The sequence below is a fragment of the Suncus etruscus genome, chromosome 8, assembly GCF_024139225.1.
Source record: "Suncus etruscus isolate mSunEtr1 chromosome 8, mSunEtr1.pri.cur, whole genome shotgun sequence".
NCBI classification, from domain to species: Eukaryota; Metazoa; Chordata; class Mammalia; order Eulipotyphla; family Soricidae; genus Suncus; species Suncus etruscus.
In genome coordinates, this window is record NC_064855.1 from 47,576,605 (window position 1) to 48,091,019 (window position 514,415).

The 514,415-nt window shown below is 37.2% G+C and overlaps 2 protein-coding genes, 1 non-coding gene and 3 pseudogenes across 3 annotated transcripts in view; 3 read left to right on the forward strand and 3 right to left on the reverse strand.

Annotated features, from left to right (window-relative positions):
- Nucleotides 1-59,611: 59,611 nt before the first annotated feature.
- Nucleotides 59,612-70,635, reverse strand: LOC126015927 (coatomer subunit epsilon-like; annotated as a pseudogene).
- Nucleotides 70,636-141,793: 71,158 nt separating this feature from the next.
- Nucleotides 141,794-486,239, forward strand: FRY (FRY microtubule binding protein). Its single transcript, XM_049778737.1, is given in 64 exon segments — nucleotides 141,794-142,258; nucleotides 197,051-197,250; nucleotides 221,057-221,110; nucleotides 241,840-241,979; nucleotides 247,288-247,378; nucleotides 247,597-247,676; nucleotides 247,787-247,867; nucleotides 272,237-272,405; nucleotides 276,044-276,136; nucleotides 276,230-276,328; nucleotides 277,865-277,966; nucleotides 284,876-284,979; nucleotides 285,804-285,912; nucleotides 287,446-287,532; nucleotides 299,264-299,383; nucleotides 299,385-299,436; nucleotides 303,234-303,366; nucleotides 306,635-306,742; nucleotides 312,513-312,771; nucleotides 314,422-314,604; nucleotides 316,765-316,851; nucleotides 321,044-321,303; nucleotides 321,574-321,763; nucleotides 322,529-322,653; nucleotides 325,654-325,711; nucleotides 334,986-335,077; nucleotides 335,923-336,095; nucleotides 338,428-338,588; nucleotides 340,203-340,313; nucleotides 341,641-341,795; nucleotides 356,086-356,185; nucleotides 356,485-356,656; nucleotides 366,012-366,268; nucleotides 367,109-367,255; nucleotides 368,704-368,872; nucleotides 370,191-370,281; nucleotides 373,523-373,605; nucleotides 378,057-378,207; nucleotides 378,841-378,944; nucleotides 379,686-379,871; nucleotides 382,168-382,366; nucleotides 384,609-384,730; nucleotides 389,238-389,425; nucleotides 393,678-393,772; nucleotides 395,786-396,393; nucleotides 398,864-398,961; nucleotides 400,416-400,586; nucleotides 413,731-413,871; nucleotides 416,721-416,900; nucleotides 418,782-418,895; nucleotides 418,897-418,944; nucleotides 431,085-431,159; nucleotides 435,532-435,702; nucleotides 445,759-445,959; nucleotides 446,868-447,029; nucleotides 449,521-449,687; nucleotides 450,636-450,825; nucleotides 454,384-454,533; nucleotides 456,389-456,487; nucleotides 468,193-468,276; nucleotides 476,798-476,815; nucleotides 478,931-479,041; nucleotides 482,636-482,838; nucleotides 484,748-486,239. Coding segments are annotated over 64 exon segments (9,060 nt in total). The 5' UTR covers nucleotides 141,794-142,188; the 3' UTR covers nucleotides 485,007-486,239.
- On the forward strand, nucleotides 433,772-433,867 carry LOC126016832 (uncharacterized; annotated as a pseudogene).
- LOC126016383 (60S ribosomal protein L7-like) lies at nucleotides 433,908-434,724 on the reverse strand (annotated as a pseudogene).
- Nucleotides 486,240-498,900: 12,661 nt separating the features above from the next.
- On the forward strand, nucleotides 498,901-499,007 carry LOC126016946 (U6 spliceosomal RNA). The gene has a single exon (XR_007498628.1). It is a non-coding gene; the product is annotated as a U6 spliceosomal RNA (small nuclear RNA).
- A 10,801-nt stretch (nucleotides 499,008-509,808) lies between these two features.
- The window catches only part of ZAR1L (zygote arrest 1 like), a 13,215-nt gene continuing 8,608 nt past the window's right edge, over nucleotides 509,809-514,415 (reverse strand). The window contains 3 exon segments of the mRNA XM_049778463.1: nucleotides 509,809-509,850; nucleotides 510,192-510,226; nucleotides 510,229-510,307. Of these exon segments, the coding sequence (XP_049634420.1) occupies nucleotides 509,809-509,850; nucleotides 510,192-510,226; nucleotides 510,229-510,307 (156 nt within the window).

A 514,415-nucleotide genomic window follows, 5' to 3' on the forward strand; every position in this document is an offset into this window, starting at 1 on the left:
CTAATTTTAAATCTGAGAGATAGTATAGCTGGTAAGGCACTCACCTTGCATGTGGCCAACCCATTTACTCCCTGGAATTCCATATGGTCCCCTGAGCATTGCCAAGAATAATCTTTAAGAACAAAGCCAGGAATAAGCCCTGGGCACAGCCATGGGCAGTCAAAAAAAAAAAAACAAAAAAACAAAAACAAAAACAAACAAAAAAAAGAAACCTCCAAAAAATAAACATGTAAGTGAATTAATAAAAAAGTAAAAGGAATAAATACTGATGATATCATTCCATAGTATATGTTACAACTTGTTTATAAGATTAGAGGTAACAAAGCACTAAAATAGGTGATTTAGTTATAGAGAAATCAGAAAAGAATAAATAACTAAATTTCAACAACAAAATGATCTGATAAGTGTAAAACTTTTTGTAATTCACTTACATGTTTATTTTTTGGAGGTTTCTTTTTTTTTTGTCTCTCCCCGCAATTCTCCCCAAATTGCCAAGAATAATCATGATATTACTATAAATATAATATTTATATCATATTTGTATAAAGTATAAATGTACATATTATATATAATACATATAAATGCAATATATTTCTGATTCATGTGTAGAAGATGTGACTTCCTAAAAAGATTCACATAACCTATGAACTCCAGATTCTCATTCTGATCGGACTGTGGACATAAACTTCAGATAGTGTCACGGCAAATGGAATATGTTTAATACTCCAGTAGGTGCCCATATTATTTGCCCATTCTTTCCTCCTTTCACTAAAACAAGAAGAAATAAAAAGTTCATGGGAGCCGGAACGACGGTGCAGCGGTAGGGCATTTGTTTGCCTTGCATGCAGGTGACCCAGGACGAACCACAGTTTGATCCCCCAGCGTCCCATATGGTCCCCCAAGCCAGGAGTGATTTTTGAGCACATAGCTATAAGTATATATATAAATGTAAATAAGTATATAAGATTATACGTATTATTTCAAAGGATAAATGAAAGCAAAATTTTCTATAGTCTTTTCCTATAATATGTAATAATAAGTATAAGAACCCCTGAGCATCAATGGGTGTGGCCCAAAAAACAAAACAAACAAACAGGAAAAGTACAATGGGTATGGTACATGAACTTCTCAGTCAAAATGACCAGTTCACAGGTTTTAACTTGCGCGGTTTGAGTTTCTGCATGAATATGTTAGTTTGACTCTTTTTTTATATATATAAAATCTTTATTTAAGCACCATGATTACAAGCATGATTGTAGTTGGGTTTCAGTCATAAACAACACCCCCTTCACTAGTTTGATTCTTATCTCTAACAACACCCAATTCCTAAGGAAATGTTGGAGGCAAAGCCTTCTATCCTGGTTAGAGATCCAGGAGTAAGGAACTTTCTTTTTCTTTGTCATTAAAGCACTAATGTGGTATTCTCATTATATTACATTATAATAATCTTCTATTTAAGATTATACTTATTATTACATGTTATAAGAAAAGACTATAGATGAATTTTGCTTTCATTTATCCTTTGAAGATTTCCTATTAAGAGTATTGAATTGAGAATATTTTTATTTAGTATTGGAAATCCTTAATGTGGCCTGGAGCTGCTCCTTTCTTTCTCCTTTATAGTTGCATAATGCTGCTGCTGGTGTAGCTTGCTCTGTGCTGAGCCCCACCCTTCCTGTTGCCAAGTAAATGAACTGGATTGCATGGATTGTCAATTACTCAGCTGGGACAATAAAGAAGATAGGACAGCAATAGCCAGAAATGAGGGCAGCTTTAGTGCTTGAGATTTAGAATTAGAGCTTTGAAAGCAAAGCATGAATTTGTCATAAACAAAAGGTTAGATTTATAAAGCTACCCAATCAAAAGAATTTGGAAACAGGACAAAATATCTCCTCCCCTTGTCCTAATTTTCTTTGCATATATTTTCAGAAAGACCTGAGCAAACACATTCTTCTTGCAGAATACTTATTTCTTGTATTCTCAGTGAGACTGTCTTAGAGTTTTCTTTTATGATAAAAGTAATTTACTATTATAATGAACAAAGAAACAAAAGAAGAAAAATAAAAGCACAGAGAAAATAATATGTTCTTCCACTACTTTAATAAAATCATATTTTTATATTTTTGTGTGTATATAATATATATAAATATATTTTGCACTGAAACTCTTCTTTATTAGATAAAGAGGAGCACAAAGGAATGAAGCTAAACAGGGTCAGGGGGACAGGGTTTTCTGGAGTGTCAATTTTAAATGTTTTCTCATTTCCCAGTCATTGGAGATCCTGTTTCTTTTTCTGTTTTAACTGTAGTCATTAGAGAATATAAAATCAAGGGTCCAGAGTGATAATACAGCAGGTAGGGCTCTTTTTGCCTTGCACACAGCTGACCTGGGTTCAATATGGTTCCCTGTGCACAGCCAGGACTGATTCCTGAGTGCAGAGCCAGGAGTAAGCCCTGAGCTCAAGGCTGCCTAGCCTCCTCCACTGACTTAACTCTATAAAATTAGAATAAAATTCAATTAGAAGCAAATTGGCATGTTTTCATATTTATTTGTTTATGCCAAGTTGTCATTAATATATATTTATCTTTAGATTTAGATATATATTAACTTAGTTATTCATTTATTTTGATATTTCAGACTAGCTTTACTTTTTGTGTTTGTTTGGTTTTGGGCCACACCCAGTGATGCTCAGGGGTTACTTCTGGGTATGCACTAAGAAATCGTTCCTGGCTTGGGGACCATATGGGACATGGGAAACAAGCCGAGGTTCATCCTGGGTCAGCCACGTGCAAGGCAAACGTCCTACTGCTTCGCAATCACTCCAGCCCCACACTAGTTTTACTTCTATAAAATGAAGTCAACATTATAATGAGCCAGTGGGAAAGGGATAGACATAGAATAACCTCACTCATTTGTGGGATATAAGAAAAACAAGAGATAGTCTGGTAATAATACCCAAGACAATAGAGACAAAGGTCAGGAGGTCCAGCACAGGGTAGAAAGCTCACCACAAAGAGTTGTGAGTTAGCTAGATTAGGGAAGGTTCTACTACGACAGTCGAGGCTCGCGAGCCACATGCGGCTCTTCGGTGTGCCGGGCGGCCGCTCCAGGAGTCAGGACTCTGCTCCTAGCCTCTGTCAATGTGTGCCCTGTTGGCTCTCAAAATAAATTTCAATTGTGGTTTTGGCGAGATTTGGCTCAGTTGAAAAAAAAAGGTTGCCTACCACTGTAGTACGACAATGATAGTTGGAACTAATCGCTCTGGAGCACTGGAAGTGGAGAAACTAACAGGCAGGGCACCCCTCCACTCAGAATAATGCAAACCACAGTATCAAAAAGAAGAGAGAGAAAGAGATATGGAAATTATTTGCCTGCCCTACTGAAACCCAACAGTGAATTATTTTGTAGCCATGGTGCTTAAATAAAGCAATTAATATTTAAAAAATAAAGACAAACTTAAGCCTGTATGGACTAAAAGACTATATTTTTATTTGAACCTACCAAAATTAGCATCACTTTTGACAATAAATAAATCGTTACTCATTGTATTTATTCAACTTTTTACTAAAGCAGGTTCACCATTCTGCTTCTGGTGGTAGCTCTCACGTTTTCACTTCCACAAAACAAGCTTTGAGAGATAATACAGTGGGGAAAGCACTTGCCTTGCATGCAGTCAACTCGTAATTGATCGCCAGTACTGCTTAATGAACTCCTAATGCCCACTAAAAGTAAACCATGAGATCAGAGCCAGAAGTAATCCCTGAGCACAATCAGGTGTGGTTCCAGAACAAAACCAACCCAAAGGTAAGTTTTAGACTGGCTTATAAAAATCTCCCTCTGGAGTCTAGCACTCTCCAGCTCTGCTTACCTTTGTGACTCCAGCAAGCTCAATGCTGACTCAGTGCTCCGCAGAGAGAGGTAAACCTTGTGTGGGAGCATAGTTAGCATACCATCAGGGAGTGATATTAATATTTGGTTTTCTTTCTTGAAACATCCACTCTGATAGACTTATTTCCTTAAGTGCTTCTTTGCAAATAACCATAGCATCAGCCAAGGACAACTAAAAACCTGTTCTGCACACCAGACACCAGAGGGTGCTAGAGTAATGTCATAATAAGTTTGTGCACTTTTTTTTTTTTTTTTTTTTTTTTTTTTGGTTTTTGGGTCACACCCTGCTGCGCTCAGGGGTTTCTCCTGGCTCTAAGCTCAGAAATAGATCCTGGCAGCTCCTGGGACCATATGGGATGCAGGGATTTGAATCACCATCCTTCTGCATGCAAGGCAAATGCCTTACCTCCATGCTATCTCTCCAGCCCAAGTTTGTGCACTTTCTTGGCTCTGTAGTGAAAAAAAAATTTAATGCTTTTATTTTATTATTTAATAAGTATTTGTTTTATTTTTAATAATTATATACATATATATTCACTATGAAAGCATAAAGTTACTCATTATTGGGTTTCAGACATGCAATATTTTAACACCATCCCTTCACCAGTGTCCACTTCTCTCCATTACTGACCCATCCCCATTTTCTTCCTACCAGTTTGCTTCTATAAGAGACACTATTTTCAATATATATTTTATATAATATATAATTTTTTCACTGTACTTGAGTGTACTGTTGCTGATAGGGTTTTATACATAACACCTCCTGGTTGTATGCTTCCCTCCATCATAGGCACTTCTCACACCTCTAGGCTCCTCCTATCTTCCAGCCACATGTGAATTCAACCCAGTACCTCAAACATGGCCAGCTAGTGCTCTAGAAGAGTCTAAGGAAATCATTTTTATCCCTTTTATTTAAACACCATTCTTACAAAATTCCTCATGATTGAATTTTGGTTTTACAATGTACGCCACCTCTACCTATGCACATTTTTCTGCCACCAATGTCCCCAGTTTTCCTCCCCACTCCTTCCCCCCCCCAGGCAGGCATTATACTATTCTCCCCACCCCCACATTATTTTTCCTTTTAGACACTGGTTTGTTAATGAAGGGATATTGTGCCTATCATTTTATCTCTGTTCAGCATCCAATTCTTCTTGTCCAGCATGATCAGTTCCAACTATCATTGTTTTAGTGATCTCTTTTCTGTCCTAATGCACCACTCCACTATTTGTGGCAAGCTTCTTACCATGGACTAGTCCTGCTGGCCCACATCTCTATTGTCTCTGTGTATTATTACCATACTATTCCTTGTTTTTCTTATTTCCCACAAATGAGTGAGATTATTCTATATCTATCTCTTTCCTTATTACTTATTTCACTCAGCATAATAATCTCCATATCATCCATATATAAGCAAATTTCATGAATTCATTTTTCCTAGCAGTAGTGCAGTATTCTAATGTGTAGATATACCAAAATTTCTTTAGTGACTCTACTGGTCTTGGGTACTTTGGTTGTTTTCAGACTTTTGGCTATTGTAAATAGTGCTATGCTGAACATAGAAGTGTAGAGAGCTTTGCTGTACTGTGCTTTTGGGTTCCTAGGGTATATCCCTAGGAGTGGATTTGCTAGATCATATGGGAGTTCAATTTCCAGTTTTTATGGATATCTATATTGTTTTCCAGAAAGACTGGACTAGATAGCATTCCCACCAGTAGTGAATGACAATTCCCCTCTCCCCATTGTTTTTGTGTTTTGTGTGACATGTGCTAGTCTCTGTAGTCTGAGATGATACCTCATTGTTGTTTTGATTTGTATCTCTCTGTTGATGAGTGATGTGGAACATTTTTTCATGTGCTTTTGGCTCTCTGTATTTCTTCTTTGAGGAAATGTCTGTTCATTTCTTCTCCCAATTTTTGGGTGGGATTAGATTTTTTTCTTGCTGAGTTCTACCAGTGCCTTGTATTTCTTAGATATTAACCCCTTATTAGATAGGTGAATAGTTTCTCCCATTCCATGAGTTGTCTTTCAAGGAAATATTTTTAAAGTAACACACTGTGTTGTCTTCACCACAACATACTGGAAGTTATACAACACTTAATAGCATTGAAACTCACTACCACTGGGTATTACCAGGTATTACTAAATGAGAATCATTTAGTAATTATAATTAAAGCTTTGTATCATTAATTACTTAATTCTAAGTTTTTCAAATTTAATTTTACTGGCAGCACATCATGATACCAGAGAAACTACTCAAAATTATTGAGAATAGAAACAGATATGGGAAAATCTTAGGAAAAGTTTTGTCATAGGTAGTCTAATATGGAGAATTGGACCAACTGTACCAACATAGATTAGGAGACAATAAAATGGGTTGGGTAGAGTTCTTAGATTATAACTTAAAAAGAAGTATTAAGAAAAATTTGTCAGCAAATATCAAAAGAATTCACAAGAAAAAGTAGTCAATGTGACAATATAACCCAGAGGAAACAACACTAGGTATGGATACCTGGTATAACTAGACACTCACAGTTACACACACTCTGATTATGTCCCAATGGTAAGCAAATGAAAGAAGTTAGAGAAAATAAATGAAGGAAGAAATTCTACAGAAGTTTTACTTTAGTTCATTTTATCATGATTTGTCCAGGACTTGAGGATCATTGTATATTGTAACCAAAGATCCTCCTCTATTAATGGGAATCAAATATTTTTATTGTTTTAAAATAACAATTATTAAATAAAACTGCATTAACATAGAGATTTGAAATGTTTATTATCTAAACTTGTCAGGTTCAACACTTAATGATATTTATGTTTTTCACCTGGCTTCTGTTAATTAAAACTGAACCTTTGAGATTGGTTGAATAAAGCGTACTAAAAAAATCATTTCTGGACCTCCAAAATGATGTCATAGATCAGTGACTGGAATATGGGCATTTATATATTTGTTAAAATATATATTCCAGAGCAATAACTCAGAGATTTTGAAAGAACAGATTCAAGTGAGGACTACGAGCCAAGTTTTAATTGAAATTTCCAAGGATTCTTTTTATGTTGTTAGTTTGTTGATAGATTAGATATTTATGTGAGGATGTTAAATCATTAAATAGAACAAACTATCTGTATTATAAAATAATAGAATAAGCTCATTGAAAAATCTCTACATGTACAGAAGGATAATTAGACAGATGAATATATATGTCAGGAAGGAAAGATGCTATGGGATTAATAATAAACTAACAATCGTGAAAATACTGAAAATAGTGAAATATTTTTCAGTATGTATTTTCTAAAAAATTTTTATACCAATAAGGAGATATATATAATTATAAGATAAATATTGACTTTCTGATATGCAATTGGCATTAGAGTGCCAGTCCTTTGTTTGTTTGTTTGTTTGTTTTGTTTCTCAATTCGTGGTTTTATTATTTTGTTTTGCTTTGTTTTGGGCCACACCCAGAGGTGCTCAGGGGTTAGTCCTGGCTCTATGTTTAGAAATTACTTCTGGCTCAGGGATGCCAGGAGATTGAACCTGTATTTGTCCCAGGTCAGCCAAGTGCAAGGCAAATGCCCTACTGCGGTGCTACCACTCCGGACCCCTAGTCCTTCATTTTAAAGAATGAAACCAGGCAAGGCTTATACCCTGATGAATTCAGTCCTCGAGGAGCTTTCACACTTTCAGGTGTTTGGGGACTCAGTGTGTTAAGAGCATGGTATCCACTTAGAGTTAAGCATCATGTATACACTGAGTAACATGTACCTAAACTTTCTGAAGAAGTTCCCTATACTGCTGGCAACAGGGATGTGGAAAACTAGAAGGGTACTTGTCATGTTGGGCATGGAGAATGATGTCTATTTTCAGGACTGTTCATTTTTTTTCTGAAGAATCACCTTAAAATAAACAAAAAGGGGGGGCCGGGCGGTGGCGCTAAAGGTAAGGTGTCTGCCTTGCCAGCACTAGCCTAGGACGGACGGCGGTTCGATCCCCCGGTGTCCCATATGGTCCCCCAAGCCAGGAGTGACTTCTGAGTGCATAGCCAGGAGTAACCCCTGAGCGTCAAACGGGTGTGGCCCAAAAACAAAAAATAAATAAATAAATAAATAAATAAACAAAAAGGTTGATATATTTTTAATCTTTATTTATTTATAGTTGAGATGATATGGTTACAACATTATTAATGTTTGTGGGGTTTTTGCACAAAGATATAGCACTTTTACTACCACTACCTTCCATCACTAAGTTTGTATCACATCTAGCTTTCTTTTTCTTTTTTGGGGCCATACCTGGTGACACTCAGGGGTTACTCCTGGCTATGCTCTCAAAAATCAGTCCTGCCTTGGGGGACCAAATGGAATGCTGGGGATTGAACCCAGGTCCGTCCTGGGGCAGCCACAACCAAAGCAAATGCCCTACCACGGCACTATCACCCCCGTGTCTGGCTTTCTTTAGTCTGTCATATATGGGATCTACATAATTGATTTAAAAAATCTTCCAAAGATCTCAGATGGGCCATATTTGTTCAGAAATCTTTATGGGTGCCTAACACCCTAGTTGGTGTTTTCTAATCTGTTGGTTGTAACATTGCCAGTTCTATTTCAATACTCTTAATAGTGCTCAGAAATCTATTCATTTGTTTATAAAATATTTCTTAAACCCTTACTAATTCAGTTACCATGGTAGGTATTGAGTTATTGTTAACAGAGACAAATTTCTGCCTCATAGAATTACAGTCTGAGAAATCATAGGTAAAAGCATAGGCAATTTCTACAAATTACTTAGTAGCAATTAACCTATAGTGTCAAGAAAGTTTTGTAACTGTTGTAGAAACAGATCTGTATGTAAGTCAGGGCCTCATGAAAGACAAGAAAAGGCATGTTGAAGGCCATAGAAAGTGGGAGAGACTCGCGCACTCAGGTAGGCTGGCCAGGCAGGCAGGAGGCCGGAGCGCCCGCCGCCCGCCGCCCGCCTCGCCTACCATGGTCCCCTCGGCTGGACAGCTCGCCCTGCTTGTTGGGTTTCTTGCTGGCTGTGTGTCAGGCCCTGGAGAACACCACCACCGCCCTGAGTGGGAGGGACTTCAGAGCATAAAAACCGGCTAACCTTTGCAAAAGCTGGCTCCCTGTGTGTGACACCAGGCGGGGAAAATCCGCAAAAGTACACCGGCCCAGTGGGGCTCAGCTGTGAAAGACTGTGAGTGTGACCTGTCTATGTCTGTCTACTGTCCTCTTGCGTGAAACTCTTGCGAGTGGGGCAAAAAGAGGCTCAGAGGAGCACGGCCGCTCCGCTTCGCTACTTGGCCGTGCACTCTTTCTAAGGAAAGAACTCCATTGCAACAAGAAGGAAAAATCACACTAAGAACGGCGCTATATCACAGAAGCAAACATTTCTCTCTGGACTGTCTTCTCTGTTGCATGCTCGGGCCTAAGATTTGACCCAGTGTGAGGCTTCATCCACGGAGGACTCCCCTCCCTTAGAGGCAAGTCAGCCCATCCAGAAAGGGAGGAGCCAGAGGAGTGTGCTGCCTACATCATATAGACAATGAATACCACTACAACACGTAGAAAAACCCACAATACAAGTGTGACAATGGGGAAACAACGCAGGCCAGCATCAGACATAGAGAATGAAGATGACAATTCTGAGGACCAGATAATGACTGAACAACTAATCAACCTCTAAGATAAGGACTTTAGACTAGCAATATGGAAGGTGCTCAACAGACTCCAAGAAACCATGGATCGAGTTGAACAGAACACTAATAAGAACCAAGAAAATATGAAGGCAGAAATGACAAAACTCCAAACTGAAATAACATGTCAACTAACAGGACTGAAAAAGTCAGTAAACGAAGTGAATGACAAAATGGATAAGCTCTGGGACAGGGTATCAGAAGCTGAGAATAGACTTGGTGCTGTGGAAGATGAGATACATAACAATTCCATACAGCAGGAGAGATTGGACAAAAAACTTAAAGCAAATGAGCAGACAATGGAAAAATTAGTCAAAGAATGGGAACAGACGAAAATAGAAGTCTATGATAAGATCAACAGAAACAACTTAAGAATCATTGGAGTCCCAGAGACCCAGGAAGAAAATTTCCAGGAAGAATCAATGGTCAAGAACATCATTAAAGAGAAACTTCCAGAGCTAAAGAATATATGTGATCAAATCCTGCATGCCCGAAGAGTACCAACCAAAAGAGACCCCAGAAAAACCACCCCAAGACACATCCTAGTCACAATGACAAATCCCACAGATAGAGACAGAATTCTGAAAACAGCAAGATCAAAAGGGGAAATCATGTTCAAGCAAGCTTCCCTGAGATTTACAGCAGACCTGTCACCAGAAACGCTCAATGCCAGAAAGCAGTGGTGGGATATTGTGACAAGACTGAATGAAATGAATGCTTCACCCAGAATACTATACCCAGCAAAACTCACTTTCCGGTTTGATGGAAGAATACATGGTTTCACAGACAAAAAACAGCTCAGAAACTTCACAGACACAAAACCAGTCTTAAGAGAAAAACTGAAAGACCTAACCTAAGACAAGACTACCCAAAAGACACACCAAATTTTGAAATAAAGATGGCGTTAAATCCCAGGACAATTCTTTCTCTCAACGTCAATGGACTAAATGCACCAGTTAAGAGACACAGAGTGGCTAAATGGATCAAAAAACTCAATCCAACCTTCTGCTGCCTACAAGAAACGCACCTGAATAGTCAGAACAAACATAGACTCAAAATAAAAGGCTGGAGAAAAGTTATCCAAGCAAACAACACCCATAAAAAAGCTGGAGTGGCCATACTAATATCAGATAATGCAAACTTTATACTCAGGAAGGTTGTAAGGGACAAAGACGGACATTTTATATTAATCAAGGGGTACGTAGAGCAGGAAGAATTCACTCTCCTAAACATATATGCACCGAATGAGGGGCCAGCAAAATATTTAATACAACTGTTGACAAATCTGAAAAATAATATCAACAACAACACAATAATTGTGGGGGACCTTAACACGGCTTTGTCAACACTGGACAGGTCAACCAGACTGAAACCCAACAAGAATATACTAGACCTGAGGAGAGAAATGGAAGAAAGAGGCCTAGTGGATATATATAGGACACTCCATCCCCAGAAACCTGGATACACATTCTTCTCCAATGTACATGGGACATTCTCCAGGATAGACTACATGCTGGCACATAAAACATACCTCCATAAGATCAAGAGGATAGAAATTTTGCAGACTACCTTCGCTGACCACAAGGCTCTGAAATTATTTGTGAACTCCAAAGGGACTCAGAAGAAACACTTTAACACCTGGAAGTTAAACAGCCTCATGCTCAATAACCAGTGGGTCCGAGATGAAATCAAGGAGGAAATCAAAAGGTTCCTGGAAACAAATGACAATAAAGACACAAACTCTCAGAACTTATGGGGCACAGCAAAAGCAGTACTGAGAGGAAAATTTATAGCTTTGCAAGCACACATCAGGAAGGAAGAAGGAGCTTACCTGAGTAGCTTAATGACACAGCTAATAGAACTAGAAAATGCTCAACAAAAGGACCCAAGAATAGGAAGACAGAAGGAAATAACAAAGCTGAGAGCAGAAATCAACGAAGTGGAAACTCAAAAAACAATCCGAAAGATCAACGAAAGCAGAAGTTGGTTCTTTGAAAAAATAAACAAGATTGATAGACCACTGGCAAACCTAACAAAGAAAGAGAGAGAGAGAAACTTGATAACTCGTATCAGGAATGAAAAAGGAGAGATCACTACTGATATGACAGAGATTCAAAGGGTAATCAGAAACTACTTTGAAAAACTCTACGCCACTAAAAATGAGAACCTGGAAGAAATGGATAAATTCTTGGACTCTTATAATCTTCCACGGTTGAAGGAAGAAGATGTAGCATATCTAAACACCCCCATCACCATTGATGAAATTAAAACAGTAATCAAATGTCTGCCGAAAAACAAAAGCCCAGGTCCAGATGGATTCACTAATGAATTCTATCAAACTTTCCAAGAGGAACTACTGCCAATCTTGGCAAGACTCTTTCATGAAATTGAACAAACAGAAACACTTCCAAATAGCTTTTATGAAGCCAACATCACCTTGATACCTAAACCAGACAGAGACGCTACCAAAAAAGAAAATTACAGACCAATATTACTGATGAATGCAGATGCAAAGATCCTCAACAAAATCCTGGCAAATAGGATTCAATGCCTCGTTAAGAAGATCATCCACTACGATCAAGTAGGTTTCATCCCAGGAATGCAAGGCTGGTTTAACATCCGTAAATCTATCAACATAATACACAACATCAATAACAAGAAAAATAAAAACCACATGATCATATCAATAGATGCAGAGAAAGCATTTGATAAGGTCCAACACCCATTCTTGATCAAAACTCTCAGCAAGATGGGAATGGAGGGAACCTTTCTCAATATAGTGAAGGCCATCTACCACAAGCCAGTGGCAAATATTATCCTCAATGGAGAAAAACTGAAAGCCTTCCCTCTAAATTCTGGCACAAGACAAGGCTGTCCTCTCTCACCACTCCTATTCAACATAGCACTGGAAGTACTTGCTATAGCGATTAGGCAAGAAAAGGATATCAAGGGAATCCAGATAGGAAAGGAAGAAGTCAAGCTCTCACTGTTTGCAGATGACATGATACTCTACTTAGAAAACCCTAAAGACTCTATCAAAAAGCTTCTAGAAACAATAGACTCATATAGCAAGGTGGCAGGCTACAAAATTAACACACAAAAATCAATGGCCTTTCTATATACCAATAGTAATAAGGATGAAATGGACATTAAGAAAACAACCCCATTTACAATAGTACCACACAAACTCAAATATCTTGGAATCAACTTGACTAAATATGTGAAGGACCTATACAAAGAAAACTATAAAACTCTGCTCCAAGAAATAAGAGAGGACACACGGAAATGGAAACACATACCCTGCTCATGGATTGGCAGGATTAACATCATCAAAATGTCAATACTCCCCAAGGCATTATACAGATTTAATGCCATCCCTCTAAAGATACCCATGACATTCTTCAAAGAAGTGGATCAGACACTTTTGAAATTCATTTGGAACAATAAACACCCTCGAATAGCTAAAGCAATCATTGGGAAAAAGAATATGGGAGGAATTACTTTTCCCAACTTTAAACTGTACTACAAAGCAACAATTATCAAAACAGCATGGTATTGGAATAAGGATAGGTCCTCAGATCAGTGGAATAGGCTTGAATACTCAGAAAATGTTCCCCAGAGATACAACCATCTAATTTTTGATAAAGGAGCAGGAAATCCTAAATGGAGCAGGGAAAGCCTCTTCAACAAGTGGTGTTGGCACAATTGGATAGCCACTTGCAAAAAATTAAACTTAGACCCCCAGCTAACATCATGTACAAAGGTAAAATCCAAATGGATTAAAGACCTCGATATCAGCCCCAAAACCATAAGATATATAGAACAGCACATAGGCAAAACACTACAGGACATTACAGGCATCTTCAAGGAGGAAACTGCACTCTCCAAGCAAGTGAAAGCAGAGATTAACAGATGGGAATATATTAAGCTGAGAAGCTTCTGCACCTCAAAGGAAATAGTGCCCAGGATACAAGAGCCACCCACTGAGTGGGAGAAACTATTCACCCAATACCCATCAGATAAGGGGCTAATCTCCAAAATATACAAGGCACTGACAGAACTTTACAAGAAAAAAACATCTAACCCCATCAAAAAATGGGGAGAAGAAATGAACAGACACTTTGACAAAGAAGAAATACGCATGGCCAAAAGACACATGAAAAAATGTTCCACATCACTAATCATCAGGGAGATGCAAATCAAAACAACGATGAGATACCACCTCACACCCCAGAGAATGGCACACATCACAAAGAATGAGAATAAACAGTGTTGGCGGGGATGTGGAGAGAAAGGAACTCTTATCCACTGCTGGTGGGAATGCTGTCTAGTTCAACCTTTATGGAAAGCGATATGGAGATTCCTCCAAAAACTGGAAATCGAGCTCCCATACGATCCAGCTATACCACTCCTAGGAATATACCCTAGGAACACAAAAATACAATACAAAAACCCCTTCCTTACACCTATATTCATTGCAGCTCTATTTACCATAGCAAGACTCTGGAAACAACCAAGATGCCCTTCAACAGACAAATGGCTAAAGAAACTGTGGTACATATACACAATGGAATATTATGCAGCTGTCAGGAGAGATGAAGTCATGAAATTTTCCTATACATGGATGTACATGGAATCTATTATGCTGAGTGAAATAAGTCAGAGAGAGAGAGAAAAACGCAGAATGGTCTCACTCATCTATGGGTTTTAAGAAAAATGAAAGACACCCTTGTAATAATAATTTTCAGACACAAAAGAGAAAAGAGCTGGAAGTTCCAGCTCACCTCAGGAAGCTCACCACAAAGAGTGATGAGTTTAATTAGAGAAATAACTACATTTTGAACTGTCCTAATATTGAGAATGTATGAGGGAAATGTAGAGCCTGTTTAGGGTACAGGCGGGGGTTGGGTGGGGAGGAGGGAGATTTGGGACTTGGGTGATGGGAATGTTGCACTGGTGATGGGTGGTGTTCCTTTTATGACTGAAACCCAAACACAATCATGTATGTAATCAAGGTGTTTAAATAAAAAAAAAATTAAAAAAAAAAAAAAAAAAAAGAAAGTGGGAGAGATGTGAAGGATTTAGGAGTCCCAAGATGACTTCTGTGAAGTTGGAGTAGAGGAGAGAAGCACTATCTTCAAGAAGGGAGTCCTCTACTTCCCTCTTTACCACATCATTTGCCCTGAGGAGTGTATGGGAGAAATCTAGAACTGATGAACACCTCACGTTTCACCATCGCCATAAGTCAGTTGTCAAAACATTCCTGAGTCCCACTTGTTCTGTTATGGTGAAGGAAGTGTCCCTACCATCTAGTTTCTCTTTCAGAGAGACATGGAACCCAGCTAGAACAAGGAATTGACCTTTGCAGAAAGGTCAGTTAGACAAAAGAGGTTTTATTAGAACTGTTGACATCCCTCTCAGAAAAGAATTTCAGGAGATGGATAGTGAGGTAAGAGAACTTACTTTGGGAAATGAAGGCAAAGAGCTAGGGAGATGTGCGTGCTCAAAAGGTAACTGGGGCTCCATCAGAATGGAAAGCAAAGTATACATCCAGGAGTCAAAAGATCAGCAATAGCTCTGGGACCCAGAAGGAGGCTGAGGGAAGGCTGCAAAGGAGGTCCTGTTTGCACTTGGTGGAAGAGATTTAGATGTGAGAACCCCTGTTGTCTCCCAGACACAAATCTGACTGGCCCCAAAGGGTAGGTTATCAGTGATGGCACTGGAACCCAGCTACATCTCATGGTCTTTTAATACTTAGTGTGTCCTTTGTTCCAGAGGTAGAGCCTCTTCTACCGAAAAATCTAGCCATGCTTTGTATCCAGAATTTTGACTCTCTGTGGTTCTCGGGTTTTCCTCAGGTGGATCCTATATTTCAAAAGCCCTCATGCCAGCCCAAGTTCTAGTTTCCAGGCTTTGTTTTTCTCACAATATATACAGTAGCAGAATCACTCATCTCTTGGGCTGCAACAAAGCATGCTATATCCAAGGATATAAAGGATGTTTATAGTGTCCAGAGCAGGGAGCTCCACTAAGGTTGAGGCTAAATGGACATCCAAGCCAGTTTACCCAGTTCCTTGGAAATCTGGATAGTCTGAATTTATAGAGCAATGGGAATGTTAAAGAAACATTGAAGTCAAGGAGAGGAGATAGTATAGTGTGTAGGGCAATTGCTTTCCACATGGCCAACCAGAGTTTGATCCCTGTCATTCTATATGGTTCCCAAGAAGTTCCAGTAGATATTCACTAGTGCAGAAACAGGAGTAACTCCTGATCAGCACAGCTGGGTGTGACACCCCCAAAAAGAAAAATATTGGAGGAGTCTAAGAAAAATTGAACAGATGAGATTGCCCTGACTGAGAGATCAGATGTAAGAAATAATAGGTAAGTTATATGGAGCCAGTGAATGATAATGTTTACTACAAATAGAAATAAAATACATGGAGAATTTTGAGGAGATTCAACAGCTTAATAGGAGTTTATATGCAGTGGATTTATAAATTAGTTCATGTAAAACAAAGAGAAACTTGAAGAAATATTTAAAGGTTTATTTTTTTCCTGGCAAGGCTTTTCTCAGGTTTCATGGCTGAATGCTGGGCAGGAATTTGCTAACTCTACAAGGTCACTTGAAGTTTCCAGCTGGTAGTTTTTGAGGTGTTAACTGTAAAGAGGGCAAATATGATGCTCTTTGCTTTCAATGTCCTTATGTAAAAAATTTATGTAAAGACCTAGGATGGATTTAACACCTAAGACTCCAATCAGAATGAATACCCTACCATTGATGTTTTTTAAAATATCATTCTTTTATAAATAGGAGGAATGGCTTGAAAAGTAACAAAACAAAGGATCAGAGATCAGATGGTAACATCTTGTAGTTATTCAACTGATATAAGCTACTAACTCGAGAAAGATCCTTTTATATATATATGTTTAATTCATCAACCGTGATGAGTTGGTAACTACCCTTGGCTCATAACATTGACTTGACCTACACTATTGATATCATAAGTCAGAACAATTCTATTTACAGGCTCTGTCCTTTTGGAACTTAACCTTCAGTGGGTGGAGTCAGATGATAAATATTTTAAAAATGAATATGGTAGCAAAATTGTTCACAGTGACCAAAAGGTAAAAACAATCTAAATGTCCGCAGACAGATAAGTCGATGAACGAAAACACCATAATGCTGTTCACCTCTTAAAATAAATTCAGAGACATGCTACAAGGTAGATAAAATCTAAGTGAAATTAGTCAGACACATAAACAAATTTGTATGATTGCACTAATATGAGGTATCCAGAGAAGTCAAATGTAGTTGTTGAAAAAAGTTGAGATTATCTGGGGCTGAACTGGGGACATATGGGAAGTTCTTGTTTAATGTGTCCCTAGATTTTATTTGAGATGATTTAAAAAATTCTTGAAATATAGTCTGATGATGGTGAACTATATAGAAAATGTATGCAATGTCAGAGGATTATACAGATTAAATGATCATATATATAGCTCTGCTAAGTTTTGGTTCAAAAACAAAGGGAAACTGACTTCTCTTCATTATGTCTTTGTACCATAGTTTCACAGGATGTTTAGTTGTGGGGAGGAATGTATGTGTGTATGTGTGTGCCTGTAAACATAGTTTTGGGGCCACACTTGGTAGTGCTTGGGGCTTACTCTTGTCAGTGTGCTCAAGAATCACTTACTCAAGAGACCCAAACTTTAACAATCTAAACCTAAAATGCCCCCTTTATACTGACAATAGGAGTAATATGGGATGCACTTGGGGAACATTGGTCGAGGGAGGTCAACACTGGTGGTGGGATTGGCCCTGATTCATTGTATGTCTGAAACCCAGCTATAAAGGACTTTGTACATTACAATGATCTCAATAAAATAAATTTTAAAAATAAAATAAAATAAATATAAAAAAAAGAATCACCATAGGGCTCAGTGAACCACATGACATGTTGGGAATTGAACCTATATTAGCAGCCACATACAAGGCAATCCCCTAATCTGTACTATGATTCTGGCTTGAAAGCAGTTGATTCAAATAGATTCTTTTTCTGTAGTGGTAAGCTATATGAAGAAATAAGTAAGATATATTAGTATATCTTATGTAGAAATCAGACACAAATTATCTATAACTTGTCTATTATAAAGCATAGTATATATTTGCCTACATTATCCATAACCTATAATAACATAATATTAATAGATATAAGCCTCAAGCTATCTTTTCATCTCTGTCCTGAAATTATTTAGAATTATTTAGTTTTAGAAACTTGTATTTTCTATTGAAAAAGATTAATCACTCAGATTCTGAACTCTCAAGCTCAACTACTAGTAGTATAGATGTTTGTAACATTGCAATTTTGGGGGACCAGAGCAGTGGCATTAGAGGTAAGGCATCTGCCTTGCAAATGCTAGCCTAGAATGGACCGCAGTTCAATCCCCTGGTGTCCCATGTGGTCCCCCCAAGAAATCAGGAGCGATTTCTGAGCGCATAGCCAGGAGTAACCCCTAAGTGCCAATGGGTGTGGCCCCGAAACAAAACTAACAACAAAAAAACAAGATTGCAGTTTTTTTTTTTTTAGTTATTGAGTTTTGTATATTTGGAAAAATTGATGAATAAAATCAACAGAAATTTCTGCCCTCTTAGAGTTTATATTTTAGGGAAAAAGGCATTTTTGACTTTATAATTAGTCAAAATGAAACAGTAAGTTATCTCAGGTTTTACTGTAAAAGAAAAACTGTATTTAAACAATTCCTCTTTAATTTGTATGCTCATCAAAATCTAAGATGCATATGAGTCTAGAATTTATTGGCTTTTTGACTTGCAGTTTTTACATTAAGTTGATAACGATTGGCTGTTGTTGACACCCAACATATTCTTGGTGACAATTTTTTCCTTTTTTTTTTTTAATTTCTCATTGTGATTTACAAAGTTCTTCAAAGTTGGTTTTTAGACATACAATGTTTCGGGACCAATCCCAACACCAGTGTCAACCTTCTTCCACCAATATTCCCAATGTCCAACTCATGCTCCCCTCCACAACTCTCTTTTAAAGCAAAACTTGTCTCTGAGAAAGGTTCTGGTGCACAAAATGGATCCACTAAGAGACTAAAGTAAGGAATAATATACATATATAGCATCTGTTTCTTTGTAAGCCGAATTCCAGAAACATCCCTGTGAAATAATTTTTCCAGACTAGATTATGAAAGAACACAGCCATTTGGGGGGGAGGAGGAGGATTTATTTTTAAAAGCTTTAACTCTTCTTACAGGGATCCCATCTAGTTCTTATAAGATGCCCTAATGACTAGTTTGATAGTTGTTCAAGAAATATATTATATGCAAGATTAAAAAATTCAGCCAAAGAAGTGACAATTTACTTGGTGACATTTCTCAGCACTGGCAATGGGCAGAGTATTTGTGAGAAAATATTATAGGCAACATGTAAAGTCATTCTGAATTTGGTGCTGCTACTTTTGTTATGAATGTGCTTTTTTGTCATACCAAAGAGTTAGTGGCTATAATTAAGGAAACTAATGGCAACTGGTGGTTTTGTTATTTTGTGCATTTCATTATTCTGGACAAATTATTTTAGTTGTGCTACATATGGTATACCAAAAAGTACTAAATTCTTGTTAAAGACATCTTCAGTGTTTTCTTCATTTTAACACAAGAGGTAGGTAGATAGTAAGGGCAGAAGACCATTCAGGATGTCTTGCAGAGCTCACTGATCTCCACGCTTCTGTTTCCACCATCGCCACTTCTAGAAGGTTTCTTCATATCTTTCTGCCAAGGCAAATCTTACTAATTTTTTGATATGAAGCTCCTGTCTTTCCATAGGTATTTTCCTGCTCATCCCACAATAAAGTAATATCTTTTACTTTCAACTTAACTGGGATTTATGGTCTTTGTGACTCATTTAGAAATGAATTGTATCTTGATTCATGACTTGATTTTCATATTTTCTCAAATTGTCATGTACATCTTATGACTTGTCATTTTAGTCTCATGTTTGTTGTTATAGTGTCATATTTTTGGCATATTCTCTCATATATATTTCAGAGTTCTTAAAGGTAGGAATTCTGTCTTACATAGTTTATGGCACTTACTGCATTGCCCAGCAGAAAACGGTCATTTGAATAAATACTTGTTGACTTAAGTATGTATTTGCTCTCTGGATGAAACAAGACTTCTTTTGAATAGTCAAGAACCTAGTGTATACATTTTAAAATCTGGGACTGACATCATACCAACATTTCCATTGCTATTAGAGACTAGTTTTAAGTACTATTTTAAGGGTTGGAACAGCATCATATTTAGCTTGGAAAACATTTCCCAGGCTACTAAGTGGAGGTCTTTGAGAATATGTGGGCTTGTTCCCACCCTTTGAAATGACAAAAACTGAATTCCTATTTCAAGAGCAAGATAAGATGCCTGTACAATTAGAAAACAAGCAAAAAAGGAATTTAAACATCAAATTGAATTCCATTTATTTTTAGTGTTGTGCATCTTGTATAATGTCTTCATGAAACATTTGAAATGAAGCTGTATCCAAATGCAAAACAACATTTTCCAGAGCAGAAAATATACAAAACATACAGAGATTTATTTTCCTGAAGCATAGTAAAAAATAAAGTTCATGCTGAAAGTAGCATGGTTCACAAATGCCATAGGTCAGTCACTACAACCTTTAGTTGGTTTAATTGACATATTAATTAAACAGTTTGCACAAAAAGAGGGGATTAACAAATACTTTAAAATTTGAGTTTATGGGGCTGGAGTGATAACACATCAGTAGGGCCTTTCCTTTGCATACGGCCAGCCCGCAGACAGACTCCAGTTCGATTCTCAGTATCCCATATGGTCTTTGAGCCTGCCAGGAACGATTTCTGAGTGCAGAGCCAGCAGTAACTCCTGAGCACCACTGCCAGGTGTGACACCTTCCAAATTTGAGCTTATTTAACTAGAGCTTATATAAAAAAGATTACTTTTCTAGCAATTTTCTTCAGACTATGCATATTCTTACTTTATTTTTTATTTTCCAAGCCTTCCATTTATAGTGATAAAATTTAAAATGGACTCTTATTCTTTAATCTACTTCTAATAGCTTATAACACATCAATCTGTATTGTATTGGGCCAGTTGGAATCTTGTTACAAACTGAACCATTTAAACTTCTTAATGGGTTAACTTGAAGTTGCCAACAGAATTGAAAAGAGAAAAAGGCAATTCTAAATACTAGAATATTGTCTTAGAAAGTATTCATGGTCCTTCTGTTCCATGACTTTTTCTGGGTTTTCACATTAGATGCTAAGTTTTGTATTTTAAAACTATACTTGCTCTTCATCTAACCCAGAGTAAAAATCAACCAATGTTTTTAGTAATGGGAACTATGTAAAGAAAGCACCTCATACTCAAATGTCCAGAACTCAGATGGACTCTATTTTCAAACTCAGACATGACTAAAGATAGAAAATGGATTTCAACACAATGGCAGGTGTCCAAGACAGATGCTGTCATACCTAAGTCAATCTTATGGTCACTCATTTCCTCCTCAGAATGAATTTATCTTTCCATTTATTTCTCTGTTTGTCTCCTCAGACCATGGGTTATTTACCCATTTATAAATAAAGGGTGAAAGGCAAAGCCTCCTACTTGGTGCCTTTTGGCAAATTGCTTACTATGACCTAAATATGAGTAGAAAGCTGTCCATAATAAATGCAGTTTAATATGGTAGTTATAATTCTTCCATAAATAAAATATTTTGAATAAAAATTATTGTTTTGGCCAGTAAGAACATTCTGGAATACCAAATTCATGAGGTTTAGGAAAACAAAATTAACCACAGAGATGTCAGAGTATATTTAGAAGTGAGAGGAGATTCACTAGAAGGAAGAATGAATGTTAAATATCTTTATGGTTTATATATTTCTGTATTATTCTGTTTAATTTTTTAAAATTCTGACTGAACTTCCATGCCCCTAGAATATAAAGAATCAAACAATTTTACTTTTTTGGGAGGGGTGGTTTTTGGGCCATATCCCATGATGCTCAGGGGTTACTCCTGGCTATGCACTCAGAAATTGCTCCTAGCTTGGGACACCAGGGATCAAACTGAGGTCTGTCCTGGATCAGCCATGCACAAGGCAAACACCCTACTGCTGTGCTACTGCTCCAATCCCCAATTTTACTTTCTTAACAATGCCATCTAGCACTTATGGGCTCTTCCAAACTCACCATTTACGTGGTAAATACTTTCCTCTGAAAAAAAAGAAGGAAAACCAGATGAAGAAAATGAGAGTAGAAGACATTTTTAGGAAGATTGTTTCAAAAAGAAAAATCAGTCCTCTTCACAATTAAACACAGGAATCAAGCCTTTTGTGGTTGTTTTGGACCCAACACCAAAAACACTAGGTGGTGCTCAGGGTTTACACCAAGTAGTCAAGGATCAAATGCACCCCAGCCCTGTGTGAGGGATTTGCATGAGCCTTACCCATGGTACTATAGCTCTGGACCCCAAAGAAATTTTATTTCAACCAGACAACATATTTTGGGTTCCAGTTCTAACATGATATCAGTATACTTCACTTTATTCGTGAAATGTTGAGAATATTTTTAGACCAAATACTATGTTATCTACAGTGGATAGACATAGTTCTAGCCTATGTTGTATGGCTCAAATTTATTGGAATATTATTTTAAGTGTATGGCCAGACCAGGAAGATAGATAATTTAGTGGTTAGGGGTGCACATCTTCTATGACCAAGTATCCAGTTCAATCTTCATAACGACTTGGCTTTCTTTACTTTTTTTTTCTTTTTTGAATATCTTTATTTAAACACCTTGATTACAAATATGATTGTAATTGGGTTTCAGTCATGTAAAGACCACCCCCCCTTTACCGGTATAACATTCTCACCACCAATGTCCCAAATCTCCCTCTTCCCCACCCCACCCCCACCTGTACTCTAGACAAGCTTTCCACTTTCCTCATTTATTCACATTGTTATGATAGTTCTCAGTGTAGTTATTTCTCTAATTTCACTCACCACTCTTTATAGTGAGCTTCATGTCATGAGCTGGACCTTCCAGCCCTCCTCTTTTTGTCTCTGAGGATTATTGCAAAAATATATTTTATTTTTCTTAAAACCCATAGATAAGTGAAACTGTTCTGTGTCTATCTCTCTCCCTCTGACTTATTTCACTGAGCATAATAGATTCCATGTACATCCATGTATAGGAAAATTTCATGACTTCATCTATCCTGATGGCTGCATAATATTCCATTGTGAATATGTACCACAGTTTCTTTAGCCATTCATCTCTTGAAGGGCATCTTGGTTGTTTCCAGAGTCTGGCTATGGTAAATAGTGATGCAATGAATTCTCAAAAATTGTCCATGCATGTCTGCTTTTCCACTAATCTCCCTGAACTTGGCTTTGAGATCAGAGTTGCATTGCAGGTCAATGAGCTCCATTTGAAGCACAGGAGGGGCATCTTGCACATCAAAGGAAAAGGGGTCCACAAAAATTTGGAAAGTGGCTCTGTGCTTTTTGAAGTCTGCAAATCTGTTATCAAATTCCTTCTCTAGCTTAAAAATAGCATCAACATATTTCTCACCACTGAATGATATGCCTGCATCCACAAGTTCCTTGCATGCTGGGAAATGGCAAAGGTTTGTCTGAGAGAGCTGGGATTTCTATAACACAAGTTTTGTGGAGAATGCTCTCACGTTGTCATAGGCAGCACTGATAAGCTGCCCCAGGCCTTGTAAGATCTTGTTACATTAGTACATTCAGCTTATGTGTGATGTCAACAAGAAAAGCTAAGTCTATGAGCCATTTGTGATCACTCAACTCAGAAACAGCACTCCCATCCTTCCTTATCCATAAAGGCTTTCACTTCTTCTCTCAACTCAAAAAATCTTTTCAGGACATTTCCCCTGCTGAGCCAACATACCTTGGTGAAATAGAGCCCATCTCCATATTCTGACTCCATTTCATATTAAAAAAAAGTACCGAACTTCCTGTGCTTTAAGCCCCTGGATCTGATTTGGTTGATGCATTTCACAACAACAGATATCACATTGTCACACGGCAGGCATTTACTGCAAAGGGCCTGCTGATGGATAATGCAGTGAAGAGCAATGGCCTTCTTTACACCCTCCTCTTCAAGTTTTTTATGAACAAGTGCCACCAGTCCATTTTTTCCTCCCTGTCATCGATGGCACTCCATAGGTTATTATTCCAACAAACCTCTTCCATGGCAAACCTGCATTCTCAATGGCATCACACAGATGCCGAAATATCTCATTAGCGGTGGTCTGGCCATGCATTGGAATTATTGTGAGCAGTTCCTCTGTCAATTCAAAATTGCAATCAACACCACGGACATAAATTGTGAGCTGCACAGTGTCTGTTATATCTGTGCCCTTGTCTAGAGTAACTGAGTATGCATCAAAACTTTTGGCTTTCTCACACAGTTGATGATAAATGTCACTTGACATGTCAGAAATGCGCTCTGCCACAGTGTTGGCAGAAAGGCTGATTTTGCTGAACTGACCTTTCTTTTCTGGACAGATAATACTTGCAGCCTGTAACATGCATTTTTTAACAAACTCTCCTTCTGTGAATGGTTTCCCTACCTTAGCAATCATCTCACTAAACATGTAACTAGCTTTGACTGATGCAATATTCTTTTTGGTTGCTTTCTTGAAGAAATCTTGTTGCCTCATTAGACATGCTTTAAGACTGGCAACGTGCTTGGCTCTCTCATTTCCTTGATATTTTGCACATTCCTCAGCATGTTTAGTTGAATAATGGCATTTCAAGTTGTATTCCTTGTGCACTGCAACCTTTTCTGAGCAGATAAGACATGTGGGGATGCCCCTGTGCTCAACAAAGAAATACTGCGTCTCCCACTTTTCCTGAAATTGTCTGTGCTCGTCATCAATCTTTCTCTTCACTGCAGGCTTTAATGAAGTCATGATGAAGATATGACAAAAATCTAATTCTGTAATAAACTTCTCTCCCTTAGGCCTCTGATAACAGCAGGCAGGAGCAGCGGAAATGACGTCTGTGATAGGCACAAAGTATTCGTGATTATTTGCTTACAGAATATTCGCAGTAAAAATTGCATTAGTAAGAAAAAAATCACAAAAAATCGCATTAAACATTTGCATACCCCAAACGGAACTGCGCAGGTATGCAAATGTTTAATGCGATTTTTTCTTACTAATGTGATTTTTATTGTGATTATTTGGTAAGCGAATATTCGCGAATACTGCGATATTTGAAGGCCAGCCATGGGCCACCAAATATTGTAAGGAGGGCTGCAAACGGCCCACGGGCCGCAAGTTTGAGACCCCTGGCTTAATGTATTCCCATCTGTTTATCTCTGCTTTCACTTGTTTGAAGAGTGCTGTTTCCCCTTTAAAGATGCCTTTAGTCTCAATGTCATGGAGTGGTTTACCTACATGTTGTTCTATATACCTTATGGTTTCAGGTCTGATATCAAGGTCTTTAATCCATTTGAATTTTACCTTTATACATGATGTTAGCTGGGGATCTAAGTTTGTTTTTTTTTTTTGCAAGTGGCTAACCAGTTGTGCCAACACCACCTTTGAAGAGACTTTCCTTGCTCTATGTAGGATATCTTTCTCCTTTATCAAAAGTAGGTAATTGGGGGAACATTCTCTGAGTACTCAAGCCTATTCCTCTGATCTGAGGGTCTGTCTTTATTCCAATACCATGCTGTTTTAATAACTATTGCTTTGTAATAAAGTTTAAAGTTGGGGGATGTAATGCCTCCCATATTAATTTTCCCAATGAGTGCTTTAGCTATTCGTGATTGTTTATTGTTCCAAATGAATTTCAGAAGTATTAGATCTACTTCTTTGAAGAATGTCATGGGTATCTTTAGAGGAATCACATTAAATCTGTACAATGCTTTGGGGAGTATTGTCACTTTAATGATGTTACTCCTGCCAATCCATGAGCAGGGTATTTGTTTCCATTTCCTAGTGTCCTCTCTTTTTTCTTGAAGCAGTGTTTTATAGTTTTCTTTATATAGGTCCTTCACATTTTTAGTCAAGTTGATTCCACAATATTTGAGTTTGTGTGGCACTAATGTGAATGGGGTTGTTTTCATAATGTCCATTTTTCCCTATCATTATTGGTGTATAAAAATCCCATTGATTTTTTTTTGTTAATTTTGTAGCCTGCCACCTTTCTATATGAATCTATTGTTTCTAGAAGCTTTTGGTAAAGTCTTTAGGGTTCTTTTTAAGTAGAGTATCATCTGCAAATAGTGAGAGCTTTATTTCTTCCTTTCCTATCTGGATTCCCTTGATATCTTTTTCTTGCCTAATTTCTATAGAAAGTACTTCCAGTATTCTGTTGAATAGCAGTGGTGAGAGAGGACATCCCTACTGCTGCACTATTACTCTGGTCCCTGCTTGGTATGTTTTTATTTCTGTTTCCTATAATGCATGAATATAAGGAGAGGTTTATCTGGAATCAGCTGGAATTGTTTCTAAAATTCAATGCAATTCAGAAGTATTCTCAGTTAACTTTGTTTATGAAGGATTTTCTCTGTATGCCTAGGCTGCCCTCAGGACTTTCACAAGAATGGTCTTGTTTATTTTCCTATAATCATTTTCTGCAAAATCATACTATCTTCTTGCTTTGCCAATGGAAAACAAGAAGTACACAGAGGTTAACTATTACTCCCTAGATAACACAGCTAGTAACCTCAGAAAAGAAATGTTGAATATAAATGTCAAACCTACATTTTTATAATTTCATGCTTAATATTCTTTTATTTTTCTGCCAGCCCAAATAATTTCATACTACATAGTGAATTTTCTCAAGTCTTGTATTTACTTACTTTTTAACAGTTATTATCTGTATCAATTGTTTCCCAGAATATTATATGCCTTGTGGCTTATTATTGTTTACTGATTTCTATTTTCTTTATCAAGGTATTATAAAAGCATTCTGAGAATTTAGAAACCAATTACAGGAGATTTTATTAAAACTAGCAATACCCTTACACACAATATATGACTGTTTCTCAAAATCCTAAACATTTTAGTTTTTTTTAATTTAAACAACTTTATTACATACATGATTGTGTTTGGGTTTCAGTCATGTAAAGAACACCACCCATCACCAGTGCAACATTCCCATCACTGATTTCCCAAATCTCCCTCCTCCCCACCCAACCCCCGCCTGTACTCTAGACAGGCTTTCTATTTCCCTCGTGCATTCTCATTATTAGGATAGTTCAAAACGTAGTAATTTCTCAAACTAAACTCATCCCTGTTTGTGGTGAGCTTCATGAGGTGAGCTGTAACTTCCAGCTCTTTTCTCTTTTGTGACTGAAAGTTATTATTGCAAGAATGTCTTTCATTTTTCTTAAAACCCATAGATGAGTGAGACCATTCTGCTTCTTTCTCTCTCTCTCTCTCTGACTTATTTCACTCAGCATAATAGATTTCATTTAGTTCTTAAATAATTCTTTATTTCACAGTTTAAAATATCTGCTAAATACCTTACCTGTCAAGTCAATAATAATAAAATAAAGAGATGAAAATAATAAAGACTTATGAGTCTAGAAAGATAATATGGGGCAAGGCCTCTATTTTGCATGAAGATGACCCTGATTTAATTTCCGGCTCTGCATATGGCTCTATGAACATCACCAGGAGTGACCAGAGAATGGAGTAAGCCCTTATCACCATTAGAGATGACCTAACTTCTCTCAATCCTTACCTTCTCACCCCACACCAAATACTTCTGAAAGCTTGGGCTGAGGTAGTAGTAAACTTTTGAAGAATTTCCAAAAATTCTTGTGGAAAATTAAAAAGCACAAAATTGCCTTTAATAAATCAGTAATCAAAATTCTGCATCTATTCAAAACCACAAGTAATCAAAGAGGAAAAAAAAACCCTGGTTTCCCTAATAGTATAGCATTTCATAGAAGTAGAGTGATAGCTGATCCACTGTGGAGAAACTTGTTCAATAGCAAGAAAAATACAGATTTATGTATAATAAAGCAATTATTGAATTACTCTGTATATTGTTGACTTTCATTTATTTTTAATCTACTCTGAGGAGAGCTTTTAGAAAAATATAAAATATTTTCATATGAAAAAAATTTTATTGAAACTTTTTTTCTTTATTTAAACATCCTGATTACATATATGATTTTGATTAGGTTTCAGTCATGTAAAGAACACCCCATTCACCAGTGCAACATTCCCACCACCAATGTCCCAAATCTCCCTCCATTCCACCCCACCCCCACCTGTACTCTAGACAGGTTTTCCAGTTCCCTCATTCATTCATATGATTATGGTAGTTCTCTGTGTAGTTATTTCTATAACTGCACTCACCACTCTTTGTGGTGAGCTTCATGAAGTGAGCTGGAAGTTCCAGCCCGCCTCTCAATGTCTCTGAGGATTGTTGCAAAAATGACTTATTTTTCTTAAAACCCATAGATGAGTGAGACTCTTCTGCGTCTCTCTCTCCCCATCAGACTTATTTCTTTCAGCATAATAGATTCCATGTACATCCATGTATTGGAAAATTTCATCTCTCCTGACGGCTGCACAATATTCCATTGTGTATATGTACCACAGTTTCTTTAGCCATTCGTCTGTTGAAGGCCATCTTGGTTGTTTCCAGAGCCTGGCTATTGTGAATAATGCTGCAATAAATATAGGTGTGAGAAAGGGATTTTTGTATTGTGTTCTTGTGTTCTTAGGGTATATCCCTAGGAGTGGAATAGCTAGGTCGAATAAGAGATCAATTTCCAGATTTTGGAGAAATCTCCATATCAATTTCCATAGATGTTGGACTAGACGGCTTTCCCGCCAGCAGTGGATAAGAGTTCTTTTCTCTCCACATCCCCGCCAGCACTGATTGTTTTCATTCTTTGTGATGTGCGCCAATCTCTGTGGTGTGAGGTGGTATCTCATTGTTGTTTTGATTTGCATCTGCCTGATGATTAGTGATGAGGAGCATTTTTTCATGTGCCTTTTGGCCATTTGTATTTCTTTTTTTTTATCAAAGTGTCTGTTCATCTCTTCTCCCCCTCCCCATTTTTTATTTTCTCTTTTTTTTCTGTTTTTCTTTTTCTCCCCATTTTTTGATGGGATTAGATGTTTTTTTTTTTTTTTGTAAAGTTCTGTCAGTGCACTGTATATTTTGGATATAAGTCCCTTATCTGATGGGTCTTTGGTCAAGTTGACTCCAAGATATTTGAGTTTGTGTGGCACTATTGCGAATGGGATTACCTTCTTGACTTCCTTCTCTTCCCTATCATTATTGGTGTATAAAAAGGCCATTGATTTCTGTGTGTTAATTTTGTAGCCTGCCACCTTGCTATATGAGTCTATTGTTTCGAAAAAGCTTTTTGGTAGAGTCTTTGGGGGTTTTCTAAGTAGAGAATCATGTCGTCTGCAAACAATGAGAGCTTGACTTCTTCCTTTCCTATCTGAATTCCTTTGATATCTTTTTCTTGCCTGATCACTATAGCAAGCACTTCCAGTACTATGTTGAAGAGGAGTGGTGAGAGTGGACAGCCTTGTCTTGTACCAGAATTTAGAGGGAAGGCTTTTAGTTTTCTCCATTGAGGATAATATTTGCCATTGGCTTGTGGTAGATGGCTTCAACTAGATTGAGAAAGGTTCCTTCCATTCCCATCTTGCTGAGAGTTTTGATCAAGAATGGGTGTTGGACCTTATCAAATGCTTTCTCTGTGTCTACTGATGTGATCATAGGATTTTTATTTTTCTTGTTGTTGATGTTGTGTATGATGTTGATAGATTTACAGATGTTAAACCATCCTTGCATTTCTGGGATGAAACCTACTTGGTCGTAGTGTATGATCTTCTTGATGATGCATTGGATCCTATTTGCCAGGATTTTGTTGAAGATCTTTACATCAGTATTCTTCAGGGATATTGGTATGTAATTTTGATTTTTGGCAGCGTCTCTGTCTGGTTTTGGTATCAAGGTGATGTTTCCCCATTGTCACGCTTGTAGTGTGGTTTTTCCTGCGTGTTGTGGTGGGGTTCATTGGTTAGAAAGAGTGCGCAGCCACGAAGCGGAGCTGCCTCTAGTTAACAGTTTTTTGGGGGTGCGCTCCCTAGGCCTCTGAGGAGACCTTCAGGGATTCAGAAACACAGGCAGACAGGCGCAGGAGAAGTTTCCCTTGAAGTCCTTAGAGTGAACAAAGGTACAGCAGTGCGGAGCCTCCGCAGGCCAGAGAGCTCAGCTTATTGGATGGCGACCCCCACAGCCAGAATTTACTCCCTGGACAGCTTCAAAATGCAGTTTTTTGGGGGTGCACTCCCTAGGCCTCTGAGGAGACATTCAGGGATTCAGAAAAAGAGCTCATATGAAAAATTATATCCTGAGTCTTTTTGACCACTCCCAGCTCTTGATATGTGATAGAGAATAAATCTTAATTTTTATTATATAGAATAATAATCACTGTTTTCTTGGTATGTTTTAACTCTTGATTCTTATAAAAATTGTTTGAAGTTACCTTTTTAACTGGTCTTCCTTTTTTAGAACAGATAAAATTTTTAATTTTTTCAGTGATTCAATAGCATTGAAACCTATTCTACATGTTGAGAACCAGATATTGTACATATTAAAACAATGTGCCAATGTTTAATGTTCTTCTTTTTGTAGAACCTTAATGCTGAAAGATAATAATAAGTGCTACATAGAAAAATAGGGAGGAGAAAGTTTTGTATTCTAATGTTTTGGAAAATGCTGGTTAAACAGATTGAAATAATCTGGGTTCTTTGCTAGATACTCAAGAGCCTTCAACATTGTCTCTTGCTCAATGAATCTTGAGAGATTCACAATGCAAAAATAGATACATATTTTATACCTCTGTTAACTAGTACTTTCTCAGGCTCACTACTTAAAAATGATGGGTTAACGGTCTGATTCCAGAAATTCTATGAATACTTAACTGTATTGTCCATTGTGGAGGGTTGAACCAGAGGCTTCAACTGTTGCACAGTTTTGGTTCTTTTGGCCTATACAGTATTTTTTTAGTTTGAAATCAGAATTTACAAATCATGATATTTCAACATAAAAATCAGGATTTCAAGCTTCTCTGGAAAAGATATCTGAGGATGAAGCAATCTGATTCTTCATCCTCCTTTCAAAAGCAGAATTCACTGGGTCTGGGGATTTTACTGACCTTTATAGGACCAGTGTTAGACCTCATTTTATTTTATTTTATTTTATTTTATTTTATTTTATTTTTCTTTGGTTTCTGGGTCACACCCAGGAGCGCTTAAGGGCTACTCCTGGCTCTAAGCTCAGAAATCGCCTTCAACAGGCTCGGGGGACCATATGGGATGCTCAAACAACTGTCGTTCTGTATGCAAGGCAAATGCATTATTGCTGTGCTATCTCTCTTGCCCCAGGCCTTCTTTTTCAGTATCTACCACTGCCCCCATTTTCTTGCTTCTGTCAATTATTTCACTGAGTGACACCAGATATTCTCCAATGGTCCTTTCCAGTCTCCTGGTACAATTCACATGGGTGATTTCATTCAGTTGGCTAAAAGCAAGATCTGATGTTGGATCTGGGTTGTAGATAACAAGACAAAACGTGCAATTGAGAGCAAATTATGCCCCAGATTGACAGTGATTGTCTTGATTGGTGAGTTAGTCAATATTTTCTTTTCTTCATTTTATTTAACATTTTATGCTTTAAAAATAATATACAGCAAACAAATATCCTTTCATCATCTTAAAAAGGAAATTAAGAAGATAGCTAGAGGGCCAGAGCAGTGGTGCTAGCGGTAAGGCACCTGCTTTGCAAGCACTAACCTAGGATGGACCGCAGTTCAATTCCCCAGTGTCCTGTATGGTCCCCCAAGCCAGGAGTGAGAATTACTGAATATGGCCCCAAAACAAAAATAAAACAAACAAACAAACAAACAAAAAAGATAGCTAGAAAGAACATATTTTCTTTTAAATCCTAATTATTTAGTCTTAATGAAACCAATAATAGGAGTATAAATTTGGACTATGAAACTGAAAATAAATCTGCTTTGGTACGTATAATAAGATTTTGTCTTTCACATATGAAATGACAGAAGTTACAGAGGCCAAGAAAGGACAGAACTAAATATTCCAAGCCAGAGTTAACAACAATGAAACCATGAGATTCAAACTTCAACAAACTTAAAGAGGTATCTGTTATAGTAGGTAGGCTTACACAGGGGATGGTGGCGTGGGATGGTTTCTGGGAATATTGGTAAAGGGAGTTGACACCAGTGGTGAGGTTGGTCCTGAAACATTGTATGTCTAAAGCCCGGCTATGAATAACTCTTTAAACCACAATGGTTTAAATTAAATTTTAATGAATAATAAAAGAAAATTAGGAGCAAAAATTTGAAGTACTCCATTAAGCTGGAAAAGCAAATGGGAAGCTTAATTTCTTGTTGTCCAAAATCATCATGGCACAGAGGCTGTTGTCAAGAACCCAGGGTATTGCACTTGCCTGAAATCGCTTTCTTCTTCCACTGTAGACACTACTACAAAAACTAGTAGAATAAAAAAATGATTTTTCCCTCCCACTTTTCAATCTTATGCCAACAACAGAAGTAACTAACTAATAATCATACTTGTCTAGGTAACCTAGACTATGTATTTCTAGAGTTTTCATCCCAGGAATAGAGAGAAAGAAGGCTTGAAGGAGAAACATACTAAACACAGTGAAAATTATAATGTAACTATTTTCATGCAGTCAATAAAATCTGCAAACATTAAACAGTTATTATAATGAAGATATACAAGATATAAGCAAGCAGTTGTCTTAGTATTTGGGAAACACCAAGTATTTTAAATAACAAACTACCATAAGAGCTTTAGTATTGAAGTATTTATTATTAGAATACGAACTTGAGGTGATAACAAATATCCATATATAAAACAACATATTCTTGGAGGGGGGCTCCAAAAAAAAACCCAACATACTTCTAAGTAGAAAGTGATTACTTTTAATTAGGCAATCTCTTGATTAAAAAGGCTAAACTATTAACTCAACTGGTTCAAAGTCAGATTCAGCATTTTCCTTTCCTTAAATATAAGAAAGATCATCACTTTTATATTTCACTCTCCTCCTTTTTAAAACAAAAAATGATGAAAATAATATTCACAATCACAGCAGATTATGGGAATATGATGGAGCCATGTATATAAAACTGAATGTAAAATATTGTAACAGTCTTGGGACAAAAATGAACCTATAAATATTTATTAGTTTTTTCTATTTTGATTATGAGTTAAAAATTTTAAAGAGTTGGGTGTTTTCTAATGATAATCGTAATTCTAACATGGCCTGTAGACACAGTACTTTATTAAACACAAGAAGTCTATATTCCTAGATAGTTGTATTAAGAACTTTGTCCCTAGAATATATGAAAAAATTATAAACCATGAATTCCCAAAATATTTTGTCTCTTAGTCATTATATATTAGTATGACTTATAGTTTTATATTGTGGGAAATATAATGATACTAAATAGACATTGATGCTATGTGAATTTTGATTTGTGATAATTGTACCTTTCGTTGTACCTATAATATGATATAAAGTATATCTGCCTAGAAGACAATATATAGTAGATATTTTTGTGATAATAGAGACATAGGAGAATTGAAGTGGAAAACTAAGGCCACTTGTGAAGGTTGTTTCAAGTTTTGAAATATTACCTTGAATCTGGCTAAAAGGCAATAGTAAACAAAATAGCATATTCTAAAATCTTGTGTTAAACATAGGTGTGTTTTGAATTCTGAGTTAGACTTAATTCCTGGGAAGAGGAAAGAAAACAATGATTCCTTTTAATATTAGAAGATAAAAGTACTAGAATTGTAGCTTTGGAAATGTCTCATTGTACTCATTTTTTTTTCTAGTCATAGAAATTAGTCCAGAAATTTAGTGATACAAAGGAGTTGCTCTGTAGATCAGAGTAGAGAAGCAGGGAAAGAGAAATGGGAAACAAAATGGAGCCTGGAGTAGTTGGAGAATAAAGAATGAAGAAGAAATTGGTATATAGATTTGGGTGTAAATGGAAGAATAGTTCCAATTAGTTACTCAGGGATGAACAGGTCATAATAGCATTTCTTTCTTTACAAATAAAAGATGGAAGAGTAATACTACACTAATGAATGTAAGCGAAATATTTTAAAAATACTTGCCATCATTTATTATGTAGTAAATTATCATTATTAGCATTTTAATCCATTATTATTTTTATATTGCTTCCCAGTTTTATTGAGTAGTGTAATAGACCATCTCATATGGTGTGACAAGATCAAGCAAATAGCTATTTCCAGTTTACTTTCACAGCCTAATACCTGATTAGGTTTGTTTGTTTTTGTTTTTGTTTTCTGGGTTGGGGGGGTTTAAAGGGTCACACCCAGCATTGCTCAGGGGTTACTCCAGGCTCTATGTTCAGAAATCGCTCCTAGCAGACTCAGGGGACCATATGGGATGTCGGGATTCAAACCACAGACCTTCTGCATGCAAGGCAAATGCCTTACCTCCATGCTATCTCTCCAGGCATTGTTTGTTCATTTTTTTGATTTTCTCAATTTCAGAAAATATTATTACTAGTACAGAATTCTCTGACTTTTAGGTCAGGATTTTTCACAATTGTTGTAAACTTTTATTAGCTGTGTATCAATTTTTGAATAACTTTTCAGTTTTGCTCTTGTATATATTAGAAGCACTAGGATTGGAAAAGACAGAAAGAAAGAAAGAAAGAAAGAAAGAAAGAAAGAAAGAAAGAAAGAAAGAAAGAAAGAAAGAAAGAAAGAAAGAAAGAAAGAAAGAAAGAAAGAAAGAAAGAAAGAAAGGAAAGAAAGAAAGAAAGAAAGAAAGAGAGAAAGAGAAGAAGAGAGAAAGAGAGAAAGAGAGAAAGAGAGAAAAGAGAGAAAGAGGAGAAAGAGAGAAAGAGAGAAAGAGAGAAAGAGAGGAGAGAGAGAGAGGGGAGGGAGGGAGGGAGGGAGGGAGGGAGGGAGGGAGGAAGGGAGGAAGGAAGGAAGGAGAGGAAGGAAGGAAGGAAGGAAGGAAGGAAGGAAGGAAGGAAGGAAGGAAGGAAGGAAGGAAGGAAGGAAGGAAAGGAAAGAAAGAAAGAAAGAAAGAAAGAAAGAAAGAAAGAAAGAAAGAAAGAAAGAAAGAAAGAAAGAAAGAAAGAAAGGAAAGAAAGAAAGAAAGAAAGAAAGAAAGAAAGAAAGAAAGAAAGAAAAAGAAAGAAAGAAGAGAGAGAAAGCAAGCTAACAATATTAAGCCAGTTTGGTATGTAAATAATTTTTATCTACTGACCACACCAGAATGGTTTTAGAATAGAGTTAATTCAATGTGTAATTTATAGGACATTTCAGACTTCAATGTAATGTGTGTATCACTTAAACAATCAGGGATTAGAATCCAGCTTCCAAGACCTTGGAGGTATTAATACTATTCTTGCTACCACTCACATCTGGAAGGTTCAGATAAGAGAGGCTAATGAACATAAGCAGTGGCAGAAAATACAGGAAAGCTTCTCAGACAAGATAATTATATAGAGTCCTTTGGTATCTATCTAGTTGTACATGGGCCAGCTAATATCCAATGTATACTTAACATTCAAATTCTTTGGATTAGAAAACCTCCCAGTATTTCCTGTGAGTTTGTTAGGAACCGCTCTGTGAAGAAATGCCTTCACTTATTCACTGCAGCATTTTACCCATTTACTTGTTCATTCATTTTGTAATATTTTTTGCAGATTTTTGTGTCTTTATTTTACAAGTTTATATATTTTATGTTTACGTCTATAAATATCTATAAATATTTTATCTTTATTTTCCCTGAAATTTTCTTTCACTTGTATGAGCATTTTGATTCTTTTTTTTAAATATTTTTAAACAACTACTCTGAAAAATTCATAGTTAAAATGAATGTGCCCCATTTAAATATAAGTATAGACATTCTCTTAGGCATTCTTGAAGTTTTCTAGTGTTTAAATTAAAAGCTAAAAAACATAATTTATGATAAGAAAATTCTTGTCAAGTGAAAAAGACACTTAACTCTTGAGTGTTTGTGTGTATATGATGGAATCAGAGGAACTGTTTTCACATGTTTGATTTATTCTATTTACTGAAATCCAGACCATTTTCAAATCCCCTTACTTGATCTCTCTCTCCTGGGGCAAAGAGATAGTACAATATATAAGGAGTTAGCATCGCAAGAGGCTGACCTAAGTTTGATCTCTGACACTTTATATGATTCCTCCAAACCCTGAGCACAGGTGGATGCAGTTCAAAACAAAAACAAAATTAAGTCCCCTGGTCCTTTCTTCATCTTTTCCCCTTTTTACCACTACCATATATTCATATTATCCTAGAATCTTATATAAATGAAATCACACAGTTTTTGTGTATTTTGATGAATTTAGAAATGTAATTATTGAATTCAAATATATTCAGATTTTTCTTTCAATGTTTTCAGATAGTGTGGCTTGTTTTAATTAAGCTACTAATTTTGTTTGGTATATGGATATTTTCTCATAAGTTTTAGACACAGTTTCTTTAACAAATAAATGCTTTGCAAATATTTTCTCCAAGTCTATGTAATATTCATCCTCTTCACAATGTCTTTAATAGGATAGATTTAATTTTCATAAAGTCCACTTTGTTTTTTATAGATCAAGATATTCTCCTACATATAAGGAATTATGTAGTTTAGTGTTTACATTTATGTCATTTATTGTAAGTTAGTTTTTACACTATTTTTATCCACTAAATTGTTTTTGAATTTTTGTCAAAAATCAATTTGTCCGTGTAGGTATGTATGCCGTTTCTGTACTTTGTGGTCTCTATCCTAGAACTATGCTCTCAATTTTTTAGCTAATGTCAAGTTTTGAAAATACTATTTTTTTTTTTTAAAGTTGTCTCTTTTTGAAGTTATTTGACTATTCTTGATCCTTTGCATTATCATATATATTTTGTTATTTTTTCAACTTTATCTGTCACATACTTTGTCAAATATTTAGTATCCTGGGATATTACTTTCCAAGCTTTCATTGTTAAACAGAAATGATTTATTTGATAATTCATAATTTATTCTACATCTTATTTAATATTTTAATTTTGGTAAATTTTTGTATATCTAATTAAATTTTCTACACAGATTTTCTCCATAATTATAAGTTTATATAATCTTTTTTTTAGTTTTTTTTTAATTTCTCTTTTTTGTCCCATTTCATTGAAAGGATTTTTTTTTTTATTTAAGCACCATGATTACATACATGATTGCAGTTGGGTTTTAGTCATAAAAAGAATACTCCCCCCCTTCACCAGTGCAACCTTCCCCACCCACTGCCTGTATTTGAGACAGGCATTCTACTTCTCTCACTCATAGTGTCATGATAGTGTAGTCATCTCTCTGACTAAACTTACTACTCTATGTGGTGAGCTTCACATCGAAAGCCAGTCCTTCCAGCCCTCATCTCTGTTGTTTTTGGGCATTATTACAATATGTCTTTGTTTTTTCTTAACACCCATAGAGGAGTGAAACTATTCTGTGTCTGTCCTCTCCCCTCTGATATATTTCAGCATAATAGATTCCATGTACATCCATGTATAAGGAAAATTTCATGACTTCATCTCTCCTGACGGCTGCATAATATTCTGTTGTGTATATGTACCACAGTTTCTTTAACTATTTATCTGTTGAAGGGCTTCTTGGTTGTTTCCAGAATCTGGCTATTGTAAATAGTGCTGCAATGAACATAGGCATGCAGAAGGCATTTTTTTGTATTGTGTTTTTGTGTTCCTAGGAATATCCCCTAGGAGTGGTATAGCTGGATCATATGGCAGCTCAATTTCCAGTCTTTATTGTTTTCCATAAAGGCTAGACTAGATGACATTTCCACCAGCAGTGAATGAAAGTTCCTTTCTCTCCACATCCCCGCCAGCACTTATTGTTCTTGTTCTTTGTGATGTGTGACAGTCTCTGTGGCATGAGATGGTACCTCACTGTTGTTTTGATTTGCATCTTTCTGATGATAAGTGATGTGGAACAATTTGTATGTGCCTTTTGGTCATTTGTATTTCTTCTTTGAAGAATTGTCTGTTCATTTTTTCTCCCCTTTTTTTGACAGGGTTAGATTTTTTGCTTGTTATGTTTTGTCAGTACCTTGTATATTTTTGATATTAGCTCCTTATATGATGGGTACTGTGTGAATAGTTTCTTCCATTCTGTGAATGGGTTTTGTATCCTAGGCACTATGAAAGGATCTTTGGATTAGTGCTAAATGTATGTTGGTGAAATAAATGCTTTGCCTTGTTCTGCTTCAGACAGAAAGCTTTCAGTCTTGATCATTAGAATATGGTGTGATCTTTAAGTTTTGCATAGCTATACTTTATTAGTCTCTTCTTACTTGTTGGGTGGTCTAACCATAAATGTCACTTTATAATTAAATTTATTTTATTTTAGGGAGGGGAGGCACATAGAGCAGTGCTCAGGACTTATACCTGACTCTGTGCTCAGGGATAACTCCTGGTGAGACTCATGTGGTGCTGGAGATGAAACCAGTATTGGACATTTCCAGTACACTATCTCTCTGGCCCCCAGAGTTATTTGTTTTGTTTTGTTTTGTTTTGGGGCACACCTAGCAGTGCTCAAGGATAACTCTTGGCTCTGCACTCAGGAGAAAACTCCTGGTAGGCTCGGGGGGATCACACTGGGATGGTATGCTGGGTATCAAATCAGGGCCATCTAAATGCAAGACTAGTGTCTTACCCATTGTATTATATATCCAATATATATTAAATTAATATAATAATTAATTATTATAATTATAATTATTATAATAATAAATTAATGATTAATTCTAATAAAAAGTGATATTCTAATGATAGGTTAACTTTTTCTGAGTAATACTATTTAGTTAGTATTTATTGTGAATGTATTTTATTCCATTAATGTACTGTTACTGTGTCTTTTGTTTCTATGTGTATATATATATATGTATATATGCATGTGTATCAAGGCTAAAAAATTATTATAACCACACAATATTATTATTTTATGAGCACATCTAAAGTCTTCTTTCAAATACTTTGCAGCATTTTAAATAATAAAAGGGCAGGACTATGGTGATATTATAATGGTTAGGTGTTTCCCTTGCATGCAGCTAACCCAGGATCAAACTCTATATAGTCCTGAATCTATCAGGTGTGATCCCTGACACAGAGCCAAGAGTCAGCCCGATTGGCCATCAGTATCTCGCCCCCTCACCAGAATAAGACAAATGAATAAAAGGGCAACTAAAGTTAATTCTAAAAATTGTAAATGATCAAAAAGATATCATATCAAAGGTGACATGCTTGAGGAGCTGAAACTAGCAGGAATCAGACCTGTTGGAACTGAAGCATCAGCTGAAGAAAGATATGAATGTTACCTCTGGATAGTGATACAGAAGCAACAGAGGTGGAGAAGAAGATAAAGATTAAAAAATAAAATATTTAGGGTAAAAATAGTATTATTCTAACAGTTTGTTTTCTATGTTTATAACTGTGATCATTGAATAAATTGTTAAGATACTAGTGCTAGCAGAATATCATTAGCTACATGAGTTTTTTTTGTTTTTGTTATTTTTTACATGCTGAATTCTCACAAGCAAGGTTTGGTATACAGTTATATAGATATAGAATAGAGAGGGTTAAAATGGAGCTTGATCTAGAGTTCATCAGTACATGTGTGTAAGTTGGTATCATAATTGAGAATGACTGATAAGCATCAATAATATTCCTTCTGTTTCAATTATAGCAGCCATTTGCCAATCTTGTTTTAACAACCACAGTTATGAGATTATACTGTCAAGTATTTATACAAAATATTTAAAAGCTTTTCATTCTTTTATGAAACCAATTTATACAATTTCTTTACAAAAGAAGTAGAGAAAAAGGCTATAAGTCCTTCCTCTCACAGACTGCATAAGTATATCAGGAAAAGTTAAAGAGGGAGCTTCAGCAGATGAATGGCTAAAGAAACTGTGGTACATAAACACAATGGAATATTATGGCAGCCATCAGGAGAGATGAAGTAAAGAAATTTTCTACACGTGGATGTACATGAATCTGTTATGGCTGAGTGAAATAAGCCAGAGGGAGAGAGATAGACACAGAATAGTCTCACTCACCTATGGGTTTTAAGAAAAATAAAAGACATTTTTGCAATAATTCTCAGAGACAAAAGAGAAGAGGGTTGGAAGGTCCAGCTCACAACATAAAGCTCACCACAAAGAGTGAGTGCAGTTAGAGAAATAACTACACTGAGAACTATCATAATAATGTCAGTGAGTGAGGGATGTAGAAAGCCTGTCTCAAATACAGGCAGGGGGTGGGGAGAGAAGAGATGGAGGCATTGGTGATGGGAAGGTTGCATGGTGAAGAGAGGTGTTCATGTTATGACTGAAACCCAAATACAATTATGTTTGAAATCATGGTGTTAAAATAAAGAAAAAATAAAGAGGGAGATTTATGTTATGCACATCTCACCAAACAACTCCACTACAAGCCAAGAAAATTGTGCCTGTAGCCTGCCTTAATTTGAGAAAAGGCCAAATAGTTACACTGATATTTTGCTAAAACTTGTAAAATTAAACAGGGAAGAATGCATGTGTAAATGAAGTTGATTGTAGGCCAGTAAGAATAAGTTCCAAAACTTTTATTAAAATATAGTACATTAAGATCTATAAAAGTCTGCTTCAACAGATCCTTTTCATCAGTTCTGGAAAAGTAAAGATTATTCAGGAGAAAGTTGTCATATGCCAGATTTAAGTGTGTTTTTATATTTTGTATGCATTAAAATTGTTTGAACAGGTTAAATTATGTTTGAACACAGATTTTGTGTAAAAGTGGTTTTCATATGTATAACTGTTGGTGGTTAACAAATACATAATAATGTTAACATGTTTTTCCCTTCAGTCCTCTATCTTCTAGGATCATCTAGTCCTGTTTTTATGTCTACCTTTGCATATTGTAATATTTGCAGATTTCACTTCTTGCTATTGTGTGGACATTAGTATTTTTGCAAATTACTCCTTCCCTCTACTTTATGATCTTGTTACCCTCTGAAAACTTTTTTTATCACTCCTTTCTTCATCAGGAAGTCTACTCTATAAATTCTGTATGTCACCTCTGCACAAAATAGTCACTTACTGTTATAAAGCTGGTTTGTTATAGGCTTTCTAGATAAAGAGAGTCTTGAGAGCAGATACCTTTAGAATTTGACATGGTGGGCCAGGCACATAGTCCCTGCTCAATAAATAGGAGGAAAGAAGAAAATTGTCTCTTGAGGAGATCCTGAAGAATCTGAACCTGAGACATAGGAAAATCTTAGAGATATACAGCCAAGGGAGGCAGAGGAAGTTAAGAAGGAAGGTTAGTCATTAATGTCCATTGCTATCAAGATCCAGAGACAATACCATGCTGATTTAATGGACTATTGCTTTAATGACATACTTGTAGTACAATTTAAATTGAGGAAAGTGATGTCTTCCATCTTCTTTTTTTTTTTTAAGGGTTTCTTTAGCCGTTTGTGGGTGTTTATATGTTCCAAATGAATTTCAGGAGTGTTTGATTCTCTTCTTTGAAGAATGTCATGGGTATTCTTAGAGGGAATAGCATTAAATCTATACAATGTATTGGGTGAGTGTTTCCATTTTAATGATGTTAATCCTCCCAATCTATGAACAGGGTATGTGTCACCATTTCCTTGTATCCTCTATTATTTCTTTTTTTTTCTTCTCTCCCTCTATTATTTCTTGCAGCAGTGTTTTTTAGTTTCTTTGCATACGGTCCTTCTCTCTTTAGGTTTAATTGACTCCAACATATTTGAGTTTGTGTGGCACTAATGTGATTGGAATTTTTTAATGTCCATTTATTCTCTATCATTATTTTGTATATAAGAAAAGCCATTGATTTTTGCATGGTTAATTTTGTAAGCCTGCCACTTTGCTATTTGAATCTATTGTTTCTATAAGCTTTTTTGGTAGACTTAAGGGTTTTCTAAATATAATATTATGTCATCTGCAAACAATGAGAGCTTGACTTATTCCTTTCCTATCTGGATGACCTTGATATTTTTTTCTTGCCTAATTGCTATGGCAAGTACTTCCAGTACTATATTGAATAGGAGTGGGGAGAAGGTGCAGCCTTGTTATTAAATCAGCTTGGTATTGGAATGAAGACAGACCCTAAGATCAGTGGAATAGACTTGAGTATTCAAAGAATGTTCCCCAGACATACAACCAATTAATCTTTGAAAAAGAGGCAAGAAATGCAAAATGAGAGCAAGGAAAGTCTCTTCAACAAATGGTGCTGGGACAACTAATCAACAACAACATGCAAAAAAGCCCAGACCTCTATCTAACACCATAAACAAAGGTCAAATCTAGATAGATTATAGACCTTAATATCAGGGCTGGAGCGGAGGCACTAGCAGTAAGGCTAGCCTAGGACGGACCTCGGTTCAATTCCTTAGCATCCCATATGGTCCCCCAAGCCAGAAATGATTTCTGAGCTCATAGACACGAGTAACCCCTGAGTGTCACCGGGTGTGGCCAAAAAACAAACAAACAAAAAAAGACCTTGATATCAGACCCAGAACCATAAGCCATATAGTAGAACATGTAGGTAAAATACTCCATGACATTGAGACTAAAGGCATCTTCAAGGAGGAAACAGACTGTTCAAACAAGTGGAAGTAGAGATAAACAGATGGGACTATATTAAGCTGAGAAGCTTCTGCACCTCAAAGGAAATATTGACGAGGATATAAAACTGACTCTGTCATTTCCATGACTTCATTTCCTTACATGTTGTAGCCTGCTGCTTTTCAGGTACTTGTTCTTAATCTTTTTCCAGTCTGAGGACTTCTTTATGTCCTGAGTAATGTTAACTCAGTCAAGATTATTTTTTGTGAAAATTATTGTATCTCTGATAAAGTCATTAATACAATAGCAGGAGGTTCTTTTTTTAATAATTTATATTTTGACCACAGTGGATTACAAATATTTCACAGTAATATTTTAGGTACATAGTGACATTGAATCAGGGGTACTTCTCATAATCAATGTTGTCCTCCCTCCACCCCCTATTCCCAGCATGCATCCCATATCCTCCTTTTTTGCCCCCGCCCCCCCCGGGGGATGCTAGTATAAGTGTTCGTCTCTGTTTCTAACTTGTTGTAGATTGGGTATCGATTCTGTTGTCATTAACTTTGGATTTGGTGTTTAAGTCTGATCATTTTTTTATTTCTACACAATATTTATACAATTGTTTGGTCTTGGTACCCTCCATTATTTCTTCCTCAATTTGTGAGGCAGAACAAGATGGTTCAAGTTATGTGGTTTTGTTAGAAGGAAAGGAAAAAAAAAAAAAAAAAAAAAAAAAAAAAAAAAAAAAAAAAAAGGGGGGGGGCAAAAATCAAACAAGCAAAAAAATGTGGAGAAGTCCTTTCTAGAAGCTATGAATATCAATTTAAGGGAAGAAAGAGAAAAAGGAAGAAAAACATAACAAGAATACAAAAAAAATCAATCAAACAAACAAACAAAAAAAAAAAACCAAAAAGCACCATGGCAATAAGTAAAGACAACAACCAAACAATAACGATGGTCCCGAGATAAAACAACAACAACAACAACAAAAAGAATAACAAAAAAAAATAATTTGTGCTATTTTTTTGCATAGGCACAGTAATATTGGGAAGATTAGAAAGGGAATTCCCTTGGCCTAAGAGATACAGGGTTTCTTCATCCTTGAAATGTAATGTCATGGAAATAACTACAGGCTTTGTACATGCTCTTATTCTCTCCCCTAGGTCCTTTTGTAATGTCTTGAAACTTTTCGTTCAGTCATGGATGATAAAATCAGGCCTCTGTAGCTAGAGATCTTGATATTTGCACAGGTCATAGGATAGAGCCTAGGATGGAGTCTTTCTTTACGGTTCTAGAAGTTTTGTTCCATCACTGTTGTTTTAATCAGTCTTTTGTAGTTGGTTGTCTTGGTTTTTGCACTGATTCCTAGGGCTAAGCCTAGGTTAGAGTCTTTCATTGTGTTTCCCAGAAGTTCTGCTCAGTTGCAGTTGTCTCAGTCAGGTTTCTGGAATTATAGATCTTGGTTGCTGTACAGGTCATAGGCCAAAGCCTAGACTGGGGTCTTTTTTATTGGTCCCAGGATAGGTTCTGCCCAGACATAGTTGTCACAGTCAGTCCTTCTGTAAGTTAGCGATCTTGGCTTTTGCACAGATCAAAGATAACGTGTCTTTGATTTCATCTTGAAATCAGTCAAGAATTTTTTAAAAGGGGCTAGAGAGATAATACATGTGGGTATTCAACTCACTCATTTCAATCTCCAATGCCACATGTACTGTCAGGGTTTACTGAGCACAGAACCAGGAATGGACCCTGAAAACCCAGAAATGGCCCAACCATATTGAAGTCTGGAATAAATCTAGATTTTGTGTAAAATTTTTCAGCCTTCCGGAGAGATAGCACAGTGGGCGTTTGCCTTGCAAGCATCCGATCCAGGACCAAAGGTGGTTGGTTCAAATCCGGTGTCCCATATGATCCCCCGTGCCTGCCAGTAAATATTTCTGAGCAGACAGCCAGGAGTAACCCCTGAGCAACGCTGGGTGTGGCCCAAAAACCAAAAAAAAAAAAAAAATTTTTCAGCCTTCATGAGGGAATTCTGATTAAGTATCTTCAGCCATCTTGATTTTCTTCTCTTGAAATTAAATTACTAGGATGAGCCTTCACCTACACATTTTATTATTTATCAAAGGTCTTGATTCTAGGAGTCAGAGAAATAGTACAGCAGATAGGTTGCTTGCCTTGAATACTACCACCATTTGATCCACAGAAATCTACATGGTCCTCCAAAGCCACTAAGTGATCTCTGAGTGCAGAGCCACGAGCAAGCCTAGTACCACTGGTTGTGACCCCCCCCAAAAAAACAAACAAAAAAGTCTTTAGGGACCAGAGCACTAGTACAGTAGATAGGGTGATGGACCCGGGTTTGTTCCCTGGCATCACATATGGTCCCCCAAGCACTGCCAGAAGTAATTCCTGACCACATAGCCAGAAGTAATTCCTAAGCACTACCAGGTGTGGTTGAAAAAATATTTTTAAGTCTTCATTTTATTCCTTCTTTTTTAAAATTTTTTTATTTAAACAACTTTATTACATACATGATTGTGTTTGGGTTTCAGTCATGTAAAGAACAGCACCCATCACCAGTGCAACATTCCCAATCCCCAATGTCCCAAATCTTTAAACTTTTTATTGAATCACTGTGAGATATAGAATTAAAATCTTGTTAATTGTTAAATTTCAGTAATAATGTTCCAAAACCCATTTCTTCACCTACCATGCACACTACCAGCCTGCCTCTATGGCAGACATTTTTTCTTACTCTCTTTCCTTCTCCTTTTAGGCACCAGAGTTCAATGTTTTAATCATGCATATCAACTTACTTCCTTTCAGCATCCATTTCTTTTTTTATTAAATAATTTCTTTAGTTAGACATCGTGATTACAAACATATTATAGTTGGGTTTTCAGTCATAACAAGAACACCCCCCCTTCACCCATGCAACCTTCCCATCACCAATGCCCCATCTTTTCCCTCCCCCACCCCAGCATGTCTTTGAGACAGGCTTTCTACATCCCTCACTCACTGACATTGTTATGATAGTTCTCAGCGTTGTTATTTCTCTTACTGCACTCACCACTCTTTGTGGTGAGCTTCATATATTGAGCTGGTTCTTCTGGCCCTCAACTCTAGGAATTATTCAGTGTCTTAGGTTTTCTTAAAACCTATAGATGAGTGAGACTATTCTTTGTCTCTCTCTGACTAATTTCACTCAGCATAATAGAATCCATGTACATCCATGTATAGGAAAATTTTGACTTCATCTCTCCTGACAGCTGCATAATATTCCTTTGTATATATGTACTGCAATTTCTTTAGCCATTCATCTGTTGAAGGGCATCTTGGTTGTTTCTGGCTATTGTAAAAAGTGTTGCAATGAATATGGGTGTGAAAAAGGGATTTTAGTATTGGATATTTGTGTTCCTAGGGTATATCCCTAGGAATGGTATAACTGGATCAAATGGGAGCTCAATTTCCAGTTTTTTGAGGAATCTCCATATTGTTTTCCATAAGGGCTGGACTAGACAACATTGCCAGCAACAGTTAATGAGAGTACTTGACATTTCCACTAGCACTACAAGTCCCTATTCCCTCTGTATCCATGCCAGCACTGGTTGTTCTTGTTCTTTGTGATGTTTGCCATTCTCAGTGATGTAATATGATATCTCACTTACAATTTCCTGATGATCTACAACTTCCTGATGGTTACTGATGTGGAGCACTTTTTAATGTACTTTTTGACCATCTGTATTTCTTTGAGGATGTTTCTGTTCACTTCTCCCCATTTTTGATAAGATTGAAATTTTTTTCATCCAACTGGTAGAGATGTTAAGCCCCACTAGTGCCTTATATATCTTGAATATTAATTCTTTATCATATGGATCGTGGATAACTAACCTCTCCCATTCTGTGGAAAGTCCTTGTATTCTGTTTTTTTTTTGTTTTTTTTTTTAATTCTTTTTAAAAAATTTTTTTTAATTCCCCCCCCTCCAAGTCCTTGTATTCTGATCATCATTTTTTTTCACATTACAAAAATTTCTAGCTTAATGTAGTTCATTTGATTATCTCACTTCCACTTGCTTGGTCAGTGGTGTTTCATCCTTAAAGATACCCTTAGCCTCAATGCCATGGAGGATTCTGCCTACATTTTTCTCTATGTACCTTATGGTTTTATGCTTGATATCAAAGTATTTAATACATTTTTATTTGACTTTTGTAAAGGGCATTATAAAGAAGTTTGTGTTCCTTATTTTTATGTAGTTGACCAGTTTTCCTAACACCACTTGTTAAAGAGACTTTCCTTGTTTCATGTCATATTTTTTTACTCCTTTACCAAAGATTAATTGATTTTATGCCTGAGAGTTTGTCTCAAAATACTCAATTGTATTCCATTGATGAGAGGATTTGTCTTTATTCCAATATCATGCTGTCTCAAGTACTACAGCTGAGTAGTATAGTTTGAAGTTGAGGAAAGTGATGCCTCATGTCTTCCTTTTCCCAAGAATTTCTTTAACTATTAATGGCTTTTATCTTTATTTTTCTCATATTTACTCCACATATCTTTTTATTTTTTGGCTTTTTGGGCCACACCCGGTGTTATTCCTGGTCATGCGCTCAGAAATTGCTCCTGGCTTGGGGGACCATCTGGGGCACCAGGAGACAGAACCGTGGTCTGAGTTAGTGCATGCAAGACAGATGCCCTACTGCTTGCGCCACCACTTCAGCTCGTTAATCCACATATCTTAAATACAACTCACTTATACCAAGCAGGCTGATTTAGGTTAGCTATATCATTTCTTAGTCACACAGTTGATGCAGTAAGACTGCTTACATAAGAAGTATTTAAAAAAAAAAAACATTATAAACCACAAGTCAATCAATAATTTTTTAAATATTTTAAAAATAAAGCCCTTTCAATATCTTTTAGATTTTATATACATGATATAATGTGTTATGGATTTTAGCATAAAGTTTGAAGTCAAGTATATCTTGTACTCAATCTTTTCCTCAATTTCTAGATATTTGACTCAATGTTTCAGTTTATCTATATATAGGGATAATTGGAAGAATAAATGAAATAATGAATCTCAAAATCTTAGCACAGAATCTATCCATATTAACATGGCAGATATTATAATTATTTTCAGATATATACCTGCTTAACTCTGCTTCCAGCCATCCTCGAAAACAAATGCAAAATTTTAATGTGTACCTTATGCAGCTGTATCTGTTATATACTGTGTGATAGTAACAACTTTCTTCAGAAATTCTCATTTCAGACATGCTCTCATTTAGTCCTGTGTTGATCATGTGAACTGGGAAAGATACAAGCACTGAATAGAGTGATCTGATTATAACTATTTTTTTCTCCTAGAATAATCTGTACTTTAGGATCTTATCTATTATACATATCTGAAACTTAAATACCTTTTTGATATTTAGTTTATGAAAATGCATGTTGGCTATTAAATGATTATGTCAGTTTGGGGGCAAAGGGGCTTGGAGGCATAAAGCTCTGTGCTCATGGGACCATATGCAGAATCAAGATTCAGGATCAGCCACATGCAAGGCAAGTGTCTTAGCCCCTGTAATGTTTCTCCAGGCTCATTATTTCAAACTTTAAAAAATCTTGTGCTTTTGTTTATTAGAAAAAATATGTTCCTATTGAGCTAAGGGGGATTTAATCAGTCTGTGTATTTTAAAGAATTCTGTTCATCGCCTCTTGTTGCTATAAATGTTATAGTACATCTCACGTGTTAAAATGTTATAATTCTATGGTGGTAAATAATATCCCATATAATCTTATGGGGTAAATTCTGTATTTAGAATGGACAAAAAAGGCAGCTTAATACAATACATAAAAATAACTGCTGAATTATAATTTGTAAACTATAATGGGAACCCTAACTTGAACATACGTGTAAATTTTTTTCTTTTAGAAAACTTGTAGTTTGGAAACTTGTTGCTATAAAAGTATAAGCAGAATAGAATAACCAGGCCTCAGCACATTTATTTGGTCACTAGGAAGCAGTTTTGATTTACAGAAGTCTTGGTGGTCTTTAGAGGGACTCAGAGAGATGTCCTTAGGATGCTAGTAAAACTATATCTCAAGAGAGGGGTGAATTTATGCCACGACCTCTATCAATATTCCCTAGGGTATAGGGCAATTGTGGGCAGGCTAGGGTTTTTAATAAAGAGGTCATGACAAGTATAATAAAACTATTGATAAATATCTAATGATTAGTGACATAATAAATTAATCAAAATATAAATATCACAGCATGAAAATCAAGTTTGTTTTCAAAGGAAAGGTATGCTTTGGATATATATTTTAAAGTGTTTAAAATATTTCTAGAAGATAATTCTATATGAGAAAAGAAAGCCTTATATATTAATCATATCTGATTTTATTTCAAAAACTACATACTTAATATATAAAACAATAGAACATAATAAAATTTGATTATTTGTTCAGTTAAAAAAAGTATAAGCAGAATAGAAATGAAATGCCCCTAGATATGAACCTTAACTTGTCATCCAGGAAACCCAAGTAAACAGTGATTTCTGAAACAGTTCTAATAATGTTATGTATCAACTGATTCCAGGCACTGAAAAGAGAAAAGCAGATGTTATCTTTTTTATTCTCTGACTCATACTGTAACCAGAAAGAGTGCAATAGAGGTGTGTGTGTGTGTGTGTGTGTGTGTGTGTGTGTGTGTGTGTGTGTGAGAGAGAGAGAGAGAGAGAGAGAGAGAGAGAGAAGGGCCATAATCACGTGATAATGCTGTAGACTATAAAAAGTTATGATTTCTACATATTCAGTTAAAGAGTACAGAATATTGCCACATAAATAGAGCAAGGGGAAAGGGAACAAAGGACACAAAAATTCAAAATCCAAAAAAAAAAAAGAAATTAAGAAAATATGTAATAGGTCAAGCAGTATCTAGTAAATGCTGATTGTCCTCAGATCATCAAGTCAGCTGATGACTGCAATCGAAAGCAAGGCAGAATCCCTGCAAGAACAATATTTACTTTCTCTTTGTTGAGTGGAGGCCATCATCTTTTATTTGGTCACAGCTTGTTTTCAAGACCTCTGACTTTGCTATGAGACAGCTGAACTTTAGAGGAGCCACGTGCCAAACAGAGAACAGGATGGAAGGGGTGGGTAGAGGCTAGGTTCCCGGCACTGGTGCTTGACACACAGCACAATAGGTTCTTTCCTGATCATCACCAGCCATCTCTCATCTCTCTCTTCCAGTCAGTTTCCAGTTGGCTATCTGCCAACGGAGGAATTTCATAAAGATGCATGTTTGCTTTGTGTGTGTTGTTTTAAACCTTTGGCATATAAGGAAATGTAAGATTGGCTTCTAAAAACTTAAAAAAAAAAATCTAGAAACGTGAGAAATAGTTTGAAAAATGAGACTTGTCATTTGCATAGGTTTCCATTCTTGAAGGATACGTTGTTGTGTTCTCTTAATGAGCAGTTCTAATAAAACACATTTCTCGTGGTGAGCCTTGCACCATGCTTACTGTCTGTGAGATCACAGGCTTATCTGCCACATCTGTTCAGAATCCTGTTTCCTACACCAACGTGGTGTTGTTGTTATTTTGGGGTTTTTTTGTTTGTTTGTTTGTTTGTTTTTATCCTTCTGTCCCTGTGCTATTAACTGTTGGGAGGAGGAGCCACTGAGTAATTTTACACCTGTTGAAGTCCACGCCCATCAACTTGCTAAGCTTCCCAAACAAGTGCTGTGTAAACCATGAGAACATCTGAATCTGGGGCAGTGGCCAGGGTGTTTGACTCTCAGTTTGGCTCTTAAGATTTTTTGTTTAAAGACTCTCTGATGTATTGCCTAGAATGGCTGTTGATGACAGCAATTTATATTCCAGAACGAAGAACAAATTCAATTCATCTCAAAATGATTATAAATCCTCACGTCGAAGTAGTCTGCCACCTGAACTACTCATAGGAAATGATATTAGAGGAAGAGTTCAAAGACACATCAAAAACTTGGAACCTGTTCACCTGAGGCGCCCAAAAAAGAGACCATCCATATTTCCAGGTAAGGGTTGTTTTCATGTTTCTTTGCCGGTTTAAAAATAGAAAAAAAATGAGTGAGAACAATAGTTCTTTGTTAATATTAGATTGTTACTTTTAAATCAACTCTGGATTGCTTGATAGTTTAATGATTTTGTTCTAATCTGAAAATTAGAATGATTGTGGCAATTAAAAGTACCCCAAGTCTCTTTTCTCTGCTTTTCTTTACTTATTGTTGCATCTGTCAAGGGCTGTCATAGGGCTGCTCTTTTATGACTTACCAGGAGCAACAGAACTAGGAATTGTTTTGCTGATGATTCTGAAGAATGTCTTTCTGCATTGAACTCTTTCTTGAATTTTCTTTCTTGAATTTTGGAAGATTATTGGATTATTGAGTGAAGCTGATGTTTGTGGGTGCCAGAAATAACACTATTAAATATTAAAATGTACACTTCACATTTTTATCTTATGTCAGAGCCTAAAACAATTTATATTAAAAGGTTCAATTAAATAGTGTGGTTGGTGAAATGTTTTTAATTCATAAGTCTTGTGGATTTATATTTTTATAAAGGGATCCTGATCTCTATTTTAAATGCCCAAGCCTGGATATCATAGATGCGTAGTTCTTCTAAAATGCCCATGACAGTGAACCCTAAGTAAAAGATCTCTGAAGAGTGATTTCTAGGTAGTAAGAATTATCTAGTCAATTTGATTATAATATAATTTGTTATAAGATTTTCTTAAGAATTTGAAAATGACCCTTTCATGGTAATTGATTCATTTATGAGTAGGCTGATCTAAGTCTAATTGCTGGGGAAGTTTTTCTCTATGAAAAGGACATTGGCTCTTCTAACAGCTAAAGCTTTATACAGCTGAGGAAGATAAGTGATTTATGCAACAATTTAGATATATGTAAACTCAACTAGAAAATCACTTTTCCTCTTTTTTAATTTATCAATATTTTATTCTATTTTATAAACTTTAATTAAAGATCATTATTTACAAAATTATTTATAGCTGAGTTTTAGGCCATATATTTCAGTACCAGTGTCAACTTCCTCCACTAATGTTTCTTAACTTCATCATCATCTCCCACCTGCATGTCCAACTGCTATCAGGAACATCACTTTTCTTCAGAAAGGTGTAATTCATTGTCATCCTTTTTTTTTTTCTTGATTCAGTCATATTGCTCTGACATTGAATTCCTCTGCAGCAAAGAAGTGAAGCCTGACTTAGAATGGGCCAGAGGTATAAATTTAAGTGCCTGCAGGGAGAAGAAAAGAGATTGTACAACAAGCATTACATGACTAAAGTATCTAGCAGACACAGTCACCTTTTGTATATTGTTTTTTATTCAAAGATGCAAAGGAGTCCAGGGCTATTTTAGTTTCTTATGTCTTAGAAATATTACCTAATGATTTATTTCATTAGACCTTCTTTGGGCATTGTTTCCCCGACTTGTTCATTTCAGCCATTTATTCCTTCATTCTTTGGGTTAACATATCTCAAACTGCATGTTGAATCATTATTTTCTCTATCTTCACCAACACAGCCCTTTCCTGTATGCTGTGAAAACTTTTTTTCAAATAAGATGCCAGGATAGCTCTCTGCTCATCCTATCACTATTTCTAGGTTGTGCTCTCTTTCTCAAAGTTTTTCTAGCTTTGGGTTACTACTTATGGTCAAAACACTGTGAAAATATTTCTGTGTCATGATCAACTTTATGTAAGGTATTCTTTCTAAGATCTTGAATTGTTGTGATTAATTAGTCAGGGCAGAGTTGTGGAAAGTGCTTTGAATTTAAGAAGGTTGTCGTCTATATTAGACCATGCCACTTAAATGAATGTATGTAGTCTCAAAGTCAATTCATTAAGCTTTAGCCTTCAGGCACATTATATTTTTTACCTTTTACTACTCATTCTCTTCTGTGGGTAGAGCAACAAAAATGCTTCCTCTTAACTCTTCCCAACTTTCATCCAATCTCTCTGATAGGTTCTCTAATTGGCATTTTAGAGAATTGTCTACTCAAGTTTGAACAATATTAGCTATTTGATTGATGCCTTTTCGTGTTATTTTGGAGTTTTATTTTGGGGCCACACACCCAGAAGTGCTTTTGAGATAGTCCTCATTCTGTGGTTCCAGGTATCTCTCAGAAATGCTCAAAGGAGTATGAAGTCTTAAAAAACAAATCCAGCATGCAAAGACCATTCAACTATCTTTCCAGCCCTGGCTACTTGATTCCTAATTTCACTTTAAATGTAACATCATTTCATTGACTTTTTACAATTAAAACACTTAAAATGACACAGAGCACCCCACCATAGTTCCTAGTACCTGAAAATATAGATTACTATACAGTTTTTTTTTGTTTTGTTTTGTTTTGGGATGTTTCGTTTTGCTTTTAAGGCCATACTTAGTGGCACTCAGGAGTTAGCACTGGATCTGTGCTCAGAAGTCATTTGGGGGACCATATGGGATGCATGGATCAAACCCAGGTTGGCTGTGTGTAAGGCAAACACCCTACCCCACTGTATATACTACTATTTTATATGATTATGTACAATAAAATAAAGAGAGGATATATAATAATAGGTTGTGAAGGTTGTGAATATCAGTCACAAATTAATGTCAGTAATGGCTAGATGTCAGTAATGTTAGTATACTCCCATATATAAGAGTTCTGAGTCCAGTATTGAAGCTGTTACCACTCTATAGCTTTGTTTTCCATTACCAACTATTAGTCATTTATTCAATGAAATTTAAGATATGTCAGTGCTCCAATATGAGTTCACTCCCATGTTTACATATCCATAGAACACTCCAAGCCTTGACCTCGTTTCTTTTTTTTAGTTATGTGTTAGTTGATTTATTGTTAAACAATTCATTCATTCATGAATTCTTCATTCAATTCTTGTTCTACATTAAGGATGTAGATTAGATTCTTTAAGAATCTAACTACCCTTTGCCATTTTTTGCCTCGCAGGACCATATCACACTGTTTTTATTTTAATTATTATTTTGGTTTTGGGTCCAACCTGGCAATGCTCAGGGTTTACTCCTAGATTTTTGCATAGGGATGATTCCTAGTAGATCCTGGGTAAACCATATGTTGTGCCAAATATTGAATAGGGGTTGTTCACATGAAAGGCAAATACCTTAATTTTTGTCTATCTGTCTATTGTGGGTATTTTTTGCCACACCCAACTTGAGACTCAGGAGTTGCCCCTTGCCTCAGAGAACCATGAAGTGCAGTAATTGAGCCTGGGCATCTAATATGTGAATCAAGCACACTGATGCACACTAACAACCCTTTGCCAGTCTCAAGTCTTATGTGTTTGTTGACAGGGACTGAACCCTTGTTGAAGAGACTTTCTTTGCTCCATTTTATGTTTTTTTTCCTCTATCAAAGATTAAGTGATTGTATGTCTAGGGAACAATCTTTGAATACTCCAACTATCTGAGGGTCTGTCTTTATTCCAACACCATGCTGTTTTAATGACTATTGCTTTGTAATACAATTTAAGTTGGGGAAAGTGATGCCTCTCATCCTTTTTCTAAGGGTTGCTTTAGCTATTATTGGATATTTAGTGTTCCAAATGAATTTTAGGAGTGTTTGATCCACTTCTTTGAAGAATGTCATGGGTATTCTTAGAGGAGTAGCATTAAATCTGTAGAATGCTTTGGGGTAATCTTGCCATTTTAATTATGTTAGTCCTCCTAATCCATGAAGAGAGTATATGTCTCCATTTCCTTGTGTTCTTTTTTTATTTCTTCCAGTAGTAGTGTTTTGTAGTTTTCTTGTATAGTCCTTCACCTCTATAGTTAGGTCGACACCAAGGTATTTGAGTTTCTGTGGCACGATTATAAATGGGATTACTTTTTAAGGTCCTTTTCTTCTATATTATTATTTCTGTATAACAAGGCCATTTATTTTTACATGTTAATTTGGTAGCCTGCCACTTTACTATATAAATCTATTGTTTCTAGAAGCTTTTTGGTAGAGTCTTTAGGATTTTCTAAATATAGTATCACATTATCTGCAAACAGTGAGAGCTTGACTTCTTCCTTTCCTATCTGGATGCCCTTGATATATTTTTCTTGCCTAATTGTACTTCCTGTTCTCTGTTAAATATTAATGGTAAAAGGGGACAACTTTGTCTTCTACCAGATTTTAGAGGAAAGGCTTTTACATTATTTTCATTATTTGCCATGGGCTTTGTGATCAATGGTTTTGACTATATTGAGAAAAGTTTCATCCATTACCATTTTTGTTGAGAGTTTTTATCATGAATGGGTGTTGAACCATATCAAATGCTTTCTATGCATCTATTGATTTGATCATATGTGTTTGTATATGGTGTATTACGTTGATTGACTTGCTCTGGAGTTCTCTTAACTCTATACTCAACAATTATTTCTGGTGGTGCTGGGGGAACCATGTGGGATGCAGGGATCAAACCCAGGTCAGCCCCTTCAAGATAAGCACTTTCCCCACTGTATTATCTTTCTTCCCAACCCTTTCTTTCTTGAATAACTCCTAAGATATCCCATAACATTAAGTTCATCTGAGTTTAAAGAAACAAAGTGAAGGGAGAGAAGTGGCCTTAATAAACACAGCACTCATAAGCTTATCAGATTCAAATGAGCATCTCATCTTGTTCTGGAAAGAAAGTGGAGCTAAGGTGCCAGGAGTAATGGTTTGTTCATTCAGTACTTTTAAGCAAATATGTTGATATGTTTAATCATCTAGTTCTTAAAATATCTTAGTTATTTTACAACTTTGTGAAAGTTTTAGAAAATTGTGAAAACTAGGAAGCTATTTTCTTGGAGAAAAAATACAATTTCACAGACTTCTTTATTGTTTAGTCAGAGGATCAGCATGAAGAGGACTGACTATTCACAGCCACAAGTTATATGGCAGCCAAATTAACATGTTGGTTAACATCAATCCCATGTTTATATCGATTAAGTTCCAAAGGCATTTTGTTTTCAAGTCAAGTCTACTTAAAAATCATAGTTTTGTAATCAAGCAAATCTTACATAATTATTTTTGTATTTTGTTTTTGGAAGCCACATCCAAAAGTGTTTGGGCTCTTCCTGGTACTGTGCTCAAAAGTGACCACTGGTAGAGTTATGGAGACCTTATGTGGTGCTGAGAATTTAAATCAGCATCTTGGTCATCTTGACTGCATGCAAGTGCCTTACCTTCTGTACTAGGTCTGTGGCCCCAGATTCTACACATTTATAAGGTAAAATTGATTTTCTTCTTGCTGTACTTTTTTTGGGGGGGGAGGGAACACAGGTTTTTAATAATAATAAATTGCTTAGTTAAAGCAACTTAGCTGGATATGTCTGACCTGCTTTAGGGCAATCAGAAAAATGGTTGGGAATAGTTTGGTTCTGGTTCTAAGAGTCTATTTGCCACAGTTTTGATGAAAGACACTGATATTGAACTTGCATCCTAGCCTCAATTATTATATTCTCTGTTGGAATTCTGTCATTCCAAAATCCTGCTGAATTTAGTGACATTTGGTTATATTGGTCCATTAGATGTTAATGAAGGTCCTACAAAGAACATGACAAACATAGTCAGAACCTCCCTAAAGATATGCTAAAAGACAATGCTCTTTAGGATTGTTTTGACTACCAGAGGTTGTGAATGGGTTTTATAGTTCTACTTTGTGATGTCATGAATCAGGTCACATGCTGTGACATTCTCCACAACACCCACCCACAAGGCTTTTACATATGTTTGGTGCTAAAGAGATTGTGAACTAGTCAGGCGAGGTGAAAGAAGTACAAGAAAAAACTGTGTCTGGATCACTCCAAAGTCCACATACCAGCCCATCTAGTCTTGTAGCTTCCTTTCATAGAAAAGAGTAGGCCATGCTCAGAGGCTCAAAGAAGGTAACATCAAAGGCAAAGTTTAAATTTCCCCACTCACCAAAATATTTGAGTCAAAGTATTTTTCAAAGTAAATACTTTCAGTTATGATCCTCCACCTTATTTTCTGTGTAACTTGGGACAGGTAACTTTATCATGAAGAATCTATCTGTAAAATCAGAACTGTTGGTCTCTCAACAGTTTTATAGATTTGTGTTAAACTCAAATTAGATAATCCAGGACTATGAAATGATGGAATTGACTGTGTTCTTTTATTCTTTGGTTGGATTTTAGGTTTTTTCTTTTTAATCATTAGTACTTTATTTTACATGGACTGAGTAGTAGGTATAATTCTTACACTTTTATAAATCTTCAAGATTTAAAATCTAGCCAGAGTTGTTAATCAGGTCCTCTGCTAATGTGATTCTGCTTAATAAGACATCTTTGAAAGACTAAGTAAAGGCTTATATAATTTTCTTCATACGGAGGAAGACATGGAACTTCATATTCAAAATAGAAATACACCTATATTTTATCAACAGGAAGAGTATTGTCATGTTCAACTTCTCAAACTTATTTATTATTAAAAAAAATGCCCCAAGAGAGGAGCCCATACCTTGGAAAGTGGTTTAAAAAATTGTCTGTGTTTGTTTTAAACTTACCTGTAGTGCCCAGAGAGATAGTACAGAAATTAAGGCACTTGCCTTGCTTCTGGCCAATTCAGATTTGACTCCTGACACCACATAAAGGGGGTATTTTAAAGTCAGTATTTATGGCATTTATTACTCAAAAATATTGATAAAACAAAAACCAAAGTATCTTGTTTATTTAGAGGTATTTATTAGGCAGGTTTATTACAGGGATAAAATATTTGTTCTTGGTTTGTTTGGGTTTTTTTGTCTAAGATAAAACAAAATCACAGTATAGTTTGTAATTAGGATATTCGTGTAATTAATTTACTTTAAAGAAAAATGTTATAATATCTATAATATTTATGATTATAGGCAAGAAAAATACATACCTTTATGCAAGGATTAATGGTGAGCATATGGAGAAGACATTATGGCTCATATTTGTATTTACTTCTTTTAGTAAGAAAAAGTAAAGTAAATTAAATGGTTTGGGGCTGGAATGATAGTGCAGCAGTAGGGCGTTTGCCTTGCACGTGGCTGACCTAGGATGGACCTTGGTTTGATCCTCAACATTCCATATTCAATATGGTTCCCCAAGCCAGTAGCGATTTCTGAGTGCATAGTAATCCTTGAGCATCACTGGATATGGGAGGGAGGGAGAGAGGGAGGGAGGGAGGAGAGGAGAGGAAAGGAAAGGAAAGGAAAGGAAAGGAAAGGAAAGGAAAGAAAGAAAGAAAGAAAGAAAGAAAGAAAGAAAGAAAGAAAGAAAGAAAGAAAGAAAGAAAGAAAGAAAGAAAGAAAGAAAGAAAGAAAGAAAGAAAGAAAGAAAGAAAGAAAGAAAGAAAGAAGAAAGAAAGAAAGAAAGAAAGAAAGAAAGAAAGAAAGAAAGAAAGAAAGAAAGAAAGAAAGAAAGAAAGAAAGAAAGAAAGAAAGAAAGAAAGAAAGAAAGAAGAAAGAGAAAGAAAGAAAGAAAGAAAGAAAGAAAGAAAGAAAGAAAGAAAGAAAGAAAGAAAGAAAGAAAGAAAGAAAGAAAGAAAGAAAGAAAGAAAGAAAGAAAGAAAAGAAAGAAAGAAAAAGAAAGAAAGAAAGAGAAATGGTTTTGAATCAGGGCTTATCTATAAGTATATAAATATGGTAAAAATATCCTAAATATTTCTGTTATATAAGCAGTAATTTTCATTTAATGATCGATAGTTTTACGAATTTTAGAGTTCCCCATAATTTTTCTCCCCTTCTTAAATAAAACTCCAAATTTGTATTCATGTCTAAACTGTTTAGTATCTGTATATGCACAAAAGTTTACATTTACTACATTTAGTTAATTTTAACCTATTTAATAATGCACTTTAAAAATGTTTAGAAGGACATTGCCAATTCAATTAGCTATAAAAGAAATAAGCATGATTTAATATATTTTTTGCTCAAATATTTTGGACTTTCTAGAGAAGTCTTAGATTTATCATTCAATTACAATACTTTTAGCTTTATATAAGAAAAATTCAGGGCCCGGAGAGATAGCACAGCAGTGTTTGCCTTGCAAGCAGCCGATCCAGGACCAAAGGTGGTTGGTTCGAATCCCGGTGTCTCATATGGTCCCCCGTGCCTGCCAGGCGCTATTTCTGAGCAGATAGTCAGGAGTAACCCCTGAGCACTGCCGGGTGTGACCCAAAAACCAAAAACCAAAAAAAAAAAAAAAAAAAAGAAAAGAAAAGAAAAGAAAAGAAAAATTCTAGATAGAAAGGGGCCAAAGTGGTAGTGCTTTGGGCAGGGTGCTTGTCTTGCATGTGGCTGACCCAGGTTAGATCCCAGCACCCCATATGGTTTCTCAAGGTGATCCGAGCATATAGCCAGGAGTAAGCCCTGAGCACCATCAGGTGTGACAACAAAACAAAGTAATAATGAGGAAATAAAACCTAAGTAGGAGCCAGAGAAATAAAGTTATATATATATATGGTTCCCCCAGTACAACAAAAATAAAATAATTAATTAATAAAATCAAGATAAAATTGACTTGTGAGAAGAGGTTGATAAAGTACTCAATGTGTAAGTGACATGCATGTAAAAACCCTCATTACAGATGGTTTGAGTATTTTTTTATTCATTTAAAAAAACTTTCAGATTCCGGAATTCAAACCACTGTCCTTCTGCATGCAAGGCGAATGTCCCACCTCCATGCTATCTCTCCAGCCCATTCCTGGCTAGTGGTACCAGCAATAGAGCTCATGTCTGCTGCATGCAAGACAAGTGCCTTACCCACTGCACTTTCTCTCTGTTCACTCACAGCTAACCTTTTAAAGAGCAGAGTATTATATTAGGCACTCATGCTTCTCTTTTCAACCAATCTTCAAGTTTCTCAATTTGCATTAGCTAATAGAAATATAAACATCATTTCATCATGTGATAGCAAATCCTTCTCAATCGGGCAATCTCAATCTTCTTACAGAATAGTCTCAAAAGTCTTTTATTGCCCTCTTCAGGGTTTCTTTGCTAGAGAGTTGCTTTCTTTCTTTAATTTTTGCCTTTTATGTACCATCTGAGTACAACTAAGTGGGTAAGAGTATTCAATTTAGTGTCCTTTCTCAAGTTTAACTCAGGAACAGTTTGCAGGGTGGTTTTTTTTATTTATCTTTTTATTTATTTATTTATTTATTTTTATTTAATCTTTTTTATTTTTTCCAAGGGGAGGCATTTTTTGGGGTGCAGTGGGAAAAGCGGCTGGAGGTTCAGGTGCTGTGGCTGTACTGCAGTGCCAGCCTGTCAAAAGCCATTCTCCTTGGCCTGGTGCTCCTGATGAAGGACTTGTGGGCATCCTTCATCTGAGAGAGGTACTGGCTCGTCACCTGGGGCGGGGGTAGATACTGCGACAGGACAATGAAGTTGATGAGTGTCTCTGGGTGGCTGCTGTCCTGATTCAGTGCCTCCTGCAGAGCACTCTCTATGGCTTTCCAGCAGCCATGTGAGCAGCAGCCTGGCCCCCGAGTAGCAGTAGCACGGCCAAGCACTGTCCATGAGTTCCTGGAATATGTAGTGGGCGTCCTGTAGCTTGTCACTTCCAGCAGTCAGGCTGACTCAGGCGGTGGCCAGCTGCATGAGCGTCGCATCCTAGGCCTACTCCTGCAACTTCTTCAGCTCCTTCTGGGCCAGGGCCAGGTGGTACAGCTTCAGCAGGATCTGCAATCTCAAGGCCATGGCCTCCAGGACGCCTCTCTGATGCAGGACCCGCAAGGAGGCGTCCGGGTTGTTCTTGTGGAAGTAGGCGGCAGTGGCCATGAGCAGGAAAGTGCTATTGCTCATGTCTACACTTTTACTCATCTCTCAGTCCAGCGTGGCCATGATGGCATCTCTCTGGCTCTCATTGGCCAGGTACTGGGCGAACATGTGCATGGCTTGCACCTCGGAGCTGGAGGAGAGCTTGTCCTCATCTAGGGCCACACCAAACTCTCTGAGTCGTGGAGACATGCGCTACAGGAATGCATCCCACTCCACATTTCTCTCTGGGCTGGACTGCTGCACCTCATTGAGGAACTGCTGGTAACTGCTGAAGGATGTAGAAGGTGTTTCCCAAGTCGAACAGCTCATCCACATCCCCAGAGTTGCCTGAGGTCAAGCCTGGTGCCCAGAGCGCTAGGTTGTGACCTTTTCTCACTCTCTTCCGCAGGGACAAGTGGCCCCCATAACTAATGTATATTATGGGGTTTTTTTTGTTTGTTTGTTTTTGGGCCACACCCATTTGACGCTCAGGGGTTACTCCTGGCTATGTGCTCACAAATCGCCCCTGGCTTGGGGGGACCATATGGGACACTGGGGGATCGAACCACTGTCCGTCCTATGCAAGCGCTTGCAAGGCCTTACCTCTAGCGCCACCTTCCCGGCCCCTGTAATAATGTTTTTAACCATAATGGCCCTTTTGCTTTTTCGCTAGGTAGGTATATTATTTTTTTAACTATGTACAAAAAAAAATTCAGAATCGTTTTTTGGCATTTGTCCAGGCTGAGGTCAGGCATTAGAAATATTTCTTCCACTAGATGTGGCATTTTCTCATTCTCTAATCAAGAACTACCAACATAAATTCTGGGGAAAATCCTCATCTATTAATGTTTTTTTAAACTAGTCCATATTTTTCTTAAACTATTTCTATAGGTAAACCTATATAATATATAATCTATAGCTTGTTTTATTTGGTGCTTGAATCACATAATTCAAAACATATAGCAGATAAACAACTTCTCAAAAGATATATTGCCAAAATGCAATTGTGTTCAAGAAAGATGCCACAAGTCACTGTAAAATGACTTTTGAAAAAGGCAGTGCACTTTGGAAATTTTATAAATATAACAAACGCCCTATCTTGATTTCTGAACATTATAAAAAATAGTGCTTTTATTTTAGGTAGACCTGCCTTCAGTCATTCCTTTACAAAGGGGGGGTGACTATAGGCTATTTGTTTCATCTTAATTAATATTTACAATGCTAGAAGTCACTACATTGGCAATTCTGACTTCCTCACCAAACACTTTGACATGCACAAATGTGAATGGTCAGGAGGAGAAATGTTCAGAAAAGATACCTCTTGTAGATAATGTAAAATGAAAACTCATACTGTGCTTTGATGGGGTGGTGATAAGGGATGAGAAGATGTAGAGGAAATCTGTCAAGGACATATCTGACAGGATCAGAGGAAACTTAAAAGAAAAAGAAAGCAACATGACAGTTATATCCCTACTCATCTTCCACAGCAGGCAATATGTGAGGGGGGAGTTATTTTGGAAATTTACTGATATGGACAGAGCAAGACAATGGGCAGATAGGAAGAGTTTGTTCCTAGCTAATGGGAAGTAAAAGGCTCTTTAAATGTTACCTTATAGTAACATTATAGTAAGGTGGTAGGAATGGAACCATTGTTCATTTGATATTTAATATTGAAAATATTCTTTTCAAATTTCCAAACTTGGAAAATGATGTCAAGTTGACATTTGGTTAAATAGAATAAAGTAAGAATGATAATAGGTATTTATTTCATCCTCCCCTTTTACAATGATGGATTTATATTACTCTCTTTTGCTTCTGGTGACTTTTATTGGAAAATGGAACAGTTTGGAGGGTTGTCACTAAAATTAATGGGAGCCCTAAGAGTCCACTGGTTTCATTTTGTTGCACTCCTCAAAAAAATACACATTGAGTCTGTTTAATATTGCTTTAAAATCATATTAGAAGGGGGCCAAAGGGATAGTATAGTGGTAAGGGCATTTGCCTTGCACATGACCAATTGAGGTTCAATCTCTGGCAGCCCATATGGTTCCATTAGTACCAACAGGATTAATTTCTGAGTGCAGAGCCAGGAGTAATCCTTGAACAGTTCTGGGTGTGGCCCAAAAACAAAACAAAAAATGTTGGAGGACTGGAGAGATGACTCAGAGAATAAAATGATGAATGCAGGAGTAGCTCTACATGATACTCCAAACACAGCTAGGAGTAGCTCTACATGATACTCCAAACATAGCTGGGAGAGACCCAAGAGCATCAAGACAAGGGGGAAAAAGCCCAAATGACACTCACTAGGCATAGTCCTGCAATCAAAGTAAAATAAGATAAAGTAATGCTAGAATTGAGTTCAGGGACAGTAGACATAGTACAGTGGGTAGGAAACTTCCCCTGCACACGGTCAACCTATCAGGTCCCCCAAACCCTGTGATAAGTAATTCCTGAGTGCAAAGCCAGTAGTGTTCCCTGAGTGTTTCCAGGTGTGGCCCTAAAACAAAACAAAAAAAAAAAAAAACAAGCGATTGTATTTGGCAAAAAAGAAATGAACAACATGAGATTTTGGTGTTCAAACAGAAGCCTCGTATAGAGTACTGCTTCTATCATGTTTGAAAACACTATATGAAAAGATATGGGAAATCTCAAGAATTCAAAATTCTTTAGGATCAGTAGTAGAGTAGTGTGGTTATGATTTTGATTCAATGTCTATCTTAGAGATTAATCAGCATTATAAAAAATATTAATAAGTCAAAGTTGCACATAGGATACAAATTCATCAACTGGCTGATGTCTGTCCTATATTGGACAAGTGTATTTTGTATAATCTTACCTACATTCCATTTATTTTTTGGGGGGTGTCACACCCAGCAGTGCTCAGGGGTTACTCCTGATTCCACACTCAGAAATTGCTCCTGGCAGGCTCGGGGGACCATATAGGATGCCGGGATTCGAAACAATGACGTTCTGCATGAAAGGCAAACACTAAGATGTTTGTTGCCTGCTCCTTATTACTGAATTGTGTGGTATATACCACTTAATTCAATCTGCCATAATGGAAATTATGCATAATTTAGGATTATAAAAGTTATGAACTTTGAAGGGCTTTGCATTTTATCTGAAGTGTAATATTTCTCCTATCAGATTTGAGAAAATGGCATTAAGTGAGATGTACATCCACTTTCTAAGTATTTTCATTTTATTTGGAGGCCAATGGGGAGAAAAAATACTTTTTTAGTTATATGGATTCTCTTAGGGTTTACTTCTGGTTATGCACTCGGAAATTACTCCTGGCAGGTTCCGCAGACTATATGAGATGTGAGGAATTTAAGCTGGGTTGGCTGTAAGCAAGGCAAACACCCTACCCACTGTGCTATTGCTCCAGCCCTATAACAAGTATTTTAAAGCTAATTTCTTCCAAGCACAATGGTTTGAAAATACAGGGATTTTTATTTTGTTTTAAAGTGACGTAAGAAAAAACTAATTATACAAACTCATAAAAGCCTAATATTATCTGCGACATTTTTCTCTTAAAATAGAAATAAATATTGCTTTATATTTTTATACATGTATAAATTTAATATTTGTAGATATTTTTAAAATTTAATACTTGTAGAAAGTTCTAGACCCGTGGGTCAAGAGATAATGCAGTGGTTATGGCACATGCTAGGCTTATCTGGGTTTGATTCCTAACACCACATGGGGCCCTAAGCATCACTGTGTGCAACTCTGGAGGTCCCTAAGCATTGCTAGGTGTGGACCTGGAGATCAGCACTGCAAGGATTGCCCAGATATCTCAAGTACTGCAAAGCATGAACAATATTTCATCTTGGGGTCCTTACACTGACTACATATGGTCACTTGGCCTAGAATTTCTGGTGAGACCCCAGGACCTCCTAAGGACTAATTGGGAGGCCCTTCTACCTCAATACAATAAGATTTTTAAAAAAAAGTCCTAGGCCTAATTTTAAAATTTATACAATTTTTTAAAAACTAGGTGTACAACAGTAGACAGTCTCAAAGCATCGGGAAATAAAACCATTTTAGACTAACAGAATACCACATAATTTTATATTTTTAATACCCAGAGTAGTTTTGGTAAGTTCGCATTATGTTTGGACGTGTTTTTTAATTCCCTTTTAAGATATAATTCAATTGCAAAAATCAGGAACTGATCACAAAGTCATTTAAAGGGATATAAATTATTTATATTATGAATGCAGAAATTCTTTTTATTGAAGTAGTTTTGCATTATAACATATATTTAATTTTGTATTATTAAAAATCAAAATCTTTCTACTATATAAATTCACACTAAAAAAAAAAATCTAGTCCATTTTTTCCCATACAATTGTTCCCTTTTACTTGATTTTTTTTTTACTACCCCCTATGCTTTCTTGTGTTTTCTAATGGTCTAAAAAGTTTATTTTTAGATCATGTAATTCAACTTCTTTATTTTCTAAATACTATAAATCATTAGAATATAATGTCTTTTTTCATCAGAACTGAGTAAAAATCATTTATTAACCATGATATTCTGCAGGTTCATCCATGTTGCTGCAACTGGAAGATTTTGTGTGTATAAATATGTTTATATACAAGTATCTATATTTAGGAGAGTAATATTCTAATGTGATATGTGCCCATTGTGTTTATTCTTTCACCTCTTGATGGATACTTAAGTAAGTTGTTTCTAGCTTTTGGCTACTGTAAATGTTGTAATGAACATGGGAGTTGACATACCTTCTCAAAGTAATGTTTTGTTACATTTGTGAAATAAATACCTGTGGTGGAATAATACAAAATGTTATTATATCTTATTTTTTGAATTATATGAATAAATGTTCTAAATAATACATTTACTATAATGTGCTTTACATGTACTTTCTAGGATATTATCAACTCTATTGGCATTTGAAGAATAATGTATTCATACCTTTTGTCCTAATAAACTTACTGCCTTTTGTCATATTTTTATCATTATACTACCTTAATTCTTAGCTTTTTGGAGCTTTATATATTTTCATTTATATAAATGTAGATTTGTATTTTAAGATTTCTATTTTTAACTTCCTTGAAACATATATCCAATGATCTCTGCTCACAGGGGTACTAAGAATAAATACTATATCTCTCCCAGAGCTCTTTCATTAGCTGCGTGTGATCTAGATAAGGAATTAAGCCTGCATACTCTAGAATATTTACTGTAAAATATGATAAGAGTGGGGGCTGTAGTGATAGCACAATGGTAAGGCATTTGCCTTGCATGCGGTCAATACAGAATGGACCCCAGTTCAATTCCCGGCATTCCATATAGTCCCCTGATTTTGCCAGGCTTGACTTCTGAGAGCAGAAGCAGGAGTAACACCTGAGCGCTGCCAGGTATGACCCAAAAAAAAACAAAAAAACAAAAATAAGATAAAAATAGTAGCTGATTTTAAGAATTCCTATTATATTAAGGACCCCTCTAGATTCTAGAATTCATTGGAATGATCGTTTATTATTGAGCACTGAACTATTATATAAACCTTATTATTTCTTTGTGATAATGCCTCTTGTGTATAAGCCCCTTTATTTTCAAAATAAAACCTACTCCTCTGTCCCTATATTCAAAGTAGCCTTTTTCCCTACTGAAGGCCCACTGCTTCAGTCACACCAAAGCACAGACTGCCCTGCAGACCTTTTCTTTGGTGTGGAGCTTCACATGCTTCCCTCTCTGCCCATCTTGCTACTCACTGTTACAGTCTGTCAAGGCTGAGCTCAAATGGTACCTTATCTCCCAAACTGATCCTTTACTTCAAGATATTTTAGTTGTACCTTTTGCTATAAATGCCTTTGCACATTTTGCTATTATGGTATTTTAAATCTGTACTTAACTGTTGCCATTATGTCTTTACCAAGTTTCTGAGCTTTCTATGAGGACAGTCACTGTTTCTCTCATGTATGATTGATTGAATGAATGAGTAAATTCTTTTTTTAATTGACATTACTTTAATTAATAAGTGAATTAATAACAAAAGATAATGTGAAATGGTCTAATAGGACAATCACAGAATAAAGGAAACTGACACCACAATTTACTATTCTGTGAACTTGAAAAAATTAATGGACCCATACTATTGAAATATAGATGTTCATCATTAAGCATACTTTTCCTAACTGATTTGATCAATGGAAATGCTCCAGCTGTATCTCCACTCTCCAAATGTCTATTTTCTCCCAAAATATTTGATTATTATAGCTTTATTATTTTGCATTATTTTTCTAGGCATTTTCCTAATAGTATTACTCCATGATAATGTATGTATTCGGAAACATTGAGGCTAGTCTTTTATTTTGTAGTTAGCTTTTTTTGTGAGAATAAAACTGGATTAAGGTAGAGAGTCAAGGACTGTGAGGTAGGGAACAAAATAGAATGAAAAAATACAGGACTTTATTTATAGACATGTTTCATGTCCCTCTTACAGTATTCAGTGATAGTGGGAGAACAACTGAAATAAGTTGTAAAATGTTGCCAGTAGTACCTTCTAAATGACAGGACTACAATTTAATGTGACCTTTTTTTAAAATATTTTTATTTATTTAAACATCTTGATTACAAATATGATTGTGATTAGGTTTCAGTCATGTAAATAACACTTCCCATCTCCAGTGCAACATTCCCACCACCATTGTCCCAAATCTCCCTCCATCCTTAATGTGACATTTATAATGATCATGATTTTAGACTAAAGGTAGAATTTGTAAAATAATAAATTAATGGTTTCCCATGAAGACATTTTAATCTAAAAGATCAATTTTGGGGCCTCCAGAGAGGGCACAGTTGTTAGAGGCACAGTGCTTTCATAAATAGGACCTCAGCTAGATTCTGGATACCAACTGGCCCTATTAGTACTTCTAGCTTGGTTTTATGGTTCCTGACACCCCAAATTCAAGCAGCACCCCATCCACATATCTTTAATTGGTTCATCCAGCCCAATTAACCGAATATCCCCAGGAGTGGTCCCACAGCCCCTGCATACTGGTTGGAAGGCCCCCGAATAAAATTTAGTGGATAAAATTTTATGGAAATTTAAAATAGAAAAAGCTATTATTTCCCCCAGGCATCCAGAATTGGTCTTCCCAACTATCAAAACTAAAGAAATCTTTCATCACAATACTAAGGCTTGTAAAAGTATAGCCAATGAATGATTTTAAAAATGATGTATCCACTTAGCTAATGCACTAATAAAATTATATCAGTATTCTTATTCTTCTACCTGCTATGCAAATAACCAAATATATCGAGGAATTATATATACTTATCCAGTATATTGACAAGTCTAACCCCAAAAGTCTCTTTAACTGCAGAAATAATCAGATTTCTATTCTACAGGGCTAGTTTCAAGGAGGAATTTTCAGAATGATGAAACCAGATTTAGCAGGTAGCAATTATTGGTACATTTCAGGTGAACTCAGCATGAATAATAAGACTGAAGAAAGATTAAATCTCAAATTCTAAGGGATAGAAAAAAATGAAAAGAGAGACCTAAAAGGGCTTGAAACGCAGGCAAGGACCAGTTATCTGCAGGAAGCTGGTATTCTTATATAAAAAGCATGTGACCCAGTCTGGGTTATAATGTTATCTCTATGTGATCTGCAGAACTTCTCTCTTGACAGTAGCAACCTAAGAAGAGTGAACTAAAGTCTTAAGGAAAAAATCAATAAAGTAAAAAATAAAGATAAAAGCAATATGGCTGGAGAGCATTAAAAAAAAAAACCTATAAAAAGTCACTTAAATGACCATAGAAGACTAACTAGTATTTATAAAGGTTTAACTGGAAAACCAATAAGAAACAATCATGTATGTAATCAAGGTGTTTAAAGAAAAAAATATATATTAAAAAATATATATATTAAATATATAAATATATATTAAAAAAAAGAATAGATCTACTGTTGGACTCCTTAAAAGCACAAGAGAGGTTTATGGCATTTGACTAGTCTTTGTTTCTATCTAATGTGAAGTAAACAGAAATGCATAAAAGACTACCTATGATAATAAATTAATTTGAGAGATATTTTAAGAAAAGTTGAGATGAAAACAACACTTAGTTCTGGCTAGGGTTGAACTACAATAATTTTTTTTTTTTTTTTTTGGTATTTGGGCCACACCCAGCGTTGCTCAGGGATACTCCTGGCTGTCTGCTCAGAAATAGCTCCTGGCAGGCACGGGGGACCATATGGGACACCGGGATTTGAACCAACCACCTTTGGCCCTGGATCGGCTGCTTACAAGGCAAATGCCGCTCTGTGCTATCTCTCTGGCCCCAAACTACAATATTTTTTTTCTTTTTTTTCTTTCTTTTTTCATTTCTTTTTTTTTATAATTATCTTTATTTAAACACCGTGATTACAAATATGATTGTAGTTGTATGATTACAGTCATGTAAAGAACACCCTCCTTCACCACTGCAACATTCCCACCACCAATTTCCCAGATCTCCCTCCTCCCCACCCACCCCCACCTGTACTCGAGATAGGCTTTCTACTTCCCTCATTCATTCACATTGTTACGATAGTTTTCAGTGTAGTCATCTCTCCAACTGCACTCATCACGAATGAGTGAATTCTTAGCCTGTCTGGTCTTAAATGCCTGATCTGTTTTAAACATTTGAATCATGCTCAAAACTAAGTTATTTCCTTAAAAATAATAAAATAAAAATAAGTGAAACCATTCCCTTTTTGTTTGCTGCTTGTTTTTGTTTGGTGATTATGCCCAGTAGTGTTGAGGATTTACTACTAGCTCTGTTCACAGGGATCATTCTTTCTAGTGTGTGTGGGACTATATATGCTGTCAAGGATTAAATTGGAGTTGGCAGGATGCAAAGCAAGCACTTAAGCCTATATTATCTCACCATCCGTTATGTCTGTGTATGCGTGTGTGTTTAAATGAAAGTAGTTTCCCTTCATATCTTCTCGTCCTTGGTCAGTTGGTATCCTGTTATTTATTTATTTACTTATTTATTGCTGCAATTGCATGCCAGCTCCTGTTATTTTACTTTCCCTAATATATTTGAATTTGACAGAATATTCTGCTTATATTAGCTACTTTAAATCCTTTTCAGATTTAAGAATGAGATAAATGTAATGCAGTATTCTCTGTTCATCTTTTCCCAACAAAGGCAACATCACTTTTTCCATTTCCCTTTTCCCCACTTACTGTATCCTGGATAAAGCTGATATCAGCTGTTCATGAATTCACCAAGTATTTTTAAATTTAGTAGTCTTTATAAATTTATTTTTGCTTTTACACACATGATTAACTCCAATTATTTAGCATTTTATTCTTGGCTATCATAGATTTACCAAATCAAAACTTTCTAATGCAGTCCATGAATAAACTGTTATAATTTCAGTTGTGCTTTGCACAACAAGATGGAAGAGTGGAATAAAAAGATGCAAGATATTGGACAAAAACTTGTCAGAGAATAAAAGTGACTTTTCTAAAATAATTAGCATAGTAACAAGTTCATGCAACTTTTGCATTCAATAATTAGGTTTAAATTCTTCTTCCTATAAACACTTATGAAAATGATGGCTCTTTGATATGTGGAATGGATTGTTTATCTCATGAAGCAACATAACAAATATGTCAGGAATAACCAGCTTTAAAACTAACAGCAAACTCCTTAAGGCAATAACTTTATATATTTGGCACAATTATGATTATTGTACATCAGTGCTGTGTAAATATTTAATAACAGTTCCTCCCACACCTATTCCTGGCAAGTCTAGTCTTCCTGACTTGTCATGTCCCTAATAAAATATGTATTTCCACATTAAACACTTGAGGTGTGGTGACACTTTCAGGCTGGCTTTTCTGGAATTGCTCCATCTTCTCTAGATTTGGGGTGTGCTCCAAGGGACTAAAATATAAGTAATTAACTATGAATATCAAGCAGCAGTATGTATTTTTCTTTGACGGAGAGCAATGATTTGCATAGTTATCTTTTCTTGTAAAGAAAAAACAATGAATTTTTGAGAAATTACACTAAGAATCGTGCTTCATATCCAGACTATAACTAAATGGTATGATCCAGGTAGCTCACCCTCTCTCTTTGAAGTTCAGTTGGCTCATTTGAAAAACAATCCTTCTGGGATAATTTTTATTATTATTTTCAGTCACAAAATTTTAGTGGATTGCTTGTTTCTAGATATAGTATTTGTGATTATTTTCTGAATAAATATATTAAAGGCTATCTTTTTAATAAATGCATTTAAAAAATGCTTCTTAAATATTTAATCTTTGACTAGACTGATCTTTGAGCACAGAGCAAAGAATAACCCCTGATCTCTGCAGAGTGGACAAACCCATCCCATAAAAAATATTCTTTTATCTTAATTATTCTTCAAGAGGAATTTACCTACTATTCTTTATATAAAAACATAATGGAAGGACAAATATTTAATACAGTGGGCACAGCACTTGCCTTGCATACAACTTACCCATCTTCAATTCCCAGTATCCATTTGGTCCTTGTAACCTGCCAGGAATGATCCCTGAGCACAGAGTCAGGAGTAAGTCTTGTGCAGTCAGTATGACCCCAAGTCCAAAATCAAACAAAATAATACAGAGTTATTATGGCAATAGATTGAAATTCCAAAAGCATACAGTTATAGACTAACCCAGCTGGTTAGTTACATAAGTTTATGGTTATTTGTGTTTTTTTTTAAGTAAAGTAAAGCTTTATTTCAACAAGCTACAAATTGATCAATCAGGGTTACCTCCTGAAGGAGATGACCCTCCTACCCCCAGGGGTCACAAGCCAGATTATATAAGGCTAGAAACAGAAAATCTTGACTTTAAAGTTGATTGGTTGCTGTCTAGGGGGTTCTTAGGTATTTCTAGGGTGTTTTATTATTCATTGGTATCCACTTGTTTAAATTGATCTGCATATAAATCTGCATTAAATCTTGTAATTTTTATTGTTATTTTGTTTGGGGACCACACCCAGTGATGCTCAGGGCTCACTCCTGGCTCTCTGTCTACTCAGGGATCATTCTTGGTGGGCTTAGGAAACTATATGGGGGCCAGAGAACCTGGGTTCAAAACAAACACCTTACACATTGCACTATCATTCTGACCCTGCAAAATTTATTGTTATGATCACCTTTTTAACAATAATTCCTCCCATATCTCAGCTCCTCAATATCAATGATTCATAAAGGAATGATGCAACAGATAATCTCTTCATTCTACAAAGGTTTTTTGAAATCATACATTCTAGACAATGAATTACAAACTTGCTCATCAGTATTAAACTCTAAAATTATTATAGGGTTGTCTATTTCTTCCCTCTACTAATATGTGTTTTATACTTTAGGATCTATGATGTTGGAAACATATATAGCTGTTATATTTTATTGATTAATTCATCCTTTTATCACTATATAATGGCTCGTTGTCTATAAACACTTTGATTTGACTTTATTAGTAATGCCATCTCTTCTCTCATTTTATTAATATTTAACTTTTTATATACTTAAATCTAAACTAAGTAGCTCAGAGGTAGCATATATAAATGGAATCATGATTTGGGGGGAAGGGTTGGGCCACACCCGGTGACACTCAGGTGTTACTCCAGGCTATGTGCTCAGAAATAGTTCCTGTCTTGAGGGATGCCGGGGATCAAACTAAGGTCAGTCGTGGGAGAGTGGCATGCAAGGCAAATGCCCTACCACTATGCTATTACTCCAGCCCCAGAATCAGGATTTTAAAATATTTATTATGCTTAGCTATTTTTTAAACTTGAAGTTTAGTCTTTCTACCTTTAAGCCAATTATTTATAGGGAAAATTAATGTTTGTCATTTTGTTTTATGTTCTAATTCTTATACACATAATGTTCTAATTCTTTTTTTTTTTTTTTTTTTTTTTTGGTTTTTGGGCCACACCTGGCAGCTCAGGGGTTACTCCTGGCTCTACACTCAGAAATCGCTCCTGGCAGTCTCGGGGGAGCATATGGGATGCCGGGATTCAAACGCCTTAACTCCATGTTATCTCTCCAGCTCCACTAATTCTTATTAAAACTTTTACATCTTTTTTTTCTTTTCTGCTTCCCTCTGTATTTAGTTGATTTTTAGTGACATATTTTAATTTTCTTTCTCATTTTCTTTGATGCATTTTTATAGATATTTACTTTATGATTACCATGGGGACTACAGATAACATCCTGGAGTTATAACAGTGTTAAATGGTTAGTGACTTAACATCAATTGTATATAGAATCTCTGTCCCCACTTAGATTATTTATGTCACAAATTACATTTTTATATATCATATATTTTTATATTTTATATATGTAAATATATATTTTATATATCATACATTTTATATATCATGTCCCTGTCAACATATATTACAACTTATTTTTTATTTTCTTTTAATTCTGTAAAATAATAAGTAGTGAAGTTATAAAATAAATTATAGCAATGCAAGTTTTTATATTTGACTATATGTTGATCTTAACCACAAGATTTATGTTTTATGTAATTTCAAGTTACAATCTGGCACCCATGCTTTAACTATAAGACTCCCCTTAGTAATTCTTCTATGGCAGAAGTTTTTATTAACTACATTCACTCATATTTATATAAGAATGTATTGATGGGCCAGAGAGAAAGCAAGGAGGTAATATGTTTGCCTTTCATGAAGAATGTCATTGGTTTGAATCCCAGCATCCCATATGGTCCCCCGAGCCTGCCAGGAGCGATTTCTGAGCATAGAGCCAGGAGTAAGAGTACTGATGAGTGTGCCCCAAAAAAACAAAAAAGAAAAAAAAATAATGTATTGATTCCTCATTCTGGGAGAATATTTTTTCAGGATATAATATTTTCAATTGACAGTTTGTTTTTCAGCACTTAAAATGGCAAGCAAATATGTCATGAAATGTTTCTTCTTTGTGTATGGCTTTAACTTAGTTAAGCATTCATTTAGTTGCTGAAATTCTGTATTTGTTTGAAGAGTTTCCACAAAGCTATTCTCACTATATGTTGTTGTTTGTTTAATATTTCTATGGGAAATAGAGTTTCAAGTCTTTGGTTGGCTTACATTGCCCTTACTCATAAGTTTCTTAGCATCCAGGCAGGAAGAAAGACACAATAAAAATGACATAAATTTTTTAGTTATTCACTATCTTAATATTTTAATATTTAAATATATAATTTTGGGGCTGGAGTGATAGTACAGTGATAGGGCTATTGCCTTGCACACAGCCGATCTGGGATGGAACTGGGTTCAATTCCCTGCATCACATATGGTCGCCCGAGCCTTCCAGGAGATTTTTTTTTAATCAAAGTGGATTACAAATCTTTCACAATAATATTTTAGGTACATAGTGATAAAGAATCAGGGGCATTTCCACCACCAATATTGTCTTCCCTCCACCCCTGATCCCAGCATGCATCCCATATCCCCCTTTTTTAACCCCCAGGTTGCTAGTATAGGATACACTATAGGCTAGGCGACTGTGTCTAGTATGTTTTGTTCTTTTATGAAAATAATCCTAGAGATTAAACTTCTTGTGCAAAAAAAAATGAACTTCAGAACCAGGGAAATCATTAGAAATATGTGTTGGACTAAGTGAAAAATGGTTAGTGCCTAAACAATAAAAGGAAACATATATTCAAGAGATATATAGTATGTCCATTTCTAAATCTCAATGGTATATTAAAAGCATGGGCCAGGGATGTAAAGACGAGGAGGAGATATAGAATCAATCAATACACAAATTTATTCCAATAATTCTGTAATTGTAGGCATTTTCCCCTTCCCACTTCATTTATTTACTTATAATATAGTACAATTATAATTAGATGATACCATGGTAGGGTAATTAGTAAGCTATTTTCTTTTTTTCCTAGTGCTCTACCTATGACCAGTATTACTAGACTATGCAGTCTAGTTATGATGATACTAACATAGAATAGGAAAATGTTGAATTAAAATGACTACAATAGAATAAGAAAGTGCAGTACTAATTTTAAATCTTTAGGGCATATTTTATACATTACCTTGGTTGGATATAAAGACTTGTTGATATTTATGGTGACTTATGGTGACTTTGAGATTATTCCCCCCCAAATTAGGCAAAGTACAATTTCTTTTTTTTATCAGTGAGATTGGAGAAAAATCACAGAAATAATTTCTGGCTCCTAAGCCAATACTTTATTATCAACACTGAGACTTCTAAAATTTTCTGTAAGAGTCTTCCCAGTTGGTTCTAAGATGACAGATTTATAGTCATATAAATATTTGTGTGCCTTTATGATGACAGTTTAAATGTTATGTTTAGAGAGTCTGAAAGTAAAATAGAAAAAGTAATTTTAACTAGTAGTTTTACTCCCTAAAGCACTGACCTTTTTTATAAAAATATGTTTGTGCAGCCAAGATTCAAATTGCTATCCATACCAAAGAATGGAGATATTAGAGTAACAGATATTTCATATGAACTATAAATCTAGCTTTACCAGTCATAATATAGTACATTTTAATGATAACAAAGAACGATTTTAAGACCTCCTCTTGAGTTATTTTAGAATTATTAGAATAATGTATTTATCATAGGGTCTCAGCATCAGATTTTTAAAATGATAATTATGCTTCCAAATATTTTGTTTTATTTGGGTATGTATTTTTTGTTTGTTTTCTACTTTTTCTTTATTATTTGTGGGTTTTATTTTTGGACCACAGTTGGGGTACTCCTGGCTCTGTACTATTTTTCTAGCCCACAGATATTTAATTCTGAAAAAACAAATCTGCCATCTAGTAAATTGCAAGAACAAACATCTGGGGTGATACAGGCATCCACTGGGATGGAGATATAAGATATCAACTGGGATGGAGAAGTACCTCTGGATTTCTCTTCTATAATTCATACTTTCTTAAACACCAAGAAATGGAACTGGGAGTGTCTGGGAATTTTTGAATCTCTGATGTTGCTCAGTGGTATAGCACCCGACTTGCAGACAGGCAACTAAGACTTGTTTTTTGTGTCTCTATCTATCTGTCTGTCTATCTATCTATCTATCTATCTATCTATCTATCTATCTATCTTTTACCTATTTAAATAAAATCCACCACATAGTTCACATATTTGATCATGATACATTTTTTCCAGATAGGTGAAAGCAAAGTTATTGAAAAAATAGAAAGAAAAAATCAAAGGAAGAGGAGAAAGAAAAAATAATAAAAAAGAAAAAGAAAAGAGAAAGAGAGAGAGAAAGAAAGAAAGAGAGAAAGAAAGAAAGAGAAAGAAAGAGAGAGAAAGAGAGAAGAAAGAACAATAGCAAGTACATTTGTGAAAATTGTTGTATTTCCAATGAAATCATTAACACAGTGGCAGAAGATTTAGTAAGCCCTTGTTGTTAGCTGTCCGATTCTGTTAAATTGAGGAGTTTCTATAGGGATGACAGCATCAAATAAATGAGGTTGTCCAGGAATTCAAAATACTGTTACTGATACTATAACTTTTAGGGACATGCATTCAGTTGCTAGGCCGCCAGGAAGAAGGAAGATATGAAGTGAGGTGCCCACACTTGCTCCAAAATGTCCTGATGATATCAGTGCAAAAACTGGTGTACCTAGTTTGCTACAGGAAAACTGCAGTTGTGGGTAATGGAGGCAGTAGGCCTAGTTTCTGCAAGGTGAGGGCTTGGCCTGCTCTCTCCTCCAGAGATGGTCAGCTTTCTGCTGTGTGAACCTGTGCACCCAGGACCTCTCTCAGCTTGGTTTGCTTCTCAATTGACAAAAGAGTGAGTCTATTGAGCTGGCCTAGTTAGAATATGGCAACTGTGTTTATGGGCATGGTTACAGCAGCCAGGCTTCCTGGAAGAAGGAACATGGAGGAGGCAACCATGACTTCTATCACCAGTAGTGTCCCACATGCTGATTGCAGTTCGGTCAGTTGCTTGTGATCATCTGTGCCACAACCAAGTGTGTATACCACAACTAAAGTGTACAAGCACTGCGACCAAATGTGGGACACATGATAAACACCACAACAAAGTGTACAAGTATTGCAACCGAATATTGATCATCAACACAGGAACAAGGGAAAGAAAAGAAAGTGGTGGGCAGAGGAAAACAAATGAAATTCTCATACTACTAGATTTGATTAATTGTATTATGTAAATTGTGAATAAAACAAAAAGGCTATAAAATAAAGTAGTGTCATCTAATTTTTTCTCCTCTTTATATTGGTGTGATATATTTTCAGCATCTCATTTCTTATATAGTGACATATTTACTTAGTATTTAATGACATGCTTATTTACCATATTTTCCGGCATATAAGATGAACGAGCATATAAGACGACCCCCTAATTTTACAGGAGTAAGCCCTGAGCTCTGCTAGATGTGGCTCAATGACAAAACAAAACAAAACAAAGCTAGGTTCATATCATTAATAATTAGGGAAATACTAGTCAAAATTTTAATAAAGGGGTTATAAAGATAGTAGGAAAATAAAAACTAAATAATCTTGAGTTTATTGATACCAACAACAAATTGTGATTATGAGTTGATGAGGTGATTATAAAAGATGAGGGAGCTTTAGGGAATAAAAAATGGGAGAAAGATGTTAAAAAGTATATTATAATTTCTGGCTAAAAAAATAATTAAGCTATGAAGCTGTAATGAACAGCATGGTTGCTATAATTAATATTCTGCTCTTTAGAGCAGTTGGAAGTTGTTAAGAAAGTAGATGTTGTTGTTTTTGGTCTGAAGTTGGAATGAACCACAACAGCATTGCTCAGGAGCCACCCTAGGGACCATATATATGGTACCAGCATTTGAACTCAAGTCACAAACACAGCTGCATACTAAGAAGACATTTTTTAAAAATGTACTGTAAATAGTTTTATTTTTTAATTTTTATTTTTTGAGTTTCACAAATGTATTTATTACCATGGCAGTATTAAGTGGTCTGATCTGGACCACAAACATTAATTTCAACGTTTTATTTTAGTATACAAGTTAGATACTTCTTTCTTCTTTGTTTTGCTTCTTTTTTTAAATTTTTTTTAGTAATATCTTTTTTAGGGACCGGAGAGATAGCATGAAGGTAGGGTGTTTGCCTTTCATGCAGAAGGACAGTGGTTCGAATCCTGGCATCCCATATGGTCCCCCGAGGCTGCCAGGAACGATTTCTGAGTGTAGAAACAGTAGCAACCTCTGAGCGCTGCCAGGTGTGACCCAAAAACAACAACAACAACAAAAAGTATATCTTTATTTAAACACCGTGATTACAAACATGATTGTAGTTGGATTTCAGTCATAAAAAGAATACCCCCCCCCTTCACCAGTGCAACATTCCCACCACCAATGCCTGTTTCTCTCCCTCCTCCCCCACCCCTGCCTGTATTCAATACAGGCATTCTACTTCTCTCACTCATTAACATTGTCCATGGTAGTTGTTAGTGTAGTTATTTCTCTACTTGCACTCACACTTTTTTTTTTTTTTTTTTGGTTTTTGGGCCACACCTGGTGACGCTCAGGGGTTTCTCCTGGCTCTGCACTCAGAAATCGCTCCTGGCTTGGGGGACCATATGAGACGCTGGGGGATCGAATCACGGTCCGTCCTAAGCTAGCGCTGGCAAGGCAGACACCTTACCTCTAGCGCCACCGTGCTGGCCCCTCACTCACACTCTTTATGGTGAGCTTCATATCGTGAGCCAGTCCAGCCCTCATCTCTGGGCATTATTAAAATAATGTCTTTTATTTTTCTTAAAATCCGTAGATGAGTGAAACTATTTTGTGTCTCTCTCCCTCTGGCTTATTTCACTCAGTGTAATAGTTTCCATATCTATCCATTTATAGGAAAATTTTTATGACTTCATTTTCCTACAGCTACATAATATCTCATTGTGTATATATACCACAGCTTTTTTTTGTTTTGTTTTTGTTTTTGTTTTTGGGCCACACCAGTGATGCTCGGGAGTTACTCCTGGCTATAAGCTCAGAAATTGCCCCTGGCTTGGGGAACCATATAGGACAAAGGGGGATCAAATTGCCATCCATCCTGGGTCAGCTGTGTGCAAGGCAAATACCCTACTGCTGTACCATCTCTCCAGCCCCATGTACCACAGTTTCTTTAACCATTCATCTATTGAAAGGCATCTTGGTTGTTTCCAGATTCTAGCCATTATAAGTACTACTGCAATGAATATAGGTGTGAGAAATGTATTTTTGTATTGTGTTTTTGTGTTTCTAGAGTATATCCCTAGGAGTGGTATAGCTGGATTATATAGAAGCTCAATTTCCAGTTTTTTGAAGCATCTCCATATTGTTTTCCATAAAGGCTGGACTAGACGGCATTCCCACCAGCAGTGAATGAAAGTTCCTTTTTCCCTACATCCCTGCCAGCACTAATTGTGTTTGTTCTTTGTGATGTGTGCCATTCTCTGCGGCTTGAGATGGTATCTCATTGTTGTTGGGGTTTTTTTTCCCCCTGGTTTTTGGTTTTTGGGCCATACCCAGTGATGCTCAGGGATTACTGCTGGCTATGCGCTCAGAAATTGCTCCTGGCTGGGGGGACCATATGGAACGCTGGGGGATTGAACCATGGCCCATCCTGTGTCAGCCGTGTGGAAGGCAAACGCCCTACCTCTTGCGCCACTGCTCTGGCCCCTTTTTTATTTCATTTTTTTTGCATCTCCCTGATGATAGTAATGTGGAACATTTTTTTCATGTGCCTTTTGGCCATTTTTATTTCTTTTTTGAGGAATTGTCTGTTCATTTTTTTCTCCCCATTTATTGACAGAGTTAGATTTTTTTTTTTCTTGTTAAGTTCTATCAGTACCTTGTCTGATCGGTATTGGGTGAATAATTTCTCCCATTTAGTGGGTGGCTTTTGTATAGGCAGACATCTTAACCTTTGTTCTATTTCTGCTGTGGGAGAGTAGAATTTAAAGTGTTCATCACAAAAAAAGATGTTCATCTATGGTGTTGACTAGATCATATCTTCATAGGTAGAAATACTGAACCATTATATTGTCTATGTCAAATTGACTTAATATTGTTCAATCTATATAAAAATGAAAGAAAACTGTGTAGATTCATAAAAATCTATGAAGAAGAAAGGAAACAGCCTAGGACTTAACTGTGTGCCATTGTTTTGGTCCTAGGAGACCTTATGGTTAAAAAAACTCTTAAATTTAAATTAAGACAAAAAACTACTATTAGCTAATATAACTAATGTCTGCTTCCTGATATATGTGGTGCCAAAGTTATTTTCATCTATATGTCTTGAAACAGTTCAGAGCTAATTGTTGCTTATATAGGGATCTTTTCTATTTTTTGTGATATGTTCAACATCAAATGCCAGGTTCTTGGCTCAGTACTTTGCACATAGTGTTAATTAAATATTTGTTCTCCGAAGTCATATATGGGCAGAGAACAGAATCAGAAAGATATGGGTTTTAAACTTCTATCTCTCATTTACTAGTTGGCTGCCCTTGGACAACTAACTTTTTCTCTTAGAGTTTCACTTCATTCGATAGACCAGTGCCTACTGATGATGTATTTATTGCTCACATGCATAATGACAATAGTCTCAGCAGAGAACCCAAAGATTGCTGTGGCAGATCACATCTTAAGTAAGAGAAATTGAGCAATTAACTTGAGAGAAAAGTATCTAAAAAGTATTCTCCTGAAGCAAAAGAGTTGCAGGAAAATATATATATAGCAGAAAAAATTTTCAGAATTATAATAAAAAATTAAATATCAGCTTTTATTTCTTTTATGGTTTGTGGAGGGTTACATCTAACAGTGTTCAGGGAAAAATTCTGGTTCTTTACTCAGGAATCTCTCCAGGCATGGCTTGGAGAACTAAACAAAATAACAGGGATGGGCCGGAGAGATAGCATGAGGTAAGGCGTTTGCTTTTCATGCAGGAGGTCATCGGTTCGAATCCCAGCATCCTATATGGTCCCCCATGCCTGCCAGGAGCAATTTCTGAGCCTGGAGCCAGGAATAACCCCTGAGCACTGCCAGGTGTGACCCAAAAACCACAAAAATAAATAAATAAATAAATAAATAAATAAATAAATAAATAATAGGGATTACACATAGGTTGGCCATATGCAAATCAAGGCTTTATTATCACTTTAGCCCTGAAAGAATCAATATTTCTATAAACATTTAGTTATTTTCCATAATGTTAACAACTTACTTTTTTTCTTTAAGTAATATTATTTGCAATTTTTCTTCCTTCCTTCTTTCCTTCTTTCTTTTTCTTGTTTTGATTCCCATATGTTATAACTCCCACAAAAAAAAACATAATATTTTTGGTTTGGGGGGCCACAACCCATGATGCTCAGAGGATACCCCTGACTATGTGCTCAGAAATTGCTCCTGGCTCAGGGGACCATATGGGATTCTGGCGATCGAACCCAGGGTCTGTCCTGACTGCATGGCAGGCAAATGCCTTATGCATTGTACTATGGCCCTGGCTTCCATCATTTAAATAGCCTTTCAAATCTTGTTTATTTCTTCAGAAAGAACGTGAATTATATATTCTGAACATTGAAACAAGTCTGTCAATTTCAATATGCTCCTCTCAGCACATATCATTAGATCAGGATACCAAGTAATTATCTCAAAAATAGGAAAGTCTTTCCCTTTAAGTCATAACATGTTTTTCTTTTTTTTTTATGGTTATATAACTAGGATTTTTGTCCCACTTTTAGTGGGTGTGGAGGGGAGAGAGTGCAAGAAATACTTAATTTTTAAAATAATCATAAACTTCTTAAAAAATATAAAGTACTGGAGCCCAGAGAGATAGCACAGCGGCCTTTGCCTTGCAAGCAGCCAATCCAGGACCAAAGGTGGTTGGTTCGAATCCCAGTGTCCCATATGGTCCCCCGTGCCTGCCAGGAGCTATTTCTGAGCAGACAGCCAGGAGTAACCCCTGAGCAACACTGGGTGTGGCCCCCCCCAAAAAATTTATATATAAAGTACTATATCAGACATCTGTGCATTCATGCTCATAATAGATTTTAATGCTTTAATAAGTCAGATCTTTCACAGATGGCTCTAGCTTGAAAGCTCAGGTGGCCTCCTTCCTCTTAGAGATATATTGACTTCTATCATGGGTAATCTAAATTCCTATACATGTTTTCTTATTTTACTATGTGTATATATGTACATATATATATATATATATATATATATATATATATACACACACACACAAAATTATATCTTGTTCTGAATGTGAGACTTTATTTTCTGCCTTTGTGCTCAAAATCACTGGGACCCAAGAACAGTCCCATTTATCTCATCTCAGGTTCTCACTGGGTTTTCAGCTCTGGACATTTCAAGAAGTCCCTTGATTCTTCTATTGTTGTCAAATGTACCTATGCATGTTTTAAAATGTATATTGTCTTTTAACAGAATATCTGAGTGAGTTTAGTAGGGATATTTTTAGGCTATGTTCTCTACAATACTGCAGATACCAGAAGTTCAAACCTCATTAAAAACACACACACACAAACACAAGTAATTTCCCTTATTATCTTCTCTATCTCTCACTTTCATCTTTATGAAAAACATACCATGTCTTCTATGGGTCTGCCATGATGCTGCTATAAAAAAATAAATCTTCTGACCTTTAGTTCCCTATGTTACCTTCTCATTGTCACAGGAAGATAGTAATTAGTACTAGAGAAGGTTTTTACAATATTGACCAAGTTTTTATGTATTAACATAACAAATCTACAATGATTTCATTATATAACCTTTATGTATTCTTTTAAGACTATTTTCTCCAAACAACCATAAGTATCTTCTTGAAAAGACATGTTGGATCACGAAGCAAAATGATATGTTTTCTAAGAGAAAATGCTGGTTTTAGCAAATTGTCTCTAAAGTTTGTATTCTTTTGCTTAACAGAGAGTGTTTTGTATTTCTTTCTTAACAATGCTTCAGTTACACCAATCCATTCTTTAATCAAGAACACTGCCAATTTTTTAATTATAAGTAACTTACTTTGTAGGCTGGAGGAGATAAATCCTAACTAGAAAGTAAGCCTAGAAATCCTAGTTAAGAAAAGTTTCACCTGAATTTTCTATTCCAATGGAGGTTTTTTGTTTTGTTTTGTTTTGTTTTAAATCTGGCATGGGCTCTGTCTCCTCACCCAAGTTATACCTATGGGTGGTTTTTTCAGTATCTTTAATAAATATTGCTTTTCAAATTTCCCAGTAAACATAAGGTATATAATGGACTTTTAGTCAAATTAACAAATATTTACAGATAGTTTATTTCATAAACTCCATTGCTCAGAACAACAAATTAAAGATCATAAATATAAAAGCATATAAATATAAAATGATATTCAACACTATATTTTCCCTGAAGAATCCAACCTCTTATTTACATATTTTAATTTTAAATGTGGGGGAGCACTTAATTTTGGACAAATCAAATATACTGGTGAAGGGGAACAGCTGAGCTAACATGTTGATGATAGTTAATAACAAGGAATTAGTTACAAATAATATAACCAAAATAAAAGGTGAGAAAGAATTTTAAGATAGAAAGTATAGTACATTGGCTCCAGGGTCTCAGAGGCCTGTGCCGTTTCTGTTGCCCTGCCTGGGATCTTTCATTTAACTTTATTTTTTCCTGCCTGGGATCTTCTCTGGTCCCCGAAGCTATGCTGGTTTCTGCTCCTTAAGCTCTTTTTTCTTTTTTTAAATTAATATCTTTATTTAAATACCTTGATTACAAACATGATTGTAATCATGATTGTACTGTGAAATCACGAAATTTTCCTATACATGCACGAATATGGAAACTAGTATGCTGAGTGAAATAAGTCAGAGAGAGAGAGAGATAGGCACAGACTAGCCTCACTCATCTGTGGGATTTAAGAAAAATAAAAGACATACTGGTAATAATACCCAGAGACAATAGAGATGAAGGCTGGAAGGACCAGCCCATGATATTAAGCTTACCACAAAGAGTGGTGAGTTCAATTAGAGAAATAACTACACTAACAACTATTATGACAATGGTAGTGAGTGAGAGAAATAGAATGCCTGTCTCGAAGATAGGCAGTTAGTGGGGGAGGAGGAGTTAGGTGGCATTGGTGGTGGGAAGGTTGCACTGGTGAAGGGTGTACTTTTTATACTGATACCCAACTGCAAGCATGTTTGTAATCATAGTGCTTAAATTATGGTGTTTAGATATTACTAAAAATTAAATAGAAAGAGGGGCCAGAATGATAGCATAGCAGTACGGCATTTGACATCCAACCCAGGATGGACCCTGGTTCGATTTGAAGCATCCTGTATGGTCCCCCAAGCCAGGTGATTTCTGAGTGCAGAACCAGGCGTAATCCAAAAAAACCCATAAAAATAAAAATAAATAAATAAAAATAGACTGATGGTATATGATTTGTGCAAGATTAGGTGCAGTACTCAAAAGATTTTTAAAAAATAAAAACATAGGGGCCAGAGAGATAGCATGAAGGTAGGGTGTTTGCCTTGCATGCTGAAGGACAGTGGTTTGAATCCCAGCATCCAGTATGGTCCACCAAGACTGCCAGGAGTGATTTCTGAGTGTAGAGCCAAGAGTAACTCCTGAGTGCTGCTGGGTGCGACCCACCCCTCAAAAATAAATAAAAAAATAAAAATATATAGTATCTAATTTAAATTATTAGGGAATGTGGAATATATACTTTTATAAAATAATAGAATCATGTATTAGAAGGAATAAATCATTACCAAAAAAAGGAATTTTCTGTTTTGAAAAATCAGTCAATTTCATTAGTGATCAAGTCTATTTACTAGACTTGTCATTTTCTTGAATAAAATACCCCATAATTGTGCCACATTCCTGGTTTTTGCCTTACAAGCAATTGTAAAATTTTTTGCAATTTCTTAAAGATACTGATGATGGTCCAACTTTCTCTCCTCAATCCAAAAAATATCTCCCAACTTTTAAATTATTCTAAAGAGGGTGATTTTGTTTTCATCCTTTTTAATATTATGAGCTTTGCCATGTTCCCTTTTAAAATATGGTGTTGACACATCAAGAAGAACAGCCTGTACTGGTGTGGATGCAGGCAGAAAGGGACTCTCATTCACTGATCATTGGAATGTTGACTTTTTGGAAAACAATATGGATTCCTCAAAAACTAAAAATTGAGCTTCCAGATGGCTCAACAATACTGCTGCTAGGAATATATTCCAGGGCTCCAAATACATGATGCCGAAAAGGCATCTCTACTCCTATATTCATTGTAACACTACTCACAGTAGCCAGAATCTGCAAGCAACCCAAGAATTCAAGAATGGATGAGCAGCTAAAGAAATTACAATACATCTAAACAACGGAATACCATGCAGCTGGTAGGAAGAATAGAGTAAAAATGTTTGCTTATACATGGGTGGATATGGAAAGTGTTATGCTGAGTGAAATGAGTCAAAGAAAGATAAACATAGAATAATCACACCTATTTGTGGGATATTAAAAATAACTAAGTAATAATACTCAAAGACAACAGAGATAAAAGCTAGAAGGGCCAATCCATGGTAGGAAGCTTGCCACAAAGAGTGAGGGAATGTTGTTAGGACAGAGAAGGGAACACTATGACAATGAGAGTTGGAAATGATTTCTCTGGAAAAGACCTGTGCTGACAATAGTAGATGGTATGTATTGAGGCCGGAGCGATGGAGCATCGGTAGGGCATTTGCCTTGGACGAGGCTGGCCCAGGACAGACCGCAATTCGAACTCCTGGCATCTCATATGGTTCCCCCAAGCCAGGAATGATTTCTGAGCACATAGCCAGAAGTAACATGTCACAGGGTTTGGCCCAAAAATCAAAACAAAAGAAAACAAAAACCAAAAAAGGAGATGATATGTACTATACACCTTCATTTACAGTATTGCAAACCTTAGTGCCTAAAAGAAAGAGAGAGAAAGAGGCCAAAAGAGAGGGGAAAAAAGTGTCTGTATAGAGGCAGACTGGGAGTGGTGATAGGAGGGACAGTTGGTGCCATTGGTGATGGGAAATATGCACTGGGGTGAGGATGATTGAACATGTATTACTGAACTTCAATCATGATCAAATTTATAGCTATATCTTGTGGTGATTAAATTTTTAATTTTTATTTTAAAATATTTTTTAATTTTTTGTTTTTTTTGGGGGGGGGGGACACCCAGCAATGCTCAGGGGTTACTTCTGGCTATCTGCTCAGAAATAGCCCCTGGCAGGCACTGGGGACCATATAGGACACCGGGATTTGAACCAATCACCTTAGGTCCTGGGTTGGTTGCTTGCAAGGCAAACACGGCTGTGCTATTCTCCAGCCCTTTAAAATATTTTAAGTATTAAAAGTTATATGGTGTTGACATCTCCAGATGTAGTCTGAGCACTGCCAAAGTAACAAATGGATAAGAACTCAGCGCTAAAAGTGGAGAACTAACAGGCAAGGCAATCTTCTTTTAATAATAATGTAAACGACAGTATCAAAAAGGAAAGAGGGAGAAAGAGAGAGCGAAAGAGGGAAAGAGGGAGAGTTAGAGAGAGAAGCAATATGCCTGCAAGGAAGGGGTGGGTAGGAGGTGGGAGGGAAAAGACATTGGTGACAGGAAGGGTGTACTCATGAAGGATGGTGTACATTGTATGACTGAAACCAAAAATGAATAATTTTGTAACCACCGTCCTTTAATAAAGCAATTTTAAAAAAGACAAATGGGCCCTCTCTATCATTCAGCTCAAGATTAAATTACTGTTGGAAGATAGTCCTGTCATGTAATCATTTTATAAAGAGAATTTTGTATCTATCTCCAAACTTTCTAAGTTTCCAAACTTTTCTAGTCTTGCTTTTTGTTGTTTGTTTTTTTAATATACCAGGATTAATTAAACAGTATGCTATTTTCAAGCATGGGCACTGGGAGCATAAGATAATAGCATTCTAACTAAAGAATTTTATGCTGTTCTAATAGGAATAGCAGATACAAAATTGTAATACAACATGTAACATGTAATATATTTATTAGCTCAGAACAGTGGGACTGAAGGGAAATAAATGAGTTGTTTGGGAGGGAGTGATTGGTAAAGTTTCTACATTCTTTTAATAAATCAATGTCTTTTGTGTTAGGCAGAAAAATAGACATTTATTTATATGTTGTTGGATTCCTCTATGTGTATTATCAAGTCTACAATTTTTTATATTAAATGCGTAGATTTGGGGGCTGTAGAGATAGCATAGTGATCTTACCTTGCATTCTGCTGATCTGGATTTGATCCAGGAATGGTCTTTGAACACAGAGCCAGGAATAAGCCCTAAGAGCAAAAAGATTTTTAACTTCCTTGCCACATTTTCATGATCTTTTAATTATTAATATCAGAAGATGTTAATGTAGTAAATAATTATCTGATCTTGATGATTACTGATTTTTACAAGTACTAAAAAATTTACTTGTTTTGGGGCCAGAGCAGTGGCACAAGCAGTAGGGCATTTGCCTTGCAACCTAGGATGGACCACAGTTTGATCCCCCAGCGTTCCATATGGTCCCCCAAGCCAGGAGTGATTTCTGAGCACATAGCCAGGAGTAACCCCTGAGCATTACCTAGTGAGACTCAAAAACCAAATATATATATATATATATATATATATATATATATATATATATATATATATATATATATTACTTGTTTTATAATTTTGTCTGGAATTTGAACACACATAAAATCCATGTTATAATTTTACAATTTCTAAGTATGTGTTTCTTTTTTCTCTAGAATTTAATGCTTTTTCTTTTATTTAAGTTTATCCAGCATGACTAATAGCAAATTTGTGATCATAACTACAGATTTTTCAGGAGAATCCTTTATAATTTATTTGGATGTGAGATATTAGAGTCAAAGTTCAAGTGAATGGGTGTTCTCTCTAACTATTATTTATACTGACTTTTATTCCCTCTAATTCATGTTTATTGCTATTTCAAAATAAGTTTTACTGATTGGAAAGAAAGACCCTAAATATTTGGGAGAAATCCAATACTCTGATTGCAATCCTAAATTCATCCCTCTTTCTTCAGTGGAAATTTAATAAGAACAAGCTGTGTTCCAGATGCTGGAGTTTATTTTGTCTCTAAGACACTGTTTACTAGTCCTATAATAAATTACTTGATAAATATACAAAATATATGTAATTAAAATATGAATTAGTATATCTGTATAGTCAATTTTCAAAGGTAAAATTACATGCATTTATAATTTAGATACAAGAGGCCCTATTAGCTTCTATTTGAATCCACCAATAAGATGTACCAATAAGAATGTACCTATCTTCCGATAATCTCCCCCATGGAATGTATTGTCCAACTTAATTATGTTTTTTATTTTTGTTTTTGGGCCACACCCAGTGGAGCTCAGGAATTACTCCTGGCCCTGTGCCCATGAATTACTCCTGGCAATGCTCAGGAGACCAAATGGAATGCTGAGGATCAAACCTGGGTCAACTGTGTGAAGACAAAGAACCTACCTGCTCTACTAGCACTCTGGCCCCTGTTCAACTTAATTATTAAAGTATATTATGAGCAAGATGTAAAACTAAAGGTTTTCTTTAAAAAAAATCTGTCTGGTTCCTATACTTATTACTTCTCTTCATGATCCTCTTCAGAATTTGTTTTTCTAGTATGCCTGGTGATGGGAAGGGCTTCCAAACACTTGTGTCCTTCACCTTTCATACCACATCACCTTTTAGAGTTTATGAATGCTTCTGTACACAAAATAGGCATTAAATGCCAAATATCATGCATTTACATAACTTCAATCATCTCTTGTTTTTATTTTTCACAAAGTTATTTTCAGTAATTCTTTTAGTCTAAAATCTAGGTAACAACATTTAAAAGTATTTTTTTTTTTTGAGGAGTGATAACTAGCAGTGCTCGGTGCTTACTCCTGCCTCTGTTCTTAGAAATCACTCCTGATAGGCTAGATTGATGTAGGGTGCAAGGGTTCAAACCTGAGTTGACCACATGCTTGAAAGTCAAGCACCCTACCCACTATACAAAAATACTTATGCTCCGAATTTAGAAAGTACTTACTAATGTCTGCATACCTGCTTTTATTCCATGTACAGGTAGTATAGGAATGTTCTTGTTCCAATGAGTCTCTCTTTGTCTGCATTTATCCTTACCACTCCCACATGACTTAAATCACAAAAATTAATATAAAAGATGTTGATCACCACAATTTAAAAAGAAAAAGAATGGACATGCTGATTTTAATACTTTCTATTAGTGCAATGTCTCCAGTATGTTAACATTTATTGTATAACCAAAGTTTCAAATGTATATAGCTTACATCAGTCTTGATGGTAGTGGTGAAATCTAAACAGTGCAACTCAAGTGACAAATAGCCACATGAAATTAGCAGTTCCTGTCTATACAGGGTAGTACAGGTATAGACTTTCTCCCAGTAAGGACTTTAATCACATCTTGAATCCCTGGTCGAAAGCTAAGTGCCTGTAATGTAGTAGTAGATCTTCTAAATATTTGGGAGTACAGTGAAAGGAGAAATCAGCTTTTTACCATGCATATTGACAAATATATTTATCATAGTGCCTTTCTTCTTTGCAGTTTTTATGTCCAAACATTTTCTAACCTGAAAAAAAGCCTACTTATTTTCAGGTTATATTATTGCAGCAGAAACACAAAGTGAAAAAAAGAATCGTTTCATTTTCTGACATCCAGTCTTTGTTTGATTCAAAAGAGAATTTTTTTAATAGAATGTTTAGGGGAGGAGTCACACCAGCAGTGCTCAGGGGTTACTCCTGGCTCTATGCTTTAAAATCGCTCCTGGCAGGCTCGAAGGATCACATGAGATGCTGGGATTCAAACCACCGTTCTTCTGTATGAAAGGCAAACACCTTACCTCCATGCTATCTCTCCGGCCTCTCAAAAGAGAATTTTTTAAAGTTACATTGTTATATCAAAGTTAGATATCCATTTGATATATCAAAGAAGTTGTGGACTATTAGATATACTAAAATGTTTATAATTCATGTCCAAACAAGGTGGCTACCTGCCATCAGGTAAAATAAAGAAAATTTTGTAGGTATTGATATAATTCTGTATATAATACATTTAAAACATAATAAGAGAGGCTGGGGATATAGTATGGAGGTAGTGCGTTTGCCTTGCATGTAGAAGGATGGTGGTTTGAATCTCGGCATCCATATGGTTCCCTGAGCCTGTCAGGAGCTATTTCTGAGCATGGAGCCAGAAGTAACCACTGAGCACTGCTGGGTGTGACCCAAAAACCAAAAAAAAAAAAAAAAAACATACTAAGAGATTAACAAAAGATATATCACTTTGCCATGCATTCAAGTAAATGATTCTATTGATATTGATCCAAGTTATGTAATGTTTGGATGAAAGATTGTGTTGTAGGAAAATGAAAAGCCATAATCTCTCTTTCTTTGGTTTTTGGACCATACTGGCATATTCAGGGGTTAGTCCTGGTTCTGCATTCAGGAATTACTCCAGGAGGACTTGAAGGGGGGCGGGCATATGGAATGCCAAGGACTGAACACAAATCAGCCATGTGCAAGGCAAAAAACTTAACCCCGCCAAAGTCATAATTAAAAAAAAAACTGGAAAATTATAGAAAGGAGCAGGGATGGGGTCGAAAAGTAAGAGATCATATTTTGTCTTTGTCCATCTATACAAGAAGCTCTTTAATGTGAATTCTTTCTCTACCTTTGACTTCATTTGAAGCATTTAACACCCAATGCTGCAGGCTACAAAACATGCTAAAGAGGAAGAGCAGGATACAGTGGTTACGGAGTGAAGACAAAGGGCCAATTTGTTGTTCTTTCAGCTGCTAGAAAAGATCATTAAGGCCAGGTGGGATGCACGTGGTAAAAGAGGGCAGCTGAACAAACAGGTATTGAATTGAGAGAATGCCTGTAAGTCTTTTCTGGGCTCAGTTCCCAGTGCAGACTCCAAAGTTACCTGCACTACCAGGTATCCAAGATGTATCCATCTTGGAACATTCTCTCCTTGGCTATGGCAATGCCTCTTGAAAGCTCCAAGTCCGTTTTTTTTTTTTTTCTTTCTTTCTAGAAGCTTAATTGGTTCAATGCTATTAGAAATAATTCTATTAAAGTAGGAATTTAAAATGATGGAATGAATCTAACATTCGCTCCAAACTGTCCTAATTGACCTTTTCTCAAGCAGAGAGCTCACAAATCTTTCAGCATCCCTGACAAAGATATTGACAGCCACCTCGCAATTCAGGTCCTGAGGGAGAATGTAAGCTGAAAGGAAATTAGAAGATGCCATGTGAGATCCCATCTGTGAAATAAGAAACTGTGAACCTTATTTCAGTTCTTGGTTTTCTCTTAGACTCCTAATCAGAAATATAACAAGATATTACTGGAATAACATCCAAGACACTGAGGACATTTTTGCCTTTCCAAATGATCAGAATATATAAAATATTCCAAGTGCTTCTACCACCACCACCCACCCACCACCCCACCCCCAACCTCCATTTTTCACTTCCAGCACTAAATATCAGTTTTCGGAGTAACTGACTTGCCAGTTGCAAAGAACACTCAGTACCAACTGCTTGACAGGCTGAAGTTATCATCTTTCCCACTGTGTTTTCTCCCATAATGAAACTCCTATTCCCACATTCTGGTAGCTATGCTCTTTCTATTATATTCCTACCAAAATAAAGCCCCCCAAAAGTTATCTAAAACAAGATTCATAGAAGACTCATAGAGCAAAGTGCTTCATCTAAAACTGTGCAGTTGAGGTCTCTGTATATTTTATCTCTTGCTAATATCAAAGGAGCCTTGTTTTCTGTCTTTTTCATAAAGTAGGAAGGATCCTTTAACCTAGGAAAAAGAATTATGATTTATCAAGAATTAGAATTTCAAGAGCAATTGACTATTCTTTCTAAAACTGAGAAGGTAGGGTGTTCTTAAGGAGTCTGAAAACTGGGCCTTCTTCCTGATGAGTTATATTTGGATAGAAGCTTAGGTGAAAATAAACAGCAATGGTAAAGATGATTTTCACAAACTAGAAAGAAACAAAACTGCAGGTTCAGAGAGAGGGAGACACCCCAGTGCTCTTGGGATTGTCCTATGAGAAAAAAAAAAAAAAACTCTAGAGTGTTCCTAAAAGAACAAGCATGAGGGTCTTGAATTTGAGTGATAAGCCTGGAGAACCTGAAATTAGGTTCAAGGAAAGAGACTATAGTTTCCCTGAAACTTCAGGCCAAAATGCTCTACCTTTCCAAGCAGCCAGGGGAGCAAGTAAGATTATTTTTAATTTTAATTATTTTAATTGAATCATTGTGAGATACACAGTTACAAAGTTGTTCTTGAGTTTCAGTCATACAATATTGCAACACTCCTCCCTTCACCAGTGAACACTTCAAGCCACCGATATCCCCAGTTTCTCTCCCCATCTCCCCCAATCTCCCTCTATGCCACACTTTTTTTTTTTTTTTTGCTTTTTTGGGTCTCACCCGGCAGTGCTCAGGAGTTACTCCTGACTCCATGCTCAGAAGTCACTCCTGGCAAGCACAGGGGACCATATGGGACGCCGGGATTCGAACCGATGACCTTTTGCATGAGAGGCAAACGCCTTACCTCCATGCTATCTCTCCGGCCCCTATGCCACACTTTTTCCTCTTTTCATTTTTTAGAATGTGATTTGCAATACTGCTACTGAAAGGGTATCATTATATCACTTTTATCAATTTTCCTCCTTTCAACTCCCAGTTCTTGTCCAGTGTGACCATTTCCATTCCTCATTCTCATAGTGGTCCCTTCTCTGACACAAGTTAAGATTTGATTTCCCCATTGAAGAGCAATACTAGGCAACAAAGTGACTGAGTCCAGCAATAGGATGCTTTATTCATTGTCCTAATCTTTGCTTGACATATTGAAATTGGAAAACGTTCCTATTAGTCTTTGTGGTTTCTTATGTCTCCATAAATAAGTACTATAGCTCAAAGGCCACATACTCTAAAGTAGGATGATGTAATGTCCTCTTTTCCAGTTCGTTGCATCTTCGATTATGAAGCATGCAAAGTTTGAAACAGCATGTCATGAGAGAGATTTTTTGGACAAAATAGGACATTGAACAGTATAGTTGTTAACTTGAGAAGCATCCTTGTAGGTATGTGAACATGACTTTTTTCTCTTCCAAATCAGGTGCCAAAAGAGATCAGATAATACATTGGACTGTGTCCAGTTCGAATAAAAATTATGGAATAAATAAAGACCAGAAATTTGATTGCCCTCTGGGAAAAAAATCTGTACGGGCAAAGGTAGACAGTATTCTACAAAGAACGAAGACATCACCTAAGTAGAAACTTAATGCCTTTCACTTGTAATACATGAATATTCTGCTGTTGGTGAAAGTGTTTTTAGTCTACCATTTATTTTGAAAAATTGCATAACAATATGTCCATTTAAATTGAGTGATTTCTATGATATGATTTTAGTGCATTACCTCCAAGTTTTGCTCATTTTTGTAATGGTGTTTAATATGCTTGTCACGAGTAGGAAACATTTTTTTTAGGTTCATTACCTGGACAATGGTAAATAGGTGATGTGGAAACTTACTGACACAAAAATGCACATTCTGGAATGTGAATTGCCCTCTCCTCGCGGCACTATTTGTGACCTAGCTATCACCTACTTGTACTGATTTTCACAGTCCCTGGAGTTTGTGGGCAAGAATGTTTTAATGTCACACTTAGTTCTAACAACAATTTTTTTCTATGCTATATTAAGTGTTTTTATCTTGAAATTTCTGTACCTGAGCTATATTTTCTCTAACAATATATTCACTGTTACTTTTAGAATGTTTGAAATATTATTAGTCTATCATTTATCTATCTTTATACTGCAATATGCATATTTACAAACAAATGTAGTAGAAATAACATCTTTTTCTGTAGCAGACTACCGACTATGCTCTCTTTTTTTATTTTCAAACTAAGTTTAGGAATCAAATTTTGCTGCAATTTTGAATTTGCAACAGTAAAAATTCTGAGATGCCTTATAGTTTACTCAGAAAGCCCACTTAAAATGGCAGAGCTGAGTTAAAGCTAACTTATTTTTACTTCAAATGCAGCATTGGCTATTTTACCCTAAAAATGATTAGTTTTCAGCAATCAGGAAACCGAGTTTTGAATTCTAGTCCTACCAATTACTAAATATATAGGAAATAGGGTTCTTATTAACCTTTCAAAGTTATTAACTTATTAACCATCAAAGTATCTTTGATGATGAATCACCTATTTCTCATAATTCAAAAAATCAGGACAAAACATGTTTGTAATGCTCAATATGCAATAATCATTCAGTAATATTTGTTATTTTATTATTTTTCAATTAGTTTTATAGAAATATTTTAGAGTTCATATGAGAGTTTTCATTCCCTTAATTCTCATATTTAAAAACATTTATCTGGCCCTTTTAAACCTATTTTTGGGGGTCATACCCAGCAGTGCTCTCTACATTCAGAAATTGTTCCTGGCAGGCTCATGCAACCATATGGGATGCCAGGATTCAAACCATCGTCCTTTTGCATGCAAGGCAAATGCCCTATCTTCATGCTATTTCTCCAGCCCCCTTTTAAACCTTTTTTTATATTTCTTTCTCACTAATATTTTTTGATTATCTAATCATTTGTGATCGCCTTGCCACCAAATACAGTATTTCTGTTTGATAGTATTTCTATCGTGTCTATAGATAATTTCTAAGTTCACAATAAAAATCAGTCCTCTTTTCACAGTTTAATTTTATCCTGTTTATAAATCATATGCTCATTTTATAGCTCTTCCCTCTTCAGATAAGGGTGGAACACAGAATCCCCCACAGGTTTCGAATGTTTGTTTTTCTGCTGCTATTGGCCTGAATAAGCTTTCCATTTTGAAGGGGAAAATGTGATTAGATCAGTCCCACTTGAAGATTTTCCCACCATAAAGTTCTTACATGAGCTATATAAAATAGTCCATTAAATGTATGGATTGGGGAAGTCAGAGTGATAACACAGCAGGTAGGGTGTTTACTTTGCATGTGGCCAACCCGGGTTTGATCCGTGGCATCCCACGTGGTCCCCTGAGCTGATCAGGAGTAATTTCTGAGTGCAGAGGCAGGAGTAACTCCTGAGCACCACTGGGTATGTCCAAAAAATAAACAAATGAAAATTGTATAGATTGGGAGGGGTTAGAGTAGGACAGCTTGAAATCAAATATAAAAACTCCAGGGGCAAGAGATATAGTACAGAAGGTAAGGCACTTGCCTTGCATTGCAGCCAACTAAGGTTCGATTTCTAGAATCACATTGAGTCCCCTGAGCAGCTATCGTAGTTATTCCTAAATACAAAGTCAGGAGTAACCCCTGAGGACCAGAGATGAGGCCCTAAGACCAAAACAAAACAAACCAAAACAAAAACTATATAAACTGTGATATGTGTTACAAAGAGAAAAGTATCAATATAGAGTTAAGAATCAGTCTCATGAAAATATTTTACTATGAAATCCTTGTTACCTCTAGAATTATTTTTCCTTTTAATTTTATTTAAATACCTTGGTTACAAACATGATTGTGATTGGGTTTCAGTCATATAAGAGTTTACCCCCTATCACCAGTGTAACATTCCCACCACCAATGTCCCAAATATCCCTCCTCCCCACCCTGCTCTCGCCTGTCTCTAGAATTATTTTTCAAATATATATTAAGTATAAAATATGTACCATAAAGGTAAAACACTTTGGGAATAATTTCTCTTATATACGAGTGTTGGAATAAGTGAATATTTACATATGGGCTTTGTTTTTGTTTTGGGACTACATCTGGTGGTCTCAGGGATTACTCCTAGCTGTGATCAGGAATCACTCTTGGCAGGGCTTGGGGGCGTTCATATAGCATACTAAATAAAGATTGAACCCAGATTGGCATGTGCAAAGCAAGTACCCTAATCCACTATACTATTGCTCCAATCCACAGACAAAGACTGATATCTTCCTTCACTACTCACAATTTGGGTGACTTTAGTCAAGATGTCCTACAAACATCTCCTATTAGGCTTTTGTTGGTGGTGGTATATCTGATTTTGGGGGTCCATACTCAGGAGTTACTCCTGACTTGTGCTCAGGAATTACGCTTGGTGGGCCTTGGGGGACAATATGGGATGCTGGGGATCAGCTCCAGGTTTGCCACGTGCAAAGCAAAAGCCCTGTCTGCTGTACTATCTATCATCCAGCACATCCTAGGTTTTTTGTTCATTTTCTTTATAATTTTTATTTTGACCATGTTGTCTTACATATCTTTCACAGTAGTATTTTAAGTACATATTAACATTGAATCAGGGGAATTCCCATCACCAAATTTGCCCTCCCTCCACCCCCGCTCCCATCCTGCATCCCATATCCCCCACCCTCACCCCCCGGGCTGCTATAATAAGTGGTCCCCTCTGTGTCTAGCTTACTACTTAGTGATCATATTTCTGATTGCTCCTTGTACCCTCCCTTATTTCCCCCTCAGTTTGAGAGGCAGAACTATATAGTTCAAGTTATGTGGTTTTGTTTGAAGAAAGAAAAAGCAATAAAGTGGGGGTAAAAATCAAATATGCCAAAAATGGGTGTAGTCCTTCTAGAGTCTCTCAACCCCAGTTTGAGAGAGGACAGGAAAAAAGGAATTGAAATACCACAACAATACAAAAAGAAATATAGAATAAAATATCCAGTGAGCACTACAGCACTAAAGGCAAGCACCACTTAATAGTCTCAGCCCTGGAATAAAACCATGCCAGAGCGCAAAAAGAAAGAGAAAGATGAAATAACATAAAATAAAATTGGGACATCGACTTCAAAATCTACACCAAAACAAAGTCAAAAAAGATAAAAAATAAAAATAAATGGGGGCCGGAGAGATAGAATGGAGGTAAAGCATTTGCCTTGCATGCAGAAGGACGGTGGCTCAAATCCTGGCATCCCATATGATCCCCTCTGAGCCTGCCAGGAGCGATTTCTGAACATAAAGCCAGAAGTAACCCCGAAACTGCCGGGTGTGACTCCAAAACCAAAAAATAAAAAAAAAAAAGTAGGTAGATTTAAAAAAAAAATACCATTTTGTGCCCCCATTTGTTTTTTTTTTCCTGCATAGGCATAGTAAAAATTGGGGGCATTAAAGAGGAATTCCCTTGGCCTAGGACGTACAGGGTCTCTCCACCCTTGAAGTATAGTGTCATGGGATTGACTGTAGACTCCTTGTTTGTTCATTTACTCTCCCCTCGGTGCTTTTGTGGGGTATGGAAGACTTCTGCTTCGTCATGGGCGATAAAATCAGACCTCTGTATCTAGAGATCTTGGTAGCTGCACAGGTCAAGGAGTGGAGCTTATGATGAAGCCTTTCTTTGTGGTTCTAGGAGTTCTGTTCCTTTCGTGTCGTTTAATCCATCTTCTGTAGTTGGTGGTCATGGTCATTGCACTGCTCCTAATTTTTTATAATGTGCTACTGCAAGATGTCTCATATACAACTGGAGAAATTATCAACTTGCCCCCTGTCACTGCTTTCTCCATGGACTGGGGCCTGATCTAGACTAGGATCTATTGGACTTCTGTGTTGTAGATTTCAGAATGTAGTGAATTCCTAATCTCTAGGCAATTCAGAAGCTTGGATCAATCTTGAAGATTCAAACTCTGTGGAAGGGTTTATTAATATCGTTGCTGTTGAGAGCTAGTAAAGAGAGGGGCCTAAGAGGATTTTTGTCAGACTTTCTGCCTCATTTACCATCACTGTATAGACTTGCTCATTTGACTTAGCAGGGAAGTGGTTTTTTTACCCTGCAGCTTCAGAAGTGTGAGAATATCACTATTGAGAGTATATAATATGAACCAAACTGGATGTTTGGGTCCAATATATAGTGTAGAATTCTTTGCTGCTTAGATCCCCATCACCTAGTATCTCAAGACTTTGACTATCTTCAGTGTTGCTCTGCATTGCAGTGATTGAATAAACTTAAGAAATAGGTTTCTTCAGGAACATCAGGTTCCTTCTAGGTCATCCAAGAGCAGAGCCTTAGTAAAAGTTAAGCCCGTGTTTTCTGCTTGTGGCTCACACAATACAAGTGGCTGGCAAAAGAAAGTTCTGGCCACGAGGGCTTCTTCCCTGTAGAATATAGAACATAGGCTCAGAAGATATCTCTTTATTTCTGCTTTGTATCTGTGGTAGTAAAGTGAGTTACAATGTAAGGAAATGTAAGCATGTTCACACATGTTTTTGAGCACTAGACTTTAATTATCAAACTTCTTTAGAAATAACATAATATGTCCAAGACAGTACCAAGGAGGAGATGACTAATTCACCAACTTGAAAGAATATTTTATTCATTGTTATAATCTCTGTACAGAGAGCACTGAGGTTTCAACACTTTAACAATATTGTAACAGGTGCTCACTTAATAAAAGACACCAAGATAATCAAAATAATCTAAAGCAGAAGGACAAGAAGGCTTATTCACCTGTGGCCTGAATTATCTCTTTAAAGTACATGTTATAAATGAATTATAAAATCCAAGATACATATCACAAATTACCATCATAACAGTATATGGCATGTTACAGGGTCTTGTTTTGTAGGTTTGTTGTGGGGGACCATGCTCAGAATAACTCAATGCTTGCTCCCAGCTTAGTGCTTGGGGATCACTTCTAGTGGTATCCCAGAGACCATGTAGTGCTGAGGATAAAACATCACTCTCTTGTCTGTGAAGTTCTGTCTCTGGTCTCTGTTCCAGTATTTCAAACAATACACAGAAAAAGCCTAAAGGTGGATCATAAGTGCAATGATTTTTTTTGCCATGTCTCATGAGAAAGTCATTACTGAACATCTAGTATTGAGGAATCTATTATGACCTTCTCAAAAGGGCATTAGAATAAATTTATGAGGAGGTGTAAAACTGATCTTGCAGGTCCCCGTTCCTTTTATATTATTTCCATTCACATTCTGTGCCTTGAGATTCTTGTTTTGTCTTCGTCCTACAGTCCACTCAGGTTGTTTTTCATAGTAGAAGTTAATTTGGTGAGAAGAGAGCTTTCCAGGATTTGTTAAAGGAATAATAGTAATGTGGAGTAGAAGCTAATCATATAGCCAGATGCAAGAGTGATAGGACAGATAGAATTTTCCTTTACATGTGGCCAACCCTGGTTTGAATTCCTGGTGCCACTTATGATTCCCTGGTCAAAGCCAGGAGTAATTCCTGGGCACGTATCCAGGAATAGCCCCTGAGCACTGCTAAGTGTGACCCCAAATCCAAAGCAAAAGAATCACTTGCCAAGATGTGACAGAGTAAGACTTCACAGGGTAACAACACCATACCTTGATCTCTAGGACATCTTGCCACAGCACTTTAGTTTAAGAAAGCATATGCTGAGGCCAGAGAGTTCAATGAAGTGAGAAAATTCTATGCATCAGCAAGTTTGTTTGAGTCCGCCCACATTACTACATGATCTCTGAGCACACGTGTAGTGAACCCAAAGCCAGACATGGCTCACCAAAAAAATGGAAGCATATATTCACTTGAGTTTATAGTTGGAGCCACTGAACATCCAAGGAGAGTGCAACAGGATACCTTAGCAGTCCTAAACAGAATAAACTCGCTCTTTAAATAAGTACATTTATGTCTTCTTTCTTCCATCCATTTTAAATGGAGAATTGTTTTTTCAAAACCCCCAACTTCCTAATTTTTTTTAATTTAGTTAATTTTTCTCTCTGCTTGAAACATCTTGGGTTATGAATCTCAGACAAGATAATATATATCTATGTGCTCACTCAACTATAATGCATTATCTCAACCAGACATTATTGTTATTTTAATCATCTCTTATAATTCATCTTTCATAAATTGATGAAGTCTAAATTATACTTTTCCTTGAAATTACTATGACGTTTCTTTGAATTACTTTTAGAACCTTTCTAAAATACCTTGATTATATTTTGCTTCCTAATGTGTTTTTTCAGTTTGTATTTCTGCTGAAAAGTAGAGAGAAGATTACTCTTGACTTACCATCCTAGAGACTTTTCTTGTCTCTAACAGAGCAATTAATTGAGATCTCTACTTCCAAGGCTGTGCTGACATTGCAGTCGGCTTAGTATATACTAAGCATGGTTATTAATTATGAACAATACATTCTTTTAAGAATAGATGTCAGAGAAAATATGTTTTCTGACCTTAGTGATTTGTGTATGATAAAAAGCTCTCCTTTATAGGTCAATTATTTTCCTTTTTGATTTTGGGTCACAATCAGCAGCACTCAGGAGTAAGACCTGGCTCTGTACTTAGAAATCGCACCTGACAGAGTTGGGGGGCCATACGGGATACCGGGATTTGAACCACCGTCCATCCTGGATCGACTTCTTACAAGGCAAATGGCCTACCACTCTGCTATCTCTCCAGCCCCCTTATAGGTCAATTTTTAAATTCAATAATATCATAGAATTTGACATAGTTGAGTTGTAAGAACATTTTAGAAATGCAATAAATCATATCTCATTGCCTGAACATTAGTGAGTGACATGGCAAGGCCAGGACAAAGTGTCCGATTTGCATAGATTAAGCTCACCAGTGACTCCACCTGGCAAGGACAGGAGGAATCATATATTTCAGAAATGGACACCCAGCCAGGTTGTTCTTAGAAAAAGCCCAAATCCATAAAGTAAAAATTGAAAATATCAATCCATCAGAGAGATCAATCAGAATAAAGAAATCTAAATTTAGCCACATTTAAAAAAAAACACACAATTTATAAGGGATCCAGAGAAACAGTACAGGGTTGAAGGGCCTTGCCTCCAGCAGGTCTTTCATTTGACAGAGCCTGGTTCAAATCCCAGCACATACAGAAGGGATCTCTCTCCAGCACAGAACCAAGTAGTCCATGATTCCTGCCTTTTATATGATATATTAAAAAAGCATTTTTGTGAGTTAGCATTTTTCTTATTTTCCCAATAATGTATTTTCGTACAAAGTATGATTTTGTCATATTTTATAGTCTGGTCAGTAGTTTAATTTAAACTTATTAAAGTGCCATTAGTTTTAAGGATCCTCAATTCCTGCTTTTAAACTATTATGCAATTACTGCATTAATCCTCCAAGTTTCAAATTAGGAACCTCAGAATAATAAACATACATGGCTTCTTTAAAACAAAGAGTTTCTTCTTGGGATGTCTACTTATTGTTAAATCCCTTTAAAAATAAGGTTATAAGTTACTCAGAATGAATATATATGAGTATATTTAAATATTAATTAATTTTGATATCTATATAAAGTGAATCAATTCAGGTATAGCCTACATATAAATCTTCAAATATTCTCCATATTTTCCTCCCATTTAGATGAATAATTTTGTATGCTTTTGCCTGCCTCATTCTTCCACAGCACAATGTTTCAGTCTACAGTCACTTCTCTAAGCTGAACCATCTGCCTTTTGTCCACTACTGGTCTACCCCTGGATATTAATTAAAATTTGCATACCCTCCTTATAAAAATCATTATATGTGTTGTTAGGATACTCTTAGTTTACAAAGAATTGCACATACTATTTTTGTGTTTGCTCTTTTACAAACACTTGAGAATAGGAATTTACTTTATCCTTTAGGGTTCCTATTTTTTAATAATTATATCTTGATGGGGACTGGAGAGATATGATGGGGACTGTCAGAGATATGGCATTTCCCTTACATGTATACAACTCTTGCTCAATCTCCATATGGTCCCCTGAGTGATTCCTGAGCACAGAGACAGGAGTAATCCCTGAACACCTCTGATGTGGGCCAAAACCAAACTAAAAATATGTAATTATTATAGAAACATACAATATAGGAGCCTGGAAGATGGAACAAAGGTTGATACACATCCTTAATATGTCTAGATTTGACTCTTGGCACTGTTCTCTAAGTACTACCAGAAGTGACACACATTTTGAGTATAAAGTACCCTCCTCCCCACAACTGAACTGAGAGTAGTCCACAGCACCACCAGGTGTGGTTCCTAAACAAACAAACAAAAAAAAACAAGTACAAGAAACCTAGTGTAGAATCACCACACTGTCAAATGATTGCCCTTTGTTTCACTGTTAGATTGGAAATCTTCTGAGGGTCAGACTATCTCTCTTTACATATAATATATAACATATATAAATATTATATATCTATATAATAATAAAATACATAACATACAATATATAAATATATAATTACTATTTTACTTATAATTTATACATATCTTATATATGATTTATATTATATGTGCTATATAAATAAAATGATATGTAATATATATTAATTATATGTGTATCTCTTTATATAATATATTATAGAGAGACATATATATTATCGGGCAATGGTGCACAGTGACTATATGTTGAATGTATAAAGATTCATAAACATCTACACAATTTCAAAGGAACTGATACAAATTTTATTAGTAATGTATACCATTTGTATCAAATATTAGTTAGGATATTACTATTAAGATACTAAAACCCATTATGTTACAAGGTTAGAAAATGTGTCCCTAATTGGAGCAGGTTATCTTTCTTTTCTTTATGCACTAACGTTTATAAAATGCAATTTCTAAGTGAAGACATTTTGTCAACATTTATAGACTGTTATTTTCTTCTCCTTGAAAAATCAGATTCTCAGGGCCAGAAAGATAGTAAAGCACTACTTGCCTCGCACACAACTGACACAGTTTGATCCTTGGTCACCATACATGATCACTCGAATACTACTAGAAGGGATTATCCAGAAGTAAACCATAACCACAACTGGATATGGTCCAAAACATGTATATATTCATTGCTATATAATTGTCAAGAGTTCATTTTTAGTTATAGTAAAACAGAGAAAAACAATTAAAACAGTTTACCTTATTGAAATAGATGGGGACATAATTACATATTAGAGAGATGTGTGATACAATGCAAGGCCATTAAGCTGGATAATTAATTCCAAATAAATAGGAATCTTATTAACTACAGAGAGAAATTAACAAAGATATGGTAATGAGTAGTCAGGAAGTTCATGTAGCTTGATGACCTGCAGACCATCTTAAGTATTGAATAGAATTTGAACTAATAAAAAATAATATTTCCTCAGCAAAGGAAAAATAATTTGCAAGTGTCAATGAAATTGATAGGTGTGGTAAGGAGTGGCCAGACTTGTAGTAAGTCTGGTGGGTAAAAAAAAAATTTGCTAAAAGAAAGTGTAAAGGTTTGTGGTCTGAGGCCAGACTGACTAGTTAGTGTTGGACAGAATCACTTAAACAGACATACTGTTAACTGGATGATAGATTTTGTTATATTTTCTCCTGAGAAATTTAATTATTTAATTATTTGGTTTGTGCTAATGAAAAAATATTCATGATGGACCAGAGTGATAGCACAGAGGTTAGGATGTTTGCCTTGTTAGCCACCCTGGTTTGATCCTTGGCATCCCACATGGTCCCCTGAGCTTGCCAGGAGTGATTTCTGAGCACAGAGCCAGGAGTAACCTCTGGTCACCACTGAGTGTGGCCCAAAATCAAATATATATAATAGGATTTGGGGTTGAGTGCTTAGATGTAAGATATGTCGAGCAAATATCCAAAGGCAGGAATTATAAAAGATGTTATCTTTTTCATAACACAATTTTATTCTGCACATTTAGTGGCAGTAATTTTTCTTTTAACACTGCTTTGAAAATTTTTAACTTTCTATTGTTACTGAGCCTTCCATTTTGAGCCTCAAACTGTGCAGCTCTTTTATTTTTATTTATTCATTTTTAACAATTTATTTAAGCACTGTGCTTGAGTTCCAGTTATACAGTGTATACCACCTTCACCTATGCATATTTCCCACCACCCATGTCCCCAGTCTCCATCCCTCCCCACTGACTGCCTCTTGGGCAGACATTTTACTTTTCTCTCTCTCTTCTTTTTTTTTTTTTTTAACACTATGGTTTACACTATTGTTAAAGCAGGAGTACCACACATATCACTTTATTCTTTTTTAACACCCAGTTCTTGTCCAGAGTGATTAGTTACAACTCTTATTGCCGTAGTGGACCCTTCACAAACTTAACTGTCTTCATCACTGTTTGTGGCAAGCTTCCTACCCTAGGTTGGACCTTCTGACCCTCATCTCTATTGTCTCTAGATATTATTATCTTTTATTTTTCTTATATTCCACATACGAGTAAGATTATTCTATGTCTATTCCTATCTCTCTGACTCATTTCACTCAGCATAATAACCCATATCTATCCATGTTTCAGCAAATCTCATGACTTCATTTTTCCTAACAGCTGCATAGTATTCTACTGGGTAGATGTACCACAGCTTCTGTAACCACTTATGTATGCTTGGGCATTTGGTTTGTTTCCAGATTCTGGCTATTATATATAATGCTGCAATGAACATATGAGTGCAGAGGGCTTTTCCACATTTTGGTTTATTGTATTTGGAGGATATATTCCTATAAGTGGTATTTTTGAGTTTATGGCAGTTTATGATATTTCTAGGTTTTTTGGTTTTTTGGGGGGTGTCACACCCGGCAGTGCTCAGGGGTTACTCCTGGCTCTTTGTTCAGAAATTGCTCCTGGCAGGCTCGGGGGACCATATGGGAAGCCAGGATTTAAACCACCATCCCTCTGCATGCAAGGCAAATGCCCTACCTCCACGCTATCTCTCCAGCCCATATTTCTAGGTTTTTTGAGGACTATTCACATTGCTTTTTTAAAAGGCTGGACTAAATTGGCATTCCCACCAACAGCAAATGAGAGTCCCTTTCTCCTTAATCTTCACCAGTACTGTTTGTTCTTGTTCTTTGTGATGTGTGTCAGTCTCTGTGGAGTGAATTGGTACTTCATTGTTGTCTTGATCTGCATCTTTCTGATGATTAGTGATGTGGAGTATTTTTCACATACCTTTTGGCCCTCAGTATTTCTTCTCTGAGGAAATGTCTGTTCATTTCTTCTCCACACTTTTGGGTGGGGTTAGATTTTTTTTTCTTGCTAACTTCTATCAGTGCCCTGGTATTTGTGATTAGTTTTTCCTATTCCTTGGGTAGTCACTGTTTCCTTTGTAGTGCAGAAACTTTTCAGTTTAATGTAGTCCATTTGTTTATCTTTACTTCCACTTGCTTGTATTACTTTTATTGTCCTTATTTGTTTAACAAATTTTAGGGTAGGCAAAAAAAACACAAAATTAAAGAAAACTGTGTGCTGAACTATTTATTTGGAGTTAAGAGTCACTTATATCTATGCCATTTTAGGCAATAACTTAATACTCTCTTTCTCATCTTCAAAATGAGATTATACCTCACTGATTAATGCATACAAATATGTATGGATTAAATGGGACAGTATGTAAAATTGTTCTTTATGTGGCACAAAGATAGTGCTGAACAGATTAAACAGACACTAAACAGAAGACACCTAAAAGAGGCCTCTTATCAGATGAAAACCCAGGACTGGAGAGAAGGTACCTCAGGGAAAATGCTTGTGTTGCAAGCAGCTCACTCAGGTTCAATTACTTGCAGTTCATACAGTCCCCCAATTCCTACTAGGGATGATCTCTGTTCACAGAATCTGTAATAATCCTTGAGTATCACAAGGAGCGGCCTCAAAATAAATAATGAATAATAAATAAAGTAAAATAAGATATTTCACCTTTTTAAGACTACTTACAACTTATGTTTAGTTACAGGACTCTTAAAGCTCATTAAATTGCATCTGACTCACTACACAAGTATTTTTTATTGTCAGAATGACCTAGACTTCCTACACTTCAGTGTCTTTATATATAAAATAGGAAAAGCATGTCACACTCAGAAAATGACTATGAGTATTAAGTGAAATGATGCGTGAAAAGTGCTTAGCATAGTTTCTGGCATATAGCAACCTTCAATAATTGCTCGCAGTAGTTTTTTTTTTTTTTTTTTTTTTTGGTTTTTGGGCCACACCCTGTGATGCTCAGGGGTTACTCCTGGCTATGCGCTCAGAAGTTGCTCCTGGCTTCTTGGGGGACCATATGGGACGCCGGGGGATCGAACCACGGTCCATCCTAGGCTAGCGCAGGCAAGGCAGGCACCTTACCTCCAGCGCCACCGCCCGGCCCCTCGCAGTAGTTTTTATACTCAGTAGGTTTTATACTGGAAAGACCCTAGCTGTCGAAAGTTATATAACTAATGTAGGATCACTGATTAGTTTATTGTTGAGATTGAATTTGAATACAAAGCTTCCAATTTCTAATCTGGTATAAAATTCATCATGCCAATGCTCCTTGAACTTCTGTAACTTTTTTTTTGTAACTTTTGTAACTTCAACCCCATTTTTACAAATGATTCCTATAACATTCTGGAAATTCCCTTTTATTTTGGAAAGGGTCAGTCATACCTGCCTGTGCTCAGGGCTTACTTGGTCCTGGTTGTATGCTCCGGGATCCATCCTGGTACTGCTGCCAATATCAGAGAATTCAATGTGGGTAGATTATATACAAGGCAACTTCCTTACCAACTATCTCTCTGGCCCAACACTTTTTTGTTTGTTTGTTTTTTCTGGAAGCCACACTGGGAGTGTTCAGGTCTTACTCCTGGTTCTGTGCTCAGGGGTCACTTTTGGTGCTTGGTGGCTCATAGACAGTTCTGAAGCTAGAACCAGATCTACTGGCATACAAGGAAAGCTCCTTATTTCCCGTACTACCTCTTCAGCAAAACTCCTTTTCCATAATAAATACGCCAGAACTTAAAGTCTCAGTTTACATAAACCAGCCTTGCTAGTCCAGTCCAGTTTCCTGTGATCAAGATAAAGATGGAACAGATAATCTTAGCAACTCCTCTTTGTTGTCAATACATTTCTCTCAGTATCTTACTGACTGGTGGTCTATGGGAGTTGGGTGGAAAATTTGACTGTGAGGTTACACAGTTGACTCTTAGTAATGTTCACAGCTACCTGGGACTGTAGTAAATATGCTTATCATCATTTTAATAGCAACATTTTAAGATTTCATTGTCAGATAATATTATCATTTCTTGGGATCTATTTGAAGTGATAATACTGTTGATGAAAATAAATATTTGGCCTCAGAAAACCACCATTGAGCCTGAGTTAGGGGTAGGAGACAAAAAAGTAAAAGAAAAAGAAAATAAATATTTGGGACATACAGCTAGATTATAAACAAGCATTTACATGGAAGCACTAAACCCTCCATGTGAATGGATTACAAAACAACCATCTTAGTTCCATATGTAGTTTTGATCTTGACACACGGTAGCATTTTAACAAGTTGGATATAAAGTTTATGGGGAAAGACAATTTTTTTTTTTGCTTTGTTTTTTGGGCCACACCCGGCGTTGCTCAGGGGTTACTCCTGGCTGGCTGCTCAGAAATAGCTCCTGGCAGGCACGGGGGACCATATGGGACACCGGGATTCAAACCAACCACCTTTGGTGCTGCTTGCAAGGCAAACGCCGCTGTGCTATCTCTCCGGGCCCGGAAAAGACAAATGTTAAGCAGCTTCCCAATTGAACTGTGAAAGAATTATTTTATTTGCTAAAGGAGTTTTGTCTTTAAGTAACTTGAATATTGTAATTCGTAGTATTTCTAAGCTATGTGAAAGCTATATGCAAGCCTAAAATCTTAATGGTTGGGGTTTATTTTTCAATGGAGTAGAAGTGGGAGCATGTCCTATCCCCATACTATAGTATTTGAGGACAGGCATTTTTGGAAAAAATCTCTGAAGGTCATCTGTTGTTATTTTTTTTTAACTAAATAATTGTGATTTGCTAGAGAAGGGTCTGTGCCAAAAGATCCTTTGGAACAACATCAAAATTCATGAGATTTTTGTGAGTTTCACTCTGTTCTTTGAATTCAGGCTTCTTGAAAGATCTATGGGCAGCCAACGGCACTGCCAGAATTAAGAGTAGCCAGAATTCACCATCTGCTTCTACTCCTGGAAGTAGTAGAAGGTGATAATTCTTAATGTTATTAGTTATTCATTATTAGAGATTTATTAAGCTGCCACAGTCTTCTTGTATTGGAGCTCATTTTCTAAATTAAACTAAGAAACAGAAATGTCTTTTTCCTTTTTAAGAAAAAAGTCTAAACTGGAAAAGCCAGTTATAAAAAAATGAGTTAAAACATTTTTTAAAACTTTGTAGTAAACCATAGTCAAATTTTATTTTTTCTCCAATGTTTTGAAGTACAATGGGCTAATAAATTTAATTTAGTGTGATACAAAAGTGTATGGTTATTATACTTTTTCTAGATGTTTATATGTTATCTTTGATATGGTATACCTATGCTTCATTTATTATTAGTAGAATCATATTCATAAATGTTAGATTTGTTGAAAGATGTTAAAGTACTCTAACCCTTAAGCCTTTGCAAGAATTTTGTTTTTGTTTTGGGGCCACACCTGGTGACGTTCAGGGGTTACTCCTGGCTTTGAGCTCAGAAATTGCTTCTGGCTTGGGGGACTACTTCGGCCCCAGCCTTTGCAAGAATTTAATCAGATAGGTGTGTCTGCCTTCTCTCTTGTTATCTCTAATGACAAGATACTCATTTCCTCCCAGCGAAATTCATTTAGTTATCATTTTATTGAGCATCTGCTATGTGCCTGTATTTATGGAACTGCTATAGTCAGAGGGGTCTTCCAGTAAGGAATAAATTCAGTAAATAAGTAAGTTGTGGGGCCGGGCGGTGGCGCTAGAGGTAAGGTGCCTGCCTTACCTGCGCTAGCCTTGGACGGACCGTGGTTCGATCCCCCGGCATCCCATATGGTCCCCCAAGCCAGGAGCGACTTCTGAGCACATAGCCAGGAGTAACCCCTGAGCGTCACCGGGTGTGGCCCAAAAACCAAAAAAAAAAAAAAATAAGTAAATTGTATTTGAGTGCTCACCTCACCCTTTTATAGATGATTTGTTTGGTTAGGAAACATTCCCCTATGCTTCCTCTGTATATTTTCTGTTTAAGTATTTGGAGTCAGTACTCAGTGCTCTTTTCATTCACTTCACTGTAAAATGTATCTCAGTCTTTTAAACCAACTTATTAACAAGCCTGACTTCTTCTCTTTATTATTATAAGTCAGTGTTTTTCAACCTTTTTGTGCAAAGGCACACTTTTTTTTTTTTGGTTTTTGGGTCACACCCAGCAGTGCTCAGGGGTTACTTCTGGCTCCATGCTCAGAAATTGCTCCTGGCAGGCTAGGGTACCATACGAGAGCCTGGATTCAAACCAATGACCTTCATTTTTTTTCATTGTACCTTATTTCATATTTATTGTATTATTCTATTATTTATTTATTTATATATTATTTGTTGTATTATTGTGTTTTTTCTTTGTACCATATTTAATATTTATTTACATATTTCATATTGTACCTTATTGTAAAATCACCCCACACGCCATATCTTCTATGATATGCTATGATGTTTGATTGTGTATATTACTTAGCAACTTATTCTCAAAATTATGTTGCAAAAATATTTTAATGTTTTTGTCTACATAAATTGATGGAAAAGGAACTTGGATACCATACTTATTACAGTGCTCACTATACAATGTTTTAGCAAACTGTTTTCAAACTATATATATCTGCAGAAATGTTTTTTGTGATTATTTTAAGGAAAGTTTATTGGAAAAACAACTCAGATGTTCTAGTGCTCAGTGTAAGAATGTTTAACATTGGTGATGGGAATGTTGCACTGGTGATGGGTGGTGTTCTTTACATGACTGAAACCCAAACACAATCATGTATGTAATGAATTTGTTTAAATAAAAATTAAAAAAAAAGAATTTTCCAATTAAGTGTATCTGCAGAAAGGTTCTGTTTATGTTCAGAGAACTCTATGAAAAAGTGTTGTGAGATGTATAAGACAAAGATATGGAAAAATCTTATTATTTTGAGATTGATGTATACAGTTTAAACTCTGCTATTACAGCCAGCTTTTACTGTGCCTATCCAAAATAACTACTTTTGTAAATTCTGATCTGGTGTTCCCACCTCTTGCAGAGAACAATAGAACAGACTTATGTACCCTTCTCAATTTTTTGAACAAAGAAGAGGCAGTTGTTAAACTGCAATTCTTAGAGGCAGTTGTTACACTTTATTTTACCTAAAACAAATATCTTCCCTGGTTTCTTTGTATCTGTTTGTTTATAACTAGGTTTCACCCAAAACAAAGATCGTCTTATATGTAAATCTGGGTGGAACAGGCTCAGAATAACCTGAGCAATCTACCCTTACAATGTCCTTACTACCCCACCTGGGGGTGGTTTCTGTACTCAATACAAACAGTTCTGGTAGGCAGCATGGTAGATATATGAGATAGAAGACCGCCAGACTATATGTGTTTCACCCTCAGCTTGGTTTGGATTATTTCATGCATGATCCTGATTCAGACATTTTCACCTAGGACCTTCTGCATGAAAGGCAAATGCTTTACCTCCAAGCTATCTCTCAGGCCTCAAAGGTACACTTTTTATGTTTAGGAATACATATATTAAGATACATTTTTACAAAGGTATTAAGTTAACATAGGCAATATAGGCCTCCCAATTAGGTCTTCTGACATATTCTTGTGGGGAGTGAAAGCCAAGGTACTTTTTCATATCACAGACATTGGTCTAGAGTTTAATATATGATTTGCGGCATTTCAGATTCCTATAGTGTCCTTGAGCTAGGGGTTTTGCTGCAGCTAAATCCGGTATCATGCAACGATCCACGATTTGAAGAGGGTGAGAGGGGTCACAAGCTTGAGACAGGAGGCTTATTGGTTGAGGTTTCTTGCTAAGACAACAGATGAGGGATCAAGAGGGTGTCTTTCATTGAGGAGCTGGATGGTGGTCTGTTGGGAAGGAGGTCGGTCTTGGTGACTAACGAGTTAAAAACTGAGGGTATACAGGGTTAAATAAGGGGAAGATAATAAATTCAGGTTGGGATATAGGGGGTAGAGAGGTCTCTGGGTGTGGAAAGGCAACAGAGAAGAAGGGCTCTATACATTGTATAGATAAAATGTTTAAGGCTAAGGCTCTGTAATCAGATAGGACAACTGTATAGAAAGTAATGTTTACTTAGACACTGATTTCAGAAATCTATTTGAGTGCTATTCTCCATACATAGTATATTCCATTTATTATATATTATATATTTGTATATATATATTTGTATATATAGTATATATAATATATATAAATATATATTATATATACTATATATACAAATATATATTTATATATTATATATTATTATATTATATTATAATATTATTATATATTATAATATATGTTTATATATTATATATACTATATATATTATATATACAATTATATATATTATATATATTATAATATATATTATATATAAATATATACTATATATTTGTATATATATATTATATATACCTACAAATAGTCAAGAATAAGAATATTTTTGGACTATGTTAAAAAGGGTATATGTCGCGCGGGCGCAAACCTTTTAAAAAAGGTTGAGATAAATCTGCTTTGGCTAGCTGTCCAGCCCAGTGCTCACCACATGCCAGTGCAAGGGACCAAACTCCTGGCGTGCAGCTTCTCCAGGCCCAGCTCTGCCTCTGTTGCTTGCCAATGAATGGATGGGGAGGAGTTTTGCTCCACCCATCCCATCCTCCAAGGCCCAGGTTACCAGATCAGGCCATAAAGCCCCCCAATCACTTTCTTCTTTCAAATACCTTTTCTCCCTTTTTCTTTCTCAATTTCCTTTTTTTATATATCAATTTTATCTTTATAATCTATTTTTTGTATATACATATTATCTCTACCCTCACCAATTTTGGTGCTGCTTGGTCAAAAACCAAGGAAATGTCTTGCCTGGGATAAAAGCTCAGACCACACCACAGATACTGTACGTGTGGTCTGTCATCCTTACCTGGAATAACACCAGCAATACTAAAGGACACCACACATTTTGTATAGGCACAGTAAATAAGGGGAAATCATGGACTCAGACACAAGATCTTATCTTCTAGGATAAGAACTCACACTTTTTATAAAAGGGTGCCTCCCATCCTGGACGTATGTCATGTGAATACAACTCAGTCTCCACGAGATTGGACAGTGTTAGCTCATTCTCAAATCCCAGATCCCAGACGTAGAACTGAAACAAACTCATGCAACAACACCAGGAACTAAGCTGCATTGGGAGATATACTTGTGCCAGTGTTAATATGACAACGAGGACAGCGAGGAAATGAAAACTTGACCTAAGACCAGGAGGTCCTATCACATCACCTAACACTAAGTGGAAATTAGAAGTATCATCCTTTGAACTATGGAAAATAAGAGCACTAACTACAGAAACCTGACTTTGACAACTGTGACTGAACAGAACCTACCTGGAGACCATTAAGGAAAGCCCTACCCTTGGCTATAGCCCAGGTCTTTTACAAAAATCAAGACTTCTTAGTACAGAGGCCCAATTCTGACAACAGACACTGAGCAGAACCATTGGAACCATAATTTCCTAGACTTCAGCTTAGGGAACGAGCAAAAACATGGAGCACATGATACAGAAAACTGAACACACCAACAATGGTGGAACAGTACCTTTAGAACCTTAAAGACTCTATCCTAGGCCCTGTCCTAGGACCTGCGCAAATACCAAGATTGCTTGCTATAGTGGCCTTATTTTCTCATCCACTATAGAGAAGAAAGGTTCCTGACACCACAAAAACAAAAATCAACAACAAAAAACACAAACAAACCAAAAAAAAAAAAATCCCTGGGATATGGCAATGAGAAGGTATGGAGCCAGTGGTTGTTCCCATGACAATATGCTTCAAGAATGGAGAAACCCTGAATCTCTTAGGCCACAGGAATTTCCTTCCTTCCCCAATACTTGCTGTACCTATACAAAAAAAAAGGTGGGGTAACACAAACCCTGCCACTGCAGCACCTTTTCTGGTGTTGTTTTGTTTTATTTTTGGTTTGTTTTTTGATATTATCTTCCTTCTCCTTTTTCTTCCACTTTTTTTTTCTTTTCCAGTTTTGTGGATATTATTAGGTGTTTTTTTTTTGTGTGTGTGTGTTTTTTTTTTTTTTTTTTTAGTAGTTGATTCCAAATTCTTTCTCCTCTTTTTCTTAACCTTTTAACCTCCAACAGAATAGCACAATTTGAATCATTCAGCCTCATAAATTGGGGGGGGGGGAATGATACAAGGACCAGTCATATGAACATGTAGTGTAAATAAAAATATGACCAGAGTGGAACACCAAACAGAATAGATACCCAACCTATAACAAGCTGTAAGGTAGCGACCATTTGCAGTAGAATTCTGGGGGGTAAAGGAGTGAGATGTGGGAGACATGCTGGGAACGAGTGGAGGGAGGATAACATTGGTGGTGGGAATGCCCTTCATTCATTGTCACTATGTATCGTAAATAATTCTATGTAAATGAACTTCAGTCACAATAAAAATAATTGTCTATCAAAAAAAAAAAGGTACACTTTTTACATGAAAAAAAAATCACAGGGGCCGGCGAGGTGGCGCTAGAGGTAAGTGTCTGTCTAGCAAGCGCTAGCCAAGGAAGGACCACAGTTAGATCCCCCGGTGTCCCATATGGTCCCCCCAAGCCAGGGGCAATTTCTGTGCACTTAGCCAGGAGTAACCCCTGAGCATCTAACAGGTATGGCCCGAAAAACCAAAAAACAAAAAAAATCACGAAGCACACCACCATTAGAAAATGTTAAAAAAAATTTTTTAACTCTCTGCCTATATTGACTATATATAAAGTAATTCCCTTGAATAGGAATCAAATAAACACAAATAAATTATTTTATAATTATTTTATTATTAAATTATCTAATGATTGGTCTATTTGTGAGTTGAAGCCACATGTTATAGATGAAATTGGAATTTTTCCCACAGCACACCAGACAGAATCTCACGGCACACTAGTGTGCTGTGGCACAGTGGTTGAAAAATGCTGGTGTAAATTATTCATTAAAATGATAAAAGCAATATTCGGTACAAAATTTATGAAATTTCTAATAAAATAACACAAACTTTCAAATATTCAAATGTTCCCACACTAAAAGCAGAGATGTGCATAGTTTCCTATTACTGAAAAATATTTGCCTTTTTAGGGGGCACTATATTATTTTAATATGTTATATAAAATAACATAGCATTGGTTAACTATTTTGATGTACATATCAAAGAATAATTAAAACATCATAGAATTCTAATTTCGCTGAAAATTAGGAATGGGTTTTCTTTTACTCAGATAAATCATGCATGAAAAAGAAAGGAATGAGAGAGCTCATTATTAACTGTATCATAAGCAACAGAATCTTAATAAGTATGTTTAATAATTAAATAATAAATAAGCACTCATACACACCCCAAATTCTTACAGAAATCTATTTTTCTTTTAATCACTGGTAACTAAGGTTTACTTTAAAGCATTTCTTCACAACTTGCAGATAACTGTGCTTCTCTTATGTTTCTCGCATGTATTGTTTTTTTCTGTGTGTTTTTGTTCTTATTATATAGAGCAGTTTTATTCCATTCTTTTACATAGGATGAGAACTGCTTCCCATCCTGCATACCTGCACACTGGCTCATGGACCACAGTTCTAGACACTATGATTTTCAGCTCTTCTACACATGTGAAGCTGCACTGGTCCAGGGACAAGCTGTTGAAGACACTGCTCTAGGCATCTAAGGATACAACTTAATCTGTGTAGGACCTTTATAATCTCCATTTTAAATTAATTATGTCCTTTGGATGATACTTCAAACAGGGAATCACATTCTGAGGAACTGTGTGTTAGAACTTAAACAAACATATAGTTTTGGAGAGAACCCAAAACGTTTGTCCTCCTTACCTTGAATCACACAGAAGCAGGCAGATGATGCCATATGAGGTGGCAGGAGGATCACATTCTGTGTTGTAGATGGCTTTGAGAGCCCCAGCACCATAACTGACATTGAATTTATAGTTATCATCTAAAATTGCCAGGTTGTTTAACTATTAACAACAAAGACAGTAGCAATAACAAGGCAAGCCTCACAAAGGCTTGTATTTAATTCTCACCTTTCTCCATCTTTTGTTCAAATTATTCTTTTGTGTTTGTTTGTTTGTTTATTCATCCAGTTAATGTGCCCTGAGCACCTGTCATGTCACAAGCAGTGCACAGACATTGGGTTGCAGAAGGGAACCAAATAAACTGGTCTTATTTGGAGCTTAAAATACATCAGAAAAGGCCATCAATTAAATAGTGAACATTGGCTGGAGCAGTGGTGCAAAGGGTAATGCTAGCCTTACCTGCACTAGCCTAGGACGGACCAATGTTAAATCCCCTGGCCTCCCATATGGTCCCCCAAGCCAGGAGCAATTTCTGAGCGCAGAGCCAGGAATAACCCCAGGTGTGGCCCAAAAACTAAAAAAAAAAAGTGAACAAACACATAATTAATCATTGATAAATGCTATGAACAAATATACATACATTACAGCCATAGTGTTAGTGCCGTAGGTAGGGAATTTGTTGTGCACACAAAGTTAACCTGAGTTCAATCCCTGGCATTCCATGTGTTCCCCCCAAGCATCACCGGGATGATTCCTAAGTTCAGAGCCAGGAATATCCTTTAACCATCACCGTAGTTGCCCCAAAAGCAAACAAACAAAAAAACCCAAATCAATACATCTGAGACTCCTACTTGGATAATTTTTTCATGGGACACCCAAATATAGAGTTTAGATTTTCTCCTCAACTATTTTATTTAGGCTTGGACCATTCTAGCTTGTCTCAATCATTTATAGGAAAGAAAGATTGTAACTTCTATTTGTTATATATGGGGCCCTCTCTGCCCAACTTTACTTTATTCTCCCATGTGAAAAGTATGACACCTCTCACTTCAAACTAATTATTATTCGGGACATCTAACAGATCAGAATGGTACCACTACTGGTACAGAACTAACAGTAATATCCTGCATTAAAGGCTGACGTCTCACTGAAAAAATTAAGAAGATTAAAACTGCCTACTGTTAAAGTTTTTCATATTACTACCCTAACTCATAAATGTTCCTCTTGTTATGCCATATTTGTCACAAAAGACCTTTTGAATTGTTGTCTGTCTTATGATTTGTAAAAAGTCAGGTCTATAGAACATAGTTTTTCTAGTCTAGTAGGAATGACAGTAATTTTCAGTCTAACCAAAATGGGGCAGCATTTGCAAAACAGAAAATCTGTGTTTTACCATGGCAAGGCTCAAAAGTTCATCAGATCCTTTTCAGAGAACCTTTCCTTCTCTTTTCAGGCAACCCAGAAGCTGGAGGCAGGGGAGGGGTAATTCCAAAACCGGAAATTCCCTAAACTAGTTTTGTGATGCCTCTCTACTTACTGTAATCATCCTTGGCTTTAACTGCCATTTCTGTACTTTCTATCAAGTTTTTGCCTGTCTACACTACATAGTACTTGTCCTTGTCCTCAGGCCTCACATTTTATTTTTGGTAACACACACACACACACACACACACACACACACACACTATATATATATATATATATATATATATATATATATATATATATATATAGGGAGACCATATATGGTGCTGGGGATTAAAACGGATCAGATTCAACCCCTATTTTTTCTCTTGGCCCCTGAATCTTACCTTTGAAATGAACATCAGGAAAAGACTAGCTGATTGGTAGAAATCTATAAAGTAGTAAACCATGTGGGTATTGGAGAAGGAAAGTTCAGGAACAGAGAAGGACAGGAGGATAGGCCTGGAATTGGCTTGTTTAAGAAATGACAAAGAGACTGGGCCAGAGTGATGGCACAGTGGTAGGGCATTTGTCTTGCATGCAGCTGATCCAGGATGGACCATGATTCAATCCCCCCGCATCTCATATGGTTCCCAAGCCAAGAGCGATTTCTGAGTGCATACCCAGGAGTAACCCCTGAGTATCACCAGGTGTGGCCCAAAAATCCCCCCCAAAAAATAAATAAAAAGAAATGACAAAGAGGTTGCTATGGGTGATTTGTAGTAAGTTAGTTCTTCTTCCTGGCTGGTATTTGAGAATGAATGACAAAATAAGACCGATCCTTTGTGAGGCTTGCCTTGTTATTGCTGCTGCCTTTGTTAGCAGTTACATGAGAAAAAAATATTTCTACTGAGTCTACACTTTTGGCTGACTAAGAAATTGCTCCAACTGTGTGTGTGTGTGTTTGCATGTATATGTATGTTAAGTAAAAGGAGAAATTGAGAGGAACATTTTGATACCTAAATGTTAGCGTGTGAGAGCTAATAATCTCTCTGATTTCTCTTAACTCACGCAAACCTTTGTAGTAATTATGCAATCTATTACTAAGAATCAGTCTTACAAAACACTATTATTTTCATCCTCCAAGAAAAGCACAGGGTTGGATAAGGGCCAGAGTAGTTTGAAATTTGAATAAGGATCCTGGTTCTTTACAGGTTAACACCTGTGTTTAACTACTGCAGGAGCTATTCTTTGGGAGTACAGACAACTTAATAAGCAAACATTGGGGTGAGGTTACTTCCTGAGGCTAGTCTTTTCAAGCACAAGTGAGCCTGAGGTCTCATTAGTCCACTTTGGGGCTCTATGCCTCCTGAGAAATGTTATGAATGTGTTAGTTACAAATCAAATACTTCTAGGCTTCCTAGTGTTTACAAGTCAGGTACTGACAGGCTAGTATCAGTACTGGTAATTCTGTGCCAGGGTAGCCTGACTCAGCTTGCCCAACCTTAGTGGTTCTGACAGCCCACTGCAGCAATGGTTGACAGCCAGCACTGGGACATCAGAGGGCACAATAACATTTGAAGTTCAAGAAGAGCAAATGTATAAAACCAAAACTGCTTTAGAGTTAAGTTAACATCTCCATCATCATCACTTCTGTTTATCCTAAAAAGTTTGTAACAATAAAAAGTATTTACATTGATTCTTTGACTCTAACCATCCTAAACACCTCATTTTCTTCATATTTGAAATTCACAGACATAGTAAATTTTACAATGTCTTATAGGGTATCAGGGGGTATCAGTTGCCAGTTACTTCTTTAAAAAAAAAAGTCACAGTTGTTTTTCTTCTCTCTTGTTTTCTATTCTTTTCTTACCTTTTCTTTTCTTTTAGCTTTGGGATCAGATCCGTTGGTGCATAGGACTTACTGTGATCCTCTGCACTCAGGAATAACTCTTAAAATTCTCAGAGGACCATATTGGGTGCCAGTAATCAGACCCCTTTAGTAGCATGCAAGGCAAATGCTCTACCAACTGTACTAGTGATCCAGCTTCACAGAGGTCTTTCTTTTTTTTTTTTTTTTTTTTTTTTTAGATAACTTTTATTGTGACCAACATGAATTACAAGTCTTTCACAGTAATACGTAAGATACATAGTGACATTGAGTCAGGGACATTCCCTCCACCAGTGTTGTCCTCCCTCCAATCCTGTTCCCAGCATCACCCGGAACTGCTAGGATAACTGGTCCCCTCTGTGCATAGTTTGGTTTTTGGGTTTTTCTGTTTTCATTTTCTTTTCGTTTTTTTTTTTTCAAACAGAACTGTATAATTTAAATTATCTTCTTCTGCCTCGTAAATTGAGGGGAAAAAAATGGATGGTTCCAGTTCAAATAGTTGTATGAACATTTTGCTTTGTTTTTTAACCACACCCAGTGGTTTACTCCTGATTCTGTACTCAGGTATCACTTCTAGTGAGCTCAGGACCGCATGGGATGCAGGGAATCAAACGCAGGTCTCCATGTATAAAGCAAATGCCCTACCCATTGTCCTGTGTCTCCATCAAGAGTCTTATTTTTCCAGGCCCCTAATGATACAATTTCTTTTTTTTTAATTTATTTAAACACCTTAATTACATACATGATTGTGTTTGGGTTTCAGTCATGTAAAGAAGGTAAAACCCAAATGGATTAAAGACCTCGATATCTGCCCCCAAACCATAAGATAACAGAACAGCACATAGGCAAAACACTCCAGGACATTACAGGCATCTTCAAGGAGGAAACTGCACTCTCCAAGCAAGTGAAAGCAGAGATTAACAGATGGGAATATATTAAGCTGAGAAGCTTCTGCACCTCAAAGGAAATAGTGCCCAGGATACAAGAGCCACCCACTGAGTGGGAGAAACTATTCACCCAATACCCATCAGATAAGGGGCTAATCTCCAAAATATACAAGGCACTGACAGAACTTTACAAGAAAAAAACATCTAACCCCATCAAAAAATGGGGAGAAGAAATGAACAGACACTTTGACAAAGAAGAAATACACATGGCCAAAAGACACATGAAAAAAATGTTCCACTTCACTAATCATCAGGGAGATGCAAATCAAAACAACGATGAGATACCACCTCACACCCCAGAGAATGGCACACATCACAAAGAATGAGAATAAACAGTGTTGGCGGGGATGTGGAGAGAAAGGAACTCTTATCCACTGCTGGTGGGAATGCCGTCTAGTTCAACCTTTATGGAAAGCGATATGGAGATTCCTCCAAAAACTGGAAATCGAGCTCCCATACGATCCAGCTATACCACTTCTAGGAATATACCCTAGGAACACAAAAATACAATACAAAAACCCCTTCCTTACACCTATATTCGTTGCAGCACTATTTACCATAGCAAGACTCTGGAAACAACCAAGATGCCCTTCAACAGATGAATGGCTAAAGAAACTGTGGTACATATACACAATGGAATATTATGCAGCTGTCAGGAGAGATGAAGTCATGAAATTTTCCTATACATGGATGTACACGGAATCTATTATAATGAGTGAAATAAGTCAGAGAGAGAGAGAAAAACAGAATGGTCTCACTCATCTCTGGGTTTTAAGAAAAATGTAAGACACCCTTGTAATAATAATTTTCAGACACAAAAAAGAAAAGAGCTGGAAGTTCCAGCTCACCTCAGGAAGCTCACCACAAAGAGTAATGAGCTTAGTTAGGGAAATAACTACATTTTGAACTGTCCTAATAACGAGAATGTATGAGGAAAATGGAGAGCCTGTCTAGAGTACAGGCGGGGGTCGGGTGGGGAGGAGGGAGACTTGGCACAGAGGTCTTTCTTTTGGTGTGGGGAAGACCCTGTGGTGCTCAAGGGTTACTCCTGGCTCTGGACTAACAAATCACACCTGGAAGTGCTCTGAGGATCATAGATGATGCTGAAGATTAAGCCTGTACAAGGCAAGCACCCTATCCATTGTTTTATATCTCTGGTCTTTCTTAATTGGAAATGTTTCTCAGTGAAAGATTATCAAGGTAAGAGAATCTCAGTAAAATTAAGCCTTATTGCCATCCTAACGGTGGGGTGCTAAGTAAATTGTTTTGCACATGTTCTGACTGTGGGTACAATCTCTTCCTCTCAACCCCACCAGATGAATTGTACAGAATATTGCTAGTAAATATGGGATAGTCCTTTCCTTGTCTTTACATATAATAAATAGGTGAATTTTCTAAAAAAAAAATTAAGCCTTATAAAGAGCAAATATTTGTAGGACATTACAGTTTCTTATGGATTACATATCCTATGTTCACCTGGTTTCTATGGCATTTCTTGTAGCAGTGGCAGAAATTTTCAAAATTAATCTCTGAAATTCATATCATTCTTATATGTTTTAACGAAAATATATTATTTCTTGCTGTGATTTTTAACATTTGGTTTGTATGAAATACTCTACATTGTTCCTCTTAATTTCTACAGAAAAATCACTTGACATATTGTAAATAATTCAAGAACATACTTTATGTATTTAGTGTTTTAAGAGGGATGCTATCATACCTACTGTTTATGAGATCATCCCCAAGAATAATTAACCTCAGCTAACATTTTTTTTAGAATTGGTTGTGCCAGCCACTATCCTAGATGATTCAGAGGTGAAGGGTCTACCCTTTCACTTCCTTTAACAGGCTCACAGTTGAGAGGGGAATCAGACAAGTAAACTAATAATTACAGAATGTCTAACAAGTGCAAGTTGAGAACAGAGAAAAGGCATTATACTTAGCATGGGAATATTAATCAGAATTTTTTGGAAAAATAGGTAAAGGATAAAGCTGGGAAACAGTGAATGAAGAGAAGTTACAGTACATGAGAGATGATGGTGGGTCTTGCCATCAGTTTTCTATGATTGACAAATAAAGTTGCATGAGGTTGGAGAATAAGGAGTCTAGTTTGGCAACTAAACATGTGGTTTTTTGTTGCTGGAGCGATAGCACAGAGGTAGGGTGTTTGCCTTGCACACAGCCAACCTGGGACGGACCCAGGTTCAATTTCTGGCATACCATATGGTTCCCTGAGCCTACCAGGGGCGATTTCTGAGCACAGAACCAGGAGTAACCTCTGAGTGCCACCGGGTGTGGCCCATACACCAAAATATATAAATAAAATAAATAAAGACTAAAATGCGGCTTTATATCAAATATGACAGAAAACCATTGAACCCAGCATTATGGAGGACTGCATTCAATGAGAGAACTTAAAATACCTTATATGAGGGGGCTGGAGAGATAGCGCAGCGGTAGGGTGTTTGCCTTGCAAGCAGCTGACCCAGGACCAAAGGTGATTCAAATCCCAGCATCTCATATGGTCCCCGTGCCTGCCAAGAGCGATTTCTGAACAGGGAGAGCCAGGAATAATCCTTGAGTGCCACTGGGTATAACCAAAAAAAAAAAAAAAAAAAAAAAAAAAAACCTTACTTGAGATAATGCTGTGGAAATGAAGATAAAAAGATGTCAAAATGTTTTTAAGAATTGATAGGAATTTTTTTTTTTTTAGTTTTTGGGTCACACCCGGCAGCGCTCAGGGGTTCCTTCTGCCTTTATGCTCAGAAATCGCTCCTGGCAGGCTCAGGGGACCATAAGGGATGCCTTGATTCGAACCACCAACCTTCTGCATGCAAGACAAATGCCTTACCTCCATGCTATCTCTCTGGCCTCAAGAATTGATAAGATTTAATGAGTTTTTTGATATGGGGAATTTGATAGAAAGTATGAGGACTTATAAAAGGAATTCGATTGAATGCAATTTTAAAAATATTCCTTCCATTCAGGCAATAAAAGAGAAAGTAGAATCTCAGGAAAGGCAAATAAAGTCATGTTGAATTTTTTGTACCAGAATAATACCTATATGATAAACTGCAAAGAGATTCATATGGGAGGCCAGAGAGATAGTATGGGAGTTAAGGCATATGCTTTGCATGCAGCCAAACACAGTTCAATCTTCTGCTCCACATTGTCCTCCACTGTGTGTATATATCTGGATGCCCCCATATAGACAGCATTACCTGAGTAAATCCTAGCACACAGGGCCTGAGCAGCACTGCATCTCCAGCCTTAGCAATGACCTACCCAGTTGGCTAAAAATCACTGGGATTGGCCCTGGTCCCCTGAATACCAGTTTTGAGGTCCCTTTCCCCATAAAAGAGATACATGTACAAGTAGATCACTGCACTGAGAGCTATATTAGATCTAGAAGTAATTCTGGAAATATCAAACAAATAGTTGAATATAAAAGCTTAGTTGATATAATCCAGGCATATTTATGTATTAGAAAAAAAGGAAGTGAAATGAAAGTTTCTAGTTGCTCTTAATATGCAAGGGTTAAATAGAGAAAAATATTCTATAGTGAGAAACAGTCACAGGTTGGAGAAGAATAAAAAACTAGTATCACAGAAACCAAGTAAAGTGAAAACCAAAAGGAAAAACTTGGCCAAAAGCAAAACTAGAGATTCCTTGTGTGATCAAGGTACATTCATTACCCATGAGTTGGAAAGACAGTAAGTTGGAGGATAAGATAAATAGGATTGACTGAAAAGATAGAGTTGGATTTTTTTCCTTAAAAAACTTGGCTATGATAAAGAGATTAGGTGAAATAAGTAGACATGAGTAGACAGTGGCATATTTCATTAAGAGGTGGGAATGTGCACTGATGAAGGGGGCTATACATTGCATAACTGAAACTCAATTATAAAAAATTTTGTGTCTTTGAAAGAAACTATGAATAACATTATAACCATGGAGTTTAAATAAAGTAATTTAAAAATTAAGGGTACAGTATTTTATTAGAGGTAATTTTGAGGACTCTAACAGCCTTTAGTATAGGTAAAAATCCTGCTTTGAACAAGTTGGATATGAAATAGCTCCAATGAGAAATTTTTGACATAACTTGCAAGAAGTAACAGTGTCTTGGCTCTCTACCATCAGAAACATATACAGAGAGGTACTGAGTTTCAGATTCCCACCAATGGAGAACTGGATAAGTTCCACAAAGCATAGGTTCAAAATTTTCATCTAGCTATCAATTTGAATTGACTAATAAGAACTGCCCCTCCCAGATCCATTGAACTTTTATTTCTCTTTAGAACTCGATTTCATATCCCCTTTCTTCACACTTGCACTTTCCACATCTCTAGGACTCTGCTAGTAATGTAGTCCCAACTACAATTAACATGGCCAAAGACTGTCAGAAATAAGGCACAAGGATAATCAGAACTATTTCCTTTCTTTCTTTTTTTTTTAAATAATATCTTTATTTAAGCACAAGGATTACAAATATGTTTATAGTTGGGTTTCATGCAGACATGAGCAGTGAAAAATCTGGAGGTAGCTTGTTGAAATGATAAGTTGTCGATGGAAACTCAGGAAGATAAGTTAAACCCTGGAATGTGGGGAAGAAGAAAGTCTTCACTTTCTTTGTTGTTTGCTTGTAAGACAAGAGGTGTTGGATGTTTTAGTCAAGATCAGAACAATTTCACAGGAAGAGGAAAGTAAAGATATATGAGACAGTATTCCGTATCTCAGTAAAGTCTCAAGTAAGGAGGCAGGCATGGGGTCAGAACCATCATTTTCTTGATCTCAGCGAAAGTTTGAGGAGACTCAGGATTTATGGCAGGTAAGTGGTTTTATTCCTGCTTGCTTTCATGTATGAACGTATGTGTCCTAATGATGATGAACAGAAAGAAGAGGGAGGGTCTGAAGAGGAAAGGGGAGGACTTGTTTCAGAAAATGTAGTGTGTACTAAATACCTGTCTCTGTGTATGCATTGTTCTTGTCACCTCACCACCCAACTCATTGGTCCTATCAGCATTTATAGAATTATGTCAGGTTCTTTTGTTTGTTTGTTTTTGTTTTTGGGTCACACCCTGCAGCACTCTATGCTCAGAAATTGCTCCTGGCAGTCGGGGGACTATATGGGATGCCAGGGTTCAAACCACCATTCTTCTGCATGCAAGGCAAACGCCTTACCTCCATGCTATTTCTCCGGCCCTATGTCAGGTTCTTTTACTTTGTTACCAGGTCTTCTGTAGCCAGGTTGTACTACTTTACCTTATGTCTTATAAATCCTGAATATTCTCCCATGGGGATACAGATTTCATTTTGATAATTATCTCTTTGTATTTTTTTGTAATTAAATTCATAATCCTTTCCTTGTTGTTCCCCTCCAAATTGTTCATATTTTGTGGACTCAGTGTGGAAAGTAGATCACTTTTAGTGTCTTTTCTGGCTGTTTTCATATCTACAACTCATAGATCAGTATAATTCTATACAATATAGTTTGTATAGAACACTTTAAAATTAGTTAGATGCAAGGTCACTCTTTAAAAAAGAAAAATCAGGGGGCTAAAGTAATAACACAGCAGTGGGGTGTCTGACTTGCATGTAGACGACCTGAGATGGACTTAGCTTTGATCTCAGCATCTCATATGGTCCCCCGAGCCAGGAGTGATTTCTGAGTGCAGAGATAGGAGTAACCCCTGAGCACTGCTGGGTTTGGCCCACCTCACCCCAAAATGAAAGAGAAAAAAGGAAAAAGATAAAAGAAAATCCCAGGAACAGAAAGATAGCACAGAGAGTAAGGCATGTGGCCTTCCCAAGCTTGATCCCTAGTACTGCATATCTCTGAGCCCTGCCAGAAATGATTCCTGACTACAGAGCCAGGAATTACTCCTGAGTAATTTTTAAAAAATTACTTAATTTTAAAACTTAACTAAAACTTAATTAAAAAAAAACTTATTCCTGATCACTGCTGGGTGTCTCTTTCTTTCTTTCTTTCTTTCTTTCTTTCTTTCTTTCTTTCTTTCTTTCTTTCTTTCTTTCTTTCTTTCTTTCTTTCTTTCTTTCTTTCTTTCTTCTCTCTCTCTCTCTCTCTCTCTCTCTCTCTCTCTTTCTTTCTTTCTTTCTTTCTTTCTTTCTTTCTTTCTTTCTTTCTTTCTTTCTCTCTCTCTCTCTCTTCCATTCACTAACATTTTTGCAGTATTTGTACCATGGCTAGAATGTCTGTTAAATCTTTTTTCTCCCTACCCATCCTAAAACATGCTTGGTACTCACCAGTTCCCTGCTGCTTATGTCTCTTGGCTTTGTGTTGCATTTAGTTTCTGCTGTGTTCTCCAGATTCCTGTAGCTTTACTTCACACCCACACCTTTATCTTTCTTCTGATGAAAATCAGAAACAAGGACTGGGTTTTATAATACAGACTGGGTTTCATCAGTCTGCATTATAGACCTTCTCTATCTAGGTAGGATTAAAAAGAGACCTAAAATTCTCTGAGGTATCTTTCTTTGGTCTTCCTTATGTTATATGATATTAACCCTGATGGTGATCTTGCTTCCAGGAGGATTGGTTCTTGAATATATTCAGGGTCAACTCTGGGAATCCTCCTTTCCTGTAATGAGTTCAAGGTGACTCAGTTATCACTGTAACTCATCTGAACATGCATTAAGTAGCACACTTGTGAAGGAAATGGTCTTTATAATTGCTCCACTCTGATGTGATCATAACTCCTGGCTGTGAGAAATCCTTAGTCCTGGTGTTGAAAAGTCTCATGTTGAAGAAAGACCTCTTCCCCACTAGATGGTGATGTCGTAGCACTGTAAGGAGGATCATGATGTGGAAAGAAATCCTAGTCACCAGCTTTGTAGAGTCATGTTTTCCTTTAATTTTTAAATTGAAATTTATAGGCCATCAAATTAAACATTTTAAAAGTGGACAGTTCAGTAGTATTTAGTACATTCACAGTGTTGTAAACCACCAACTCTACCTGGTTCCAACCCATTGCACTTAATCACTCCAAAGTTGACCATGGCACAGATTTGGCCCATTATCTTGTTCTGAATATCTATTAGATCAAAACATGTGGCTTCTTGAATTTCACTTCTTTGACATAACAAACACCATGTTTCAGTAGCATGTGTTTTCTTCTTTTTTTTCTTTTATTATTGTCCTTTTGGGGCCACACCCAGCGGTGCTCAGGGATTAATCTTGGTTCTGCATTTAGAGACCACTCCTAGTGGATTTGGGAGACCTTATGGGAAGCTGTGTACTAGACAAGCACCCTACCTATTTTTATTATTGCTCCAACCCCAACATGTAGCATTTTTTTTCTCTCTAACTCATTTCTTTTCATCAATAAATATATGGAGTTAACACTTATGCATTCATCCACTAGTAGATGTTTGGGCTATTTCCAACTTTGAGCTATTATAAATAGTGTTTCTATGAATGCAAGTATGTCATGGACTAGCTCTTTGGGATCTGGTTGAGCTAGAGAACTTCTTTGAGTTCCCTCAAGGAGAGTGGATGCACAGGCAGTGAAATATTAAGAAATGAGAGCATACATGAGGTGCACTAGAAAGTATGCACCTATATGTTTATGTTTCTGGTTTTTATCCTTTGAGGTATATGTCAAAGGGGAAAAGTTGTATTGTGATTATTCTATGTTTAACTTTTTGAGAAGTGATGAAGTGGTTTTCCACAGTAGCTAAGCCATTCTTGCATTGCTACCAGCAATAAACAAATATTTTAAACTATTTTTAACCAATCTTAACAATAAAAATGTAGTTTTATACTGAAAACCAGTATTCACATGTATATATTACATAATATATGTGTACATATGATATCTGTGTATATATAACTAAAGTTTCATGAAATAGTATTCACTCTTACTGAATTGTTTATTTGTCTTGGGATCATACCTGGCAATGCTCAAAGATCACTTTTGGCAGGGTTCAAGGGACCATATGTGGTGCCTGGGATCAAACCTAGACTGGTCAAGTGCTGTACAAGGACCTTTCCCACTCCAATATATTTTTATATGTTTCTAATGTATGTTCCTTTATTTTCCTATAGTTTTTTACCTGCAAAATTGATTCTGCAAAACAAATTGAAATCTTCAAAATTAGATTAAAGGATTTATATTATATATATAAAGTACTCACAGAGATCAACATCAATGAATCTAAGAACTTCATAAAAATGGACAGAGGTGGGCCCGGAGCAATGGTGCGAGCAGTAGGGCATTTGCTTTGTAAGCGCTAACTAGGATGGATGGTAGTTCAATCCCTCGGTGTCCCATATGGTCCCCCAAGCCAGGAGCAATTTCTGAGTGCATAGCCCTGAGCATCACCGGTTATGGCTCAAAAAGCAAAAAAATAAAAACAAAAAATGGACAGAGGAAAAGAACACTTCCTTAAAGGAGACAAATGGATAGTAGGCATATGAAAAAGTGTTCATCACAATTTATTATCAGGGAAATCCAAATCAAGACAAAAATCAACTCATACCAGTGAAAATAAAACATGGAACTGTAAAACTGTAGAACTGGAGGATCTCGTGTTCAGTGAAGTAAGTCAGAAGGACAAGGGCAGATAGAGGATGATCTCACTGTTGTCAAGGAAATGGAAAGTATCAAAGATTGGCAAACCATTGACACTAGTTTACAGAAATAAAATGCTCAGAAAGAAGAGAAATGGAGGGAAGAAACAAGAAGAGGCAGTCTGGAAGTAACTTGGAGGCAAGAGACAGGGATCTGATATTTGTCTAGGGTGGAGAAGCAAGTGCCTGTATACATCAAAATCACTAGACCCAATACTATTCAAAGCATGGGCCACAAACTACAATAATTGAATTTTTAAAAAGTATCTGTCAAGTATTCAGGGTAGGAGGAGGAAAAGAAATAGGGTCATTGGTATATGGATGGGTTCATGGGTGATAAGATTGGAGGTGGAGATATTGTATGCCTAAAACCCAATTATAAACAACTTTGTAAACAATGGTACCTAAATTTAAAAAATGGTAAAGATGTGAAAACTTGATTAGCTCATAAGAAAAGGGTACAATTCTAAGGGTACATAATAATGTAATATATTTCCTTTCCATTGGAACAGCCAAGTAGTTTAAGGTATTGCTTATTAGATTATCAATACATGTACATTTAAGAAGGGAAATTTATTCAACATGTAAGGATGATGTTTTATTACGATATACTCAAAAACTGACAATTTATATCACATAGAAATGTGAGTTATATTGTGTATACTTGATGGTGTGTGAGGACTATCACTAGCAAGTAACAAAATTTTCTGGCACATATAATAGGATGGTTTACAGAACATATTGTGTAATAAATATTACTGTAAAATTTTTATGTATTTATTTTTTAAATATCACTTGAGTATTTCACAGTAGAGTAAAACACTAAAAACTACCATAGGGCAACAAAACAACTGGTATGGAGAAATAAATAAAAAAAGGTACTTTATTCTTATTTATAAATAAGAGAATTATTAAGAGCAAGGTATGAGAAACTTTTCAAATATGCAACAAATATTTGTCATATTCAAGAACTGAATGAAACTGATTTTCTCTGGACAGAATGTTTAGGGCCAGTAGAGATTAGTGGTTAGAACACATGCTCTTAAATGGTACCATGGGTTAAAAGGAAGAAAAACATATCTTTGGTGGGGGCAGGCACCCACTTAGCAATGCTCAGGGATTACTTCTCACAGTGCTGGGGTACCACAAGGGATATTGAGGATTAAATCAAGGTTGGCCATATTGGCCCTATCCACTGAACTATCTCTCCGCCCCCCCAGTATAACTTATTTATTATTTATTATTTACTTCTTTTTTTTATTTTTGGGTGGCCACATCCAGTGACACTCAGGGGTTACTCCCGGCTATACGCTCAGAAATCGCTCCTGGCTTGGGGGAACATATAGGACACTGGGGGATTGAATCTCAGTCCATCCTGGGTCAGCTGCGTGCAAGGCAAACAGCCCTTGAGCACTTCCAGATATAACCCAAATACAAAAATAAAATAATAATTATAATAATAATCCAACTCCAACAGCAATGCTATCTGATAAAGGAGCCACTAGATACTTGCAACAATTGATTATTTAGCATGTGATAATCCACACTGACACATACTGTAAGATACCATCTTTTAATACTGAGAGTGCAAAAAACATTAAATTTTATATATTTTATATATCAAATGAACAATTTTTGGTGCATTGGGTTAGATAGTAAATTCAATCTCACCTGCTTATTTTTAGTTTTAAGTATAGGTACTAGAACATTCCAAATTACATATGTGACTCACATTACATTTCTCTTGACTACCCCTGGCATAGAGTCAGATTCAAGATCCAATCTTGACTCCATCACATAACCACCAATTAACTTCATTATTGTTATCATTACTCCATCACATCCTAGCTGTCAGATACCCCCAAATTTCAATTTCTTCATCTCTAAAAGTAGACATAAAGCCAAGGAAAAAGTATTACTTTGTTTTTTCTTTTTTTTTTTTTTTTTTTTTTTTTTTTTGGTTTTGGGGCCACACCCTGTGACGCTCAGGGGTTACTCCTGGCTATGCGCTCAGAAGTTGCTCCTGGCTTCTTGGGGGACCATATGGGACGCCGGGGGATCGAACCGAGGTCCATCCTAGGCTAGCGCAGGCAAGGCAGGTACCTTACCTCCAGCGCCACCGCCCGGCCCCACTTTGTTTTTTCTGAATTTAGCTTTCATACTAAACTATATTTTACCACCAGAAGTGCGATATTAGGGGCTGGAGCCATAGTACAGCAGTAGGATGTTTGCTTTGCACACGGCTGACCCAAGACAGACCTTGGTTCGATCCCTGCATCTCATATGGTCCCCCAAACCAGGAGCAATTTCTGAGCGCATAGCCAGGAGTAACCCCTGAGCATCACTGGGTGTGGCCCAAAAAAAAAAAAAAAAGAAAAGAAAAGCCATATTATTATATCTATAAGTACCACAGAAGACCCACTTCCATGTTATTTTTATTTACATTTCTACTGTTTTTTGCTTGTTTTTGTTTTTGGGTCACACCCAGCAGCTCTCAGGGGTTACTCCTTGCTCTATGCTCAGAAATCATTCCTGACAGGCCCAGGGAACCAACCATATGGGATGCCAGGATTCGAACCACTGAACTTCTGCAACAAGGCAAATGCCTTATCTCCATGCTATCTCTCCGGTCCCTTTTCTACTATTTTTTAACCATAAAATTTAAACTACTTGCATGAAATTGATATACAAATGTCTAAATTGATATATAAATTGATATTCAAAGTCTAAATCCTTACAAAGGTAAGGATTTAGAAATTTGTAGACCAGATAAACTTAAAAAGAAAATTTAAGCACAAGGAAAAATTCCCTGGGAGAGCAAAGAAAATGAAAAATAAGTCTTAAAGTAGACTTGAGTAATTGGCAAAGTACAGTTGCCACCCATCCTGTATTTATCCAGAAAGGCTGAAGTAGCCTCTGGATCCAACCCAAGCAAACCACCAGCACATTCCTAGAATTTGGAAAAGGCCACTTAAGTAGCAGGGAAACTTTGGTATATCCCTAAACCCCAAATTAATATCCTGCAGGCTATATGCAATATCTGGGTAGATGACAGTGTGTTTCTTTAAGAATGAAGGATTATGAGCGAAGTGATAGTATAGGGGAAAGGGCATTTGTATCACATAAGGGAACCCTTAGCATCACCAGGACTAATTCCTGAGTCTAGAACCAGGAATAACCATTGATCATCATCACCACATGGTCAAAAAAAAAAGAATGGAATTTCCTTTTTTTTGTTCTGATTTTGTTGCTGATGAAGTCCTGCACATCTCGCATTATCAACCTGGTAATGAAAAGCTCTTTTATCTTTAAAATTCTTATAAAGTATGGACTAGCTTTCTGTAGACAGTAAATAAGGTGTTATTCAGACACATTAAATAGATCACTGCGACCTGTATCTGATGGAATTAGAACTGATGGTCTTGAGTTTCTACAGAGTTAATATCGTGAGGTTTGGAATCATGAACCTCTTTCCTTGGTATTCTCAGAATGACCTCACCCATGCTGTTGGTCTGCAAAGATCATTTATTCTCCCTCTGGCTACTGAGCTGAGCCAGGCATTTGGAACTGCTCCCCCCACCAGCTTGCTAAGCTACTCCCTTCCATCTTTCATCTGGTTTCTAACAGCCCCACCCTCCTGCACAAAGCCCTGTCTGTCTGGTCAAAGTAGGGTGGTGATTTCCCCACCCTTTCTGAAAACACTCTCCCTAAACTCCAAAATATACTTGCCCCATTCATAGTTACATTTTCTACCATGTCTTCATGGTGACTGTGGGCAGAGAATATGATGTATGAGCTTCTCTGCCTCACTGGCTTTGGGTGCAAACTTCTAGGGAAAGGAATCAGAGGCTTTTTTGCAGATGTTGGCAGCTTTATAAGTGATGGTCATTGCGTAGACACTTCTTTTTAAGCATCATTCCAAAGAAGGAATGTTCTATGTGTCTTAAATTCCTTAGTTCAACTTCCTTAATTTCTTTGATAATAGCCTGGCCTTCAGTTTTGGTTTATCCCTGATTTATGAGATTTGTTCAACTACATGAACAAAGATTTATATACACACATATATTCACAAATATACACACATATAATATACAGACAAAACTATCTGTAGTTTTCATCTAGGCTGAACAATATTGCTTATTAGTTTCATAGTAGACAATTTGATCATTTTCACATAGACTTAGCTCTTTCTAATTCCCAATTATTTTTGGGTCTCAGGTCAGTTTTTGTTACTAGTCAGCCAGTAAGTGCTTTATACTAAATAATTATGATACTAGCTTTATCAAAACATAATTGAAAAGTAACTTGCCAAAAAATGCAAATAATGGACACTAAAGACTGAAATGAAATAAGTACATAGTGGTGCTTTTACCATGCCATAATTCTTCCTAGTAATATGGAAAAACAAAGTCTTCTGCTGTAAGGAAATGAAACCTTTCGGGGATAAGAATCAGTGTTTTTATTTAGTAGAGAAATAACTTGTACAAGATTCTAATAGTGTGTTCAAAATACAGAGAATTATTTCCTGATTTTTACTAATATGTAACTATAAATATGTGATCATACTTAAAAGTAGAAAAAAACCCAAAATTTAAGTAGCAAGAGTATTAAAAGAAAAAACAGAAAACCTAATCAATGTAGTTGAGAAGATAATACTTGCCTTGCATATGCTGAGACCATGATTCTATCTCCAGCACTAAATATGGTTCCCTCAGCACAGCCAGGGGTCATTCTTGAGCACAGATCTGGAAATAATTTCTGAACACTACTGGGTATGGCATCCCTCTTCACAAAAAAAAAAAAAAATTGAATCAAGGGAGCCAGAGAGATAGCGCAGTGGTAGGGCATTCGCCTTGCACATGGGTGACTGGGACAGACCCAAGTTTGATTCCCAGCATCCCATATGGTCCCCTGAGCCTGCCAGGATAGAATTCTGAGTGCAGAGCCAGGAGTAACCCATGAGCACTGCTGAGTCCGTTCCCAAAACAAAAACAAAACAAAAAACTGAATCAAAATTTCAAACTTCTACCTATAGCACTGAATAAAAATCTATAGATTTCAATAATTCTGTATTTTATGTTAGAAAAGGTTATGATTATGATTTACACTTTAATACTTATGCAATACATGAATTTCATGTATTGCAAACATTAGTAGAAAATGTTTCCACTAAATAAAGGAAAGTTCTTACTATAACCCCAAATTTCTTTTTGTTTTGTCCTGTTTTCTTGAGTCACACCTGATTATGCTCAGGGGTTATTCCTGACCCTGTGCACAGGAATTACTTTTGGCAGTGCTGGGGGATCAAATCCAGATCAGCCACATGCCAGGCAAGTATCTTACCTGCTATACTATAACTATGGCCAGTAACCCCAACCCCCCCTTTTTTTTTTTAGATTTTGGGTCATACCCAGCAGCACTCAGGGATCACGGCAGGCTCTATGCTCAGAGATCGCTCCTGGAAGGCTCAGGGGACCATATGGGATGCCGGGATTTGAACCACCATCCTTCTGTATGCAAGGCAAAATGCCTTACCTCCATGCTATCTCTCTAGCCCCAACCCCAACCTTTTAATGTAATTAGCAGAATGTTTCTTTTGTTTTGTTAAATTATTATCCATATGGGGAAGAAGAAACATTTTTCTGTTTATTTTTTGTTTTTGTTTGTTTTGTTTTTCTTTTGGAATCATACCCGGCATTGCTTGGCAGTTACTCCTGGCTCTGCACTCAGAAGTCACTCCTGGCAGGCTCGGGGGACAATTGGAATGCCGGAATTCAAACTGGGGTCTGTCCTGTGTTGGCCGCATTAAAGGCAAATGCCTTACCACTGTGCTATTGCTCTGGCCCCAACATGTTTTGATTTCTCTTTAGATGATAAACAGGGTATGGGGAAGAATAATGAATAAAACATATATACATTTTGTATATATAATTGGTTCCTATCCGAAGTTGTATATCTATCAGCATTTTGATAAGTGGTGATACATAAAGAAAATACTTTTTTTTTTGGTTTTTGGGTCACACCCTGCAGCACTAGGGGTTACTCTTGGCTTTATGCTCAGAAATCACACCTGGCAGGCTCAGGAGACCATATGGGATGCCGGGATTCAAACCACCAACCGTCTGCATGCAAGGCAAACGCCTTACCTCCATGCTATCTCTCCAGCCCCAAGAAAATGCTTTTCTTATTTGAAATGATTTAGTATTTTACACAAATCATTGGATGAGATTGTAGCTAGTTTTACTGAACCTGTTTGCATTTCAGGGTAGAGTCTCAAGCTGAGAATAGGATGGTAATGTCATCACTTGTTTGAAGTTATGAGCCTTCCTAGCAAAGGTCAGTAGAGGACACATTTCCACATTCCCCTTTACATGCATATCTATAAGCATAATATACAATTCTACATATATCTTAACTCAAGAGAAGTTGAGTTGATCATCATGTTCAATGTACAAAAATGAAAAAAAAATAGAAGTATAAATCTCTACAACTCTGGTTTGGGTTCTAGGATAAAACATCTAAATAGTTAGACCTGTCAAGGAAGATTTGTGAGAATAAATAATAGACTGATCCAAAGATAACCAGAACCTTTTTTAGTTTTACCCTGGAATGAAAGTTGGAAGTACTAAAATACTAAAGAATATTTTATTATGGTTTTTATACTTTGGGTAATAAGTTTAGAGTAAAATTATCATTTATGGGATTTTTTGTTTTTCAATTTTGTGCCACATTCAATAGTGTTCAAGGCTTACTCTTGGCTCTGTTCTCAAGAATCACTTCTGGTGGGAATTGGGGGTGGGGTAACCAGGTCAGCAAGGCAATCAATATAACCTATCCACTATACTATCAGTTGAGCCCCAACATTCATGGTTTTGATGAACAGCACCACACCTCACCACCATCAAAGTGCCCAAGGCCCTCTACCAATATCCTTATTCTTGTCTTCTTCACTCTCTCCCCTCTTGGTAATCTCAGTTTTATAGCACCTAGTTATGGTTTCATCACCTTTGACGCTGCTTATTCCCTTGTTTGTTTTTTGGGGCACACCCACAGGTGCTCAGGCTTACTTCTGTCTGGCTCTGTGTTTATGGTGGACTAGATGGACCATCTGGATTGCTGGTGATTGAACCCAGCCTACTCAGGTAGGCTGCATGCAGGGCAAGTACCCTCATTGTATTCTGCTCCAGCACTAAAGAATACTTTTTTTCCTTTGGTTTTTGGGCCACACCTGGTGGAGCCAGCTCAGGGGTTACTCCTGACTCTGAGCTCAGAAATAGATCCTGGCAGACTCTAGGGACCATATGGGATGTTGGGAATCGAACCCTGGTCAGTCCCGGGTCAGCCACGTGTAAGACAAACCTATGCTATGCTATGCTATCTCTCAGTCCCAAGAATAGTTTTTAAATGCTCTCATGTTTAGACTGTCTTTCCCCTTAGTAAATATCATCTTTTCCCTGACAGCTATCAGAGGTGACTGAAAGTGGAGGCCAACCTTAATGGACAAGGTCCTTTATTCTCTTTTCCCTGCTCAGACTGTGGAGTTAAGGGACTGTCTCATACTGAGTAGTTTGACTCACTACTATGTAAAAGTCTGTTACTGAACAGCTGTCATTGGCCTATGTGCTAACTTAATCCTTTTTAACAGACCCAGATGCGAAGACATTTTTATAGATGAGGAAAGTGGGCTCCAGAGACTTTGCCAAAAACATAGCTACTTGAATTAGCAGGGACTTGATTGATATATAATGTTCTTTGAATTAATAATCTTTCAAATAATTGCTCTTTTATTGCATAAGAAGACAACCAAGAAATAAATAAGTTTAGTCAGAGAGATGACCTTCTGAAGAAAGTGATGGAAAAAAAAAGATGATTTAAGGATTTCAATTTGAATACCTGAATTGTCAGGTAATTCAACAAAGAAGGCTTGAGTGCCCCATATTCATTCTTTTGTCTGCCATCTCTTCTGGTGGAAGACAATTCACAGAGACTTTGCCCTAGTTTACCCTTCCCTTCACACACCCCTTTTGAGATGTAAAGATCATTCAGGCTTAATTAGCATTAGATAGGTACTCTTGTCTATTAACAAAATCTGCCCTTCCTAACCATCTTAGAGGAGGCTGTAAACCTCCTAGCACTATGTTTTTCTATATTATGTCTATCTAGTTTTCTTAATCCTATGGCACTTTGCTCCAGGCCCATTCACCGGGGTTAGATGCCAGCACTCTTGGTGTTACCATTCAGTTTTCTGGAGCAGTTTAGAGGAAAGGCTCAATTCCTTCCTTCCTTCCCTCCTTCCCTCCTTCCTTCCTTTCTTCCTTCCTCACTCCCTTTCTTCCTTTCTCCCTCCCTCCCCCTCCCTTCCTCCTTTCCTCCCTTCTCTCCTTCCTTCCCTCCTTCCTTCCTTCCTTCCCTCCCTCCTTCCTTCCCTCTTTCCTTCCTTCCCTCTTTCCTTCCTTCCCTCTTTCATTCCTTCCTTCCCTCCCTCCTTCCTTCCTTCCTTCCTTCCTTCCTTCCTTCCCTCCTCCCTCCCTCCCTCCCTCCTTCCTTCCCCACTTTACAGTTTATGAACAGGAATAAAAATCAACAAGATTTCATCAAATTCCGGCAGATACACCCTCCACTACTGCCAGACTTCCTCTCTCCCTCCTTCCTAACTCCCTCTCACCTCTCCCTGCCCTCCCTCCCTCCCTCTTTCCCTTCCTTACTTCCCTCCCTCCCTCCCTTCCTCCTTAATGGTTTTTGGGCCACACCCAGCGGTGCTCAGGTTGCTCCTAGCTCTCTGCTCAGAAATTGCTCCTGGCAGGCACAGGGCCGGGACTCGAACGGAACCGGCCCCTTGCAAGGCAAACACCCTAAGGCTGTGCTATCTCTCAGGCCACTCAAGTTCTATATCTAAAGAGGTGCACTGTGGGTGCCTAGAAGAAGGGCCCTTTATTCTGCTTCTCGGCTAATATTTAATTTCTTTTCATTGGTCTATAGTTTCTTAAAAATTCATTTGCAGGGAGTTGAATAGGAAGGAAAATTAGGATCTACCGATGCTTATTATAATGAAAATAGTTTTAAGGGATATGATTTTCCTTATTTATTTTATTATTTATTTTTCTTATTTATTTCCTAATTTACATTTTCCTTACTTGTATCTTAATATAAATCTTAACAAGTTGTACTTTAATGAAATTCTGTTGTGTTAAAAAATGTGTATGAGGGGCCGGAGAGATAGCATGGAAGTAAGGCATTTGCCTTTCATGCAGAAGGTCATTGGTTTGAATCCCAGCATCCCATATGGTCCCTGGTGCTTGCCAGGAGCAATTTCTGAGCATGGAGCCAGGAGTAAACCCTGAGCACTGCCGGGTGTGACCCAAAAACCACCAAAAAAAAATATGTATGAATTTAAATTCACTTGAAAAAAATGATTAGTGTTGAATAGCAATGGAGTAGATGTTTTAGTAATTTACAGGATCTAATTTCATGAAGAATTTTATATATAAGTTGCATTTTAAGAGAATAATGCTGTATTTTCATTTACAAAATGAATGACATTTAATATCATTCCACATTTTTCTCTGCAATATTTTTTTTTGTCGTTTGTGTTTTTTGAGCACCCAGCAGTGCTCAGGGAAAATTCCTGGTTTTGCATCCAGGTGATGGGGATTCATACGGATGTCAGTAACTGATCCCAGGTTGGCTACATCAGAAGCAAGCACCCTATCTGCTGTACTCTGACCCCTCTAGCATTTCTTACCATGCCATAGTGTGTATCTAAAATCTCTCTGAAGAGAACCTTGTGATTTATTTTACTACTTTCTTCTTTTGGTTAGCTTTTAAAGAGCTGCTCAAAAAAAAAAAAAAAGGTCCCTTTCTCTGGAATTATCACTCTTGATCTTAGCTGCTATCTCTTTAGTTTAATTCAGGCAACAGTTAATGTGATATGAAATAGTTTTTAATTTACAACAATAGAAATATAATCTACTAATGCTTTCTTGGAATCTGAAACTTCTGATCAAAAATTGATAGAACAATTTTTTTTCTTCCACAAAGTGATTTTTCTTTGTTTCCTTGGGATGCTAGTCAAATATTTCTCTTCTGCCTTGTACATTCCATGCATGAATGTACTTGTCACTCTGTGACAATAATTACCCATGTGTGCCCACGTGCAGCCATCCAAAGAAAAAGAGGGTGGATTCCAATCCTAACCCAATCAACTCAACCAGATGCTTTAAAATCATTAGGTAATGGTTCCCGAGGTTGGCAAGCATCCAGATTGTTTCCCTAGCTTTGTTTCTACATTTTTCAAAAAAGCACCACACGTTTTAGTCTAAAAAAATTTGTTAAAGAAGGAAAATTAACTATGAATCAAAATACAAGCCAATGTCACTTCACTTGAAAATTTTTCCACAGGCAACAGATAGCACTAGGCATGTGTGACAAGTCTGTTCATTCACTGACTGACTAAACATAAAAATTTTGAATGAAGATTTACTATGTGCTAGAAAAAGTGGGGATACAATTGAGTAAAATATAGCTACTCTAGGGATATGACATAAGTTATATGGCTGGGGTCATACAGGTTGTCTTGTTTGCAGCTGAGCTATGTTCTATCTCCAGCAACCATTAGGGTCCCCCAAACCTGTCAGGAGTGATCCTTAAGTGTAGAGCCAAATATAAGTCTTGAACACTGCTAGGTGAGGCCAAAAAATCAAATCAACCAAACAAACCAGAAAAAAAAAAAATGTAAGTTACAATAGGAACCAAGGCAGGACATGGGTAAATGGCAAAGATTGTCAAATCTATTTATACATCCTTTACTATCACCATTCCTATGCCTCTCCTTGAACTTTTTTTTTTGTAATGGTTTTTATTTATTTTTTTTTCAAACAGAAAAAGCCATTTTAATCACACATATACATTCATTTGCTTTATTGAAACAATATTTGGTTAGCTCCTAGACTCACCAGCCCACTAAGGACCAAATGTAAGCACCCCTTCCTGAAAATTGTATAGTTCATTCTACTATGCTTATAGCATGTTTAGTGGAATTCAGTACTGATTCCTACTCTGATACCTCCCACCCCACTTCAAGTCAGGCTCCTTTGTATATGCCACTACTTGTACTATCTAGCAAATGAATATTCAAAGTAATAGCAGTCATTTTGGGATAAGGTTACAGACCCCACTCCAGTGAACAATTTCTTTCTGAGACTAATGGACAGAAAAGTTGTACAGTGCCAGAGAGGCTCTAGGTGCCCCTATAAGTGATAAGAAGAGTAATAGCATCTTTTCCAGAACTTTTTCTGAAGAAGTTAGTATCCATTATTGTTTCTGAAAATAAAGGTGTTGTCTGTTTATTTTTTTAATTTTGGGGCCATACTCAGCAGTGCTTAGTGCGTACTCTTAACTTTATGTTCAGGGATCACTCCTGACAGTGCTCAGAGAGCCATATGGCATGTCATAAATGAAACCCAAGTCAGTCACGTGCAAGACAAATTGCTCTGGTCCCAAATAAAGTTTTAACAAATTATACAGTTATAGTAGATTTTAATAACCTAAATTTTACCAGTTATCTGACTCTCATCTCAGTTTATGCCTTTATTAAATGTCTGTTCTCATCTGAAAATAAGACTGCACATAGGTTTAGGGCAAGGATTAAGTATGATCCAAAAACAATGTGTTTTTAGCATATTCAATAAGTGTAAATGATTGTCACTTGTTTCAGGTCACTTTCTGACTTTTCTTCACTCTTTGATACCTTTCCAGCACTCTTCCATTTTTCCAATATTACTGTTACCTTTCTGTTTACCCCCAATATCCACAGTGAACTCCTTGCCTAAAGATTCATTGTGTGTGTTAAGGTTTCTAAGGAAAGTTCCTATTTTCATAGGTATGAAAACTAAAATATGGTAGTTTCATCTTAAATGGCAACTTAAAAACCAGGAGAAATTTAGATGCTATTGTTTTAATTTAAATGCCTTAGTCCAGGTGCCTTTTCTGACCCTGATTTGTTGGTTTGGCTTTGTTTTTATAAGCACCTCTGATCCTGAGGACCCTCCCCCTCCAGGAGACAAAGGATAAATGTTCTTTCCCAGCTTGCAGCAGGTGTCACTCTATTTGATTTGCAAGCTTTTCAACAAAACAAAGGCCTTTTCTGTTCTTTTACAATATGTCCTCTCTTTAAAGGTACTTGAATGAAGAAAAAAAACACATGCAACTAGACAGGATTCAGGTTCTAATAGACAGAAACTGGGCTCAACTTGCTGAATCACTCTTCATGGGAAAAACAAGCTGCCATTTAAAGCATTCTTTGGTAAATAGCATTTAATATTTTATGATAGCTTCCTCTTAAAATATATATATATAATATATATATATATATATATATATATATGAGAGTGGCAATCTCAGCAAGTTAATTTCTTTATTATGGTAGTATAGAAAACTCCTAAAAGCCTGTTAAGCTCTTCTCTGAAATCAACAGACTTACTGTATGCTTAAATATCAATATGTAATAACATGTTTGCTTGTTGAAACTCTTTTTATATAATTCCAAGTTGCTGTCCCCACTTAATTACTGTGGGTGTCCAAAAGTGTTCATCTAAGCCACATACACAAATGTATTTAGCTTAAATTAAAAACTTTTATCTGACTCCCAATGGGATTGGTGTTGAAACACCTGACATTTAACTATAAATAACTGTGCAAATCATGGTTACTTATTTTAAAATATTTTTACATAAAAATAATCATTAAAACTTTTATTCTGGCATCAGTATAGCTAAATGGTAATCAAGAGTTTACTGTATATGACATTTTTCTGAACACTTTTTGTTCACTTGTATTTAATAATTCCCAACAACCCCAATACACTATCATTCCTATTTTACAAATAAGAAAACAAAGACTTTTTTGGGCCAGAGCTATAGATAGTACAGCAGGAAAGGTACTTACACATGGCTGACTTAGGTTGATCTCTGGCATCCTATATAGTCCCCAGAGCATTACCAGGGCTATTTCCTGAGCACCAGAAGTAAACTATGAGCACTGTGCCCTAAGGGACAAAAATCAATACAAAACACACACACACACACACACACACACACACACAAAGACTTTTTGAGGTTTATTATTTGCCCTAAGTTTTACTGGTTAGGGTTGAAGCTATGTAGAAATCTGGGGCTTGTCTTTAGCATCTTTGTGCTCATTATCCCCAAGATGCAGTGTTCATCATATCTTTGTGTCTTTATTTGGGGAGGCTGATGGCCATAAACATTAGTTCTTGTTTTTAGGCATACTACATGTTCTGAAGCAAAACCTTTGCATGTTATTTCACCTGAAATTCATACTTTTTGGGGGGGGGTCACACCCGGCGTTGCTCAGGGGTTACTCCTGGCTGTCTGCTCAGAAATAGCTCCTGGCAGGCACGGGGGACCATATGGGACATCGGGATTCTAACCAACCACCTTTGGTCCTGGATCGGCTGCTTGCAAGGCAAACGCCACTGTGCTATCTCTCCGGGCCCGAAATTTATACTTTTAATACAGGCGATGACATGCAACTAGCTCATTAACTCTAGTGTATGTTCAAATGTAGAACTCAATCTGATGAGATTCTGAAGCATTTCAGAAAACAGGAGACCCAAAGAATTAAATGTTCTGAATGGAGTTAGAATCGTGGAGGTTCCTATTTGACTTCAGGGTAAGTGCAGAGTTTGAAAAGGTCATTGTATTGAAAGACCTCAGGGCATTTCAGGACATAGTCCTAAAAGTTCTCTTCATATTGAATTTTTTAAATACTTAGTATTAAAAGGGATCATATTATATTTTTCACTTCCATTTCTCAAATGAACTGTTAGTCTACTTTTGTATGAAGATAGGGAACTTTTCCATCTTTTTTTATGTTAAACTTGAGAATGTTTTATAAATACCTTTTGAAAACTTTAATCATAAATGTAGTGAGGAGGAAGGATTTTATGTGTGACCTTTTAGATGTTGGGCCACGCCTCACTAATTCAAATGTAGCCAATCATAATTAAAATACTCTTATTTGATCTCTTAGACAAGATAACTATCGAAGTTAAAAGGTGAAAGAAGGCTAACCCAAATCAGGACACCTGGTTAGTATTTCATGTGGTGAAAGACTATTGTACAGTGAGCTATTGAAAGCTTTTGCTTCTGATCATTTTAATATAATTCAAATAAGCACTAGTGGGCCCAGTGAGTCTTTGAAATGAAAAGCTCAGGGAACTCATCAATTGTAAAGTCTGACATTCTGTAAACAAGCCCACCAAGTAGTTTGTGTTAACACTCTGAAGGACATACATTATGGTTAGAGTGACTCTTCGCTTGCCAGCATTTCTGAGAGGGAGAAAACCAAAATGCGGATTCCTCTGTGCCAGAGATAGGAAAGGGGGAATTAATGGCAAATGGCTTGTTATGGAGCTTTCGTACCGCAATGAGGCTGATGGATGGGGCTTTTTTTTTTTTTTCCCAAACGTCACTGCAACCAGGTCCTGGGGTGCAGCTTTGCTCACTGCAGCGCGATGCAGTTGTGTATATTTCAGGAATAGACAGAGGGGGAAGCAGAAGCCAGTGCATGCACGGGCAGCTGCTCACTGGAAGCTTTTCCAACCGACGAGAGAAAATCCACAGAAGCTCGGAAATTCCTCCTCCGTCTGAGACAGGGGCTGAGTGGTGGCTCAGGTTGAGACTGTGAGCAGGGGCAGGAGGCGGTGCTCCCAGCCCATCCCTCAGCCCTCAGCCTTGCTGCAGCCTGGGGAGAGCCGTGTGGTCTGGGAAGCTGTCTGCAGCGCGTCCGAGAGGCCGGCCCAGGGGGGTAAAACACACACACACACACACACACACACACACACACACACACACACACACACACACACATCACATCACATCACATCACAATTCAGGTGGGGACTTCCTGGGTTCTGTACCTGGCTGGAGTAGACCATGTGGGCGGCCGGCTGTCGGCGTATCTGGTTATGGCAGCTCCGAAATGAAAGCAGTGGTGGCAGCCGCCACTGAAGGTTGCAGGGAGATCAGCACCCAGCAAATAAGAAGCCAGTCCTGGACCTGGAGGAGGACGAACAACCCCAGCATCGCTCCCTCTCCTCCGTGTCCTTTAAATGAGGATTCCCAGTCAGCGGCGGAGGTAGAGGTGAAGGGAGTCTGCCGCTCTCTCCTCTGTTCCTGACCCCGCTTACATCATTAACCTGTGACAGGCACCTCTCCACCCCGGGTACCTGCTCCTCCAGCCGCTCCAGCCTCTCGGGGAGCCTCTTTGTATGCCGCCAACATGGCCAGCCAGCAGGATTCCGGCTTCTTTGAGATCAGTATCAAGTATTTGCTGAAATCCTGGAGTAATAGTGAGTAGCAGAAAAATAACCTTTGTTTGTTTGTTTGCTATATGTTGTTGCATAAGAGTCAAGAAATGAAATGTCCTCGGGACGCATATGCTAGTGAGCCAAAGAAGTTTTTGTTTGTTTGTTTTTGCTTCCATCTGCCTTGAGAATCAAAATGCCAAAGACTCAAGGAGCTTTCCTTAAGTGCAAAGGCTGCAGTGGAATTATTGTCGATTTTGCTGGATTAAATTTTCAAGTGGGATGATGGCCCTTCGGACTGGCAGAGCTAGGATGGGGCATTCTGAGGTGCATTTCCTGCCTTGGTGTTTATTTAATTCGCTCAAGCTTCATCTAAATGTTTTGTGAAGTGCGGTTTAATCAAAGGGGTGTGGCCAGAATTCACAGTACTTTATAATTGTTTTATTAGGGTATTGTTTAAAGGGGGAAAAGTACTTAGTAGTCCAAAGCCTAATCTTCTTTTGTAGATAGAGGCACTTCTAGATTTATGTGACCCCTCCCTTGTGTGTATAGATGTGTTCAGGATGCTTTTTAATGTTGGAATGTTTAAAAATGCCTTTCTGAAATGTAAACAAGCGAGCTTCTGACCCTAATCATTTATTAGGACATCAGATTAGTAGGACTTCCGAAGTTCCATATTTGACCTACTTGCAGATTTCAGCAATAAGATATTTCAAAAAGACAACCTCCAAGGCATCGTGGGTCTAGGATCTAATTAAAATGAGGCCTTCAGGTAATCTATGATGCCTTGTATTTTCTGAACAGTTTAGAAACAAAGTCTTCTCTATTTCAGCAGCCTTTGTACTTGCCTTGGATAAAAAAATATGCAGGTATTATCTATCCTTAATTGTTTGAAAATTGGAAAATAATTTCCAAGGAAAAAATGGCTATTTTTTTCATATCTACTAATTAACTCATCTGTGCCCACAGAATTGGTGATTAATTATCTCCTACACAAATACGGGTGGCAAGATTGTTCTTATGTAAACAAAACCTGGGCAGGAGAACCTGTGACATAATTAATTGCCTAGAATCAGAACCAAGTAAAGTGTTCAGTGATCTGCATCTCCATATGATACCCATAGCAATCAATTTTTCTGGGTCATTTTGCTCCACTGTATACACTATGGGGCTTGTTGAAGTTGTTTTTCTACAAGTGGGAAGCCATCGAAGAGCCATACACACCCAAAATGCACTCCTTTATTTGTTATAGTCATAAATCACTTCCCTTTGATCCATTCTTTGGGTACACTCCACAATTAAGAGTGAATCTTCCTTTGTCTCCCCACACTTGATCAATGAAAAGAATGGGATATATTGGGATCATTCTGGAACAGTTTTCTAGTTTCTATAAAGACTGTGAGTTTGATATCAATAATGGGGATTGAAATAATAATATTGAGTATTTTAAGTCCAGTTGATTTCTTTCCCATTAATTCTTGTCATTGCCTCATTAGATAGAAAATTATATTGTGACAATATTGAGGACTGGTGAGGGAGGCTATCTTGTAAATCCTCACTTTCCCTGTCTCTTCAAATGACTAAACAAAATAATTGTTCTTTCCAACCCTTCCTAAATTCTCCCTACTCCTTTCCCTAGTCCTCACATACATTGAGAAATGGAATTCAAAATAATAGGTTTTTTTTCTACTTTTCTCTTCTTTTGAGTATGTGGAACACAATTTTGAAATTTTTTTATTTTTTAGCAAGCAACTATTTATTTAACATCTACTATCTCCCAGATCATGAGAACTACAAAGGCCAATAAGGCCTAGAATCTGCCCTCTTCCTTAATTTCTTTATTGCAGTCATGTGAACTTGGTGACTCTTTAGCATTCATTTGGAGATCAGAATATTTTTCAATCCTTTCTTAAATGAGGAAGAGGAAGTATACTTTATGTTTCTTTAAGCTTCTTTAAGCTTCTTGTAACATTAACCTGCTTAGAACCTTAGCACAGCTGAGTTTTCTATGTTTTCTGTTGCAGAGAGAAAGGGATTTGTGTAGAAGACAGAGTAGAAAACAGAAGCCTCAGGGCCCTCCAGCTACTTGGCGCAACCTGTCTAAAAATCTGTGCCATGGGGCAGGCAGCTAATTATCCCAGGGTTGAGAGGCCAGGATGCCCGCCCATATGTCCAAATAGGGGAGCAGGCTCCTAATAATGTAGTGGTGCTTGCTTATAAAAATGAAACAATTAAAAGGCAATAAAAAAGAAATACCTCTATAACCATGACTGGTTGTTTTGCAAGATGGTATGTAGTAAGAGGAAGGATTATTCCATTAACATTTCCAGGTTAAGCTTTCTATTTGTTTGTTTTTCCAATAACACATTGTGAAGAGAAGTTTTGTTTATGTATATATACATATGTATGTATATATATATATATTGAAGAATTAGTAAATCAGCTTAATCTATCATTGACTAATATGCTTTTGCTCACTGTTTTTATCTTGACATTCCTTTTTACTAGCATGTCCACGTTGCCCTTTCATTTGAATGGAGCTGGAAATTTTAGATGACCTTGATGTGTGGAAATAAAATGCTATACATAGCCTTCTCCCCCTTGGACACCTGTCCTCATGCTCCTTCCCTATCTCATCCAAACTTTTCCCAACCTGCAGTGATTCCCCTGCTATTCATGGCACTTCTCATTTAACCTGGAAAATTCCAGTGATCTGCTAATGTCTTCCAGCTGGGAGAAGTTTCTCAGCATTTCAAAGACAAGGATCCAACTCCTTCTGTCCCTGATGGTCAGTGATGCCAACTCAGAACCATCCTTAGATTCCTTGATCATCCATTTCTTCATTGTTTTTCTACTTCAGTCATATATATATTTTTGTTTGTTTGTTTTTGTTTTTGTATTTTTTTGATTTTGGGTCACACCCGGCAGCTCTCAGGGGCCACTCCTGGCAGGCTTGGGGGACCATATGGGATGCCAGGATTCGAACCACCATCCTTCTGCATGCAAGGCATGCACCCTACCTCCATGCTATCTCTCCAGCCCCTGTTTCAGCCATGTTTAATCTGTTTTCTTCTTCTGCATTTTACAAACTTGTTCTCCAGTTCATACCTGTACCAATTATACAGTTTCTCATCTGCCATGTATGTCCTCACCCAGAACACACACAGTAGTAGGGCCAGATACTCTTGGTTCATATCTCTTGCTTCTTTGCTATTTTTAGCCTCAAACTATTGACTAATTACTTTCTGCCTCCATTTTCTCAGCTGGAAAATGGAGACAAGATTAATTCTTGCCTCAAAGAAGCAAATACGATATTAGATGTAAGTACTTAACACATTATAAATGATCAACCAATGTATAAGTAATATTAATTTAATCTCTAATCAGTTTTAATTTAATCTCTAATATGCTCTCCTTGCTTCTAAATCACTCTAAAATTAGATGTTAGACCATTTTCTCCTACAGCATTGACATCCTCCATGGATTGTTGCATGAGTAACTAGTATTGACTCTACTTGAAAAGAAAGTTGCATATAGAACAAAATTTACTACTGCTCTGTACCATTTTTTTTCTCAGTTTACTGTTATTTACCCCTTAATCTCCCATTTCTACCTCAACTACCATCTTTGCTTTCTACCTTTCCAAAGAACTAAATCTCCTAGCAGTCTGGAAAATGACCTAGGGGTTTTCTGGTTGCCTTTGCAAATTTTCTTTAGAAGAACTTTTAAAAATGATAGCCCGAGTAAGACAGAAAAGGAACACTTGTTTTGTACTGATGTGTGGAGCTGACCTATAGGTTCTCACACCAACCTGAAAGTTCTAACTGGCTTTCCTTAGTTTGAAACCACCCTATGGTGTTCAGCAAACTTAGATTCCAAAGGATAGGGGTATGTTCAGAATCCATTTAGCTTATCTTTCGAGAACAGTTTGCATCCTTCCTACAGTAGTTGGAAAAAAAATTGCTTTTGCATAAAGGAAAATTTTTGGTACCCATTAACTCTTTTAATTAAAGAGAATTCCTGTAACAAATCAATGGTTTTTGGGCTCTGAACAAGCCCTTTGTAGTAGGAAAGAGCTGTTGTGTATTGTAAAATCTACTGTTACTATGGGGAGAGGTGTAGCAATTAGAAGCATCAGATGCAGCATTTTTTCCCGATATGTTGTAGTGAGTAAATTGTGACAACAATGGCAAAATTTCTGTCCAAGACAAGAATGATGGTTAGTATGAAGCTTGCTCTGAGACTAAAGAGAAACAAATGAGGATTGACAATACTTTCAGTTCTCTGCAGAGACTTATTTGCTAATCACTATTTATACTCTCATTTTACCTTAAAAATTCTCAGAGAAATACAAGAAAAAAATCAAGATAATATTAGTTTAATTTTTGTAATATTAGTTTAATCTCTTGGTTTAGAGAAGACAGTAGATAAGCTACAAGTTGTATTGATCCAGCACACTTACCTCTTTTCTGTAACAGTGGGATGCACCCAGTATGACTGTTCTAGTCAGTGGGAAGAGTTACTCGGCTATCCCTGTGGTTCATTAAGTTATTAGTAACACTCCACCTTTCTCAGATCTTGACCACTTCTGCCAACATAGTTTAAAAGCCCTAATGAACACCAAGATCCCATATCAACATCAACTCTCTCCAACTAGAAATGATCTGTCCTGAGTTTATGAAGGAGAGCAGTTACAGGTAAGTATTTCTTATGAAAATCCTAGAACTATAACTGCTACATTGGTTAAAGAGGTGTACTTTGTCAAGTTGGTATGTTTGAGGCTTTATAGAAAGGGCATCCAGAGTGCAAATTAATATTATACTGGGACAGGAGGTTTAAACTGGGAATGGTTTGGGCAAAGGAACCATGTGATCACTCAATTTTCTTCTCTTGTATAGTCTTCACATTTTACAGATAAAAAAAGTGACTTTTTTTTTTTTTTGGTTTTTGGGTCACACCCGGCAGCGCTCAGGGGTTACTCCTGGCTCCATGCTCAGAAATCACTCCTGTCAGCTTGGGGGACCATATGGGATGCTGGGATTCAAACCACTGTCCTTCTGCATGCAAGGCAAATGCCTTACCTCCATGCTATCTCTCTGGCCCTGTGACTTTTTTTTTTTTTTTGAGAAAGTGATTTACTCAGTCAGGAACCATGTGCCATAACCCCTCCCCCAATACAACAACAATTTTATTTTTAAATCATGTAGAACGACAAGGGACCAAGAAATCTTTAGGGAAGTTACTACTTTATAGGTCTTCTTTTAGTGACTGATGCCACTGTCAGTTGCCTGACCTGCTTTTCCCTTCTCCCTCCCTCAAGTCTATCTTCCTCCTTCCTTGCCTCTCTTTTCTTTCTCCTGCCTCCTTCCCTCATTTCTCTTTTTTCATCCCTTTCTCTCTTTCCTTCCTTCCTTTCCTTTTTTTCTTTTGTCTTTTTTATCTCTCTCACACATACACTCAAGACTATAATGAAAAGCTGAGTTTTTCCTAGGAGTACTTAATGTTTATTTTGTTCCATTTCTGTTGTTTTGGCTTTGAATTTGTTTTTGGGGGCATATCATGATGATTAGGGGTTATTCCTAGCTCCATACTCAGGGGTCACTCCTGGTGGACTCAGGGGACTACATGGGATGCCTGGGAATCAAACCCGGCTTGGCTGTATGCAAGGCAAGTGCCTTACCCATTGCAATACCTCTCTGGCCCCCAATCTTTACATGTATATGTAAATACATGACTTAAATTGTTCTGATAAATAAAAATATTTTAAATGATTCTTTCTTCTCTTAGTATGATCATTTGTTTATCTTATCTAGGTTTCTTTGCTATGTTGCATTTCTGTTTTGGAAATAGTAGAATACTCTTAATTATTTCTAAAAATAAAGGAAATCTATCTACAATTCAGGAATTTTGTTTTACCTAATAGTATTAGCCTTCACTACCATAAGGTTGCTAAAAGTCGAGAAACTCCTAATTAATTGATTTCAACTTCTTTACCTACATTTACATGATCCCTGAGTGCAAAGGCAAGAAAGTAAGGCCTAAGCACCACTGAGTATGGCCCAAAAACAAAATTAAAAAGTAGTAAGGTCTGTAGTAGTCAAAAAAAAAAAACAAACAACATTGATATTTTGCGAACAATGTAATGTATTTGAGAAAGTTGCCAGTATTTAGATATTTTGACTGGGGCTGGCATAGTGGTATAGTTTGCCTTGCACACATTCAACCTGGGACAGACCCAGGTTCAATCCCCGTCATCCCATTTGGTCCCCCAAACCTACCAGGAGCGATTTCTGAGTGCAGAGCCAGGAGTAACCCCTGAGTGCCTCTGGGTGTGGCACCAAACACCCCCGAAAAAGTAAAAAAAAGTAGATATTTTGACTGATAAAACATTCAAATGTTTTCTTTGTTTACTGGACCTCTGTTTCAAATGTTTTAATACTTAGAACTGTTCGTTGGGGTGCAATTCAAGAAATTGTATGATTAATGTATGTCCTGATCATCTAAATAGTAACTTCTATATTTTTAAGCCTTATGAAATATTCAGATCTGGAGTTAGCTGTGAATTTGACTAATGAAATATAATATTCTCAGGTGTTAGGGCAATTCTGTAGATTAACAGTTCTATATGTAAGCTTCATTTTTAACCACTTTATTTTTAGTTAAAAATGTTTATTAAGACCTTATGATTTATAAAATAGTTAATTACATAATTGTTACAAGCATACAATGTTTAACACCAGTTCAACCACCAATGTCCCCAATGTCCCACCAGTGTCCCCAGGTTCCCTCCTATCCCCCAGGTTGTACCCTTAAAAGGAATATAACAAATTTATTTCACATTACATTCTTCAATTAAATTTAAATAATGGCAAATGTAATTATCAGAAAAGAAATCAATAAGAGCCAATTTGTGATGATTGCTATATGATTTTAATCTATGTAAGTATAAGTGTTTTTAAGTGTTTTGTTAGAAAGTAAGTTCTAAGCACCACTGAGTCTGGCCCCCCCAAAATTAAAAAGTAGTAAGGTCTGTAGTAGTCAAAAGAAACAACCATGATCCCTAACAAGAAAGGGAATATTTGTTTTATATCAGATACTTATTCATTTTCTGCATTAATAAATAAAAATTTGCAATATATTATCTCTGGGTATTAAAAAAACCTGTTAAGACATAGAACAGTCAATAGAAATGTGACATTAATTCATTATTTAAATTGAATAAAATTCTTTCCAAACTAGGAGTAAACATATATATCTTAATCTAGTATAGGAAAATCAAATGCACCTCAAGTGTCAAAGTCAGTGCCACATGTTTGGAAGTTTGTCCTGTCCTATAAAAAGGTCTTTTAATGCTTATTGCAAAAGTGGTCTCAGGGCTATGAATTCCCTAAACTTACATGAATTCCCTAAACTTGCTAGTCCATGAAGTTCTATATCACATCCTTTCAAATCTGAATGATAATCTAGCTGGATAGAGTACTCTTGGCAAGGTGTTAATTTTGTTGACTTTTTGTACTATATTCCTCCATTTTCTTCTGGCTCAAAGAGACTCATTTGATAGATCTGCCATAAATCATATGATTTTTCCTTAGTAAGTTCTTTTTTTTTTTTTTTTTTTTTTTTTTGATCTTGATGCACTATATCTGTGGCTCTTGTAATTTTTAGTACAGTGCCACTTGGAGGTTTTCTAGTTGAGTCTATTTTGACTGGGACCCTTTGGGTCCTTTTGGCCTGTGTATTCTTTACTGTAGGAAATTCATATAGATGACTCTTAACTATTTCTTTTTTTCATAAAATTTACCTTTCTATTCTTCAGGGACTTTGATGCTTCTTTTATTGTTTCTATTGAACTTACTACATAGTTCTCTGGTTTGCTATTCTTTTCAGATTATTTTTTATTTTCTGTTGTTTCCTAAAAGTTGTCTCCTTTTTGTATTGGAACAACTTGATCTTTTGCTTAGTTGCTGTTAGTAAGCTGTTCAGAACTTGTGTTGAGTTTATTTATATATATGTACATGACAGAAATTAATAGAATGGTATGTGTTTATATATACACATGTGTGTATATACACATATATTTCTGATTGTAGAGAGTTTTTTGTTTGTTTGTTTTGGGGTCATACCTGGTAGTGCTCAGGGGTTACTTCTGGCTCTGCATTCAGAAATCGCTCCTGTCAGGCATGGGGGACCCTATGGGATGCCGGGATTGGCTTCTTACAAGGCAAATGCCCTACCGCTGTGCTATCTCGCTGGTTCCAAGTTTTTTGTTATTGTTTTTTGTTTTTGTTTTTTTAATTTCAACTTTTTGTTTTGTTTGTTTTTGGGTCACACCCGGCAGCGCTCAGGGGTTACTCCTGGCTCTACATTCAAAAATATCTCCTGGCAGGCTCGGCGGACCATATGGGATGCTGGGATTCGAAACACTGTCCTTCTGCATGCAAGGCAAATGCTTACCTCCATGCTATCTCTCTGCCCCCCCCCCCGATTTCAACTTTTATATCCTTATTATGTTATCACTAAAGTCATTGTCTAAGAATTTAATGAGAGAATGGTGTTGTTTATGCCTCACTCTTTGAGTTCAGTGTTTTTCCCATTGATTTTCTACTGTCCTTGCTGTGCTGAGGATAAATCTCTGTAGTTATATTCCTTTGAAGATGCTGAGGTACTAGATTAGTAAATGCTTTCTTCTCTTTCTGTCTTCACTGGATTATAGGAAATAACTGTGAACATGTCATTTACTGAGTATGTCTGTTGCTTTAGGAGTTTTGTATTGTCCAGGTAATATGGCACAGGTTGTATGTGGAGGCTGCTAGGACCTAGCTGAAAGGGTGGTGCTTTGCTTCTCAATCTAGGGTAGGCCCAATTGTAGCAACTGGAAATAAGCCTTGCCTGGAATGGCAAGGCAGAAGGCAGAGGTCAGGAAGAAGCTGTGGTGTAGGTCTCTTAATATGACGCAAATGTTACCATTTGGTACATTATATTTCTTTGCAGAAAACTTCACATCAGAGTCTTGTTATTTCTTTAACACCTTCAAACACATCACCTCAGTTGATAAGAAGAAGCTCTGATTTTAATTGAATTTTCTTCATTATTGAGTGTTCCTGGTTTTGGATGATAAGACTTAATTCTCCTAAAATTTAGTTTCTATGGCATAGGACATATTTTGTGAAGTTTCAGATCATACTCACATGAACAAATAACAATCTTCGGCCATAGTTTTTACCTTTGAAGAAGGTTCTTCAATACACTTACTTCAGCACTTATCACGTAAAATATGCAAATGCAAGTTTATCTAAAAATGTATTTTCTGAAAGTTTTTAAGATTTATTTGTTCCCAAACATGTTTTTAATACTCTCTTGTAAACACTTGAATATTTCTGATGTTCTAGTTTGATGCCTTTACATCATCACACACTATTTGCATACTCCCAGACAACTGTTCCTGGGAAGGTGAATGGTATTTGGGGAAAAGATAGTATATTGCTTACCTAGGATTTTTCCTAACTTTTTTCTTTCATCCTGAATGATCATGTTCACTTACATATCATTAACATATTGCTCTACCATAACTTTATGGGTAAGAGATTGCTCACTCTGAGCTAATTAGCAGTGTATTCCAAGCTCGAAGGAATTGTAGGAAATAGCCTTTCCCATAAGAATATCTTCACAGGGAGCTGGAGCAACTTGCCTTTCATGCAGTCAACTTAGGTTCAATCCCCAGTACTTGATATGGTCCCCCTAAGCTTGCCAGGAATGATCTTTGAGCAGAGAGCCAGAAGTAAGCCCTGAGTATTGCTGGATAATTCTTTTCTTTCTTTCTTTTCTTTTCTTTTCTTTTTTTTTTTTTTTTTTTTTGGTTTTTGGATCACACTGGCAGCGCTAGTGGATATCCCTTCTGGCAGGCTTGGGGGACATATTCGGGGGACATATGGGATGCCGGGATTTCGAACCACTGTCCTTCTGCATGCAAGGCAAACGCCTTACCTCCATGCTATCTCTCTGGCCCCTGGATAATTCTTTTCAATGCTAATTATACTCAAAAACTTACTCTCTAAGTGTTAGCTTTTCTTAATTATTGCTGAAAAAAAAAAAACCCTTATCATTCTGTAGTGTCAGGAAAACAAGCCAAACACTATTCAGTATTTTATTGCACATCCACTGTCTTCTAGACATTACTTTGAGAGTCTCACTGGTGAATCAAACTTAGATCCCTTCCTTTATTACTAGATTTAGAATTTGAGAATATTAATGTAAAACTTCCCATGACTCAAGGCATCAGAGAGATCTAGTGGAATATCAAACAGTGTATGCTCTAGAGAATCATATTTGGGAAAATGTAGTAAATAAAGCCTGTTGACTTGAACTTGATTGGTTATATTTACACTGAATTGGAATCTTCATGTTAACAGCAAAGTCATGTGAGAAAATTTGAAATGTTCCTCCTAGTAGGATGATTAAAGGAGAGAGGAAATGTAAATAATTTATCATGGGACATGAACAGATGTTAGAATTTCAGACTGCCATTTTTATCTACTTCTCAATTGCAGTACTTATCAGAAATTTTACAAGGGATTTGTTTAAAATCATAATATCTTTATTTTGAGCTGTCTTCTAACTCATAGAATATGGTGAATTAAAGAAGAGTATATGCCCCCCACATGAGTATTTAAGTGTGTAGAAATTATATTTCTCTGAAGTTAAATATAGTGATTGTAGATCTTATACCTATGTTTCTACATTCCCCTTTTTATTCCCACAGACCATGTGAGCACGAGAATTTAAATATTACTCGCTAAAATTTCCAGATGTGAAACAGTGAAAGTTTATATTCTGCCAGCATATCAGACTCTGTAATGAGTCTGATTTGGATTTAATTCCTTTCTACTATTTTGTCATTTGATGAGCTGCAGATGGAAATTTAGCCAAAGCCGTAACATTTCAGTTAATACTTTTTATGCTGCTCTAAGAATTTGTTGTCATGTCGATTTAAGGAAGTTGAAATCTTTTTTAAGAAGGCATTCAAATCTGCATTAAGTGCTTTTATCAACTTTAATTTGATATACAACTCTGCTTGCCTCTGCTGTTCTTAATCAATTGCAAAGCATGAAGTAGTTTAGCTGTGGAAGACAGCTTTGAAATTCCCAGGATTTCTCAGCTAATGTCATAAGCACAACATTATGGGAATATAAAATTAAACTTCCACTAAATGTTTCTCCTTGACACTAGTTAAACAGGTAAATATGTCTTTTGGCAACCATGAAAAAAAAAAAGGTCTTATATTAACTAGGCCAATACTTTAGAAAAATTCCATTTGGGTGTTATATTTATGTAGGAATAACTCAGAAAAATCAATAAAATAGTTCATTACAGAAGAGTCAAATCAATGATATTTTTCAGTTGGACAAATAAAAGATTAGAGTTTTCCCTCAGTTTTTCTTTAGTTTTTTCTCTGTGTGACTTTGATGGTCTCCTTCCCCTTTCTTATCAAAAGGTATAAACCTGACACTACTCTCTGTTACATGTGAAGGGGATTTGGAATATCTCCACCAAGAAAAGAAATTTATGTGAATATCACAATACTTATCAGTTGTTTCTCATACACTGCTAAAGCCAGATGAATGAAGTCACATTGTACATTATTTTTAATTATTTTGATTAAACATTTTTAAATAATTACTTTATCTAAACACTGAAGTCACATTGCACATTATTGATTTTGACAGGTAAATAGAGACTATTTATCTGACATTCTAAGCTTGGTCAGTTTTTAAAGACTAACTTGCTTTTTTTTATTTTGGAAACACACCCAATGGTACTCCAGGGGTACTCCCAGCTCTGTGCTCAGGGGTCGCTCCTGACTGTGCTTGGGAAATCTTATGAGAATCTTGGGATCAAACTCAGATCAACCATGTGTAAGGTAAATGACCTACCCACTATACTATAACTCTGGTACCTAGCTCTTTTTTGAATAAAGTTACCCTGCTCCACAACATTTCACTGTGAAATGATCATGTATTTAGCTCAGTAGCTTTGGGGGGGGGGGTTCCTATACGAAATCCCAGCATTTTTGAACTAGAAATGGGCATTTCTTTCTGCATTGTGAGATGCAGTGGAAATTGCTCATGTTCTTTTTTGTTTTTATTTATTTATTTATTTATTTATTTATTTATTTATTTATTTATTTTTCAGTTTTTTGGGTCACACCCGGCAGCGCTCAGGGGTTACTCTGGTCTCTACTCTCAGAAGTCGCTCCTGGCAGGCTCAGGGGACCACATAGGATGCCGGAATTTGAACCACTGACCTGCTGCATGCAAAGGCAAACACCTTACCTCCATGCTATCTCTCTGGCCCCTGCTGGTGTTCTTGAAGTTTTTATAACATATGCCCATTGAGCCCAGAGATAGTCTTCTAGGTTTTGTTATCACCCATGATTAAGTTATTGATTCCGAAAACATTAATTCTGAAGGTCTAAAGAAGGGTTCTTCAAACTACTGCCCGCGGGCCACATGCAGCCCGCAGAGGAGTCTGATCCGGCCCGCCAGCAGTGAGCGCTGTTTGGTTGCCAAGATACCTGCCAGCATATACACTCAGTGTATATACAAATATCAGGAACCATGCACTCAAAATGGTAACCATCTTTGATAGCACTTATGCCTGTGAACAGACTTTTTCAGGAATGAAACATCTGAAATCTCCAACCAGATCAAGATTAACTGATGCCCACTCGCATCACTTGTTATGGCTGGCAGTGACAAATATGGAACCGGACATTGACCATCTCATTAGCCAAAAGCAGGCCCACAGTTCCCATTGAAATACTAGTGCGTGATCTGTTTATTTATAAATGGTTTTCATTTTATTTATATAAGATATGTGCAGTGTGAGTAGGAATTAGTAGCTCATATAGTCCGGCCCTCCAGCTCTCTAAGGGACCGTAATCCAGCCCCCACTTTAAAAAGTTTGAAGACCCCTGGTCTAAAGGGTATAAGATAGTACTAAAACATCTATATCTGTCACATGGTTTTGGTATATCACTTTTAGAAATATGTCTCTAGCTAAGTTGAATGCTCTTTGGTAAAGTGAACAATTTTTTGATGTTATTTTGGGGGGGCACACCCGGTGACACTCAAGGTTACTCCTGGCTATGTGCTCAGAAATTGCTCCTGGCTTGGGAGACCATATGGGATGCCAAGGGATCGAAGCATGGGCGATCCTAGGCTAGCACTGGCAAGGCACACGCCTTATCGCTTGCGCCACTGCTCCAGCCCCTAGAACAATTTTTTAATTAACTAAAAAGTGTAATAAATTTGCTCAAGGTAAATAAGTTACATGTAAATTTAACAAGTTTTAAGTCATTGTTTTAAAATGTCCAATCAGCAGATAGATGCTAGTTTTTTTAAAAAAAAAAGTGAAAAGGACTGCTTTCCAAGGCATAACTTTTGAAACCACTTTTAAATAGGCAGCTTTGCAATGGAATCATTTTATCATATTAGTTGCTATACCATTTGGTACATATTTACCACCACTAAATTAGTCATCTGCTTTTTAAAAATATTTTATTTATAAAATTTCTCTACTGTAGTTTACAAAATTGGACATAATACAGTTATTTCTGGAATTCAATGTTCTAACTTCAATCTCAATACCAGTATAATATTTCCTACAACATTGTCCCCAGGTTCCCTTGGCAGATACAAATAATTCACTTAATATTGCGTTTTACAACTAAATGGTAATGAAATTATAAAGAAAAACTTCATTAAAAGAAAACTTGTGAAAATTCCCATATCTTAATGGCATAAGTCATTGTCTAAAGGTTAACTAAAGCTGTTTGTTCTTAGTTGAGCACTCTGTTGGTTTTCTTTGTTGAGTGTAGGTGGCCTCTATGATAATTTGACACATATGTGGCCGCACACCCCAAGACTTTGAGGATCTTTGGAGCTGGGTCAAAGGTGAAGAAAGCCCTAGTGCACAAACAAACCTAGCATGTAAGTAGAAAATTATACACCTCAAGAGGAGAGATGTGGGTGATATGTGAATGTTTCACCATGTAAATGGGCCCTAGGAGCACATGTGCCTCTAGTGAAGATTTTTTATTTATTTATTTATTTATTTTTGTTTGTTTGTTTGGTTGGTTGGTTTTTGGGTCACACCTGGCAGCACTCAGGGGTTACTTCTGACTTTGCACTCAGAAATTGCTCCTGACAGGCATGGGGGGACCATATGGGATGCAGGGATTTGAACCACTGTCCTGAATTGGCTGCCTGCAAGGCAATGCCCTACCTCTATGCTATCTCTCTGACCCCACTTAGTGAAGACTTAAATAGCTTGCCTGACACACCACCTGGGTATGGAAGATAGCTAGTATACTTAGAAATTCAATACTCAGATCATCACAGACGACTCATCATCATAAAAAAATAAATAAAATTAAAATAAATAAAAACACCAAAAACTGAAACATCTGCTTTACTTAGAGTCAGAAAGTAAAATGACCAAGATTTGAAATTCTTGCTAGCAAGAAGTAGAAGACTTTTTCTCTACACCCTGGAAATTTTCTTTTGTATTTATTCTGTCTTTGGAACTGGATCCTATGTCAATCTTTGACTGGGAAGGAATAGAATCACTCTGTTAGCTTTTAAGAATTATCCTTCATACCTGGGCACTGAACTGCATTCACCTTTTTGAGTCAAGGAACTTCTACCTGAACAAAATAGAGATTATTTTTCCAAGGGAGAAGGTAAGCAATCAGTAATAACCATAAGATATCAACTGCATAATATTATCATTAAAACTTATGATTTGTTAAATATCACATTAAATGCAATCATGGTAGCTGATATTTATAAGATCTTAAGAAGTCTCAAGTGCTATCTTAAATACTTTATATTCTTACCTAATCTTCTCTGTGAACCTATTTTATACTATCTAGAAATCATGATACTAGTACTCAAACATAGATTCTAGGTTAATCACTAAACCTTATTCATAAGGCAAACTTATTGTCTTTTAAGTAGATAAAATGTAGATTTTAGGCTGACAAAAAGTATATTGATGTGTACTCTCTAATCAATTGTCATTGTGATATTTCTCAAGAAGTAGTGGCAAAGAATTTTGAGAGAACTTCATATAAAAATACCCTATTTTTGTTTACAGTTTTGGGGGAAAGCATTTCCTAATGTTTTCTTTCTTCTTTCCATTTAAGGCAAAATTGAATTTTTTTAAGCAAATGATAATGAAGTGTATAAAGTTGAGCATTTAGTGATTATAACCAGTTCTTAGTTCAAAGAAGAAAAACGCATATGTTAAATTTACTAAAATCTCTTTTTATACTATAAATAATAAAATCAATATTTATTTATTTGAATGCTATCTAATTTCCTTAAGTAACATAAAATACAAAATAGTTCTTTATTATAAATTCAGATATATATACATATATATATTTAAGAGGAAACATCAAGTTTTAAATTTTATTTTTATTGGGTGGGACATACCTATGGATGCTCAAGAGATAGACCTAGTTTTGTGCTATTCCTGGTTCTGTTTTCAGTGTCTTGGTTGTCCTCAGAGTGCTGAGGATCAAACCTGAGCATGGCAAGCATCTTAACCCCTCTGCTAACTCTCTAGGCCAAAGTTTAGACTGACATCTATTGTTTAGATTTAACTGTGAATTTGAAAGTCTGTTATCCATCAGTCATGTTATCCAGAGCTTTTCAAAATTAGGTCTTGTAATAGTCTACTATGACAAATAACTAATCTTTATAAAGGACTACTAAGTGTTAGCCAATGCATGAAAAATTATCTCATCTTAACATCATCAAACCATATTTATGCAAATTCCATTGCCTAGATGAAAAGCCTAAACCCAGTAAATAAATAACTGAGACCTCCCTAAGGGAAGTACATCAGTCAGTGCTGGCACTTAAATTCAAAATTGCTGCTGTCTTCGAAGACTCCATTCTCTTTGGCAGCCCAGCAGGAGCTATTCCCAAGCCCTCTTAGCTGGGAATTTCCCACTAGAACTTCTGAATGAGCCTGTACACAAGTTCTCAGCTTTCAAGACAAGCTCACAGCTGTGATTTAGTTGCTAGGAAAATTTATAAGATATTTTTATTTTCTGATTATAGGAGAAATAAATTTTTAGTTACTCTGATTGGCTTGTTACTTGTTATTTGTGCAGAGTTTAGACATAATGTAGACAACAAAAACTTTCATTTTAATTCTATAACCTGAGATGACTTGGCTCTAAGTGGGAGCCAATATTCAACACTTAAGAAGGGGTGTTGGGGCCAGAGAGATGGCCTGGAGGTAGGATATTCACCTTGAATGCAGAAGGATAGTGGTTTGAATCCCAACATCCCATATGGCCCCCCAAGCCTGCCAGGAGCGATTTCTGAGCGGAGAGCCAGGAGGAACCCCTGAGTACCGCCAGGTGTGACCCAAAAACAAAATTAAAAAAGGGGGGGTGTCAAGTGAAAGGGACCTACAGAAATCAATCATTACAAAAAATATGACCAGTAATCAATCTCATAAAAACTGGGTTGTGTGCATGAGAAAAAATAACAGGGGTGGACTGGGGAGGAGGAAGATTTCAGGCAATGGTAATAGAATATTGCATCAGTGAAGGCGGGTGTTCTTTACATGATTGAAACCCAATTACAATCATGTATGTAATCAAGGTGTTTAAATAAAGATATAAAATAGAAGTTAAAAAAACTGGGTGTGTGCATGAGAAAAAATAACAATTTGAGCATAAATATTGCCACTGACCCCTCTGGCTATATGTTCTTCATTATTTCCCTGTACTACTGACAATCATCTCCAAAGCTGAATCTTTTCTCATTAGCCTGGTGACACTGGATCCCTGTCTCCTCCAACTCTTCATTGTGCTCAGCTTCCTCATCACAAATGCTTCATTTTGCTATCAGCCAGTCCCAGGCCAAAAAAAAAAAAAAAAAAAAAAAGTGAAGTTCTTTTTAACTTGTCTTTGTTTTTAATGCAGAGGCTGTTCAAACTTGGCAAGCTTTCCTTCCCAAATGGCATCTCCCACATCTGGAACTTCTTCACCATCACCTCCACCAAGGCCTGATTCCAGGTCTTCTTCCTCTCCCAACTGGAACATCCAGAACTCTTTCTTTCTGATCTTTCTGTTGCCACTGCCTTTCCAGGACAGTGTAGTCCTTGCCACAGCATTGAGCTGCGTAATTGAGTGTGACTATGATCAGAACTGAGTGTTGTTTCTCTGTTAGGGGGTTTCACAGTAAAAGCTTTTGATGACAATAATTACCAAATAAGGTGACAAGAGTGATAGTTTGGCAGATAGCTTTGCACCAATTTGATTCCAATTCCCAGCACCCAAAATGGGTATGGCCCAAACACAAACCAAAAATTAAAAGGTCATTATAAGCTAAAATTTATCATCTGAATTGAGTTTATTGACTCCCTATCCACAATCATTTGTGTTGGTAAGATTTAATATTTCTGTGAACTGTAGAAATGGGCTCAATTGTGGACCCACAGTCTATAATCATAGCCATAAGTTAGGGGCCGAAGTGGAAGTTTTATTATATTGCTAGAAAAGCACTTTAAGGTAAAAGGAGTGGCATAGTTTAGTTTTTTTTTTTTTTTTTTAATGTGAGTTAAACTGAAAGAGCCTGGACTTAAGAGGCTTGAGGCAAAAATGAAGAGTAAATCTGCCTAAAATTAAGTAAAAATCAACAGTTAAGTATTATTATCTGGTTCATGTATTAAATGAGCTCTGGCAAAGGATCTAACACTCTTGAAGTTTACACACTCCAGTGATGGAAGGCCTATTCAACAATTCTCAAGTGTTCCCTATATACAGAATCACAGCCATTAAACTATCCAATGAGCTCATTAAATATGATATTGTTCTGCCAGAAAAAAAAACTTGTTTTGGGGATGACTAAGAGACTGTCACTTCTTGGACCAGGAGAATGAAAGAGTTCTTCAGGCTCTAAGAAAAGATTTTTCTAAGAAAGAGAGAAATTGTTGATATTATTCCCAGGAAATCCATCCCCATTTCAGTCTGCATATGATTGGGCCTTGTTTTACTTGAAGGATGACTTTTTGACTGATTTATTCAGCTCATTGTTTTTATGAAGTTTCTATTATTGACCCTCAAGTGAGAGGAGCAAGAATGTTGTTTAAGATCAGTATAAAGTTAATGCCAAAGAACTGCCCATGCTTGTTGGTGTCCAAGCTGGCAAAGTCTTGTAAGCTCAGAGCTTGAGTCCATCCAAGTTTTCATATCCTTCCACTCTAAATGGAAAGTTAACCAAGTTAGGAAGAGTCCTCAGGAGTATTATCCCATATGGATTACTAGTTTTTTCTTTTTTTCTGGGAACAAAAGTGAATCACACATTTCACTGAGTGCTGCTGCAAAGGGAAATGATGCAACACTAGTCATGTGGCACAAAGAAGAAAGGTCCATTATGCAAATCTAGCTCATTGTATTTCAGTGGAAGGAGAGCTTCAACACATGCTCTGGGTACCACATTGAACTGTGCATCTACGTATTTTTCCTAACTGTAGGGTCAAAGAGATATTATAGGGCAGGGGTGGCGAACACGCGGCACTCGTCGAGCCGCATGCGGCTCCTGGCCAAAATGAATGTGGCTCTTTGCCTCTTATCATGATTTTGTATACTGTGGCTCTTTGCCAAGTTTGGATTTTGTTCTGCTGCTTCTGAGGAGGGACCTCTGAGGAGAGATCTCCGAGCACGTAGTCCCGCCCCAGGCTGCGGCATCCCGTCTCCCATCCCTCGGAAACAACTGCACAGGCCAGTGAGCGAGGGAACCCGTGTGTCACATGTGGTGTCACATCTTGCCGGTAGTTCTTAGTGTGGAGGACGCAGCATACCCCCACCATCACTGGAGGATGTTTACCCTCACTCAAAATGGCAAAATGCAATATGTGTTTAATATATTATTGTTAAAGTATATGCTTTTGTGTGTTTGTCTGTTTTGGCAGGTCACTGCGTGGCAGGTCACATGTGGCTCTCTGACTTTCACAGTTTAAAATTTTGGCTCTTTGTGTCGAATTTGTTCGCCACCCCTGTTATAGGGGTTAAAATGTGTCTCTTGCAAACAAGTGACCCTGTTTGAATCCTGATACCATGGTCTCCTGAGCACCACTGCCAGGAATAATCCCTGATTCCTAAGTGAAGAGCAAAGAGTAAGCTTGGAGCACAATTGAGTGTGGTCCAAAATAAAAACAAAATTAAAAATAACAATATGCGTGTACATATGTATACTTATTTCCCCAATAGAGCAATAAACTTAGATGAGTGCTCATATATATTTATTATGAAGTCTTTCTATTATAACAAATGTTAAACATTATTATTATTAACTTAATGCTTATTTGAGCGCTGATGGGTGTTACTCCGCCCTCCAAAAAAAAAAAAAAGAAATTTAGGTGGATATAACTTAAACATTAGCCCAAATTGGCCATTCCTGAATAAGCTTCAGGAAGTCCCTGAGAGTGAATCACAAACCTCCCTTTCCCTTTTTATAAAGTATTAAATGCCTAATTGTGTAGGGTACTTGGTAAATGGCATACACAGTGAGTGTGGCAAGTCCTGATCCTGTCTTCTATTAGCTTTACAAGCAAAATCAACATTCTTTGAAGAGATAAAATATGTAGAATTTGCTGATGTAGAAATGTTCTACCTATGTCAGGCAATATGCTTAGATTTGGGGATACTGACATAAGTGATCATTTAAAGTCAGAAGTGATTAATCATTTGAAAAGAGAAGAAAGAGCCTAAAGAATAGTTCCAAAGAACTGTGACCTTTGAAATTGATAAATGATACAGTGTATAGATTAAAGGATAGAAGGAGGAACCTGAGAAAATACTGGAAGGATTGAAAGTGATCTGCTCAGAAAGAGGCAATTAAATTCAAGGGTCCTCAAAGGTGTGACAGATGAGATGGTCTTCATAGACCAGGTAGATCAGAACATATGGAAAATTGAAGAACCCATCAAAGGGGCTTGGGCCTATTATAAAATTAGTAGGAAACTTTTATGGATTTCCATGCAGAGAGGAACATGATTAGATCCCAGCGAATCTTGGAAGTCATACTGAAATGGAAATAGAAGAATCCCTGGAAAGAGAAGTCAGACAGATATAATAAGAACTCAAAATAGTAGTTGAGATGTTAGAGAGAAAGGAATGATTTGAAGCAACTTATCTAAAGAAGAATTTTTAGGGTTTGCTATCTTACTGACATCTATTCTTTGCTTTACTTTAAAGAGTGAAAACATGTAGAGTTATGAAGCTCATGCATGCCAGTTTCAAAATAATAGAGACAGAAGCAATTACCTGAGGAGCTGTGTTTTGAAATTATATACTGAATAGAGCTCTTCTCTTTAAAAGAGCATTTATGTTGAGGTTTAAAGGTGATAGTAAAGTTGTCTCTTAACAGGGAAAATTATATTTATTGTACCAAAATAACAAGAGGCATTTTATAGCTGCTGTATAGTTTCTGTTGAATTTCTTTCAGATAATACCTAAGTATTAGGCAGAAATTGGTTTTGTTTTTTCCAGTAAAATGTAAAGTACAAGGGCCAGAATAGAGCAAATGCTAAAGGACCTGCCACAATCCTACTGTCCCAGGAGAATAATGGACACCTTATATGGTCCCCAAACACTGTCAGGAATGTCTCTTTTTTAAATATCTTGATTTAAGCACCATGATTACAAGCAGGTTTGTAGTTGTGTTTTACTTATATATATAAAAAAACACCCCCTTCACCAGCGCAACATTCCCACCACCAATGCCCTCCATCTCCCTCCTCCCCCACCCCTTGCCTGGATTTAAGACAGGCATCTTATTTCTCTCACTCACTATCATTGTCATGGTAGTTGTCAGTGTAGTCATTTCTCTAACTGCACTCACCACTCTTTGTGGTAAGCTTCATGTCGTGGTCCAGACCTTCCAGACCTCATCTCTATTGTCTCTGGGTATTATTACAATAATGTCTTTTATTTTTCTTAAAACCTATGGATGAATGAGACTATCACTCTGGAGCTCAGAGCCAAGAATGAACCTTGAGTACCCCTGGGTGGGCCTTAAACAAGGAGACAACAACGAAAGTAAAACATAGTATGTAGATGTCTAGATGATATCGAGTCATTTAAATGTACATTTAAATGAATATCTTATAAATGCATACCCTGATATATACACATATGTATATATATACATATATATCATTGATACAGTATAAAGAGTTATTTAACTTAAGTTGCTGGTCACTTTTATATATAGATGTCTCCCCTGAAAAATAGAGCATAGTTTTTATGGAAATAAATGCCTCTTCCATAAAGAGTCTGGAAGATAGTACTTCATGAGCAGCAAAGTTCAAGATTCCTGGAAGTTGTACTCATAGCCTTACATTATTTGGTTCTACCATGATAGGCATAACCAGTGTTTAATTTTTCTTTCTATCCTGTAGAAAGAGCAGTATGCTTTTTATGAGCTTGTACATTTGTGTAAACCCCACTTGGAGAACATTTCTGCTAGTCCTTTGCTTTAATTTTGTGAGGCCACACCCTTCGATGTTCAGGGTTTATTCCTGAGGAATTTCAGAAATTATTCCTAGCAGTCTCAGGGGACCGTTTCGGGTGCCAGGGCTCAAATCTTTCACGCAAACCCTTTGCCCACTGTACTGTTTCCCCTGCTCCAATTTCTCCTAATCTTAGACATTTTTTTTTTTTTTTTGGTTTTTTGGGCCACACCCTGTGACGCTCAGGGGTTACTCCTGGCTATGTGCTCAGAAGTTGCTCCTGGCTTCTTGGGGGACCATATGGGACGCCGGGGGATCGAACCGCGGTCCGTCCTAGGCTAGCGCAGGCAAGGCAGGCACCTTACCTCCAGCGCCACCGCCCAGCCCCCTAATCTTAGACATTTTAATGTTGTTACATATTTCTGACTTTGTATCAATTTTGCTCTATTCCATTGTGCTAGTTCAATCTTTTTTTTTTCTTTTTCTTTTTTTTCTTTTTTTTGGTTTTGGGCCACACCCGGTGGTGCTCAAGGGTTACTTCTGGCTCTGCACTCAGAAGTCACTCCTGACAGGTTCTTGGGACCATATGGAATGTTGGGGATTGAACTCAGGTCTGTCTCAGATTGGCAGTGTATAAGGCAAACACCCTACTGCTATATTATCACTCTGGCTCCCTAAATCGGATTTTTCTAATGCTTCCCCCTACCTACCCTTAGAGAAGATAACGTCTGGTGTTGACAGTAACAACTGCAGAATGCTACAGAGAGCTCTGAAAACAATAAATGGCATGTGGTATGTCATCACATAAGAGAGAGCAGAGCTTGGGGCCTAACCAATTGCACAGCAGTAGGATGTTTGCCTTGCATGCAGCCATCACAGGTGGACCCTGGTTCAGTTCCTGGCATCCTATATGGTCCCCTGAGACTGACAGGAGAGACTTCTGAGCATAGAGCCAGGAGTAACCCCTGAGTGCTGCCAGGTGTGACCCCCCCCAAAAAAAAGTGTGTTAAGACAAATTAGAAAGGAACACAGGCATGATATAACTAAGTTTTACAAAGCAGTAATTGTTCTTGTGGACAGCGTGAAAATATAAGTGTAGTTTGAGATACATAGCAATTTAATAGTTTTGAGTAGCCACATTAAAGAGTTTAAAAAAGCAAAATTTATTTTAATAAGTATTTTACCTAATATACTTAAATCATTTTACCTTTAATCAGTACAAATAATAATAAAAATTGTTGCTTTTCTTTCTAGGACAATATTTTATTACACCACTAACCCAATTATAAATGTGGACACTAAATTGGTTAAAAATACTTGATTTCTATGTAGATTTCATAAAATTTAGTAAGAAAGTTGGAGCCAAAGTGATAGCACAGTCGTTTGCCTTGCACGCGGCTGACCCAGGATGGAACTGGGTTTGATCCTCAGCATCCCATATGGTCCCCCGAGCCAAGAGCGATTTCTGAGTGCACAGCCAGGAGTAAACCCGAGCTGTCACCAGGTGTGACCCAAAAACAAAAGCAAAAACAAAAATTTAGTAAGAAAGTAGTTTTACATGTACAAATTGCTCCACTAAATTTGTTTCTTAATAACTACTCATCAGTTTTTCAGTGTAACTAAAACTTAAATTAAGTAAAAGTCAGTTGTACATTGCTACATTTCAAGTGCTTAATAACTTGGTGTGACTAGTATTCAATAAATAGGTTAATTTTTTAAATCTGAATTGGTTTTTAGTAGTTCACAGTCTTTTTCTTTTAAATAATATCTTTATTTAAGCACCAGGATTGCAAACATAATTGTAGTTGGGTTTCAGTCATAAAAAGAACCACCCCCCATTCACCAGTGCAACAGTCTCATCACTAATGTCCCCCAACTCCCTCCTCCCCCCTCCCCCACCTGTATTCCAGACACTCATTCTACTTCTCTCACTCATTGACATTGTCATGATAGTTGTCAGTGTAGTTATTTCTCTAACTGCACTCACCTCTCTTTGTGGTGAGCTTCGTATCATGAGCTGGTTCTTCTGACATTCTTTTTTGAAGTCAGAATCATTTCATACATAATAAGTAAGATATTATAAACCCAGATTTCATTTGAAAAGCAGCCTTTAACTGCCCATGCTTGGTAGTGACTGAATGTTCAGCTTGCCATTTTGTTCCCTAGATTTATGAGCTCACCTTTGGATCTCTCTAGATTAGCCTATAGAATATTTAGTTACTTCTAGACTGCTGCAGATGTTCGGTTATTTATTCTTAGTGTCAGCTGAATTCATCATCTTTATAGTCCTTCAGTCTGAATCTCTGACAGCTTGTCTTGCCCAAGGTCCTAGAGGTTGTTCCTTTTATAGCAGAACAGCCCTAACACATGAGCATGTGGTGCCCTGTTTCAGTGGAGCCCATATTTTATCTCAGATGCAAGTTGTGTAGTGTCCTACCTAAAAGAGGGTTCCTTCTCTGGACATATTTTTTTGATTCTCAAAAATGTCACCAACTCTTAATATATGGTGGGTTGTGAAGAGACTAAGTTTTTTGTTTGTTTGTTTGTTTTTGTTTTTGGGCCACACTTGGTGGTGCTCAGGGGTTACTCCTGGCTATCTGCTAAGAAATGTCTCCTGGTAGGCACGGGGGACCACATGGGACGCCAGGATTTGAACCAACCACCTTAGGTCCTGGGCAGGCTGCTTGCATGGCAAACGCCACTGTACTATCTCTCCGGCCCCGAGACTAAGTTTTTATAGAGACTAAATTGTCCAGCTTCAGCAACATTCCCTCTTCCCAAAAATTTCTTGGAAAAAACAGTTTGTAAAGATTAAGGTGTGGGAAAAAGAAGCTTCCTTGGTGGTTAAAAGCTGTGTGATTCTACACATTCTTCTGGCTCCTTTATTTATTGAACTTATAAAAGCAAACAAAACTTACCAGAAAATCAACCACTGTAGCACAAATAATGATATTCTACCTATATTCTACCTATCTCATATTCTGTGTATAAATTTATCTTTTGGAAATTTGTCTTTTTTTTTTTTTTGGTATTTTTTGGGGCACACCCGGCAGTGCTCAGAGGTTACTCCTGGCTGTCTGCTCAGAAATAACTCCTGGCAGGCACGGGGGACCATATGGGACACCCGGATTCTAACCAACCACCTTTGGTCCTGGATCTGCTGCTTGCAAGGCAAACGCCGCTGTGCTATCTCTCCGGGCCCGGAAATTTGTCTTTTGCTTCTAAATAAAACCAGTAAATGCTTGATTGGGTGGAAATGGATATGAAGTAACTAAATGGATGTTTCATTATAACTAATTCTTAAACAATATTGAAACTTGTATATTTTATTTGCAGGGAGGGTTACTCCTGGTGGTTCTCAGGGCAGGAGGTCAGGGTATAGGCTCAGGAGATTAAAATTCTAAACCTCTCTCCAATGGACCTGGAATCTTTTCTTTTAGAAAGGCATTGTTAAAATTTTTAATAAATAATTTCTTTAATTGAATCACTTGAATCACTTGAGATACACAGTTACAGTTTCAGTCATACAGTGTACAATACTCTTCACCAGTGCACATTTCCTGACACCAAAGTCCTCAGATTCCCTCCCACCTTTCCAACCCTCCCTCTTCTCTACCTGCATCTTTTCTCTCTCCTTCTAACTCACTCTCTTTCCTTTTAAAAGCTGTGGTTTGCAATATTATACAGAAGATGTATTATGCATATCACTCTATCTCCTTTTAGCACTCAGTGATCATTTTTAATTATTGTTCTCATACTGGTCCCTTCTTTGCCCTAACTACACTAGCCTCCTCCTTTGTGATGAGTTTCCTACCATAGACTAGTCCTCCTGGCTTTCATCTCTATTGTCTTTGTGCATTATTACCTGACACTATCTGTTCTTTATATACCACAAATAAGTGTGATCATTCTATGTCTTTCCCTCTCCCTCTGAATCATTTTGCTCAGCATAATACTTTCCAGATATATACATACATAAGCAAATTTCAGGACTTATTCTTCCTAACAGCTGCATAATATTTCATTCTGTAGATAGAATATTTCCTTCTGCATTCCTGTATTCACAATAACCTGAAACAATCCAAGTACCAAGAACAGATGAGTGGATAAAGAATCTGTTTTGTTTTTTTTTTTAAGCTTATGTCAAGTAAGACCTTTTCTGGCCTCCTGCAAAAAATGTAAGTTAAATTGAAGAGAATCAACAAACAATTTTCCAAAATAGTAGAATTTAAAAACTGTAGTCTAGAGAAAAACACAGGGATTAAAGCTATAGTTTTACTGGAAAATGTTTGAAACTGATTGGAAATCACATCAGTAAACACTTTTTGGAAAAAACAAGTTGAATTCTTTTTCATCTTAGCAGAAAATCTTTTATGATTTTCCTTTCTAAGGTTGGATTTAAGTGCAGCTGCTAATATGCAAGAGAAGGGAAGACACTTGAAACTTTGAAGTGAGCCTCTGTATAGAGTCAGACCAGATGTACCTAATAAGCCTTGACACCTGTTGGTAGAACATTGCTTTACCAGTAGCTAGATTCCAGAGGAACCATGTGCCAAAACAAACCAGAATTCTCCCAGCGGCCTTCCTTGTAAACATCTTCATTGCATTCATTTTGATGCATTTGTCTTTAGGTAATGACATGCTTGGCTGGTGCTACCTGTAACTAGAAGCCTGTTTGATAGTCATTACTTACAAAAACAATGACACATTGTCTTTCATGGATTCTCTGTCCTTATTACTGTCCTTATAACCTACAGGCAACACTGTAGGTTATATTTGCTTATGCTTTACTTAATTTGGAATTTACCTTAAGACAGCTTTAGAGGTTATTTTGGAGGTTCTTTGCTCCAGGAAGACTTGTTAAAACAAATGAATAACTACATAATACCTTTTAATATTATGAAAAAAAGAAAAGAGAGAGAAGAAGAAAAATGTCTGCCACAGAGGCAGGCAGGAAAGAGGGAGGGTGGGAGGGAACCTGGGACATTGGTGTCAGGAAATGTGCACTGGTGAAGGGCATTGTATGTTGTATGACTAAAACTCAGTCATAATATCTATAGAAATAGTGAAAAGATATAATCCATTAGGCTCTGACAAAGCATCATTAATTGCCATGTTTCTGTTATCATATTTTTATTAATTATATACTTAAACAACATAGTTACAAGGTTGTTCGTAGCACAGTTGGATTTGTCACAGACACAAAATTATTCATGATCGAGTTTCAGTTATAATACATTAATACTTGTGCTTACTAAACTTTTGAAAAATCAAGTTGTGATTATGAAAAATAACCATGTTGTTACTGAAATATTTTATTAAATATATCACAAATTGCTTAGATTCTAAAGACTTAGAAAAAACTATTAGAAGAGCAGTGTTAGAAATAGTTAAAAAATTACCATCACCATAAGGTTTATTTTAGGGTTTGAAATTGATCTATACTGCATACTGCAATATGATCATTTTTTTAAATGCTGACTTTTTCTTTAAGCTAGAAACATTTCTTGAGTTAATGTCTAAATTTAGATCTCAAGAGTTATTTCTTGCTTCTCATAATAGAGTACACTGACTATACATTCAAATATGTGAAAAGATTATAGGAAACCACACATACTGATAGTGTGGTTATATATGGTTTTCTCATCTTCATGTTAATAAAGAAGTTATCAATTGACCAGAAATCTCATTAAGGTTTTTCCTAAAGGATTAAGATAAAGTAAACTAGGTGAGAGTATTGAGTCACCCCACTAGTGCTCAGATTTTTTTCTTTGCTTTGTGCTTAAGGATCACTCTGTATGGTAGTACTCAGTGGATCTTATGTGCTGCCAGCAATTGAATCAGTTTGGCCACATGCAAAAGCAAGTGGCTGACCTCATGTACTATCTCTCCAGCTCCTATAAACTAAATATATTTAAGAACTTAGAGCCTCTAAACTTGAAGTTTATGAAGGTAAAAGCTTTGAGTTTTATCTAAAGCAAATTTACACCTCAAAGTATTTGTCATCGTGCAGAAAGTAAACCATGCAGAAAGGCACTCTTTATGAATATTAGATGAACTAATAAAAGACAATAAAAATAACAAATTAAAGCATATTTAATTAATAGTTGAGTTATTATGAAATTATCAATTAAACACACCTACAATCTGGTATATTTTTTCTATTAAATTTAGAATAGTCATATAATTAAAAATTCATGACATGTATAGGGCCAGAGCGATTGTACTGAGGGTAAGATGCTTGCCTTGCATGCAGCAGATCTTGGTTTGATCCTCAAAATCCCATAAACCACCCCCCCCAAGCACCACAAGGAATAATTCCTGAGAACAGAGCCAGGAGTAACTCCTGAACATTGCCTAGTGCTGTCCCCCAAAATTTAAAATTAAATAAACTAAAATTCATGATATTTAATAACATTGTCAGTGAGCAAATGATCTTTCTTTCTTTTGCTTTCTCTTTTGGAATACACTCAGCTGTGCTCAGGACTTACTCATGGATCTACACTCATGGATTACTCCTGGTGGGTGGTGTTGGGGGACTATATATGATACTGGATATGATTGTGAATTGGGGTGATCATATGCAAAGAAAGCACCTTAACCGCCTATTCTATTTTCTGGCCCAAGAACAAATAATCTCCAGTAACTTTCTCCCAGTCATGAAGTTTGACCGTTGAGAGTCAAATCATTTAATAAAATGATTTAATGGGATTATTTCTACTAATGCTTTACTGATCTTTGAATATGTATCTCTGATATAGGAAGCTCCTTTTTAAAATACCTTTATTTAAACACCGTGATTACAAATATGATTGTAGTTGATTTTCAGTCATGTAAAGAACACCCCCCCTTCACCAGTGCAGCATTCCCATCACCAATATCCCAAATCTCCCTCCTCCCCCACCGCACCCCCGCCTGTACTCAAGACAAACTTTCTACTTCCCTCATTCATTCATATTGTTAGGATAGTTCTCAATGTAGCAATGTGGCAGGCTACAAAATTAACACAAAAAAATCAATGACCTTTTTATACACCAATAATGATAGGGAAGAAATGGACATTAAGAAAACAACCTCATACACATTAGTGCCACACAAACTCAAATATCTTGGAGTCAACCTGACTAAAGACGTAAAGAACTTATACAAAGAAAACTAAAACCCTGCTCCAAGAAATGAGAGGACACGTGGAAATGGAAACACATATCCTGCTCTTGGATTGGCAGGATTAAGATAATTAAAATGGCAATACTCTCCAAAGCATTATACAGATTTAATGCGATCCCTCTAAAGATACCCATGACATTCTTCAAAGAAGTGAATCAAACACTTCTGAAATTCATTTGGAACAATAAACACCCTCAAACAGCTAAAGCACTCCTTGGGAAAAGGAATATGGGAGGCATTACTTTCCCCAACTTTAAACTGTATTACAAAGCAATAGTTATCAAAACAGCATGGTATTGGAATAAAGACATACCCTTAGATCAATGGAATAGGCTTGAGTACTCAGAGAATGTTCCCCAAGCATACAATCACCTAGTTTTTGATAAAGGAGCAAAAAATCCAAAATGGAGCAAGGAAAGCCTCTTGAACAAGTAGTGTTGGCACAACTGATTAGCCACTCAGACCCCCAGCTAAAACCATGTACCAAAGTAAAATCCAAATGAATTAAAGACCATGATATCAGATCTGAAACCATAAGGTATATAGAATAACACTCCATGACATTGAGACTCAAGGCATCTTTAAGGAGGAAACAGCACTCTCCAAACAAGTGGAAGCAGAGATAAACAGATAGTACTATATTAAGCTGAGAAGCTTTATTTTTTGGGGGGTCCATACCCAGTGGCATTTGGGGGTTATTCCTGGCTTTGTGCTCAGAAATCACTCCTGGAGGCTGGAGAGATAATGCAGGGTAGGGTGTTTGCCTTGCACACAGCCTATCCAAGACAGACTGTGGTTTCAATCCCAGCATCCCATATGATCCCCTGAGCCTGTCAGGGGCAACTTATGAGCAGAGAGCCAGAAGTAACTTCTGAGCGCTACCAGGTGTGACCTAAAAAAACAAAAAGGAAAAGAAAATAAACCACTCCTGGCAGGCTCGGGGGACCATATGGAATGCTGGAAATCAACCCAGGTCAGTCCTAGGTTGACTCCATGCAAGGTAAAAGCCCTGCCACTGTGCTACCTCTTCAGCCCATAGGAAGCTCTCAACATTTAACTATGTCTAGGTATAATTATTCTATAATATAGGACTCCTTTGTGGGTGGTGAAAATGTAAAGGTTAGTTCTCTTTATCCTACAATGTCCTCAGACTGCTCTCCTTCATGTTTTATGTCTCTTTTTGGTTGTTGTAGTCTGATTTTCTCTCAGTATAGGTTGTCAGATAATAGCTGTTATTTATTCAACTGTTCCACTTAGCTGTACCATGTTGTCTTATCTAACATCAATTGAGCAGAAGGAGCAAGAGTTTGGTTGGAGATAGTGAAGTGAAATAGGTGAACCTTCCTTGTGCTATGTTGTGTCTCTTAAGAGATCTATGTATTGGTCATTATTTCACTTATCTCTAGGTCAGGGGTCTGTAACCTTTAAGACAGAGAGCCACTTGGACTCGTTTTCAAAGGGGAAAATTAACTGGGAGCTGCAACCAAAGGGGAAAAAATAAACCTGGGAGCTGCAAAACCGTGACCACATTTAAAACAAATATAGCACTGCATACATTGTTTCTTTTTTTTAACAACTTTATTACATACATAATTGTGTTTGGGTTTCAGTCATGTAAAGAACACCACCCATCACCAGTGCAACATTCCCATCACCAATGTCCCAAATCTCCCTCCTCCCCACCCAACCCCCGCCTGTACTCTAGACAGGCTTTCTATTTCCCTCGTGCATTCTCATTATTAGGATAGTTCAAAATGTATTTCTCTAACTAAACTCATCCCTGTTTGTGGTGAGCTTCATGAGGTGAGCTGTAACTTACAGCTCTTTTCTCTGTTCACCCAATACCCATCAGACAAGGGGCTAATCTCCAAAATATACAAGGCACTGACAGAACTTTACAAGAAAAAAACATCTAATCCCATCAAAAAATGGGGAGAAGAAATGGACAGACACTTTGACAAAGAAGAAATACAAATGGCCAAAAGACACATGAAAAAATGCTCCACATCACTAATCATCAGGGAGATGCAAATCAAAACAACTATGAGGTACCACCTCACACCCCAGAGATTGGCACACATCACAAAGAATGAGAACAAGCAGTGTTGGCGGGGATGTGTAGAGAAAGGAACTCTTATCCACTGCTGGTGGGAATGCCGTCTAGTTCAACCTTTATGGAAAGCGATATGGAGATTCCTCCAAAAACTGGAAATCGAGCTCCCATACGATCCAGCTATACCACTCCTAGGAATATACCTTAAGAACACAAAAATACAATACAAAACCCCCTTCTTTACACCTATATTCATTGCAGCATACATTGTTTCTTATCTTAATGCTATATACAGGATTATGAAGTTAGCTGTAGATATAAAGAAAAAATAACCTTTTCTCTTAGCAATGTACAACATATATTTGTGCAAATTAATAGACAATTAAAATATTTAAGTGATATGGCTCCCTGCCCCCTGCCTTGTTGGAGCTGGAGCAAAGATTCAAAAGAGCCACATGCAGCTCTGGAGCCACGGGTTGCTGACCCCTACCCAAGGCTCTGAGGATCCATGACTGAGAATCATGTGGTTCCTGCCCTTAAAGTGCTTTCCCAAACGGTATGCTGTGATCAGCCTCCCTGTGCCAGGATAGTAGACTGTGAGGACCCTCAATGGAGAATGTGCTGTTTGGATTCAACCGGGTTTAACTGAATTTCTGGACAAAATATCACTTTGGGTCTACTCTGTTTTCTTTTGCTTCATTTTTGTTTTGGAGTAGCAGGTTACAGTGTTCAGGGGCTACTACTCCCAGCTCAGTGCTTGGCATACACTCCTTACTGTATTTGCCAGACCATGTAGCTGTGGATTTGAATGCCAGTCTCCTACATAGAAAGCATGTTCTCCAGCCTTAAACATACAGAGAGTTAAATATTCCAAGACCACCATTTTTTTGAAGTTCCAGTTTCTATTAACAAAGTATTAGACTAAAGCCTGTACCATCAGGATTGATAACTGAGCCCAATGCCTGGAATAAGTCCTGAGAACCACCAAGTGTGGTGGCCTCCCCTTTCCCCCAAAAAATATTAGATTGGAATTGGAGAGATTGGTCCAAGGGCAAGTGCTTTGCATGATTCCCTGAGTACTGAACACTGCCAGATATGGGGAGGGAGAAAGGGAGGGAGGGAAGGAAGGAAGGAAGGAAGGAAGGAAGGAAGGAAGGAAGGAAGGAAGGAAGGAAGGAAGGAAGGGAGGGAGGGAGGGAGGGAGGGAGGGAGGGAGGGAGGGAGGGAGGGAGGGAGGGGAGGGAGGGAGGGGAGGGAGGGAGGGAGGGAGGGGAGGGATAGGAGAGAGGGAGTTAGGAAGGAGGGAGAGAGGAAGTCTGGCAGTAGTGGAGGATGTATCTGCCAGAATTTGATGAAATCTTGTTTATTTTTATTCCTTTTCATCAACTGTAAAATGGAGATGGTTATGCCTATCTTGAAAGAAGGGCACGACCTTGTACAGAACTTGAATCCTGTGTTGGTGCTCAATAAACATCAATAAAATATTTTACTTTTTTTTCCCTTGCATTTCCCTTACATGTGGTTTGGTAACTGGTATGTATCAAAAAGTTAAAAAAATGAAATGATCAATAATTTTCCATATTTTTATAAGGCAGTTTCAAATAATGTTTAATTGAATGATATTCATATCATTTGGAAGGTTGATCTAATAATAGCACAGTGACTTGAAATTCACAAAGAGCAATTTTTGTCAAAAATATAGCTCTATAAAGGGGAAAACTAAAATATAATTTTTATTACTCAAAGTATATTATATAGATCCTCTATTGTATAATATTTTAGTCCTCTTCAGGACTAAAGCACCTGCTATTTCATACCTGTCAGCTCTCTGTTAAGACTTTATAAACATAGCATCTAACACAATGGTACCTTGGGGGTATCTTTGCTGATATTAAGCGAGGCTGAACCACTTCAAGTGTTCATTTCAGTAATTTAGATGTTTTCTCCTTCCTGTGACGGGTTTCATTTCATCAGCCAATTCTCCGTACCATGCTGTTTTGTAATTCCAATCTATATTGCTAAGGAAAACCTACAATTATCCAAAGTAAATCAAGAATATAAATTTACTTGGGTTTCTATATCTTCACAGCTGTGTTAGTGAAAAGATAATTTTCATTGACCCTCATAAAATTTTTCTGCCAGAATTAAAGCCCATTGAGAGATCAGTTTGTTACACTTTCATTTTTATGTATTGTTGCATTTTCCTCATTAATCCCCTCACTGCCTAAACCTGTTTTCTTTTAAAGATGGAGCACTTAAATTTTGCTAACATTAGCTCCTCCACAATCTTAAAAAAATTTTTTAACGAGTCCATTTAAGAATAATACATAATACCTTTTAGAATAATACATCTATAGATTAAATGCTATCACTTTTCTTTACTAATTATGTCACCAGCTGTTCAGAATTTCATTTCCTTAAAGGTGTAGGGTTTCGCATGTTGTTGGCTTCGAAAGGAACTCTATGCTTAACACAAAACTCTAATTTTAAGCTGTTTAAAGCTGTTTGTACTTGTGGCCAAGAGCCCTTGCTCCCAAAGCAACTGTTAACATTCACTCTGTATTACCTTCCTTTACACTTCCATTTTTCCCGTGGCAGGAAAACAACAGCACTGATGGTTTAGATCTGTGTGTAGCCCACGTGTTTGGTATGCATGGATTGTTTTTGACAAGCTGTGTGGGTCGGGCTCATGTTCCTGGAGTGCTCTGAGCAGCTTTGCTAATCTGTCAGCATAGTATGTTCTTGTGGATAAATATAGACATACGGACACTCAGAGTTGAGGGTCACTGTCTTACTGTGCAGCTAAAAATTGTCCCATTGGTATGAGCTGTCTGCCTGGGAGGAAAGCCTGTTTTCGTTTGTCTTCTGTTGTAGGTCCAGCACCTGACTAAAAATACATCTTGGGCCAAAAATAAAAGAGCCATACCTTGTGGCAGAGACACGTATGGTGACGGTGAAGACCAGAATCATGGAATCTGTCATTATGTTTTTTTGTTTTGGAACCTAGTCTGCATTGCATTCCCAGACTGAGTTTGGGTTCCTTTTCTCTCATGGAGATTACAACCGCCTGTTGGAGACGATCCTGTGTGATCAGCTTGATAAAAGGACTTGGTAGGTATGACAGGCTGTGGATGTGTGTGGAGTGGGCCACTGACTGTTATTGAATACTGAGTGTCAGAGAATATTCTGAAGGTGGAAGGCACTAAGAATTGGCATCTCCTTGACTGAATTTAGTTTTATTATGACTCCTTAGAGAAGGGAATAGAGCCTTTTAGGTTTTCTGTTGGATGTAATTTTTCAGAAGTGAGCTTTCATCTTTTTTCGTATGTGAGTCTATGGAGCAACAAATTGTGATGTAATGGAATTTTTCTAAGCACAGAACTTTCATGAAAAGATTTAGTATGATTGTGCTATGAATTTTCTAATTTATAAAAATAGATTATTTTGTAATCTATAAAATGGTGTATCTGGAAAATAACACCATTACATTTAATATTATAGGCAAGGTAAAATTTTGCATGATTTCTTCTAAATATTAATATAAAAGCCTCTTTGGTTTTTTGTTTGTTTTTCTTTTGCTTTTGGCTGAGTCTTCTCAAAAACTAAAAAATATAATGTTTCTCTTTTAATCCTAAGGAAGATACACTGAACACTAAGTAGGTCCAAACTATATATCAGTGCTTTTTCTTTATCAGAGTGATGGCCTGGTTACGTTAGTTCTAGCCTTACCTCATACTGTTGTTACAGTAGTTCAGAAAATTAATGAGAGGAAACTTTCATGACACAGGGTTAATTGCATGTGCCTTTGGATATTGACTGTTTGATTTTCAACTTAATGAACATTGGGAAAGTTAATTTTAAGATAGTAAAAATACAACATATTGCTTTAATAAAAATAAACATTTGTTTATTAATGCTTTGGGAAATTTAATTGCCTATTATCATGCTGCACTGTCTTTGATGAAGTTTAGCTATTTACATATGATAACAACGTTTCTGGTAATAAAACCATAGAAATTAGGCATTTATTTACCCTTTACTTAGTGATTTACACATGTACTGAATGTTTTCTGGGAAACATTTTTCTCTGTTCAAGAGGCTTTTCTTTTTTAAAATAAATAATTTTTTTAATTTAATCACCATGAGCTACATTGTTACAAAGGTGTGCATGATTGAGTTTTAGTCATACAGTGTCCAAAACCTATTCCTTCACTAGTGCACCTTTCCCACCACCATTGTCCCCAACTTCCCTCCCACCCTCCACCCCTGTCCTCTCCTGTGCTTGTCTCTGTGGCAGACATTTTTCTTCTCTTCAAGAGGCTTTTCTAAATGTAGAAGCTAGCAAATTTAACAATGAAAATATACATTTCATATATTTTTGGGTGGAGGGATGCTGCATTATAATAGGACTCACATGAAATATTCCCACTTTGGCAATATTTGTGTTTCTTCTGAGCAGATCACTCCCATAGTTGAATAACCATCTCAATTTTTTCACTCACTTCCTTTTCTGCTCTCAGTATATAGCCTTAATTTTTATAAGGAATCAGTAACACAGAAATGTTTCTGTCAATTGATCAATTTACCATGTTCTTAGATTATAAGCATGCAGGAGTCTTCCTGAATAAAGTAAATTTAACATAGCTGTAATACAGTTCTATAATTCTATTTCAGAATGCAATAAACCTAACATATGATACCAGAGTGATAGTACAGTGGTTAGGTTGCTTGCCTGACATGAGGCTCATCTAGTTTCAATCCCCGGCCTATACCCTATATGGAACGCCAGCCCTGCCAAGATTGCTTCCTGAGTGTGTAGTCAGGAGAAAGCCCTCAGCACCACCAAAACAAAATTATCAAGACCAAAAACTAACATGTTCTATTATATAAGCAGGAATCTAAATAATGCACATTTAGACTATATTTAGTAGATATTTTAAAGTTGGCAAAATAAAAACCTAACCAACCTATGGAGAATTTCACTTATTTGGTTTATTTTATTTAATACTTGTTTATTGAATAATTTATTCAATTATTATTCTCTTATATATTTGAGAGTCAAAGTTCTCTTCCCTATAGATATTGAAATTGTGTATTGTGTTATTATATATCACATGATTCCTGTGTAAAGTATCTCTATTCCACATATATGGAACTTACATGGAATATTTTATATATGTAATATTGTTGCCATAGTATGTATAATATTTTATTATAGTGTATTTATATAAATTTTATTTTATAATACAATTTTATCACAGTTAAAAATACTTTTACATTACTTCCTCTGTCATGTAATCTTCAAAGGAATTCTAAAGAGAAATAGCTAAAACTTTGACTCATGACTCATTTTTAATATATTCTAAGTCTGGCACTACCCTTTTGTGGTCTGGATGCAAGCATTCAGTTTGCACTGTTTTGATTTCATTTTACTTGGTATCCTGTGTAATACATTCACTAATGCAACCACAAAAGTATACATTCGGAGCTGGAGCAGTAGTGCAGGAGTAGGGCATTCGCCTTGCACACTGCTGACCCAGCACAGACCTGGGTTCAATCCCCAGCATCCCATATGGCATCCCATATGATCCCCCAAAGCCAGGAGCCTGTTTGCTGTCATTGTGCTAGGTGCCATTGCTCTGCTGTTTTCTGTTCTGTGGGGTGTTTTTTTTTGGGGGGGTGGTTTGTGTGTTTGTTTTAATCTATATGTTAAAATTATGCTGGGCAGTTTCCACTAAATCAGTTTTGGAATTAAGTAATGGGCCACATCCTGCATTTTAACAAACTCTGCCATAAAGATTTTCCATGCATGACATTTTCATCACACCATTAGTTCGACATGCTGGCAGCCTTGATGTACTTGTTCTACTCCTGAACCTATTGATCTAATTTGTCAGCAGAAATATGTGTCTGCAGACATAACTCTTAATGTGGTTTGAATGTAGGGTTTCTAAATTGGAATCTAAGACCATATAGATTCTAAAGTTTCCTTTCTTCTTATCAACAAATACGTACTAATTCCTGGGTGTTGAACTAGAAAGTGAGGAGTAGGAGAATTAAAATAAGACAAAAAACAAATATATAAAATATCATCAGTATATCAAGAAGCAGCCATTCCCTGCAGAAGAATAAAGATGGGTAAAGAGGCAAGAAATTGTCAACATAGGAAAATGTCAAGAAGTGGTTGGCCAGAGCAAATGCTAGAAAACCAGAGGGAGTGATTGAGCCAACCTAATGTTCTTTCCACTCCACTTCCATAGTTCCTATTAACCTTATCCCCACATTCTCTTTGGGCATGAAACTATCATGGACACTATTTATCATCAGTTATTTCTGGATTTTTGGCTTCAGTGCCACCATCCTAGAGAACCTGGCCATAATGGCCAAATCACAGATCTGAGTCCACGTTTCTCTTTAAAAAGTCTGTATTACATTTCTAGTTTTCTGTTTTATAATTGTCTTCTGTTTTGTGTTTGCTGTAAAAAGTAAGCCTCTGCTGCTTACTCTCCACTGTGAGAACAAGACCCATACCTATTGTCAACTCTTTTTCCTTTAAGTCAAGGCACAAGGCATGAAGTGGACCTTTGGTTCATGGTTGACAACTGAATAACTGGTCAATGATCTAAGTTCTTATACTCTTCGATGGACTCATCAAACTTAGCACCATCTTGGGGCATCTTTTTACTAAATATACTAATGGGGGGATCACACCTGGCAACAATCAAGGGTTACTCCTGGCTCTGCACTCATAGCCAGGCTCAGGGGACCCTATGCAACGCCGAAATTCAAACCCGGGTCCATCCTGGGTGGGTTGCATGCCCTACTGCTGTGCTATCGCTCCAGCCCTAAATATACTAAATTATTAAAATTCTTTCAAGTTCTTTTTCAACTGTATCTTTGTATTCTTTGTAAATCTGATAAAAACCTGATAGTACCAAGGGAATAATATTACTTAGTAAATTAGTGCTTTCTTCTAAGATAAAAGTCTTCTTTAAAGGTCTTTAACTATCTTATCCAGGTGTGTAAGACAACATCCATCTGTATTCATTCTTGCCAGATCCACACCAACTTCTGTGGAAGGATGTTATTGGGCTTTAAACTGCCATGAACTGGAAACTGTATGGGATTAAGCATAGTTTAAGTTGTTTAAATTTTAATATAACATTTTTACTCAAAACTAAAAGACATATTATAATTTTTGGTGTTTCTAAGATAGTTTATATTGCCAGTGGAATAGGTAGAAAATGCTTTAAAGAGCTGGAGAGATAGCATGGAGGTAAGGCATTTGCCTTGCCTGCAGAAGGTCCGTGGTTCAAATCCCAGCATCCCATGTGGTCCCCTGAGCCTGCCAGGAGCGATTTCTGAGCCTAGAGCCTGAGCACTGCCGCGTGTGACCCAAAAAACAAAAAAGAAAAAGAAAAAAGAAAATGCTTTAAAGTGAACCATCTTTTACCAAATGTTTTACTTTGAAAAATCTCAAATACAAAGGAAGTTATAGAGTATATTGTCTTCACTTATATTTGCTTAGTCATTGTTTTATTTATAACTTTTCTTCTCACTAAAGTATTTCGAACTTTTTTATTATTTCATGAAACACCACATAATTAATATGTTTTCTAGAAAATATTAATATATTACATATAATGTTTTATTATATCCAACAAAATGAATCTTAAGGGGCCTTAAGATTCAGCATGTAGGTGCTTACCATGCGTACACCGATTTGGGTTCCATTCCTGGCATCCTATATAGTTCCTCAAGCCCAGTAGGATTAATTCCAGAGTGCAGAGCCAGGAGTAAATCCTGAGCAGCACTGATGTGGGCCAGAAACAAACCAAAATAGTCATTCTTTTTTTGTGTTTGTGTGGTTTTTGGGTCACAACAGGCAGTGCTCAGGGGTTATTCCTGACTCCATGCTCAGAAATTGCTCTGGCAGGCACGGGGACCATATGGGACTCCAGGATATGAACAGATGACCTCCATGCTATCTCTTTGGCCACAATAGTCATTCTTTTATATCACCTAATATTCAATTCATATTCATATTGCTTTGATTAATGTGTATCAATATTTTTAATAATTTATTTCCTCAATTTAGGATTCAAACAAGATTCACTTATTATATTTGGTTGTTCTGTCTCCTAATTGTCTTTTATCATTCTACCCTTATTTATCTATTTCTTTGATCTTTAAAACTAATGCCATTTTCTTATAAGATAAATCCATTTCTAGATTGTCTGGTTTGTTTCTTTATGTTGACTTTCACTTGCCTGTATCCTCATTTATCTTGTAAGAGAATATTAGCTCTAATGTTATAAAAACCTGATGGACATGGACATATGGTTAGATACAATTACCTCTTTGCCACTCTGCCAAAGTCATTTCCGTTTTAGTGATGGAAGTCTGAAAGCCACTCTGTCATTCCCAAAAATATTTAGCACTTGATTTTTCATGCTTGGGTACTAGAATTCTCACCAATATCTTGTCACAGGTATGAAATTTTGAAAAGGCACCTAGAATCATCATTCTAAAAATGCTTCTTTTTTTTAATTGATTCACTGCGATACACAGAGTTAATAAGTTGTTGATCATTGAGTTTTAATGATACAGTGAAACATTGTATAGTAACATACAATTAAGTTTGCTTAAGTAGCTCAGCATGGTGTCTCTTGAGCACTGCAGAGTCCCCCAAGCATTACTGGGATGACGACTTTCATGGTCTCTGATATCAAAGATCCCAAAAGTACCACATTCTCTGTCCCATGTAACCTGAAGGACTCCCTCAGTCTTGAGCACTGTTTAGGAATCCCCACTCAAAAAAAAAGGCCTTGTCCCATGTAACCTGAAGGACTCCCTCACTCTGGAGCACTGTTCAGGAATCCCCACTCAAAAACAAAGGCCTCTACAGCTTAAGTTTCATTACTTCTCACCAGTATAACCTTGCTTTTTTTTATTAGGAAATGGTAATGTGACAGTATTTCAATGCTTCTGTGTAAGACGTGGAACCTTCCTTTTATTATAACAAACTTCCCCAATCCTATTTTCACTATTAGTTTCACAGTAAAGTCATTGCTTTTTACGTACATTGATTCTGAAGAGCTTTTATTTAACTGATCTTATACAGTGGTCAACTAACATTCTTCCTGAAATGTTGCTAGCTTTAAATTGGGGAACATCTATGTCTGTATGTCTGTATATATTTCTGTGTACCACTGGGGATGAAACTGAAGACTTTGAACATCCTATACCTGACGTCTGTCACTGATTCTAAAATCGAACTTTTTTTTTTTTTTGGTTTTTGGTTTTTGGGTCACACCCAGCAGTGCTCAGGGGTTACTCCTGGCTCTACACTCAGAACTTGCTCCTGGAAGGCCTAGGGGACCATATGGGATGCCAGGATTTGAACCACCATTCATCTGCATGCAAGGCTAACACCCTACCTCCATGCTACCTCTCTGGCCCCAAGATTGAACATTTTTAAACCATCGATAAATCAATAAATTTTACAATAATAACCTGATATTAGAACGTTTTTACCCAGCACCCACTGTGATAAAAAAAATCAACAAGATGGGAATTGAAGGACCTTTCCTCAGTATAGTAAAAGCTATTTATCATAAACCCACAGCAAACATTATACTCAATGGGGAAAAGCTAAAAGGCTTTACCTTAAAATCTGGCACAAGACAATTTTGCCCCCTATTACCATTTTTATTCAGTATAGTACTGGAAGTACTTGCCATAGCAATTAGGCAAGAAAATGATATCAAGGGCATCCAGATAGGAAGGAATGAACTCAAGGTCTCACTATTTGCAGATGATATAGGATGATACTATACTTAGAAACCCCTAAAGATTCCACAAAAGAGCTTTTAAAGACAATAGATCTCTACAGTAAAGAGAAGGGTTACAAAATTAACAAGCAAAAGTCCATGGCTTTCCTATAATAAAAGAGATAAAGAGCCATTAAAAAATTCCATTCTTAATCACACCTCAGACAATTCAGAATCTTGGAATGAACCTAACTAAAGACGTAAAAAAACATAAAAGAAAACTACAAAATACTACTTTAAAGGGCCAGTGCGGTGGCACAAGGGGTAAGGCATACCTTGCCCATGCTAGCCTAGAACAGACTGCAGTTCTATCCCCCTGTGTCCCATATTGTCCCCCAAGCCAGGAACAAGTTGACATAGCCAGGAGTAACCCCTGAGCGTCACAGGATGTAGCCCCAAAACAAAAAACAAACAAACAAAAAAACCCACTACTTCAAGAAATAGGAGAGGACATGAGGAAATGGAAATGCATTCCCTACTCATGGATTGGGAAGATTAATATAATGAAAATGGCAATACTCCCATAAATCTTCTATAAATTCAATGCATTTTCTGTATAGGTACCTAAGATGTTTTCAAATAAATAGATTAAATACTTCTGAAATATATATGGAACAATAAACTTTCACAAGTAGCTAAAGCAATCCTTGGGAAAAGAAATTGTTAGGCATCACCTTTCCCAAAGTCAAATTGCAAGCAATAGTAATTAAAACAGAATAGTACTGGAATAAAGACTGACTCATATCAGTAAGAAAGTGTTCTTTCCTTCCCCAAATCACACAGAGCCACTGCAGAATCCAGATTATTTTCTCCATTTTGTCTCCTTTATGATTTGCCTAAAACAATAAGTTTGGAATTAATGAAGTTTCCATTTTTTATGGGCAAATAGAATTAAAATATATTTTTTCAACTGAATGAATCTTACCCCTTTGCCTTTGAGTTATTTACATAAGAATGTATCAGAGTATAATTCCCTTGCCAGCTACATTGGCATAGCCTGGGGACTTGTTAGAAATGTAATTTTTTTTTTGTTTTTGTTTTTGGGTCACACCCAAACGCTCAGGGGTTGCTCCTGGCTCTATGCTCAGAAATCACCCCTGGCAGGCAAGGGGGACCATATGGAATACCAGAATTCAAACCACTGTCCTTCTGCATGGAAGGCAAACGCCTTATCTCCATGCTATCTCACTGGCCCCTAGAAATGTAAATTTTTAACCCCACCTAACACCCACTATATTGGCTGGGACCCCAACTTTCCAGGTGAATCTGACATATAGTTTCTGAGCTCCACTGTCTCACATTATTAAATTAGTAAATCATTTTTAAAAGTTGATATTTAAAAAAAAATGACAATGCCTTGTCCAAGTTATCACAAACTTTTTAGTGACTTTCACATTTATGAAGTTCTATAGCATAAAGTGAGCCAGAAGGATGAAGAAGGCAGAAAGGAGGAGAAAATGAGAGAACTTAAAAGAGTAGAGTCATTCAGAGACATAAATGAGTGCAGTTTGTCAGTTCTGTTAGGGAGAAGGAAGTTGAAATTCAGGATTATCCTGCTGCTAGTAGGTTATTTGATCTCTTTTGGTGAGAAAGGACCTTGAAATGTCAGTACAACCTCATCTTTCTTTGCTCACAGATTTTGGCAGACATTCGTTCAGGCTCTGATGACAGTACCTACTTTGAAAAAAAAAAGTCCATGTAATTGCATCCTAGCAGACAACAGACATTTATAAAGGAAATCACTGAAATGTCACTGTCATTTCTCTAAGATAAGATATGGAAGGCAGGGAAGAGGGGAAAAAAGCAGATCAGTGACTTGGGCCCAACTTTCTCTGTACTATGCTATTTACTCTCTTCAAGATATTAGTCTCTGGTTATGTATAGGCAAAAGTGGTTCAAAGAGGTGACAAACTGAAGTAAACATCAAGAACTGTACCTTGAAGTTCATATATTCCTTTTTAGGTTAATAACCAATTCTATATTACCTTAATATATCTAGGAAAGAGTAGTCTGTAGACTTTCCTGATATATGTTATGCATCAGATTTCATGGGTCCTCAAATTTGGGGAGGGGTTTGGGCCATATTTGTCAGTATTCATGGGCTACTTTTGGTTCTGTGTTCAGGGATCACTCTGGCAGTGTTCAGAGAACCATACATGGTACCAAAACAAGTGCTTAATCCCTATACTATTTCTATGATTCCAGTTCCTCAAATCTTGGCTCTTTTTTACATTCTTAGCCACTCTCAAATTTCTTCTCAGTGGGAAAAAATGCATTCCACTACATGGTAAACAGAAAACCTGTTGGTATTGGGGAGAAGGGTTTGGGTGTACAGTCCATGACTGGATGTTATATTAGTCTTTCTAGAAAATAAGAAATTGTGCTAACTTATAGGAAGCTTTATTCTCCAAGTCACCCATTTATATTTTATTTTGCTATCTACTTAATTGCAAAAGTAGCATGTACCAGGACTAAACACATGGATGACGGAAAAGGTATTTTATTACTAATTTAATTTTCATTGTAAGCAACAGGTTTTCTATACATATGAGTGTGCTGTTGATATAACTTTTCTTTACAAAAACAGTATATGTTTTAGGAGTATAGTTTCTTGCTTCTTCCAATGTTTGTTGCATACCAAAACCTTCACTGGAGTAAAGATACATTGTCAAATACACCAGGTTCAGATCCTGAGTCAACCATCCCCCAACAACCTTGGGCAGTCACTGAACCTTTCCAAATATACATTGTCTTTTCTGTAGAAGATCATTGGCCTTCCAGGATTATTTTTGAGGACTAATAATAATACTTAAGCAAGAAATGCATTTGGAACATTGAAATTTTCAGGAACACAATTTGTAAATTACAGTATTTAGAGAATTAAGTAATCTAAAATACATGAGGAATTTATTTAATCAACAAAAAAGGGAGCAATATTTTATATTTTTATTTGATGAAAATTAGAGTATAACATGCTACTGAATATATTTTTTCTTCTAGAGCAAAAATTACTTTTGAGTATTTTTATCTGGTAGCCTTTTCCTGATCCTTTTGAAAATAAAAAAGTGATTTAGAAATTTTTTATCTCTTTGTAAGTAATTATTTTTATTGCTCAAACTAATCATGCTTCCTTATCCCAACATTTTTCATTTCTTAATATTCTTCAGAGGAAAATAATTCTTCCTAACATACTTAGATGGGTTTGTTTTTTTGTTTTGTTTTGTTTTTGGTTTTTGGGTTTTTTTTTTTTTTTTTTAGTTTTTGGGCCACACCCGGCGGTGCTCAGGGGTCACTCATGGCTATCTGCTCAGAAATAGCTCCTGGCAGGCACGGGGGACCATATGGAACACTGGGATTCGAACCAACCACCTTTGGTCCTAGATCGGCTGCTTGCAAGGCAAACGCCGCTGTGCTATCTCTCCGAGCCCGGGGTTTGTTTCTTTTTAGGTTTTTTGTTTTTGTTTTTTTGTTTTGTTTTGTTTTTTGCCTCTTACTCCTAATTTATCTTGTTGATTTTCAGGGCTTCTGGTCTTTGTAAAAATTTGCAATACCTTTTAAGGAAGGATTTCTTAAGCACCCTTATAAATGCATTAGTAGACTATTATTTTTCTATACACCGTATGACATGTTCTCACAATAGCTATGTCATACTTAGTTTGTTATGTTTTATGAAATGATCCTATACTGCCAGTACAGGAAAATAAGTCTTACGGAAAAAAAAATGTGGGAAAGCATAATCCTCAGGAAATATTCCAGCTCTTTTTATTGTTTGTTTATTTTGTTTTGTTTTTTTGGGTCACACCTGGAAGCACTCAGGATTTACTCCTGGCTCTATGTTCAGAAATTGCTCCTCACAGGCTCGGGGGACCATGGGATGCAGGGATTTGAACCAAAGTCCTTCTGTATGCAAGGCAAACGCCTTAACCATACTATGTCTCCAGCCCTCAGCTCTTTTTTGTTGGGCTTTATCCTCTGCCCTCTATTCCTAAAAATAAATGAGGCACTGAGACTTAGCAGGAAGGACAACATACTCAACTGTGAACCATGAAATCTAATATATTCATTCCTGTGTTGAAAGCTAAGGTTGCTTGATTTCTGGAAAGTAAGATTTTTTTTTCCAATGGATCTTCATTCATGGAAGATATAGCTCCTTTGAGCAGCTACAATATGGGATACTTGAAAAAAAAAAGTGCTCAAAATCAGAGGCTAGTATGGAAACATCACAGAAAGTATTGTGTATTTTGAAAACCTGGCCCTGTGCTCACATCTTTATAAGTTTGTGAAAAAACAGGCAAATACGATCCTCTTTTCTGAGCCTCGTACTTTGAGAAGAGAGGCAGAGAATTTGTGCTCAACAGGCCTTTTTATTCAAGTTCTTTACAAGCAAGTTAAAATTTTCATTTCCAATGAGAGTTGAATAGATAGGGGTGGCCAAAGAGAGAGTTTGGAAAAGTTGATCCTGCCCTAGACAAATAAGTCTGTATTGTTTTAAAACACCAAGAATGCACACAGCTTTCATTCCTCCCCACTGAGTTCCAGATACTGACATCTGATTGTTTCAGGGCATATAAAGAACAGTACATTGCTTTTTTCATCCACTGTTTAATTTTTTCCTTGTTTCAAGATTATATTGTAGAGTTGCAGAGATAGCTCAAGTAGTTCAAGTGCTATAGAACATACCTAGCATCTATAAGACCCAGAATTCTATCCTCCCACCCAAGGCTCCCTCAGGCATCAGCATATGCAGTTTTATTATCCCCTGAGCTATGAATCTGAGCACTACTGACCTATAATAGACTGAGCTCTGCTGAGAATGGCCTTAGACCTCCAAAGACTGCTGAAAAAAAAAATGTATTGCAATCCAATGTAGTGAAGTTGTTGGTCTGTGTGTCCATTTGTATACACACATATGGTACTGCTGAAATCTTCCTCAGTAAATGCAATACCATTGAGGGCAGATAACATCTGTTCTGAGCACAGCTTTTTTCCCTAGTATTTCAGCAGAACTTGAAACCTAGAAACTTGTTAAAGAAATGCTGATTGAAATGAATGCATGAATTAATAAACAGCTGCCTATTATTATAGCAATGGTCTTAACTTAATGGTCTTCTTAACTGACTGAGAAAATCAGTTGTTTTCTTTTTTGTTTTGTTTTTGTTTTTGGATGACACCCAGCAGTGTTCAGGGGCTACTCCTGGCTCTACACTCAGAAATTGCCCTTGGCAGGCTGGGGTGGGGGGGAGCGTATGGGATGCCGGGATTCGAACCACAGTCCTTCTGCATGCAAGGCAAACACCCTACCACTGTGCTATCTCCCCAGCCCAACCAGTTGTTTTCTTAAAGTATGTATTGCTACTTTCTTTTCTGTTACAGAACACTTAAAGGAAGAGGCTTAATATAACATTTTCATTTTATTCAGTGTCACAAATTTGTACGTGAACTACAAAATGTGGGGGTGTTTGTATTGGTGCTATAGTTAGATTGTCATTCTGGAAATGTTAGTACCTTGAGTAATTGTACTATGAGCACTTAGTTTGAAATTAAGATATTACTCAGTGAAACTTGAGAGGAGGGAGTCATGTTAAAAATTATCAGTGTGACCAGAAATAAATCTAATAAAGAGGAAATGAGTGGACCTATCCCAAAAGCCTAAAATAGATTTCTTATAGATAAAGGAAAGGATCCTGCAAGAAAAAGGCTACCATTAATATAATTCATCCCTCTGGAGATGCCCAGAGAACCAAAGAAAAATATAGTTCAGAATAGAAGCAATAAAATCATATCAACAAAACCCATTTAGGACAAAAGAAGATTCATATCTGAGCAATAAATAATACAGTAGGAAGGGCTCTTGCCTTGCATGTAGCTAACCCAGGTTTGATCTCCTTGATGGTCCTCTGCACCAGCAAGAGTGATTCCTGAGTGCAGAGCCAGGAGTAACCCCTGAGTGTCACTGGATGTGGCCCAAAACAACAATAACTAAAAAGACAAAATAAGATAATGAATAAGTATTAGAACATACTTCATGTTCTAATAAACCAAAGATAAACCAAAAAGAAAAGCAAGGTTTAGGAGAGTTCATTGTTAAAAACATAATTAGATTCTGAAAATAATATCCTGCTGGACTCTCTTGTACCACACCCGCAACCAGAACCATGGGTTTGAATGGTTTTTAGGGAAATTGAGCATTTGTGTTGGAAAAAGAAAGATAAGATGCAACAAAGATTAGATTAAGTAGATAGATTGAAGCTAAATATCCCATAATTGACACATAAGTGGGAGGAGTTTCTAATGTAACCAATTAAATTGGTCATTAATTATATGGCATCTGAATTTCTAAGAGTTCAACCTCTGATGGTGATTAGGTAACACCATCAGGCACAGCCCAAAGAGGTTAGGGCCTAGAGCCTGCCATATTGGTAGGGGAAACTTCCCTGCACATTGAGTGAGTGATGGGTGGTAGACTTGATTGCTAAATAGGACAGAAGGCAGGAAAAAGATGCTTGAGGTGAGAAGAGACTGAAACAGTAATGACCTGTAGTAGTAAAGCTGAGAACTGGGGCTAACCCATGACTACCCCTATTAATTTTTGGCCTGTTTTGATCAAACTTAAATTTCAATTAATATTCAGACCAGTCCTATGAAGAAATAGATTTAATTCCTAGGAATATAGACTACTTAACCATTTATACACCATGTTTTTATTTCACTTTTTTCTTTTGAACTGAATATCTTCTTAAAATATATATATCACTTTTTCTCCCAACTTCTTATTATAGGTATGTATATCACATTTATTTTAATCTATTCATTGGACACAGGTCTCCATTGTGGACATTAATTGTACATTGTGCTTAATAAAGTTGCCCATGCCTCCAAGTTTGTGAAAATGTCAGATTCTTGGCCCTGTATTAAATGACTTGCTACAACTGTTTTTTTTAAGATCTAATAGCTGTATAAAATGGTGCTGTTTCTTTTTACAACTTATTTTTTAGTTGAATTAATATTGTTCAATAAGTTCATATAAGTTTCAGGGATGCAGCATTATATAACACACAAAAGTCCATATCATGCCCATCAGCATATACTGACAAACTCTAATAGTTTAACCATCTCATTTTTGAGTATTTATCTAAGGAATACCAAAAAAAATTAAAACTAATTTGGGAAGATATACCACATTCATTTCATCATGTTTTCATTACTTTATTTAAAAACTGTCATTACAAGATTATTCATAATACAGTTCTTTTTTTCTTCATAGATACAAACTTATTCTTGGCAAAATTTCAGTCAATGTACAACACCTTTCACCAATGCAGATTTCCCACCACCAGTTTTGCTCTTGTTATTTCTTCTTAAGGAAATGTCTGTTTACTTCTCCCATTTTTGATGGGGTTAGATATTTTTTCTTGCTAAGTTTTACCAATGCCTTGTATATTTGGGATATTAAACCCTTATCAGATGGGTATTGAGTGAATAGTTTCTCCCATTCTGTGAGTAGTCTTTGTATCCTAGTCACTAATTCCTTTGGGGTGCAGAAGGCTTCATTTAATGCAATCCCATTTGTTTATCTTTACTTCCATTTGATTGGTCTGTGGTATTTCATCCTCAAAGATGCCGTAAGCTTCAATGTTATGGAGTGTTCTCATACATTTTTCTCTATATACATTATGGTTTCTGGTATATATACTTTATGATTTCTAAGTATCTTGATTTGAGTTTTGTGCACAGCATTAAAGAGAGGTCTGAGTACACTTTTTTGCATATAGTTGACCTGTTTTCCCAATACCATTTGTTAAAGAGTCTTTCCTTGCATCACTTCATATTTCTTGCCTTTTTTTATTTCTTTATTGCCTTTTTATCAAAGATTAATTGTTGTATGCCTGAGGGTCAGTTCCAAATATTTAAATCTATTTCATTTATCTGAGAGTCTGCCTTTATTCCAATCCATGCTGTTTTAATGACTACTGCTTTATACTACAGTTTGAAGTTGGAGAAAGTAATGCCTCCATCTTTCCCCAAGGATTTCTTTAGCTATCCCTTGGAGATGTTTATTGTTCCTTATTAATTTTAGGAATGTGTGGTCTACTTCTTAAAAAAATGTGTTGGGTATTCTTAGAGAGATTCTATTAAATATATACAAGTTTTGGAAAGTATTGACATTTCAGTTATGCTAATCCTCCCAATCCATGAGCAGAGTATGAGTTTCCATTCCCTTGTGCCCTCTTTGATTTCTTGAAGCAATGTTTTGTAGTCTTGTTTTTATTTATTCTTTGTATAGGTCTTTCACCTCTTAAATTGACTCCAGGGTACTTTATTTTCTAAGGCACAATTGTGAATGGTATTTTTTATTAATATCTCTTTCTTCTTTTTCTTTTTTATATAGAAAAGCCATAGATTATTTTGCATTGATTTTGTAGCCTGCCACTTTACTGTACTCTAGAGACTGTCCATACAGGATTATGAGAGAGAAAGGAGAGAATTAGACACCAAGTATACCGTTTATTCATCCTGAGGCTTGCTGCAGACACCCCGGGTGTTCTCGGAGAGAGAGGGAGAGGGAGATGGGAATTTACCAGCAATAGGTGGCTAGGGGATGCCCTGGTATGAGAAAGAAAGAGAAAGAAATACAAAGTAGGCAGCATCTTTCTGATGCTTTAACTCTGGCCCCCCATGGACCAACAGGCACTGCTCTGGTCACTATCCTGGGCCCCCCTGCAACTGTCTGAGTTTTTCCTTTTAGACCTAGCATGAAAGGGAGTGTGTCCAGGGCTGTGTCCAGGGTCAATTGTCATCACAGTGGGGTTATCCAATGGGCATGTTCAAGTTCAATTGCCGAACATCAACATATATCCAACTGCTGTACATTGCTTCCAGAAAAATTTTTAGAGTTTAGAGTATTTAGGATATTCTAAGTATAGTATATTATCTACAAACAGTGGGAGCTTGACTGCTTCCTTTTATATCTGGATGCCCTTGATATCTTTTTCTTTCTTAATTGCTATGACAAGTATTCCTTTACTATATTGAATAGAAGTGGAGAGAGAGTCAAACTTGTCTTGTGCCAGATCTTAGAGGAAAGGCTTTAGTTTTCCCTATTGAGTATGTTTATCATGGGTTGTGGTAAATGATTTTGACTATGTTGAGGAAAGTTCCTTCAATTTTCATCTTGTTGTGAGACTTTTTGTTTGTTTATTTGTTTAGTTTTTTGTTTGGCTCGGGGGACCCTATGGGACTCTGGCAGATTAGTCCTGGATTGGCCATGTGTAAGGCAAACGCCCTACCACTGTGCTATTGCTCTAGTTGCTTGTTGAGAGTTTTTATCATAAATAGGTGCTGGAATGTTTTTTTGTGTCTAATGTTATGATCATATCATTTTTATTTTTCCTTTTATTGACTTGCATATGTTAAACCTTCCTTGCATTTCTGGAGTGAATCCTACTTTGTTGTAGTGTATGACCTCCTTGATGAATTGTCGGATTCTATTTGTTAATATTTTGTTGAGGATCTTTTTATATGTGTTCATTAAGGATATTGATCTTTAATTTTCTTTTTTTATGGTGTCTCTGCTTTTGGTATCAGGGTGATGTAACTTTCATAGAAACTGTTTGAGAGTGTTTCTCTTTCATTAATTTCCTGAAAGAGCCCGAAAAATATTGGCAGTAGGTCCTCTATAGAGGTTTAGAAGGGGTCGGAGAGGTAGCATAGTAGCAGGGCATTTGCCTTGCATGCAGCTGACCCAGGACAGACAGTGGTTCAAATCCCGGCATCCCAAATGGTCCCCTGAACCTGCCAGGAGCGATTTTTGAGTACAGAGCCAGGATTAAACCCTGAGTGCCACTGGGTGTGACCCCAAAACAAAACAAAACAAAAATAAATAAAGTTTTAAAATAATTTATTAGGGACTCTATCTGGGTCTGGGCTTTTTGGGGGGAAGCTTTTTATAACCATTTCAATTTGCTCTATATTGATAGGTCTATTCATGTATTCCAGATCTTCTTGATTCAGCCTTGAGAGGGTAGAGGAGTCTAAGAATTTAACCGTTTCCTCCAGGTTCTCTTTTTCTGTGAATAATGATTCTCAAAATAATCTGATTACCTTTTGAATTTATGTAGTATCTGTAGTGACATCCACCCTTTAATTTATATTTGGTTTATTATGTTTCTCTCTTTGTGAATCTTGCTTGTGGTTTATCGAACTTTATTTTTCAAAGAATTTATCATTATTTGTGAGAAAAAATACATATAATTATTTTCCTGTGACTAATAGTTAGATTAAAGTTTGGAGTCACATCTGACAGTGGTTAGGACTACTTACTCATGGCTCTGTACTCAGATGACCACATGTAGTGTCAGAGATCGAACCCAGGGGCCGAGTGATAGCACAGCTGTAGATCATTTGCCTTGCATGCAGCTGATTGAGGATGGACCTTTTGGTTCCATCCCCAGTGTCCCTTATGCTCCCTCAATCTAGGAGCAATTTCTAAGCGCATAGCTAGGAGAGATCCTGAGCATCACTGGGTATGCCCCCCCCCAAAAAAAAACCAAACAAACAGAGATGGACCTCATATTGGTTATATGCAAGGCAAGCACATTACTATCTTCTAGCTCCTCCCCACAGGAATTATACCCCAACCTTTTTAATTCTGTTTCCAGACATCTGTGAATTGAGAAAGTAGATTGTTGGTCTCAGTTGTATATAAATTAGAACAGACAAGTTTGTATAGATTAAAGCAAAGAATATTCTGAGATTGGGTATAATGATTTTTTTTCTAATGATAGTATTTATACTAGTTTGGAATTGATGACTTACTTTATAAAAATTTTAAAATTAAGATGACATTCATTTATATGACTGTTTTAGGAGTGCATTTTCACTTTGAGATTTAATTTTGATCACCAAGGTACATGTATTTCCTGCTTCTCAACTATATTACCACTACATAACTGTGTTACTGAAATATGACATAGATTTTCTTTTGTAAGTTATCTGACAAAGGGTAGGAGTTCTTTGTGAATTAACTATGGGTTTATTAAGAGGGTTTACCAATATGAAGAAATATGTCCAGTTAAAAGACATTTGCCCCATTATAATTCATGATATCTTTATCTGCCTCACTGATCTGCTTGAGACTTGAGTGATGGACACCCCCTCTTGAATCATTTTAGCTCTGACATTGGGTTCTTCTGGGCTAGTATATTCTTAGATTGTTATAGCTATACCCACAGACTTTCAGTTTCATAAAGATGCCAAGCTTGAAATCCAAATGAATAAAATTTTTATGATAGCAGTGAATTGGTACTTTAACCTTTTAAATGGAATATTTGTTTAAAAAATCATTCTGAAGAGGTCTGCCAAAGGTCACTCTTTAAAATGCTTTCCCTACAGCTATGACTTTTAGGTCAATGAGTTTTATAATATGGACTGAATCAGGTAACCATGGAGTATGTAAAGCTGAATATTGTTATTCCTGAAATAGGTGAACCTGTAGAAAACTAAAGATAGTTTAAAATAAATTCCTTCATGTAGGCATTTTTTTGTTTTGTTTTGTTCCCAGCCTCTAGATCTGTGTTACATTGCCCATTATACAATGCTGGAAATCATTCATGGATTAAATGTTTAAGTCTTATAAATACAAACTTATCAGTGATGACTGGTCTGTAGAGGTAGGTTTTATCAAGATGAGACTAGATATTATTCTGAAAGGGCAGAAGGATTAGTTCAGCAGAGAAAATAGAACAGCACAAGGTCAGAAAAAAAGTGTCACTGAAGACAAGTCTCAACTAGTGCCTACACAGGTCTTGGCCCCAGGTTAGAAGACAATGACTAGAGATGATCAACATAGACCATTGTGTGTAAGGTTGATGATGACCATTGAGAACATGGATAACTGGGTGGAAAAGTATGGTGATTAAAGTTATGCTCAAGGAATATTCATTTGGTGTATAAAATAGATGAAATAAAACGTTGACTAGAATGAATCTTTGGGAGATGGAGAGAAAATGAAGTATCATACAACACTTTTATTGTTATAACTTGTAAGGACATTTTTTCATTTTTTCATATGGGTGGCTATACTGAATGGTAGTACTCAGGCATGCCTTTGAGGGCCACCAGGGAAATCTGTGGAATGGATGAGGACTTTGCAGTGTCAGGGATATAACCCTGGACCTCAAACATGCAAGGCATAGGGTATACCATTTGTACTACACCCCCAACCTGAGAGACAATTTTCTTAAATTTCATGGTAACTGAATAAGTAGCTTGACTATATAGCAGCTTAAATAATTAGAGAGTAAGGTGTAGCAGGAAAGGGAGGAAATATGAGGCGGACTCTTTGACACAACACCAAGGGCGTGCTTGTAATTCAATAAGTTGTAGTCAAACTTTGATATTGCTTTCTCAGAAGTTTGCTTGAATTACAAAGAAAGAGCAAACCAATTTATTAGTTTTAGAGAGGATACTCCATATTCAACGAGATTAGTGTTCTTCTACTCTTATCAGTGACATTGAATCAGATTCTTGACATGCTGTGTCAAGATGAAAATCCACTTTTTGAAATTATGCTTTTCCTTTATCTCTGCCATTCAAGATTATATGGTTTTCCTTTCAACTTTATATCATTATTCTCTTTCTAGTGCCACTATCCTCAGAATATTTAATGTTATATTTCTTTCGCTGGACATTAATAATGACCATCTTACAAGTTGTTAGGTGGAAAGCGCTATGAACATTAGAATTAATCATGTCAAACTAGGGCCAGAGAGATAGCATAGAGGTAAGGCATTTGCCTTGCATGCAGAAGGATGGTGGTTCAAATCCCTGCATCCCATATGGTCCCCCGAGCCTGCCAGAAGCGATTTCTGAATGTAGAGCCAGGAGTAACCCCTGGGTGCTTCTGGGTGTGACACAAACAAACAAATAAAGAAAAAAACAGAAAAACACAAGTATGTCAAATTGTACAGTGAGTGTGGACATTGGGGATAAAGATCCATTATATTTTTTTCAGTGAGTAAATATTTATATAACTTTACTGCCTTCTGAAAGAGGTCACTTACTGGAAACCATGATACTTGCCCTATTCAAGGTCTGCATGTCTTACCATACCAAGATAGAGTTCCTTCTATTTTGAATTAAAGTACTGTGAGAGTGAAACTTGCCTTGCATGTGGCCAGCCACACTCAGAGAGGTGCTTTCTTGCATGACCCCAAAACTTCCTAACCTAAAAAAGTGAAAATCATACCCTGTGACATAGACAGGCTACTGCCTGTCTTTCAAGAAAGGCATCTTTCTGGAGTTAGCTAGATTGGAGCTGGTACAATAGTGCATCAGTCAGGGCCTTTGCGTTGCATGCAGCTGACCCAGGTCCAATCCCTAGCAACCTATATAGTTGCTCAAGTCTACCAGGAGTGACTCCTGAGTTCAGAGCCAGGAGAGTAAGACTTGAACACCACTGGATGTGGCCCCAAAACATAAACAAAGAGTCAGCTAGATTTATGGAGAGTATTTCTTGACAACTTCTAAAAAGGCTACCTTTTGTCTTTACTTTAAAAGTAAAGCTATTAAAGTGAAGCACAAAGGTTAGTTGGCCCCAGGTTAGAAGACAATGACTAGAGATGATCAACACAGACGATTGTGTATGAGGTTGATGATGACCATTGAGAACATGGAGAACTGGGTGAAAAAGTATGGTGATTAAAGTTATGCTCAAGGAATATTCATTTGGTGTATAAAATAGATGAAATAAAACTTTGATTAAAATGAATATTTGGGGGATGGAGAGGAAATGAAGTTTCATACAACACTTTTATTGTTATAACTTGTAAGGACATTTTTTTATTTGGGTGGTCATACTGAATGGTAATAATAGGCAACAAATACTCAGAAAACAAAACCACTGTGTTGGTTTCTTTAAAAAGTATACCAGTATTTCCTTAGTTAACGTTTCTACACTACCTGACCATCTCTATTTAGTAGAATTTATTACCTTCATTGTTCATCTATTACGTAATTTATCCAAAGCTATTTGGCAACTAATATTTCAAGATGACCAAATATAGTCTAACACATTCATAATATAATCAAACTAATCAAATTCTGACACTATTCCTGTAGAATAAAGCCAAGTTATGCTATTAAGTGCATTATCTTTGATGCAATTTAATGTCTTTTATATGTAGTTTAATACAACTGATCTGAACATGACATAATTTCAGTCAGTAAGAAACTCAATCTATTTTTCAGCTTCTCCAGTTGGCAACGGTTATATCAAGCCTCCCGTTCCACCTGTTTCTGGCACACAGCGAGAGAAAGGACCGCCAACCATGTTACCCATCAATGTGGATCCAGACAGCAAGCCAGGGGAATATGTCCTCAAGAGTTTATTTGTCAACTTCACCACTCAGGCTGAGCGCAAGATCCGCATCATTATGGCAGAACCCCTGGTAAGTATTGCTACAAAAGTTCCCTTTTTGAAAAGTCTTCTTACATTGATTAATATATAAATTTTACCCTTTAAGAAAGTATGGTATTTTTTCTTTAGATTTTCATAAAATTTATTGAAACACTATATTTTTTAAGATCTAGTTCAATGTTTCATTTGGGGGGGGGTTTGGGCCACACCTGTTTGATGCTCAGGGGTTACTCCTGGCTACATGCTCAGAAATCGCCCCTGGCTTGGGGGGGACCATATGGGATTGAGGGGATCGAACCGCGGTCCTCCCTTGGCTAGCGCTTGCAAGGCAGACACCTTACCTCTAACACCACCTCACCAGCCCCTCAATGTTCCATTTTAAGAAAAATTGATGAGGCTAGACGGTAGAGCAATAGTATAGCAGGTAGGGCATTTGCCTTTGCACATGGACAGCATGGGTTCAATCCGTAATATCCTATTTGGTGCCCTAAGCATTTCCCAAAGTAATTTTTGAGTGTAGATTCAGGAGTAAGCCCTGAGCAACTGCCAGGCAATGTCCCAAAACAAACAAACAAAAAAGAAGGAAATTAAGAGCAAGGTCTTTCTTTTGTTTTGTTTTGTTTTGTTTTTATTTTTTGGGCCATACCTGGTGACACTCAGGGGTTACTCCTGGCTCAGCATTCAGAAATGGTTCCTGGCTTGGGGACTATATAGGATGCCAGGGAATCGAACCGCGGTCTTAGGTTAGCACGTACAAGGCAAATGCCCTACTGCTTTGGCCACCACTCTGGCCCAGAGCAAGGACTTTCTTACAATCCTCAGCATCTACAATTCAGTAACCTAGTTCACTACTGCACTTCAGGCTAGTAAGGATGATTTAACTACAAGAAAACATAATAGTAGAAACTTGTATTCAGTAGATGTGCTTTATTCAGACTCTTTATGTTCCCTCTTTTTTTAAAAAAAAGTTCCAGAACAGTTATCAAAGTGATGTGTTCATCTGGGGGAAGTTTTTTGGTGACTTAGTCAGAAACACACTTGGATTTCCCACAATGAGAAAATAATTTTTTTTTGACTCATGTGCCTTTAAAGCTGTTAGAGGTCAGTACCTTTCTTTGCAGAAGATTCTACTGTAAAATACTGAGTATTTCAGCCTTTTGCTAATTGCTGTGACCAGAGATCTCTAGCCAGATCACTGAATCTCAAAGGACACACAGGAAGGAAAGTAGTCCAATTGGTAGATTCAAATTACTTGTTTTGTGACCTTGGCGGGACCACATACAATATGGGAAAAGAAAGGAATTCAGAGTCTGACAGCTTTTTCTGTGATGTCCAGCACAGTGCCTCCAGTGAGCATCTTTGGGCCACAAGAATACACAAGAATACAGTCTCAAGTCCATTTTTCAGTATTGTTGCCAAAATTATTAAAAGCCTTCAAGTCTTTAAAAATATCAGCATCTCCTGGAAATACATTAATGTATGAGACTGCATAATCTTATACAAATGATCTCTTACAATTTAAGGTTTTAGAACCAGAATTCAAGAATATTTGTTAAGTGTATGGTTACCTGATAATTATGCACTTGGCATTTGTCAAGTATTTATTAACTCAGCAGAAATGATATATATGAGTGTCACTTCTTTTATAAAATACTGTTTCTTGGTTTTGCAATTTGAGTCATTTAAATTAAGTCTTAGTTCAGAACATTTGTTCTTTATTTAAAATGAATTATTTAATTGAATCACTGAGATACACAGTTATAAAACTGTTCATGATTGAATTTCAGTCATACAGTGTCCATCATCTCCACCAGTGCACATTTCTCACCATTAATATCACCAGTTTCCCTCCTGAGCCCCTCATATCCCCCCCTTTCTGACTCTTTGGCAGACCACCTACACCTCTTAATCCTCTATTTCCTCCCCTTTCTCCTCTTCCTCCTTCTTTTTTTTCCTCTCTCTCTTCCTTTTTTTCTTCATGATACTGTGGTTTGCAATATTGTTATCATGCATATTATTATCTCCTTTCAGTACCCAGTTTTATCCAGAATGATCATTGCCAACTATCATTGTCATAGCGGTACCTTCTCAGCCCTTAACTGTACTGCTCTACTCTTTAGGGGAAGCTTCCTACCATGGACTGGTTCATATAAATTGTTTTGGGTATTATTATCATACTATCTTTTTTTATCCTAGTATATTCTTTGTCCCTCTCCTCTGACTCATACTGTTCAGAATAATATTCTCTATATTCATCCATGCATAAGCAAATTTCATTATGTTTTGTAATTTTCTTTGTATATGTCTTTCCTCTGCTTAGTTAAGTTGACTCCAAGGTACTTTATTATCTGAGACACAATTATGAATGAGATGGTTCTTTTAATGTCTCTTTCATTATTTGTATGTAGAAAACTCATGGATATTTTCTGTATTAATTCTGTAGTCTGCCACTTTACTATATAAGTCTATTCTTCTTAGAAGATTTTTGGTAGAGACTTTAGGATTTGCTAAGTATAGTATCATATCATTTGCAAACAGTGAGAACATGAATTCTTTCTTTTCTATCTGTATGCCCTTGATATCTTTATCCCACCTGGTTGCTATGGCAAGTGTTTCCAAAACTCTACTGAATAGAAGTGTTTAGAGGGGTCAACCTTGTCTTGTGCCAGATCTTAAAGGAAAGGCTTTTAGTATTTCCCCATTGGGTATAACATTTGCCATAAGCTTGTGGTAAATAGCCTTGACTATAATTATGAGAAAACTTCCTTCAATTACCATCTCGAGAGGTGTTTTTTTTTGTTACAATGAAATGGTGTTGGACTTTGTCAGATGCTTTTTCTACATGTATTAATATGATCATATAATTTCTATTTTTTCTTTCATTGATATGATGTATTATATTGATTGACTTGTGTATGCTAAACTGCTATCCTTGCATTCCTCGGATGAATCCTACTGGGACATGGTGTATAACCTTCTTATACACTGTTGGATTCTATCTGCTAGTATTTTCTTTTTTTCTTTATTTAAACATCTTGATTACATATATGATTGTGATTAGGTTTCAGTCATGAAAAGAACACCCCCATCACCAGTGCAACATTCCCACCACCAATGTCCCAAATCTCCCTCTATCCCAACCCACCTCCACCTGTACTCCAACAGGCTTTCCAATTTCCTCATTCATTCACATGATTATGGTAGTTCTCTGTGTAGTTATTTCTATAACTGCACTCACCACTCTTTGTGGTGAGCTTCATGAAGTGAGCTGGAAGTTCCAGACCTCCTCAATTGTCTCTGAGGATTGTTGCAAAAATGACTTTTATTTTTCTTAAAACCCATAGATGAGTGAAACTATTCTGCATCTCTCTCTCCCTTTGACTTATTTCACTTAGCATGATAGATTCCATGTACATCCATGTAGAGGAATATTTCATGACTTCATCTCTCCTGAAGCCTGCATAATATTCCATTGTGTATATGTACCACAGTTTCTTTAGCCACTCATCTGTTAAAGGGCATCTTGGTTGTTTCCAGAGCCTGGCTATTGTGAATAGTGCTGCAATAAATATAGGCGTGAAGAAGGGGTTTTTGTATTGTATTCTTCTGCTGGGTCAAATGGGAGCTCAATTTCCAGATTTTGGAGGAATCTCCATATCGCTTTCCATAGAGGTTGAACTAGACAGCATTCCCACCAGCAGTGGATAAGAGTTCCTTTCTCTCCACATCCCCACCAGCACTGATTATTCTCATTCTTTGTGATGTGTGCCAATCTCTGTGGTGTGAGGTGGTATCTCATTGTTGTTTTGATTTGCATCTCCCTGATGATTAGTGACGAGGAGCATTTTTTATGTGCCTCTTGGCTATTTGTATTTCTTTTTTCTCAAAGTGTCTGTTCATTTCTTCTCCCCAATTTTGTTGGGATTAGATGTTTTTTTCTTGTAAAGTTCTGTCAGTTCTCTGTATATTTTGGATATTAGCCCCTTATCTGATGGGTGTTGGGTGAATAGTTTCTCCCACATGGTGGGTGACTTTTGTATCCTGGGCACTATTTCTTATGAGGTGAAGAGCTTCTCAGTTTAATGTATTCCCATCTGTTGATCTCTGCTTCCACGTGTTGGAAAGTGCAGTTTCCTCCATGAAGATGCCTTTAGTCTCAATGTCATGGAGTGTTTTACCGACGTGGTGTACTATATGCCTTATAGTATCATGTCTGATGTCAAGGTCTTTAATCCATTTGGATTTTACCTTTGTACTTGTTGTTAACTGGGGGTCTATGTTCGCTTTTTTGCAAGTGGCTAGCCAGTTCTGCCAGCACCACTTGTTGAAGAGGTTTTCCCTGCTCCACTTAGTATTTCTTGCTCCTTTGTCAAAAATTAGGTAATTGTATGTCTGGAGGACAATGTCTGAGAACTCAAGCCTATTCCACTGATCTGAGGGTCTGTCTTTATTCCAATACCATGCTGTTTTGATAACTATTGCTTTGTAGTACAGTCTAAAGTTGCGGAAAGTAATGCCTCCCATTTTCCTTTTCCCTGGGAATGCTTTAGCTATTCGAGGGTGTTTCTTGTTCCAGATGAACTTCATAAGTGTTTGATCCACTTCTTTGAAGAATGTCATGGGTATTTATAATGGGATTTCATTAAATCTGTATAATGCTTTGGGGAGTATTGCCATTTTAATGATGTTAATCCTGCCAATCCATGAGCAGAGTATTTATTTCCATTTCCGTGTGTCCTCTCTTATTTCTTGGAGCAGGGCTTGATAGTTTTCTTTGTATAGATCCTTCGCGACTTTGGTCAATTTGACTCCAAGGTATTTGAGTTTGTGTGGCACTAATGCGAATGGGATTGCCTTCTTGACTTCCTTCTCTTCCTTAACATTATTGGTGTATAAAAAGGCCATTGATTTCTGTAGGTTAATTTTGTAGCCTGCCACCTTGCTATATGAGTCTATTGTTTCTAGAAGCTTTTTGGTAGAGTCTTTGAGGTTTTCTAAGTAGAGTATCATGTCGTCTGCAAACAATGAGAGCTTGACTTCTTCCTTTCCTATCTGGATTCCCTTGATAGCTTTTTCTTGCATGATCGCTATAGCAAGAACTTCCAGTACTATGTTGAAGAGGAGTGGTGAGAACAGACAGCAATGTTCTGTACCAGAATTTAGAGGAAAGGCTGTTAGTTTTTCTCCATTGAGGATAATATTTGCCATTGGCTTGTGGTAGATGGCTTCAACTAGATTAAGAAAGATTCCTTCCATTCCCATCTTGCTGAGAGTTTTGATCAAGAATGTGTGTTGGACCTTATCAAATGCTTTCTCTGTGTATATTGATATGATCATGTGATTTTTATTTTTCTTATTGTTGTGTTGTGTATGATGTTGATATATTGATGGATGTTAAACCATCCTTGCATTCCTGGGATGAAATCAACTTGGTCGTAGTGTATGATATTCTTGATGATGCATTGGATCCTATTTGCCAGGATTTTGTTGAAAATCTTTGCATCAGCATTCATCAGGGATATTGGTCTGTAATTTTCTTTTTGGCAGCATCTCTGTCTGGTTTTGGTATCAAGGTGATGTTGGCTTCATAAAAGCTGTTTGGGAGTGTTCCTGTTTTTTCAATTTCATGGTAGAGCCTGGCTGGGATTGGTAACAGCTCCTCTTGAAAGATTTGAAAAAATCCATTAGGAAATCCATCTGGGCCTGGGCTTTTCTTTTTGGGCAGATGTTTGATTACAGTTTCAATTTCCTCAGTAGTGATGGGGGTGTTTAGATATGCTACATCCTCCTTACTTAAATGTGGAAAGTTATAAGTGTCCAAGAATTTTTCCATTTCTTCTAGGTTCTCAAGTTTAGTAGCATAAAGTTTCTCAATGTAGTCTCTGATTACCCTTTGGATCTCTACAATATCTGTCATGATCTCCCCTTTTTCATTTCTAATACGGGTTATCAGATTTCTCTCTCTCTATTTCTCTGTGAGTTTTGCCAATGGTCTGTCAATCTTATTTATTTTTTCAAATAACCAACTTCTTCTTTTGTTGATCTTTCGGATTGTTTTTTTGGTATTCCACTTCATTGAGTTCTGCTTTCAGCTTTGTTATTTCCTTCTGTTTCCCTATTTTTGCTTCCTTTTGTTGGTCATTTTCTAATTTTTTAAGCTGCATCATTAAGTTATTCGGGTATGCCCCTTCTTCCTTCCTGATGTGTGCTTGTAGAGCTATAAATTTTCCTCTCAGGATCACTTTTGCTGTGTCCCATAGATTCTGGCAGTTTGTGTCTTCATTATCATTTGTTTCCAGGAAAGTTTTGATTTCCTTTTTTATTTCATCTGAGACCCAATGGTTGTTCAGTAACAGAGTGTCTAATTTCCAGTTGTTAAAGTTTTTCTTCTGTGTGGCTTTGTAGTTCACATTTAATTTCAGAGCCTTGTGGTCAGCAAAGGTAGCCTGCAAGATTTCTATCCTCTTGATTTTATGGAGATATGTTTTATGTGTCAGTATGTAGTCTATCCTGAAGAATGACCCATGTACATTGGAGAAGAATGTGAATCCAGGTTTTTTGGGATGGAGTGTCCGATATATATCTACCAGTCCTCTTTCTTCCATTACTCTTTTCAGGGCTAGTATGTTTTTGTTGGGTTTCAGTCGGATTTACCTATCAAGTGTTGATAGGGCCGTGTTGAGGTCTCCCACAATTATTGTGTTGTTATTGATTTCTTCTTTCAGATTTGTCAGTAATTGTATTAGATAATTTGCTGGTCTCTCATTGGGTGCATATATGTTTAATAGTCTGATTTCTTCCTGTTGCACATATCCCTTGATTAGTACATAGTGTCCATCTTTGTCTCTTACCACTTTTCTGAGTATAAAGTTGGTGTCATCAGATATTAATATGGCCACCCCAGCTTTTTTGAGGGTGTTGTTTGCTTGGATGGTTTACGCCAGCCTATGTTTGGTTCTGACTATTCAGATGTGTTTCTTGTAGGAAGCAGAAGGTTGGATTTATCTTTTTGACCCATTTTGCCACTCTGTGTCTTTTAATTGGTGAATTTAGTCCATTGACATTGAGGGAGATGATTGTCATAGGATTTAATGTCATCTTTGTAGATAAGTTTGCTGTGTTTGTTGGTCTCTCTTGTCTTAGAGTAGACCTGTCAGTTTTTCCTTTAAGGCTGGTTTTTCATCTGTGAAGTTTCTGAGCTGTTGTTTATCCATGAAGCTATGTATTCTTCCTTCAAACCTGAACGTGAGTTGGGCTGAGTGCAGTATTCTTAGTGAGGCATTCATTTCATTCAGTCTTGTCACAATATTCCACCACTGTCTTCTGGCCGTGAGAGTTTCTTGTGACATGTCTGCTGTAAGTCTTAGGGATGCTCCTTTGAATGTAATTTCCCTTTTTGATCTTGCTGCTTTCAGTATTCTATCTCTATCTGTGAGATTTGTCATTGTAATGAGGTTGTGTCTTGGAGTGTTTTTCTTTGGGTCTCTTTTAGCTGGTACTCTTAGGGCATGCAGGATTTGATTGCATATAGTCTTTAACTCTGAGAGTATCTCTTGGATGATGTTTTTGACAGTTGATTCTTCCTGGAGATCTCCTACCTGGGTTTCTGGGACTCCAATGATTCTTATGTTGTTTTTGTTGAGTTTATCAAAAATTTTCTATCAGGTCACAAAATTGGATTCTATTTCTTTTAAATAATTAATCCTTGGATAGGAGTGACAAGGATAGACTTCTATAGTACAAAAATCTATTTAACAAAAAGCCCAATAAGAAAATGGATATTGGGGGCACAGATATAGCACAACAGGCAAGGAGCTTGCCTAACACATAACCTACCTGAGTTCGATTTCTTGTTTCCTATATGGTCCCATGAGCTCACTAGGTGTGGCCTAAAACAAAACAAAACAAAAAAAAAAAAAAGAAAAGAAAAGATAAGAAAATTTTATTTTACTTACTTTACATATCAAATGAGAAAAAATATGTGAAGGCATCTGATGTCTCTAGTAAATACAGCCATTGTTTATAACATCTGTAGATTTCTAATATGATATTCTTATCTTTATATTTTCACCATTCCAATATTTTTACATTTTATGTTAGCTGCCTTCTCTACTCTTTCATATATTACAAGATTTGTAAATGAATTTAGTACTAGTAGTGTTTTTTGTTCATCTGATACTAATTTCTTTAAAAAAATTTTTAACTTTAATTAAGCAATAGTGATTTACAAAGCTATTGGTAGTTGAGATCCAACACCAATCACACCACCAGTGCCAACTTTTCTCCAATATCCCCATATTTACTCCTGCACCCTCTCTCCATCATCTGCCTTGCTTGCTACCTTTACAGGCATATTTCAAACTTCCAGTGTTGATCACATGTTTACAGTTTTATCATTACAGCTATACCCAAAACACTTGAGCCCTGTTTCCCCTTTACTACCCTTTCTCATTTTCTTTCTTTTTTTTTTTTTTTTTTTTGTTTTTGGGTCACACACCAGCAGCGCTTAGGGGTTACTCCTGGCTCTATGCTCATAAATTGCTCCTGGCAGGCTCAGGGGACCATATAGGATGCCAGGATTCGAACCACTGACCTTCTGCATGCAAGGCAAACACTTTACCTCCATGCTATTTCTCTGGCCCCTCTCATTTTCTTTATTCTTTTTTCTTCCCCCAGTTCTCTTTCCCTATTCCTCTCCTCCATACTCACTGGAGTCAAGGCTGATCTAGACATCCCCATTAAGTATAGTATATGTCTTTGTCCAGTTATACCTCACCCATTAGTGATACCATCTTGTGTTTATTCTTCTGGCTTACTTAACTCAACATGGTACTTTCAACAATAATTCTTCTTTATGAACTTTGTAAACTTCAGCTGGTAAGCTTTACTCATGGTATCATGCAGATGACCCATGTTCAATTCTCAGCATCCCATACAGTCCCCTGAGCACCACTCGGAGTGACTGCTGTTGCAGACCCAAGAGTAATCCCTGAACAACACCAGATGGAACACCAAAACCATAAATAAATAAGTGAATAAATAATCAGCAAAGCAACTAATGGACAGTATCCATTGAAAAATAAACTCTTGACATTTGACAACAGAACTATAGATTACTAAGTATAGAGGGAGGCAGGACATTATTATGTTTTCTTTTAGATTATATATTTTAAGGTACTATCATATCTACATCAAAATAGCAATTCTATTGCTTAGGGGGAATAAAATTGTTCATTGTTTTTACTTGGAAGCTATAGAGGGACTTTTGTAATGTATTTTCTTCTTCCAGTGGCAGTAGATAGATTTTACCCTAGTTGATTGTTTAGTACTAGGTTTTATATAGTGTCTTATTTTCAGTATTTCACCTTTCAAAACCTATTTTTGTCTTAACTCCAGCAACAACAACAATAGTCTCTTTGATAATCAATCCAAATGTTATACAGCCACCTCAAACCTCCCTGCTTTTTATTCTCCCCTTTTTATGAGGAAATTAATGTTTATACTTATGTTTTTTGTTTGTTTGTTTGGGGGTATAAATGAGTTCTGAGGACTATGAGATAGCTAGCGTCAAATTTGGGACTCCCATGTGGAAGCTGAGAGCTCTAGCATTTGAATATATTCCTCAATACTACCCTAATCTCTTTATTAAAAATATTATATTCCATGCAGCATTTTCTTTTTTTTTTTTTTTTGGCTTTTTTGGCCACACCCATTTGATGCTCAGGGGTTACTCCTGGCTAAGCGCTCAGAAATTGCCCCTGGCTTGGGGAGACCATATGGGATGCCAGGGAATCGAACTGTGGTCCTTCCTTGGCTAGCACTTGCAAGGCAGACACCATACCTCTAGTGCCACCTCATCTGCCCCAGCATTTTTTTTACATTACAATTTATTTTCAGATTACAAGTCTTTTATTCTTAAAAGAAATGCATAGATATTCCACATGACATTTAATATGTTTCCCATTTAGAGGCAATGGCTTTTAACTCAAGTATTGTCTTCATTTTATGAATGAATTGTACTAGCATTGTTTTTGATGGCTATGTCTAGGATTTAAGAGTAGCCAGGGTTTGAGCTCACAAACAGCTCTATTGTCAGAAGAGCTATACACACATATTTTATAGGCAAGAAAATTTACCTCTAGGGAAGTTTGGAGGTTTTAAAAAATTCTAACTATAAGTTGCACAAGTAACCACAAAATATGACTTTTTCTTCTCATTTAATACTTGAACCATTAACCCAACTCTCTTGGAAAAAAATAGAAACAAAATATGTCAGAAAAATACCCCTTCAAAATATGTCTCTTAGTCCTTTCCATAAATTGTTTGAAGAGAACTCTTTTCCTCAAAGATTTACTCATCATGAAAACAGTTCCAAGTTACTAGTATGTATATACAGAGCATTACTCACCCTTTTCACCACAGAAGGGTTGACACAGTGGTTGGTACTGCCTGCTACTATATAGTAGGAGTTCTTGGTTTGAATATGGATCCAATACAGCTTTATATGAGCCCCGTAGGAGAACCAGCATTTTCTTTTAAAAAGAAACATTTTGTTGTTGTTTTGGGGTCACACTGGTGGTGCTCAGGGATTACTCTTGGCTCTGCACTCAGGAATCACTCCTGCCAGGCACAGGGAACCATATGGGATGTCGGGATTTGAACCACTGTCCAAGCAAATGCCTTACCGCTGTGCTATCTCTCCAGCCCCTCATTTACTTTTCAGCGTATGACTAAGTAATGAACGGGAGTTGTTGTTTTTTTTCCTTACCATTTGCTATCTTTCCTAAATGCAATCCTATCTTTTTATGCTTTTGTTAAATCTTTATTTTATACTCTGTCATTCCATGACTTTGGCCACAACAGAATTTATCTTACTTTCTCCAGGTGCCTTTCTGGTTCTGTGCTTTAATTCTCTGCTTTCCTGCCACCATGACCTTATGCATACTTATCCTCTCCACCCCCTTTCTGGAATTCCACACCTTTCCTCACCCCAATCTTCTTTCTAGGAGCAACTTGCATACTTCATCTTTTGAACATTTTTACCTGACCTCTTCCCTGTTGATTTCATTCAGTCATGCATATGTGAATTACACACCTGTAAATCTTTATTTCAGTAACATTTTTCTCTCAAAGGTTCTATCTTTATTAGGCTGGAATTATTGAATAGACTAGAAAATATCAGTATCATTTCAAGAGTAAATGATAAAAATTTTCAATTGTGTGCTTATATATGTATATAGGACTAGAGTATAAAGGATAGGGAAACCTAGTTTCCATAACTATTTAAGTTTAAGGAATACTACACCAATCTAAGTTTCTTATAGGTAATATCTGTCTGACTTTGTATCCCCCTTTTTCTTATGCCGCCTGTCTGGAATACCACTTTATATATAGTAAATAATAAATGCTTTGTAAAAATCTGAATGAGTGAGAGGGGGGCTGGAGAGATAGTACAGCCTTAGAAGCAGCAGGACAATGGTTTGAATCCTGGCATCCCATATGGTCCCTCGAACCTGCCAGGATCGATTTCTGAGTGTAGAGCCAGGAGTAACCCCTGAGCGCTGCCGGGTGTGATCCAGCCCCCCCCCCAAATCTGAATGAATAAGTATATAAGAAATACATTAGTAGTGGCCAGAGAGTTACTACAGAATGTAGGGTACAAGCCTTGCATACTGGCTGACTGGGTTCATCCCCGCATTCCATATGCTCCCCTGAACATTGCCAGGAATAAATCCTGAGAATTACAAAGTATAGCTCAAAAATATTAAAAAAGAATAAAATTTATTAATATAGTATCTTCAAAGGAATAACTTTATAGGAGCATGCATATTTCTGAGAGTTATAATGTATCTTATCCACAAATAAGAATAGATTTTGTGGGGCCCAGAGAGATAGCACAGCGGCGTTTGCCTTGCAAGCAGCCGATCCAGGACCAAAGGTGGTTGGTTCGAATCCCGGTGTCTCATATGGTCCCCTGTGCCTGCCAGGAGCTATTTCTGAGAAGACAGCCAGGAGTAACCCCTGAGCACCGCCGGGTGTGGCCCAAAAACCAAAAAAAAAAAATAGATTTTGTTTTGTCCTTTGTATTCTTCAAATGACTGCCCTATAATCTGCTGAATAAATGGCACATTGATTCTCAGTGTTTTGCCTTGGGCCATCCTAGAATACCTCATTATTCATTGGTATAGTCACCTGTTCCCACTTCACCCTGGTAATATGTGCAGAGGACAGTCAAGATGATTTGCCACAGTTGGACACAGTCTCTGATTGTGTGCTGTCATTATCAGAATCTCTCCATTTACATAGCACCTGTCACTATAGTCATGGGCAATTACCTTCTCAACAGACATTTTTCAAAAAACAAGACTCAATCACTTTTGAAAATTCAAGAGCTTTATAATAATAACTTTGAAGATTTAATGAATAAAAATATTTTTAAGACAAAACAACTTTTTTAATTAACCTTATCTGAATTTGAATCCTGATTTCACACTACTGTTGATATTTATGTAGTTCTGAGCCAGTTGGTCAATCCCTTTTTTCTCCTTTGAAATTTAGATATAATAATTCTTAGCTCCATAAAATGGTTGAAGGATTAGAGGTGAGGAGTGGAATGACTGATATCATCTTCAGCATATATTAAGGTGATCAAATGTCCCAGCACCACTAGACTGATGGTCATAAAAGAATAACTAATCAAATCTTTGGCTTATTTCTTTTGAAGTCAGCATTTTCTCTCAGGGCCCAAGAGATAGCACAGCAGTAGGGCGTTTACTTTGCATGCAGCTGGCCTGGGAGGGACCTGGTTCCATTCCAGGCATCCCATATGGTCCCCCAGCCTGCCAGGGGCGATTTCTGAGTGCAGAGCCAAGAGTGACCCCTGAGCCACCAGGTATAACCCAAAAACCAATCAAGCAATCAGTAAAGTTAAAAAAACATTCTCTCTCTCTCTCTCTCTCTCTCTCTCTCTCTCTCTCTCTCTCTCTCTCTCTCTCTCTCTCTCTCTCTCTCTCTCTCTTCCCCTCCCCATTGGTAAGAACTGGCGGTTTAAGCAGAGTGGTTAATGCTTAATGATTTTCCTAAGTTCTGTCATGTCAAAAATGAAAATAAATAAAACTGAGAAAAAATGCTTTGTAAAAGCTTTAGTTGATTTAAGTACACAGGATCTGAATATTTATAGTATTGTATTCTGGGAAGTGACAAAGGAACAAGAGAAGACCACACCTCCACTATTTTACTTTCTTTCTAGCAAGATGCTTAAAGCCTACTGGGTATATATATTGTGAAGTCCTAGGAAATGTAATCAATAATTTGAAATGAGTGTATGTAGAATGGTTTTAAAGGCTTTCAAACTGGAAATTTCTTAGGTTCTTGTGCAGAGGGGTCTCTAAGGACACAGGGGTCACTGTTAAACCAGATCAAATTGGGAATGAACCCAAAAGGATATTTGACTAAACAAGTTCAGAAAACTTAAAGAACTGTTTATTTCCCCATTCACATATTTAAGTTTATTGAAAACCTCAGAGAAGAAATACATAATTTTGTTTGTCATTAATCAAATGAATATTTTCTTTATTTTTCCTGCTTTATTGAGATATAATGAACATATAATACATGCTAGTCCTAGTGGTCCAACATAATGATTTGGTATATGTGTAAAACCGGAAACAATTGCCACATTCACTTTATAGTCTTTCATTTATACATCTTGTGATAATCACTCTCTTAGCAACTTTCAAATATATAATGTAATATTGGTAGTGAATAGTCACCATCTCATATATTACCTCCAGAATTTCTTGAGTTTATGGTAAAATTTTGTTCATTAAAGCATTGTCAATCACCTTTTTAAAAATTTTCTCTCTTGTTCATTCTTCTGCCTCTAATTTTGCCAAATACACAAGAAGCTTGATATTTGGTATTTCATCAGAATCCTGCCAATAGTTTGTGCTTCTAATAGATACTTTTTAATATGATCTAGCATTTGATCTTCCAATTGTTCTCTCCTCTATAAAATGTTAGCAGTCAGGCCACATTTAAGCTCTAATAAATATAACATATGGCACAGTATTAACTCTGTTTTTGCCGGGAATATAGATCCTATCTTAGAGAATTCATCCTGATTTAAATTTCCATTATTCCATTTAAAATAGTAGTAGAAACTAAATTGGGTATTGGACCAGGGACTTTGTCTGCACATGTAGTTTATCAGCGTAAATGTCAACCATAAGAAGAAATTCTATGCCAACTGAAACTTACTGTGGAAGCAAGCAATTTATTCTCTTTCAACTTGGAATCTGGGAACGTGAAAAGGTCTGCATAATTTCAAAGGTAGAAAACTTCTACCTTTCATCTTGTCCTTTAGCAACCGCTTTGACTGAGTGAAGTAGTGTTTCTTCCACCCATGTTCTAATATTTAAAACATTTTCATGATTAATGGTGACCTAGAAATGGTAAGGTTTAATATTAAGATTGATTCAACCTTGATGACCTCTATTTATAGTTAATGAACAAGATATAGGCAGGATTTTTAGCTATAACCGTGCATGGAGGTTGGAACATAGGTGTGGAGTGATAGACACACATTCATCAAGATACTGACTATGCATGCTGGAATAGAGACTATAATAACATGACACAATTTATCCAGTTTCCTAACATAAAAAGAAATAAGAAAATTTCCGTTTTACAAATTTCCATTCTACAAATAAACTAGAGAACACAAATAAATGAAATGTGTTTTTGATTTACAAAACATTGAAAATATAAATTGCTAATCTCTATCATACCACACTTCGTGAGTCTGTAATGAAATATGTCATGCCTTAAGACCAATCCTATGCAAACTTCAGTCACAGCCAGCTGGAAACAAATAGTGAAAGGTCACAATTAGCTAGTTACAGCATTACTGCATGCTAATGTTGTTCTAGGTGCAGATAGTTGTTTCTGTTGACAAACTTTTGTAGCTCAACCATGATTCTCAGGCTGGTAATTCCTCCTGGATAATGATGTCTCACAGGACTAGCAGTTCTACTATTAACCTTGAAGTTGGGCAGGACACTATGCTACAATAAATATTGGTAACCCAACACCAGCAAAGAATCTATGATGATTTATCTCAGTAGTTCTAATTATTTGTAAAGGAAGAGGGGGAAGTTGGATCCATACCACACCGAGCAGTGCTCAAGGATTCCTGAGTGACACTGTAGTCTTTGGAGGACCACATTCTGTGCCAGGAATTTCATTGGGTCAGCTATATGCATGGTAAAATCTTATCTCCTGTATTCCAGCCTTAGTTCTAGTGATTTTGATTGTTACTGTAAGCAAGCAAAGCCCTTGGCAAGTGAAATACATATTCACTACAGCTACAGCTTGTAATTATAGATTTATCTGCAATTGTATCTGATAAGAGGTAATATAGTAAACTTAAAATACATTTCATTTGTCTTGTAAAAAATTTCTTTACTTATATAGAATCTGAACAGCCAGTCTTGTGTTTCACCTCTTTAAAGACCTGAGCTATCTGTATATTTTTAGGTATCATAAAATATTAGTTTCTTTTAATAAGAAATTATTTAGCATTTAAGTAATTTGTGAATTGCAAAATACTTCTGCATTAAATGAAGCACTGAGTTATTGCCTTTAATTACATTTGGATCTCCATCTAGTAGATCTTTATAAAACCTATTTTAATTTTCATGTTCATAATTGTATAGCCATTAGATAACCTCTATCACGTGATAATTTGTGATAATGTTTAATCATCCCCAGATTTTTAAGTGATTGTTTTTCTGCAGTCATTTATGTCAGCCTTCCTATACTAATTAGGTGTTGACTAATGTTTAAATAGCAGAAACCCCAGCTTTGATGTCTTTCTATACTGTGAGATCAAGGCAGCCTTTCAAAAAGATAACACATAGTCTATTCTGACCAAACTTCTTTATACCCAAAGCCCCCTGCCCCTCTGTTGCTTAATAAACCTATTAAAGGAAATATAAAAATAAAAAGGTTTTCAAGGGGCCAGAGCGGTGGTGCAAGCAGTAGGGCATTTGCCTTGCACATGGCTGACCTAGGATGGACCGCGATTCAATCTGTCGCAGTCTCAAGGAGCGATTTCTGAGCACTAATCCCTGAGCATCACCGGGTATGTCACCAAAACAAAAAAAAAAAAAGTTTTTCTAGACTTAGTTCCCTAGTTAGTGATAGAATCAATAATAAAGGTAATGACATTCTTAAAAGACAAGAAGAATCAGTTCTGATCAGATGGAGAATAATTATATTACAGTTGACATTTCCGAACATTTTCAAATTGCAATTAAATACTTTGTCCAGTAGTCATTTTACAGCAAAGCAGCTCTGTGCGGCATCCGTACTCACTCTTCAAAGACTCCAGTTAATGGAAAATTCACAGAAACCAAACACAAATAATTATAGCTAAAATAGGGGATAATAATGTTGAAATTTTCATTTAACTCCTTATGAACTTGCTTTTTTTTTTTTAGCACACTCTTCTATTTGGAATTAGTTTTCCTTATAATGAGTGTTCTCAGATTATATAAAAGAAATCCTTTGTTTCTAAAGAAAACTTTTCAGCTATAAACTGAATTGTAATATACCATAATAGTAAAAATGATTTGAATCTTACGCCTAGTAAACCATAAGAAAAGTATTGTGTCATAATAAAAACACCAAATTAGATGTTACATCACCCTAATAGTATTGAATTATTTCACCCAGGGGTGAGTCTATGATTTCTGTATCTAATATTTTAGAAGATTATCAAAGTTTCTTTTTTACTGAGGATATAAAACCAAGGTAACTCCACAAGTTATTTTCCAAATTCTTTATGATTATATACTATTTTTTACTATTTGTAGAGGAAACATTTTAAATGATTCTTTTCATTTGACAGAATTGATATACAATGATTGAATTATAGTGATTGTATTTCATCTATCTCTATGTGAATAATTGTTCCCATTCTCATCACTAAATTTGCAGTGTAACCACCAGAAACTGCTTTTTACTCCTTCCATTTCCCTCTGGTTTCACCAAGAGAGAGAGAGAGAGAGAGAGAGAGAGAGAGAGAGAGAGAGAGAGAGAGAGTGTTTGGTTTAGTTTTCATATTCTTTAATTTCATTTTCTTTGAATAAATGCATGGTGGTATTGGAATTTCTATATAATTTGAAATTCATATAGAATTGCCATTTAAATTTTTGAGAAATCTCATTTTCTTTTCTTTTCTTTTTTTTTTTTTTTTTAGTTTTTGGGTCACACCCGGTGGTGCTCAGGGGTTACTCCTGACTGCTCAGAAATAGCTCCTGGCAGGCACGGGGGACCATATGGGACACCGGGATTCGAACCAACCACCTTTGGTCCTGGATCGGCTGCTTGCAAGGCAAACGCCGCTGTGCCATCTCTCCAGGCCCGAAATCTCATTTTCTATAGAGGAATGCCACTATGCCACCCAGAGTTCTTTGTTCTCCACATTTTTACCAACAGTTTACTTACAATCTTTTTATATAATGAATTACCACTAGTGTAAGGTGATACCTATAGAAGCATTTTTAATACAAATAAATGATCATTGAAAATACATTATATTTTAAGTGGCAAAGTATGCCAATAAAAATTATTTCAAAAATGTGACACAGTAATAATCATTAAAGGCCCATTCTTACAGTCAGTCTAATATTGCTGTTCCCAGAAAACATTTTTTATTCAACATTCTGAAGTCATTAATATCATTTTAGACTAATTTAATAATTACTATAATATGATAGCATTTTTAACCAGCACACATTTTGGTCTTGACAAATCACGCTAACAGGCATGTTTTATTAGGCCCTTTTATATTTTACATATATATAGTATTGTCCAGTTTAAGCAACTTCTTGTATTACTTTTCTGATGCCTTTAAAAATTTCTACTCATCACATAAATAAAAATCACATTAAGTTGGAAATGAGATGGAAATGGAACATTTCCATGATTATTGTGTGTGCCTAGAAATTAAAGACAAATTAAAATAAAGTGAGATGTATGAATTTTTTTGACCAAAATTGTCATTTTTTTCTTCTGCTCATACTATCAAAATCCTGAGTCCATTATGCATAAACCTATATTTATAATTAAAAACACTAGTTTCAAGAAAAGAAGTTTGGTATTTAAAAAAATTAAAGCTTAGATGTTTCTATAGCATCTCACTAGTAAAGATTTTCTTTGAAATACATATTAAGAATTTAAGACATTGTAATGTTATTTTTAGGGGAAGACAAATACTCTTTACAGTGTTTTTATTCCTACTCTCTACACATTTTAGCTTCCAGAAAACTAAAATAAAAGCTTTGATTAATGTTAGTGGGAGTGCAAAGTATACCCAGAAAAATACATGGAACTTAGTATCAGGTCCTGATTGTCACAAAGGAAGATATACCAAATCTTTACAAAGGAAGATCTTAACAAATGTTAATAAGAATACTACTTAACAGGATTTTAGTTCTAGAAAAAATTATCAATTACTAAGTATTCACTAAGTATTCCATTCTTAAAGCCTATGACGTAGATTGTTCTTGTTTATCTACATTTTTTCAGAAAGGTTGATAAAGAGAGAGGTAATTAAAAATATTAAGTGAAAATAATGTAGCAAAATAAGAGACCTAGAACTCAACGGAAAATCTTCCAGATTCCAAACACTTGAATTAATAACTACACCTAAATGTTGTGATTAGGGAAACTGGAGAGAGATGTTACAGGGATTAAGTCCCTTGCCTCACTAGGACTAACCTCAGTTCAATATTTAGCACTGCATATGGTCCCTGTAGCACAATCAAGTATAGTTCCTGGCTACTTTTAAATGTGGCCCTAAAGATTCTTCAAAATAAATGAATTAGTAAATATTGTAATTATTAAAAGACATTGCATCTTGAAAAAAGTTGGGTTATATTTAGCAAAATGAATAATTTTATCTTATTCCAGGGGCATTACTGAGTTATCTATTGAAATATCTTCCATGATCCAACACTAAGAACCCAATTATTAACAGTATCATTAATCCTGGCACCTATGTTTAAAAAACTAAAAATTGAAAAATAAAGGTATTTGGGGTGGATGGAGTAGTAAAGTTCTACCTTTATGGTATCCACTGAAATGGTTTTAGATCACAGAGACATCAGAAGCAAAAAGATAACTATTTAATATGTCCCTTGTATTTTACAAATAAAATACCTTTGATGTAGAAGAGATTTCATAGATGCATCTAACTGTTTGTGTCCTGTAGCAAGTATATGGCTACATTTCCTGCTATAGAATTTAGAGATACCTGATGTGAAGAGACAATAAAGTGAAAATATGGATAGTATACAAGGATATTGTTTGGACATTGAGGTAGAAATCAATGGCTTTCCTCTGTGCTTTTAGAGTTTCTATTTTCCTAAGTAAAGGTAAAGTTGGTTAGAGCTTCCTAAGGTGTGAGAATCACAAACAGACCTTTTCTTATTTCCTATGGAAATGCTTGAAACTCCTGTAGTATTCTCCATAGCAGCAGAAAATTCCTCTCGAATGAGGTAGTACAACAGAGCTCTTGAATTAAGTGATGGCAAACTCCAAGGAAAGCCCAATGAAAGTTGTTTAGAAATCTCAATCAACCTGTAAGCTGTTATCAAGCTTCTCAGTGCACTTGTACTGTAGAAGAGGAGAAGTGGATAAAAGGTCCTTCTGCAACTCTATTTCAAGAAAGCAAAAAGTTGGAAAGTGTTTTGGTTTTGGTTTTGGTTTTTGGGCCACAACCAGTGATGCTCAGGAGTTACTCCTGACTATGCACTCAAATCGCTCCTGGCTTGGGGGACCATATGGGACACTGGGGGATCAAACCAAGGTCTGTCCTAGATTAGCATGTGCAAGGCAAATGCCCTACCACTTGCACCACGAGTATGTTTTAAGAAGTTACTTGGGATTTGAGCAACAGTACAACTGGTAGGGTGCTTACATTGTATGCAGCTACCCTGGGTTCTATCATGTCATCCCATATAGATCAGGATCATCAAAAGTGATCGCTGAGCAAGGTTGAGGGTGTCCCAAAAACTAAAAATAAGCAAAAACAAACAAACAAACAAAAAGAAACAAAAAAACTGTGGCTTATTCCATCAGAAAAAAATAGAACATGTATTTTTTAATTTGCGTTTTTTAAGTATTGATGTTACAAAAGTGTTCATTGTTGGGTTTTGGTAAATGTATACCATCCTTCACCAGTCCACCCTTTCTATCACCAATGAATTGACTCATTGTATTCTCAATTTTTTAGGTTTTATTTGTTGTCTATGGAGAATTTCAAACATATACCAAAGTGGAAAGATAATAACTCCAGAAGTGACTACTTTATCACATATTCTCTATATTACTTCAAAATTACTTCAGGCAAGTGTTAGGAACTTCATTTCATCATGAAGTATTTCAATATGAATCACAAAAGATTTTAAAAACAAAACTTTAATTCAGTGGTCACAAATAAAAAATAAACAGTAAACAATTAAATATCTAACTTAGCATCATTAAATATCCAGTATTTCAAATCAATGTTCCTTTAGCAGGTTATTTAAATATGAATCCACATAATATCTACCCATTTCAGTAACTTTAAAATTCATTAGGATTTCCTTCTAATATTGTTATTCCCCTTGTAATCTATTTATTGAATAATTTTCTTTTGGGGTCCAGAGAGATAGAACAGTAGTATATGCCATGTATGCAGCCAACCCAGGTCCAATTGCCAATGCCCTATAAGGTCCCCAAGCTTCACACAGAAGTAATCCCTGAGCACAGAACCAGGAGTAAGTCCTGAGCACCAGTGGGTGTGGCCCAAAAACCTATATAAATAAATATCTTTCTTTCCTTCAAGTTTTCATCAGTCAAGGTTTTGAATATTCTATCCCTTCAACACTGTAAAATTTTTTTTGTTTTTTTTCCTAACTCTTGTATTTCCTTAAGCAATAGAAATTACATTGAATGTCTTTGTCAGATTGAATTTAAAATGTTATGGTTTTGAAACTTTCATAGTGTTTACTTCCATCCAAGTATTTTTACTTGGATTGATGTTTATTTGCTCTTCTTTTACTTTACAGTCACTGGTGTGCAAAGTTGCATATTTTGCTTTACCCTTTTTTTGTTCACTCTCCTGTGATCTGAAACATTTTTCAAAAGGTCAAAGCATAGGCTAAGACCTTGCAGCTTTGGGTCACTAAGAATTTTTAGGGATTTATTCAAACTAAAACAAATAGCCAAAAACCTCTTCCAACAGTAACTTAAAATAAAATGTATCATGCTTTTTCACTACAATGTCATTCACTTCCAGTTTCCTTATTTTTTTTATTTAAACACTGTGATTACAAAATTATACGTGATTGAATTTCAGTCTCACAATGTACACCACCCTTCACCTATGAATATTTTTGTCTCCATTGTCCCCAATTTCTCTCCCACCCTTCCCCCTGCCTGCCTCTGGCATAGGCATTTTATTTCTCTCTTTCTCCCCTCCCCTCTCCTCTCCTCCCCTCCCCTCCCCTCCCCTCCCCTCCCCTTCCCTCCCCTCCCCTTCCCTCCCCTCCCTCCCTCCCCTCCCCTCCCCTTCCCTCCCCTCCCCTTCCCTCCCCTCCCCCCTCCCCTCCCCTCCCCCCTCCCCTCCCCTCCCCTTCCCTCCCCTCCCCTTCCCTCCCCTTCCCTCCCCTCCCATCCCCTCCCCCCTCCCCTCTCCTCTCCTCTCCTCTCCTCTCCTCTTCTCTCTCTTCTCTTCTTGCTCAATCTCACTGTGCTTCCTTTTTTTTTCTTCTAGACAGTGGTTAACAAAAAGTATTCTCATTCACTGCTAGTGGGAATGTTGACTAGTCCAGCCTTTTTGTAAAACAATATGGATATTCCTCATAAGACTAGAAATGATCCCATATGATCTGGCAATACCACTCCTAGGGATATATCTAGGAACACAAAAAAAAATTGCAATAAATAAAAGCCCTCTGCACTCCTATGTTCATTGCAGCACTATTTTCAATAGCTAGAATCTGGAAACAACCCCAGTTCCTGAGAACAGATAACTAGCTAAAGAAACTATGGTACATCTACACAATGTAATACTATGCAGTTGTTAGGAAAGATGAAGTCTTGAAATATACTTATACATGGATGGATATGGAGAGTATCATGTCGAGTGAAATGAATCAGAGAGCAATATATAGACAAAATAATCTCATTCATTTATGGGATATGAGAATATTAAAAAATGTGGCAATAATACCCTTAGACAATAGAGATGAAGATCAGATGGGCCAGTCCATGGTAGGAAGCTTGCCACAAATAGTGGAACAGTAGAGTTAGGGTAGAGAAGGGACCACTATAACAAAGATAGTTGGAACTGATCACTCTGAACAATAACTGGGTGTTGAATGGAGATAAAGTGGGATCATGTCACAGTAAAAGCCAGAGTGGAGTTCTTCAGGGTATAGTCTTCTGTATTATTGTGAAAGCTTACAGAGCTCCATGTGGGCCAAGCATTATCTTTTGGCCACATATGTATGCTCATCCACCCCTAGATAGTACATATTAAAAAGAAAATTCTTGATTCGTCCTTAAAAATGCAATTTTTTTGAAACAGTAAATTTTTCAGATGAAACAGCTAGTTGACTTACATGGAACTTGGTAAAAAGTAAGATATTTGGGGCTGGTAGGACACTTTCCTTACATGCCCAAATTCTATCATCATCTGGTTCCCTGAAGCATGGTCAGGATTGATTCCTGAGTGCAGAGCCAGGAATTACAACTGAGCATTGCTGGATGTGGTTCCCAAACAAAATGAAATAAAACAAAAATACATTAAAATAACATCAAAATGAGCCCATCAAGGCATTTATTTTTCAGGAGCAAAGGCTAAGATAATTAAACAGGAGGTCCATATAATTTTTTAAAAAAAGATAAATTCTTTTATCCTTTATATATTATATATCCATATATAAGGATCCTTATATAACCATAAGCCAAATTTTGGAACAGTGTTAGATATCATGACTCCTAACAGGTGCTGATAAATATGAGGATTATGAAATATACTGCTAAAATGTGAGTTAAGTTCATGTAAGTTATTTCTATAAACTTTTATCACTGCCAGAATTATTTTTTGCAGATATATGAATGTGGAGCAAATCAAATAATATGTCTAAAATAAACCAATTAGGGACCGGAGAGATAGCATGGAGGTAAGGCGTTTGCCTTTCATGCAGAAAGACGGTGGTTTGAATCCCAGCATCCCATATGGTCCCTGTGCCTGCCAGGGTGATTTCTGAGCATAGAGCCAGGAGTAACCCCTGAGCGCGGCTGGGTGTGACCCAAAAACCAAATAAAATAAAATAAAATAAACCAATTAGACATACTAAACCTTACATTATTTCTAAATTAGAGACTTGGTATTATGTCACTTGCCACTTGCACAATCTTATAATCTATCAAGAAAAAAAAAGGTACAAACATTTTAAAGTAAATTTCATAATTTTTATGTGGTTTTTATTGAAACATGGGATCTCTAATGGCATCAAATTTTATGTTTTGGTCAAAACAAATATGTTTTGATGTTTTGATAACATGATATATGTTATTATAATGACTAGTCAAAATATCATGGCCATTATAATCAAACACTGTTGCTAAGATCAAAATAGATTAGAGAGTTTCTCATTCATTAAAAGACAGCATCTTTTCATCCTAAAAAAGAGAAATGAAAAAGTTCTAATAATAATGCATGCTAATGTCTGATGATTGATTATTGTATCCATGTTCCTTCTTTTTCTTTTTTGTAGGAAAAGCCATTGACAAAATCTCTACAGCGTGGAGAAGATCCCCAATTTGACCAAGTAGGTAATATATTGGGTAATAGCCAAATTTTGGATCAATATTCATTTTTATTACTTTAACTAGTTGCAAAAAAAATCACACAAAAGGCAAATGCCAGATGCTCACTGTTATTTGATTTTATGTTGACAAAATTAATCAAAGAAGATACATGGATGTCATTTCAGGAACTGTCCTGAATCTTTGACAATTATAGCTTATAGTACATGTTCTATGAATGTTGCTGATTTTAATGGGAAAGAACCAAAAAACATTGCAATAACATGAGTAAACTTTTATTCACTAAATCTGTACATTCACTCTCCCTGAAAAGATATCTAAGGAAACATAAAGGAACGTCCATATGAAAAATATATTGTGGTCCTCTGAGAAAGCAATATTATATAGTGATCAAACTTCTTTGCTAGAGCATATCTTTGTTTTATTCTAACATTTTTGAGTTCCTGCTATTTACTTGTCATAGCACTAGACACCATTGCTATTACTACACATTCCTGCCATATGCAGTAATATATTACAGGGCTAGATTTTGTCCTTTAGGAATTTATAATCCTGTAAAAAAAACCTGCCTAAGCAATCATCTTAAAGCAGTATGATAACTTAGGCTTAATAGAAAAAGCAATACATGGACAAAAATAAAATTAGGTGGAGCCAGAGAGATAGTATGGATGTAAGGCGTTTGCCTTGCATGCAGCATCCCATATGGTCCCCCAAGCCTGCCAGGAGAGATTTCTGAGCATACAACTAAGAGTAACCCCTGAGCACTGCCAGGTGTGACCCCCCAAAATAATAAATAAAATAAATAAATAAATAAAATTAAGTAGAAAAATTACAGAGAAATCTCTGAAAATTGATCAACTAGCATAAATAACTCTAAACTGAAGGTAATAAACAGTAAATAAGAATGTGATAGATCTTGGATAGATCTTGAAACTGAATGTTTCAGAATGATGGCTAGTTCTGGAATGATAGTACATTTGCCTTGCACAGGGTTGGCCAGGAATTGATCCTCCAGTATCCCATTAGGTTCCCTGGATCCACCAGGTATGATTCCTGCGCTCAGAGAATTAAGTATCTACTGAACACAGTCAGGTGTTGCCCAAAGAACAAAAACAAAAAGCAAAATAAAACCCCCAAAAAATCATGGCTAACCAAACAAAAAAGATTCTTTTTTAATGATGGATAGGAGAATATCAAAGGAAACTTTAATGTTTCGTAAACGTTTACAATGAATGATAAAGACAACATATTCTTCAAAAACTCCGCTAAGTGCCAACAAAAGAGATAATGTACTGCTTGATGCATCAGAGCTGATCTAATCTGATGAAAGTTCATTGTCTCCATTCTTTTTTGAGTGCTGCCCTAGGTTAAAGAACTGCAATGGTGCTAGGAAGGAGCCCCTTTGGCAAATAGTGGGTTCAGTGCTCTGCTGGGAAGATTACGGGTATGAAATAAGACTCCTGTGAGTACTCAAGGTTCTGGAGTGTTTTTATGTTTTTTTTTTCTTCCCATTTTAAACTTCCAGAGCAGAACAACCTGGTTCATCTAAAAGCATTCACGTCTCCATTCTATGGAGAATACATTGAGTATGCTTTTTCACAGGACTTTGAAATTGCCTTTAATGTGGGATCAAGAGTAAGATTCTCTGACTTTAAACTCCTGACTTGTTGAAATAAAACATATAAAGAGACAAAATTCTCCTTTTTCTATTTTTTAAGTTTGATCACAGTCTGTGTTCATTGCCAGTCTCAGAGGCTGGTCTGACTCTCAGCTTGTTCGTTGCTGCTGACAGAGCAGATGTTTTCTGAAGAAGTAAATGGCATATAGAGCTTGTTTCTGTGCGAACAAACCATTTTCTCTGGTCACATCTTCCTTAGTTGTAATTACTGGTGATACATGGGTAGACCAACCAATGTTTGGGGTCATTTATTTTGGAAATGTAACAAGTCATGGCTCTTTCTGTCCTTTGTAACAATATATGTCTTACCACTTTGACAAAGAAGAAATACAAATGGCCAAAAGACACATGAAAAAATGCTCCACATCACTAATCATCAGGGAGATGCAAATCAAAACAACGATGAGATACCACCTCACACCCCAGAGAATGGCACACATCACAAAGAACGAGAATAAACAATGTTGGCGGGGATGTGGAGAGAAAGGAACTCTTATCCACTGCTGGTGGGAATGCCGTCTAGTTCAACCTTTATGGAAAGCAATATGGAGATTCCTCCAAAAACTGGAAATCGAGCTCCCATACGATCCAGCTATACCACTCCTAGGAATATACCCTAGGAACACAAAAATACAATACAAAAACCCCTTCCTTACACCTATATTCATTGCAGCACTATTTACCATAGCAAGACTATGGAAACAACCAAGATGCCTTTCAACAGACGAATGGCTAAAGAAACTGTGGTATATATACACAATGGAATATTATGCAGCTGTCAGGAGAGATGAAGTCATGAAATTTTCCTATACATGGATGTACACGGAATCTATTATGCTGAGTGAAATAAGTCAGAGAGAGAGAGAAAAACGCAGAATGGTCTCACTCATCTATGGGTTTTAAGAAAAATAAAAGACATTCTTGCAATAATAATTTTCAGACACAAAAGAGAAAAGAGCTGGAAGTTCCAACTCACCTCAGGAAGCTCACCACAAATAGTGATGAGTTTAGTTAGAGAAATAACTACATTTTAAACTGTCCTAATAATGAGAATGTATGAGGGAAATGGAGAGCCTGTTTACAGTACAGGTGGGGGTCGGGTGGGGAGGACGGATACTTGGGACATTGGTGATGGGAATGTTGCACTGGTGATGGGTGGTGTTCTTTACATGACTGAAACCCAAACACAATCATGTATGTAATCAAGGTGTTTAAATAAAAAAAAATAATAAAAAAACAAAAACAATATATGTCTTACATAAATTTTTACTGTATTGTACTTTGTCTCCTTTTCTTCTTAGATTTTCATTGTCCTTTACTCAAAATTTGCACACTATATTTTTCCAACTTAATGCTTTCTTGTTTGTTTCTCAGGGAAAAATAGCACATTGCAGATCATTGGTATAACTCAGTAATTTGGCTTAATTTTGTTTCTCATATACTGGTCAGCATCCCTGCATTTGTGCATAGGGTAAAGGATTCTTTAGAATCAGACCTGAGTTTAATTCCGACTTTGTTATTTCATTACCAGTAATACTTTTAAATCATGCTGCCAGAACACTGAAATGTATAATCTCTGCCTTAACCAGATCTATTGAATCAGAATGTGCAGCTTAACAAGATTCCGTGTGCCCGGATTTTGTATTAAAGACTTTTTGAGAGTTTGCCAAGATTAGATGATCATTGAGAACTTTCAGATAAAAGTACTAAACATTACCTTCAAGTCATAGAAATCAATTTATATTTGGGCTTTGAAACAAGACAAGCTGCAACATTTTATTTTAAAGAATTTTCAAACTCCTTTACAAAGTCATAGGGAAATTTGAATGTAATCCCTCAATTACTGGATTCATTGGGGATAAACTGAGTGATTTGACCTTTTAAATGCATTTCCAGGGTGCATATAGTAGGACCTAAAGATAGTTCAGTGGTCTCTAATCCATTTGGATTTTACCTTCGTACTTGATGTTAAATGGGGGTCTGTGTTCGCTTTTTTGCAAGTGGCTAACCAGTTCTGCCAGCACCACTTGTTGAAGAGGTTTTCCCTGTTCCACTTAGGATTTCTTGCTCTTTTGTCAAAAATTAGGTAATTGTATGTCTGGGGGACAATGTCTGAGAACTCAAGCCATTTCCACTGATCTGAGGGTCTGTCTTTATTCCAATACCATGCTGTTTTGATAACTATTGCTTTGTAGTATAGTTTAAAGTTGGGGAAAGTAATGCCTCCCATTTTCCTTTTTCCTAGGAGTGTTTTAGCTATTCAAGAGTGTTTATTGTTTCAGATTAACTTCATAAGTGTTTGATCTACTTTTCTGAATAATGTCATGGGTGTCTTTAGAGGGATCGCATTAAATCTGTATAATGCTTTGGGGAGTATTGCCATTTTAATTATGTTAATCCTTCCAATCCAAGAGCAGGGTATGTGTTTCCATTTCCGTGTGTCCTCTCCTATTTCTTGGAGCAGGGCTTTATAGTTTTCTTTGTATAGGTCCTTCACATCTTTGGTCAAGTTGACTCCAAGATATTTGAGTTTGTGTGGCACTAATGTGAATGGGATTGCCTTCTTGATGTCCATCTCTTCCCTATCATCATTGGTGTATAAAAAGGCTATTGATTTCTGTGTGTTAATTTTGTAGCCTGCCACCTTGCTATTGTTTCTAGAAGCTTTTTGGTAGAGTCTTTAGGGTTTTCTAAGTAGACTATCATTTCATCTGCGAACAGTGAGAGCTCAACTTCTTCCTTTTCTATCTGGATTCCCATTATATCTTTTTCTTGCCTGATTGCTATGGCAAGCACTTCCAGTACTATGTTGAAGAGGAGTGGTGAGAGCGGACAGCCTTGTCTTGTACCAGAATTTAGAGGAAAGGTTTTTAGTTTTTCTCCATTGACAATAATATTTGCCATTGATTTGTAGTAGATGGCTTTAACTAGATTGAGAAAAGTTCCTTCCATTCCCATCTTGCTGAGAGTTTTGGTCAAGAATGGGTGTTGGACCTTATCAAATTCAAATGGATTAAAGACCTTGATATCAGACCTGATACCATAAGGTATATAGAACAACACGTTGGTAAAACACTCCATGACATTGAGACTAAAGGCATCTTCAAGGAGGAAACTGCACTTTCCAAACAAGTGAAAGCAGAGATCAACAGATGGGACTATATTAAGCTGAGAAGCTTATGCACCTCAAAAGAAATAGTGCCCAGGATACAAGAGCCACCCACCAAATGGGAGAAACTATTCCCCCAACACCCATCAGATAAGGGGCTAATATCCAAAATATACAGGGCACTGACAGAACTTTACAAGAAAAAAAATCTAATCCCATCAAAAAATGGGGAGAAGAAATGAACAGACACTTGGAGAAGAAAGAAATATAAATGGCCAAAAGGCACATGAAAAAATGATCCTCTTCACTAATCATCAGGGAGATGCAAATCAAAACAATGATGAGATACCTCTCACACCACAGAGATTGGCATACATCACAAAGAATGAGAACAATCAGTGCTGGCGGGGATGTGGAGAGAAAGGAACTCTTATCCACTGCTGGTGGAATGCCATCTAATCCAACCTCTATGGAAAGAGATATGGAGATTCTCCCAAAATCTGGAAATTGAGCTCCTATTTGACCCAGCTATTCCACTCCTAGGGATATACCCTAAGAACCCAAGAATACAACACAAAAACCCCTTCCCCACACCTATATTTATTGCAGCACTATTCACAATCGCCAGGCCCTGGATACACTAAGATGCCCTTCAACAGACCAATGGCTAAAGAAACAGTGGTACATAAATACAATGGAACATTATGCAGCCATCAGGAGAGATGAAGTCATGAAATTTTCTATACATGGATGTATATGGAATCTATCATGCTGAGCTAAATAAGTCAGAGCGAGAGAGAGACACGCAGAATAGTCTCACTCATCTATGGGTTTTAAGAAAAATAAAAGTCATTTTTGCAACAATCCTCAGAGACAATGAGAGGAGGTCTGGAACTTCCAGCTCACTTCATGAAGCTCACCACAAAGAGTAGTGAGTGCAGTTATAGAAATAACTACACTAAGCACTACCATAAACATGTGAATGAATGAGAGAACTGGAAAGCCTTCTAGAGCACAGGTAGGGGTGGGGTTGGATGGAGGGAGATTTGGGACATTGGTGGTGGGAATGTTGCACTGGTGAAGGGGGGTTTTCTTTTCATGACTGAAACCTAATCACGATCGTATTTGTAATCAAGATGTTTAAATAAAGAAAAAATATTTTAAAAAAGATAGTTCAGTGGGTTGGGGAAATGCCTTACACTTAACTGAATTTGGTTCGACTCCCCCCCCCCCCCATACATATAAGTTTACCCTGAACCTGCCTTGAGTGATCCTTGAGTGCATAGTCAGGAGTAAGCCTGGAATAGAGCTGAATGTGACACAAATTAAAAAAAAAGGGAAAAATAATTATAGAACAGAATATACAGAGGTACTGAATCAGGCTGTCATATATCTCAGAAACTCTACAAGTAGAAGAGACTAAAAGATAAAAGATTAAAACTTCCATCTAAGAGGCAAAGTTATCACTCAAGTCTGATGGAGAGATGAAGATTTTTTTCCAGATAAACCAATTAATGGAGTTTGCCACCACAGGCCTTAACTGCATAGAAAGTTGAAAAAAAATTATTTTACAAGCAAAGAAAACACAAAAGAACACAGAAATTTGAGTATAGTGAGAAATATAAATACAAGGATGGAAATACAAACAAATAAAATGAGGCAACAACAAAATGCAGGACTACATAGAAGATTAGGACAGAATTTATTTAGTCTGCACGAAAATAAATTAGTACAGAGAGATTATCTTAGATACAGAGGCACTTAGATACAGATTCAAACTTTATAGTAAACATAAAAAATTCTATTGAAAACACCTGAAAAGTAAATCAAAGAAAGTAAGATAATCACAAACAACAATTATCTAATGGAACAAGCAAGTAGAAATTCAAGGAAAAAGAAATAAAATATAAAATGAGAGGCTATAGTGATATAGTACTGTGGGGAGAGTATTTGTTTTGCACATGGTTGACCCAGATATGGTCCCCTGTGCACCACTATGAGTAATTCCTGAGTAAATCCCTGAGCACCACTGGATATGGCCCATAAAACAAGAACAAACAACAATAACAACAATATATATGTATATATATTTATGTATATGTATATACACACAATACAACCAAAACCCAAAGATTAAATGGTTATTAAATGATGATCCCATTTATATATATATATATATATATATATATACGTATATATATATACGCTCAGAAATCACTCCCTGCAGGCTCGGGGGACCATATGGGATGCCGGGATTCAAACCATCATCCTTCTTTATGCAAGGCAAATGCCCTACCTCCATGCTATTTCTCCGACCCCTAATAACTATATTAATTTTTAAGTTAGCAAAACATATAGTGATTATCAATAAAAAAGTAAAATACAGTCTTATGTAGGAAAAACTTATCATATGTTATGAATAACATAAAGTCATAGTAAAAGATTGAAGTAAGGTATTTATTTGTTTGTTTTTTTCTTTTTGGTTTTTGGGTCACACACCAGCAGCGCTCAGGTGCTACTCCTGGCTCTACGCTCAGAAATCTCTCCTGGCAGGGTTGAGGACCATATGGAATCCCAGGATTCTAACCACCATCTTCTGCATGTAAGGCAAAAACGCCTTACCTCATGCTATCTCTCTGGCCCCTATTTATTTGTTTTTTGTTTTTAGTTTTTTGGTTTTGGTGGGTTTTGTTTTTGGTTTTGGTTTTGGTTTTGGTTTTGGTTTTTTGGGCCACACCCATTTGATGCTCAGGGGTTACTCCAGGCTAAGCGCTCAGAAATTGCCCCTGGCTTGGGGGGACCATATGAGACGCCGTGGGATCGAACCACGGTCCTTCCTTGGCTAGCACTTGCAAGGCAGACACCTTACCTCTAGCGCTACCTCACCGGCCCCTATTTATTTGGTTTTGAAGTGACTTCTGGTGGTACTAAGGACCCACTTCTGACTGTGCCCAAAGAGTACTCTTGCCAGTGCTCAGCAGACAATATTTGTTGCTAGAGATTGAACCAGATTTGGCCATGTATAAGGTATGTGACACCTTAATTCTATTTCAGTCTCTTTGGCCCTGAAATAACGTATTTAAAGCCAATAACGGAAAAAAAAATCCAGGAATTTCTACATTAGAAAAAGGAATATCAGTCATCAGAATACTACTCAACTGTTAAAATTCAAAAGTCATGCTTGTAAAACTAACATTGGATGGAGTTAGAAAGATAGTATAGTGGGAAGGACACTTGGCCATGCATATAGTTGATCCTGGTTTGAATCCTAGCATCCATATTTGCCTTATAGACACAACCATCCATGAGCTCTGAGCCAGAAATAAGGCCCAACACTAACAGATGTGGCATAACCGGTCTACCACTAAAGGATAAAGGATATTGGATAAAAACTAGGGAGGGTTTTGCTAAGTGATATATATCAGTATGGGAGATAAAATTACCAAAATGGTTCTGCTCATATAAAGCTGGTAATAAACAAAGAAAATAGTAATAGCTCAAGTGCATGCATTGCATACAGGAGACCAGGGTTTAATCCCCATTACTGCATAGCACCCCTGATTACTGCTGGGAGCAACTTCTGAGCAAAGAAAATGAGCACCACTGGGTATAACCCAAAATTAAAAAAACTCATAAATTAAGATTTGTATATAATTTAAGGACATGCTATCTAAACAAGATTAGTTTTTGTATTGATTTTGTTTGGGGGCCACACACAGTGGTGCTCAAAAATCACTCCTGGCAGGCTCAAAGAATCATATGGGAAACCAGGGATAAAATCTATTTCAGCTGGTCAGCAAATGCCCTCTCACTGTGCTATTGCTCCAGCCCCCAGGATAAATTTTTAAGCTCAGTTTTAATGGGTCTAGCCAGCTGTCCAGACATTTGTACATTCATTCTCAGAATTTTACTTTTCATAAATGAGAAATTAGCTTCTTCATATATAGCAACTATATAGCAACCCAGGTGCCAAGCACTGTGCCATTTTATGAAAAACAAATAGCAAGAATTACAAGGTCACAGAGAGACCACCTGAATAGTGGGAGAAACACAGAAGAAGCATTTAGTCAGATAAATCATAATCTGTGCTAGTTAGCAAGAGCCCTGTGTGGTAATGACTCAGGAGAACAAAGTCAATGAGGACTTTTCATAAGGTAAAAGATTTTCAAGAATACTTTAAAATGTACTTAATTTTTTAAAATTTTATTTTAAATGCAAAATTATCAGGACTTAGAACTAGTTTTTACATGTCCTGTACATGTTAAAAATACCGCATAGCTAGTGCAGACAAAAAACATTATGAAACTTCAGGAAATATAAGGTGTACATTTCAGAGCAGATAATTATAAAATGCTTCCTAAATGAAGACATGATTTATCAGGAGCCTAAAACAAAAGCGAAATTATTTTTCTCACTATTGATGGTGAGGACAGAAAATTTTACAAAAAGGAATGTGTACATTTTTTTATTTTTCAGGTAAAAGGTAGCCCTCAAGAAAGTTCCCTGAGATAGCATTTTAAATTTAATTTTAGAGTTATTCATATTTATTTTTATAAATAAATTCTTTAATTGAATTACTGTAAGATATACACAGAGTTGTTCATGATTGAGTTGTAGTCATACAGTGTCCAACATCCTTCTCTAGTGCATATTTCCTGTCACTGTCTCCAGTTTTCCTCCTGCCCTTTCCCTCTCTCTGTGACAGATATTCTTCTCTCTTTCTAACTCTTTCAATTTCTCTCTCTCTTCCTGCAAAAGAAATATTTTATGGAAAGTCTCTGAACATAAAAAATGATGCTAATTTGTGGCCAAAGAGATAGTACAGTGTCTAGAGTATTTGCCTTGCTATGCCTTGCTAATGGCCAACCCAGATTAAATTCCCAACATTTCATACAATCTGCCAAATGCCACCAGGAATAATTTCTGAACGCAGAACCAAACCAAATCAAAACAAAACACATTAAAAGTTATTATTAGGGCTTGATGAGTGATCAAAAAGAAAAGTTTGACTTTCATACAAGTATAAAATGAATATGCTAAAATTTATATTTAATTTGTTAATGCATTTAATGAATCTAAAAAAGAAACAACCTATAAATCAGAAAATGCAATTAATGTGCTATCAGAGGAAAGGGCAATATTATTCAATGGGAATTGTAAGTCAGTTTTACTTTTCATGGTACAATTTTTCTGCTATACAGAAGAGTTACTATTTATGTCTATCATTTATCTATTATACAATTTTACAGTTCATAGTCTTTGTAAAGTTAAGAGCACCTAAAAACTCAAAACCAGATAGCCTGGGGCTGGAGAGATAACAGCAGTAGGGTGTTTGCATTGCACAAAGCCAACCCACAATGGACTGTGGTTTGAATCCCATGGTCCCCTTGTGCCTGGCAGGAGCTATTTCTGAGCACACCCTGAGCACACCCACCAGGTGTGATAAAAAAAATAAAATAAAAAAAAAAAACGAAACAAAAAAATCATATAACCTTTGGAGAATGTATAGTTTTCAACTGAAACTATTTTTTTTTTTTGCAATCCACAAATCTGAGAAAAGATATTATGAGCTCAGATTAGGAAAGAACTCAAAAGACTATAAAAGAATGCCAGTGGATATGGCATCATTCTACACATACATACCAATATCAACATGATCAAAATGTTAATCTGATGTTAACTTTGAAAAAGCAATGAGTGAAGTGCTAAATGAGTATTTGCCATTGATAAATATTTGAAATCAAATGAGCCCTGAATTAAAAATAAGGTCAGTGTATTAGGATGATTTTAAGCAAGATTGCGAAGATTTTATTTTGGTTGAAGTAAGGGAAAGCAAAAAATAAATGAATTTTCAACTATGATTTGCAATTATGAGTGCCTCAAGAAAAATTAACTCTGTGCAGGGCTCTACGTTACAAAATTTAATGAACTAGAGTTCCTTTCTCAAGAAATTCTTAATTTCCAAAGTAAAATACTTTTAAAAATAATACTGCAGTAAGAATACTTTAATAGAAATAAATACCAAATGTTCTGTGTGCTTGGGTAAGAAAGTATCAGTGATGTGAGGAAGATGGGTAGGTGGATATGTCATCAGTAGTATATGTGTCAAATCAGAAATAGCTTGTGGACAAAATAGTTTAAGGTAAAATATCAGAGTGCTCAAGAATGGCTGATGATAAAGGTAGCACATGGCCTGAATCTCCTGGATAGACTGTCATTCATATTGTGGAGCCTGAACCATTTTTTATGAATAAGAAACTCCTCTTGTAGAAGAATATTATACTTTGAGATTGGAAACTATAAGTTGACTTAAATATGGAATTTGGGGTGAAGAGAAATTGCAGAGGTTCTTTCGTTTATATGGTCACTTAAACAATAATGAAGGATTTGGAAGAGAGCGGAGCAAAAAAAGGTGACGAATATCAAGAGAAATATAGATTAAAATTAGAAAGTAGAATGCCACAAAAGAATACCCAGAAAAAAATTGATCCTCCAAAATGGGAGAAGCTAGGAAACTTTGGTTTCCCAGAGCAGAATGGCTGATCATAGAAGTCTGTAGAGTACCTCTCAGAGAAGTACTGAAAGTGTTTCTTCATAGTCTGACTTAGTAAATAATCCTCAGTAGTAGCTATTTATAAACATTTAGAATTAATTTTACAAGTAATATAGATCTATATTAAAGCATTTGAAATTCATACAGCTAACTTATGTGTCCCATTATGGTTGGAAATACTTAATTTTAAGACTTTTAATTGTGGAGATCATAATGGATGGTGCTCAGGGAACAATTCCTGGTTCTATGTTCAGAATTGATTCCCCTAAGGGATCATATGCAGAGAAGTGATCAATTCTGGGTTGGATGCATGCTAGTTAAATGTCTTTCCTTTTATTCTCTCTCTCTCTCTTTCTCTCTCTCTCTCTTTCTCTCTCTCTCTCTCTCTCTCTCTCTCTCTCTCTCTCTCTCTGTCCTTGAGTCTTTAAATTTTGAAAACATATTAAAATACCCATCTGTGTCAGTGATGAGTTCAGAACCTGTGATCTGTAAGTAATGTCCTTATCCTATGTTTTGAGGTTTCTTTGTTTATTTCCCCTATTAGGCCTTCAGATCAGTGATTTCTGATTGATGTATTCGCATATTTTCTTTTCACTTGTTGGAATTCTATTATTTCCTTCAGTTCAGTAAATAGCCTAATCATCATGACTTTGAAATCATCCAAGAGATTAGAGAGGTCTGTGCTTGGTTACTTTATAGAACAATTTCCCAGCAATGCAGTGAACTGTCACTTCTTTGTTATTGTTATTGTTGTTGTTGTTGTTTAAATTTTGTTGTTTTAATTGCTTTATTTAAACACCTTGGTTACAAAGTTTTGCATAGTATGAGTTTTTTTCTATATATACATGGTTTTTCATGATTGAGTTTCAGCCATATAATGTACAACACCTTTCACCAGTACACATTTCCCACCCCAATGACCCAGTTTCCATACTACACGCCCCACATGCCTCTGTATATTATTACCATACTATCCTTTTGGGGAAGTTAAAGTCCACATCCAGTGGCACTCTGCACTCAGAAATCGATCCTGGCAGGTTTGGGGGACCATATGGAATGCCAAGGATTGAACCCAAGTCTATCCCTTGTCATCTGCATGCAAGGCAAATGCTCCTCTTTTAAATATATTCCATCAGTGAGTGTGATCATTCTGTCTTCCCATTCCTTCTGACTCATTTTACTCAGCATAATACTATCCATATCCACCCATGTATAAAAGCAAAATTCTTGTTTTCCTAACAGCTGTGTAGTATTCCATGATGTAAATGTACCACAGGCACTTGGGTTGTTTCCAGATTCTGGCTCTTGTGAATAGTGCTATAATGAACTTAGGAATTCAGAGGACTTTTCTATATTGTGGTTTAGGACTCCTAGAGCTTCTTCATTTTTTTTTTTTTTTTGTGACTGCAGCTGCCTCCCTAAATTGAGAGATGTGATAGAGGACCTGAAGGGGCTTTGGTTTTTTTGGCTCCATGTCACACTAAATCTAGGCAAGTCCAGAATTGTGGTGTGTGGTGTGTGGTGTGGGCAAGGACTAGTTAGCATTGCACAGTGCAACTTCCATCAGGCAGGTAGGAGGTCTTGGGTCAGGGATACCAGTTCTCAGAATGCACATGGATTTTTACTGAGAGGGACAGTGTGAGTCTATCACTGCTGGCTTTACTTATATATAATTATGGCATAAATATATAGCAAATCATACAAATTATTAATTGTTGTTTGATGATTTATTTGAAGAATTGCTCCAACTTTATTTCTTAAAACAATCTTGCACAGTGAGTGGAAGTTACTATCTCTTCATAATAAAGTATAATTATATCCCTACAGAGCATGTACTGGAACAATAAGAATTAGGATTCAGATTCTTTGCACAGGTGAATTGTCTTACTACACAAAGGCACTGCTTTAGAAGTCATGTGGAAATGAGATAAAATACAAAAGTATTACTAAGACTGGGCAATAATTGCCATCAAATCCTGATGGGGAGGGAGATATATCATGGAATACCTGAACAATGTCATTTGCTCAGGAGATTTAAGGAAACATTACAAAAAGACTATTGTTAGTCATTTGGGTTGCCCTTTGTTTATGTTTCACATAAAGTTGTTGTAGGTTGGAAAGAACAGAAATCAAGTTTCACAATTGAAGTTAAGCAGAAAAATGAAACATCCAAGTATGTGGATAATCGAGAACTTGACCTGAGGAAGCTTTGTATATGTGTTATGGAACCTTTGCATGCTTAATGGCTTGTGTTTTGTTTGGTTTTGGTTTGATTTTGGGGTCACACACGACTGCTCTCAGGAATTACTACTGGCTCAGCACTAAGAAATCGCTCCTGGCAGGCTCGGGGGACCATATGGGATGCCAGGATTCGAATCAGGGTCCATTCTGTGTTGGCCGCGTACAAGACAAACGCCTTACTGCTGTGCTATCGCTTCGGCCCCTCATGCTTAATGATTTTTAAGAGCTTAATAACTGCTTTCTGGCAGCAGTTGTCTTCACTTTTAAACCTGTATTGTTTCAGAACAGCTGAAGCTCCTAAGAAATTGAGTTGGACTTATAGAATTGGTTTTATTCTATTGATTGACACTGCTTCTTTTCTCAGAAACTGTTTCAATGTTGGTTCTTATTTGCTTTGAGGTGAGCTATTTTCTACATCGAACTCGGGAAGCCCAGTTTATCTTTTTCTTAAGAATTTAATGATTACACAGTCAAGTTAAACATTTGGAAGATACTGTATTTATTGGGTTCAGAAAAGGATAGGAATACAAACCTACAGTAGTTCTGATTGTATTTTGTGCTGGATAAGATAGATGGGTCTTAATTTGTTCCACAATTCATCTACAGAGAAGCATTTACCAGCTCTCATAAATAAAATTCTGCCATCAACATTCATGTTTTTTCAAAGTCAATTTTATCTCTGAACTTTAGTTTCAGTTTAGGAAATGGAAAATATGAAAAGGGAACAAGCATTTTCAATGTAACATTGGTTAACAGTATACATTTCAACAGATAGACTTTTTTGCCATACTTCACTCTGCTAGAGTTGCCCACATATCAGCTTGGGGTACATAATTTCTCTTTCTTTATGGGTTAGCATCTCTCTTTCTGCACTTTCAAACTTCATAAATAAAATACTTACTTAAAAATAAGATAATTTGAAGGTTTTTATAGTAATTTATTTTGTTTTAGAATCCCAATGAGGTAAGTAAATTTCTTAAATTTTAATTTTGTAACTGAAAACACAAGTCTTTTAAAAATATATAACCAAATTTATATTAACAAAAAAGCATATTTTTAATTTAATCTATGCAGTACACTAATGAAATTGAAACTTAGCTCTCCTGAGGTTGCTGCTATTTGCAATTCCAAAGTACCTTAATGCATGTGCTCTGTTTTTTTTTTTTTTAAGTATTTGACTTACTTTGATCAGTTAGCATTTTCTGTCTCTACATAGGTAGTACTCTGACACCCTGATGGTTGACCACCCAAACTAGCATGAGAAATTAAACCATAAATAAGTTTACTTCAAAATTTTATTAAATGCACTACTAAGGACAAGGCAACTTTGTTACTATAAAATGCATAGCAATTCTACTAATTGTTCAAAATTTTCGCATTTTCTTCTTTACGTTTAGCAAGCATAATCAAATGCTTATAAAAATTAATGCTGGGGCCGGCGAGGTGGCACTAGAGATAAGGTGTCTATCTGCCTTGCAAGCGCTAGCCAAGGAAGGACCGCGGTTTGATATCCCGGCGTCCCATATGGTCCCCCCAAGCCAGGGGCGATTTCTGAGTGCTTAGCCAGGAGTAACCCCTGAGCATCAAACGGGTGTGGCCTGAAAAACCAAAACAAAAAAGAACAAATAAAAATTAATGCTTTAGCAGCAGCATAATTGATAGTCTCTTTTAGCCTATTTGTATATAAAAGGCCAAAATAAACATTAAGAAAACATTTGCAAAGTACATTTAGTCTTTCCCTCTATCCCCTCCCAATCCAAAAGAAAACATCAGTACAAAAATAGTTCTGTGATTCTGTGCACTTCATCTCCACAAGCTGTACAGTACTAGCTCATCTATGATGGAAGAATATGATCATTTAAATGCAACAACAACATCTTTGTAAATGGGTTTGCTCCCCTTCAACAGCAGCACAGAGCTGAATTCATCTCACCATTGGCTCTGTTTCCCATAAATGAAGGAGTTGAGTGACCAAGAAGCCAGTTAGGCCTTACTCCCTTCCTGAGCTTTGAGGGCCAGGTCTTTGCAAATTCCACCCTTCCTTCCTGGAAGCCTGCTCTCAAAAGGGCAGTAACAGAGAGATGGAAAAAAACACATACACTCCAGGCTGACCTTTTATCTCTTCTAAGATGGTTTTCGCCATCAGTGTATTTGCTACCAAAAGTATATCCAGAAGATAGCAAGAATGGCTTCAGGATGACTTTTTAGTGGAACAAGAAATCTAATAAAATTGAGGCTTAAAAAGCACTGTTGCTCTTTTCTATGGAGAATGTGGATTATACTAGTATTATATCCAGAAATGTTTAGGGATCAAGGATAGGTTTATATCACATTTATGGTCATAATAAAGAATAAGACTTATAAATAAATATCCTATACAAGTAATTTTTAAACAAACTTTTAACTTTAGAATAATTTGAATTTATAGAATTTATAGAAAAATAACAGAGTATCAGATAGTATTGTCCTATATTTCTCATCCAATTTTTTTCCATTAACATATTACAATATCACTTCACCCTGGTACATTTGTCATGACTAAGAAACCAACAGGACCAAAGAGATATTATAGCAGAAAAAACTAGAAATCCATTTCTGACCCTACAAATAGTCCCCCCAAAACTGCCATTAGTGATGTCTGATCACAGAGCCAGGAGAAAAGCCTGAACATGATAGGTGTGACCAAAAAATATATAAACAAAAAGAAAGAAATCACCACCAATCCATATTATTATTATTAAAGCTTTATCATTTATTTGTAGTTTATTTTTCCCCTAATATTGTTTCAGTCCTAGGTTATTGTTTAGGGCACCATTTACTCATTATGTCTTCTTAAGTCTTCTTCATGTTTACATAAATATATTTAGGTTATTGAAAAATTGTATTATTCTTTGGAATCTTATTACTTTTGCATTAAGATTGAGTTGGGGCCAGAGTTAGTACAGGGGTTAAGGCCTTATGTGATATATTATGTTGGGTCAATCTCTAGCACCACATGGTCTCCAATTCCTGCTGGGTATGACCAGAAAAATGATTTAGGAACAGGGATCTCTCATTCATTGCAGGTAGGGCTCTCAATTGGTCTAGTCTTTTTGAAAACTATATGGAACCTAACTTCTCAAAAAACTGGGAATTGAACTTTCATTGGACCCAGACATGCCACTTATTGGCATCTGCTCCAAAGACCCAAAAATTCTACTTAGAAAAGACTTTTGCATTCCTATGTTAACTGCAATACTATTCGCAGTAACAGAAATCTGGAAACAAAAAAGGGGGGGGGGATCTGGGAACAACTCAGGTGTAAAGAAACTATACTACCTATACACAATAGAATACAATTCTTCTGTAAGAAAAGATTAAATCATGCATTTTGCTGTTACATGAATAAATTTACATTGTATCTTACTGACTAAAATTAGTTATAAGAAAAGGGACAGATACAGAATGATCCCAGGATATAAAGAAACATAAGAGGGGAATAACAAATACTCAAAGACAACAGAAACTGAAACCTGCTCATCAGTAGGAAACATACTATATGGGAGGGAAAGGGAGACAGAATTAGAATGGGGTCACTGGAGCTAAGTGGAGGGAAGAGGCCACTCTGATTAAGGCTGTGGCACTGAAAAGTGCTATCTATGAAACTGTCAGGATGGTACACCATTATCTATAATAAAATTTAAATTAAAAAAACTGAAGTAACTAATGGTCAGGGATTCTAAAATCTTTTTTTTTTTTTGTCAATCTGTGAAAGAAATTTTTTCTTTTTTCAGTTTAAGGTGTTAGATGGTAATGACATGAGGGAATATCTTTTCTTGTTCTAGAGTGTCTTGAGAGAGATTTAGTAAAGCATTAGTGTGACTCACCATATTTTTCTTTTCTTAAAACATTATTATTATAGCCATTTGAGGCCAAAAAGAAAACATATCATAGCTGTGAATAGTAGTGGAGGGGGAGGATTCATTTTGAAAAAATAGTGGGGTGTTTTTTGAATTAAAATTTTTATGGTGTACACAGCAGACCTGTTTTGTATCCTCAGCACGCCATATGTTCCCCTGTGTCCCACCAGAGATGATCCCTGAGCAGAGAGCCAGGAATAAGTCCTGAGCACAGCCAAGTGTGATCCTTCCCCCAAAATAAAATTTAATGAAGACTAAGGTCACGGTCTAGTTGAAAGCAATAGTATTCAGCTTTATTTTAATTGTTTTTTAAATTTTAATATGTAGGAAGCCACGACTAAAGGTAATTTAATTTTTGTCTATATAACCTTAATTATGAGACTAAGTAAAGCTATTAAGTAATAGAACCCATTCTCTTTCATTTTTGTTTAATCTCAGAGCTTTGTTTAAAGGTGACTATGAAAAAATACTAATGAGAAGCACTTTCTTTGCTGTTGTTTCCTCCTTTTTGAAAGATGGTGGATATAGCCTGTGTGACTACAGAAATATTCTAAGTTAAATAAGGGTTTCCATTTTTTTCTGTCACATCCCCAGCTAAAGCTATGCTCATTGTCTGTTGAACTGTTGCAGGAACCTCATTTGATGTGTGGGTGTGGGGGGAGGGGTAATGTGTTTACGGTCTCCTAACCACCTGGATTAGCAAACTCCTTTGGTTCAGTCTACATATAAATCATTGCTATATCACTGCTACATTAACTTCTCCAAACACCCTTTTTTCTTTGTTTGTTTGGTTGGTTATTGGACCAGTCCTGAGTAGTCCTTACTTCTGGATCCATAGGCAGGGTATCAAACCCAGATCAACTGAATTCAAGGCAAGAGACTTACGATTTCTCTGTCCCTTCCAAAAATCATTTTTATGGTCTTATTTATTATTCAAAAAAATCTTCGAGGGCTTCTTATTTTCTAGAGAAGAACATTTGATATTCAGTTGAGCTTTAAGTGTCATCTCTGATTTAGTCCAGTTAAAAATTAAGAAATTATTATTCTCTTTGTAAGCCCTCTATTTCTTCCTTCAATTCTTTGAGAACCCTTATTAAGTTCATTATATTCATTATCATCAGACAATTACTTTGTATACATGTTACCATAGAATTGAATCTTTGCTTAGCTTGAGTCTTTTTTGGCTCAAATTTCTACTCTTTCTTGAAAAAGGTCTAAATAAGGAGTTCTTTCATTTCTCTTAAACTTCCAGCTACTTTTTTGATCTGATGATGTCTCCTCCGAGAACTTCTGCTTCACTTCTATAAACATACGTACTTTAGAGAGTACCTGAACCAAATAGGAGCCAGACCAATTAAATGAGCTTTATTCATTTTTTACATAATATAAAACGAATATTTTCATATTATTAAATATCTGTAATGCAGCCTTTAATGATCCTATTGATATTCTACATCAAATTTTACATTGCATTAAGAGATGTGCATGTAATTGGAACAAGTTGTTTCATTTTTAACTACAATAAGTAATGCTATCTTGAACATTATGACTTATATCTAATTATATACTTAGAATAAATTCTAACAAGTAGGCTTATTAATAATATTTATTAGGTTCTTACTATCTATTTCCAAATTATCTTCCAGAAAAATTGTGCCAGAAATATTCCTATTTCAGAGATGAAAATATGAAAATGTCTATTTTAGCACTGCATCATCAGCTCAGGATTGTATAATTTGCTTATACTGTTTGTTAATTAAATTACTAAAATCTAGCTTATTTTTGTTTTACATATTCTAATTACAATGCCTTTCTCAGATATGTTTTTTATAAATATTTTTCTAGTCTATTACCTATCTTATCTTTTATTATTTACTGAAAAATCTTTTTCTTTTTTGGTTTGGGGCCACATCTGGCAGTACTCAGTGGTTACTCTTGGTTCTAAGTTTGGGGGTCATTTCTGGCATGCTTGATGGACCATATGGTATACCAGGTATCAAACCCGGGTCAACTGCGTGCAAGGCAAATGGTCTACCTGCTGTCTTGTTATGGCTTTGGCCTCAACGGGTGGGACATTTGCCTTGTAAGCAGCTGATCCTGGCTGCTTGATCCTCAGCATCTCATATGGTCCCGTGAGCTGACCAGGAGTAATTTTTTCTTTTGGTTTATGATTTTTGGGCCACACCCAGTGATGCTCAGGGGTTACTCCTGGCTATGTGCTCAAAAATTGCTCCTGGCTTGGGGGACCATATGGGACACCAGGGATCAAACCATATCCATCCTGAGCAGCTGCATGCAAGGCAAAATGCCCTACTGCTGTGCTATCATTCTGGCCCCAACAGGAGTAATTTCTGAGCACAGAGCCAGAAGTAATTCCTGAGTACTGCTGGTTGTGGCCCCAAGACAGTGTGTGTGTGTGTGTGTGTGTGTGTGTGTGTGTGTGTGTGTGTGTGTGTGTGTGTGTGTGAATGTTTGTGCATCTTTATAAAGACTTACACTTAGAAATCCTTACCTGACTTAAGGTCACATTTTCTCTAGTGTGCTTTTCAAAAGTTTTATAACTGTAACCTTTACTTAAGTTGTGTTCATTTTATTTATGATTTGAAATATGAATTGAGGTTTATATTGTATATTATAGCATAAGATCAGGAATCTTCTCCTATATGAAAATTAGAGTACTTGAGTACTAAAGACCTTTATTGTATAAAGAGAAGGGGAGAGGTTTGTTCTTACTGTTATGCAGAGTAAATTATTGCTACTGATTTATAGCTTAACTAAATTGGGACATTTCTAAGATTAGTGGGTGAATAATTGCTGGCATAGCTTACACTTTCGTAACATGTAGATATATTTCACCTAAACAAGTAATGTAATTATAGTCATTAATATTTGTTTTTAAGTAGCATTTTGCAGGATCTAAAATGTACAAGGCACTGTACTTGATGTAGTAATGTAGGCAAATAATTCCTTGCCTTCCACAAATAGACTATATGCAATTAATAATTTACTTTGAGAATTAAAGGGAGTCAAAGTAATTAACTTTAATGAACAAATATTTATTTTGTGAGAAATACTTATCAACATTAAGTTATTTGAACTCTTGGGAATATACTAATAAAGATTATTGTAGGAAGAACTTGGATAAATAAAAAGAAATTTTAGTGAATATAGCTTGGATCTGTTTGTGAAAAAAATTATTCAGTAATTTACAATGCTACCACAACATGTTAATTACCTATTTTTCTCTATAGGTCATAAGCTCGATGAGCTCCCTTTCTGAGTATTGCCTGCCTTCCATTCTGCGCACATTATTCGACTGGTATAAACGACAAAATGGCATTGAAGATGAGTCACATGAATATAGACCAAGAACAAGCAATAAATCAAAAAGGTACTTTATTTCATGTAACATTCATGAGGATTATGGTTTCTTTTATTTTATAAATAAAAATCAAAATGAGAAATTAAGTGGTATCCTGGTCTTCACACAGAGATAGAAACCGTGTGGATATGGGATACCCCTTTTCTTTTTTTTAATATCTTTATAAAAACGCCTTGATTACAAACATGATTGTAGTTGGGTTTCAGTCTGTAAAGAACACCCCTCTTCACCAGTGCGACATTCCCATCACCAATGTCCCAAATCTCCCTTCCCATTCCTCCCCCACCTGTACTCTAGATAGGCTTTATACTTCCCTCATTCATTCACATTGTTATGATAGTTCTCAATGTAGTTATTCCTCTATCTGCACTCATCACTCTGTGGTGAGCTTCATGTTGTGAAGACTTCCAGCCCTCCTCTCTTTTGTCTCTGAAAATTATTGCAAGAATGTCTTTTATTTTTCTTAAAACCCTTACATGAGTGAGACTATACTGTGTCTCTCTCCCTCTGACTTATTTCACTCAGCATAATAGATTTCATGAATATCCATGTATAGGAAAATGTCATGACTTCATCTCTCCTGACAGCTGCATAATATTCCATTGTGTATATGTACCACGTTTCTTGTTTGTTTGTTTGTTTTGTTTTTTGGGTCATACCCGGAAGCGCTCAGGGGTTACTCCTGGCTCTATGCTCAGAAATCTCTCCTGGCAGGCTCGGGGGACCATATGGGATGCCAGAATTTGAACCACCATTCTTCTGCATGCAAGGCAAACACCTTACCTCCATGCTTTCTCTCCCATACCACAGTTTCTTTAGCCATTCATCTGTTGAAGTGCATCTTGGTTGTTACCAGAGTCTGGCTATTGTAAATAGCTCTGCGATGAATATAGGTGTGAGGAAGGGATTTTGGTATTGTATTATTGTGTTCCTTGGATATATCTCTAGGAGTGGTATAGCTGGATTATATGGAAGCTCAATTTCCAGTTTTTGGAGGAATCTCCATATCGCTTTCCATAAAGATTGGACTAGACGGCATTCCCACCAGCAGTAGATAAGAGTTCCTTTCTCTCCACATCCCTGCCAGCACTGCTTGTTCTTATTCTTTGTGATGTGTGCCAATCTCTGTGGTGTGAGATGGTATCTCATAGTTGTTTTGATTTGCACCTCCCTGATTATTAGTTATTAGTTATTATTATGTTTGTTCTGACTATTCAGGTGTGTTTCTTGTAGGCAGCAGAAGGTTGGATTCATTTTTTGATTCATTTAGCCACTCTGTGTCTCTTAACTGTGCATTTAGTCCATTGACATTGAGGGAGATGATTGTCATGGGATTTAATATCATCTTTGTGTATAAGTTTGGCATGTCTGTTTGTCTGTTTTGTCTTAAAGTAGACCTTTCAGATTTTCCTTTAAGACTGGTTTTGCATCTGTAAAGTTTCTGAGCTGTTGCTTATCCATGAAGCTAGCTATCCTTCCTTCAAACCTGAACATGAGCCAGGCTGGGTGCAGTATTCTAGGTGAAGCCTCCATTTCATTCAGTCTTGTCACAATATCCCACCACTATCTTCCGGCCTTGAGAGTTTCTTGTGACATGTCTGCTGTAAATCTTATGGATGCTCCTTTGAATGTAATTTCCCTTTTTGATTTTGTTGCTTTCAGTATTCTTTCTCTTTCTGTGGGATTCATCATTGTAACGAGGATGTGTCTTGGGGTGTTTTTCTTTGGGTGCCTTTTAGCTGGTACTCTTTGGGCATGCAGGATTTGATTGCTTGCAGTCTTTAGCTCTGGGAGTTTCTCTGTGATGATGTCTTTGACTGTTGATTCTTCCTGGGGATCCCCTTCCTGGACCTCTGGGACTCCAATGATTCTTAGGTAGTTTCATCAAAGACTTCTATTTTCATCTGTTCACATTCTTTGAGTACTTTTTCCATTATATGACCATTTTCCTTAAGGTTATTTTCCAATCTCTTCTGCTGTGTGGAGTTGTTCTGCATTTGATCTTCCAGTTCACTGTTTTCTGTCCTCGGCTGCTGTTACCTTGCTGGAGAGGCTTTCCATTGAGTTTTTCAGTTGAGCTACCATGTTTTTCAGATCTGTTATTTTGGTTTGGAGTTTTCTGATTTCTGTTTTTGTGTTCTGTTCACAGAACACAAATTTTCTTTGATTTCCATGAGGATTCTCCATATTTCTATTCTAAACTCCTTATCCGTGAGATTAATCAGATGGTTAGTATTTTGGGGTCATCACAGCTATCATCTTCATTCTCTGTGCATGCTGTTTGCCTGCAAGGTTTCCCCATTGTCACGCTTGTAGTGTGATTTTTTTTTCTGTGTGTTATGGTGGGGTTCATTCCTTAGAAAGAGCATGCGGCTACAAACTGTGCTCTTCTGGAGCCACTAGGAAAGTGATTTTGCCTGGCCCTTCTTGGCCCACTCAGGAGAGGTTCCGGATACAGAAGAGTAGAAAAACATACACAGGTGACACCCTGCTCAGTCTCTCCCAATTGGTAATCTCACAGCAGGGGAGATTCCTCCTGCCTGACCTCACAGATAAAGGATCTGTCTTTCTGCCAGGCCACCTCTGATAGCCAGTTTTCTCTCACTGACTCAGTCTTTCTTGGCTTTTTGGCCTAGGAACCTCAAGGAGAGTGATTTTGCTGGGCCCTTCCAGTTGTTTGTGTATTTTTTTTTATTCAGCCATTCCTATAGGGAGAGACCACAAATAAAAGTCCTCTTTGCAAAATTATTCTAGTTCATAGTCATAGCCACTCCTAAGCTTTTATTAAGAGAAAAATAATTGTGGTAATAATTATAAAATTTCATTATTTTTAAATATATTAAATTTTAGATATAATGTGTCTAAAGATAGTTAATAATAATAGATAATTAATAAATAAATGGATTTCTTAAATTCCCATATTACATAGTAGCTTATGAACAACTTCTTAGTCTTGTTTTTTTTTTTGTTCGTTTGTTTGGGGGGGGGTCATACCTGGCAGCGCACAAGGGTTCCTCCTAGCTCTGTACTCAGAAATCACTCCTGGCAGGTTCCGGGGACTATATGGGATGCTGGGAATTGAACCAGGGTCTGTCCTGGGTTGGCTGCTTGCAAGGCAAACGCCCTACCACTGTACCATCTCTCTAGCCCAGCTTCTTAGTCTTCTAAAAGGACCAAAAGGGTTGAAGTTTTATTGAGTTGATTTATAAGATTATTAGATTTGTTTTTTACTGTCATTAGTACATTTATGTTTTTCTTTAATTACTGATTGAAACAATGGATTTTTAATAACCTTATATATTATTTTCAGATAAGAGTAATTATCAAAAGCAATTATAGAATCGAAACAGCAAAATTCAACTCAGTGGTGTTTATTTGTTATTGTTGTTGCTGTTGTGTTGTTATTGTGGTGGTGGTGGTGGTGTTTGCCTTTCAAAGCTTAGAATGAGAGAGAAGGGGTATATTTGAAAGAAAACCAAAAGAGAGAGGGTCTCTTGAGCAAGTTGTAGTAAATAGCCCAAGTTTTGCTCAGGTTACTCAGAAAGGAAAGAGAAACCTTATGGAGAAGCATGAGCAACTGAAAACAGTCAAATATGATGAATGTGTATTTGGATTATGATTTCTAAGATTAGAATAATATCAACATTTTGACTGCCAAATATATTTGTCAAATGCCTCTGGCTCCTGGCAGTTAGACCTCAAACCAGCGGTAATGTTAAATTCATTATTGGAAAAGTATATGTTTTATTTTATTTGAAAGCATAAATTGCCTTATTAAATAAAATAGAATCAAGCTTATATTTTTCCCTGCTAAGAACTGTTGCCTCTGAATCCTTTGGCATATTTTTCTTAACCTTCCATTCCAAAACATCTCTACAACTGCTGAGATCTTCTTCCATTTGTTTCCATGTTTCATGATATATAAACTCTAGGTTAAACTTTTAAATGTACTCTTTATTGCTGCATTTCTATACATTTATTTTCTCCTGGCTAGCAGCAACATTTTTTAATTCTAGAAGTTTTAAAGTTTTTAAAATTAAACTCTTAAATTCTAATAGTCTTAAAGTTCTTCAGAGAGATGATTTGCTTCATTGCTTGCCCTCCTGCAAGACTGTTAGAAATGATCCTGACTATTCCTTTGAAAATTAAAGCTATGGCTTCCCTTGCTAGCCCTTTCCTCACCAAATTCTTGTCATCCTTTCTCATTGGTTTTATTTAATATACAAGAATTGAGTATTTAGTTGTTCTTCAGACTATATATACTTTATATTTCTTTATTTATTTAATATACAAACATTTGAATAAATATTATTAGTGGTCCCATTTTGTAGATGGAGAAGTTTCTGGTAATTAGAAGAGGCATAGTTTGAACCCAAGACTGTTTCATAAAGTGAATGCTTTTAGCCATGATTCAGTGCTAATGATAATCACTTCATCTGTTTCTCTTTGCTCAATTCCAAGTTAGCCTTAGTTCATATGTTAAATTAATGGAAATGGGAAGTGGAGAAGGGACTTAAATTTTTGTCCTTCTGGCAGAGATAATTTTGAATGAAGAGCTCTGAATTTTGAAGGTGGTCAAGTGACTCCACTTGTCTGCTCCTCCCTCTTCCATCTGCTTTTTGTGTGTGTTTGGACCACACCCACCAGTGCTCACCCTTCTCCAGGGGTGTTGAGTGATTATAATGGTATCAGGATTTAATCCTGAGCCTCCTTCACTGATGTCTGTATTCCAGCACTTTGAGCTATCTCTGGACCCCATTTGCAGTTTAATCTTTCTTTCTTTCCTTACCTCCTCACTTCTTTCCTCCTTTAATTAACCTCAAGCAACAGAAGGACACAGGAAAAAGGAAAGGAAAGTCTGATTCTTCACCTCGTATAGTTCTGCCTTAATCTGTAATAATATCTCCTTGTCATTTCCTTCCATTATTTAGTTCCCTTCATAAGATTCTTTTCTTGTACACCTCCAGAATAGTAGCCCTGTTAAGTGCCTGTAGCCATTTTACAAACAATAGAATTTCTGATTACAATAAAGCTACCTTTAAAACGTTTGTCTACAAGATGTGATTATAGTATCACAAAAATCTACTCAAGTTATTGTGTTTTAGAATTTAAAAATTGAAATAAAATGTACTGATTTCACATCTGTGGTTTGTTCACTAACTTCCCATTAAAAAATAAGAATTGTTTTTACTTGTATTTAATATGGAAATCTTGTAATAAAAATTGGCTTAAAGTCTAACTGGGAGTATTTTGATTAATTATGTTACTTGTAGATTATCTGCAATTTCATTAAATGTCAATATTTTAAATTTTACAGTGATGAGCAACAGCGAGATTATTTAATGGAAAGACGGGACCTCGCCATTGATTTTATTTTTTCTTTAGTATTAATAGAAGTTTTGAAACAGGTAGGTAATTAATTTAGTGTTGCTTAGATACTATCTAAAAACTACATTTAAAAATCTAACTTAAATTGTTTTGAAATAATTTTTAAACTGAATTTGAAATATTAGAGCATATGGATTAAGTTTATGGATTGCTAAAAGCTGTATCTTGTTATTGAAGTACTATTGCTGATTCCATCTTTAATATTCATTTGATGTTAACAACTTTTTTTTTTTTACAGATTCCATTGCATCCAGTAATAGACAGCTTAATACATGATGTTATTAACTTGGCTTTCAAGCACTTTAAATACAAAGAAGGGTAAAGTAATTTTTCACCTTTGAGTTTTTTAGCTGGATGCTTCAAGCTAAATCATGTAGGCTTTTTTCAGATGACCATGCCCTCTTAATATTTTTAATTATTTTTCTTAGGTATCTTGGTCCTAACACTGGAAATATGCACATTGTCGCAGACCTATATGCAGAAGTCATTGGTGTTCTGGCACAAGCTAAGTAAGTGATCATTAAAGTGACCATTAAACCTTGAAACGACAGGAATAGGAGTGCCTCTCTCAGTCCACCTCTGTTCTACCTACTAGAAGAGGGTGTGTGCGTGACAACTAGAGCTCTTTTTCCATTGTGTGACTCATCTTTGAGACTGATAAGCTCCTCCAAAGCAGTACCAAGGCCTTTTCTAGTTTGTCTTCTGTTACCTATTTAACTAGCAATTGGGTCTTATCTTGCCCAGAGTTTTCATGAATTTCAGACAAATTTTGTCAGAGAAAGAGTCTTACCAAATATTGTTTCTGCCCAAGTATTCCAAAGAAGGTAATTAATTTTGAAAATGTTGAATATGGTACATGAGAAAAAGGTTACCATATATCATCTCTGAATGGGAAAATTCCATTCTAGAATGTCTCTGTACTATAGACCTTACTTAATTCAGCTGAACTAAAAATGTTTCAGACTCTGTCATGGAAACAAGGGTGGGGAATTCTCATTGCTAAATTTATCTGGATCTGTGACATTACTTAGCAAGCTAGAACAAAGTAGAGTTAGACTATTAGCAGTGATATACTCCTTCCAAAAGTGATGTCACACCCTGTTCACCCATTTTCAATGTACTCACCCTGAGGTAAAATTGGCAAGATTCAGAATGTCTAGGTTATGCCTAATGAGCCACTAACATAATATGAAACCAAGCCAAGGCCAAGTAACAGAGATGCCTTAACCTTGTGAATTACAATCCTTGAGATTTTTATCTTCAAGACATGGAGTTTTCTAATTTATGAAAATACCATTTTATTTCCCTTTTCATATTTAAAATATTGAGGGATGGGTTAGAATCAGGGCTTACTTCTAGTTCTATGAGCAAGGATTACTCCTGGCAGTGCCAGGAATAAATTCAGGGTCAGCCATGTATCAAGGCAAGTACTTTATCTCCTGTATTCTCTCTCCTATTCCAGAAATACTCATTTAACATTTTTTGTTGTTTTTGGACCAAACTAGTCAGTGCTCAGAGATTACTTCTGGCTAAGTGCTCAGGGGCCCCCATATAGGATGCTGGGGATCAAACCTTGGTCAGCCACATCCAAGTCACATCACTCCAGGCCCAAAATTTAATAAAAATTTTAATTCAGAAATTTAAAAAATGGTTTTGGTTTTTGGGCCATACCCAACTGCACTCAGGGGTTCTCCTGGCTCTGCACTCAGAAATCGCTCCTGCAGACTCAGGGGATCTTATGGGATGCCAGGAATTGAACCCAGGTCTGTCCAGGGTCAGCCATGTGTAAGGCAAGCCCCCTACCACTGTGCTATAGCTCTGGCCCCAAGAAATTAAATTTTTCTCCAGTACCCTTGTTTAGCCAAAACTTAGATCTCTGAAAATAGACCCACCAAAAATAAATATATATGAATTAATGTGACATTGATTCTTATTCATTCTATCTGTACATCTGTCTGTTCATCTATATTTTTATCCAATTAAACATAGATATTAGAAGAAAAGTAGATGGACTGCTGCCAGTGAAATATATAAAGCTCAAAGATTAAGCAACAGAAAATAAAAAAAAAAACTGGTCAAAATACATATAAGAACTATAAGTAATAGAGTGACCTGGGCCACTTTCATGAGAGACTATTGTATTAGTGCATTGTATTGTTATAGCCTATTGTGGTCACTGCAGTTCATAAATAATTAAGGGTGAAAAAGGCATAAAACTTTTTGGAAAGATTGCCATTACAATTGAATAATAAAAATATTGGAGTTTTTAAGAGATCAGCTGCACTTTTGTAGCAAATTAATACGTGTATATATATCAACTTCATTCTTAGAAAAGATCAGAAGAATTGTCAAACCCTAAAAATCTCAACGTATTACTTTGTCATACCTTTGTAATTAACCCAGCATTGTTATCTTGGAAGTTTAGTATGCCAAAACTAACTTTATAGTTTGTTGGTTTATAGTAATTGCAAGTACAGAAAAATATTAGTCTGTATAGAATGGCTTTCCTTAACAATGTCAATTCTGAGTTGGTCTGAAATGAGTTGAAAAACCATTCCATAAGTAAGCAGCATTTTATGAATGTGGAAATATCCATATTAGGGAAGATTTATCATCAAGCAAGTTAGTGATTTCTTGCCAACAGAAGCACTTTTCAATTTTTATGACATCAATATTTGTTTCAAATGTGCCCTAGTAAGATATAAGAAATGCCTCAATTTGGAAAATTCTCCAATACTTTTTAATCTAAATAAATAAATTGATAAATGAGTTCCTGGAGTAATTAAAATAATATACAATAATCTCATTGTCATGATTCAACTTGTGAGTATAGATTTGATAGATGGTACAATTTTAAACTAATAAACTAATGTCATTTTATGAATTATCACTATATTTTTCTTAATTTCACCAGGACTTTTATAATCACCTCAAAAGAAACTTCTGCCTTATTCATGTTGAGACAGGGATATATGCTGGATATATGCTTATCTGGTTTGGGTTTTTATAATTTTTTAGTTAAATGAAAAATGTAACTATTAATTTTATATCTCATACCTAGTAACAATGTAATTGAAATATTTTCTTCATTATAATTTAGTTTGGTCTTTAGGTTTTAAAAGAATAATTTCTTTCAATCTTACTAGGGATAATATGCTTCATTCTTATCATAAGAGAAAAAGGTGTATTGTTATTTTGGGAAATGAACCTCTACTGTTGACTATTTCAGACAAATAGACTTTAAAATTATATTTTAAGTGAAATTTAAGCTCTCTTATATTAACTTAATTGTGATAATTGTTTTAAGATTCATAGATTTACATGATATAGTCTTAATATAAACTCTACATTTGTAACGCATGTTCATTTTAGAGCAATTTTTATGTAAATTTTATAGTATATTTTATAGTACATTTAGTTCCTATATTACTAAAGCTTATACTGAACACTAAAGATATGGTTTCACAAAAGAAATGTTTTGGTTTTTTTTCTAGAATTGATAGATGGTGTTACTCCTTAGCAGTTCTCAGGGGCCCAGGGGTCACTAATCATGATATTCAGTCAGATCTTCTGTTCAATACAAAAAGTCTGAGAATACATTACTACCCTTGGGGTGCCCAGAACCACCAGGGCCTCAGTAGTAGAATGAGGGGGCCACAATATACTACCCAGGAGATTATTTGGTTCCAGGTCTGGTACATGCTATGACACCCTAACTGCCATACTATCTCTCAGTCCCTTTATTTCAATTATTTTAAGGGAAATTGAACTTTAAGTACAAGGACATTTTTAGATATTTTTAAAATACTAAAATAACATGTTTCTTTCATTTTGGGCCTTTTAAAATAAAAAATAGCGTTATTTTTTTTAGCCATATTTATTTTTAAAGGAGAAATAAATAGACTTTCAGTCACTAAGTCATGAGAATACTAAAATAATGTGTAGTACAAATAACCTGCTTCTACTTATTTGGTCATGGATTAGAAATAGCAAACTTCCCTAAGTATCTTTTGACTTTAAAAGCATTTAACCTAAATTTATGATTCATTTGTTCCTATAAATTCTAATATTTTAAATTACATTTATTAGAAAAGAATGATGTTAGAATTACATTCTAAAGTATTTAGGAATATAGTTTGGAAGTTTCTATTTGGTATCTGATTACCAATATAATATACATTTAACAAAGTAATTTTTCACTTTAATATTTGCATAATTTTATAGTCCTAAGAATTAACTCACAATTTTGCAGTTCATCACTATATTTTACTCATAGGTAAATAAACTATTTCCAACATATGTAATAGCACAATAAAAAATATTAGAATGGACCAACAGCTCAAGGTGCTATCTTTTTTTATATATTTTATTTAAACACATTGATTACATACATGACTGTGTTAGGGTTTCAGTCATGTAAAGAACACCACCCATCACCAGTGCAACATTCCCATCACCCAATGTCCCAAGTCTCCCTCCTCCCCACCCGACCCAGTAGACAGGCTTTCTATAACCCTCATACATTCTCATTATTAGGATAGTTCAAAATGTAGTTATTTCTCTAACTAAACTCATCCCTGTTTGTGGTGAACTTCATGAGGTGAGTTGTAACTTCCAACCCTTCTCTCTTTTGTGTCTGAAAATTATTATAGCAAGAATGTCTTTCATTTTTCTTAAAACCCATAGATGAGTGAGACCATTCTGCATCTCTCTGTCTCTCTCTCTGTCTCTCTCTCTGTCTCTGTCTCTCTCTCTGTCTCTCTCTCTCTCTATCTCTCTCTCACTTATTTCACTCAGCATAATAGATTCCATGTACATCCATGTATAGGAAAATTTCATTACTTCATCTCTCCTAATAGCTGCATAATATTTCATTGTGTATGTGTACCATAGTTTCTTTAGCCATTAATCTGTTGAAGGCATCTTGGTGTTTCCAGAGTCTTAATATGGTAAATAGTGCTGAAATGAATATAGGTGTAAGGAAGGGATTTTTGTATTGTATTTTTGTGTTCCTAGGGTATATTCCTAGGAGTGGTATAGCTGGGTCGTATGGGAGCTTGATTTCCAGTTTTTGGGGGAATCTCCATATCACTTTCTATAAAGGTTGAACTAGACGGCCTTGTATATTTTGGAGATTAGCCCCTTATCTGATCGGTATTGGGTAAATAGTTTCTCCCACTCAGTGGGTGGCTCTTATATCCGGAGCTCTATTTCCTTTGAGGTGCAGAAGCTTCTCAGCTTAATATATTCCTATCTATTAATCTCTGCTTTCACTTGCTTGGAGAGTGCAGTTTTCTCTTTGAATATGCCTGTAGTCTCAATGTCCTGGAGTGTTTTGCCTATGTGTAGTTTTATATATCTTATGGTTTCAGGTCTGATATCAAGGTCTTAAATCCATTTGGATTTAACCTTCATATATGATGTTAACTGGGGGTCTAACTTCAATTTTTGCAAGTAGCTAGCCAGTTGTAGCAACACCACTTGTTGAAGAGGCTTTCTTTGCTCCATTTAAGATTTCTTGCTCCTTTATCAAAAATTAGGTGATTGTATGTCTGGGGAACAGTCTCTGAGTATTCAAACCTATTCTGCTGATCTGACGGCCTGTCTTTATTCCAATACCATGCTGTTTTGATAACTATTGCTTTGTAGTACAGTTTAAAGTTGGGGAAAGTAATTCCTCCCATATTCTTTTTCCCAATGATTACTTTAGCTAATAGGGTGTTTATTGTTACAAATGAATTTCAAAAGTGCCTGATCCACTTCTTTGAAGAATGTCACGGGTATCTATAGAGGAATTGCATTAAATCTGTACAATGCCTTGGGGAGTATTGCCATTTTGATTATGTTAATCCTGCCAATCCATGAGCAGGGTATGTGTTTCCATTTCACGTGTCTTCTCTTATTTCTTGGAGCAGAGTTTTATAGTTTTCTTTGTATAGGTCCTTCACATTTTTAGTCAAGTTGATTCCAAGATATTTGAGTTTGTTTGGCACTATTGTGAATGGGGTTGTTTTCTTAATGTCCATTTTTTTTCCTTAGTACAATTGGTGTCTAGAAAGGCCATTGATTTTTTGTGTTAATTTTGTAGCCTGCCACCTTGCTATATGAGTCTATTGTTTCTAGAAGCTTTTGGTAGAGTCTTTAGGGTATTTTAAGTAGAGTATCATGTCATCTGCAAATAGTGAGATCTTGACTTCTTCCTTTCCTATCTGGATTCCCTTGATAGCTTTTTCTTGCCAAATCGCTATAGCAAGTTCTTTTAGTGCTATGTTGAGCCTATTCAACATGGTGAGAGAGGACAGCCTTGTCTTGTGCCAGAATTTAGAGGGGAGGCTTAGTTTTTCTCCATTGAGGATAATATTTGCCACTGGCTTGTGGTAGATAGCCTAAACTATATTGAGAAAGGTTCCTTTCATTACCATCTTGCTGAGAGTTTCAAGATTGGTGTTGGACCTTATCAAATGCTTTCTCTGCATCTATTGATATGATCATGTAATTTTTATTTTTCTTGTTGTTGATGTTGTATATTATGTTGATAGATTTATGGATGTTAAGCCAAACTTGTGTTCCTGGGATGAAACCTACTTGATCGTAGTGGATGATCTTTTTTTCTTTTTTTATATATAATCATCTTTATTTAAACACCGTGATTACAAATATGATTATAGTTGTATGATTATGGTCATGTAAAGAACACCCCCCTTCACCAGTACAACATTCCCACCACCAATTTCCCAGATCTCCCTCCTTCCCACCCCCCCACACCTGTACTCGAGACAGGCTTTCTACTTTCCTCATTCATTCACAATGTTATGATAGTTTTCAGTGTAGTCATCTCTCCAACTGCACTCATCACTCTATGTGATGAGCATCATGTCATGAGCTGCACCTACAAGCCCTCATCTCTCTTGTTTCTGAGATACTGTTAAAATGTCTTTCATTTTTCTTAAAACCCATAGATGAGTGAAACCATTCTGCGTCTTTCTCTCTCCCTCTGACTTACTTCACTCAGCATAATAGATTCCATGTACATTCATGTATAGAAAAATTTCATGACTTCATCTCTCCTGACGACTGCATAGTATTCCATTGTGTATATGTACCACAGTTTCTTTAGCCACTCATCTGTTGAAGGGCATCTTGATCGTTTCCAGAGTCTTAATCTGATAAATAGCACTGCAATGAATATAGGTGTAAGAAAGGGATTTTTGTATTGTATTTTTGTGTTTCTCGGGTATATTCCTAGGAGTGGTATAGCTGGATCGTATGGAAGCCCAATTTCCAGTTTGTGAAGGAATCTCCATATCGATTTCCATGAAGGTTGTACTAGATGGCATTCCCACCACCAGTGCATGATCTTAATGAGGCATTGAATCCTATTCGCCAGGATTTTGTTGAGGATCTTTACACCTGCATTCATCAGTGATATTGGTCTGTAATTTTCTTTTTTCATAGTATCTCTGTCTGATTTAGGTATCAAGGTAATGTTGGCTTTATAATAGCTATTTGGAAGTGTTCCCATTTTTTTTATTTCATGAAAGAGTCTTGCCAGGATTGGTAGTAGTTCCTCTTGGAATGTTTGAAAGAATTCATTAGTGAATCCATCTGGGGTTGGGCTTTTCTTTTTGTGAAGATATTTGATTACCGTTTTAATTTCATCAATAGTGATGGGGTGTTTAGATATGCTACATCCTCTTCATTCAACCGTAGAAGACTATAAGAATCCAAGAATTTATCCATTTCTTCCAGGATCTCATTTTTAGTGGCATAGTGTTTCTCAAAGTAGTTTCTGATTACCCTTTGAATCTCTGCCATATCAGTAGTGATCTCTCCTTTTTCATTCCTAACACGAATTATCAAGTTTCTCTCTCTCTTTCTCTCTTTCTTTGTTAATTTTGCCAGTGGTCTATCAATTTTGTTTATTTTTTCAAAGAACCAACTTCTGCTTTCGTTGATCTTTCGGATTGTTTTTTGGGTTTCCACTTCGTTGATTTCTGCTTTCAGCTTTGTTATTTCCTCTGTCTCCCTATTTTTGGTTCCTTTTCTTGAGCACTTTCTAGTTCTATGAGGTGCATCATTAAGCTATTCAGGTAGGCCCCTTCTTCCTTCCTGATATGTAAATTTTCCTCTCAGTACTGCTTTTGCTGTGTCCCATAAGTTCTGATAGTTTGTGTCTTTATTATCATTTGTTTCCAGGAAAGTTTCGATTTCCTCTTTGATTTCATCTCAAACCCACTGGTTATTCAGTATGAGACTGTTTAACTTCCAGGTGTTAACGTTATTCTTCTGTGTCCCTTTGGCTTTCACATATAATTTCAGAGCCTTGTGGTCAGCCAAGGTAGCCTGCAAAATTTCTGTCTTCTTGATATTATGGAGGTATGTTTTATGTGCCAGCATGTAGTCTATCCTGAGAATGTCCCATGTACATTGGAGAAAAGTGTGTATCCAGGTTTCTGGGGATGGAGTGTCCTACATATATATATAGTCCTCTTTCTTCCATTTCTCTTCTCAGGTCTAGTATATTCTTGTTGGGTTTCAGTCTGTTTGACCTATCCAGTGTTGACAAAGCCATGTTGAGGTCCCCCACAATTATTGTGTTGTTATTGATATTATTTTTCAGGTTTGTCAACAATTGTATTAAATATTTTGCTGGCCCCTCATTCGGTGCATATATGTTTAGGAGACTGATTTCTTCCTACTGTACATATCCCTTGATTAATACAAAATGTCCATCTCTGTCCCTTACAACTTTCCTGAGTATAAAGTTTGCATCATCTGATATTAGTATGGCCACTCCAGCTTTTTTATGGGTATTGTTTGCTTGGATAATTTTCCTCCGGCCTTTTATTTTGAGTCTATGTTTGTTCTGACTATTTAGGTGCGTTTTTTGTAGGCAGCAGAAGGTTGGATTGAGTTTTTTGATCCATTTAGCCACTCTGTGTTCTTTTTTTTTTTTTTTTTTTTTATCTTTTATTTTTTCTTTTTTTTTCTTTTTTTTTTTTTATTTAAACACCTTGATTACATACATGATTGTGTTTGGGTTTCAGTCATAAAAGGAACACCACCCATCACCAGTGCAACATTCCCATCACCCAAATCCCAAATCTCCCTCCTCCCCACCCAACCCCCGCCTGTACCCTAAACAGGCTCTACATTTCCCTCATACATTCTCAATATTAGGACAGTTCAAAATGTAGTTATTTCTCTAACTAAACTCATCACTCTTTGTGGTGAGCTTCCTGAGGTGAGCTGGAACTTCCAGCTCTTTTCTCTTTTGTGTCTGAAAATTATTATTACAAGGGTGTCTTTCATTTTTCTTAAAACCCATAGATGAGTGAGACCATTCTGCGTTTTTCTCTCTCTCTCTGACTTATTTCACTCAGCATAATAGATTCCATGTACATCCATGTATAGGAAAATTTCATGACTTCATCTCTCCTGACAGCTGCATAATATTCCATTGTGTATATGTACCACAGTTTCTTTAGCCATTCGTCTGTTGAAGGGCATCTTGGTTGTTTCCAGAGTCTTGCTATGGTAAATAGAGCTGCAATGAATATAGGTGTAAGGAAGGGGTTTTTGTATTGTATTTTTGTGTTCCTAGGGTATATTCCTAGGAGTGGTATAGCTGGATCGTATGGGAGCTCGATTTCCAGTTTTTGGAGGAATCTCCATATCGCTTTCCATAAGGGTTGAACTAGACAGCATTCCCACCAGCAGTGGATAAGAGTTCCTTTCTCTCCACATCCCCGCCAACACTGTTTATTCTCATTCTTTGTGATGTGTGCCATTCTCTGGGGTGTGAGGTGGTATCTCATCGTTGTTTTGATTTGCATCTCCCTGATGATTAGTGATGTGGAACATTTTTTCATGTGTCTTTTGGCCATGCGTATTTCTTCTTTGTCAAAGTGTCTGTTCATTTCTTCTCCCCATTTTTTGATGGGGTTAGATGTTTTTTTCTTGTAAAGTTCTGTCAGTGCCTTGTATATTTTGGAGATTAGCCCCTTATCTGATGGGTATTGGGTGAATAGTTTCTCCCACTCAGTGGGTGGCTCTTGTATCCTGGGCACTATTTCCTTTGAGGTGCAGAAGCTTCTCAGCTTAATATATTCCCATCTGTTAATCTCTGCTTTCACTTGCTTGGAGAGTGCAGTTTCCTCCTTGAAGATGCCTGTAATGTCCTGTAGTGTTTTGCCTATGTGCTGTTCTATATATCTTATGGTTTTGGGGCTGATATCGAGGTCTTTAATCCATTTGGATTTTACCTTTGTACATGATGTTAGCTGGGGGTCTAAGTTTAATTTTTTGCAAGTGGCTATCCAATTGTGCCAACACCACTTGTTGAAGAGGCTTTCCCTGCTCCATTTAGGATTTCCTGCTCCTTTATCAAAAATTAGATGGTTGTATCTCTGGGGAACATTTTCTGAGTATTCAAGCCTATTCCACTGATCTGAGGACCTATCCTTAGTCCAATACCATGCTGTTTTGATAACTGTTGCTTTGTAGTACAGTTTAAAGTTGGGAAAAGTAATTCCTCCCATATTCTTTTTCCCAATGATTGCTTTAGCTATTTGAGGGTGTTTATTGTTCCAAATGAATTTCAAAAGTGTCTGATCCACTTCTTTGAAGAATGTCATGGGTATCTTTAGAGGGATGGCATTAAATCTGTATAATGCCTTGGGGAGTATTGACATTTTGATGATGTTAATCCTGCCAATCCATGAGCAGGGTATGTGTTTCCATTTCCGTGTGTCCTCTCTTATTTCTTGGAGCAGAGTTTTATAGTTTTCTTTGTATAGGTCCTTCACATATTTAGTCAAGTTGATTCCAAGATATTTGAGTTTGTGTGGTACTATTGTGAATGGGGTTGTTTTCTTAATGTCCATTTCATCCTTATTACTATTGGTATATAGAAAGGCCATTGATTTTTGTGTGTTAATTTTGTAGCCTGCCACCTTGCTATATGAGTCTATTGTTTCTAGAAGCTTTTTGATAGAGTCTTTAGGGTTTTCTAAGTAGAGTATCATGTCATCTGCAAATAGTGAGAGCTTGACTTCTTCCTTTCCTATCTGGATTCCCTTGATATCCTTTTCTTGCCTAATCGCTATAGCAAGTACTTCCAGTGCTATGTTGAATAGGAGTGGTGAGAGAGGACAGCCTTGTCTTGTGCCAGAATTTAGAGGGAAGGCTTTCAGTTTTTCTCCATTGAGGATAATATTTGCCACTGGCTTGTGGTAGATGGCCTTCACTATATTGAGAAAGGTTCCCTCCATTCCCATCTTGCTGAGAGTTTTGATCAAGAATGGGTGTTGGACCTTATCAAATGCTTTCTCTGCATCTATTGATATGATCATGTGGTTTTTATTTTTCTTGTTATTGATGTTGTGTATTATGTTGATAGATTTACGGATGTTAAACCAGCCTTGCATTCCTGGGATGAAACCTACTTGATCGTAGTGGATGATCTTCTTAACGAGGCATTGAATCCTATTTGCCAGGATTTTGTTGAGGATCTTTGCATCTGCATTCATCAGTGATATTGGTCTGTAATTTTCTTTTTTGGTAGCGTCTCTGTCTGGTTTAGGTATCAAGGTGATGTTGGCTTCATAAAAGCTATTTGGAAGTGTTTCTGTTTGTTCAATTTCATGAAAGAGTCTTGCCAAGATTGGCAGTAGTTCCTCTTGGAAAGTTTGATAGAATTCATTAGTGAATCCATCTGGACCTGGGCTTTTGTTTTTCGGCAGACATTTGATTACTGTTTTAATTTCATCAATGGTGATAGGGGTGTTTAGATATGCTACATCCTCTTCCTTCAACCGTGGAAGATTATAAGAGTCCAAGAATTTATCCATTTCTTCCAGGTTCTCATTTTTAGTGGCGTAGAGTTTTTCAAAGTAGTTTCTGATTACCCTTTGAATCTCTGTCATATCAGTAGTGATCTCTCCTTTTTCATTCCTGATACGAGTTATCAAGTTTCTCTCTCTCTCTTTCTTTGTTAGGTTTGCCAGTGGTCTATCAATCTTGTTTATTTTTTCAAAGAACCAACTTCTGCTTTCGTTGATCTTTCGGATTGTTTTTTGAGTTTCCACTTCGTTGATTTCTGCTCTCAGCTTTGTTATTTCCTTCTGTCTTCCTATTCTTGGGTCCTTTTGTTGAGCATTTTCTAGTTCTATTAGCTGTGTCATTAAGCTACTCAGGTAAGCTCCTTCTTCCTTCCTGATGTGTGCTTGCAAAGCTATAAATTTTCCTCTCAGTACTGCTTTTGCTGTGTCCCATAAGTTCTGAGAGTTTGTGTCTTGATTGTCATTTGTTTCCAGGAACCTTTTGATTTCCTCCTTGATTTCATCTCGGACCCACTGGTTATTGAGCATGAGGCTGTTTAACTTCCAGGTGTTAAAGTGTTTCTTCTGAGTCCCTTTGGAGTTCACAAATAATTTCAGAGCCTTGTGGTCAGCGAAGGTAGTCTGCAAAATTTCTATCCTCTTGATCTTATGGAGGTATGTTTTTTTTTTTTTTTAATTTTTTTTTTTATTTAAACACCTTGATTACATACATGATTGTGTTTGGGTTTCAGTCATAAAAGGAACACCACCCATCACCAGTGCAACATTCCCATCACCCAAGTCCCAAATCACCCTCCTCCCCCCCCAACCCCCGCCTGTACCCTAAACAGGCTCTACATTTCCCTCATACATTCTCAATATTAGGACAGTTCAAAATGTAGTTATTTCTCTAACTAAACTCATCACTCTTTGTGGTGAGCTTCCTGAGGTGAGCTGGAACTTCCAGCTCTTTTCTCTTTTGTGTCTGAAAATTATTATTACAAGGGTGTCTTTCATTTTTCTTAAAACCCATAGATGAGTGAGACCATTCTGCGTTTTTCTCTCTCTCTCTGACTTATTTCACTCAGCATAATAGATTCCATGTACATCCATGTATAGGAAAATTTCATGACTTCATCTCTCCTGACAGCTGCATAATATTCCATTGTGTATATGTACCACAGTTTCTTTAGCCATTCATCTGTTGAAGGGCATCTTGGTTGTTTCCAGAGTCTTGCTATGGTAAATAGAGCTGCAATGAATATAGGTGTAAGGAAGGGGTTTTTGTATTGTATTTTTGTGTTCCTAGGGTATATTCCTAGGAGTGGTATAGCTGGATCGTATGGGAGCTCGATTTCCAGTTTTTGGAGGAATCTCCATATCGCTTTCCATAAAGGTTGAACTAGACAGCATTCCCACCAGCAGTGGATAAGAGTTCCTTTCTCTCCACATCCCCGCCAACACTGTTTATTCTCATTCTTTGTGATGTGTGCCATTCTCTGGGGTGTGAGGTGGTATCTCATCGTTGTTTTGATTTGCATCTCCCTGATGATTAGTGATGTGGAACATTTTTTCATGTGTCTTTTGGCCATGCGTATTTCTTCTTTGTCAAAGTGTCTGTTCATTTCTTCTCCCCATTTTTTGATGGGGTTAGATGTTTTTTTCTTGTAAAGTTCTGTCAGTGCCTTGTATATTTTGGAGATTAGCCCCTTATCTGATGGGTATTGGGTGAATAGTTTCTCCCACTCAGTGGGTGGCTCTTGTATCCTGGGCACTATTTCCTTTGAGGTGCAGAAGCTTCTCAGCTTAATATATTCCCATCTGTTAATCTCTGCTTTCACTTGCTTGGAGAGTGCAGTTTCCTCCTTGAAGATGCCTGTAATGTCCTGTAGTGTTTTGCCTATGTGCTGTTCTATATATCTTATGGTTTTGGGGCTGATATCGAGGTCTTTAATCCATTTGGATTTTACCTTTGTACATGATGTTAGCTGGGGGTCTAAGTTTAATTTTTTGCAAGTGGCTATCCAATTGTGCCAACACCACTTGTTGAAGAGGCTTTCCCTGCTCCATTTAGGATTTCCTGCTCCTTTATCAAAAATTAGATGGTTGTATCTCTGGGGAACATTTTCTGAGTATTCAAGCCTATTCCACTGATCTGAGGACCTATCCTTATTCCAATACCATGCTGTTTTGATAACTGTTGCTTTGTAGTACAGTTTAAAGTTGGGAAAAGTAATTCCTCCCATATTCTTTTTCCCAATGATTGCTTTAGCTATTCGAGGGTGTTTATTGTTCCAAATGAATTTCAAAAGTGTCTGATCCACTTCTTTGAAGAATGTCATGGGTATCTTTAGAGGGATGGCATTAAATCTGTATAATGCCTTGGGGAGTATTGACATTTTGATGATGTTAATCCTGCCAATCCATGAGCAGGGTATGTGTTTCCATTTCCGTGTGTCCTCTCTTATTTCTTGGAGCAGAGTTTTATAGTTTTCTTTGTATAGGTCCTTCACATATTTAGTCAAGTTGATTCCAAGATATTTGAGTTTGTGTGGTACTATTGTGAATGGGGTTGTTTTCTTAATGTCCATTTCTTCTTTATTACTGTTGGTGTATAGAAAGGCCATTGATTTTTGTGTGTTAATTTTGTAGCCTGCCACCTTGCTATATGAGTCTATTGTTTCTAGAAGCTTTTTGATAGAGTCTTTAGGGTTTTCTAAGTAGAGTATCATGTCATCTGCAAACAGTGAGAGCTTGACTTCTTCCTTTCCTATCTGGATTCCCTTGATATCCTTTTCTTGCCTAATCGCTATAGCAAGTACTTCCAGTGCTATGTTGAATAGGAGTGGTGAGAGAGGACAGCCTTGTCTTGTGCCAGAATTTAGAGGGAAGGCTTTCAGTTTTTCTCCATTGAGGATAATATTTGCCACTGGCTTGTGGTAGATGGCCTTCACTATATTGAGAAAGGTTCCCTCCATTCCCATCTTGCTGAGAGTTTTGATCAAGAATGGGTGTTGGACCTTATCAAATGCTTTCTCTGCATCTATTGATATGATCATGTGGTTTTTATTTTTCTTGTTATTGATGTTGTGTATTATGTTGATAGATTTACGGATGTTAAACCAGCCTTGCATTCCTGGGATGAAACCTACTTGATCGTAGTGGATGATCTTCTTAACGAGGCATTGAATCCTATTTGCCAGGATTTTGTTGAGGATCTTTGCATCTGCATTCATCAGTGATATTGGTCTGTAATTTTCTTTTTTGGTAGCGTCTCTGTCTGGTTTAGGTATCAAGGTGATGTTGGCTTCATAAAAGCTATTTGGAAGTGTTTCTGTTTGTTCAATTTCATGAAAGAGTCTTGCCAAGATTGGCAGTAGTTCCTCTTGGAAAGTTTGATAGAATTCATTAGTGAATCCATCTGGACCTGGGCTTTTGTTTTTCGGCAGACATTTGATTACTGTTTTAATTTCATCAATGGTGATAGGGGTGTTTAGATATGCTACATCCTCTTCCTTCAACCGTGGAAGATTATAAGAGTCCAAGAATTTATCCATTTCTTCCAGGTTCTCATTTTTAGTGGCGTAGAGTTTTTCAAAGTAGTTTCTGATTACCCTTTGAATCTCTGTCATATCAGTAGTGATCTCTCCTTTTTCATTCCTGATACGAGTTATCAAGTTTCTCTCTCTCTCTTTCTTTGTTAGGTTTGCCAGTGGTCTATCAATCTTGTTTATTTTTTCAAAGAACCAACTTCTGCTTTCGTTGATCTTTCGGATTGTTTTTTGAGTTTCCACTTCGTTGATTTCTGCTCTCAGCTTTGTTATTTCCTTCTGTCTTCCTATTCTTGGGTCCTTTTGTTGAGCATTTTCTAGTTCTATTAGCTGTGTCATTAAGCTACTCAGGTAAGCTCCTTCTTCCTTCCTGATGTGTGCTTGCAAAGCTATAAATTTTCCTCTCAGTACTGCTTTTGCTGTGTCCCATAAGTTCTGAGAGTTTGTGTCTTGATTGTCATTTGTTTCCAGGAACCTTTTGATTTCCTCCTTGATTTCATCTCGGACCCACTGGTTATTGAGCATGAGGCTGTTTAACTTCCAGGTGTTAAAGTGTTTCTTCTGAGTCCCTTTGGAGTTCACAAATAATTTCAGAGCCTTGTGGTCAGCGAAGGTAGTCTGCAAAATTTCTATCCTCTTGATCTTATGGAGGTATGTTTTATGTGCCAGCATGTAGTCTATCCTGGAGAATGTCCCATGTACATTGGAGAAGAATGTGTATCCAGGTTTCTGGGGATGGAGTGTCCTATATATATCCACTAGGCCTCTTTCTTCCATTTCTCTCCTCAGGTCTAGTATATTCTTGTTGGGTTTCAGTCTGGTTGACCTGTCCAGTGTTGACAAAGCCGTGTTAAGGTCCCCCACAATTATTGTGTTGTTGTTGATATTATTTTTCAGATTTGTCAACAGTTGTATTAAATATTTTGCTGGCCCCTCATTCGGTGCATATATGTTTAGGAGAGTGAATTCTTCCTGCTCTACGTACCCCTTGATTAATATAAAATGTCCGTCTTTGTCCCTTACAACCTTCCTGAGTATAAAGTTTGCATTATCTGATATTAGTATGGCCACTCCAGCTTTTTTATGGGTGTTGTTTGCTTGGATAACTTTTCTCCAGCCTTTTATTTTGAGTCTATGTTTGTTCTGACTATTCAGGTGCGTTTCTTGTAGGCAGCAGAAGGTTGGATTGAGTTTTTTGATCCATTTAGCCACTCTGTGTCTCTTAACTGGTGCATTTAGTCCATTGACGTTGAGAGAAAGAATTGTCCTGGGATTTAACGCCATCTTTATTTCAAAATTTGGTGTGTCTTTTGGGTAGTCTTGTCTTAGATTAGGTCTTTCAGTTTTTCTCTTAAGACTGGTTTTGTGTCTGTGAAGTTTCTGAGCTGTTTTTTGTCTGTGAAACCATGTATTCTTCCATCAAACCGGAAAGTGAGTTTTGCTGGGTATAGTATTCTGGGTGAAGCATTCATTTCATTCAGTCTTGTCACAATATCCCACCACTGCTTTCTGGCATTGAGCGTTTCTGGTGACAGGTCTGCTGTAAATCTCAGGGAAGCTTGCTTGAATGTGATTTCCCCTTTTGATCTTGCTGTTTTCAGAATTCTGTCTCTATCTGTGGGATTTGTCATTGTGACTAGGATGTGTCTTGGGGTGGTTTTTCTGGGGTCTCTTTTGGTTGGTACTCTTCGGGCATGCAGGATTTGATCACATATATTCTTTAGCTCTGGAAGTTTCTCTTTAATGATGTTCTTGACCATTGATTCTTCCTGGAAATTTTCTTCCTGGGTCTCTGGGACTCCAATGATTCTTAAGTTGTTTCTGTTGATCTTATCATAGACTTCTATTTTCATCTGTTCCCATTCTTTGACTAATTTTTCCATTGTCTGCTCATTTGCTTTAAGTTTTTTGTCCAATCTCTCCTGCTGTATGGAATTGTTATGTATCTCATCTTCCACAGCACCAAGTCTATTCTCAGCTTCTGATACCCTGTCCCAGAGCTTATCCATTTTGTCATTCACTTCGTTTACTGACTTTTTCAGTCCTGTTAGTTGACATGTTATTTCAGTTTGGAGTTTTGTCATTTCTGCCTTCATATTTTCTTGGTTCTTATTAGTGTTCTGTTCAACTCGATCCATGGTTTCTTGGAGTCTGTTGAGCACCTTCCATATTGCTAGTCTAAAGTCCTTATCTGAGAGGTTGATTAGTTGGTTGGTCATTATCTGTTCCTCAGAATTGTCATCTTCATTCTCTATGTCTGATGCTGGCCTGCGTTGTTTCCCCATTGTCACACTTGTATTGTGGGTTTTTCTACGTGTTGTAGTGGTATTCATTGTCTATATGATGTAGGCAGCACACTCCTCTGGCTCCTCCCTTTCTGGATGGGCTGACTTGCCTCTAAGGGAGGGGAGTCCTCCGTGGATGAAGCCTCACACTGGGTCAAATCTTAGGCCCGAGCATGCAACAGAGAAGACAGTCCAGAGAGAAATGTTTGCTTCTGTGATATAGCGCCGTTCTTAGTGTGATTTTTCCTTCTTGTTGCAATGGAGTTCTTTCAGTCTTTCACAGCTGAGCCCCACTGGGCCGGTGTACTTTCGCGGATTTTCCCCGCCTGGTGTCACACACAGGGAGCCACCACTCTGTGTTCTTAACTGTGCATTTAGTCCATTGACATTGAGAGAAAGAATTTTCCTGAAATTTAGTGCCATCTTTATATCGATATTTGGTGTGTCTTTTGGTCAGTCTTGTCTTAAATTAGGTCTTTTAGTTTTTCTCTTAAGACTGCTTTTGAATCTGTAAAGTTTCTGAGCTGTCGTTTGTCTGTGAAACCATGTATTTTTTTATCAAACCTGAAAGTGAGTTTTGCTGGGTATAGTATTCTAGGCCAGTGGTCAGCAACCTGAGGCTCGCAAGGCACATATGGCTCTTTACACTTTTAATTTGGCTCTTCTTTGTGCCAGGTGGTTGCTCCAGGAGTCCGGACTCTGCTCCTAGCCTCTGTCAGTGCTTGTCCTGTGTGCAGCCCTGTAGGCTGGCTCCAAGAGTGTAAGATGATACCCAGTATCAACCCTAAACAAAGGGGTTCCCCAGATGTCATCCTTTCTTAAACCTCTTCCTTTGATATGTAAAATTTCACTTAATATATACTTTTGTCTCTCTCTTGATCTGAAGCCTCCTGGTTTTTGGAATTGGTTTTAATAAAGAAAGCGGTGTTCTAGCTTTTTGTGCTCCAGTCAGAGAGTACAAGGTAAAAGGCTATGGACTCCATGATCATTCTTTCCTGGCTAGCTTGGTCTGAAGCCTCCTGGTATTGGGAATTAGTTTTAATAAAGAAAGAGGTGTTCAAGCTTTTGGGGCTGGAGGCAGAGAGTACAAGGTAAAAGGCTATGGCATCCTTTCCTGGCTAGCTTGGTCTGAAGCCTCTTGGTATTGGGAATTGGCTTTAATAAAGAAAGAGGTGTTCTAGCTTTTTGGGCTCGAGGCACAAAGTACAAGGTAAAAAGCCATGGACTCCATGATCATCCTTTCCTGGCTAGCTTGGTTTATTATTTCTTTCCTGCTACCCTGCTTCTTCAGACCAGGTTGGGTGGGGCTTAGAAATACAGTGCCTGGAGTGATCTTAAAATACATATTTTATTTTGCACAAGAGTGGACATCTTCCATGAAGGGATTCTCAACCCAGAGTTTTCTTTTCTATGGACTCACATGTTCAGAGAACTCATGATTAAAGTTGTGAGCTAATACCCATAAATGCTGCTTTTCATATTGATTATGACTTTCTGCATAATATAAGTGCCAATCAGAAATTTTTTGCAAGAGTGGAAACATTTCAATATCTCCTTCTCAGACATAGCTATCCGAGAATCAGATTCTTTTTTGAACACATCCATCTTATATCTCACTGTAAAACTACTTGTGAAACTTCCCTGCAGAGAAATATTAAATTCATAGAGAAAATGAACAATGTCTGTCAAATATACAAGCTTAGCTACCCCATTCCTTGTCCAACTGGAGCTGTACAAAGTCAGAGTTATGCTCTCACTGGAACTGCACTACTTCCCTCTTGTCAACAAGACAGAGAGCACTCTTACCCTGAACAGCCATTTTACTTATTCATGGAGAAGATGCTAGTAGTGGGCATCCATACTCTCACCCAGGGTGTTGAATAGCCTGGATTTGATCACAATTGTGAATTTCACAAATTATCTTTACTGTGTCATTTGTCACAGAGTTTAGTTAAGCAAGGAGTTTTTTTTAATCCAGTCTATCATACAATGAGTGGATACAATGTACGGCTGTGCAACTTCTGTTTCTTGTGACTACACAAAAACATGGCGCCATGCACAGTGCATCATCTGTACATACATCAACACATCAGATTACTATTCTGAATGAAATGAGTTAGAAGGATGGGTGTAGACACAGAAAAATCATTTGTGGCATATAAGAACAATAAATGGCAATATGGTAATAATATCTAGAGAAAACAGGGATGAGGGACAGGAGGACTAGTTCATGATAGGAAGCTTGCCATAAAAAGTGGTGAGTTCAGTTAGAATAGAGAAAGGTACATTATGACATTGATAGTTGGAACATATCACTCTGGACAAGAACTGGATGCTGAAAATAGATAACATTCATATGTTATTCATATGACATTCAATGTACCCTTTAATTAACAATATTGCAAACCACGATGTCATAAAGGAAATTTTGCAAACCTCAATGTCATAAAGGAAAAGAGAGATAGAGATAAAAGTCAAAATTTCTGCCCCTGACATAGGCAGAGGAGAGTGAAGGGGAAGGAAACAAGGGACATTGGTGGTGGGAAAGTGCACTGGTGAAGGGTGGTGTACATTCTATGATTGAAACTCAAGTATGAATAATTTTGTAACAAAATTATGCGTAAATAAAAAATTATTTTTAAAATGTTTCAGGAACTCTATCATAATTCCTTTATAATATATCATATGCTTTTAACAAAGTGCCATTTTTGTTTTTGTGTGTATTTTAGTTTGTTTCTTGCAGCACACACTAAAGTGTCAATAGATTTTTTTTCTTTTCAGTGAAATCACTACTTTTCTCTGGAACACTGTCCTTGCTTTTAAAGATTGTTAAAAAGGTTTTTCTCTTTTACCTGTTTCATATCCATATTATAGGGTTTCAAATTTTCAGCACATTTTGGTTATCAAGAGGAAACGTTTTAAAATGTTTTGCTTCGTTATTATCAGAAATCAAAGCATTTTCCTCGAGAAGGGTGTTCACTATCCAGAATTAACAAACGATCAGTGGATTCAAAAACTGTATTTCATGGTGGATGTTACTTCACATCTAAATAAGCTTAATCAAAAACTACAAGGGAAAGGAAACACAATTTTTTCGATGTTAGAAGAAGCTATTCATTTGAAAACAAATTATCTGTTTTTGCTCAAGATTTTGACAGAGAAACTTTGATTCACCTTCCAAGCCTGTTGAAACATCACCAAGAAATAATTCTGATATTGACATTACCTATTTTAAAACAGCACTTTTAAATATGAGGGAAGCTTTTCTCAAGAGGTTTCAGGATTTCAGAAACAGCAAAGCAACATTGGCCTTTGTTAAAAACCTCTGGATGCCAATGTAACAGAATTAAATTTTTCTCCCTTTAATATCGACATTGGCAACTTTGAAATGCAATTTCTGGATTTAAAAAACAAAGAACTGTGGAGCTCGAAATTTGAATGTCTTTGTGCTAATTTAGAAAGATTGGAGAAACACAAATGTGAACTTAGTTCACAGCACAAGTGGTGTGCTTTGAAAGACCTGGAGAAGGAAGATATGTTGATTTTTAACACCTTGAATAGTATTCCTGACTCATATAATCAACTAGAAAAGCTAGTATTTGCTGTTCTTTCCTTGTTTGGGTCTACATATTTATGCTAACAATCATTTTCAAGCATGAATCTTATCAAGAGTAAACTGAGAAAACGTCTCATCGACGAGAACCTGGAATCGTGCCTAAAATTAAAAACAACAACATACAAACCTGACTTACTCAAACTATCCAAGGAAATGCAAGGCCAATGTGTTCACATTAGTGTTTGTGACTTTGTCAGTCATTGTCAGGATGTAATTTTCTCTACAATGTAAGGCAAATTTTATGTAATCTAATGTTATCAATAAATAATATTGTTCTAAAGTTTTTGTTTTATTAGTTGTGTTATTTGTATCCTCCCAACCTATGTGGATACCTGCAAGCAGAATATTCTCAATAAAACTTATTAAAACTAAAAACAGTGTATCATCCTATGTATTTTTGATTTTAAAAATGTGGCTCTCGGGGCTGGAGAGATAGCATAGAGGTAAGGCCTCTCATGCAGAAGGTCGGTGGTTTGAACCCCGGCATCCCATATGGTCCCTTGAGCCTGCAGGAGCAATTTCTGATCATAGAGCCAGGAGTAACCCCTGAGCGCTGCCAAAACAAACAAACAAAACAACAACAAACAAACAAAAACAAAATGTGGCTCTCAAAATAAATTTCAATCGTGGTTTTGGCGAGATTTGGCTCAGTTGGAAAAAAAAGGTTGCCTACCACTGTTCTAGGCGAAGATTTAATAAATTGAGTTTTGTCACTATGTCCCACCACTGCTTTCTGGCCTTGAGTGTTTCTGGTGACAGGTCTGCTGTAAAATCAAGGATGTTCCCTTGAATGTAATTTCACTTTTTGATCTTGCTGCATTCAGAATTCTGTCTCTATCTGTGGGATTCGTCGTTGTGACTAGGATGTGTCTTGAGGTATTTTTTTCTCGGGTCTCTTTTGGTTGGTACTTTTCGAGCATGCAGGACTTGATGGCATATATTCTTTAGCTCTGGAATTTTCTCTTTAATGATGTTCTTGACCGTTTATTCTTCCTGGAAATTTTCTTCCTGGGTCTCTGGGACTCTAATGATTCTTAAGTTGTTTCTGTTGAGCTTATCATAGACTTCTATTTTCATCTGTTCCCATTCTTTGACTAATTTTTCCATTGTCTGTTCATTTTCTTTAAGTATTTTTTCCATTTTCTTCCACTGTATAGAGTTGTTATTAATCTCATCTTCCACAGCACCAATTCTATTCTCAGCTTATGTTAGCCTGTTGGAGAGCATATCTATTTTGCCATTCAATTCATTTACTGAGTTTTTCAGGCCTGTTATTTGACCTGTTATTTCAGTTTGGAGTTTTGTGATTTTTGTCTTCATATTTTCTTGGTTCTTATTAGCGTTCTGTTCAACTTGATCCATGGTTTCCTTGAGTTCTTTGAGCATCTTCATATTTCTTGTCTAAACTCCTTATTTGAGAGATTGATTAGTTGGTTGGCCGTTTTCTGCTCATCAGAATTGTCATCTTCATTCTCTATGTCTGATGCTGGCCTGTGTTATTTCCCCATTGTCACACTTTTATTGTGGGGTTTTCTACGTGTTGTGGTGGTTTTTATTGGCTAAATGATGTACGTGGCCACGTTCCTCTGGCTCCGCCCTTTCTGGGTGGGTTGACTTGCCTCCAAGGAAGGGGAGCCCTCGGTGGATGAAGCCTCACACAGGATCAAATCTTCGGCGGGAGCACGCAGCAGAGTAGACAGTCCAGGGAGAGATGCTGGGCTTCAGTAATCCAGCTCATTTCTTAGTGTGATTTTTTTTCTTCTTGTTACACTGGCATTCTTTCCTTAGAATGAGTGCATGGCCTCATAGCAAAGCGGAGCTAAGTGCTATTCTGGAACCTCTGGGAGATAGAATTTTCTGGGCCCTTTTCGACCCACTCCCAAGAGGTTTAGGAGACAGGACAGGAGACAAACACACACAGCAGCACTCACAGTTTCTCACAGTCGGGCCCCATTGGGCCGGTGTAGCATCCTGACTTCACAAACAGGGGACTTGCCTTCTGTGAATTACTGCTTATAGCCGGTTTTCACTTTAGGAAGCAGCCTTGGCATTCAGGCCCCTTGAATGAGCCTCTAGGAGAGCGAATTTTCTAGGACCTTTTTGGCCCACTCCCAAGAGGTTTAGGAGACAGGACAGGAGACAAACACACACAGGCAGCACTCAGTTTCTCACAGTCCTCAAGGTGCTATCTTAAATTTAATGCTTTATATAAATCTATAATGCTGGCATTTTATACATTAGGGAACATCTCATTTACAAGGCATTTAAATTTTGACATTATTTCTATTTTTCCCTTTATTGCCTTCTTAAGATCTTTTATTGTGATATTTTTATATGTAATAATATTTTCTGGATAACAACCATTAAGAAAAATGCATTAATTATTTAGAAAAATCACACTTAAGCCCAAAATTGAAAGATTGCAAGCTTTCAAGTAGGACTTTACAGGAACTTGCCAGATACTACTTGTACTGAAGTAGCACAATATATATTTACCATCTAGTTTTTATAAAATTTCTACTCTTGATGTGATGTCGAGTTTTGTTCCAAAATTTGAGGTTGTTTAAGATGGTCTTTAATTTTTGTCATCAATATTTTGTAACTCTCTAATTTTACCTTGCTCCTAATTGCCCCTTTTCAGTTAGGCAAGCTAAGATTCTCAAGAAACAAAATACAATGATTCTTATAAATGCTTTTTCTTTTATTATTTTCTTTTCTCTTTTAGTTTAATAATCAAAGCAACCAGGACTAGAGAAATAGTACAGAAGTAATACAAGTGGCCAACCTGGGTTCAAACCCCACCCCCCAGTTCCCCAAGGATCAATACTGATCCTGAAGCAGAGATGAAAGTAAGCTCTTAGCATTATGGGAGCGGAAAAAAAAGCACCCATTTTAGAAATAGTTGGTATTATTTATGCACATGTTCCTTTACCCATAGAATCTCTTAGATTTCCATCCTCTGGGGGTGTCTCTTTCAAATCTTATATAATAATATAATTGTAATTAGTATTATTATCATTAGTGTTATTTTACTTTTAAGTAATATACAAATCTTAAATTCTTTATAAAATACTAAATATGTGGTAGAAAGCTTATTCGTCTTTGAACTAAGCTTTGAGTTCAATTTTTCTTCAACCAAGAAATGTCTTCAATAAATGTTAACTCAAATTCTGAAAGAAATAACACAAAGCTTCAGAAATAAATGTAGCTCTATTTCTATGACTGTCAGAATTGCTCATCTTCTCACAACTGAATGCTTCAGGCACCTGGGAACTGCAAGTGTGTTGGAGATTTCTCAGCCTGAGGAAATGAAGCTGTCAGCCTCAGTTGAGAAGTTAGAACATGTCAGTAGGATACAAATTCACCCTAGGTCTTCTCCCTATCTGAAGATGATACTGGGCATTTTATGGAATGATATAAGAAAGGAGAAGATTGAACACTGGAATCAATCTCCAATACTGAATTCTAATAAAATGAGTGTCATTGTACTTACAGATTTGAAAATCCTCTTTGTGTCCTGTCACTCCTTGATGCTGGAAGGTTCCATTACACTCTATCACCTATACTTTATTGATATATTACATGTGCTTTTTTTTTTTTTCAGATTCCCTGCTGTAAAGAAGAAATTTATGGCAGAGCTAAAAGAACTACGGCACAAGGAACAGAGCCCTTATATGGTTCAAAGCATAATCAGTTTGATAATGGGGATGAAATTTTTTCGAATTAAGATGTATCCAGTGGAGGATTTTGAGGCTTCTCTTCAATTTATGCAGGTGATGTATTTGGTAAATGAAGGAAGGGCAAATTGAAATGTTTTTAGTGTTTATAAGTAAATAGTTAAGTTACAAGCACATTATTTCTAAATTTTTGTCATTGGAAGTAGATTTAAGTCTTGTTGATTTTTTCCTTCTTTTTGTCCATCATCTACATATTATTTTGACTAAAATATAGCCATATTTTTACGTGCACTAGAATTGATAATATTGGTTGTGTTGTTAGTTTATATAATAATATAAGTATTAAATTACTTATGATATTGGTTATGTTATGTAGTGCATTCTTAACTTTAATAAATAAATAAATGTTTTTATTCAATTTAACATATCTTCATTTAGGGATCAGGTAGCTAGATCAAAGACTAGAGCCTATGCTTTGTATACATGGGGCCCTGAGTTCAATCTATAGAACTCCATGGTCCTCTGGAGACCCCCAAAGCTCTTGTGGTTTCCCCAAGAACTATAGGGCGACACTGTGGCCCACAAATCTGCTGGGCATTTGAATTGTTGGGTCTTACTGCTGGACCAAATATTGCCAACAATAGCTCCAGGATCTCTTGAGCACTATTTGAGGGATTCCAAAACCATCTTATTTTTTAGTATTAATTTTTAAATTTTTCTTTTAATGGCTAGAGAGAATAGTACAGCAGTTGGCTTTCAGTTGACTGATCTGGGTTCAGTTCCAGCACTTTATAAGGTCCCTTAAACCTGCAAGGAGTGATCCCTGAGCACAGAGCCAGAAGTAAATCCTAAGTACCACCGGAGTAGCCCAAAAACAAACCAAAAAATTTTAAATAGTTTAAAGTATCTGTTACAATTTATCATTATATTTGTCATTATGTTTATAACAGAAGTATTACTGCTAATGAGGGCTTATCAGTTCTATAACTTTTATGAGATTTCAACATCTGAAGGTATTTTGTAATGCTGCTTTGAACCAGATTTCATGAGAATATTTATTTAGAGATTAAATATAGGGCATATAAAATAGAGTACCTCTTCAAATGCACTAGGATAACAGTAGTAAAAGAGATGACAACCATTGATGAGGAGACTGAGATATTGAAACAGTCATACAGTATTGGGTGAAATGTAAATGTCATAGTCACATTGGAAAACAGTTTGGCAGTTATTCAAGTGGTTAAATCTAGAATTGTTGTATAACCTAGCAAGTCCTCATCTTAATGTTTGCCCAAAGGAAATGGAACTATATAATCCCAGAAAAAAATTGGATGCAAATGTTCATAGTAACATTATTCATAATAGTAAAAAAGTAGAAATGACTCTATTAGATTCATCAGCTGATAAATTCATAACCAAAATATATTCATACAATGGAATATTTTCAGTCATGAAAGGAAACAAAGTATGGATAAACATTATAAAAATAAAAATATTATATTAAGTGAAAGAAGTCAACCCCAAAAGGCCACATATTATTTAGTTTCATTAATATGAAATTATTAGAATAGATTAAATCTGTACAGGATGGAAAAGACATAAGAGGGAGGGTCTCTAGATAAAGAATTGAAGTTTTTCTAATGTAAAGTTTATAGATTTGGCTATTGTGTTAGATATCGGTTGTGAATATAAAGGCTACTGAGCTGTACATTTAAATGACTAAATTACATGTTAAGTAAACTGTATTCAACAAGGCTATAAATAATGCTTTGAGTACTTACAGACTTATGCAAAATAAAGCAGAAAGGGAGCCTAATTCTGGAAACCATAACATTTTTTGTACTAGGAAAACATTGCATGCTGGTATTGTCTATGTGTGACTGATGTCTTAGATAATATCGACTTGCTAGAGATTTTAGTTGTTTACATGGTCCCAAGATTGGCTGACATTTAGTGGTAATATCTAATGTAATACTAACATGTCACAATAAATACATGGAGTATTTAATTTTCTTTCTTGAAAACCTTAATAACCTCCGCAAGCTCTTAACAGAGAGACCAGTAAAGATTAAAGGTGCTGACATAATTTGGGACAGGCCAACTCTCCAAATGATTTCCTGACTACCAAAAAGAAACTTTCATAGACAGTAGACCACAGAAAAAGGCATTCTTTGTTGAGGAACTCTTCCCATCATTTCCTTGTCTTAGGTTAGGGGGAGAGGAGCATTCCAAACTTGCTTATGAATCTATCTGAATGATAAACACACCTAAAATGTCAGGGCTAACAAGTAAACAGCTCTGAGGCTATTCATGCCAAAAATAAGCTTCAAGTCTTATCCCTTTTCCCATGTTTATCTTCTCTGGGTAACTGTGTATATTCATCAAGGGCCAAGCTTTGCACACAATAGGTAGTCAGTAAAAATTACTTAGAAATGAATGGCTAAGTGAATCAACCTGTAATTCAGTGAATGAATATCAGCTTACTGGTTGTAGCTCATTTGTTCTTTTCACATATAGCTGATAGGCTCCAGGCTCATTATGAACTTAAATACAATGATTTAAATCCTGTGATTTTAATTTTATGATATGTCTTTGTCTATTGTATATGATTAAATTAAGAACTATTATTTGAAGTTGGTTTTTGATTTTTATTAAAATATTTTTGTTTAAAGCATTGTGACTTACAATATTATTTATAGTTAAGTTTTAGACATACAATATATCAGCACCAAACCCACCACCACTGTAAACCTGCCTCCATCAGTGTTCTCAGAGTCTGTTACTTACCACCACCACTACCCCCATAACCTCTGCTATCATAACAAGTACCTTTTTAAGTTTGGTTGTTAAAGTTTGAGTTTTATGATTTCATACTTATTGACTCTGTGGCTTGAATATTAAATTCTGTTCTTTCTTTTTAAAACATTTTAATTTAGATCATTGTGATTTACAAAGTTATTAATAGTTGGGTTTTAGATATACAATGTTTTAGCACCAATCCCACCATCAGTGTCAACGTCCCTCCACCAATGTTCCCATAGTTCATCACATGCCAATACCCACCACCCCAGCCCATTTTTCAATTTGGTTTTCAAAGTTTGGGTCTCATGATTTCATTGTTATTGACTCCATGAATTAGATAGTTAGTTCTGTCATTTCTTAACACCACCTGAGTCCCCTTAGCCCTTCCCTCCATTATTTTACACTTGTCTTTCTCCACCTACACTCAGTTTCTTTCCTTCTCCTCACTATACTCTAGGGCCAACAGTGTTCTCGACAATCCCCTTAAACCATTGCATATTTTTCATGAGGGTTTTCTAAATACCACATATAAGTAATATTATCCTGTAGTTATCTTTATTCTGGCTTACTTCATTTAACATAATATCTAGTTCCAGTTCCATCCATGTTGCAGAGAACTGCATGATTACTTCATTCCTACAATGAAAGGTAGTATTCCATTGTTGAACATTTAGGTTGATTCCTACTTTTAGCTTTTGTACTAATGCTGTGAAGAATAGTAGTGTGCACATGTCTTTTTTGGGATTAATGTTTTTTCTGTTCTGGGGCTAATTTCTCATAACTGGGATTACTGGGTCATGTGGCAGCTTAATTCTGAGTTTATTGAAAACCATCATACTGTTTCCATAGGGATTGGATAAATTTGTTTATACATTTGATGTGTCCATTTCAATTTATTTTGACAATAAATTTACCCTTTTTCTACCCCTTAGGAATGTGCACATTATTTCCTCGAGGTCAAAGACAAAGATATAAAGCATGCCTTGGCTGGACTCTTTGTTGAAATTCTTGTCCCTGTTGCTGCTGTGAGTTACATTTTTATCTTCAGAACTTTTTCAAATTGGATGAGGAAGTCACCTACTTCATAAAGACAGTATTAACATTCATCTCTATTCCAGGCTGTTAAAAATGAAGTCAATGTTCCCTGCCTTAGAAACTTCGTTGAAAGTCTATATGATACCACATTGGAACTTTCTTCTCGAAAGAAACATTCTTTGGTTAGTATCTATGAAAAAATCTAAAACACAGTACTACAGAGATTGCAATATTTAGTCCAAAATCATTTTAAGAGGCTTCCCAGATAGGAGAATAACTTACAATTCCTTCAAAAGAAGTAGTATTTCAAAATTGACTGGCTCAGGATAATATAAGATCAGACCATATCATCTCAGATGACCCTTTCAGTTTAAAGGGTTCATAGTATATTTTGAAGATTGGTTCAACTTGGGTTTTGTTTTAATTTCTGAAGCTTTTCCTCCCACTCTGATCAAAAGTGGTATACCACCTCTAACTCATAAGAAAGCAAGTTGTTTAGGTGGTTATTCATAAATTTAGGGAAAAGTTTAAATGTAAACATTGCCACCATTATAGGAACAGGTATTCCATGTCACTTTGCTGAACAGTGATGAAAATTTGCTCATTTTTCTAGTTAATGTTAAGTAATATTCAGGGTTTTGCTTTTTGGTTTTTCTTTTGAGATTAGTTGTTGGCATTAACATTAATTATAAGAGTAATTTACAATTATCTTATGTTATCTTAAGGGCTGGAGAGATAATACAGAGGTAAGCTGTTTGACTTGAACACAGCCAGCCTGGGTTCAATCTTTAGTATTGCACATGGTCTTCTGAGCACTACCGGGAGTGATCTCTGAGCATAGATGCAGGTGGTGCCTTGAGCACCACCATATATAGCTAAAAACTAAACAAAGTTGGTTTATAATTCAATTAATTTAAAAAAAGAATAAACTCATGAATAAGAATGTTAAGCACAGTATCTGATGATGGCAATCTTAGTTCATTTGAGTTAATAATGAGCCAGTTGCATTTTTCTTTAAAAACAAAATCTTTACTCACTTTAATTTGAAGGGGGAAGTCATAAAGTTATATACTAGATGATCAGAAAAATGATCAGAGGTTTATTTATATATATATATTTTTTGAGCAGCCATCCATCAGTCTCTGAAAGAAAGCAGCCCGTTAGGCAGGAAAAGCACAGTAGCACCTCTGTTTATTTGGTTGTAAGCAAATTCCTCCTGTGGTTAAATTTGGCTTATTGGAGTTTACCAGTGCAATAACATTCCTTTTAGGAATCTTTTTTAATTACAGGAAGATTTCATGTAAAAGAAAATATATATACCTACCTCTAAGACAAGGACAAACTAGGAGATATTTAGGAGAAAAACAGCCAATAATATTTATAAAAACTCTTATGTCTTCCTGCTTTTATTTCTGTGAATTAAGACTGATAAGAGAAACTGTTTCTCAAATTCATCAGAGAAATCTAAATCAGTGAATTAGGTTTTCACTCATGAACACTAACTCTTCTTTATCTGTTGAGATTATCCTATCCACACCACTACCAGTAAAGGTTTGCAAAATGTTAGCCTTTGCACAATCCTCAGTAGATTTGCTGTTTTATTCTGCTCAAATCAAGCCTACAGGAGCTGGAAGGCAGTGTTTCTGAGGTAGGGAGAGTATTCCACCTATTTTGCTGAAGTAAAATTTATCCTGTGACCTCATCTTCTTTCTCCTCAGGCCTTATACCCGCTGGTGACCTGTCTGCTCTGTGTCAGTCAGAAGCAACTGTTCCTGAACAGATGGCACATTTTCCTTAACAACTGCTTATCCAACCTTAAAGTTAGTATTTTTTAGACAATGAAAGTTGTATAAATATATATATAAAAATTCCTAGGCTGGCTTATGTACTTCTTGTTTATTCTTGATATTTACAGTGAAGAGGGGTAGACTTTATTGTAATAACTAAAAATTATTTTTTCATGGTTTTAGGAAGTGATCAGGAAATGAGCAATCACAAAGTTTTAGTGAAAATAATTTTCACTTTCATGATGGCATTAAATGTGATTTGTATGCATCTTTTGTTATTTTTTAGCTAAATGATTTGGGGAGGGAGCCACATCCAGTGTGTTCAGGGGCTACTCCTGATTTTGCACTCAGGAATTATTCTTGGTGGACTCAGAGCTTAAGTGAATCTCAGAATATGAGATTCTGAGGATCAAATCCATCAGGGCTGCATACAAGTCAAATGCCCTACCCACCGAACTATTGCTCCAGCTAATCTACATGATTGTTAATGTTGTAGGAAACCTCATTTAGCTGAGACAAAACTGTTGATTTGGTTTCAAAAACTGATTTCTTTCTCTTCCATCATTGTATTTCTCTTTCTATTTGTTTGAGTCTTCAAGAGGGTTGATCTAAGTAATATGAACTCTTTTTACCTATCACTGTTGTCATCAGTGGAAGATATTTCATTCAAGGGAAGTTTATCAGTCCTAAGTGTTGCTCTTGAGGTAGCCAGCAGGGTGCCATGGGATGTGAATGGGTATTGTCATGGCCCCTGAAAACAAAGAGCCTACAATTTAAACAACCATGATGGTCAACTTTCGAATCAACTTTACGACGTTGGGGATATAGCTCAGTGAGCAGTAAAGCATTCACCCTACATGTGTGAAGTTCTGGATAAACTTTTAAAGGGAGAAAAAATTTAAAAGTTCAAAGGGCTGGAGCACATGTAACCATTCAGAGGGACTTGGGGTTTGATCCCCAATACTTCACGCCTCCCCTAGAATAGCCTATAACCCACGTGGCCCCTACACCATAAGGGAAGTCCCAAAACAAAACAAAAATCACTTTGATTTTAATAGGGTAAATAAATTTTAAACTGTTATGTCTCATTGATAAATTAGTTGAATGAGAAGCATTCCTAGTATAAATTCAATTGACATGAATTTTTCAGAATTGTTTCCAAACGTGTCATGGACACTGAATCTTTTATATATATGTATGTACAAAATTGGTTTTTCATTGTTGAATTTAAAAGATTTTTAGACCTATCTATATATGGACTTGCCACTGCCGAAGTTTAGTTCATCTTTTGTCAACATTATCTCTCTGTATGTTCCTCCCATCCACTTCCCTTTTCTTTAGCTACCACCACCATTTATACAGTTAATATTATTGATTTTTTTGGCTTATTTGCTTATAATCTACATATGAGTGAAACCAGCTGACAGTTGTTTCCCTTACTGTTACATCACTGTAGTAGATAATAACCTCAAGTTTTGTTCCATTCAGTTTGTCCAAAGGGCATGATTTACTCTTTTTATATATAATATATATGTATATTTTCCTATCTTCCACTTAAATGCTTAGAAGTAGTATGACTGCACCATCTAGTATTTCCATTTTTAGTTTTAAAAATTAAATTTAATGTTTATATGAATTTACACTTCCACTAATAGCACTGTTTCCAGTCCTTTTCATGTAAGCCACTCTCAAATGTGTGAGATAATATACAATTGTGGCTTTGATTCATTTCTCTAAGGAATGACATTTTTCTGTGTGCATGTATGGGCCATCTCTCTGTCCTTTGCGTCTTTTTTAATTCGATTGATGATTTTTTGATATTATGGGGTTGTTTTGTCTAAATTTTAGATAAAATAATTTTAGATAAAGGTTCTTGAAATATGAATATATATAAATATATTGTATGTATATAACCTACATATACTTTAGGTTACCTTTTATTTTTTTAATTTGTTCTGTATGAAGGTTTTTATTTTATGTAGTCCCACTTTTTTATTCTTGCTTTTGCTGACTTAGCTTTTGAGAGTTTTTATCCAAATACATCTCTGATGTTGAGATTCTGGAGTATCTCACCTTATTTTTCTTCTATGTGTTTTATGGTTTAGAGTCCAACATCTACATCTTTAATCCATTATGGTATTATTTGTGCATGGTGTGAAGTAGTGATAAAATTTAATCTTTTTGCATGGTGTAGTTGAATTTTCCCAGCACCATTTGTTGAAAGGTCTTTCTTTTCTTCATTTTATTGGAGTTGGCTCCTTTATCACAGATTAGATATCTATAGCTACATTTATTTCTGAACTCTCTAGTTTGTTCCATTGGTCTTTTTTGTTCCAATACAACATTTTTTATTACTATTGCTTTGTAATGTAACTTGAAGTTAAGGAACTTGGTGCCTCCATTTTTATTCTTTACTCTTAGAATAATTTGGTCATGGAGCTCTTGTGGCTCCATGCCAAGGATAAAATAGTCTGTTCTATTTCCTTTTTAAATGTTTTTAGTAATTTAAAGTATTAGGGCCGAGAGATAGTACAGTCAGTATGGTGCTTGTCTTACAAACAGCCTACCTAGGTTCATTTACTTATTTATTTATTTTTGGTTTTGGGGGTTACTCTTGGCTATCTACTCAGCAATCGCTCCTGGCAGGCTCAGGGGACCATATGGGATGCCGGGATTTGAACCACTGTCCTTCTGCATGTAAGGCAAATGCCCTACCTCCATGCTAACTATACGCCCCCCCCCTTTTTTTTAATATAAATCTTTAAGCACCATGATTACAAGCATGTTTGTAGTTGGGGTTCAGTTATAAACAGAACACCCCCCATCACCAGTGCAACATTCCCCAGTATCTCATATGTGCCTTAAGCACCACCAAGAGGAGTAATTCTTGAGTGCAGAGCCAGTTGTTACCCTGAACATTGTCGGGTATGACCCAAAACAAAATATATACTAATAAATAAATAAAAATAAATAATAAAATATTATTAGTATTTTAATACAAATTGTAGATTGCTTTAGATCAATGTTTCTCAAAAATTTTTTTAACAATGGCCCCTTCCCACTTGTGCTTCCTACACCTGTACTACTAATGTGCCCACTGGTCTTTTAATATGATCTTCCATTTATGTAATTTTCACCTGTGTCTTTCCTAACCCAATATTTTAGGGACTCACATATTAATCAAATTTAAGGCAACTGATGAAAAATATTTAACTACTTACTAATATGTAGAAATTAATACAGGTGATTTTTCTCAATTATTTCATCTTCTGTTTTCTGTTTTAAATGTTTCTGTTGTTGTTCTTATTCTTTTTTCAGTGTCTAGGGTTGTTAACTTTTTTGGTTGCAATTCTGGAAGTTTCACTTGTTGCTGTGTATGAATCATTCTCTCTCAGCAATGTGGGGTTATGAGCAGAATCAAACTTATGCAAAGCATGATCTCTGCTCTGTATATTTCCCCTGGTCCCTATTTCCAAATAGGGATTTTCCCCCTTTTTTTCTTTTTACCTTTCCACTTGAATAATTTTGTCACATGATTCAATTTCTTCCTTTTTTTTTTTCTAAGTGTCTCTGCATCCAAAGTATGCTTTAAGGTTACTATGAGGAATGTTTCAAATATCCTAGAATAGAATAGTCATTACTGTGTTCACATATAGATTCTATTCTTTGACCCTCTTATTCATTGTTGCAGGTCTCATATCACTACTGTATCTGACTGTCTACTCGCTCAGACTTTTTAAAAAGTTTTTTATATAGATTAACTTCTTGCATTACCTCTTGTAGATCTGGTTTTATGGAGGTAAATTTCATTAGCTTCTGTTTATCTTTTATTTATTTATTTATTTATTTTTGGTTTTTGATTTTTGGGCCACACACCATGACGCTTAGTGCTCAGAAATCGCTCCTGGCATGGGGAACCAAATAGGATAACAGGGATTGAACCAAGGTCTGTCCTGGGTCAGCCACGTGCAAAGAAAACACCCTACCACTGTGCTATCACTCCAGTCCCCTCTGTTTATCTTTTAGATAAACTTTTTTCTTCATAATATTTTAATGACAAGTATGAAGATAAAGTGTTCTTGACTGGTAGTATTTATCTCTTAATTATATGGTATTCCACTCTCTCCAAACCTATATTTCTAATGACTTTGATGAAAGCTTCACAGAGTTGCTTTTTTAGGTCACACATTTTTCCCTGGCAGTAGTCAGTATTTTTTTATCATTAATTTAATATGATTTAACAGTGATGCATCATGATGCAGGTCATTTTGCATGTGCAAATTTTCTTAGCTTCCTAGAAAATTGGTTTAATTTTTTTATAAGTTTGATACTTGCTTTACTTGAATTTTTGAAAAGTACTTAGTGATAAATTCCTACAATTGTTTATACTTGGTGCCTTGCCATTTTGTTCTAAAACACTTTACTTTGGTGAAGTGGTTAGTATTAATTATATTATTATGAGAATTAACCATAATTGCACAATAATCTGCATTAAAGTTGTTCTAAGCACCAACTTTATACTGGCTATAAAAGCTGATTATGAAATCCAAGATTAGAATCATTCACTTTCTTCAAACTACCTGTGAAATATAATAACAGTGGATATATAGACGTATGCTTTTAAATATGCTGAAAACAAAATCCTCTTTCTGGGGATATCCAACAGTAATTTACAGTGACCACTTTCACAAAATTTGCGGGCATTTCCACATGTAACTATCTCTAACATGCAGTCCAATGTTATTTCTATTGTTTGGCCTACTTTGCCTTTATTATTTAATCAATATAAATAAGTAAATGAAAAAAGTAAATATTTTTTTCAAGGTGGTTAAAAGCAAACTTCTGTAACAGTGAATTTACACAGTTCTTGTTCTGCAGTTTATAATTGGTGAGGCTCTCAGGAGTATTATAAAAAGTAAACAAGTCAATATATATAGGAAACTTAATGCTGTTCCTCCCCAGAGAAACTACCATATACAAGACACAAGAATACAACAGAAAAGGGCTTGTATTCCTTGATTTAGGGAAGCTTCAATACAGATAGAAATTGCTACTTCTTTCTGAATTTCCCTTATTTAGTTTATATAAGTCACTTAGTATATACTTAATCAGATTATATAAGTACCGCTTGCTAACCAATTGTGTGACTGGAGCTCCTACTCAAACAGATCAATCAAAATTCTCTTATAGGCAGAAGTTCACACTATGAATGATGGTTAAATAGGAATTTCTGAAAATTTTAAATAAGAGTTGGGGCCGGGCGGTGGCGCTAAAGGTAAGGTGCCTGCCTTGCCAGCGCTGCCTTGGACGGACCGCGGTTCGATCCCCCGGTGTCCCATATGGTCCCCCAAGCCAGGAGCAACTTCTGAGCACATAGCCAGGAGTAACCCCTGAGCGTTACCGGGTGTGGCCCAAAAACCAAAAAAAAAAAAAAAAAAAATTTTAAATAAGAGTATTTTAAATGCAATTTCATTAGTTCCAAGTTTCTTTAAGCAATCAAAACAGTTGTTAATTAGTTAATCATAACTGTTTTTGCTAAGAGGCAAAAATTTCTCTAATGTATACATGCTTCAAATACTTGGGGTTATTTTTCTATAGCTACATAAGTAATTATAAAGATTAATGGGAGGGGAAGGTAATACATACTATCAAATCATAAAGCACATTTCAAGAGCCTCCAAAATGAAAATAAGATATGCTATCAACAGATAATATAATTTTATAATCTATAAAAAGATCCAAATGAATAAGGAAATTTAGAATTTTATCATAATCATCACATTAAAACTACAGAGGCATGAGAAATTTTTCCCAAATCTAAAGAAAAATTTCCTATACCTTATCCATAGAATTTATGTGACTCATCTTTTCTAGTAAACATTTTCAAGATAAACTTAATCCTTAATCATCCTAAAGAAATTATGAATTTTATAAAATTCAATATCTAATGCCTATACTAAAAATGAAACAACTAAAACAGTAGTTTTCCCTCAAGTCTCATAAGTTACTATTCCTTTGCATCAGCAGATACTATTCCCAGCTTCCAAAACAGGATCACTCTTAATCAGCTTCATCATTTGAACAACCAAGTGCAGTTGTCTCACCTAAAAACTCTTCCTCAAGGCCTTCTTTAATATCACTCGGAGTTCTTAGTGTCACACATAGTTTCTGGCCTAGGGAAGTTTACTCAAATATTTGTTGAATGAGTGAAGGAATAAGTGAATAGATTACAAAGTTCATCTGAGTTTTTCTTTGCCACAGAAATCTATCCTGACCTATTCCTTGAATTTGCTATAGGTAACTTTTATATCTGCTAGTTCTTATATACTAAAAGAACTGATTATTGTTTCCCATCCTCCACAGATTGTATGTAAACTTCCTAGGGAAATGATTCTTTTATCTCTATAATCAAGATTCTAACATAGTGCCTAGTTTACATTATCCTTACAGAAAGTGAGACTAATCAAAAGTTAATGGAGCTAATTAGTTGCATGTTGGGAAGGGTGATATGCTTTAAAAGAATATTTAAGGGATGGGGCCTGGAGAGATAGCGCAGTGGCTTTTGCCTTGCAAGCATATGGTCCCCCGTGCCTGCCAGGAGCTATTTCTAAGCAGACAGCCAGGAGTAACCCCTGAGCATTGCCGGGTGTGGCCCAAAAAACAAACAAAAAAAACATTTAAGGGGGAATAATCAACAATATAAAATTTTAATTTCCTCTTGGGACTTGGGGGAAATGGGTTTCCTGGGACTGGAGAGAAAAAATAATCTCCTAAGTTTATACTATGGTAAGAAATATAATGACGTGACTTATCCAGCCCTCTCTGTCCTGCCCTCATTGCATTCTGCCACCTCCATTTGAGGTCCTCCATTTCCAGGTGTTTGGAAATGACTTATTGCCATGATTTAATCTTCAATCTAACTTCTTGTTTTTTTCACTGTAGAATAAAGATCCCAAGATGGCTCGAGTTGCACTTGAATCACTCTACAGATTACTTTGGGTTTACATGATTCGAATTAAATGTGAAAGCAATACAGCTACACAGAGGTAAGCTGGATCACATAGTCACATAAAAGTCAAGTGTTAGTTCCAAATGCTGACACATGCTATGCCTACTAGAGACCTGTGTTCCATCTCCAGTACCTCATGGTATCACTGGGAATAGCCTGAATATGAATAGCTCTTGAATTCAACCTCCTTCAAAATTGCCAAGGCTAGAATGACAGTACAGGAGGTAAGGTGCATACTTTACTTGCAGCAGACCAGGTTCAATCCCCATATTATGCTCAGGTCTAGCATTCTAGCAGAACCTTAGCAGCACCATTTTATTGAGCCCTTCCATTGTCCCACAAGTTCAGTCTTTGCCAGGAGGTATCTTCAGGCCTCCTGAGCTCTGTTTTGTAGGTAATCTTTCCCCACAAAAATGTCAGCACATTACTGAGTCAATTATAGGTAATATCACTCAGCTAATGAAGAGAGTGCTTTATTGTTGTTTCATGAAATAATCAAACTAGAAATTGTTGAAAGCTGAGAATTTCTAAAATAACTCAATCCTAAAAATGTTTTCAGTCTTTGCTTAGTTCATCAGCTATCACAACACCCGCCTCAACAAGGACTGTCAAGTTCCAAGTCCAGGCCGCATTTACCACTTTCACAAAGGAAACAACGATGATTTTCCAACTGCCCTTAGATTTCCAGAAATGCTTTCATAGAGCAATTATGCTAATGGAAAGGGGATGAACTCGTTTGTTTTCTTTTTCTAAATTATCTTCGATTCTTAGATTAGATGAAGCATCTGCCATTTTCCCTTAAAGAACTGGAGCTCAGCCAATCTTGCTTGTTTTCTTTCCCCTGCCCCCTTTATCTTTCAGCCGTCTTATAACCATCATCACAACACTTTTCCCCAAAGGGTCCCGTGGTGTGGTGCCAAGGGATATGCCTCTGAACATCTTTGTGAAAATCATCCAGTTCATTGCCCAGGTAATGGAGAACCTTCCGGCAGTGAGAGTCTTCTAATTGCCTTTTAAATAGCCAGTCTCCTTATAAAGTACTAACAGACTGAGAGTCTAAAATAATATTGTAAGTATATAGATGTTTCAGAATAGTTTGAAGTGTTTTTCTTTTTGCTTTTCCAAAACAAACTGTGACCTTGTGTCAAATGTTTTCAGCATTTGACAAATGAAATGAGAGACAGAGTTTGACTCATCTAAGGTTACTGAGTCTATTGGTGAAAACATCTTTACTTGACTCCTAACCCTGTTTTTTCCTGATTCTCTGTGCTGGTTTCTGCAAGACAAGAGCAGGTGGTGTGTTGAGGGTAAGGAAGAGCAGGAATTCAAGAGAAAAAAATTACTGAACTTTGAGGAGTAATATTTCAGCTCTCACAATGGGAATATCAGCATTATCAAGTACTTGCTTTTGGCCAAAACTGGCCAGAACATCTTATCAGCACTAGTTTATATTAAAGTTAGGTCCAGTACATTAAATAGTATTAGTTTACTGTTTAGGCCCAAGAAATTATCCAAAATGCTTACTCTGAAAAATATCATGGAAGTAAATGCTTAGATTTCCACTTTTGATATACATGTGACTTTGGAGGAGCACAAGCAGAGGTTATTCCAGCCCTACCTCTGCCAAAAGCCAGCTCTACTCCCTTAGTCAGAGACCGTCATTCTTTGGGACTGCTTTTCTGTGTATAAAGATGTTTGCTTCTTATACCTCTAAGTTCAATAAGAATAATGGAAAATAATCAATGTGAAAATACTACTGAAGTGCAGTTGATATTATATAATGAAATAAGGTTTACTTATTACTCAAAGACCATTAAGGTAGGATTATCTCTCTATTCTTAGTACAGTGAAGTGTCTCTGTAATAGTACTTAAGGAAAATACATCACTTGTTTTGCAGATGAGTGATTTTATGTTACCATATGACTGATATGTACAAAGATAATTTTGTTCTATGTAGTTTTAAAATGAATCTGTCAGTAGCCACTTCTTGAATTATTGGAATATGGTTTAAACTTTCAATTTAAGTGCACTTAATTATCCTTTGTTGCTGTTCAATTCACATTAAGAATTGTCTGGTATGGCATGAACCAAAAGATTTGTATACAAAAGAAAATGTCTCTTTTACAGTGGTATATTAAGAAATGTATTTCAAACTGAGATGAAGAAAGTTATCAACATATAGAGCTCCATAGAGAGACTTTGGATTGTGTATGGGACAGGCTTTCTATGCATATTGGTTTTTCTTCTTTGAGGGGGTTCTTTCAGTGCTGTAGGGGCTAATTACATATGTAATTTAATGAAGGCATCTTAGGACACCACATAAAAACAGAGCAGCAGCATTCAAATGTTCAGATGGCTTGATCTCACTTCACAGATTCTCTGATCTCTAAAACTAAGCAGTGCCTCACTCCTTTTTACACACCTCTTCGGTGTTTGTAGTGGATGTAGAAATTTCATGTTGAATTTGTACTTGAATACTTTTGTTTCTTGTTTTCACTACAGGAGCGCTTAGATTTTGCAATGAAAGAAATCATTTTTGATTTTCTTTATGTGGGAAAACCAGCCAAGGCCTTCAGTCTCAACCCAGAGGTATGACTGTTCCTTTTAAGTTTGTCTACCATGCATGTATAGGCAGAGTCAGACCTTTACTTTGCAACTTTGTGCAATGGGTTAAAGAACATGTTCCATAAAAGCCTTCTCTTTGGTTCCACCTTGTGATTTAACTAAATAGACAAGGTAATGGAAATTTCAAATTAAAAATTTAGATGAATGGACTTAGAATAAGATTGATGTGCTACCATTTCTGTTATTGTATAACAGAATAAAGCTTGTTAAAAAATCTCATCTCTCCATACAAGCCAGGTTGTTTCATTTTAGAACAAATGGTAAATTTACTCATAACTATTGTAATGTTAACATATTAGCAAACTGAGTATCAGGAAATGATAAAACAGATAAAAATGAATGTTCAGGCCAGAGCGGTGGTACAAGCGGTGGGACATCTGTCTTGTACTCTCTAACCTAGAACAGACCACAGTTCGATATGGTCCCCCAAGCCAGGAGTGATTTCTGAGCACGTAGCCAGGAGTAACCCCTAAGTGTAACTATGTGTGGCCCAAGCCCCCCAAAAGTGAATGTTCATAGTGATAAATAGAAAAATCCAGAAAAGTAATTAGAAAATGTAGAAGTAATTAACATATAATGAATATATGCTTCTGTAGCAAGATAGCATTACCTGTCAAGCAGATCATGGGAATGAGTAACTAACAGGTATTATGTTCAGTGAAGAGTGGTTGAGCTTATGCAAATGAAAAGCATATTCATTTTAAACTCTTCCTAGGCTATAACCAGTGGTACTCAGTGCTTACTCCTGGCTCTTTGATCAGGGATCATTCCTATTGGGGTTCAGGAGACTATACCTGTGCTACATGCAAGGCAAATGTGTACTATCTCGATAGCATTGTTTGGGGACATTTTTAAAAATCCTTGTCTTAAAGTCATATTTTCTCTAGCTATTATCTTCATTTTGAATAAAAACAAATTGAAAGTAGAAACATGAAAAATTTGATAATTTCTTAAGACCAGATCAGTGATAGTACAGAGCATTTGCCTTGCATGTGGCTGGCCCAGTTTGATCCCTGATATCCCATATGATCTCAGAGGAATGACCTCTGACCTCAGAGCCAGGAAGCATCACTGGGTGTGGCCCAAACACACACACATGCATACACATCTATGTAAATCAATAAGGTTTTTTGGAGGGTCACACCCAGCAGGACTCAGGGGTTACTCCTGGCTCTACGCTCAGAAATCACTCCTGGCAAACTCAGGGGGACCATATGGGATGCCGGGATTCAAACCACCATCCTTCTGCATCCAAGGTAAACACCCTACCTTCATGCTATCTCTCTGGCCCTCAAAAAGAACTTACTATTCTTTTTTTTTGGGGGGGGGGCACACCCGTTTGAAGCTCAGGGTTACTCCTGGCTATGCACTCAGAAATCGCCCCTGGCTTGGGGGGACCATATGGGACGCCAGGGGATCGAACCGCGGTCCATCCTACACTACCACTTGCAAGGCAGACACCTTACCTCTAGCGCCACCTTCCCGGCCCAAAAGAACTTTTTTTAAAATTTTTTTCTTTATTTAAATATCTTGCTTACATAAATGATTTGATTAGGTTTCAGTCATGTAAAGAACACCCCCTTCACCAGTGCAACATTTCCACAACAATGTCCCAAATCTCCCTCCATCCCAACCCACCCCCACCTGTACTCCAGACAGGCTTTCCAGTTCCCTCATTCATTCACATGATTATGGTAGTTCTCTGTGTAGTTATTTCTATAGCTGCACTCACCACTCATTGCGGTGAGCTTCATGAAGTGAGCTGGAAGTTCCAGCCCTCTCATTGTCTCTAAGGATTGTTGCAAAAATGACTTTTATTTTTCTTAAAAACCATAGATGAGTGAGACTATTCTGCGTCTCTCTCTCTCTCTCTCTCTCTCTCTCTCTCACTCTCTCTCTCTCTCTGACTTTTTCACTCAGCATGATAGATTCCATGTACATCCATGTATAGAAAAATTTTATGACTTCATCTCTCCTGACGGCTGCATAATATTTCATTGTGTAAATGTTTCTTTAGCCATTCATCTGTTGAAGGGCATCTTGGTTGTGTTCAGAGCCCGGCTATTGTAAATAGTGCTACAATAAATATAGGTGTGAGGAAGGGGTTTTTGTATTGTATTCTTATGTTCTTAAGGTATGTCCCTAGAAGTGGAACAGCTGGATCAAATGGGAGCTCAATTTCCAGATTTTAGAGGAATCTCCATATTGCTTTCCATAGAGGTTGGACTAGATGGCATTCCCACCAGCAGTGGATAAGAGTTCCTTTCTCTCCACATCCCCGCCAGCATTGATTGTTCTCATTCTTTGTGATGCGCGCCAATCTCTGTGGTGTGTTTTGATTTGCATCTCCCTGATGATTAGTGAAAAGGAGCATTTTTTTCATGTGCCTTTTGACCATTTGTATTTCTTTCTTATCAAAGTGTCTGTTCATTTCTTCTCCCCCTTTTTTGATTGGATTAGATGTTTTTTTTTCTTGTAAAGTACTATCTGTGCCCTGTATATTTTGGATATTAGCCCCTTATCTGATGGATGTTGGGTGAATAGTTTCTCCCACTCAGTAGGTGACTCTTGTATCCTGGGCACTATTTCTTTTGAGGTGCAGAAGCTTCTCAGTTTAATGTATTCCCATCTGTTGATCTCTGCTTCCACTTGTTTAGAAAGTGCAGTTTCCTCCTTGAAGATGCCTTTAGTCTAATGTCATGTAGTGTTTTACCAACGTGTTGTTCTATATACCTTATGGTATCAGGTCTGATATCAAGGTCTTTAATCCATTTGGATTTACATTTGTACATGATGTAACTGGGGGTTTATGTTCACTTTTTTGCAAGTGGCTAACCAGTTCTGCCAGCACCACTTGTTGAAGAGGTTTTCCCTGCTCCACTTAGGATTTCTTGCTCCTTTGTCAAAAGTTAGGTAATTGTATGTCTGGGGGACAATGTCTGAGAACTCAAGCCTATTCCACTGATCTGAGGGTCTGTCTTTATTCCAATACCATGCTGTTTTGATAACTATTGCTTTGTAGTACAGTCTAAAGTTGCGGAAAGTAATGCCTCCCATTTTCCTTTTCCCAAGGAGTGCTTTAGCTATTCGAGGGTGTTTCTTGTTCCAGATGAACTTCATAAGTGTTTGATCTACTTTTTTGAAGAATGTCATGGGTATTTTTAAGGGGATCGCATTAAATCTGTATAATGCTTTGGGGAGTATTGCATTTTACTGATGTTAATCCTGCCAATCCATGAGCAGGGTATGTGTTTCCATTTCCCTGTGTCCTCTCTTATTTCTTGGAGCAGGGCTTTATAGTTTTCTTTGTATAGGTCCTTCACATCTTTGATCAAGTTGACTCAAAGATATTTGAGTTTGTGTGACACTATTGTGAATGGATTGTCTTCCTGATGTCCATCTCTTCCCTATCATTATTGGTGTATAAAAAGGCCATTGATTTCTGTGTGTTGATTTTGTAGCCTGCCACCTTGCTATATAAATCTATTGTTTCTAGAAGCTTTTTGGTAGAGTCTTTAGGGTTTTCTAAGTAGAGTATCATGTCATCTGCAAACAATGAGAGTTTGACGTCTTCCTTTCCTATCTGGATTCCCTTGATATCTTTTTCTTGCCTGATCACTATAGCAAGAACTTCCAGTACTATGTTGAAGAGGAGTGGTGAGAGCAGACAGCCTTGTCTTGTACCAGAATTTAGAGGAAAAGCTTTTAGTTTTTCTCCATTGAGGATAATATTTGCCATTGGCTTGTGGTATATGGCTTTAACTAGATTGAGAAAGGTTCCTTCCATTCCCATATTGCTGAGAGTTTTGATCAAGAATGGGTGTTGGAGCTTATCAAATGCTTTCTCTGCATCTACTGATATGATCATTTGATTTTTATTTTTCTTGTTGTTGATGTTGTGTATGATGTTGATAGATCGATGGATGTTAAACCATCCTTGCATTCCTGGGATAAAACCTACTTGGTTGTAGTGTATGATCTTCTTGATGATGCATTGGATCCTATTTGCCAGGATTTTGTTGAAGATTTTTGCATCAGCATTCATCAGGGATATTGGCCTGTAATTTTCTTTTTTTGGCAGCATTTCTGTCTGGTTTGGGTATCAAGGTGATGTTGGCTTCATAAAAGCTGTTTGGGAGTGTTCCCATTTTTTCAATTTCATGGAAGAGCTTTGTTAGGATTGGTAGTAGCTCCTCTTCAAAGATTTGAAAAAAATCCATTAGGAAATCCACCTGGGCCTGGGCCTTTTTTTGAGCAGATGTTTGATTACAGTTTCAATTTCCTCAGTAGTGATGGGGGTGTTTAGATATGCTACATCCTCCTTACTTAAATGTGGAAGGTTATAAGTGTCCAAGAATTTTTCCATTTCTTCTAGGTTCTCATGTTTAGTAGCATAAAGTTTCTCTAAGTAGTCTCTGATTACCCTTTGGATCTCTGCAATATCTGTCGTGATCTCCCCCTTTTCATTTCTAATATGGGTTATCAGATTTCTCTCTCTCTCTCTTTGTGAGTTTTGCCAATGGTGTATCAATCTCATTTATTTTCAAAGAACCAACTTCTGCTTTCATTGATCTTTCAGATTTTTTTATTTTTGGTTTTCCACTTCATTGCGTTCTGTTTTCAGCTTTGTTATTTCCTTCTGTATCCCTATTTTTGGTTCCTTTTGTTGGTCATTTTCTAATTTTTGAGCTGCGTCATTAAGTTATTCAGGTATGCCCCTTCTTCCTTCCTGACGTGTGCTTGTAGAGCTATAAATTTTCCTCTCAGGACCACTTTTGCTGTGTCCCATAGATTCTGGCAGTTTGTGTCTTCATTATCATTTGTTTCCAGGAAAGTTTTGATTTCCTTTTTGATTTCATCTCGGACCCACTGGTTGTTCAATAGCAGGGTGTCTAATTATAATTGTTAAAGTTTTTCTTCTGTGTGGCTTTGTAGTTCACATCTAATTTCAGAGCCTTGTGGTCAGCAAAGGTAGCCTGCAAGATTTCTCTCCTCTTGATTTTATGGAGGTATGTTTTATGTATCAGCATGTAGTCTATCCTGGAGAATGACCCATGTACATTGGAGAAGAATGTGTTTCCAGATTTTTTGGGATAGAGTGTCCTGTATGTATCTACTAGTCCTCATTCTTCCATTACTCTTTTCAGGCTATTATGTTTTTGTTGGGTTTCAGTCTGGTTGACCTATCAAGTTTTGATAGGGCTGTGTTGAGGTCTTCCACAATTATTGTGTTATTATTAATTTCTTCTTTCAGATTTGTCAGTAATTGTATTAGATAATTTGCTGGTCTCTCATTGGGTGCATATATGTTTAATAGTCTGATTTCTTCCTGTTTTTCATATCCCTTGGTTAGTATATAATTTCCATCTTTGTCGTTTACCACTTTTCTGAGTATAAAGTTGGTGTCATCAGATATTAATATGGCCACCCCAGCTTTTTTGAGGGTGTTGTTTGCTCGGATGATTTTTCTCCAATCTTTGATTTTAGTCTGTGTTTGTTCTGACTATTTAGATGTGTTTCCTGTAGGCAGCAGAAGGTTGGATTCATCTTTTTGACCCATTTTGCCACTCTTTTTCTTTTAGTTGGTGAATTTAGTCTATTGATATTGAGGGAGATGATTGTCATAGGATTTAATGTCATCTTTGTAGATAAGTTTGCTGTGTTTGTTGGTCTCTCTTGTCTTAGAGTAGACCTGTCAGTTTTTCCTTTAAGGCTGGTTTTTCTTTTTTTTTTTTTTTTTTTTTTTTTTTTTTTTTTTTTTTTTTTTTTTTTTTTGTGGTTTTTGGGTCACACCCGGCAGTGCTGGGTGCAGCATTCTCAGTGAGGCATTCATTTCATTCAGTCTTGTCACAATATTCCACCACTGTCTTCTGGCCTTGAGAGTTTCTTGTGACATGTCTGCTGTAAGCCTTAGGGATGCTCCTTTGAATGTATTTTCCCTTTTTGATCTTGCTGCTTTCAATATTCTATCTCTATCTGTGATATTTGCCATTGTAACGAGCATGTGTCTTGTGGTGTTTTTGTTTTGGGTCTCTTTTAGCTGGTACTCTTTGGGCATGTAGGATTTGATTGCATGTTGTCTTTAACTCTGGGAGTATCTCTTGGATGATGTCTTTGACAGTCGATTCTTCCTGGAGATCTCCTACCTGGTCTCTGGGACTTCAGTGATTCTTATGTTGTTTCTGTTGAGTTTATCAAAGACTTTATTTTCATCTGTTCGCATTCTTGAGTCCTTTTTCCATTGCCTGTTCATTTGTCTTAAGGTTCTTTTCCAATTTCTTCTGTTGTGTTGAGTTTTTCTGCGTCACATCTTCCAGTACTCCAATTCTCTCCTCAGCTGATGATACCCTGCTGGTGAGGCTATCCATTGAGGTTTTCAGTTGAGCTACCATGTTTTTCAGATCTGTTATTTTAGTTTGGAGTTTTCTGATTTCTGTTTTTGTGTTCTGTTCAAATCGATCTATGCTTTCTTTGAGTTCTTCAAACATCTTCCATATTGCTATTTTAAGTTCCTTATCCAAGAGGTTAATCAGATGGTTGGAATTTATTAGGTCATTTGAGCTTTCATCAATATTCTCTGTGCATGGTGTTTGCCTGTGTGGTTTCCCCATTGTTATGCTTGTAGTGTGGTTTTTCGTGAATATTTTGGTGGGGTTTATTGGTTAGAAAGAGTGCACAGCTGCGAAGCGGCCACGCTCTTCTGCTGCCTCTAGTTGACAGTTCTCAGAGTGAACAAAGGTATAGCAGGGCAGAGCCTCCACAGGCCAGAGAGCTCAGCTTATTGGACAGCGACCTCACAGCCAGAATGTACTCACTTGGCAGCTTATTGGACAGCGACCTCACAGCCAGAATGTACTCACTTGGCAGCTTCAAAATGCAGTTTTTGGGGGGTGCGCTCCCTAAGCCTCCGAGGAAACCTTCAGGGATTCAGAAACACAGGCAGACAGGAGCAGGAGAAGTTTCCCTTGAAGTCTTCAGAGTGAACAAAGGCACAGCAGGGCGGAGCCTCCACAGGCCAGAGAGCTCAGCTTATTGTACAGTGACCCCCACAGCCAGAATGTACTCACTGGGCAGCTTCAAAATGCAGTTTTTTGGGGGTGTGCTTCCTAAGCCTCCGAGGAAACCTTCAGGGATTCAGAAACACAGGCAGACAGGTGCAGGAGAAGTTTCCCTTGAAATCCTCAGAGAGAACAAAGGCACAGCAGGGTGGAGCCTCCACAGGCCAGAGAGCTCAGCTTATTGGACAGCGACCCCCACAGCCAGAATGTACTCACTGGGCAGCTTCAAAATGCAGTTTTTTGGGGGTGTGCTCCCTAGGCGTCTGAGGAAACCTTCAGGGATTCAGAAACACTGGAAGACAGGCACAGGAGAAGTTTCCCTTGAAGTATGAGGTATATGATCAATTCTTTGATAAAGGGGCAGGAAATATGAAGTGAAGAAAAGAAAGCATCTTCAGCAAGAGGTGTTGGAAAAACTGGTCAACTACATGCCAAAAAGTAAACTCAGACCTCTCTAATGCCATGCACAAAAGTCAAATAATACTGGAACATTTTCTCAAAATAGAAATACAGATGGCCAAAAGGCACAAAAGGTCAAAATGCTCCAAGTCATTATTCATCAGGAAGATGGAAATCAAAACAACAATGAGATATCACCTCACACTATAGGGACTGGCACATATCTCAAAGCATGAAAACAACCAGTGCTGGCACAACTGTGGGGTAAAAGGTTTTTCTCATTCATTGCTGGTATGAATGCCAACCATTCTAGCCTTTTTGGAAAACAATATGGGTATTCCTCAAAAAAAAAATTAGAAATTGAGCTCCAATATGATCCAGAAATATTGCTCCTGGAAATATACCTTATGAGCCCAAAAATACAATGCAGAACAGCTCTCTGCACTCATACTTTAATTGCAGCACTATTTATACTAGCCAAAATCTAGAAACAACCCTAGAGTCCAAGAATAGGTGACTTCTAAAGCAACTATGGTATATACAATGGAATACTACACAGCTGTTAGGAAAAGTTGCTTATTCATGGATTGATATGGAGAATAATATGCTCAGTGAAATGAGTCAGAGGGAGAGATATAGACATAGAACGATCACATTCATTTGTGGGAAGTTTTTGTTTTGTTTTGTTTTGTTTTGTTTTTTTATCAAAGATAGTATTGTAATAATAGCCAAAGACAATTGAGACAGGGGACCAGAGGACCAGTCCATGGTAAGAAGCTTGCCACAAAGAACAGGGAAATGCAATTGGGGCAGAGAAGGGACCACCATAACAGTAATAGTTGGAAAAAATCACTCTAAACAAGAACTGAATGCTGGAAGGAGATAGAGCATTATGCATGATACTCCTTTTGTAACAATTGCAAACCATAGTGTCAAACAAAAAGAAGAAAGAGCGAGGGCCAGAGCAGTAGTGCAGCAGTAGGGCATTTGCCTTGCATGCAGCTGACCCAGGACGGATCTTGATTAGATCCCCAGCATCCCATATGGTTGCTCAAGCCAGGAACAATTTCTGAGCGCATAGCTAGGAGTAGCCTATGAGCATCAACCGGGTGTGCCCTCCTCAAAAAACAAAAAAACAAAAAAAAAAACAAAAACAAAAAAAGCGAGCAAGGGAGAGAAAATAAGGGAGAGAGAAAAGAAAACTCTCCTACAGAGGCAGGCAGAATACAGAGTGGGGGGACGAGAGAGTTAACTGGGACATTGGTGGCAGGAAATGTGCACTGGTGACAGGTGTTGTACATTGTATGACTGAAACTCAATCATGAACAACTTTATAACAAAATATAAAGTGACTCTTACAGCAGAGAAAATATATATAATGGAAAAATTAATTAAAATTAAAAAAATAAAGTGGGACCTGACCAGTGACATAGCAGGTAGGAAGTTTGCCTTGCAAATGGCAGCCCAGGTTCAAGCTCTGACATTCTATATGATCCTCTGAGCACTGTCAGGAATAATTCCTAAGCCCAGAGCAAGTAGTAGCCCTCCAAAAAAGCTTTAAAATGAGTGAGTCAGTATTACTTTATGTTACAAAATATAATTTCCCAATAGGTGATCTGGGAAAATCTGACTTGGATGTATAACTTTCCACCTCATATGTAGGCCGCATCAGTTTTCCCTACTTGAAAGAAAAGTAATAGGTGTACCTTCCTTGTGTGCTGTTTTAAAGATGAGAATTAATGACTACTTCTGAATACAGATTCAGTAAATTGTAACTAGATTATCACTGTTAGTACTGATAATTATTACTTTCTGGTATAGGACCTCAGGGCATTTTTTTTATTTGACTTGGAAATAGGAATGTAAATGTTTTGCATATAACTGTTTAAGGAAATACAAATATTTATCTTTTAAGCAACTTTCTTGCAGATTCTTTTTTTTTTTTTTTGCCTGGACCATATTTATAAAATAATTATATACAGCTAAAGATGGAATGTTCTTCAAGTGGCTGAACACAAGTCTTGCTTCTATGAGGTCCAGAGATTGCTTTTTAGCATTGCATGCCCCCCCCCTGCTGAGTACTATTGGTTCACAGCAAGAGAATATATCAAGATTATATGTATATATAAGCTGATAAAAATAATCATTAGCGGGCCGGAGTGATAGCACAGTGGTAAGGCATTTGCCTTGCATGCGGCTGACCCAGGATGGACCTGGGTTTGGTCTCTGGCATCCCATATGGTCCCCCAAGCCAAGAGCGATTTCTGAGCGCATAGGCAGGAGTAACCCCTGAATATCACTGGGTGTGGCCCAAAAACAAACAAACAAAAAATAATAATAATCATTAGGAAGACAAAAAATCTCCTAGAAGGCTAGCAAATGAACCAAAAGCAGATATCTAATATTATAGGGAAAGATATGTAGCAATGGTCCTCAAACTATGGCCCGTGGGCCACATTTTGTATTTATTCCCATTTTGTCTCTTCACTTCTAAATAAGATATATGCAGTGTGCATAGAAATTTGTTCATAATTTTTGTTTTTACTATAATCTGGCCCTCCAACAGTCTGAAGGACAGTGAACTGGCCCCCTGTTTAAAAAGTTTGAGGACCCCTGATAGGGAGCATAGAGAATAGTTTAGGGTGATAAAATTTATTTGGAAAATTATTTGACTAACAGTATTAGAAGAAAGTGAAAGAAAAAAGAGGGAGAGGAATCTATTCCCAATGTTCTTTAAGAACTAAAACAGAGGGGCTGGAGAGATCGCATGGAGGTAGGGCGTTTGCCTTGCATGCAGAAGGGGCAGTGGTTTGAATCCGGCATCCCATATGGTCCCATGAGCCTGCTAGGAGTGATTTCTGAGCGTAGAGCCAGGAGTAACTCCTGAGTGTTCCGGGTGTGACTCAAAAACCAAAATAAATAAATAAATAAAGGAACTAAAACAGGGACTGGAGTGTGGCGCAAGCAAGAGGTCATCTGCCTTGCACATGCTAACTAACCTAGGACGTACTGCAGTTCGGTTCCCCGGTGTCTCATATGGTCCCCCAAGCTAGGAGCGATTTCTGAGCTCATAGCCAGGAGTAACCCCTGAGCATCACTGGGTATGACCCAAAAACATAAGGGCGGGGGGAATATCATAGAGGAAGGGCGTTTGCCTTCCATGTAGAAGGACGGTGGTTCAAATCCAGCATCCCACATGGTCCCCTGAGCCTGCCAGGAGTGATTTCTTAGCGTAGGAGCTAGGAGTAACCCCCTGAGCACTGCCCGGGTGTGACCCCCACCCAAAAAAAAAAAAAAAAACTAAAACAGCCTTTTTGTTTCCAACTTGTACAGGTTGATCAGACATATCATTCCATTCTATCACAATTTACAGATTTGTCATCATCATGTAAAGATATTCATTGTATGTTTATCATGCACAGACCCTTCCTAAGTTCAGAGGATAGAGTGAACTTCAAATCAGTGAGCACCTGCCCAGTTCACCAGAGATGAGCATGCCTCATTCCACCAAATGCAGGGAAAGATGATTGTAATGCTTGCCAAGAAGTCTGTGCTGCCATAATTCTGTTCTGAGTGCTCAGACTCTCCTGTTCAGAGCCAATATTGTACCTTATCTGAATTTGAGAAAGAGTGATCTGACCAGAATAGTTTTGTGTGTGTGTATTAGCATATGTGTTTTTAGCAGTAACAAACTCTATGTCCTTGAGTTTTTTAAGTTTTATTTTCACATTTAATCTGCCCAGTAATTAATGTCCAGTGCAATTTAGTTCAGATGACATTGTGTTCTTGGAATACAACATAGGGAACTTGTTATTTTTTTTCATCTGAGCCACTGTGGACTAACACGGTGTGCGCTATCTCTGTCTTCAGGAGCTATAGAGCTCTCTATTTTATCTCAAGCTTTATCTACTTGCCTGCAACAGAAAACTAATATATTTGTCATTTTGTTGGTACATCCAAATAGGATGTGAAGATTATTATTACCTTGATATATTTTTCCAATATGATGAAAATTTCCCTTCAGATTGTTTTCCTGGAACACATTGACAGGGACATAAACTTTATTTTATTTCATAAAAGTTTCTTCCCTAAATTGGTTTGTCTTTGAAATTATTCTGACCCCAACTTACCTTGACGGGAAGTCAAATCTAACTTAACTAATAGACTAAATGGTTTGATGGCACCCCAGTAGGATTAAGTCTTTCTTTTTCCTCAAGCATTTATTTTGTCTCTTCTAGAGGATGAACATTGGTTTGCGTGCATTCCTGGTAATAGCAGACAGCCTGCAGCAAAAAGATGGTGAGCCTCCTATGCCAGTGGACAGAGCTGTTCTCCCTTCAGGAAACACATTAAGAGTCGAAGAAAACCTATTTGAGTAAAACACTAACTGAAGAGGAAGCCAAAATGATAGGTGGGGTTTTAAAGATGTGTTACAACTGGGCCTTATAATAGCCCTGAGCAAAAACACACTTTATAAAAGTAGCTGCTGAGACATTCCAACATTAATTGTTGTTGATTGATGTGCTATGTGAAATTTCCTGAGAGAGAGTACCATTTTAATGTTAGCCTTTTATCTATGGTCTTTTCAATTTTTTAATATAATTTTTATTTTAATCATAGTGGCTTACATATCAATTGACAATAATATTTTAGGTACGTATTAACATAAAATCAGGTGAATTCCCATCACCGAATTGTCCTCCCTCCACCTTCATTCCCTGTCTTACCTCCCATATCCTCCTCCCTCACCCCCTCCGTCTTCCCCGTCCTACCTCCCATATCCTCCCCCACTCCCGGGGGCTGCTAGAATAAGTGGTCCTCTTTGTGCCTAGCTTACTACTTAGTAGTCCTATACCTGTTTGGTCTTGTACCTCCCTTATTTCCTGCTCTAATTGGGGGAGGCGGGACCAGATAGTTCAGTTATGTGGTTTTATTTGAAGAAGAGAAAGATAATAAACTGGGGGAAAAATCAAATACGCCGAAAATGGGCGGAGTCCTTCTGGAGGCTCTCATCCTAGGTTTGAGAGTCCTAAGGGGAAAAAGAAGGTGAAACACCACAAACAGTACAAAAAGAAGTGTCAAGTAAAATATCCATTGAGCACACCAACAATAAAGATAAGAAACCACATAAAAACCATGGTCTTAAGATAAAAAAAAAAAAAACATGGCAGAGCACATAAAGGAAGAAAAGAAGAAATAAATAAATAAATAAATAAATATAAATGGAGACAACAACTTTAATAACCACACCCAAACAAAGAAACCGACAAAAACTAGATAAATAAATAAAAAAAATTGTTTTGTGCTTTTTTTCTTTTTTTTTTTTTTCCCTCCTGCACAGGCACAGTAAATATTAGGGTCATTCGAAAAGGAATTCCCTTGACCTAAGAGATGCAGAGTTTCTTCTCCACCCTTAGAATTATATTGTCGTGGGATTAACTATAGACTCCTTTCAGGTTCATTTACTCTCCCCTTGGTGCTTTTGTGGTGTATGGAAGACTTCTGCTCCGTCCTCGGTGATAAAATCAGACCTCTGTATCTAGAGATCTCATTATCTGCACAGGTCAGGGATTGGAACTTATGATGAAATCTTTCTTTGTGGTTCTAGAAGTTCTGTTCCCTCAGTGTCATTTTAATCCTTCTTCTGTGGTTGGTGTCTTGGTCTTTGTGCTGATACTAGGGTGGGGGCCTGGGATAGTGTCTTTCGTTATGTTTCCAGAAGACCCATTCCATTGCAATTGTCTCAGACAGACCTCTGAACTAAAGATCATGATTGTTGTGCAGGTCATAGCTCAAACCCTAGACTAGGACTTTTTTATTGGTCCCAGGATACATACAGTCCGGTCATGGTTCTATCAGCCAGTCATCTGTAAATCGCAATCTTGGCTTTGAGATAGACCAAAGGGTGACAAGTCTTCTGATTTTGTCTTATCGTTAGCTGGTGAGGTAGGATAACCTGCTCTTAGGTCAAGTTGTTCCCAGTTTTCTCGTTGTCAGGATATCATATTAGAGCTGGCACTTGTTGGTGTCCGAGCAGTATTAAGGATGTCCCGAATAGGATTTGTTTCTTGTGGATGTTGTGAAAATCTGTGTCATTTCTATGTCTGGAATCCAGGGTTCAAGGCTGGACGATTGGTGTCTATTCACCTGGGGTCTAAGTTGGGTCCACGTGACATATTTTCAAGGTGGGAGATGCCCCTGTATTGTAAACAAGTATGAGTTCTTATCCCTAGTAGATAAGAGCTCGTTTTTATACATAAGATTTTACCTTTTTTTTTATGTGTGCCTTTGCAGGGAGAAATGGGCTATAATTATATTGCTGGTGCAATTGAGGGTGGAAAGAGAAGAAATCAAAAACAGGTCACACACCCAAAAAAGATAAAAATAGAAATAAAAATATATGTGCTCACGTATATATATAAAAAGAAAAAAGAGTAAAAAAATGAAATAAAAAAGTAATTAAAGGAACAAAGTAATGCAAGAGACTACCTTACATTTGGGGAAAAGCAGGTAACGAGGTAGTGTAATACAGGTCTTATACTTATGATGGAAGTATAGGTTTTTGTCTTTTGATATTTTCTTGTGGTGTGTGGGTTCCCGAGCGCCTTTTCATCACACAACCTGACCCTCTTAAGATTGGCAAAAGATTTGCGGCAGGGAGGTCTTGGGAAGAGTTCTTGCATTGGGGATACTTTTAGAGCTAAGTCCAGTTTCAAGTAACAGTCCACGTTAAGAAGGGTTGATAAGGAGGACCGCGCAGCATGAGTCAGCAGGGGAGTTGGTTGCCTTTTCTTGCAGGGGTCCCCTTGCTCTTTTCTCCTCTCTTCTCAATACTTTCTTTTTTTTTCTTTTTTCTTTTTATCTCCTTTTTTTAATTTATTTTCTCTCTTCTTCTTTCTTGCCCCTTCCATATACTTTCCCCTCCCCCCCTTTGGAAATTCGACAATCCCTTCACCCCTCAATTCCATTCAGATTTCCCAGCTTATTAAAATTCTTCACCCTCAGGTCTTTTCAATTTTTTATCTCTAATTCACAGTAAATTTCTAAATCATCTACAGCCTTTTCTGTATAAAATTCTATTTATAATGCATCTATATATATACAAATTAATTCATTTTTATAGTTTGATTCCTTTTTCCCATAAAACTATTTCAGTCTATATCTTAAACATGAATATCCTATATATGCCAGATTATATTTGGAGTTTGGCCAATGGGATATATACATTCCTTAGATAAATTTAAAAAGATTTATTATATGAGAAGTAAATATTAATAATTATTTCATTAAATTTTTGGATGTTAAATGCCAAGCAGTTTATTTTTCTTTAGGAAATATATGTGAATGTTTCTATGTATATTGTGATGAAATACACATCTATTTATCTTTGTCTTTCACTGTAATGAAAACTATTTAATGATAGCAGTAAAAATATATAAAATATATTTTCTTACTTTAACATTTTTGATATCTCCCTTCATTTGCTAAGCACCACAAGGAGCAACACCCAAGCACAGAGCCTTGAGTAGCTCTCTAAGACTTATTAATTTGGTCCCCAAACAAAGATAACATAATGAAATATATGATATGAGTAATTTAATTTAACTAAAAAAAATCCACAAGTGGGGCCAGAGAGGTGGCGCTAGAGGTAAGGTGTCTGCCTTGCAAGCACTAGTCAAGGAAGGACTGCAGTTCGATCCCCTGGCGTCCCATATGGTCCTCCCAAGCCAGGGGCAATTTCTGAGCGCTTAGCCAGGAGTAAACCTTGAGCATCAAACGGGTGTGGCCCGAAAAACCAAAAAAAAAAAAAAATTCACAAGTAAAGAACACTATAGGTATAATTAAAATGAGAATTATCCTGTATGTATCTAATCACTGATGATAGAGAATTTTTTTTAACTAATCAGAAACAGAAGACTAAGTAAAACTTCCCAAGTTCTCTTTTTATTTTAGTGCTCTGGAAAATATTTGCTTTTGTAGTATTAGAATTCTGCTTGGTGAGTTTCAGTAATTATTTGGTGAACATCCAAATGTACAAGGCATTATACCTGTTGAGTACTACAAATTAGAGATTAAACAAGATTATACTCAAAAGTTATCCACCCATAGAAAGTTCTCCAGAGCAACATGTCATAGAGGATTAATAATCTAGAATTTCATTTTGAACTAATTTAATTCAGTGATTAAACTATCACTTATATTTGCCAGGCATGTCATTATATTACTCTCAAGTACGAAAAGCAGTGGACAACATTTTAAGGCATCTTGATAAAGAAGTAGGAAGGTGTATGATGCTAACTAATGTCCAGATGTTAAACAAAGAACCAGAAGATATGATCACGTGAGTACAATGAGGACTGAGTTTTCAATGAAAAGTTAATTGATCAAATTACTCAGTAGATATTTTCTCATTTATTCTTTCCATTATTACATATTTTATTCTCATTTTCTTTGAATCAGAATTCTAAAGTGTATTAATGATAACAAAATATACTTTGATAATATTTTATTAACTATAAATATAAATTGAAAGCCTATTATTGATATATATTCTGACCATATATCAAATAAAAGTAGACCCGGTTTATGAGATAGGAAATGAATGATTAGACTCATTAGCTGATCCACATCTTCCAACGGTTATTCTTTTTTTTTTATTTTATTGAAACTATTGTGATTTACAATGTCCTTCATATTTGGGATTTTAGACATACAATGAGTCAGGGCCAATCCCGCCACCAGTGTCAACCTCCAGAGTTCCCATAGTCCATCCTATCCAAAGGTGATATTTTTCTCCCAAAAGTTTATTACAATCCCTCTACATTTTATCATTATAAATTTCAAGCTCACTTGTTTCTAGTGATAAATTATAAATGGTGATAGCTAAGCCTATTTAATAACCTCTATAAAAACATGTCACGGAAATAATGGATTTTATAAAAGTGTCTGTTGCTTGGAAAGTAAAATAAAACATCCTTAGCCCAAAACCTCAGAATCTAGATTTGTAATTAGACTTCTGCAAAGAAATTAACAAAATATATACTTACTATTTTCATTTAGCTATGGGAGGAACTAGAGTTAATTTATAATTTTACACTTTGGTTTTCTTTTGGGGGGGGAGTCACACCCAGCAGTGCTCAGGGGTAACTCCTGGCTCTGCGCTCAGAAATAGCTTCTGGCAGGCTCAGGGGACCATATGGGATGCCAGGATTCGAATCACAGACCGTTCTGGGTTGGCGTGTGCAAGGCAGGCACCCTACTGCTCTGCTATCACTCTGGCCCCTAAATTTTACATTTTAAGAAAATTTATTAGACTTTTGTTATAAACTATGAATTAAAATAAGATTGGCTTTTGTGGCATAAATTTCCAAAAATATTATTAGAAAGATTTCTTTTCTTAGCAAATTCAACTACAAACACTAGAATTAGTAATACAAATTTTTTTTTTTGTTTTTTGGGTCACATCTGGCAGTGCTCAGGGGTTACTCCTGGCTCTATGCTCAGAAATCGCTCCTGGCAAATCACTCCTGGCAAGCTCGGGGGACTATATAGGATGTCAGGATTCAGACCACCGTCCTTCTGCATGCAAGGCAAACACCCTACCTCCATGCTATCTCTCTAGCCCCAGTATTACAAATTTTGCGGGAGAAAAGCAAAATCTATTACACACACACACACACACACACACACACACACACACACACATAAACAAAAGAATTAGACTGTTGCTATTTTGGCAGAGGACATTACATGTAGATATGTATTTTTATAATGATAATGTATTAAAAAAGTATGAGAAACAAGACAATGCATTTTTTAAAAGGCAGAAATATGTAATAAGTATAAGGCATAATTTCCAGCATAAATAATAAAAACTAGGAGCACAGGTTTAGAATAGGGTATAGCTTGTCCTGCATGTGGTTGGTCCACACCTGTTCAGTCCCTGGAAGTGATAGTTACCCCACCAAGTATTGTAAGGATCACTCCTGGGCACAGTAATTTGGTATGACTCAATTGTGGTCTATTCCCACTGTAATTACTTTCCAACCCTCCCAATAATAAAATATATAAAATAATGTACAATATTATAAAATTTTATAAGAGTATATAATGTTAATATTAACATATAATTAATAAAATAAAAAGAGTTCATAGGTGTATGTAGCCAAACCCAATAATAAAAAAAAGTTCAAAGAAAAATCTCCTCTTCAAAGTACCACTTGAGTTCTACAATCATTGCTTGGTTCACTGTAATCTCTTCCATCTTTTCACTATGTCAATGCACCTATTTGTATGCATTTTTAAATATGATCATGCAATAAATGTTATCTTATAGTTTGTGGGCATTTGATTTAGGTGATATAAGGTTATGTCACTTTGGACTTTCAACCAAAATGGTAACAAAATTGAAATTGATCAAAGTTAATGAACACTGGATATATTAACTGCAGTTCTAATTCTGCCTAACAAATTGTCACCTTGAGAACATACCTCTAACTTCATTACTACCTGATCTTTAAATGTATATAAATACTCTTTAACATTCAGAGAGGTGAAAAGAAGTTTGAAGAACTTTCTTGCATGTAGCTGAACATTGATGAAGAAAAATGTCTGCAGGTATAGAGAAGGACAGGAGAGAAACTGGGATATTGATGGCAGGAAATGTGTACTGGTGAAGGGTGTTGTACATTGTATGACTGAAACTCAAATAATGAGCAACTTTGTAACTGTGGAAAAGTAAAAAAACTGTATCATGAATAACAATTCAAACCCTAGTTTTTAAATAAAGTATTTTTAAAACATAAAATATGTGCAACTTCATACATTTTTGGTTTTACTGACATTATAAACAACTTATTTTTTGAAGAACATAATCAAATAAAAGGATAGAAACTCTGGAGGAAATATTACTCATCTGAAAAGTAATCTTATATATTACTTACATATTTCATGCTTTTTAATGGCACTATTCATTTGCACATTAAAATCTAATTATAGGAAAGAAAAAATCTAATTAAAAATACTGAATGTATGAATGGCTGTTTATTTTTTTATTTTTATATATTTATGTGTTTCTGTGAATACAAGATTTTAGATGCATCCATGGGAACCACCCCTCATAGAACCCAACTGATGCAAAACTATATCAAAAAATATAAAACTGGGCCGGGAAGGTGGCGCTAGAGGTAAGGTGTCTGCCTTACAAGCGCTAGCCAAGGAACGGACTGCGGTTCGATCCCCCGGCGTCCCATATGGTCCCCCCAAGCCAGGGGCGATTTCTGAGCACATAGCCAGGAGTAACCCCTGAGCGTCAAACGGGTGTGGCCCAAAAACAAAAAACAAAAAAAAAATATAAAACTATATCAAAAAATAAAATTGATATCAGCATTCCTCTTTTCAGTTGGATCCTTTGTCTAGGATACATCTAAATTTCTACAAGACCTCTTAGAAATCACCAAGCTATGAAGAGCACAAATATAGCAAAAGACTAATAAGGAACAAATTCTAGACTGATTCAAGATGTGGGAGTTATAGTTGTATTCATACTTAATCTTTTTCAAAATTTTCACAAGTCTGTGACATGTTTAAATTTTGTTTTCAAATTTCAGAGGTGAGAGGAAGCCAAAAATAGACCTTTTCAGAACCTGTGTTGCTGCTATCCCTCGACTACTTCCTGATGGAATGTCAAAACTTGAACTCATTGATTTGCTGGCCAGGTATGTGAGACTATAATGACATTATAACATTAATGACCAAAATTGATTATAATTCTTCATTGTGATTTCTTAAAAGGATAACATAAATATTAGCAATTGAGAAATATTTACTAAATTATATAGTATTCTCGGTACTGTGTGAAGGCAAAAAGGAATAAAGGAAGTTCCTCTCCACCCCACCCCCATATACAGAGAGTTTGAAATCAAAGATAAAGTAGAGGTTAAGTCTCTTGTTCTGTATGCCATCAACACTAGTTCCATTCCCAGTATCATATATGGTCCTACAAGCAATTCAAGCCATGACCCCTGAACTACAGAGCTGAAGTAAGCCATGAGGTAGCCCAGTAATCAAAATAAATAAATATTTAATCGAATATTATTATTGAATAAAATATATTTTATATATTTATATATAAATATATATTTATATATATTATTATTGAATAAAATATATTTTATATTATATTTAAACACCTTGATTACATACATGATTGTGTTTGGGTTTCAGTCATGTAAAGAACACCACCCATCACCAGTGCAACATTCCAATCATCAATGTCCCAAATCTCCCTCCTCCCCATCAACCCCCACCTGTACTCTAGACAGGCTTTCTATAACCCTCATACGTTCTCAATAAATAAATAAATAATTTAAAACTAATAAAAAGGGCCAGAGCAATAGCACAACAGTAAGGCATTTGCCTTGCATGCAGCCAACCAAGGATGGACCTGCTTTGAATCCCGGCATCCCATGTGGATTCCCCGAACCTGCCAGGGGCAATTTCTGAGCACAGAGCCAGGAGTAACCCCTGCACGCCACTGAGTGTGACCCAAAAACAAAAACAAAAAAAAAAGGAATAAAAGGTAAAGCACATAGTACGTAAGGCAACTAACAATCCAGAGTCTTAATTTGTAGAGATTAATGGCACAAAAATATGATAAATTATTTCAATGTGTGTAAAAATTGTTATAAATTGTAAAGTGAGCAAGTAATTCCTAGGAGAAGGTAGATCTTAAACTGCCCTTTGAAGGAAAGATAGAAATCAGAAGAGTAAAAGAGCAAGTGATATGAATAAAGGCATAGAGGATGCCTGGGAAAGAGGAACAATGAGATGAGGCTGACTACAAAAGTGTTTGTCAGTCAAGGTCTATCCCCCAATCCAGAGAACAGAAACTACCAAGTGCCAAAGAAGTAACAGAGACTTTAAGGTAATTCTAGTTGTTTGAGAATGCTACTGAAAAGCATATCATTATCATCCTCCCCATTGTATGCAATTTATCTTGGTCCCAAAGTTAATTTGCTTCAAGTGAAATTGTATCATTATAGTTAAGTAAGCTTAATGATCTCATGTTGATCTGATGAGCTAGGTGACAGTTACCCTTCTTTAATTGAAAAAATCAAAAGTGGCTTATTACCTAAATGCAGTTTCAAAAGCAAAAATCTCAAAAAATGTGGCAGAGGGAATGGAATGAGAATGGAATGAGAAAGAACCAGTCATCCTTGATTCAGAAAGAGGTCTAAAAAATCATTGATTATAAAGAAATAGAAATAAAACTTGAACTAGATTTTCAGCTAATATTTACTGTCTGAACTTAAATGTGTGGGGTATTTGGGGAGGTTGGGGTTACATCCAGTGATGCTCAGAGGTTACTCCTGTCTATGCACTCAGAAATTGCTCCTGGTTCAAGGAGCATATGGGACGCCCAGGATCGAACCCAAGTACGTGTGTAAGCCATGTGTAAGGCACAATGCCATTGTGCTATCGCTCTGGCCCCTGAACTGAAGTATTTTTAAGCCAAATAATAACATGCTAAAAAATGTTTGAATGAATGAAGGGCTTAAGAATATAGTACCAAAAAAAAAAAAAAAGGAATATAGAATATAGTACAGTGGTAGCATTTTGCCTTGCATGCAGCTGTCCCGAGATAGATTCCCAGTATCCCATATGGCCCCCCTGGCCTCACCAGGCATGATCCCTAAGCACAGAGCCAGGAGTAAGCTCTACATACTGCAAGTTTGGGGCCAGAGAGATAGCATGGAAGTAAGGTGTTTGCCTTTTATGCAGAAGGTTGGTGGTTCAAATCCCGGCATCCCATATAGTTCCCTGAGCTTACTCCTCACTTTGCATTTAAGAATTATTTCTGGCAGGGCCCAAGGGACCATATGTTGATCCAGAGACTGAAACCAGGTTGCCCACGTGCAAGGCAAGCTCACTGTCACTCCAGTGACACCCAAATCCTAAATGTTTCAGAGGCATGCAGCATGTTGGTGGTCTCTAATGGTTTTTTGTTCTGAATCTGAGTGATAGATTCATGCTTTGAGAATCATCTCATTAGCCTAATCCAGTGAAACTTTAATCTGCAGACTCCAGTACCCAAGTATAAAGGAATTCTTTTAGGCATAGCCGGAATGTCAATGCTATTTATAGCACATCACATTTCGTATTACACACACACACACACACACACACACACACACACACACACACACACACACTTGCCATACCTAGAGCGATAGTAATGTCTTATGCAGGAAGAAAGAACCAAAAAATTAATTTTAAGAGATCTTAGAATAAAAATCAAGAACATGATTGGACTTACATGGGAAGCCAGTAAAGAGTGCTATCTAAAAAACCTTTTAAAAAAAAAGCCAGAGGCTGATTTCCTCAGTGGAGTCATTCCTGGAATGTATGAACCACCTGCTACTGGTACCTATTAACCTCTGTAAAAATTATCCCCTCAGGGAACCTCAAAAGGTTCAAAGGACAAAAAGAAGGCAATTCAATAACAGTAATTATAGGCTTATTATAGATGGTCATTTTATTACTTTATTATTTTAGTTCATTTGTGTTTGGATTAAGTTGTATATATATGATATCAGGCAGATATGAAACCTTTTCCCCAATTTATGACATGTCCCTGGTATAATTTTAATAGAATGTGATTTTATATGAAAAGCCTGGTTTTCTTCACAGATCAATATTTGTGCCAACTTCCTATATTTCCCAGTACAGTTCCCTGAGTAGAAAATTTCAAAGTTATATCCCACAAAATTGTCCCGAGGTCCCATTCCTAGCATTTCAGATAATGGCTTAATACTACATAGACTCTGGTGGTGAATGGAAAACCTATTTCTTCAAGTAGCTGTGAGATTTCTGATTTTGTCTGTGTTGCTCATTCCACTCATTATAGCCAAGTGTGAAGAATCTTTTCATATAGGATCTGGACACCATGATATGAACCTATGTTACCAGAACTTTGATATCTCTGAGGTCCCCAAATGTTTCTCCAGATGAGAGATGCTTCCATCTCTCCTGGAAAGTTGCATCTCTTTTATCTCTGTCAGATGTTTCCAGCTATATCCCTTGACCAGAGAAGATCATCCTCCCCAACTCTACAGGCTCCTGTTCTCTGTCATTTTCTGCAGCACCATATTGCATAAAGGAATTGCTAGTCAATACTAATTGTTCTCTTTCAAAATTTTTCATAGGATTTTAAGAACTAAATCATGCTTATAAACCACATAGCAAGCATAATGCTTAAATCACAGCAACTTTTGGCAAATGTTAGTTATTTTTAGACATCTTTGCAGTGGGTTACATATTATGCTATGATGAAGGATGCATTCTAGATGCTTTCCATTAGAAAAACTGAACACAATCATTCCTATTTTCAGATAAGGAGAATGAACTACTTCAATAAAATCATAGAGGTTTTATGAATTCAAAGGGTAATGAAAATATCACTGATTTTATATAAAATGGCAATGCATTTATTGTGCAGTATTTCCTTATAATTTGTGAAAGATTATGGGCCACTGCCTACACAATTCCATGATTTGATCCTTTGCCATTTTCATTTACTTTTCAGCGTATGTAATGAATGGGAATTATTTGCTTTGTATAGCCAAGTAAGAGTCTCCATGTATTATTGCCTCAATAGACCTCTTTATCATATTTCTTTATTTTAGTGGTGATGTATTTCAAAGCACTGCAGTAAGTAGCAATTTTTTTAATAGTCAAAGATGAAATTTCCATGATTTCTGATGAACTGTTCTAAAGGTTACAATCCTTTAGAGTTAGACAACTTTTTTGAAAACCTTTCTCCTGGGTTTCTCTCTAAAATGCACTTCTTCCTCTGTTACCACTGAAGACATGAGGGAGCAGCATGCTCTCCACCTTTCCCAATAACACTTTTCATCCAGATGTAATTTAGAGGAGTCCATTTCTCCTAATTGAAAATTTCTTCTGAAAATGACTTGTTAATTTGGAATCATTTCTTTTCATTCTCGCAACTCTACACAACAAAATTAGAAAAAGCTACCAACCTGGAACTCACCATTCCAAAGTAGTTTTCTTTAAGTCATTTGTCTGAAGGGCCAGAGAGATAGTACAAAGGTTAAAGCACCTGCCTTGCACAAACTTGCACAGTTTCAATCCCAGACACTTTGCTTTGGTCTATAAATAGCCACTGCTTGTTTAATCAGGACTAGCCATGCTCCTTTGCCAATGGCAACAGTGGTTTCTTTCTGTTTATCTCATTACTTGTCTCTGTGGAGTCCTTTTGAGCCCCTTTAGTAGTTTCATGTTTATGTGACCATGTACCTATAACCATATTTCCTGGAAACCAGATCATCATAGGAGAAAGGTTGTATTGGTTTCCAAAGCTCATCAGGCATCTTCATGATCCTCCTTCTCTTAAATTATCTCTGTTCTCCATTGCAGGTTGCCACCAGATTTTTTATTTAAGTTGTTTCACTGTAACTGAAGTTGTTTATTTGGCAGTCCAGAGCCTGACCTTCTTTGTTTGGTTTAATTTCTCTATTTGGTAGCTCAGCTGCTCGCTTGCTAGGCAAAGCTAAACAAGGGACTTCAACGAAGTCAACCAGATACACACTGCTTTGCTTTGCTGTGCTTTGATTTGGGAAACCATATCTAGTGGTCTGGGGGCTCCTCCAGCTTAGTACTCCAGAATCATTCCTGGAAGTGCTTTGGGAACCAAATAATGCCAAGGATTAAAATCAGGGCTCGTTGATATAAAGCATTCCCCTCAGTCACTTGTACTGTCTCCTGAGCCTACCACCATGCTGCTTTCTTACCTACTCACAATTTCTTAATGCTCATAATTGCTTGACATTTTTCTTCTTTCATTATGTGTCCTTTCTTTCTCTTTCATAAGCTAAGTTCTATTCAGGTTTCTTATTTTGTACTATTAAATCTTTAAGTATCTCACAAGATGACCTATTATGATTTAACTGAAATATAATAAAGTCAAAATGAAAAGGCTGTGGTCAGGTGATATGACCACTGGTTATAATAGGCAGTTCTCTATACATATACTTTTAGAGCCAGACCCAGTTGCAGACCTTGTCCTTGTCACAGCTTTGTCTCCTCCCTACGTTCTAGCACAGGGACACGTCTTCATGGGTTAGTGTCATTCAACTCTTTGATAACCTGGACTTTTCACTTCTACAGACATTCTGATTTTATTAGATATTGGGTCTATTTTCTTTGAGCTCCTTCACCTACTTCATCCTGTCTATGATCCAAGGGTCTTTTATGTTCTTCTCTTCATGTTCAAGCATGTGGCCACCGTCAGAGCAAAAGGAGTTACCCTTACTGCAAGAGCAGTATCACCTGATTTATTTCTTTTTTGGGTGTGACCCAAAACCAAAAAAAAAAAAAAAAAGAAATTATAATGGACTTAAGATCTATATAAAAAAGAAAAATGAATACAATAAATGGTATTTTAATCTTCTCTTCATTTCACAGACTCTCTATTCACATGGATGATGAACTGAGACATATCGCACAAAATTCTCTCCAGGGCTTACTGGTTGACTTCTCAGACTGGCGAGAAGATGTGCTCTTTGGCTTCACCAACTTCCTGCTTCGTGAAGTGACTGACATGCACCACACACTCCTTGATTCATCACTAAAGTTACTGCTTCAACTGCTCACACAGTGGAAACTGGTCATACAAACTCAAGGAAAAGTCTATGAACAAGCCAACAAAATCAGGAATTCAGAGGTGATTTTGACACTCGTCCCACAAATTTACGCTCATTTATGGGGTGCATATGTAAATAAGCTAAAGCCTAGAGAACTTTTGGACTTCTCACTTAAAAAACATCTGGAAACTTTTTCCCTTGTGGTGACTTTAGTTTTCCCACCTGTATAAACTGACCAAGAAATTTAGGGTGTAATCTACTATATCAGATTACATTGCTAACATTGACAAGACAATTTAAAATGTAGAAATTGAGTTTTTCAGAATCATGATTTTAAATCTGTTTGTAAAAGCAAATGATGATAGAGGTAGATATAAATTTATAAAAGTAAGCTGTTATGTCTGATCAGTATCATATTGGTTGCCTGTCCAGTATCCACAAACTATAAAATGTTGTCTTTTAGTTTCTTCATACTTTCATGAACAAGTCCTGAATTTCAAAATGTGATAATAAGATTTTGGAGAACGGATTATAGAAGGGGAGAACAGGGCATATGATTATTTGGCATGGATGAATGTGCATACACACACACCTACACACACCAAAACACATATGCACATCAAATAAGGTTACTGAGAAATTCCAGCATAGAAACAGAAAATAGATTCTTGTTTGCCAGAGTTAATAGTACCCAAAATGAATGAAGGATATTCAAAGTTACAAATGTTCAGTTATAAAATAAAAGAGCCCTAAGAATATGATGTACACTGTGTATAATATGTTTAATGATGGTTCATTGTCTACATAAAATAAGAAAGTATATCTTAAATTTTTTATAACAAGGAAAAAATAGAATTATATATAGTGATAGGTTACTTAGGCACATTAGAGTTATAATTTGTCAATATACAAATGCTGAATTTTTATGTTGTACACATTAAACCAAATCTACTTATATGTTAGTTATACCTCTAATTTAAAGAAATACTTTAAAAATGAGCAGATGGGGAAAGGTTCTTGATAAGAAAGAGAAAAAGCAAGAATCTGAGGAATGTAGAAGCTCAAGGAAGTGTAATAGCATTTACAGTACAGCTAAGCACCCAGATGGTCTAACATCAGAGATAGCATTTGGACAATCCTCCTGCCTTGTGTTTTTCATGTGCCAAAGGATGCTAGGAAGAAAAGAAGGTTTACATGTGTTTGTACAAGGAAATCAGAAATTAAAATAAAATCTATCCTGTTGTTTGACTACTTTTGTTTTAAATTCACTCAATTGTGATTTGAAGACTTTCAGAGTTCATCCTAAAAATGACAAAACCTAGATTAGAATTTAGCATGGAAACCTGTAAGCAAGATTGAATAGAAGTATTCTTAAAATTCAGTTGAATAGCATCTAAAAATTTCTGGAGAATGTAGGGAAAGACAAATTATATCTGATTTAATCAAATATATAATACAATATAATATAATAATATAATATAATATAAGAAAGCAATTTTATTAATATTGTTTTTTAAAAGTTATTTTTTATCAAGTAATGTATGGTTGATAGAATTTCAAAACAACACTTGATAAAAAGAGTGGTCTCATACTTTATGGATATCTGTTTTTATTTGTTATTATAATTTAATAGTAAAGCTCAAATCTGTCTTAAAATGTATGTATAAGAGGACTTTTTCTTCCATTGTTATTTTTTCTGATTGTAGGATTTTGTTCTTATTTCATGACAGCTAATTCCCAATGGCTCTAGCCAAAGAATTCCAACAGAACGGGGTCCACACTGCAGTGTCCTCCATGCTGTAGAGGGTTTTGCTCTGGTGTTACTCTGCAGCTTCCAGGTTGCCACACGCAAACTGTCTGTTTTAATACTCAAGGAAATAAGAGCTTTATTTGTTGCCCTAGGCCAACCTGAGGTATGGATTATCCCTTTGAATTTTCCAGTTCATCTGTTTCAACAGTTTGGAAACCTAGGCTTGTGACTATGAATACATAAATAATACACTAGGGGCTTTATTTTGTGTGACATGTCAACAAATAATGTTTCCCCCTTTAAAAAAACACAAATAATGTTTTATTCCAGTTTTAGTTTGCCAGAGATAACTCTTAAGTGCTGAGAATAACAGAAAAAGAATTCCTGATTCTCTTGAAGTTGGCTCTTAGTTCAGTGAATAACAGAACAATTTTCTTCACAGCAGTCTGACAGTGTACCTCAAATGAAGAAGTTAGAACATTTCTAGAATGAACTTGAGAAAACAATGTGTCTAGTATTGTTTATTTTTCTTTAAAAAAATACAAGAATATCAAACACTGGCTAGCTGGCTATTTTTCAACTCAATGATGCTAGAAAAATAGCAATCCAAAAAATAGCAATCCCTGAAATGGGGTTCCAACCCAATTATGAAAAGTAATAGGATTTTAGCTTGCTCCTCTACAAGCAGATGGAAAATATTGGTGTGTGTGTGTTTGTTTTTTTATATCATATACTTCTTTAGAGAAATGTTACATTTCATTTAGTCATAATCACTTATATTTCTTTTATTGTCTTCAGTATTTCATTGACTTCCCAAAATATTTCCAGCTCTTTTCTATTTAACATCTTTGATAGCCTAATATATTTTTGCTTGTTTGTTTTTTGTTTGTTTGTTTGGATCACACCCAGCAGCGTTCAGGGGTTACTCCTGGCTCTACACTCAGAAATCACTCCTGGCAGGCTCAGGGGACCATATGGGATGCCAGGATTCTAATCACCATCCTTCTGCAAATGCCTTACATCCATGCTATCTCTCCTGCCCCAGCCTAATGTATTTTTGGACTAAAATTTTGTTATCTGAGAAATAGTTATCTAAACATGCTATATGTGATTAAATCTTCATTACACCTCTCATTTTGGTGTTGATGATAATGATAAGTACCATTTATGTATCACATTTTACTCTCACAATAACCTAAGAATGAGTATTCTTATTTTTCCAGTATGCTGAGATACTGAGACTGAGGTTTAAGGAGAATGAAGGCTTTGCACATCAATAGTTAGGGTTATCAGAGCTAGATCTGAGAGAGATGTCTGCCTCAAAACTATGTATATTTAATTGTTATTCCATCAGAGTATTTCAAACTGTTTCTTTTATACTACTTACTTTAATAAGCCACAACTTTTTAAACAAACACAGTTTCAGACTCATAAATAACGATTTTTCAAGACTCTCCTTTAGTGAGGCCACTAATTTTTTTTTTAATTTTTGTTTATTTTGTGGCAACATTCATTGGTGCCTGGGGGTTACTTTTAGCAGTGTCCAGAGGATACCTCCCACATGCAAAGCAAGAGCTTCAGTCCTATGAACCATCTCCTGTACCAATAATTTTTAATTCTGAGTTTCTTTATTATAAAGTATGGTAGGCATTAATTTACTATAAGAAAGTCTATAGCATCATTTTCAACTTATTTTCTTTACCAAAAACTGTACACCACATAGATGCCTTTAACATTATAGTTAGACTCCCATACAGGTTATTTGTGACTAAAATTCAATCATAGTAATTGATTAATTATTTTAGACCTATGACTTAATATTTTAGTCATTTGATAACACATCTTTTTAAAAATTTTTATTGAAGTGAAGTTGGTTTACAAGACTGTATTTGCTTTAGAAATATAAATTCATGCTTCATCAAAATAGATGTTACCACACAATATGTACCCCCCTAAATACCAATATCTCTCTCCACAGTTCATTGGAACCTCTCCCACTTTGATAAACTTTCATTTCTTAAAATTAATAACAGCATAAATACTTTAAGAAAATAATGTTTAATACTGGTATTGAGACTTACTCACATTCATAAGTATTTGAACATTTGGAACTTTTTCCAATAAATTATCTTCTGCAACTTGCAAGACTGAATTCAGAATTACAGGAGTTTTATTCACTACTTCTCAATGTCTTGGCACTCAATTTTCTATGAGAAAACCTTATCACTATCTTGCAAGCTGTTCTGCTTCATGTGCTAGACAAAGAGAAAGGTGGGGGAGGAATAATTTTCCCAAGGAGAGTAATCACTTCCCCTTTGTACAGGATGATGACAGACCTATGATTGATGTCATGGATCAACTAAGTTCTTCTATTCTCGAAAGTTTTATTCACGTAGCAGTTTCGGATTCAGTAAGTATACATTTGATCCTGGTGGCTAGTAATTCTTAAGTTCTGATCCTGTTGGCAAAAGAGGGACAAAGAAAAATTATGACAAATTTGAGGCATCATGTCAGATTAATAGAGTAACAGAAAGGGTATGTGTTATGAGGGTAGTTTTTTTTAAGTGTTAGCTTAAGAGACAGTCAGATATATTTCAAATAAAATTGAAGTCTAAGAAATAGAAATATTTATGAACTAATTTCAAAGAACTCAGCATTATTTAAGAAAATGTACTTGCCTATTAGACTGAACTTTATAGAACTTATATTATGTGGTGCTTGACAGTTTACAAGGTATTTTCACATTTACCATCTCATTGGACCCTTACTGAAACTCCAAATGTAAATTACACAGAAAGAAGCACTAGAGCTCAGATCTGTAGCAGTTGGAGATTTGTAGTACTTTATCTGTTTCATAAATATACTCTTCTAGTTAAATAAATATGTGACTTTCCATTTCCTGTGCCTGTAGAAGGGAAATGCAAACTGATTTTAGTTATTTTTTAAAAGTAGTACAAGACAGCACAGAAACCTGGATTAATTTCAGCTATATAGCTAGAGAGACTACTGCAGATTCCACATCCAAAGGCCCACATTGATTTTTGTCATACAATGAATAAAAAAATATTAGACAAATAATTATGAATGATTATAACATCCCCAAGACATCTGGAAGCTTTATGTGATATTTTCTAACATTAAACACAATCTCTGGGACCGGAGAGATATCACAGCAGTGGGTCATTTGCCTTACAAGTAGCAGATCCAGGATGGACAGTCGTTCGAATCCAGCATCCCATTTGGTCCCCATGCCTGCTAGGAGTAATTTATGACGCTAGAGTCAAGAGTAAACCCTGAGCGCCGCCAGGTGTGACCCCCAAAACAAAAAATTAAAATTAAAAACCCACACACAAATGGGTCTTTCTTGCTTATGGTTGGAATAATTATTTATTGCTATTGTAAGATAATGCAAGGTTGTAACAGTAAGTCTCACTTGGTGTTGCTTCTTTTTTAGGAAATCAAATAGCTTTAATGTGAATGAAAGAGTTAGGCTTACTTTTTTTAAAGGCTCCACATCCAGCAGTGCTTGGATAGCCTGAGACCATGCCCAGTGGTGTTCAAGGACCTCATATTAAACTCAGGGCCTTGCACATGCAAGGCATGTGTTCAACCATTTGACTATAGGCACTAGAAGAAATTATAGACAATTTGTTTCTCTTCAAATTGATTAAAAGTATACATACATATATATATATTTTTTTATTTTTAGGAACACACCCAGCAGTGATGGGGTTTACTTCTGGCTCTGTGTTCAGAGATCATTCCTGGTAGGGCTCAGAAGACTATATAGTATGCTAAGGATTGAAACTAGGTCAGCCAAGTGCACAGCAAGCACCTAACCCATTGTACTATCTATAGCCCTACAGATTAAATTTTGTTCTTGTGATTGTCTTCTGTTTACCAGAATCAAAATCTTGAGCTGGGGGTCATAGGTCCCTGAAGGCACATCAGAAGACACAGAGGAAAGGAGAGGGGAATGCAGGAAAGTAGGATTGATTTTGTGCCAGGTGTTTTTACATCCTGTTCACATACAATTTACCTAAAGACTTAATGACTTAACTGAGTACTGTAACTACCAAGTCTACCAAGTCATAAATTAAGCAGACAGAGACTTTGGGATGTTCAGTCATTTTCCCAGGACACAGACTGTGAATTGGGCCTGCACTGGAATTTAAACTCTCTAGTTATGAAATCAAGCCGTGTCCCAGACATCCCATTAACCACAGAGGTCATATTGTCACCCTCTTACAGAAACTTGTACATGACAGAAATGAATGAATCATGGTAAATGTTTTACAAAGATTGAGGAAATCTCTTCTTCACAGCAAGAGTATTTGAAATTTGTTCTTTCCTAAACTTTGATATTTTGTGCTCAGATGGAGATATGAGTGCTTATTTGCTATCAATGTGTACTTTTCAAAAAGTTTTAAAATGTGTTGTTTCCATGAAACTTGCTTATAAATGGATAGACATGGAGATATTATGCTGAGTGAAATGAGTCAGAGGAGAGGCAGAGCCAGAGAATAATCTCACTCATTTGAGCGGTATAAGAAAAATAATAGATAGTATAATAATAATACCCAGAGACAATAGAGATAAGCATCATGAGGACCAGTTCACGGTTTGAAGCTTACCACAAGGAGTGGAAAATGCAGTTAGGGTAGTAAATGGTCCACGCTGACAATGATGGTTGGCATTGATCACTCCAAACAAGAACTAGGTGCTTAAAATGGATAAATTTATATACATGGAACCCTTTATTTAGCAATAGTGCAAATACTTTATCAAAAAAAAAAAAGAGAGAGAGAAAAAAACAAGAGAGAGAGAAGTAAAATGTATCCATGGAGTTTAAAATTAAAAAAAAGATAATAAAAATCTTTTAAAAAAGAAACAGTTTTAAAATGTACTATTTTCATTTGATACCAAAGCACAAGAAAAATAATATCTAATCCTAAAAGTTATAAGTAAAATGCCTTTTATAAAAGTTATTGTACTTATCCATCTTTCTCATTTGCTTCTCTTTGATGTAGGAAGATGGTTATTTTTATCAAGTTATGGTAAACAATATCACAATCTTTAAAAATTTGGATTACAAACATACCTTTTTTATTATAGGCACTAGTAGCTTCAGAATTTTAAGGTTAGATCAGTTAGGTTTAAGTTAACTGTGATGTATTTGTTCAAAAAGTGTTTCACTTCTGTGTACTTAATCATAGTGCTATTTGGCATTAAAACTAAGAAACATGACCCCATCTTTACACTCTGCACTTCATTTGCTTGCAGTTTAGCATAAAAACAACAGTGATGGGGCCGGAGCAATGGCTCAGTGGTAGGGCATTTGCCTTGCATGCAGCTGACACAGGACTGACCATGGTTCCATTCTCCAGTGTCCCATATGGTCCCCACACCAGTAGCGATTTCTGATTGCATATCCAAGAGAAACCCCTGAGCGTCACTGGGTGTGACCCAAAATAAAAAGAAGAAAATAGATAGGAAGGAAGGAAGGAAGGAAGGAAGGAAGGAAGGAAGGAAGGACGGAAGGAAGGAAGGAAGGAAGGAAGGAAGGAAGGAGGGAGGGAGGGAGGGAAGGAAGGAAGAGAGAGATAAAGAGAGGAAGGAAGGAAGAAAGAAAGAAAGAAAGAAAGAAAGAAAGAAAGAAAGAAAGAAAGAAAGAAAGAAAGAAAGAAAGAAAGAAAGAAAGAAAGAAAGAAAGAAAGAAAGAAAGAAAGAAAGAAAGAAAGAAAGAGAGAAAGAAGAGAGAGAGAAGAAAGAGAGAGAGAGAGAGAAGAAGAAAGAAAGAAAGAAAGAAAGAAAGAAAGAAAGAAAGAAAGAAAGAAAGAAAGAAAGAAAGAAAGAAAGAAAGAAAGAAAGAAAGAAAGAAAGAAAGAAAGGAGGAAGGAAGGAAGGAAGGAAGGAAGGAAGGAAGGAAGGAAGGAAGGAAGGAAGGAAGGAAGGAAGGAAGGAAGGAAGGAAGGAAGGAAAGGAAGGAAGGAAGGAAGGAAGGAAGGAAGGAAGGAAGGAAGGAAGGAAGGAAGGAAGGAAGGAAGGAAGGAAGGAAGGAAGGAAGGAAGGAAGGAAGGAAGGAAGGAAGGAAGGAAGGAAGGAAGGAAGGAAGGAAGGAAGGAAGGAAGGAAGGAAAGGAAGGAAGGAAGGAAAGAGAGAGAGAGAGAAAGAAAGAAAGAAAGAAAGAAAGAAAGAAAGAAAGAAAGAAAGAAAGAAAGAAAGAAAGAAAGAAAGAAAGAAAGAAGGAAGGAAGGAAGGAAGGAAGGAAGGAAGGAAGGAAGGAAGGAAGGAGGAAGGAAGGAAGGAAGGAAGGAAGGAAGGAAGGAAGGAAGGAAGGAAGGAAGGAAGGAAAGAAAGAAAGAAAAGAAAAGAAAAGAAAAGAAAAGAAAAGAAAAGAAAAGAAAAGTAACAACAGTGACTACAAGCCAAGACCCAGTGTAGTAGATGTGGGAGGGAGTTTCTCATTTAAAGCTGAGTCCATTGCAGAGGAGGTCAGGAAGCACTCTAGAGAAGATGGGTCACTTAAGCCAAGTTATTTATGATGTGGGAGTATGACTTATTGTTCAGTGTTGATTGATGTCTACTTCTTGCACCTACAGGCAACATTACCACTGACCCACAGTGTGGATCTGCAGTGGTTGGTGGAGTGGAACGCAGTCCTTGTTAATAGCCATTATGATGTGAAGAGCCCATCACATGTCTGGATATTTGCTCAGTCTGTCAAAGACCCCTGGGTGCTCTGTCTCTTCAGTTTTCTCCGACAGGAAAACTTGCCCAAGCACTGCCCCACTGCCCTCAGCTATGCCTGGCCCTATGCCTTCACTCGGCTCCAGTCCATCATGCCACTGGTGGATCCAAAGTAAAGCATTCATATGATTTTCTGTTTGTTCATTTCACCATAAAGCTGAACCTCATGCATGCATTTTCATGTTTTATAAGATTGGAATACTATCATCCTTCCTAGTTTCACAACAACCTAATTTAGGATTCTTAACATTAAGTAAAAAACAATCAAACGTGGAGTTTGGGAGAAGGGAGTGGGCTGATAGCTAATGTGATTAATGATTATTTACTTAAATTTAAAGCCCAGAGCTTAGTTTCACCCTCATTTTTTACTCTGTGTTTCTAGTAGCCCAATTAATGCCAAGAAAACTAGCACTGCCGGCAGTGGAGACAACTATGTGACCTTGTGGAGAAACTACCTTATTCTCTGTTTTGGAGTTGCCAAACCAAGTATTATGAGTCCAGGCCACTTAAGAGCTTCCACTCCAGAAATCATGGCGACCACACCTGATGGTACAGTGAGCTACGATAACAAGGTGACATGACATGCTTCAGAAGAATTATTCTGTAAGGTTTTTTTTAGCTTGTTTGTCTAGCATTCACAGTGCCAATTGCACTGTGCCTGCCATCTGGAGTATATGGGATCAGATTTTCATCCTACACATTTCTAAATTCCATTGAACATTTATGTGAATAATTTATTGTTCTTTCCTGACAAGTGGTAAGCCAAGAATAAAGAGAAATAAAGAAGCTTGCTTACAAGCTAGTTGCTATACTTATTAGTGTCCTGAGGTTTGATTTTCATCCCAATACCACATTTTTTTCACATTTCACAAGTAATTTACCTTTAAAACATGCCTGATTCGGGGCTGGAGGGATAGTATAGCAGAAAAGGCACTTGCCTTACGTGCAGCTGACATGAGCTTTAATTCCCAGCATCCCTTATGGTCCCCTGAGAACCACCAGTAGTAAGTCGTAGCCAACCTTGAGCATTGCTGGGTATGTCCCATAAACAACAACAAAAATTCTTCTCTAAATCAAGGTTTTGTGGGGTTAGATGCTTTCTGAAAACCAAGAGAACTATTATTATAAAAATGTTCTTTATAATTTATATACAAGGTAAAATATACATTTGTGGTTCTATATTAAATGTTATGGGTTGTATTTTTATTAAATGATGGCAGTGCCTTGGGACATGGTTCAATATTTTGAAATTGTTATAATGTAATTACCATTTGACTTTTTTTTAAAAGCATCATTTATCAGGTTACCTCTTTTTCACTCTGATCAACTTGTTTCAGGCCATAGGCACCCCATCGGTGGGAGTTCTGTTAAAGCAATTGGTGCCTTTGATGAGACTAGAGGGCATTGAAATCACTGAGTCCTTAGTTTTAGGATTTGGAAGAACAAATTCCCTTGTTTTCAGGTACAGTAGTCTTCATAGTTATTCTTAGTTTATAGATGCTACTATTATCATTTCTGCTTTATTTGTTTTCATATTGTGTTTGTATTTCACAGTGCCAGACATTGAATCCAGGGCCTCATAGTTGCAAGACCAGTGAGCAGTAGTTCCTATTTGAAAGTCAAGCTTGAGTATGCATACTGGAATGAGTCAAGATAATTTATAAGCTTTTCATAATATATTTTATGTCCTCATTAGTTGATGTGCATGTAATAGCATCCATTCCTTGCTTCTGCCTCATATTTAATTTTAACCATTGAAGTTTTTGATTTTACTCTTCAAATTTTTTCCACCTAACATGCATTGTTTATTTAACTATAAATAAAGAAATTCAGGGTGTAACTCCCAGTTAACTAAACTGTTCAGAGGATTTACCCTAAAATTAATGAAGTTTCTCACTAGTCAGCTGTGCACAAACTCCTAGAATTTGATCTTTCCAAAAAGTGGTTTAGCGGTCTTGCAGAGCCAGCCAATATCCCTTTTTAAATTCCTTATTTGTTTCACATATTTAATCAAATAACAAATAACCATTCCATATTAGAGTCATCATAAACATGATGTTTGAATTGCTGCTGCTGACTTTAGCTAAACAATAAAAGTCTGTAAGGGCAAATAAAATCTTAAGCAAAAAAAAAAAAGCAATCTTTTTATACATACAGAAGAGAAAAGCGCTGGAGCTAGAGGTATAATACAATGGGTAAGGCACTTGCCTTGCCTACAGACAACCCAGGTTTGATCCCCAGCATCCCATATTGTACCCAGAGCACTACCAGAATGATTCATGAGTGTAGATCTGAGTAACCCCTGAGCATATTAAGATATGGCCCTCCAAAAAAATACAAAAAAAATACAAAAACAAACAAGAAAAGAAAAATTACATGTCTGTGATTAAACCCTATTTGAAAAGTAAATACTAATGAGTGTTTTAGAGGCAAATAAACGAGTTGACTTTTTAATGTTAGAATTTATTCATTTTTTTTAATGAGACCATTGTAAATTACAAGTCTTTCACAGTTGTGTTTCAGGCATTTAGTGACAGTGTAAAGTTTATTCCTAAAAAAAAATCATTATGGGCCCGTAGTGATAGTACAGCAGTAGGGTGCTTGCCTTGCACGCAGCCAACCTAGGATGGACCTTGGTTTGATCACTAGCATCCCATATGGCCCCCTGAGCCAGGAGCAATTTTTGAGCACATAGCCAGGAGTAACCCCTGAGCATCACAGGGTGTGACCCAAAAAGCAAAGAGAGAGAGAGAGAGAAAATACAAGAAAAATAAATTATAAGTTAGGACATTTGATTGTCAGCTAATCAATATTGTACTGCTTATTAGTTCCTAGTTAAGATAAACATCATAAAGAAATGTTACAAGAAGATAACAAAACCAAATCCTGAAATTAATTAACATTCTTTTTCTCAGAACTTAAGGCTCTTTTGCCTACTCAGTCCTCTCAGGACTCCCAAGCTAGGTAATAGTAAACAATTTACTAGCCTCTTGGGTCTAGAAAATATGTTTTTTGCACCCCAATTTCATCATCTAGAAAATTGGCATGATAAAAATAAACTATGTCTTTCTAATAAAAATCTATCTGAGAATTATTAAGAGAATTAAATTAAGGATCCATATAGCAAATAATTGTTGAATGGTAATTAGATAGAAGAGGTCATTGTATTCCATTTCTCTGCTGAAGAGATTTTGTTACCTGCATTAGAAAACTATGGACTGAAAAATAGGCTTCCTATGTCTCAGTGCAAAATGGTATAGAATTTACTTTGCTGTCTTTGGGTTTTTCCTAAATTAAGATGTCTAAAAGTACAGATGTCCCACCAGAAAATGCAAGATTTTCAGACACAGAACAGATTGTAGACAGAATGCCTAGTGACAGACTAGATTGCATATGTCTTTAGCATCAAAGTTCAAAAGTTATTTTCTAAATAATGCATATTAGAAGACTAGCAAGTATAAAGCTGAGAACTAGAGAAATGGTACAGGTAAATAAAGTAATAAAAGATATATATTGAAATGATCTAACTTTTAGTTTTAATATGCAATTCACAAGGTTTCAATGAAAATGTGTCACTCTATTTGTCATCCTTTACATTCTTTTAAATAGAGGAACACCGAAGCAGTCATCAGAAGGCTCTGAGAGTCACTCCTTGTGATTTTCAGCCAACAGAGCCAAACAATTCATTACTAGGGCCCCAAGAATTGAATTTTTCTTTTGTTCATTATCTCAGTTTATTTCCAAAAATCATTTTAGATATTGTTTAGGAGGCCAAAGTGATAGTTAAGCAGTTCTATACAGCAGACCCAGATTTGATATCAGGAATACTACATGGTCCTCCGAGCCAGTCAGGAGTAATTCCTAAGTACTGAGCCAGGAGTAAAACCCGTGAGAATGGCCAGGTGTGACCCCAAAACTATATATATATATATATATATGTATTTATAAATAATAAATATAAACTACATATATGAATATATACATAGTTATTAAGTTATTATGACATTTTTTCTAGACATCTCTAGAAAGTTAGATAATAATCAAGTTAACAACATATAAAGTAAAAATTATGTTCATAAAATTTGAATTAAGAATAATAATACAGGGCCAGAGCAGGGCTAATCTGCCTTGCCTGCGCTAGCCTAGGAAGGACTATGGTTCTATCCTGCAGCATACCATATGGTCTCCTAAGCCAGAAGCGATTTCTGAGCACATAATCAGGAATAACCCCTGTGCATCACCAGGTGTGATCCAAAAACCGAAAGAAAAAGAAAAGAAAGAATAATAATACAAAGCTTTGGCTAATACCTATTTCCATTTCACCACATAATTGGAAGATAGACTAAGGAAAAATTTTTCCATGAGATTAAAAAAGAATACATGATTCAGGACTGAATATATTTATGACATGTTTGGTATCAATAATAATGAATTTCAAATGCTGACCTTTATTTCTCCATAGAGAATTGGTAGAAGAACTTCATCCATTAATGAAAGAAGCTTTGGAACGAAGACCAGAGGTAAGAGTTTTAATTTAAATAATCAGCAACTGTTTTATTTTGAAAAAATTATGAATTTAAATTAAACCAGAGGTTTTCTTCCCCAAAATACAAATATTTCTGCACTTTTAATGATGAAACTCAGTGTCTTCACATTTTTCATGACTTTCAGTACTTATTATGTAATTCAATATGATTCCTATTTAAGTATATTTTATGTGGGACAGAAAAGTAATATAATAGGTTTGGCACTTACCTTGCACATGGCCAAACGGAGTCAATATATGGTGTTTGTCACTCATGCACTGCCAGGAGCACAGAACCAGGAGTAAGTCCTAAGTGCTGCCAGGGTCTCCCTTCCAAAAAATAAAAAAATAAAAAAATCATAGACCTTTAAAAATACTTTATGTCGAAAGACTTTGCAAATGCCACACCAGTCGGGGAAAATCCACGAAAGTACACCGGCCCAGTGGGGCCCAACTGTGAAAAACTGTGAGTTCGACCTGTATATGTCTGTCTACTGTCCTCTTGCATGAAACTCTTGCGAGTGGGGCAAAAAGAGGCTCCAGCGGAGCATGGCCACTCTGCTTCGCTACGCGGCCGTGCACTCTTTCTAAGGAAAGAACACCATTGCAACAAGAAGGAAAAATTACACTAAGAACGGTGCTATATCACAGAAGCAAACATTTCTCTCCGGACTGTCTTCTCTGTTGCATGCTCGGGCCTAAGATTTGACCCAGTGTGAGGCTTCATCCACAGAGGACTGCCCTCCCTTAGAGGCAAGTCAGCCCATCCAGAAAGGGAGGAGCCAGAGGAGTGTGCTGCCTGCATCATATAGACAATGAATACCACCACAACACGTAGAAAAACCCACAATACAAGTGTGACAATGGGGAAACAACGCAGGCCAGCATCAGACATAGAGAATGAAGATGACAATTCTGAGGAACAGATAATGACCAACCAACTAATCAACCTCTCAGATAAGGACTTTAGACTAGCAATATGGAAGATGCTCAACGGACTCCAAGAAACCATGGATCGGGTTGAACAGAACTCTAATAAGAACCAAGAAAATATGAAGACAGAAATCACAAAACTCCAAACTGAAATAACATGTCAACTAACAGGACTGAAAAAGTCAGTAAACGAAGTGAATGACAAAATGGATAAGCTCTGGGACAGGGTATCAGAAGCTGAGAATAGACTTGGTGCTGTGGAAGATGAGATACATAACAATTCCATACAGCAGGAGAGATTGGACAAAAAACGTAAAGCAAATGAGCAGACAATGGAAAAATTAGTCAAAGAATGGGAAAAGATGAAAATAGAAGTCTATGATAAGATCAACAGAAACAACTTAAGAATCAATGGAGTCCCAGAGACCCAGGAAGAAAATTTCCAGGAAAAATCAACGGTCAAGAACATCATTAAGGAGAAACTTCCAGAGCTAAAGAATATATGTGATCAAATCCTGCATGCCCCTAGAGTACCAACCAAAAGAGACCCCAGAAAAACCACCCCAAGACACATCCTAGTCACAATGACAAATCCCACAGATAGAGACAGAATTCTGAAAACAGCAAGATCAAAAGGGGAAATCACGTTCAAGCAAGCTTCCCTGAGATTTACAGCAGACCTGTCACCAGAAACACTCAATGCCAGAAAGCAGTGGTGGGATATTGTGACAAGACTGAATGAAATGAATGCTTCACCCAGAATACTATACCCAGCAAAACTCACTTTCCGGTTTGACAGAAGAATACATGGTTTCACAGACAAAAAACAGCTCAGAAACTTCACAGACACAAAACCAGTCTTAAGAGAAAAACTGAAAGACCTAACCTAAGACAAGACTACCCAAAAGACACACCAAATTTCGAAATAAAAATGGCGTTAAATCCCAGGACAATTCTTTCTCTCAACGTCAATGGACTAAATGCACCAGTTAAGAGACACAGAGTGGCTAAATGGATCAAAAAACTCAATCCAACCTTCTGCTGCCTACAAGAAACGCACCTGAATAGTCAGAACAAACATAGACTCAAAATAAAAGGCTGGAGAAAAATTATCCAAGCAAACAACACCCATAAAAAAGCTGGAGTGGCCATACTAATATCAGATAATGCAAACTTTATACTCAGGAAGGTTGTAAGGGACAAAGATGGACATTTTATATTAATCAAGGGGTACGTAGAGCAGGAAGAATTCACTATCCTAAACATATATGCACCGAATGAGGGGCCAGCAAAATATTTAATACAACTGTTGACAAATCTGAAAAATAATATCAACAACAACACAATAATTGTGGGGGACCTTAACACGGCTTTGTCAACACTGGATAGGTCAACCAGACTGAAACCCAACAAGAATATACTAGACCTGAGGAGAGAAATGAAAGAAAGAGGCCTAGCGGATATATATAGGACACTCCATCCCCAGAAACCTGGGTACACATTCTTCTCCAATGTACATGGGACATTCTCCAGGATAGACTACATGCTGGCACATAAAACATACCTCCATAAGATCAAGAGGATAGAAATTTTGCAGACTACCTTCGCTGACCACAAGGCTCTGAAATTATTTGTGAACTCCAAAGGGACTCAGAAGAAACACTTTAACACCTGGAAGTTAAACAGCCTCATGCTCAATAACCAGTGGGTCCGAGATGAAATCAAGGAGGAAATCAAAAGGTTCCTGGAAACAAATGACAATAAAGACACAAACTATCAGAACTTATGGGACACAGCAAAAGCAGTACTGAGAGGAAAATTTATAGCTTTGCAAGCACACATCAGGAAGGAAGAAGGAGCTTACCTGAGTAGCTTAATGACACAGCTAATAGAACTAGAAAATGCTCAACAAAAGAACCCAAGAATAGGAAGACAGAAGGAAATTACAAAGCTGAGAGCAGAAATCAACGAAGTGGAAACCCAAAAAACAATCCGAAAGATCAACGAAAGCAAAAACTGGAAATCGAGCTCCCATACGATCCAGCTATACCACTCCTAGGAATATACCCTAGGAACACAAAAATACAATACAAAAACCCCTTCCTTACACCTATATTCATTGCAGCACTATTTACCATAGCAAGACTCTGGAAACAACCAAGATGCCCTTCAACAGACGAATGGCTAAAGAAACTGTGGTACATATACACAATGGAATATTATGCAGCTGTCCGGAGAGATGAAGTCATGAAATTTTCCTATACATGGATGTACACGGAATCTATTATGCTGAGTGAAATAAGTCAGAGAGAGAGAGAAAAACGCAGAATGGTCTCACTCATCTATGGGTTTTAAGAAAAATGAAAGACACCCTTGTAATAATAATTTTCAGACACAAAAGAGAAAAGAGCTGGAAGTTCCAGCTCACCTCAGGAAGCTCACCACAAATAGTGATGAGTTTAGTTAGGGAAATAACTACATTTTGAACTGTCCTAATAACGAGAATGTATGAGGAAATTGGAGAGCCTGTCTAGAGTACAGGCGGGGGTCGGGTGGGGCGAAGGGAGACTTGGGACATTGGTGATGGGAATGTTGCACTGGTGATGGGTGGTGTTCTTTACATGACTGAAACCCAAACACAATCATGTATGTAATTAAGGTGTTTAAATAAATTATAAAAAAAAAGGTTAAAAAAAAAAGAAAGTTCTATGATAAAGCTGAAAAAAATATTTTATGTCCTAAATTTATAAATACAAAGTAATATAAATAGCTGTGTATATGTTAATGAAGCTAGTGAATTCTATTACAGGTTTGAGTTTATTTGGGTGGTTAATTTTTTTGTTTCTATTTTTTTTAACAAAGAGCTGAATATTTGACTATTATTTGTTTCCTCTGGCCTATGAAGAATTTTCTGCACATTGTCTTCCCTGAAACAACCCTGATAAGGACTTACAATGTATCAAGACAAAAAAAAATTTAGAGTAAAAATTAATAAAAATTTTCCTTGTAACATATTGACTACAAACAGGAGGTAGCAAAAATGTAGCGATTTGAGTAAAAAGATGTTTAATTCTTTGAAAAGTATTCTTAGCTACACTTGGAAAACATGTTCTAGATCAGGGGTCTCAAACCCAATTTACCTGGGGACCGCAGGAGGCAAAGTTGGGGTGAGGCAGGGCCATATAAGGGATTTCGCTTACCAAATATTTGCAATAAAAAATTGCATTAGTGTTCTTCTGAGGAAACTGAGGACCTGAAGAGAGCCCTGTCCTGTGCTTCTCTGTGTTTTCTAAATCCTTGAAGCTCTCCTCAGAGACCTGGGAAGTGAACCCCCAAAAAACTGCATTCTGAAGCTACCTAGCGAGCGAATGAGTAAGAAATGGCTGACTGTGGGGACAGCCAGGTGAAGTGCTGATTACTTCACCTGTGGCGTCTCCACCCTGCTGTGCTTTTTCTGAGAAAACTGAGGACCTGAAGGGAGGCCTGTCCTGTGGTCTCTGTCTTTTCTGAATTCTTGAAGCTCTCCTCAGAGCCCTGGGAAGCAAATCCAAAAAAAAAACTGCGTTCTGAAGCTACCCAACGAGTGAGTGAGTGAGTGAGTGAGTGAGTGAGTGAGTGAGTAAGAAATGGCTGACTTTACAAGCCCAGAAAGGGGAAGCCGCTGAACTCTGCTGGAACTCAGATACCAGCACCCCTATCTGCCTGTCTTCTGTGCTGTGCTCCATTTTCAGCCTCATTTCATCCTGTATGTGGCTCATCTGCGGATGGCTCGCCTTCCCTGGAGCCTTCCCTGGAGGTGAGTTTACAAGCCCAGAAAGGGGAAGCCACTGAACTCTGCTGGAACTCAGATGCCAGCACCCCTATCTGCCTGTCTTCTGTGCTGTGTTCCATTTTTTATTTCATTCTGTGTGTGTCTCATCTGCGGATGGCTCACCTTCCCTGGAGCCTTCCCTGGAGGTGAGTTTACAAGCCCAAAAAGGGTGGAGCCAGAGGAGCATGGCCGCTCTGCTTCGCTTCCCAGCCGTGCACATCATTTAGCCAATGAATACAACCACAACACGTAGAAAAACCCACAATACAAGTGTGACAATGGGGAAACAATACAGGCTAGCGCCAGACATAGAGAATGACCATGGCAACTCTGATGACTTGAACATGACCAAAACATGTCAGTCACAGATAAGGAGTTTAGAGTCACAATCTGGAAGATGTTCAAAGAAAGTATAGAAGAGAACACTAATAAAATTCAAGAGAATATGAAGATAGAAATCAGAAAACTCCAAACTGAAATTTCAGGTCAAATAACAGGTCTGAAAAACTCAATAGATGAATTGAAGAAAAACATGGTTGAACTTTCTCACGGTTAACAGCAACTGAGAATAGAATTAGTACACTGGAAGATGAGATGATCAACAATTCCATACAGCAGAAGAAATTGGAAAAAAGCCTTAAAGCAAATTATCAAACAATGGAAAAATTACTCAAAGAATGGAAACAGATGAAAATAGAGTTCTACAATAAGCTCAACAGAAACAACTTAAGAATCATTGGAGTCCCAGAGACCCAGGAAGAAAATCTCCAGGAAGAATAAATGGTCAAGAACATCATTAAACAGAAACTACCAGAGCTAATGAATATATGCGATCAAATCCTGCATGCCCAAAGAGTAGCAACTAAAACAGACCCCAGAAAAAACACCCCAAGACACATCCTAGTCACAATGACGAATCCCACAGATAGAGACAGAATTCTGAAAGCAGTGAGATTAAAAAGATTAAATTACATTCAAGGAAACATCCTTGAGATTTACTGCAGACCTGTCACTGGAAACACTCAAGGCCAGAAGGCAGTGGTGGGACATAGTGGTTCTTTGAAAAAATAAACAAGACTGATAGACCACTGGCAAAAGTAACAAAGAAAGAGAGAGAGACAAACTTGATAAATCATATTAGGAATGAAAAAGGAGAGATCACTACTGATATGGTAGAGATCCAAAGGGTCATCAGAAACTACTTTGAGAAACTCTATGCCACTAAAAATGAAAACCTGGAAGAAATGGATAAATTTTGGGACTCTTATAATTTTCCATGGTTGAATGAAGAGGACGTAGCATATCTAAGCACACCTATCACTATTGAGGAAATTAAGACAGTAATCAAATGTCTGCCCAAAAACAGAAGTCCAGTCCCAGATGGATTTACTAATGAATTCTTTCAAACCTTTCAAGAGGAACTTCTACCCATCCTCGCAAGACTCTTTCATGAAATCGAACAAACAGGAACACTTCCAAATAGCTTTTATGAAGCCAACATCACTTTGATACCTAAACCAGACAGAGATGCTACCAAAAAAGAAAATTACAGACCAATATCGCTGATGAATACAGATGCAAAGATCCTCAACAAAATCCTGGCAAATAGAATTCAATGCGTCATTAAGAAGATCATCCATTATGACCAAGTAGGTTTCATCCCAGGAATGCAAGGCTGGTTTAACATCCATAAATCTATCAACATAATACACAACATCAACAACAAGAAAAAAAATCACATGATCATATCAAGAGATGCAGAGAAAGCATTTGATAAGGTCCAACATCCATTCTTGATCAAAACTCTCAGCAAGATAGGAATGGAAGGAACCTTTCTCAATATAGTTAAGGCCATCTACCACAAACCACAGGCAAATATTGTCCTCAATGGAGAAAAACTGAAAGCCTTTCCTCTAAATTCTGGCACAAGACAAGGCTGTCCTATCCCACCACTCCTATTCAACATAGCACTGGAAGTACTTGCTATAGTGATTAGGCAAGAAAAAGATATCAAGGGAATGCAGATAGTAAAGGAAGAAGTCAAGCTCTCGCTGTTTGCAGATGGCATGATACTCTACCTAGAAAACCCTAAAGTCTCTACAAAAAAGCTTCTAAAAACAATAGACTCATATAGCAAGGTGGCAGGCTACAAAATGAACACACAAAAATCAATGGCCTTTCTATACACCAATAGTAATAAGGAAGAAATAGACACTAAAAAACAACCCCATTCACAGTAGTTCCACACAAACTCAAATATCTTGGAATCAACTTGACTAAAAATGTGAAGGACCTATACAAAGAAAACTATAAAACTCTGCTCCAAGAAATAAGAGAGGACACACAGAAATGGAAGCACAAATACAATACAAAAATCCCTTCCTTACACCTATATTCATTGCAGCACTATTTACCATAGCAAGACTCTGGAAACAATCAAGATGCCCTTCAACAGATGAGTGGCTAAAGAAACTGGTACATATACACAATGGAATATTTGCAGCTGTCAGGAGAAATGAAGTCATGAAATTTTCCTATACATGGATGTACATGGAATCTATTATGCTGAGTGAAATAAGTCAGAGAGAGCGAGAAAGACACAGAATGGTCTCACTCATCTATGGGTTTTAAGAAAAATGAAAGACAGTCTTGCAATAATAACTTTCAGACACAAAAGAGAATAGAGCTGGAAGTTACAGCTCACCTCATGAAACTCACCACAAACAGGGATGAGTTTAGTTAGAGAAATAACTACGTTTTGAACTATCCTAATAATGAGAATGTATGAGGGAAATAGAAAGCCTGTCTAGAGTACAGGCGGGGGTAGGGTGGGGAGGAGGGACATTGGTGATGGAAACATTGCACTGGTGATGGGTGTTGTTCTTTACATGACTGAAACCCAACTACAATCATGTATGTAATAAAGTTGTTTAAATAAAAAAATAAAGTCTTTGTGTGCCTATATATATAATATATATACAGATATATAGGTGAAAAGTCTATATAATCTCATAAAACAAAGTGAGAAAAAATAAATGAAAATTAAGAGCTGCAGATTTGAAACACAGGGAAATTCTGTAGCATTAATGTGCCATCTGTTGATCTTAGTACTCAATCTTCATTCTTTCTTTGAGTGCTTTACCATAACTCATTGGTTTAGAAAAGGCAAAGAACACACTTAGCACTTGCTTAAATACTTGTTGAACACGTATATTTGAGAAATAACCTCAGATACATAGAAACCTTTAATGCAAACTTCTATCATAGCTGATGAATATATATGTTTGGTTAGTAGAGATGAGAAACACCTTTAATGGTGCTGTTTGGTAATGAGATTCTTGTGGAGGTCAAAGGAGAGAACACAGAAGGGACATGATCTCAGATTCTCTTCTTTGGGTGGTGTTTTGTCTATTATTTTTCTTACACGAGAAATTATTTTCTAGACTTAATTAAGGAAGTTAAGGAGAGATTAAAAAGTTGACTGTAATAAGTAACATTCAAAGTTAGTGTTTCCATTAAATGGTTTTTACTGTGTCCATTCAATTTTAGGCAGAACAACTAGAATTTGTACAAAGCCTTCTCTTGTAGGGTACTTAGAGTTCTGATTTGTTTGTGTGAAAAAAAGTTTTTTGTTAATTCTGAAATATGTATGTATGTTCTGTGTTTATGTGTAATTGTACATTTATGACATATAACTGAATTTTCAACTATATTTATTATAATAAGATCATCATCTTAAAAGTGTTGGTAAGATAAAAATGTATAAAGCTAATAAATGATTCAGTCCTAAAAAAATCGCATTAGTAAGAAAAAAATCGCATTAAACATTTGCATACCTCGAATGGAACTGCTCAGCATATGCGAATGTTTAATGTGATTTTTTCCCTACTAATGCAATTTTTTTTTTTTTTTTTTTTTTTGGTTTTTGGGCCACACCCTGTGACGCTCAGGGGTTACTCCTGGCTATGCGCTCAGAAGTTGCTCCTGGCTTCTTGGGGGACCATATGGGACGCCGGGGGATCGAACCGCGGTCCGTCCTAGGCTAGCGCAGGCAAGGCAGGCACCTTACCTCCAGCGCCACCGCCCGGCCCCCACTAATGCAATTTTTATTGCAATTATTCAGTAAGCAAATAATCGCGAATACTGCGATATTTGAAGGCTGGCCACAGGCCACTAAATGTTGTACGGAGAGCTGCAAACGGCCCGCGGGTCGCGAGTTTGAGACCCCTGTTCTAGATTGTTCAGACTTTCAGGAAAAGTTGGAAGCCTCTTGGAAATGAAGGTTATTTTTTATCTCAATAGTCCTATCTAATTAACTCATCTACTTCTGATATATTTTCTTAAAATCTATATTAATAAATATTAACTAATAACTAGAAATAAAGAAAATACTTTTTTCCTCAGAATATTGAAAATAATGAACTATGAAATTTTACAGAAGTTTCATAAAGCACATTATTATAGTTTAATAAAGCCATTACTGTTTTGCTTGTGTCTATTAACACTTTTATTTCTTTCTACATAGAACAAGAAACGCCGAGAACGGAGAGATTTGTTAAGATTGCAGTTACTTCGAATTTTTGAACTTTTGGCTGATGCTGGGGTAATAAGTGACAGGTAGTGTCAAAATTCTCTCTCTGTTTACCAAATTTATTAGTCTTTCTTTCCTTCTTCCCTCAACTTTCTTTTATATATTACCTTTAACTTTTACCCCAAAATAAAATGTGTTGCTATGTTAGTTTTTCCCCATATTTTATTTTATTTATTGTTATTGTTTTTTGGGTCACATCTGGTGGCGCTCAGGGGTTACTACTGTCTCTGTGCTCAGAAATCGCTCCTGGCAGGCACAGGGGATCATCTGGGATCCTGGGATTCAAACCACCTTCCGACCTGGGTCCACTGCTTGCAAGGCAAGCGACTCACTGCTGTGCTATCTCTCTGGCCCCTCCATATTTTATTTTTATAATATATAATTAAGATCACATTTCTTGGTTTTTGCCTTACATCCAGCCACCAACCCATGTTTGATCCCCAGCATCCTATATGGTCCCCCCAACCACTACCAGGAATAACTCCTGAGTCCAGAGCCAGGAGTAGCCCCTGAACATCGCCATTTATATCCCCTCCCGCCCCAAGAAAAGAAAATTGCTCACAGCAAAATATGAATGGGGGGTCAGAACGATAGTACAGCAGGTAGGATACTTGCCTTGCGTGGGGCTATCCTGGACTCAATCCCAGCATCCCATATGGTCCCTTGAGTATTGCCAGGAGTCATTGCTGATTGCAGAACCAGGAGTAAATTCTGAGCATTTCTGGGATTGGTCCAAAAACAAAACAAAACAAAACAAAAAACACATTTGCAACACATTTGATATGTGAACTAACAGTGCTTATTTTTCATGAAGCATGGACTACTTTAACAAACCATTTAAACAGTTAATTTCTTTTTTTTTTTATTCCAGCACAAATGGAGCATTAGAACGTGATACTTTGGCACTTGGAGCTTTGTTCTTAGAATATGTAGACCTCACTCGTATGCTCCTAGAAGCTGAAAATGACAAAGAAGTTGAAATTCTTAAAGATATCCGAGCACATTTTAGTGCAATGGTTGCCAACCTGATTCAATGTGTTCCAGGTACAGTAAAGCATCACTGAAAATTACCTTCTGTGCTTGAAAAACCTTTTGTGTTCTTCATGACTGTTCCTTACTCTTCAGTCTATACTGGTCTGTTGGACAGTTCTGGATGGAACTATTTATTTGTTTTTTTTAAATACATGAAAACATTCATAAAAACAGATTGCAATGACTTTATAAAGAGTTGGAAGAGAGCAATAGGATTTAAATTTGGCTTGGTGCTTGTCCTTATTTCTTGTCTTTGTTTTTGTTTTCATCTAATAATTTCCATAGGAAGGAACTTGTTCAGAGGAACATTAATAGAGCTTTGTTGATTCATTCTTTCTTTCTTTTTTCTTTTTCTTTTCTTTTTGGTTGAGTGAGAATGGATTTTTTTATTAGAAAAAAAAAGTGACTCAAGCATTGGCGATGGTGACTTTTTGTCTTCTTCTTTTTTGATTTTGGTGTCCACTCTGTGGTTCTCAGGGTTTATTTCTGGCTCTGAACCCAGGGCTCAATCTCAAGGAACCATATAGCATGTTGGGGCTCAAACACAGGTCATCTGCACACAAGGCAAGCATCTTACACACTGTACACTACTGCTCTTTTTTTTTTTTCATTCTCAGCAACATTCCTGAATTTGTTTCTCTTCAAACAATACATTGTGAAAAATTCTCAGTAGTTAATAAAATTATACAATTAGATCACTTTTTTCATTAATCAAATATATACACGGTATTTTTTTATATTTTATTTAAACACCTTGATTACATACATGATTGTGTTTGGGTATCAGTCATGTAAAGAACACCACCCATCACCAGTCCAACGTTCCCATCACCAATGTCCCAAATCTCCCTCCTCCCCACCTGACCCCCGCCTGTACTCTAGACAGGCTTTCCATTTCCCTCATACATTCTCATTATTAGGACAGTTCAAAATGTAGTTATATCTCTAAATAAACTCATTACTCTTTGTGGTGAGCTTCCTGAGGTGAGCTGTAACTTCCAGATCTTTTCTCTTTTGTATACATGGTATTTTTATCTTAAAGAACAGATAGAGCAAGTAAATTGGGTGTAAAAATCTAATGCTATTGGAACCTTAAAGTTATACTTTTGTGGGAGAGTCTGTGCTTCCATGAATGAATCCAAGATTTCAATCTCTAGTACCACCTCACATACCAAATGTAATCCCAATAGTTCTACCATTTGTTTCCCAGCAGCAGAATATTAACCAAAAAATTAACCAAATATTAACTACTTTAAAGTTTTGAACATAATTACAAAAAACCTACAATTCAACTTTTTACTTTTTAAATTTTGTTGTTCTATAATTTTAATAATCCTTTGTATCTTCTTTGCCCTATATTAAGTTTGAGTTGACTTCATCACTTAAATGCTTTAAGCAATGCTTAAAATGAGTCCATTTCTTTCTGTTGTTGATATTGCTGTTGGGATGGGGCAGTTGGGGCACACTTGTCGGTGCTCAGGGATTACTCCTAACTGTCATTAGGGATTATATTTTGTGGTGCTCAGTTCTGGGGATCAAACCCAAGTCAATTGCATATGTCGCAAGCAGTTTACCTTCTATACTACCTCTCTAGTCTCTGCATATTGTGTTTTTCTTAGTTTTATTTTTAAATACAGAATAACAGTCCAGAGCTATTTCATATGTTGTTTTTCAGGTATTAACTAGAAAACAGTATATTTGAGTTCATTTTCTCTCGCTACATCCAGCTCTGAAGCAAGCTTTGATTCAACTTGAGAAAACCAAAAATATAAACTTAGGAAATATCTAGACTTGATTCTTTTAATACATGTCTCATTATCTAAAAAAGCTTGTTGTAAATGAGGCTGGTGATGTTGGAGGAATAGATAGCTTACAGATCAAAACCCATCCATGAGCCACCTCAATGGGAATAACTTCAGCAAACCTTTATTTTAAATGGGAATGGGATATTTATAATGTGTCTCAGCCAATCAGGTTAGGAAAAATACAGGATGTATGCTCTATTAGGTGGAAAGGAGAAAAAAACAGGAAGAGTGTTCTGTCAGAGGATATGTAGTCTGTTAGTTTTTATGTAGTTAGTTACAAATTGGGACTAGAGAGATGGTAGGAACTAGAGTAGGGTGCTTGCCTTATGCACAGCCAACTTGGGTTCAGTCCTTGCATTGCATATGATCCCCTGAGCTGAGTCAGGAGTAAGCTCTGAAAACAATCCAGGTATGGGCCCCCAAAAAAATTGGCCTAGGAAATGAAATTATCCCATTCTCAAAATAACATGTATAATAGTGACAAATTACATTTACTATTGTTCAATCTAGTAAATTATTAACTTTGTTTTTTCCTCTAGTTCACCATAGAAGATTTCTTTTCCCTCAGCAAAGCCTAAGGCACCATCTTTTCATCTTATTTAGCCAATGGGCAGGACCCTTCAGCATTATGTTCACTCCTCTAGATCGTTACAGTGATAGGAATCATCAGATTACAAGATACCAGTATTGTGCTTTAAAGGTAGGTCATTTTGCCTTGATGAATTACTGTTCAGACAACTTTCTTTATAGACCATTATGCCTGTAAAATAATATTAACATAAAAAGATGATATGACACACAAAAAGTCAAATGAACATATTCACATAGGAACACATAGCTCAAATTTAAAATTGCATGCATAAATAGATGCATAGTTGTGGATTTATAAGCAAATAATGCCCTTTGGCCCATAATTTTAAAATACCACTTTTATCCAATTTTTCTCCTATATGCAAACTATAGTTATTATTTACTTACTTTCCAAGTAGTTGCTAGTTATATTTTAAGTTTAAAAAAATATTACCTCAAGATCAAACCTAACAAGAAGCATTTCTCCTCTAAATATTTAGTCATGGAAAACTTGTAGGAATAAACTTCCACACTAAGTCTATTTAAAACTTTTAGAATTATGATTCTTTTTATTTTTACTTTAGAAAGTTTATTTATAGTCACTTAGCCATAGAAATTGTTGATTTTGGATTGACACTGACTTGTATCTTTAAGGATCTTTCTTATCCACAATGTGTCTTACAAATCTGCTAACTACAAAACTGACCAACTAAGCAAGAATCCCAAACTACAATAACCAAATTTTAAAAATGTGCCTCTTAAGGGGTTGAAGGTGAAAGAACTGGGGGCACTGATGGATAGATGTTGACCCTGGTAGTTGAATTGGTTTGGGAACATTGTATACTTAAAATCTGTTATGAACAACTTTGTAAATCATTGTGCCATAATAAAAAATATCTCAAAATTGTTAAAAGAGATTTCTCTTATCTTCTCATATACCCCCCTTCATGCCAAAAGAATTAGTTTATATTCTTCACATTAACTATAGAGATTATATTTATTTATTTCCCTATTTTTCCCAGTTTATTCTTTTAGGCCATTGGTCAAATAATTGTCAAGCTTTTCAGTTTAGAACATTAATTAAGTGTTTCAAATCAAATAGAAAAGTTTTGTTTGTTGGTAATTGAATTTATTCACTTGAAATCCCTGAAATAAAATATATTTTAAATGCTATTAATTGACTATTTTGTTTAGAATATATACATTCATCATACACATGTTATCATTGCATGTCCATAAAATTTACATTTCTATGTCTTAAAAAGTTTCAAATTTTGAAATCTTTTATTGAACAAAATAAGTATTTGTTATGGAAAGTAATATTTATATATGGGAAATAATATTTGCTCCAACATTGTGGAAATAATTGCTTAAAAAGGACCTTTGACATGCGGTAGCAAAGGAAATACCACTCACTTTGATAGGATTGTGACCTGATCCAACTTCTGTACAAAATGGTATGTGGGGAAGAGGATCATAGAAGAGTTCACTGAATACAGTAGCAGCAGGATTTTTGCCTGCTGCTCTGGTGGCAAGTGTGGTTCCCTGATACTGTCCATCTAAAGTTGAACACTAGATCTTAATCTAGATCTTAACACTAGATCTTAACATTATCATAAATTCTGTCACCTTCATGAACAAAAATAATAAATATCTCATTGTTTATAAAAGTGGTGTTGTTGTTTAAATCATGTGGCATTAGATCGTCCAAGTTTTTTTTCTCACATTTGTGTTTTCTTACCAGGCAATGTCAGCAGTGTTGTGTTGTGGCCCAGTATTTGATAATGTGGGCCTTTCCCCAGATGGGTACCTTTATAAGTGGCTTGACAACATTCTGGCTTGTCAAGATTTACGAGTAAGTACTACCCCAAAATACATTGTTTTTAAATCTCCTGGGTGGTCTGCCTCAGTTGGATTACTACATACACATTGTTTATGGCACAGTCTTTTTACACATTAGCCTCAGTGCATATGCTTATGTATTGTTCCTATTAAATTGTGATGTATTGAGATAAACATAAAGAAATTATTATTAAAATTGAACACACACATGCTCTAAGAGCAAATACTTAAGAAACTTTCTATGATTGAAAAAACAAGGGCAGAGTAATAGTCCAGCAGTTTCACTTTCCTTGCATGCTGCAGATCCAGGTTCAGTCCCTGGCACTCCATATGGTCCCCTGAGCCTCACCAGCAGTAATTATTCCCCCAGTACCACCGAATATGATCCAATGACTAAAAAAATGAAAAGAGAAAATGAAAAACATATACTGCATTCTGCAGTTATAGAAATGATTAAAATCAGTAGCAACAAGGTAATGACAAAATATGCTTTCGTTAACAGTAAGTCAAATAAGTGGCTGCAGAAACTGAAAAATAGTTTTAAGACTGACATTGATTTTTCTTTGTGTGAACAAAGTAGATAAACATTGCCTTTCCCTAAAATTTTATTAGGTAAGCCCAAATGTGCTATCTTATAAATAATAACAAAAAGATGACTCTATGGAAAAACTTGGGTTTCTTTTGGGGGGTAAGGGTGTACACGCGACATATCTAGGTGACCATAATGCTGATTATAGCTGGTACTTACAAACTCCTGGCACTGTTCTCATGCCTTGAGATGCCTGGGAACTCAACTCAGTCCCTTTCTTACATAGACAATGTGTCCTGCAATTTAGGCCAAATCTGCTATCCCAAATTTGTATCATTCTAAAATACAAAAAATGGCATCCTCTTCCTACCATTGTGTATGTTAAAAAATTATTCAAAATATTGGCTTTGTACTTCGGAGGGCTTTTTTGGGGGAAGAGCTTAGTTGGTAGATTCAAAGACCATTTCTGCTAGTGCTCAGGGTATCAGGCAGTACATCAGATAAAACCAGGACTCCTGAATAGAAAGCACTTACACTGGCTCTTTGAGCCATCTCCTGGTCCCCATATTTTTGACTTATCCCTGAACACTAGCAGGTGTGACCCCAAAACAAACAAAAAGAAAATTAATTTTGGTTTGATTTTATTTTGTTTTGTTTTGGGGTTCTGCCCAGCTGTGCTCATGGCTTACTCCTGGTTCTGTAATCAGGATACACTTCTGGTAGGCCCAATTTCATTTTGGCTAGACTTTGTTTGTTTCCCTTGTATAATCTTTTATCAAATGTGAATAATTGCTTCTCTTCCTATATACAGGTTCATCAACTAGGCTGTGAAGTTGTCGTCTTGCTATTGGAACTGAACCCTGACCAAATAAATCTTTTTAACTGGGCAATTGACAGATGTTACACAGGTTCCTACCAACTGGCCTCTGGGTGCTTCAAAGCCATAGCCACTGTGTGTGGAAGCAGGTATGAATCCTTCTAAGTTAAAGGCAGTTGTTAGTGACAAGTGTAAGAAGGACAACCCTTCATAATATAAACAATTGAAAGCTACCAGGTTTTGCAGTGATCCAAGGAGTAAACTCAATGGGAATACAAAAATTGATGACTCCCTCTAAATCTGTACTAAGGTGATTTTTCTTATTCAGTCAATAATATTTCTATCACTACTAGTGAAATATTAGAACAGAATTTTAAAATTATTTTGAAAAATACATTTAAATTTTCTAGGGCTAGAAAGTTGGTACTGGGGGTAAGATGCTTATCTTTCGAGCAGTCCACCTGGATGCCGGAAATTCACATATGATAGCCTGAGCACACAGCCAAAGGTAAACCACACCCAGATATCTGTGCACCTCTCCAAAAGTTTTTTCTAAAAATATTTCTAATGGCTATAAAAGTTTTTTGTGTCCTACAATTTTGGCTGAATTTACTATCCCAAATTTGTATCATTCTAAATCCAAGAAATGCCATCCTCTTCCTACCACTGTATATGTAAAAAATATTATTCAAAATCTTACAAGCAACTAAGCCCAGGAAGTAATCTAAAAATATCAAATTCTCTATGTCCAAAATTTAGAAAGAAAAAGAAGAAAATAAAATGTGCCCAAGGGTTCTATAGATTATACTCTCTGCTCTTGTGATATTGAGTGAAGTAATTTCATAGCCAAGAGTAAAAGGTTAATGTATCATATCTTGTGCCTTGGATGTGTGAGTCTATGCTATTGATCCCTAGCCAAAAAAAAAAAAAATTCAAAGAAAGAAAAATAACTGGAAAGTGGGTTTTCTGAAAACCTACAGAAAAATTCTCATTAAAGCTTATGTTTTAGAAATTGAGAGAAGTGAGATCAAACTTACTCTTTTTCAGGACATTCCTAGTTAGTGTTCAGGGATGAAATTCTGACTCTATTCAGGGGTCACTCCCACCAGTCTTGGGAGACCAGATAAGGTGCTAAGAATTGAACCTACGTCTATCACAACCAGGGCACATACTCTGTCCTCTCTACTCTCTCCAGCTCGAAGTTTAAATTTATTCTTGAAAAGATTCATAACTGTTCTTTTTCCATTTGAGTTAGATGCTATTTCATTTTAAATAGCTATCTTGAGCTACTAGATGAATCGAGTAGAAGTAAATTTAATTTAAATTCCAACCTATTATGGTTTAAAATTAAAAGAACAGAATATTAAAGGATATATATTACTTTTAATAAACCCTAAATGACCATGCTATTTAAAGAGATACATTTTTCTGTAACATTTGTATCTTTTATTAGGATACTAGATAACATTTCAGAAAGTTTAAAACTTTAATCTTCGTTTTTTGTTATATACTTTAATATACTTTTGTTATGTATTTTAATATTTATGTAAATTATAGTTCAGGAATCTACATAATTAAACTCTGATTTTACATAATTTAATGTTAATATTACTAAATAATATTTAAATCTAAATAGTATATTACCAGATAACTTATTTTGAAATTATTTTATTTTTATATTTTATTCTAAAAATACATTTCAATTTATGTAATCCTGATTCTTAAAATATAGGTCAGATTTTTATTTTCATCCTTATTCCTTTGACAAATAAGAGTAATAGAAGATACCTCTCTTTACTGCCCTTCTTCTGATGCAATTAGTGTGAACAGTCCTTGTCAAATTTATCTTATTGAATAGCCATCTCATGAAAAATTACACTACATTCCTATGACTAAATCTAAGTATTTCTCCTAGGGAGCACAAATTAATGCTCTTTAATTTAGTAACTGCATTGTAATTTTAGTATGTCTAGTTACAAATACATTAAGTAATAAATCCTCTACTATTAGAGTAGATTTTTTTTAAAAAACCACTCTAAAGTTTTTGGGCCACACCCTTTGAAGCTCAAGAGCTACTCCTAGCTATGCACTCAGAAATCGCTCCTGGCTTAAGGGACCACATGGGATGCCAGGGGATCAAACTGTGGTCCGTCCTAGGCTAGCACAGGCAAGGCAGATGCCTTACCACTTGCACCACCACTCTGGCCCCAAACTTGTCATTTCTTATATTAACATTGCATGTTGATTTATGTTCATGATTCATATCTGTTCATAAGGAGGGTCATTTTAGGAACAATTAGAAGGCAATGCCATATCTTCACCTGTCTGCATATACAGTCACCTAAATTTCTGTCAGAGGGTATGGTTAGAATTTAAAATTTAAAGGTGGCCTACATAAATCTTTTCCCATAAATTTTTACTTTGTGTAGCCTAAACCAGGTTTCAGATTTATTTGCTCAATCGTAGTGCTAATGATTCTCCTTCTTTATTTGTTTTTTGGGGGGCCACAGCTGGCAGTGCTCAGGGCTTACTCTGAGCTCAGACTCAGACTTCAATCCAGATGAGACTAAGGGTAAAATGTGGGATTCTGGAGATAGAACCCAGATCAGCCACATCCTTAATCACTGCACTGTCTCTGTGGCCTTTTAGCATTTGGTTTATTTTCTGCAAATTTTGCCTCTAAAAAAAGACTTGTGAAATGATATCTTCCTGAAAGTCATATATACGGACTGATCAGATTCTGTTTCCAAAGCAAGGTTTCTATACATGCCATTTTCTACTTATTAAATAACTAAATCTTTTCTTCAATGAATTAGGAATGATCATATGCTGAATTTATCTTAAGAGGTGTTTAAATATGTCAGCAGACTCATTCACTCAAGGAATTACTCTCAATTATTTTTAAATGCCTAAAATATTAACATTTTAACTACACTTGGTTAAAATTTTCTGACTTTAATTTAAAAATGGGTTGTTCATTTTTGCATAATGTATCAACCCTATATTCATCAGCAGTGATAAATGTTAAAAATAAATAATTCGGAAACTTCTCCTGTGCCTGTCTCTGTTTCTGAATACCTGAAGGCCTATGGAGTGCACCCCCCAAAAACTGCATTTTGAAGCTGCCCAGTGAGTAAACTCTGACTGTGGGGGTCGCCATCTAATAAGCTGAGATCTCTGGCCTGCGGAGGCTCTGCCTTGCTGTCCCTTTGATCACTCTGAGGAATTCAAGGGAAACTTCTCGTATGCCTGTCTGTTTCTGAATATCTGAAGGTCTCCTCAGAGGCCTAGGGAGCTCATCCCCCAAAAAATGTCAACTAGAGCAGCAGAAGAGCACCTTCGTTTTGCGGCTGCGCACTCTTTCTGACCAATGAACCCCAGCACAACACGCAGGAAAAACCACACTACAAGCATGACGATGGGGAAACCTCACAGGTGAACAGCATGCACAGAGAATGAAGACAAAAGCTTGGATGACCTAATAAATTCCAACCACCTGATTAACCTCTTGGATAAGGAACTTAAAATAGCAATATGGAAGATGTTTGTAGAACTCAAAGAAAGCATAGATTGATCTGAACAGAATACAAAGACAGAAATCAGAAAACTCCAAACTGAAATAACAGATCTGAAAAACACTGCAGCTCAACTGAAAACCTCAATGGATGGCCTCGCCAGCAGGGTATCAGCAGCTGAGGAGAGAATCAGAGTACTGGAAGATGTAATGCCGAAAAACTCAACACAGCAGAAGAAATTGGAAAAGAACCTTAAGACAAACGAACAGGCAATGGAAAAAGTACTCAAGGAATGTGAACAGATGAAAATAGAAGTCTTTGATAAACTCAACAGAAACAACCTAAGAATCATTGGAGTCCCAGAGACACAGGTATGAGATCTCCAGGAAGAATCAACTGTCAAAGACATCATCAAAGAGATGATGATTGCAATCAAATCCTGCATGCCTGAAGAGTACCAGCTAAAAGAAACCCAAAGAAAAACACTCCAAGACACAACCTCATTACAATGACAAATCTCACAGATAGAGATAGAATACTGAAAGCAGCAAGATCAAAAAGGGAAATTCATTCAAAGGAGCATCCCAACAGACATGTCACAAGAAACTCTCAAGGCCAGAAGACAGTGGTGGGATATTGTGACAAGACTGAATGAAATGGATGTCTCACCGGAATACTACACCCAGCCCGACTCACGTTCAGGTTTGAAGGGAGAATACATAGCTTCATGGATAAACAACAGCTCAGAAACTTCATGGATGAAAAACCAGCCTTAAAGGAAAAACTGACAGGTCTATTCTAAGACAAGAGAGACCAACAAACACAGCAAACTTATCTACAAAGATGACATTAAATCCTATGACAATCATCTCCCTCAATGTCAATGGACTAAATTCACCAATTAAAAGAAACAGAGTGGCAAAATGGGTCAAAAAGATGAATCCAACCTTCTGCTGCCTACAGGAAACACATCTGAATAGTCAGAACAAACATAGACTCAAAATCAAAGGCTGGGGTAAACCATCCAAGCAAACAACACCCTCAAAAAAGCTGGGGTGGCCATATTAATATCTGATGACACCAACTTTATACTCAGAAAAGTGGTAAGGGACAAAGATGGACACTATATACTAATCAAGGGATATGAAAAACAGGAAGAAATCAGACTATTAAACATATATGCACCCAATGAGAGACCAGCAAATTATCTAATACAGTTACTGACAAATCTGAAAGAAGAAATCAATAAAAACACAATAATTGTGGGAGACCTTAACACGGCCCTATCAACACTTGATATATATATATACACTTGTATATATATACACTCCATCCCAAAAAACCTGGATACACATTCTTCTCCAATGTACATGGGTCATTCTCCAGGATAGACCACATGCTGACACATAAAACATACCTCCATAATATCAAGAGGATAGAAATCTTGCAGGCTAACTTTGCTGACCACAAGGCTCTGAAATTAGATGTGAACTACAGAGCCACACAGAAGAAAATCTTTAACAATTGGAAATTAGACACCCTGCTACTGAACAACCAGTGGGTCCAAGATAAAATAAAAAAGGAAATCAAAACTTTCCTGGAAACAAATGATAATGAAGACACAAACTGCCAGAACCTATGGGACACAGCAAAAGCAGTCCTGAGAGGAAAATTTATAGCTCTACAAGCACACATCAGGAAGGAAGAAGGGGCATACCTGAATAACTTAATGACACAGTTCAAAAAATTAGAAAATGACCAACAAAAGGAACCAAAAATAGGGATACAGAAGGAAATAACAAAGCAGAACAGAAGTCTATGAAGTGGAAAGCCAAAAAACAATCTAAAGATCAACTAAAGCAGACATTAGTTCTTTAAAATAATTAACAAAATTAATAGACCATTGGCAAAACTCACAAAGCAAAAGAGAGAGAAATTTGATAACCTGTATTAGGAATGAAAAGAGGGAGATCACGACAGATATCACAGAGATCCAAAGGGTAATCAGAGACTACTTTGAGAAACTTTATGCTACTAAATATGAGAACCTAGAAGAAATGGAAAATATTTTGTATACTTATAACTTTCCACATTTAAGTAAGGAAGATGTAGCATATCTAAATAACCCCATCACTACTGAGGAAATTTAAACTGTAATCAAACATCTGCCCAAAAAGAAAAGCCCAGGCCCAGATGGATTTCCTTATGAATTTTTTTAAATCTTTGAAGAGGAGCTACTACCAATTCTAGCCAGGCTCTTCCATGAAATTGAAAAAACGGGAACACTCCCAAACAGCTTTTATGAAGCCAACATCACCTTGATACCAAAGCCAGACAGCGATGCTCCCCCCCCCAAAAAAAATTACAGCCCAATATCCCTGATAAATGCTGATGCAAAGATCTTCAACAAAATCCTGGCAAATAAGATCCAATGCATCATCAAGAAGATCATACACTATGATCAAGTAGGTTTCATCCCAGGAATGCAAGGATGGTTTAACATCCGTCAATCTATCAACATCATACACAACATCAACAACAAGAAAAATAAAAATCCTATGATCACATCAGTAGACACAGAGAAAGCATTTGATAAGGTCCAACACCCATTCTTGATCAAAACTCTCAGCAAGATGGGAATGGAAGGAACCTTTCTCAATCTAGTTGAAGCCATCTATCACGAGCCAATGGCAAGTATTATCCTCAATGGAGGAAAACTAAAAACCTTTTCTCTAAATTCTGGCACAAGACAAGGCTGTCTGCTCTCACCACTCTTCAACATAGTACTGGAAGTTCTTGCTATAGCGATTAGGCAAGAAAAAGATATCAAGGGAATCAAAATAGGAAAGGAAGAAGTCAAGCTCTCGCTGTTAGCAGATGACATGATAGTCTACTTAGAAAACCCTAAAGACTCCACCAAAAAGCTTCTAGAAACAATAGACTCATATAGCAAGGTGGCAGGCTATAAAATTAATACACAGAAATCAATGGCCTTTTTATACACCAATAATGATAAGGAGAAGGAAGTCAAGAAGGCAATCCCATTCACATTGATGCCACACAAACTCAAATATATTGGAGTCAACTTGACCAAAGACGTGAAGGACCTATAGAAAGAAAACTATAAAGCCTTGCTCCAAGAAATAAGAGAGGACACACGGAAATGTATATACATACCCTGCTCATGGATTGGCAGGATTAACATCATTAATATAGCAATACTCCCCAAAGCATTATATAGATTTAATGCGATCCCCTTATATATACCCATGACATTCTTCAAAGAAGTAGATCAAACACTTATGGTGTTCATCTGAAACAATAAACACCCTCGAATAGCTAAAGCACTCCTAGGGAAAAGAAAAATGGGAGGCATTACTTTCCCCAGCTTTAAACTGTACCACAAAGCAATAATTATCAAAACAGCATGGTATTGGAATAAAGACAGACCCTCAGATCAGTGGAATAGGCTTGAGTTCTCAGACAATGTTCCCCAGACATACAATCACCTAATCTTTGACAAAGGAGCAAGAAATCCTAAGTGGAGCAGGGAAAACCTCTTCAACAAATGATGCTGGCAGAATTGGTTAGCCACTTGCAAAAAAGTGAAGTTAACATCATATACGAAGGTAAAAACCAAATGGATTAAGGACCTTGATATCAGGCCTGATACCATAAGGTATATAGAACAACACGTCGGTAAAACATTCCATGACATTTAGACTAAAGGCATCTTCAAGGAGGAAACTGCACTTTCCAAACTAGTGGAAGCAGAGACCAACAGATGGGAATACATTAAGCTGAGAAGCTCTCCACCTCAAAAGAATAGTGCCCAGGATACAAGAGCCACCCACCGAGTGGGAGAAACTATTCACCCAACACCCATCAGATAAGGGACTAATATCCAAAATATACAGGGCACTGACAGAACTTTACAAGAAAAAAAAACATCTAATCCCATAAAAAAAAAAATGGGGAGAAGAAATGAACAGACGCTTTGATAAAAAAAGAAATACAAATGGCCAAAAGGCACATGGAAAAATGTTCCTCATCACTAATCATCAGGGAGATGCAAATCAAAACAACGATGAGATACCACCTCACACCGCAGAGATTGGCGCACATCACAAAGAATGAGAACAATCAGTGCTGGCGGGGATGTGGAGAGAAAGGAACTCTTATCCACTGCTGGTGGGAATGCCGCCTAGTACAGCCTCTATGGAAAGCGATATGGAGGTTCCTTCAAAATCTGGAAATTGAGCTCCCATTCGACCCAGCTATTCCACTCCTAGGGATATAGCCTAAGAACACAAGAATACAATACAAAACCCCCTTCCTCACACCTATATTTATTGCAGCACTATTCACAATAGCCAGGCTCTGGAAACAACCAAGATGCCCTTCAACAGATGAATGCCTAAAGAAACTGTGGTACATATACACAATGGAATATTATGCAGCCGTCAGGAGAGATGAAGTCATGAAATTTTTCTATACATGGATGTATATGTAATCTATCATGCTAAGTGAAATAAGTCAGAGGGAGAAAGAGATGCAGAATAGTCTCACTCATCTATGGGTTTTAAGAAAAATAAAAGTCATTTTTGCAACAATCCTCAGAGACAATTCAGGAGGGCTGGAACTTCCAGCTCACTTCATGAAGCTCACCACAAAGAGTGGTGAGTGCAGCTATAGAAATAACTACACAGAGAACTACCATAATCATGTGAATGAATGAGGGAACTGGAAAGCCTGTCTGGAGTACAGGTGGGGGTGGGGTGGGATGGAGGGAGATTTGGGACAATGGTGGTGGGAATGTTGCACTGGTGAGGGGCGTGTTCTTTACATGACTGAAATCTAATCACAATCATATATGTAATCAAGATGTTTAAATAAAGAAAAAATAAATAAATCTCTATATTCTTCTTTGAGGTTTGTTGTTTCTATAAGGGAGTGCAAGTGTATGTGTGTTATGCATCTGTATATGATGAATTTGTAAGTCTCCACTCAAAGATTTCATTGTAATTATAACTATAGTATGTCTCTAGTAATGTTGAGAGAAATCACAAACTTGAATCTTCTCAAGGGCATTGGATAAAGTAATGGCTTTTGAAGAAATTATTATATGAAATGTTTATGTATTTGATTGAAAGCTATTAAATATAGCTCATTATTATAATTTGTACAAAGAAAATAACTTAACTGTGAGAAATGATTTGTTCAAGTAACTGTTTGGTTTCTATGCATGGTCTAATTAGCTTTGCCTGCAACTCCAAATTACATCAGCAGGGAACAGATTAGGAAATTGAGAATAAGATTAAAAAGCTTTTACAGTTTTAAATCAAGGTAAACCATATATTTTATATCAAAAGTATATGATTTTTCCCATTAGTAGCCTAACTCTACAGAATTCTCTTCACATTTAATTTAAAAACTTTAAGAATTTTATTGTTGTTTACTAACATCCTACTAAGATATGTTTAATATATATTTAATTATATCTTTATAATCTTGCCACATTTATTTTGGAAGGAAGTTGCTTTTTGACATTGTTTTTGTTTACCCATAACTTTCTAATTCTTTCCTGATGTAAATCAGATCTAGCAATCTGGAAATATTACTTTTTATTTATTTTTAATATATTTATTTAAGTACCATGATTACAAACATGTTTTAGTTGGGTTTTAGTTATAAAAAGAAACACCCCCCTTTCACCAGTGTAACATTCCCACCACCAGTGCCTCCCAACTACTTCCTTTCCCACCACCCCTTGCCTATATTAGAGACAAGAATTCACTTTTTGAATGTCTTTATTTAAACACCATGATTACAAACGTCTTTGTAGTTGGGTTTCTATCATAAGAACAGCCCTTTCACCAGTGCAACATTCCCACCACCAGTGTCTCCCATCTCCCTCCTCCAGCACCCTCGAGATAGGCATCCTTTTTCTCTCCCTCACTGCCATTCTCATGATAGTTGTCAATGCAGTTATTTTTCTAACTGGACTCATCTTTCTTTATGGTAAGCTTCATGTGTGGGCCCGTCTTTCCTATTCTCTATTATCTCTGTGTATTATTACAATAGTATCTTTTATTTTTCTTAAATCCATAGATGAGTGATACTATTCTGTATGTGTGTGTCTCTCTCTCCCTTCTCCCTCTGACTTATTTCACTCGGCATAATAGTTTCCATGTCTATCCATGTATAGGACAATTTCATAACTTCATTTTTTCTGGAAACTGCATAGTATTTCATTGTGTATATGTACCACAGTTTTCTTTACATATATATTTTTTATTTAAACACCTTGATTACATACCTGATTGTGTTTGGGTTTCAGTCATGTAAAGAACACTGCCCATCACCATTGCAACGTTCCCATCACCAATGTCCCAAATCTCCATCTTCCCCACCCAACCCCCACCTGTACTCTAGACAGGCTTTCTATTTCCCTCATACATTCTCATTGTTAGGATAGTTCATAATGTAGTTATTTCTCTAACTAAACTCATCCCTGTTTGGTACCACAGTTTCTTTAGCCACTCATCTGTTGTTGGGCATCTGGGTTGTTTCCAAATTCTGGCTATTATAAATAGCACTACAATGAATATAGGTGTGCAGAAAACATTGTGTATTGTGCTTTTGTGTTCCTAATTATATCCCTAGGAATGGTATAGCTGGATCATATGGAAGCTCAATTTCCAGTTTTTTTAGGTATCTTCATATTGTTTTCCATAGATGGCATTCCCACCAACAGTGAATGAGAGTTCCTTTCTCCCCACATCCCTGCCAGCACTGATTGTTCTTATTCTTTGTGTTGTGTGCCAGTCTCTGTGGTGTGAAATGTTTCCTCATTGTTTTGATTTGCATTTCCCTGATGATTAGTGATGTGGAGCATTTGTTCATGTGTCTTTTGGCCATTTGTATTTCTTCTTTGAGAAGAAATTATCTTTAAGAAATTGTCTTCTTTTCTTCTCCCCAATTTTTTATATTAATCCCTTATCTGATGGGTATTGGGTGAATAGTTTTTCCCTTTTTGTGTGTGGCCTTTGTATCCTCATCACTATTTCCTTTGCAATGCAGAAGCTTCTCAGCTTAGTATAGTGCCATCTGCTTATCTCCGCTTCCATGTGATAGGACAGTGCTATTTTCTCCTTGAAGATGCCTTTAGTCTCATTGTGTGTTTTTCCTACATGTTCTTCTATAAACCTTATGTTTGTGGCTCTGATATCAAGGTATTAATTCAGTTGGATTTGACCTTTATGTATGGTGTTAGATGGAGGTCTGAGTTCAATTTTTTGCATGTGGCTGACCAGTTGTCCCAACATCACTTGTTGAAGAGGCTTTCCTTGCTCCATTTTTCGTTTCTTGCCCCTTTTTCAAAGATTAATTGATTGTATGTCTGGGTAACATTTTCTGAATACTCAAGTGTATTCCACTGATCTGAGGATCTGCCTTTATTCCAATACCATGCTGTTTTAATGACTATTGCTCTGTAGTAAAATTTAAAGTAAGGAAGGTAATGCCTCCCATCTTCTTTTTCTTAAGGGTTGCTTTAGCTATTCGTGGGTATTTATTGTTCCAAATGAATTTCAGGAGTGTTTGACCCACTTCTTTGAAGAATGTCATGGGTATCTTTAGAGAAAATGCCTTAAATCTGTACAGTGCTTTGGGGAGTATTGCCATTTTAATTATGTTAATCCTCCCAATTCATGAACAGGGTATGTGTCTCCATTTCCTTGTGTCCTCTTATTTCTTAAAGCAGTGTTTGTAGTTTTCTTTGTATAGATCTTTCACCTCTTTAGTTAAGTTGACTCTAAGGTATTTGAGTTTGGGTGGAATTTGGATATTTTAGAGTTAATATCCAACAATTAAAGGAATAGCATTTATTTATTTTCAAGAAGACAAATGAAATTAATGACTTACAAATCCAAATCACACTCTCAAATTGATGATATGTGGTACCACTGATATGTCAGATGGAGTGTTTTTCTAGGGCCCAGAGTATATGAATATGAACACTGAAAATCATTATAAATTTGAGTTTAACTTTGTCTCTAATAAATCTGAGCTCTTACTTACTACTTACATACATACTACAAATGCTTCCTCTTTTATAAGATGAAAATTTGGGGCTGGAGTGAAAGCACAGCAGTGTAGGGATGATTGCCTTACACACAACCAACATCGGTTTGATTTCCAGCATTCCATGTGGTCCCCCTGAGACAGGAGTAATTTCTGCAAAGCCAGAAGTAACCCCTGAGTGAGGCCAGATGTTGCCCCAAAACAAAAGCAAACAAAATTAAAAAAAAAAAGAGGTCTTAATAGAGTTTGGTAAGGATTAAACAAAATCAAAATCTTAGGTAACCTTTACTTTTACCTGTTAATCTTTACTATTACCTGTTAACTTTTAGAAGTAAAACTATGAGGTAATCCTCTCATTCAATGAGTAAAATTTATTTCTCTTTCAGCATAGTTTGGAGTTTTTCTGAGCTTTGTCATTTGGTTCTAGATAACCTAGAGCTTATTTCTCAAATTTGTTAAGATTGAGAAAATGGCCTTAAAACCTTTTTTTTTCTTTCTCAATAACCTTTCCCTTTCCAATTTATTTGACCATTTGAGATTTATTCTAAAAAATCAAACTTGTCTATCTTTAGCCCTTCCTCTGCTGGTGATGGGTATTCAATTCTGAAAAATTTTATTTCTAGCCTATTTGAAACATCAAAGTATACATGTTTTCTTTGTACTCTTTTACTCTCGTTCCCCTGAGATCTTTTGAACCTTTTCTCTTCTCTGGGTTTATTTATTTTCTGTGCCTGTTATTTTTTCCTGTGTTTCTCCATTTAAATTTCTTAGCTTAGTCTTAAACAAGTAATAGAACTCTCTAATTTCATGTGCATAGCCCTGCATATGAGGGAGGCTTTGTCTACCCCTTTCAAACCTTATGTCTCCAGTCACCCACCAGCATTTTTGGTGCATGGTTGCTTCAATCTGTAGCAGAAAAAGACAAAGAAAAAGAAGCTCTGCACTATGAGGCTCACAAGGGAATTTGCTTTTAACTTGCACAGTCAAAATGGTCTGTTTCCAGATAATGCAATTTTGTAAGAGCTCCAAATTAGATTGGCTATGAAATGTACTGCTTTAGGCTATCTAGACTGATAGCTGTGTGGATAAGAGCATAAATTCTTTGGAGTGAGATATATCAGCATGGAATCTAGACACAACTACTTTAACCAGAACAAAGAAAAGATTACAGTACAAATTGAGGTTAGGGCCATGACGCCATCACTAAAACAAAGTATATAAGTAAATGCATCGAAATATAATGATGCAGGATGGTACCCACCCTGCATCACTGTTCTCTGGACTATCATCTGGGGAGCTTTTTCCTATTTTATATCTCATCCATCAATCTCATATTTGTTGATCACTTAGAAGCAAAACTTTATTCATATTTCTTCCTAAAATTTTTCACTCTTAATAAACTTTTTATCTGCAGGATTTATCCATTTTGTGTAAATTTTAATGTATTAGCACAAAATTATTTACAATATTTTTAACTTATATACCTGTATAAAAAGATATTTTGAAAAAAATACTTTACTTTATCAATTTATATATGATTCACAGTTTTGTAGAATTCCAGGAGATTAGCTCCATTCATCTATATGTGTATAGGTTTTATCCACCTCCACAATAAAAAGATAAGAGTGTTTAAAAAGAAAAAAGCATAATATTGGAAGAACAAGTGTCAAAGTTAAAGATTTTGTCTATAGAAAAGAGCTTCCATTGTTGAGGGAACAGTGTTTGGGAAGGGCCCTTGGGACAGGGTGGCCTATCTTTTTCTTATCTTATAATTCTTTCACTTGGTCTACTATACACAGATTCCTTCTTTCTCTATGGAAAGGAAAGAATTGTTTAAAGGTTGACATCCTTCAAAATACTGTTCTCTAGAAGACTCCCATATTACCTTGACTAAATATCTCCTACTGCTTTACAAAGTTCAGTTTATTTCCTGCTCTTGAAAAAACCTCCTCTCACCTCCTGTCTAAAGCTTTGTTCCCAATTAGCACTCAGTCAGTAGCTGCATAGTTTGTCTCCCAAATTAAAATATAAGCTTCCCTTTGGGGAGACGACCAACCTTACTAATTTATAATCATTTGTACTTTGCAGTTGTTCAGGTATATATTTGTTTGATAATTTTAGGTGGATTGAATGAAAATATCAAGTCAGGGGATCAGAGAGATAGTAGAAAAGGCTAGGCACTTGCCTTCCATGCAGCTGACTCAGAGTTTGATCCCCAGAATCATATAGGGTTACCCAAGCACCACAAGGAGTGATCTCAGAACACAGGCTAAACAAACCCTAAGCACCACCATATGTAGCCTCAAAACAAATAACCACCCCTGCCACTGCAGAAAAAGGAAATATTAAGTCAGTGAACTACTGAGGAATTTAACCATTTGTTCTTTCCACTTGGGTTGGTTTTTAATAAGATATCTTAAAATCTATTTGACTTTAGAAGGAATTCTTGTATTTTTCCTGGTGTAACATTAGATTTTAGACAAAAATAGAGCTATTCTTGAAGCTAAAGAAGTAGTACAGTGAGTAAGGTACTTGCCTTACATGCAGTCACCCAGGTTCAGTTTCCAGCATCCCACATCATCTCCTAAGCATGGAGGAGTGATTCCAATTCCTGAGCATTACCAGATATAGGCAAGCAAACAGACAAAAAGAGCTATTTCTCTTCCTCTATTAATAAATAGGAAAAGAAACCAAAAATATTGGCCAAGTGGCCATAGGAATATCATTAGAAAATTGATTGAGTTTATTATACCTTTTAGAATTTTATTAGTTAGTTATTTGTTAATATTATTAGTAAGGCTGTCTTATAATCTTTGCTGTATTGTTTTGTATTTTTCAGGAACTATCCCTTTGACATAGTGACCTTGTTAAATCTGGTTTTATTCAAGGCCTCTGATACCAACAGAGAGATTTATGAAATCTCCATGCAGCTTATGCAGGCACGTATCATTTACTTTAAAATTTTTGTCCTTGACCACAGGAAATATATTGTTTGATTACTTTATTCATTTAATAAATATGGTTCACTTATTTATTACTGAAAATCACTGGCAGTATGATGAGTGAAAAATAGTTACATTATCTTTCATAAACACAGGCATTCACTAATATTTTTATCAATAATACTATATTAAACTACATTTATTGCTTCTGTTAGTTTCATAGTTTTGTTACTATAAAACTGTATTAAATATAAAGCCAGTGTAATTTATGCCATTTCTTATGCTCCTCTTTACAGATCCTGGAAGCAAAACTTTTTGTTTACTCGAAGAAAGTAGCTGAGCAAAGACCTGGCAGTATTCTCTATGGCACTCATGGCCCTCTGCCACCCCTCTATAGTGTGTCACTCACCCTCCTGTCTTGTGAACTGTCCAGAATGTACCCGGAGCTCACTCTCCCACTCTTCTCAGGTACCAAACAATAGTCAGCAATGAACAGAATCAGTATAATCATTGCTACTGTGAAAAATCATTCTTTGTAAAACTCTGGTATAACTTTATTTTTTTATTAAATAATTTATTTATTTAAACACCGTGATTACAAACATATTTGTAATTGGGTTTTAGTCATAACAAGAACACCCCCTCTTCACCCAAGCAACCTTCCTATCACCAATGCCCCCATCTCTTCCCTCCCCCACCCCACCCCACCTGTCTTCGAGACAAGCTTTCTATATCCCTCACTCACTGACATTGTTATGATAGTTCTCAGCGTAGTTATTTTTCTAACTTCACTCGCCACTCTTTGTGGTGAGCTTCAAGAGTCAGTCCTTCCGACCCTCAACTCTGGGAATTATTTTAATGTCTTTAGTTTTTCTTAAAATCCATAGATGAGTGAGACTATTCTGTATGTGTGTCTCTCTCTCTAATTTCATTCAGCATAATAGATTCCATGTACATTCATGTATAGGAAAATTTCATGACTTCATCTCTCCTGATGGTTGCATAATATTCTATTGTGTATATGTAACAGTTTTTTTAGACATTCATCTGTTTAAGGGCATCTTGGTTGACAAACCTGAAAGAAAAAACCAATACCAACAAAATAATAGTAGGAGATCTCAATAGTGCCCTGATACCTCTTGATAGATCAACCAGATTGAAATCCAACAAGAATGTATTAGCTCTGAAAAGAGAAATGGAAGAAAGTGGACTAGTATATATATATATATATATATATATATATATATATATATATGGCACTCCATCCCCAGAAAACTGGATACACATTTTTCTCCAATGCACATGGGTCATTCTCCAGGGTAGACCACATGCTGGCCTATAAACATACCTCCATAAAGCCAAGAGGATAGAAATTGTACAAACTACCTTCACAGGCCACAAGGCACTGAAATTAGATGTGAACTACAAAGAAACACAGAATAAAAAAGTTAACACCTGGAAACTAAACAGTTCACTACTGAACAACCAGTGGGTCAGAAATGAAATCAAAAAGGAAATCAAAACACTCCTGGAAACAAATGACAATGATGACACAAATTGTCAGAATTTATGGGCCACAACCAAAGCAGTATTGAGAGGAAAATTTATAATCTTGCAAACACACATCAGAAAGGAAGAAGGGGCCTATATAATAAAAGCTTAATGGCACAGTTTTCAGAACTAGAAAATGACCAAAAAAAGGAACCAAAAATAGGTAGGCACAAGAAAATAACAAAGCTTAGAGCAGAAATTAATGAAATGGAAAAACAATGCGAAATATCAGCGAAAGCAAAAGTTGGTTCTTTGAAAAAGTAAACAAGATCGATAAACCACTAGCAAAATTCACAAAGAAACAGAGAGAGAGCAATCTAATACACCAGATTAGCAATGAAAAGGGGGATATCATCATAGATACTGCAGAGATTCAAAGCATAATCAGAGACTACTTTGAGAAACTCTATGCCATGAAACATGAAAACCTGGAGGAAATGGATAAATTCTTGGACTCATAATCTTCCACGGTTAAACCAGGATGATCTTGCATATATAAACAGATACATTGCTACTAAGGAAATTAAAATGGTCATCAAGAGTCTTCCCAAGAACAAAAGCCCAGGCCCAGATGGATTCACTAATGAATTTTTTTAAACCTTTCAAGAGGAACTTCTACCAATCCTCTGCAGGATCTTTCATGAAACTGAAGAATCAGGAACACTCCCAGTTTTTATGAAGCTCACATCACCTTGATACCAAAACCAGACAGAGATGCTACAAAAAAAGAAAACTACAGACCAATATTCCTAATGAACACAGATGCAAAAATCCTCAGCAAAATTCTGGCAAACAGGATCCAATGTCTCATCAAGAAGGTCATTCACCACGACTAAGTAGGTTTCATCCCAGGAATGCAAGGATGGTTTAACATCCGTAAATCAGTCAACAGAATGCAACATATAAACAAAAAGAAAAATAAAAACCATATGATCATATCAATAGATCCAGAGAAAGCATTTGATAAGGTCCAACACCATACTTGATAAGATGGGAATAAAAGGAACTTTTCTCAATATAGTAGAGGCCATCTACCACAAGCCAATGGCAAATATTATTCTCCATGGAGATCAACTAAAAGCCTTTCCTCTAAAATCTGGTACAAGACAAGGCTGCCCTCTCTCACCATTACTATTCAACATAGTGCTGGAAGTTCTTGCCATAGCAATTAGGCAAGAAAAAGATATCAAGGGCATCCAGATAGGAAAGGAAGAAGTCAAGTGCTCACTGTTTGCAGATGACATGATACTATATTTAGAAAACCCTAAAGACTACAAAAAAAGTTCTAGAAACAATAGACTCATATAGCAAAGTGGCAGGATACAAAATTAACACACAAAAATTAATGGCCTTCCTATACACCATAATGATAGAGAAGAAATGGATATCAAAAAACAATCCCATTTACATTAGTGCCACACAAACTCAAATATCTTGGAGTCAACTTAACTAAAGATGTTAACCCTGCTTCAAGAAATAAAAGAGGACAAACAGAAATGAAGGCATATACCCTGCCCATGGATTGGTAGGATTAACATTAAAATGGCAATACTCCCCAAGGCATTGTACAGATTTAATGCAATCCCTCTAAGGATACCCATAGCATTCTTCGAAGATGTGGATCTGGAATAATTTTACATAGTTAAAATTATAGATGGTCTGTAAATCTCTAGATAAAAAGTGCTGTGGGTTAAGTTCAGTTACATATACAAATAAGTCCTAAAATATCTGAAAACATTAAAAATATAAAACTTTACAGATACAAACATTAGTTTAATGTAAAAAGTACTTAGATTATTAAAATGACTTCTACATAAATTACACATAAATTGCATAAATGGTCATCTTCCCCAAAAATTAAATACTAGGTATTTAATACAAATACATATAAACTACTGCAAGTTTTTATTGGTAGGAATGATGATTTATAGCTTGTGCTTTTTGAATTGTGTAAGTTCTTGAGTGTTTTTATCTTGAGCACATTTTTTGAAATAATCTTTGTAACTAATTTTGTAAAAAATTAATTTTTAAAGATATTTTGCCCATCTGCTCCTTGCTTAAGATCACATATATTTTTATCTAGATAAATCTCTTTGATTTGAGTTTATCCTCCTTTTTTATCTCCATTATACCTGTCTTAGTCCAAATCCTCATCAGTTCCTCTGCCTAATTCCCCCTGTTTTTTATCCCCAACATGGCAATCCACCTTGTATACAAAATCAAATAGGTTCACCTCCTAATTCAAAGTTCTCTGTCCAATTTTTAAAAATATGCTGATAAATAGCAAATAGCAAGTTCCATAGCTTTATGCTAGAAACTTTATATACATTTCACTTGTTTGGAGTTTAGGGCCATTTTTGATGGTGCTAAGAGGCTTCAATTGTCTTTGTATGCACTCTCATTGACACTCAGGGGACCATAATATCAGGAATAGAACCCGGGCTCCTGCATGCAAGTTGCTTAGTCCTATCCCTTTGACCTATCTCTCTAATTTTCATTTGCCATTTAGTCATTATAACATTCTCACTTGATATTTAAGTCATTGAACCCAGAAGCAGTGTAAGATGGTGATAAGAAATTAGATTTTGGAGTCAAGTAGTCTGGATTCAATTGGACTCAATAACCCTATGGTCCAGTTACCACCCAGTTGACCTTGGGTGAGTCACAGAACTCTGAACAGATTTATTTTAGTTGTTTGTTTATGGGCCACATCCAACTGCACTCCTGGCTCTGTACTCGGGGTTCGTATCTGATGATACTGGGAACCATATTTGCTACCTTAGGTCAAACTGGGTCCATGTAAAAGAGTCAAAGATATGCTCCCTGTGTTTTTCTCCCCCCCCCCAGTATCTAAATTTATTTATTATATATACACTAATAGCTACTTCACATATGGTAGAAAGATTAAAATTGGTTAATAAGAACCAAATATTTATCCCAGTCCCGGCAGGGAATTATCACCACCGCTATCACTATAATCATCATCCTTGTTTTATACTTGTGAAATAGCCTTCTGATGTTAAAACATTTGCTGGAAGCTAGGAAGCAGCTGAGTCTAAATTAGATCTCAATAACTTCCTTTAAAGCCAGTATTATAAAATAAAAATTTTTATCTATTAAAATAATATTCTTTTTCAAACTTATAGTCTACCTTTTATCTAAGAACTCATCACTCCAAGTCTTCACTTTGACTCTCATTTCATCTTTTTTTTTAATTTTTTTAATTTTTTTATTTTTAATTATGAGAACAAGGATGCAAAGAAAGAGGACAAGGTAAAGTTACAGTGGAAGAACAATCACCCATAACATAATTCTCAGAAGTCCCCTTGCTGATATCTTAACTTTGAAATTTCAGCCAAAGAACATTAAGATAAATAAGACAGAATCCATGTACAATTACTTTGTCCCTCAAGTCCCCAGATTGTAACACATTATAATATTTCTCATTTCATCTTATTCTTCTGTAAATACTTGCTTCCAAACATGCTGTTCCCTCTTCCTGCAAGAAATGGCACTTCTTTTATCTCACCTAAATTTCATTTTGAATCTGCTTCACCAAGAAAACCTCTCATCTAAGAAGTGTTATATATTTGCTTTTTGCCTGAAACAGTGGAGAACTTTCAAAAAAAACCTTTTTGATAAATCCCCTTCTTGGAAAATAAAAATTTGTTTGTTTTAGCCAAAACTAGAGTACTACCTATATATTAAACACTATATTTGGGTCATAAGAATATAAAAGTGAAAAGAATGTTCTCTTTCATTGTAAAGGAAGATAAACCGTATATAATTATACTACAATGCAGCAAGAGCAATTTTATAAGTGTAATCTGTGAACAAGATGAAAAAAATGAGGAAGCAATTAATATTACAAGAGGATTAACAGGAAAGATGTCTTAGTTCACTTGATATTATAGTTTGAAAGAGTAGAAATTTGCAAAAACATAAGTATTTATACAACAAAGAAATGGTATATGGATTGGCTTCGAGGTATAAATTGAATTATTCACATGAGAGTTATATATTGATCAATTTGGCTAATATGACATGGGGCAAAGGTTAAAAGTTAGGGTCAATCATGAACAAATAAGAGATAGAAGTTAAATCTTGTTTGGTATTGATTTCTATGGAGTTTCTATGCTAAAAAATCTTCTCTGTGGGTTTCTTGAAACCCAAACCCTGAGATTTCAAAATGCTGCTTGTGAGGTTGAAGATGAGACACCAGAATCAAGGGCTAGCAAAAGCGGATATCTGAAGAGTAGTGAATGATAAACCAACTAGAGAGTCTATTGAAGAAGGAAGAAATTAGAGGGAGGGATGCAAAAATCATAAGCTCAGTTTGAAAGTTTGAGTGTAAGCATCTGTCAAACATTCCAGTATTTACATTGACTCTGGCCACTGTGGTCAGCATGATTCAGACTAAAAGAGATTAGCAAAGGAATTAAAAGAAATCACCCTGGAGAGAGCACACAGTGGAAGACTGTGCTGGACTGGGCACCCAACCTTTGAGAAATTGGAACAAGGAAGTATATGGAGTACAGAAGGAATGTAGACAGGTTTAGAAAGAACAGAAGGACAGAAGGCCTATAGCTCAGTGATAAAATATGCCTTGTATGCTATTGAGTCTATGCTATTGATTGCTGAGCTGAAAAAATGTCAAAGAAAAAAGAGAGAATAACTGGAAGGTGGGTTTTCTGGAAACCTACAGAAAAAAAATTGAGTATTTAGAAGGAAGAAGTGGACAATCTACTGTCTCCAAAGGAGTAGAAATATCCTAGACGTTTCAGTGTGAAAATTGTATTTTGATTTTTGCAATTCATTGGTGACTGTTAAAGGTTTCCATGGAGATGTAGCAGCAAAAGTCTGATCACAGTGAGTTGGCTGAGAAAGAAGGATATGGAAAGCTGGAGTTATATGACATGCCGGATGGGATATACGAGCATGTTTTTAGCTGAGATAGAGAAGTTAGTATGGAGAAGATGCTGAGAAGTGACTATAATGAGTTACAAAGTGGTTCAAATAAAGTTCTCACAAGATGAGCTTTGGTCTATTTTGATTTCAGAGAAATAACTATTTCTAAACAACATGGAAAAATCAAGAGAATATAAAAGATTTCTGGATCACAATTTTTGCTGACTTTATTATTTTGAACCCTATGGTGAGATTGTTATTACCTATAATATCTAATATCCTTGTAAGTAGACAGGCATGCTCTGTAGGATTCTGATGAGCAATAGCCCAAGCCCTATTACAGACAGAGCATAAGCTCCAAAGCTCCCAGTTGGTTGTTGAAATCATGAATAATACCAAATCCTACAGATACTGTTTCTTCTCTTACATAAGTAATATTAACATAAGTAATTTATAGATTAGGCATAGTAAGAGATAAACAACAATTGCTAATAATGCAATAATATAATGAAAGTTACATTAATGTGCTTACAACTCCCTCCTCAGCCCTTCCCTTTCCCCCTTTCTTTCTTTCTTTCAAAATATTGTATGTTATTTATTTGGAATATAGTAAACCACAAATCACTGAAACCATGGAAAACAAAACCAAGAAGATAGAGGAACTACTGCCATACCATTGAAGTTATCTCACATTTTATTTAATTTTGTTGGAAGAATGAGCGAGGAAGGAGATTGTCCATACATTTGGCCTTATTTTCTTTGCTCTTCAAAGCTGCCTTAACGGGCCAGAGAGATAGTATAGCAGATAAGGAGCTACCCTTGCATGTGGTTGACCTAGATTCAGTTCTTGGTGTGCATATGTTCCCCTAAGCCCCAGTAAGGGTGATTGTACCTGGGCACTGAAACAAGAGTAAATAAGCCCTGAGTACCATCTGATGTGACTCTGAAAAAAACTACCTCAATAATCCATACCCTGATCCAGGTGTTTTTTTATTCTTCAGACACACTCCTCTCTCTCCCTCAGACCTCATGTCTTAAACAAAATGCATAAATAATCCAATTGTGGGACAGGTTAGAAAGTGTTATTTTTAGAGAGGCCTACAGAGTTTTACAATGTTATTGGAAGAAGATGATACATACTTAAGAGCAATTCTCAGTGGGAGCCCTTATCCTCTTGAAAGCCCGCATCCTTTCTAGAAGAGTATAAGTAGCTCTCCTGCCATAAAAGGACCATAAGTCTTTGTAGCCAGAAGTCCTCTTCCCTCTGAACCCCCACTCACTTTATGCCTGTCATGTCATTTGTCATTTTGAGATTGTCCAAGTTATCTGTCCCCACAGCTTATCTCAGAACCTCCTCCCCAAAGGCAGGGATTGATCTTGAGTCTTTCCTGTCCTGGAAGTGCTGACACAATGTCACCTAGGCAAGGCCCAGTACATTGGAGAACATGTGTACTGAGTTTTCAGAATCTTGACTATGTGTCTCTATGGTCCATAATAGCAGTCATCATAGTTTTAATGTCTAGAAATTAAGTCAATGTTCATCTGTGTGAAACAGAACAGTGTAATTCTGATAATTTAGCACTTATTTAGTCTATTCTTTCTCTTCCAGAAAAATTTCTATTTTAGGCAAAAAGCCAAATCAATTAAGGCTCTTTGGGGAGGATCCAGTGGATTATCTTGCTTTGAGTCCTGGCATCAGTGTGTTCTATTGTTTAGCAACTATGAGCTCACTCGATGAGATTGCATGCCACAGTGGATAATAGCAAGTACATCAGACTGAGCTTTCTAATCTCCCTTAGGATAAGAGTTTCTTCCCTAGATATTAGAAATAGGAGATGACTGCAGAGTTAGAATAAACATAAAATGGTCTTTTTATTTCTATAGAAAACATAACTCAATTATAAAATCAAATGTCACTGTCATTGAAATGAGTTAGAAATGCTCTCTGAGAAATTAATGACTAAATGCCACGGCCTGACTTACAGCATTACCTTTTGAAGTCAGTTATGTCATAAATGAAGTGCTATCTTGAGCACACACTTTCTATATTATATAGCCTCCACTGATCCCACAATGTGTCCACTCACTGGGTTTGTTCTTGGACAGTACCTCTCACTTAAAAGACACTTTGTGAAATGTTGTATTGAAAACATCATTGCCAAGCGATATGGAGATTCCTCCAAAAGCTGGAAATTGAGCTTCCATATGATTCAGCTATACCACTCCTAGGAAGATACCCTAGGAACACAAAAATACAATATAAAAATCCCTTCCTCACACCTATATTCATTGCAGCACTATTTACCATAGCCAGACTCAAGATGCCCTTCAACAGATGAATGACTAAAGAAACTGTGCTACATATACACAATGGAATATTATGCAGCTGTCAGGAGAGATGAAGTCATGAAATTTTCCTATACATGGATGTACATGGAATCTATTATGCTGAGTGAAATAAGTCAGAGCGAGAGAGATAGACACAGAATAGTCTCACTCATGTATGGGTTTTAAGAAAAATAAAAGACAGTTTTACAATAATTCCCAGAGACAAAAGAGAGGAGGACTGGAAGGTCCAGCTCAAGACATGAAGCTCACCACAAAGAGTGATGAGTGCAATTAGAGGAAAAACTACATTGAGAACTGTCATAACAATGTGAATAAATGAGGGAAGTAGAAAGCCTGTCTCAAGTACAGGTGGGGGTGGGGTGGGGAGGAGGGTGAATTGGGACATTGGTGATAGAAATGTTGCACTGGTGAAGAGAGGTGTTCTTGACCTGAATGAAACCCAACCACAATCATATTTGTAATCAAGGTATTTAAATAAAGATATTAATTAAAAAAGATAACATATCCACTGTCATAATTACCCTACCTCTCCATAAAAGTTTTCTGAGTATCAGGCACTGTATTGAACCTGGTATATAAATTATAGTTATATATGGTAATGCTCATAATCACTCAGTGAGGGACCCCAACTGACTCCACAGATTAGAAAAGTGAGGAAAGCAGAGTAAAGTAGATAATATGTGACAGCAGCACTGAAATGGGACCATTATCCTGATGAATCCAATCTGTTTTAACCACTTCATCCACCTTCCCCATTTGCAGTAGATTCAAACTCATGTACGTTTCCCTCATTCCTCTTTTCCCAAACCTGTGCTTTCCCCATCTTGTTCTCACACTTTGTTCCACAGAGCAATAAACGTAAACAGTTCTTGAATTCTAAGATACCATGTCCTTGAGCTTACAGCGAAATGTTTGTTATCTGAAGACCCTGTCTGACATGTCTCTTGCTGTGATGAATATTTTAGATGCTTTGAATGTGATCATGTACAGCTTTCAATCATTGCCATTCTTTCAGAGGTAAGCCAGCGCTTTCCCACAACACACCCTAATGGACGTCAGATCATGCTAACCTATCTGCTGCCCTGGCTGTACAACATTGAACTGGTGGATAGCAGGCTCCTCCTCCCGGGCTCCAGTCCCAGCAGTCCAGAGGATGAAGTCAAAGAGCAAGAAGGAGAAATGGCCACTTCTCATTGCCTGAAAGGAAATGGTTGGGGGTCCCCAGAAGCTACATCTCTGGTCCTGAATAACCTCATGTACATGACAGCCAAGGTAAACTCAGAAAAAATTATCCCCAATATTATTACTCGATCATCTGAAGAGAAGCTGACTTAATCAAATTCTGTGCTGCAAACACTGGAAAGTGGCATTTTCTTAAAATCACAGGACTAGTCAAGAAAGATAGTACTGTGGGTAGGGCACTTGGCCTTGTACATGACTGAATCTAGGTCAATCCCTGAGACTACAAATGGCCCTCCAAGTACCACCAGGAGTGACCCCAGAGCATAGCTGGGTGTGGCTCAAAATTCAAAGGAATTTTAAATAAATGAATAAAGTCACATGGTTAGAGCATAGATAGTAATCATTATGCATTGGTATGAATATACTTAATGCCACTGTATACATTTAAAATGGCTGAGATAATAAATTTATTATATATTTTGCTACAATTAAAATACATAAGATGCCTAATATTTTAATCAGCAAAATATTATAGTGCATTAGTGATTTGTACATTACATACTGCTGAAAATGTTATCTTTCTAATAAATGGCCATATTTTACCTTTTTTCTAATTTTAAGGTGGCCAGGCTCTTTGTTTCTTTATTTTGGGAACACTCATAACAGTTCACAGGACTTATTTCTGGCTCTACTCTCAGAAATCACTTCTGGCAGTACTCAGGAGACCATATGGGGTGCCAGAGATCAAAGCCAGGTCAGCCATGCACAAGGAAAGTGCCCTACTATACTCTCTCAAACTGTACTCTCTCAAGTGCTCTTGCTATACCCCTCTGGCCCTGAGATGATCATGTTCTTAAAGAGACTTAATCAAACATTTTGCTTGCTGACGATTTTCCATGTGTGTCCTGGTATTTATTTTGTTTGTTATAGTATGGAGATGAAGTTCCTGGACCAGAAATGGAAAATGCTTGGAATGCTTTAGCCAACAATGAGAAATGGAGCAACAATCTGAGAATCACTCTGCAGTTTCTGATCAGTCTGTGTGGTGTAAGCAGTGACACCATTCTCTTACCCTATGTAAGTGTCCTTTGCATTTTAAGGGCTCAGTTTGTGGTTCCATTTGCAATTTTCAGGTTAGAACATGTTATTTCAAGTGAGATAAAGATGCCAAATGTTGCCAGTGATCTTCATCTCCTGTGAGCTTTTGAGTTTTCAAAAAAAGTTTCCTTCTGCTCCTGAGAAGCAAACAGCAGTGTCCTAGCCATGCCACTGCCTTCCTCTTTCTAAGTCTTTGGACATAAAAATATAAATTTAAAGGTAGAAAATTTCTTAACAATTATTATAAACATTCGGTTTATGTAATTATATTATATTATATCTAATAAAACATTATATTATGGCTAATAAAAGTGTTTTATGTTATATCTTAATACTCTTGCTTTGTTTCACTTTGGAGTCATACGCTTCAGTGCTTAGGACTTACTCCTGCTCTGTGCTCAGGGATCACTCCTGGTGAGCTCAGGGAACCATATATGGTGCTGGAATTCGAACCCAGTTCAGCCAAAAGCCCTCTTCACTGTACTGTCTCATCAGTAATATATCTTGAAACACAAAACGAAGACTTGAAAGATCCAGTTTTTTCTCTTCAGATTTAGGTAGGGCAAGAGAGAAAGGAGAAGAGAAAAATGCCTCTAAGATTTCTAATATCTAGTCTTTGTATTTAGAGGTGAAGAAATTAACAAATGACAGCTCTTTTAAAACCTCTTTTAAATACTAAAGGGACCTGTGTATGCTGGCTATTATTTTGAGTTATATACCTGCCTGATGTTTGGATTTCCAGAAGCCTTACTGCAGCTTCATAGACTTGGGTTTAAAACTATGAGGGCAGAAATTCAGAGCTTTCATACAGTTGTTTTGTTTTGTTTCGGATTTGAATTCATATAATTAGCAAAAATTTATTTTTTTCCAGGGAAGGAGAGAATAACAAAATATTGAGTCTTTTTTTTTAAATTTCCCTATTTAGAAATGTTCTTAAGTATAGGGGCTGGAGAAGTACTTGTTTGTTTTTTTTTTAATTTGGGACTTTTAAAAAATTTTTATTTTAGCATGGTTAATGTTTTAGCACGTTAATGATAAGCTTGTGTGCTGAATTCCTCTTGAAACAAAAATAGCTAGTAGGGTTTTTCCCTCACTGTTTCTTTTAATAGAATTCTTTCTGATGACTTTTAGATGGTGAATTTTCAGTTTAAATAGAACTCAGTAGCCCCCAAAGCAACTTTTATAAACTTGATCTCTGTAAAAGTGAGACATTCTACAGCATTCCCTTGTCAATGTACGTGAAAAAAGACATGGACTTCAACTCAACACTCAGTTCCTTCCAAGAAGAGGCAAAGATAAATTAAACAGGACAAGACATCCAGGGGGTGACACACTCATTCAATGACTTTCTCCTCTATCTGAGCTATTAACAGATGTGTTCCTGTGGTGGAGATTGGCAAACACTCCTGATGTTCTATTTTTCTCAGATCAAAAAGGTGGCCATATACTTGTGCCGTAATAACACTATTCAAACCATGGAGGAGTTGCTCTTTGAGCTGCAGCAAACAGAGCCAGTGAACCCCATTGTCCAGCACTGTGACAACCCACCGTTCTACCGCTTCACAGCCAGCAGCAAAGCCTCCGCAGCTGCCTCTGGTAAGTAAAGGGCAACCTGAGACAGTTTATCATGAATCTTTTTGTTACCTTTTATAGATTCATTGGAAGGAGAGCTTCTAAGCAACGCTCAGGGGATGGAGAAACCCTCCTAAGAATTCATGAACAAGGAAACCAGATAGTTCAATGCTGGAGCCTGGAAATACAATTTTGCTTGAGCCCAGCAGTGCCTGAGTCCACCAGGGTCACACACCCAATAGTATTGTCAGGTGTCACACCATCAGGGGATCAGATTCAGGTCCTTGCACATGCTATAGCTCTATAAACCTTGTTGCTTTATATCTATTCCAATATGTCCATTCATTTAAGAAATGGTTTAAGAGCCATAGAAATAATAGAATATGTAAGGTTCTTGCTTTGCATGTAAGTAACCAAGGCTCTTTCCCCAGCACTGTATATGGTTCCACAGATCTGCCAGGAGAATCCCTGAGTACAGCTAGGTATAGTCAAAAACAAAAATCAATTGAAAGTAAAATAAATGGTTTAAGATTATCCAAGAGTTCTAGGGCATTGCCAGATATATGAAAGGATTATATAATTGGGATCATGTATGCCACTTAGCTTTGTACTTTAGGGCTATCCCAGGCATGACTACTACAGTTATGTAAGGGTCTCAGTTATGAGTTTTCATTTAGCTCCTGGATCCTCTTGTTTTATGTTCTCTCAAAATTGACTAACATGCCCCAACAGTATTCTTAATATGTTATTAAAATTCTTAAAATGAACATCATTCACTTAAATACAGACCATCCTCCTCAAACTAGTTGAAGCCAGCTTCTCTTTGACAGGCTTCATTTTGCAACTGTTTGGGAATCTTCCTCTAGTCTCTTAAGCTCTCCATTTGCCTTACTCCCTGCAGCTAGAGTGCTTATAGAGAAGAAGCAGTAGGCTCACAATCAGAAGCTCTGAATGCTTGGACTTACTTCATTATAATTAGTTTAATCATTTCTGGCTCAAAAACATCAAAGACCACTAAAAAGGTCAACAACTACCTCCCCCACTCCCACAAAAAAAAGGCTGTTACCTTAGAAGTCAGGAAAATAGGTTTCAACAATGTTTCAGCCTGCTTTATAACAAAGTTAAGGAATTTTGTTTGGCCATAACAAATATCTGGAATTGTCCTGTTTTAGTGATGTTATTAGAAGGGTCTTTAGAATATCTGAAATTTTGCAGAAGATGTTAGGAATCTTTCAAACTTGAGATTTCACAGTGTGTTCATTTCTGAAATTACTTGAGATTGAGCTTGACACCTCCGCATACATTATTTTTGTTCTAAGTGCCTTTCTTCTACTATCTGCAGGAACCACTTCCAGCAGCAATACTGTGGTTGCTGGCCAGGACAGTTTCCCAGACCCTGAGGAGAATAAGATTCTGAAAGAATCTGATGAGAGGTTAGTAGAAATTTGGCTTAATATCTGGTGAATCTTCAATAATCTGTACCAAGGCATCAATAAAAGTGTTGTAGTTTAAAAAGCTATCTCTGTCTTCCCTTCCTCATATACATGTCTAAGCATGTGTATACACAGCCTTGTTTTGTTTTGGTTTGTGTTTATACTTTATATTTATATATATTAATACATATATATTAATACTTTATATTCAGGGATCAGTGCTGACAGGATTTGGGAACCATATAGGATGCTAGTGAATTAAATCCAGGTCAACACATATAAGGCAAGAAGAATCTTACCCACTGACCCTAAAATTGAGGATTTCTTCCTTAGAAAGCATGAAAAGAGAAAGATTAAGAGGACTATTATTCCAGTGGTCAAATTTCACTTGTCAAAAAGCACTACAGGTTCTGCTACAGAAACTGCTTTATTTAGGATTAGGAAGAATTTCACCTGGCCTTAGAGATAAACAATTTTTTGGAGCTAGAGTAGATTGCTTGAGATGAGTTCTAGCAAACATCATTATTTGTAATAGGTCCACACTCTATGATGCTGGGGGCCACAGCCACTTCCAGTAATACTTAGCCTCGAGCTGCAAACCTGATATTCTGGGGATCCAGGTCATACTTAGTGGTGTTCTACAACTCCCAAGATGCCCAACCAATGTCTCACCCATTCTAATCATGTGCTATTCCCTAGACTCAAAATATTAATATTTATTCAGAGTTTTGTGTGAATGTGTGTTTTTGTTTATTTTGTTAGGATTTTTTATGGTTTTAAGGCCAGACTCGGCAGTATTCAAAGCTTATTCCTGGTTCTGTTCTTAGTCATCACTCCTGGAGAATTTAGTGGACTATATGGGATGCCAGGGATTAAATTTAGGTCAGCCATGCAAAAGGGAAGCACCCTACCTTCTATTCTATTTCTCTGGCTCAAAGTAACATCTTTTTTTTTTTTTTTTTTTTTTTTTTTTTTAGTTTTGGTTTTGGTTTTGTTTGGTTTGGTTTTTGGTTTTTGGGCCACACCCATTTGACACTCCTGGCTATGCGCTCAGAAATCACCCCTGGCTTGGGGGGACCATATGGGACGCCAGGGGATTGAACCACGGTCTGTCCTACGCTAGCGCTTGCAAGGCAGACACCTTACCTCTAGCGCCACATTCCCGGGCCCAGTAACATCTTTCTTATTCACCCTTAACATGGTCATTGTGTTAAACCACACTGCAAAATCCCTGTTCCCTTCACATCAGTGCTTGAATGTTATTTTTCTTGTCCACATATTGCCTAAGATCCTTGTCATAAGTAAATAAATTCTAGATTTTTTTTGGGGGGGGGCCACACCTGGCAGTGCTCAGGGGTTACTCCTGGCTGTCTGCTCAGAAATAGCTCCTGGCAGGCATGGGGGACCATATGGGACACCGGGATTCGAACCAACTACCTTAGGTTCTGGATCGGCTGCTTGCAAGGCAAAGACCGCTTTGCTATCTCTCCTGGCCCAATTCTGGATTTTTTTAACGCTCTGTAGTTGATTGTGAAGAGTAGAGAGAAGAGCCCACAAATAGAAAAGCAGAAATAAAAATTAAAGAGTGAAAACTAGAGTTGTTCTCATGGTATTGAAAACTTATTAAATTGAACTTTCTGAGTGAAAAGTAATGGGAGAGTCTTTTCACTTAAAAACAATAGCTACAACAGTCAGGACAGGAAAGAAAGTACAGTGGGTAGGGCATACAGCTTACCTGAGTTAGATCCCTGGCATCCCATATGATCCCCCCCCAACCCCCGAGCTCCCCAGAATGTTACCTGAGCATAGAGCCAGGAAGCACTCTAGGAGTGATCCCTGAGCACAGAGCTAGGAGTAAATCCTGAGTACAACCCTGTGTGAACCTTCCCATCCACCCACTAGAGTGTGAAAACTTAGTCCTGAAAATTCATGCTCTGTGAATAACACCAAAGCAGCCACACTATACAGAGACAAGTTGTTTGCCCATATCAGCCTCCACTTTTCCCATCGGGAAGGAATAATGACTATCTTAAAGATCAGTGAGTGGAATTAAATGGGATATTGAAGGCATTACAGTTTGGGTGCTTTTGTCTGTTTATCTTGGATTGCTGGAAGCACTGATTTGCCAGTAATGAGAGAGCTCAGACAGCAGAGTGCCTCTGGTTATGTACAACCCAACTGGCACCATTCTGAAAAGCCCTAAGGTTTTTGTTTTGCTTTGCTTTAGGAGAAGTTGAGCTTGTGAGGTTTGTGGTCACGCCCAAAAGTTCTCTTCGGGGCTATTTCTGACTCTGTGCTCAGGGATGACTCCTGGTGGAACTCATACCTGGTGCTGGGGAGCTTGCCAGCTACATGCAAAGAAAGAACCTTTCCACCTGTACTATCTTTCAAGTACCACCTGAAATCATTTTAAGAAAGGATAGAAATTTTAAAGCAACTTTAAATACTAATTTTTTTTCCAAAACCATTTCTGTGTACTTCTAAGTCTACCTACTTTCACTTTTCACTTTTTTAATCATTCAGCAATTCCTCATTGTTTTTCTTGCCTTAGCTGGTGGTACTCAGCCAGGGTTATTCCTGGCTCTGCACTCAGAAATTACTCTTGATGGTACTTGGGGGACCATATTGAGATGCTACAGATCAAACCCAGTTGATCATATGCAAAACAAACACTGTACCCCTGTTCTGTTGCCTAGCCCCTCTATTAATCATCTACTATCTAACAGACTGTGAATAGGGATTCCTAGTGGTTGGTATTATTCTTTTCTTTCTTCACAAATGCTACATTTTCTTTTTTTTTTGGGGGGGGGGGGGCACACCTGTTTGCTCAAGGGTTATTCCTGGCTAAGCGCTCAGAAATTGCCCCTGGCTTGGGGGGACCATATGGGACGCTGGAGTCCTTCCTTGGCTAGCGCTTGCAAGGCAGATACCTTACCTCTAGCGCCACCTCGCCGGCCCCAATGCTACATTTTCTAACTCATAATGTTAGTCATAAATATTTATCTTTTCAAAGTTTGAAGTGGTGCTAATGAGCATAAATTGGCACTGTCTCTCTCGAGAAAATAAAGGTGATATTCTAATACAATTTTACAGATTTTTTTCTTTAAAAAATCTTTTAGGAAAAGCATCCTCAGAATTAGCAGCCAAAATTAATAAATAACAACAGAATCGCAGTTTGTGTTTTTGAGTAGCTACACAAAATCATATCAGTATTTCATGGCTGTTGTTCTTATATTTAAAGATTTAGTAATGTCATCAGAGCCCACACTCGCTTGGAATCAAGATACAGCAATAGCTCTGGAGGATCATATGATGAGGACAAGAGTAAGTACTAAGAGGCTGGAGGGCTTCAGATGGAATGCAAATGTTTGAATAATGTGAAATGAATATACTTAATTCTTGTTCAAATACTTAAAAGAGCCCACAAATATTAAGGAAGCTGTTTTTACCAAATGAGCACCTTAAAGCAAAAACCAGAATTGGGCAAATAAAAATTGTAAATATCTAAACTACTACTCAAACTTGTAATTTTATAATCCTGAACTTTTTCCTTAGTAGCACAGTTGGTGAAAGACTAAGAAGAAATGGTCTCATTAGGAAACCAATGGTGCAGTTCCATTTTTCAGTCTGTCTTGGGAATGGATTTAACCTTTTTGCTTTATGACTCAGCTCACCCAGGATAGCATCTCTTTTCACAATGAATCTCTCAATGGTGTAGTCTCGCTAGCCAAGTGAAAAATCTGTCTAAATTGGGGGGAAAAAGACATTGTCACATGAATTTCTTTGTACTTTAGGAGGTTAAAAGTTAATCTAAAGGTTAGTGCATTCACTATTTTCTTCTTTCAGCTAAGACATCTTTGTAGATACTAAATAGGATATAGGTGATGGTGTTATAAGGCCATGCATTACAGAAATTCTGAAACCAAACAACATTCCCACTGACACTTAATGCTTGCTAAGGAATCCATAAACTATTTTATGGAATTTGTCTACTTGGATAGAAATCATCAACAACTTTTGAAATTGTTTCTTTGAATTAATTTAATGGTAACTGCAAAGTGGGTCAGAGCTAAGTTACTCCTATGAAATAATTTTAAGTTTCTCTTACTCTTTTTTAGTGCACATACAAAAAACTCACCATTCAAAAAACCAGTGGGAGAAATATCTAAAATCTCTGTATACTTAAATCTCAGCTATATCCCTAAAATCTTTTTACTAGATTGTCAATGAAGCTTAGGTAAAGTGGTTTGTTTTATTATTCCTCCCTCTGTACCTCATAAGAGAATTTTCCACCTAGATTGGCTCTCATGACTACAGTTAGTTCTGGGTCAGACTACAATTTACAGATGAGAAAATATCTGAGAAGCACTGGATCTGGATGATGCCTCTTCTAGCTTGATGCTGAAGAAAAGTGGGAAAGCCTGGGGAAATAGCAAGGCAGACTGTAGCAGATGGAACTTTTTTCTTCTTTTTTTGGTTTTTGGGCTACACCTGGTGACACTCAGAGGTTACTCCTGGCTATGCACTCAGAAATCGCTCCTGGCTTGGGGGACCATATAGGACACCAGGGATCTAACCCAGGTCTATCCTGGGTTGGCCATGTGCAAGGCAAACACCCTACCGCTGTGCTATTTTTCCGGCCCCTGGAAGATTTTTTTCAATCCTAAAGACCTTGCTATAGATTTGAGATTTTATTTTGAGTATAAAAGGAAGAGTTTGTCACACACCCAAAAAACATAAAAATAGAAGTAAAAAAATATATATTTGTTCACATATGTATAGTGAAAAATGATTTTAAGTAAAATGAAATAAAAAATAAAGAGGTAGTGTTATACAGGTCTTATACTTATGATGGAAGTATAGGTTTCCCCATTACCTTTTGAGATTTTCTTGTGGGGTGTGGGTTTCAGGCAACTTTTCATCGCACACCCTGCCCTTCCTGAGATTGGTAAAAGATTTGGGGGGGGGGGGGTCTTGTGTTAAGTTCTTGCATTGGGAGTCCTTTTAGGGCTAAGTCCGGTATCCAGAACAGTCCACATTAGGATAAGTTGGTAGGGAGAGCCACACAGCATGAGTCAGTAGGGGTGTTGGTTGTCTTTTCCTGCCAGGGACGAGGTGTGAGTTTAAGTGATGTCCCTTCGCTCAGGTGCTGGGTACTGGTTCGTTGTGGTAGGAGGTCAGTCTTGATGTCTTAATAGATTAAGAACTAAGTGTGAAGAGTTTTAATAAGTTGAAAAATCTGGATGGGATTGAGAGGTGAAGGGGTAGTCGGATTCCTGGAAGGGGGATAGGGGAGAGTACTTGGAAGGGGCAGAAAGGAAGAAAGGGGAAAATAAGATTAAATAGGGGGAAAAAAGGAAGAGGGAGTAGTGAGAAGAGAGGTGAAAAGAGTGGGGGCACGTCATTTTGCTTGAATATGTTCAATGAGTAGGCCCTGTAGTATAAGTCTGCAGGTCACCGTTGCTGTTTCGGTGGTCTGGCTGGTCACATGCTTCAGGTCCTAAAAGAAAGTATGTGTTAAAAAGTTTTGTCCAGACAATTTTGTAACACAACCTGGGTATGTTATCTCGTGTGGCTTAGCTCTGAGATGCCATCTCAAATGCACCGGCAATATAATGAAGCACCATTTCTTCCTGCAAAGGCACACTAAAAAAGGGGAAATCCCACATATATAAACAAGCTCTTATATACTAGGGATAAGAACTCATACTTATTTACAATACAGGGGAATCCCCCACCTTGAAAATATGTCATGTGGATCCATCTTAGACGCCAGAAGATTATACACTGACCATCCAGACTTGAATCCTGAACCCCAGACATAGAATTGACACAGTTCTTCACAACAGCTACAGGAACCAAAGCCCATCTGGGACATCCTGAATACTACTCGATCTCCAACATGTGTCAGTTCTAATATGATATCATGACAACGAGGAAATTGGGAACAAATGGACATAAGAATAGGTTATCCTACCTTACCAACTAATGATAAAACAAAATCAGAAGACTTACCACACTATGGGCTGTGCAAAAGCCAAGAACGTGATCTACAGATGACCGGCTGATAGGACCATGACCGGGCAGTATGTTTTCTGGGATCAACAAGAAAGCCCTAGTCTGGGGTTTGGTCTACGTCCTACATAACTATCATGACCTCTAATTCCAGAGTCCTGACTGAGGCAATTGCAACTGAACGGGTCCTCTGGAAACATAACGAAAGACGATATCCCAGGCTCCATCCGAGTTTCAGCGCAAGGGCCAAGACCACTAACCACAGAAGACAGATTAAAATGACATCGAGGAAACAGAACTTCTAAAATCACAAAGAAAGTCTTCATCATAAGTTCCACTCCTTGACCTGTGCACAGACTGAGACCTCTAGATTTAGAGGTCTGTTTTTATCATCCGGATCAGAGCAGAAGTCTTCCATACGGCACAAAAACACCAACGGGAGAGTAAATGAACGTGAAAGGAGTCTTATTGATAATCCCATGACAATATATTCCAAGGGTAGAGAAACCCTGTATCTCTTAGGCCAAGGGGATTCCCATTTCGGATGACCCCAATATTTACTGTGCCTATGCAAGGGGCGGGGGGAGAGAGACAAAAAACAAACTGTTGTGGTGTTTCACCTTCTTCTTTTCCCCTTTGTTCCTCTAACCAAGGATGAGAGCCTCTAGAATGACTCTGCTCATTTACCCCATTATATTACCTTTCTCTTCCTCAAACAATACCACATAACTTGAACTTTCTAGTCCTGCCTCCCATTTAGAGGGGGCAGTAATGGAGGCACCAAGACCAAACAGTTATAAGACCACTAAGTAATAAACTAGACACAGAAGGGACCACGCATTCTAGCAGCCCCTGGGGGGAGAGTGGAGGATATGGGAGGCAGGATGGGAGTGGTTGTGGGAAGACAATTCGGTGGTGGGAATTCCCCTGATTCAATGTAAATATGTATCTGGAATATTACTGTGAACGAAATGTAAGACACTATAATTAAAATAAAAATTATATTTTAAAAAAAGGGAGAGTGTGAAGCAAGAAAGAGCCATAGACAAACTTTTATTTCTTTGGAGCAAGGCTGGAAGTAGGGTGACAAAAAGGAAAGTGCAGTAAAGAATAGAAGATTGCAATAACACAGATGGGAAAGGGCATCCCATTTAGATAAAAGGGGTAGTAGATAAAAAGTAATCCTATTTTATACATATGTTTAGGAAATAGAAGTCACTGATTATAGTAGTACAGATTACTTGAGCTTCAGTTTATTCTTTAGAAAAAGAGAAAATCCCCATTTTTTGTTTATTAATATTTGAAATTTATTGAATAGTACCTGGTATCAAATAAGTACACCCTATGTTTCTGTTGTCTTTTATTTGTATTGTTCTCATAAAAATTTGTGAGATATGAGTAAGAAGTCATAAATTACCCTAATGCTCCTATATTGAGCAAACGAGAATTTACTGAGATACAAATTGAGAGAGGCGCAAGTTTTTATGCGGAATGACTTGACTGAATGTTTTCCTTTTGAACTACTTGTATTTTCTATAGCTCTATAATGAGTAATTATAAGTAATGTATCTAAAAAATAAAAGGATGAAAGAAAAGTAATCAATTCTAATTCATTTGATTATATAATCCATACTTGTCAAACATGAATGGTTATAAACATATTTTACAAGAATGAATTTGTAAGATTCTTTCTAAAAATTTCAAGTTGAGGAAACTAAAACCTTCTGAAAATAAATCATGTTTATTTTCTCACCCTGCAGATGACCCAATTTCTCCCTACACTGGCTGGTTGTTGACTATTACAGAGACTAAACAGCCCCAACCCTTACCGATGCCTTGTACAGGAGGATGCTGGGCCCCACTTGTTGACTACCTCCCAGAGACCATCACTCCACGGGGCCCACTCCACAGGTGAGTAACAGGTGCAAGTAGAGGAAGGAAATGACTGTTAGATCTGACTAGTTTTTTAACTATGAGTGAGGAAAACCAAGTGTAGATCCACTCTAGTGAAATTAACTTTCGGCATGTTGTCAAAACTTTGAAAACATTAACCAATGTGCAAAGCTGCTTTGTGGTCCTTTGGGTTTTTAGGTTTTATTGGTTTTTGGGTCACACCTGGCAGCGCTCAGGGGTTACTCCTAGCTCTATGCTCAGAAATCATTCCTGGCAGGCTCAGGGGACCAAATGGGATGCCGGAATTTGAACCACCATCCTTCTGCATACAAGGCAAACACCTTACCTCCATGCTATCTCTCCGGGCCCAATTGTAAACATCTTGAAGAAAGAGCTTTTGTTTTCAGGTTCCCTTTATCCCTCGGCTCTTATTACCTAGTACAGCAAGATTTCAACATGTAATTAGCTCAACCAATGTTTCATGTTTTTTCTTCTTGTAGAACACTTTACTCTGTCAAAAGCTAAAATCCATTTTCCTGGTATAAGGTCTTACATACTTTTCCAGCCAAACTTGAGTTATATTTAATTGTAATGTCAATGTATTTCCATCCTCTTCAGAAGTTGCATTAATTTCATCATTTCATTGATTAGGTGCAATATTGCTGTAATTTTTATGACTGAGATGGTGGTGGATCACAGTGTAAGAGAAGATTGGGCTCTTCATCTACCATTATTACTTCATGCTGTCTTTTTAGGTAAGACTGTATCTAAGAGAAATTCTAGTCAATAGGGTCAAAAACTTGCAGAGATCATCCACAAATGTTTTCTTTTACATTAACATCCTAATTTCCTCATTTTTGAAATACTTAGTCTATTATAGTTTAAAATTATTTTATTACTCAAATAGATATAGAATGGCATCTCCTTAATGCTGTTTCTATAATGATATCCAAAACAAATTGGATATCTAGCAAGACATGATAAAATTAAAAAAAAAATCACTAGTTTATAGAGAGGTAGAACATATGACATAGCAAGTACAGCACTAGTATTTAAATAAGCCCCAACTTGGTGAACAGAAATAAGAGGAACAATCAGATAGAGAGACTTGGAACATCAGAGAGAGAGAGAGAGAGAGAGAGAGAGAGAGAGAGAGAGAGAGAGAGAAAGAGAGAGAGAGAATTAAAATTAGAATCCTTCAAGGAGATTCGGGAAAGGTATCGTCAGGGAAGAAAAATATTTACAATGTCAAATGCTCAGAGAGGTCAAGAAAAGTCCATCTATCCACATTTTATGAGAACATTTAATTTAAGCAATAAAACATTTTCTTTTTCCTAAGTCCAGCTTCTTTATGTTGGTAACACAAACAGTAACAAAGAAAACTAAACATTCTTTTAAACATGTTCCTCCTGGGTATCTTGGAATCTTTACTATCCCTGGAATCTAAGCAAGCTTAAAATGTATTTACACTAAGAAATTCCACTGTTTTTTCCCAGGTTTGGACCATTACCGACCTGAAGTCTTTGAGCACAGCAAAAAATTGCTTCTTCATCTCTTGATTGCTCTCTCTTGCAACAGCAATTTTCATACCATTGCTTCTGTGCTCCTGCAGACCCGAGAGATGGGTGAAGCCAAAACTCTCACAGTTCAGCCAACTTATCAACCTGAATATCTCTATACAGGTAACTGAAGAAAGTAGCAGTGGCCTTGAAACAGAGTCACAAAAGCTAAATATAACTGAAGATGTCAGTGAATCCCAAGTTAATCTAATGCTAATAGAACTCCCAGTTTTCCAGTTGGTAAAATAATTTGTCATGTAATATTCACCTCGAAGCTTTAAAAAATCTATTATTATTGAATGTTTACAAAAATTTTCCTAATAGTTTTTATTTAATTTACTTAAAGAGCATGTATCACAATTATAAAAGAGCATTTATCACATAGTTGACATAGTTGATCATAATACATTTGTTTCCAGATAAGTGGGAATTAAATTATTAGAAAAAGAAGAAAAAGAAAAAAAGAAAGAATAAGAGTGTAATAAAGAGTAGTGATAAGCAAATTTGTTGAAATTATTGTATCTCCAATGAGGTCATTAAATCATTGTCAGAAGTTTAATAAGCTCTTATTGTTAGTTGACAATTCTGTCACTTCATTTGTTTCTGAACATTAAGTGATTTCAGATACACATTGGTGTCAAAATTGGTGTGTTCCTCCGAGATAACAGTAAAAAAAAAAGTTGTCATGTGGCCACAAATGCAGCTACATGGTCCAAGAATTCCAGGCACTATTGTTGATAGACACTGCAGTTTTTATGGGGCATATTTTTGACTGCCAGAGCTTTTGGAAGTATAAGAGGGAGAAGGTGCCGACATTAACTCCAAAAACAATTCCTGGTGATATCAGCTCAAATGCTAGCTGGAAATTGGGGCAGATTGGTGTCTCTGCAGAGATTTGTAGAAGAGTGTTGAAGTACGGCTATTGGCAAAGCAGTGATTATGGGTGATGGGTGAGACAACTGAGGCTTTGGCAGAGCAGGAACTAGGCCTGCCCTGTTCTCCCAAGGTTGCCAGCTTTCAGCTGTGTTGCTGGTGTACCCATTATTTTTTCACAGCTTGGTTTACATTTCTTTAAAAAACAAAATGAGTCTATGAAGCTGGCCAGGTGCAGACATGGCAACTGCATTTGTTGTGTGACCTGTTTTTCCTGATCTAATTATAGCTGTTGCTTTCATATGTTTCTATTGCTTTCTTAAAATTAGAGTATTTACATATAGTGAGATGATCTCAGTATCTGTGGTATAAAGAATAACTGGATGATGAAATGTAATGTAAAAATGGTGTTGAAGTATTATATGTCTAAAACTCAGCTATCAATAACTGTAAATCATGGTTCTGTAACTAAATTTAAAAAATTTTAATTAGAGTATATGGGGACGAGAGAGATAAGTAAGAGGATCTGCCTTGAAGCCCACCCAGGATAGATCCTCAGCTTCACATATGGTTCCTTAAAGCATGATCAGGAGTAATTGCTGAGTCCAGAAGTAGAAGTAATTACTGAGCACTGCAGGATGTGACCTAAAAGCAAAACAAAACAAAAAATAAAATAAAATAAAATGTCTTGGCCAAAGACATCTGTCAGAACACTACGAGACAAGAATGCAAAGAGTGACTGTCTCCTTTGCAAGTTATTGTCTCCTACGCAAGTTATTGCCTAGGTTCCAGATGTTTCACTACGACTGTCTAGTTTCCCTAAAGGAATCTTCATTTTATGAAATGATGGCCTTTTCCAAAGGCACCATTGGTGGAAGTTTATTAAAATTAATTGCTGGTTCAAAACAAAATTTCCCTAGAAGCAAGAATAGAAAATATTTAGCTATGTCAAAGAAATTACTGTGTGTCATGAAAACATTCCTACAAAAGCTGGAAATCATCCTCCCTGCAAAAAAAAAAAAAAAAAAAAAAAAAAACAACAACAAAAAAAAAACAGTTGTTTTTTATTAGAACCAGAAAGTATTTTATGTCATTAAAATGGTGACGACCAACAAAGTCCCAAGGTTATTTTTTAACTGATTATTTTGTACAACACATTGGGTAGGATAAAGTTGTATATTACTACATATGATAAGGTATCTCACAAATGATGTACCAAGTTTCATCACTTGTACTCATCATTGTTGTACCTTCTGAAAAAAAATTCATTAAAACCCGAGAAATGAGAGGAAAAGAGGAGGGAGCAAAAGAAAAATATCAACTAAAACAGCAGAGTAGACAATAGGCCTCCCTTTTACCAAATACAGACTGATTTACACAGCAAGGCAACTATTTCTTAAGCAACAAAGGAATATCCATCTTATTGAATCATAACTATAGCCAAAATCAAGTGCTTTCTTTAAAAAAAAAAATTACTACTTTCTTCTTTATGCTCTCCTCCTGACCAGTAACACCCATCCCACTGTGACCTTCTCCCACCCACCAGGTGGCTTTGACTTCCTGAGAGAGGACCAGTCATCTCCAGTGCCAGATTCGGGTCTGAGTTCCAGCTCCACTTCCTCTAGCATCAGTCTTGGAGGCAGCAGTGGGAATCTCCCACAGATGACCCAGGAGATGGAAGATGTGGACACAGGTGCTGAAATGGATGAGAAAGCAAATAAGCTAATTGAGTTCCTGACCACCAGGTAATCATGGGCCAGGAAAGGAGTTACTGTTTTCAGGTTATCTTTTGGAAATGTTCCATCACTTTAAAATAACATAGAAGGAAGTGAGGTCAGAATTCTAGAAAAAGCCCATTTTTCTCTATTAATTATACTAAATTGTGTCTGTTGGAATCCACGTGTGAGGCAGACACTGGTATGATTATCTAAGATCCTACTAACATTACATTTGATTGGCAGAGATTTTGTGTCTAACAATGATGCAGCTGGAAGGAAGAGACAGCAGTGCCCTTAGATGAAATGACTTTAAGCACCTAATAGAGCTGCCAGCATCTGGAAAGACTGAGATTTGATTAAAAAATATATCTCTGGAAACCAAAAATACTAGCCACAATATATGGAAGAGCAGCTGCAGAGATCATTGTCTATTCATATAGTTCAAAGATAGGCTTCATTTTGAATGATGAATTTGTTTTGAAAGATATCATTTGTAGGGGGCCGGGCGGTGGCGCTGGAGGTAAGGTGCCTGCCTTGTCTGCGCTAGCCTAGGACGGACTGCGGTTCGATCCCCCGGCGTCCCATATGGTCCCCTAAGAAGCCAGGAGCAACTTCTGAGCGCATAGCCAGGAGTAACCCCTGAGTGTCACAGGGTGTGGCCCAAAAACCAAAAAAAAAAAAAAAGAAGAAGATATCATTTGTAGATAAACATCAAAAACCACAAACAATAGGAAAATGATAAGAAAAGAATCAAACTTTTAAGTCAACATCAAGAAAAATATGTGCACAATCTTCTATTTTTCTATTGACTTCTCTTTTTAAAAAAAATTAGGGGGCTGGATATAGTATAGTAGGCAATATACCTTACATGCAGCATGCATGTTCAGTCCTTGATACCCATATGGTCCATCAGGAATGAATCCTGACTAAAGAACCAGGAGTAACCCCTGAGCACTGTTGGGTGTGGTCTCAAAACAAAAACAAAATAAGCAAACAAACTAAAATAGTTTAGCTTCTGAGGCCTCAGACTTTCTAGCACCTCACAGTCCAATATTTGCATGCTCTAGGACTTGGAATAGATTCTCTTTTCTTAGAGAATTAAAAACTGAATATCTAGTATATGTACATTTGTGAGTATCTCACATGATTTCTATTGGCCGTGATTAATGAAAAAAAATTAAAAGCTTTCCTTCTCTCAATGATTCAGAATGGACTTATAGCCCATAGCACAATATAAATTTTATTATACAAAAACTTGTAAAAAGACAGCTGATGGTATCAAAATAGAGGGTAATCCAGAGGCCTGAATGGATAGAGAGAAAGACTTTGTAACCTCTCACCCATCATCAATATCACAGTCAGAAAGGGTGTTCTCTGAAACTGAAAGCCAAGTAGACAACGGGTTGTTTCTCAGTTTGATTCCACAGTGTTGACTGATTATTAAAATGATCCTGATAAAAAGCTTTATTTCTGAAAATGCTTAAGTGTGCAAATTGGGTTTGTATTTCACTGTAATCTTTTATTATCATTATTTAACAAATAGTACAACACTGATTATCTGTCAGGAAATAGAAATAGTGAATTAAAAGATTTAAAGTTTGTGAGTAAAATGTTAAAAATATGGGGCCGGAGAGATAGTATGGAGGTAAGGCGTTTGCCTTTCATGCAGGAGGTCATCGGTTCGAATCCCGGCGCCCCATATGGTCCCCTGTGCCTGCCAGGAGCAATTTCTGAGCCTGGAGCCAGGAATAACCCCTGAGCACTGCCAGGTGTGACCCAAAAACCAAAAAAAAAAAAAAAAAATAGAGTATGGTTGTGTGATAGTGACTACCTTAAGGAGGTATGAAATTACAACCCTAAAACATTCCCAGGCTAGAAAGTTGGTACAGCAAATAGGGCTCTTCTCTTGTATGCAGCCAACCCATGTTTGATCCCAAGCACTACATATGCTCCCACAATCCTGCAGAAGTAATCCCTGAGTGCAGAGGAGGATTAAGCTCTGGTCACAGCTGGTTATGGCCCAAAGAACAAAGAAACAAAATCATATCCAGTGTGTGAACTACTGTTTCCTTGAGAGAAAAAAAAAAAACAGAAAGGTAGATCCATTTTGAATATATTCTTAAGCTTTGTAAGACAAAAGTTTTATCATCAAATTAATTAGTAGAATTTAAAAAATATATATTGCACCTCTGTTGCTAGAACTACATAAATGACTCGTTAACAGAAAGTAAAACTTGTATTTTTGACCTTTTGTATGGTGTTTTTCAAGGGCATTTGGTCCACTTTGGTGCCATGAAGACATCACACCAAAAAATCAAAATTCGAAGAGTGCTGAACAGCTCACTAATTTTCTACGTCATGTTGTGTCTGTATTTAAAGATTCCAAATCAGGTACTTATCCTTTTTCCCCAAACCCAATATCAGCATGTGCATATTACAGAGTTCATTTTCCCTATTGATCATACCTTTTCTACATGTGTAAATTCTACATTAAATATCAATAGCAAAAGCATGTTCCTACAAAACTTTTCAACCTTATTTTATATATGCTTAACCAAATAATAGTTATTAGATCTGTGTACATGGTGCTCTAGCAAATCATTTCCCCATCATCAATGTTTTCCTCCTTTCACTTATCTCTCTAGAATGAACCTATGCCTATGATATCCATTTTATTTTTTTAAGACATAAAAAATAAATCTTTCTTTTTGTCATCAGACACTACTGTGAGGAAAAATATCAGTCTTACAAACTCGTTTTCAGAAAGAAAGAAATTTTGTGACGAGCTGTTTGACTTTAAATTTTTTTTTGCTAACAGTTCCTATTTCAGTGACTTTTTATATTCCAATTACAGAGTAATTCCTTTTTAGCCTATAACTGGATTATTTATTCAATTCTCCATGCCTTGACTGATTTGTGTGTGAAATTATATTTGGTTTCTCCTCCTGTGCAGCAATTCTCTCTAGCTTTTTTCTCTCAACAGACTGGCCATGTTCAAAAGGACTCACAGCTGCTCTGATAAGTAGCACAACTCACAATTTGAAACATTCCAGATTAATCACATCTCTTTTCATTATCAGAAGACAATTTATTTGAAAACAAAAACAAACAAATAAAAAGCCTGATAAATGGAAATTTCCAAGAATAGTATTGCCATTTCTTGATTTCATTTCACCTTTGGAATTTCTTTAAAATCTTAAGCCCTTTTAAATTGAAATTTCTCTCCTCTTGTGAAAAATTGAGCATAGAGTAAAAGACAAAATTTGTTGTTTTAAAGTCATCCCTAATGACTTTAGAGGCATTAAAGATATATCAATGCCTCATGCTGTATTTCAGAAGTACATTGGGCTACTCAGAATTTGTCTTTTTTCTTGATACAGCCATCCCTGCCTTGTACCTATTCCCATTATAACACAACAAAACATATTCCTCAAAATAAGTTGATTAGTAAGGATAGCATAACTACAATAACAGACATCCCAAGATTTAGAGGCTTAGCCCAATAGAAGCTTTCTTCTGGATCACATAACAGCATGGTACAGATGTTTGGTAGGGTGCCTTCTGTCTGATGTTTTAGTAGCCATCTCAAAGAGACTCAGACTCTGTCCAAGACTATACAAGGGAGACTAGTAACTGGGTTCAAGTTAGGACCAAAGAAAAGAAGGAAGTGTTGCAAGTTCTGTGAAGGGAGCAGCGAGGGAGATAGTAACCTCAAGAAGAGGAGTGCAGGGCCAAAGCAGTAGCACAGTAGGTCTGGCTCTTGCCTTGCATGTGACCAACCTGAGTTCAATCCCTGGTATCCCATATGGCTCTCTAAACAGCTCCAAGATTAATTTCTGTGCAGAACCAAGAATGACCCCTGTATCACCTGGTGTGGCCCTGAACAATCAAACAAAAATAAGAAAGGGAGTGCTACTACCTACTTGCTTCACCCAAATGGGTCACCTGGGAAAGTCCCTGGAAGTATTAGAACTGATACAGTGGGCCCCAAGGACCAATGTGAAATGGATACTTGCATCCTAATAGACTGCCTGAGTTTCACTTGATATTTATGGTGCAGGACTGTCCCCACTATCAGTTTCTCAAAATGTCATGGAACTCAGACTAGAGCAAATAATTTGTTCCTTGCAGGAAAGGTAACTCAGTTCTGACCTTTACCCAGGCTTTTGGGTATCCAGGTTTATAATCTACTCTCAGAGAAAAGATTTTAAAAGGAGACTAGAATTGAAGTAAAGTATATTTATTTTGGAAATTTGAGTGGAGAGAAAAATGGAAGAAGATACATGTTCAAAGAAGAATTAGGTCTTCTCCAGAGTGGAGAGAGCTGAGAGTACACAGCTCAATCAGAGGTACTAGATTCCACTAGAATGTAAAAATGGGCCCTTTTATAAGGTTTTTTACCAATTGCCCACAAAAGTCTAATGCTAAAGTGTATTCAAGGAGGAGAGCTTGGGAGTTAAAAAAAAAAAAAAAGGAGGAGAGCGTGGAATTTATTGATTGTCTGTGATATTATTATGTCCTTTGTACCTTCTTGGGAATCCAATCAATGCTCTGGGCCTGACACTTCTTTATTTCAAAGGCCTCCTTGCCTTTGGGGCTAGTTTGATTTAAATCACAGTAACTTTTTCTACTTTTCATCACCTCTCTGCCTACCTCCCATAGTAAGTATTTTCCTTTGTTGATCAATAGGTTAAATAGTTTTTCCTAAAGTACGCTGCCATGGTGATTATGGGAATTTGTACTTATTCTATTATAATTTCAGACTCATTAAGATTGAAATGGATTTTTATTCATTGCCAGGAGATCTAGCCATTACATCGAAAGAGATTTAAGTAGAAATTGTGTTTTAAAAATCAAAATGAAACCACTAAATTTATTTTAAAACATAATCTATTCATAATTTTCTAACTGTCCATGTGGATTTAATCCTATATTTACCATGCTGAATATCTAAGGCCATTTTCAAAAAAAGGTTTTCTCTGTACAAATACATTGTTATATTCTCTACTTGCCCCTAGAGCCAAAGAGTCATGAGGCGATGAAGGAAAATGACACCTAATTATCCCTTTCTAGCCACTTTCATATATGACAGTCATATATACTACTAAAGATATGTTCTTTAGTTTACAAAACAGCAAGAATTGCTGTTTCCATCATATTCTTTTTAATTAATATTTTATTTAAACACCTTGATTACGAATATGATTGTAGTTGGGTTTCAGTCATGTAAAGAACATCCTTCAGCAGTGCAACATTCCCATCACCAATGCCCCAAATCTCCCTCCTCTCCACCTCACCCCCGCCTCTAGACAGGCTTTCCACTTCTGTCATTCACTCATTGTTATGATAGTTCTCAATATTTCTCTAACTGCACTCACCACTCTATGTGATGAGCTTCATGTCATGAGCTGAACCTTCCAACCCTCCTCTCTTTGTCTCTGAGGATTATTGCTCCATCATATTTTTTGTTTGTTTGTTTTGTTATGTTTTGTTTTGGGGCTACACCCAGTGACACTCAGGGGTTACTCCTAGCTATGTGCTCAGAAGTCGCTCCTGGCTTGGTGGACCATATGGGACGCTGGGGGATCAAACCGCGGTCCGTCCTAGGCTAGCACTGGCAAGGCAGACACCTTACCTCTAGTGCCACGGCGCCAGCCCCATCTCCATCATATTCTTATGTATGATTTTTTTCCCTGCCTGTTTTTCCTCTTACAATGAAGTACACAGTGTGAAGTTTAATAATCTAGAATTCAATCATATGTTTTATCTCACAGTATAATTTTATTTCAACAAAGAATTTTCTGTTCAGGATTAAGCAATAGATAGCACAGCATGTAGAGCTCTTGCCTTACATGTAGCCAAACCAGCTTTGAACCCCAGTACCCCCCTGTGCTTCCCCTGCACCAGAAGTGATCTGGAGTGCAGATCCAGGAGTAATTTGTGAGCACCGTGGGGTGTGGCCCAAAAACACAAAGCAGAGCAAATGGTTTCTGATGCTTGAGATTAACATCTTGCTATTGGAAGAATGCATATTCAGGTTAAATTTTAAACAATGGCTACTATTTTTTGTGATATTTATATTTTGATATCTGCTTATATGTAGGGCATTCTGAAGAGCAAAAACTTTAGCATGAGCTTTAGTTGTGTTTAGAGTTGGTTTGATCCGCTAGTATTTTTTGTGCAGACACCAGTACTTTGAAAGTATTTTTTAACAAGCTCTTATTTAAAAAAAAAAAAGTGGAAGATTTTATATCAAAAGTTATATGGAAGAGAAAAACAAAAAATGTGCAGATGTGTTAAAAATAGGGTCAAAAATAAAAATACATTTGTGAGCACATTCTATTTCAGACTCTACTAAGCACATTTTAAGTTGTTTCACAAATCTATGAAATAGACGGTTATTCCTAAATTTGAAAAGAAAATGGGCTAATAAAGTATACATTTTTGGAGGCTGGAATGATAGCGCAGCAGGTAGGACACTTGCTTTGCATGTGCTGACCTGGGCTCAATCCCAGCATCCATATGGTCACCTGAGCATGCCAGGAAATATTTTTGAGAACAGAGCCAGGAATAACCCTTGAGCACACAGGTGTGGCCCTAAAACCAAAAAAGAAAAGAAAGAAAGAAAGAATAAGTTTCTTTCCCAAAACCCCCAAAATCCATAATTCAAAATTAAGACCATATTGTTTCAAAGTTTCTGACCCTTTATATTGTGCTGCTATACTGTACTTGATTATTTAAATGTTTTTATTTCAAAGTAGTTAATTTTAAATAAATACTGTTAAGTACTTATTTAAGATCCCATAGGTCTGTTGGTAATCTTTTTAAACAGTAATAACTACAACCCCAGAATTTGCAGAACAGTAACTACCTTCTTTGCCCACTCTTTCTCCCCTAGGTTTTCATCTAGAGCAACACTTGAGTGAAGTTGCATTACAGACAGCTCTGTCAAGCTCTTCAAGACATTATGCTGGCCGGTCCTTCCAGATATTCCGGGCACTCAAGCAACCTTTGTCAGCACATGCATTGTCTGACCTTCTCTCAAGACTGGTAGAGGTGATTGGAGAACATGGAGATGAAATTCAGGTAGAAATGAAAATACCATTAAATTTATCTTCTTTAATTTCACACATGTGTTCATTGTGTTCTTTGAACTTTTATTGTCTAAGTATTCCAGCCATTTTATACATGTATTGATTTATTTAAGTGCCAAGTATTTTTAGAGATTGACTTTCTGTGGGGGAAGTAGCTTTCCAAATAGTGCTAAGAGGCCCTGGGTGCCATTTCCAATATATTTTGACCAATCTGGTGCATTCAGTTGAATGCTGGGGTCAGTGACTAGGGTTTCAGGATCCACCATGCCTCTGTAGTCCTCAGGGATGTTCCTGAAGCATGTAGTGCCATGGATTAAACCAGATTTTGTCATAGGCAAAGCATGAGTCCTAACCACTAACCCCAACTTTAGAAGTTATAAGTTGAATTTTATGTTTACAAAAATTGTATTAAACAAGTTTCTAGCACTTCAATGGATAGTCTTTTATATGGCCAACAACTGAACACTTTTGAGTACTCCTTTTTTGCTGTTGTTGTCTAGTTTTATATGACAGGTACGGAAAATTGATTTGTATTGCTTTGTCTTTTTTGCCACCAACCAAGAATACTGTTATGCAGTCTTCATATCCAGAAAATGGTTACCTTTTGTAGTTATGCTAGACTCTGTGTGGTCAGCATGCAGTAAAATGAGAAGAGCCGAAGGATTAAGTACTGGAGGGGTAGATGCCATAAGAAAACCCTGTAAATTTGGGACATCAAAGACCAGAGAGCAAGGCACATTGAAAGCCAAGGGCATAATAACTCTGTACTGTGAATAAATCATTTTCCATCAAAAATACTCCTATATTTCAGAACAATTGAATTCCTATGAACTCTAGCTTTGTTTCACCCTTCTATTGAAAGTACTGATTTATGGAAAACAATAAGGAGATTCCTCAAAAAACTGGAAATTGAGCTCCTATATGATCTGGCTATACCACTCCTTGGGATATATCCTAGGAACACAAAAACACAATACAAAAATGCCCTCTGCACACCTATATTCATTGCAACACTATTTACAATAGCCAGAATCTGAAAACAACCCAGATGCCTGACAGCAGATGAGTGACTAAAGAAACTATGGTACATATACACAATGGAATACTATGCACTTCCAGAAAAAATGAAGTTATGAAATTGTCCTATACATGGATGGATATGGAAACTATTATGCTGAGTGAAATAAGTCAGAGGGACACACACACACACACACACACACACACACACACACACACAATAGTCTCACTGATAGGAATTTAAGAAAAATAAAGACACTATTGTAATAATACACAGAGACAATAGAGATAAGGAAAGATTGGCCCAGGACATGAAGCTAAAAACAAAGAGTGGTGAGTCCAGTTAGAGAAATAACTGCACTGACAACTATCATGACAATGGTAGTGAGTGAGAGAAATAGAATGCCTGTCTCAAGGGTGGGGAGGAGGGAGATAGGAGCACTGGTGGTGGGAATGTTGCACTGGTGAAAGGGGGTGTTCTTTTTATGACTGAAACCCAATTACAAACATGTTTGTAGGCATGGTGCTTAAATAAAGATATTAGTTTTAAAAAAAATACTGTGAACCATATAACAGGTTAATAAATTAAACATGGCCCCATTGGTGGGGGGTGTAAAACATACAAAAAGAAGAAAGTACTGATTTGAGGGGTTATGGTTTTTTTTGGTTGGTTTTCTTTTTAATTTGTTTAGTTTATTTTGGCCACCCAACAGTACTCAGAGCTTTTTCCTGGCTATGTGCTCAAGGGACCATACTTGGGATCAAAGCAAAAAGTGCCTTAACTCCTGTATTATTTTCCAACCCTGAAATGCTTAAATGTGAGCATTTCTCATACTTCATATTTTAATCTGTAGTTTTTTTAACATTGCTACTATGTATTTCAAATGTCCATCATCTCCCTCAGTAAGGAAATTTGCTTGCCATTTTAAGATTTATCCTTCCATATTTTTTTAGAATGTTTAGTTTCTTCATATATATTCTTTTTTTATATATATATAATTTTTTATTTTGATCATAGTGGTTTACATGTTGACAATAATATTTTAGTTAAATATTTACATAACATCAGGAGGGATTCCCATCACCATATTGTCTTCCCTTCACCTCTGTTTTTGTCGTATCTCCCATATCCACTTCCTTCACCCCCAGGGCTGCTAGAATATGTGGTCCCCTATGAACCTATCCTACCACCTAGTAGTCTTGCATCTGATTGGTCTAGGTGTCTCCCTAATTTCCCCCTCTAACTGGGAGGTAGGCCTAGCTAGTTAAGTTTGCGTGGTTTGGTCTGAAGAAGAGAAAAGTAGTAAACTGGGGTAAAAGTCTAATACTCCAAAAGTGGGCAGAGTCCTTCTAGAGGTTCTCATCATCGATTTGGGGGGCGATGGAGAAAAAAGAAAATGAAACATTCCATCAGTACAAAACAAAACAAAAAAAAGTGTCCATTATCCAGTGAGGACTCCAACAAAAATGGTAAGCACCACACATGCACAAAACAAAAACAAAAACAAAAAACAAACAAACAAATAAAACAAAGCAAAACAACACAAACAAACACAAAAAAAAGAAAAAAAAGAAAAAAGAAAAAACCGCCATGGTCCTGATATAAGAAACATGACTTAGCCCATAAAGAAAGAAAAGAAAAGAGGAGAAAAAACTAGGAATATCTGGGGACAACAGCTTCAATAACCACACCTACACAGAGAAATCGATCAAAAAAATAGTTATGTAAGTAAAAATAATAGTAATAATAATAAATGAAGGTACAAAATAATATATAATAAGTAAACAATGCTTTGTGCTTTTTTTTTTTCCTCCTGCCCTGGCACAGTAAATGTTGGGGTCATTCGAAAAGGAATTCACTTGGCCTAAGAGTTATGGGTTTCTCCGCCCTTGGAATATATTGTCATGGGATCAACTATAGACTCTGTTCAGGATCATTTACTCTCCCGGTGGTCTTTTGTCGTGTTTGGGAGACTTCCGTTCTGTTCTGGGTGGTACAAACAGACCTCTGTGTCTTGAGATCTCAGTATCTGCACAAGTTCAGGATTGGGATTTACGATGACGTCAGTCTTTGTGGTCCAGGAGTAGTTCTGTTCCTCATTGTCATTTTAATCCATCTTCTGTGGTTGGTGGTCTTGGTCTTTGCCCTGTACCTAGGATGGCACTTAGGATAGCATCTTTCTTTGTGCTTCCAGAAGCCAGATTCCTTTACGATTGTCTCTGCTAGACCTTTGGAAGTGGGGTTCATGGTTGTTGTGCAGGTCGTAGTTCAAACCCTAGACTAGGGCTTTTTTATTGGTCCCACGGTGTATACCGTCTGGTTATGGTTCTAGCAGCCAGTCATCTGTAAATCGCGATATTGGCTTTTGGATCTACCAAAGGGTGACATAGAAACGGCACAGTCCTCCATGACAACTACAAGAAACAAATCCCAGCCAGGACAGCCTTAATACGACAGGGTCACCATCAAGTCCCAGCTCCAGTACGACATGCTGACAACGAGGAAAATGGGAACAACTTGATCTAAGAACAGGTTACCCTACCTTACCAGTTAACAATAAGACAAAATCAGAAGACCTGTCACCCTTTGGTAGATCCAAAAGCCAAGATCGCGATTTACAGATGACTGGCTGCTAGAACCATAACCAGACGGTATACTATCCTTCCATATTTTAAATGAGATTGACCTATTGAGGACTTCAGTCCTAAGGGGGAAAATGATTATTTGGTAATTCCCGAGTCACCCAAATTCATTTATAATCCTTAAATTTTGTTTTTGAACCTTATAAATTCAACCAGGATGATTAGCATCAATGATGTTAACATTACTCAAATAACCTTTGTATGTATCTTTGTATGTATCTTGGACTGGGGAGATAACTCAAGAAGCTAAGTAAATGAAAGCATGATAAGTGAAAGCCCCAAATTGACTGCCACAAATTGGTATCACATGTTCCCCAATCACAATTGGCTGTAACTGATGCCCCCTAAGCACCACTGGGTAGGTAGCCCTTGTCGCCAGAAAAACCCTGTACACTAACAGCACTGCGACACTGAATCAAACTACATAGCCAATTTGAATCTCTCTAGGAGCTACTGTGGGCCCCTTGAACATTTCTTGGGGTACCAAAAGTATGATAATTACAAAAAATGAAATTTCTCTTTGAACAGATAAAAATAGCCGTACATAATTTATAGTTCAAAATGTTGTCTTTACATATTTGCAGGGCTATGTTATGGAAGCACTCCTCACATTGGAGGCTACCGTGGATAATTTGTCTGACTGTTTGAAGAACTGTGACCTCTTAACAGTATTATCACGGTAAGAACAAGCTTAATGTCATTTGAAATCAAGTATATTATACTAAATATTGGAGAAATGCTTGAATACTGGCAAAGTTGATTAGGTAACTCTAGTTTTTGAAACCTACTAAGAACCTGAAAATATTTCTAGAATGTTTTAAGCTTTATTTATGGGTGTTATATCTTGCATAAATATACATACACACATATTCTCTATTCTGTTATTCTCTTTGTATAATTGGGCTAATTGAGCTCTTTTATTTATTTATTTATTTATTTATTTATTGTCTTGGGGCCACACCTGGCAGTGCTCACGTGAACTCAGATGATGCTCAGGGTTCTGCACTCAGGAATCATTTCTGGTAGGCTCCTGGCAATTTAAAGAATGCTGGGGATCTAACACAGGTTGGCTGCACACTGTATTAAATGCTCCAGTGTAAACTGAGTAAACTGAGCTCATATTGCTTGAAATTTAGTCAGTAAAGTTATCTCAATCACATTGGCCTTGTTACAACTTTAAATTTAACATTTCTTATGTAAAGGTACCTTTAGTATGAATTGAAATATCATACATATTTACTTATAGAAATCTACAGATTCATCTAAATAAATAGAAAATTAGCAAGAATAGTGATGACTTTTATCTTTTTTATCTTAAATAGACTTAGAAATAATTTTCTATAACATTTATGAGTGCACAATTTTTGGGCACATTTGCTAACATTTTTCTCTCTAGATACAATTTTTATATTTCCTTACCATAGTTAATAGAGTATAAAAATTTATAACTAGCATAGCATTTTATTTTATAACTACTTCTATCAAATTAAAACCCAAAAAGTGACTATTTATAAACTACAGCCAACTGTTTAGTTCTTTAGCTTCTCAGTAAATACAAGTCAGTGTTAGATTTTGTTGTTGTTTAGTTGGTAAAGATTGCTATCACTTATATGTGGTGGTTAGATTAGCTGTATGAAGGAATGCAGTGGTTTAAATGGTGGTTATCTAGAACACTCTTTTTATATAATTTAATATTTTAAACACCATGGTTAAGACATGCTAGTAATTGGGTTTCAGCCATAGAATGCACACCTCCTTCATCAATGCAACTTTTCTGTCACCAATGTCCCCCATTTCCTTCCTCAGTCATACTCTGCCTTTTTTCGAGATACACACTGTATTTCTTTCTTTATTATTGTTATGGTACTTGGTTAGTGTAGTTATTTCTCTTACTGCACTTACCACTCTTTGTGGTAAGCTGTGGTTGTCTAGAACACTCTTGGCCCCAGAGTATAGAAAAGAGAGGGAAAGAAATTCAGTGGAGGAGGAGAAAGACAGCAGTTAAATAATGGGGAATAAAGGCCAAAGAAATTCAGATATACTTGTGATGTTAAGAAAGGATAAGACTAGATATCCAAGCCACAGAGTCAACAAAAATGAAATCATGAGACCCAGATGTTTACAACCAAACTTTAAAAGGTGCCTGTTATGATGGCAGGCTGGGGCAAACAGTGGGGGTGGGTGGGATGGGATGGACTCTGAGGACATTGGTGGAGGGAGGTTGAAACTAATGCTAAAATATTGTATGTCTAAAACTTAATTATGAATAACTTCGTAATCACAATGCTTTAAATAAAATTTTTAATTCTTAAAAACAGTTTAATCTAAAAAATTATTCTTTATCAGTGATTTTTTTCATAGCTTTAAGTTTAAAATAATAAAAAAGCATTCCTTTGGCTTTAAAAATATGGGGGAAATCTGAGCTGAAGAGATAGTACAGCAGGTAGGGCACTTGCCTTGTATATCCAAAGCTACCAGGTGTGATACCTGAGCACTGAGCCAGGAGTGATCCTTTAGCACAGTTGGCAGTGGTCTGAAAACAAAACCAAATTTAAAAAAATATGAGAAAAATAGTAAGTAGCATTTTCAAAGAATCATTCCCCTCCCTTATTATTAACCAGTGGATTGTAGAAGAATTGGATTTTTACTGGAATATGTTGGCTTTTTCTGACCTTCTCATTTTTACACACAGTTCTTCATCACCTGATTTAAGCTCTAGCACTAAACTAACAGCAAGCAGAAAGAGCACAGGACAACTGAATGTGAACCCAGGAACAGCCAGTGGGAACACAACAACTGCAGAACGGAGCCGACATCAAAGGAGCTTCTCTGTACCCAAGAAGTTTGGTGTTATTGACCGATCCTCAGACCCACCTCGTAGTGCCACTCTGGACAGAATTCAGGCTTGTACCCAACAAGGCCTCTCCTCAAAAACCCGAAGTTCATCATCCTTGAAAGATAGCCTCACAGACCCATCGCACATAAACCATCCAACCAACCTGTTGGCCACAATCTTCTGGGTCACAGTGGCTCTGATGGAATCTGATTTTGAGTTTGAATACCTCATGGCCTTAAGGTTATTGAATAGACTGCTGGCTCACATGCCACTTGATAAAGCTGAGAATCGAGAAAAACTGGAGAAACTTCAGGCACAGCTCAAGTGGGCAGACTTCTCAGGGTTGCAACAGCTACTGCTGAAAGGATTCACTTCTCTTACCACCACAGACCTTACCCTGCAACTTTTCAGTTTGCTGACACCAGTGTCCAAAGTCTCCATGGTGGATTCATCCCAAGCCATTGGTAAAGTCTTCACACTTTTTCACAATTCTGGTGTTTGCGTTATATACATCGTTAACGCAACAAAATAATATTGTTTACTGCTTTAAAAACTTCGTAGGTATCTGGAGTGATAGTACAGTGAGTAGGGTGCTTGTCCCTGCATATACCAATCTGAGTTCAGTTCCCAGCACCACATATGGTTCCCCAAATCCCACCAGCAGTGACCCCTGTGTGCAGAGCCAAGAGTAAGCCCTGAGCACCACCAGCTATGGCCCAAAACAAATAAATTGTTCTTAGGACTGACCCATATCCAAAGGAATCACTCTCCTTCCACCAAGTTGGGACAGTGGTTGATTATTCAGTGATTTTTGACAAAGTTGATTCCTCAGGTCAGAAGACAATAGCTACCATTCCAGGAATGGTGGTTTTATATGGCCCTTCAAATCTTACTAAATTTTCACTAGTTACTTTAGAAAATACAAATTCTTTTTAGAAATAATTCTTTGAAAATACTGTGGTTGATTATTTTCAGTTCTTAATCTATCTTTTATATTAATAAAGATATTAAAAACAATAGTATAAAAGAGCTCAGAAAAATATAAAAGCTGTTTTTTGTATATTTGTGATTTTCAGAAAAAATTATTGATATTATTTCATTCTTTGCTCCTATACATTTTCCCTTTTTTTAACTTCTATATTTTTTCTTTTTTAAAAAAAAATTCTTTATTATTCGCATATAGCCCAAAAAATTTTTTTTGTTTTTTTTTGTTTTTTTTTGGGGGGGCCCACACCCGGCGTTGCTCAGAGGTTACTCCTGGCTGTTTGCTCAGAAATAGCTCCTGGCATGCACGGGGGACCATATGGGACACGGGGATTCAAACCAACCACCTTTGGTCCTGGATCGGCTGCTTGCAAGGCAAATGCTGCTGTGCTATCTCTCCGGGCCCCCAACATCATTTTTATGAAGCTGGAGCTTAATACAAAACACTAAGCAATCCTCATAATTTTAAAATCTTTTTTACTTATATGTGTAAGACAAAAAATGATTGACCCATATCCTCTCAATGATTTTTTTAAAACACTTTTTGGTAAAATTTCAAGCTAGTGTTTGAGTTCATTCTAACTTGCTTTCAAAAAAATCTGTGCAAGTCATTCTTTTTATAAGTACTCATGTAAGGCAGGCAGTTTCTGAAATTTTCAGATCTACTTGGTGCCTTCTTTTGCAACTGGTGTTGTGTTGGTTATTTGTTTTTCCTGCATTCTCTATTACTGTTTTTGGTTTTGTTTTCACTTTTTAAAAAAAATTAATTTCTTTTATTTTGTTTTTTTGTGGGGAGGGGCCACATCCAGCAGCACTCAAGAGTTACTCCTGGCTTTGTACTCAGAAATCATTCCTGGCAGGGTTGGGGGACCATATGGATACTGGGGATCGAACACAGGTCCATCCCGGGTCAGCAGCATGCAAGGCAAACACTCTACCACTATGCTATCGCTCCAGACCTCTAAATAATTTATTTATTTAAGCACGATGGTTACAAACATGTTCATAATTGGGTTTTAGACATAAACTTCATCTGTTCAATTTCCTGCCATCATTGTTCCCTCATTTCCCTCCTCCCCACAGCCCTTTCCTGTCTTTGAAACAGACATTATATTTCTCCCTCTATCATTGTCATGGCAGTTATTAGGGTAGTTATTATTTTTCTTTTTTTAAATATTATTTAAGCACCATGATTACAAATATGTTTGTATTTAGGTTTTAGTTATAAAAAAGAACACCCCCTGAGGGATGAGAGTGATGGGGGCATTGGTGGTGGGAATGTTGCACTGGTGAAGGGGGGTGTTCTTTTCATGAATGAAACTCAACTACAATCATCTTTGTAATCATGGAGCTTAAATAAAGATATTTTAAAAATTTTTAAAAGGAACACCCCCTTCACCAATACAACATTCCCACCACCATTGCCCCCTAACTCCCTCCTCAGCCCCACTTGCCTGTATTCAAGACAGGCATTTTATTTCTCTCACTCACTACCATTGTCATGATAGTGGTCAGTGTAGTTATTTCTCTAACTGGACTCACCACTTTTTTGTGATAAGCTTCATATCCTGGACTTGTCCTTCTAGCCCTCATCTCTATTGTCTCTGTGTATTATTACAATAATGTCTTTTATTTTTCTTAAAACCCATAGATGAGTGAGACTATTCTGTGTCTATCTCTCTCCCTCTAACTTACACATCTTCTAGCCAATAACAGGTCTGTTTTTGTTTTTTTATTTAGTTGTGGGTTGGGGGATGTTTGATCATATCCAGCAGTGTTCAGGGGCTATTTTTGGTTTTTGTGCTTAGGAGTGACCTCCGGTGTTGCTCAGGGGAACCCATGTGGTCCCAGGGATTTGAACCAGGGTTGTGGATATAGCAATCTTAACCACATTTCCTATTTTTAACAGTTAAAATATTAAATTGTTCCATTTTGTTTTCTCTTGTTCAGGTTTTCCACTAAATGTCCTATGTCTTCTGCCCCAGCTGATACAACATTTTGAAAATCCCAATCAATTCTGTAAGGATATAGCTGAAAGGATTGCTCAGGTATGACCCTTGGATCTATCCTTTGCCTTAGGATGAGGAAGATACATGTATATCTTCAGCATGGCTTCAAGATAAAAATTCCCAGAAAGGGCAATGAGTTTTGTAAAATTTGTGAACAATCTCTGGAAAGTTGGTGTATATTGTTTTTTCTTTTTCTTTTTTATTTTTTGCTTTGTTTTTTTGGTTTTTGGGTCATACCTGGCAGAGCTCAGGGGTTACTCCTGGCTCTATGCTCAGAAATTGCTCCTGGCAGGTTCGGGGGACCATATAGGATACTGGGATTCGAACCACCGTTCTTCTGCATGCAAGGCAAATGCCCTACCTCCATGCTATCTCTCTGGCCCCGTATATTGTTTTTTTTTTCAAATTTTATTACCAACGAAGCAGGTAGAAAGAATTTATGAAAACCATATTATTTGATTACTATTTCTACAACCTACCAAAAAAAAAGCACATATCTGTTCTCCAAGCTGTTAGTATTTACATGTGTTCCACAAAATTGCACATTTTGTGAAATATACCAAAATATAGAAACAGGGCCAGAGTGGGTAGGGTGCTTGCCTTATATATTGCCAACCTGGATTCAACCTCCAGAACTTCATGTGGTCCCCTAAGCAGCACCAAGAGTGATACCTGAACACAGAACCAGGAGTAAGCCCTGGAGCACAGCTGTGTATATCATCCCAAACCTGCCCACCAAAAAACAAAGCCTGAAGCAGTGATGGCAGGATAGTAGTGATAAAGTAATCCTCATTCACTATTGGTGAAAACATTCTCTGGTTCGAGCTCTATGGAAAGCAATATGAACATGTGTAAGAGTAGAAATAGAATTTCTATATAACCAAGCATTATATTCTTAATATCTAGACTCAGAACACAAAAAGTTGAAAAAAATATATACGTAACTATGCTCATTGCAGCATATCTCGGTACAATAACCAAGATGTGGAGACATCCCAAACAGCCAACTATATCCCAAGCCCACAAGGACTGATACCTGAGCTATATATACCCAGTGTAATACTATACATATATAAAAAGACAAAATTATGCAATTTTCTGTGACATGGATAGAATTAGAGGGTATCATCCTGATTAAAGGAAGTCAGAAGAAAAGGGTCTCTCAGTATGCCTTCATATCGTTAAATCCCACAAATGACCTCTCTCATAAGTGGGCTTTAGAGACACAATAAAGGAATAACAAATGGCCAAAGGCAAAAGTCTAAAAGAGTTCATTCACAGACTAAGTTTACTAGGAGATGAAGGGGGCTAGAATGGGAAGGACCTTTGGGATCTTGGTGGAGGGAAGTGGAAATCCTTGTGATAGGTATGATATTGAAATGTTTTTGCATGAGAAATTATCAGCCACAATATCTAAATAAAAACTTTTAAAATTGTTCCTTCTTCCTATTCATCGGGCTATTTTTATCTCTAATTTTTTTTCTCTTGGAAAGGTCTGTTTGGAAGAGAAGAATCCTAAACTTTCCAATCTTGCACATGTCATGACTCTATATAAAACACACAGCTACACAAGAGACTGTGCTACATGGGTGAATGTGGTCTGCCGATACCTTCATGAAGCCTATGCTGACCTTACTTTAAATATGATTACCTACCTGGCTGAGGTAAGCTTTCAAAATAATACTGACATCTATTCTGGGACTGGAGCAATAGCACAGTAAGTAGGTCATTTGCTTTGTATGCAGTCAACCCAGGTTTGATCCCTGGCAAACCTGAACCCAGCAGGAGTGATCCCTGAGCGCAGATCCAGGAATAAGCCCTGAGCACTACCAGGTGTGAACCCTTCCCCACCTCAAAAGAAAGATAAAATCTATTTGAACTTCCAAGGATAAAGTATTTATTTATAACTGATCAGATTCTTAGCTTCATTTATTTGGTGCTCTTGGAACCACTTTTAATCTTTATAACAACACAGAATACATTATTATTGTTATTATTAAATGGTAGTAGTTTTTACTATTGTTTAATCACATTGTTGTAATAATAATTTATTGTTAAGAAACAGCTGTATGGGGCTGGAGAAATAACATAGGTTTAAGCACTTGTGTTGTATGAGGCTGACCTGGGTTCAATCCCTACCATCTCATATGGTCCCCTGAGCAATGCCAACAGTTATATCTGAACTCAAAACCAGGTGTCACCCCTGAGCATTGGCAAATGTGGCTCAAAAGCAAAAAAGAATCAGAGCGGTAGATTACTCTGTCATCAGCCATAAATTTAAAGTAGCAAGCCAGCCTTTCAACCTAGGTATACCTGTCTTTAAGGCTTTCACTTCTTTTTTCTACACTAATGCTATTAGCTCATGACATAGAAAAAATAAATTTTTTTGTTTGGGGGCCACACCCAGTGGTGCTCAGGGGTTACTTCTGACTATGTGCTCAGAAATCGCTCCTGGCTTGGCAGACCATATGGGATGCTGGGGGATCAAACTGTGGTCCATTCTAGGTTAATGCATGCAAGGTAAACACCCTACCACTTGCGCCACCACTCTGGCCCCCAAAAAGAAAAATTTATCCTAATTACTCTAGGTGTTGAAATCTAAGTGAGTGTTGTGTGGCTTTATATGTTTAATAGTTGTTTGCCCTAAACTAATTAACAACGCATACATTTTGAAATAAAATTTTATCTCCATCTTTTTTTCTTTTTTTTTTTTTTGGTTTTTGGTTTTTGGGTCACACCTGGCAACACACAGGGGTTACTCCTGGCTCTATGCTCAAAAATCGCACCTGGCAGGCTCAGGGGACCATATGGGATGCCAGGATTTGAACCACCATCCTTTTGCATGCAAGGCAAACACTCTGCCTCCATGCTAACTCTCTGGCCCTTATCTCCATCTTTATGTTTGTCTTTAAAATCAGGAATAGGACGTTTGTTCTCATACACAAATGTTTCTAGCATATTCTTTACAAACCTCTGTTTGAACTTTGGTGTACATTTATAATGAAAATATACAACATATTGAGTCAGTACTATGAATGTACCCTTTAGCACCTCTTAACCTCAACAAGCTTAAGTATAAGATTAAGAATTCTCTGAGGGCAAAAAGAGCCTCCAGAAACCTAGCTCGCCCAGATGCCATTTTCAGGGAGGGACTTCAGAGCATAAAAACCGGCTATCCTTTGCAAAAGCTGGCTCCCTGTGTGTGACACCAGGCGGGGAAAATCCGCGAAAGTACACCGGCCCAGTGGGGCTCAGCTGTGAAAGACTGTGAGTGTGACCTGTCTATGTCTGTCTACTGTCCTCTTGCGTGAAACTCTTGCGAGTGGGGCAAAAAGAGCCTCCAGAAACCTCGCTCGCCCAGACGCCATTTTCAGGGAGGGACTTCAGAGCATAAAAACCGGCTATCCTTTGCAAAAGCTGGCTCCCTGTGTGTGACACCAGGCGGGGAAAATCCGCGAAAGTACACCAGCCCAGTGGGGCTCAGCTGTGAAAGACTGTGAGTGTGACCTGTCTATGTCTGTCTACTGTCCTCTTGCGTGAAACTCTTGCGAGTGGGGCAAAAAGAGCCTCCAGAAACCTAGCTCGCCCAGACGCCATTTTCAGGGAGGGACTTCAGAGCATAAAAACCGGCTATCCTTTGCAAAAGCTGGCTCCCTGTGTGTGACACCAGGCGGGGAAAATCCGCGAAAGTACACCGGCCCAGTGGGGCTCAGCTGTGAAAGACTGTGAGTGTGACCTGTCTATGTCTGTCTACTGTCCTCTTGCGTGAAACTCTTGCGAGTGGGGCAAAAAGAGCCTCCAGAAACCTAGCTCGCCCAGACGCCATTTTCAGGGAGGGACTTCAGAGCATAAAAACCGGCTATCCTTTGCAAAAGCTGGCTCCCTGTGTGTGACACCAGGCGGGGAAAATCCGCGAAAGTACACCAGCCCAGTGGGGCTCAGCTGTGAAAGACTGTGAGTGTGACCTGTCTATGTCTGTCTACTGTCCTCTTGCGTGAAACTCTTGCGAGTGGGGCAAAAAGAGCCTCCAGAAACCTAGCTCGCCCAGACGCCATTTTCAGGGAGGGACTTCAGAGCATAAAAACCGGCTATCCTTTGCAAAAGCTGGCTCCCTGTGTGTGACACCAGGCGGGGAAAATCCGCGAAAGTACACCGGCCCAGTGGGGCTCAGCTGTGAAAGACTGTGAGTGTGACCTGTCTATGTCTGTCTACTGTCCTCTTGCGTGAAACTCTTGCGAGTGGGGCAAAAAGAGCCTCCAGAAACCTAGCTCGCCCAGACGCCATTTTCAGGGAGGGACTTCAGAGCATAAAAACCGGCTATCCTTTGCAAAAGCTGGCTCCCTGTGTGTGACACCAGGCGGGGAAAATCCGCGAAAGTACACCAGCCCAGTGGGGCTCAGCTGTGAAAGACTGTGAGTGTGACCTGTCTATGTCTGTCTACTGTCCTCTTGCGTGAAACTCTTGCGAGTGGGGCAAAAAGAGCCTCCAGAAACCTAGCTCGCCCAGACGCCATTTTCAGGGAGGGACTTCAGAGCATAAAAACCGGCTATCCTTTGCAAAAGCTGGCTCCCTGTGTGTGACACCAGGCGGGGAAAATCCGCGAAAGTACACCGGCCCAGTGGGGCTCAGCTGTGAAAGACTGTGAGTGTGACCTGTCTATGTCTGTCTACTGTCCTCTTGCGTGAAACTCTTGCGAGTGGGGCAAAAAGAGCCTCCAGAAACCTAGCTCGCCCAGACGCCATTTTCAGGGAGGGACTTCAGAGCATAAAAACCGGCTATCCTTTGCAAAAGCTGGCTCCCTGTGTGTGACACCAGGCGGGGAAAATCCGCGAAAGTACACCGGCCCAGTGGGGCTCAGCTGTGAAAGACTGTGAGTGTGACCTGTCTATGTCTGTCTACTGTCCTCTTGCGTGAAACTCTTGCGAGTGGGGCAAAAAGAGCCTCCAGAAACCTAACTCGCCCAGACGCCATTTTCAGGGAGGGACTTCAGAGCATAAAAACCGGCTAACCTTTGCAAAAGCTGGCTCCCTGTGTGTGACACCAGGCGGGGAAAATCCGCGAAAGTACACCGGCCCAGTGGGGCTCAGCTGTGAAAGACTGTGAGTGTGACCTGTCTATGTCTGTCTACTGTCCTCTTGCGTGAAACTCTTGCGAGTGGGGCAAAAAGAGCCTCCAGAAACCTAGCTCGCCCAGACGCCATTTTCAGGGAGGGACTTCAGAGCATAAAAACCGGCTATCCTTTGCAAAAGCTGGCTCCCTGTGTGTGACACCAGGCGGGGAAAATCCGCGAAAGTACACCGGCCCAGTGGGGCTCAGCTGTGAAAGACTGTGAGTGTGACCTGTCTATGTCTGTCTACTGTCCTCTTGCGTGAAACTCTTGCGAGTGGGGCAAAAAGAGCCTCCAGAAACCTCGCTCGCCCAGACGCCATTTTCAGGGAGGGACTTCAGAGCATAAAAACCGGCTATCCTTTGCAAAAGCTGGCTCCCTGTGTGTGACACCAGGCGGGGAAAATCCGCGAAAGTACACCGGCCCAGTGGGGCTCAGCTGTGAAAGACTGTGAGTGTGACCTGTCTATGTCTGTCTACTGTCCTCTTGCGTGAAACTCTTGCGAGTGGGGCAAAAAGAGCCTCCAGAAACCTAGCTCGCCCAGACGCCATTTTCAGGGAGGGACTTCAGAGCATAAAAACCGGCTATCCTTTGCAAAAGCTGGCTCCCTGTGTGTGACACCAGGCGGGGAAAATCCGCGAAAGTACACCGGCCCAGTGGGGCTCAGCTGTGAAAGACTGTGAGTGTGACCTGTCTATGTCTGTCTACTGTCCTCTTGCGTGAAACTCTTGCGAGTGGGGCAAAAAGAGGCTCAGAGGAGCACGGCCGCTCCGCTTCGCTACGCGGCCGTGCACTCTTTCTAAGGAAAGAACTCCATTGCAACAAGAAGGAAAAATCACACTAAGAACGGCGCTATATCACAGAAACAAACATTTCTCTCTGGACTGTCTTCTCTGTTACATGCTCGGGCCTAAGATTTGACCCAGTGTGAGGCTTCATCCACGGAGGACTCCCCTCCCTTAGAGGCAAGTCAGCCCATCCAGAAAGGGAGGAGCCAGAGGAGTGTGCTGCCTACATCATATAGACAATGAATACCACTACAACACGTAGAAAAACCCACAATACAAATGTGACAATGGGGAAACAGCGCAGGCCAGCATCAGACATAGAGAATGAAGATGACAATTCTGAGGACCAGATAATGACTGAACAACTAATCAACCTCTCAGATAAGGACTTTAGACTAGCAATATGGAAGGTGCTCAACAGACTCCAAGAAACCATGGATCGAGTTGAACAGAACACTAATAAGAACCAAGAAAATATGAAGGCAGAAATGACAAAACTCCAAACTGAAATAACATGTCAACTAACAGGCCTGAAAAACTCAGTAAACGAAGTGAATGACAAAATGGATAAGCTCTGGGACAGGGTATCAGAAGCTGAGAATAGACTTGGTGCTGTGGAAGATGAGATACATAACAATTCCATACAGCAGGAGAGATTGGACAAAAAACTTAAAGCAAATGAGCAGACAATGGAAAAATTAGTCAAAGAATGGAAACAGACGAAAATAGAAGTCTATGATAAGATCAACAGAAACAACTTAAGAATCATTGGAGTCCCAGAGACCCAGGAAGAAAATTTCCAGGAAGAATCAATGGTCAAGAACATCATTAAAGAGAAACTTCCAGAGCTAAAGAATATATGTGATCAAATCCTGCATGCCCGAAGAGTACCAACCAAAAGAGACCCCAGAAAAACCACCCCAAGACACATCCTAGTCACAATGACAAATCCCACAGATAGAGACAGAATTCTGAAAACAGCAAGATCAAAAGGGGAAATCATGTTCAAGCAAGCTTCCCTGAGATTTACAGCAGACCTGTCACCAGAAACGCTCAATGCCAGAAAGCAGTGGTGGGATATTGTGACAAGACTGAATGAAATGAATGCTTCACCCAGAATACTATACCCAGCAAAACTCACTTTCCGGTTTGATGGAAGAATACATGGTTTCACAGACAAAAAACAGCTCAGAAACTTCACAGACACAAAACCAGTCTTAAGAGAAAAACTGAAAGACCTAATCTAAGACAAGACTACCCAAAAGACACACCAAATTTTGAAATAAAGATGGCGTTAAATCCCAGGACAATTCTTTCTCTCAACGTCAATGGACTAAATGCACCAGTTAAGAGACACAGAGTGGCTAAATGGATCAAAAAACTCAATCCAACCTTCTGCTGCCTACAAGAAACGCACCTGAATAGTCAGAACAAACATAGACTCAAAATAAAAGGCTGGGGGCCGGAGAGATAGCATGGAGGTAAGGCGTTTGCCTCTCATGCAGGAGGTCATCGGTTCGAATCCCGGCGTCCCATATATGGTCCTCCCGTGCCTGCCAGGAGCAATTTCTGAGCCTGGAGCCAGGAATAACCCCTGAGCACTGCCGGGTGTGACCCAAAAACCACAAAAAAAAAAATAAATAAATAAAAGGCTGGAGAAAAGTTATCCAAGCAAACAACACCCATAAAAAAGCTGGAGTGGCCATACTAATATCAGATAATGCAAACTTTATACTCAGGAAGGTTGTAAGGGACAAAGACGGACATTTTATATTAATCAAGGGGTACGTAGAGCAGGAAGAATTCACTCTCCTAAACATATATGCACCGAATGAGGGGCCAGCAAAATATTTAATACAACTGCTGACAAATCTGAAAAATAATATCAACAACAACACAATAATTGTGGGGGACCTAAACACGGCTTTGTCAACACTGGACAGGTCAACCAGACTGAAACCCAACAAGAATATACTAGACCTGAGGAGAGAAATGGAAGAAAGAGGCCTAGTGGATATATATAGGACACTCCATCCCCAGAAACCTGGATACACATTCTTCTCCAATGTACATGGGACATTCTCCAGGATAGACTACATGCTGGCACATAAAACATACCTCCATAAGATCAAGAGGATAGAAATTTTGCAGATTACCTTCGCTGACCACAAGGCTCTGAAATTATTTGTGAACTCCAAAGGGACTCAGAAGAAACACTTTAACACCTGGAAGTTAAACAGCCTCATGCTCAATAACCAGTGGGTCCGAGATGAAATCAAGGAGGAATTAAAAAGGTTCCTGGAAACAAATGACAATAAAGACACAAACTATCAGAACTTATGGGACACAGCAAAAGCAGTACTGAGAGGAAAATTTATAGCTTTGCAAGCACACATCAGGAAGGAAGAAGGAGCTTACCTGAGTAGCTTAATGACACAGCTAATAGAACTAGAAAATGCTCAACAAAAGGACCCAAGAACAGGAAGACAGAAGGAAATAACAAAGCTGAGAGCAGAAATCAACGAAGTGGAAACTCAAAAAACAATCCGAAAGATCAACGAAAGCAGAAGTTGGTTCTTTGAAAAAATAAACAAGATTGATAGACCACTGGCAAACCTAACAAAGAAAGAGAGAGAGAGAAACTTGATAACTCGTATCAGGAATGAAAAAGGAGAGATCACTACTGATATGACAGAGATTCAAAGGGTAATCAGAAACTACTTTGAAAAACTCTACGCCACTAAAAATGAGAACCTGGAAGAAATGGATAAATTCTTGGACTCTTATAATCTTCCACGGTTGAAGGAAGAGGATGTAGCATATCTAAACACCCCCATCACCATTGATGAAATTAAAACAGTAATCAAATGTCTGCCGAAAAACAAAAGCCCAGGTCCAGATGGATTCACTAATGAATTCTATCAAACTTTCCAAGAGGAACTACTGCCAATCTTGGCAAGACTCTTTCATGAAATTGAACAAACAGAAACACTTCCAAATAGCTTTTATGAAGCCAACATCACCTTGATACCTAAACCAGACAGAGACGCTACCAAAAAAGAAAATTACAGACCAATATCACTGATGAATGCAGATGCAAAGATCCTCAACAAAATCCTGGCAAATAGGATTCAATGCCTCATTAAGAAGATCATCCACTACGATCAAGTAGGTTTCATCCCAGGAATGCAAGGCTGGTTTAACATCCGTAAATCTATCAACATAATACACAACATCAATAACAAGAAAAATAAAAACCACATGATCATATCAATAGATGCAGAGAAAGCATTTGATAAGGTCCAACACCCATTCTTGATCAAAACTCTCAGCAAGATGGGAATGGAGGGAACCTTTCTCAATATAGTGAAGGCCATCTACCACAAGCCAGTGGCAAATATTATCCTCAATGGAGAAAAACTGAAAGCCTTCCCTCTAAATTCTGGCACAAGACAAGGCTGTCCTCTCTCACCACTCCTATTCAACATAGCACTGGAAGTACTTGCTATAGCGATTAGGCAAGAAAAGGATATCAAGGGAATCCAGATAGGAAAGGAAGAAGTCAAGCTCTCACTGTTTGCAGATGACATGATACTCTACTTAGAAAACCCTAAAGACTCTATCAAAAAGCTTCTAGAAACAATAGACTCATATAGCAAGGTGGCAGGCTACAAAATTAACACACAAAAATCAATGGCCTTTCTATACACCAACAGTAATAAAGAAGAAATGGACATTAAGAAAACAACCCCATTCACAATAGTACCACACAAACTCAAATATCTTGGAATCAACTTGACTAAATATGTGAAGGACCTATACAAAGAAAACTATAAAACTCTGCTCCAAGAAATAAGAGAGGACACACGGAAATGGAAACACATACCCTGCTCATGGATTGGCAGGATTAACATCATCAAAATGTCAATACTCCCCAAGGCATTATACAGATTTAATGCCATCCCTCTAAAGATACCCATGACATTCTTCAAAGAAGTGGATCAGACACTTTTGAAATTCATTTGGAACAATAAACACCCTCGAATAGCTAAAGCAATCATTGGGAAAAAGAATATGGGAGGAATTACTTTTCCCAACTTTAAACTGTACTACAAAGCAACAGTTATCAAAACAGCATGGTATTGGAATAAGGATAGGTCCTCAGATCAGTGGAATAGGCTTGAATACTCAGAAAATGTTCCCCAGAGATACAACCATCTAATTTTTGATAAAGGAGCAGGAAATCCTAAATGGAGCAGGGAAAGCCTCTTCAACAAGTGGTGTTGGCACAATTGGATAGCCACTTGCAAAAAATTAAACTTAGACCCCCAGCTAACATCATGTACAAAGGTAAAATCCAAATGGATTAAAGACCTCGATATCAGCCCCAAAACCATAAGATATATAGAACAGCACATAGGCAAAACACTACAGGACATTACAGGCATCTTCAAGGAGGAAACTGCACTCTCCAAGCAAGTGAAAGCAGAGATTAACAGATGGGAATATATTAAGCTGAGAAGCTTCTGCACCTCAAAGGAAATAGTGCCCAGGATACAAGAGCCACCCACTGAGTGGGAGAAACTATTCACCCAATACCCATCAGATAAGGGGCTAATCTCCAAAATATACAAGGCACTGACAGAACTTTACAAGAAAAAAACATCTAACCCCATCAAAAAATGGGGAGAAGAAATGAACAGACACTTTGACAAAGAAGAAATACGCATGGCCAAAAGACACATGAAAAAATGTTCCACATCACTAATCATCAGGGAGATGCAAATCAAAACAACGATGAGATACCACCTCACACCCCAGAGAATGGCACACATCACAAAGAATGAGAATAAACAGTGTTGGTGGGGATGTGGAGAGAAAGGAACTCTTATCCACTGCTGGTGGGAATGCTGTCTAGTTCAACCTTTATGGAAAGCGATATGGAGATTCCTCCAAAAACTGGAAATCGAGCTCCCATACGATCCAGCTATACCACTCCTAGGAATATACCCTAGGAACACAAAAATACAATACAAAAACCCCTTCCTTACACCTATATTCATTGCAGCTCTATTTACCATAGCAAGACTCTGGAAACAACCAAGATGCCCTTCAACAGATGAATGGCTAAAGAAACTGTGGTACATATACACAATGGAATATTATGCAGCTGTCAGGAGAGATGAAGTCATGAAATTTTCCTATACATGGATGTACATGGAATCTATTATGCTGAGTGAAATAAGTCAGAGAGAGAGAGAAAAACGCAGAATGGTCTCACTCATCTATGGGTTTTAAGAAAAATGAAAGACACCCTTGTAATAATAATTTTCAGACACAAAAGAGAAAAGAGCTGGAAGTTCCAGCTCACCTCAGGAAGCTCACCACAAAGAGTGATGAGTTTAGTTAGAGAAATAACTACATTTTGAACTGTCCTAATATTGAGAATGTATGAGGGAAATGTAGAGCCTGTTTAGGGTACAGGCGGGGGTTGGGTGGGGAGGAGGGTGATTTGGGACTTGGGTGATGGGAATGTTGCACTGGTGATGGGTGGTGTTCCTTTTATGACTGAAACCCAAACACAATCATGTATGTAATCAAGGTGTTTAAATAAAAAAAAAATTAAAAAAAAAAATAATAAAATTGGTGATATTGTTACTAAAAAAAAAAAAAAAAAAAAGAATTCTCTGAGGGGCTGGCAAGGTGGCGCTAGAGGTAAGGTGTCTGCCTTGCAAGCGCTAGCCAAGGATCAGGACCATGGTTCAATTCCCCGTGCTTAGCCAGGAATAACCCCTGAGCACCAAATGGGTGTGGCCTGAAAAAAAAAAAGAATTCTCTGAGATGAATGATGATAACGTCTATCTATCCTGCTTTAGCAATGTTGGTGCTACTTTTCCTCTAAAGTTATGCATGTTTCTTTTCAGAAATTATTAAAATAATTAATTATAACTCTTATCTTAGTTATGTCAACAATTCAGGGTGCAGACAGAATAAGAAATAAATCAATTTCTTAAGGTTCCACAAAACTGAAAGCCTCACTGCAGAGGGTGAATGCATCAATTTTCAGTATTTATCACTCATTCTTTGATTTACATAATGTATCAGCAATAACTAGTCTGTATTCAGACCAGGAGCAGTTCAGATTCATTTTTCTTTCCATACCTCCATTCCTAACATTTTAAAGAACCTCTCATAAATACTTGACTGCTTTTGATATCACCTTATTTATATCTGTCTCCACAAGAATTACTAAGCAAGCAATATATGCCTCAACACAGACATACTAGGATAATGAAAGCAAATACTTGATTAATGAAGCATTAAAAAATGCTTTCATAAGGGCCAGAGAGATATCATGGAGGTAGATATCATGTTTGCCTTGCATGCAGAAGGATGGTGGTTCAGATCCCGGCATCCCATATGGTTCCCCAAGCCTGCCAGCAGCTATTTTTGAGTGTAGAGCCAAGAGTAACCCCTGAGTGCTGCCAGGTGTGACCCAAACCCCCCCTGAAAAAAATACCTTCATAAAACAAGGTGAGAAGCCAGAAAGATTGCTCAAAGAACTGAGTACATGCTTTGCATATGGAAGTTCTGGCAGGGTTCAGTCCCTGATACCACATGTCCCTAAGCCCACCAAGTGACTCCCAAGCACCCAGCTTGGACTAGCTCTTAAGTACCACTCAACTAGCTCAAAAACACACAAAAGTCATGAGAGTATGGGGAGGCACATGTGTTTAGATCACTAGGCATGAGATTTCAAAATTACAAATAGAGTATGGTACCAAATATAATAAAATGGTGTTTATTTTTATATATTTATTTAAAAAGAAATGAGGTGCAGAAGCAGGTAGATTTCAAAAATGAGAGTACATGCTTTATATGAGGGAACCCCAGGTTTGATCCTCAGTACCAAATGGTCCACCAAGCACCACTTAGAGCTACCCTGAGCACCACTAGGCATTGTCAGAGAAACAAAAGGATATGAAATGGTGAAACATGCTACAATATTGATGAGATATGAAAAATGTGCTAGCTCAGATCTGGAGCAACAGTATAGCAGATAGGGTATTTGCCTTTCACTTAGCTAATCTGGGTTCTTTATCTTGTACCCCATATTGACTCTGTGCCCACCAGAAGTAACTTCTTAAGCAGAGACAGGAGTAACCTCTGAGCACTATAGGTGTGGGAGGGAGGGAGAGAAGGATTATTTATCAGGAGTGATAACTGAGCCCAATGCCTGGAATAAGTCCTGAGAACCACCAAGTGTGGCAGCCTCCTCTTTCCCCCCAAAAAATATTAGATTGGAATGGAGAGATTGGTCCAAGGACAAGTGCTTTCCATGGTTCCCTGAGTGGCTGGGGGGAGGGAAGGAATGAATGAAAGAAGGGAGGGAGGGAGGGGAGAGAGGAAAGACAGTTATAATAGTGTATGGTGTACTTAAAATCACTGAACCATACGCTTGAACATGGCTAAAGAAATGGATAGATGGGGCCGGAGAGAAAGCACAGCAGTGGGGCGTTTGCCTTGTAAACAGCCAACCTAGGACCAAAGGTGGTTCGAATCCCAGCATCCCATTTGGTCCCCCGTGTCTGCCAGGAGCGATTTCTGAGCAGATAGCCAGGAGCAACCCCTGAGCTCAGCCAGGTGTGATCCAAAAACAAAAAAGAAAAACAGCACAGAGGTCCCATATGGTCCCCCAAGCCAGGAGCGATTTCTTTTTTTTTTTTAATATATTTTGTATTTAAGTAACATGATCATAGCTGGGTTACAGTCATAACCAGAACACCCCTTTCACCAGTGTAACATTACCCCCTCCACCCTTCCCATCCCCTGCCTGTATTCGAGACAGGCATTCTACTACAGTTATTTGTTTTTAAGTTCAGTAAGTTGTATTTTTTTCCTTAAAGGATAAAAGTAAAAAATATATAGTAAAGGTGTGATAGTGGCAATCGCCATTGTTTGCATAGGTCCAGAAAAATGGGGAAAATGAGAAAAAAATCCTTGACCTGATTACAAAAAGGCCTCACCCCAGAAGTTTATTGGCATAAGGCCGACTCTGGGTTCCAGGCATACCAGTCTGTCCAACCCGAGTCATTCACCAGGAGCGATTTCTTAGTGCATACCCAGGAGTAATCCCTGAGCGTCACCGGGTATGGCAAAAAAAAAAAAAAAACTTACCATAGGGGAAGAGTGTGGGCTAGGGACTCTGGGACAATGGTAGAAGGAAGTGGGCATATAGCCAGAAGGTGTGGTGCTGGAATAGTGGAATAGTTCATGTATGAAATCCTACTAATAACAATTTGTAAACCATAGCATCCCCCCAAATTTTTAAAATAATAAAAATTTCCTCTCAATTTACATTACTTTTACTATACTAAAAATACTATACTATACTCTTACTATATCTAAAAATATTATTATATTACTGTATAATTTTTCACTACATAATTTATATAATTAATCACATTTTCCTAGTGCTTGCATCTAAATTTCTTATAGTTGGACTTTTCTAGTTTGGGTATGTGTGCATGTTATATGTCACATAGACAAATCTTAATGCTTATCTCTAAGTTTAAAATAATTACTGAAAGTTAAGTTCCATTAATATATAAAAATATTGATCATATTCTCACCAATACTGTTATTCATTTCTAATGTCTAGCAATTTTATGAATGGTACATTATCTTTGGTTAATTTGTAGTTAATGCTTTTTGTTGTATTTCTTTTGTTCCATTACATGATGTTAATGTTATCTTTATATATTCAAACCTACCCACTTTGCCTTTGATGACATTTTCATTTCTTTATTAGTAGATTTTCTTTTTCCCTATTAAGGCATAAAGGTGTAGGGTAACACTGATGCTTCTCTGTAGAAGTTTGCTCCCTCTGACTCTCTGCCTTGCCCTTTATAGTTGCTGGAAAAGGGGCTTCCCAGTATGCAGCAGCCCCTGCTTCAGGTGATCTACAGTCTGCTCAGCTACATGGACCTTTCAGTGGTTCCAGTAAAGCAGTTTAATGTGGAAGTTCTGAAGATCATTGAAAAATATGTGCAAGTGAGTACTTCAGTAAAATACTTCACTTATTTTTTTTTTTTTTTTGTGGTTTTTGGGTCACACCCGGCAGTGCTCAGGGGTTATTCCTGGCTCCAGGCTCAGAAATTGCTCCTGGCAGGCACGGGGGGACCATATGGGATGCTGGGATTTGAACCGATGACCTCCTGCATGAAAGGCAAACGTCTTACCTCCATGCTATCTCTCCAGCCCCAAAATACTTCACTTATAAACCAGGTTCATAGTTAATCACCAAAGACTGAAGTTTTGCAGTGTATATTTGCCTACAAACTGATATAGGTATCAGGCCATGCATTCTTTTATTCATAATCCTCATATGCTTTTGCAAGGGCTCAAGAACATGTAAAGCAGGAGCAAAATATTGGGCATTTTTGAACTGTTAGAGAAGATATTTCCACCTCTTGCTGCTGACAGATCAGGTGTTAAATGCACTCAGCTAGCCAGAAGATACCAAGCAGAACATATTTTCAGGATCTGCCTTCAAAGAAGAGAGAACAGAGAACTTACAATGTCACATTCTAGAGTAGATGTTACAGCATGTGTAGTATTAACTCAGAAGTCAAAATTGAAGAAACTTAAGTTCAGATACTTGCGTAAGTATACTTTAAATAGCCTCCAACAAAACAGGCAAGATGGAGAACTCAAGGCAAATGTTGGGTTTTCTGGAGCTTTGTATTTACCCCCCCCCCAAAATGAGGGAGGGTCAAATCACATGTTTTTCAATTGCATGCCATACTTCATTGTTTTATTAGGCTATTTGTTCTCTCTCAGGAAAATGGGCTTTTCTGGTATTTGGTAGTTTAATACATTTAGAGCAGGACCTCATTTGTGCAGAATTTAGCAGTAATAGATATATATTTTATATCTTATGCTTTTATGCCAAAGCCTAGGAAAATATTGGTCATTTTAATCAAATCAGTTCCTTGGTGTTCAATATTTTTGGAGAGAAGTCCTTAAAATTCCTGGGTGTTTTCAGAAAGGTTAATGTATTTAAACAAAATGAGTCTTACTGAAAGAGCAGGCATTTGATAAGCCAAGAAGGGGAGATGAGTCGTTCCAGAATGAAGGTATAACATGAGTAAAGCCATAAAAGCTAAGAAAGTTCCACTAGTTTGGGGAGCTGCAAGGATAGCCCAGGAGCCATGTTCATAGATTAGCTTGGTCCTGTGTACCATAGAAAGTGGTTAAGATGTTTAAGCATAGAAGTGGGATGGTCTGACAAATTCTAAAAATATAACCATAGAGGCTGGTGAGGTGGCGCTAGAGGTAAGGTGTCTGCCATGCAAGTGCTAGCCAAGGAAGGACCGGGGTTCAATCCCCCAGCATCCCGTATGGTCCCCCCAAGCCAGGGGTAATTTCTAAGCACTTAGCCAGGAGTAACCCCTGAGCATCAAATGGGTGTGTCCCAAAAAAAACAAAAATAAAAATAAAAATATAACCATAGCTAGAGTAGCTATGATGATCTTTAGTAAGAAACTGCAAGGTAAAATAGGCATTGATATGACCTAGGCAGTGGTCCATGAAAGATTCAATTGAGTACTAGAAAGAAAAATTTATTGGTGGGGTGGGAGCAAAATTTTGAGAACAGAATGTCTCCTAATATCTATATTAGATCATGAGGAAGATACAGAGGGAGGAATAAAGAGGTCTGAGGGTAGAAATTATATACCCAGGATGGAAATGGGGTCCAAAAGGCAAAAGAAGTAGAAAGAGAGAGAGGAAAACTAGAAATGAACAGAAGTTGGTAAAGAATGAGTAGTCCCTACCATGAGATACAAAGGGAAATTTTTATTTAGTTTGATATTGTGATATTATTGAAATGAAGAGGGTGTTTCATTATTCAAAAAGGCTTGTTGATCTGAAATTTGATTTATTTGAATATGGACAAAATTTGTCCTTGGAAAATAGAGTTAACATTCCTAAGGATCTACCCTAAGAACCCAAGAACACCATGCAGCAAAGCCCTCTGCATTCTTGTCTTTGTCAAAGCACTTTTACAATGGCCAGAATCTAGAAACAACCTAGGTGCCTGAGTACAGATGAGTGGATAAAGAAACTATGGTACATCTGCACAATGAAATACTATACAGATGTTAGGAAAAAATGAAGTCATGAAATTTTCTTATACATGGGTAGGTGGATATGGAGAGTATTATGCTGAGTGAATGAGGAACAGGAATAGACATAGAATAATGTCACTCATTTGTGATGAGTCAAAAATAAAAGACAGTATAGTGATAATATTCAGAGAAAATAGAAGTGAGGGCCAGGAGGACCAATCCATGGTAGAAAGTGGTGAATGCAGGCAGTTAGGGTAAAGGATAATGATAATGTCCTTAAGGATAACGATCAGTGAAATTATCTATTTATGTAGTTTGCCATTTACCTATCCCATAACTTCCTAGGTTTACTCCAGTGAATCCTGAAGAGTTATAAAAAAATTTTTGTAGGGCCCGGAGAGATAGCACAGCGGTGTTTGCCTTGCAAGCAGCCGATCCAGGACCTAAGGTGGTTGGTTCGAATCCCAGTGTCCCATATGGTCCCCCGTGCCTGCCAGGAGCTATTTCTGAGCAAACAGCCAGCAGTAACCCCTGAGCACCGCCAAGTGTGGCTCAAAAAAAAAAAAAAAGAAAAAAGAAAAAAAAAAAAGAAAAAAATTTTTGTAGGTAATATTTTTGTTCATCTATATTTTAAATATTATAAAATTAAATTCTATCATAAAATACATTAATTTCTATGTTACATTAATATAAAATTATAATATGAATATATTGTTAATTTATATTGAGAAGTAAAATTCTTGCTAACATGGCATGTTCTCTTTTCTTTAGAGTGTACACTGGCGAGAAGCTCTGAATATCTTGAAGTTGGTAGTTTCTCGATCTGCCAGCCTTGTTTTGCCTTCCTACCCACAGAGCGACCTCTCAAAGATAGAGATACATCGGGTATGGACAAGTGCTTCTAAAGACTGCCTGGGAAAAACCCTGGACTTTCATTTTGATATTTCAGAGGTATATTAACCATTTCTGTGAATTTTTGGATAGATATGCATGGTATATAAGCGTAAGAGAAAGCTTAAAGTGGTTGCCTGGAGAAATGGAGAGTTATTTTACATTTATTTTAAATGAAGACGTCTAAAGCCTAAATTAGGTCTTATCCTTGAGAGAGAACATACCGTCAGCTTCACTGGGACTCGCAGTTGGCAGCTTTTAAAAATAGAAACTAGCCTTCGTTATATAAAAATGACTTCTGAAAAAAGGTGACTTTAAAGTGAAATGGTCTTAAACAGCTTAAGCTATGACCTTCATTCATTACTGAGCTGACAATTGCCCAGTCCTACCTTTATATCTGCAGCCTATCTCCCAGAATGGCAACCAGAGCATCGGAGAATTGAAATTTACAGGAAAAGAGCCTGCTGGTGAGGGAGATGGGACCTGGGAGAAATACTTGAGGGCTGGGGATTACTAGTTAGCCAGTATAAGGAATTAAGAAGTAAAGAAGGACAAAATTATCTGCTGATTTATGCATAAAAGTTTGAGAAGTGGGACTAGAGTGAAAGCACAGTGGGAGGGTACTTTCCTTGCATGTGACTGATCTGGGTTCAACCTCCAACATTCATTCCATTATGGTCCCCAGAGTCCTTCATGTGTGATTCGGAGTAATCCCTGAGCATCATTGAGCGTGGCCCAAAATAAAAAATATATATTGAGAAACATGCTCATGATGTAAAAAAATTTTGCTTTCCTATCTCTCTTACCCATGGCGCTCATAATTCCAAAATATAAGCAGAAATTCGGCTCTATCCACTTTGTAACCTGGCTCTACTATGCTATCTGGTAAATAATAGCTTCCTAATTATTCAATACTGCTGAATTAACAAATTCTATGATGAAGCAAATCACTTCTGCTTGTATGGAACATACTTAAAGTAGTTTATTCCAGCTTTGATTTTTCTCAAAAAACATTTGCTCATTTTAGCACTTAGATATTTTGCTTACATTATGATATCAGAAATTATATTTCTGATATATATATTCTAAAATTATATTTAGTTATATCGTGATATTTTATATGCCAAATAAATTTTTTATATTTGTATGGGTTTTTTTATGTTTTGGAGGGTAGACATTTTATTCTTTGAATTCAGTTGATCTATCTATTCAAAAGCCTACCTGCTCCAGAATGATGGACTTTGAGAAGCAGTACAGAGTAATCTATTCAATTTTTGCACTCTTAGTTACAGACTCCTTATCTAAAGCTAAAGTTTAGAAGATGCTGCACTATGAAGTGATCATATTCAACGTCTCATCAGAAATAAAATGTCTAAACTTTTTGGCCAAGTATATACTCAATATCAATTTTTGAATAATTAAAAAGATACCATTTAAATGCAATTTTAAATAATTGAATGCATTTAAAGATCAGCGATTTAAGGTTGAGATTGAATTTGGATCTCTTAGTATAAGAAATTTTGACATGGCTGAAAATGGACAATTGACATTCTGGACTGCTTTGCTTCCTTTCTTCGGTGGTTTCTGAATCATGTTTAAGGGGATGGATATATAGTGGGAATGATACTTACCTTGCACATGAGGTACACAAGGAACTGAGAACTCAGAACTCTGAGTAAACTGTGATCACTAGATGTGGCTCAAAAAAAAACTATGCTTAAGAACAAGTTGTTAGATTTGTTTTCAGATCTAATAATGGCAGAGAGAATGTTGAAGATGTAAAGTGATTTAGAGTGTTTATTTGAATGCCAGTAAATGAGCCTACTTATAGCTTTGAACTCCTTTAAGTCAAATAATTAATTGCTATTTACTTCTGGGCACAGGAAATTCCATGGAACGATTGATAATAAAATGTATGTCTTTTCCTTCTTTTTCCTGAAGACACCAATCATTGGGAGGCGCTATGATGAGCTGCAGAACTCTGCAGGGCGGGATGGGAAACCCAGAGTGATGGCTGTGACCAGAAGCGCATCCTCCACCTCATCGGGCTCCAACTTCCAATGTTCTTGTTCCTGTGAGCTGGAAAAGGCCTCAGTATTCTCAGGTACAGAAACCTAGACGCCGGTGATAGGAACGGACTTAAAATACCTTAGCGATTAGGGTTTCTTCTGTCCCAATTTCACCAAGCAGGCTCTACATCTAATTATCAACACTTCTGCTGCAAGGGAAACAGTTTTTGTCTATGAACAACTCATACACTGATAGAAGTTTGGATACTTTGTTTCTTCAAGCCACTGGACCTGGTTCTCTCTAAGGTTTAGGAAAAATAATCTCCTATAGATGACCATCCCATAAATGTGAGGGTCATTAAAAACAATTACAGGCATTCTTAGTTCCTCTGCCACTCATCCTTAGTATTGCAAGACATTTATATACTATTACAAGTTGCACTCTATTCAGTTTTCAAGACAGTGTGGAGCAATGCAGAGCACAGTAGAATGGAAACTTTTCTATATTTCTGCTTTCAGTGGGGTTGGGCCCACACCCAACAGTGCTCAGAAAACCATATGTGTTACAAGGGGCCGAGCTAGGGTCCAGCAACAAACAAACCAATTGCCCTAAACTTGTTGCCACCAATGTATTTATTTTAATTTTTTTATTTAAACAACTTTATTACATACATGATTGTGTATGGGGTTTAAGTCATTAAAGAACACCCACCCATCACCAGTGCAACATTCCCATCACCAATGTCCCAAATATCCCTCCTCCCCACCCAACCCCCACCTGGTACTCTAAACAAGCCTTCCTATTTCCTCGTACATTCTCATTATTAGGATAGTTTCAAAACGTAGTTATTTCTCTAACTAAACTCATCCCCTATTTGTGGTGAGCTTCATGAGGTGAGCTGTAACTTCCAGCACTTTTCTCTTTTGTGTCTGAAAGTTATTATTGAAAGAATGTCTTTCATTTTTCTTAAAACCCATAGATGAGTGAGAACCATTCCATGTCTTTTTCTCTCTCTCTGACTTATTTCACTCAGCATAATAGATTCCATGTACATCCATGTACAGGAAATTTCATGACTTTCATCTCTCTGACAGCTGCATAATATTCCATTGTGTATATGTACCACAGTTTCTTTAGCCATTCATCTGTTGAAGGATATGTTGGCTGTTGCCAGAGTCTTGCTATGGTAAATAGTGCTGCAATGAATATAGGTGTAGGAAGGGATTTTTGTATTGTATTTCTATGTTCCTAGGTATATTCCTAGGACTGGTATAGCTGGGTCGTATGGGAATTCCGATTTCCAGTTTTTGGAGGAATCTCCATATTGCTGTCCATGAAGATTGAACTAGATGGCATTCCCACCAGCAGGGGATAAGAGTTCCTTTCTATCCACATCCTGTCCAACAACTGCTTGTTCTCATTCTTTGTGATGTGTGCCAATCTCTGGGGTCTGAAGTGGTAACCTCATAGTGTTTTGATTTGCATCTCCCTGATGATTAGTGATGTGGAGCATTTTTTCATGTGTCTTTTGGTCATTTGTATTACTTCTTTGTCAAAGTGTCTGTCCATTTCTTTTCCCCATATCTTGATGGGATTAGATGTTTTTTTCTTATAAATTTCTGTCATGTGCCTTGTATATTTTGGAGATTAGCCCCTTATCTGATGGGTATTGGGGTGAATAGTTTCTCCCACTCAGTGGGGGGCTCTTGTATCCTGGGCGCTATTTCCTTTTGAGGTGCGGAAGCTTCTCAGTTTAATATATTCCCATCTGTTAATCTCTGCTTTCACTATGCTTGGAGAGTACAGTTTTCTCTTTGAAGATGCCTTTAGTCTCAATGTCCTGGAGTGTTTTACCTACGTGTTGTTCCATATATCTTATGGTTTCGGGTCTGATATCAAGGTCTTTCATCCATTTGGATTTTACCTTCGTAACATGATGTTAGCTGGGGGTCTAAGTTCAATTTTTTGCAAGTGGATAGCCAGTTGTGCTAACACCACTTGTAAAGAGGCTTTCTTTGCTTCCATTTAGGAATTCTTGCTCCTTTATAAAAAATTAGGTGATTGTATGTCTCGGGGAACATTCTCTGAGTATTCAAGGCCTATCCACTGATCTGAGGGCCCTGTCCTTTATTCCAATACCATGCTGTTTTAATAACTACTGCTTTGTAGTACAGTTTAAAGTTGGGGAAAGTAAATTCCTCCCATATTTTTTCCCAATGATTGCTTTACCTAATGTAGGGGTGTTTATTGTTCCAAATGAATTTCAAAAGTGCATGTTCCACTTCTGTTGAAGAATGTCATGGGTATCTTTAGAGGGCTCACATTAAATCTTTACAATGCTTTGGGGGAGTATTGCCTATTTTAATGATGTTAATCCTGCCAATCCATGAGCAGGGGTATGTGCTTCCATTTCCATGTGTCCTCTCTTATTTCTTGGAGCAGAGTTTTATAGTTTTCTTTGTATAGGTCCTTCACATTCTTAGTCAAGTTGATTCCAAGATATTTGAATTTGTGTGGCACTATTGTGAATGGGGTTTGTTTTCTTAATGTCCAATCTTCTTCCTTATTACTATTGGTGTATAGAAAGGCCATTGATTTTTGTGTGTTAATTTTGTAGCCTGCCACCTTGCTATATGAGTCTATTGTTTCTAGAAGGTTTTTCATAGAGACTTTAGGGTTTTCTAGGTAGAGTATCATGTCATCTGCACATAGCGAGAGTTTGACTTCTTCCTTTCTTATCTGGATTCCCTTGATATCTTTTTCTTGCCTAATCGCTATAGCGAGTACTTCCAGTGCTATGTTGAATAGGAGTGGTAAGAGAGGACAGCCTTGTCTTGAGCCAGAATTTAGAGGAAAGGCTTTTCAGTTTTCTCCATTGAGGACAATATTTGCCTCTGGCTTGTGGTAGATGGCCTTAACTATATTGAGAATGGTTCCTTCCATTCCCATCTTGTTGAGAGTTTTGATCAAGAATGCGTGTTGTACCTTATCAAATGCTTTCTCTGCATCTATTGATATGATCATTGTGATTTCTATTTTTCTTGTTATTGATGTTGTGTATTATGTTGATCAGATTTACGGATGTTAAACCAGCCTTGCATTCCTGGGATAAAACCTACTTGGTCGTATTGCATGATCTTTTTAATGTGGAATTAAATCCTCTTTGCCAGGATTTTGTTGAGGATCTTTACATCTGTATTCATCAGCGATATTGGTTCTGTAAGTTTTCTTTTTGGTAGCATCTCTGTCTGGCTTAGGTATCAAGGTTATGTTGATTTTCATAAAAGCTATTTGGAAGTGTTCCTATTTGTTCGATTTCATGAAAGAGGTCTTGCCAGGATGGGGTAGAAGTTCTCTTGAAGGTTTGAAAGAGATTCATTAGTAAATGTGGGCCTGGACTTTTGTTTTGGGGCAGACATTTGATTACTGTTTAATTTCCTCAGTAGTGACTGGGTGTGTTTAGATATGCTACATCCTCTTCATTCAACCGTGGAAGATTATAAGAGTCCAAGAATTTATCCATTTCTCCAGGTTTTCATTTTTAGTGGCATAGAATTTCTCAAAGTAGTTTCTGATTACACCCTTTGGATATCTACCATATCACTAGTGATCTCTCCCTTTTTCATTCCTAATATCAAGTTTCTCTCTCTCTCTCTTTCTTTGTTAATTTTGCCAGTGGTCTATCAATCTTGTTTATTTTTTCAAAGAACCAACTTCTGCTTTCGTTGATCTTTTGAATTGTTTTTCAGGTTTCCACTTCATTGATTCTGCTCTCAGCTTTGTTATTTCCTTCTGTCTATTTTTGAGTCCATTTGTTGAGTACCTTCTAATTCTATGAGCTGCATCATTAAGCCTATTCAGGTATGCCCCTTCTTTCCTGATGTGTGCCTTGCAAAGCTATAAATTATCCTCTCAGTACCCGCTTTTGCTGTGCTTCATAGAGTTCTGATAGTTTGTGTCTCCACTGTCATTTGTTTCTAGGAAGGTTTTGATTTCCTCTTTGATTTCATCTCGGACAGACTGGTTATTCAGTATTAGGCTTGTTTAACTTCCAGATATTTAAAGTTTTTCTTCTGTGTCCCTTTGGAATTCACAAATAATTTCAGGGCCTTGTGGATAGCGAAGGTAGCCCTGCAAATTTCTATCCTCTTGATATTATGGAGGTATGTTTTATGTGCCAGCATGTAGTCTATCCTGGAGAATGTCCCACGTACATTAGAGAAGAATGTGTATCCGGGCTTCGGGGGTGGTGGAGTGTCCTGTATATATCTAACTAGGCCCTTTCTTCCATTTATCTTTTCAGGTCTAGTATATTCTTGTTGGGTTTCAGTCTAGTTGACCTGTCAAGTGTTGACAATGCTGTGTTGAGGTCTTCCAACAATTATTGTGTTGTTATTGATATTATTTTTCAGATTTGTCAACAATTGTATTAAATATTTTGCTGGCCCCTCATCTCGGCTGCATATATGTTTAGGAGATTGCTTTCTTCTGCTTTACGTATCCCTTGATTAATACAAAATGTCCATCTTTGTCCTTTACACTTTCCTAAGTATAAAGTTTGCATCATCTGATATTAGTCATGGCCACTCCAGCTTTTTTATGGGTGTTGTTTGCTTGGATGAGTTTCCTCCAGCCTTTTTTTTTTTTTTTTTTTTTTTTTTTTTTTTGAGTCTATGTTTGTTCTGACTATTCAGGTACATTTCTTGTAGGCAGCAGAAGGTTGGATTGAGTTTTTGATCCATTTAGCCACTCTGTGTCTCTTAACCTGGTGCATTTAGTCCATTGACATTGAGAGAAAGAATTGTCCTGGGAATTAGTGACATCTTTATATTGAAGTTTGGTGTGGTCTTTTGGTTAGTCTTGTCTTAACGTAGGCCCGTCAGTTTTTCTTTTAGAATGGTTTTGAGTCTGTAAAAGTTTCTGAGCTGTTGTTTGTCTGTGAAGCTATGTATTGTTCCTTCAAACCTGAAAATGAGTTTTGCTGGGTGCAGTATTCTAGGCGAAGCGTTTATTTCATTGAGTTTTGTCACTATGTCCCACCACTGCCTTCTGGCCTTGAGTGTTTCTTGGTGACAGGTCTGCAGTAAATCTCAAGGATGTTCCCTTGAATGTAATTTCTCTTTTTGATCTTGCTGATTTCAGAATTCTGTTTCTATCTGTGGATTCATCATTGTGACTAGAATGTGTCCTTGTGGTGTTTTTTCTGGAGTCTCTTTTAGTTGGTACTCTTCGGGCATGCAGGATTGATCGCATGTATCTTTACCTCTGGTAGTTTGTCTTTAATGATGTTCTTGACTGTTGATTTTTCTGGAGATTTTCTTCCTGGATCTCTGGGACTCCAATGATTCTTAACTTGTTTCTGTTGAGCTTATCATAGACTTCTATTTTCATCTGTTCCCATTCTTTGAGTAATTTTTCCATTATTTAATCATTTGCTTTCAGGCTTTTTTCCAGTTTCTTCTGCTGTATAGAATTGTTATTCATCTCTCCAAATGAATTTCAAAAGTGTCTGATCCACTTCTTTGAAGAATGTCATGGGTATCTTTAGAGGGATGACATTAAATCTGTATAATGCCTTGGGGAGTATTGACATTTTGATGATGTTAATCCTGCCAATCCATGAGCAGGGTATGTGTTTCCATTTCCGTGTGTCCTCTCTTATTTCTTGGAGCAGAGTTTTATAGTTTTCTTTGTATAGGTCCTTCACATATTTAGTCAAGTTGATTCCAAGATATTTGAGTTTGTGTGGTACTATTGTGAATGGGGTTGTTTTCTTAATGTCCATTTCTTCTTTATTACTGTTGGTGTATAGAAAGGCCATTGATTTTCATTTGGAACAATAAACACCCTCGAATAGCTAAAGCAATCATTGGGAAAAAGAATATGGGAGGAATTACTTTTCCCAACTTTAAACTGTACTACAAAGCAACAGTTATCAAAACAGCATGGTATTGGAATAAGGATAGGTCCTCAGATCAGTGGAATAGGCTTGAATACTCAGAAAATGTTCCCCAGAGATACAACCATCTAATTTTTGATAAAGGAGCAGGAAATCCTAAATGGAGCAGGGAAAGCCTCTTCAACAAGTGGTTGGGCACAATTGGATAGCCACTTGCAAAAAATTAAACTTAGACCCCAGCTAACATCATGTACAAAGGTAAAATCCAAATGGATTAAAGACCTCGATATCAGCCCCAAAACCATAAGATATATAGAACAGCACATAGGCAAAACACTACAGGACATTACAGGCATCTTCAAGGAGGAAACTGCACTCTCCAAGCAAGTGAAAGCAGAGATTAACAGATGGGAATATATTAAGCTGAGAAGCTTCTGCACCTCAAAGGAAATAGTGCCCAGGATACAAGAGCCACCCACTGAGTGGGAGAAACTATTCACCCAATACCCATCAGATAAGGGGCTAATCTCCAAAATATACAAGGCACTGACAGAACTTTACAAGAAGAAAACATCTAACCCCATCAAAAAATGGGGAGAAGAAATGAACAGACACTTTGACAAAGAAGAAATACGCATGGCCAAAAGACACATGAAAAAATGTTCCACATCACTAATCATCAGGGAGATGCAAATCAAAACAACGATGAGATACCACCTCACACCCCAGAGAATGGCACACATCACAAAGAATGAGAATAAACAGTGTTGGCGGGGATGTGGAGAGAAAGGAACTCTTATCCACTGCTGGTGGGAATGCTGTCTAGTTCAACCTTTATGGAAAGCGATATGGAGATTCCTCCAAAAACTGGAAATCGAGCTCCCATACGATCCAGCTATACCACTCCTAGGAATATACCCTAGGAAACACAAAAATACAATACAAAAACCCCTTCCTTACACCTATATTCATTGCAGCTCTATTTACCATAGCAAGACTCTGGAAACAACCAAGATGCCCTTCAACAGATGAATGGCTAAAGAAACTGTGGTACATATACACAATGGAATATTATGCAGCTGTCAGGAGAGATGAAGTCATGAAATTTTCCTATACATGGATGTACATGGAATCTATTATGCTGAGTGAAATAAGTCAGAGAGAGAGAGAAAACGCAGAATGGTCTCACTCATCTATGGGTTTTAAGAAAAATGAAAGACACCCTTGTAATAATAATTTTCAGACACAAAAGAGAAAAGAGCTGGAAGTTCCAGCTCACCTCAGGAAGCTCACCACAAAGAGTGATGAGTTTAGTTAGAGAAATAACTACATTTTGAACTGTCCTAATATTGAGAATGTATGAGGGAAATGTAGAGCCTGTTTAGGGTACAGGCGGGGGTTGGGTGGGGAGGAGGGTGATTTGGGACTTGGGTGATGGGAATGTTGCACTGGTGATGGGTGGTGTTCCTTTTATGACTGAAACCCAAACACAATCATGTATGTAATCAAGGTGTTTAAATAAAAAAAAAATTTAAAAAAAAAAAAAAAAAAAAAAAAGAATTGTTATTCATCTCATCTTCCAGTGTACTAATTCTATCCTCAGCTGCTGTTAACCCATGGGGAAGCTCAACCATGTTTTTCTTCAATTCATCTACTGAGTTTTTCAGACCTGTTATTTGACCTGAAATTTCAGTTTGGAGTTTTCTGATTTCTATCTTCATATTCTCTTGATTCTTATTAGTGTTCTCTTCTATACTTTCTTTTAGTTCTTTGAACATCTTCCATATTGTGACTCTAAACTCTAATCTGAGAGACTGACTAGTTGGTTGGTCATGTTCAAGTCATCCGGGTTGCCATCATCATTCTCTATTCTGGCGCTGGCCTGCATTGTTTCCCCATTGTCACACTTGTATTGTCGTTTTTCTACGTGTTGTGGTTGTATTCATTGGCTAAATGATATGCACGCCCGCGGAGCAGCCGTGCTCCTCTGGCTCCACCCTTTCCGGGTTTGTAGACTCACGTCCAGGGAAGGCTCCAGGGGAGGCGAGCCGTCAGCAGATGAGCCACACACAGAATGAAATCAGGCCGAAAATGGAGCACAGCATAGAAGACAGGCAGATAGGGATGCTGGCATCTGAGTTCCAGCAGAGTTCAGCCCCCTTAATGTATTTTTACCTCAAAGAGCGTACAGTATTGGGCAAATCAGAGTATTGACGCTATTGAACTATCAAGGAAAATCCTTTATTATTCAGGGCTTTTTGGTTGGCATATGACCTTAAGTGGAAAAGGAACTTATTCTCACATATTGGAATTGAGTGCAATTGGATTCCAATCCATAAAATGAGGAACTCTGTTCTTAAATGTACTTTCTCCTCACGGACCCACATTGCATTATCAAAGCCAGAACACTATTTTCCTCTCTGCTAATTTTATTCCCAGGAAAACTCTTCCTTCTGACCTCTGGAAGCTCCAGAGTTTTCTGGTCTTTAGCTCTAATAAGTTCATAAGCACAGAGATCTCCCCTGGTAAAGGTATTACTTCAAGGTATGAGAAAAGCAGAGGCCTACCATTCCCAAAAGTTTAAAAAAAAAAAAAAGCAGCAAAATGGGGGCTAATGCTAATGTCCCTAGTTCAAATTTTGGCACTACAGATGGTCTTGGAACACAGACAGAGTCAGAAATAAGACCTGAAAATCAACAAGTGTGGTCCAGTACATACCTCCAACCCCAAAATAGGGACTCTATTGTTATAGGAAATTAGAGTATCTCTCTAGGCAAGGAAAAGCCTTGTGTGTGCCCCAGGGATCATCATCCCTCTCATGAGCCAGGGAAAAGGAACTTGGAAATAGAGCCTGCTGAAACACAGGTGGTATTCAGTAAATGTTCACTGACTTGTTAAACAAAGGAATCACTATTTTCATGGGATGTTAGTGGGGGTTGAGAAAGAGAAGAAAAAATTATAGTACGGTTTGATCCCTGGCATCCCATATGGTTCCTCAAGCCAAGAGCGATTTCTGAGCATCAATGGGTGTGGCCAATAAAGCCAAAAAAAAAAGGAAAAAGTGTAATCCAACTTTAAAGTTACTCTATGTTGATTTCTTTGTGGGACTGTGAAATGATTTGTTAAAACATAAAGAATTTCTGAGTGAATCTTTGCTGCCTTTCATATAATGATCATCCTATGAAAATATATCATATTGACTATCTCTTTTAAATTTTGGAAAGAAGGGGACCAGAGAAATAGTACATTGGATATGGCAGTTGCCTTGAGCACAGTTGCCCCAAGTTCAATTCCCAGCATTCCAAATGAGCCCTGAGCATAGAGCCAGGAGAAAGCCTTGAGCATCGCTGGGTATGGACCAAAAATTAAAATTTTAAGGACAAAAACAAAATAAAATTTTTAATTGGAAGGATGAATGTAATGAACTAAGTTATATTTAAAAGTATATTTAAAAACACATAATAATGAAATATTAAATGTCTAATGGAAATAGAAACTGAGAACTGTCTTCAGTAGAAAGCTTCCAATGTGGGATTGGAGATAGGTGGGAATAGTGCTGACGGAAACATTGGGCCAGTGGAGGAGGGAAGCAAATACTCTGGTGCTGGAGCACTGTATACATACAACACTATAATTAATAGTATTGTAAATGACAGCATCTAAAATAAAATTGTTAAATAATTAATTTTAAAATAAGAAAATCTAGGTGGCTGGAGAGATAGCATGGAGGTAGGGTGTTTGCCTTGCATGCAGACGGACTGTGGTTTGAATCTTGGCATCCCATATGGTCCCCCAAGCCTGCCAGGAGTGATTTCTGAGCGTAGAGCCAGAAATAACCCCTGAACACTGCTGGGTATGACTCAAAAAGAACAAACAAAAATAAAAAAGAAAATCTAGAGCTAGGTTATAGTATAATTATAGTTATAGTAATTAATATACCTCTCAGCCATCTGACCTAAACATATTTCTGGGCATCTATTTCCCCACGGCTTCACTAGGTGCAGCCTTTGAAGTCCCTTCAAGCATCATCAACTATGCTAGATGTCTCCAGCACTGCAAGGTCCAAAAAAACATCACATTCTAGGGCCCTTGCATTATACTCACAGCCCAGTGAGCTGAGAACTAGGCCTCTTGAGCACCATTTGGGATGCCATATAAAGAAAAAAAATCTAGGGCCTGGAAAAATGGCAATAGTAAGTAGGGCTTTTGCCTTGCATGTGACTAACCTGGATCTGATCTTTGGCATCCTATGTGATTTCCAAGCCTTCCAGGAGCAATTTCTGTGTACAGAAGTAACTCCCGAGTGCCATAGGGTGTGGTCAAAAGCAAACACACACTCAAACATGCATGCACAAGCACATACACATCCCAAGAAAATCTATGTTCGATGCTGACATTCCTAGATATCCCCACAAACACTTTATCAGATTAAAAGAGAAATAGCACAGGCCAAAGTGATAGTACAGGTGCTTGGGTAAGGCACTTGCCTTGCACATAGATGAACTGGGCTCAGTCCTTGCCACTCCAACTGGTTCCTGAGTCCACCAAGAGTGATCCCTGAGCACAAAGCCAGGAATAAGCCTGAACACCACCAAGTGTGGCCCAAAAAATTTTTTAAAGAGAAAAAATTACTTGAAAGAAATTATCCAAGTTTCCTGAAAAACAGTTCTAAAAAGCAGGAACCTTTCTTCTTTTTGTGGGGAAAAGGGCATAGCCAGTGGTGCTCAGGGTTTACTCCTGGCTCTGAGTTCAAGACTCATTCCTGGTGGGGTTCATGGGATCATGTGTAGTGCTAGGGATTAAACCAAGTCCATTTCATTTGAGTGTTCTTTTCCTATTGTACTATCCATCCTATCTTCAGGAATATATTTCAGATACTGGTTACTTTTATTTTCTTGGGTTTTGGGTCACACCTGGCAGCACTCAGGGATTACTCCTGGCTCTAGGCTCAGAAATTGCTCCTGGCAGGCTCGGGGGACCATATGGGATGCCGGGATTCAAACCACCATCTTTCTGCATGCAAGGCCTTACCTCTATGCTATTTCTCCGGCCACCAGGTTACTTTTTTTTAACTCATATTCATCAGTAATTCTGAGACTTCATATGGTGAATGTAGTGCTCATTGAAGAATCAACAGTTAAAGGGTTGAAAAATAAGATCTATGAATAAAAGTTTTAAAATCTGTTTAACTTTATAAAGAATAAATTGAGAGAAATTTATATTCAAATAACTGAAGTGTTAATTCTACAGAAAATAAAATTATTCTCCCATTCGAGTAAAATGTTTTATTTTAAATTTTAAATTAAAGATTTAAAATGTTTTTTAATTTCATAATATATTTAGTGTAAGTATTATAAAACTTTGCTAGCACTAGTATATATGAAGCGATTATGGGAAGAGTATGGATACTATCTAAAACTTAAGGACTGATACCTCAGTCCTTTATCTTGGGTAAGTAAATTAGAACTATACAATAGAAAAATAATGAGCCCCTGGGCCAGAGTAATAGTGCAGTGAGTGAGGCACTTGTCTTGCAAGCAGCTGACCCATGTTTGAATCCCAGCTTCCCAAATGGTACCCCCAAGTACTGCCAGTAGTAATTTCTGAAAGCAGACTCAGGAGTAACCCGAATATCTCTGGGTATGGCCCCAAACAACAACAATATAATTAATATCCTTTAAAACGTTATATTGGTCTAACTTTAAAAGAAAAAAAATAAATAAAATTAAAGTTAATGGGGTTGGAGTGTAGTACAGTGGATAGTGTCTTGTCTTGCATGCAGACAACCTGTATTTGATCCCTTGCATCCCATAGTTTCCTCTGAGCCCAGGCAGGAATGATTCCTGAACTCAGAGCCAGGAGTAAACCCTGAGAATGTGCCCAAAATAAAAACATAATAGATAAATAAAATTAATTTTGATTATATTTCCAGAACCTCCTCTATCTAAAGTTTGGTTTCAGCATAACATTAATATTTTACAACTATTAGTAAGATGTTCTACATCCTTTTCATACTAAGTTTATTGTCTATTTTATTTGTTTTTGTTTTTCTGTTTTTTGGGGTGTTTTTTTTGTTGTTGTTGTTTTTGGGCCACAACCAGTAGCACTCAGGGGTTACTCCTGGCTCTGTGCTCAGAAATCGCTCCTAGCAGGCACAGGGAACCATATGGGATGCTGGGATTCAAACCACTGTTGGCCCTGGGTCTGCCGCTTGCAAGGCAAACACCCTACCGCTGCGCTATCTCTCCAGCCCCCTATGGTCTATTTTAGATCTTCAGTTCTCACAGAACACCATCACTAAAATCTTTCTCTCTCTTTCTTTTTTTTTTTTACAGAAAAGGACAAAAGAGAAGTTGGTGCATGTTCTCTCCCTATGTGGCCAAGAAGTAGGACTAAGTAAAAATCCATCAGTAAGTTCTACCACGTGTCCCATTCATTTTCTTATTGTGTTATATTTTACTTTGGTTCATATAATATAGAAGACTAACTCTGAATTAAAGATATGATATCCAACATCTGGATTAAATCAGCTTTGGTATAGATTTAAATTTTTTCCATGATTTTTAATTCTCTTACTCCAGAAAAAATGTTTTGTTGGATAATTGTTCAGTTTAGTTTGTCTATAAATATACATTCCTTTTTAATTGCTTTTCATATTTAAATTCTTTTTTATTATTTTTTTTACCACGCCCTCCTCCTGTATTCTTACTTTCTACTCTCTTACAGCCTACATGTGTGTTTGAGTGGTGTGGGTGCAGATACACCTTCTTGTTAGGTATAATCAGACTCTTGGAACATGTACCTCTGCAGATGACATGATTATTCCTGTTATGTACAACAAAGCTAATAATATAATATGGTTTTTGCTTTGGGGCCAAAGCAGTAATACATCAAGTAGGGCTTTTTTCTTGTATGCAGCTGACCTGGGTTTGATCCCTGGCACCCCATCTGGTCCGTTGAGCACTGAGGGTAAGATATGTAAGATTTTTGCACACACACACCATCCCATCTGGTCCTCCACATGTTTTAAGAGTGGTTACTGAATTCAGGACCAGAAGTAAGCCCTGATACAGCTGGATGTGACCCACAAAATGTGCATTGGGCTTTAAAGCAAGTGAAAAATTAAAACATAAGAAGTTAGCTTCTGATGGGGAAAAAAGAAATAGAAAGGAACTTACCTTGCATGCAACCAACCCAAGTTCATTCTCTGTCATTTAATCTGATCCCTTGAGCTCTACCAGAGTCATCCCTGAGCTAACCCAACAAGAGAAGTTAATTTATGAAGCTTTTAGCAAATTTAGCAAAGTCATATGGCTTCTGTGTTAGTATACAGTAGCAAAAGCAATTTTTTAAATGTCAGGGTCTGATTTTATCAGTTACCTTTCTTTCATCTTATATCACCCCATCTATATTATTAACTAAAAACAAAATCACCAATAATTTCCCAAATAGACAATTCAAGAAGTTTCTCTGTGGAGTTCATCTTAAAATTTCAAAATATATCTCATGCCATTTCTGAACAATTGAAATATTAGTAGATCATAGTACTTGATCAAATGCAAATTGATATTTCCTATAAGCTGGCAATGTGTCCCAGCCAGCTAAACTTGACTTCTGGGACTGGAGAGAGAGTCCAGAAAGTAAGGTGCTTGTCTTGTATGTGGCCAATAAAGGGTCCATCCCCGATACCCTCTTCTGAGCCCCCCAAGAGTGATCTCTGAACACAGAGCCAAGAGTAAGCCCTTAGCACTGCCAGATGTAGCCTTCACACAAAAATACAAAACAAACAAAAAACTTGATCTCTTCTGATCTCTCCTTAGTATTATTAATCAGTGGGTTTGTTGCTATCCCTATGATGCCATTTGAGTTCAAAGGAACTACAGTGAGTAGCAGACAGTCTCACAGCCCATGGTTGAAAAAAGCAATAGCACTTTTCCTCTCCAATGCAAATGTCAGTAAGAGCCATTTCTCATTGCGTCTGGCACTCTTTCCTTCCAAACTACAGTCTGCTTCTGTCCTAAAGCACTAGAAGCTAGAAATGCTGTCTGCAGTATTTCCAAAACAGATGAGAGAAGTAGAACTAACAGAAAAGGGAGCCTTCTTCAGGGGCCGGGCAGTGGTGCTGAAGGTAAGGTGCCTGCCTTGCCTGCGCTAGCCTTGGACGGACCGCGGTTCGATCCCCCGGTGTCCCATATGGTCCCCCAAGCCAGGAGCAACTTCTGAGCACATAGCCAGGAGTAACCCCTGAGTGTTACCGGGTATGGCCCAAACCCCCCCCCCCAAAAAAAGAAAAGAAAAGGAAAGGGAGCCTTCAATCATGAAATCAGAATGCCCAATTCTCATCTTTCATTGGCCATTTGATTATTTCTCAAAGATTTTTATTGCCAATGTTCACTTGTATTGCTATACAAACTGTGCCATGTACCAATTTATGAGACTATAGAGCAAATTGTATGGTTATTCTTAAACACAGAAAAGAAATCCATTTGCCATTTATATTTGTGAAACAATTTAAAATTTTTATAAATCATTTGCCAACTTTTCAAGGAGGATTTCGATGTTCTGGCAAAAGAGCTAGTTTTATTTGATGTTTATTATTCCTACAAGATTCTGTTAAAGCAGGCCAATGAAAAGAACCTAAAGATAAAAGTTAATTTAAAAATATTAGCATAATTAGGAGACCAAGAAGATGACTCAAAGAGCTGAAGCACATGCTTTGCATGCTAGAACTCAGGTTTCATTCCTAGCACTGAATGGTAGCCTAAAACCCACCAGGAGTGATTGATTCTGAGGCTTAAATAATGATGAGATATTTGGGTTTTAGAGTGTGACCCAAATAGAAAAAAAAATCATAAAATAGAGTAAACAGCTGGGGCAATATCACTATGGTTAGGATGATTGCCTTGCACACGGCCGACCCAGGTTCAATCCCCAGCACCCCAAATGTTCCTCCGAGCCTTTCAGGTGTGTAGAGCCAGGAGTAAACCATGAGTACTGCCAAAACTGCCAAAAACAAAACAAAATTGCTTCTCAGCCTTTTGGCTAAGATCAAGTGTAGTACCCAAAACAAAACAAAAAACGTAATGCATTATCTTTTTTTTCCAATTTGAAAACAATTGTTTATTAACTGGCCATATTACAAAAATATGATAGGCAAATTAGTTCATAACATCTCTAATCAGTCAGTTGATCTGGTCTTCCCTGTTGCCAGCATCTCCATCTTCTACAAAAGGGGTGGTTTTTTCCTTCATCTCATTCAAGGAGAAGATAAGTTAAAGGGCCAAAGAAACTTGTTTGCCTCTTTGAAGCATTTTTCCAACATGAATAGATCCCATGAGTCAGGTCTTCCATACATACAAAAATTACCAAAAAAAATTACCAAAAATTCTTACAATCAGTGAACTATCTGTTAGGACAATTAATTTCTTGAGGATTCTGCCATGACCATACTTATAGATCAATTCATTTACTGACTTCAGTTTTGGGTACCCGCATACCATAGGGGTCCACAATCATCAACATTTTAACTGAAGCCTTGTTGAACTTAACAAAGATATAATTGAAGATCTGGAGAAGGTGAAGAAGTTGAAGCACCTTTAGGATCTTAGGCTCACACCTTGATACCTCATCCTGATGACAAAAGCCAGTTTAGATTTGGCAGGAAAGTAAAAGTTACCAGTTTTTCTCACTCTCCTAGCCATATGAATTTCTGTCCTGTCATCTGTCTATACTCCTTATGATAATGACTAGCTTTTTTGTAGATCAGTTTCCTTCTTGCCTTTCAAAGCACCTTTTGGATAACTTCTTAGTGTGCTTAATTTTCAACTCTGTAAAATTCTTTTGCTTTTTCTTCAAGATTTCTGCCACATCAGACAGCTTCTTTTACTTCTTGGGTTGCTGCTGCTGGCTTAGTAGGAACCTTCTGTTTTCTTCTTTTATGTGACCGCCATGGTTCCAGTTGAAAAAGAAGGACATTAATATTTTACAAAAAAATTATTTAATTTGGTTTGGTATATGTTATCAAGATGGAATAGTTAAATTATAAGCATGGGTACTGAGTTACTCTTTTATTTAAATAAACAAGTGTGATTTTGTTTCCTATTCTTTATCAGCTCTTGATTTATCTATACAAGAATTAAATCTTTTGCCTTCACTGAATAATATTCTACAAAATCATACCTTGAATTTGGAAGTTCTTATAGTATTTTGTGATGAGTGTGTGTGTGTGTGTGTGTGTGTGTGTTGTGTGTGTGTGAGAGAGAGAGAGAGAGAGGGGGGGGGGAGAAAGAGGGAGAGAGAACCACAATGGAACAGCCAGGAAATTTTCTTCTGTTTTTAAACGGACTGAAGTTAGAAATTGTACAGTTCCCATCCTCTCTCTCTCTCTCTCTCTCTCTCTCTCTCTCTCTCTCTCTCTCTCTCTCTCTCTCTCTGTCTCCCCCTCTCTCTCTCTCTGTCTCCCCCTCTCTCTCTCTCTGTCTCCCCCCCCCTCTCTCTCTCTCACACACACACACACACACACACAGGTATGAACCAGTCTTTGGTAAGAGGCAGTAATTTGATTGCTACATATTTTCCTAGTATGTGAACTTGCATCTTTGCGATGAGGCTCATCAGAAGGCACCTGTCCAACATAAATAATAAAAGAACATTCTAAAAATACCCACTTGAGGAATTAGGTGTGTACTAGAAATAATAATGTTAGGAGAGCCAATTAGTTTTTCAGAGCACAAACAACCAAAGGAAGAACCGTTTCTCAGGAAAGGACTTTTGCTTTTGTAGGTGATTTTTTCATCGTGTGGGGATTTGGATCTGCTTGAGCACCAGACCAGCTTGGTGTCTTCTGAGGACGGCACCAGAGAGCAGGAGAACATGGATGACACAAACAGTGAACAGCAGTTTCGAGTATTTAGAGACTTTGATTTCCTAGATGTGGAGCTGGAAGATGGCGAGGTACAGTATACTCTCTGTAAAAAAATTAATTCAGTCAGTCTTCTTCTTAACTTAAAATCATTTCATTTTAACTTACTAATGAATGAGTTTCTATACCAGAGTCCTTAATTGAAAAGCTGTAAACTTTATTTTGAGTCAACTTATTCAAAGCAGAGTACCTTAACTTGGGTAAAAGTTACCACACCCTTCCTGTCTGAATCCAAGCCACAGCTGCCAAGTTATTTCTAAATGGCAAAAAGCTGCCTGTAATGACCACACAAAGCCTCAGTGTGTAATCTAAAGGTGAGCTTAAGAGGAGGAAAAAAGTCACTTAAAAAAATCAATCTCTGAGTCTTATTCACTGGGGTAAAATGTTATGCATTTAGTTATTTTAAATATGAGATTGCTCTAATTTAATTACTTCAAAGCTTGCCTGCTAGCATAAGTTGGGAACCCGAAAGTTCCGACATCTCTGGGTCAGTTTGATGAAATCCTTAGAACTTGATACCAGACTCAACACACAGGAGTGTTTTACTTTGCTTCAGGTCGTAGCTAGCAATCCCCACACCTGGAACAATTGACTTCAAGTCTCAACTGGCAAAGATGGATTCATTTGTTTTGAATAATAACATGGTAATAAGATGCTCTCAGTGATGACTCATGTTTTGAGAAACTGGCATTAGAAGCGAGCAGCATTTTTTTTTTACAGTACCTTAGGGGCACATTCCAGCAAAGAGAATTCTGTCTTGCCTTGTCAGTTGAAACACTCAATGAACACAAAATGTCTGGTTCAGAATCGAGCTTGTGGTATCATCTTGGTTCACCACTTCACCTTAGGGCTACCTGTGTTTCCCAGACAAAAGGTCTTTGCTAATCACCGTTAAAGTGCAAGCCCCAGTGCAAGACGTCTTATATCCCTGAGAAGTGTATGAAACTCCTAAGACAACTATGTCCTTGTAGAAAATAGTATTTCAAGAAGCTGCTAGTTTTTTCTAAAAGGAAAGCTTTGCTCACCTTTTGGCTAATCCTGAGAGAATCCCAAAAGTTATCAGCCATTTTTTTTTCTTTCTGGCCCACTGACAACCTTGGATGTTCTACACCAGCAGAAGAGAAGCTCGCCCTCAGAAAAAAAAATATTTTCTTTACAAGTACTTTCCCTGGAAAACAAGCATAGTAGACTCCTTAAAGAGAATAGAGCACTGGAGCCAGAGAGATAACATGGGGGTAGGGTGTTTGCCTTGCATGCAGAAGGACAGTGGTTTGAATCCTGGTATCCCATATCCTGCCGGCAGTAATTTCTGAGCAGAGCCAAGAGTAACCTTTGAGCACTGCTGGGTGTGACCCAAAAACTTCAGCAGATTTTGCCTTGCATGTGGCCAATCTGGTATCCTATATGTATGGTCTCAAGAGCACTATCAGAGTAATTCCTGAGTGCAAAGACAGGAGTATCTACTAAGTATCATCAGGTGTGACTCACAACTAAAAAATAAATTAAAAGTCAAGTGGCAGCTCTTTTCACTTGAAATTGTTCTTGAAACTGGTTTTTAAAAAAAAAAAAGTGCAGTTTTCCAATGCTTCTTCATAATTATTGTGAAGGAAATTGCGCACTAAATAGAGTGAGGATTGGTTTTATTTATTTTATTGAAACCATTGTGAATCTACGGAGTCCTTCATAGTTAAATTTCAGATACACAGTAAGTCAGGGCCATTCCTACCACAGTGTCAACTCCTTCCACCAATAAACCCAGAGTGCATCCTATACCACACTCTTTGCCCCCTGGACCTACCAGTTTAAAAATCCTATTTAAGTTTAGATTGAAAGTTTAGGTCCCTTGACTCTATTGTCATTGACTTTGACTTGAATATTTAGTTTTATCCCTTATTTTTCCCCACAATGCATCTGAGATCACTCTGGCCCCTGGCCCTCAGCGCTTTCTTCTTGTTTTATTGAAAAATGCAGAAATATGTGCTAAAACAAAGTGATCTGATGTCCCAAGGTTCTATGAAAAAAGTGGGAACCCTATTTAAAGAAATTAAAACAAAAAAAGGGGATGTGTTATAGCAGGGTCTTGGTTTTGTTTTGTTCTTTGCATAGGAACAGCAAAAAATGGGCAAAATAGAAGGAAAAACCTTTGGCCTAAAATAGGGAGACCTGCCATCAGACCAGCTACAGGGCCTCAAGACATACTAAATAGTCTAACCTTAAAGTCTTTCTTTGTGGTCCCAGTAAAAGTTCTTCTCGATCATGGTTGTAGCAATGAGGTTTCTGTAGTTAGAGATCCTGGTTTTTGTACAGATCCTATGTCAAAGCCAGGGTGACATAGAGTGTCTCCTGGTTTCATCTCACTATTAGGTATCAACAAAGGAGAACATGCCCTGAAAGGCAAGTTGTTGTTGTAAACCAAATCTTCAGGGTATCATGAGCCCACTGTGGAGCAAGTTTGGTGCCAGGGTAGCATTAGGGCCTTCCCTGGTAGAAGTCTCGATTCCTGGTGCTGGTGCAGAAAAAACTATGCTGGTTCCATAGATGGCATCCAAGGTTTAGGGGTGAATGGGCCAGTGTCTGATCTTCTGAAGCCTAAGCCAAGCCACTATGACAAATGTTCAGGGTGTAAGTCCCCAATGCAATATAAAATTTATGTGTCCATATCCCTATTAGATAAGAACTTGTTTGCACACATAAGATTTCCTCCATTTTAATGTGCCTATGCAAAAGGGAACAATGCCACATTATACTATTGGTGCATCTGGGGTAAAAATAACAAGCTAAACAATCCCGATAACTTGATTCTAACATGAACTCAGAAGCCAAGAGAAAACTTATCCACTAGAATTTTGTACTAAACAGATTCAAAATAAAAAGGAATGGGGAAAACAATAAGAATAAAATAAGAATAAAAGACAATAAGAATTATACCTATGAAGGAAATGCATCTAAAGAAATATACAAAAGAGATATACATATCCCCTTTAAATCTTTTGAAATAGTCAGGCGGAGGGGGCATAAAATTCAGAGCACAGCCTTAGCCTGTGATATGGTCTTGTGGTTTTATGAAAAATGGCTCTCAGCAGTCACAGATCAGGAAATGTCCTCAAGATAGGGGTTTCTCAAAAACCAAATCTGGTAGCGAACAACAGTCCACAGCAAAGGGAGATGAGAGAAAGGGAGCCATTGAGAGTAAATCAACAGCAGTGGCAGTGGCAGCTTCTTTTGGGGCTGAGACAAGGCAGGCTCGCCTTTTCGCTTTGGGAGCGGTTGGGATGGGGGGAAACATTCTGGTTCCTAAGGAATTAAGGACTGAGAGTAAAAAGCATTAAAGGAGAGAAATAATAGATGAGATGAGAGAGTGAAGGTCTAGAAAAGGATTTGTAAAGTGGTAAGTGGGGGAGGGGAATGAGGGGTTAGATATAACAGGGAGAAGGACAACATACAACATATACATTATGTATATTACAAATGGACATTAGACAGACATTGAGGTGGCCAGAACATACACTCATGTGCACACATAGACAGACACTGAGGATCTATCCATGGGTTGTAGTTGAAAAGCTGACCCAGGTGGAATGGGTCAGAATGCTTATAAAATATAAAACCAGCTAGTTAGATATAAAGGTTTCTATTTCCTAGGCAAATCATCATTGATGAGGGTAAACTGTAATGAAGAAAGGTTTCCTGGGTTAGATTGTGTATAGAGCATCCGTTTAAAAAAATATATATATATATATCTTTATTTATATATATATCTTTATTTATATATATCTTTATTTATATATATATCTTTATTTAAGCACCATGATTACAAACATGTTTGTAGTTGAGTTTCAGTCATAAAAAGGATACCCCCCTTCACAAGTGCAACATTTCCACCACCAATGCCCCTATCTCTCTCCTCCCCCACCCCCTGCCTGTATTCGAGACAGGCATTCTACTTCACTCTCTTATTAACATTGTCATGATAGTTGTTAGTGTAGTTATTTCTCTAACTGCACCCACCACTCTTTGTGGTGATCTTCATATTGTGAACCAGTTCTTCCAGCCCTCATCTCTATTGTCTCTGGGTATTATTACAATAGTGTCCTTTAAAAAAAAATCTATAGATGAGTGAGGTTATTATGTGTCTATCTCTCTCCCTCTGATTTATTTCACTCAGCATAATAGTTTCCATGTCCATCCCTGTATAGGAAAATTTAATTACTTCATCTCTCCTGAGGGCTGCATAGTATTCCATTGTGTATATATACCACAATTTCTCTAGTCATTCATCTGTTGAAGGGTATCTTGGTTGTTTCCAGGTTATGGCTATTATAAATAGCACTGCAATAAATATATTGTGCAGAAGGCACATTATATTGCATTTTTGTGTTCCTAGGGTATATCCCTAAGAGTTGTATAGCTGGATCATATAGGAGGTATAAAGCATTCTTAAAAGGAATCATAATTTTCAAGTCTAGAAAACTAAGCAATATGGTAATGAGCATTGTGTTAGAGTAGTCTACACCATGAAGTATGCTCTGGAGGGTCTTGAGAGTCTAGGTTCCTTTCCTGAAAGCAAACTGAAATCTTGAGCATGGTATAATAGTAAGCTACCTAAAATTAAAAATAAATTGTAATAGTATACTCAATGAATGAGCTCTGTAGCAGGAATTTATGACATGCAATTACACATTCCATTGTTATCTGTGGACATAAACATTAGATTATATTAACAGGCATAATCAAGTAGAAAATAAATAGATTATCTGGGGCCGGGCGGTGGCGCTGGAGATAAGGTGCCTGCCTTACCTGCGCTAGCCTAGGAGACGGACCGCGGTTCGATCCCCCGGCGTCCCATATGGTCCCCCAAGCCAGGAGCGACTTCTGAGCGCATAGCTAGGAGTAACCCCTGAGCGTCACCGGGTGTGGCCCAAAAACCAAAAAAAAAAAAAAAAGAAAATAAATAGATTAGAATTTTTGTCAAGATATAATCTTAATGAGCACTATTCTGAATATAGCATTTCATTGTATAACTATGGCAATCAACCTATACCCTAAGTACCACTGAAGACAAAAAATATCAAGGAGCTATTATAAACATAATATTAAGACATTAAAACTTCTTATAGTGAGCACTGTAATGGGAGTCCATGGCTTCCAAATGCATTCAGCACCTGTTTCTGTGGTTAGACACATTAAAACATTATTATATATCTCTATAAATAGCAGTTGATTGGACACCTGCTCAATCTAAACAGCTGTATCCGTTGTTGAAGTTCTCTTTGAATTATAGAAGAGAAAAATAAGCTTTAGAATTTCTCTTCTTACACTCAGCTCCTTCTCTTTTCCTAGAGTGAGGATTGTTTTAAAAGTCTAAAGCAAATTACAACTATTTTCAATACTTTTGAACCGTCTATAAGCTTGAACTATTATGGAATGCTGAAGCCTAAAGATTAATACCTTCATCTAGATAATTGCCTGAATTATACATTTTCACTAAATACTTTCCAAGTCAATTTGATAGAATATCTATAAAATTTCCTCCGGAACTTTTCAGAATCTTTCAAAGAAAACTATGTTTTTGCCATTTCTTGCATGTCAGTGATAAAGAGAGTGTGTTCACAGACACTTTTATCTTAGTGAGCAGGATCAGCTGATGCCACTTTATAAAAAAAATTTTTATAAGTAGATGTCCCTCACTTATTTTTCCATGATAGTTAACAGGGTTTTTTTTTTCACAAATTAATATTTAGGTATTCAAAACTATGTATTGAGGAAGCAAAAGTACTATAGACAACCAAAGTTATCCCTGAAATAGAAAGTTATTTCAGAAATTATGTCTATGGGGGCCGGAGCAATAGCGCAGCAGTAGGGCATTTGCCTTGCATGCGGCTGATCCAGGATGGACTTTGATTTGATCCCCAGCTTCCTATATGGTCCCCCAAGCCAGGAGCAATTTCTGAGCAGGCCAAAAACCAAAAAAGGAAGGAAGGAAGGAAGGAAGGAAGGAAGGAAGGAAGGAAGGAAGGAAGGAAGGAAGGAAGGAAGGAAGGGAGGGAGGGAGGGAGGGAGGGAGGGAGGGAGGGAGGGAGGGAGGGAGGGAGGGAAGGAAGGAAGGAAGGAAAGGAGGGAGGGAAAGAAAGGAGGGAGGGAAGGAGGGAGGGAAAGAAAGGAGGGAGGGAAGGAGGGAGGGAAGGGAGGAAAGGAAGGAAGGAAGGAAGGAAGGAAGGAAGGAAGGAAGGAAGGAAGGAAGGAAGGAGGAAAGGAGGGAGGGAAAGAAAGGAGGGAGGGAAGGAGAGAAGGAAGGAAGGGAGGAAGGGAGGAAAGGAAGGAAGGGAGGGAGGAAGGAAGGAAGGGAGGGAGGGAGGGAGGAAGGAAGGAAGGAAGGAAGGAAGGGAGGAAGGGAGGGAGGGAGGAAGGAAGGAAGGAAGGAAGGAAGGAAGGAAGGAAGGAAGGAAGGAAGGTAGGAAAGAGGGAGGGAAAGAAAGGAGGGAGGGAAGGAGGGAGGGAAAGAAAGGAGGGAGGGAAGGAGAGAAGGAAGGAAGGGAGGAAGGGAAGGAAGGAAGGAAGGAGGGAGGAAGGAAGGGAGGAAGGAAGGAAGGAAGGAAGGAAGGAAGGAAGGAAGGAAGGACGTGAGGGAGGGAGGGAGGGCGGAAGGGAGGAAGGAAGGAAGTAAGGAAGGAAGGAAGGAAGGAAGGAAGGAAGGAAGGAAGGAAGGAAGGAAGGAAGGAAGGAAGGGAGGAAGGAAGGAAGGAAGGAAGGAAGGAATTCTGTTTATGATTATTCACCACTGAGAAGTTTGTGATTTTTGGTGTTTGATTTTTATTTGTAGAATTTATATATTTTTACCTTTTTACAAGATTTTCAACTACTAAAGTATATGTTGTCAGCACTGTTGGTTGGTGTTATGTTAAAACTAAAGACAAATAAGCTTGTTATCTTTTAAATAATCATTTTAAATAGACCTTTTATTTGTTTTTCTGCCCATTCAATCTGCTACCCAGGAACTTCAGGTAAGATGATGCAACTTTTCATTCAAGTTATGCTAGTAGATGTTTTGCAGATCGATGCAGATTTATAACAAAGTCGTTGCTTCTTTCTTTTCTCCTGGCCTATGTGTGCCTATTTGTGTGCATATTTCCTTTAGATGTGTGTGTGATAGAAAACGTGTTTTTGGCTGCTCTAGTACAGAAATATTTTCTAAAGTATAAGACTGTTGTAAGATTTTATATGCTTAGTTCTGGAAGTTGCATGACCATCTCTTGAAACAAAATGGGTTTCCAGTATAATCCGTAGAAATCTTGTCATTTCTAATTAGGCCATTGCATCACTTACTTGACTGGTTTTGTTGTAACTTATTTTATTGAAGGTGAAATCAACAAGCTGCATCTAATAGTACATCCTTTGCACTTCCAATTAATTTCTTTATTTTCTAGGCATGAGGGCAATCTTTGTATTATGACTACATAAGTCAAAATCCAAAGGAAGGCCTTTTTGAAAATAAAAGGGAGTGTTAATAATAATTGCACCCAGAGAACAGTCATAAACCAGAATCACCCTGGGCAAGTGGACCTCTGCTCATCTTAAGCTATGTCCTATCAGATTTAGTTATATTTAGGATACATTTTGGCCACAGTACTCCTAAGTTCCTTTAATAATAACTCTTTCTGAGAGAGTTACGATATGAAAGAAAAAATTTTACAAAGTATTTTCCAACATTTTTAGACTATTGAGTCATTAATACTTTCTCATTTCAGTATAAACACTGGGTGGTTTATTTAAGTTTGATAGCTGACATACAGTTAGTTTGTGTGAGAAGACTTTAGACTTTAGCACTATTTCATCTTAACTCCTCAGCTACAGGAAAATATTTTCTCTAATTAAACTGTTGCATTCTTTAGCAAGACATTCAGATACAGTGCCATGAAAATAGCTTTCGCCTCATGACTAAAGTAGGAAAGCACATACTTTGCATGTGCAAACCCTTGAGTTCAAGCTTTAATGATATTCCTGGCTATTTCAAGTTCAAGCCCCAGAATATCATTACATGTGGCCTCTATTAATAAATAAATATTGGGGGGCCGGAGAGATAGCACAGCAGAAGGGCATTTGCCTTGCTCTCAGCCAATCCTTGGTTCGAATCCCAGCATTCCATATGGTCCCCCATGCCTGCCAGGAACGATTTCTGAGTGCAGAGCCAGGAGTAATCCCTGAGCGCTTCCAGGTGTGACAAACCTAAATAAATAAATAAGTATTGGGTCGGAAAATTGTTTCAATGGGTAGAGTGCTTGCCTTGCACCTGGTTGACCTGGTTTTTATCACTGGCACACCATATGGGCTTCCAAACCCTACCAGGAGTGATCCCTGAGAGTAAAGCCAGAGCAAGTCCTAGGTATCACCAGATATGCCCCACCCCAAAATAAAATAAAATAAAATAAAAATCTTTTTTCTGACTCCTAATTCTCATATCTGACTAGTTCTGGATCACCTAAGATGCAGTCAAATCTACATAAGAGCAATGTATGTTAGTATATCAGTCTCTGACTCTACATCCTATATTGATCTTGTGGTCTATCTCGGGTTCAGTGCTGGGGTCTTCCAGAATTGTTACTTAAGGTCATTCATCTAACCCATCCACTTATTTGGTGCAAGAGAAACAGTTTTGTGAGCATAAGGCTTATATTTGCTTACTCCTCCCAGAAGTGTTCATGTTTTTCTGAATAGTATGCAATTTTATGTTTTTTATACTTTTTCTCTAATAATATTTAATTTTTTAATAACAGAATTTTAGTTTTTCAAAGTTTTCTTTCCAAATCAACTAACACTAGTGCTTTATTCCTCCACCAATGATCCAGGTTTCCTCACTTTTATTTATTTTTACTTAAAGATAAAATTTTATTTGGTAAAATAATTAATATATTTTAATTTAACATACAAATAAATTATGAAAAGTGATATAGATAAAAGTTAAAATCAAGACAGACAACATATGTGATGCAGGAGCTTTACCTATTTTTATTCTACCCTTCACTTTGCATGCTTATCGAAAGCAGTTAGATTTTGCACCTAAATTTGTTAATACCAATTGTATGTTATTAAAATTATTTATACAGTTATTCATACAATAAGTAAAATATGAGGGATAATTAATTTCTTTCTAGATAAACTATCCAATAAATGGCCCCCTCTCATTTTTATTTTTTTATATATTACATTTCCTTTTACTTCCCAGAATTCTTCCTCTCACTTTATTTTCATTTTCATTGAATTTGTTTTTATTTTAGTGCATTGTTGTCCTTTCTCACCAAGAAAAGAAAATCAAATTTATTTTGTGGCAATTTATCACAGAAATATAAATAAAAGCATACACAGATAAGAGAGCAGACACAGCTATGGATTTGCACATAATATTCTGAGTTCATTTTTCCCTCATAATCCAACATTCCTAAGAACATTTATAAGCATCAGTAACAGTAACTTTTTTTCTCCATTGGGACATAGGAAGGAGCCTAAGGTGAAGGTAAAATGGTGCTGCTCTGGCTTCTGCATAGTGCATGATCAGTCAAATTTTGCCCATCTGCTCTTTCATGCATCTAACTGTGCATTTTATCTGTAGAAATTATTGTGGCAGAAACAGACTGGAAAGTTTACCATTTTATCTTCTATCTCATACCCAAAGGATGTGGAATGTGCTACAAGCATAACTTCTACTTTTCTCCTACAGTTCTCCTGAAAATTGTACTAAAACTAACATGGGGTAAAATACTTTTTTAAACTTGGTTTAATATGAAGGATCTCTTAACAGATTTTTGGAAACAGACAAATTATAGAACTTTCCCAGTCAACTTTCACAAACCAAAATACTATCTGCCATGCCACAGAAAGGTGTGGAATCACTTCAACACATAATTTACTCTGTGTGTAGGTGAAAATCATAACTTTTACACTTTATATAAACAAAAATGGTAGCAAAATACATGAGGGCCTGAAAGTTCAGAATAAAAACATTTGTTTCTGAGTGGTGACAAACTGAATGTGTTGTTGCTGATGTGAGTGCAAGAAGATGTGGACATAAAAATCAGCTGATGGTGTGATTTCAGGGGGAGAGTATGGACAATTTCAACTGGGGCGTGCGCAGACGTTCTCTGGATAGTCTGGACAAGTGTGATATGCAACTTCTGGAAGAACGCCAACTCTCCGGAAGGTCTCCAAGCCTGAATAAAATTAACCATGAGGATTCCGATGAATCCTCTGAAGAGGAGGACCTTACAACCAGTCAGATCTTGGAGCATTCTGACCTAGTAAGTAGAAACTTGCCCACTTTAAGAAGTAGCAGGCATATTTTTGTAACTGAAACTATAATTCAGTATTCAATTGGTGCCAAGGAAACTTTCCTCAGCTGCTACATGAAAATCTTAACTGTTGGGTGGTGCTTCACTAATTCTAACAGGTCTCTTTTCAATGAACACAAATAGAGGTAAATGCTGAAGTGTTTGTGATAAGTCCTAAATGTCATAAAGTCTAATAAGGCCTATGTTTCCCCCCCCAAATAACTCTTATTATGCTGGAATTCTTTTTAAAAATGCCTCATACAAGCCAGAGCAATTGTACAGTGGGTAGAGTACGTGCCTTGCATGCAGCCAGCCAGGGCTCAATCACCAGCATCCCATAAAGACTCGAACACTACCAGAAGTCATTCTTGAGTGCATAGCCAGGACTAAGCCCTAAACACTGCCTGGTGTGGCCCCAAAACAAACAAATTTTAAAGAAAAAACAGAAACCAAAAAAAAAAGTTCGGGTTTACTCTTGGCTGTGCACTCAGAAATCGCTCCTGGCTGGGGGATGATATGGGGTGCTAGGGGATCAAACCTCTGTCCCTCCTAGGTCAGCACGTGCAAGGCAAATGCCCTACCGCTTGCACCACTGCTCCGGCCCCAAGAGTTTCATATTTTTGAGTGCCACTGTAATTAATAGATGACTAGCTATAACATTTAAGTTCGAATCACTGAAATATGTATGCTAAATGGTTAATACATATCAGTCAACAGCTAGCTGATTCATTGGTTTATACTCAAATAAAGAATAGAGACATTTTTCCCTTGGTGGTGTCAACATGGTACTGAAACCAGGGCTTCAACATGTGTAGCATTAGTAGTTTTGAAAGAATAAAAATGTCACACTATTTTTATTTTCTTTGCTTTTGCAACAGATCATGACGCTCTCTCCTTCTGAGGAGAATAATCCCATGGAATCACTCACTGCAGCCTGTGACAGAACATGTACTGACCCTCATTCCTTTAATACCAGCATGGCTAACTTTGACAGTCCCTTACCTGCAGTAAATAATCTTCAGATTTCTGAGGGCTCAAAGGTGAAGAGATTTTGACAATTATGATTCTAATTTTCTTTTTTAAAAAGAACAGATATTTCCAATTTTCTGAAGCTTCTGGAAGGTTATGAAAAAGCAACTCTCTTACTTCTTACATTTAAAAAAATAATTGAATTTGCTGACCTCACATGTTTACCTCACAAGTTTGAGCCCATCATGTTTTGGGTTGAAAAAGTTGATTAGAGGTCTTTTTTGAAATGACACATTTTGTATTTTCATCTAGCATGAACACTGCTGGTTGACAGCAAAACAAACTGGAATATGTCTGAGATCACATTGAGTGGTAAAGAGCTATTCTTTGTCAAAACTTTTTTAAAACAATATGCTGAGTGAGGTGTGGGTGTATGCATGTATTTGGGGACATTTTTTCCTATGTGGGAATCAATTTTACAATTTGCACATTGATTCAAAGCTCGCCTTTGGCACGCTATCAGAATATTTAGTGTAATCATAGCATTATGCCACATTCACACAAAGCTGTTCTACCATAGTCTCTGAAGAAAAAAGTAAGTGTAATGGATATAATTTCATTATTTAAAAGCTCAACTTTTAAAGATCTAACAACGTATGTTTCATTTAAAGTATTTTTTAATTTTATAAAGTATTCTGCCCATAAAACTTCATTCTCACACTTTTCATTTAAACATTTACAGATAGGATTGTCAGCATGAAATTTTATTTCCTTATATTAGAAATATGACATAATGTATGATCTTAGAATAAAAGTTTATTTATCCTAGATTTGGCCATGGTAGTTTAAGCTGAAAAGGGAACTTAAATATTTTTAAAACTATCACATTATATTCTTTCTAAAACTCCAAGAGAGAGACATAAATACACAGTACACTAAAAATAGATAATATTTAGGATAATTTTTGTGCTTTAAACCAAAGGAACCCAACCAAATTACAATCACCTAAGAAGATTGATGCTTAAAGAATTACTTTCAAGACTGTCCTATTGCAAACAGTTTCTAGGGGTTAGCATAATCCTTTATTTTCCAGCTAAAAAGGCACCAGAAAAATATGTATCTCTACTTAAATTCCAGAATCTTAATATTAAAACAACTACATTTTAGAGAAAGAGAATCACAAAATAAATTAGTAGTTTTTAACAACACACAGAAATCAACTAATTCTATTTAGGAAGTGTTGAATCTAATTTCTGTGTTTTTCCCTCTCTTGAGTCTAATTTCTGAAAACCTATCTCTGTTTTTCACATAAGCTGAGTTTCTTCCATGTTTGATATAACTGTGATATTAGAAAGTGAAAATGAACGATTTTAAAAAAAACACATAACCTTCCCCTAACAAATTAAGTTTGTTACACTAATAGCCCAGAATAGTTCCCATGTCCTTTACCATGGGCATGACTGCAGTTCTGAAAGAGCAAGAAGAAGCAGATATGGATAATCTTCTGAAATTCAGTATTTATAAGAAAGTTCTTCAAAATTAAGATATCCTGTTTCTTTAATGTATCTTTAAATAATCCTGTTTATTTTTCCATTAATCTTAGACTCAAAGTACTATATAGCATTTGGGTAAAGCTTCTGGCCAGATGTCAACCCATGATAATGCTCTAATTCACATAGATTTCTATTATGCCATAGTTTTGTTTTTGTCTTAAAAAAATGACTCACTGAAACATGTACGTGTGATCTCTTCCTCAAGTCTTCTGGTCTGTAATCAGTTGCCTTCCTTCCTCTCATAAAGAACAATCAGTTATCCAGCTGATTTCCTCTTTGGCTCAGTTTCAAACCCAGCCTTTTTTTCCATGTTATTCGCTGTCTTTTTTTCCCTGCCCCTCAGTTATTTCCCAGCTCAGACTGCCTGAAAGCCCTTTCATTCAATTAATTATTCTACATTTTATAGGAAAACAAGAGAGCAGACGCACACATTTGTTCTTGGTATGCTCAAGAGCAAAATGCATGTGTAAATGTATTTCCATCTTGAGCATTTGTGTACCAGGCATGTATAATTCTAAAATCTAGTTTCCATAGATAAAGAAAAATTTTATTTATTAGAGCATTGCCTCTGGACTTACTTGTTCTACAAGGCAGGAGTTGTATAATGGAAAGAATTTGAGATCCTGATCAGATGCTCTATTGCTGATAATCGTCAAGCTGAAGAGCCTCTGTTTCCTTATCTACAAGATATGGAAGATGGACCAGGAGATCTCTGTTGTGTTTACCAGTGTTAGCATTTATATTCCATAAACAGCAGAAAAACACAGTAATTTTAAAGAGACTTCTTGTCTATTGGAGAAAAGACTGAAAAGATAAATGAAGAATACTATAGCAATTTCTGAAGTCAGGTATAGGTATTTATTATATTAGAAAATATAGCTAGAAAAGAAATGCTTCTGTCTATCATGTTCAGAATTAGTCTCTTATTTGCCCTTTACTTGAATATAGTTCCCTCTAAGTATTACTAATCCTAGAGCTGGGGGGATCTTTCTTCTTTTTAATCTCACAGGCCGAAGCTATCCAGGAGGAAGAGGACACCACAGTGCATGAGGATGACCTTTCAGGTTCCATCAATGAACTCCCAGCCACTTTTGAATGTAGTGATAGCTTTAGCTTGGATATGACTGAGGCAGAAGATAAAGGCAACCGAGCAATGGACCAGTTTACACTTGCGAGGTACAAAAGTCCTGGTGGGAAAGTGGCATGAATGTGTAGACATATGGCATGTTGTCCATCTGACTCAAGGTAAATGTGAGACCTGTACTGCTATGATGCCCCAATGAGGGTTTTCCTATTGACATCTAACTTGGAGAACTCAAGTTGGAGTTATTCAGGCCCTTCATAGAGCCTTCCTTATGTGGGACTAAATAGGGTGCTGTGTAGGACTGGCTAGATAGGAAAACTAGAATAAAAGATGTTGGAGAAAGAACTGGGAGATAGTCTAGAGTCTAGACCTTGAGAGTTTTGAAGATAACCAACAGTGGCCAATACCAGAAATAAAGATCTCTTTCTATTTTGAGTCAAAAAACTGAAACAAGGAGCCAGGAAGATAGTACACCAGATAGGAAACTTGCCTTGTAGACTACTGATCCCAGTTTGATCCCTGAAAACTCATTTGATTCACCAACCCCTGCCAACAGTGATCTCTGAGCAGACCCAGGAGTAATCCCTGAGCATGTATGGCCCCAAATACTACCCCCTAAAATGAACAAAAGAAAGAGAGAGCTGTGAATGGCTATCAGAGTTACTTAGTCTATATGGACATTAGAAGTGGAGTAAGCAGAGAAAAAAAAATTTGATGTTTTATTGGTCATATCCAGCAATGTTCAAAGGTTGCTCCTGGGTTTGCACTCAGGAATTATTTCTGCCAGTGCTTGGAAGATCGTAAGAGAGACAAGGATCAAACCCAGGTCAGATGCATGTAGTACAAGTACCTTATCACTCCAATCCCAGAAATTCTATTCTTAAAAAAAATATTTATCTGGAAGCCCTGTATCTAGCCCAGCCCTTTAAGAGAAAAGTCCATACATAGCAGGCTGCTTCATGGAGTTGTCTCAGGGGAGAATATATAACCAAGGAAAAGAAGGACAGTACATCTTAACAAAGTCTTTTTCATTTCTCCAGCTTTGGAGATGGTGACAGGGGAGTGTCTCCTCCGCCCTCACCCTTTTTCTCGGCCATCCTTGCTGCATTTCAACCCACAACCTGTGATGATGCTGAAGAAGCCTGGCGCAGCCACCTCAACCAGCTCATGTGTGACTCTGATGGCTCCTGTGCTGTTTATACATTTCATGTGTTCTCCTCCTTGTTTAAGGTATGATGTGTGCTGACCAGTCAAAGCACTTGGTGTCTTATGAGCACCAACTGGGATGATTACTGATTTTTTTTCTGAGCTGTGCTCTTTTTGTTCAGTTTACACAGACTACCTTTTTTCTTAACTCATCTCAAACTGATCTTGAGATGACATGCCTCCAATGATTTAGGCCGTCTTGACATACAGTTCTCTTCAGCTTTGCTGACTTTGGTTGATGTCATCAATTCTAGGCAACCAGAACATCTGTTCTATTAAGTCACCTCTCCTGCCAAGTTCATCATCCTTGTGGTCATCCTTAGATCTCTACTATGCCTTTTTCTTTTTTCCGTTATTTATCTTTCTCCCCAGAATTAATGTCTAATACTTGCTTCTATCTCTGGGCTACTTTGGAATAGATAACAGTACTGGACAAATCACAACCTGGGTAATTTAGAAAGTAGCCTTGTGCAATCTGGAAACAAATGTCTATTCTTCCCAGGGCTGGCAGTCCCAAAGGTGGCCAACGGGCCCTCAGCCTTGTTTCTGTGATCTCTGGAGCTCATAGCTCCCTGAAACAGTGTCTTACATGGACAACTTCAGCTCTCACCTGCTCTCCCCACAACACTGCCCAGTCCATAGCAATAACTGGGCTAAAGTTGCAGATGGTGTACTTATTGATGGTTCAACATTTCTTTTTATCCTGCCTTTGTGTTGTTCTTGCACATTTCACTTGAATCACTGTCCTGTATGAGAAACTTCTCACTCCTTTCAACTCTAACATTCTGTACTATGTGTTGTGTAATACTAAGATTCTCAGATGTAGCAAATTATAAAATACTGATGTTGAAAAGCATAATATTTTTGAGCTGCATTTTTCTAGTATATCAAAAGAATTAGAAACCTGCAGTTGTTTTGGAGTATATTAGTCTTCTTTTATTGGAGAGAAATTATTTCACACAGATTAAGTTTAAAACTCAAAAGGAGGGGCCGGCGAGGTGGCACTAGAGGTAAGGTGTCTGCCTTGCAAGTGCTAGCCAAGGATCAGGACCGCAGTTCGATCCCCTAGCATCCCATATGTTCCCCCCAAGCCAGGGGCAATTTCTGAGCACTTAGCCAGGAGTAACCCCTGAGCATCAAACGGGTGTGGCCCAAAAAAACAAACAAACAAACAAACAAAAACTCAAAAGGAAAAAAATATTTTGGGGAGAAAGACAGTGGCTAAGACAAAAATTACATTTCCACAAAATACTGTGTTCTTTGTTGTTTGCAGATAATAATAAGTTGAGAGCTATACATTTTCATATTTTGATACTGACACTGACTAAGTGCATCCAATTCTTCCTAATTCTACTTTTCTTTCACCAAGCACCAAGCAGCAGGAGGCAACTCTGAGGAAAATTTATAGTTATAGAAGAAATAGGACCTTTAGACTAAGGTTAGGTTTACCCTAATTCAGTCATTAGTTCAGCAAGTGACCTTCAACAAGTCTTTCAACCTCTCTCAACTTCAGTTCCCTAATGACTTAAAAAAATGTATTACTTCATTTAAATTCCATGTTTTACATAGTTGCTCATAATACACGTTTCTGACATTCCTTGTTCCAACACTAATCCCACCACCAGTGAAAAATTCCTCTACAATGGTAGAGGGCTTCCACCCGAAGCCTGCCATTTGGCAGGTATGAAATAACTTACTTTATATTGCTTGTTTACAACTAAGTGGTAATGGAAATTTCAAGAAAACTTCAGCAAATAATATTTATGAAAATTGTTATTATTATTAACATAATGGAGTCATTGCCTGAAGATTTGCTAAGCTATTTGTTGAAGCCGATCATTCTGTTTTTTCTGCACTACTTTGACAGCTAATTTGGTGCATTCCTACCAGGGTGTCAGTATGGAAAATTCTAGAGGTGTCACATGTCTGTGTATGTGGCCTCACACTCCAGGAATTTTAGGTTCTGTGGCTGACATGGTGACAGCTATAGAATGTGTCTGTGACTACTAGGGCTTCTGAAAGTACCAAAGGGCAGCAGGGAGGTTGTCCACATTCAATCTAAGAAGGCCCTAGAGTTCTCAGCCCAAATTCTGGCATACCTGAAGTTTTGGTCAGTTATGCATCTTTGCAGAAATCAGTGGTAAAACGGCGAAGTTGAACCATTGGTGTGACATGTTATGGATGTACCTACCAAGACTGTGGCAGGGCACAAACTTGGCTCAGCCCCCACCTCCCAAATACCCTTGTTTTTAGCTGAAAAATCAATATACCCATGAATTTTTGCAGCTTGGTTTATATTTGGGAGGGGGCGGGGGTCACACCCAGCAGCACTCAGGGGTTACTCTGGCTCTACGCTCAGAAATTGCTCCTGGCAGGCACGGGGACTATGTTGGAATGCCAGGATTCAAACCACCCACCTTCTGCATGCAAGGCAAACACCTTACCTCCATGCTATCTCTCCAGCCCCTGGTTTATATCTCTTTTGAGAATAAAATAAATATATGGAGTTGGCCAATATGCAGACAAAGGGACAAATGTGGACGTGTCTCATATTTTATATTTTTACTGAATTACCATGAATTACAGAGTTGCCAGGTTATTTGTAATTGAGTTTCAGGCATATAATGTCTCAACACCAGTTTCTACCAATGTTCACATTTTTCCATCGATATCACCAGTATTCTTCCTACCCTCTCCCAGCCTGCCTCTTTGCAAGCACTGTTTGATTTTTCTTTATCTTTCTTTCTCCCCTTTTAGGTGCTAGAGCTTACCATACTTTTATTGATAGGGTATTATACATATCCTGTTTCCTCCTTTCAGCACCTAGTACTGGTCCAGAGTGACCACTTCCCTCTATAATTGCCATAGTCCTTCCCTGGCTTTTAGATTAATAACCTGATATATGGAAATTTGAAGGCCAGAAGGCCAGAGAGATAGAGGGTTGAGTGTTTGCTTTGCATGGGACCGATCTGAATTTCATCCCTAATACCAAATATAGTCTTCTGAGCCAGGAGTGACCTTGAGCATAGAGCCAGGAGTAAGCCCTTAGTACTGCCAGGTATGCCCCTTCTCCAAAAATACCTGCAGAAAATACCTAATACAGAGAGTGACATAGAGGATTTATTCTAGAATCCAGGTAGCATACCTGCTTTCATTCCTCAGGACTCACTTGCCATTTCAGTGTTTCTTCTCAGGGACTCTGCTCTAAAGAACAGAAAAGAATCACTGCTTATGATCCTTTATTTCTTTCACCCGCATTGAAGAAATCTTAGTGACTCTAATCTAACAAACTTGAATACTCAAACTGCTGATGAGTATGACTATCAAGAAAAAGAAAAGCACTTACTAAAAAGACTAAATGAGCATCCACAAATGAGAAAATGACATTTTTGGGTGATTATTTAGCTGACTCTAAACAAACATTCACTCTGATCCTCGTCTGCCCTTCCCCACTTCACATAAGATCCTGGCTCATTTGACATTTCATAAAAAAATAAACATAAAAAATTAAAAATTAAGTCTTTTATAGGATGTATGTTTGAGGTTGACCTTTGCAAAAACAGTAACTGTTTTGCCTTTCAGAATATTCAGAAAAGGTTCTGCTTCCTGACCTGTGATGCAGCCAGTTACCTTGGAGATAACCTCCGAGGGATTGGGTCCAAATTTGTCAGCTCTTCTCAGATGCTCACCTCCTGCTCTGAATGCCCAACACTTTTTGTGGATGCTGAGACAGTAAGTATTCCAGTCTTCCTCTGGCAGTGAAAGGTGTGCCCAGAGTATGGTGTGGAACTTTGGGACTGCATGTTTGTGTTGTAATTTGTTTTATTTGGGGGGGTCATACCCAGCACTGCTCAGGGTTTACTCCTGGCTCTATGCTCAGAAATCACCCCTGGCAGGCAGAGGGGACCATATGGGATGCCTGGAATCGAACCACTATCCCTCTGCATGAAAGGCAAACACCTTACCTCCCTGCTATCTCTCCAGTCCCTGTAATTTGTTTTAAACATACAATACTGATATACAGTTTCTGAAGGCCTGAGTCTTCACAATAATGGCTATGTGCCATTCCACGTAAAGTTAAACCAATAATAGATCAATTGCAGGAAAGTCGCATGTCTGCTGCCTCCATGTCCATAGCAATACCCTCCATTACTCTGACTGAACAATTATTTATTCAGTAACATGAAGTCCCATGACAGCAGGTTGACACACCAATAATGACCTCAGTTTTCCCACTCTCTATATCTGTTGGTTGCCTTCTGGATGAATTCATAAAACCCAATCTACAAGTGATGAGTTTAATAGTGATTAGAACAGACTGGCTAACTACTCAATTGTGACCCTAAGACTATAATGCTAACCCTACAAGAATGCAGAGCTCTTTAAGGGCAAGTTATGTGTTATTTTTTATATACCCAGTATAGACCATATCATGTAATAAATAATTACTGAGATTTAGAAACATGAGGAAGAACTTTCAGTTTGAAAGTTTTGAAAAATAGTTCATCTTTCTAGGAATTTTACTCTCTTGAAGCAAGAAATATAATATGACAAATTTTCTATTTTGAGTAATTTTATATTTTTGAGTAATTTTAAATATAAGTTATACAATAAAGATTGTAAATTTTTGGTACAAATTACCATTACAAATACAATTTGATTACAAATACAAAATCAGTTTGAAAATCCATTTGGGTGTCTGTCACTATACCTCTTGAGTATCTTAAAGATACTAGAGTTCATGCATAAAATGTTAATCATGCATAAAATGTGAGGGGCCGGTGAGGTGGCGCTAGAGGTAAGGTGTCTGCCTTGCAAGCGCTAGCATAGGACGGACCGCGGTTCGATCCCCCGGCGTCCCATATGGTCCCCCCAAGCCAGGGGAAATTTCTGAGCACTTAGCCAGGAGTAACCCCTGAGCATCAAACGGGTGTGGCCAAAAAATTAATACGAGATCTTTTGCAATTCTTGTCAAGATTTGTTTCTGGGACTGAAGCAATAGTACAGCATATAGGGCACTTACTTTGCAAACAGCAAACCTGACTTTAATCTCTACCACTCGTAGCCCCTCCAGGAGTGATATCTGAACACAAAGCCATGAGTAAGTCCTGAGCACCAAATGGCACGATTCCAAAAATATTCAACAACAATGACAACCCCAAAAAAAGATTTGTATATTTATTCCTGAACATTATATTATGTATTGTTTTGTCTCAGTTAAAAAATTTTTTCAGGTTGCACTGGGGAAGGGGGAATACTCTTTATGACTGAAACCCAACTAAAACAATTTATAATCATGAGTTTAAATAATAAATATATTATTAAAGAAAAGAAAATAAGTTCATTTATAATAGCTAAAGAATATTTGACTAAAATTGATAGGATCATAAGTTATTTAGAATAGTGAAAAAGTATTAATTGTACATACAGCTTATAGTGAAGCAACATTATATATTTTACAGCTTAATACTACAATACAATTGATCCTTACTTTACATCTAGATAAACTTTTCTTTATCTGTATTGCCATACCTTTATCTTGGCATTTCTCTAGTTGTTTTAATACAGTTTCCTCCACCTCCATTAGCTCCTTTCTTGTGGACTTCTGGACAAGCTCAAATTCAGTGTTTTAGAACTTCAAGAATATTTGGATACCTACAACAACAGAAAAGAAGCCACTCTTTCAGTAAGTTTTGTATTTCTTTGCATGTGCATTAATTTAAAACTGAATGATCCCCATACTATGAAGATGTTGCTCTTTAAGAGAGACAGACTTTGCCTATTCCAATTTAATAGTCATGGAATTGCTGATAATGTTGGATTACTGGGTCCTATCCTACTCAATATTCATACTCCACTGTAGGGTGTGATATGGCGATTGTATTATTGGGTCCCTCCCTACTTGGTATTTCTTCTCCACCCTAGGGTGTGGTCTGATTCTTGCTAATAAAAGCCCAGGTTTCAGGAAGGAGATGTTCATTCTTCTGTCTTCCTAAGCTGCTTTCCTTCTTTGGAGCATAAGGCTTGTGTGGTGGGATTCCTGGCTTGAGTGTTGGAATTTCTGAACCTGTTCTTGCAATCTTTTACTGTGTGGATTATTTCCTGCATCAATATTTGCTTCCAGACCCAAGAAGAGACGGTGAACATAATCTCTTCAGTGTAGCTGTCCCGGCCCAATAAAAGTGGGGGTTGATTCCTTCCATGTGTTTGGGCACAAGAGAGCCATTATAAAGGACTGCTGCCTTGTTCCCTGCCTGCTTTTCTGCAGTAGGCAGCCAAGAAGACACAGCAAACATAATCTCTTCAGGGACCAACCAGTAAGCTGTCCCCACTCAATAAGAGTGGAGTCAGAGGAGCACATAATAAAAACCACACTACAAGTGTGGCAATTGGGAAAACAATGCAGGACAACGCCATGTATAGAGAATAAAAATAGCAGTTCTGATGACCCAAAAAGTACCAACCAGCTAGGTATCCTCTCAGATAAGGTTCTTAGAGAAAAAATTGAGGATATTCATGTTGCTCAAAGAAAGCATAGATCAAGATGAGTAGAACACAAATAAGAATCAAGAAGATATGAAGATAGAAATCAGAAAACTTCAAACTGAAATAACAGGTCTGAAAAACCCGGTAGATGAAATGAAAACCTCAACTGAAAGCCTCTCCAATGGAGTAACAGCAGCTGAGGACGGGGTCACTGAGCCGGAGGATGAGATACAGAACAACTCCATACAGCAGAAGAGATTGAAAAAGAACCTTAAAGCAAATGAGCAGACAATGGAGAAACTGCTCAAAGAATGTGAACAGATGAAAATAGAAGTCTTTAATAAACTCAGCATAAACAACATAGGTATCATTGGAGTCCCAGAGACCCAGGAAGAGAATAATAAGAGGAGTTAGAGGAAGAATGAGAGGAGGAAGAGGAAGATGAGGAGGAAGAAGGAAAAGGAGGAAGAAGAAGGAAGAAAGAGAAAGAAGAGAAGGAGAATGAAGAAGGAGGAGGAGGAAGAAGAGGAGAAAATAGAAAAAAAAGGAGGAGGTGCAGGCTAGGGATGTGGTTCAATTTGTAGAGCAGATGACTTTGAGGTGTCAATGCCTAGATTTGATCCCAGATGATCTTGTGTTCTTGTTCTGATATTCTCACAACTTGTATGAATTTGTGTATATCTGTATATATAAAAATATGTAATATACTTATGCACGTTCACATTTAATAATGCAACTGTAAAAAATAAAATAAGAAAGGGGCTGGAGAGATGGCATTGAGGTGAGCCATTTGCCTTGATGCAGCACAGTGGTTCGAATCCCAGCATCCCATAAGGTCCCCTGAGCCTGCCAGGAGTGATTTCCGAGCATAGAGCCAGGAGTAAACCCCTGAGCACTGCCCAGTGTGACCCAAAAACAAAAAAAATAAAATAAAATAAGAAAAGATCTGATGATAAAACAATGAACCACAAGAAGTTATTTTGACAGTACATGTTTTCATGAAGGAAGGAAGGAAGGAAGGGAGGGAGGGAGGGAGGGAGGGAGGGAGGGAGGGAGGGAAGGAAAAGAAAGAAAGAAGAAGGAAAGAAAAAGAAAATGCATGTTCAGGTACAAAAAAATCCATTCATCTATTTGGGTAAAAATGGATAATTAATTAATTGTTGGTAATCCCCTCATTTGAGGAAAAAGAAATGCTTATGTTTCTACAAATGGCAACTCTGCTGAGAAGCATTGGGTCTCACTACACCTTGTCAGAAGCAGGATTCTCACAATTGAAGAAACTCAGACACAAAAGTATGAGAAGACTTCAAAACTCCACTCATAATCAACACATATTACTCAAAAAAAATGAGAGCAAGAAACAAAACTGTGACCTCAATAGATAATTGGGACAATCAATAAGCTGACACCACACAATGTGGTGGAGACTATCAGGATCCTGTTCCAGAATCTCAATTCTGTAAATGAGGGAATGGGTCCTGCTCTCACCAGATTTCTTAATTTAGGAAACACTAGTTACATGAACTCAGTGCTACAATGTCGTATACTATTCCCAGTTTGGCTGACTGATTTTTCCAGAACCATTATAAGTAGGACATTAACAGGTCAAATCCATTGGGACATAAAGGCAATATGGCAAAGAGTTTGGTAAGATTATAAAAGCCCTGTGGGCAGGACAGCACAGGTATATTAACCCAAAAGACTTTAAGATGACCATGGGAAAGATAATAATGAGGTTGCAGGAAACAGTCAAAAGGATCCATATGAACTATTTCTATTCTTGATGGAGAGTCTTCATCAGGACTTCAACAAAACTGATACGCAGAATAGACATACAGAGGGAAATAGTGATCATCTTGTTGACTCAAAATCCTTAAAACAAGCTTTGCAGAGATATAAGCAGTTTATTATTGCTACACTTTTCCAAGGCCATCTTAAATCCACAATTCAATGCCTCATCTGAAAACAAGAATCTCAGACATTGGAAATCTTTACTCATTTACCTTGCCTTTGACATCTACAGATAAATGCATGTTGCAAGGTTGCCTTAAAGTGTTTTTTAAAGAAGCACAAATAGACAGTAATAGCTTTTATTACATTCACTGTAACACATAGTAGAATTCCTTAAAAGAGACAGAAATTTGGATATGACAACCTGTGCTCTTAATACATTTAAAATGCTTCTTCTATGATGGCAAGAAGATGAAAAAAATTACAGAAATATGTGGATTCTCCTTTAGAAAGCCTTGACTTATCACAGTACATTATGGACTCTAAGAACAACCATGAAGAATACAATTTATTCTCTGGTTTGAACCATTATTGGGCCGGTGAAGTGGCATGGCATGATGAAATGGAAAAGGGTCATTGTACAGCTTTTTGTAAAAATACAGCAAGAAAACATTGGTTTAAATTTGATGATCAAGAAGTTTCAGAAATAGGTGACTCATCTGTAAAATTTTCAGCAGTTTATATTCTACTTTATACTTCAAAGAGACCTGCTGCAATGAATACAGCTCTTTAAATTAGTGGATACTGGATGTCTAACTGAATGCTCTTTAGATATCTCTATAATAAAGATCTTACATTATTACCATAGGAAAACATCTGGAGAATGCAGACTCCCATTATAGTGCTCATTATTAGAATGTTTCAGTGTCTTAATTTCTATTCTATTGTGTTTATAATACACTTTTAATGCTTTTGTTAACAGTGATCTGTGGAGATATAGTTTGGAGGCCCTAATTAATTCACATTACAGAGATATTTTCCACTGGATTCCTAAAACACTTCTAATTGTGATATCTTAACAAATATTTTAAATCATTCATTTCCCATTTGATTTTACCTGCCTATGTCTTCTAAAATCTGTCTCTACAGAGATCCTTGGATAAGATATCTGAATACCATACTCTTTTTACATGCTCATCACCATATCACTTACCATTCTAGTCTTGAATAATATGATTTCTTTCAGAACGTTCTTTTTTTTTTCATTTAAACAACTTTATTACATACATGATTGTGTTTGGGTTTCAGTCATGTAAAGAACACCACCCATCACCAGTGCAACATTCCCATCACCAATGTCCCAAATCTCCCTCCTCCCCACCCAACACCTGCCTGTACACTAGACAGGCTTTCTATTTCCCTTGTACATTCTCATTATTAGGATAGTTCAAAACATAGTTAATTCTCTAACTAAATTTATCCCTGTTTGTGGTGAGCTTCATGAGCTGAGCTGTAACTTCCAGCTCTTTTCCTTTCGTGTCTGAAAGTTGCTATTGCAAGAATGTCTTTCATTTTTCTTAAAACCCATAGATGAGTGCGACCATTCAGTCTCTCTCTCTCTGTCTCTCTCTCTGTCTCTCTCTCTCTCTCTCTGACTTATTTCACTCAGCATAGTAGATTCCATGTACATCCATGTATAGGAAAATTTTATGACTTCATCTCTCCTTACAGCTGCATAATATTCCATTGTGTATATGTACCACAGTTTATTTAGCCATTCATCTGTTGAAGGGTGGTATCTGGGCTGGTTCCAGAATCTTGCTATGGTAAATAGTGCTGCAATGAATATAGGTGTGAGGAAGGGATTTTTGTACTGTATTTTTGTATTCCTAGGGTATATTCCTAGGAGTGGTATAACTGGGTCGTATGGGAGCTTGATTTCCAGTTTTTGGAGGAATCTCCATATTGCTTTCCACAAAGGTTAAACTAGACAGCATTCCCACCAGCAGTGATTAAGAGTTCCTTTCTCTCCACATTCCGCCAACACTGCTTTGTTCTCATTCTTTGTGATGTGTGCCAATCTCTGGGGTGTGAGGTTGTACCTCATAGTTGTTTTGATTTGCATCTCCCTGATGATTAGTGATGTGGAGCATTTTTTCATGTGTCTTTTGGTCATTTGTATTTCTTCTTTGACAAAGTGTCTGTCCATTTCTTCTCCCCATTTTTTGATGGGGTTAGATGTTTTTTTCTTGTAAAGTTCTGTCAGTGCCTTGTATATTTTGGAGATTAGCCCCTTATCTGATGGGTATTGGGTGAATAGTTTCTCCCACTCAGTGGGGGGCTCTTCTATCCTGGGCACTATTTCTTTTGAGGTGAAGAAGCTTCACAGTTTAATATATTCCCATCTGTTAATCTCTGCTATCACTTGCTTGGAGAGTGAAGTTTCTTCTTTGAAGATGCCTTTAGTCTCAATGTCCTGTAGAACGTGTTGTTTTATATATCTTATGGTTTCGGGTCTGATATCGAGATCTTTCATCCATTTGGATTTAACCTTCGTACATGATGTCACCTGGGGGTCTAAGTTCAATTTTTTGCAAGTGGATATCCAGTTGTACCAACACCACTTGTTAAAGAGGCTTTCTTTGCTCCATTTAGGATTTCTTAATCCTTTATCAAAAATTAGGTGATTGTATGTCTAGGGAACATTCTCTGATTATTCAAGTCTATCCCACCGATCTGAGGGCCTGTCCTTATTCCAATACCATGCTGTTTTGATAACTATAGCTTTGTAGTACAGTTTAAAGTTGGGGAAAGTAATTCCTCCCATATTCTTTATCCCAATGATTGCTTTAGCTATTCTAGGATGATTATTGTTCCATATGAATTTCAAAAGTGCCTGATCCACTCTTTGAAGAATGTCATGGGTATCTTTAGAGGGATCGCATTAATTCTGCACAATGCTTTGGGAAGTATTGCCATTTTAATGATGTTAATCCTGCCAATCCATGAGCAGGGTATGTGCTTCCATTTCCACGTGTCCTCTCTTATTTCTTGGAGCAGAATTTTACAGTTTTCTTTGTATAGGTCCTTCCCATTTTTAGTCAAGTTGACTCCAAGATATTTGAGTTTGTGTGGCACTATTGTGAATGGGGTTGTTTTCTTAATGTCCATTTCTTTCTTATTACTATTAGTGTACAGAAAGGCCATTGATTTTTTTGTGTTAATTTTGTAGCCTGCCATCTTGCTATATGAGTCTATTGTTTCTAGAAGCTTTTTCGTAGAGAATTTAGGGTTTTCTGTGGAGAGTATCATGTCATCTGCAAACAGTGAGAGCTTGACTTCTTCCTTTTCTATCTGGATTCTCTTGACATCGTTTTCTTGCCTAATCGCTATAGCAAGTACTTCCAGCGCTATATTGAATAGGAGTGGTGAGAGAGGACAGCCTTGTCTTGAGCCAGAATTTTGAGGAAAGTTTTTCAGTTTTTCTTCATTAAGGACAATGTTTGCCTCTGGCTTGTGGTAGATGGCCTTAACTATATTGAGAACGGTTCCTTCCATTCCCATCTTGCTGAGAGTTTTGATCAAGAATGGGTGTTGGACCTTATCAAATGCTTTCTCTGTGTCTATTGATATGATCATGTGATTTCTATTTTTCTTGTTGTTGATGTTGTGTATTATGTTGATAGATTTACGGATGTTAAACCAGCCTTGCATTCCTGGGATGAAACCTACTTGGTCGTAGTAGATGATCTTCTTAATGAGGCGTTGAATTCTATTTGCCAAGATTTTGTTGAGGATCTTTACATCTGTATTCATCAGCGATATTGGTCTGTAATTTTCTTTTTGGTAGCATCTCTGTCTGGTTTAGGTATCAAGCTGATGTTGCCTTCATAAAAGCTATTTGGAAGTGTTCCTGTTTGTTCGATTTCATGAAAGAGTCTTGCCAGGATGGGTAGAAGTTCCTCTTGAAAGGTTTGAAAGAATTCATTAGTAAATGCTTCTGGGCCTGGACTTTTGTTTTTGGGCAGACATTTGATTACTGTCTTAATTTCCTCAATAGTGATGGGTGTGTTTAGATATGCTACATCCTCTTCATTCAACCCTGGAATATTATAAGATCCAAAAATTTATCCATTTCTTCCAGGTTTTCATTTTTAGTGGCATAGAGTTTCTCAAAGTAGTTTCTGATTACCCTTTGCATCTCTACCATATCACTAGTGATCTCTCCTTTTTCATTCCTAATACGAGTTATCAAGTTTGTCTCTCTCTCTTTCTTTGTTAGTTTTACCAGTGGTCTATCAATCTTGTTTATTTTTTCAAAGAAACAACTTCTGCTTTTGTTGATCTTTTGGATTCTTTTTCGGGTTTCCACTTCATTGATTTCTGCTCTCAGCTTTGTTATTTCCTTCTGTCTCCCTCTTTTTGGGTCCTTTTGTTGAGTACTTTCTAATTCTATGAGCTGTGTCATTAAGCTATTCAGGTATGCCCCTTCTTCTTTCCTGATGTGTGCTTGCAAAGCTATAAATTTTCCTCTCAGGACCGCTTTTGCTGTTTCCATAGGTTCTGATAGTTTGTGTCTCCATTGTCATTTGTTTCCAGAAATTCATTTTATTTCCTCTTTGATTTCCTCTTTGATTTCATCTCGGACCCACTGGTTATTCAGTATTAGGCTGTTTAACTTCCAGGTATTAAAGTTTTTCTTCTGTGTCCCTTTGTAGTTCACATATAATATCAGGGCCTTTTGGTCAGCGAAGGTAGCCTGCAAAATTTCTGTCCTCTTGATATTATGTTTTATGTGCTAGCATGTAGTCTATCCTGGAGAATGTCCCATGTACATTAGAGAAAAATGTGTATCCAGGCCTCTGGGGGTGGAGTGTCCTGTATATATCTACTAGGCCTCTTTCTTCCATTTCTCTTTTCAGGTCTAGTACATTCTTGTTGGGTTTCAGTCTGGTTGACCTGTCAAGAATTGACAGTGCTGTGTTGAGTCTCCCACAATCATTGTGTTGTTATTGATATTATTTTTCTGATTTGTCAACAATTGTATTAAATATTTTGTTGGCCCCTCATTCGCTGCATATATGTTTAGGAGAGTGATTTCTTCCTGCTGTATGTATCTCTTGATTAATACAAAATGTCCATCTTTGTCCCTTACAACTTTCCTAAGTATAAAGTTTGCATCATCTCATATTAGTATGGCCACTCCAGCTTTTTTATGTGTGTTGTTTGCTTGGATGATTTTCCTCCAGCCTTTTATTTTGAGTCTATGTTTGTTCTGACTACTCAGGTGTGTTTCTTGTAGCAAAAGGTTGTATTGAGTTTTTTATCCATTTAGCCACTCTGTGTCTCTTAACTGGTGCATTTAGTCCATTGACATTGAGAGAAAGAATTGTCTTGGAAGTTAGTGGCATCTTTATATCGAAGTTTGGTGTGTCTGTTGGTCAGTCTTGTCTTAAAGTAGGCCGTTCAGTTTTTCTTTTAAGAATGGTTTTAAGTCTGTAAAGTTTCTGAGCTGTTGTTTGTCTATGAAACCATGTATTGTTCCTTCAAACCTGAAAGTGAGTTTTGCTGGGTGCAGTATTCTAGGCAAAGCATTTATTTCATTGAGTTTTGTCACTATGTCCCACCACTGCCTTCTGGCCTTGAGTGTTTCTGGTGACAGGTCTGCAGTAAATCTCAAGAATGTTCCCTTGAATGTAATTTCTCTTTTCGATCTTGCTGCTTTCAGAATTCTGTCTCTATCTGTGGGATTCATCATTGTGACTAGGATGTGTCTTGGGTGTTTTTCTGGGGTGTCTTTTAGTTGGTACTCTTTGGGCATACAGGATTTGATCGCATGTATTCATTAGCTCTGGTAATTTCTCTTTAATGATGTTCTGGACCGTTGATTCTTCCTGGAGATTTTCTTCCTGGAGATTTTCTTCCTGGGTCTCTGGGATTCCAATGATTCTTAAGTTTTTTCTGTTGTGCTTATCATAGACTTCTATTTTCATCTGTTCCCATTCTTTGAGTAATTTTTCCATTGTTTGATCATTTGCTTTAAGGCTTTTTTCCAATTTCTTCTGCTGTATGGAATTGTTCTTCATCTCATCTTCCAGTGTACTAATTCTATCCTCAGCTGCTGTTAACCCGTGGGGAAGCTCAACCATGTTTTTCTTCAATTCATCTACTGAATATCAGACCTGTTATTTGATCTGAAATTTCAGTTTGGAGTTTTCTGATTTCTATCTTCATATTCTCTTGATTCTTATTAGTGTTCTCTTCTATAGTTTCTTTGAGTTCTTTGAACATCTTTCATATTGCGACTCTAAACTCCTTATCTGAGAGACTGACTAGTTGGTTGGTCATGTTCAAGTCATCAAAGTTGCCATCGTCATTCTTTATGTCTGGCACTGGCCTGCATTGTTTCCCCATTGTGACACTTGTATTGTGGATTTTTCTACGTGTTGTGGTTGTATTCATTGGGTGCTGGCATCTGAGTTCCAGTGGAGTTCAGCGGCTTCCCCTTTCTGCGCATGTAAGCTCAGCTCCAGAGAAGGCTCCAGGGAAGGCGAGCCAACCGCAGTTGAGCCACACACAGGATGAAATCAGGCCGAAAATGGAGCACAACACAGAAGACAGGCAGATAGGGGTGCTGGCATCTGAGTTCCAGCAGAGTTCAGCCTTCAGCACAGTTCTTAGAGTGATTTTCTCTTCTTGTTTTAATGGCGTTCGGAGCAGTCGTGCTCTGCTGGAGCCTCTTTTTGGCCCACTCCCAAGAGGTTCAAGCGACAGGATAGGAGACAGACACACATAGGCAGCACTCACAATTTCTCACAGTCGGGCCCCACTGAGCAGGCGTAGTTTCGTAGATTTTCCCATCCTGATGTCACAAACAAGGGACCTGACTTTTGCAAAGTACTGCTTATAGCCAGTTTTCACGTTGTGAAGCAGTTCCTTGGTGTGCCCGCCCTTGAATGAGCCTCTTGGAGAGCGAGTTTTCTGGAGCCTCTTTTCGGCCCACTCCCAAGATGTTCAAGCAACAGGACAGGAGACAGACACACACAGGCAGCACTCACAATTTCTCACGGTTGGGCCCCCCTTTAAGAATGTTCTAAACTATGAAGCCTTTTTTCAGCAAAGCCCCCTCCATCAATGTCAAGTACTACTAGAACTAGAAATTGTTTACACCTGACATACCTGCTTTATATTTTGAAGCGCTTTGACCCATTCCACCTGTGTCAATTTTCCTATGGATTAATCCTTTTTTCATCTATGAGTGAGTGTGTTTGTGTGTTGTGGCCACCTCTATGTTTGTATAATATCCATCCATATTATACATAGTGTCTGTCTATAATGTATAAATGCCCTTCCTTCTTGTATATGACCATTTCTTTATCCCAAAAAGATGATGCCATTGCTGCCACTGCTACCACAGTGGCCACACTGTTGCTTATGGTGCTGCTCCAGTGTAAATTTGAAGGATCAGTTAAATCAGCCAGGCTGGACTTGCTGCAGACCACTCACTGCATGGAGAGCAGAGCTTGGGCAGCACCATTGGCGTGTAAACTGCTCATGATGTTCTCTAGTGGCTCATCCTGCATTAAGGTCTCCTGCTCTATGTCAGCATTCTGGCTGATAGTGCTGTTGCTGTCAGACAAGTTACTGAACTGCAAGTTATCCTCAAAGAAGAAGGCAGCCTGTGTGATCTTGTGATTGGATTACTGGATCTCTCCATACTTTATATTCCCTAAGGTGTGATCTGGTTCTTGCTAATAAAAGACCATATTTCAGGAAGGCTGGGGCTCATTCTTAGGTCTTCCTCCACTAAACTGCTTTCATTAGGAGCAGAAGGCTTTTGTGGTGGGATTCATGGCTTGAGTGTTGGAATTCCTGAACTCATTTTTGCCTGCTTTCACTGTGTGGATTATTTCCTACGTCTACATTCACTGCCAGACCCACGACTTTTCAGGTTCTAGTTTTGGAGCCTGAGGTTTCCTCACACCATGCATTAGAGGCTTACTCTACAAGTACTCAGCATGGGCTCTATCCCGAATACTCTAGATGGCTCCCTGAGCCATAACAGGAGTGATTCTTGTATGCAGAATTGACTAGTATTCTTAATAACATAGGTTTTATTAAAATTATATCTTCAAAATATTATTTTTTTAGTTTTTATTCTGAGCCCATAGTTTCACCAACCCAATGTTGGTTGGTGAACAAGCCAGTCTTTTGCTACCTGAATTTCAATTTCTACAGTGTTTATTGTTTTCAGCCAAAATATTTCTTTTCTCATTAGTGTTAGTTACTATCCCAGATGCTGAATCCTTGCAGGATCCCTAAATAACTGAAATGCTATAAAATATCTTTTTCTATAGCAAAGTAGATCTGACCCTCATAGAAACTACTTCAATATAACAGAGAATTAGGTATATTCTGAGACCACTGCACTCTCCAGAATCAACTTTCCCAGAGTGATAAAACAATGGGTAAGGCACTGGCCTTGCATGAGTCCAACCCAGATTCAATCCCCCCAACAAGTTCTATCAGGAGTGATCCCTAAGCATAGAACCATGAATAAGCCCTCAGAACTGCCAGATGTGATCCCAGAACCAAAAATAAATAAAAATAGGGGGAAAAATAACCAGAATCACCTACCCTATAAGAAGGTATTGGTCATATCTCTTTTTCATTCAAATGAAAGGTGAACCGTATAAACAACATGTGTATTTGGTTTAATTTATACATTAGTAATAGTTTGGTGAAACAAAATGATGCATCACAATGTCAATTGTATGTTTTTAAATGACCATAACTAAACCCATATACACAGATATTTAATTTCCAAATTAATATTTAACCTCAAAAATAATTTTTTTTTGGTTTTTGGGTCACACCAGGCAGTGCCCAAGGGCAATTCCTAGCTTTCTGTTCAGAAACCGCCCCCAGCAGGCTCAAGGGAGCATATAGGTTGCCAGAATTCAAACCACCATCATTCTGCATGCAAGGCAAATGACCTACTGCCATGCTATCTCTCTGGCCCTTAAAAATGATTTTTAAAATATAAACCATCATAACAACATTTTAGTTTAGTGTAATTATAAAATTAGTCAATTTCCCTGACAAAATAGATAAGAAAGATGTTTCTAGTACATCACTCAATATATGCATGTTTTTATCTCTTTCTGACAACAGTGGCTTGCAAACTGTAAGGCAACATTTGCAGGAGGATCAAGAGATGGAGTAATCACATGTCAACCAGGGGACTCAGAAGAAAAGGTAATAAAAAGCTTCTTGAATTTATCTTTTCTGTGCTCTGACATTGTGTGATACTTTTAATTCATCCAAGAAGTGCGAAACTTAAGAGGCGGATGTGTCCTCCAGCCAATGCATTGACAAGAAACCAGTTGAGTAAGACAGAATGATGTTCAAACCAAGCATGACTGTGTGCATCATGATGGGATTTGGGTTTTTTTTTCCTTTTGGAAAAGTAGAGGTACTAAAATAACCATTTTTAGATACCTTCTAACTACACTAATCATTATCCTAACTTCTGTTCTTCATCAAAATATATAAAAATAATAAATTCAGTACTTTTATACTAAATAAACTACTTAGCTCCCTCCATCAAGAAAGTGTTTGACCTTTCAGCAGCACCAGGTTTTTCTTTCCTCGTTTAAAATTGAAATAAAAACATACCTCAAAACAGCTGGCTTTCAAAATGCATACCATAACTTATAGGAAATTGGGTAGAGCAATGTGAATTAAATTGATCAAGTCGGCAATTATATAAGACCTGTTTCTGATATGGCCCACTTAATAAAAACAATCCAAAATGACAGACAAATGTCTGCCCTCCTGAAGCTTTTTATTTCATTGGGGAGACCCACTAATCAAAAATCAACCAATAAATTTCCAGTGTCAATGGAAAGAAATGGCATGAAGGAACATAAAGAGAAAGCACTAGGGGAGCCTATAGTAAGGGAACATGACTGTGGTGAGAGCAGTTTGGGGAATGCATCTCTGTGGCATCTAAAGTCAGCCAAGCAAAAGGAGTGAATGAAGAGCCTGTGTCAAAGCCTGATCCTTGCAAACACTGAAGAGAACCTGTGTGTCTGGGAGAACAGAAGCCACATGGAGCAAACTTTGAGAAGAGTCTGTAGAAACTGGCCAAAGCCAGACCGTGCAGAGTTTGGGTGGTCCTCTCATAGCAATGGTGATCAACTACAAAGTTTTAATAGGTAAGTACGATTGGACTTGGGCTCTCCCATTCTACTAAAGAAACAGATGAAAGTGAGTCAGGAAGGAGTAGTGAGGACAAGTGGTGCATCTATCTAGGTGGAGAGTTTGTTATCCTGGAGTTACGTCATCATCACTGAAAGGGCATACAGGTTATACACCTCTAGAAAATTAGAATCACCTTCTATTAGAGTAAAGAAAATCAAACTTTGAGATCAATTTTTCCAATTTAATACCAGTCTGATCACTGTTTTTGAACAAGTCTACAATTCTGAGAATAACTATCCACCCCATCTGTGACTCACTGGTTAGCCCCTTGAACTATTTTAATAGCGAGATCAGAGACTGAGAAAATTACAAGACCACAAATTCAATATCCCAATATGGCATTGATTTGCATTTTCACATCACACACTTTCTCTAGGACACATTTCTGTTTGACATTAGGACTAACAGAATTTCATATCTCTTAACTCTTTGACACTTTGATACTTCCCAGCATGGGAGGTATGGTAAGCAGCATTGACCCTGTTCTCTAAGCGCAGAGAAAATCAAGCTTGTTTTATCTAAGTTTCTATGACTGATAAGTGACATGCACAAATTAGTTTAGGTGCTATGTCTGGAAATACACAAATATACATGATGAAAGGTTTCTTTGTGTTATAGCTTGAAATGTGCTTTCATATGCAATACCTGTTTAACTTGCAGCTCAAACTTCAACACTAACATTTTCATTAGTTCATGCATATGAAACTGAGGTGCTCAGATATTTTTTACTCTGATTTTTTCTGAATAAACTGTCATTGGCATTCTCCAGAAAAGCATGTTAAATAAATAATCATAGTAATATCTAATATATTTATATATAGTCTGTATTTCCACCTTTATGGTTACCTGTTAATACCAATACCTTTTGGGTAAGTGAGACAATCCAGGGTTTAAGCCACTTTACCCATATGCCAGGAGCTGCACTCAATCCCCAGCACCACATAAAGTTCCCCACACCACCAGGAGTTATCCCCCAAAGGAGGAGCCAGGAATAAGCCCTGAGCACTGCTGGGTACCCAAATAACAACAACAATAATAACAATAAATTAATAAAAATAAAAATTACTTTGATTCCAGCCCAATTCTTGTTCCACTGTACTCTGCTATTAAAATTAATTTAATTCATGGGGCCAGAGAGATAGTAAGTAGGTATTGCACTTGCCTTCCCTGAACAAGATTGAGTACAGCTGGGTACACTACAAAAACAAGAAAATAATAATTTAATCCATAAAAACTACAAAAACAAGAAAAATAATAATTTAATCCATAAAACAATTGTCAGTTTACAATTTATCTAGAAAATTATGTGCTGGAGGCCAGAGTGGTAGCACAGTGGTAAGGCGTTTATCCTGCAGGTGGCTGACCCAGGACGGACCTGAGTCTGATTCCCGGCATCCCATATGGTTCCCTGAGCCTTTGAGGAGTGACTTCTGAGCACAGGGCCAAGAGTAACTCCTGAGCACTGCTAGGTGTGGCCCAAACCACCCCCAAAAAAGAAAAAAATTATGTGCTATTATATTAGTACATACTTAGTTCAACCATGATATTGCTTGTACAATGATATCTATATAACTAATTATAGTCATTAATCATCCAAACACCCTCAATTGTCAAAACATATAATATTAAATTTCAATCAAAAATGCATGAACGCATTATGTAGTTTAAAAAATAATTGAAATAGGGCCGGGCGGTGGCGCTGGAGGTAAGGTGCCTGCCTTGCCTGTGCTAGCCTAGGATGGACCGCGGTTCGATCCCCCGGCGTCCCATATGGTCCCCCAAGAAGCCAGGAGCAACTTCTGAGCGCATAGCCAGGAGTAACCCCTGAGTGTCACAGGGTGTGGCCCAAAAACCAAAAAAAAAATAATAATAATAATAATTGAAATAGGTTTGATCCCATATGGTCCCCCAAGCCTGCCAGTAGCAATTTCTGAGCGAAAAACCAGGAGTAACCCCTGAGCACTGCCATATATGCCCCCACAAAAAAAAAAAAAAAAAAGGAAGACCAAAAAAAGTGGACAGGAACTAATTATTTCTTATGGACTATACCAGGGATCTACAATCTAAAGAGCCACTTGACATATTTCCAAAAGAAAAAGAAACCTGGCAGCTGTAACCGAAGGGGAAAAAAACATGGGAGCCACAAATCCATCTGGACATTTGAAACAAATATAGCACTGAATACATTGTTTCTTATCTTAATGCTATATACAGGATCGTGCAGCTAACTGTTGATCTGAAGAAATAACTTTTTCACTTAACAATGTAAAACATATATTTGTGTAAATCAATAGCCAATTAAAATATTTAAGTGATACTGCTCTCCTCCCCCCTGCTATCAGCTCTGCTGTCAGAGTCCCGGCAAAGCTTCAAAAAGAGCCGCATGCAGCTCTGGAGGTCCAGTTGCCGACACCTGGATTATGCATATATACATATAAAATCTTACTAAAGTATTATAACCAATATTTTCTTTCCAGTTCTGCAAATGAAATTCAGGAGGCTAACTAAAGGTTCTTTCTATTTATTTATACATTTCCAACTTTAATTTTGGCAGCAATATATAAACAGAAAAAGCTAGAGAATAACTTCTAATATATATCTAATGTATAATACAGTTTTAGTACTCTCCACAAAACACTCAGAAATAATGAGCCTGGACTTCTTAGATCAAATTAGATCAAAAGATCAACTAAATCTGATGTTTACAGCATTTTTTGCAAAACCATTATGCTTTCATCGAATTGTTCTTGTTAGCTCAGTGCTTCAAAATTTTCCTGACAATTCAGTGATATGAGAATCAGATAAAATATTCTGTAAAAGTTCCTTTTGGTCCTTTGTATGTGACAATATTGAAGTGTGATGTTTGTCAGAAAAGCAAACTATGTAGCAACTGAAGAAAGTGGTTTGCTCTCTTAATGAGTCAAAAAGGCTGAGTTGTAATCATCCGGATACAGTGGTTGGTTTTAAACTCTGTTTCAATTTATTAGTAGATCCTAGAAATAGTTTGGTCACTGGGCATGCAGATAAAACCACAAGCAGATGGGCGACTGGAATGATGTTTTGACTATAAGTGCTACTTTTCCCTTTGTTATAGTCAAAACATCTTTCCAAATATTAGTGTAGCTAATTATTTCAGTTACGTATTTCCTATCTATGCATAATCAGTGAATGAGATGCCTAGAAGATGAGATGTTCTTAGAAAAACTGAGTTAAATATTGAACAAGACATATTTTCCCTGTTGAATTGTAAGGCCTTCTATATGGAATCCTTTTTCCTCTGCCAACTACAGAATTGTCTTCTGAAGTTTCCCTGAAAATAGTGAATTCAAAATAAAAGAAAGTGGGGCCGGAGAGATAGCATGGAGGTAAGGCATTTGCCTTGCATACAGAAGGAACGTTGGTTCGAATCCCAGCATCCCATATGGTTCCCCGAGCCTGCCAGGAGTGATTTCTGAGCGTAAAGTGAGGAGTAACCCCTGAGCACTGCTGGGTGTGACCCAAAAACCAAAAAAATAAAAAATAAATAATGAAAAATAGAAAAAAAAGAAAGAGAAAATAACACAGGCCAGAGCAGTGGCATTTGCCTTGCGCTTGGTGCATAGCCAGGAGTAACCCCTGAGTGGCATCGGATGTGGCCCAAAAACAAACAAGAGAGAGAGAGAGAGAGAGAGAGAGAGAGAGAGAGAGAGAGAGAGAGGGAGAGAGAGAGGGAGAGGGAGAGAGAGAGAGAGAGAGAGAGAGAGAGAGAGAGAGAGAGAGAGAGAGAGAGAGAGAGAGAGAAAATAGTAAATACCTCTGGTATTTAATTTTATACCTCTGGTATATAATAAGCTTAAGGGCACTTCTCTTTCAAAGATTTGAAAAACATTCGTGACAGAGTTTAAACAAACAAACAAACAAAACTATTCAACAGCATAACTAAAGTAGTCACCAATGTACCAGGCCCACTGATACCACAACAGGTGAGTACCTATCAGTTTGTACACATAATTCTACTTAGGAGATTATGTGCATCTATGTAAATTGAATGGGCAAGCTACAAAATTCAGTTATATTCCTTAATCTTTATACCTTATCGTTTAAATCTTCAGACATTAAATATGATGAAAACAGCTAATATAGTATACTTAGACTAATCTTTTGTCATGTTGAAAATTTCTGACTTTTCTCCCTCCACCTGAAAATTTCTTATTTTTACATGATTATATCATAAACAAAATACACATTTTAGAGAAGAATGTGGAGGAAAATATCAAGCTATGCTACTGTAAATCAGCATTTTGTTTTGTTTTTATTTGTTTTGAGGCCACACTTAGTAGTGTTTAGAAGCTCCTCAGAGCAAATTGCTTGGGGTTGTTCCTCGTTGTTTCTCCGGGGATCTTGCAAGTGCTGGGAATAGAACCCAGGCATCTCACATACAAAGCATGCGCTTAGCCTATTGAGTTATCTTCCTGGTTCCTGAGATCAGTTCTTAATGTCTTGGTTTCTTGAAATCTTTCTAATTTTGAGAAGACATCTCTCTGTATCCAATATATTAACCAAATCATATCAAGAGCACAGGAATAAGGCTTGAGGAAAATCCTTGTCTAATTAAAACATATACATCTGCCCAAAAAAAATCTAAGTACACCAAAATATAGATTTATATGCTTTAAAAAGTCTATAGGGATTGTTTTTTTGTTTTGTTTTGTTTTTGTTTTTGTTTTTGGGCCACACCCGGCGTTGCTCAGGGGTTACTCCTGGCTGTCTGCTCAGAAATAGCTCCTGGCAGGCACAGGGGACCATATGGGACACCGGGATTCGAATCAACTACCTTTGGTCCTGGATTGGCTGCTTGCAAGGCAAATGCCGCTGTGCTATCTCTCCGGGCCCCTAGGGATTGTTTTTAAGTCCAGATGCATAAGACTATTAATGATGGAAGGTAACATTTTCATCAAGTGCCCAACTAAAAAAAAACAGCTTACATTTTATTTTCAAGTTCTAAATGCAAAGTAGGTCCTAGTGTACGGCCTAAGAACGGGTGCTCTAATAATAAATACCAAAACAACTTTAACCAACCCACCTAAAAAGGAGAGTTTAAGAAAGACACTGAGTACTGATGTTCATTCAGTTGGCCATCTCCCAAGAAACACAGAATGTTTGGCCTTAAGAGCTGAGTGGGAGGAATTCATTGACAATGAAATTCTTGAGCTCGAGCTGTAGTCCAAAATCCCATTTGCCTTTATTGAACAGAGAATATTTTACTTTAGCTGATTGGATAATCTTCTTGAGTTACAACCTTGCTCTGGATAAAAGAGAAAAGATCATCTTTTTTTAACTTGCACACAGGCTATGTAATTTACTTCATATTTTCTTAATCCCACAGTAGAAATTTAATTATATAAGCTGTTACATGCTAATTAATGAGCATGCTATTTCAACCAAATATGTTTTCTAAGAAATTCTGTATATATAGACTTAAGACTCTTGCCCCCTTTTTTTTTTTTTTTTTATTTTATTTTTTTTGTTAGGGCCCGGACCAGCCGGGGGTGAGGTGAGGAGAGGAGGGAAGGGAGGGAAGGAGGAAGGCAGGGTGGAACCGAGAGACTCTTGCCCCTTTCTATGGAAACATTGTATTTTTGTACGTAAGGTATGAAAATTTATCTAGTCTTGAAAATAGTACTTACCTCAGGTTTTGTAAGTTATGTCACAGACTTAAAAGCCAGAAAAAGATCCAAAAACCAAAAAAATAATCTCTAAAAGATAGTTATGATTGCTGTCCCCAAAAGTTCCCAATAAAAATAATGCAGTATGGGACCGGAGCGATGGCGCAGCAGTAGGGCATTTGCCTTGCAAGTGGCTGACCTATGGCCGACTGCTGTTCGATCCCACGGCTCCTCATACGGTCCCCCAAGCCAGGAGCAATTTCTGAGCACATAGCCAGGAATAACCCCAGAGCATCACCCGTTGTAGCCCAAAATTCAAAAAAAAAAAATGCAGTAGGCATTTGTACTCCAGGCCCAAGCAATGCCAGCAACAAAGCAAAATAAGAAATGTACAGAGTACTGAGAGTGGAGGTGTTAGTGGTAATATTCTAATTATCTTTGTATATCCTAATTAAAATAATATAATAGGGTTTTATTATATACTTTATCATGGGCTTAATTCAGTACATAAGTTGATGACAATCTGGGTGGGTTTCGGGGGAAGAAGCTTTAAAATAAGGATTTTTATTGTTGAGTATAGAGTTAGATAGGTTTGAAATGTTTTTAAAATCCAGAAATAGACATATTGCCTGATGATTAAGAATAGCCTAATTGACTGTTTTAACTCAAATTAAATGTATCTCTTTCCACATTTCTAAACTTTCCTTTCATTGAGATAACATTCGAAAAACAGTCACCATAATTGAACTTTCCACTTATAACTAGTTATTATTTTAAGATTTTATTTATTTATTGTATTTTCTTGGTTTGGGGGACCACATCAAACTTGCTCAGGGTTTAATCCTAGCTCTGTGCTCTGGAATCACTCCTTGCTTGGCTCAGATGACCATTTGTATGCTAGCAGTTCAACCCAATTAACCACATACAAGGCTAGTGTCCTACCCACTGTACTATCTATGCTAACTTGTCCCAATTTTTATTACTTTGCACTATCAGTTCTAGATTACCTTTAGAAATCGCCTGGTATAGGAATTTTTTAATTCAAAACAAATTCTTGTCATATCTCATATTTAAGAATAGGATAGTCCTTTGAATGACAATATCTAATAATCTTCAGTGGGAAAAACAATGTGACTCTAAAGAAAATACTACTTATAGGTCAGAGAGATAGCACAGTGGTAGGACGTTTGCCTTGCATGCAGTCAACCCAGGACAGATAGTGGTTCGATTCCTGGCATTTCGTATGGTCCCCTAAACCTGCTGGGATGATTTCTGAGCACAGAACCAGGAGTAACCCTGAGCATGGTGTGACCAAATACCAAAAAAAAAAAAAAAAATTTTACAAAAGAAAAAAGAAAATACTTCTTAGATTATTAATTTCATTTTATGTTGATTGTATGGACATAAGTTAGCAGATATAAAGCTAAAGATAATAAAGATTCTGCCTTAACTAACATATAATAGTGGTAACATCTATTTATGCTATTGTTCTTCAAATAACTTAATTTGATCAGTTTTTCTATGTGTATTATTATTCACGTTCATACACTAAAATCTTCCAGCCTAACAGTTTGATTTCTGGTCTTCAAGGCTGACAAAAAATCTAAACCAACTAATAAAAGACTTGACAAGATTAAATATTTTATTTTCAGAGGAACATTTCCCACCAGGAAGCTTGTTTTAACGAGATCGCTGTGCATGTTGAATGGGTACGACATTTGCGACCATTGATCAAGTTTGGGCAAGCAATGCTAATACTGCTGACAGTTCTGCTCTTGGAAGAGGGCCGTGCTTTCTGTTGCATGCATTACACTGACCCTGTACTTTCTTTCCTTTCCTTTGTTTCCTGTGCCATGCTTGCTGTGTAGCAAATGGAATCTCTTGCAGTAAGTTAACTTTCTTTCATACTTTGTCCATTTAGGCATGGACCCATAACAAATCTTATTTTTACAGTTACTATTATATCTTTTAGCATGGTTTCCCTTTTCATTTTGTTTTGTTTTATTTAATAGACTGAGATATGCAATTTATCAGTAGCATTCTTAGCTGCCATCGTCCCAAAGTAAAAACCTATATTACTATGAACTCTCATACTATCAGTGAAATATTTTGAGTAATGATGCATATTATCTGACACTTTAAAAAGTTAGAGTTTTTCATAGCTAGGTTTTACTCTAAATTTGGAAGGTAGCATTCTATTGTTTGTTTTTTTAACATGTGAGTCAAAAATTGTATCTGCAAGATATTTTAAAGTTTCCATAAATTTTAATGATCATAAAAAAATTTATTCAATCAACCAAAGGCCTAGGTTGGGTTAATTCTTGAATATAGCTATTTCTTTAAACTTAGGTTGATTACCAGCCTTGAAAATAAATCAGTCGCAGTAGGATGGTTTTCTCTGCATGCCAGAGGGAATGTGTGAAACAGCAAGCTTCAATCTGGTAGTTTTAGCACAAACATGATTAACTTCAAAATTCAGATCAAAATGTGATCAGTATCAACAATAAAATATTCTTTTTCTTAAAGAAAGATATTCTTTTTCTATTCTTTTTTATATTTTCTAAAACTGAATTTAAATTTTTATCACTTCTCCCCTTAAGCTGAACTAAGGGAGCAATTTTAAGTTACCTCAGATGCTCCTACTTCTGTGCTGAGTTCTTTAAAAGAAAAGCCTTATTTATCCTTGTTTATTGAAAACTAAACTGTGAAAAGTTTCATTTAAGGCACTTATTTAACATACTTTCAATGGTGACTCTGAACCATAAAATTTGACACAGTGAAAACTATTCTTTTCCTTTTACTGAATCACCTCTCCTCCTGAGGGGCCAAGCAATTCTTAGAGTCAAATGGGAAAAGTTAGAAAGCCATTCTAATCATATAAAACTCAAAATAGTATGGTTGTTGGAATTGGAATTACTCATAATTTGCTTTTCCTTTGTACACATGATTTAATAAAGATAGGTTACATTTCAAAGATATCTACAGAGATTAAAGTCTATTTGGTATCAAAACTGTCATTTTTTTCAATTGAAGTCCTTTATGCTTTTATCATTTATCCTCTTTATATGCCATTTATATGCCATTTTATATCTAATTCATCAGATGTGTATTGAGCACTGAGTAGGAGCCACATCAGTACAGCAGGTAACAGAATTGCAGAGGACATTGTGTTTACATAGATCTTAGGTTAAGGATTTGCACCCTAAAGAGCAGCCAGAATTGTCACACAGAGCATGTGGCAAGTGTCTGCTGAAGTTATATGCCTGAAGAGTAGAATAATTTTATGTTTAACTTTCAGACACACTTTTGTTATTCTTGAAGGATTTTTAGGGAGGCACTCAGAATTGAACCGAGGGCTTCGAACAGAGGGGGCTGCAGACACTCATCTACTGAGCTACATCCCCAACCCTTTAATCATACTTCTTTTTTTTTAATAAATATTTATTTAAGCACCATGATTACAAGCATGTTTGTAGTTGGGTTTCAGTCATAAATAGAATACCCCCTTCACCAATGCAAACATACTTCTAATAAAAAGAAATTCTTAGCTTTTAAAATCAAAGCCAGAGGCTGGTCCGAATGCAGTGGTGTTTACAATTATTGATTACGGCCATTTACAGATTTCTTTTTTCCTTCTCTACTCCCACTGCTTCACTTGACTAGCCTAAAAAAAAATCAAAACCAGAGCTTAATTAAATTAACTCAAGAGTTAACAACAATTTCACTGGAAATATTATAGAATGTTGGCAGTTCATTTGGCCCCTTTATAGCTACTACTACAATCTAGTTAGCACTTTCAAGAGCTATTTTATTCCAGAGTATATGGTCAATTTTACAATGACAGTGACTGAATTTTGTTCTTCCTGGTTTATCTGAAATTATAGCAGTTAGTGAAATTTCTTTCTTGATTGTAAAAGGAATGTGTTTGTCACCACCAAGATTTCACTTGTTTTACAAGGATCATCCTAATAACTTTCTTCCCATGCCAATTTTCTCCTTAGCAATTGGAACTGTGTCAGAGATTATATAAACTACACTTCCAGCTGCTTCTGCTTTTTCAGTCCTACTGTAAGCTCATCGGCCAGGTGCATGAAGTCAGCTCTATGCCAGAGGTGAGCCTACAAATCTCCTGCCCTATGTTCTTCAATTATTCTCTTTGTTTGTCCCTTCTCTGTTATAGTTGTCCAAGTCACTTGATTCCCACATAATTATTTTGCTCAAGAGCAAGTTTTAAATTTGTCCTGTATTTATTTCTAGTCTCATTTGGTACTTCCAGAACTAGAGTGAGGAAAGGCCTATGTCCTTTGCACATTTGAGAATGACCTTGAGAAGTGTGTGTGCCCCTAAATGCTACTCTTTCAGGCCTCACTCACCTCATCCTCATCCTGGACCTGTGTCTGGGCACCATGTTTGAAAGAAACTTCTTTTCTCATGTTATGGTTTTGCTTTCTTCACATTTTGTGTGTGCCTTATATTGAAATGTATAGATGGCACTTGGTTCACTTTCATTCCCCTGCTTTGCTTATTTAATACTCTTTAAACATAAAACAACTTAAGCCTATTGTTTTCTAGCGAACCAAATTTTTTCTAGAAGTGAGTGAATACTACTGCATTGAAGAGAGTGAAAAAGTGATGGTATGTACAGGATATTAGGGAGATACAGAGGATGAAGTACCTAATTCCTCAGGTAGCAAGTCTTTGAAAACTTTTTGGAGGAAAGTGTCTGCATAAAAATTTCAAAATTTATTTAGGCACATTGATTTACAATACTATGAATATTAATGCTTCATCATAAATACAATGTCTTTACACCAGAGCCTCTACCAGAGTGCCAGCATCCCTCATCACCAATCTCTCTAGTACTTGTTTCACATGCAGTCTACCTGGGTTCAATTCCTGGTACCACATAAATTACCCTAAGCACAGCCCATTATAAGCCCTGTGCACCACTGGGAATGATCCAAAAAAAATGCAAATGATTGCTGTGTGAGAAGTCCCACATCTGATTCTGTGCTCAGGGATCACTCCTGATAGTGCTAAGTAACCCTTATGCAGTGCCAGAGATTAAACCTAGGTTAGTTTTGTGTATGTAAATATTTTAGGGGATTACCGGGGCCGGGAAGGTGGCGCTAGAGGTAAGGTGTCTGCCTTACAAGCGCGCCAAGGAACGGACCGACCGCGGTTCGATCCCCCGGCGTCCCATATGGTCCCCCCAAGCCAGGGGCGATTTCTGAGCACATAGCCAGGAGTAACCCCTGAGAGTCAAACGGGTGTGGCCCAAAAACCAAAAAAAAAAAAAAATATTTTAGGGGATTATTATGTTACTGACCTTAACCTGATTGGTGATTTGCCCTACTCTAGGGTGTGACCTGGCATTCTGCCCCCACCCTAGAGTGGTACCTGATTCTGCTTCCACCATTGGTTGGTATTTGATCCCACCATTGGGTGGTACCTGATTCTGGGGGATAAAAACAAGGGTCTGTGGAAGGCGAGAGGCTTTTTGGCAGGAACTGATGCTGAGGCTTTGGACTTCAGTCTTGTCCACCGAATAAAGCTAATATTTCCACAAGCCTGACTGTCTGTGAGCTGTTTACCCGACAGTTCAGGTTAGCAGTATACAGGCAAGTGCCCTATCCACTGAACTAACTAATACACATCCCTATGACTTTAAGAATATTTTCCAGGGGCCGGGTAGGTGGCGCTGGAGGTAAGGTGTCTGCCTTGCAAGCGCTAGCCAAGGAAGGACCGCGGTTCGATCCCCCGGCGTCCCATATGGTCCCCCCAAGCCAGGGGCGATTTCTGAGCACATAGCCAGGAGTAACCTCTGAGCGTCAAACGGGTGTGGCCCAAAAACCAAAAAAAAAAAAAAAAAAAAAAGAATATTTTCCATTGCCAACTCCAAAGAAGGTATGATTTAGGCATTTTATTTTATCATGAGCTCTTCATCTTCAGTTTTCCACCATACAATCATAAATTAATAAAAGAGAAGACAGTAGTTAATATTTTCCAACTTATCAAAGATTACTTTTCTCTCTCTCTCCCTCCCTCCCTCCCTTTCTCCCTCCCTCCCTCTCTCTCTCCCTCCCTCCCCCCCTCCCCTCTCTCTCATCTTTGTGCCAATCTATGAGCTTACTGCTGGCTCTGCACTCAGGAATCATCATATGTGGTTCCAGGAGTTGAAGCCAGGCCAGCTCATGCAAGGCAAACTCCCTACCCAACTATAGCTCTGGCCCCTCTTTTTTCTCTTGCGGCAGGTATTTAACAGGAGTATTCTTTAATAAAAAAATAAATAAAAAGAAAACATATAAATGCAATTCACATGGCATTTTTCCATAACAAAAAATTTGCCTTAGTAAATTATGAGATTATACCATAAGTATATGTGCATGTTATGGCACTATTCTTAATCTAGTTAATTTGTCATTGATTAAGATAAGTTTGGAATACTATACAAAGTATCCAAGACATACCTAGTTTTAGGAGAATTCTCTTTTCCTAGTCAAAATACTGAAATGTTTTATTTAAGATTACTTCAGAAAAATTTCAACTAGTTCTATATTTGGGAGTTGTATTTAAGCAGAATCTGGGCGTGAAAATAAGTTAGTTGTGCTGGAGGCCTTCTGCTCTATCACTTATACACTTAATTTGGGAATGAAGAATAAAAGTGAGTACATGGGTCGAAGAAGGTTGACACTGGTGGGATTGGTGTTAAAACTTCATATACCTGAAACTTAACTATGAATAACCTTATAAATCACAATTCCTTGATATTTTATTTGTTTTAAAATAATATCTTTGGGACCAGAGAGATAGCATGGAGGTAGGGCATTTGCCTTGCATGCAGGAGGACTGTGGTTCGAATCCCTGCATCCCATATGGTCCCCTGAGCCTGCCAGGAGCAATTTCTGAGCGTAGAGCCAGGAGTAATCCCTGAGCACTGCCGGGTGTGACCCAAAAAACAAACAAAATAATAATATATTTATTTAAGTCCATGATTACAAACATGTTTGTAGTTGGGTTTCAGTTATATAAAAAATAAACCACCTTTCCAAAAGAAACAGGCACCATCTAGTTGCATGGCAGTGGAAAAAAACCCTTAAAATTTATACCAGTTACCTAAAATGTTCTTGAGATCAGATTGCAATATTTTGCTCTCTCATAGTAAATTTTAGGGATGCTAAGAAATTATAAGAATTCTCCTAATTGAACACTGGATCTTTATTTGTTTCTGTTTTGTGGATACATCTGGCAGTATGACTCAGAAGCCATTCCCATTGCTACTCAGAGGATGATGTGGTACTAAGAAACAAAATAAAGCATCCTACATGCAAAGATGCTCTCAGTGCTTTGATTCTATCTCCACTGGAACTTTAATGCCTTTAATGTATTTTTTCTAAAAAGTATTTTTCTCAGTAACATCAATAATAACATTACATTGAAATTGTCATCTTCTTTCATAGAATTATGCCTTGAATATTTTCCCATGGCAAAAGATTGAAAATATGTACATTCAAACAGGGAAAATATGCATGATTATATGATTTGAGTAAGTTTTGCTGGAAATATTTTCATTTGTCAGACATTAATTGATTATCAAGGTATTTAACTTGTATGTCACTAGACCTATATCACCAAGTTCACATCATCAATTTTTCCCCCAAACTATCTAAGCCTATTAAGCCTAGTAAAATAATGTTTTTTAACAGCTGCTCAATATGTCAAGGGAACTGAGTGACTTAAAGAAAAATCTGAAGGAGGCCACAGCAGCCATTGCAGCCGACCCACTTTACATAGAAGGAGCATGGTCCGAGCCCACCTTCACATCCACTGAAGCAGCCATCCAATCTATGCTGGAGTGCTTGAAGAACAATGAACTCAGCAAAGCTTTACGGCAAATCAGGGAATGCAGGTAAACTACCCTTTCTTGTAGCAGTGGTAAAAGGAAATACATGCTTCTCAGTCACTTAGTCTCTGCTGGATTAAAATCACTATAAAATGAGCATCTATAATTGTTGAATGATGTGGAGAGATACTTTATATTGCAATAATAAGACTCACTTTGTCTTGATTTATTTAGAAATCGGTTACACATGTAAATTCAAAAGCAATACAATGTAATTTTCTTTTTTAGTATTATATTTGTGATTTTTAAACTTACTATTTTATATTTTATATTGGTATCAAAAATTAGTGTATGATGTCAAAATAGGACTAGAGAGATAGAATAGCAGATAGGGTATTTGATTTGCACTCACCAACTTGGGTTTGAGCCCAGATATCCCATTTGGTCCCTTTTGCTCTGCCAGGAGTAATTCTTTAGCACAGAGCCAGGAGTAACTCCTGAGCACCTCCAGGTGTGGCACAAAAACAAACAAAAAGTCAAAAATAAATTTAAAAAAACAGTTGAATCTAACTCAAATTTATTCAACTAAATTAAGTTACTAAAATATTATGAATTTTTGAATCCTTATCTTAGAAAAATACACTAACGTGCTTACTTTACATTTTAAAAGAAAAAGATAGAAGGAACATAAAATATTTTCTTTTTTTTGTTTGTTTGGTTTTTGGGTCACACCCAGCAGCGCTCAGGGGTTACTCCTGGCTCTATGCTCAGAAATTGCCCCTGACAGGCTCGGGGAAACCATATGCGATTCTGGGATTCGAACCACCATCCTCCTCCATGCAGGGCAAACGCCTTACCTCCATGCTATCTCTCCGGCCCCATAAAACATTTTCTATACCTTCTCAGAGCTTGACTGTGACATAAATGCCAGTGTTTATAACTTAGCTCTTCAAAGTATTGGTGCTGTTTCTGCATACTTTCAGAGTGTCCAGAAAAAGTTAATACACTTCACAGTATATTTAACTTAATCTGAAAACTTTTACTGTTTAAATTTACTTGTACTCTACACTTTGATAATAAATATTATCATGTTCATTGGAGTCAGAATGCTATAGTAAACTTTAGAATGATTTAAGGGGCCAGAGTAGTGGCACAAGCAGTAGGGCGATTGCCTTGCACACACTAACCTAGGACGAACCGCAGTTTGATCCCCCAACGTCCCATATGGTCCCCCAAACCAGGAGCAATTTCTGAGTGCATAGCCAGGAGTAACCCCTGAACAATACCAGGTGTGGCTCAAACCCTCCCACCCAAAAGAATGATTTTTTTTTTTGGTTGTTGGTTTTTGGGTCACATCTTGCAGTGTTCAGGGGTTCCTCCTGGCTCTACGCTCAGAAAAGAAATCACTCCTGGCAGGCTCAGGGATGCCAGGATTCAAACCACCATCCTTCTGCATGCAAGGCAAACACCCTACCTCCATGCTATCTCTCTGGCCCCTATCAAAACTGCTTTTTTTTTTTTTTGGAGGATGGTTTAAGATGATAAAATTCCCTGATATTTTTATAAATCAGGTTATTTTTATCAAAGTCAATAATACCCAGTCCTAAAATCATAGTAATTTTGGCACAACTCTGAATATACTAAAAGCCACTAAATTATATATATTGAATGGGTATTTTGTATAATATGTGAATTAGCTAAAAAAAAAATGCCTATTTAACATTTTCTTATATCTAGGGGTTAGAGTGATAGTGCAGTGGATAGAATGCTTGCCTTGCATGTAACCAACTTGGATTCAATCCCTGATATCACATAGGGTTTTCTGAGCCCTATGAGAAGTAAACCCTGGGCAGTGCAGGTATACCTAAAAAACAAATGATTTTTTTATAGTCTACACTAACAGACTCAGAACCTCTCAACTTTGAAAACTCTTTGTGTGCCTCAAATCTGTGTTGTTCTTTTGTTTTGACTGCAGAAGTCTGTGGCCCAATGACATCTTTGGAAGCAGTTCTGATGATGAGGTCCAGACACTACTGAATATTTATTTCCGTCATCAAACTCTTGGACAAACTGGTACTTACGCACTAGTGGGGTCGAATCAGAGCCTGACTGAAATCTGCACCAAGTTGATGGAGCTGAACATGGAGATCCGGGACATGATTCGTAGGGCCCAGAGTTACAGAGTCCTCACTGCTTTTCTTCCAGACTCCAGTGTTTCCGGCACTAGTCTCTGACAGGAGCCTCCCATCCCCCATGGCTTCCAAGTTGGGGGTGCTGCCATGCTGGGGTGATGTCATTCAGTGTCTTGTCAGCCTTCAGAAGGCTTGGTCAGACTGTTCTCCCTCTTGTCACCTGTAGGACTTTTCCTAAAGAGGATGAGAGGACTTCCAATGCGTAGCAATACTCTAAGAACTAAGGTAGTATAGAACATTCAGGAAACAAGACTCCATTCGTCATGCTGTGTGGCACATTTTGTTATTATACTGGGCAAATGCAACTCACTACTGAAGTGACTCCTATTGCATACCAAAGCCGACTACACTGAACAATACCTTCCTCTCTAGAAACAATTTTAGATTGGCAAAAGTGCAATGTTTTCACTTAAAAAATATTTTATATTCTAAAACTTGTACATTCTTCTCTATCTACGTTTGTTTTTCTTTTATCTTTTCATTTTTGTTTTTTATTTTCTTTTCATATATTTTTTTCTTTTTGGTGGGCTGAGGAATAGACAGGCAGAATGAAGCCAGCCATTGGAAACTGTAAGACAGTCTAAAGCTGACAGCCTGTATATGTGAAAAGGGAATTATAAATGGACAATTTAATGTACACTGTAGTTGAATATAGTTGCTATAACTAAAAGGAGCTGCTACAAAGTAACTTTCTTATGTTGCCAGGCTACTGTTTCTGAAAATTCTGGATCACTTTGCAGGGGTCTGTGATGAGGACTCGAGCACCAAAAGTGGTCCAGATAGACTTTTTTAAAGGATTTTGGCTGCTTTTTACTAGAATGTTGCTTTTATGAGCATATTTATACTACCGGAGGATGAGTGTTAGTTTTAACCAATTTTGCCATTTTGTAGAAGAAGGTCAAAGACATTCATGTCATAAATTTTAGTTCTTCACCTGTTGGGCATGCATATTTTAATACTTCACGTGGGTAGCAGGAAGCTGAATCATAAAGGTAAAATATGAATTGTCACTTTGCTAAGAAATGTCATATTTTATTTGTAACATATATGTATAGGGTCATCTGACATTTTTTCCTTAAACTTAATGCTGTCAAGTGTTAGATGTGTGCATGAAACCTTTTGCACATCAAAAACATATTCTAAATTTATCTATGTAACTTATTCACTCTGTAAATACACTTAAAGTTTTTGTGATGTAATATTATTGGCTGATGTTCTGTTCAGAACTTCCTTTAGACTAAAAAAATACAAAATACATATTGACCATGGATATTATTTCTGTTTAATGAAGATGTTTGCCTTTGATACACATTGGTTATGCCTGCAAGTTGCCATAGTGACCACCTCTAGAATTTATTTGTGTCTGTGAACTGCACCCATTGGTGTTGTGTGGCCTCCTAGCTTGAGCCACAAGAGATGTCGACAACCTCTCTATAAGTGTTCACCACCAAACAAACAACTCAAGTCAACAAATCATAGGTAGGTGAAATCTATAATTGTCCACAGAATAATTGGCAAAAGTGCAGTGTTTTCAGTAAAAACATCGTGGAATGTCAAGTTATGAGTTACATTTTTGAACTGGACTCTACATAGAAAAGTTGTAATGCCATCAACCAACTACATCTTATCTACTTATCAACTTATCATCTTATCAACCAACTACTGTCTTATCTACATCCCATTCAAAAATCAGAGACAAAGCAATCTCATTTCTAATCACTTCCAACTCATTTATTTCAACAACAACAACAAAAATATATATATGTATATATATATATATATATATATATATATATATTATATATATATATATATATATAATTTGCCATCTAGCACACAAAAACCGAATCTCAAGCTTTAATTTTCTCAGATATTCTGCAATAGGAAATCAATTCAGGACTTTTTTATAATGTCACCATGGATACAACTGTTAACTGATTTTAACTAAATTAACTGGGGGATATTGATATAAACAAACACACTCTTCTGATTTTTTCTTATTTTGTTTTATTTTGGGGCCAGATTATTTCTTATTTGTTTTGTTTTGGGTCCACACCTTGTGATGCTTAGGAGTTACTCCTGGCTATGAGCTCAGAAATAGCTCCTGGCTTGGAGACCATATAGAACTAAGGACCATCCTGGGTCAGCCACATGCAAGGCAAACGCCTTACCACTGCACTATCACATCTGCCCCTTCTGATTATTTCTTTTTTCTACTTGCCAGTAAGATAATTTGACATGATTCTGGAAGACAACTGCATTACTATTTCTGAAAAGTATTCCCCACCCCCAAAAAAAGCATATTTCTGTAGTTATGTGAGATTACCACAACAGCCAAGCTACAGTAGCAAAGTCTAGGCTTGGCTGACTTTCTATATGCCCTCGAATAAGAATATTCAATCACTATTATAATCTACTGTCATAGGAAATAGGCAGGAATTATTTTACTTTAATTTTATGAAAGATCTTGGTGAATGTGAAAGATTTCTTTATTGAATAGAGGTAGGGAGAGGATAACATTAAAGCTACAACCTTAATTACAGCTAAGCCCAGTAATAACACATGATTACCAGTCAATGGTACTGTGTCCATGTTATGAAAAAATTAATTTTTTTTCATTTTCACAGGGACACAGAGTAAAGAATAAAGCTAACTAACTCTCTCAAAAGAAAGAGTAATGATGTAAAAGATACTCCCATGGTAACACAATTGCTTCTTTGTATATCTTAGTGCTTTCCAGCACCAAAATAGAATGTACATTTTTTAATTTTTTATTTAAACAACTTTATTACATACATGATTGTGTTTGGGTTTCAGTCATGTAAAGAACACCACCCATCACCAGTGCAACATTCCTATCACCAATGTCCCAAATCTCCCTCCTCTCCACCCAACCCTCGCCTGTACTCTAGACAGGCTTTCTATTTCCCTTGTACATTCTCATTATTAGGGTAGTTCAAAACGTAGTTATTTCTCTAACTAAACTCATCCCTGTTTGTGGTGAGCTTCATGAGGTGAGCTATAACTTCCAGCACTTTTCTCTTTTGTGTCTGAAAGTTATTATTGCAAGAATGTCTTTCATTTTCTTAAAACCCATAGATGAGTGAGACCATTCTGCATCTTTCTTTCTCTCTCTCTGACTAATTTCACTCAACATAATAGATTCCATGTACATCCATGTATAGGAAAATTTCATGACTTCATCTCTCCTGACAGCTGCATAATATTCCATTGTGTATATGTACCACAGTTTCTTTAGCCATTCATCTGTTGAAGGGTGGTATCTGGGCTGGTTCCAGAGTCTTGTTATGGTAAATAGTGCTGCAATGAATATAGGTGTAAGGAAGGTATTTTTGTATTGTATTTTTATGTTCCTAGGGTATATTCCTAGGAGTGGTATTGCTGGGTCGTATGGGAGCTCGATTTCCAGTTTTTGGAGGTATCTCCATATTGCTTTCCATAAAGGTTGAACTAGACGGCATTCCCACCAGCAGTGGATAAGAGTTCCTTTCTCTCCACATCCCTGCCAACACTGCTTGTTCTCATTATTTTTGATGAGTGCCAATGTCTGGGGTGTGAGGTGGTACCTCATAGTTCTTTTGATTTGCATCTCCCTGATGATTAGTGATGTGGAGCACTTTTTCATGTCTTTTGGCCATTTGTATTTCTTCTTTGTCAAAGTGTCTGTCCATTTCTCCCCATTTTTTGATGGAATTAGATGTTTTTTTCTTGTAAATTTCTGTCAGTGCCTTGTATATTTTGGAGATTAGCCCCTTATCTGATGGGTATTGCGAGAATAGTTTCTCCTACTCAGTGGGGGGCTCTTGTATCCTGAGCACTATTTCTTTTGAGGTGCAGAAGCTTCTCAGTTTAATATATTCCCATCTGTTAATCTCTATTTTCACTTGCTTGGAGAGTGCTGTTTCCCCTTTGAAGATGCCTTTAGTCTCAATGTCCTGGAGTGTTTTACCTACGTGTTGTTCTATATATCTTATGGTTTCAGGTCTGATATCGAGGTGTTTCATCCATTAAAATTTAACCTTTATACATGATGTCAGCAGGTGGTCTAAGTTCAATTTTTTGCAAGTGGCTAGTCAGTTGTGCCAACACCACTTGTTGAAGAGGCTTTCTTTGCTCCATTTAGGATTTCTTGCTCCTTTATCAAAAATTAGGTGATTGTATGTCTGGGGAACATTCTCTGAGTATTCAAGCCTATTCCACTGATCTGAGGGCCTGTCTTTAATCCAGTACCATGCTGTTTTTGATAACTATTGCTTTGTAGTACAGTTTAAAGTTGGGAAAAGTAATTCCTCCCATATTCTTTATCCCAATGATTTCTTTAGTTAATCTAGGGTGTTTATTGTTCCAAATGAATTTCAAAATTGCCTGATCCACTTCTTTGAAGAATGTCATGGGTATCTTTAGAGCAGGGGTCTTCAAACTATGGTTGGCGGGCCATATATTGTATTTATTCCCATATTGTTTCTTCACTTCTAAATAAGATATATGCAGTGTGCATAGAAATTTGTTCATAATTTTTGTTTTTACTATAATCTGGCCCTCCAACAGTCTGAAGGACAATGAACTGGCCCCTGTTTAAAAAGTTTGAGGCCCCCAGCTTTAGAGGGATGGCATAAAATCTGTACAATGCTTTGGGGAGTATTGCCATTTTAATGATATTAATCCTGCCAATCCATGAGCAGGGTATGTGCTTCCACTTCCGCATGTCCTCTCTTATTTCTTGGAGCAGAGTTTTATAGTTTTCTTTGTATAGGTCCTTCACATTTTTAGTCAAGTTGATTCCAAGATATTTGAGTTTGTGTGGCACTATTGTGAATAGGGTTGTTTTCTTAATGTCCATTTCTTCCTTATTATTATTGGTGTATAGAAAGGCCATTGATTTTTGTGTGTTTATTTTGTAGCCTGCCACCTTGCTATATGAGTCTATTGTTTCTAGAAGCTTTTTCATAGAGACTTTAGGGTTTTCTAGTTAGAGTATCATGTCATCTGCACACAGTGAGAGCTTGACTTCTTCCTTTCCTATCTGGATTCCCTTGATATCTTTTTCTTACCTAATCACTATAGCAAGTACTTCCAGTGCTATGTTGAATAGGAGTGGTGAGAGAGACCAGCCATGTCTTGTGCCAGAATGTAGAGGAAAGGCTTTCAGTTTTTCTCCATTGAGGACAATATTTGCCTCTGGTTTGTGGTAGATGGCCTTAATTATATTGAGAAAGGTTCCTTCCATTCCCATCTTGCTGAGAGTTTTGATCAAGAATGGGTGTTGGACCTTATCAAATGCTTTCTCTGCGTCTATTGATATGATCATGTGATTTCTATTTTTCTTGTTGATGTTGTGTATTATGTTGATAGATTTATGGATGTTAAACCAGCCTTGCATTCCTGGGATGAAACCTACTTGATCATAGTGGATGATCTTCTTAATGAGGCATTGAATCCTATTTGCCAGGGTTTTGTTGAGGATCTTTGCATCTGTATTCATCAGCGATATTGGTCTGTAATTTTCTTTTTCGGTAGCATCTCTGTCTGGTTTAGGTATCAAAGTGATGTTGACTTCATAAAAGCTCTTTGGAAGTGTACCTGTTTGTTTGATTTCATGAAAGAGTCTTGCGAGGATGGGTAGAAGTTCCTCTTGAAAGGTTTGAAAGAATTCATTAGTAAATCCATCTAGGCCTGGACTTTTGTTTTTGGGCAGACATTTGATTACTGTCTTAATTTCCTCAATAGTAATGGGTGTGTTTAGATATGCTACATCCTCTTCATTCAACCGTGGAAGATTATAAGAGTCCAAGAATTTATCCATTTCTTCCAGGTTTTCATTTTTAGTGGCATAGAGTTTCTCAAAGTAGTATCTGATGACCCTTTGGATCTCTCCTTTTTCATTCCTAATACAAGTTATCAAGTTTCTCTCTCTCTTTCTTTGTTACTTTTGCCAGTGGTCTATCAATCTTGTTTATTTTTTCAAAGAACCAACTTCTGCTTTCATTGATCTTTTGGATTGTTTTACAGGTTTTCACTTCATTGATTTCTGCTCTCAGCTTTGTTATTTTCTTTTGTCTCCCTATTTTTGGGTCCTTTTGTTGAGTACTTTATAATTCTCTGAGCTGCGTCATTAAGCTATTCAGGTATGCCCCTTCTTCTTTCCTGATGTGTGCTTGCAAAGCTATAAATTTTCCTCTCAGTACCGCTTTTGCTGTGCCCCATAGGTTCTGATAGTTTGTGTCTCCATTGTCATTTGTTTCTAGGACGGTTTTGATTTTCTCCTAGATTTCATCTCGGACCCACTGGTTATTCAGTATTAGGCTGTTTAACTTCCAGGTATTAAAGTTTTCCTTCTGTGCCCCTTTGTAGTTCACAAACAATTTCAGGGCCTTGTGGTCAGCGAAGGTAGCCTACAAAATTTCTATCCTCTTAATATTATGGAGGTATGTTTTATGTGCTATCATGTAGTCTATCCTGGAGAATGTCCAATGTACATTAGAGAAAAATGTGTATCCAGGTTCTGGGGGTGGAGTGTCCTGTATATATCTACTAGGCCTCTTTCTTCCATTTCTCTTTTCAGGTCTAGTAGATTCTTGTTGGGTTTCAGTCTGGTTGACCTATCAAGCATTGACAATGCCGTGTTGAGGTCTCCCACAATTATTGTGTTGTTATTGATATTATTTTTCAGATTTGTCAACAATTGTAATAGATATTTTGCTGGCCCCTTATTCATTGCATATATGTTTAGGAGAGTGATTTCTTCCTGCTGTACATATCCCTTGATTAATACAAAATGTCTATCTTTGTCCCTTACATCTTTCCTAAGTATAAAGTTTGCATCATCTGATATTAGTATGGCCACTCCAGCTTTTTATGGGTGTGGTTAGCTTGGATGATTTTCCTCCAGCCTTTTATTTTGAGTCTATGTTTGTTCTGACTATTCAGGTACATTTCTTGTAGGCAGCAGAAGGTTGGATTGAGTTTTTTGATCCATTTAGCCACTCTGCGTCTCTTAACTGGTGCATTTAGTCCATTGACATTGAGAGAGAGTTAATGCCATCTTTATATCAAAGTTTGGTGTGTCTGTTGGTCAGTCTTGTCTTAAAGGACGTCGTTCAGTTTTTCTTTAAGAATGGTTTTGAGTTTGTAAAGTTTCTGAGCTGTTGTTTTTCTGTGAAACCATGTATTTTTCCTTAAAACCTGAAAGTGAGTTTTGCTGGGTGCAGTATTCTAGGCGAAGCATTTATTTCATTGAGTTTTGTCATTATATCCCACCACTGTTTTCTGGCCTTCAGTGTTTCCAGAGACAGGTCTGCAGTATATCTCAAGGATGTTCCCTTGAATGTAATTTCTCTTTTCAATCTTGCTGCTTTCAGAATTCTGTCTCTATCTGTGGGATTCATCATTGTGACTAGGATGTGTCTTGGGGTGTTTTTTCTGGGGTCTCTTTTAATTGGTACTCTTCGGGCATGCAGTATTTGATTGCATGTATTCATTAGCTCTGGTAGTTTGTCTTTAATGATGTTCTTGACCATTGATTCTTCGTGGAGATTTTCTTTCTTGGTCTCTGGGACGCCAATGATTCTTAAGTTGTTTCTATTGAGCTTATCATAGACTTCTATTTTCATCTGTTCCCATTCTTTGAGTAATTTTTCCATTGTTTGATCATTTGCTTTAAGGCTTTTTTCCAATTTCTTCTGCTGTATGGAATTGTTCTTCATCTCATCTTCCAGTGTACTAATTCTATCCTCAGCTGCTGTTAACCCGTGGGAAAGCTCAACCATGTTTTTCTTCAATTCATCTACTGAGTTTTTCAGACCTGTTATTTGACTTGAAATTTCAATTTGGAGGTTTCTGATTTCTATCTTCATATTCTCTTGATTCTTTTTTTTTCTTTTTTTGGTTTTTGGGCCACACCCGGCAGTTCTCAGGGGTTACTCCTGGCTGTCTGCTCAAAAATAGCTCCTGGCAGGCACGGGGTAACATATGGGACACCAGTATTTGAACCAACCACCTTTGGTCCTGAATCGGCTACTTGCAAGGCAAACGCTGCTGCGCTATCTCTCCGGGCCCATTCTCTTGATTCTTATTAGTGTTCTCTTCTATACTTTCTTTGAGTTCTTTGAACATCTTCCAGATTGTGACTCTAAACTTCTTATCTGAGAGACTGACTAGTTGGTTCGTCATGTTCAAGTCATCAGATTTGCCATCATCATTCTCTATGTTGGTGCTGGCCTGTGTTGTTTCCCCATTGTCACACTTATATTGTGGGTTTTTCTACGTGTTATGGTTGTATTCATTGGCTAAATGATGTGCATAGCGAGGAAGTGATGCGGAGCGGCTGTGCTCCTCTGGCTCCACCCATTTTGGGCTTGTAAACGCACCTCCAGGGAAGGCTCCAGGAAAGGCGAGCCGTCCACAGGTGAGCCACACAGAGGATATAATCATGCCGAAAATGGAGCACAGCACAGAAGACAGGCAGATAGGGGTGCTGGCATATGAGTTCCAGCAGAGTTCAGCGGCTTCCCCTTTCTGGGCATGTAAGCTCACCTACAGGGAAGGTGAGTAGTCCGCAGATGAGACACACACAAGATGAAATCTGGCCGAAAATGGAGCTCAGCACAGAAGACAGACAGATAGGGGTGTTGCCATCTGAGTTCTAGCAGAGTTCAGTGGCTTCCCCTTTCTGGGCCTGTAAGCTCACCTCCAGGGAAGGCTCCAGGGAAGGCAACCCGTCCACAGATGAGCCACACACAAGATGAAATCAGGCCAAAAATAGAGCACAGAAGACAGGCATATAGGGGTGCTGGCATCTGAGTTCCAGCAGAGTTCAGCGGCTTCCCCTTTCTGGGCTTGTAAACTCACCTCCAGGGAAGGCTCCAGGGAAGGCGAGCCTTCCGCAGATGAGCCACACACAGGATGAAATCAGGCTGAAAATGGAGCACAGCACAGAAGACAAGCAGATAGGGATGCTAGCATCTGAGTTCCAGCAGAGTTCAGCGGCTTCCCCTTTCTATGTTTGTAAAGTCCGCCATTTCTTACTCGCTTGCTCGTTAGGTAGCTTCAGATTGGGGGTTCACTTCCCAGTGCTCTGAGTCCTCTGAGGAGAGCTTCAGAAATTCAGAAATAACAGAGAAGCACAGGACAGGGCTGCCTTCAGATCCTCTGTTTCCTCAGAAGAAGCACAGCAGGGTGGAGACTTCATAGGTACAGCAATCAGCACTCCCCCTGGCAATCCTCACAATCAGCCATTTCTTACTCACTGGCTTCCTGGGTAGCTTCAGAATGCAGTTTGCGGGGGGGGGGGGGGGGGGGTTCGCTTCTCACGGTTCTGAGGAGAGCTTCAAGAATTCAGAAAAGACAGAGAAGCACAGGACAGGGCTCCCTTCAGGTCCTCAGTTTCCTCAGAAGAAGCACAGCAGGGTGGAGACTCCACAGGTAGAACAATCAGCACTCCATCTGGCAATCCCCACAGTCAGCCATTTCTTACTCACTCACTCACTTGCTGGGTAGCTTCAGAATCTAAAATGTGTCTTGGATCCAGAGTAATAGTACAGTAGATAGGGCACTTGCCACATCTGATGCAGATTCAGTCCCCGCATCCCATATGGTTCACTGAGCTCACCAGTGATTTCTGAGCACAGAGCCAGGAATAAAGCCCTGAGAACAATAAGCTGTGGCCAAGCACCCCACGGAGCGCTGAGAACAAGGATGGTGGTCGCTCTTTCTTCCCAGATGCTCCCGCTTCTCGACCCAGCGCGAGCGGCAGGAGGGGTGGAGAGGGGGGCCGGGTTGTGCTGAGAATGTACCTTTTGTTCACTGGAATAACAGAGCAACTCAGATAGGTGCATAGTAACAGACATAACCTGATGAAAATTAATCTCTGAGGAGAGTGTCTTAGAAAAGGCAGTGTGTATTTTAGAAGCATTTCAATGGATTACTCCAACCAACAGGTGAGAACATTAAGTAAATGTGTTCATGCAGCTATGAAATGAAGGCTTCATTTAGCTCGTCTTATGGCTCTACTGACTCCAAATCTGGACATATACTGATTTTTTTAAGCAATTGGTGGATTTATAGAATAAACAGTTACCTCTAGTCTGTTTAAATATGCTCCCATTACATGATTAAAGAACTTAACATTAGTGTCCACAGGGAATTTTACAGTATACTAATTATATCTCAATAAAACTTGCTTAAATGTTGGCTATATTTAGAATTAATACCTGAAAACTTGTATTTAATAGCTCCTTTTTTCCTTTGTTTAAACATAGATTGCTTATGCCTTGCCATGAGGCAATTTCAAGGTATATTGCAGTTAAAATAGGTTGTGTCCTATTTTTAAAATTTTTATATTTTACTGGAAGAATTTTTATTTTATATTTTACTGGGAGAATTTATATTTGCCTATACAAAATGATTCTCGATGTCATCAAAAACAACTAGGGAGTCCCCCTGGACTCTAGGCCTGGCCTGAGTGCCACCTTTGGTGGCCTGCTGTGGGTTCCAGGTGGACTCTATTAGGAGTCTCCAGGCTTCCCTCCCTACACTAGGGAGGAGGAGCAAAGGGAGGGGCCAGGCAGATAGCTGGCTTCGGTGCCTTGATCCTGGAGGCCAGCTCTTCCCAGGTATGGGGTTAGGGTCACCCCATGCCAGATGGCATTCTCCCTAGCTTGGGGGGTGCTAGGAGGATGGCAGGCCTCCAACCGTTCCCCTATTTCCCCCTGGACTCTAGGCCGGGCCTGAGTGCCACCTCGGGTGGCCTGCTGTGGGTTCCAGGTGGACTCCATTAGGGATCTCCAGGCTTCCCCCACCTCTACACTAGGGAGGGGGAGCAAAGGGAGGGGCCAGGCAGATAGCTGGCTTCCGGTGCCTTAATCCTGGAGGCCAGCTCTTCCCAGGTATGGGGTTAGGGGTCACCCCATGCCGGATGGCATTCTCCATAGCTTGGGGGGTGCTGGAAGGCTTGGCAGGCCTCTAGCCATTCCCTTATTTCCCCCCTCTACTCCACGCCTTCCCTGGTTGCGGGCCCAGGTGGACTCTAGTGGTCCTCAGTCTTTCCTCCTTTCTCTCCCAACACTAAATGGGGGACACATGGGGTGGATGGCGGGTCGATGCAGCACTGGTGCATGCCAGGACATTACATCGTGACATTCACTGATATTTTTTTTCTTCTTCTCATTGGTCTCCATTTAAAAAACCGCATGGGGGCACTAGCGCTCATACCATATATATTTATTATAAAAATGAGAGGACTGACTCTCAGTTTCAGTTTGGGAAGGGACCAGTTCAGGTGGGGGGTACCATATATTTTCAAAATAAAAATGAGAGGATAGACTCTCAGGCTGGAAGAGGCCAGTACTCTTTACCTACTTGTTTACTCTCAGCAGCCTCTTGGCCTCTTCGTTCTTTCATTGTGTAACTGTGGTTGCTACCATACTAGGTTTCTGATTAGTTCCCATGAACGGTGACAATTGAGTCCATTGTCTTAAGTTAGATTGTTTATTTTCCCCACTTTTTATTTTTTCTTCTCTTTGTGAACTGTTCAATAAGGTATTTTGGTGAAAGATTCCCTCTCTATCTTTCCTTCCCTTTGTTATTTGTTAAATAAGGAAGTTTGTAGACGTGTCCCTCCATTCAACGTTTGTATAAGAGCCAAGTCAATTGGATTGTTGGACTTGTTCTAGCATCCCCATAGGCACCAATCTCGCTGTGAACTGTTCAATAAGGGATTTTGGTGATAGAGTCCCTCAGTTTAATTCTTATGTTTGAACCAGGTCACGGGGATTGTTGGACTTGTTCTTGTGGCCCCCTTATGCACTGATAACGCCAGGTGGCATTATTTCTTGTTTGCAATGGGCACATTAAAATGGAAAATACTATACATACAAATAAGTTCTTATCTAATAGAGATAGGAATACACAAATCTTGTGGTGCAATGGAACCTTACAAACCCTGAACATTGACATGATGACCTGGCACAGGTCTCAGAGGTTTGGGTATTTTCCAGTCACCCCTGAACCAGGGAAGCCATCTATGAAACATTCAACATTGTTTATGACATCACCTGGAAGCAAGTCTCTACCAGGGAAGACCCTACTGCTGCTCTGACATCGATTTACTCAAAAGAGTCTTCCCTTAACACTGAGAAGATTTAAACAACAACAACGACCTGCGTACTGGACAGGGCTTTCTGCATTGCCCATTAATTGTGAGTTGAAATTAGACGCCGCTCCCCACCATCCTGACTTCAATGTAGGATATAAAGATTCCAGGACCTTCAATACAGAAACGTGAGATCAACAACAGAGACTGTGAAAAATATAACTGTATAGGCACTACAGACAATGACCGGGATTGGACAAACTAGTTTGCCTGGAGTCTATAAATGGTCTTATCTCAGGAAACTTCAGGGGTAGGGTCTCCTTGTACTTAGGCCAAATTTTTTTCCTTTCCATGACCCCCATACTTTGGTGGGCCCATGCAAATGATAATTGCCACACTAACATTGTTTTTACAGTGCTCCTTTGACTCCAAACCTTTAAAAAAAATTACTAGTAGGGCCCAGAGAGATAGCACAGCGTCGTTTGCCTTGCAAGCAGCCGATCCAGGACCAAAGGTGGTTGGTTCGAATCCCGGTGTCCCATATGGTCCCCCGTGCCTGCCAGGAGCTATTTCTGAGCAGACAGCCAGGAGTGACCCCTGAGCACCGCCGGTGTGGCCCCCCAAAAAAAAATCACTAGTAAAAATATCTAGAACTGCAAAAAAAAATGGTTTACATTAATGTTAACATATATAATTTTAGATGCACTAGCATTCTGGGGGATAAAGGAGGGAGATAAAGGATATATGCTTGGGAACAAGGATGAAGGGAGGACAATACTGCTGGTGGAAAGGCCCTCATTTATTGTCACCGAGTACCTTAAATGTCACTGTGTAAGATTTACCGTTGTATACTTTAAATATCACTGTGTAAGATTTGCCATTATATATTCTAATAAATGTCTGTCATTTAAATATAAAAAACAACTAGGGATAAATAACAACAGAGATATCTATGTAATTCTAGAAAGGGGGTAAAGGAGTTTTTCTGATAGTGGTATCTGAGCAGAAGTCTGAATAAAGTAAAAAAAAAAGGGGGGGCATTCCAGACAAGGAAAAGAACAATGATCCAAATGAAATAAGTGGGGGAAGAGGAAAGAAGTCAGAGAGAGGAGCAGAAAGGGTTGTAGAAGCCAATAAAAACTTGGTCTTTCGGGGCCGGGCGGTGGTGCTGGAGGTAAGGTGCCTGCCTTGCCTGCGCTAGCCTAGGACGGACCGCGGTTCGATCCCCCGGCGTCCCATATGGTCCCCCAAGAAGCCAGGAGCAACTTCTGAGCGCATAGCCAGGAGTAACCCCTGAGCCTCACAGGGTGTGGCCCAAAAAAAACAAAAAAAAACTTGGTCTTTCACTGAGAAACTGGAAATAACTTGAATACACATTCAAGAGAATTAGATCTATAGTTTTCTTTGACCCATATCTTAAAAGAACTGCTTTTTCAGAGATAACAGAATAAACTGGAGTATGTGCTTTGCATGTAGAAAACCTATAATTAGTCCCTGAGTTGTATGATCCCTAAGTACTGCCTGGAATGACCTCCAAGTATAAAACTGAGAGTAGCCTTTGAGAAACCTGGAGTGTGTCCCCCCAAAAAAACGTACTACAAGGACCACTCTAGAAGGAAATGATGGTGATGATTATATCATATTACAAATAGAATTCCTAATCACTCTAGAACTGATGACATAAGTGGGCTATTCTAGAAATATTTCAAAGGTAGAGCTTGGGTATTTGAGGACACAAAGAATGAGAGAGACACCAAATTTGGACCAAACCAACTGTCATTTACTGAGAGGAGGAAGTCACATCTGAGTAGAAGAAATGAACATTTAGTGCTCGCTTCAGCAGCACATATACTAAAATTGGAATTATACAGAGAAGATTAGCATGGCCCCTGCACAAGGATGACACACAAATTCGTGAAGCGTTCCATATTAAAAAAAGAAAGAAAGAAAGAAAGAAAGAAAGAAAGAAAGAAAGAAAGAAAGAAAGAAAGAAAGAAAGAAAGAAAGAAAGAAAGAAAGAAAGAAAGAAAGAAAGAAAGAAGAAAGAGAGAAAGAAGAAAGAAAGAAGAGAGAAAGAGAAAGAAAGTAAGAAAGAAAGAAAGAAAGAAAGAAAGAAAGAAAGAAAGAAAGAAAGAAAGAAAGAAAGAAAGAAAGAAAGAAAGAAAGAAAGAAAGAAAGAAAGAAAGAAAGGAAGGAGCATTTAATTTGAGTGGAAGGAATCAAAATCCAGGTACATCACTTTGACCTCTTCAGACATTAAAACCAGGCAGTAATTAAAAACTAGGAGTTTCTTTGTTGAGAAGGCTACCCTAAAGACAGGTGGTACTTAAAGTCTTTGAGGAAAATATTAGAAATCTCATTAGGATCCCACCCAGTTAGGATCAGGTTTTCTCATAATTGTTGAGGAGGGCTGAAGGTACAGTGAGTTGGATTCTTGTCTTGCATATGGCCAGCTGGGGTCTATCTTCAGCACCACAGCAGGTGTTCCCCCAGACACTACTAGGAGTGATCCTTGAGTGCAAAACCAGGAGTAAGGCCTGACCATAGCCAGGGATGATGATGATGATGATGATGATGATGATGATGATAAAGTTGTGGGATACAGTGAGTATGAAAACTTAGTTGTCAATAAAGTCTTGTGAGAATATTAAAACACCAATTTCCAGGCTCCATTCCTATTGAATTAAATTAAATTGGTTTGTAAAGTGCTTCAACACTTTAAAGTTCAACAACTTTAAAGTTCTCCCAAGTGATTTTAATCTCTGCCAAGAGTGAAGGACGAGGGATTTTCAGACCTGGTGATTCTTAAAAAGAATCACCAAAGGGTAACAGAAACAAAGATTTCCTTGGTCAAATCTAAAGCAGGGTCACCAAATTAATTATCACTGAAGTAACTAACTCACTTTGAGAAATAATGGACTCAGAAATTTATTCTTCTGAAAAAGCACAATACCAATCTTTTAATGTTTGCATAGTGATTCAACCCCAAAATTGCAATTGATTTGTTACTGTGGAGTTGAGGTGACAGAAGTGTGAGACTAGAACTCATTGCAGTCCAGTCATAGATCAATTTCCTGGCAGATGCTTCCTTCTCTGTTACCATCTCCTCTATACCTAGACCTTGATAATAACTCTAGCTCTAACAATGAATGCTAAATTTGGGTTCCAAGAACTTGATTCATGCCACCCAGCTGTACCAAATATCTTACCTCAGGCCATTTCCATCACCCTTAAAGGTACTGTGAACCTTATCTACATGTTAGAATCATCAGAGAAACTTTCAAAATATGCCGAGGTCCATATTCCGTACTAGATTCCCAAAATCAAATCCTGAGTATGGAATTACATGATAAAGTTCATCCCATAGTTATAGCTTTGAGTTACTGAAAATTGCGAATCTAGGGCCCAGAACAATAGTATGCAAGTAAGGTAGTTTGCCTTTCATGCAGCCAACTGAGGTTAGATCTTTGGCATTCCATATGGCTCCCCAAGCACTGACAGGAGTAATTCCTGAGTGCAGAACCTGTAGTAACCCCTGAGCATTGCCAGGTTTAGCTCAAAGAGGAAAAAAAAAAGTACTGGTCATAAAATCTCCTTCATATATCCAATCTTCACTGAACAACTTCCTCTTTACTTTCTTCTAAACTCTAACTTCTATCAATTCCAGGAACTGCAAAATACTCTGGATTACTGACAAAAAATCTTTTCCTTTCAATTTTAACTTTCTCACCCCTAAGGTGTCTTGGCTCTTCTTAACTGCAGTGGCCATTCACCAATTTACACAAAAACACGTCAAAACTGATAAATACATCAACTACAATCTCAGATTTCACCATCCCACTCAGGAATTTTCCAGTTCTTTTCTCTGTCCTCAAATTAATTTTCTTTTATTATGAAGAACCAGCTGTAAATCTCGGTATTTTTCTACTGCATGTTACCTAGATTCTCTCTTTTAAATAAATCCATCCAAACTGATTAAAACTAAGATTCACTCTGCATAACCGCTGACATTGAACACAACTGCAACTAACATAGCATTAAATCTCAAAATGAACTACCAGGTAATTTTAGAGTAAAATTTTGTTCCCTGAAAATGCCAAATTCCTAATACCCAAGATAGTTGTTTCGTGCACTTACATTCCTACCCACCTCAGCTAATTACTTTGATCCAAAATTATAACACAAATGAACCAAATTTGTTTCATCTTCACCCTCCAAACTATAAGCTTATCTATATCCACCACCCTTCTGCATGCAAGGCAAGTGCTTTACCACAATGCCATCTCTCTGGCCCCACAATCACATTTCTAAAGTACCAATAACTAGAAAATAAACTTAGGTGAAAATGTCATCAGCTGAAAAGTAAATTTGTCTCTTGTCCCTTGGACGAGGGCCTGCATACAATGTATTTTGTGTGGCCTCATTTATTTCATTTTCATTTTTCATATTCATCCACTCATGCTTCCGCTTCTCTCCCTTTGAAAGGTTCCAGGACCCCACGAAGGTTCTGCTTAGCAACGCTGGCCCTCTGCAGCAGATTGGCGCCCAATGCTTGGGGGCCATCGGAGGAAGCAAGCTGTCTCTTCTCTTTTTCTATCTCTTTTTCTTTCCTCTTTCATTCTTATTTTAGGTGCACGAAGTAGGAACCTTGTCAGAGTACCTAGGACTCCCTGACAGCACCAGGTTTAAGACAAGGGCAAAGGCACAGAAGGAGATTTTGATATTGTCTTCTTCCAGTTTATCCTGGATAATAGGATGGCCCAAAGATGGAGCTCTCTTCAAGACCTGGACATGAGAGATGTCTAAGGGAAAGAATCTGAATGCTCTGGACTTGTGCTACAGTGTTTATTGCTCTTAACTCATAATAATGCTCATTATAGGAATATTTTTAAGCTTATGAAAAAAGCTTTTGTGATATTCTTAAGACAGGATATGGAAAAGCCAATTGGCTTAAGAATAATGCATGTGTCTTCTGAGGAAACTGAGGACCTGAAGGGAGGCCTGTCCTGTGTTTCTCTGTCTTTTCTGAATCCTTGAAGCTCTCCTCAGAGCCCTGGGAAGTGAAGCCCAAAAAAAACTGCATTCTGAAGCTACCCAGCGAGCCAGTGAGTGAGTGAGAAATGGCTGACTGTGGGGACTGCCAGGTAAAATGCTGATTGCTTCACCTGTGGAGTCTTTGCCCTGCTGTGCTTCTTCTGAGGAAACTGGGGACCTGAAGGGAGCTCTGTCCTGGGATTCTCTGTCTTTTCTGAATTCTTGAAGCTCTCCTCAAAGCCCTGGGAATCAAACCCCCAAAAAACTGCATTCTGAAGCTACCCAGCGAGCATGTGAGTGAGTAAGTAATGGTTAACTGTGGGGACTGCCAAGGGGAGTGCTGATTGCTCTAACTGTGGAGTCTCTGCCCTGCTGTGCTTCTTCTGAGGAAACTGAGGACCTGAAGGGAGCCCTGACTGGGCTTCTCTGTCTTTTCTGAATTCTTGAAGCTCTCCTCCGAGACCTGGGAAGCGAACCCCCCAAAAACTGCATTCTGAAGCTACCCAGCAAGCGAGTGAGTGAGTGAATAAGAAATGGCTGACTGTGGGAATTGCCAGGTGGAGTGCTGATTACGGTACCTGCAGAGTCTCCGCCCTGCTGTGCTTCTTCTGAGGAAACAAAGGACCTGAAGGCAGCCCTGTCCTGTGCTTCTCTGTCTTTTCTGAATCCTTGAAGCTCTACTCAGAGCCCTGAGAAGCAAACCCCCAAAAAACTGCATTCTGAAGCTACACAGCGAGTAAGTGAGTGAGTAAGAAATGGCAAACTTTAAAAACCCAGAAAAGGAAAGCCACTGAATTCTGCGGGAACTCAGATGCCAGCACCACTATCTGCCTGCCTTCTGTGCTGTGCTCCATTTTTGTCCTGATTTCATCCTGTGTGTGGCTCATCTGTGGATGGCTTGCTTCCCTGGAGCCTTCCCTGGAGGTGATCTTACACACCCAGAAAGGGAAAGCCGCTGAACTCTGCTGGAACTCAGATGCCAGCACCCCTATCTGCCTGCCTTCTGTGCTGTGCTCCATTTTCGGCCTGATTTCATCCAGTGTGTGGCTCATCTGCGAAAGGCTCGCCTTCCCTGGAGCCTTCCCTGGAGGTGAGTTTACAAGAAACGGTGGAGCCAGAGAAGCATGGCCGCTCCGCAGAGCTTCCCGGCCGTGCACATCATTTAGCCAATGAATACAAGCACAACACATAGAAAAACCCACAATACAAGTGTGACAATGGGGAAACAATGCAGGCCAGTGCCAGACATAGAGAATGATGATGGCAACTCTGATGAATTGAACATAACCAACCAACTAGTCAGTCTCTCAGATAAGGAGTTTAGAGTCACAATATGGAAGATGTTCAAAGAACTCAAAAAAGGTATAGAAGAGAACACTAATAAGAATCAAGAGAATATGAAGATAGAAATCAGAAAACTCCAAACTGAAATTTCAAGTCAAATAACAGGTCTGAAAAACTCAGTAGATGAATTGAAGAAAAACATGGTTGAGCTTTCCCACGGGTTAACAGCAGCTGAGGATAGAAATAGTACACTGGAAGATGAGATGAAGAACAATTCCATAGAGCAGAAGAAATTGGAAAAAAAGTCTTAAAGCAAATGATCAAACAATGGAAAAATTACTCAAAGAATGGGAACAGATGAAAATAGAAGTCTATGATAAGCTCAACAGAAACAACTTAAGAATCATTGGCGTCCCAGAGACCCAGGAAGAAAATTTCCAGGAAGAATCAATGGTCAATAACATCATTAAAGACAAACTACCAGAGCTAATGAATACATACAATCAAATTCTACATGCCCAAAGAGTACCAACTAAAAGAGACCCCAAAAAAAAACACCCCAAGACACACCTAGTCACAATGATGAATCCCACAGATAGAGACAGAAGTCTGAAAGAAGCAAGATCAAAAAGAGAAATTACATTCAAGGGAACATCCTTGAGATTTACTGCAGACCTGTCACCGGAAACACTCAAGGCCAGAAGGCAGTGGTGGGACATAATGACAAAACTCAATGAAATAAATGCTTTGCCTAGAATACTGCACCCAACAAAACTCATTTTCAGGTTTGAAGGAACAATACATGGTTTCACAGACAAACAACAGCTCAGAAACTTTACAAACTCAAAACCATTCTTAAAAAAAAAAAAACTGAACGGCCTACTTTAAGACAAGACTGACCAACAGATACACCAAACTTTGATATAAAGATGGCATTAACTCTCAGGACAATTCTTTCTCTCAATGTCAATGGACTAAATGCACCAGTTAAGAGACACAGAGTGGTAAATGGACCAAAAAACTCATCCAACCTTCTGCTGCCTACAAGAAATGTACCTGAATAGTCAGAACAAACATAGACCTCAAAATAAAAGGCTGGAGGAAAATCATCCAAGCTTACCACACTCATAAAAAGCTGGAGTGGCAATAACTAATATCAGATGATGCAAACTTTTATACTTTGGAAAGTTGTAAGGGACAAAGATGGACATTTTGTATTAATCAAGGGATATGTACAGCAGAAGAAAATCACCTCACCTAAACATATATGCCCAAATGAGGGGGCCAACAAAATATTTAATACAATTGTTGACAAATCTGAAAAATAATATCAATAACAACACAATAATTGTGGGAGACTCAACACAGCATTGTCAATGCTTAACAGTCAACCAGACTGAAACCCAACAAGAATCTACTAGACCTTAAAAGAGAAATGGAAGAAAGAGGCCTAGTAGATATATACAGAACACTCCACCCCCAGAAGCCTGGATATGCATTCTTCTCTAATGTACATGGGACATTCTCCAGGATAGACTACATGATAGCACATAAAACATACCTCCATAATATCAAGAGGATAGAAATTTTGCAGGCTACCTTTGCTGACCACAAACCCTGAAATTATATGTGAACCACAAAGGGACACAGAAGAAAAACTTTAATACCTGGAAGTTAAACAGCCTAATACTGAATAACCAGTCTGTCCGAGATGAAATCAAAGAGGAAATCAAAACCTTACTGGAAACAAATGACAATGGAGACACAAACTATCAGAACCTATGGGACACAGCAAAAGTGGGACTGAGAGGAAAATTTATAGCTTTGCAAGCACACATCAGGAAAGAAGAAGGGGCATACCTGAATAGCTTAATGACACAGCTCATAGAATTAGAAAGTACTCAACAAAAGGACCCAAGAATAGGGAGACAGAAGGAAATAACAAAGCTGAGAGCAGAAATCAATGAAGTGGAAACCCGAAAAAGAATCCAAAAGATCCAATGAAGCAGAAGTTGGTTCTTTGAAAAAATAAACAAGGTGATAGACCACTGCAAAAGTAACAAAGAAAGAGGGGCCGGGCGGGGTGGGGGTGGCGCAAAGTAGGTACGGTGCCTGCCTTGCCGGCGCTACCTTGGACGGACCGTCGGTTCGATCCCCCGGCGTCCCATATGGTCCCACAAGCCCAGGAGCGACTTCTGAGCGCATAGCCAGGAGTAACTCCTGAGCGTTACTGGGTGTTGGCCCAAAAAAAAAACCAAAAAAAAAAAAGTAACAAAGAAAGAGAGAGAGAAACTTGATAACTTGTATTAGGAATGAAAAAGGAGAGATCCCTACTGATATGGTAGATATCCAAAGGGTCATCAGAAACTACTTTGAGAACTCTATGCCACTAAAATGAAAACCTGGAAGAAATGGATAAATTCTTGGACCTCTTATAATCTTCCATGTTGAATGAAGAGGAGGTATCGCATATATAAACACACCCATCACTATTGAGAATATTAAGACAGTAATCAAATGTCTGCCCAAAAACAAAAGTCCAGGCCCAGATGGATTTACTAATGAATTCTTTCGAATCTTTCAAGAGGAACTTCTACCCATCCTGGCAAGACTCTTTCATGAAATTGAACAAACAGGTACACTTCCAAAGAGCTTTTATGAAGTCAACATCGCCTTGATACCTAAACCAGACAGAGATGCCTACGAAAAGAAAATTACAGACCAATATCGCTGATGAATACAGATGCAAAGATCCTCAACAAAACCCTGGCAAATAGGATTCAATGCCTCATTAAGAAGATCATCCACTACGTTCAAGTAGGTTTCACCCAGGAATGCAAGGCTGGTTTAACATCCATAATCTATCAACATAATACACACATCAACAACAAGAAAAATAGGAAATCACATGATCATATCAATGGACACAGAGAAAGCATTTGATAAGGTCCAACACCCATTCTTGATCAAAACTCTCAGCAAGATGGGAATGGAAGGAACCTTTCTCAATATAGTTAAGGCCATCTACCACAAACCAGAGGCAAATATTGTCCTCAATGGAGAAAAACTGAAAGCCCTTTCCTCTAAATTCTGGGCACAAGACAAGGCTGTCCTCTAATCACCACTCCTATTCAACGTATTACTAGAAATACTTGCTATAAGGATTAGGCAAGAAAAAGATATAAAGGGAATCCAGATAGGAAAGGAAGAAATCAAGCTCTTGCTGTTTGCAGATGACATGATACTCTACCTAGAAAATCCTAAAGTCTCTATGAAAAAGCTTCTAGAAACAATAGACTCATATAGCAAGGTGGCAGGCTACAAAATTAACACACTAAAATCAATGGCCTTCCTATACACCAATAGTAATAAGGAAGAAATGGACATTAAGAAAACAACCCCATTCACAATAGTGCCACACAAACTCAAATATCTTGGAATCAACTTGACTAAAATTGTGAAAGACCTATCAAAGAAAACTATAAAACTCTGCTCCAAGAAATAAGAGAGGACACATGGAAATGGAAGCACATACCCTGCTCATGGATTGGCAGGATTATCATCATTAAAATGGCAATACTCCCCAAAGCACTGTACAGATTTAATGTGATCCCTCTAAAGATACCCATGACATTCTTCAAAGAAGTGGATCATGCACTTTTGAAATTCATTTGGAACAATAGGACACCCTAGATTAGCTAAGCACTCCTAAGGAAAAGGAAAATGGGAGGCATTACTTTCCCCAACTTTAAACTGTACTACAAAGTAATAGTTATCAAAACAGCATGGTATTGGAATAAAGACAGGCCCTTAGATCAGTGGAATAGGCTTGAATACTCAGAGAATGTTCCCCAGACATACAAACTCCTAGTTTTTGATAAAGGAGTAAGAAATCCTAAATGGAGCAAAGAAAGCCTCTTCAACAAGTGGTGTTGGCACAACGGTCTAGCCACTTGCAAAAAAATTGAACTTAGACCCCCCAGCTGACATCATCTATGAAGGTTAAATCCAAATGATAAAAGACCTCCGATATCAGACCCGAAACCATAAGATATATAGAACAACACATAGGTAAAACACTCCAGGACATTGAGACTAAAGGGCATCTTCAAGGAGGAAAACTGCACTCTCCAAGCAAGTGAAAGCAGAGATAACAAATGGGAATATATTAAACTGAGAAGCTTCTGCACCTCAAAAGAAATAGTGCTCAGGATACAAGAGCCCCCCCACTAGTGGGAGAAACTATTCACCCAATACCCATCAGACAAGGGGCTAATCTCCAAAATATACAAGTCACGGACAGAAATTTACAAGAAAAGAAACATTTAATCCCATCAAAAATTGGGGAGAAGAAATTGGCAGACACTTTGACAAAGAAGAAATACAAATGGCCAAAAGACACATGAAAAATTGCTCCACATCACTAATCATCAGGGAGATGCAAATCAAAACAACTATGAGGTACCACCTCACACCCCAGAGATTGGCACACATCACAAGGAATGAGAACAAGCAGTGTTGGCGGGGATGTGGAGAGAAAGGAACTCTTATCCACTGCTGGTGGGAATGTTGTCTAGTTCAACCTTTGTGGAAAGCAATATGGAAATTAAGCTCCCATAGGACCCAGTTATACCACTCCTAGGAATATACCCTAGGAACATAAAAATACAATACAAAAATCCCTTCCTTACACCTATATTCATTGCAGAACTATTTACCATAGCAAGACTCTGAAAACAGCCAAGATACCCCTCAACAGATGAATGGCTAAAGAAACTGTGGTACATATACACAATGGAATATTATGCAGCTGTCAGGAGAGATGAAGTCATGAAATTTTTCTATACATGGATGTACATGGAATCTATTATGCTGAATGAAATAAGTCAGAGAGAGAAAGATGTAGAATGGTCTCACTCATCTATGGGTTTTAAGAAAAATTAAAGACAGTCTTGCAATAATAACTTTGAGACACAAAAGTGAAAAGAGCTGTAAGTTACAGCTCACCTCATGAAGCTCACCACAAACAGGGATGAGTTTAGTTAGAGAAATAACTACGTTTTGAACTATCCTAATAATGAGAATATACGAGAGAAATGGAAAGCCTGTCTAGAGTACAGGCAGGGGTTGGATGGGAAGGAGGGAGATTTGGACATTGGTGATGGGAATGTTGCACTGGTGATGGGTGGTGTTCTTTACATGACTGAAACCCAAACACAATCATGTATGTAATAAATTTGTTTAAATAATAAAATAAAATAAAATAAACTTAAGTGATCTCATTCAACAACATTCCATCTACCCTTTAGCTCAAAGCAGAATCTAAAAGTCAGTATTGATCTGGAGCAATAGCACAGAGCGTAGGGCATTTATCTTGCACACAGCTGGCCTGTGTGCAATATTTAATATTTCTATGAGCCTACCAGAAGTAATTTTTTGAGCACAGTCAGGAGTAACTCCGGAGTTCCACTGGGTGTGGCCAAACACAAACAAAAAATCTCATAAAAATAATCGTTTTCTTCTCCAACATCCACTTCATACCTATGCCTCCTTTTATTTCCAAAATGATCTTAAAGCCATGTATTCTCTCCATTTTTATGGTCACCAGCACTGTTCAGGTCATTTATTTGGCTTGTGTGTTCATTAACTTAATTATTTTTGCCTCTAGTTCTTCCTAGACTTTTCTCTAATGATTTTTAAATTTTTGGTTTTGGATCACACCCAGCTGTGTTCAGAAGTTATTTCTGGCTCTACACTCAGAAACTACTCAGAGGTGTTTGAATGACCATATAGGATACTGAGGTTCAAACCTGCAGGAAAGCAACCCACCCCTGTACTGTCTCTCCAACCCTCTAATAATTATTTTTAAATAAGACTCTGATGTTTGTTGAAACTCTTTCATGGGCTGCTATGTTTATTAGCTATGGCCAAATGCCCTTCAGTCTGTGCTCCATGTTGACCTCACGATATTCCTGTGACATTCTGAGGACCCACCATATTCAGCCTCCCCCCTCATCCATATGTCCAATTTCTATTTCATCTCTTCTCCATCACCCTATCTAAAAGTCTTGTCATAGCACCATTTATTTCTTAGTTCTTAAAAATCTAAATTTGAGAGAAATAAAAATGTAATTAAATATATAAAGTATGGAGTATACCCTAGTCTATCTCTTTAATAAGCATCTATTACCTCTGCATTTTCTCTCTTTATTTTTGTTTCTAGAAGATGCATGAATGTGGGAAGGGCTTTGATGTGTTGTACTCATATTCAAACTGAGAACCTCACACAGGTATAAGCTCTTACCTCTAACAACATACTTGGCATCAGCTCTCTTCAGGGTTTAAGAAGGAAAATAGTACTTATTTTACAGCTATTATGATGAGTTATAACAATACCTAGCAAGAACTGAGTATTCTTTAAGTATTTGCTATAATTTTAATATTCTTGAAAGCAAAGATCTTAAACTCTGGATCATCTCTGTACTCCCAGAGCTTCAAACTTACAAGTGTTTGTCAAATGAATGAACATTCTTCTTCACATTCCTTTTATGTGACACCACCTATAAATTTCCAGTCGTACTTCCATGGCCTATTTTACATGCCTTTATTACATACTGTTTACATTGTATACTTGTTATACAGACTACAAAAAATACAAAAGTCTAATCTATCTTTCAATAACAGGTCAGAGGTTAAGTTGCAAAAGAGGAGAAACTATACAGTAGTGTACCAGATTTAAGTTTGGGTACAAGGCATACCACCTACTGCCTATCAATCTGCCATCTTTAAAGCCCAAAAACATTGCCACAGGAGAATCTCTTGTCTTTGCATCGACACACAGTTCTTGTCGATGAGGTCTTCTTAGATCAATGTGTCTTTTCTTTTGTGGACAGGAACAACGAGACTTGGAACAGATCTTAAAGAACAAGAAAATTTGGACATTAAAAGATTGAATTAGTTTTTCAAATGAAAGCCTCAAATTAAAATATCCCTTCATGCTACTGTGTATTCCTGGTACCCTGATTTTTACACTTCTTGGAATTCTAGAAGATCTAACCATACAAGATGATGTGTAGTTCATGATGCTATGCATTTTTCAGAATGAACAACCAAGGTCCAGAATGACAGTACATCATGTAAAGCCCTTACCTTGTTTGCAGTTGACCCGAATGTGATCCATGGCACCTGAGTGCCACCAAGTGTGGCCCAAAACAAACCAAAAAAAGCATCCTTAAGATTTACAGCAGAATTATCACAAGCAACTCTCAAGGATTAAAGGCAATGGTGGGACATAGTGAAAAAAAATCAACAAAATGAATGTCTCACCATGAATACTTCACCCAGCCAGACTCTCATTGAGGTTTGAAGGAATAATACAGGCAGGATGAACTGGTATTCAGTAGAACCTCACCACTAGATTGAAGGTAGTGTGGGTAAATTAGGGAAGAGAGCACCAGACAATGGTGAAGGGGAAAGTGTCTGCTCTAGAAACAAGTTGGGGGCAGGAGGGAAACTGGGGACATTCGTGGAGGGACACTGGTGAAGGAATTGATGTCAGAATATTGTATACATGAAATTCACAGATTAACAACAGCTCAGGAACTTTACAGACTCAAAACTAACTTTCAAAAAAGAACTGAGGGGCTGGAACGGTGGCGCAAGTGGTAGGGTGTTTGCCTTGTACACGCTAACCTAGGATGGACTGTGGTTCGATCTCATGCATCCCATATGGTCCTCCAAGCCGGGAGCAATTCCTGAGCACATAGCCAGCATTAACACCTGAGCATCACTGGGTGAAGCCCCCCCCCAAAAAAAAAGAAAAAGAAAAAGAAGAACAAAGGGGGCTACTTTAAGGTAATACAAACCCCACGAACACATCAAACTTTTAGAAAAAAAATAGCAAAAGATACCATGACAATAATCTCTCTAACGATGTAAAGGAACAAATTCACCAATTAAGAGGCATAATATAGCAAATGGATCAGAAAATTAAATCCAAGAATCTGCAGCCTGCAAGAAACATATTTGAATAGTCAAAGCAAACAGACTCAAAGTCAAAGGTTTAAAGATAATCCTTTGGGGCTGGAGAGATAGCATGAAGATAGGGCGTTTGCCTTGCATGCAGAAGGACAGTGGTTCAAATCCCGGCATCCCATATGGTCCCGGAGCCTACCAGGAGCTATTTCTGAGCATAGAATCAGGAGTAACCCCTGATGCTGCTGGGTATGACCCAAAAACCAAAAAAAAAAAAAAAAAATGTCAGGGTGGGGGCGCGCAGAGCAGTGGCATGGAGCAGAAAGGCCTTGCCAGCACCAGTAGGACAGATTGCAGTTCTGATCCCCCAGCGTCCCATTTGGTCTCCAAAGCCAGTATCGAGTTCTGAACGCATAGCCAGGAGTAACCCTGAGTGTCACCGGGTGTGACCAAAAAAAAAAAAATAGAGAATGTCAGGGTGACATACTAATATGAGATGTCATAGACTTTAGGCTTCAAATGGTTTTAAGATACAGGATCATTTCTTAATAATCAAGGGACATTGATACAAATTGTATATCAACTATCTTCTCAAACCATGATGCACTGAAATATATGTGAAGTACAAACAGAAATGAATAAATAATGACTAAATAAATTTAACACCTGGAAATTAAACAGCTCACTATTAAACAACCAGTGGGTCAGAGAGGAATCAAAGAGAAATGAAAAGATTCCTGGAAACAAATGAGAATAAAGACACAAATTAGAAAAATTCTCGAGACACAGCCAAACAGAAATGGGAGAGAAATGTATAGCTTTGCAAGCATTCATCAGGGGAAAAAAGGCTTACATATATAATTTAATGTCATAGTTTAAGAAATTGGAAAATGACCAACAAAATTAGCTGAAAGCAGGCAGGATGAACTGGTATTCAGTAGAACCTCACCACTAGATTGAAGGTAGTGTGGGTAAATTAGGGAAGAGAGCACCAGACAATGGTGAAGGGGAAAAGTGTCTGCTCTAGAAACAGGTTGGGGGCAGGAGGGAAACTGGGGACATTTGTGGAGGGACACTGGTGAAGGGATTGATGTCAGAACATTGTATACCTGAAACTTAATAAATAACTTTATAATTCTAATTCATTCTAATTCATGAATTCTAATTCATGGTGACTAAAAATTTTAATTTAAAAAAAAACCCTGCTAGACACTGTTAAAAGAGATAGAATAAGACATTAAGAGATGGGGAGAGTGCAGAGCCAGGACTAACCTAGGAATAACCCCTCAGCATTGCTGAGCACAACCCAAATTCCCCCCAGACAAAGAAAATAGAAACAAAGATTTATATGAAGCCACAAAAGATCTCAAATAGTTAACATAAACCCAAGGGAGAAAAGAATTGAGGTATTATGTGACCTGAATTCAAATTATACTATGAAACACTAATTAAAATTCTATGGTTGTCAGAGGGAGAGGAACAGACATAGAATGTTTATATCTGCAGATGAATATGATCAAAACAAATAGCATAATATGAGAATAATATCCAAAGACAATAGAAATGAATGAGAAGAGTGCAGTTAAGACAAAAGGGCCACTCTGACATTGGTAGTTGGAAATAACAATTCTGGACAAGAAATGGAAATTAAAAGAAATAAAGTGATATATATGATACCCCTTCAGTAACAGTATTATAAACTATAGTGACTTAAAGGGAGGGGGAGAGAGAGAATGAGAGAGAGTAATAGCAAGAAAAAACATTTAATCCCATCAAAAAATGGGGAGAAGAAATGAATAGACACTTTGATAAAGAAGAAATACAAATGGCCAAAAGGCACATGAAAAAATGCTCCTCATCACTAATCATCAGGGAGATGCAAATCAAAACAACAATGAGATACCACCTCACACCACAGAGATTGGCATACATCATAAAGAATGAGAACAATCAGAGCTGGTGGGGATGTGAAGAGAAAGGACTCTTATCTACTGCTGGTGGGAATGCCATCTAGTCCAACCTCTATGAAAAGCGATTTGGAAATTCCTCCAAAATCTGGAAATTGAGCTCCCATTCAACCCAGTATTCCACTCCTAGGGATATACCCTAAGAACACAAGAATACAACACAAAAACCCCTTCCTCACACCTATATTTATTGCAGCACTATTCACAATAGCCAGGCTCTGGAAACAACCAAGATGCCCTTCAACAGATGAATGGCTAAAGAAACTGTGGTACATATACACAATGGAATATTGTGCAGCCATCAGGAGAGAGAAAGTCATAAAATTTTCCTATACATGGATGTACATGGAATCTATCATGCTGAGTAAAATAATTCAGAGGGAGAGAGAGACACACAGAATAGTCTCACTCATCTATAAGTTTTAAGAAAAATAAAAGTCATTTTTGCAACAATCTTCAGAGACAATGAGAGGAGGTCTGGAACTTCCAGCTCACTTCATGAAGCTCACCACAAAGAGTGGTGAGTGCAGTTATAGAAATAACTACACAGAGAACTACCATAATCATGTGAATGAATGAGGGAACTGGAAAGCCTGTCTGGAGTACAGGTGGGGGTGGGGTGGGATGGAGGGAGATTTGGGACATTGATGGTGGGAATGTTGCACTGGTGAAGGGGGTGTTCTATACATGACTGAAACCTAATCACAATCATATTTGTAATCAAGATGTTTAAATAAAGAAAAAAAAGTTCAGGGATCAACGTTTGAGAAAGCCCATGACATAAAAAAAAAAAAAAGAAGAGTGAGAATTGAGGCAGCAAAGGATAGGACAATGAGATTATAACTGGAAAAATTTGAGGAAATTGATGGCAGGAAGTGAACTAGTGAAGGAATGAGTTTGAACATAGTATGAGTAAAACTCAACTATCAACAACTTTTTAACTCTTTATTTAATGAACAATTAAATGATTTAATTATTTAATGAATAATTAAAAGTTACAGTGTGCTGAACCAGAGAAATAATACAAGTTGTCTTACAATCAACCAACCCCTGTTGAAGTGAGGCTTGCTTGAGACCTCTTCC